At 43.7% G+C, this 576,716-nt stretch overlaps 3 protein-coding genes and 1 pseudogene across 7 annotated transcripts; 2 read left to right on the top strand and 2 right to left on the bottom strand.

The window, feature by feature from the left end:
* Positions 1 to 46,683: 46,683 nt before the first annotated feature.
* On the bottom strand, positions 46,684 to 47,893 carry LOC137757215 (vesicle-associated membrane protein-associated protein A-like). The gene is made up of 2 exons (XM_068533875.1): positions 47,733 to 47,893; positions 46,684 to 47,654 (listed from the first exon to the last, which is right to left on the bottom strand). The coding sequence occupies exons 1-2, from the start codon at positions 47,819 to 47,821 to the stop codon at positions 46,973 to 46,975; spliced, it is 771 nt and encodes a 256-aa protein (XP_068389976.1). The 5' UTR covers positions 47,822 to 47,893; the 3' UTR covers positions 46,684 to 46,972.
* Positions 47,894 to 249,687: 201,794 nt separating this feature from the next.
* STS (steroid sulfatase) lies at positions 249,688 to 432,631 on the bottom strand. 4 transcript variants are annotated; one of them, XM_068532747.1, is made up of 11 exons: positions 432,562 to 432,631; positions 382,615 to 382,742; positions 341,085 to 341,225; positions 337,725 to 337,846; positions 337,511 to 337,633; positions 335,647 to 336,070; positions 322,024 to 322,160; positions 285,587 to 285,724; positions 273,085 to 273,244; positions 264,671 to 264,792; positions 249,688 to 252,681 (listed from the first exon to the last, which is right to left on the bottom strand). In XM_068532747.1, the coding sequence occupies exons 3-11, from the start codon at positions 341,219 to 341,221 to the stop codon at positions 252,308 to 252,310; spliced, it is 1,737 nt and encodes a 578-aa protein (XP_068388848.1). In that variant the 5' UTR covers positions 341,222 to 341,225; positions 382,615 to 382,742; positions 432,562 to 432,631; the 3' UTR covers positions 249,688 to 252,307. The 4 variants fall into 4 exon arrangements, with proteins under 4 accessions (XP_068388848.1, XP_068388845.1, XP_068388846.1 ...); XM_068532744.1 differs by lacking the exon at positions 432,562 to 432,631 and adding an exon at positions 432,135 to 432,343; XM_068532745.1 differs by lacking the exon at positions 432,562 to 432,631 and adding an exon at positions 409,749 to 409,841.
* Positions 393,177 to 393,588, top strand: LOC137757438 (prefoldin subunit 4 pseudogene; annotated as a pseudogene).
* PUDP (pseudouridine 5'-phosphatase) lies at positions 432,072 to 564,030 on the top strand. Of its 2 annotated transcripts, none has more exons than XM_068532750.1 (4): positions 432,072 to 432,165; positions 465,994 to 466,212; positions 483,577 to 483,806; positions 563,179 to 564,030. In XM_068532750.1, exons 1-4 carry the CDS (start codon positions 432,096 to 432,098, stop codon positions 563,257 to 563,259), a joined length of 600 nt encoding a protein of 199 aa, XP_068388851.1. In that variant the 5' UTR covers positions 432,072 to 432,095; the 3' UTR covers positions 563,260 to 564,030. The 2 variants fall into 2 exon arrangements, with proteins under 2 accessions (XP_068388851.1, XP_068388850.1); XM_068532749.1 differs by lacking the exon at positions 563,179 to 564,030 and adding an exon at positions 503,549 to 504,951.
* Positions 564,031 to 576,716: the final 12,686 nt, after the last annotated feature.

Below are 576,716 nucleotides of genomic sequence, written 5' to 3'. Positions count from 1 at the left end.
TCCACTCCTGGAACACAGAACTCTTCTCCTCTTTTCAATTTACTTCATTCCCTTTTCAAGCCATGATGCCCTCAGCAACTGACAAACGAATGTCATTGTGTTCTGAACAAATACACTTCAATTTCAATCGCACTGCACAAACAGAGGATGATCCCAAAGATGGCAAAACATAGCTGGAGAGGTAAAAGCCAATAAACACTTGTATAACCTTTTAAAACACAACACAAAAGCAAAACACTCTTAGTTAGAAACGTGGAGAAATTTCCTTAACCTACCCTATCGTTTTTAAATTCCACCACGTGTTTCTTTCTCCTTCAACATAATGCAAACAGTACAATAATCAATGCTTTTTGAGCCTGATATTAAACAAACCATTATGGCTTTGATGATGATAGCAAAAATAAGTTACCCTTACTATCACATAATTTTTCTAAATGACCAAATAATTCGTGGCCAACAAGTTATGGACAAAACTGTGAAAACTGAAAATCATGATTTATGGGGACCTCCCTGGCGGTCCAGTGGTTAAGAATCCGCACTTCTACTGCAGGCGGCAGGGGTCCCATCCCTGGTCAGGGAACTGAGATCCCACGTGCCACCTGGTGTGCCACCCCGCACCCCCAAAAAATCATGATTTATGAGGAATTTTCAGTCACATGGGACAATATTTGTGACGAAATATTCAGAGGGAAAACAGTATACTATGAATGTATGCATTATGTTTATACCATTTTATTATAATTAGACAATGGATAGATACATGATTGAAAGACATGGATAGATACATACTCAGATGCATAAACATAATTTTAAAAAAAACAGAAAAAAGGAAAAGCTGTAGGAGAGATACCAAAATCATAGCTATTTAATGACATATAGAGGAATTTTCCTAAAGAATCATTTTACTAAAGAGTTCACGGAACCTGGAAGCATCAATTCATCTTGATCACTTGAGTTACAATTCATGACTTTACCCCCAGTAGGAAATTTAGGTGGCTGTATATGCATATCTGTGCATGTGTGCCTGCCCACCAGGCTTTTCTCCTCAAAGTGGTTCAGACTAATAATACGCAGGGAATATTAAGGTCAAATACTTGATACCTTTTTTCCCACTTCCAGGGTCACATGCTGTTTAAATATTCAAGGCTATTGTAGTCACAATGATGAGTAAATAAAATTCAGGCCCCATGGGAATGACAATAAATAGTACTTGTAAATAGATGTCATATACACACATGCACACACATATACACACAGAGACATATATACACATATATGTGCGTGCACATATCTACTTATGTGTATATGTCACACGCTGTATAACACTCAAGGCTCTTTTAATCACAATGATGCTCGATAAATAAAATTTAGCAATTAGGCCACGTGGGAATAACTATAGAATACTACTTGTAAATACAATATATATACACCCACATATATACACAGACACAAAGAGACATATAGGGACTTCCCTGGTGGCAAAGTGTTAAGAATTGCCTGCCAGTGCAGGGGACAAGGGTTCGACCCCTGGTCCTGGAAGTTCCCACATGCCGCAGAGCAACTAAGCCCGTGCGCCACAACTACTGAGCCTGTGCTCTAGAGCCCGCGAGCTACAACTACTCATGTCACAAGCCCTCATGTCACAACTACTGAAGCCCGCGCACCTAGAGCCCGTGCTCTGCAACAAGAGAAGTCACCACAACGAGAAGCCCATGCACCGCAACAAAGAGTAGCCCCCGCTCGCCGCAACTAGACAAAGCCCGCTCGCTGCGAATAGAGAAAGCCTGCGTGCAGCAACGAAGACCTAATGCAGCCAGAAATAAATAAATAAATTTGTTTCAAAAAGAGACATATACAGATATGTATGCGCATATACGTATAAGCATACATACGTGTATATATGCATATAGATATGATCATAATGATAAACATTACCAACTTGGCTAGAAAAACAATTCCAAAGGACAGGCTAGTGTGGAGGAGCTAACCCACAGCTTGTGGTCTCTCTGCCCATCGTGTTCGCTGGGCATCGAATGTCGTGGTTGAAATCCTACTCCCCCTGCCCCTCACGCTCTCCTATCTCTATACACAGACAGTCACCTCTCACCCGTGTGATTTGTGATTTCGAAAGAACTACTCAGTGTCCCTTTGCCTCAGCTTCTCAGTCTGTACAATGGGATCAATAATTGTAAGACCTGCTCTGTATTTCTGGGGGGAGAACTAAGTCTCAGGACCCAGTCTGCTGCTTATGAAGTAATTAGCAACCATTAGCTAGACTTGCTTGCCATTCCATCCCAGTACATGACCCCAAAGAGTTCAACTTCCCAGAGTCTTTCTAAGCCAGTCATTGCAGAAGTTCAGAGGCGGCCCCTGAAGGGACATTTAGCTTCTATCCTGGGGCTACAGCAGGGGTTGGATTGGCAAACTGCAGCCCGGGGGCCACACCCGGCCGGCACCTTTTCTGAGCTCCCCGGAATGCAGCCACACCTCATTCATCTCCGCACTGTCTGGGCTGCTTTCACCAACAGATACACAGCATGAGGCTCCTGGACTAGCAAACCCTAAAAAATGTACAATCTGGTCCTTTACAGAAGCAGTTTGGACTTGAATCTTGATGAGGCCTGGAGGCAACATTTTTATTCTAGGTTCAAGGTTTTCCTCATATGTATATAGTGACAGAGGACAGTGCTCTATGTATGACAACAAACACAATGTCTCTGTCCGCTGGAAGTGCTCTGGGATGAAGAACTGGTTAACTGTAAATGATGATTTATGAGTCACGGGCTGAAATAACCACAAAAAAATGTAATTACAAAAGACGTAAGTGAGGAAACAGCACTGGCTTCACAATACATTCCCCGGCTGAGTCAATAATGCCATTTTTAAAAGGAAAAAAAAGACCAAAACGGGAACATGTTCATCTTCCCTAGAATCACCTCCTGTTTCATTGGCTACGTAATTATAAGTCTCCATGATTTCATTTCATTTCACCATGGAACTTTCACTTTATAACCACTCTGGTAGAATTCGCAGGGATCGGGGTTTCTGCTAGGACAAGGTCTCTGTCATAAAATTGCTTCTTCCAGCATGGCTCGTCCCTGGCTTTAGGAAAAACTCAAATGCACGGAGTAAAAGGTACAGACAGGGATTGACAAAGCAGTTTAGGACGCAAGCCACAGGTGAAAGCATCTTTGATACTCCTGACCCTGGAAGACGGCAATGTGCGTTGTAAACTACTTTTGCAGGTGCTATAATTTTTCTTTCCCAAGTGGAGACCAGGGTCCACATTTTTCTCATTGTGTGCTTGACAACCCTGAGCCCACAGGCCTGGTTTTAAAGGAGAACGTTCCCCACGCTGCCTCAAAGCTGCAAATGTGCACCACTGTCACTCGGGGTCTGCAGCTCCCTTTATAACGGGGCAGTCATGTCTTGCTAATCATCCCAGGCTTGGCAAGTCTTCAAGACCAATACAGCCACTCAAAAGAGCGTGCTTAAAGATGAGGTGCAACTGATGGACTCCTCACTGAAATGGACTTGCAGGCTCCGAACAGTACGAAATAAAACTGAATTCTAAAAGCAGGTTGGGATTGGTCAGGGCATAATGACACTCCCGGGCCTGGAGTTTGAAGTTTGTGGCCTGAGTTTGAAAAGGTTCCCCTGTCTAATGCTGCTTCTCTGTCTTCTCCCTACCCTCCACCCACTGCCCCCGAACCCCCATGCCAAGTGGTTTATTTGCTCTTTTGTTTGGCCTTCAATGACTTACGTGTCTGGGAAGCACCTCTCTGCAAAATGTAATAACTCCTGCCATGGAAACAGACTGTTTTTTAATGACAATAACTTGATATTACAGGTGGTTCCATCAATTACTGAGAAACTGCCATCAGGTCATAAAAGGTCTGTACACCTAAAACCTGATACAATGGTGGCTAAGAGGGAGGAAAAGACACTCCTGAGAAACCATAATAATAAAAATGTCCAACCTAGCGGTAAATTGGGACAAGGAAAAGACCCCCTGGGGGACAAAGTTCCTACTTGAGGGGATAAAAGTCCACTCCAGGCTGCCAAACATCAGCAATCGTCTGATAGCTATGCCAACTGCCTCTCCCATCCTGGTGGAAAATAGGATTAGTCTTTCTTTTCTATTTTTTTCTACAGGAAAATAAAAGATTCCATCATCATTAAAATCAAACCTAGGGGGCTATAATGGGAACTCTCTGTACTTTCTGCTTAATTTTTCTAAAAAATAAGTCTACATAAAAACAAAATCAAACCTCAAAATCAAAAGCGGTCAGGGGCTTCCCTGGTGGCGCAGTGGTTGAGAATCTGCCTGCCAATGCAGGGGACACGGGTTCGAGCCCTGGTCTGGGAAGATCCCACATGCCGCGGAGCAACTAGGCCCGTGAGCCACAACTGCTGAGCCTGCGCGTCTGGAGCTTGTGCTCCGCAACGAGAGGCCGCGATAGTGAGAGGCCCGCGCACCGCGATGAAGAGTGGCCCCCGCTTGCCGCAACTAGAGAAAGCCCTTGCACAGAAACGAAGACCCAACACAGCCAAAAATAAATAAATAAATAAATAAATAATAAAAATAAAGGAATTCCTAAAACAAAAACAAAAACAAAACAAAAAAAAACCTGCCATGATCATAAATGGCCCTATAATCCTCTCCGAGGCTTCGAAGCTTTTTTAAAAAAAAAAAAAAAAAGAAAAGCAGTCAGAAAGTCAAGGAAACAGTGAAGGAAGCACTGTGGTTTTTTGCTGGTTCTAAGCATAAGCTCAAGGCTCCTTTCCCATGGCGTTTGCTGAAAATCTGGACAGATTCCAGGCAAAAAAACAAGTGAAGTCCACGTAACATGCTTTTGTCTTTCTTCTGTGTGTTTTAATGACAGAGAAATGTCACCTGCTGTGAGAGAGCCAAGTGCAAGGGAAGGTGAGCAGGATTGCCACCCAAGGAGGAGATGGGTAACGTGTAAGATTGGAAAGCCTCTCAGACCATCAGGACGCAGGGCTGAATCCAGTTTCATCTTATTCAAATGTGGACAAAAAACGCTGTCTGCCATTTCAGTAAACAAAGGATGTTGTGGCCATCAGGTCATCAGCTACTGTACCCTGAGGGGAATCCAGGCTGGAGAAAAACAGGATACTACTGACCCTAGATAGTTAAGATGCATATCAAAGGAATGATTTCAATGAGCCTAGACTCTTCCCATACATGGAAAAGGACTAAAATCATTAACTTGAGAGGTCTGGTTTCTTGCAATTAGCAGTAATCTTTTGATGTTCAACTACATGTGTTTGTTGTTGTTGTTGTTTTAATTTGTTTGTTTGTTTGATTTTTTCCAGCAAACACTCCTATATAGCCTGGCTCTTCCCTTACCTCTTTCGAACAGTTTCTCAGAGCTATCTGAGAAACACCGTCTCCCAGGCTATAGTCCTCATTAAGGTCCCCAAATAAAACATAACTCTCAACTTTTTAGGCTGTGCAGTTTTCTTTTTCAGTTGACACAAGTTATCACCCTCTCCCTTCTAGATGTTCTATTTGTTTCCTAAAAATAAATGGCAGCAACAGACTAGGATATTCCTTAGATCCTGCTGGTGTTGGAGAAATACAGGAGCAAAGAATGGAGGAACTGAATTCCACAGGGGGAATTTCTCAGGGTACAACTCGGGCTCTTTCTACAAAGACTAATACACTAAGCAGAATATGGCATCTGAGAACATCACCTACATTCTCACTATGAGCAAAGATCCCATACTTGCAGCAGACATTCAGGCGATCGACTCTGAAAGTCTACTTTGGGCTTTGGTGGTAGTGTAAGCAGATAAGGCAGGGGGTCCTTGGAGAAAGAGAACCAGGCGTGGCTTTCTTGACATAAGAGAAGCCATATTTGGCCTAAGCCATTTTGTGATCTAAGCCTGGCCACAATGCTTGTCCTTGAACAGGTCTCAGTAATCAATGATCTTAAGAGGACAAAAGGGGCTTCCCTGGTGGCGCAGTGGTTGAGAGTCTGCCTGCCAGTGCAGGGGACACGGGTTCGAGCCCTGGTCTGGGAGGATCCCACGTGCCACGGAGCAACTGGGCCCGTGAGCCACAATTGCTGAGCCTGTGCGTCTGGAGCCTGTGCTCCGCAACAGGAGAGGCCGCGATAGTGAGAGGCCCGTGCACCGCGATGAAGAGTGTCCCCCCCTTGCCACAACTAGAGAAAGCCCTCACACAGAAACGAAGACCCAACGCAGCCATAAATAAATAAATTAATCAATTTTTAAAAAAAAGAGGACAAAAGAATGCAGAAACAAAGGAAAAGCAGTCAAACAATACTTCAGGGATAAAACAGTCCTAGTTCCTCCTCAAGGGATACACATCACAATCCGATACCCACCTTTGAGTTCTGCAGGAACGAAGGTCCCCACCCAGGTGGAGGATGGTAAACTTCACACTGAGACCCCAGACTGCTCAGAGCCTAAGTGATGATGATGTTGACCTTTTCTGACCCAGGTGACTTCAATCAACTAAAGCTTGGACAGTCAACCTTTGTCCCAGCTCCATGCTGAATTCTCCTCTGCTCAAGCCCCTTCACAAATATGCATGTACCTTTAGCTTAATACTTCTCCAACTTTCCTGTCTGGGGAGACATGCTTTGGGAAAGGTCCCCGGTGTTCTCCTTACTTGCTGCAAGTGATAAATCCTTCCTTCTCCTGAACTTTGGCCTGGTTGTGTCTTTTGGCTCCACACTCACCAAGACGTGAACCCAGTTTTCGGGTAACAGTAGTGAAACCGAGAAGGACCCCGTGGGGCTCCCGGGCATGGTAGCCTTTCTGCCCCCCTGTTTCTTGACTCCAGACTCTACGACCTTCCCTGAGTTTCAAAGGGCAGGTTCAAACAGTTGTTAGTCCAGGAAGGGAGGGGATGCAGAGAGCACAGTCAACAAACAATAGTGCAGCCTTGGGGCAGGGTCCTGGTTCCCCCTCAAGGGATACACATAACAGTGTCTTTAAACTCTTTTAAGAGGTCAGCATTCTTCATACCAGAGAAAGACCACCTGAGGCTACATTAAAGGAACCAGAGAAGGTCATCAAGAAGATTACCTGCGACCAGATTAGAGGACTGAAGGCCCTGCACACACCCCACCCTTGAACCCTTGCCAAACTCCTCACCAAACTCCCCTGGGTTGGGACACATAGTTTTCCAGAGCAGGAACCCGCTGTGTCCCCCTTTGCCTGGCAAGGCAATAAAGCTATTCTTTTCTACTTCACCAAAACCCTGTCTCTGAGATTCGATTCAACACCGGCGCACAGAGGTCGAGCTTTCGGCATCAGTAGGGAGAAAGCGTGTCCTTTGGCAAGTTTGGACTCCAGGACACTCTTGGGTTTCCTCACCTGGGTTAAAGAAGTGGGTTACGGTCTGTTCTTTCTGAACCAAAATAGCTTCCCGTAGTTTTGTTTTGTTTTATTAGTTCAAATCTAAAAATGTCGTTGATTACAAAATATCTCTACAAATCTTTTCACGTATTCCCCACCCTTCCCCACCCACCGCTGCCCCAAAACACATGGGGAACAGAGCGTGGCTGGGAACAGGATCCTTGTGTCCATGTTCAAGGTGGTTGGAAAAATGCAGGGTCTTTTGTCCACACCCCTTAGTCCTCTGCCATGAACACCCCTCATCAAATCATTGAAGGATGATTCTCCTCCTTGAATTAAATGACTGTGGCAGTCATAATATAATATCTATTTTGTTTTAATATTCTAAAATAAAACATCAACCTCCCCTCCAACTTCCCCACGTACCTGCGTGAATTGCACCTTTTTCTTGGAAAATACACCAATGTAAGGATGGCTGCCTCAAGCACTGTATGAGTCATGCACTGGCTTCCTTACTGAGAGGAGGAGCTGAGTGCTTTTGTTTCCACTTTAGTGAGACACTTTTCTCTGCATTTGTGCCTATTATCTCACTAATGAGTGATCATGTTTGGTTTAAATTCAATGCAGCGTTTCCTTTCCTAAAATTCTCTGGTGGTTAGAGCCTCTGCTATCTACAATTTCACTGATGCTGTGTTCTCAACATTTATTTATTTAATGACAAACGCATTTATCTACTCCCTAGTGAGAGATTATGAAAATAAAATTAGTTTAGCAGTTAGGACCATGGAGAGTGGAATCAAAGGATCTTAAGTCTGTCTGTGGCTTTGCCACTTGATAACTGTGTGAGCTTGAGAAATGTACATGGTCCCTCTAGGTCACGAGTTTTCTGCATTTCATGGGGTCACAGTGAGGGTTTGACTACAACAGTGCTAGTCATATAGTAAGTGCTACATCATGTCTGCTATGAGGGTGTGAAGACGATGATGTCATCTATCCAACTTTAAAATTCAGGGAGAAGCAGAAACAAAGCTGGAGTTAACTCTCCCTGGTCCTACCAAGAACAGCTTTCTTTCTACTTGGGAGAACTTTCTGATGCCAGGAGTTACGTGATAAAAACAGTTTTAACAGAATTGCTGTCTTTTCAACAAAGGGAAACATATCCATGAGAGGTTTGGTTTTAGGGAGTGGGTCATGTCTCCATGTCACTTAAGAAAAACTGAATTTAATTCCAAGCTACATTTTCAATAGAACTACCATATATGATCCAGCAATTCCATTCCCGAGTATGTATCCAGAAAAAAAATAAAAACACTAGTTGGAAAATATACATGCATCCCAATGTTCATAGCAATGTTCACAGCAGCACTGTTTACGATAGCCAGTATATGGAAGCAACTCAAGTATCCATCAACAGACGAATGGATAAAGATGATGTGGTTTATGTATGTATATACACATACACACACACACACACATATATATATAATGGAATATTACTCAGCCATAAAAAAGAACAAAATTCTAAAATCAACTATACTCCAATAAAAATTTAAAAAAAAAGAAATTCTAAAATCTGCAAAAACATGGATGGACTTAGAGAATATTATGCTTAGTGAAATAAGTCAGAAAAAGACTATATGATATCACATATATGGAATCCAAAAAATAAAACAAATGTATATAACGAAACAGAAGCAGACTCACAGATATAGAAAACAAGCTAGTATTTACCAGCGGGGAGAGGGAAAGAGGAGAAGGGCAAAATAGGGTTGGGGGTTAAGAGATACAAACTACTATGTATAAAATAGATAAGCAACAAAGATACATTGTACAGCACAAGGAATTATAGCCATTATTTTGTAATAATTTTTAATGGAGTATAGTCTATAGAAATACTGAATCACTATGCTGCACACCTGAAACTAATATGGTTAATTACTATTAAACTAATAATTAATCAAATATACTTCAATTAAAAAAAAAAAAAGAACTGTGAACACCAAGAACCTAACTTCGAGGTACCTGCTGAGACCAGATAGAAGCATGGAAAGGATGGGATCGACCACACAGCTGGAGGGGCACCGCTGGGGAAGGGGAGGACCAGCTAAGGCTTCAACATCCAATGGGCTGGCGGGATGGATAGGAATGTGCCCCTACCTTACTCTGGAGGAGTTGGCCTGAGTCAGAAAGCAGAGTGGGGACCTCCACAGCCTTTCCACGCTTAGCACCCCAAATCTTGCCACAGGGGAAGGTTCATAAAACACTTATCAGGCCACACCTCTCAGGAAGAAAGTCAAAGGAGCAAAACCTGCCACCCATCCCCATCCCGGTTCAACAAATCAATGGGTAGAAGTGAGCATCGCATAGCTCCATCTGCCGTCTCTAGGGAAAAAGTGTTCAACCATAGTCATGAAGAACCATTCTGAAAATGTAAGTTCTGACCCTTTCAACGGAGTGCACAAAACGTAATTTCACCTACTTTTCATACCCCAGGTATCTTTAAGAACAGCCTTCCTCACATTTTATGTTGATAAGCCTGTGTGTTCCCTTCCCCATCTGTTCTACCTGACCTCAAGTTTGCTCTTAAACTAGAAATCCAGCTTTGTTTAAAAGAGTTGGCTAAATAAAATTAAGTAAAGCTCTGTCCTGGAGTGGGAGGGGGAAAGCAAAATATTTCATAAAGATACATTCTGTGGCTTAAACAAGTTTCTCCTTTCAAATTTTAGAATATATTATGATACACGGTAGTTTATTAAATAAATATTATTGGAGAAAAGGAAGGAAAGAAGGGAGGAAGGAAAAAGCTAGGGAGAGAGAGATGACAAAACTTCCAGTTCCCATACGGTAATATAAAAGATAGCATCCTTCCCTAGCACCAGACAAGGAATTCACAAGCAATACTTTAAAAATTATCAAATGTATTTAAATGATAATCAGAGAAAAGTAAAGGTCACGTGTTTGCAAGGATATGTTACTCAACAGTGCTTTAAAATTCACTGTATTTCATTGACTAATTCTCCCGAAATGAATTTGAAAATGGATTCTTTTGTCAACATTCTTTTATCAATGACTCTAAAAATGAAATTTCACTTGATTTTTTTTAAACTTGAGATCTAATTGACATATAACATTATATTAGTTTCAGGTGCACAACATAATGATTCGCTACTTGTATAAATTAGGAAAGGATCACCACAGTAAGTCAACATCCATCACTACAAATTTCACTTGATTTCTCAAAATTTAAAAATCTCCTTCCCTGCCAAGATTTTCAAAAGAATAACCCTGTCATATTCTCCACCATTAACACGAACAGGGCTTCTACCCAACGTGTTAACTTCTGTACATCTGAATCAACAGTAGTTTCACCTTTTAATTAAACTAGGCTCTTCAGAAGCCTGGACCTCTTTGGGAATGATCCTTTTAATTACATGCCCTGTCTCTTAACAGTGCTGCTCAAATTTTGCCAGCATGATCTCTTAGATCTTCTAATAACTCTAGGAGCCGGAATAAGTTTCCTTTTATAATCTATCAAGTGCTGAAAGTTTAACCGATGTCTGGCTTTGTCCAAGGGTTTCCTGCTTTCTTTGATTATGCAAATCTTTGCTGTAGATGAGAACTGGAGACTAGTTTTGTCCTAGGTTGCTGAAGAATAGCTATTTCAGCTGACTTCTGATTCACAGCTGCTCTACTCATCACTGGCAATTCACCTTAAGATTTTGTAGAAAAGGTGAGATTGGAAGATTTTATATAGATAGATATGTAGATATCTGGATAACATTAATTATAATATGTATTATCTACTGATATATATTAGCTATCATATACACCATTATATATAATATATGCAGCCTATATAATGTATAAAGATACAATTAGTTATAATACATATTATATACTGATATACATTGGTTATTATATATATTATATATAGACTATATATACATTATATATATATATATATATATATATATATATATACTGAAATTTTAATTACAAAGCAACCTTTAAGTGAAACAAGTATTCAAATTTACATTCAAGAATGAAATATTTTGTTAAGGATTGGGTAAACCATGTAGAGTCTAAGAGTTGTTTTTAAAACACGAACTTCATTAGCAGAAAATGCCAACGAGATGGTCAGAGTGTGCTGTCTCATGGAAAATGTTCATGCCATTATCTTTAAAGTTTATTAAAAATCTCTACCTTGGAAGGGTTTTAAAGCCAGATTACTATAAACGTTCATTTTTTCATAGCTGTATGTTTCCAAATGTACATGCCCGTAACTAATGTCTTTGTATATCTCTCTAAATGGATGAAGGGTGGCGGTGAGACCGGGTGGTTTACGCACACGGATATGCGTATCATTAAAAATGCCTTTAATTTAGGTGCAAAAAATTATTTGAAAGAGGATGATATTTTGACTATAAGTGGAGAATACCAGGGAGAGAATTTTAGAAAGGGGTTTATTCGGCCAGCATTCTCTGCCTAATATTTCCAATTTATGTACAAAATTAGGTATCTTGCATAATTTCATCAGAAACTCCCTGGGAACAGACTTTTGCCTATGACTGGTTATATTAGTAAATGCTCTATACTGACTTTTTTTTATCTAATGAGACCCAAAATAAAATTGAAACAATATTTTATTTTTGGTCCTTGGCCAGAACAAGAGGATGAAAGTGGCAGAGAATCTTAGTAAATGAAATAAAGAGGACCACAAGATGATTGTTGGGCAGCTTATTTCAACAGCTCTTTACCAAGACAGTGTCAAGTCTGGAGAACAGGTTGCGAAATAAATCCAGTGGTCGAGTCCAGACCAGCAAAGGTGAAATTAATTCAGGGATGCCTCTGTAGTAGGGCAACTCAGTGAATTACTTTGTAAAAATGTGCTTAGACTACAACAGAAAATATTCTTTATCGGGGGTGGTGGGGTTGGGGGAGACCCGTGGTTCTTAACTGCCGTTTTATTTTAAAGACATCAAAGAAGTTTTCATTTGATTCTGTAATCAAAGCAAAATAATTAATGTAAGTAGAGAGTAGAGAACAGAAGGTCAATGGAAAAGCAGTGACGGGTAATCCAAAGCAATCTCCTTTAGAATCTAAGTCCTCACTTAGAGATGGCTTTGAAGACCACTATTTCGGGAGAATCGGAGAAATAACCAGTTACGTCGGGTCTGGATACAGGGAGACAACTGAAGGAAAATTTATTTAGGTTACAAAGAAATTATAATACTGTTAGATTCTCAAATGAATTGTTTGAAAGGAAGCTAAAGTCTAAATGAAGATAAATAAAATCCAAGAAAGAAGTCTTTTCTCTTTTGGGTTCACTCCTGTATCCCTCACACCCAGAACTGTGTCTGACACACACACAACATGAATGAACAAATTCAAAATGATTCACACACATTTCCGTAGCCAGGTAATATTACAGTGAAGCCGCAGAAAACATAATGATCAAATCAAATCAACCAAGCAGTGGCAGAAGAACAGTCTACCTCGTAACTCGCAAGACTTACATGATGATAATTTATAAAGTAAAGGTCCATGGCATTTTCTGAGTGAATAGCCTGTAGTCTTCCTGTTTACATAATTGCTATTTTTCTTTTTTTAAAGCATTGATTTCATGGAGGACAGAAGTAGGCCAGTTTGAAACGGTCGAACACCTTTTACGTTAAGTCAAAAAAAAAAAAAAAAAAAGGCTCAAATCAGGTGGGAATGATCTCTTCCTTGACAAGTTATGAAGCTGACCGCCACTGTTATAAAGTCCTTGGTGCAGAGACACTGGACCCTGCTGCCCATGGTTTTGCTGTTTCCCAGGGTCCTGGAACACAACCTCACCCAGACAAGGGCGGCAATCATCTCCCCTTAGCTGAAATCTGCCTTTTGGCATATCTGACAAAATCCAACTCTAGCTGCTGAAACAGCAGCTTTACATTTCTGGGTCCCAGCAGGAAGGCAATAAAACCACTGGGATTGTCCACCTTTGCCCGTTCCCCACGAGAAGGAGGGAAGAGAGAACTGAGGTCTGAGAACACAGGCAACCCTGTTAGAGATTTCTCCCCCTGAGTCATCACACAGCCTCCCACAAGAATTGTAATCCCATCAGCCTGGCACACCGCATGGCCCACTGAGCGAGGCTACCCCCACCCTGGCCCATTACAGAAGCAGCTTCCATAAGGCAACACTTATGATAAGCCTCTGGTATATTTCCAATAGCACCGAGGACCCAATGTCACGAAAAGAAAATACGCAGTGCAGTGAAAGAGACTTACCACCACGGCAGTTGTTGGCTCAAGACTGGGAACACCCTGTAGGCGAGCTCTCATGGGGTGCAAACAATGTTCTCTCATTTCTCCCGCTGTGGGCTTCTCTGGATGATCTCATTCTTCCTTTTCAATCACACCCCGTCTCCCTGAGCAGCCAGCTGGGTTTTCTAGTCTTGTTGTGACTTTTACTCAATTTCCTTGAGCTTATCCTCCCACAAGCTCTGCCTCAGGCTCTGCTTTCTGGGGAATCTAAGCACAGATGAGAGGCGGTTTCCTGGGCCAGAGAAGATTCAGGATGGAGGCGGCCCACCTCTCTGTAGGAGTAGCGACCGCACGGCTGGCGGTAAGCCGGTGGATACGGCACTGCCCAAGCAGGGGCCTCCCAGTGCCAAATGCTCTCACCTGTGGGAAACTGCAATGGCTTGTGGGGTGGGGGGAAGGCACGGCTTTGGGAGATCGCAGGGCTGCTGCCCTCCCCTGGAACGCGGACCAATCATCGTTGTTAAGGATCGGTCGGTAGGGCGGCTGCTTTCAACAACGTCAGGAGCCTCGCAAAAAGAAAATAAGCTCAGGGTGGCTAATCGGCAATCTACAGCAGGCCCTGAAAGCCAGGAGCCGGAGTGCAAAGCTCGAAGGAAGATTTATCTTCTGCAGCTGTCGGGCAGTTTTTGCTGGAAATCAGGACCAGGGCGGGTAATGAGGAACAGAGCGGCAAAGACGACTGGATGCTGACGGGTCTGCCGTGATGGGGAAAGAGCAGCACCTGTGTCCGTGGACCAGCCTGGGGACCCCAACACACCCACAGCCCCTGGAACACCGCTAGGTGACACGGTGGCCCCAAATCCTTCCTTTGCAATGGCCTCACCTGGAGTAGGTACCTCTGAAAACAAAGCTTATACTCCTCAGGACGCCCCGCCTTCTTTCTCTGAGTTCCTCAGAACTGTGGTTTGCAAACTTCAGCACAGAGAGCATCACTTACAAGGCGAGTTTAAAGCACAGATGGCTGCACCCCACGCTCCCAGCTTCTGACTCAGCCAGGCTGGGGCGGGTCCTGAGAACGCGTGCTTCTCCAACTTCCCCAGGCGATGTCTCTCCTGCTGGCTGAGGGACCACACTTGGAGGAGCCACTACTCTGGGCCTATCCCCAGGCTCCACCCCAGATGAGCTGGGTTGTGCCAGCCCTTCTCTGCGGAAACGGGCAGCCTGTGTCCCAGAGGAGCTGCTCGCCCAGACCAGGTGTGGGCACGTGAGGGGAGATGGATCCTAAGACAGGACCGGGATGGGAGGAGCAGAGTAGAAGATCCCCCAGATACTAAGTCAGAGGATGCACTGGCACAGCGGCATTCACTCATGCCTTGGGATTCCAGTTGCTGAAGGATACTCAGAGCTGATCCTAAGATTTGATGTGACGGCACCTGGAATAGTGGACACAGAAACGGCCTTCAGTAAATCAAGTGGAGTTGCCAGACCTCGGTGTAGAACTGAGAGTGGGGTGAGAAGGATAAGAGAAGCTGGGGTGCTAGGATGAATTGCTCCTGGAAAACCAGATATCCTCCACTTCTCTCCCTGGGAGGATTCAGAGGACCCCCTTCACGACAGCACTAAGGGATACACAGGGGACGGGGTGTCAGCATAATTCAGAAGCCACTCAGCGGCTGTTACATGCAGGCCAGGGTGGGAAGTGGATGGTGTAGCCACACAACTAAACTCCCAAATAGTGATGTTATTGATTGGATTCTGGAACGGCAGAGGGAAGGGGCCAGCAGAAGCCTTCAGAAGCAAGGTGAACCTAATTACCGTAATTGGCATGACCCCAGAGTAGTAACAGGCATTGTGCCTGATGCCCGGGGAATCTGTAGCTCATAGATCACGGTGAGGCTTAAGCGTGTTTCTCAGTTTCTTTACTAAAAAGAAACTAGAACTTCTAGTCAAGCGGAAAGCTGCCATCAGCTGCTTCTTTAGAATAATCACAATCCCTTACGCAGTTTCCAAAGTTAGGGCAGCTCACAGACCAAACAGCCCACTGAATGGAGGAAAAACTCTGCAGTATGATGCAAAAAAGTACAGTCAAAATTTCTGTTACTTTTCCACAACAGCATGCACAGATAATTGCCAGAACTGTGGAGAGAATGCAATACGCAGAAATTTTTAGGACTCCTAAAATAAGGACTTTTGACCCAGTTCTTCTCATGGTGTGTCTGATGGTTCCATAGACCTTCCTAAGTTAGTCTCCCTAGTTCACAAGTATATAGCTGGGATGTATCTACTTACGGCTGGCACAGCCCTCATACGGGTTCTCTGATCTGCAGCGTAAAGGTCATCATAATAGGAAAAGCCACGTGGAATTCCCTAAATTGGCCAAGATCGTAGATCCGTAACGATAACACACTCAGGAGAAATTGCAAAGGTTGGTCCATGATTTAAAAACTTGAAGGATGCTGGAGCAGTGGGTGCCATTATAGCCTTGTTCATATCACATGTCTAGTCTATACAAAAACCACGTGTCATAGAAAATAACCGGGAATAACCATGAACTTAACCAGACAATAGCCCCAACGGGAGCCGCTACTCTAGAAATGGTATATACAATGGAGCAGGTCAAAGTGGTGTTGGCTGTATCACGTTTTGAGAATTATTCCAACATCAAGGATAATCAAAAACATTTCACCTTCCCATGTTGACTCTCCAGCTCTCTCTGTCATCTTGGTCATCTTGGCATTCTGTACAGCAACACACTTGTCCACTGTACCTATGACATCTCATCCACTGTATCTATGACATCACATCCACTGTATTTATGACATCTCATTATGAGCAGGAGGTGACAAGTTCCTTTTGTGCCCTAGTAAGACATAGGCATGCCTGAAGGTGGTAGATTAACTCAACAACGACTTCCTGGCTTGCCCTACTGGTAAGGTTTTAGGGATCCAGTGGTCTGGGGCATGCCAGAATGTTTCTTCTAAGGTAGGTGCAGGGCATGGATGGGAAGGGTCTGTCCCGGGAAGGCCCCACAGGGTCCTGGCTCCCTTACACCCTAATGGTTCTTTCCTGACCAAACTCCCCAGATGCAGCAGAAGCAAACATTTTAGGAGACAGTAAGATTGTTCAACAAGGAGCTTTTCACAGAACTGTCTAGGCAGGTTTCAATTCACCAAGGGAATGAGTGAGGATCTTCTTAAAACTTCCAACCATTGCATACTTATAGAAAAACTTAAACAGCCTAGCATCCACTTGAATATTAACACTCCCTTTTCACAAGCCCTGTCATCCTTTGAAGAGATTCTAACTATGACTTACTTAGGAGTTGATGACACCGAAGGAAATCTGAGAGTGCTTTGAGCTCCTCAATGTTGAGATGTATGCATTATATTATAGATGCTAAATTTTTCATACTTCGAAAATGATTCTTCATTGCAGGTGATACAGAAAATATGCAAATCCATAATGAAAATTGCAAAACTCTCTCCTAAACCTACCTCCCAGATTTAAACCTTGATAACTTCAAGCATGTTCAGTTCTAACCAAAACTTATGTTTCAATTTTCTCCAAAGAAAGAAGCCGTGATGCCTCCTTTAATAACATAACTGCTTCAAGCGAAGCTGCCACCTATAGCAACTGCACAGTATTAACGTTTGATCAAAGAGTTTGAAATGTAAAGTCTACAGCCATTTCACATGAATGAAATTTAAATGCATAAATAAATATATCTCCAGAAAGTCCTATAGTCATCAACGTGATTTAAGGACAACTCAGTTCAATGGGCATTGACTTGACATCTCTTAGTTTAGGCTATTTACCAGGAATCAAGGGTGCAAGGATGAATAACACATGGATCTTATATTCAAGGATCTTACAGTGGAATAGGAGAACCAACACGTAAGCCTTAACTGCATGCACAGATCTGAAATACAGAGGGAGGGGAGAATGACTTGCAGTGGGGATCTGGGAGGGAAGCCTTCACAGAGACGATACTAAGTAGGATTTTGAAGCGAGTCAACATCTGGTATTGATGCAAACAAGGGCGGGTAAATTACGAGAGGAGGAACAGTTTGCACGAAGACCCATCCACAAAGGAGAGTTCATGGTTGCCTCTAAGCCATTGCATAGTTTCCATTGTCCTTTTAACCATCAATTTCAGGTGATCAGGATCAAATGAGATAGACTCTTTGGGAGAATAAACACATCCAGATTGGGATTTCTTTCCATGTGCCTTGCTCACAGTGAAACTCAACTCCTTTTCCAAGGAAAACCCAGTGTGTGATTTTTTCCAAGTATGTGAGTTCTCTTTCTTGGTTTCTGGTCATTGCACACCAAGCAGAGCACAACTGGGGTTTCCTTTTGTATTAAAAAAATAAACAAAGCTAGCGATGAGACGTCACCTCTGCCAACTTCTTAATTATATTTTGACGGCTTTTTAGGAATAACACCTTTCTGCAATCATACATCATGAGCAAACAAAATTAAACCCACACCTGAGGGCCCACCAAATCACAGACATCTTTACCAGAACGACACAAAATTAATTGGTGAAATGTTGAGTTTTGAGAACCTTTTTCCTCCCCTCACTATTGATTAAACAGTTCAAGGACCCAGGTCGGTAACAGTACCAAGATTCAGCATCTATCCTTGCCAAGGGAAAGACACGCGACTCCACGTCTGAATTGCTTCTACTTCTCATTACTTAACAACTACTTCCAACAATTTCTGAACTTTGCTTCAAATACGTGCCCCCTAGTTAGACAACAGTCTGTTGGAAACATACATTGTCGGGTCACAGCATCAAAAATAAAAGGATCATATGCCTTTCAGTCATTCAACCCCTGGTTATAGGTGGGTAATATTATGAACTCTATATGAATTCATTTAACAAATATTTCCTGGGTACCACCATGCACGAGATCCCATGCTAGGTGCTGGGGGTCCACCATCCACACTTCTCTTCCTTTACTCAACAAGTGTTTATTAGGAACCAATTTTAAGCTCTGAATTTTAGGCAGTGAATACAACACATTTTATAAAAATCGCTCTAACAGATTTGATAAAAGTTCCTATGAAGAACAACTAGCAAGGGATTGTTCTCCTGCTGTTTGCATTAAATGGATAAAGACTGTGGTGGTAACAGTATTTTAAAAAGATAATTATAACTATAATAATCACGACAACAAAACTAATGCATGGTAAGCTCTTCATTTGAGCTGGATGCCACAACAAGACTTTTTTTTTTAATATTTATTTATTTGGCCGCGCTGGGTCTTGGTTGTGGCACGTGGAATCTTCGTTGCGGCATGCTCCAGGATCTTTTCGTTGCGGCATACAAACTCTTAGTTGCGGCATGTGGGATCTAGTTCCCTGATCAGGGATCGAACCTGGGTCCCCTGCATTGGGAGTGTGGAGTCTTAGCCACTGGACCTCCAGGGAAGTCCCCACACCATGACCCTTTGCGTGCGTTATTTTTTTATCATCATCAAAATGACCTGAGATTGGTCCTATCAATACCTCCTCCATATACATGACAAATAAGGTGTCTCAAATAACCCACCCAATATTACCACATGGATAAAAAAGACACAAAGTGGATTAACTTCCAAAACATCATGCTGATTTTAAAAAAGCCAGACAAGAACCACTAGCTAGTGTTCGATTCCAGTACACTGAGAGTCCAGAACAGGCAAGTCTAGAGACACAGAGAGTAGATAAGTGGTTGCTGGGCGATGGGGGTTGGGCGGGGATTGACTACACTCAGGCACAGGTGATCCTTTTTGGGACGATGGAAACATTCTCCAGCTGGACTGTGGTGGTGATGGTTGCCACAACTCTATAAATGATGAAAAATCATCAAACACATGAGTTCTGTGGTATATAAATTACACCTCACTGAAGGTAGCAGAAGTTAAAAATGGCCCCAGCCCAGGAACAACGAAATACCTCCTCATCTTGAAGGACCACGGATGCACGGCCCACAGAGTTTAACGTTTCTCATCTTCCCTGTTTAGAAGAAGTACACTTCTGTGTTTCTGCTTTACTCGCCCTCGGCCACCAGACTCACAGCACTTCTGATACCAGATGGCGGGGGGTTGCCAACACCACACGATTCTGGGACACCAGCTCGGTGTCCTATCGTTTAACTCAATTCTGACACCACCTCCCTGGAGATGGTATCAGATCCCACCGGTGAAGGGCTCTGTCCCATGAGACTGCCCCCCGTTCAGATGTGGGAAGGGACGTGGAGCTGCCGTGCGTCCTACGAGTGTTCAAGTTCACCAGCCTGCAAGCTCCCCAGCCCCACACTCTTGGGATTCTTAAGGAGGCTGCATCACGAAGGCGTGATTGCTCATGAACTGCTTTTCCAGCCCCTCAACCCTTCCCCGAGAATGGAGGGTGGGGCTTCTTCAGTGGAGAAGCTGAAAGTTCCAAGCTTCTCATCATGGCTGGGTCTTTCTGATGACCAGTCCCCATCCAGAAGCCCACCAAGCACTGCCTCATTTGAAGAAAAGACTCTCCTATCACTCAGGAAGTTCCAAGGGATTTAGGAGCTCTGTGTCAGGAACCAGGGGATCCCACACCGTTCTCTAACAATATATATTTTTTTAACACCTCATTCTCCGGTACTAGGAAACTGCGGATCCTTTGCACGGCTTCCAGACCCAACTTTTTCCGTTGAAATCAAGCTGCCCTTCAGAATCTAGGCACCAATCACCTGTGACCTCTTCCACAGCCACCTGAGCTCTAAATGCCCGTGGTTGCAGCCACGTACAGGGCACAAGTCCTGTTCTGTCCAGTCCCTGACCCAGAACAAGTCAGAGAGCCTGCACATTGGCATATACCCACCCCACCCCTCCAAAAAAGTAGCATCTATCAAGCCCCTAATATGTTCCAAACACAGCCACTTTGCTCAGGTCTTTTATTATTTCTCATAAAACCCGGGAGAAGACACCTCATTATCTCACTTCTCAGATGCAGAAACTGATGCTTGGAGAGGTGAAATAACCTGGTCCAAGGTCAAGCAGACAATTAATGGCAGGGTCAAATTATGAACCCAGCCTCTACAGTTCCAGGAACTCTCACGGTAATTAATGCTGACTACTCAGATGGTTTGGCCCCTGATCTGCTTTGCACCACTCAATCTAACTGAGTATTCCCTTTCCTCATTGAGCTTAAAGGTACCAGCTGCACTGTGAAACCACGGAGCCCTCAGTGGCTGGACCAAGCGAAACGAGTATGTTTGCAATGGCTGGGTCTCCAATCGGATTGTAACTAGGCCATGCAGCACTCCTGAAGAAATGTAAACGCTAAGTGGCCTTTAAATACAACGTATCTTCAATTTCATTTTTATCACACCAATAAATTAGTGCCAAACACATTTCAGTTGCCATATATTGGTTTTTATTTCAAACTTCCAGGTAAACCTTTTTCTAAAAATAACCTTTCCATTGCTCAAGGGCATATGAGACAAGCCAGCAGAATCAACAGCATGGTGGTCTTCACAGAGGACAGAAAGAACCCAGATGAGGAGACTGGGATGCGGAGGATGAAACCAAGTAACACATCTTGGTTAACACCTTTAAACAACGCTCGAGTGTGTTTTATAGAAATTTAGCAGAGGAGAGTGACAAGGGGGCCATATTTTTGAGAAGAACTCATAAGACTGTATTTAATTTCAAGGATATCAGTAGTGGCATAGCAAATATGTTTCAACAGAAAGTATCACAGAAAATGTGTTATTTTTATCAGTCATTCTCAAATGGGGCAAATTTGCACTCACACACACACACACACACACACACACACACCTCTTGTGGGGACAGCTGGCAATGCATGAAGACATTTTTTGTTTTCACTACTCGGGGAGAAGGGTGCTACTAGCAACCAGTGGGCAGAGGCAAGGGACTCTTCTAATCATCTCACAAAGCACAAGGCAGCCCCGCACAACCAAGAGATATCCAGCCCCAATGTCAATCACGCCCAGATTGGGAACACCTGGTTTATAGTGAGGCCACAACGAACTTCAGGTGCCGCTAAATAGTAACCTTAGGAGTTTCACTAAACCAGTAATGATCTGGATTATATATTTTCTTAGTATCACTTGATACTGAGAATTTCTGGAATTCTCCAGACAAACTCCCAAATCAGCAAACAGGAGCATCATTTCAACTCCTCTTGAAGGAAAAGACTAACTTTTGTACAGTAAGTGGGTTACCAAAGTACAACACTATCGCAGGATGGGGAGATTCACACTTGAACTTGAATTGCAGATACTGTGATCCTTTTAAAATATGACACAAATGGGGCTTCCCTGGTGGCGCAGTGGTATAGAATCCGCCTGCCAATGCAGGGGACACGGGTTCGAGCCCTGGTCCGGGAAGATCCCACATGCCGCGGAGCAATGAAGCCCGTGCGCCACAACTACTGGGCCTGCGCTCTAGAGCCCACGAGACACAATTACTGAGCCCGTGTGCCACAACTACTGAAGCCCATGTGCCTAGACCCCACGAGCCACAACTACTGAGCCCGCATGCCACAACTACTGAAGCCTGCACGCCTAGAGCCTGTGCTCTGCAACAAGAGAAGCCACCGCAATGAGAAGCCCACGCACCACAACGAAGAGTAGCCCCCGCTCGCCGCTACTAGAGAAAGCCTGCGCACAGCAACGAAGACCCAACGCAGCCAAAAATAAATAAATAAAATAAATAAATTTAAAATATGACACAAATGAACCTGTCTATGAAACAGAAACAGAATCACAGACACAGAGAATAGACTGGTGGTTGCCAAGTGGGAGAGGGATGGATTGGGAGTTTGGGGTTGGTAGATGCAAACTAGTATATATAGGATGGATAAACAACAAGATCCTACTGTAGAGCACAGGGAACTGTATTCAATATCCTGTGATAAACCATCATGGAAAAGAATATGAAAAAGACTGTGTATATATGCATAACTTTGCTGGTGTATGAGTCACTTTGCTGTACAGCAGTAATTAACACAACATTGTAAATCATCTATACTTCAATTAAAAAATACTCATCACTGTTTCTAGTGCAAAATAATATACTGGAAATGGAGCCATTCAAACTCACCTTCAGAAAAATGTCCCCAGGATGAAATAAATGTCAGATTTTTAAAATTGCTGCTACAAACATGAAAGCGACCAAGGAGCTTCATTCCCAAGTTTCCTTCTGCTACGACATAGTAATTAAACTCTTCTTAGGGACTCTTGTTTAGAGACTGCTCAGCTATGGATGTTCCGGTGTTCAGGCTAAATTTCATGGGCCTGATCTCTGACTGAATGAAGTGGCTCGATAGTGCTTCACACTGAAGGACTTAGAAATAAAGCTGCTCCAAGCTGTTCCATTCATTAATTTCCTGCAGTCATGGCAGCATCAATTAGATATTGATTTATTGGAGAAATTTCAGCTTCCTGGAGCTTCATTCCAGACTCCAACACTCATGAGAGCCATTTATGGTTTACCAGACAAAAAGTACTTTTCCATTTAATAAACTTCTTATTTATCTCTTAATCCTTACACACAGAGACGCTCATAAAACCATCAGTCAATGTTCTGAAGGCTCACTTCAGAGTTCTCAATGAAAGGTACCCACTGTGGAGAACCACATTTCTTGTACAACTCAGATTTTTTCTGATTCTATGCATTCCTGGATTCTGCCTTCGGCCAAGGAGGTAATTAGTCCTCAAAGGCAATGCTTTAGCTGCAACCATCAATAGAAAACACAAAACGGGTAAGGTTTGTCCCACCTGAAGGTCATTACAGCTCCTGATTTCACGGTTTGGAAATCTTGCACCCCAAGCCGTTCCCTGTCTGAAGAAGGGCCATGCGTGCTAGCTGAGATGTTTAAAAGAGAATGCCACAGGTGGGTTTTCAGTTCTGGCATTGGCTTTACAGGTTATGGTGGAGCACTGAAGAGTAAGGATTGACAAATCCTGCACATTAGAGTTACGTGGGGGGTGGTTACGAAGAAGACTTGCAACCCCTAACCAACAGGAATGAACCAAGGTGCGCAGGGTATTTGCGGGGGGAGACACCAACGCCGTTGGCTCTACCTCCCTTTCTGCCTGCGTTCTTGCTTCTCCATCCAGTCTCGCCTGCCCTTCTCCACTCCTACCTTCTCCTCCTCCTGATTCTTCCGGTACTTTCTTCCTCTTCCTTATCTTGCTGCTGCCTAATCTCCCCCCTCCTTGCCCCGACATGGTGCTGATGTTCGGGAACCAGGGGAAACCACTTCTTTACCAGTTCCCTTCTTTTCTGAGTGAACCTGTAGGCAAATGTGTGAGCGGTTTGCAACCAACAAGGAGGCTGACAATCCTCTCTGCTTTCCCACTTCCTGTGGATGTTTGTATAATATTTAAGCATTAATTATGTAATGTTTGTCAAGTGTTTGAAGCCCCTAGGGAAAAGGCACTATATTAACAGCATTATTATTGGTGTTTTCTCAGCGAAATTTCCATTACCAAACGCATCAGGAAATGAGTAGCGGCCATCTGTCACCCAGTTTTTAAACGCTTCCCTTCGACAGGATTTTCTTTATTGCTAAAAGGAGGTACTTTGTATACAAAAATCATTTTTAAAAATGAGTTGAACAGCTGTTGTGCCCTACACTCATTTTAACACCTGGCTAGCAGCTATTATTTTCAACAACTTGAAAAACAAATCAGTTTCCATTCCTCGGTTTTAATAATGATCATGTAAGCATGCATTGTGTTAGACCATAAGCAGCTTTGTTGATAATGAGCAAAAACAGACTGGTACTTCACTTCTTAATGGATTGCAAGGTTTCTAAGGAAGTCAGATCTTGCCTAAGGCCCTGCATGACCTGAAGCATGAGCAGAGGATGGTCTCCAGGGCAGGCTCAAAAAGCAGAGACGGGGACGTCCCTGGTGGTCCAGTGGTTAAGACTTCTCGCTCCACTGCAGAGAGCGCAGGTGCGAGCCCTGGTGGGGGAAATAAGATCCCACGTGCCACCTGGCCAGAAAGAAAAAGGCAGATGTCCTGGCCCAATCCAATCTTTACCTGCCCCTTCATCAACACTAAGCATTTCCAACTTTCTGTTTCATATTTTCATGTTTTTTAAATAGTTAAATGTTTAAATTATATAAAACATATTTTTGTGCAAATTGTAAGGAAGAATCCAGCTCTGCTATTTCACCATATGGCTTTTCAAGTTGCCCCACTACCACGTAAAAAAACAAAACAAAACAAACAAAAAAAAATTATCCACCTTTCTAAAATATCACATTATCATAGACTAAATTCCTATGTCTGACAGGGCATTTTTCTGACATTCTACTAATTTAACTGAATTCATCTCTCAATTATTAGGCCAATACCAAACCACTTAAATATGGTCTCTATAATGTATTTTTGTACTGAATTGCGCCTCCTCAGGAACTTGCATTTTCTTCCTGAATGACCTGGAATGGAGGCCATGCTAGTAATTGCACACATTCGCATGAGTCTTTACATAGAGAAAAAACAAAGTACCAATGCATCCCCCTGAAAACCCATTAATGCTTTTATAAAGTGAAGCAATTTATGTCTCTGAAAAAGTTTTCATCATCATAAATACAAAACTCTAAAAGGTGAATGGCCTAGGGTTTATCAGATGTGTTACAAAATATCTTTATGGATGGGTTCTTAAAAAGTACAATTGATACTTTTCAAATATCAGGATCTTTCAACTGTGTCTTTAAATGGGAAGAGCTGAATTCCGCCATAACTGCATTCCTCAATGTAACAGTAGATGAGAACTAGCATTCTATCCTGATCCAAACATGGATGGACTGCAAATTGTGTGTCGGGATTTCCTCTGGCTGTGAAGACTCTGCTAGGGCAGCTGACATAGGTAAGATCGGATTTATCTCTGGAAACACTGCAGGGATTGTAGGAACAACTCAAGAAATGCACCCATGTCCCAGGATCCTTCTACCTTTGGTATGATGTGGCCTTTCTGTGTCTGGTCAGCAAACGGCAGCTGAAACTACAGACATTGTGTCAAATCTCCAAGTAGAAAGGAAAGGGAAAGAAAAAAAAGTGCAGGCAATAGATGATACAAAGTTTCACTGGCCACCCTCATGTCACATGGACACTGTTAGCTGCAGAGAAGTTTGGCAAATCAAATTGCTTTCATAGCCTTTGATACAGAGGTAAAGAAGAAGGAAGCTGGATGTATCAATTAACTCAGCTAAACTACAGTGCCATATTGTTAAAAAAGTTCACCTTCATGTCAGAGGGTACTCAAAATTAATTAAAACGGACATTTGGGCTTCTAAGACTATAACAACAACAACAAAAAACACCACAAAACAACAACAACAACAAAACACAAATAGACAAAACAAAACAAAAAACACAAAAAAACAGGAAAAAATAACAAAAACACACACACACACACACACAACCAAAACAACAACAACAACAAAAAGACTATAACACACAAATTCTAAAACCAGCCAAGGAAAACTAGTCATGCAAGGACTTCAAAAGTATATCAAATGCATGCGCTTCTTTAAAAAAGGGAAAAAAAAACCCCAAAACTCCTCAAGAACACTAATAAGCTGATAAATGAATCAAATTAATACACGGACAAAGAAAAGCGCTATGTATAATCAAAATGTCAATAGGCAATGAAACACTGAAACTCCTGACTAATTTATAAACAGTTATCATGGTGATTAAGCTTAATTCAACAGTCAGAACTAAATCTTAAAAGAAAAATAATGCAACATATATACTACATGTTACAATATATAACATTAATGTATATAACATACTATATTGTAACTAATATAGTTGCAATAATCTTGATCTAAAAAAACAATTCATTTTAACCAAAATCTATGCAGAAGGAAGTTAACTGGTGTTAAAAATGGTGCTACATCATTACTAAGGGGCAGGGGGCAGGTGATGTTATTTTAGAACCAAATATCTAAATATTTTCTCTTTGGTAGAATTTTCAAATACCCAGGGGAAAAAAGAGAAAGAAAATTTGAGCAACTAAGTAAAAGGCAGGAAATAACTGAGAAAATAACAAGAATAAAAACTCAGAATTTTTTAAATGGCAGAGAACCAAATATCACATACTAATGGAATTTTACCTATGTTTACTTAGTGTAGACTTAAGTTACTTGTACAAATACTTTAGACCTGTGGTTCTTGAACATTTTCCCCAGACAAACCTGCCTGAGAGACTCAAAAAGCCTCAATGATAACACAGGCTAATGCAACTGTTAGTTTCAAATCAGGGGTTACGTGGTATATGCATACAGTGGAATATCACTCGCTCTTTTTTATTTTATTTTATAACAGTTATTTATTTATTTTTGGCTGTGTTGGGTCTTCGTTGCTGCGTGCCGGCTTTCTCTAGCTGCTGCAAGCGGGGGCTACTCTTCACTCTGGTGCGTGGGCTCCTCTTCGCAGTGGCTTCTCTTGTTGCGGAGCATGAGCTCTAGGCACGCAGGCTTCAGTAGTTGTGGCTCGCGGGCTCTAGAGCGCAGGCTCAGTAGTTGTGGCGCACGGGCTTAGTTGCTCCGTGACATGTGGGATCTTCCCGGACCAGGGCTCGAACCCATGTCCCCTGCATTGGCAGGCGGATTCCTAACCACTGTGCCACCAGGGAAGTCCCTCGCTCTTTTTTAAAAAAGGAAATCCTTCCATTTGGAACACCATGGATGAACCTGGAGGACATTATACTAAATGAAGTGAGCCAGACTCTGAAGGACTAATACTGCATGATTCCACTTACCTGTGATATCGAAAATACAGAATCAGAGAAGAGAGTGATTGTTACCAGGAACCGAGGCGGGGCGGAAATGGGGAGGTGTAGTTCAATGGGCATAAATTTCAGTTATGCAAGATGTACAAACTCTGGAGATCTGCTGTACAACATAGCGTCTGTGGTTAACCATACAGGCTGTGCACTTAAAAGTTGGTTAAGAGGATAGATCTCACGTTAAGTGTTCTCACAACAACCACCAAGGGCTTCCCTGGTGGCGCAGTGGTTAAGAATCCGCCTGCCAATGCAGGGGACACGGGTTCGTGCCCCGGTCCGGGAAAATCCCACATGCCACGGAGTGGCTAGGCCCGTGAGCCACAACTACTGAGCCTGCGCGTCTGGAGCCTGTGCTCCACAACGGGAGAGGCCGCGACAGTGAGAGGCCTGTACACCACGATGAAGAGTGGCCCCGGCTCTCCGCAACTGGAGAAAGCCCTTGCACAGAAACGAAGACCCAACACAGCCAAAATAAATAAATAAATTAATTAATTAAAAAAAAACAACCACCAAACAACAAAAACCCCAGTAATTAGTTCAGCATACTCAAACATTCAGCAATTCTAGCTATCAGAATGGTCCTGGCCCAATGGGAAGAATCCAGAAATATCTGCTACCTGGGAGAGCCATCCACATACACAAGCTTTCCTCTCTTCTGCTGGATGTATTTTATATCACTCCAGCTGACTCCAAAATCACACGGGTGGAATTTCAAATCCACTGCTTGCGAAGGCTATGTCTATGCTCGCGTAAAGCCTCAGATTTTTCCCCGCTGTCCCCCGCCACTCCCTGTTCCATATAAATTCATGTTAGGACACGAATTGTGTTTGAAGGAGTCATCCCTCCCACCTCTCGAGTATTCACACATATTGGAACTTAGTAAAACGCTGGTGAAATATTAAATATCCTGGGGAAGTTCCCCACAGACTTTATGGGAAACATAACTCAGTGTGTAGGTGGTGATGTCTGACAACGTTCTAGCCAGTCATTTATAAGCAGAAGTGATGTGCAACACTCTGAGCCTGGCTCATAAAAGTCTTCCATGAATTTCCTTCATCTTTTTCTCCCTTTCTGCTGCCTGGGATGGAGATGTTCCCACCCCTCTCCCAGGAAAACCTTGGACATCATCATTATATATATATATATATATATATATATATATATATATATATATATATATATATATATATTTATTGATTGATTGCTGTGTTGGGTCTTTGTTTCTGTGCGAGGGCTTTCTCTAGTTGCGGCAAGCGGTGGCCTCTCACTGTCGCTGCCTTTCTTGTCGCGGAGCACAAGCTCCAGACGCGCAGGCTCAGTAGTTGTGGCTCACGGGCCCAGTTGCTCCGCGGCATGTGGGATCTTCCCAGACCAGGGCTCGAACCCGTGTCCCCTGCATTGGCAGGCAGTTTCTCAACTACTGTGCCACCAGGGAAGCCCAATTTTTTTTTAAGTGTAAAAAAATAAAAATAAAAAAAAACCAGACTGTAGTAATAAGAATATTGTACCTGCTTAGATCTCAGCTTTTCAATAAAGTCCTAACAGAGCAGGAAAAGGTCCAGAGCAGGGAAGACAGAAAGATTAAAGGTCCAGAGTTGCTGCTCTATGCAGAGAACCTTTAAGGATTAGTGGGATTCCACCTGCAAAGACCAGAGCTGCCAGGGGACATGACTGAAGTCTATGAACTCATAAAAGGCAGAACTGGGATGAACACAGACTTGTCCACCCAAACCCAGTTTACCATATCGCCGCTCTTTCCCTCACATCTAGAAAGAAGGAAATTAGGATAAACAGTGAAAGGATAAGTTAACAAAACCGAGCAGGTAGCAAGGGGCTGATGTGCAGAAATTATAACCTGGAAGACCAGAGGCTGACTGCAAATATAAAAAACTTCAAATAAATGCTAGAAAAATTCACACATCACAGTTCTATTAAGGGAGCTAAAATGATGCCTAAAAAATTAAAGAGGCTTAAAACTGACCAAAAGTGAATGGCTTACAATTAGAAATATCTCTAGATTTTGAATCTTTTTAACAATGGCATTGCACACACATCCTCACCAGCTAGCTGTGCTGCTTTGCAAAGTGCCCCTGCCAATATTGCCTCTTCTGGTTAGTTGCAAAATACTTTTGCTGTTAGATTTATTTTGTATCAGCCAAAGTGCTGTTTTTATGGAATTGCCCATGGAGAGAAGCCCTTTATGGATTCTGAGCGACCTGAAGAAGCTCTGGTAAACTACTAAATTTAGATAAGACTGAGCCTTACAATGAAATTCTTAAATGACCTCACTTTTCAAATCTCCTCCAGGCATGAAACAGACCCACTAGTATAATATGTAGTGTGGGCAGTTTTGAGAGATAAGGAGACATTCTGCTACCAGAGCAGGAATATAAATCAGAAGAGTCATTGATTCAATCCCTGGATGCTTGCAGATTAAATATAGTCACTTTTAAAAATCAAGTTCCACAAAATTGTTGCTTTCTACATGATTGCCGTCTAAAGCAAGTAACATGGCTTCTGGTTATTATAAGACCAACGAACACTCTCAATTTTTTTTTTAAATTGAAGTATAGTTGATTTACAATGCTGTGATAGTTTCTGGGGTACAGCAAAGTAATTCAGTTATACAAACACACACATATATATCCTTTTTCAGATTCTTTTCCATTATAGGTTTTTACAAGATATTGAATATAGTTCCCTGTGCTATACAGTAGGTCCTTATTAGTTATTGATTTTAAATATGTATATATGTGAATCCCTATCTCCCAGTTTATCCCTCTCCCTCACCTTTCCCCTTTGGTAACTGTAAGTTTGTTTTCTGTGTCCATGAGTCTGGTTTTGTTTTGTAAATAAGTACATTTATATCATTTTTTAGATTCCACATAGAAGAGATAGCATATGATATTTGTCTTTCTCTGTCTGACTTACTTCACTCAGTATGATAATATCTAGGTCCACTCATGTTGCTGCAAATGGCATTATTTCATTCTTTTTCATGGCTGAGTAGTATTCCATTGTATATGTGTACCACATCTTCTTTATCCATTATCTGTCAATGGACATTTAGGGTGCTTCCATGTCTTGGCTATTGTAAATACTGCTGCTATGAACATTGGGGTGCATGTATCTTTTCAAATTAGAGTTTTCTCTGGATACATGTCCAGGAGTGGGATTGCTGGATCATATGGTAGCTCTGTGTTTAGTTTATTAAGGAACCTCCATACTGTTCTCCATAGTGGCTGTACCAATTTACATTCCCACCACCAGTGCAAGAGGGTTCCCTTTTCTCCACACCCTCTCCAGCATTTATTATTTGTAGACTTTTTGATGATGGCTGTTCTGACTGGATATCCCGTAGTTTTGATTTGCATTTATCTAATAATTAGCAATGTTGAGTATCTTTTCAGGTGCCTGTTGGCCATCTGTATGTCTTCTTTGAAGAAATGTCCATTTAAGTCTTCTGCCCATTTTTTGATTGGGTTCTTTATTTTTTTGATATTGAGCTGTATGAGCTGTTTGTATGTTCTGGAAATTAAGCCCTTGTTGGTCGCATCGTTTGCAAATATTTTCTCCCATTCCATTTTGTTTATGGTTTCCTTTTTTGTGCAAAAGCCCATAAGTTTGATTAGGTCTCATTTGTTTACCTTTCATTGCATAATTTTTTAAAAAGAAGGCCAATGCTGCCCAGCTGGGAATTTAGTTAGTTTCTGATGCATTTCTGTGTGGTATTCCAAATTCATGGCACAAATATCATGAGTGACTATGGTGCTATGGCAGAAAATTGCTACCTTCTTACACCAATGGGCATTTTTTTAATACAAGGATGTAATTAAGTACTGCTCATGATTTATTGTTAAAATTTTGCCAAATCCCTGCTGGCTTCACTTGTATCTTTTAATAATTATGATCAAGGGACATTAACTCTCATGGCCAAACATTTTTTTTTTTTTTTTAAACTCTAGAGGTATGAATACAGACCTTTCCAGTAAAATGTTTTGTAATCATTCGAACGGTAACATTTCAGAACCACTGTCATTTGTTTATCCCTAAATCTAACCCTAACTTCCCTCCTTGATCTCACCCCTCCCTCCATGGCCCCCTCTCTCCTTCTGTCACTTCCTGTCCCCTCCCCTACTTGTATTTCACTTCCTGTCCCCTCCCCCTACTCCTATATCACTTCCTATGCCCTCTCGCTACTCCTATGTCACTTCCTGTCCCCTCCCCCTACTCCTAGGTCACTTCCTGCCCCCTCCTCCTACTCCTATATCACTTCCTACTCCTATGTCACTTCCTGTCCCCTCCCCCTACTCCTATATCACTTCCTATGCCCTTGCTACTCCTATGTCACTTCCTGTCCCCTCCCTACTTCTATGTCACTTCCTGTCCCCTCCCCCACTCCTGTATCACCACCTATGCCCTCTCCCTACTCCTATGTCACTTCCTGTCCCCTCTCCCTACTCCTATGTCACTTCCTGTCCCCTCCCCTACTTGTATTTCACTTCCTGTCCCCTCCCCCTACTCCTATATCACTTCCTATGCCCTCTCCCTACTCCTATGTCACTTCCTGTCCCCTCTCCCTACTCCTATGTCACTTCCTGTCCCCTCCCCTACTTGTATTTCACTTCCTGTCCCCTCCCCCTACTCCTATATCACTTCCTATGCCCTCTCCCTACTCCTATATCACTTCCTATGCCCTCCCCCTACTTCTATGTCACTTCCTGTCCCCTCTCCCTACTTCTATGTCACATCCTGTCCCCCCCCATGTCAGTTTGTGGCACCACCCTCTCTTTCTATGATACTTCCTGACCCCTCTCCTTTATGTCACTTCCTGTCCCCTCCCATCAACTACCTGTGTCACCAAAATTCATACTCAAATCTCCCAGTTAAGGAGCATCCTTGAGATGAAGGATATAGGACCAGGCAGAGAAAGAAGTTGACGGAAAAGGTCTTCATCAATGGGCTCAGCTGATCTGATGGAGATCTCTAGGACTGGGATGGCCCCTCAGTGTGATCCACTCTTGAAGTGAGGGGGAGGATCAGCTTTTATACCCCTGCTAGGACCAGGTATTAAATGCAGGCTGCCTGTGAAGTGGGAGCTCTACCTTGGGTGAGGCAGCTCTCTTCAAATGAGGTCTATCCTGGAAGAGAGATTCAACCAAGATCTGTGAATACAACACACAGAAGATGGGAGATGAGATGCCTTGATCCTGATGGGGTCTCTGGGCAGGATGGCATAGCTTCACCACCCTAACCTTCTCTACTGAATTGTGCTGTCACTGAAAAGGGTACAAAGAACATGAAAATGTAATTTGTACCCTTAGGCAGCTTAAAATTCCACTAGAGAAACAAGACATAGATGCATCTCTGAGTAGTACTCATTGACTCTCCTCATCAGAGATAGTTCATAAAACTTGAATTTTAATTCTTTTAAAATGTTTCACTATCAATAGAAATAGAGCAATGCACTGATAATTTTAGACGAGGAATGCATGTGCTATGATCCAGAGGACAAATCCTGTCACCACCTGCTTTAGTAAATAAAGCATTATTGAAGCACAATCACACAAATTATCAATTACCTATTGGACTGAGTGTCTCACCAGGACCACAAGGGACAGAACAGACATAGATCCCAAAGAATTGACAGAAGAAAGAGGAAGTATCCTGAGCTAAAAACACATGAAGAGACTACTACATGAAGTTCATGGTCCTACTCAATAAAAGAATGGGGTAATTGACTTCTTATTCCATAAGAAAAATTAGAAAGGGCTGGGGAATTAGTTCGGAATAGACAGTCTAGAAATAATTTTATCCAGTAGCTAAAAACTAGATTTTTAATAAAGTTACATAGATTCCAGATAGAAAGAGCAATTCAAAATACAGTACCCCCATTCATAGGACATTCAGCGTTTAGTGTCGGGTCATCTTGAAAATCAGTCACTCACCATGCATGCTTCTGAACTGCATGGAGAAAGAAAAGTGCAAGCAACCAACAAGCATTAGATTCAAGAAGTACAGGATAGGTGTGAGAAGCTAAGGCAGTGCTGCCAAGTTCACAGGCTCTTGCCATGACAGCATATAATTCAGAGGCCTCCCGTGGAGGGAGATGTGATGGGGCAGCTGAGGAAATTTAAGTGGAGTCTAGGATCTTATCATACTGACAGCTCATTATTCCTGGTACCCAGAGAGGAGAATAAACACATCAGCCAGCATCCTTTTATAAGCAAGCCCAAAGGACCCAATGGGAACTTATGTACCAACAGACTTTTCCAGAGGTGACACCAGAGCCATTAGAGACAAAACCTAGGCTTAAGGCTGAGTGGCACAAACAGACATTTGTATTCCAACTGTGCATCCAAAGCCACTTCCCTAAATAACACTTGAGGGTTTTCATTTAGATCTTTTGAATTATAATTTCTGGCTTTATTGCGTATTTCATCTGGGCCACTTCCAAATGGATCTTCTGGCATGGTTATATACTATGATAGAGTGATATTCACTTTAAAAGTCATTACGTTAATCATCTCTGCTACTTTGATTTAGTGTGAGGGATGGCTGATTTCATTTTCTTGCTTATTGTAAGAACTTTACTCAGGGTAAAATGAGTTTTATTTTTAAACTGAAACTGTGGATCACAGAGCAAAAGTTTAAAGCACAGAGGCTTACGGTTTTGTTTTCTATACACATACACAGGTGTTAAACCAAATTTGACTGTGTAACTTTGCCTGAGCTGAACCAGCCACAAAAATGTAGTGTTTGCTTGAGATGAGAGAATAGGAGAACTGAATTTATTGGGTATCTTCTGAATCTAGTTTGAAAACATTGTACCATCAGTGGTTACAATGCCCACCCATTAGGAGGGAGGCTATAACGTGCCATGCACTCAAATCAGTGATTTGACTTCTTATTATTATTCAACTTAGACTAATGACTACATTTTGAAGTATTTTCTGATTTCCTAAAAACAGTTTCTCACAGGCAATACAATTAAACATAGATACATTGGATTACAACAAATTTAAAGATTTCTGAGCAACTCTGGGCATAATCAACAGGGTGAAAGGCAACCCACGAAATGGGAGAAGATAATGGCAAATCATATATCTGATAAGGGGTTAATATCCAACATACATAAAGAACTCCTACAACTCAACAATGAAAAAACCCAAATAATCCAATTAAAATATGAACAAAGGATTTGAATACACATTTCTCCAATGATATACAGCTGGCCAACAAGCATATTAAAAGATTCTCAGCAACACTAATCATTCAGAAAATGCAAATTAAAACCACAATGAGATACCACCTCATACCTATTAGGATGGCTACTGTCAAAAAACAGAAAATAAGTGTTGGCAAGGAGGTGGAGAAATTGGAACCCTTGTGCACTGTTGGTAGGATAATGTAAAACAGTGCAGGCACTATGAAAAACATTATGGGGATTCCACAAAAAAATTTAAAAGTAGCACTACCATGTGATCCAGCAATTCCACTTCTGGGTATATACCTAAGAGAAATGAAAGCAGGGTCTTGAAGAGGTATTTGTATATACATGTTCACAGCCACAGTTTTCACAGTAGCCAAGAGGTGGAAGCAACCCAAGTGTATATCAGCAGATGAATGGATACACAAAATGTGGTCCATCATACAATGGAATATTGTAAGCCTTAAAAAGGAAGAAAATTCTGACACATGCTACAACATGCATGAACCCTGAGGACATTATACTAAGTGAAATAAGCCAGTCATTAAAAAATACTGTATAATTCCACATATATGAGCTATTTAGAGTAGTCAAATTCATTGAGACAGAAAGTAGAATGGTGGTCGCCAGGGGCTGAGGGGAGAGGCATGTGGAGAGTTTTTATTTAGAATTTCAGTTGTGCAAAATGAAAAAAGTTCTGGAGATTGGTTGCACAACTGTGTGAATATTCTTAATGCTACTGAACTGTAGATTTTAAAGTGGTTAAGATGGCAAATTTAATGTTTTATCACAATTTTTAAAAATGTTAATTAAAGAATGGTTTCTTAACATCAAGAGCTTTGTACTTTTTTGTTTGCTTTCAATCAAAAACTCCTAAATCGCAGGTAGAAAGTCTTGTGTATGTACCTAAAAATGTAAATTGGACAATTTTCTTCAAACAAAATAATTGGATCGTTCAAGAAGCCACTCTACTTCTATAAAATGTTTCCGAACCAGACAGAAATGTTGGGAGTCGATGTGACATGTCTGAAGCCCCCTTTATTAGTCCTGCTTTTGAACACCAATGTACTGATTGTAAACTGTGGTGATCAGCCAACAAGCCTTCCATTAAAACCAGTGTTAAACTTGTATGTTTCCTAAGCTGTTTCAACTGATGATCGAAATGGATGGGGAGAGGTGTTGAAGGAGGGGTTTCTATCCATCTGAGGTTTGAATGCACATTCCAGTTTCTGAAAGCTAACATTTACAAAGAGACTTCCTAAGATAACAGATTATTTCATGTTCTCAGCAAATACTGATCCAGCACTTTCAGGGATGCTGGGTAGCTAAAACATGTCCTGTTCACTGTCTCCCAGCAGATACAAGATGACTCCCAGGAAATAATGACAAATTCTAGGTGGTTATGTCATGATGTATAAATGTCACAGCACGAAATACAAACACAGTCCTACCTAACCCAGTTCACCTTTTCTAGGATTTGGGCTCAGGAAGAGCCTGCAGGAGTGGTCATGGGGCCCCCATTATGGGGTAGAGCAAGGAGCTTGGGGCTGGAAAACTGGTCGCTCAATGTGTAGGTGAAAAACATGGAAACTGGAATGCACCAGGTCAAGAACCATTGCTGCGGTGATGGAGACAAAACCAGCAAGCCAACAGGAAAGAGTAAATCCTCTCTCCCCTCTTCCTGCCTTCCAAGACCTTCTGGTGCCCCCCATGGGGACCACTAAATAGGGAGCCAGCTGATAAAGAAGCAGCAGCTCCAGCACCCCAATGGAGAATAAAGATGATGGATTTGGAACTAAGACATACATGCTTAAACACCAGCCCAGAAACCTTCCTGAATTCCTTTAGATTCCTTCCTGAATGGGCATGACAGGCTCCACACCCCCGGAGGGACTTAATCATTGCTTGCTGACTGAAGACAGAAGAGCCTAGCTTGGGCTGATTACTGACACTGAGAGGATAAACATCCACATTGAGAAGCAGCAGAGCTGGGTCCTGCTCCACGGTTGGGCTACACTGGGTCCCGTGGGGTGTCGCTCCTGACAAGTGTATTCAGGTGACACGAGGTTAAAGTGGCCAACAATGAAAGCAGGCTCGTGAGAGCTGTCTGAGCTGAGAGCCAAATGGCGCAGATGGCGGATGAATCGAGGAACCGTGGACAGCTTGGACTGAAGGGACTTTTTTTCACCATTTGGCGGACGAATCTCCATCCCTTGCCATCATTACTCAGCCCAGTAAGACCTCCCAGACCTCAGCATCTAGAAGAAGAATCCTAAATGGCTCTCCTCTCCTGATGGGCCTTCTTGCATTTGTTCACGTGCTGTCATTCACTTAGTGACTCAACAGAGTGTTAGTAACTCTCGGGTACCCCGTTCTGTTCTAGATGCCTGTCCTCTAATTAATAGCAGATCCGACAGCTAACTCCCTCTTTTTACAGCCTTAACTCTTCTAATTTTTTTATTGGAGTATAGTTGACTTACAATGTTGCATTACTTTCTGCTGTGCAGCAAAGTGAATCAGTTATACATATACATATATCCACTCTATTTTAGATTCTATTCCCATATAGGTCATTACAGAGTATTGAATAGGGTTCCCTGGGCTGTACAGTAGTTCCTTATTAGTTATCTATTGTATATACAGTAGTGTGTATATGTCAATCCCAATCTCCCAATTTATCCCCCCTCCTTCCCCTTTGGCAACCATAAATTTGTTTCCTACATCTGTTACAACCTTTAAAGTAGCTTATTTAAAATATCAGGGGCAGAGTATCACTCCTATGAGACTCTCCACTATTTATCTAGAGGTGTTTGATCACCTGCATTTGACAAGTGTTGTCAGCTATGGACGCTAAAGATGGCTTGTGTTCAGAGTCAGGCAGGCAAGGCAGCTACAAAAGCAGACGTTCCAGCTGACCAGCCACTGGGTGTGCCATGCACTGTTCAAGGAGAAATGATTTGGCTTCTGTTCAATAACTGCCTTTTTGGAAATGCTTGTTTTTTGTTTGTTTTGTGTGTGTGTGTGTGGGGGGGTGCTTGTTTTTAAGATGGCATGGATTCTTGTGATGGTTAGACTTTGTGCCCGCTTGGCTAGACTATGGTGCCTAGTGGTTTGGTCCAACATTAGTCTAGATGTTGCTAAGAAGGTACTTTGTAGATGTGTGAACATCTACCATCTGCAGACTTTAAGCAAAAGAGATTATCATCTTTAATATGGGTGAAACTTATCCAATTAGTTGAGGGCTCTACCTGCTCAAACACTGAGGTTTCCTGGAGAAGAAGAATTTCTGCCTCAAGACTGTAACATAACTCCTGCCTCAGTTTCCAGCCTGCCAGCCTGCCCTACAGATTTCAGACTCAAGACCACAATGTCAATTCCCTGTCTGAGTTTCCAGCCTGAAAGCCTGACCTAAAAAGGCACAATTCAGACTCAAGAAGACTCAAGATTACAATGTCAACTCTTGCCAGAGTTTCCAGCCTGCATATCCTACCCTACGGAATTTGGACCTGTCAGGTCCTACAATTGCATGAACCAATTCCTCAAAGTAAATCTCATATATATATATATATATATATATATATATATATATGAATACATATATATATCTTTGTGTGTATATATGTATATTTTTAAATTAATTAATTAATTAAGTTTGGCCACGCTGGGTCTTCGTTGCTGCGTGCAGGCTTTCTGTAGTTGCAGCGAGCGGGGGCTACTCTTCGTTGCTGTGCGTGGGCTTCTCATTGCGGTGGCTTCTCTTGTTGCGGAGCACGGACTCTAGGCACGCGGGCTCAGTAGTCGTGGCTCGCGGGCTCTAGAGCGCAGGCTCAGTTGTGGCGCACGGGCTTAGCTGCTCCACAGCATGTGGGATCTTCCTGGACCAGGGCTCAAACCCATGTTCCCTGCATTGGCAGGCGGATTCTTAACCCCTGTGCCACCAGGCAAGTCCTATATATGTATATTTAAAGTAATATATGTGTGTGTATCTCTCTCTCTATATATCTATATCCTATTGTGTTGAAGAACCCTAATTGATAGTTCTTTACCTAAGCAAGAAAACAAGGTTCAGGAAGCAGAAACCTCAGCGGCAGAGAAAATAATAGCATTGCCTTGTGTCATCGTTCCCTCTCCAGGGGAGAGGTAACACTGCCTTCCTCCCCCATAAGTACTCCTACTTTGCAAGGAGTGTGCCAAGACTTGCTTCTCAAGGTTGCTTGAGTGCAGTGGATTCAGCAGAACTGGAAACTTCCCAGTGCCCCTCTTCCCATCACTGCCATTGAATATTAAATATTGAGGGAGCATTCTGCCGGGTTATCAACGGCACATCCTGCCCTAAATTCGTTCTGGAGGCTCGCTATACTCTGGCCACTCCTGGTTACATCCAACCCGGAAGAAGAGTCAATATACATCTGAGGACTCCCAGCCAGACTTCACAAATCTTTTTCCAAGCAAGACTCATAGATAAACATAAGCAGGCACCAAAATGTGGTCAAACAGCAGGGCAGTGCTCTAGAATAAGAGCTTTATTGTAGAGCATAACAGACCATACGCGCAGGACGCCTCTGGGAAGCCTAATAAAACATGAAGTAATTGGGGGGAAGGCAAGTTAATTTCCTTCATCTACCCTTCCTACCAAGAGAGATGAAACAGCTTTTCTTAAAACAATACTATTTCTTTTCTCATTTAGGAAAATTGGTTTTGGTTCCCCAAGTGGATAATAATTAAAAACATTGCCTACAAAAGAGATGCCACAGTATACTTGGATGCTTAAAAACAGAATCTTTAACTTGGGGCATAATCTTTGGGTTTTCATCTCCTCAAGTATGTTTCTATTAACAAAGGTAGCTACTTTCAAAGTTGTTCGCTGAGGCCATTTTTTACATCGTACCTGCCTGTATTTTCTCCCATTTCCATAGGAATCATGATGCCCAGACACTCCAAATTCCTCACTGGGCTTCAAGATCATTGCTGTGAGCCCCAATTCCTCACTGGAGTTTGAGATCATTGCTGTGAGCTTTGCAGTACTTTTTGGTACACAGATTATTAGACTGGACACCAGAAAGAATCAAGGTGAGGCAGGTATCTCTCTACCTATATTGCAGATAAACACACTTCAGATCATTGGAAGTTTTTCCTTGCCCAAGGAAGATGAAACAGTTTGTCCAAACACCCCACTTCCGAGAAGAACTGTGGCCAGTTCTGTGATGGAATGTTTCCTGGCTCACTTTAAACATTTTTGCGTGATGAGATTTGCACTGCTGTGTTACAGAGCTTCGGGAGCAAAGGAAAACCCCCTGGGAAACCATAGAATTTTTCTGTCAATACACAGGTAATGTTAGCTTTTATGGAAATATTCAACTAGGCTTGAAGACAGTCATTTCCATGGCTGTCTCTATGTTTATAGAGAAAATTATCCTTTAAAGGTAGGTTCAAATCATAGGGTATCTGTTAAGCATACCTACTGGCACGTTCTATAGGAAATAACCTTAATAAACATATGGCTTTATTCTGCAAAGTCTTTTTTTTTAATGTAGGAAGAGGCAGAAGACAAAGTACAAAGTAGTATACTGTAAGAGCATCTTTATAATTACCCGAGAAGTTCTTCCTGATTTCTTTACTGTCTCCTTTGTCCTCCTTCTCCTCCTATTTCTCCCTCCTCTCCCTTTATTTCTTAATGCTAAAGATACAGCTGGCACTGGCACCCACTTCGGTCTCTTTTCCTTCTTCTTTTTTTAAAATTATTTTTTATTTTTGGCTGTGCTGCGTAGCATGTGGGATCTTAATTCCCCAACTGGCCGATCGAACCCGTGCCCCCTGCAGTGGAAGCATGGAGTCTTAACCACTGGACTGCCAGGGAAGTCCCTCGTTTCCTTCTTCTATGAACCACCTCTAGTTTCTTCCTATGTAGTAGGGAAGAACAAATCTGACTCCATATTAGATCTGTTCCTTTTATTTTAACCTTTGTGCTCTGTTGCCTGTGCTTAGTCATGCTGGCCTTGCACCTTTTGTAAAAGAATGTTATCTATAGACTGAAATATGCAGGATTGCCCTCTCTCAAGGCTCTGCCCTTTAAGAGTCCATTCATATAGTGATAAAAAGTTGCAGAACAGAGAATAACATTTGTCTTTTGGAGGTTTACAGCAACATTGATCGACCACGTTGCCACCTGCAAGAGCAAAGGATTCCAGACACCAAGAAGTCTGCAACAACCAACCACATCCCCTCCCCTCATCTTGCCTTTAAAAGTGTTTCTGGGAGTTCAGAGTTTTTTGGGCATGAGCCACCCGTTCTCCTTGCAAGGCCCTGCAGTAAAACTTTCTCTGCTCCAAACTCCAATGTTTCAGTTTGTTTGGCCTCACTGTGCATTGGACACAAGAACTTATGTTTGGTAACGCTTGGAGGAGAACTTAAGAGAGCTCATTCTCTTCCACAAATCTATCTGCACCCTCTCACCACTTTTAGATTGGGTGCCTTGTCTTTTACATTGACTTGTAGCAATTCTTTATAGATTTTTGATACAAATCTTTAGTCACTTGTATCTGTTGCAGTTATATATATAAATATATTGTATGTGTATATATATGTGTATATATATATATATATATATATATATATATATATATATATATATATGTTGTTAATTGATGCATTTATCATGTCCTTTGAATGCAGCTGGCTACAATTTTGAGGCAGCCACATTTACTTTCTTTAGGGAAGAAATCTCTGCATTTCTGTCCCAAGCACTGAATTAGCATTCTATGCAGTGGAGCAGGAGAAGGGGAGGTGGTTCAGTAATTTAACATGCATATAATTTTTTCACCCCATGTCTCACTTATAACCATCATGTGCCTTGTTTCATCGATTTACAAGCCTCTCAGGGTTGAACCATTAACTCTTTGCCCTAAGAACCCTCAACAAGCATCTAAGAAAAGAGGTTCTCCTACTTTCCACACCAGCTACCATTCCTCCTTCATATGTTGGCTATGTTCAGAATTCTTGATTTTTATTCAAATATATACTCTATTATTCTCTTGGTCATTTCGATTCCCTTACTGTCATTGAGTGGAGGGAGAAGATATATGAGTGTGATCCACTCACCCCTTTATAATGCAAAGACCACACCCTTGATCCCAACTCTGGACGCCCTCTTTCCTTTGCTCAGGCAACTGGTGGGGAGCTGTCCAAGGTTCCCAGATCACTATTAGAGCTACTCTTGGACACTCTGGCTCAAGAGTAAAAATGTGCTTAAAATATAAAGTGACAATTAAACCATCACTTGTCTCTTCAAGTATGTTTGTATTAACACTTGGTGATATGGAAAGTAAACAAATCATGTTGTGTTTTCTATTTCTGCAAGCATATTAACAGTTGCTGTATCTTTAATAATTACATACATTTATGACTGTACAACAGTGCATTTAATAGATACCATTATTTACATAATCATGCCCCTATTGTTGGGCCAATTTCAAATTAGCCTATTTTTATTTCAGTGATTCTAGAAGTGTGTATTTTAACAACCTATATCATAATTACCTGAGGTTATTTTATAAAATCAGATTCCCTGACACTACCCAAGTCTTGCTAAGGCTTAGGAATGAATATTTTTGCTACCTTTTTAGTTGATATACACATACCTCAAAATTTTTAAATCATGGTTTATCGTGTACTTGTTATTTTCATGATGTTTGTCCAGCACTGCAATAGGGTAGTTTACAGAAGAAACTGATGATCAGACACTGAAAACTGAAGCAGAGAGGCCATCAAACTGTATGAATTTAAGTCTCTTCCTCCCTAACTACTCCTCTGAACTCCAGCTCCAAATTTCTCACTTAATGTGAATACTCATAATATGTTCCACTATCACTGAAGACTCAAAATGTCTGAACCCGAGAATGAATTTCCAATTATGGCAGGGATGGGAACCATAAATGAAGCTTTACGGGAAAGAACACTAGATGTGGTTTGTGAGTGCTGGGGGCAGACAGACAAAATTGTCTTCTCACGGAGGGTGAGGGGTGACATTGGAACCAGCTGCAGGAGACCTGGATGAGCAACTGTCCCGACGTGGCAAAATGTATTTCACGAGAGGCGATAACACAAGAAAGGGCGTGACAGTGGGGTGGGTGGGTGTGTTATAAGCCAGGAACAATAAGAGGACTTGCCATATAACACGGGAGAAGCCATGTTTGAAATTCCAGTATTTCTTTTGTCACGGGGGCTTCGATTTTTACCCTGATAGATCTACATTCTGAAAAACAACATGGAGACACTGAGGGTTTCTGAAGTGGCAAATAATTATCTGCTGTGTGATCCAGATTATTCTGGCTGAATGGAGCCCTGTCTTGACTATGCAAATATCCAGGTGTAAAAGGATGAACCCTTGGACTGTGGCTTCATGTCGAAAGATGGAAAAATGGGGGATAGACTCGGAAACACTTGAAACTACTGGGAGTTTGGCAACCCTATCTGAAAACGGTTACAATTTGTATGCTAAGGGACTATCTCAGTTAAGCTCTCTCAATCAAGTGACACAAGTGAAAAATAATTACCTAGAGTTTCCAAATTCCTTCAGCTTCTCATTCAAGCCTGACATACCTGTTCCTTAGGTCACAGCTTGCTCCTACTTGTATCTTAGCCACATTGAAAATCCATGTACCTTCCATTTTTGTCACCTGTTAGTATATAATCTAAGCTATCATCTTTACATCTGCCCCCTTCAGGGCCATTTCATTAACTGTGAATAATGCTACTGGCCAGAGAGAAATGGAAATTAAAGCAGCCAACATTGAACCTAGTGAATTTAGTTACTTGGTAAAAACGTTTATGCAAGTATTGAGATGGAAGGGTTTGACTATTGAATAAGATTACGTTTATGATTATCTGGAGATTTCATTTACCGTTATTCCTGTTGTTCACGATTAGCATAAATAACAGAGCGGCGTGTGCACTAAAAACAAGCTGTACTTCTTGTTATGTGTATCACCTTCATTTCACCATGAAACAGTGGCATTTGCCTAGGAATGTGAAACAATGAGAATTTATCTCACAGGATTAGTAGCTTTCTAATTGTTCACATTTCCCTTGGAATAAGTTTTTTTTTTTTTTTTTTCTTTAGCTGGAGTGTTTTAGATTGCCTGTTGGTCAGGAAAGATAGAAAATGACTCATAATCCAAATGAATTAGCAGAACAAGAGAGAAGTTCTCTTCAAGCTCATCGCATTCTGAGTGGAGACTATTTGTAGACATCTAAGCAAGATGAAGCAGCAAGAATCCTTGAAGGACCACATCTCTCCCCAGTCTGTACCTACTCATCTTGCCTTCATGGGTGAGAAAAAGCCTATTTTCTAGTTTCCCTGACTTATGGACTGCAAACCACTTACGGCATGGATCGGATGTTTTCCCGTCTCTCTAACAACAGAAAATGTATTTTGAATTATTGCTTGTTATTTTTGGTCATTTATTAAATAATAAACAGTTTAGTCTGCAAAAGCACACAGAAGTAGGACAGTCAAAAATGCTTCAGCATTTTGGCCTTATGAGATTAAAGTAGCTACATGTATTGTACCTGTCTCAAGAGTATGTCAGATAAAAGAACAAATCTCTATTCTAAAAAGTGTTCTTTATTATTTTTACATAACCATGTCGGACACATCAGACTTACAACAATTTCCTAACACCCACCTGTCTTAAGCCAGGTCTCCAGAAATGGCCCCTAAGGACCAGATACACATGAAAGTGATTGATGAACAAAGTAGCCAGGAAAGAGAACTTCTCAATCAGATAAAGAACATCTATGAAAATCTATGGCTAAAATTGTACTTAACTGTTAAATATTATAATTTATCTCGAAGGTTGGGAACAAAAGAAGACTGTCTACACTCTAACCACTACTAATCAACATTGTATCAGAAGTTCTAAGGCAAGAAAAAGAAATAAAACGCCTAAGAGTAGAAAGAAAGAAGTCAAACTATATTTAAAGATGATGTATTTTTCGATGAAATATACTAAATAATCTATCAAACAAACATGTCATTTACCAAGATCCTTGGACATAAAGTCAATATACAAAAATCATTTGTATTTCTACATGCTAATAGCAAGCAACTCGAAAAGGACAGTTAAAAAACTATCATCATGTACACTGTCATCTCAACAAAAAATACTTAGGTGTAAATTTAATACAAGTTGTCTAAGATCTTTACACTGAAAATTACAAAACGCTGCTGAGAGAAATTAACAAAGTCATAAATTCATGGGGATATTTACCACTTTTATGGATTGTTAAGACTCCTTACTTTAGAGATGTCAATTCCCCCCAAAATGACCCTTGGATTCAATGTTATCCAAATATAAACCACAAGGAGCTTCTTTGTAAGAATTATCAAGCAGATTCTAAAATTTATATGAAAATGCAAATGACTTAGACCCTCCAAACCACCTTGAAAATAAGAGCACATCTCCTAGGACTAGAAAATTGTGGGCAATGTGCTTCCAGTAGCCTGACTATGGTCCTAGGAAGACCATTCTTCAAAAGAAGATTGCCAGTGGGAGTGTTTGGACAGAAGCACACGGAATTGGAGGAGAGTCACTCAGAACCAGTGGTCTGAGTAACTGGCAGGAAAGAATCATAATTTCCTCTAATGAAGACCACTAGCAGGTTTCAAGAGAGGGGTCGAGAGTTTAACACGGAACATGAGCGACGCCTGTAAGACATTCCAGTGGAAATGTTGAGATGAAAGTTGGATTTGTGAGTCTGGATTTCAGGTCAGGGGGTATAAAGTGGGAGTCAACACCATGGAGTTAACAGTTACACTTGATATTAGGCTCGATCATCAAGGCAGTGAATGCAGACGGAAAAGAAACTGTCCAAGGCAGGAACATGGGGGCACATTCCAACTTTCAGAATTGGAAGAGAGGAGGAAACAGTTAAGGAGATTGATAGCAACTGACCACAGCAGACAGAGGAAAATCAGCAAAGTATGTTTTCTTGGAATCTGAGTAAAGAAGGATTTGATCAAGTAGGAGGGAGTGTTCAATTGTGTCAAATATTGTTAATAGATCAGATAAAATGAGGCATAAGGACTGTCCACTAGATTTAATAGAAAGATCATTGGCAGTCTTGACAAGGCAACTTTTGTTGATAGTGGCAAAAGTTCTAGCATTGTAGAATGCATTACAAGAGTAAACAGGCATCTGAAAATAAATTACATATATCACTTATATGTGGAATTTAAAGTATGACACAAATGAACTTATCTACGAAACAGAAAGAAACTCAAAGACATAGAGAACAGACTTGTGGTTGCCAAGGAGGGGAGTGGCAGGGGGAGGGATGGATTGGGAGTTGGGATTAGCAGTTGCAAACTATTATATATATAGGATAGATGAACAACAAGGTCCTGCTGTAGAGCACAGGGAACTATCTTCAATCTGCTGTGATAAACCATCATGGACAAGAATATAAAAAAGAATATATAACTGAATCACTTTGCTGTATAGCAGAAATTAACACAACATTGTAAATCAACTATACTTTAATAAAATAAATTTTAAAAATAAGTAAATGAATCATAGAAACGCAGATGCTTTACATTTTAATTACAGTTGACCCTTGAACAGCTAGGGTTTGAACTGGGCAGGTCCACCTGTACACAGATTTTCTTCAATAAAAACACTGGAAAAATTTTTTGGAGATTTGCAGCAATTTGAAAAAACTCTCAGATGAACCACACAGCCTAGGAATACTTTTTTTTTTTTTTTTTAATCTGTTAACAGTTTTATTATTTTTGTGTTAAATACCATGGGACAGGGTTGGAAGGATGAAAAACTCAGTCAACAACTGCCTCACAAGGGATAAGAAAAATTCTGCCATGATATTAGCAAAGGTAAAGGAGAAAATTTACACTGTAAGAGGCACCATTTCCCCACAGAATACCTCTTGGCATTTCCTGAATGAGTGGGATTAGCAATCTAAATAAATCATATTTCAAGAGGTAACAGCAACAGATAAAATTTAAAGGATTATTAAAATAACATTTACAAGACTCTGAACAATTCTTGAACTCTCATTAAAACCACAAAGAAAGAACAATTCTTTACTTATGAATTTCATAAAGGACTGAATGTGCAATGACACCTGCTAGGGATGGTCTGGTGACGTTCACGCTGTCCGGGAGCCCAACACTCTGCTCTTACTGTGTTTCTAACCGTGAGACTGTTACAGGCGAGGCCTATATGACGCTGTACACACAAAGAATGGTCACCGTGGGCCACACTACCAGTGAGATGGTAGGTAAACAAATCTTTTTCTGGTCAAGAGAAAAAAAAAGAAATAGCACTCTGCATGCTTCACTCTACAAGATGAATTTCCCTAGAAAGAATCCAATGAAAATGGCTGCAATTACAACAAGAAGTGAAGGAAGAGGACTGGTGACATTATCTCTGAAGGATGCAGCTGAGGTGGATCCAGGTTTATCCGAATGTGCTACCTTTCTGAGCCTTAAGCCTTCATCTCTCAGGTGTCGGTTTTCTTCCGATAGCTTCATCATCTCTCCCTGGAGCCTCTTGCACTCTTCCATGAGCTTCCTCGTCTCAGTATCATTGAGGGAAACACTGTGTGGCTTTGGCACGGGCCCGTCCTGCTTCGCAGCATTCAGGGGAACGGCTTTGCTGGGTTCCATGTCGTTCAATTTATCATTTTCATTGGGCATTTCAAATACACATCTCAATTTAGAATCCATCAATTCATCGGGTTTTGCCTCTTTCCACACAGCTTCCATATCTGAAATGTTTGGTGGAGCAAAGATGGTCTGTACCATAAACTTGTGTTTACTCTTCTCATTGGGGTCATAGTCAAAAGGCTGCAGCATTACTGAAACAGTCACAGTCAACCCTGGGTCAATAATTCCACTGTTGGGCCTCACACAGTACCGACGAGGTGCTGTAGTCTTCACTTTGAAACACACCTTTCTATCCGATGGATTTCGCAACTTAAGATTTGTAGTGACTACATCTGTGAAGGGGCCTTGGGTTTTTCTGGAGGGTGAGGGTGAGATGGGGCGATCTGGGGTGGGGGTGTATCGTGGATTCCTGGAGCCTGCAGGTTTAACAGACCTGATAGAATCTTTGAATTTGAGGTCTGTGGGCGGGTCGAGGACCAGGATCTGCTCGTGCTTCGCCATGGCCCCGGAGGCGGACGCCATCGGAGACAGCGCAGAGCGGGGGCGCGCCCGCGGCGGGTCGCTGGCTGCGGGCGGGGGGCGGCGGCGGCGGCGACTGCGGCGCGGCTCGGCCCGACTTGACGCGGGGCCAGCGCTCGGCTCCCGAACCCGACGCCCGCCGCTCTGTCGCCGGCTCGCTGGGCCGCCCGCCCGTCCGCAGCTCCGGGTCTCACCCTTTTTTTTTTTTAATTAAGAAAAATTTAGGTATATCATGAATGCAGAAAATATATGTAGATAGACATATAACATACAAAATAAGTGTTAATCAACTTTATGTTATCAGTAAGGCTTCTGGTCCACAGTTGGCTATTAGCAGTTACATTTTTAGGGAGTCAAAAAGTTATACAATGATTTTTGGGACTTCCCTGGTGGCACAGTGGTTAAGAATCCGCCCGCCAAAGCAGGGGACATGGGTTCGAGCCCTGCTCTGGGAGGATCCCACATGCGGCGGAGCAACTAAGCCCGTGCGCCACAACTACTGAGCCTGCGCTCTAGAGCCCACAAGCCAAAACTACTGAGCCTGTGTGCCACAACTACTGAAGCCTGCGTGCTCCAGGGCTCTCGTGCTGCAACTACTGAGCTCGCATGCTGCAACTACTGAAGCCCACGTGCCTACCCGTGCTCTGTTCAAGAGGAGCCACCACAATGAGAAGCCCGCGCACCGCAAGGAAGAGTGGCGCCTGCTCGCTGCAACTAGAGAAAGTCCACGCGCAGCAACAAAGACCCAACGCAGCCAAAAAAAGAAAAAAAAAGTTATACACTGATTTTTGACTCTGCCAGGGGTCAGCACCTCCACCCCCTGTGTTGTTCAAAGGTCAAGTATATGTGGATGCCATGTGTTCTAGTACCAATAAAGAAATATTAAGCTAACTGGAACATATTTTTAATCTTAGAGAAAAAAGTTGTAAGGCTAAAGGTATTTTCCTACAGGATATATTCCCCCTAAATCTCCAGGTAACAGAAAAGACATATTCAAAAGCAAAATATTTATCTGCCAGCACTGAGGAGCAAGTATTTTCCCACCAGGGCCAATATGAGGAGAGAACTGATAGATCGTCCTATTAGGATATTTCAGTGGGAGAGGCTTTGGCAGCCTAGCAGAAGACTTTAATGACAAAAAGTTTGATGTACCCAGAAGTGCCAATGCAGGCAAAAGAAGGCAAGAAATGCAGCAGGATGCCAAGCCAAAGGGCAGAGAGCTAGAGCAGTAAATCAATCAGGAGCAAAAGGAGGTCCGAGAGATGAATTAAAGGGTCAGCAGAAACCAAGCAGAGAGAGCACAAGATGCTGAGAGTTCAAGAGACAGTACAGTATGAACCTTGAGAACACGAAGTTGATGTCCCTGTGTTCCTCTCGGGCAGGATTGTCCTGCCCTACCTGAGGTTACTTTTTTTTTTTTTTTTAAAGGGTCCATTTCCCAGGAGCAAAGTGAATTGAGAAAAGGAAAACATGAAATGGATGCATCCTGCAATCATGAGACACATTATCATATTTCCAATGGCTTGGACCATGAACACCTACCATTTTGTTTCAGAGAATGGTTCAGAATATAAATAGCTATTGTATAAAGATGCCTGGGTACTTTCTCTCCTGTTGCTGGTCCTGAACACTCAGTGACAGAGATACTCAGGGCTAAATCTGTACCTGTTGGCTCTGATTTATAAGGTACAAGGCAGGTCTGAATTGTCCTTGTTAGTCACCAACCGAAGACATGGGACAGATCAAACATAGCTCTGTGAGTGGAATATGTGGATCCTTGCAAAGGATGCTCTCAGCTTAAAGCTACTTTTGCATGTAAATGAATTTTACCTTTAGAGACCAAACTTTGATGGCTGGCTAAGGGCTCTTTTCTGTTGACACTCCAGTCATTTCAGGGACCCGCAGCTTTGTGTCAGTTTGTAAAAGACTAAAATATCTAATCGGTTTTAAACAAAGAAATCAATAATTGTAAACCATCGTGTCAAGAATTAGAAAAAGATTAATTGCAGGGGGCCCTTGCTTAGGGTGACTTAACAACCCCAGCGAGCAAGGTTCTAGCAATTAATAAAACAATCAGTCATAAGATTTACATTAGTGTTCAAAGGTCAATCCGTGACAATGAAGGAGCTATTCATTAGGAAAAGGAAACTCCAAGGAAATCCTATAACTGCCCCCGATCCTGCATGATTATGTTAGCCTTCCACTGGCACAAACCTGTACAAGGAAGGACTTCACAGTCTCGCAGTAATGGATATGAAGTGCCCTGCACAAACCCTGAGAAGTAATTGCATTTCTCCTCAGCTCTTGAACTGGCTTGCAGGAAACATAACTGGGGCTTGGCCAACACACGGCCCTACTTTCAATCATACAGAAATAATGACTTCCTGTCAAGGCAAACCGAAGGGGGCAGTGGGATACCTGGGAGATTTTTTTTTTCTTTCTTATAAAATCTACATATTTTAATTCTAAGTCTTCCTCATGAGATATGGCTGAAATGCATAAAGTTGGGATGGTGAAATTCCCAATTTGGAAATTAAGAAGGAAAGAGTATATTTTTATGAAAACACTCAACTTTAAATAACGGATTCTAAAACACAGTGCATATTACTTATACTATAGCTTATATTAAAAGGCACATGAGCAGAGCTTGATAATTTTTTCTACACAAATATGTCCCTGCAAACAAGTCCAAGATTAATATATAAAACTTTTCCCTCATCACCTAAAGACTCCCTTTTCTCCCTTTTCAGTCAACATCTCCCCAGAGTTAACCACTGTTTTTGTTCCCATCATACATTCTGCATGTTTTGGAAATTCCTAGCCATGGAAACATACAAGAACTCTTCTGTGTGTTGTTTATTTTGCTCAATATTATATGTGTGATATTCACTCATACTGTTACATGAATCAGTCATTCCCTTACTAATATATAATATTCTATATTAAGAATAGAGAACAATTCCATCATCTTAATGATGGACATTTGGGGTCTATACAGTTTGGGGCTATGATGAACACAGTTCCTGCAAACAGTATTATCTGTATCTTTTGATGGGAATATGCACTCATTTCTCAGGGATACATATCTAGGAGTAGAATTCCTGTCTCATCGAGTAGGTGTATTTTCAACTTAAATTGACACCACCCAATGATTTTTTGTATTAATTTACTAAATATGTGTGAAAGTTGCTTCTATTTTCACCAATACTTGACATTTTCTTTCTTTTTAACTTTAATCTGGTAGGTTAAAATATCATAACGTTTGATGCCTATTTGTTTAAGGTACGTTACAATATTGACTTATTTCCATATTTTCAAATTGAAGAAATATTGTAAAATATGAGTTAACTCTCTGTGCTTGACATTACAGATAAGAGAGACTATCTCTTATATTAATATTTAAAAATGACAAAGAATAGAATGTTCAAGGTTTATGTTGCTTTCATTGGATTTAGTATGATTAGGACCTGGCTGCAATTTCTATCCAATGCTCCACACCATTACCACTCTTTAGCCTTACTAAGCCTGCCTCATTTTTACCTCATTTTATTCCCAGACCTTTGGGAACTTGACAAATATTTATTTATTTGCATGTTTAACATTTTAACGTATACATACACTTTCTGCACTTGGTTCCTTTCGTTTTTTGTTCTACATGCTCTCCCTGAATGACCTCACCCATTATGCTGGTGTTAAAAAAAAAAAAAAGAAAAGAAAAATCACCAGGAGACAAAGAACTCTCCAAGCAAACCTCAGGTTTCATGAAGTAGTACACAAAAGAACCCAGGTGTTTTAAATTCCTTTGGCATGGTTATAGACCCTGAACCAAACAGGAAACACTGAGCTGATATAAATTTGACTTATATATGCAAATGTTAGTGTATCTAAAAGGATCTTAGACTTTTTTCAGGTAATTCCTCTGAGTAGCACTTTAGAAATAAAAGAATAGGAACTCAAGGAGTTTCTATTTAAATCCTTAAAATAAATATTTACTGATTATCTTACACACATAAGGGAAAACTTAATGTCATATTCAAATATAACATTCATTCATTTTTTAATTCATTTCACAAATATTCATTGAGTACCTACTACTACATGCTGAGGTAACAAAGTCTCAGTCTTCAATTAATGTTGATCTAGTGGAGGAAACTGAAATTAAATCATCACCAAATAAATATTTAACAACCAACAGTTAATTATACCTTCAGGCCACTTGCTGATACACCAAAAATCTGAGATCACTAAAGCATAACTCAAACCACACATTGATTTTAAGATTTTACATTAAACATTTCAAAGGATCATTAGAAAAATTCATCCCAAATCAGGAATTTCAAAGATCAGCATTTAGTCTCCTATCAACCAAAATGTGGCACATCTGGATGAAAAACCGACACTAACAGTCAACTTAATATCCAGATTGGTTTGCTGCAACTCTTACGAGCTCCACTTTCTCTCTTTCTTTTTTTTTTTTTTTTCCCTTAATTTTTGGCCATGCCCTGCTGCATGCGGGATCATAGTTTCCCAACCAGGGATCAAACCCATGCCCCCTGCAGTGGAAGTACCGAGGGTTAACCACCGGACCCCCAGCGAAGTCCCAAGCTCCACTTTCTTGAAGAGGCAACTTGAGAAAAGATTTCCCAATACCATCTGCCTAAAAACACCTGCAGATATTCTCACTGAGCTCCTTCATATAGAATAAATGCATCCATGAAATTTTCTGCATCGCTAAGCTGGTGGAGGGTCGCCATCACCACGGCCCATTCACGCACAAGGTTTTCTTCTTCGTCGGTTTAATTTTTGTTAACTCAGCAGCTTCCAGGAGCCACTGTGCTGTGTGTGTGTGTGTGTGTGTGTGTGTGTTCCTTACAAGAGCATCTCACCCTTCACAGCGTATCTCCTTGGAAGCCACGGCCCATGGAAGTCACACACATACCACTCCATCCAGCAAACCATTTACACAACACCCACACCTGTGTTCACAGAGGCTCCAAGTCTTCCCACGGAGAGTGTCTTGTTTATATGGGAGAGGGTTCTCAGAATCCCTCACTAAAGGCGGACGGGCTCAGGCATGGCCCTTAGCACTTTCGAGGAATGCAAGCCCCTTCTGGGGAGACTTCAGATACGTTTCCTGGGATTTTCATGATTATAGACATTTTGCTTCATGTAGCCTGAAGTTATAGACCTCTAAGCTGTTTTCCCTAGAATAGTACATGTGAGAAATAATGAAATAAGAAACTAGAGTTCCACATGAGGAAGACTCTGGTTTGTTAGGATGGTAATTGAAATTTAAAAAAAAAAATTTTTTTTATTGGGGTAGAGTTGTTTTACAATGTTGTGTTAGGTTCTACTGTACAGTGAAGCAGAGCTCCCTGTGCTATACAGCACATTCTCATGATCTATTTTACACATATTAGTGTATATATGTCAATCCCAATCTCCCAGTTCATCCCACCCTCCTTCCCCCCTTGGTATCCATACATTTGTTCTCTACATCTGTGTCTCTATTTCTGCCTTGCAAACCGGTTCATCTGTAGCATTTTTCTAGATTCCACATATATGTGTTAATACACGATATTTGTTTTTCTCTTTCTGAAGGTCCATCCACGTCTCTACAAATGACCCAGTGGGAACTGAAATTTAACCCGTTGCTTACCTTGTAAACAAAAGGAGACAGAAAATGCTGCAAATGAAGTTTGTTGCTGACAGTATTTAAAATGCACAAGTCTCCATATCCAACAAATAAGAGATGAAGTAATTGTAGTGAATGCTTCTCTGTAAGTCACCTCCACACCAATCACTGCTCTTTTTTGAAAACATATCAGTTTCTTTGAGCTCCTGATACGTCTTATGGAAGAAATGAGTTAAGGAAAGACATAATTACCACATGCAACTAGCACTCCTTTTGCACCAGTTTTTCTATTTATAAAATGCAGATGAAAATGACTTCTTGGAAAGCTAAAGGGAGAAAGCTTTGCCAGGCCTCCTCTGGTGGTCCACTTCGGTGAAGCGACATTCATCTGATTTCCAGGTCCGTGACGGTATTTTAAGAACATCTTAACTAGAGGTCATGAAACTAGGACCCAAACCTGGGTTCCTGCCTACGTCTGTAAATAACGTTTTATATTGGAACCCAGCCTCTGCCTTTCGATTACATGCTGTCCGTATTGTGATAGCTTCTTTTGAGCGTTCTAACAGCAGACTTGTATAGTTCCAACAGATGTGGGATGGCCCCTGAAACATCTACTGTCTGGCCTTGTAGGAAGAAGTTTGCCTACACTTGAACCAGACCGATCTCCTCTTCTAGTGAAGAAAAGCCTGAGACCCACATCAATTCAGCGACCCACCCTAGAACAGGTGGACAACCCTCCTCAAAAAAAAAAATCCACGATCATCTTTATAATGTTTCTCATAATAGATCTGGCTAAAACTTCAGTGTTTTATAACTGGCTTTGATTGGTACCTTTCAGAGGGGAGTAAGAACGAAATACTGATACCATAAACAAATATATATACATATATATAGTATATACATATATAACATATACATATATATAATACATACATATATATAATGTATACATATATGTAATAAGGTTCCTTCCACCATTCTTTTTATTATTGTTATACCAAATTAATTAGATAAATATAGATGTGGATAAAATATTAGTAGGGGTGTTCATTCAATTCAGCGCTTTCTGTAATATTCGGTCCGGGGAGGGGAAAGGGACTATTCCTTTCTCTGGTGAATACTTGCACATCGAAAGCGCCAGTGAAGCTGATTCTACAGAACAGGGCTTGCAAACTGCACCCGATGGGCCAGATCCAGCTTGCTGCCCGATACTGTGCAGACTGTACACTAAGAATGGTTCTTATTTTTTTAAATAGTTTTCTCCCCAAATCAAAAGACAATGATATAGCATGTGAAAAGTATATGAAATTCAAATTTTAGGGTCCATAAATATAGATTTATCGAAGCACAGCCATGTTCATAGTGTATGAAACGGCCACGGTGACTTTTGCACTAAAGTGGTAGAGTTGAGTTCTTTGTGACCAACACTGGCCAGCAAAGCCTAAAATGTTTACTCTCTGTCCCTTTGCAGAAAAAGTTCTCTGACCCCTAACAAGAAGCTCTTGTGTCTCTCCTGGGGTCTGTCCAGCTGTGTCTCTCGTGGCACTGATGCGGCTCTGACTGCAAGGAGAAAAATGAGCAGAAAGGCTCTGTTTCTTCTCATTATGAAAGGGTGACTTCAGTTCTCAGCAGCTTCTCAAAAGATGATATGTGTCTGACCTTGACCCCTGTATATTTCCAGGTCAGACCCTCTCCCCAACTCCCGCAAAGAGTTCTTCACACAAGTCAGTGCAATTATGCAAGAACCTTATCTGATAATAATCTGTCTCTCATGCATGTTGGGTTTGAGCTTAGGTTTGTTGATCTAAACGAGGGTAAATGAGCACAAAATGAAAATAATCAATGAAATGATCTTTGTTCCTAAGCAGAAAGTCCGAATTCTGCCATTGCATTCCAAATGAGGTCCTGAAGAATCATTTATACTAATGGAATGCTGTTGTACTGACCTATGACCTGGGGGTTTTTGGAAAAGACTTTAACCCATTTTTATGATGTCTGTATAAGTCGAGAGGGTAGTTCCAGAGAAACGAAACAGGGTTCTCTAGAGAAACAGAACATATATAATATATACACTGTTATTGGGAATTGGCTGACATTATTATGGAGACAGGCAAATCCAAAATGTGCACAGCTGATTTCCTAGTTCAAATGCAAAGGCCAGGAGCTGCTGTAGAACCAGGAAGAGCCGATGGCCCAGTTTGAAATACACCAAACACAAAATTCTCTCTTACTCCAGGGAAGGTCGGTCCTTTGTGCTAGTCAGGCCTTCAACTGATTAGGTGAGGCCCACCACAATATGGAGGACAATCTGCTTTAGTCAATCTATTAATTTAAATGTTCATCTCATCTGGGACACCCTCAGGGAAACACCCAGAATAATGTTTGACCAAATATCTAGTCACCTCATGGTCCACTCGAGTTGACACATAATATTAACCATCACAGGAACACTGACTGACTAATGATTCATACTTTCAGTATCCAAGGGTACAAAAGTTGTGCAACAGATTATTTCTAAATTTAGACATTCAGCATTTCTAATCAGCAACTCCAATAGGCTTGACCAGAAGCCGTAGCGGTGTCCTAGCTTAATACATATAAAGTCGCTCATGGTCTCAAGCCTGCTAGAGTGTGTTAGAAATAAACACCAAGCCCAGAAATCATTATTTCTGTTATTGGTTAAACCCACAAAACAAATAAGCCTATCCCACTTTTTGAAAGTATTTCATCCTCTGCCTAAGGTTAAGAAAAATTTCAATTTACATTTTATTCAGGTCATAAATCTGCTAATAAAGGTGTGAAAGTGAAATTTTAGAAGATATTGATTGCAGGATGCCCAGAGATCTTAAGCAAAAAGTCTGTGGCATTGTTACTTCTAACATAATTTTGCCATTTTTATGTGTTTTCCTTGTTAACATTCCTATATTTACATTTTGATATTAATTCTTTGTTACTATTTTTTGACTATCCTAACTCTCCTCATTATTTCTGCTTCCTGAGACTTTCCACCTACACTGGACTCAGCAAATCAAAATCAAACTCATAAGTTCCATGTCTTTGAAGTATCTGGCTTTAACTTGCTTTTCTGATACTTTCGAACACCAAATGATACATGGGAAGTCAAAAGGAGCATAGGTTTACGAATTATGCAGTCAAGATTTGAATTCTGAAAGACTGCCCACAAAACAAACTAAGGAAATTTTTGTTCTCAGAGCAGCAAGAGAAGAGAAGCTTATTTTGGTTAGCAGGCATTGGGTAGTGTCCACTACATCCATAAGACATTTGGTCCAGGCCAAAAGATCCTTGATATCTGGTCCTGTCCAAAACATCCATAAGTCATTTGTTTCTTGCCAAATGATCCTTGATAGTTGGTCTTGTCCAAAACATCCAAGAGCATATTTGGTCCATGCCAAATGGTTCTGGACGGTACTAAATATCATGGACCTTTTGGTGTGGACCAATTGTCTCCATGGACGTTTTAGACAGGACCAAATATGACCACATATCAAGGACCTTTTGGCATGGACCAAATGACGCCATGGATGTTTTGGACAGGACCAAATATGACCTAATATCAAGGACCTTTTGGTGTGGTCCAAATGTCTTATGGACCAAACGTCTTATGGATGTTTTGGACAGCACCAAATGTCCTGCAAGGTATTTAAAACATAAAGGAAAGGAAGGAAATGGGAGGGAAAGGAGGTGATGAAACATGAAGGGAAGCTAAGACGTTCTTATGTATGTACTCCACAGAGCTGTTCCATGCATTGTCTTGGACAACTCTTGCACCAATCCTGCAAAGTGATTACCATTCTCCCACCTTCGGAGAGGAAAAAACCTGAAGCTGGAGGAAGGGAGTGACTTGCCCAAGGTCACAGAGCTGGTAAATGCCCAGATCTTCTGACCCTGAATCTCACATCCTCTCCATCATCATATCCACGATAGAGATTGTTATTATAAACTATCTATTAGAGTTATTTCAATCACAATTATATTTCAGACTGAGATGATCAAACAAGTTCAAAATACCATTCCTTTTCTCCAATAGATTACAGTTTGAACAACCAAGGAAAACGTTAGAGAACTGCTCCAAACATCACATAATTATGTGCTAAGTTATCGTCTTTCTGAAGGCTGCCAACAGTATCACACACCCAAAGATAATCAGTGCAAGTCAGAAGGTAGCGGGGCAGGAAGTGAGAAGGTGTCTTAAAACCAGAATTGATTTTCCTCACTAAATGGCTGACAACTAAAGAGAGATGGCCCTTAAAATTGTAGCACAATGTTAATGAAAGAAACTAGGAGAAGGCTGTGAGTATGTCTGTATTTTCCCAGCAATTTGCTTCAACCTTATCTTTGCAGAATCACCGGGAATGCTTATTAACACTGCTGCGAGTTGGATGTGCCATCGTAAATCCCTGCTTTTCTAATTCATCGGTGATTATTAGCTAAGGGGCTACGTGCACATAGTAATGCAAATTTGATGTATGACAGTACGTGAACAGTGTATCGCATTTTTTCTCCACATCGTAGGGTAGTCCTTTAGAATAGCACCTTCATTAACTGATTTTTTTAAAAACCATCACAAATACTTCTAGTAAAAGACAGGTGGCCCTTAAGACAAATATCCAGAAGCCTCTAATAATGACTTTAGAATTTCACTTTTAGGACAGAAAAGAATGAAAAGTACAAGATGGTAATTAAAATCTAATTCTAGTAACGACCCCAAGTTGTCACTATTTATTCTGTCCTGTGCCCAGCCCTCTCTTCCTTCTCTGCCTCTCCTCCAAAATAACCAAAGTTCAAACATCCTTGATGATTTGCAAGATGAGGAATCACCAAGCATGTGATAACTTTTGTTCTGTGTGCTCTATTTAATAAGACTGGAAGGGACTTCCCTGGCGGTCCAGTGGTTAAGACTTCACGCTTCCACTGCAGGGGGCAAGGGTTCGATCCCTGGTTGGGAAACTAAGATCCCACATGCTACGCCATATGGAGTGGCCAAAAAAGAAAAGAAATACTGGAAGGTGTTGCTGATACAATCTTGGATTATTTGCAAGAACAAGAGTAGAAAGAAAGTGTTTCCATAGCCTTAAACAGAACATTCAAACAATAGGGCCACTCCATTCCCTGAGCAGAGCAAGTGGCTAATTTTTAATGTGTAAATAAGGAAGAAGGTGGCTTAATTTTATGATGTGTAGGTAGGTAGATGAAGCCTCAGAGATATGGATGAATAGGTAAACGTAGGCATAGTTGCAGACAGAAATACGTCATGTGCGTGCACTAGCCTCAGGACCCTTTCCACGTGTGAGATCCAAACACACAGCCTTGCAGTGGGTGGCAAAATTATCACCAGCCTTGTTCAACTGCCTGTAAATAAACAGTTGCAGAAATCTCTGGCTTTACCCACATTCATTTATACATGCGTCTTCTTCTCCAGAAGAGCAAGAGGAAAACTGTCAAATCACATGTTGATGACCAGACAAGTTATACCCATGGATTCTCATAAAACTAGGAGAGCAGGGAATGGCTCTTAGCAAACAAACCAATGGAGCTTCTAGAAATCACTATTTCATTTATTATGGGCCCTCAAGACATCTGTGAGAGTATCTCTTCTAGAACGTTAAGGATTATCATCTCTCTAATTGACCTGTCTGTAATTTCCAGAATGTTATCCTTACCTTAAAAAAAAAAAAAAGCAAAAGAAAACAAAAAAGAAAAAACTGGGTCAACATTAGTCATCTCTTACGCCTCCATATTCTCTTGTGAACCATGATTACTCAATGGGCTGAACTAGCTAACAGCCTTTGTCCCTGAGTTTGAATTTATTTTATAAAGTCGTGTCCTCTCATTGTTTCCTCACTTATTGAAGGCTTAAATCCCTCCCAACTCTCTTTGCTTTAACCTTTAAAATGTGAATACCATTTTCTTGTGTAGAAAAGGCAAAGGAAAACCTGGCTTTGAAGTAGTCCTGGTCTCCCTTTATGTCTGCTAACTTACCATCTGCTCTCAGTAATGGGCTTGGATCTGCTTGGTCTTCTTAGCCAAAAGCTAATTCCAAAATACTGCTTAGAGTTCCTGAGCATTTTCCATAAGCCTGGGATTCAATGCTCCTGACGTTCTTTTATTATAATCTTATTGCTGCACATTTTAAGATGTTCTTTTAATTGTCAATGTCATCTGGCAACTTGTGTTGTCATCTTGTGTTGACAAATGCTCTCCTCAACCCCCAGGACCCTATTACTCCCGTCAGCGTAAAACACACCATCAAACTCCCATCTTAATAAGGAAACAAACAAACAAAAAAGCTACTGCTTCCCTTTAGAGAAAAACTGGTATTTCCTTTGCTTTTTAAAATTATTTTGAACTTTCACTATGGAAAATACCAACTATCTAAAAAGTAAAGAAAATGATGTAATGAAATCCCAAGAATCTCTCTCTCCACTTCAATAATTACCAATATTTTGCTAATCTGTCATCTGTATCTCTGTCCACTCCCACCTCCCATGTACTTATCATCTTTGCAGTCCTTCTTCTGAAATGAAATATGCATACACGAGTATTACACTTGAAATACACAAAAATTAACTGCACAGTTTTGACAAATGGATAATAGCTCCATAATCCAGAACTCTAGTGCCATACAGAATGTTTCCATCTCTTCAGAAAGCTCTCTTGGGCTTCCCCGTTGGCGCCCTGGTTAAGAATCTGCCTGCCAAAGCAGGGGACACGGGTTCGAGCCCTGGTCCGGGAAGATCCCACATGCCGCGGAGCAACTAAGCCTGTGCACCACAACTACTGAGCCTGTGCTCTAGAGCCCGCGAGCCACAACTACTGAGCCCGTGTGCCACAGCTACTGAAGCCCACGCTCCTAGAGCCCATGCTCCACAACAAGAGAAGCACCGCAATGAGAAGCTCGCGCACCGCAACGAAGAGTAGCCCCCGCTCACTGCAGCTAGAGAAAGCCCGCGCGCAGCAACGAAGACCCAACGCAGCCAAAAATAAAATTAATTAATTTAAAAAATAATAAATTAAAAAAAAAAGAAAGCTCTCTTGTCTCTTCCCAGTCACTCCTCCAACAAGGGCACCCACAGTTGTATTTCTTTTCCCCTTAGGTTAGTTCTGCCTGCTCTAGCACCTCATGTAAGTGCGGTATGAATTCTTCAGCATCAGTTTTCTTTTATTCATCGTTATGTCTGTGCTTTATCCACGTTGTCGGATGTATCAGCAGTTTGTTCCTTTGAACAATATACAATAAACATAGGCATCGTATGAATATGACAGACAGTTCACCCCTTCTCCTCTTGCACATTTGGGTTGTTTCCACTTTGGGACAGTTGTAACTAAAGCTGTTATTACCGTTCTTGCATAATCAGTTTTCATGGGTAAACACCTAGAAGTAGAATTTCTGGGTCAAAAGAGAGATGCATGTTTAATTTTGTAAGAATTTGTCCAACCTTATTCCAGTGTGGTTGGACATAAGAGAGCCAGTTTCTCCCATAAATGGTTGTTGTCATTTTCAAAAAATTTTAGCCATTCTGTCTGCAATATAAATACTGTCTCGCTGTGCTTTTAATTTGCATTTCTCACATAGCCAATGATGCTGAACGCCTTTTCACGTGCTTAACAGCTGTTTGTGTATCATCTTTAAAAAAAAATTTTTTTTTAATTTTGAACTATTTAGTTGAATGTTAAACTTACTGAAAAGTTGAAAAAATAATAGTTTCCTTTTTGCCCTCACCCCATAATCCCTCATGTTATCATTTTACATAAGCATAGCATAATGATCAACTATGGGAAATTAATGTCAATTAGAGAGCAACTGAATTAGATCTTGTTGAAATGTATTTTAGTAAGTAAAAACTTATATGCCTCAAAACAATAATTATATTGAAAGGCACGTATCACAGTCTTCTACCTACTTAGTCCTCTCCTCCATTTCTGGCCACTCCTTCTGTATCCTTCTAATGTTTCTGTATTCACGTATGAATTATTTTATCCCTCCCCTTTCTTAAACAAAAAGTAGCATATTATATAAACTCTCCTGTTCCTCCCTTTGTTTTACTTAACAGCTTTCTGGAGATTTTATATAGCGGTGCATAAAGCACTTTGCCATCCTTTTTGCAACCACACTGTATTCCTCTGTCAGGAGGTACTCTGCTTTATATAACTTCATGTATTTTTAAAGATTCTTCCATCCTCATCTTTGTCAGCGTGATCTTTTTTGATGGCGGTGTCAGAACTGCAACGCCATCAAGTTCCTTTTAGAATTTCCGAGCAGGGGATTATAACCAAGGAATTTCTGAAGTGAGAAGTAAGTACAGTCAGGTTGACCTTGCTGGGTGTTGGCAATCTTGAACTCTGAAACAGGAACCCTCCACACCATCACCTCCTTCACAGCGGACCGACCGAAGCCAGAGATGAAATCCACAGACGGCGAGAGGGTGGCTCTGCTGAACTCTACAGGAAACAGGGGTGCCTCACGGATGACCCCAGTCCATCTAGCAGAGGTACCTGCACAGACCGGCTCCAATAACAGCAGGTTCTAGACAGAAAAGGGCAAAACCTCCAACTTCCAGGACCTGTTACTGAAGTACGAGGCTTCAAGGATGAAGAACGTCCCCTCCACCTCCCCGTCGCCTGGGACAAATCTCTCACCAGGTAACTCAGACACACACAGAGGAACGGGACTCCTTCACTCTAACCCAGAACCAAGCCAGCAGTGCACTTGAAGACCTCCAGGTCACTGAGTCTCAGACATCTCTTCCCATCTGCTTTTCTTCTCAAGGCTGCCCTTCCCCTAAGACCCTGCAAGAGCTTTGGAGCTTGGTTCATGTCCTGTCCTCATTCTGTGAAAGCATGGCTTCAAGGAAATTCCTCAAGCTCTCGCTCTTTTTTTTTTTTTTTTTTAAATAAATTTATTTATTTATTTATTTTTGGCTGTGTTGGGTCTTCGCTGCTGCACGCGGGCTTTCTCTGGTTGCGATGAGTGGGGGCTACTCTTCGTTGCGGTGCGCTGGCTTCTCATTGCGGTGGCTTCTCTTGTTGTGGAGCACGGGCTCTAGGCACGCAGGCTCAGTAGTTGTGGCACGTGGGCTCAGTAGTTGTGGCTTGCAGGCTCTAGAGCACAGGCTCAGTAGTTGTGGCGCACGGGCTTAGTTGCTCCGTGGCATGTGGGATCTTCCCAGACCAGGGCTCGAACCCGTGTCCCCTGCATTGGCAGGCAGGTTCTTAACTACTGTGCCACCAGGGAAGCCCCCCCCCCCTCAAGCTCTCTTAATCTCCATCATCTTGTCTTTATATTAGGCTAAAATATTTCACAGCGTTCTTAGGAAACTCAGCCTCAAGTCCCTTTTCCAGCTGAAATCTCTACAGGGAGTCCCCATTGCCTTAAGGATAAAATTCCAAGCCCAAGTTGCAGAAAGATATATGGTATCACTCTATGTTTATAAACACTTAAACTATGTAAAACAAACACCATTTTGGAATGCACGACCCTGTTACAAAAGTATGAAGATGTGAATAAGGATGGCAAACAACAGTTCAAGACGGTGCACATATCTAGGGGAAGAGAGAAGGAAAATGCAATCAGGGAGGGGTACACAAGAAGCGTCATTTAATATACACCATTAAATGAAAGAGAGCCTCTCCCCTCGTGTTGGTCCACAGACATAAATCCCTCCACTGTCAGCCCTCTTCTTGGTTCCATGGCTCTTATGCCTGAACTAGGCTGGCTGAACCTGCCTGGTATGAAAGCCCGTATTCACACAATCCTAAGATGTCACAAACAGCATTTGCTGGACTAACAACCCTATGAAATAAAATTACGACAGAGGCACTAAAGTTTTTGTTAGTAAAAGGAAGAAGTCAAGTTTTAAGTTCATACTCCATCAAGAGCTGGAGAATTGGAACTATTTTTAATTTAAGCTTGATGTAGTGAGTTTAAGCATGGGACTAATACACAATTCACAAGTCGGTGGAAAACAAGACTTAAAATACACTACTTCACAGAGCAGTCGGGGAGAAGTTGCATTCCTACTGTTTTTCCATTTATTTAATCATTGGACTGCAGGCTTCCTTATTCTCCCCACTAAGTATTTGAGTTGAAACAAAGGAAAACATTTTTCAGTCTAGATGGATAAAACCTACTATATCTTATTTTTCTTCAATGTGCCAACAATGACTGCAACAATTTGATTATCATGTACACGGGGAGGCTGAAATAAAAATGGTTTACTAAGAGAACACTGTCTCTGATAAATCCTTTGCATGTGGATGTGCCACTTGTGTATTGAAGGAACTGAAATACTATACACTGTCACCTTTTGGCTACTTTATTCTAAAGACACAGAGCAAAGGAAGGAAGAAAGGAAGGAAGGAAGGAAAGACTAAAAGAGAGAGGAAGGACATATATGCAAGGAGAGGGGGAGACTGCACAGGGTATCCTGTTAGAGAATTTTCCACTCTGTGCATGGTATATTTTGTGTGCGTGTGTGCATGGTATTTATAAAGTCAAGATTGCATCCAGCAAAAGATGGCATCCTCGGATACAAGTCATTAAGATTTAGTGAAGAATTACTCACAATTGTGTGAGAAACTGGCTCAGGAGGCGTAAGGGACTGCACGGGGTGGGGTGTGGAAGTCCTGTGAGTTTAGGTACAGAGGGAGCCATTCCTATCCTGGGTCTGAGGGACCAGGCACCAGAATCCAGAAACGGGGAGCCCCCTACACCAGCTAGTGTGGTCTCATAGGGAAAGAGCAGGGAGGATCATAGCCTGACCTCCCTCCTGAAACTCCTTTGGATGCCCTGTGGATAATCCAGCAGTTCCCCAACAGTCCAACTGATGCGAAGCAAAGGACAAAGGGATCTGTTCATGCAGCCCACTATGGGTCAGCCATCTGGAGCCCAGAGGAGGGCAGGAGACGGTTGGGAGGGAATCTGAAGTGGATAATGTTCAACACAATGTTCAAGCATCGCTGGAGATTGGGGAGACTTAGTCATTTGCGCTAGATGCCGTGATACTCAAACTCCACTCCTCCATTTTTAACTGAGACCGTCTCCAAGGAGACCATGCCTGGAGCAGGCAGGGAGCCCACCACAATGTTTGATTTCTTTGCTTGCTCACTATTTATTCTTTCCTATTAGACTCCAATTTATTCTTTCACTATTTGTTTGTTTGTTTATCCAATTTATTCTTTCACTGTTTGTGTATGTATGTATGTATCTATTTACCTATCTATCTATTTCATTTATTCTTTCACTATTTATTCTTTCCTATTAGACTCTGACCGTGCTGGGCCTTCTCTTTCTTGTATCCCAAGTACGAGCACCATGCTTACACATCAAGGAAGTTCAAAAAAATAGGTACTTAGTAATCGGGAATGAATTCAAAAATATCCACGTGGCACCATTAGACACAAAGATAGATGCTGTTTAACAGCTGGCATTCTGTCCTTTTCTAAAAATTTTTATTTATTTAGTTTTGGCTGCATTGGGTCTTCGTTACTGTGCGTGGGCTTTTCTCTAGTTGCAGCAAGCAGAGGCTACTCTTCGTTGCGGTGCGCAGGTCTCTCATTGCAGTGGCTTCTGTTGCGGAGCACGGGCTCTAGGCGCACGGGCTTCAGTAGTTGTGGCATGCAGGCTCAGTAGTTGTGGTGCACGGGCTTTGGTGCTCCCCGGCCTGTGGGATCTTCCCAGACCAGGGTTCGAAACCGTATCCCCCTGCACTGGCAGGTGGATTCTTAACCACTGCGCCACCAGGGAAGTCCGGCATTCTGTTCTAATTGCATCTCCAGAACCCAGTCTGTAAACTGAAGTCACAGGATGTGCAACTACCATGGAAAATGATGTCCTTCTCTGGTTCAAAGCAGGAAGGGAAGCATTGATCTAGGGTTAAATTTGTCCATTCTAAAACAACCCAAGTGCCCAACAACAGACGACTGGCTTAAGAAGATGTGGTACCTATACATAATGGAATATTACTCGGCCGTAAAAAAGAATGAAATAATACCATTTGCAGCAACGAGGATGGACCCTGAGATGATCATACTAAGTGAAGTCAGACAGAGAAAGACAAATGTTATATGATATCATTTATATGTGGAATCTAAAAAATAATACAAATGAATCTATATACAAAACAAAAACAGACTCACAGACGTAGAAAACCAACTTCTAGTTACCACAGGGGAACGAGGTAAAGGATAAATTAGGGGTATGGGATTAACAGATACACACTACCATACATAAAATAGATAAGCAACAAGGATTTACTGTATAGCACAGGGAACTATATTCAATATGTTATAATAACTTATAATGGAAATAATCTGGATATATATATATGTGTGTGTGTGTGTATATATATATATAACTGAATCACTCTGCTTTACACCTGATACACAATATTGTAAATCAACTATACTTAATTTTTTTTTTTTAATGTGCATTCTAACAGTTTCTCCCAAAACCTTTTCTCAAGTCACAGGACTCTGCTACTGCAAGTCTGCTCATACAAGACAAATCACTCTAACAGAAGCAAATAAATAGCCTCAGGAAAAATTCAGACCCAGCCTATTATAGATAAGTGTGCCCATTGGCTGAAATCTGACACTGCATAGAGAACAAGGGCAGATTTTCAGATGGTAGAATTTCTCTTAACTACTTTCATGGGATTAAAATATCAACATCCCATAAGTCCTGCAAAGAACACTGTGAATTTCAACCTCTTCATCAGCTGAAAAAAGTTACAAACCACAATCAGGACCCATGTGGGGTGTCCCCAACATTAATACCTTTTTTTCCTCCCTTTGATCCTCATGGAAAGCTCTTACCAGGCATATCAATCAATAATAAGATACTTAGAAGCTCCTTCTTTATGAGAAATGCCCCATCTTCTATGAATTTCACTCAGGTTAGAGTTTGGCCAGCTTTACTTCTTGCTTTTAGTGATTTGCATTATGGAAAAATAAGCATCTTTCAGACTAAATATCTATCACTTTATTGAATATGCTTCTTAAAATTACATATATCCATAGGACCCCACCCTCATCCTACATATCCTGCATTCAATGGTTTCTCCATCTCTCCACCCCACTGTACACACACACACCCCTCTTCTCCCTCTTCATATATATATATATTTTTTTGACCATGCTGCGTGGCTTGTGGAATCTTGGTTCCCCAACCAGGGATCGAACCCGTGCCCCCTGCAGTGGAAGCACCATAGAGTCCCAGCCACTGGACCGCCAGGGAATTCCCTCCCTCTTCACACTGACTAGCTGTAGCCCAAGACCTAAGAGCACATAATGAGCTGCACCCTTAGAAATAAAAGGAGGGCAGAAGGGTAGAGGTTAAAAGGAGAGCAGCCAAGCAAATCAAAATGTATAAGCCAGACAGCAGCCAGGACACATCAGCGGGATTCCATTCCTTCATTCAGCAAATGTTCATTGAGTCCCTCTATGTACCAGAGACTCTCCTAGTCTTTGTACGGCAATGAACAAGAAAGCCAAAATCCTCACGCTAGTGCAGCTGGCTTCTGGTCAGGGGAGACTCTTAATAAACATCATAAATAAGTAGACTGCATAGTGTACTAGAACGTGATAAATGCTATGGAGGAAAACACAGCAGGGAGAAGAGGCAGGTTCTACACTTAAGACGGATGTAGTTAAGACTTAAGCAAACTTCTCTAATTTATTTATGTTTGTTATTTTTGTAATTACCCTTCCATTTTTTTGCCCTTTAGTCTCAAATAGGAAAACCTTTAAAACATAGCACTTTATGTAGAAAAAGTGTGTTTTTGAGGCAAATCCATTCTGCATTCTGCTGGGGGCCAGGCTATAGGGGGAGCCAAAGAGATAGAAGGAGATTTTGCAGCTTTAAAGGATTTTTCTGCATTTCGAACTATTTCACATTTTTTAAAAATATCAAATTAAAACATTTAAAGAGAGAGCAGAGAAGCAAATTGAATTTCTGGATCCTCGGCTTGGAAGCCATTTGGAGAAAAGAAGTACTCCTAGGATTTCAACTGTTGAAACACCATATGAACTCTGCCCCATAGAACATTCTGAGATGACGAAAATCTTCCAGACCCCAGTCCTTCCTAATCTGAAATGAAATGTCCCCACTGGACCCCATGCCATTAACCAACATGAGTGTCCTCTTGTCTCTTCTCCACAGACATCAATTCAGATCAATTTCAACAGTAAGTAGGACTTTAAGGCTAGTTCCCTGACTCTGTATTACCAGGTCCCCACCAAAAGGACCCTTAAAATATACAAGTGCTATCCTTTTTCCACTGACTTGAGCTATGTCATATCGGGGGGAGGTTGAACAAAAGACACAGTTCTAACAAGTATCCGGTTCAGAAAAATTCTCTACTTACGCAAAACGGATTGTTTTAAGAAAATGCCAACATGTTTAGTCTCTCCTCGGAGATAACCGGCAGTCAATTTCCAGTGAAAATCCTCCATTTCTTCTAACTAAATAGATAAAAGGTCAACTGGGATACTGTTGTAGACTGGGTTCCCCAGAAGAAGTCCTCGAGATGAAAAAGTGATTTTGTGTGTGTGTGGACTCACTCCCACAGAAGAACTTTGAAAACAGGAGGTGACATCACCAAGGTTAGGGGAGCTGAGATATTTCTACTTGCACACTGTCAGTCACTGGATAAAGGCTGCCCCTGAAGGTGCAGAGATTCCCAGGGGATTCCTGCCCCACCAAAGCAGCAGCCTGAGACTCGGCAGGCAAAGCAGCAGCCTGAGACTCGGTAAGTAAAGTGGAATCTAAGAGCGTGTGTGAAGTTCACCGACAGCGTTTGCAGACAAGCTGATTATATAATAAAGTCCTACCGAAGCCCTTTGGGGGAGAAAACATGAAATGCCACGGAAAGGACTATCTAAAGAAAATGATGGTATAACTAGTCTTCTCTGGTACAGCTCTGCTGCTAAATCAGAAGGCTGAGAACCTGACCAAAAGGGCGCCGCGGTCACGTGACCATTTGGTTTCTATTTCCAGGAATCTAAAAGGCAAAGTTTCCGCCTCGGAGATAACTGGCATTTGATGGCGCTCTAGACCCACGCCTTCCTCTGCTTACTGTGACTGTTAAACCAGACTCGGGAAGCCAAATGCAAAGCCAGGATCCTTGCACAGGAGACCAAGATCCAAGAGAGGGCTTAGCATGGCAGTCAGACAACGCTGAACAAGATAAACCCAGTCTTGGGAAATGCAAATCCATGCAAATACTCCAGACAGAGAGGGTTATTTGCGGGGCTGAGTGAAAGGAACCCAACTGGGTATGTTTATAAGACCATGCATAATTTAAGTTGACTTAGCATGACCACATTTTAATTTAATGGAAATGTTTGAACTTGGGATACCCACTTGAATGCAGGCAATTCAAATTCATGCCAATACACCAGGCCAATACTTAAGCATCACACCCTTTTTTTTGTAAAGATTTTTTGATGCGGACCATTTTTAAAGTCTTTATTGAATTCGTTACAATATTGCTTGTTTCACGCTTTGGTGTTTTGGCCGCGAGGCATGTGGGATCTTAGCTCCCCGACCGGGGATCCAACCCACACCCCCTGCAGTGGAAGGCGAGGTCTTAACCACTGGACCACCACCCTTTTTCTTTTAGTAGCTATGTCACAACAGTAAGTTTACACGTCAGAGTAACAGAAAAGATATTCTCTTCCCCCAACTGCTTCCATCTCAGAAGCTCCTTCCAGGCATATGACGGCAAGACCACCACGTGTGCACTCATGCGATCACAAACTGTTTATATTTACCAGTGTTTGGGTGTTCCTGAAGTATTTAAAGGGATACAGCAGGGAGCCAGTCGCAAAGATGTTCTCAGAAGATAACCCAACAAAGGAGAAAAACATGTAATGTTCTTGCCTGCTGTGGGCAGAGCCCAGAAATAGATGTTATATCAGGCACGACCAGGGCCTGGTTTTAGGGGGTGGAAATAGTTGTACAAGAATTCTTCTTTTTTTTTTCTATTTATTTGTTTAGTTAGTTAGTTATTTAGCTTTGGCTGCGTTGGGTCTTCGTTGCTGCGCGCCAGCTTTCTCTAGTTGCGGCGAGCGGGGGCTACTCTTCGTTGCGGTGCGCGGGCTTCTCATTGTGGTGGCTTCTCTTGTTGTGGAGCACGGGCTCTCGGCGCGTGGGCTTCAGTAGTTGTGGTGCACGTGGGCTCTAGAGCACAGGCTCAGTAGTTGTGGCGCACGGGCTCAGTTGCTCCGCGGCATGTGGGATCTTGCTGGACCAGGGCTCGAACCCGTGTCCCATGCACTGGCAGGCGGATTCTTAACCACTGCACCAACAGGGAAGCCCAAGAATTCTCTTTTAAGACATGATGCCACATCTTAAATTTATACCAAGTAATACTTTTAAGGAAATCAAAATAGTTTATTTTGATAAAATAAAGATCCTTTAAAGGCGATGGCTAAGACATAGATGTGAATGCAGTGTTTGATTTATAAATCCCTTCCTTCTTCCCTCCTTCCTCCGTCCCTCCCTCCCTCCCTCCTTTCCTTCCTTCATCTCTCCTTCTCTCACTCCTTCATTTCCTTTTCTCATTCTAATAACACTGCAATTATAGAATTCTTATAAGGTACCTATGCAATCCAGAACCTTTGAGAATATTAAAAGGCAACAGTGACAACAATATGGGAAGTAAAAGAAGGTACACCTCGAACTTAAACTATGGGAGAGAAGCTGGAGTCGGGGCTACCTGGAGACTTTGGCAAGAAAGGAAGACAGGCAAGACCCCCAGGGTGCTGGAAATCCTCCACTTCTTCATCTGGGTGGATGTTACACAGGGTTTTCATAAAACAAAATTCATTGAACAGTACAATTAAAATGTTTGCACTTTATTGAAGGTATTTCAAGTGTCAGTAGGGAGAGAAACATAAAAAGATAAATGTAGGGGGCTTCCCTGATGGTGCAGTGGTTAAGAATCCGCCTGCCAATGCAGGGGACATGGGTTCGAGCCCTGGTCAGGGAAGATCCCACATGCCACGGAGCAACTGAGCCCATGTGCCACAGCTACTGAGCCTGAGCTCTAGAGCCCGCGAGCCACAACTACTGAAGCCCGCACGCCTAGAGCCCGTGCTCCACAACAAGAGAAGCCACCGCAATGAGAAGCCCGCGCACCGCAATCAAGAGTAGCCCCCCACTCGCCGCAACTAGAGAAAGACCGTGCACAGGAACGAAGCCCCAGCACAGCCAAAAATAAAAAAATAAAACAAAATAAAATAAGGTAAATGTAGAAATGCCTATGAGTGAGATAAGCTCACATTTAGCTCCTCCTAGCTGTGTCTGTGGGTGCTGGTATGCACTTCTGTGTGTGTGAGCGTGTGTATACGTGTGAAATTGCACATAGTATTCTGAACCACTTTTCCCCTTGATAATAAATGTGAATGTTTTGTCATGTCGTTTATATTCTTCTGCCTGCTGCCTTTTAAAGATCATCATATCCCATCATATGATTTTCAACCATTCCTCTATAGTAAGGCGTTTAGGCTGTTTTCTAGTTTGGACCATTCAAATCACACTCTTAACAAACATCCTTGTCGTTTATTGTATATTCAGTATGTTGCTACTTTGTTGTACAGTTAAAATATGTTCTGTGCTTGTCATCTTAAGTTGCCTCCCTTAATGAATCTTCTGATGCCCTAACAGACTGGGCGAATCGTAAGATGAACGCTGGACACAGCTACTTCATATTTGAATGCTGAAAAGAACACCACATTTTCATTTCATCCTACAGTTCCTGAAGACCCACTTGGTGCCAGGCTCTTTAACGGGAGGAGGGAAAGGGGAGGGCGCGGGGAGGGGAAATCTTCCGAAGTGACCGCGATGTGGCTCGTGCTGTAAATAACGCAGGGTTTCCCAATCTCGCTCCCACTGACACTGTGCACGTGGTGATTCCTTGGAGTAGGGGTGCTGTCCTATGCATTGTAGGATGTTTAGCAGCACCCCTGGCCTCCACCTAACGGACACCAGAGCCTCCCAGTCGTGACAGCCAAGAATGCCCAGACACTGTCTCCTGTCCCTTGGGGACCAGACTCACCTCCAGTTGAGAACCACTGTCCTACATAAATAATGTCAATATAATGTAATAGGTGCTGTGAGGGAGATACTGCAAAACGTTTAGGAAAGTAGAGGACGATTCTTCTGGGGTCAGCAAGTGTGATGTTTGAGCTAGATTATAAAACAGGATGCCCCCAGGTAGACCAGGAGGCAAGAACTAAGCCAGGTAGAAGGAAACTGGCAGACATACGTGTCTTTGACAGGGTGGGCACAGACCATTATGGAAAACGGAGTTCAACTGGTGAGGCTCTCCAGGGAGACTGAGGTTCATCGTGAAGGCCCTTGTATCTTTGACAGGCATACAAACGCTATCCTTTAGAAAACGGGAAATACGGAAGGTTCTTAAACAAGAGAACCGTCATCAGAGGTCAGATGTGTGACTTAGAAAGTGCTTTCCACTGATTATGTAGAGATGTATTTGAAGTTAGGACAGACTACAAGAAGGATAAAGGAATTTGGACGTCACTGTGAGATTCCAGAAAAGCAGCCAGTCTCATATAACCAATATAAAGATGTATTAATATGGAGACTCCAGAAGGCAAGTGATCCTTCCACTTTTACTGGATTAGGGGGGGCATTTCAGTGAAAGAGAACTTGCAAGTGAAAATCTTTATCATTTTCTTCCCTCCCACACTAATTTCCATTATTTATATTTGCATCCTAGTTGTTAATTAGAAGATCTAAGGAAAAGATTTTGCAACCTGAATTCTCTCCCTATAAAAACTTTGGTTTTATCGTGAATGCCTAAGAGAGAGGGGCAAAAAGCAATGTGAGGATTCATGCTCTTGGAACAAAGTGGTTTAAAAACATACTGGATCTCACGTACCATCCCATTCAACCTAAAACATAAATAGGAGATGCACTCTTCATTTACAATTTCTGCAATGTTTCACTGGCTTTAAAATGTCTGGAAGGTGGAAGCAACCTAAGTGTCCATCACCAGATGAATGGATAAAGAAGATGTGGTATTATCTACTGGAATATTACTCAGCCATGAAAAGGATGAAATAATGCCATTTGCAGCAACATGGATGGACCTAGAGATTATCGATTATCATACTAAATGAAGTAAGTCAGACAGAGAAAGACAAATATCCTATGATATCACTTATATCTGGAATCTACAAAAATGATATAAATGAACTTATTTACAAAACAGAAATAGACTCAAGGACATAGAAAACAAACTTATGGTTGCCAAAGGGGAATGGGGGAGGGAGAGGTAAATTAGGAGGATGGGATTAACAAATACACACTACTATATATAAAATAGATAAACAGCAAGGACCTACTGTAGAGCACAGGCAACTATACTCAATATTTTATAATAACTTATAAGGGAAAATGTACGTATAACTGAATCATTGTGCTATACACCTGAAACTAACAGGGTAGTGTAAGTCAACTATACTTTAATTTTCAACAAAAGTCTGAAAGGGATGATTCCTTTCTGTCTTCCATGAATCCAGTATACCAGAAGGATGTCAGCTTCTACCTCTGTGTTGGGTTGATAAAGTTTAACATCTTAGAAAACAATCTTAATGCAATCTCTCAGGTGGACTATTCCATCCTTCCTCCATTGGATCGGACCAAAGTTGAAAAACATTGGTGAAAGGTACATGAAATTTGACACTAGCTTCCAAAAAGCCAAGCAGATTGTCTGTTGCAAAAGTGTTAAGCAGGAAAATGGGGGAATAAAGCATAGGAGCTATCTCAATAGTAAGGAATCACATACTCCAGTTTCTTGGTTGCTACTTCATTCCTGTTCTCATATTATTAACTAGCTTAAGTGCTCTTGAATCACCCCTACTACTAAACTGTCCATGCAGAATATGTAAAGATACTAGGCAAAAAAAAAAAAAAAAATAGTGTGACTCTCATGGACAGAATAAGCGGCTGTCGATGACTGCTTAAACAGATGCTGTATATACCCAGGTGTAAATTTCTAAGGTGCAAATCATTTCTGAATGTTAATGCTCCTCCATCCTTCCCTGTGTGGTCCAGGGCAAACGACTTCCTCTACACTGGGACACCTGCTCAGGAAAAGAAGTCCCACTGAAAGACAAAGAGAGGATACCTGGGCTTGTAGAGAGCACACCTGGGCTTGTCCTGTGAGCAGAGGAGGGGGAAAAAAAGTGCTGAAGCTCTAAGGAATTTACCAAATGGGAACATTGCTCCCAGAAGCCAATTTCATATCCTCATTAAGATAAAACAAAACCCAAACATCTTTCCAAATTGAGAGAAGCTGTCAGTGCTGGGAAGCAGTACAAAGCTGAATAGGCTTCAAACATACATGAGACTGATGCAAACCTGACTTGTAAAGCTCAGTACCTTGTTCCTCATTGGCCTTTTGGCTTATTCTTATTCCTCTAAAGGAAATAAGAATAAAGCTCCTAAGCCTTATACCCTCATTTTCCTCCTTAACACCTTTGCAACAGACAATCTGCTTGGCTTTTTGGAATCTTATTTCCTCTGCATCTTAAGAAACCTAATCCTGGCACTTGGTTGGTGCTTCCATAAAATGTCAACAAGTGGCATGTGGACCAGGGAAAAACATACGGACTAAACTCTTACTGTGTGGGTCAGCGAGGCAAATACAGAAAGGAGGGGATAATAAAACATATAGACAATGTCAAAAACAAGTGTTCCTTTAGATATGCAGATTTTGGAAAATATCTTCCTAGAAATCTGGACATTAATTTGTCAGTTTTTTTTTAATTTTATTGAATTCTAGTTGATTTACAATGTTGTGTTAATTTCTGCTGTACAGCAAAGTGATTAAGTTTTATATATATATATATATATATATATATATATATATATATATATATTCTTTTTCATATTCTTGTCCATTACGGTTTATCACAGGATACTGAATATAGTTGCCTGTACTATACAGTAGAACTTTGTTTTTTATCCATTTTATATATAATAGTTTGCATCCGCTAATCCCAAACTCCCAATCCTTCCCTCCCCTCACACCCCAATGTGCAATGTTTAAAAAGAAAACATGTCATACTCAACTGCTTCAGTAAACTGCTCCATTATGAATACATCTGGGGTAAGAGAAAAAAAAAATGTGTCTTTGCTACACATACACACACAACAAATAACTATCTTTAGACCATGCATTCTGCCAGTAGATAATGGAAAGACAGAATGATGCAGTAGGAAGTGTATTCATCTGCGCCACTTGCAAACTGTGAGGCTTTAAGCAACATGTTTGCCCTCTTTGGGATTTTCTTCCTCATCTGAAAATAAAAAGAGGTCCTGCACCAGAATATTTGAGAGTGGCAAATTCTTAAGCCTGCCTACAGTGTTCAGACAGGGGGTATAAGTGAGTGTTCTGAGGGCAAGAGGCAAGGCAACAGGAGGTGATGGAGCTTATGTTGCACTGGGAATTTCACACCATCAGTGTCAAACCTGCAAGACATCTCCCATCAAGACATTTTTGATTCATATAATGGACTTTATATATGCCCAAACAGCAAGTACATAAGAGGGAAGACTCGGGTATTCACTTCTCGATAAAGCATTCAACAGACCTTAGTTTTGCTATCATTGCTACTATTCATCTCATGGTAGCTTTAGCTGTTCTAGACAATTGGTTGCAGATAACACTATCTGTTGTAGAGAATTTAAGCAGAGAAGGATCTACGGGGGCATATAGATAGCTCATAGTCTTTGGAAGGGATGCAAAAGTAGGCCCAAAGGTATTTCCAAGAGAATCTCCTAGAACCACAGTGAAGAACTGGCTTGATAAAGGAGCAGCTATATGGTTCCATCAGTAAGCGACTGCCAAAAGCCATCCTCATGAACCATGCTGCCACTGTAGTCAACAGAAAACCACGTTTGCACCTGAACCACAGGAGAGGCTAGACATGGGTTTTCCTTGTATTGTTTGCTTGTTATAATCTGTGATGCAAACTCAGAATTTACGAGAGGGTATATAAAATGAAGAGATGATGCTTCAAAGATTTTAAGACACATAGGTATTAATATTGCTAACAGTTCAACACTCGTGGCCATTAACTTGAAGGTTGTAGACTGAAAGATGAACAATGGGTGTATTTTTCCTTTGGGAACTTACAAAGAGAAATGATTGGCATGATCATGAACAATGATTCTTATTTATATGTTTCTTGGATAAATTACATATCCTAGGGAAGTTTGTAGACTTGGCTTTTGGTATTTGCCCTTAAGAGAAAACCTCTAGATTGATAGCTAAAATCTTAATTGCTACTCAGGCAATTAACCTATCCCCTGAAACTTAAAGGCCTTTCCGAGACAGAATTTAAGAATTTAAGATGTTTGCATTATGAGCATAAACAAACTTAATAGGGGTGACCAAAGCTCTCCTATTACAAAGACAGACAAGAGATGAGAAGAAAAACAAGGAGGAAGTGGAGGAGGGGGAAGAAGTAGTTTTTGTTTTCAGGGAAAATATAGAGGTGAATGTTTAAAAGAAAACAGTTAACATTGATTTTTTTATTTCAATTTTTGAATTTTATTTAATTTATTTTTTTATACAGCAGGTTCTTATTAGTCATCAATTTTATACACATCAGTGTATACATGTCGATCCCAATAGCCCAATTCATCACACCACAACCCCCACCACCCCGCGGCTTTCCCCCCTTGGTGTCCATACGTTTGTTCTCTACATCTGTGTCTAAATTTCTGCCCTGCAAACCGGTTCATCTGTACCAATTTTCTAGGTTCCACATACATGCATTAATATACGATATCTGTTTTTCTCTTTCTGACTTGCTTCACTCTGTATGACAGTCTCTAGATCCATCCAGCTCTCTACAAATGACCCAATTTCGTTCCTTTTAATGGCTGAGTAATATTCCAGTGTATATATGTACCACGTCTTCTTTATCTGTTCGTCTGTCGATGGGCATTTAGGTTGTTTCCACAACCTGGCTATTGTAAATAGTGCTGCAATGAACATTGGGGTACATGTGTCTTTTTGAATTATGGTTTTCTCTGAGTATATGACCAGTAATGGGATTACTGGATCACATGGTAATACTATTTTTAGTTTTTTAAGGAACATCCATACTGTTCTCCATAGTGGCTGTATCAATTTACATTCCCACCAACAGTGAAAGAGGGTTCCCTTTTCTCCACACCCTCTCCAGCATTTGTTGTTTGTTTATTTTCTGGTGATACCCATTCTAATTCGTGTGAGGTGATACCTCATTGTAGTTTTGATGTGCATTTCTTTAATAATTCGTGATATTGAGCAGTTTTTCATGCGCTTCTTGGCCATCTGTATGTCTTCTTTGGAGAAATGTCTATTTAGGTCTTCTGCCCATTTTTGGACTGGGTTGTTTGTTTTTTTAATATTGAGCTGCATGAGCTGTTTATATATTTTGGAGATTAATCCTTTGTCCATTGATTCGCTTGCAAATATTTTCTCCCATCCTGAGGGTTGTCTTTCCGTCTTGTTTATGTTTTCCTTTGCTGTGCAAAAGCTTTGAAGTTTCATTAGGTCCCATTTGTTTATTTTTGTTTTTATTTCCGTTACTCTAGGAGGTGGATCAAAAAAGATCTTGCTGTGATTTATGTCAAAGAGTGTTCTTCCTATGTTTTCCTCTAAGAGTTTTTTAGTGTCCAGTCTTACATTTAGGTCTCTAATCCATTTTGAGTTTATTTTTGTGTATGGTGTTAGGGAGGGTTCTAATTTCATTCTTTTACATGTAGCTGTCCAGTTTTCCCAGCACCACTTATTGAAGAGACTGTCTTTTCTCCATTGTATATCTTTGCCTCCTTTGTCATAGATTAGTTGACCATAGGTGCGTGGGTTTATCTCTGGGCTTTCTATCTTGTTCCATTGATCTATGTTTCTGTTTTTGTGCCAGTACCATATTGTCTTGATTACTGTAGCTTTGTAGTATAGTCTGAAGTCAGGGAGTCTGATTCCTCCAGCTCCGTTTTTTTTCCCTCAAGACCGCTTTGGCTATTTGGGTCTTTTGTGTCTCCATACAAATTTTAAGATTTTTTGTTCTAGTTCTGTAAAAAATACCATTGGTAATTTGATAGGGATTGCATTGAATCTGTAGATTGCTTTGGGTAGTATAGTCATTTTCACAATATTGATTCTTTCAATCCAAGAACATGGTATATCTCTACATCTGTTGGTATCATCTTTAATTTCTTTCATCAGTGTCTTATAGTTTCCTTCATACAGGTCTTTTGTCTCCCTAGGTAGGTTTGTTCCTAGGTATTTTATTTTTTTCGTTGCAGTGGTAAATGGGAGTGTTTCCTTAATTTCTCTTTCAGATTTTTCATCATTAGTGTATAGGAATGCAAGAGATTTCTGTGCATTAATTTTGTATCCTGCAACTTTACCAATTCATTGATTAGCTCTAGTAGTTTTCTGGTGGCATCTTTAGGATTCTCTATGTATACTATCATGTCATCTGCAAACAGTGACAGTTTTACTTCTTCTTTTCCAATTTGTATTCCTTTTATTTCATTTTCTTCTCTGATTGCCATGGCTAGGACTTCCAAAACTATGATGAATAATAGTGGTGAGAGTGGACATCCTTGTCTTGTTCCTGATCTTAGAAGAAATGCTTTCAATTTTTCACCATTGAGAATGATGTTTGCTGTGGGTTTGTCGTATATGGCCTTTATTATGTTGAGGTAGGTTCCCACTTTGCCCACTTTCTGGAGAGTTTTTATCATAAATGGGTGTTGAATTTTGTCAAAAGCTTTTTCTGCATCTATTGAGATGATCATATGGTTTTTATTCTTCAATTTGTTAATATGGTGTATCACATTGATTGATTTGCGTATATTGAAGAATCCTTGCATTCCTGGGATAAATCCCACTTGATCGTGGTGTATGATCCTTTTAATGTGTTGCTGGATTCTGTTTGCTATTATTTTGTTGAGGATTTTTGCATCTATATTCATCAGTGATATTGGTCTGTAATTTTCTTTTTTTGTAGTATCTTTGTCTGGTTTTGGTATCAGGGTGATGGTGGCCTCATAGAATGAGTTTGGGGGTGTTCCTTCTTCTGCAATTTTTGGAAGAGTTTGAAAAGGATGGGTGTTAGCTCTTCTCTAAATGTTTGAGAATTCACCTGTGAAGCCATCTGGTCCTGGACTTTTGTTTGTTGAAAGATTTTTAATCACAGTTTCAATTTCATTACTTGTAGATTGTAGTTCTTCTTCAGTTAATATTGATTATATAATGTATTTTTTTCCCCAAAATCATGGAAGCAAATCCCTTACTTTCATATACATATAAAGGATACATTTAGTAGAAGTCAAAGAAGATCTTCTATGCGCTAATCAGGTTAAGAAACCCTGAAACCTTCCCCATCTGCCCTAAGGTACTGTGGCTATATGGTGGATGAAACTTTTGTTCTGATCAGGGTTTCTCAGCCTCGGCAATACTGATTAGTCTCCAGCCCTCTGTAGCCCTCTGCAGTCACGTATATCACATGCCTGAAAACTGGAGGCACCTGAGTTTGTGATCCTTAAATGTTCCAAGACTTCTATCTCTCTCTTTTTCAAAGCAGAGTATCTTTCGGGCTGTATTTCTTTGTGGTGCTTGGAGGGTGGGGAGTATCCTGTGCCCAGTACCATGGGTGGCAGCATCCCTGGCCTCCATCCACTAGATGTCAGTAGCGCCAGCTCCTCCCCCCACAAGGTGTAACAACCAAAAATTTCTCCATGTATGGCCAAATGTCCCCAGGGGGCAAAATTGCTCTCCTGCATTTAAGAATCTCTTCTCTAGATGTGAAGTCAAAGAAAAAAAATCCTTCATCTTAGGATTACTCTGTTATATATGAAAACAGAAAAGAATGAATAGGGTTTTTTTCCTTCTTGTGTTAAAATCATTACAAAATATAAAGTTATCCCTCCAAGACCTTTCCTTCCAACTGATGAACAAAGAATCAGATTAATCAATTGGCTTCTCTGGCTGAAGGAGACTGAGGACATTCCTGTTTTCACTGGTCTGTTCACAGGGCCATGGCTTCCCTCACAGCCACAGAGCAGGCAAGCAGCCATAGAACATGAGCATCTGCTTGCATCTAATTCACACAATTTCCTTCTGTGACAAATTTCTCCCACATTCAACAAATGCCTAATTTCATTTTTATGATTTTTTTAGAAAGGTTGAACTCTTAAAAAAGTCAGCAGACACAGCCACAATACAAGATTACATACTATTTTTTTTTCAAATGACCATCTAGATTTCTCGTCAGGGAACAAAATTACACATATCTTTAACAAGCACACAGTTAGCAAGAGCACAACTCCGTACTGTGTGTTATGAGCCATAAATCACTAATGCATTTACATTTTAAATAAAATCAACAGTCGTGCCAATGCTAGGTGCCTTTGATCTTGTGCAGGTATATTTTCCTTTCCTGGCTGGAATTGAAGATCGTAGGGAAAAAACCAGATTCAGGTGGGTATGAGCAAACCAGCTTTTGAAAATAATACAACGTTTTGTGTGTGCGTGGCATTTGGTGGGCAAGGGGGACTGTGCAGAATTTATCAGGGAAGCTTCTGTTTTCTTTTCTGAAGACGTCATTCATAGCTCTACTAAAAGAATTACTCCACACGATATAGGACACCCTGGGGATTCCATGGGCAAGTAATTAATTTCTTTCCTGTGTTAGGAGACCATTTGCAAGCTGTCTGGAAGCCAAGCGTCTGTCCTTTGAAATCATTTTTTAAAGAGTGGCTTACAGTTGTCAATCACCATGATGTAGACCATGGGAAATATCTATTTCATCTGAAGGACTGGCAGTGGGCGGCAGGGCAGATCAGTTTCATGCATTGCTAATAAGAAACAAACATGGCCCATTGGCAAGGGGGCAATAGTTTTCTTGATTATTCCTAAGCCCTGCTGGGGTCTGTTCAAAGCCCACACTCCTAGGAGTCTTGGCAATTGTTGGTTCTGATCCTCCGGATGTGTCTAATCAGACATCGTGTAAACAGACAGCTGGCTTCTCCTACTGGTCAAACTTCAGCCTGGTTTTGCCATATACTCCATAGTTTGCCTTTGCTCAAGGAATGGGCCAGGATTTCCATGGCAAAGGTGATCATCAAAGCCAGACGTAACTGTATTTTGAAATTCTTACTAAATTCCAGACCTGTCATACTTTGAAGGATTTCCTTCCGTTTCCTTTGTTGAATAATGTAGCAGCTACCAAAACAATAAATATGATTGGGAAGGACCAGAAAAATCCCTAAATTAAAAAATTGTAATAGCCTTTCATGGCAGGAATTACGGATTACACACCAAATCAAGTATGATTACGTTAAAACTAGATTTTTCTCAAGCTTGGACTGGAAGACCTTCCCGAATTTTCTTTCTTTCTTTTTTTTTTTTTTACTTAAACAACAGAAATTAATTTTCTCACAATTCTGGCGGCTGGAAGGTCCAATATCAAGTCTGTCAGGGTTTAGTTTCCAGTGGGAGCTTTCCTCCTTTGCAGATAACGACCTTCCAGATAACGACCTTATCATCCACCCTTTAGATACTTTCTCCCAAGGCCCACCGCCTCTATCCCATGGGAACGTAGCTATTCACATCCAAATCTAGGGCTTAGATGACACACTGAAGAAGAACATAAATCGCCCACGGTTCCCACATCTGGTCCCAAATTATTGTAAAAGGACTCATGGTTGGTTTATTTGTATTTCTTGTATTTATTCATTCCAAAACTAAGATTTAAGAAAAAACAAAAAACAAAAAAACACATATGTAGTGTTTTCCAAGAGTGAAGGTGAGTTTTCCCTTGGACCTACTATCCTTGGGAAGGTACTGGTAGCATAATTGTCTTTGCAGAGTTACAGGGATGGGAGAGCTGCTGGTACGTGGAGTTCCCAGCTTGGTCCTCCATATCTGGTAGGTTTTCATCTACATCAGTTCTGCGGGACTTGTCGACCTCACCATCATGCTTTCCGACCTTCCACACAGATGGGTGCATGGAAATGGCCGCCAGGTCCCTTCCTGTGCTGCCTGTTCCACACGACACCTCCCCCACCCCAGATACGGTGCGATCCTTGCACCATCCAACACTTAGCAGTGATTACTGACTATCAGGCATCATTCTGGCTCCTCACATGGGTAACTCAGGCAATGCTCACAACATCCCTATGAGGAAGGAACCTGAGTTCTTCCAAAGAAGGAAATTAAGAAACTGAGACACAGTGAGTTGCAAATACTTGCTGTACATAATAATGTCAGTGAGTGGTGGAACCAGCATTAGAAATACAGACACCTTATGAACAAGACTCACACACTCAATTTGTACCCATGGACACCACCCTATTATCCCTCTACACTCCACTCATCGTTCACTTAACTTCATGTCCATGGCTGGATTTGCCCGTTGATTCACAAGTGTCTAGTGAGTAAGGAATGGATGTTAGATTCTATGCAAGATCCAGAGCAAATTAGACAGACACAGACCTGGCTCCATAGAGCTAGAAGCCTACTGTGTCAATGCTATTTTTCTTCACCTTACATATTTTATTGGGAAGCTGAAAGACGTCCTATCTAAAGCCACAGGTGACATTGCATTGGAAGTGGTGAGCCTGGCTTTTAGGCTGTCAGATCTCTCCATGGTCTCCCCCGCTCTGAACGATTCTACTCTTGAACCTATTCTGAGCCACTGTTTCTTCTCACCTCTCTCCTTTCCCAGACACTCTTCCATCCTTATCACAGAGAAGCATAGATGGCCCAGGGCACATTCCTCCAGCTGCCAAAAAGTGCCTAGGTGGCTACAGAAATTGTTGCCAATTGTTGCCAAAAAAGAATTGGATAAAGACAGATAAATATGTGCTAGTAGCCAAGAGAACAGAGTGCCCTAGACTAATGGGTTCTTTTCCTACCTGGATTCTCTCACCCTTCAAGTACACCCTAGACCCTCTCGTCGGAGCATTCTTTTCTAATGTGAATCATTCACTCACATTTATCATCACCTACACTGAGGAAGGTACCAAGAAATTCACCAGGAATTCTAGGGCTGATGTCGTAACTACATGGAGTAAAAACCCGTTATCACAGAATGTAAACCATAGGCTATTTCTGTTGACTTACTTCAGTCTCAAGAAGGGGTTCTGTCATTTTCGCTCTTTCCGCACCTTTATATCAATAGGTGGCTTGTGTTTAACTACTGGCGTGTTTCTTTTCAGACGTCAGTGGTCATGGTTTATCAACCTGGTTTCTTAAGAGAATGCCTTGGTCTTGGATGAAAATTGCCATTAGTAGATGGAAATGCCCAAGGTAAGCCAGGGTCTTTGTAGACACTCTGCCTATCCTATGGGGTGAATGTTGCAATTGGAGGGGGTGGAAGAAGAGAAGGGAAGGGCAAGGGTAAATGAGGTAGCATTTATCGAGCTCCCCTATAAGCCAGATGCTGTGCTAGGAGTTTGGAATACCACTAGATAGAGTTCCTGCCTTGAAAAGCAGGGTCAGTTCTTCTCTTGAATCTAGTACCTTCAATTGATCCACTTTGCTGTAAAACAGAGATCCAAGGGTATCTCTTTGTCTCAGTATTTAAGAAGTTGATGAAAACTATCTTAAGGTCAGATCACTCAAAAATAGTATCTACAGGGACTTCCCTGGTGGTCCATTGGTTGAGACTCTGTGCTCCCAATGCAGGGGGCCCAGGTTCAATCCCTGGTCAGGGAACTAGAGCCCACATGCCGCAACTAAAGATCCTGTATGCGGCAACTAAGATCCCATGCTGTAACTAAGACACGGCCCAGCCAAATAAATAAATAAATATTTTTTAAAAAATAGTATCTCCAATCAATTTGAGGTTGTAACTTTGGGTAACCATATTAATGCTTTTTTAAAAGGCATCATATTGGAAGACTATGTTCATATGATAAGATAATTATTGCTATTCATGTCACGTCTATCGTTGCATAGAAGTCAATGATAATTTCTAACATTTAGGGCATATTTATGATGGGCTAGGTTCTTTACATTGGTCAGTTATCTCATCCTGAGAATAATTCTCTAGTGTAGGTATTATTATTCTCACCAGTTTACAGATGACAAAACTGAACTTACAAGGATGTGAAATAAATCACTCAGCTTGTGAGTGACAGAACAGGGCCGGACACAGGCCTGTGTGTCTACATTCCCTCCTTCCGTAAATTATTAAATCAGAACATGCACCGCAATTTATGGTTCTGCTAGTTAGGCACTGGCCTGCTGTTTTAGGTCCTGGAGTTAACCAGGTGTTCGGCCACAAACGAGCGACAATAATGAAAATTTAACACGTCAACCTACGCACCCCACATCATTTATGTCTGTCCATATATTGTCAGCCAACAGAGTGCAATAAGAAATAAAATATAAACGATATTTCAGAAAACCTTTAAGTCCTTAAACAAGCAAAAACCCAGAACCCCACACTAAAAATACAGGGCACATCCCATAACATACTTGTGAAAAGAATCAAATTCCACTTGCAAATCGGGGTCCTGATTTCTATCAGCCCCCCACCCCATCCACTCACCTTGCAATGTCCAAGAAAATGTCTCTCAGAGATGGAATGTAATGTTTTCCCTAATTAATGTAATTCTTAAAAAAAAAAAAAAAAGTTTGTGCTTTCAGACAACTATTCTTTGTGTGTAAATGTGTAGATTTCAGAGTTCTGAATACGTACACAAAAGTATTGGTTTTATTTACGCACATCAGTCTGTTATTGCCAGCACCATACAACTCAGCCCATAATTGTTGCTCCTATTTATTGGGCATGAGTATGCGTTCTGGTTCCAGAGAGAGTTACAGCAGCTGGTGGGCACTGCCTACGCTTCATATTTCTTTCTGTATCTCTCCAGTACTGAGCAAGTTGGATGTACTCTATTATCATGGGTGGGGGAGCACTTGGGCTAGTTTGGAGGCACAGAAAGAACCAGTTATCTTCAAAAAGGGGCATAAGAACAGTACAAGCGATCTGAATAGTGGTCCAGAAATAGACTCCTAAGAGCCTCAGTTCAATGCACAACCATTTCCATGGTTGCCCTTGCTTTTTGGTGGTTCAACCCCAACCAAAGTCAAGTTTCCCTGACCAGAAAAGACCTCACTAAGTGCATTAAAGGATTCTGGCTGGCATCCCAGAGGAGGTGAGTTCACAGCCATGGTCTACACCTCCTTGCTTTACAGACCAAGTTCTCTGTTCTTTGACCCATCTCCCCAAATCCACCCCTGTCTTGCCCACAATTAAAAACAAGATTCAGAGTTAGCGTCTCCCCACAACTGGGGCGTCTGGCAGCCGCTGGTGGGGGACTCTGACCCCCAAAGAGACGGGAGGAACCCTAAAGTGAAACAGTAGGACGTAGGGGACTGAGAGGGGAGGAGAAGTGGAGGCCAGAAAGGATCGGTGCCCCTGAGGCCGGGGAGATCAGGAGAGGCAGGCAGGAGGGACTCTCCAGGAAGAGCAGGAGAGGAGCGGAGGGTGATCGCCTGGCCCACTCGGGCCGGGGAGCCTGCTGAGCTCCCAGGCCGCTTCTCCCCATCCAAAGCCCCATCCAGGCCGCCTGGGTCCTGGGGGCATAGGAGGGAGGCTGGGGAGATCAGGAGAGGCAGGCGGGAGGGACCCTCCAGAAGGAGCACGAGAGGAGCAGAGGGCGTTTGCCACACCCACTCGGGCACTGGGAGCCTGCTGAGCTCCCAGGCCGGTCCCCTGTCCTCCAAGGCCGCCCCCCCCCCCCCCCCCGCTGCATTGGTCCTGGGGGCACACGAGGGAGGACAGGGAGATCAACACAAATTGGAAAAGAAAAAGTAAAACTGTCACTATTTGCCGATGACATATACTATACATAGAAAACCCTAAAGATGCCACCAGAAAACTACTAAAGCTAATCAATGAATTTGGTAAGGTTGCAGGATACAAAATTAATGCACAGAAATCTCTGGCATTCTTACACACCAACAGTGAAAAATCAGAAAGAGAAATTAAGGAAACACTCCCATTTACCACTGCAACAAAAAGAATAAAATACCTAGCAATAACCTGCCTAAGGAGGTGAAAGACTTGTACTCAGAAAACTATAAAACACTGATGAAAGAAATCAAAGATGACATAAACAGATGGAGAAATATGCCATGTTCTTGGATTGGAAGAATCCACGCTGTGAAAATGACTATACTACCCAAAACAATCTACAGATTCAGTGCAATCCCTATCAAACTACCAATGGCATTCTTCACAGAATTAGAACAAAAAAATCTTACAATTTGTACGGAAACACAAAAGACCCCGAATAGCCGAAGCAGTCTCGAGAAAGAAAAACGGAGCCGGAGGAATCAGAATCCCTGACTTCAGACTATACTACAAAGCTACAGTCATCAAAACAGTATGGTACTGGCGCAAAAACAGACACATAGATCAATAGAACAGGATAGAGAGTCCAGAGATAAACCCACACACCTATGGTCACCTTATCTTTGATAAAGGAGGCAAGAACATATAATGGAGAAAAGACAGCCTCTTCAATAAGTGGTGCTGGGGAAACTGGACAGCTACATGTAAAAGAATGAAATTAGAACACTCCCTAACACCATACACAAAAATAAACTCAAAATGGATTAAAGACCTAAATGGAAGGCCAGACACTATAAAACTCTTAGAGGAAAACACAGGCAGAACACTCTAGGACATAAATCACAGCAAGATCTTTTTTGTCCCATGTCCTAGAGTAATGGAAATAAAAACAAAAATAAACAAATGGGACTTAATTAAACGCAGAAGCTTTTGCACAGCAAAGGAAACCATAAACAAGACGGAAAGACAACCCTCAGAATGGGAAAAAATACTTGCAAATGAAGCAACTGACAAAGGATTAATCTCCAAAACTTACAAGCAGCTCATGCAGCTCAATGTCAAAAAAACAAACAACGCAACCCAAAAATGGGCAGAAGACCTAAATAGACATTTCACCAAAGAAGACATACAGATGGCCAAGAGACACATGAAAAGCTACTCAACATCACTAATTATTAGAGAAATGCAAATCAAAACTACAATGAGGTATCACCTCATTCCAGTCAGAATGGCCATTATCAAAAAAGCTAAGAAACAATAAATGCTGGAGGGGGTGTGGAGAAAAGGGAACCCTCTTGCACTGGTGGTGGGAATGTAAATTGATACAGCCACTATGGAGAACAGTATGGAGGTTCCTTTTTAAAAAACTAAAAATAGAACTACCATACAACCCAGCAATCCCACTACTGGGCATATACCCTGAGAAAACCATAATTCAAAAGGAGACATGCACCACAGTGTCCATTGCAGCACTATTTACAATAGCCAGGACATGGAAGCAACTTAAATGTCCATCAACAGATGAATGGATGATGAAGATGTGGCACATATATACAATGGAATATTACTCAGCCATAAAAAGAAATGAAACTGAGTTATTTGTAGTGAGGTGGATGGACCTAGAGTCTGTCATACAGAGGGTAGTAAGTCAGAAAGAGAAAAACAAAAACCATATGCTAACACATATATATGGAATCTAAAAAAAAAAGGTTCTGATGAACCTAGGGGCAGGACAGGAATAAAGACGCAGGTGTAGAGAATGGACTTGAGGACACGGGGAGGGGGAAGGGTAAGCTGGGACGAAGTGAGAGAGTAGCACTGACATATATCCACTACCAAATGTAAAACCGATAGCTAGTGGGAAGCAGCCGCATAGCACAGGGAGATCAGCTCGGTGCTTTGTGTCCACCGAGAGGGGTGGGATAGGGAGGATGGGAGGGAGACGCAAGAGGGAGGGGATATGGGGACATGTGTATGCATATGGCTGATTCGCTTTGTTGTGCAATGAAACTAACACGGTATTGTGAAGCAATTATACTCCAATAAAAACCTATTAAAAAAATTTTTTTTTGCATGAGACACAAATGCTCTGTAAATAAGCACTTACTTCCTTTACTTCACCCTAACCCAGCCCTGTTCCTAGCCCACCCAATAACTAGCCTGTCACAAGCTCTAGCAATCCCTCCAAAATTTTCCAGCACATTTAGAAATTCAACACACCAAGAAAATACTCTTTTTTTTTTTTTTAAAGGAAATACTGTAAACATGAAACATATATCACAGTGTACGTCAGTGATGTATTTTCCCCCAAAGAATTCTGGAGTTTAAATCAAAATTAACTAAATTAAAATCTGTGCAAGAGGGAGGGGATATGTGGATATATGTATACATATAGCTGATTCACTTTGTTATACAGCAGAACCTAACACACCATTGTAAAGCAATCATACTCCAATAAAGATGTTAAAAAAAAAAAGGTTATAATCCTACCAAAAAAGAAGTCTGAATAAGTATTTTTACAAGGATCTGCTTTGAATAACCAATTACAGTAGAACTCAGAAAAGCAGGCTTTATGCCTGAGGTCTGCTGAGGAAGTGGTTTACATACCCAGATGGGAGAAATTCTCATCTGAGAGTAATGCACATGAAGAAGCAGAATTCTGTCTTCTGGTTACCTATTTTAATGCCTGATAATCTTCAAACTTAGGGCAACCGAAGTTTACCAGGAATCTCAGGTTGCACCGGTTTTTGTTAACATTGATAATGTTGAGATTTTGCAAACTGTCTAAGCTAAAGCTGACCAAGACGAACACTGCTGAACAGCTTCTAATGTGTCCTTGATTTCATGTTTTCTTTGCTTCCATATACGTATAAATGGATCTCTCCTGCTGTCACTAAACAGCAGCTCTTCTTATTCACATGATCATGCCTACAGCTCTTATTAACTCCTTCTCTAAATCTTACAGTGTTTATCCTCTTTAGGGCATAATTACTGTTTCATATGTGTGTGCTCTGATGCTCCAGTTTTCAAGCACTTTGTGAATTAAAAGGTTTAGTGCTAAAAAAAAAAAAAAAAAAAAAAGGTTTAGTGCTTATACAGCCAACTTATCCCCGTTTTAAAATAAAGTGTTCAAGTGTTTACTGTAATATTAGTATATGATCTTTAAATGTTGCTGTTTATTTTTAAATTGAGAAACCAGAGTGCAGAATTAAAAACCATGAATTACAATATTTCTGTTCTCTCTCAGCCTGGTTAATGCACAAATCATTCTCTTAGGAATTGAACTGGATTTTAAAAATCCACTCTGTGTGAGAATTTCACAGATTTTTAACAGAAGGTAAAAGTGAATTTTTTTTCTTCTTGGCAGTTGAAAGGAATATAAAACAGCAGATTGACTTTCTGGCCATGATTCTCAGGATGAGAAAAAACAGAGTCACATATTGTAGATGAGAAGGAAAAAAAAAACAAATCTCATGAATCATGTGTAATATTCAAATGCTAAAGTATTGAGACTTCATCTCTGGAAAATATATAGTAAGCGATAGTTGTACATTTGATGTTCATCAACCTCTTTTCTGCTCCTAGCCCAGTAAACCCTTTACGTGGAATATCCCATAACTTCTATGTGTTTTAATAAGGTATCATCTCCCCATGTTTTATTTGGTTAAACTGGATGAATATTCTGAGCTGACTCAGAAGAGTAGCTCCAGGCTAGAGTTTACGTCTGGGCTGTAGAGCCCTGTTTGGATGCATCCTACACTTCCTTGCAATGATAGATATTCTGTGCATATTTAGAAATACACATTCATGCTTGCATTGTTCTTAGTACCAGAGAAGTTATCTGATTTGCTTCTCAGTGGGCGTTTGTTGGTCAGGCTTTCTCCATGCTAAGCCTCTGTTTTGCTTTATTCTAGTGTATAACTCTCTGTCCCATGGTCAGCTCTTTGTGCACTAGGACTTACCCTGCATGCATTTATTTACACATCTCTGTATCCAAGACAAACCACACTGCAAATAATGACCATTACAAGGTTTAAGTGCTTATATAGCCAACTTATCCTGGCTTTAAAATAAAGTGTTAAAGTGTTTACTGTAATCTTAGTATACGGTCTTTAAACGTTGCTATTTATTTTTAAATTGAGAAACACAGAATGCTAAATTAAAAACCATTTTAATGGTTTTGCGCCCATTTGAAAGTTTCTCTGGGCCAGGAGTATGGTGGTTGGTGATAACCAATCTTGTTCAATCCCGTCCCATGGCTTCTGACATTACTAAACGTCACCCCTTCTTATTCACATGGTCATGCCTACAGCTCATATTAACTCCTTCTCTAAATCTCACAATGTTTACGGTCTTTAGGGCTTAACACACATGCCATGTGAGGGTAACTGCTAACAGCCCACAGCACGGGGCAGGTTAATCAGCAGAGCACACTTCATGGGGGTACTCCAGGCAACAGCTTCCACGATGATGGCATTAGCTAAACGTATATACCTTTACGAGGACTCATTGAGTCTCGTAGGTCACTGAGAATGGCCCCTTGGTATCTGGGTGTCCTCAGCTATTTCCAAGCTAATGCTGTCCCTCCCAGCAAGTGCCCTGCTGCCTGAACTGAGCTTCTAGGGACCTATAGTCTCGGGTGGGAAATAAGGACAATTTGGAGAAAAACAGAAGCTTCCTACCTTTTCTGTTTTCCAATCTGTTTTGGACTCAGCCAGTGAGGGATGGATGATTCTCAGTGCACAGATGAAAGACACACACTTTGTCCTTAGGGTCTAGGGCCCCTGTCTTCTGTCCCCATAAGTTCCTACAAGGATAAACAATAGAAAACACATTCCCATAGAGAACACAGTAAAGATTCCAATCCCACTGTCCTTGTTTCTTTTTGTATTTCCTTATTTTTCCCCAATATCTCCTTGTAGTTTTTATTTTCTTGTTTTGAGCAATATTGTTAGTTGCATACAAGTTCAGAATTTTTAATCTTTTCCTGGTGGATAAACTGTCTTTTTTGTGTGTGTGTTATGCATTATCCTTCTTTGTCTCTGTTAATATTTGCCTTAAAATCTCTTTTCAATTTTTTTTTAACTGAAGTATAGTTGATTTACAATGTTGTGCTAATTTGTGCTGTACAGCAAAGTGATTCAGTTATACATATATATGCATTCTTTTTTATATTCTTTTACATTATGGTTTATCCCAGGAGACTAGACATAGCACCCTGTGCTCTACAGTAGGACCTTATTGTTTATCCATTCTATATATAATAGTTTGCACCTGCTAATCCCTAACTCGAATCCATCCCTCTCCCTCCCCCCAAAATCTCTTTTCTGAGAGTGATAATGATCATCTAAAATATCATTTTCCATCATTTCAGCTTTATATTCTAATTTTTCAGATATATATCTCATGTACACACACACAAAGCATGTACGTACATTTTAAATTCCATTAGAATAATCTATACTTTCGTATTAGATAGGGTGGCTTATTTATTAATATAGTCACAATAGTCAATAAAACTCCACTTTCATAGAGTTACTTTTTTTTTTTTTAATTAAATGAATTGGGTGTGGGATGAGAATGTCACTCAGGGCTTAAATATGTTTCAGGCAAGTGTGCGTAGCCTGTAATCCAGGCTTCAGAAAAGGGTCAATAACTATCCCACTGCTGACTGTGGTCTTCCCTCACCGGGTAGTGGTAATCACTCCAGATTAAATAACAGTGCTGGAAGTTCTGGGTCTAGTGATTGGCTGGGTCAGTCATTGATTCCAGGAATGACGGAATTGATTGGTGCCTATGTGATAAGTTCAGTTTGGGATGATTCGGGCCAGGAGAATATTAGAACCTATGCATAATTTCCTGTTGTCTTACCATCCCCAAACATTCTCCATAAAAACTTATGTCCTAAAAATGTGTTATGTATTTATGTTTTGATAAATTATCATTAATAAAAATGCAATGATAGCTCAATCAGAAGTGTTAACATGGGAGTCACTATCATTTTAGGAATTAGGAAAAGGTAATTTTCAGTTTAGATACATATGTGAAGATAGAAGGGGATTGATATAACTAATACATTTTCAAAAACATCTATCACGTTGAGGTTAAAATTCTTTGGCAAGGATGAAATATAAATATTAATTTAAGCAGGAAAGAATAATAATGTAAAATGTCCTACTGTTATAGGAGAGTTTGGTCATATACTTTTAAGTGGAAAATACAGTTGATTCTTGAACAATATGAGGGTTGGGGGGCCCACCCCCAAACGGTTGAAAATCTGTATAAAGATCCATATATATATATTTCATATATGACAGCCCATATCTGTGGTTTCACATCCATGGATTCAACCAACAATGGATTCTGTAAGACTGTAGCATGTATTTATTGAAAATAATCCATGTATAAGTGAACACTGGCAGTTCAAATCCATGTTGTTCAAGGGTCAACTGTAGTTTTCAAATCACCATGATACAAAGATAAAATTGGATACATTTATAAGAGCAATGTAAGAGTTTTAATGTGTCAGATTTATATACAACTGAAAAGTATATTATTTTCAAATATTTAAATTCATAATGAAGGACTTTAAATTCTAATTAAAAAGTGTCATGCTGAAGAATGAAATAATATTTCAGACTAATATCAGCTGTCAATATTGATGCTTAAATACTAAACAAAATATTATCAAAAAGAATCTAACACTACATTGAAAAGATGCCACGACCAAGTGGGATTCATTCAAAGAATGCAAGCAAGGACACAAAATATTTCCACGGCTATTCAAAATTATGCTGGAGATGTTTGCTAATGCAAAGAGACAAAATAAACAAACTAGAGGCATAAGGATTAGAAAAACAAGTAAATCCCAATTGTTTTGCAGATGATGCATGGAAATTTTAGAAAATCAATGATATAACTAATCCAAACAATAAAATAATTGAGTAAATTAGCTATAAAAATTAACATAAAAAAGTCATTCACACATGCCCAAAGTAGTTAATATTAGAGAAAACTCTATGTACAAAAACACCTAAGAAGTTAATATGTCTAGGAATCAACTTAAAAAGAAATGTACCAAAAGCAATCTATAATAGAAAATTGCAAAAACCTCCTGAAAGAAAAAAAAAGTGGTTTGAACACATGGGAAAAATCCTTGAATAGGACGACAGATGTCAATTGTAGTTAATTTATAAAATTAACGTTATCACAGTAAAAAAAATCATAAACCGTCTTAGGGAGTTAGATTAGCTGACAAGGAAATTTATGTGGAATAACCAGCATGTGAGGACATCCAGAAAAACCCTTGGTGAGGTGTGAAAAATGTGATAAAGGATCTATAGTGAAATGTGTCATAGACACATGAACAGACAACAGGACTAGAGAAACAGAACTAAACATCTAGAACTAGACACACAAACATAAGGAAGTTCAGTGCCTGATAAAAGGGTCATCACAAACCACTGGGAAAACATGAACTATTTTTAATAAAAGGTGATGGGACAACTGAGTAACCATTTGGAAAACGGGACATTTAGATCCATCTCCTTCCTACACACGGATGAACTTCAAATGAATCAGGTATCTAAGCATACGTGCATCTCCACACATGCCTAAGTGCATTCACACCTACATTCATACAAACACACAAGTTCTGGAGGAAAAGTGAACTAATTCTCCCATAAACTTGGTGTGGGGTAACATTTTCTAAACATCACTCAAAATCCAAATACAACCAAAGGTTGATACATTTGACTATATAATTTTAGAAATATATATTTGCAGGACAGACACACACAAAATGCCATTAAGTCACAAGAAATCAGGCAAACTGAGGATAAATATTTGCAACATAACAGATAAAGGGCAAATATTCTTAATACTTAAAGAACTATGAAAATCAATGGAAAGCAAAGTTAAAAACAATTCATAGAGAACAAGTCCAAACAAACTGATTGTACAAATGAGCAAAACATGAAATACACTTAGACACCATCCCTCACCTATCATACTGGGGGAAAAAACTTAAAGTTTGGGAACACACAGGCTTTGAGAGACCCCTGTAGAGTCTTGGTTGGGATGCAAACTGAGACAACTCTTCTGGGGGGAAAATCAGGTATATGTGTGTGTATATGTGTGCTTTCATAAATGTGAATATAAGAATATATATATATTTACTTAATTCCCAGGAACCCCTACTTTTAAGAGCTGGAACCAAGATGGCGAAGCGTCATCAGCCTCAGCCCAAGAAAAGCAGTTGATAACAGAGTCAATCCAGGGCACACAGTGGATGACCGAGTCAGTCCAGGGCAAACAGCTGACGATGGAGACTGACTGAAATATCCTGAGAGGAGGGAAAACAGCCTCTGAACAGATCACTGCAAGGTAAACAGTTGATAATGAGACAGCAGGAAATGAGGGCTCCCCTGAGTCTGTGGAAAACAAATGATGACCCAGTTACTCCAAGGAAAACAGTTAATGACACCATTCCAGGGAAAAGAGTCGATAACCGAATCCGTCCAGGGGTACATAGTTGATGAATGAGTCAGCCCAGGGGAAAATAGTTGATGACTGAGTCAGTCCAGGGAAAAGAGTCAATAACTGAGTCAGTCCAGGGGTAAGTAGTCAATGACCGAGTCAGCCCAGGGAAAAATAGTCAATGACCGACTCAGTCCAGGGAAAAGGGTCAATAACCGAGTCAGTCCAGGGGTAAGTAGTCAATGACCGAGTCAGTCCAGGGAAAAATAGTCAATGACCGAGTCAGTCCAGGGAAAAATAGTCAATGACCGAGTCAGTCCAGGGAAAAGGATCAATAACCGAGTCGGTCCAGGGGTTAGTAGTCAATGACAGAGTCAGTCCAGGGAAAAGAGTCAATAACTGAGTCAGTCCAGGGGTAAGTAGTCAATGACCGAGTCAGCCCAGTGAAAAAGAGTCTATGACCGAGTCAGCCCAGGGAGAAACAGTCGATGACTGAGTTAGTCCAGGGAAAAAAGCCAATGACCAAGTCAGTCCAGGAGTAAATAGTCAGTGACCAAGTTAACTCAGGGAGAAACAGCTGATGACTAAATCCAGGGAACACAGTCAATGACCAACTCAACCCAGGGATGACACTTTGACGACAAAATAAAAATTCCCCCTATACAGGGTAACAATAAATGATAGCATCATTCCAAAAAAACAAACTAAAAAAGGATAGAAAACAGTTGAAGAAATGACAGTATTTCTCTCAGTCCAGGGAAGACAACTGACAAAGGAATCACTGCAGGGAGCATAGTCCATGACCGAGTCAGGCAAGGAAAAAGAGTCGATAACTGAGTCAGCCCAGGGATAAATAATCAATGACTGAATCAGTTGAGGGACCATAGTCAAGATGGCGTTGGTCCAGGGGACACAATCATGACCACATGACAGTGTGATTCCTCACCCCAGGGAAAACAGTCGATGGCTGAGTCACTGCAGAGAAAATTGTTGTCTGGATGGCAGGTAGTGATTGCCTCAGTCCAGGGAAACCAGGTACCACCGAGATAGGTCAGTATTAAGGATGTCATTGATGAGGACAAAAGAGCACACAGGTGTATGGACCAAACCCCATCCGGATCTACAGCACAGGCCTCCCAGACTGTCCCCTCCTGTCAACTTTCAGTCCAGCTCTATGCGCACCACAACCAAGCCCATGCTGAGCTCACACTTTCTCCAACAAACATTTGTCTTGCCTGTTCCAGAACCTCACAAGGATGGAACCCTACAGTGGATAGTCATTTGGCCAAGCTCCTTTCATTCCACCCCACATTTCCCATAGAATTTTCTTTTCTTTCTTTCTTTCCTTTCTTTCTTTCCTTCCTTCCTTTTCTTTCTTTTCTTTCTTTCTCTCTTTCTCTCTTTCTTTCTTTCTTTTTCTTTCTTCTATGTTGGGTCTTCATTGCTGCACGCAGGCTTTCTTTAGTTGTGGCAAGCAGGGGCTACTCTTCCTTGTGGTGCGTGGGCTTCTCATTGCAGTGGCTTCTCTTGTTGCGGAGCATGGGCTCCAGGCACGCAGGCTTCAGTAGTTGTGGCTCGCGGGTTCTAGAGCGCAGGCTAAGTAGTTGTGGCGCACGGGCTTAGTTGCTCCACAGTGTGTGGGATCTTCCTGGACCAGGGCTCAAACCCGTGTCCCCTGCCTTGCCAGGTGGGTTCTCAACCACTGCACCACCAGGGAAGTCCCAAGTCTTTTGTCTTTTAAAACACTGTACTGTGTGTCTTTATCATCAAGGTGTAAGTCTTCTTCATAGACTGTGAATTTCAGTCCTTTGTCAGATACTTTGTTTTAGGAATGTTTTCTCCCAGTCTCTGTCTTGTCTGTTGGCTTTGTCCTTGACACTGTTGATGAGCCCTGTGTACTCTGAGGTGTCTCCTCTCTGGCTGGTGTAGATGTGAATGGCTCCCATCCTTGGGTGAGTTCTGCTGGGTCTCTACTCTCAGTGTAGACACAGAAGCAGAGTCTTGACCCAGAGACCTCACTGCAGCTCTCGGAGCTCCCTCTGTGTGCTGGTCCCTCCTCCCCATGACCGCGCCTTGTAAATCCTGGCAATCTCAGCCTCCTCACACTTTGAACCCAGGTCTCTGTGACCTCAATTCAGCACAAATACCTGTTTAGCTTCCTCCTCCCTTGAGCCAAGGTCTAGAAACTGGCTTGGACAGGAAGCTGGGGCCAACTGACTGCTTACTTCGTTAGGTCCCGTGTCTCAAGGATCAAAGTCCTGTTGCCAGGTGTCCAAAGTCTGAACACCATTGTTTGTATCTTTCCAGCTCTCTAATTGATTACAGTGAGAAGGCAATTTCCTTAGCACTTAATCCTTCATGAGCAGATGCAGAAGTTTCCATAATTCCTTCATTAAGTTTCTCTTTCTGATACAAATGTGAATCATCTGTGCTAAAACCTACTAGTTTTAAATAAAGACGACCACTAGGATATGATCGTCTTCAAGAATGGGACATCCATCTTCCCCAATACGCAATAAACACGCATCTATGTAACTGGTGACTGTTCACTTGTCTTCTGTGTCACCGCAGAGTTCAACTCACAGCCCGGCACTATCTGGATATTCAGGAAATACTGTTGAACTACTGAGAGCAATTTCAAGGCCATTAATTTACTTGTCACTAATCCAGCTTGGTTAAAAAACAAACAAACAAACAAACAAAAAGTCATTTTACCCACATGCCCTTCCCCTGCCAATAAATCTGTGGTCTGCTGCATTTTGTTTGGTTACTCAAAACTCTTTTCTGCACTATGTAAAGTTGTAAATTTTCATTTCCTGTTTTTTTTTTTTTTTCCCTCTTTGCACTGACTCACAAATCCTTTTATTAGCATCCTTCACCTATCACTTCTCTATTTTGTACTATTTCATGCTAACGGCACACATCACATGGCCAAGACCTCTTCAGAGGACAGGAAAATTTGTCTTTTTACTGAGGTTTTTGGGTATCAAATGACTTGAAGTACTGTCTCTCCTTTTTTTCCTTAAATGAATATGAATTCAATTGTCTGTGAATAACTTGTATTTATAGTTTCTTAAAATATAATTTATAGCTTGTTGACTACAGAACTTAGGCTCAGAAGATGCTTCTTCTCGTCCAATGTAGCAATAAAGATGCTTTCAATTAACATTGGAAGACCCAAAACAAAATGACTTAAAAATAGGAAAAATGTATTAGCTTCATAACAAAAAGGTAATAAGGTGACTCCAGAATCAATAAGTTAGTCTGTTCAATTTTCTTCTAATAGTATATATTTTTCATTATAAAACTCATCTGCAATTTGCTTATAAATGTGGTTGGATGTAGGAATGTAGTTTTTGTTTGTTTGTTTGTTTTTATTCCATTTAGATAGCAAATGATGACACAGCCATTTATCAAAGAAATTAGTTTGTTGCTACTGAATTAAACTGTTGCCTTGATTACATACGTACTTAATCTGCATTAATTGTTATGTACCGAATGTCTGTGTATGTGTATGTATGTGTATATTCATACAGAGTAATCACTTACATTGAATTAATGTATTTATCCATTTCTTCACTAATATTAGCTATTTTAATTAACAGGGACTTTATGGTAAATTTTAATTTCTGATAAATTACACCAGCACCCACACACAAACACACAGCCATCATTGCACAAACACTATTCTGTTTTCACAATATCCTTCGCTATTACTGGAACGTAAAGAATATTTAATGCTTTTCCTCCTCTCCTCCCCATGCACTGGAATTTTACTGGTATGCATTCAATTTACATATTTGTGTTTTTATAAAATTAGATATTCAAATCCAGGACAATGGACTATGCCTACATATATTCAGGATTTATTCTGTACTTAACAAAATACATATAAATTCTAAAGCCCTATTATTAAATTTACCTCTGTGAGCAAATCATTTTCAGCATTATTATGAGTTGGTAATTTTTTCATTGTTTTCCTAAGGGATTATTAACAACTGCAGAAAAAAAAATCTATTGATTTGTGTATTTAACTTGTATTAATGTTAATTTACCCTGATAGGATTGGCTTAATTATAGTTTGTTTTTACTAGTCTCCAAATAGTCTGCAAATATAAATAATTTTGTCTCTTGAGCTAATATTAAAATAAATTTTATTGTCGTCTTCTGTGTTTTATTATTGAAACTAAACAAAGAGAATTTGACAATAGTAATGAAAACTGATGTCACAGTTCTGTACCTAACTGGGATAGATATTTTCCAAAATCTCACTATTTGATTGATGATTATTATCTTAAGTAAATAAAATTTATCATATTTAAGCAGTTTGTTTTCCATATCTGTTTCACTAGTTTTTTTTATTTATTTATTTATTTTTGGCTGTGTTGGGTCTTCGTTGATGCACGGGGGCTTTCTCTAGTTTCGGCGAGAGGGGGCTACTCTTCGTTGTGGTGCGCAGGCTTCTCATTGTGGTAGCTTCTCTCCCTTTTTTTTTTAAATTTAATTTAATTATTCTATTTTATTTATTTATTTATTTTAACATCTTTATTGTAGTATAATTGCTTTACAATGGTGTGTTAGTTTCTGCTTTATAACAAAGTGAATCAGCTATATGGGAGATGCATGTGGTGGCTTCTCTTATTGCAGAACACAGGCTCTAGGCATGCGGGCTTCAGAAGTTGTGACACATGGGCTCAGTAGTTGTGGCTTGCAGGCTCTAGAGCTCAGGCTCAGCAGTTGTGGCGCACGGGCCTAGTTGCTCCGCGGCATGTGGGATCTTCCCAGACCAGGGATCGAACCCATATCCCCTGCATTGGCAGGCAGATTCTTAACCACTGCGCCACCAGGGAAGTCCACATTTTTTTTCTTTTTTTGGTAAGGACTATTTTATTTATCAAATATCTATGTAGTTGCTTGGATTTTCCTCTTTCAATTTTTATTATCATTAATTGTATTGATATAATTTCTGAAGTTGAAATTTTTTCATTCATGAAATAAATTTTACTTGATTATATTATTCTTTGGGGCTAGACCTATGTGATGTCTGCCACCATTTTACTTAGAATTTTTCATCTGTGTTCATAAAGGACATTATTCTATTTTGTAGTTTTAAATTATACCACCCAGTTTTTAAATTATTGCCATACATGAATAAAATGAATTTGAAAAACTTGCATATTTTCTACTGAAGGGGAGCACATTATGTCACCCCAAATCATGCCACTTTGGCATAAGGATTGATTTGAGCTGAAGGCAACTGAGAAGAAGCAGATACAAGAAAAACTCTCTGTCCTCCACTATTTGCTTGAAAGCAAGACATAGATTTCCAGCTTTATGAGGGAGGACAAAATTAATCCCAGAGGCAACTATAGACTCCATCAGCCCAGAGAAGGCACCAGAAGAATCTATATAACAAATTCTACTCACTAGCCTTACCTCCACCCTCGGAAGCCTAATACTGCTTTCCTTCTTCCTGCCATTTCTCTACAAATTCATTGTTCTTTGCTGAAGATGCTCTACAAGCTGGACTTCTAAGCCACTTGGAGGAGTTACACATTTCCCCTGGGCATCTTCCTTGCATACAAGAGGTAGACATGTTAAGAAACTCATGTTGTCGTTTTGTTAACCTGTCTTTTATTACAGGGTTCCCAGCCAAGAACTCAGAAGGGAAAATTATTTTTCCTCCCTTACACTATTGTCTAGAATATTTTAAAGCAGAGCTCTCAATATCCAAAACATGGAAGGAACCTAAATGCCCATCCACAGAGGAATGGATAAAGAAGATGTGGTACATACATAAAATGGAATACTATGCAGCCATGAAAAAGAATGAAATAATGCCACTTGCATGGATGGACCTCGAGATGATCATACTAAGTGAAGTAAATCAGACAGAGAAAGACAAATATCATATGATATCACTTATATGTAGAATCTAAAAAAAAAAGGTACAAATGAACTTATTTACAAAACAGAAATAGAGTCACAGCTGTAGAAAACAAACTTACTGTTACCAACAGGGTAAGGGGGGAGGGATAAATTGGGAGATTGGGATTGACATATATACACTACTTATGTAAGATAGATAACTAACAAGGACCTACTGTAGAGCACAGGGAACTCTACTCAACACTCTGTAATGACTTATATGGGAAAGGACCTAAAAAAAGAGTGGATATATGTATATGTATAACTGAATCACTTTGCTGTACACCTGAAACTAACATAATATTGTAAATCAACTATACTCCAATAAAAATTAATTTTAAAAAAACCACAAAATAAAAAGTCAATACTTAAATGGAAAAAAAAAAACTTAAAAAAAAAAATAATAAAGCAGACCTCTCAAATGTTAGCATGCGTAAGGATCACCTGGAAAGCCTGTTAGATTATAGAGTTATCCCTTCCTCACCCCTGCAGCACTGTCCTAAGTTTCCTTTCAGTGATACTGATGTGATTCACAAGGATTTTCCTTTCTAACAAGTTTCCAGGTGAATCTATGATGCTGGCACACCACCACTTTTAGAAACACTGGTATAAATTACATCAGAATTATTAACTGAATAAGGATAGATATCAGTCGGCCATAAAACCAGCTACCACAATTTTTAATAACAGACTTTTTTAGAGTTTATGAAAGTTTTCTATTATACATTGTGCAGGTCAATTCTGGAAGGTTATGCTTTCCTAGAAATTCATCTATTTCCCCTGCATTATCAAGTAAGTTGCACTTAATATTTTCTTTATTATTCTTCCATTAAACTTTAAACATTTTCTTAAATTAAGGCATTCTCTACATTAGCACGCATTTCTAAATGTTTTGGGAGGTCTGTGATACTCTAGACAGTTCAGAATTGAAGGGGTGCGTATTTTGTTTTGTTTTGCATTTTTCAATGACAAAGGCTCTATTTCCCAAATAATTAAATCATTTATTATTATAGAATTATTATTACTTGGATATATCCCAAATCTGAGAGTTGACAGTTCCTCACAGCGAATTAGTGAAAGGTGATCAATTACTATCACAAAGCATGTTTTCTGTCCCAAGCATGACAAGCTACATAAAAGTAGATTTGCAAAACACAGCATACCGTAAACTAGAAAACAATGCCTTAAGTTATCTGGTCCTAGGGTCCAGTGTGCAATCCCATGTCTAGATACAATGATAGGACACTATGAAATCCTCAACGTCATGAGCCATGAAATCATCTCCATTGGCAGAAACCACTTCCCTAAAAACTTTAAGAGCATTTTCTATGATGTTCCTCTAAAATTATGGTGCTCAGAAACTCTTGCTCTGATTCTGAAATGGACCAGTTAGCCTGGACCAACAATGGATGAATTTTCTGGACTCATCATAATTCACAGTATCCCATTAAATTCTTCCAGGTTAAAGGTGGGTGCAAAGTGTTTTTGTGAATCTTATCAACATTTCACACTCTATGGGTGTTCAGTGAAGTACTCCTCTGTAATACAAGGCCAAAAGGTCACTTGGAGGAACTTCAAGGGCTCACCATAAAGATACACACTTTGGGAGACTTCCCTGGCGGTCCAGTGGTTAAGACTCCACGCTTCCCCTGCAGCGGGTGCAGGTTCAATCCCTGGTCAGGGAACTAAGATCCAGCATGCCACGCCACTTGGCCAAAAAGTTAAAAAAAAAAAAAAAAAAGACTTTGGGAGTCATTCATGACTCTTCACCTCTGCCCGGTTATCACCTGGAATTGCATTTCCTGCTCAGTTTGTGAAATGCACCAGCCAGGAATTGATTTGTTTGCTTATAATTGGAGATGGAACCGAAATGCATGAAATACAAAGGTGGGTTCTGGAAATGTTTGAGAATTCCTGCCTCGCAGCTTTAAAGAACAGTAGTATTCTTTAAAAATCTACTCCAAGACCCAAGCATCTCTGCTTCTGTTTCTGTCTCCACAGTAATATCTCAAAGATGACTTTTTTGGTTCAAGGCTAATCATGGTCTCTCCTAAAAATTCAATGCCAACTCCACCCACTTTCCCTCTTCCTTTCAGAACTAAAATCCCTTAAATCTGCTGAGATGGTCTTACTCTTCCCTCTCAGTTTTCTTTTCTTATCAAATTTGCCCTATAGTGTTTTTACGACTCCCACATTTTTACCTCTTAATTTGTGGCTGTTAATAAGTGTTTCTTGTGTAGCACCCTTTATCCTTATTTCCACAGTACAATGCCACTTTATCGTCAACTTTTGGAAAAACTTCTTCTAGGATATTTCAAATTGTGTGTGACTCTCTGTGGCTTTCCAATCCTTGCTTTTTTTTTTTTTTTTTTCTTTTTCTTTTTGGCTGCATTGTGTGGCCTGTGGGATCCTAGTTCCCCAACCAGAGATCAAACCGGGACCTTCGGCAGCGAGAGCCGGGAGTCCCAACCACTGGACTGCCAGGGAAGTCCGCAATTCTTGCTTTAGACGTAACATTCTTAAAAAAAAGAAAGCAACCCTATTCTATGCATCTCTCTGTCATAGTCGTGGGGTAGAACACATTGTAGGTGTCAGCGTGTTTTGAATCATACTGAATCTTGGTGGATTTTTTTTTTTTCCAGGATGTATTTCTGTTTCTCCAATATCCTCATTATAAATCTTTTCCTCTGGAAATTCTCCCTGAATCACATTATCAAGCCCTCTCCCTGCCACCGTTCACTGTAATTTTACTCTTTTTCTAGATGATGAAAGAAATCGGGCATGTCCATTTCTCAGTTTCTACAGTTTCACATAAAAAATGAACAGCATAGGAATCGCAAAGAAACTATGTCTTTTAAACAGTACTTTGTGTTTTCTTTAATTGAAATGATAGTTTTTAACAAGCTGTTCTTGTTTACTCATAACTAGTTTGGTAAATAAGAACAGTTGAGTTTTATGCCTGACTGAATAAACTGAGCGGAGATTTTTAAAAAAGTATTTTATATTCGGAGCATTAGATCCAACCAACATGCTTCCAAGCCCACAGAACACATGGCCTTACCACAAGAGATCAATTTCCCCACTTGAAAAGATAACTTAGCAACCAAGACCCGTGAAAGAACAATGAAAGGTCACTCACAACTTTCCAAAATAACGACCATGCCCACTTACATTAATACATCTAAAAAACCAGGAGGTGTAGAAACCATATACTGGCATTTGCTTTGAGATTTTTAAAAAATGCATGGTACAGTCTGTAATCTCAATTTTATTTGCAAAGTCACGCCTCTCCTGACTCCACTGACTATAGCTGGGGTGGGGGCATTTGGCCCAAACCATGCCCCAGAATTAGAATTTTCAGAGCTAGCCAAAGATTCCATCCATGTAAAGCTCCCCAGCTGAGGTTCAGGATCATCTCTGTTACAGGAACACTATTTCATCACAAGTTCTCAAACTCTATCATCTCAGGATCCTGTGACATCCTTAGAGGCGGCTTGGGAGATTATATCTTGAGTGGTTTATCCCAGTGGAAATGAAAACTGAGACATTCCTATAATATTTACTTAGCAATGCTATTGTCAAGACATAAATAATGTATTTGTGGAAAATACACAGATTTTGCAGAACAAAATGAAGACACGAAAAGAGTTACTGTTTTGTGTTCTTGGCAGTCTCTTTGATACCTGGCTTCCTAGCAGACGTCTGGATCCTAACGTGCGTCCCTGCACTCAATCTGTTGTCATGGTTGGAGGGTTATGAATAAAATCCACTCCTGTACAGACATGTAGTCGGAAATGCTTTTTTTCAGAGTGCTGTGGACATTCTTCTTTGATACTTCATCCAAACTCTGCAAAAATGAGTCGTTTCTTGAAGATTACTTGAAAAGGACCTTTTCATATCCCGTTTTCTTAAAAAGCATAGGTCTGTCTTGCATTTTCAGTGGATCTTTGAGCCAGGCATGATTTTATAACAGGATGCGTGATTCATTTTCAAAATACTGCTTCCGAACATTATGCAGATCTTCTAAATATTCACACATGGTACCACGTAGCATTAAACATCTCATTTGTTAAAATCACCACGAATCTCCTCAGAATAGTCTGTGAGTATTGGGAAGCTGTTGAACATTATCATTGGGAATAACTGCTGTCAGTTGTTATCCTTGGGGTGACCAGCTCATTTTGGTCACTTCCAAAACCATGTCTTCCAAATCCTCAAGTCTGAAGTTTCTCTAGCAGTCAAGGGAAAATGATATTCCATGAGAAAAAGGTATCTAGTTCACCACACAACTCAAATAATGGCACGAGTGTACCCACTCACCAAAAACCACGATATTCTTATATCAGGACTTGATACACACCTCCCCTTCTGTCATATAGACTACTGAGAAGGCATATACCCCAGAACTGAGGATTAAGATTCTTTCGTACTCCATTGAGGACATACTGAAGTGAAACAGACTTGTTGCAAGCTACCTACATAAGCAGAAAGAGGGGTTCCCTGGAGGTCCAGTGGCAAACACGCCGCGCTCCCAATGCAGGGGCCCTGGTTTTGATCCCTGGTCAGGGAACTAGATCCCACATGCATGCCGCAACTAAAGATCCCCCATGCCGCAATGAAGATCCCACGTGCTGCAACTAAGACCCGGCACTGCCAAATAAATAAATAAATAAATATTAAAAAAAAAAAGCAGCAGAAAGAGTAAAACAATACACAGTTTTAGTATCACTGAATTAATTTGTGCTAAGGTACCTGCAGTTTTGCATTGCACGGCTTTTGCACTATCAGTACCAAACCAACCCAGTGAAAAAAGGCAAATATTACCTTAGCATTATTAGCAAAACAGTTTTGACTTAACCCCTAAGAAAGTTTGAAGACTCCCAGGGGTCCATGAGTGACAGTTAATAAGAACCCCCAACTTAGTATCTTGGGAGAGCCCAGTTCCCACAAATATTTTTCACTATATAAGGTGTATTTTTTTTTTCCCTTGGAAATTATTACCTCCTAATTGCTCTTGCATTGCACAGATTTTTAAAGGCCCGTGTCTGATGTTAAGAAAATTGTCTTGATGCATGCCTGGTCTCCTACAACACACGAAGCATTTGCATCTGCAAAATCGGCTACAATCTCTTCGGGTCAGGAAAGCATCTTGGGAAAGTAGCCCAGTGAATGCAAAATCGTTGTCATGCACCATCATCGTCCAATCTCCAGAATGAACAGAGTTGCACTCCCAGTAACTATACAGGAATATACATACTCAAGATGTATCGCACAATGATGGATTTGGAGGCGGTGCTAGGTAGAAGGATTGCTTGCCTGGAGAAACTGAATGAAACTGGCTCAGGAAAAAGCAGAATGAACAGGAAGTGTTCATCCCAATCCATCACTAGACGTCTTCAGAGAGGCCAGTGGTTCCAGGAGAACTCTTAGAACTGAGTTCTAAGGATGGATTCCAGGGGAAAGGCAGAAGTGGTTCAGAAAAGCTCTAGTAGCTTCTACGATCTCCCTTTTGTGTGTTGACCAGCACGGCCAACTGACAACTTGGATAACACGGAGATTTTTGCTAGTGGCAGTGAATGCTGAAAAGACCGTTTCCTATACCCTTCACTTTCCCCCTCTCTTGACCTTAGAGCATATAGACCCCAAGGAACCCTCCCAACCTTGAGCGTCGTAACACATGTTAAAGCTTAGTTGAACCATTGAAGAGAGAATCTGGATTTTCAACAACTCTGGAGATCAGATCTGCTCTAGGTGGTCCTTTGTCCTGACCAAACCGTGACATTCTCTTTACCTCTAAAATCAGACCGGAGAAGAGACAATCTGGATTTTCAACAACTCTGGAGATCAGATCTGCTCTAGGTGGTCCTTTGTCCTGACCAAACCGTGACATTCTCTTTACCTCTAAAATCAGACCGGAGAAGAGACAGCTCTCTTGGGAACCACCATGGGTGCTTTCTTCTGCATATGCTTAGAAGAAACACTTTTGAGAATTTGAGGAAGCATGTGGCTCCTTTAAATGCACACATGCACACACATAATTTTATCCACTATCAGGTGATTCTTAGACCCTCTAAAGTTTATGCATGATGCTGAGTTAAGAACCCCTAGATGAAGGGTATCAGGCTGATGTTTACCCCAAAGTTGGAACATTCTCCTAGCACCTTTAATTGAACGTGTTGGGAGATCCCAGTCCTACGTGAGTGTGTGAGGATGTTATTATTAACTCCTGACACAATACTTAACGAGTTATTTTCTGAAAATGTCAATGTGGGGACACTTAAGTTTAGTTCACAAGGATGGTACCTTAAGCACAAAAGGTAGCAGCCAAAGCAATCCTGAACTAGCTCTGTACCTCATTTCTCGTGTCAGTCTTCAGCTTATAATTATGCAAACGAAACCTCGCCATTTGCTAGACCTCATAATTCATGCCCTACATGATATCAGTCGACAACTGTTTATGGAAACACTGCCATGTAGGCAGAGCTCTGCCAGGCCCTCCCAATCCACGGCAAGGCACACCTTATCAAGAAACACACAATAAGAATGAAGATTCAAGACTCATAGTAGGAGGGATGAGTGAAAAGGAAAAGACTAGATGTAATCAACTGCTGAATTGCAGAATATCAGTCAGAGGTGCTATCAGGTTCGGCGACAGGGGACTTAAGTAAGGCGCATCACTCCCTTGCAGAAACTGGGTCTAAGCTAAATGGCTCAAGGCAGAGTGAGGTTACTCCCTAATTTCTAGGTCTGGTTCTTCTAGGGGAAGTTGGGTCCCATTCCTTGAAGTCTCCATGGACACACGATCTGGGGTCTACAGAGTATTAGCTTGATGGATCAAAGATGTTTGACATTTTTTTTTTTTCCAAAGCAAGAAGCATTCTGATGAGGGTTGCAGGAAACTCAACATGAAAAACACAAGAAGAGGGACTTCCCTGGTGGTGCTGTGGTTAAGCGTCTGCCTACCAATGCAGGGGACACAAGTTCAATCCCTGGTCCAGGAAGATCCCACATGCCACAGAGAAACTAAGCCTGTGCACCACAACTACCGAGCCTGCGCTCTAGAGCCCGCGAGCCACAACTACTGAGCCCGTGAGCCACAACTACTGAGCCCATGTGCCACAACTACTGAAGCCCACACGCCCTAGAGCCCTTGCGCTGCAACTACTGAGCCTAAGTGCTGCAACTACTGAAGTCCGTGCACTCTGGGGCCCACATGCTGCAACTACTGAGCCCACCTGCTGCAACTACTGAAGCCCACATGCCTAGAGCCCATGCTCCGCAACAAGAGAAGCCACCGCAATGAGGAGCCCGTGCACCGCAATGAAGAGCAGCCCCCACTCGCCGCAACTAGAGAAAGCCTGTGTGCAGCAACAAAGACCCAACGCAGCCAAAAATAAAATAAAATAAAATAAAGATATGTCTAAAAAAAAAAGAGAAAAGAAAAACACAAGAAGATATATCCTGTAAACAGAATGGCAATGAATGCATCTTCCAGCTAAGGAATTCTCTCACAGATAGTCCCTTTTCTCTGACATCTTTTCCGTAGCCTGGGCGCACTAACCAAGAGGAAGAGCATATCTATATACCTAACTGGACCCGCTATCGTCCATTATGCTTATATCAGAGTATAAACAGCCCGAGAAACGGGTATACTTTGTATTTGGTGCCATTATTCAATTCGCTGGACAAGTGTTTACTGAATATCTTCTGCCAGTCCAGAAATGCAGCATATGGTGTGCATGTGGACTTGTGTATGGGGGCTCAGGGAAAGATGGATGGGAGGAGAAAAATGCAAGAATAAATACCATATGGTTTATCCCCCCACAGAGTTCCCAGGCTAGGCGGCAGAGAACTGCAGACACGCGTTACCATAACACCGTGTCATTACACTGCAAGAGAGGAGTCTTGAAAACACTGAAGGAGCTCGGATAAGCTCTGTTGAAGCACCAAGCACCCTCTTGACACTCGGTAAATGAGAACTGGATGAGAAAGGAGTTCAGATGAAGAGCCAAGATGCCTTCCTGCACTGCAGAAAGCACCACATCAAGTGGAAGCCAATACACAAGACAGTATCGACAGTTGATTGGGATATAAGACTTCACTGACCCTCAGAGAAGTACGACTAATTAACGTGTGGCACGTTCCACGGAAACAGAGGTGGACTTTCTTACTGAATGCTTTGTTCAATTTCGGGAGCAGGATATGTCAGTAAACAATAAAAAGAAATTGGAGAAATATTAACAAAAGGAGTACAGAGAGCCACAAAGATAGAACCTAACATATTTACAAAATAAGTAACACGGTGATTTCATTTAAAAGGCAAATTAAGCTAAAGGAAACTGACAGCCGAATCTTTCAACGCACTACACTAATAGAGGATGTAAGCATTGTATTCCACGGCAATGACTGTCATCTCAAAAGCTGGTTTTCCTTCTGAGCTATTCAAATGATGTGGGTTTCAATGTGTTGCTCCTATTTTTGGTGGATGTGCCTTCAGGATTATATACCTTGGTCAGTGTCTAATCTCACTGGATAGGCAATAACAAATGATTTTGTACCTAGCGTACAGCTAACTTGTATGTCTCATCCTATACACTTGTTAATGGCAATTTTAATGGCACACGCACTCCAGTCAACAGAACATCAAAATGCTCGTGGTACAGAAAGAGCTGGACAAGTGTGCTGGCTAGTGGTTGTCTATACCGTCATTCTGCAAAAGACTGGGCTGACTTAGTAGAAGATGCTTTTGATCCAGGAAATGAGCAGACTTCATACATTTTTTTATTGGTGAATAACTAAAAACCCGCACTTTCTTTTCACAAAGTCACTTATGAAATCATCTAACTCAGCCAAAACAAATTCACTTCACCTGCGACCTTTAAGACTGATTAATTTCAAGTTTTCTCATTAAGGCTGTTCTGACTCTCCTTAATCGGATTCTGCCCTAATATGAACCACCACCAAACTAGAATCCACCTTTCTCCAGCCGCTGTCTGTCTCTCCCCTTTCTCCTGCTTGGAATAGCACCGGAGCAGCACAGGTGAAGCTATTTCCCAATTTTAACGTTTAGAATATAATGCTCATTCTCTCACAACACAGAATTCCCTGACTTTAAGCCTCCCTCACCTACAAAGTCCAGACTTCATGACTTTGAAATCCAGGCCCACGACAGGCTCACTTTTCCAACCTTAGGTCTCTGTTTTTACTTTCATGCACCCCAACTGACAAACCAGATAACAAATTCCCTTATGCATGTACTGTGCCCTAATGGCCTCCTTTAGGACTTTCTCAAACACAGGATATGTTCATCTCATCAACAGAATGTAACCAAATGACCCTTGTCACTCACGTGCACCCAACACCGAATTCCTGTCTTCCCCTCTGATTTTGGCACTGTGGTAGCGGACCGCTCCATGACCCACCTTGGGTAATCTCTAGCCAGCTCCAAGGTTCCCCCCCCCCGCTATTTTAAGACCACAGGAGGTCATGCCCACAACTCAACACCCTGGGGACCAGCCTCAAACTAAGAGGGTGTGGGAATCAGCGGATAAGTTGCCCCCATGTTCATATCCTTGCTTACCGAAAGATTTTACCAAAAATGTCTCAATGGCCTTTTGCAAGAGGTTCAGCCATGACCTCTCTCTCTGATCCACTTTTAATATTAACTGGTAGTATGGTTGGCTAGACGGATACAAAATTAATGTCCTACTGGCCTTTCTTTTTATAAAGAAATACAAGAGAAGTATGTTTTAGAAGTATCTTTTCTGTAAGCAATGTTTCAAGAGTCAATAGCCGAAGATTTGGGGTGACTATCCAGAAACCAGTTAAATAGAAAAGCCAGCTCCACTGTAATTTTATCTGAAGAAGCGGTTGAAACAGAAACGGAAATGGCCTTCAAACACAGGAGATTGCTTTCGTGCAATTTCTCTGTTTTATGTTCAAAAGCGTTTATTTTCAGAAACATTGTCTGTCTTTTCCTTTCTGAGGGATCAAATTCCCAACTTGTGCTTGAGTCTCTCTTTGCTTAAACGGCCTTAGAATTAAACTCTCCAATGCCTTGCTTCTTCAAAGTATCCACCTCCCACTCCAGTGAAATTCCTGGAGAGACCAAGGGGTGTCTTTTAGAACAGACGACACCAAAGGACCTTCACAGTTTGTCCGAGAAACGTGGATGACAAAGCAACATCACACATGTCTAACCAGACTGCTTCCTCTTCTATTCCTTTCCTTACAGATGCCCGTAGGTAAGAAAACCGTATTATAAGGGAGAGAGGCTTCAGAGGTCTGTGCCTAGGATCACCTGGGGCAGCAGGATTAAAAACCCAGACAGAATAACCCCACACAAAGAACCCCTGGAGTTAACTACGCTGATATTCAGCTGGCTCCGCTTAGATGGAGCAAATTACAGAGAAAAGCTGTTCAGCTCTACAGACTTGCCCTGAATCCTGTCCTTTCTCCAAAACCATCTGATAAACTGCCTTCCGATTGCTAAAATCTCCTCTGGGATGGTATTAGAGATCACCCTCAGAGCTTGTTTCTGTACAGAGTCAACTCTGAAATGGGCTGGCCACGGACCTCTGCTTTCCCAATCCCTGGAATCCTGCTCCCATGTCTCTGCCTTGCTGACTGACATTTCTGGTCAGCATATACCAGAGGGGGCCTAAAAAAAGAACGAAAACTAACAATGCTGGGCTTCCTGAGAAAGCGATTCTCAATTATTAATAAAAAAACCAACAAAAAGCATTACTTTTTTATTCTTTGAGAGGAAGTTCACGTGGCTTACGCCCCGTTTCCCTCAGATAGAAACAACTATAGTGCAAAATGGAAATTAACTCGTGTTAACTACAATCCTGGGAACGCGTGCAGTCTGCCCTACTTGCAACCCTCTGTATTAGGAACCATCCCAAGTTTGGGGAAATACACAAAGACGCTCCCCCTGCCCCATGAAAGCAAACAGAGGCTGGTTTTCAGAGCCTGCTATATAGAAAGAGAGTCAGCCATCATCACCTAAATCTGTAATATTCTCTAAAGCAGGCAGAGTAGAAAACAGTATAGAGAGAAAAGGGATGGATTCAGATGTGCACTGATTGGAGGCTATTAGCTTGAGGGCCTGGAGGCAGGTAACTAGAAGGGGGGTACCTCACGTGTCAGTGCGGGGAACATCCTTCCCCTTCTCTGGTGGGCCCTGGATTGGCAGAGAGGCCAAAACATTAGAGACGCATTCTGTTGGAGAAGCTGTGTAGAGCTGCTTGCTTGAGTCTGTGACAGGTCTGAGTTCTATTGCCATATATGGTCTGTCCATTGTCTGTTTGTGTATTCAAGTCTCTCAAGTTCATTTCCAAAGCCACACCACTTAAAAACGATGACGAGTTAAGGTTAGTAACTAACGCACAAGAACAAAATAGATTTTAAAGAAATGATAAACTGCAGATCATCTGTTAGCCAAACCAATAGCCTTTGAGAATGATCATAAATGTAAGTTACTACCGTAATTCCTAGAGGCCGTAAGCATTGGAAGAGATCTTGGTGGTATTTGGGGCTGCTTCTTTCATTTTCTATATAATGAGGAACAGAATGTCCTCATTTCTAAAATGAAGAACTGAATGGCAAATTGATTTGCCCAAGGACATACAACTGATACAAGGCATGGTCTGGGTGAGGTGTGCCATGCTTAGTGTGTACAAATCAAGATGCTCTCTCTAAAATATTTTCACGGGGAGTATTCTCCGGGGGTCCCCTCTTCAGTGAAGCTTTACTTTAAATCTGAAATCCACATGTTAAGTTAGGTAGAACTAGAGTTGTAGCCATACGCAATACTTGTACTTGGCATTCTGTTCACTTAATGTAAACTATTTGGGAATTCCCTGGCAGTCCAGTGGGTAGGACTCCGTGCTTTCACGTCCAAGGGCGCAGGTTCATTCCCTGGTTGGGGAACTAAGATCCCATGAGTTGCATGGCGCAGACAAAAAAAAAAAAAAAGTAAACTATTTGACTCCTACTGTAAAAGGGTAATGTCCAGTTCTGCGTGTTAGAACAAGCCATTCAACAAACGTACACAGACTCTGACTTACTGTATGATGGACAACACCACATCTTGACAAGCATATCGAATGTGTTTGCAAAGTTCCCAACTTCAGTATTTATAGAAGATGGCAAAAAGCAACTCTTAATTAGTTACGGTTAATAACCTGAAAACACAAGGTGAGCTTGTCATGTAATTAAAGACAAGCGCATCATTAGATAATTGTCTATGTGGGGGAGATTCTGTGTTTTTTGTTTTAAGCATTATTGTTGCGCTGCCGCTACTCATTTCCCTCCTTTGATTTCCTGTGCATATTGAAAGAAGGGAAGTCTGTTTCTAGAGAGGGAATCTTGCAAACAATGATCGAAGTGTAAATGCATGCAAATTCAGCGCTTCACCTTAATACCTCCCTGGCTAAAGCTTGTCTGCAGCCACTTCCAAGGTTTTGCTGATGAGCAAACGATCTCAAATAATTATTATTTCATCTACAATTACAATGATTCGGAGCCATGGCTTCCAGCCCAGAGACGGTACTGCCTCTCGTCCCGGGTCCTCTCCTCTGGGATTACGCCACTTCATACAGCCCAAATTACAGGTGACCCCACCTCACTTTAAATAAATCTCCATAAACTCTTCCCTTGATGAAATCGCAAGCCAGGATCTCTCGATGGCTACAAGACACTAAAGGGCAAAAAACTGACAAATAGGGTCTGTGATGTGGTGAGAAAAACCTCATGTACCCTCATTTGATTTCTAAGTCCCCCCAGTTATACCTTTTCCAAACCACCGTCGCATGTGTTAGCTTTCAAAATTCATACTTGCTGTCTGAAATCAGAATTCTCAGAACACTCAAGTCAGTGTTTCAAGGAAATAATTTCAGAATAATTACAAGATAAGATGGGAGTGGCAGCGTATTGCTTTCTGAGGTATAGAAAAGACGAAAAGGTATATTTCACACTTAAGAGGAACAAATTGACCCAATATAATAACCTAAACAACGTGGCATGTGATTTAAGAACTCAGACACCGGTATTAACTAAACGTGGTAAAGTAACACCACTGTAGCAGGGAATGGGTTGGGTTGTTTGCCTTTTTTTTTTTAAAAAAAACCTACCATTTTAAAGCAAATCCTTGTTTCAGCTGCAATGTAGGAAGTAGAAGGGTAGGACTCTTAATTCCTGGTGGACACTTAATTACGTTTCTTGAATGAATGAAAGAATGCATGCCTGCATGAATGGCTACAATGAAAACTGAAAGAAAGAAAAAAAGATGAGTAAAGGCAGTTGAATGAGTTCCTTTCCAGAATCCTTTGGGGTAAGAGGGAAGGAGTATGTGCATTAGTTACGCATGTTGGCACATTTTAGCAAAATTTTAAAATCCTTCCATAACCTTTCAGGGGCCTGTGTGGTACATGTTCCCAACTTCCATCCCCCTAATCATATTTTCCTGACAAAGGGTACTTAATACAAACCCCACGGATGACACTGACAGGAGAGTCTTGGATGAGAAGCCGCCACATACCAGACCTCCAGGCAAATAACTTTTATATCATGAACATCCATTTTCTCATTTCTAAAATGTGCACAGTAAGATCCACCTGCAGGGTGGCCATAAGGATGAAGGACAATTTCAATCAAGTCCCTTAAAACACAGTAGGTTTGCCGACTAAAAGTGGCTATCACCATTAAACCCACCTGGATAAATTCCCCCTCAACCGGCCCAGGTGATTTTATGAATCTTGACATGTCCTCTAAGAATATATCTCCTTTGCTTGAATAAGTGAAGGTTTATTTAAAGTGCACTCTTCTTTGAAGTCTCTGTGTTTTTTCCCTTATCCAAATGTAAAGCGAAAACATTTTGAATTACTCCTGAGAATGTGCATGAACCAGTTTTCTAATATAAGAAACATATATTTTCCTCATTTAATACACTGGACTATTGGTTGCATTGTTATATTGACAACTTGCATGTTTATTAACAGAAAAATCTGGGGGCTGTGTTTAATTTTTTTTTTCCCACGCAGCTGTGGTTTCTGAAAAGTTTAATGCCCTTTACTAGTCTCAACATTTGTTTCTATGTTCCACGGAACGATGTACTAAGACACAAAATATCAATTGAAGAATGAGTAAGAAATTCCCGGTCACCCAGCAACTTGATTTATAACAGTAGGCTTTCCGAAATCTCCTTTAAACACTAAGGTTTAAAAAAGTTATTCCATGTAGAATTTCAAAGGTTCGATAATACCGTTGCTCAAGAACTGGCCTGTACACTGGAACAATATGAAATTATTGATTCCAAAAAGGATAAAGCATGATTTTTAACAAATGATTTATGGCACTGCATAAAACAGGGACAGCAATTCCTTATATACGCCATCAGGTTCACTCTCAAGCAGGTCCTAAATGTGACAGGGGAGTCTACTGGGGCTAGCATCTCGCCATAGAAACATGTTTATATTAGTCAAATTTTCCTCACTTCAGAGTTTAAGGGGGGTAAAGACATCACTTGGAATCTAGAAGGCCAAGATAAGGAAACAGGATCAGGAAATTGTCTTGAATGAGGTTCTAATGAGGAAGGAAGAGCTTTAAAGGAGAATCCAAGCTATACGAGAATCTAGGTGCACTTATGACTTGTGTATCTTTTAATGAGCTCTTAGGAGGGAAGAGGGTGCCATCATTAATCCCACCAGATATGAGAATCAAGTTTGGAACCTTCTTCTACCCTGAGCTTGGATGGGTTTCTTTGCCCCCCACCCTATAGCATAAAACATTTCATTACTGTTCAGTGGGTTTGACCACCAAGTCTACTCTCCTCACAGCTAAATTTAGAATCAGGCAGGCTCCTAACCCATTAGTTTCTGATCCAAATTACACGCTCTTTTCAGTTCCAAATAGATTAGTTCTCTTCTCTGCTAGATGAGATATATTGAGGTAATTCAAGGAAGTCATAATCTGAGTGAATTGCTTTTCCTGCCAGCACTATTAGTTGGCAAAAGCTACTTTTAAATGTTGAAAAACCATTGGTGAGTAAATCTTCAAGGACTGAGATCCTAGGTCAAATTGATTTAGAATATTCACCAATGATGGAATAGTTAAGAGGGCTTCTCTTACTGAAATAGTCCCACTTGTAAGAAACTACCATCGTTTCAATGGAGTCTCAAGTTTGCTATTTTTGGTGAAACGCTGTTACTAAGGGGCCATATTATATAAAATGAAATGTGGTTTTAAAGCATTTTTATAAAGATTAATTTGCTTCAGGGATTACACAACTTCATAAGTGCAACAGGAAAATGACCTTATACTGAAATTTTTTGCCCTTTTGTCTATTTCAAAGTTTCCTAACAAAACTATGGAATCCAACAGTGAGAAATAGCTCAATATGACAAAGTCACGTTATTTGTTAAGTGTGAGGAAGGGTAAGAACTTGCAAATGAAGTGATGTTAACTGTATCCTCATTAGTGGAAACAGAATCTGCCTGCACATAACACTTAAGCTTCCTGATAAAGACAAGGTCAATCTTCTGCTGCTAAATAATAATTACTCATACCCTGTGCGCACACAGTTGGGCTGGTGAAATAGAAAAGCAAAAAAAGAAAAACCGAATAAGCCAATGAAAGAAAGATTAGTGAAATACTTGGATATATAATCTCAGGGTCAATAGGTCAGAGAATTGATTCTAAAATATAAGTCAAAATAAAACAGGATGTAGGTCAAACTTCCAAAGACCTAGAAGCAGCATTGAGAAAGAAGGCCATTTTCCAGTGTGGTCAATGTTGTTCTGGGACCAAGAAACACAAATATTTTTGACGAAATATTTTAAAATCACAAAACAATCACTGTCAATCTGGGATATAAAATAAGTTCTGATCATCTGGTTTATGAGGATAAATATTTTGTAAGGGGAATTTTAGGAAGCTATATGCCATCTATCTGTCCAGTCTGGAAGTCTCATTGTAACTTGTAGATGGAATTGCTGGTTCAATGTGGTGAGTGCAGCCACACATTTGCCTCCCTCCCTCCTGGTACCCTACTGAAGTAACAGTTACGTTACAGAAGATAAAATAAATGCCAACACCATGGTAGGGTCAAAAGATGAAAGGGTACTACCATCTTCCCAGAACATTTCTAAATGGAAATGAGACTCTATGGATAGATAAATGATAAATGAACCTTAGAAAGTGATGTGTGTGGGACCCAGAGATACTATGTAGCTAGAATCATGGGTGGGGGCGGGGGGGGGTACATGGACCAGATAGCCACTCACCCCATTATGGTTATGAAGCAGTTGCGGCACCTGTCCTGAGCCAAAGCCCCCAGACCTGCCTTCTAAATATTGTGAGATTTTCACAGAGGAGCTCTTAACGTAGCTGAGGATGCAAGAAGAGAGGAAGAGCAAAAACCAAGGTGATTTGAGATCACTCTATGGACACAGGAAACAAAGTAATTGAAGGAAAGGTTTGCCACGGGGTGAAACACACAGGGTCCTCACCTCTGTGAACTCATCCTTCCCTTTGCTTTTCTTGGGATCCTAAGAGAGCCTGTGTGACCTCCACGGGCCCCCTCAGAAAAATCTGCCTGTGGACAGGACCTGCCATCCCCACATTTTTGACGGAAGTCCCTAAGAAACAGAGCCACACAGTGGGAATGCAGTCACTACGGCCACCTACATGAACCCAGGCTTTTATTCAGTAATAGAAATAGTCAAACGAAGACCAGCTAGTAGGAAAACAAACAAAAAAAAGAAACAAAAATACGCCCAAGTCATTCTCAAGATGCCAAAGAAAAGGGACTTCCCTGGTTGTCCAGTGGGTAAGACTCCAAGCTCCCAATGGAGGGGGCCCAGGTTCGATCCCTGGTCAGGGAACTAGATCCCACAAGCATGCTGCAACTAAAGATCCTGCATGCCGCAACTAAGACCGGTACAGACAAAAATAAATAATAAAGTAAATAAATAAATAAATAAATAAATAAATATTTTTTAAAAGATGCCAAAGAACAACTAAAAACATGCAAGTCAGGTATAACAGAAGAAATAAGAAAATCCTCTAAAAACCTAATTAGTATCTTCAGAGAGACTCGCAAGGATGTTCCACAGAAAAGTGACATAATGCTATTTTTAAAAAATGGAACAGTGAATGATAGTCACTAGATAGTTCACCCAAAGTCTCATAACAGAATGAAGACAGCTAAAGAACAGATCTACGATCCCATAGGATAAAACGGAGTAAATATTCCAGGACATGAAAAAGAATGTATATATATGTATAATCGAATCCCTTTGCTGTAGAGTAGAAATTAACACAACATTGTAAATCAACTATACTTCAATAAAATAAATTAAAAAAAAATATTCCAGAACATAGAACAAAAATGACAAAGAAATAGAAAGTATATTGGAGGCATAGGAAAGATCAAGAAAGTAACATATCACAGGCTACTGAATATAGTTCCCTGTGCTATACAGTAGCAACTTGTTGTTTATCCATTCTAGGTATAATAGTTTGCCTCTGCTAAGCCCCACCTCCCAGCCCATCCCTTTCCTAACCCCCCTTGGCAGTCATTTTCCTTACTTCTATTTGAGGAGAGTTTTCCAGAGGAGGGAATCAAGAAACTAGAGGGAGGAAATACATCCAATCATAGAATAATTTGATCATTTGTAGAAGAAATGATTGTGACTTTGGAATGAATGAGAAGGCGGCACTAAATGAATAAACAGCCACAACACAACATATTCTGATGAATGAATACCCAGAACCACAAGGATGAAGATTAAAAGGCTAGAAGCTTTGACGGAGAGAAGGAGAAGATGATATTTCTTAAAAACACATGTCATCACTTCCCTGGGGACTAGAAAACAGAAAGCTATGGCTGCAAAGTTCAGAAGGAAAATGTGTCCACACCAGAGTTTTACAGTCTAATTATTAAATAGTATCAGAACTTTCCCCAACAACCAAGGGCTCATAATGTTTAGCACACATACACTTTCTCTCATAAAAACAAATCCTTTGGGATATGTTCTAGCAAAAAAACTGAAGTACAGGGAGAGATAAAACATTCAAAGAACAATACAATGGATATTCAGTGAAGTACTATTTTACAGCGGTATAAATGGACGATTGGTAGCTGGACACACCGTGGAGGACTCTTACAAACACCATGTTGAGTGAAAGCAGCAAAGCACGTACACACAGGGACGCACAAAGAGTTCCTACTCTATGAGGCCACGGATATCAAGTTACGCAACAGGCAGAACTAATGCGTTGTGACACCAGTCAGCATAGTGTTACCTCGGGGTGGGCGTGGGGGTGTGCCATGGTTGAGAGTGGCCATGAGTGGAGCTTTCTGGAAGAGAGTCATTTTCTACCTTCTTATCCTGGTGGTGGGGACCGAAATCTGTTCCTTTTGTGAAAACTCATCAAGCTGGACACTCATTGTGCACTGTTCTGTGTGTTCTGCTACAAGAAAAACTCTCCTCAAATAGAAGGAAAATGACTGCCAAGGGGGGGTTAGGGGAGGGACGGGCTGGGAGGTGGGGATTAGCAGAGGGAAACTATAATACCTAGAATGGATAAACAACAAGGTCCTACTGTAGAGCACAGGGAGCTATATTCAATAGCCTGTGATTAACCATCATGGAAAAGAATATGAAAAAGAATGTATATAAAAATATATGTATAACTGAATCACCTTGCTCTACAGCAGAAGTTAACACAACATTGTAAATCAACTCTACTTCAGTTAAAAAAAGAAGGAAATGACTGCCTCTTAGGTTCCATAAAATCTCCAGGCAGTTGTCAGAATTCACGGTGTATGCTTTGCAGTGAGAAAATGAACCATCCCGGCGTGAAGGAGATGGCAAACCCATGTCAGGGTTTTCTCATCACCCATCTATAGGTTTAAAGTCCACTTTGGGAGAGCGAAGGCTAGTAGGAAACATCCCAATGGATTAGCTAACAGCATAAGATGGTAAAGTCGTCTGGACATCACCCTGGCCTATTAGGGCCATGGAAAATCTCCTTGAAATCTGAAATATGCATGTTCAGGAAAAACAAAGGGATGAGCTTTTTGGATTGAAGGTACCAAATCTTTTTTTCAGACCACTCACCAGCATGGAAGGAGACACTGGACCACAACTGCTAAACAAGAGAGGGGACTTGGAGGTGAGCCCATTGGACCATAGGAGAGGTAACTGCCCTGACCTCCGTCTTCTCACGAGTCATTAGAAATCCGTCAGAACTTGGAGTGGGTATCTGGGGAGTAGACAGCTCAAAGGAGCGATCATAATAGCATCAAGAATGTCATATAATCAACGGTGCACTGATTGATGAGTTACTCTAACTGAACGGACCCTGTGCCAGTCGCTCTACAACTGTTGTCCCTCTTACCCCTCACGGAAGCACAGTGAGATAGGGCACATTGTAGGCACATCTTAATATGGGCAAACTGTGGCTGATCGGGTGGGATTACTTGGACAGACACGGGCATTCTGCCTCTGGAGCTGACGGCTATGAACTCTAATGAGGTACCGACTCTGAGTGAGAGGCACGTGGCATGTGTACAGGTCCCCGTCTTCCCGTTGAGGAATGGCCCTCCCTCTAACCTAAATGGCTGTGGTGGGACCACCAGGTGTAGGCGCCCACCTGTATTTCATCAACATCCATGAGCCCTGTTAGGACTCTCAAGCACAGGTGTCCACCCATCTCCCATTCAAAAGGACGCTCCTGAGAGCTGGACCTGGCTGATCACAATGACTCATTCCTCTGATAAGTTCACCTGCCCCAGAGGTGGGACATCATCGCAGCAGGTCTAATAAGTGTCCTTCAGAGAAGTTTTGTGTATAGTAGCAGAACAGACCACCCCAGATATGCTTCTTTGGCATATGGATTTTTTCGAGCTGATGATTTTGAGAAACAGCAGACAGGGGAGAAGCTCTGGAAACAGAGTAGAAGTGACTCTTTTGAAAGGGAAGTTTCCATTTATAAAGGAAATCTTCATGTGTTAAGGGTGTCACCCACTTTGTACCAGGAAGAGGGTGATGTCGCATCACAACAGAATCTTATCAGTGAAAAAGGCAACAAGTGAAATCTGCACAACAAACCTTACCCTTGTTTACGGTAATTTCCATGGTAACCCCGCCATGACTGCCCCGTGCCACACACACACACACACTCTCTCTCTCTCTCTCTCTTACTTCTCTGTCTTTATCTTTAGCTGAAGACGGTATGTAAGCTGGTGGCTTAGTCTCTATCACAGAGTTAATCTTTTTCGCTGGATATGTCCCACATCGACATGAGGTAGACATATTAATAAACTGTTTGTGGTTCTCTTGTGGATCTGCCTTCTATTGCAATGAGGCTTAGCCAAGAACTCAGAAGGGTACAGGGAAAATTATATTTCCTTTTCTGATTAACCTGGCTTATGCTAGGTATCTATCCCTTGCCACCAAAGGCTCCTTTAATATAAACAGAATAAATCATACTGCGATGCACCTTGATAGGTACATCTGAGGTAGTTTTGAGTAGATGCTTTTTAATCCCATTTTCACACAACGCAGTTGCATTTCTTTTTTACACACAATCTATTTTAAGGTATTTACTAATCCCAGGGAGATACAGAAATTTGGAACCAAGAAAACCTTAGAGGAAAAAGAAAGCTGAGTGGATAATGAAGATTCAAAATAGATTTTCAAGCAGCAGCAAGCTCCCAAGAAAATAAATGAGAACATGAAAGCCGCTTTGTTGTGCAAGCATCCTTACACACCTCAGGCCGGTGCACAGCTGCAAGTAGCTACACACACAAAAATTGCCAGTTGTGATTAAAATCTATACGTCTGTGAATAAGATCACCCCCCCCCCTTCCCTCACCAATACACACATAGTGACATCAGCTCTGGCAGGGCTGGAATTTGTGTCTCTCTCTGCAATGCTGTATGGTCCCTCCCACCTAGAGAGGTATATTCACATAGTAGGTGCTCAATAAGTATATGTTAATGAAATGAAGCAAATCTGATTCTCAACAGATTCTGCATTTCCCATCAGGCAATTCCTAAATTCTCCTACAAGCCCCAGTAGTTTGAGTTCAATGGTTCTAGAATTATGCCCCTTTGCCATACAAGTTCTTTTGAGCTAAAGGCAATTGAGAACCAGCAGACTCAGGAAAAGCTCTTTACCTTTCCCAAATTGCCTAAACAGGGAGTATATAAATTTCCCCTTTTGTAGAGGAAATGTGTATAAAGGAATGTCCCATTTGCAAAGATGTCCATATGCCAGGAAGAGAGCTACTTCCAGAGGCAGTTCTTACCACCCGAGAGACACTTATCTACACAAGGAGATAAATTTCCTCCCTCACCTCCATGAAGTCACCTTGATGAAACCTTACAAGACCAGTGCAAGGTGGCAGCACCCAGCATGCAAGGACAGACAGTCACCCTACCAAATGCATCGTATTTGACTAGTGTTTTCAGGGAGGATGGATTTAGATTGGGGAACAAGAGTGAAAAGTAAACCCTAGCAAGAAAAGGAGAAGGAGAAGAAAAAGGAGAGGAAGACGAAGAAGAAGGAGGAGGAGGGGGGAGGAGGAGGAGGAGGGGGAGGGGGAGGGGAGGGGAGGGGAGGGGAGGGGAGGGGGAAGAAGAAAGAGAAGGAGAAGAAGAAGAAGAAGGAGAAGAAGAGGAAGAGGAAGAAGAAGAAGAAGAAGGAGAAGAAGGAGGAGGAGGAGGAAGAGGGAAAGTGGTGGGGGAGGGGAGGGAGATGGGGAGGGGGCAGGGACAAGAAATCAGACTTCAGGGGTAGCAAGTTCTGACTTCCTTGGCTCAGAGGAGCCACAAAAGGAAACAAGAGATGACAGAGCTGTCAACTACAAACTGGTACTTGCCAGCTACCTCTACAAGGATTAAATCATAACCTGCTGCAGCTGCTGACTTTCAACACCCCCTGAAAGGAGTTCAGGGTGAAGCGCAGAAATGACACACTCTGTGCTCTGGGAAAAACTGGCAGAACGGGTCTTCAGATAGTTAGATATTTTCAGGAGCCTATTTTACGAGCGCAATTCTTGCATCTCCTCCTATCTAGAAAAGCACTAAAATCCTTCATGTCTGCTCCTCGTAACTAGCAGTAACCTTCACGAGACTAGCAGAAACCTCTGCAAAAAAAACATGTGCTTGATTGCATGTACTCCCCCTTCACCAGAATCACATCTATACTGACCCACCTCTTGGGAGCAGTTTCTCAGAGCTAGCTGACATCTGAGATGCTGTCTCCCAGCCTACAGTCCTCAATTTGCCCCAAATAAAACTTAACTCACAACTCTCACATTGCGCTTTTTTTTTTTTAGTTGGCAGAGTTTTCACGTCAGCTCAAAATGATGTAAAGAAAGAAAAAGAAATTGTTTTGCATATTAGGGGAAAACAAGGCATCATATCCCATGAAGCCTGAAGAGAATCCTTAGATGAAATAAAGAACGACTGTTTCTCTCTCTCTTTCCCTCGGATTCTCTCCCACACAAGCCCGCATTCAAATCTGGATTAGAAGGTGAATTTAGTATTTATAATCATATGCATAAAGTGTATATTTCTTGCATCAAGATTATCCTCTTCAGGATCACTGATATATTGAATTTCAACATAAATGAAATGAATAGCACTCTTTCAAGTCAGCGCATCTTACTAGGAGTTACCGTGTGCGCATACGTGGGAAAGCCAGAGTAGGCATTAACCTCTTTTGCAGTTAACTTGGGGGATAATTACTGCTGTGAATGAGGGATATTTTTAAAGGAACTAAGAGCAAATACTCACCTTATGTCCTTATATTACGAAAGTTAAAGTGGAGGAAACAGATGGACTGTCTATAGGATGACAGAGCCAGAGGTGTCCTCTTTCCTTGGCAATGACCTCGGGGGGCCAGTGCCTCCCTCTTTCTGCCCAAGAGGGCCTGGCGTACGTGTAACTTCCCACCCACAAGACAAGCAGCCTTGCAGTGACCAGCACTGACACTCAGCCTCCTCTGGAGGCTGGCACCTCCAGGGTTCTGCAGGGGGGTGTTCTCCACAAACAGAGTCACCACAGATAACACTGCGACTTCACACCCTCCCTGGGGCACCCCGTGCCCCGGCCCAGAGCACAGATCACGGTGCACCTGCTGCAGCCCACGCCCAGCTCTCCACGGGATGCTGAGAGCCAGGACCCCAGGCAACGCCCCAGGCTGCCCACTGCAACCCTAGGCTCTTTGCCTGGGAGCTGGGCCTGAAAATGACTCATCGGAAAACGATTGCAAGGATGCAGTTTGGAGAGAGAAAGAAGCTGGCCATTTTAAGGCTCTTTTCTAAGGTACGTGTGCATTCTGTGTGGAAAACGTAAAAAGATACTGCACGTAGACATACAAGGTCTAACACTTAGTTTATCTTCAGGGAAGATTCCAGTAACTCTTATCTTTGCTGTCAACTCAGAATTTAAAGGTAGAGCCCCAAAACAAAGAAAAATTAATTTCTTCAGTGGCCCATTTCTTGGAAAGCTACTCACAACATTTACATAAATGGCACAGAAATGGTTCTAAAGATGATCCATTTAGACCCTGGATTTACCTCAAATAGTTGACAAAAATTGGAAAAGACATCGCTGTTCATCATACTATACATACCTAAATCATATCTACATATATGCACATGTATGCATATAAAGCACTACATACCGTATATAACATCACGTTACATTCAAAAGCACTGTAATGTTATATATGCATTGTTATATAATAATAATATATATTATATCTAGCATTACAGTAATTTGTAACATTATAAATCATATTATATAAAACATTAATATATCATATACTGTAACATGTCAACATATTATAGCATAATATATTATTATATACTCTCTATTTCGACTTATTATATTTTAATATATATGTATATTTCTCAATACCTTCCCCAAGAGGTTCTTAAGTTTGACAATTTTCACATGTAGCTGAATTACCCTCCGTTTTTCTCTGAACACAGAACCAATATCTTTTTCTCAGCACTTTAGCTAATGGAAGTCACAGAAATGAAGAGAAAAATCTAATAAAAATGTCTTCTTTTTATTTTATTTTTAGAAGTTCTATCGTGTAGAGAACTTTAAATCCTCCCTGAAGCTTAAGAAAGGTTTGGCCTCACTGACCTCATTTCCCCACAGTGTCTTCCTTTTGGGTCCTGAACAAGCAGGGTTGATACTTTACACCAAAAAAAAAAAAAAAACCAGACAATTTATTCGCCCTCCTTGTTCTAAGGACATTCAATGAATCTCTAGATAAGTTTTAAAAATTCATATATCCTTGAGGCAGACCTTCCCATGACAAAATGAAGCAGATATTTTTTAAGAGAGGAGAGAAGGAACGCAAACCACCAAAATCATAAAATTATGTAAATTATGTAAATATCTGTTAAAGTTCAGGCAGAGTGAATGAACAGTCTGGATTAATGCACAAATTTCTAAGGTCTCTTTAGCAAGTAGGGGAGGAAAAATCTTTTTCCTTCTACCCTTCTAGGTTCACAGTCGATCTCTGAAACTCTTCATTGGTGGGATTTGTGGGTGGTCCTTTGTAAATTGAGAAATACCTAGAGAATACGTCTCCACGGAAAGCCCAGAGCCAAGATGTGCCTGCCAGATGGTTTTCTCACACTCACAATTCACTCCAGGTGGAGTCTGCATCCTAAATATGGTCCCTCAATAAGACGAGGAAGCAACTGTGTCTCCATCACCACCACCCCCGCCCCCAATCAGACCTGCTTTAGCTTTTGCCAAGGAGGAAATCAGAAGAGTAGCAGACGTTTTAAGTAGGGGATTCTCCCTGGATCACCCCTGTCGTAGTTTTTTCACTGACACTCAACTTTACCTGAAATCATCCTATTTGCTTGTTTGCTCACATATCATCTCAACTCAACTCCCCTGCAGGAGGAATTTGTTTTTGTTTCCATTACCTAGTCTGACCCTCTGTCCAACGAGTGACCTCAACGTTTGATTCCCATTCTTTTCTGATTAGCGATGCATCTCTAGATTCTGACCCTGGCTGCATTCTCTTTCAAATAACGAAATACTCAGTGGGCACTGACCACAGGTCAAGCATGATTCTAACTGCTCTACAACTATTAACTTGTTTCATCCTTCAAACGTCCCAGGGTGGAGATGCCACCATTTCCTCATTTCACATTTGAGGGCTCGAGAGAGCAGGAATGCAGACCTGCCCCAAATCATGCATCTAGGCAAGGGAAACACTAGGGTTGAAATCTGTGCTCCAGAGAACTGAAATTCCCAAGAAGTTCCCATGCCTTAATCCCTGAGCCTGTGAAAAAGGCAAGACAGTCTTTATAGATATAATTATGGGGACTTCCCTGGTGGTCCAGTGGCTAAGACTCCGTGCTCCCAATGCAGGGGGCCCGGGTTCAAACCCTGGTCAGGTAACTAGATCCCACATGCATGCCGCAACTAAGAGTCCACGTGCCACAACTGAAAAAGATCCCGCACATGGCAACGAAGACCTGGGGCAGCCAAATAAATAAATAAATACTTTTTGAAAAGATATGATTATGATTACTAATGAGTTGACCCTAACTAAAATAGGGAGATTATCAAGGTAGTATCCAGGTAGGTTCATGCAATCACCTAAGTCCTTCAAAGCAGAGACAGAAGAGGACATGAGAGAAATTCAAAGTTCCAGAAGGATCTGGTATGGCATTGCTGGCTTTGCAGATGAAGGGGGCATGACCCAAGGCATGCAGGTAGCCTCCAGAAGCTGACAATGAGCCCTGGGAGAAAGCCAGCAAGGAACCAGGGACCTCAGTCCTGCTCTCACATGGAAATGAATTCTGTCAATCACCTGCATGAGATGAGCAGCTGAATCTCCCCCAGAGCCTGCAGGTAAGAGCCCAGCCCAGCTAACACCTTGGCCTCAGGTACGTGAGACCCTGAGCAGAGAATCCAGCCACGCCCACCAGGACTTCTGACCTTTAGAAGATCATAAACTGATGTGGTTTGAAGCTGCTAAACGGGTGGTAACCTGTCACGGTACGGCAGCAACAGAAATGGAACACAGAATGTAAGCAAAGCAGAAGCAGAATGGTTGCTGTCAACAGGGATGCTTCTCTGACCCACACCTTGATACTGGGACAAACATTCAACTCACCAGACTCAGCTCTTATCTCTTAATCTTCCCTGAGAAATCCCAGGCCTCACCACCAAGCACCTCCGTTCTCCAACCTTCTGTCCTAAGCCCAAGCCCTCTGGTTACGTGTTTGCAGAGGGAAAGAGTCATGGAAATTTCTGACTTCAGTTGCTATCTCGCTTCCCTTCATCAAGGTCAAGGGGAACACCTCCCACTCCATCACCCTGACTCCTTTGCCTCTCTGCCCTTGGTATTACCAAAATTGATAGATTCCGCTATGAATTTTTATGCTGGTCTTCCAGGAGAATCACAGCCTAGTAATTTCCTTGCCTGGAGATCTCTCTCTTTATTCATTCTGTCCTCCTGTTTCTTCTACACATTTGTGAACACAGTAGAAATATTTTAGATGAATACAGAGGAGCAGTAGAGCTATGGATAAATGTACGTGTCTGATTTCTACAGTGGATTCTCACCCGTCTTAGAAAAAGTTCAAGCTCCTGACCACTACCCCCATGGACCCTCATAAACTGGTACCCGCTACATCACTGATGATCTACATCATTCCAGCCACGTTCCCTTCACCCACTGCATTCTGGAAAGAGGACTGCCTTTCCTGCTAACCAAACAACTACGGCAGCACCCAATAACTGTTCATTGGATTGATTTTCTTCCTTAGGAGGGGCTACACTGGAATTCCTCACCCCTCCCAGGAGCTCTCCTGGTCTTAAGAGATTCTTTTATTTTCATAACTTGGTCAAGAAGGGAATCACTACTATTTGGGCCACCAAGTCTATGAGCCCTTGTCAGCTGGCATATGATATTTGGGCACTAGGAGAGTGTTAGTAAAGCTATTGGCTTATCTCAGTTTACTTACAGAATCTTAAAGACACACACTACTATATATAAAATAGATAAACAACAAGGTCCTACTGTACAACACAGGGAAATGTACTCAATATCTTGTAATAAACCATAATGGGAAAGACTATGAAAAAGAATAAACATACATAACTGAATCACTCTGTTGTACACCGGAAACTAACATAACCTTGCAAATCAACTATACTTCAATAAAAAATAAAATTAAATTAATCGATTTAATTTCTAAAACAATCTTAATGAGGGGGCTTTTGAAAAAAAAAAAAGAAAGTAAAAAAGATACATGGAGAAGAGGTCAACCCATGAAATATAGAGTATGCACTAGTTTTGCATTGCAACTTTAATAGCAAATATACAGGCATACCTCAAGAAAACTATCAATCCCTCCTAACCAGGGTTTGGTCTTAACACAGGTATTCCTGGGACTTGGTCTCAGCCCTGCTCTTGATCCAGAGACCCTCATCACATGAGTTTCTTGTCTTGGGCTAAGGTGGGGTGGTACCTGGATGATGAGATGCAAATTACTGTCAATTAAACTGGCATCACAGTTTAGTATCTCATGAAACCTAAACAAGAATTGTTTCTGCCTCTGAAGTATGTTCCTTTCTTGCATTTTCATAATATTTAGTATTTAGGCACTATTTACCATAGTACCTATCATAGAGGTAACCTAAACAAATTAAATAAAGCCTCGGATGCTCATTTGTAATCTGTAAATCATTAGAACAAGGTAAGTTGTGGGCAAACTAGAAGCTCCTTAACTAGCCTCCACTAACCTAGTTCCCCAGGGGTTAATTTTACTCTTTTTGTCTGTTCAATATGTGAGCTCTGGGTGCAGCAACAAAATCTAGTTTCTGAGCTCCTGGTGAAAGAGCTGTGGGGAACAGGGTAACTCTTATCAATATACTTCCAATCTCAAGGCCCCCTCTGAGGACCCAGACTATTGAATTTGTTTGTTTCCTTCAAGGTGGACCTATAACGAGATATTCCACATCACCCATGCCTCTAGCTCAGTGAGGAATCAACTGAATATCTCAATTAAGTGTTGGTCACCAAATGCCATTGGGGGCTAGTCTAAAAATAACTGGTTAAGGAATTTCCAGGTTAAAGTCGACCTAAATGCAATGTGTAATACTGGATTAGATCTGGGGCTGGGAAATATATATATAATATTGGGGAAATTGACAAAATTTGAATACAGAATGTGGATTAGATAATAGAATATTGTACACGGTCAAATCTCTTGATTTTGACCATGTATACTAGTTATCTAGAAGGCCGTCCTTGTTCTTAAAAAACACACTGAACTATTTAGGGATAAAAGAGCATGAAATTACTCTCAAATGATCTGGAGACAAGAGAGAGAGAGAGAGAGAGAAATGTAAATGAAGCCAAATGTAAACAATTGGTGAATCTATATAAAATGTATACAGTTCTGTGTACTATTTTTGCAACTTTTCTGTGTTTAAAATAATGTTAGAATAAAAATTTTCCAAAATAATAAATGTTGGTACATATAAGCTTGTTCCAGCTTGTAAAAGGGTGACTCTTGAGTGACAGGATATAAAATCCGGTAATGAGCGTACACCCCTGAACATGTGAAGAGTTCAGTTGTCATCTTTGAAGGAAGATATTAGCCATGAATCAAATGATGAATACATAAATATTAAATAGACTATGCAAACCAATAAATATGAGGTTACAAGATTTGCAATAAACACGAATTTATTTCCACTGCATTTGTTTTAATCTCCAGTTGCCAGTTTTATGAGATTTAGTACCCAATGTATTTTCAATGAATTCAACATAGAAAATGCATTTGTAGTATGTTTACCGTTGTTTAAGACCCTGGCGCAATCTGCTTGATTGCTTCACCTTCCAAAAGAAAAGAACAAAACCCCAAATGTCTTCCTTGATTTGCTTGCTTCATTGTTTCCTTCTTTTAGACGGACATTGGCCTCTTAAAGATTTCCTTTCACTTTAAAAAATATGTATTTGACGTGGACATGTGCTTACATAAAAAAGGGAATGAAAGGACGGACTACAGCCCTGATTTTGTGAAACCAAAAAATCTGGATTATGGTTTCTCAGTTTTCACAAACTCTTCCAGTTTCCGTACGCGTATCGTCCAATGAAAAGAGATTTGGAGACCACATTATGTTTTACAACCACTGATAGCACTTGAAATAAAAACATTCTCTTGCCTTGTCTCGTTCTTCCTCCTGAGCCATCTTACCCATCACTTACCCCTACACCATGTGGCTGTGGATTAGAGAATTATCTAAATTCAAATCCACTGTCTCTTTCGCTTTTGCTAGTTTATCTTGTGAAACTTTAGTGAGGATGCTGCAGTTACCCGCGCGTTACATTTGCTGTGACCTGACTTTCCAATGAATAACTGAAATGCTGCTAGAAGATTTTCCTCGGTCAGGGCGCCTTTCAATCTTCCATGCCCTCAGGATCCAGATTTAATGTGAAGATGCTTCCGTAGGAACAGAGCAATCAAACCGTCTCCCAGGTTGGATGGAAGAGGTTCTTACACTGCTACCTCAGTTCAAGAATTGCAAAGGAATAAATAAACAATAAATGGTTTTGTAGTGCCGAGAGGATAAAACAGCCAGCAGAAATGGGAAATAATTCTTATCATACCAAACTCGAAGCAGAAGAACTCCTGCAGTTTAAAGAATGTGGCTCTGGAGATGTAGCAAGTCCCAAATATGTCTCTCCTAAAATTTACTTCGGTCTACTTTATGGTATCTTATTAGATACCATAGATTCAGAGGTTGGAAGCTTATTAGATTCACAGGTTGGAAGCTTCCTTGGGGTAAAAAATATGATATCTTAAATTAAAAGGATTCCTAATTTTTGTAAATTGAGTCTTATCTTGCCTTTATCGTGTGTTGGTATTATACAGGGGACCATCTACATCAAAGCAATAAATCAGACCCCCAAAAATCAGAATTTCCAGACGCACAGTGATTAATGGAGAGCTTACGAGGCCGAAGTGACTCCAGTGTAAGAACACAACTCCCAGCTCTAAGAGCAAACACTAACAGATGGTCACCTTTGTCTTAAAGCTTCCTCCCTCACAGGGGGCCAATTAGAGTCCTCCTTCTGGGGACAGGACTTTGGATCTAAAAGTACCTCATCGAATACGAAATGGTTTCCTGAAACCGGAGACAGTTACCTGGCAGCTAAGTGAAGACAAACCACAACAAAATAAGAATGTAGCAAGTGGCCAGGTGTTAAAATATAAAGCTTTCAGGAAAAGATAAAAATTGTGACTCTCATGCAGATATAAAATGAATAGGCATTAAAAGATTTCATTTCACTCCTATAGGAGAGAGGCAGGAAGATGTTACCACCTGTGGCAAGGAAAAATCAACAATGCATATGGAGTAAAGGAACCGAGTTTCAGATGAAGCAAGTATTTTTTTTTTTTCCACTGGGAGGAGGAAAGTCTAACTCCACAGTCAGCTAGCTACAAGTTCAAAAGAGATACAAAATATCTAAAAGACGATGAAACCAGCTCTAGAAATCAGACAGCCCAGAAGGGTGTGGTACAGGAAATGCAGAGATTTCTATGGAAGTACATCTGGTACCCTTCTACCCTCAACACACACCCCCCCTCCACCTCTGTAGCACAGCAAAATTTGCCCTCCCCCATCCCCCTCCGATGTGTTTCTTTGGAATGAGGATTAATTTAGGCTGATTAATTTTAAGAAACAGAAGACTCAGGAAGTCTTTCTTTTTACCTCCCCTTAGCTGCCTAAAGAATTTAGATAGAGGGCTTGTTCCTGGAATGGAACATCACCAGACATGTCTGCAAAGAATATGGGCCACATGTGGGGTGGGGAAACTCAGCAGGGCCTGGAGATCAGTCCATTCCGTGTCCCACTGTCTGCACTGGTCCTGCAAACACTAGTTTATACAATTTCCTTTTGCATCCCATGTGAATTGCGTTCCTCCTCTTTGAATCCCAAACCAATCCCCTAAAATCCTCTTTTGTCTTTAGCTGAAGATGGTATTTAAGGTGCGCGGGGTTCAGTCATTTTGGAAACTGACTCAGTTTTCCTGAGTCTCTCTCACGTATACATGGTATTAAAATTTTATGTGATTTTTCTCCTGTTCACCTGTCTCCTGTCCATTTAATTCTTACAGCAGCCAGAAGAACCTGGAAGAGTAGAGGGAAATGTCTTCCTCCCCGACACCCCTAATGCCACAAGTTTTAATCTGATCTCTGATTCAGGGTCCACACCAAATGCTATTTATACCATAAAGCCTTATTTCAGTCCCTCGACCAGGAGGCCCTTTTCACCTCTTCCACACTCCCAGACACACATCTGTAATTCTCTGCAGTACTTATCGCACTCTAATTTGAATTACAGTGACTCACGCGTCTGCATTTGCATTCCTTTGGTCTATACCAGAGTCTCTAGCAAAATAGACACAGTTTAATGAAGTTTTGTGAGATGAATGAATGAACATTGCTCATTCCTGTTGGAAGTCCTCTCTCCCTCCAGTGGATATCCCAGTTCTGTAAGGCATGTACGAGTTATTTTTACGGCCTTCACATCTGCAGCAGTCGACGCTTGTTTGCATATCTGCTCTGGGCAAGAACTATTCCCAGGACCGGGGGCAGACACATGTGCACACCACACACACAAACACACACACATTCTCTTGAGAAATTTTCCCCCAGTATCCCAACATACTAAGATGAGTCCATTAAACATGCTGGCACTGGGAGGTCTCACCCTCTGGGCAATCCTAATTGTACCCAGAGAGGAATGATGCCAGGGGACACATACACACATATTCCTCTCCATCAGGAAGCTGGAACTGAGATTTAGAGGCACTGTTCCTTTGAAGCCAGGTCCAGCAAAGTCAGCATACTAGAGGGATGAAACAGCCTCATTCCGTGAGCGTGCAGAACCGGTAAAAGCAGGGTAGGGAAAGATGATTTTCAGAAAAATGCAAAAGCATGACTCTCACCACAGATAAAAAATAAACACAGGTTAAGGGTTTTATTTCACTCTATCAACGAGACACCCAGACAGATGTTATAACTGGTTCAAAGTGGGGAGTGAGAGTGGCAAAAATGAATTGTATGGAGCAAGGGAATTGAACTGTAAATGGAGGCAACTCCTTTTGGTGGGGAGGTGGTCACTTAAAACTCTGCTGAGCAGGACAGTTTGTAAATCTATCAGTTCCCTCCAGTTTACAAAGAGGTGCACAATAGCTCAGAGACAATGAATAGGATGAGAGCCAGCATCCTGGAAGAGTACAGGAGAGCTGATGCATAGTTTTTCATTAAAGTGCATTCTTTCTTTCTCTCCAAGATCATGTGGGAAGAGGGAGGGAAAGCTAAGGCCTGTTTTCTAATATCTTTGCTGTGTGCATCGTTTCATTCCTCAAGAGGCCCTGCTCTACATCCCCCTACCAGTTTCTGAAGGGTGCTGTGCATCCTTGTAATAAATTCTGTTCATTTTGTTGAGCATGTGTAAGAGGATTTCTATTGTTTGCAAACAAAAGCGCCTTTGATAACATTCATGTCATCAGGGGAAAAAAGAGGTAAAGCTTGCTGTTGAGACTCTGAACCTTTGATTTCCTTCCTTTTCCGAAATTGTTTTGGTTAAAGACCTAGGGCACCCTGGATAGACAGTCACATAGGTCCACATAGCTCCCGAGTACCTTGATGCTGGTGTGTGGTCCAGAAGAAACATACAATAAAATAAATAATGGAAAGAAGGCAATGGTCTTAGATGACCGTACTTGGAACAAGTGGTCAGGGTCATAACATCATCATCATTACAAAGGAATCTTTTCTTGAACAGCAGAAGGTCTAGAACCACACGACCAGCATTTCTACTCAGCAACCGTAGACTGACGCTGAGTGCACACCTGTCTCACACCACCTGGAGTTCCCACCCAGACAATCCCATCCTTGAGGATTCTCTACCTGGCCCCCAAAGGCATCAGTGTTCAACCCTGCCTTGACCCCCAGCCCCAGAGTCTGGCCTGCAGGAAGACCCTCGCTCCCTTCATGCTTGCCTCCTAGGGCCTGGGCTGCCCTAGAATATCTGCTATTCCCCTTCAGGCTGCAGTTGACATTCTTTTGTCTTTATTTCACCTGGAGTGACTCTGAGTCTACATAGGAACTTTGTCACAGTTCCTCAGAGATCACCTTGCTTTGCGGATGTATGCGCCCCAGCAAACTCCCCTGAGGTTGTAGCTCAGAAACTGTCATTCAGCCTCAATCTTCCTATCAAACTCATCGGTGTTACATAAAAAAAAAAACAAAAACATTTTGACCACACCATGGAAACAGACGTCTACAAAAGTCCCAGGTAAAATGTCATTTCTCACCCTAGTGCCTAGAGAACACTACCTTTTTAACATTTTTTCAAATTTTAAACATCTGTTAATTTCATTTTGCTTTATAGTGCTCTTAATTTCTTATTTCTTACTAATAATTCATATGCTTTCAAAGAATGACTTAGCTACCTTTATTCTTTTCTCATACACAGGCTAGATGAAAATTAATGACTAAAATAGATGAAATGGTCTCTTGTTAAGAAAATTATAAATGCTTAAGTCACCCTAATTTTTCATATATTTCCATAGTAATAAGGAGCTCAACAGAGAATGTTGAACACAAAGGTCTCCACTTTTGAGCTACATTAAAAAATCTGTTCAGTTTTCTAGACTCAGAGCTGGAAGCTTCTTGACAAATAAAGAAGAGTATGGCCCTGGAAACTTTTACTTTTCCCTAGTTATGAGCCCTTTTTTTCAAATAAAATTTAACAAAATCTTAGTTTCAGTATGATCAAGACAAACTACAAGCTCACCAGGAATCATGAGAATACTAAGGAAAAGAAAAAAGTCCATTTATGACAAAGAGAAAAAGTCTCTAAAAATTTTTCTTGCAAGGAAAGAGCTGACTTTTTAAAAAGTGTTTCCTCATGAATACGGATCAAAACATGTCTCTGTGTCCACAACTAGACTGATAAAGATGAAAAAAATTGACGCTACCTAGTAGCAGTATATAATGTCAGTAGATGTATAGTAGAATGCTGGAAATAGGTATAAACAATCCTAAATGTGCATGCCCATCTATTCAACAAATCCACCTTAGAAATGTATCCCAGGAAGACAATCAGACAAAGGTTCAAACAGATGCTCAAGCATCCTCATCACATTTTTGTTTAAAACAGAAAAAAAAAAGTTTAGAAACACTCTAAATATTCATCAATAGGTTTGGCTAAATAAATTATAGTACAATTTATTCAATGAAATACTAGTGATCTACTTAAAATGGTAAGAGACAGGATGGATAGACGGATGGAAAGATAAAAAGAAAAAAGGAAGGGAGGGAGGAAGGAGGAATTGTCCGTGATCTAATCATCCTTGATCTCTTCTTGTAGGAGAGGAAGAGCAAATGCAAGTTTTATATTTATTAGAGCTGCCTGTGATCATGGCAAAAACCACAAGTTGCATTGTTAATACCAGGATCAGCTGATTTCTACACTAATAACTGTCATCAGGATTCAGAGCTACAAAGTATCTCTCATTCCTGAGAAACTCAGGCGAAGCAATATTCCTGTTGGTCCTTGGAATCATCTGCATCTGATTCATCATCTGGTGATGACAGGGTCTCCACTTAATTGACAGGTAGATCTGAGGTTGATGCATGAGAAGGTGCATCAAGGTGCATTATCCCCTTTTCTCTCTGTGCCTGGCTTGGATCCAGCTCAGTGAATTTGTATTCAATCTAACCCAAGCAACAAGCCTAAGGAGAACACCGTCAGGGAAATCACTGTCATCTCTTGTAACACGTATCTGTGAACGTAGCTCTGTATTTGTATTTTGTCAGGACTGGGAGTCATGGTATGCTACACAAGACGTAGAAGTTACAAACATGGATCATTTGCCTGCACGACATGTTGGAAATATCTTACTCAAAATTCTCTTTAGAGGGGTTTTTTTCCCCCTCTTTTCTTTCAGTGAACAGATGGATAGAAACATGAATTTTCTCCTATAATGTCAAATTGTGTTTGTTCAACATTTGTGAAACTTGCTGCCTGGGAAACCTGATCAGACAATTTTGGAGTCAAACCAGATATATGACAACAGAACAAAACTGGGCATCTCTCATTCTGCAATTCACACCTACAGCCAACTTATTATGAATTAAATAATAACTGCCCAGGATCAAATTTAAAAAATATATTTTTAAAGGTGGAGGATGTCTCATCCTTAAAATCCTCTGCTTTCTTCCAGGATATTCCTGATTTAGAGCAAGTACAAGCAACAAAAATACCCAAATCAGAAATTATTAGTTCTGTTATCACAATACAAATTCTCTAAAATGACCTCAATTTAATCAGCTTGTCAGACTAATCAACAGAGTCCATTCCTTCTGTAAAATATTCTGGCTAATTTGCTAACATGCTAAACTCCTGTGGTAGCAAACAGGCTAGCCTCTAGGCTATGTAAATATATATATATATATAATATATATATTGTATATATGATTATATATACACACATATACATATATTTATTATTTATATATTCATTTTATACTTATATATTGTTTTATATGTTATATATAAATATATAATTAGTTTACAATTAATTATAATATATATAGTTAGTTTGATGAACCCAAGCTCCCTTTTCCAGATTATAGACACCATTCCAGGATGGATTATTCTCCCCAATCTATCCAAGAACGATATTCCGAGTACCTCCTTGGCCTAGTGCCTTAAGGGTACAGAAAAGTGACAGAAAGTCATTCTTTTTTTCCATTGTCCACATTGACCTAACCTACTGATAAATCCCATTCCCCTCAGCACATTGGAAAGAGAAATTTAATCACTTCCCTATAGATGCAATACAACAAATTATGGATTCTCTGGAAATGTGTTTATATTAAGTACTACTTCTCTTCCTTTTTAGCATGAAATCAATATATTATCTCTATAAAGTTAAATATACTGTTTGAAGCATGCTTACATTTTTTTATATGATTCCGCATTTTAACTGACTATTGATTAACTGAATGATTCTAAGTCTTGATCTCTTTAAGAAATGAGCAAGCTCACCAGAATCCTTCAAAAAATGCTGTAAGAAAGATTTTAGCTTTGTTCACATACTCTTGCCGGTCCAGTAACTATAACAAAAATCCTCGCTTTCTAGTAAAGGTTAAATTAGACCAGTGGGGCTCCGACTAGACCCTCCTGAATTGAAGACGGCCAGGCCCTCCTACCAAACCATGGTGCATGAGAATATCCCGCCCGTGCGCTCACCACAAGGAGAGGATGCGAACCATCATGGCACTGGTTCCCAAACGCGAAAACCCAGCAACCCTACCCCAGAGGCAAGCAGCCCTCCCATGGGAGGCTGTTATTAAATAGGGCAGGTGGAGGACTTCCCTAGTAGTCCGGTGGTTAAGACTCTGCGCTCCCACTGCAGGGGACACGGGTTCAATCCCTGGTCGGGGAAGTTCCACATGCCGCGAGGTGCAGCCAAGAAATAAACAAATAAATAAATAAAGATAAAAATGGGAAAAAAATAGGGCAGGTGGAGGGGACGCAATGTGGAAGAACAACACAGACATGTCTACCCCTCGATGGAGACGGTCAGACATCACCATGACTACGGCCCTACTCGATGGTCCAACCCAGAGTGTATTAGGAGAGTAGAAAACACAATTAAGGCAGCAACATGGATGGACCTGGAGATGATCATACTAAGTGAAGTCAGTCAGAGAGAGACAAGTATCATATGATATCACTTACACATGGGATCCTAAAAAAAATGATACGAATGAACTTATATACAAAACAGAAATAGGGACTTCCCTGGTGGTCCAGTGGTTAAGAATCCGCCTTCCAATGCAGGGGACGCAGGTTCGATCCCTGGTCAGGGAACTAAGATCCCACATGCCTTGGGGCAACTAAGCCCTTGCACTGCAACAAGACTCAGAGCAGCCAAACAAACAAACAAAAAACAGAAATAGACCCACGGACATAGAAAACAAACTTAAGGTTACCAAAGGGGAAAGGGGCGGGAGGGATAAATTAAGGGTTTGGGATTAACATACACACACTACTATATATAAAAGAGATAACCAACAAGGACCTACTGTACAGCACAGGGAACTCTACTTAATATTCTGTAATAACCTATAAGGGAAAAGAATCTGAAAAAGAATAGATATATATGTATAACTGAAACACTTTGCTGTACACCTGAAACTAACACAACATTGTAAATCAACTATACTTCAATTAAAAAAAACATTATTAAGGAAATAAGATTATTTGTATGTAATGAACTATAAATGCCACCAAATTTTGGGAAAATACGTATAATGTTTAGCTTTGAACCAAGAAGTTTTAAACAACTTTCCTCTAAAATAATATTTAATTTTTTTTAATTCAAAGAATTTGCATTCATGAAAGAAAGTTCAATACACTGGATATCAGATGTCTCAAGAAATATTTCAGTCAGCTTCCATGTATCCTTGAACTTGGAAGTACTGATAAGTACATTGACAAGTGTCTTTGGTTGTCATATTATTTCTAATGAGTCATATTATTTCTAATGAGTCAATCTGACGACGATGTTATTCACCAAACTGTTCAGTGGATTAATTTGATGAACGCAAGCTCTCTTTTCCAGATTATAGGCACCATTCCGGATGGATTATTCTCCCCAACTTATCCAGAACAATATTCCTGGCACCTCCTTGGGCTAGTGCCTTGACGGTACAGAAAAGAGACAGAAACTCAGCCTTTTTCTCCCCCGTCTACCTTGACCTAAACTTAGACCTATCAATAAATCCCATTCCCCTTAGCACACTGGGTAGAGAAATTTAATCACTTTACTATCAGTGCAACACAACAGATGAAGGATTTTCTGAAACTGTTGTGTTTCTATTAAATACAGCTTCTCCTTTTTCTATTTAGCACAAAGTCAGTAATTAGCAAATTGCTGGGCTGTGTGTGGCGAGGTGTGAGGACACACCTCAGGAATTCCAGACAGAAGCCTGAAATCTTGAGATTTAGTTATGCTCTTTACCTGTAGATGGCATGGACTGTCTGACCTTGAAAAGCCATTTCAGCTTGTCTATTTCTCCATCTTTGCACTGGGGGTAATGAAAACGTGAGCACACCCCACTCACAGGTGGAAATAACTCACCCAAGCAATGTGAACATCTGCATGTTGTGTGACTGCCAAGAGGTCAGGAAACCTATCATTTTGTTTGTGGGATCCTTTGGAAGAAAGTGCATTTGCATTCTGAGTAGGGGGCACACTGGTCCAAGGTTACGGCTGCTGCCAGCAATTCAGTTGCTTCTGAAAGATTGCCTTGCTCCCCGTTGGAAATTACAATGCAGAGGACAGACTTCTAGGTGTTTGTGTGTGTACAGCTTTATTTCGCCTGGGAATGGGCTCATCTGTTCATTAACAGGAATGTAAAAAAGAAATCGGCAAGGAAAGAAGAAATGTTTTTTTCACTTGAATTGAAAACAAAATTATATTTTATATAATTATAAAACAAAACTATATAATATATAGTAAATATTTAATAGATATATATAAATAAATATAATCTATGTTGACCAAAAATTATGTTCTTATATATTTTTTAAATATTTTATAAATATATTTATAAAAATATAATTTATGTTGACCAAAATGAACTTAAAATGGGATGTAAAGACAAAGTGTCACCCATGTATCTTGAAGACACACCCTCCCGCGCATAGCTTTGGAGACCTTTGATAAAATGGCCCGATCTTGCACTTTCAGCCCCACCTGCCAGGTCCCTCGGGCCACTCCTGCTCAACCACACTGGCCCCACTAAATGTCGGGCAGGTAACGGAAATATGCAGTGGACCTTTATAACTCTGCGATTGGCCTTCTCTATTCTCTTTGAATAGAATACGCCTATCAACCTCCACTGTCCAATAAAGCCCAACTGGGTCACAATTCCCTCCCTCGATATAATCAGAAATCATCGCATCACTGTCTGCTAAAGCACAAGTGTCCAATCTGACAAAATGGCCATTATTATGTTGCCTGTCACTGTACACGTCCGTCCTTCAGTATGTATTGCGAACTTCAGAGGGTACAGAATGTGCTTCATTTTTATGCTCCCAAGTTGGAGCACAGTATGGTAAGTCCCCTACATACGAACCTTCAAGTTGCGAACTTTCAAAGATGCGAACGTGCATCTGGTTCCATCAAGGAACCAGAACCTGTGCCATCAACGTCAGGCGTGAGTGAAACTGCAGCTGGCCCTCCGTCTCCTATGCCTGACGATCCTTCAGCTCTACTGTCTCCCACCTCCTCTTCCTCCTCCAGTCGGTAACTCTTCTTCCCTGTTCATTCGATGCCAGCCCCTGTACTGGACTACTGTACTTTTCAAGATTATAAATGTTTTCTTTCTTTTTTGTGTTTGTTTTTTACGTATTATTTGTGTGAAAAGTATTATAAACCTATTTTAGTATAGTACTACATAGCCGATTGTGTTAGCTGGATACAGGCTAACTTTGTTGGACTTACAAACAAATTGGATTTACAAACACGTTCTCGGAACGGAACTCATTCGTATGTAGGGGACTTAACTGTACTCAGAACACAGTTGGTGCTCAATTAATGCACATGGATGAAGAAAGATGGGTGGGACAGGATGGATGTGGTATGCATATTCTTTCACTAACAATCCATGTATCAATACAATTATTATAATGACATTTGTTTTATCTGCGCATATCCTGCCAGATAAGAAGTTACTCCCACTTAGTAATTCAGACATTTCCTGAAGCTCTACAACTTTTCCAGCTTTTGTTTCTCTCCAGTTTATTCTTCTGTTTGTCCATACTGGATTTAATCAAAATCTAAACTGAATTACCTTGGTTTCATGTTCCTAAGAGTCAAGATGAGATTCCACTCAAACAGCAATGAAATAAACGACAAGGGCATACTGTATAGCACAGAGAACCATATTCAATATCCTATGATAAACCATAATGGAAAAGAAAAATGTATGTATAACTGAATCACTTTTCTGCACAGCAGAAATTAACACAACATTGTAAATCAACTATACTTCAACTAAAAGAAATTTTTTTTTTAAATAGCCATGACCTAGGTTTTACTGGTCTGCTCTCTCCATCTGAGTTATTCAGCCTGTTTTGCTAGGAGTTCCAGATGTTCATCTCACGGGAACTCAAAAACAAATCACTCCCACCAGGGGAGAAAGGGGGGGGATAAATTGGGAGATTGGGATTGACATATACACACTACTAAATAGATAACTAATAAGAACCTACTGAATAGCACAGGGAACTCTACTCAATACTCTGTAATGACCTATATGGGAACAGAATCTAAAAAAGAATGGATATATGTATAACTGATTCACTTTGCTGTGCAGCAGAAACTAACACACAACATTGTAAGTCAACTATACTCCAATAAAAACAAAAATTAAACAACAACAACAAATCACTCCCGCCAGCCCAGTACTGCAGGTCTGCCCTAAGTATGCCGGACACAGCAAGTGACACTTCTGCTTCATGGCCACCCCTGATGTCTCCTACTGACTGCCAGGAACCACCGAATGGGTCCAGAGCACACCTGAAACCTACCCTGTGCAGTGGACTGCAGTCCAAAGGAGCAGGAAGATGGCAGAAGGCACTTGCTATCTTTGTATAAAAACATGGTCATAGGATCTCAACCCTGCTTCGCTTGTGCCCCAGTGCATGTCCTATTTTAGTGAAGTGCTCCTTTTACATTTCACAGTCAGTAAGCACGAGGCAAAATGCCCAGTAAACTTAAACATCCCTTTATTTAAACTTCACAACCATTATTATCTTCCCTTGGGCCAGACAATGTCATCCAGATACTGCCTCCTTCTAAGTTTGACACTGCTGTCCTGGAACTGGGCTGGAAACAACTCCTGGATCTGAATCACTCTGTCCTACAATCAACATTAATAGGGTGAGTGCTTTTTCCAGGCACCTACTCTACTTAGGGTGTGTTGGTTAGCCTAGAGCCTTTTAGCCCAACCCAATAGATGACTGTTGGACCCATCTGCCCTGGTTGACCAGATGTCCCCAGAAATGCTTGCTTCCAGGCAGTGATCAGATGGTATTTCACAGGGATATCTTCAACTCTCATGCATACTTGCTTCACCAAATCACGGATTCATCACACAGACACTGATACTCCTCAACCTCCCGGGTTCACAGTCCCACCCCATTGGCTTAATTCCTCAGGCAGCACTTTTTAGAGCCCTAGAGTTCAGTGAAATGCCTCAAGGCCATGTCATAAGTAAGCTATGAGGGTAAGACAAAGCTATAGCTTCTTCAAATCCCTCCCTTCCCAATCCAGGATTTCGCAACCATGGCTCTTTCCAGCCCCTTGATATTTGGGGCTGGGTAATTCTTTGGTGTGGCGTGTTGTCCTGGGCACAGTAGGATGTTTAGCAGCACCCCTGCCCTCTACCCACTGAATGACAATACAACCACCTCCCTCCAATCTGTAACAACCAAACATGTCTTCAGAGTTTGCCAAATAGCGCCCCTAGAAAAACTGTGAATCAGCACCTCTCCTGAACATTCACAAAGAACAATAATCTGATAAAGGCTCCGAGAAGTCCTGTGATATGAAAATAAGTCAGATCGACTGCATTTTCCAATGTATCAAAGCTAACCTTGAACGGAAGAAAATTAGAGAACCGCTGTTCTAGAAAATCTTCTTATTAACCCTATTTTAAGTACATGAGGCAAGCACCTGACCCAATTCAGGCACTTGTGAAAATATACCCCATAATCAAATGTCTATTTAAAAACCTTCAATTATTTACTTATGAATATGAATGGCCACCTAATAGACACATTTGCAATGGAGATCATCACTCTAAAATTACTTCAATTACCCTATGACATAGTATTTGCCAGTATATTTATCTGGAAATATTTTTTTCCTGGTAATTTATAGTGCCCCAACAGGAGTGCACTGTTGAGTTCTTGTTGTGTTGGCGATGTATTATTTGTTCAATTATTTATAAACTTCATTTAGGACTTGATAATTTTTTTTTTTTTTTTTTATACTTAAAATCTTTTCCTGATTATTTATTTATTTCTTCTTTATTTTTAAAATATATTTATCAATGCATGATAAAAAACAAAGAATTTTAGTGTAAGTATTTATACACAGGTTAATATAAGGAGAGATGTCACTTATTTTCTGTCTGTATTTTTTTTTTTTTTTTAAAAACATCTTTATTGAAGTATAATTGCCTTACAATGGTGTGTTAGCTTCTGCTTTATAACAAAGTGAATCAGTTATACATATACAATATGTTCCCATTTCTCTTCCCTCTTGCATCTCCCTCCCTCCCACCCTAGGACTTGATAATTTTTATAGATGAAATATTGAAAAGATCATGAGCTTTAAAGCTAGTTTTGTATCCAACCCATAATATGTCCCTCGCAAACACAGCTGTGTTGGAAAAATTATACAAGCCTTCTGAAGTAAAAATGGTAATTTTTAACCCAGAAAATTATTGTAATATTCTGGTCACCAATTCCAATGGGTGTGGGGTTTTCCCACTCTACCAAGCAATTCTCAGACACAAGCTGGGTGCCCTACCCTACAACCCCATTCTGATAGCATCTAGCTGGAGATAGGGTCAGATCCACAGGTTAAGGGCTCAGTCTTACTAGACGGTCCCCCCCGCCAGCCCCCGAAACTTTAGAAGCCAATCACAAGCCCAGAGTGTCACCTGTGATTCTGACCGAGCAGCTATATATCAGAGGTTCCAACAACCCCTTCCCTGGGTTTGATTACTTTGCTAGAGCACCTCACAGAACTCAGAGGTACCTTTACTTACTAGAATCACCGGCTCCTTACGAAAGATAAAACTCAGGAACAGCCAGGTGGGAGAGATGCAGAGGGCAAGGTATGGGGAGAGGGCTCGGAGCTCCCACGCCCTTTCCAGGCTGCCGTTCTTCCCAAATCTCCGCGTGTTCGCCAACCCGGAAATTCACCGAACCCCTTCCTTTTTTGGGTTTTTCTGGAGGCTTCATTACGTACACATGATTGATGAAATCATTGACCACTGGGGACTAATTCAACCTCTGCTCCCTCGCCCCTCCCCGGAGGTCAGGGGGTGGGACTGAAAGTTCTGATCCTCTGTTATTCGTGGTTGGTTCCCCTGGCAACCAGCCCCATCCTTAGGTGCATTTCAAAAGTCACCCCATGAGCATGAAAACACCTTGATAGCTCTCATCACTTAGGAAATTCCAAGGGTTTTAGGAGCTCTGTGCCAGAAATCACAGCAAAGACCAGATCTATATTTCATATTATAAATCAGAATATCAAAACATGCTTGTGGGATAATACATAAATTTTTCTTTAACAATGAAGATGCTCATTAAGTTTTGATTTATGTCCAAGCCTCTCTCCCACCACCTACTGAATGGGGGAGGCTGAATTCTCCTCTGAGATTTTTACAAGTTTGTAGGTTTTAAAAACATATATTTTTTATTATAGAAGGTATTCTTGCAAGTTTATCATTAAAATGCAGAAAATGTATACATGTACCAAGAATAAAATAAAATTCATCTGTCACTTTACTACCCAGACGTAAACTGCTATTTAGAGTTGGATGTGTTTCTTTTCAGTCTTTTTTCACTATGAAATTTGGAGACTTCTAAAGAAAAGATTAGACAGTAGAACCTGCTGTCTTTCTCGAAATCAATTCTGACCTTTTATACTTTCCCAGGATATTGAAAAAAGCAGTTGAGGAAGGAAGGGGGTGCTGCAGGTCTGTGAACTCCCCCATACTGTAATGCAGGGGTCAGCAAACTTTATCTATAAAGGGCCAGAGTCAATAATTTAGTCTTACTTGGTCATAAGGTCTTTGTCACAACTACACACCTCTGCTCTGGTGCACAGAAGCAAGCCCAGACGATACATCAAGAAAACAGGCACTGCTGTGTTCCAATAAAACTTTATTTACAAAAGCAGGCAGTGGATAGGATTCGGCCCATGAGCTGTAATTTTCCACTTCCTGCCCTGCAGTGCCAAATGCTGATAAGGAATGAACAGGCAATAAAACTGCAGAAATGAAATAGCACTTCTATCTAATTGCTAGAACAGTTTTCTGTTCTGCAATAATAATAATAATGAATAATAAAAGAGCATCAAGCTAAAATTCCATCCAAGGGTGTGACAATAATCAACTGTTAAAACTTTTTATCAGGGAAAATATTGTGCTTCTGAATTCTTTTCAAATAGGAACGCTGTCATTGCTTTTGGACCATGCTTCACAGAATATTGTTTTCTTCTGGGGCAATCTGTTCACTGGAGTATTGATTACATTATAATCCCTCTGATTCAGCTTTTTGTGGCTGCTTTCCAAGTTATAATCATTTCTGCCACAACATAAATCTCTTCAATAATTCCCCCCAGATTAATTCCCCTCTGTGTTTTCTGATCACCCATTTCCCTCCTACAAACTCCAGATTCAATCAGCCACACAGAGCTGATGGAACCTATTTTTAAAAGGACATCCTGTGATTAGGCAATTTTTTTCAAGGATGATTGCTGAGAAAACCATCAACAAGGAATTATTTTCCTTGCAATAGATATTTGAGATGAAGATGGATTTCTGGTGCATTCCTTTGCTTCTTTTTTTTCTTTTGTTCTTTCTTTTTTCCTTCCTTCCTTCCTTCCCTGCTTCCTCTTTCCCTCCCTCCCTCTCTCTCTTTCTTTCTCTTATCTCTTTCTCTATTCCTTCCTTCCTTTTCTTTCTCTCTCTCTCCTTCCCTCCCTCCCTTCCTTCCATCTTTTTCTTTCTCTCTCTCTTTCCCTCCCTCCCTTCCTTCCTTCCACCTTTTTCTTTCTCTATCTCTTTCCCTCCCTTCCTCCCTTCCTTCCTTCATATTTGAAGTCTTCGATTAGCCACAGACTGCATCTTTGCAGAGCCTATAGGTAAATGCATTTTCAGTTCGACAAACACTGAGTGACCTTTCTAGCCAACGTTCTTGCTGCTCTGCCATGTTCCCAGCAGATCCCTTTGGCCAGTTCTGTGTGCCCACCTCTCAAACCTTTTGCCTGTTTTCCTCTTTCATCAGCGGACCTCTTGTCTTTGGGCTACTGGAACCCAGAGATGTGCTAGGAGTCCAAATGCCCTTCCCACTTGGCATCTCCACCCCATCATCCCCGCACAAGCCCCAAATTGTACCTGATGATTGAAGGGGGGTAAATATAAATGCCCAGCTCCCTGGCCTTCAGGCAAACAAAAAAGTCCTCTAAGATACTGTTTGTGTCCCAGCACTCTGCAGAGATCAGGCTGAGGCTGGGACTTTACAGAAAGCACCCTCTTTTGCCTCTCTCTCCCTCCCTGTCCTGCCTCATTCCCTTGCTGGCTTCCCCTACCTGGGATCCTATGACTCCCCATCTAGGATTTGCCTGTGGGGAATGTGAGCTAAGTCTCTGTGCTGTAATAGGCACCGGGCCAGTTCTCAGGAGCTTTTCTTCACCCCCAAACACCACGGGCCCAGGCTGACCTTGCTGGACCCCGTAACCTTACACAAACATCTCGACGCAATGCACCACACGTCTGCAGTAAGAGAACCAAAGGCTAGGTATGCAACAACGACAACTGTAATCATTGGCACTTTCTCGGATTTTCCAGACTGGCTACACGCCATCTCATGGGTAGGGTAATGTGGGTTTCTTACAAGGCGTTATAAGAATTATCTGGCACTGATCATTCTTTTTTTTTTTTTTTAACATCTTTATTGGAGTATAATTGCTTTACAATGGTGTGTTAGTTTCTGCTTTATAACAAAGTGAATCAGCTATACATATACATATATCCCCATATCTCGTCACTCTTGCCTCTGCCTCCCACCCTCCCCATCCCACCCCTCTAGGTGGTCACAAAGCACCGAGCTGATCTCCCTGTGCTATGCGGCTGCTTCCCACTAGCTATCTATTTTACATTTGGTAGTGTATGTATGTCCATGCCACTATCTCACTTCGTCCCAGCTTACCCTTCCCCCTCCCCGTGTCCTCAAGTCCATTCTCTACGTCTGCATCTTTATTCCTGTCCTGCCCCTAGGTTCTTCAGAACCATTTTCTTTTTAGATTCCATATATATGTGTTAGCATACGGTATTTGTTTTTCTCTTTCTGACTTACTTCACTCTGTATGACAGACTCTACGTCCATCCACCTCACTACAAATAACTCAATTTCCTTTCTTTTTATGGCTGAGTAATATTCCATTGTATATACGTGCCACATCTTCTTTATCCATTCATCTGCCCATGGACACTTAGGTTGCTTCCATGTCCTGGCTATTGTAAATAGAGCTGCAGTGAACATTTTGGTACATGACTCTTCTTGAATTATGGTTTTCTCAGGGTATATGCCCAGTAGTGGGATTGCTGGGTCATATAGTGGTTCTATTTTTAGTTTCTTAAGGAACCTCCATACTGTTCTCCATAGTGGCTGTATCAACTTACATTCCCACCAACAGTGCAAGAGGATTCCCTTTTCTCCACACCCTCTCCAGCATTTATTGTTTGTAGATTTTTTGATGATGGCCATTCTGACGGGTGTGAGATGATATCTCATTGTAGTTTTGATTTGCATTTCTCTAATGATTAGTGATGTTGAGCATTCTTTCATGTGTTGTTGGCAATCTGTATATCTTCTTTGGAGAAATGTCTATTTAGGTCTTCTGCCCATTTTTGGAATGGGTTGTTTGTTTTTCTGATATTGAGCTGCATGAGCTGCTTGTAAGTTTGGGAGATTAATCCTTTGCCAGTTGCTTCGTTTGCAAATATTTTCTCCCATTCTGAGGGTTGTCTTTTCGTCTTGTTTATGGTTTCCTTTGCTGTGCAAAAGCTTTGAAGTTTCATTAGGTCCCATGTGTTTATTTTTGTTTTTATTTCCATTTCTCTAGGAGGTGGGTCAAAAAGGATCTTGCTGTGATTTATGCCAGAGAGTGTTCTGCCTATGTTTTCCTCTAAGAGTTTTATAGTGTCTGGCCTTACATCTAGGTCTTAAATCCATTTTGAGTTTATTTTTGTGTATGGTGGCAGTGATCATTCTTAATCACGAAGATCCTTCCAGCTGCTTCTGACCAGTGATTGAGATGGCTGAAAGGGTAGCACCTCCATTGATTAGTATGATCACCTCTGCTCTTGGATCAATACTGTCTGAACTGGCTCAAAAATACAATTTTTATCTTATTTACCCAGCATCGATCAGACCCTGGTAAATTGATTTAGAATGATGATACAGAATAATATATGAAACAAAATGTCAGAGTACACAATAGCCAAGAGAAAGAAACCGAGTTTAGTTACGGGGGCCTGTGTTCAGCTCAGCCCACCTTGCAAGTTATGATGGGCCTGGGAAGTGAGATATATTATCAGATGGTGCTCTTCTGTTGGAATGAGAAGAAAGTGATTTAACAAAGGTTCCAGCTAGGCTTCAGCATAAATGTCCTAGACCCTTAAACAGGAGGGATTTGCATGTGGAATTAGCTGGAAACATCCCGCCCACCTAGCTCACTGCTGTGCAGTGCTAAGTGCTTGCAAAATGGCAGGTTGCTGATATCAAAATTCTTTCCTCGTAGTCGACTTTGCCCGACCTCTCTGTTTGCTCCTGTTCAGGTTGTTAATGATACTTTAGAGTGATTATCTTTACTTTTATGAGCGATGAAGCCTGAGCATGTTATGTACATTTTATTTTCCATTCCTGTACTCTGATAATGCTTCTTGCATCTTAATTATCTGACTGGAGGGCTCTTAAAGACTTCAGAAGCCAGATGGTTTTGAAGGAGTGTTCTTTTGAAAGAAAATGTAATCCATTGTACCCCAATGTGAAAAACAACACTTTAAACCTTCTAGAAGAACATATATTAAAATGTTACGGCTTTGTGCAGTGAAAGTTTTCTTCACCAGGACAAAAAATGCAAATCAAGAAGAAAATGATTACTATGTTGATAACCTCAAAACTACAACAAAACTCTTCAGTCATAACTTTAACAACCAACAATAATCAAAACATACAAATATAACCCACAGTCGACACTGGATTTTTGTGTATAAAACTGATCAAAGTTTTGTAACAGTAATATATAATTAGGACACATACTATACAAATATATATTATGGGGCACATACTCTATAAATATGTATTATATAAAATATTTTGTATCAATAATATGTATATACCTGTGTGTATGTGTGTGCAACTTTTGATAAAAACAAAAACCAAAGAAGAAAAATGGGCAAAGAATATGAACAGTAAATTCTCAAAAAAGGATAGTTAAATGGTTAATAAACATATGAAAAGATATTTGACTGCACCAGTAGTCAGAGGAATGTAAATTAAAACAACAATATAATAGGGCTGCCCTGGTGGCTCAGTGGTTAAGAATCCGCCTGCCAATGCAGGGGACACGGGTTCGAGCCCTGGTCCGGGAAGATCCCACATGCCACAGAGCAACTAAGCCCGGGTGCCACAATTACTGAGCCTGTGCTCTAGAGCCCGCAAGCCACAACTACTGAGCCCTCGTGCTGCAACTACTGAAGCCCGCACGCCTAGAGCCTGTGCTGTGCAACAAGAGAAGCCACCGCCAATGAGAAGCCCGCGCAGTGCAATGAGGAGTAGCCCCCGTTTGCTGGAACTAGAGAAAGCCCACGCTCAGAAATGAATACCCAATGCAACCATAAATAAATAAATTTAAACAACGACAACAACAATAAAGTATTATTTCATAACCATAAGATTGGCAAACATTAAAAAGTGTGCCAATCTCAACTGTCAGGAGTTTGTGCAAACTCTACATTGGAGAGCACTACAGGGATATATAACTGCCCTCTGAGCTGTTCTGGCAATTTCATTCCTAATTATATAGGTTAAAGAAGAACTCATATCTGTGTTCAAAATGACATGTTCAGGAATTTCCTTGAGACATTTCCTATAACAGCAGAAAACTGGAAACAACTCAATTTTCCATCAGTAGAAAAACAAAATCACATGTTGTTTATTCATGCAATGAAAGATTTGTGTAGGAGATCAAATGAGTCGACTACAGATAGATTAACGTACAAAAGTCTCTAACAAAATTGGGGCAGGGATGGTAAGTACCAGAGGTATATGCACAGTATAATAGCATTTATGTAAAGTTTTAAATCATGTAAAACAAGTCTACATATTTTTTCTGGATACCTAATTCACAGCACCATTTTAAAGACAAATAGGCAAAAAATAAATACCGAATTGAGGATCCATATTTTTCTGGGGGGGAGGCAGGATGGGAATGAATGGGGAAATAGTACAAAGAACATGGCAACTGTGTCTGTAATTTTCTGTTATTTAAGATGCTAGATACTCATAGATATACGGAGGGATGGATGGATGGATGATAGATGGATAGATGGATGGACAGATGGATAGACAGAAAGATAGATAGACAGAGAGAGATACATATATAGATAGATAGGTTAACGGATAAATAATTGATATTAGTTTGCTTATAATTCTCTGAGAAGAGCTATTCACAATTTGTCAGACAGTCACTATGTATAACTGTATGCCAGACAATATTTATTTAGTGAAAATAATTAAGCCACTTCATTTTCTCAAGGTAAATGATGTATATGGAAGACTACTCAGGCCCTGGATTAGTGCCAATGAGCTGCCCACCAGCCCCTTGATTTTGCTCCACTTCTGCCCAATTAAGTGTATTCTTGGTAAGGAAAAATTAATTTTATGTCACTTTAGGCTGGCTATAACTGGGAACTTCATTTTAATACCACAGTTAAAAATAAAATTCCAGTGAAACCAAGGCCACCATTTTCTTCTGAATCCTTGTTAGCATTTTATCTCTTCATTAGCAAAGATTTGAGAGAGCTGATTTACTTAGAATTCAGCTTCCGGAATTTATTTTCATACATATGATTTGGGGCATGTAGATTATCATTGCAAGCTATGTCAGTATTTTGTTTTCTCTTTTGTTTTACAAGATCCATTTCAAACAACTTAAGTTCTATAGTGTCTCTATTTTTTTTTTTTTTTTAAACTTTTCGGCCACGCTGTGAGGCATGGGGGATCTTAGTTCCCTCACCGGGGATGGAACCCATGTCCCCTGCAGTGGAAGCATGGGGTCTTAACCTCTGGACCACCAAGGAAGTCCCTATAGTGTCTCTATTAAAGGAAATACAAACTTGAAGGATATTTGTAGAGAGAAATATGTACAGGAGAGATTTTCAAAAGAGAGGAAGCAATTAACTTTCTGCCCTGTAAGAAAATATGTGCAAATTATTTTCAGGAATCTTAATACAAAGGTCAGTTAACTCTCAGGTATTAAGAGAAATCAAATCCTATAGTCCTTAACTTCTAGCAATCTCATCAACAGTCACAGAATTATTAATCTAGTAGTAAATAGTCCAGAGTTACAACATTTTGAAATTTTTGAACGCATACTTGCCTAATTTTAAACATTTTCAAAAAGTTACTTCAAACAAAACATCAAGGAGCTGCAGATTATAAAATTTATTGATAATCACAGTTGATTCTATTAAACAAAATTGTGTTTCCATCCTGAGCGATTGGCCTATGGCCCTCTATGTAAACATAATTTGAGTGTCATGTTTTACTTAGATAATTGACATTTTGACCAGCATACACAATGTTTCTTGTCACTCATGAAAGTTTATATAATTTACTTTTAACTCTGAAGTTTACTGAATCTTAAAGATGTGACTCATGCATAATAAATATAACAAAGTGAAAAGAAAGAAAACCACTGCAAGTTATGGTTTGGTTGATTATCTTACACTGAAGGAAAAAGAAACAAAGAACTGCCATTCTAAATAAGACACGAATGAGAGTTTCATGTCTGGCACCAGTATGGATAACTATTTGGGTGGACACACTTTATAATATGAGCATGAGAATAGTAAGAATGAAATACACATATACCCAGTCCTCTGTGTGTGAACACACACAAACATATAACTTTGTGGTGTAACAGACCCATGTATTGTTTTGTGGATGAAAAGTACACTTTGTTATACTTATAGAGTACCTGCTAGAAGATTCTTAAGAAAAATCACATGACACCAGACTCTGTCTTTGAGTGTCAAAGGGGACCAGTCAATAGCACTCCACTTCCCCACCCAAGTTCTGAAGTCATTAAGAAAATTAATGAGGTATATGGAGACCAAAATGTCACCTTTATTGACATTGCTACGGCAGATCACCTGGGTTTTGTTTGGGCGCAATTTAGCACTGACCCCTTAGGAAAGACTCAGGCACTTGGTTCCAGCCAACATTGGTCTGAGCTAGGTTTCCCTCCACGACTGCCCCCTTGAGACCCACGATAGTTAAAAACAGAGAAGAACGTCTCCTTCCTCTTGGCTGCTGGCTTCCAGGAGAAAGGGAAAAAGATGGAGCTGGACAAGGCATGTCCCTTAAGACTCAGGCAAGTCACTCAGTGGGGGTGGGAGGGGGGCAGGCAGTAAGTGAGAGGCACGAGAAGTTGCAGGTTGTCCACCAACCACTGGAAGGACACACCAGGCATGGAGAAGTGTCCCTTCTTCTCTCCACTTAGGAAGAAAAGCAGTATTTATGTGAAGACCTGAAATCCTGGGCTCTTCAACATCACATCTATCCCTCACGCAAATATTTGAGTACCTACTCTGTCCTGTGCACATTAACTGCAGAGAGTGTGCACTTCTGCGTTCTTACCCATCGGAGGATGTGGGTCCGATTGGCACAGGGCGTATGAAGGATGCATTTGTGCCCACTGTGTACTCGTACAGCAAGAGCAGTTTACGGCCAATGAAACAGAGAGCGTGGTAGGTAATCAAGATTTAGGTGGAAGCTTTAACCACGGAACAGAGGAGAATGCACCGGCTGGGGGCCTTAGGCTACTTAATATGGTACCCAAACCACAACATACTTAGAGGTACCCAATGTATGGGCCTCATGGTCTGATGATGGAGGGAGGGAGAGAGGGAGGAAGGAGGCAGGAGAAAGAAAGAAAGAAGGGAGGAAGGGGAGGAAGGAAACAGAATAACCTAAAGGCTTCTATGCCCACATTGCCAGTGACACCATCACAGGCAAAACCAACTTCTCCACCGTTTTTCAGGTTTTACAAACCGCAGTGAACGTTTCACAGAGAAGCCAAAAGAAATACAGGGGAAAAAAAACATATTTCTAAGCCAGAAATATTTGAAAAGTTAGTGAATGGGAAATAAAAATATGAAAATATGATTTATAACAGTGATATTACTCATTGAAGAGGTAATGTTCTGAGCTACCAGATTAATCAGCACTATTATTGGAACACAGAGAGAGAATCAGTGGGCTATAAAAATATCTTTGTCCAAAAAGAAAAAAAAAGGAAGTCCCTGGTGGTCCAGTAGTTACTCCACGCTGCTTTCGCTGCTGAGGGCCTGGGTTCAATCCTGGGTCGGGAGAACTAAGATTCCACAAGATGTGCGACGTGGCCAAAAAAAAACAAAAAAAACTTTGTCCATAAGGATAATGCTGCTAAATTTTTATAAAACATGAAATTGACAATAATGTGTGTGTATCTCTATGTATTTGCAATGTAATTTTAAAGTCAGAAGGCTCTATCCATTCTAATTTGGATGCACAGCCCTTTTTACAAAAATAACTTTGTAAAACCTTTTCTGATTACCATTACTCACACAGGTAAGAAAAAATATTTTATTTTTTTGTAATATACATGAGTAAATATAAATCCAAGCAAACGTCTTCCGAGAAGAAAATTCTGGCAATAATTTTTCTTCAGTTTTATAAATACCCTTTTTTAGCTTGGGGTACGGTCAGTTCGTTTCATTAAAGCTCCACTATTTAAGAAAGAAGAAGTTACAGGGAGAAATCCAGTAACTACATGGTGCAGTGTTACCTAATTTTTTGTGAAACTTAGGAACATTAATTAAAAAAACATTTTTAGGGGCTTCCCTGGTGGCTCAGTGGTTAAGAATCCGCCTGCCAGTGCAGGGGACATGGGTTCAAGCCCTGGTCCGGGAAGATCCCACGTGCCGCGGAGCAACGAAGCCCGTGCGCCACAACTACTGAGCCTGCGCTCTAGAGCCCGCGAGCCACAACTACTGAAGCCCGCGGGCCTAGAGCCCGTGCTCCACAACAAGAGAAGCCACTGCAATGAGAAGCCTGCGCACAAGGAAGAGTAGCCCCCGCTTGCCGCAACTAGAGAAAGCACGCACGCAGCAAGGAAGACCCAACGCAGCCAAAAATAAAAAAATAAAATAAATAAATAAATTTTTCAAAAAACCATTTTTACAGGTAGAGAGCCTCCGTTCCCATGGTCAACTGGATGCTGCAACAACCCCTCCCAGTATAGAAACGATAAAATGGCAGATGAAATGTAAACTTTTTTTTTTTTTAAAAGCAAATCTCAGCTGGTGACTAAGAATTAGATACTATGAAAGACCACAAGTCACTGAGGTGAGTTAGCATGGGGAGGGCCGCTTGCCCTGAAAAATGTCTTCCAACCCCTGGGCTGCCACAAGCCAGTCAAATATTTAAGGGGTCTCTGTGCTGAGGGCAGAAGTCCAAGGATTTGGTCTGAAAAATGAAAGTGCTGTTTGGAATCCTTGCATAAAGCCAAGATTCCCTAACAATCACAACCTCGGGGTTAAGTTTGTTATCAGAATTTACACTACCAGTGTGGCCAAGTCACAATTTCTTTATAATGGCCCCAGGAATATGTGCATTTGACTGAGACCCAAAGGCAGGCAGGGAAGTGGGAAAGCTTTACACTGAATGTGAGCTCTGATGGGAGATGGTTGGTATGAAGAATCTAAGGGCAGGCTGAGTAGAAGCAGGACATCTTAGGTGATAGCCTGGGGGGACATATGTGACTTTCTCTGGTTGGTTCTAAGCTGGAAGAAGGTTAACGTTTAGGGAAAGGGGCAGACATTGACCAGGTAATGACAAATGTGGGTCAGTTTCTGCAGAGGTTGTGATTTGGCTTTGGGGTTGGCTCAAGTTCTATTTTCGTATGTGAGCTGGCCATTGTCCATTTGATAGTCAACCTCTCAGTATAAAGTTCCAGGAATGAAGAGGGTATGGTCATAGCTCAAGAACAGACAAATAGAACAGGTTGATGAGTCCAGAAAGAGACCCACACTTGATTTAGGGCAAAGGTGTCACTGCAGTTCAGGTAGGGGAAAGGCAGTCTTTTCAATAAATGGAGCTGAACAGTTGGAGATTACCATGGCGGGCTGGGGGGATCTTTGATTCATATGAGACTTTAATAGCTAAATATGTAGGTTGAAAGACTAACAACAGAGTGTACAATTACCAACTGAATACAGAGAAAAAAAGTGAAGAGGATCAGAAAATGGTACCCACAAAATATGCCATTTTGGCCTGAGGATCATTTTGAGCTAGCTACAGGCAACTTGGAACCAACAGATGCAGAGAGTTATCTGCCCTCCCCTTATCTGCCTAGAAGCAGGCATACATTTCCCTCTGAGAAAATTCACCAGTTCCTCCCCCCAGGAAGAGAGAAGCATCTCTCCTCACTCAAGGGGGGTTGGATCACAAGGTGAGTTTGCATAAGCAGACCTTTTACTAAAGCAGCCTGTATCCTGCATTCCTTGCCCACCCATTTCCAAGTCCCCACAATTTATCATCCCTTCAAGCCCAAACCATCTTTCCTTTGTTAAAGGGTAGATAAGCCCCCAAGTTTAACTATTTCTTTGCATTTCACTACTTTTCTGTGCACACAAACATGAATAAAAACTGTGTGCCTTTTCTTCTGTTCCTCTTTCTTTTGTTAGTTTAATTCACACACTCCCAGGTAACGAAACTAAGAGCGGAGCAGAAAAGTTTTTCTTTCCCGGAAATGAACTCGGGAAAGAAAATTAAATCTAGGGCCCTGCTTGAGAGTAGTTTCAGGTTTGCATTTTCTTTTCTGGGCATCAGTAAATGCAAAATTCATGGTTAAAAAAAAAAAAAGGTCTAAGACATCCATGTTAATGAACTAAATCTAATTATTAGGAGTGCAAAATAACAAAAGCATTTGCTAATGGGATACAATGGTCTGGGTTTTTAAAGACAAGGCAATAAAAGAGGGTTACATCTGTGAATGGAGCTTGTAGGACTGTCAAACGTTCTTTCAAATAACAGCCTCAAACTGAGTTTACTCTTACCCAGATTTACATAAGCATTGGATGCTAGAGAGAGGATAAGGTCTTAATAGCTTAAAGTCAGTATTTAAAAGGTTCAAAGTATTTGAATAAAATGATGTGCATTAATTAGATGCCCATATACCCCCCTCCCTCCTGGCTTTTCCAAAGTTCACTTTACATCATCTTGCTTTTAACGAAAGGCCTCTGCCAGTACTTGTTTTCGACAACCGAAAGAAATCCGCACAAGATTTTCGATTTTATCAGGAAAGGCAGGAAGTGATTATCTTTTGCTTGTTTGGCAACAGCCATTCCAGAGGCAGTGCACAACCCCAGCAGACAGAGCAGCCCTGCCAAGCTGCCCTCCTGGGAACCACCCTCAGCGTCCCAGCATCTAGCCACCAGAGCTGTGAACTGTACCTGTGAGCCTCTCTGCTGTATCTCGACTTATTTTGTGCCTCTGTTAGCAAGACGCGCCCTAAGGTAATTGCTTCTTCACTTTACACCACTTCAGCTGACGAATGGTGTCATAGGAGTGTGCCACTTTTTTAGATCAGGGGCCTGCAATCACCGTGGCCGGCTCCCCACCAAGGTTGCCTCGAAGCCTCCTACGGGAAGGACACCTGTGGCTGATCACAAATGCATGTGCAGAGCCTCTCAGAAGAAACGGTCCACCGTCTGTTACACTGGATGCATGGGCCAAGATCACGGGCAGGACCCCAAATGCGTACACTTGTTACACTGGATGCATGGGCCAAGATCACGGGCAGGACCCCAAATGCGTACACTGTTACACTGGATGCATGGGCCAAGATCACGGGCAGGACCCCAAATGCGTACACTGTTCCAGGTGGTGATGCATTAAAAAAAAAAAGTCTCAGGATTGGCAGAGCTCTGAAGGTCAGAAAGAAAGAGAAGGTGGTTGATTGTTTATCCAGGGCCAGACACAGTCAATTTTCCAGGTATTGTTACCGAGGTTGTGGCCCCAAAAGCACACCCCTGCCCCTCCTTCTGGGTAAACTTGGAGAAAACAGAAATCAACCATATCCTCTAGCTGTGTTTACATCGCAGGAAAAAGAGAGTCCAAACACATGTAAATCGTGTGCAAGCTGGGTCAGCTCCAAGAGTGGGACGAAAGTTGCCCTGCAGCTCATTGGCATCTTGTTATAATAGTAAGATCTCTGCCCGACTGTGCCATGATGGTTCGACCTGCTTCTGACCCAGATGCCAAAAAGGACCCTACAAGGGCAGAAAAGAGGTGGCACCCCAGTTCCTGGAGGAACCCTGCCTTTTCCCAGAAAACCAATACGTAGCCCTCCTCCTCGGTAAGTTTGGTTTTAAAATCTTGCCTTATTCACCCTCTTGCGTGCAGGATCTTTGTTGCAGCGTATGGGATCTTGTTCCCTGACCAGGGATTGAACCTGGGCCTCCTGCAGTGGGAGCGTGGAGTCTTAACCACTGGACTGCCAGGCAAGTCCATATCATCCCTTATTTTTAAAAGGGAGAATTAAGTCTTTTATTTTTCATTGGTATTTGCCCTTATAGTGCCTGGCGGGTCCATGTGGGTGCTTGATACCTCCTCCCTTGGCGTCCTTCTGTGGTTGTTCAAAATGCCCTCACGTTTTCCAAAATCAAGTCAGTTGTGCTAAGTGCTGAGACTGCCTTTAAAAACCTAATTGGAGAAGAGAGAAAAATATTTTAATTCCATCCACCTAATGTGATGTCGTTTTAAAAGAAACCAGCCCACTCTCTGGCTCTGTAAGTGGTCACTCCTGGTGAGATGGAAGGGGCCTCAGTGTTTGTGTGTCTGCCTCTTCTCCAGGCTTTCAAAAGGATCCAAAAGAGACACACCAGGGACTTCCCTGGAGGTCCAGTGGTTAAGAGTCCGCTCCCAATGAAGGGGGTGCAGGTTCAATCCCTGGTCAGGGAAATAAGATCCCACATGCCAAGTGGCACAGCCGAAAAAAAAAAAAAAAAAGATATTCATGGAACCATGACAACATGAACTTTGATGAGGATGGGGTGAGTGGATTCTTCCTCGTGCTAAGCCTGGAAAACTACTAGGACACTTGGGAACAGAAAAATATCGTCCAGGCAAACCTGGAGAATACCGATGGCTTTAAAATCCATTACCACATCCAAAAATGATACCCTTTCCAGAAAAAAACATAATTCGAAAAGATACATACACCCCCCTATGTTCATAGTAGTACTGTTTACAATAGCCAAGATATAGAAACAACCTAAATGTCCATCAACAGATGAACGGATAAAGAAGATGTGGTCCATATATGCAATGGAATACTACTCAACCATAAAAAAGAATGAAATAATGGCATTTGCAGCAACATGGATGGACCTAGAGATTGTCATACTGAGTGAAGTAAGTTAGACAGTGAAAGACAAATATCATATGATATCACTTACATGTGGAATCTAAAAAAAGTGTACAAATGAACTTATTTACAAAATAGAGAGTCACAGATGTAGAAAACAAACTTATGGTTACCAAGGAGGGGGAAGGAGGGATAAATTGGAAGATTGGGATTGACACATACACACAACTATACATAAAATAGATAACTAATAAGGACCTACTGTATAGCACAGGGAACTCTACTCACTACAGTGTAATGACCTACATGGGGAAAGAATCTAAAAAAGAGTGGATATATGTATATGTGTAAGTGATTCACTTTACTGTATACCTGAAACTAACACAACATTGTAAATCAACTATACCCCAATAAAAATTTAAAAAAAGAAAAGAAAACAAAACAAAACAAATGCTATAGGAATCCAAACTACAAACAAGGTCAAGACCAGCTGCTGAAATCTATGACAGTGCTTTGCAAACTTGCCTGAACAAAAGAAAACCGCAAGCATCTTGCTGAAATTCCAGACTCCTAACCAAATTCATTGAGTCCTAAAAAAGGTTAGAATTCTGTACACGTCACAAGCACCCTCGGTTTATTCTTAGGATCAAGAGCATTGAAGAAGCAATGCTTTAAGATGAATTGAGAGGGAGGAGAAAAGAGAAAAGGGATCAGCCATGAAGCTGCCAGTGATAGAAGACGCTTTAAGAATCACGCTGTTCTCTAAATTGCAAACCTTCCTGCATTAATTATCTATATCTGTGCAGCAAATTACCATAAGCTTAGTGGCTTACCCCAGCACACGTTTATTATGTCACGGTTCCTGTGGATCAGGAATCCGGACACAGCTCGCCTGGGTCTTCTGTCCAATGTTGCAATCAAGGCTGTGTTCTCATCTGAGGGTCAAGTGGGGAAGGACCGACTTCTAAGCTCACGTGGTTGCTGGAACTCAAGGAATTCAGTTCCTTGTGAAGTGGAGGACTGAGTGCCTCGGTTTCTTGCTGGCTGTTGGCTGAAGACAGCTCTCAGTTCCCTGCCATGTGGGGCTCCTGAGACATGGCAGTTTACTCATTCAGAGCCAGCAAAGGAGAGAGGCTCTGAGCAATAGGGGATTTATGATCTTATCTAACATAATCACAGAAGAGGCAGCACACGGCCTCTGCTGTATTCTGTTGGTGTGAAGCAAGTCACGGGGCCTGTCTACACACGCGAGAAGGGTGTAGATTCTAGGAGTGGGGCTTCAGGAGTCAGCCTAGAGTCTAATAAACAGCAGACTAGTGCAGCCACTAAGAGTGGGCATAGAGATGTGGCACATATATACACTGGAATATTACTCAGCCATAAAAAAGAATGAAATAATGCCATTTGCAGCAACAAGGACGGACTTAGAGATGATCATACTAAGTGAAGTAAGTCAGACAAATATCATATGATATCATTTATATGTGGAATCTAAAAAAAGGGTACAAATGAACTTACCTACACAACAGAAATAGAGTCACAGATGCAGAAAACAAACTTATGGTTACCAGGGGGTCGGGGGGAGTGATAAATTGGGAGATTGGGATTGACATATACACACTACTTATATAAAATAGGTAACTGATAAGGACCTACTGTATAGCGCAGGGAACTCTACTCAATACTCTGTAATGACCTATATGGGAAAAGAATCTAAAAGAGACTGGATATATGTATACATATAACTGAATCACTTTGCTGTACACCTGAAGCTAACACAGCATTGTAAATCAACTACACTCCAATAAAAATTGAAAAACAAAAACAAAAAAAAGAGTGGGCATGGAGTCTAGAGTCAGAACGCCAGGGTTCTTATGTCTGGTAACCCAGCTTACCAACGTACTAACCTTGACCTTTCCTTACTGTCATGGATCCTCAGTTTACAGATCTGCACAATGGGATTTAAAATGGTATATACTTTCCACACATACAGAAAACAAACTTATGGTTTCCAAAGGGGAAACGGTTGGGGGAGGGATAAATAGGAGTTTGGGATTAACAGATACACACTACTATACATAAAATAGATAACCAACAAGGACCTACTGTATAACACAGGGAACTCTACTCAATATCTTGTAATAACCTACATGGGAAAATAATCTGATAAAAAATATAGATGTATGCATAACTGAATACCTTTGCTGTACATCTGAAACTAACACAACATTGTAAATCAACTATACTCCAATTAAAAAAAAATTAAAAATGGTATATACTTTATAATGTTGCTGTGACTATCATTTGAGTTACTACTTGCAATGAGCTTGGCCAAATGGCCAGGACACATTAATAGTTCTATAAATAAGAGGTTAGCATTGCCATTATTTCCATAACACACTTGGCTATGCCATATTCAAGGCCCATTCTCTCTTTTATCCAGTATTAGCGAACAAGAAAGCATGTGTTCCCGTACACGGGGCGTAAGAGCAAGGCACCTTCTTAAATGTGTCCGCAGAAATGCTTGGTGCAAAAAAATTTTTGTTAATTAACAAAAAATGCTCGGTGCGAAATGAACAGCATGTGCCCCTATCACATCGTTGCTATGTGGGCTCAAAACGGAACCGTTTGCACACTCAGTGAGCAAGGATCGTGGCAGGCATTGCCGCATGATGGGTAGATAAGCGCCATGCCCAAAACACTGAGATGTATTACCTTAACTGTAATCAACTGTTTAAGAGAGTGACGAATAAGACACTATGGCAGCTCATATGGAAGAGGATCACTTCAGGCTGAAAATTCCCCAGAGAGGGCATCTAAGGAAAGGTCAGTAAATAAAATAAATCACTATTGGAAACTCTATAAAAAGCAAGTTATTCAAAAATCGATGGGTGAGTGCATTATTTGGCTCAAAGGAGTAAAGTTCTGCTTGTTTTGCAAAATGATATTGGGCTCGTCCATGGTATTCCTCGGGGCTGGGATTGACCATCTGTTAGAGTCATTCCACAGGGGTGGTTGGACCCCCTTCTGCCCACAAGTTGGTTTAGTGGTCAAGACAGATGACACGGAGGACTTCCCTGGTGGTCCAGTGGTTAAGACTCCATGCTTTCAATGCAGGGGGCTCGGGTTCGATCCCTGGTCAGGGAACTGAGATCCTACATGCCGCATGGCCAAAAAAATAAATTGAAAAAAAAAAAAAAAAAAAAAGACAGATGACGCCACGTGCATGAAGAATGTATGAAAAGGTTTACTACTCACATCATGAGGCTTTCTAGGGAGGACAGGGCAGGCTCCTGAGAGGGTACAAAAAGGCTTGAGAGAGCAGCGAAAGCTTTTATAAGGTTAGGTTGTGATCCTGGGGTGAGGGTTCCTAAACACCGTACTACTGTTTGCATAGTTTAAACCTCCCACCCTGGGCAAGGACGGTACACCTGGGCATCCTCATCAGCCTGCCCAGGTGTGGACAGAAGGGGACAGGGGAGAGGTGGGCTTGAAAGCAGCCAGCAGCCCAATGTCAACAATGGAGTGAGCTCTTTAGCAGAGCACCTTCTTTATACAAGTCAAGTAACTGGGGTCACAAGAATTCACCTACTTGCCTGGGGTCCTAAGCCAAACCAAGATCTCCAGGAACAAGCCAGGATGAGACATTGTTACCTGGGCCCCAGCTTAAGCTGGGGCCGGCTTTCCGTTCAGAGCAGATCAGGAGAACAACAAAGGGTCTTCCCCTGCATGTGAGATCTTGAAATGCACATTCAAGGGGTGGGAGATCATTGAAGAGAAATCATACAACCCTGACCACAACAGAGAAGATGGAGAGATCGGAAATCTGAGAAAAAGGACTCAGCCTATTACAAGATATATATCATCATTTCCAGCTTTTGTGGTTATACCTCAGATTAAACACAAGGATTCTATGCGATGATTTCTTTCTTTTATTTCTATTTTTAAAATATTTTTTAAATGATATCCATTTATTCATTTATTTATCTATTTATTTATTTACTTTATTTTTTGGCCACACCTTGCAGCATGCGGGATCTTTTGTTCCCCGACCAGGGATCGAACCCGTGCTCCCTGCAGTGGGAGCACAGAGGCCTAACCACTGGACCACCAGGGAGGTCCCAGGTATTTTTTTTTTTTTAAGGCGTTTTTAGGGGCCTTCCCTGGCGGTCCAGTGGTTAAGACTCCGCACTTCCAATGCAGGGGGCATGGGTTTGATCCCTGGTCACGGAATTAAGATCCCTCATGCAGCATGGTGAGGCCAAAAAATTAGAAAAAAACATTTTTTTAAAAAAGGCATTTTTATGGCTCAAATTAAGCACAAGAATTCTCTGTACGGATTCCTTTATAAGTGGCTTTTGTGCATCAGGGCTGTGAATTCCATATCTCCAGAGGAGACAGCCCAAAGCTCTTCATTATTACACTATTATTATTTAATAAACAGTGATCATTATCACCTCCCCCTCTTAAAGAGGGCTGGCTTTCTTTCCAGACTATGAGACATTTTCAGAGATGAGGGTCCTCCACTGAAGAGTCTGCCTCTCAGAAGAAGTAAATAGAGGTCAAGGACAACAGCCAAGGACTCCAGTATCTAAGATGCCTCCTACCACCAGCTAACAAGGGACAAGAGACCTTCAGTTCTCATTCTCCAAAACCCATTTATCTTTGTCAGTCACCAAATCCAACTAGCCGACGTAAGTGTTAGAGACTTCACTGGCAGATGTTCTCTCTTGTAATGCAATCTACTTTTAAAGTGTTTAAAGGACCCTTTGAATAAAGCTCAAAGGGAAAAATAGCGGGCCATGCTTCCACCGTCTGAGAAGTTGTTCTACTTTTCTGCCAGTAGACACGCACTCAGGCAGTTCTACAGGCGTCCATTCTGTGCTGGGCACTGGGTTTGGCACGGGAAATATACTGATGATTAACCAGAAAGATAAACAAGCAAGCCTAGGGTGACACAAGGCGTGTTATACTAAAGGAACATGCATGGTGCTAACAGGAGCAGGAGTCAACTCAGACCACTCCAGGGATGAAATTCAACTCATCACGACCTAGATCCAGAAGACTCTTCCTTTGTCAAGACCTCCTGAATGTTTGCTTATTCCATTTACTATGGATGAGCATTTGGGTGGCTTCTTGTTTGAGGGGATCATAAACAGTGCTGCTGAAAAAAAAAAAAAAAAAACATTCTTTTCCGTGTGGATGAAATGTGTGGATTTCTAAGCATGCAATTGCTGAGTCTTTAGGTTATATATTCTACTTTAGTGGGTACCTCCAAGCAGTTTTCCCACCTGACCAGTTTATACCCCCTGAGAGAGTTCCCGTGGTTCCACATCTTCACCAACACTTGATGTTGTCTGGCTTTTTCATTTTAGCAGATTCTGGAGGTTGCATAGTGGTATCACACTGTGGTTTCAATTTGCCTTCCCCTGATGACTAATAAACTTGGGAAATTTTTAATAGGTTTACTATTTAGACCATCTATTATTATTATTATTAAATATTATTGGCCAAGTCGTGCAGCTTGTGGGATCTTAGTTCCCCGACCAGGGATTGAACCTGGGCCTGTGGCAGTGAAAGTGCTGGGTCCTAACCACTGGACCACCAGGGAATTCCCTAGACAGTCTCTTTTTTTTTTTTCTTTTAATAATTTTTTTTAAAATTTTTATTTATTTATATTTATTTTTGGCTGTGTTGGGTCTTTGTTTCTGTGCGAGGGCTTTCTCTAGTTGCGGCAAGCGGGGGCCACTCTTCATCGCGGTGCACGGGCCTCTCACTGTCGTGGCCTCTCTTGTTGCGGAGCACAGGCTCCAGACGCGCAGGCTCAGTAGTTGTGGCTCACGGGCCTAGTTGCTCCGCGGCATGTGGGATCTTCCCAGACCAGGGCTCGAACCCGTGTCCCCTGCATTGGCAGGCAGGTTCTCAACCACTGCGCCACCAGGGAAGCCCGACAGTCTCTTTTTAAAGTGCCTATTCAACCCCATCTTTCAACTGAGTTTTCTACATTTTTTTTTGATATTGACATATATTCTTTATATATTCAGTATCTATATACACACACACACACTTCTCACTCCTTTCATGTTGTCTTTTGATGAACAGAAGTTGTAAATATTTTTATTTTTGATTGCGGTATAATTTCAGCATCCCTGATGGCTCCACTTCCCATCCGTGAATACTCAAAAGCACTCATTTCAGCCACGGTCTTTAAGGAATGCATCCACTAGAGTTTCTAACAAGTTGAGCCTTGTGTATTTGCTTAAATCATCACACCTAGAACATGATCTCCACCCCAAAAGGACTGTCTTCATCAGAGTAGGAGCTTAATAACTCCTGGTTTCTGTTTTTAATAAAGGTGAACACTTAAGTAACACTAGTTATTTACTGTAAAAAATCAGCAGGCAGTTTACAATTTTTGAAATCAGAGGATAATTTCATATCAAATGAATATCCTCTCCATGCACTAGAGGTAGTTTTTGTACAATAGATGAATCCCAAATTTACCTGGATTACTCATCAGATTTACTTGTTGAGCTGCAGTCAATTTGCTTTTATTCACACATCTATACGGGTTTGCCCATAGGAAAGTGTAATTAGGAACACGGTCCCTCTTGAAATGCTAGATCAAGGCAGCCTTTTAGCTGAACCTTTCACAATCAGGACGCCTGAGAGCCTAGTTAACAGGGAAACTACCCGGCTGGTGCGGTAGTGAACAGAGAAGACAAAAAATGAAGGGTGGGGAAATCTAATCTGATGTGATCTCATGTAGGATAGAAATAGGGACTGAGCCTCCCTACTGCTGCCGGTAACATGGAGGATCTGGGTGGGAAAGCATCTCTGAGAGTCTTATAAACACGAGGTAACACGGAGGAGAGAAAAGAACTGCTGGTGATTATCAGGTCCATCAATTCACCAGGGCAGCTGTCCAAGAGGGGTGAGCACTCAGGGTTCAAGGCGCTGGCAAACAGGGAGAAAAGAAGGGCTGGCTGCAGTCCAAGGATAATACACTTCAGCAACTGACAGGAGGGAGAGAGAGAGAGACAGAGGCTTCAGGACGAGGAGAGGTTTACATGTTGAAACGCAGAAGATTACGGTGGTTTTATAAATGTCTAATACTCCGCAACTTCTGTTCTTGGCCTAACTCCTGGAGGACAGCTACTGGCCAGCTCTGCCTGGATTAGCCTTCGCTGAGAAAAAAGTTTGAAACTGAAAATGCCAAGATTCAGGCTGAAGTCAGTTTGGATCCCGGGAACATTCCTGTCACTATGGCATGAACAGAAGATCTGTCGTCAGTGAAAGGGACTACGAGAATGACACACGTTTAAAGCGGGCTTCAAATAGGTGAATATGGAGAAATATTACATAACCTACTCTTCCCTCCATGGTGTAGCTAAGAGATTTAGTTTATCCAGATACTGTTGGAAGCTTCTCATGATGTCATTAAACAGCTAAGAGCATACGATAAGAACTCGATTCCTCATGGTGCTCAGATCTCTGAATGGGTTTGGGTGTACATCAGATTTCCGGGGCATCTTGTCCAAATGCAGATTCTGATTCGGATGTGGCCCAAGGTTCTGCATTCCTAAGAAACTCCCAGGGGATGTTTATATACTGCTGGTTCACAGACTATATCTTGTGGAGGAAGATTAAAAATCTGGGGTCAGCAGGCAGAGACACATCTGTATTAATTTTACAGAGACACATCTGTATTAATTTTCTATCGCTGCCATAACAAATTACTGAAGATTTCGCGGCTGTATTAAAACAATACCCATTTTTAGCTCATGGTTCCATGGGTCAGAAGTCCAGGAGGCTCCATGAAGTTCTCTGTCCAGGGTCTCTGTCCCGGGCTGGGTTCCCATCCGAAGACTCTGGGAAGAATCCATATCCAAACTCATCCAGTTGGCTACAGAATCCAGTCCCTGCAGTTGTAGGTCCTGGCATGAAGTCGTCTGCATCTCAGGACCACCAAGGATGCACGACATCCTTCTCACGCTGCTGCATCTCTCCCACAGACTCTTCTGTTTTCCTCTCTGACTTGAAAAAGATCAAGTGAGTAAACAGAGCCCATTCAGCGCACACACACACACACACACACACACACACACACATCCGTGTATTAGTTTGCTCTGATGAAATACCAGGAACTGAAGGGCTTCAACAACAGACACTGATTTTCTCACAGACATTTTTTTATCACTTCTGTGCACATCTGCATCCAAATATCTGAGTGTCTTATAAGGACACCCATCAGATTGCATTAGGACCCCACTCTAATGACTTCATTTTAACTTGATTACCTCTTTAAAGACCCCTTCTCCAAATACAATCACATTTTTCTGAGGTCCTGGGGATTAGGACTCCAACACTGGAATTTGGGGGAGACATAATTCAGCCCGTAGCATAGAGGAAGGGCGTACTCATTGGTCCAGCTCCCATCACTCACTTTTGACAGCTTTTGACCAATTCTAGGCCGTGAAACTGTCTTGAAAGCTGAGCTCCCATTTCCATCAGGAAGAGAAGCCCTTTTCCATCCTCACTCACACCGCAGGTATCTCCCCTCTTTGTTCTTGCAAAAGGACCCTCTTTCTGTTGGGGACATGGGAAGCTCTCAAAGAGATGTGCCAGTCCAAGCAATAGATAAAAATAGACTAAATCCAAGTGCTTCGTAAGAGCTTGGCAAAAGACCTGAAACTGTTTCAATTATAATAGTAGTGCACGTTTCTTGAGAAGTGGGGCAATTTGTACTTGAGTTATTCTCTGATGTCAGATTATAGTACAAGCAAAGCAATTAGCTTGAAAAGCATTAGGAGAAAGCACAAGAACAAAGGTAGATACCAACAGACGGGAAGGCAGTCTCGAGTATGCAAGTGCAAAGTCCAAGGGCAACAATCAATAGCCGGTGTTTGTGTCAACAATAGATGGATCTGCATAATTGCAGATGGGAATCTTAGGTTCCTGTGCCAGACGGGTGGTTGAGTTCTGCCCTTCCTAGGAATGAGGCCGCTGACTCCCCACGGACAAGGCACGGGCTATGAGCCATTGCTCCCACAGTGGGATCAAATTGGCATAATTCCACGTAGACTCATACTTTGGGAACTTCAGCCACGTAAGTCACTTCAGACACCCATCACATTCATGCTCTTGGACACATTCAAAATCCACTTGCCTTTCAAGTCTATCATATCATATCATATTGATTTTAGTCCTTAATCTTTACTAAGGGTAAATGAAGACTGTTTAATACGATTTACGTAAATCTGGAAAAAAAAACCAAAAACTAACCAGGTCTTAAGATTTTTGTCACTGTGTGTTTTTGCGCAGAATAATGTTAGACCTTTATCAGATGCTCAGTGAAATCGATTCTGTAACACAGCAGCATTCTCCTTTGTAGAAACCAAGGAGGGGTGAAAAATGGGATGTTTAGCATGCTGTTAGGACTTTGAAAAGAGAGACTGTCCCAGTAAACAGACGAACAAAAAGGTTCCTGTGAAAGACAGTGTCATTTTGAGTAAAGTAAACAAGTTGGAGGAGGTAGGCGATTGGAATCCACTTGGTGTTGAAATGACTTAGTCTTATATGCTATGTCCATACCGGTTCCATCAAGCCCTTTGCCTCGAAGCCCAGGCAATCTTACATGGAAGAGACACAAGACAGCTTCCGGGCACTGAAGGTGCATATTTCCAGGTATTCTGCATACCTGTTTGCAAGGCATCCGCTCTTCCTTTTTGCCTGTACCCATGCAGCACCCACCCACATTCCCTGGGAATGCCAAAGCAACACTCCAATGAATACGCCTTTCGTTCTTAGTCATGGCCCCTGTCTACAAATTCTACGTCTCGTCCTCCTCTATTTCCTCATCAGCTTGCTCACCTCTCTGCCTTTGGGGTTACACAGAGCAGTGTCTAAGCCACCAGAGAAGTTCCTTTAAGTAAAATCAAGGAAAAGACCTCTTTTGATCATTTCACTACTTCCTCCGCCGCCAAGATGCACTTTCGGCAACGGGGAAATAGAGCATCGCTCTCCAGAGGTCAAGGTGGGACCAGGTCCCTTGTCACAAGCCAGTGCCCCTGTTAAAACCTCAGAGCTCTGAAGACTGGCAAATTCCATCAGGGGGAAGCCTTACTGTCCTGGAATCAGCAGAGCATTCATTAGAGTAGCAGTTTCTAATCTCACCCTGTCATCAGCCTAGTTGAAAGGGGACCCTGAGGGAACGTAGGAAAGGATAGAGACCAGAGAAAAAGATTCCAGGATGGGAAAACATGGCTTTTGGGGGTCTCTGAGCTGTTTATGGACAGTAGTCAAGGCACAGACCCTGGCTCAGGAAATGAAGGGGAATGACAGAAAAGACAAATTCTACCTGTGTCATAATCTTGACATTCTTTTTTTTTTAAAGACTTATTTATTTATTTATTTTTGGCTGCGTCTGGTCTCCGTTGCAGCACGTGGGATCTTCGTTGAGGCATGCGGGATCTTTCATTTCAGTGCACGCGCTTCTCTCTAGTTGTGGCGCACGGGTTCCAGGGCATATGGGCTCTAGTTGAGGCGCGCTGGCTCAGTAGTTGTGGCGCAAGGGCTTAGCTGCTCCGCAGCATGTGGGATCCTAGTTCCCCGACCAGGGATCGAACCTGCATCCCCTGCATTGGAAGGTGGATTCTTTACCACTGGACCACCAGGGAAGTCTCAATCTTGACATTCTTTAAGGCATCCTCAAATTGTCTCTCTCTCCAAGGTGATGTAATCATTTAATTTTCATGAATAAAAGTTTTGAATAAGCTAAACTTTTTTTCTAAACTTGACACAAATAATTCAAGTGTTTCCAAGCAGTAATTCTGTTCAAAGAAATAGTTCTCTTTATGCAAAATCAGATTTCTTGAAAAAGAAAGCCAGGTCCATTGTCCAGATTAAACAATTCTAACTCATTTTATGCTCTTTTTTTTCCCTTTATCCTTTTAAAATTACTATTATTTTAATTTAAAATGAGATTGGTAAAACATCATGCTGTAAAACAAATGCTGTCAATAGACGTTATTATCACAAAACAGGAATTTTTAAAAAAGGTGATTATGAGATCTACAGCTTGCTTAAAAATAGTAGCAAAAAATAGTTCAAAGCTTCTGTTGTTTGCTCCTGGATGTTTTGTGGAAAAGTGTTTTATCTGCCCCAAACTATGCAGCTTGGGCTTATTTCTATTGTGTTTGTTGTCAGATTTTTGTCTACTGGATTTCTTAAAATTGAAAAGAGGATTATACTATGTTTATAATTGCACCTAAAAATATAGTAGTTGAAAGTTTTTTATCTCCATTTGGGGATAAAAGACATCACTTGGAGGATATTCTCTGCATAAATTCATATTTTCTTCTATTTTCTACTGAGATCAACTCTTCCCTCTTTCCATGAAGCCTGTCGTAATTTTCCCCTTTTGGTCATGATGCTAGTTTTACCTGAGTCCTCAACCTTGTGTACTGAAATGACAGCTGTGTTTAATACTGGAATTTAACAAGTCAAAATAGCTTCACTTCAAAAAGATGACTTTTCTGTGTATTGACTTTGGAGAGTCAGTTCTGAGTACCATTTATTTTTAATTGCTAGTGATACTGGAAGTGTTTATAAATGCTCAAGACGCTTTTAACTGTAGTTCCTTATTGTTCAGACATAACCAGGAACTGTGTATCACTCCAAAGACCTCCATCCTACCCTCTAAGGGTTTCTGAGTTGATGAAACCCATTGTAGCCTTTTATTAAGCAAGAAAGGGTTCAACTACTTCAGAACTCATGATGTCAGGAGTTTTGATAACCTCCCAGGAAAAGATGTTTCCAGATAGGGTTTCTAGTGGATGCTAATCTCCGAGACGAGCCAGAGATTTTTGGAATGCCCACTTATGCCCTGCAAATTATGTACAGATAAATGCTGAGCCTAAAGCTGTCATCCACAGAAAGCATTATGGAGTACTGCCTTCCTAATAATGTCCCCCAAAGATCCTTTAGGCACAGTAAGCTAGGTCATATGACAGTATCTAACCACTCTGAAATCTCCTTGGTGTGAAACACGGGTTTACTTCTTCTTCACACTCTCCCCAGTGTGGTTGGCAGAGAGAGTCTGCTCACCGTTGTGACTCAGAGCCCTGACTGATGGAGGCTTTGCAATCTTGTGATGGCCTCGGTCATCTCAGCATGAGGCTTCGTAGTAGCACATGCCTAAAGAGGCCAGCAAAGGTGATGCCGTCAGCCCAGAAGCTATGTCCACCCATCACTTCTGCTTGTGTTTCATCATGAAAAGTCTGAAGTAGTCACGTGAGCAAGTCTACCTTCAAAGGCATGGCCTTTTCCCTCCATGTTCCCAGAAACAGAGGAGAAGCAGATACTGGAATATTTATAGTACTTACCACCCGGGGCAAGGAGCACGGAGTATGCCTGTACCATGATGGTAAGCAAAACACGAGTGTCCTGAAGCCCCCTAGTTCATTTTTTTTAAAGACCGTTCATGTATTTCTCTGAATTAATTCAACTCACTTGTAGAGAGAGATGCTGAACCGTACAAAATCGCCATGGCTGAATCTTGGCAATGCCGTACGGTTCGGCATAATAATATTTAGGGAATGGTGGAAATAGGTCTAAAGTCGACTTCATTATTTAAGTGATTCTGATCCTGCATTTTGGGAAAGCACTAGTGTGACAATGGCAACTTTACAAGGGAGACACTGGGAGAAAGTTGAGAATAATCATCCCCATTTTCCATCCCCTTCTCAAGAAACTGGACACTTATTTGTATTTGCTTTAAGGCAGTCACATTTTGTGACCAACCCCAGGAAAGTGAGAGGAGAGAGGAACAAAATCTAGATGCGTGTTGCGATCTAATTCTCTTACAATTTCCCATCTTTATTTTTGGTTTCATCTCCCTTCCCTCTACCTCACTTCACCACTTGGAGAGCGGATATAGACTGCTTTGTTTCACACGGAAGTTCCATTCCAACAGGATGTTTTTCCTGCCCAGTTATGTGGAGACTGGCTATTGTGGTGACTGAACCAATTATGCTTTCAGGATACAGACGCGGACAAGATCTCTCCAGGGGAAAATGGAGCTCAGTTGGACACAGATTACAGGGTCTGTTTCCAAAGGATAAATTGTGTGTTGACCATCTCGTTCAATGTCATATAATCCTCTTTCAAAAGTACCACAGCACGAAACATTTCCAAAGTTTTTCAAATTATAATAGCAATTGTGTTATTTTTTTTACACCGCTGTATCTCAACATTGTTACTGAAACCAAATGTGTATCTCAAAAGAAAAGAGTAGCAAAAGATGTTAGGTGAGGTTTGCTTTTACTATACTCTAAATGTTACTATTTTGAGATGAAAATGTTCACATTCAAAACACAGTCACTTTGCATGGATCATGACATTGTGACCAGGTGATGCAAATTAGATCGTCCAGTTAATCCTGCAGGTAATTATAACCCTTTGGTCCAAAAGGCCAGCATCTTCTGGTGTGGTTATTGATGCTGAGGGTCCAAGGTGGTGTACAGGGTTGATCTATTACAAGTTGACAGTTTGTAGCACAAATCCCCAAAGAAGCATCAATTCAAGGGCTTATGATGCAGGTTTTCCACATATGTAAAGGCATATGGCTAAGGCTACCAAGTGGATGCTTCTGGAGATATTAACAAGAAACAAAAATAAAATATGTGGAAGGAGAAAAAAGGCTACTACATTCATTTTAGTTGTCCATGTTCAGGAATGGCAGATACAAATGGGCCTTCCTCAGCTTGTAGACTGAAAGTTCATACTTGGCACATGGGTGGATTTAAATGTTTATTTCTAATTTATTAATATAGAGTTTCATTTTACTCAAGAAGTCATAAGAGGAGTCCAAACTCCTTGGATGTCATTCCTACCTGGAAACATGAAGGACATAGCTAACTTGAAAGGGTTAATGACATGCATTCATAAATTTGGCATGTTTTCCAATGCCTTTTAGGTGATGAATCTCTCAGTAATGACTGAGTCCATATCACATTTGCGCGACCAGACCAATGTCCCCTAATGACTCAGTCTAGTGGGCTTTTCTATAATCATGTGCATTCCTGTCTTAGGGTTTCTGGCATCTCTTGTTTCGCAAAAGCTGAAGCCATGCACGCACATGCTCAGACAAGGAGAGGAATACTTATAACAAATACTTGTCATGGCAGCCTTCCTGAAATATTATTGTTTCAAAGACAGCAACTTTTGAAATATTTCTCCAACTCCCAGTCTCTTTTCAGTCAATATGTTCATGTCTTTCAGTCATTTTTTTTCTTAACTGTATGCATTTCTGAGTGTCTATGTTCGCTGATTGACCTTCTTGCAAAAAATTCTCTTTATGTGTATTTCTGAGTATATACGGTCAGTGATTGACCTTACCATAAAATATTCTTTTATAAGATTAAAAATGATCTTCCTGATAGACTATGCAAATCTAAAGTGACTCAATTAGCTTTTCTTAGTTCTTATCAATTTTATTGCCCAATTTAAGAAGTTTTTAATTTCCTCTCACAGCTTTTCAAGGGCTATGGCCATAGGATAGGTTCCTGCCTCTATTTGCAATGTAGTAGCTTTCAAGAAGTAAACCCATTTATTGAAATGACTCAATATACTCAGTGGTGTGGATAAAAATCAGTTTTCTTAACTTCCCTCCTCTTTCTTGATGGAAAACAAATACAGAAAATATCTAGTATTCCTATAACATGTATACGCCCAATATTAAAGACGTATATTAACTGTCTAACAACTAATAATTATCAGCACTCAAGTGAGATGGGTTATTTGGGTTCAAAAAATAATCATGATATCCACACTACCAAATGTAAAATAGATAGCTAGTGGGAAGCAGCTGCATAGCACAGGGAGATCAGCTTGGTGCTTCGTGACCACCTAGAGGGGTGGGATAGGGAGGGTGGGAGGGAGACACAAGAGGGAGGAGATATGGGGATATATGTATATGTATAACTTTGTTATACAGCAGAAACTAACACACCACTGTAAAGCAATTATACTCCAATAAAGATGTTAAAAAAAAATAATGATGAAAAACAGGTTAGTAAGTATGGAACTCCTCACAAGATTGGTCCACAATATTGCATGATTTCCATGAATGGATGAACTCAATCTTGCCATCAGGGAAAAGGTGTAGAAAGTATTAGAAAGCAGGAGAGTATATACGTCTTGTGATGGAATCTTGGAGCAGGGAGGGTGAAAAGTTTATGTTATTTTCTTCCCGAATTCACAATACCACCAGGACTCCATCCTACAAACCAACATAGCTCAGCTAACGTACAATCAATATTTCTGAGTGCCTACTGTGTGCTAGGGACTGTTCTAGCTACTGGGAATATCAAAGAAAGTCCTGCCTGCATGTATTCATATATTTAATATTCTGGTCAGGAAAGAGACAATAACACAGATACTGATATGGATATAGATATGATGAGAAGGGGTGTGATGAGAGCTGAGCTGGGGCGTAGGATGGCCATTTTGTATAAATTTTCAACATATATTGCCGTTTTATAAACTGGATGAAAGTCTCTGCAAGAAGGGGAGTTTTGAGAGAAGCACTGAAGCACAGAAAGAAGAACATGTCTCTCCATCCGCACAAAGGAAACAGTGCCATTGGCATACTTGAAGGTGTATGGGCGAGGAAAAGGTACAGTGTGGTCCTTTGGGCAGAACACACACAGAAATCAGGATGCTGGCAGTCTAGAAGGGAAATCTTAAAAAGGAGGTCTGTGGCTTGATCTGGAGGCTCAGAACGCAAAGGAAACATGGTACGCGATTGCATAAGGACGGTTGTTCAAGACTAAAAGGATGGACTTGAAATCAGCCCTAAAAAGTGGGTGGATGGTTGAGTGAAACAGAACAACAGAATCAAGTTGATTCTGTACCCCCTCCCTTGCCTCTCCCCATCAGTTCCTGCAGCCTACATTCAGATGGGAGCTTCTCTATCGCTCAAAAAAGAAAAGAGAACATCTCTTTGCCGCGCTCCCTCAGATGTGTTCTTCCCCCTGTATCTGGCTCCTTATACCATCCCAACGGGAAGAAAAGCATATACACTCTCCGTGCCTGACTATGGTCACCACCCACTCCCTGCTTAACCCCTAGCCCTTGAGCCTTCTCTCTAGAGCTCTGACCAAATATATCTCAAAACTCACCCTTGACCTGCCCACTCGCACACCCAGCTGGCCTTCCCAACACTCTCCCTTTCTTCTGTTCACCTGTGCCTTCTGTATCCATTTTTCCTCCCGTGGATTCAGGCTCAGCACCTTTGGAGTCCTGGCTTGCTTCTTCCCTCTGAAGGATCTTTTTCTTTCTTTTCATCTTCTACTTGCTCCACTGAAATCATGTGTTTCCTTCTCCTTATTCAATATTTGATTTGCCTGTGTAGAGAACCCTCACTTCATCATGATCCCTGTACCTTCTGGGGCCTGCCGCATTCATTTTCTATTGCTGTTGTAACAGATAGGCCCGAAGTTAGGACCTGAGAGCATTTACTAGCTCATGGTTGTGTAGTTCAGAAGTCTGGGTAGGTTCAGATGGCCACGGTCAAGGCCGATAGAAAGGTATTGGCTGATCTGGGCTTTTACCCAGAGGCTCTAAGAAAGAATGGCTTCCAGGTTCATTGAGGTGGTTGGCAGAATCCAGCTCCTTGGGCTTCTAGGACTGAGGTCCCAGTTTCCTCGCTGGCTGTCCTCTGGGGTTGCTCTAAGTTTTTAGAGGCTGCCTGCATCTTCATCACATTGTCTGCTCCATCGTCACACCAGCAACAGCACCGTGTCCCCTTCTCACGCTTCAACTCCCTGAGGCTTCCCGTTCTGCCATATCTCTTTCTCTTCCAAATTCTCTGCTTCTAAGGGCTCCCGTGATTCCAGGGGACCCACCCTGCTAAACCAGGAGGATAATCACGCTACTTAAGGCCGGCTGATGAGTAACCTTAATTACATCCACAGAGCCCCTTTTTGCCACATAACATAATACAACCATGGGCATAATACCAAAGCTTGAAGGTTATGGGGGCCACCATTCTGCCTAGCACACACACAGACCACTTCCACCCGTGCATCTAAGTTGCTCCTCAAATTCAACATGTCCCCAAATGCCTTCTCTTTCAAAATTATCTGTCCTTCCTTTTTAAAAAATATTTGTGATGGCACCACTATTCATCACTTTTCCTCTCCCTCAACTTGTAAATTTCTCAGTATCAGAGCCATAACGTGGTGTGATCGTGTGCCTGTCCATCATTTTCTTGTCCGGCTCATTGAGAAAATGATCACACCTTTGTGCCGCATCGGTATCGATAAGCAGGGCTCCTCCTGGCCGGAAGTGGCCCAGGGCTACAGCCCTGCTCTACCATCCCCTTGGTAGAGTGGGTCCACATCTAAGTATCACCTCTCTCCATATGACAATGTTCTGATGATTCACAGACGACCAGCATCAGCACCACCTTGGAGCTTATTAGAAACACAGAGTCTCAGGCCCATCCCTGATCTTCTGAATCCAAATTTAACATAATCCCCTGCTGATATTAAGACAGAGCTGTAGAAAGAGGCCTTATGCCTGCGCTCTGGAAAGCTCCTTCCTCACCTTCAGTGTGCTGCAAGGAAGTTTTCATGCCGAAACTATAACTACCCATGCAGATACCTCATCTCTCTTTTCTGGATTCTGACACGCTATCTCTTTATCTCCTTTAGATATGAGTATGCGGTGTTGCCATTGCTGACCCTCGCAATCAATCCATTACCGAATTCTCACTCACTGACTGTGTGTCCATCACAAACACGATGTAAAGGTTGATTCTTCCTGAAGGTTCTTTGAACTCCATTGACAGTGAGCTTAATCTTGCTGGATAATCACAGATGTTTGGTGAATTTCTCATACATGCTCTTTCCCTAGACATGCTTTGTTAGGTCTGATTAGCTGTCTACCTTATAGGAACAGCAAGTACACACAAATCATGCCAAATGATATATTTCTATGTGGTCTTGTATTCTTTTGTTTCCATAATTCATATTGTTCTTTATCAGTGTTCATACTCATTTTCCCAGATGAATGACTGCCTGCTTAACATAAATATTTGTTATTGCTATTTGTTGTTAAATGTCCAAGGTGCAATTGAGTTTGATTTCTTCTTCATTTTGGGGAGGCAAGGGAAGGACTGAATTTTAATCAGTGAGTTACATCTGTATAGGAACATGAATCTTAGAATTAAGTAGTTTATGGTGATGAATAGTATAACACTGAACAGTCACCATCCTCTGTATTCCATTTTTCTTGTGTATTTAAAAAAATAGGATTTAATTGCAAAGGCCTGGAATTATGACACAGATTGTTTTCTACTGATGTCCTTTAGTGATTAATATTTAATTTTAATATTAATGTTTTTTCTAGTCTCAGCAATTAGCATTATTAGCATTATTTCAAATCTTAAACTCCATGAATGGTACACCTTCTTAAAACTGTTAATTAAATGTCATTTTTCAAGGTAAGAAATGTGTACTTTGGACTTCCCTGGTGGCGCAGTGGTTAAGAATCCGCCTGCCAATGCAGGGGACACGGGTTCGAGCCCTGGTCCGGGAAGATCCCACACGCCGTGGAGCAACTAAGCCTGTGCGCCACAACTACTGAGCCTGTGCTCTAGAGCCCGCGAGCCACAATTACTGAGCCCACGTGCCACAACTACTGAAGCCCACACACCTAGAGCCCGTGCTCCGCAACAAGAGAAGCCATTGCAATGAGAAGCCCGCGCACCACAACAAAGAGTAGCCCCCGCTCGCTGCAACTAGAGAAAGCCCGCACACAGCAACAAAGATGCCTCGCAGCCAAAAATAAATAAATAAATACATGTATATAAAAAAAAAGAAATGTGTACTGTAATTCCATTGCTAAAATGTATAATCACGCTATCGTTTGCAAATATAGAAGCAACTATAGAAGGACAAAAAAAGAATGAATAAATACATGTATTAATTTTTTTCTTAATAAATGTATTCATTTATTCAGATTTCATTTTTATTCTAAGCCTCCCAAGCAGGTATGCTTCCCTTGGTTGGATACTATTATAATTCAGTCAACATTAACATTTTATTGGGTACTAGGAGGATTAAAAAATTAATAATTAAGACATGGAGGGACTTCCCTGGTGGCACAGTGGTTAAGAATCCGCCTGCCAATGCAAGGGACACGGGTTCGAGCCCTGGTCCGGGAAGATCCCACATGCCACGGAGCAACTAAGCCCGTGTGCCACAACTACTGAGCCTGCGCTCTAGAGCCTGTGAGCCACAAATACTGAGCTGATGCGCCACAACTACTGAAGCCCACGTGCTTTAGGGCCCGCATGCTGCAACTACTGAGCCCGTGTGCCACAACTACTGAAGGCCACGTGCCTAGAGCCCGTGCTCCGCAACAAGAGAAGCCACCGCAATGAGAAACCCGCACACCACAACGAAGAGTAGCCCCTGCTCGCCACAACTAGAGAAAGCCCGCACACAGCAATGAAGACCCAACACACTCAAAAAAATAAAAATTAAAAAAAGAAAAATTAAAAAAAAGAAAAATTAAAAAAAAGAAAAAAAATTTTGCCATTAAACTATAAAATGCCTATAAATCAATGGCAAATAAACCCTGCATAATATATAATCTGCTGACATAAAACTGGAACATTATAAAGTTTAATGAAAAGATATTCATTAGTTCCCATGGAATTTTCCCCCTTTCCTGCATTATTTAGTTTCTTGGAATTCCGATAAAAAAAAAACATGGAAAATTCGTATTCTGAAGTTTTAGTAATAGCAGAAGTTGGGTCGCAAGCAAAGGATGTGAACTCTCTGTTTTTAAGTGTTGCCGTAAGAATGAAACATTCTCTTAGCTCCTGGGAAATCCACAATTAACACCAGCATGTAAATGTATCATGCTTTCTATCTCTTCCTTTTTATATCCCTGCAGAAACTGATGCCATGGGTCCATTTTCGAATCCTGCAGTGGCTAGGATGGCACGTGCTTTAGAGAGGAATGGGAAGGGATTTGATTGTGCGGACTTGAGGTATGCAACACTCTTACTTTCTTCCCATTGGGCTTAGAGGCGATTTATTTCATGGCCTCTTGAGACATTTTTATAGTCAGAGTTGCTGATGTTTCTTGCCTTTTAGCCTTTTTCTATGGCCTTTCTTGACATCTGCATAGCGATGGTTGGGTTGTCCATCTTTGTACATTTCTGCCATTTTTCAGCACAGGGTCACCTTGCTGATGTCTTTCCTAATTCTGCATCACTTGCTGCCTTATCACAGCCTCTTGCACAAATGTGTATTGCTTGGAAAGGAGGTGAGAGAGATGGTGACAGAAATGACAACTCTGACCACAGAAGAGGAGGTATCAAAGGTGTCTAGGTAGAAATAGATCAAAGGCAATGGAAGGAACACACACTGTAGAACAAATAAATATTTTCAACCTCATTCTATATGCATCATGTACATACTCTCATCATTCCAAGTAACGGAATGTTTTAGGAAGCACCGAACAGGGAACAAAAACAGCATTCTGTCCACAGCATTTAAAAACTGTGGTTTTCAAGACCACTTCTGTTTTTTTGGGGGGGCACAATGCATGGCTTGTGGGATCTTAGTTCCCTGACCAGGGATTGAACCTGTGCGCCCTCAGCAGTGAAAGAGTGGAGTCCTAACCACTGGATCACCAGGGAAGTCTCCTCAAGACGATTTCTGAGACCACGTTTATGTGAACATTTTCCAGTACCAGCAGTTTTATTCACCATATTTGAAGCCAAGGAGCCTTGCCCGATGGCTTAAAAAAAATGGGACATTAAGCTTTTGACAAGAGACTGAACTAGAAGAAATTTTTGCTCACAGTCTGGGACAGAAAGTATGAACACACAGACATGCACCTCGTAAGTATTAGAAGTGGGTTAAACAAAATAATTATTAGGTACAGGAGGGACCTTCTACCTAACTAAATATGTTACATTCTTTTCCTTTCCCTAGGAATAGTTATTTTCACTTGTGGTGCAACTGTTTCCTTGAGCCTGTAACTCAAGGGTCTGAAAAGTGCATAACTGCAAGCTTTTCCCTGCATCGTTGATATTAAATGGACATTTGCAGGGAAGAAAAGTCTTAATACTTTCAGTCAGAAAACTGGTACTTTCAGACATTTCATAAGAAGGTCCTGCAAATGTGCATGTAACTTCATTCCAAGCTGGTGCTGAAGAAAACTTTTACACTTGGGTAGAAACACAGGATTTAAGAGAAAGAGTTTCCAAAAACAGTAATTTCATCACACTGTGCTTGGCTGTTCTAGCTTTCTCTCCTGTTAGTCTAACACTTTATGTCTTGGCTTAAACCACATTATTTAACAAAAACATGCACATGCCTGAATCTTCCCATGGTTCTCCTTATAAAGTTTTTACTGGGAAGTGAGGATGGTTGGAAGAAAGGCTAATTATTTTCTCCATGTGCTGGATTCGTCAGAATGACAGCAACATTTTGGTTTTGAATAGTTCTTCTTTGCTTCTAGAACGTATCTCTTTGGTCTTCCATCTGTTCTTCATCCTTACTTTCACTGGAACAAAACTGGATCTCTCCCTATCTCTAAGGCCCCTCAGACTAGCCCTTTTCGAAGCAAATTTCTAGTCTAGACTACTACAAAATTCAATAAATAGTAACTTTTTATTAACAAATAGTATGCATTTGCTTTGTGAACGTACAAGTTACATGCTCTCCAAGGAAATGAGCACTCAAACAAGCTTTATACTCTATAACTAAGAAGAATCACGTCTGAAGTACAGCTACCTTTGAAACTCATATTTTACTCAACATCCACTTTTAGGGTTGAAGGGCAAAGGTACAGGGCAGTCAGTGCTTACAGAGCGAAGTATAGCAAGCATTCTCTCCCCAAAACAGGCTCGAAGAGACATAAGCTTAAAATACTGTTCTACTCAGCCAGAAAAAAGAATGAAATAATGCCATTTGCTGCAACATGGATGGACCTAGACATTGTCATACTAAGTGAAGTAAGTCAGAAAGAGAAAGACAAATACGGTATGATATCACTTACAGGTGGAATCTAAAATATGAGACAATGAACTTATCTCTGAAACAGAAACAGACTCACAGACATAGAGAACAGACTTGTGGTTACCAAGGGGGAAGAGGGGTGAGGAGGGAAGGATTGGGAGTTTGGGTTTAGCAGATGCAAACTACTGTATATAGAGAATGGATAAACAACAAGGTCCTACTGTATAGCACAGGGAACTATATTCAATATCCTGGGATAAACCATAACGGAAAAGAATATAAAAAATAATGTCTATATATGTATAACTGAGTCACTTTGCTGTACAGCAGAAATTAACACAAAATTGTAAATCAACTATACTTCAATAAAAAAAATAAATTTAAAAAAAGGTCATTCTATTATCACACAATGTTTACAACATTTTATTGGGGACCATGTTTTTTTTTTCATGGATTTTTCTGAAGCCATTGTGTCAAAGGTACTCTATCTCTGACCTCTGTAAACAGACATGACAAATTGCTTCTACTCTTTCTTTGTCATCCACAGCCCAACAAGCTTCCCTAAAAATGTAACGATAGCTTTCCAAATTCTCCATGACTTCCTGTGATCACCAAACTTTGAGGATGAGGCATGATGGTTGGGAAGGGAAGAAGGACGATGGCTGTGTTCTCCTGTGTAGGTTTGATGGGCAGAAAAGTACTGCACATTCCCACGTCCTAAGATACTTTCACTAGGGCATTGCTGCATAATTATCTCTACTCAGCTTCCAACGTTTTCTTTCTTTGTCTGGGTACTGGTCTCCCTCTCATTTATTCTTGGAAGTTGAGAATAATTAAAAAGCCATTAGAGTTCTCTCTTTGCGAAGACACTACATAAATTAAATCTCGGTGGTGCTGAAAAGCTACAACGTGACCTAGCCCTTCCAAAGTGTCACTTGATCTGCAATTCAAATTTCATTTGTGTGAACAGGTCTCTTTCCAGTGTTGTTAATTCGAAACTCAAGGATTTGTATGTAAATAATGAAAACATATTACTTATTATGAATGTAACAGCTTTAGAGTCTCTGCAGTCTGGAGAAGATATTATTATTAATATATTAATGGGTAAAGAATAGTATTTTGTAAGGACCTTTGAGAGTAAGGGGAATCTTGATTGGTATTTTGGAAGTTGAGTAGATGATTTTCTTGCACTATTTGGTGGGAGGTAGGTTCTTTTTTTTGGCTGCTTTGGGTCTTCGTTGCTGTGTGCGGGCTTTCTCTAGTTGCGGTGAGCGGGGGCTACTCTTCGTTGCGGTGCTTGGGCTTCTCATGGTGGTGGCTTCTCTTGTTGCGGAGCACGGGCTCTAGGTGTGCGGGCTTCCGTAGTTGTGGCACATGGGCTCAGTAGTTGTGGCTCACGGGCTCTAGAGCACAGGCTCAGTAGTTGTGGCACACGGGCTTAGTTGCTCCGCGGCATGTGGGATCTTCCCGGACCAGGGCTCGAACCCCTGTCCCCTGCACTGGCAGGCGGATTCTTAACCACTGTGTCACCAGAGAAGTCCGGGAGGTAGGTTCTTAATTGTTATACTTCCTGTAAGTGTTTATCTAGACAAAGAGGATTGCTTTTATTGGGTTTTCAAGTAGAAAGAGTTGGGGGTCTGAATGAAATGAATTCAGCGCGATTATAGCAGCAGGCTATAAAGAGAGTCCAAGAGAGCTTTCTCATAAGCATGTACCCACTCTCCATCCCTCTCAGTTACCGTGCTGAGCAGCAAAGACTCAAGAGTTCAACAAGAAATCATTTCTGCTGGACTGAATCACGTGGCCTCATAGATACAGCAGCCCCACGGACAGAGCTGCAATATAAGATCAAGTATATAGGGGAATGGTAAGCCCAGGACGGCATGGGGACATGTGAGGAGACAAGTAACCAGCCCAGGAGAGATTAAGAGTGAAGCCTCCCCAAAAGGCTAGGGCGAGGCTTTGAGGATGAGGAGGGATTAGCACAGGAAGAAACGGCAGGGGAAATGTCTAAGTGAACACGGTCAGAGGTGGATAATCGTATAGAAATTGTATAGCAATCCATTGACAGGAGGACGGTTCACCTGGGGCTTGAATCCCATGTTAAGGAGTTTGCAGCTTTATCTCAAAGGAAATTAGGAACGACTCCTGGATTTCAAGTAGAGGAATGACAAGGTTGATGGTTTCCAAAGATCCTTCTGGCTGCAGCACAGAGAGACAGACACACAGAAAGTGAAGAGAGAATCTTGCTATAACGAACATACTTCCACTAAGAAGGTAGCAACGATGATGGAGAAAAGGGGGAGATTCAAGAGATGTTGATCATGGATGCTATCAATTGTGGTGTCTGCCTGGGCTGAGAAATAAAGACAGGGATGAGCTGAGATGATTCTGGGGTCCTGACTTAGGCAACCTGGGGCTGTGATGGGGGGGGGGGAGTGATGTTCTTTATCAAAACAGGAAATGAGAACTGAAAGAAAGAGACAGTTAATTTTATATACAAAAGTATCTAAGCAGAGGGGACTTCCCTGGGGATCCAGTGGTTAAGACTCCTCACTCCCGCTGCAGGGGGCACGGGTTCGATCCCTGGGATCCCTAAGACCCCGCATGCTGCACGGGGCAGCTGAAAAAAAAAGTATCTAAGCATAAAATAAGTAATGAGTCCATGGAAGAAATTCTAAGGAAATAGAAGATTAGTCTATTAAAGCCACATTGTAATACCAGATAAAATATTCAGGACATTAAAGAAATATATAACAAAAGTCATTAACTATTCATAAGGACACCATACCTTAATCCATTTTAAAAAATACTCTTTCTTATTTATATTGTGAATTAGCTGTAGCTTATTTAACCATCTATAAATTGCACAGTTCAAATGATTAACAATAATCGGGGGAAGAATATTTAACGGTAGAGTAGGAAGGAAATTTAGAGAAAGGTTTCAAGACATATTAAGAGAGGGAAGGGACTTCCCTGGTGGTCCAGTGGGTGAGACTCCGTGCTCCCAATGCAGGGGGCCCGGGTTCGATCCCTGGTCAGGGCACTAGATCCCACATGCAGCGACTAAAGATCCTGCATGCAGCAACTAAGATCCCGCATGCCGCAACTGAGACCAGGCACAGCCAAATAAATAAATAAATTTTTTTTTTTTCAAAAAAAGAGAGGGAAGAGTGTAAAAGTCACACACAAGTATCCAACTCAATGTGCTTTACATAGTTTGGACTGTTGGTGAAAAGAGTGGGCAATCAGCAGACTGAATGAGGGGCCCCATGAAAAATGAAAATGTGGGACCCCTTGTCCAAAATTATTAAGAATTTTCAACACAGTGGCAGAAGAACATTAAACCAAGCACAGGGTCCTTGTACAGAGGGATCCTTCTGAGCTCAGGTCACACCCCCAGTGAATCCAGTCCTGGACCCTCAGAGAGAAATGAGCTTGAAGCATGTCACACGGGCTGCAGTCCATCACTGGACCCCCTTGATGGGACTACAACAGAACCACAGAGATATGGAAAGTAAGTAGTCCCGAGGGACAGTTCTCTTGTAGGCAGCAGCAGAGGTTGATGTGGAAAATGAAAGGCTATGAAGGCTGTGAAACATCTGTGAAGAATGTCTAAATTGGAAAATAAAGAGAAAACAATTATATTTTAAGATGAGAATAGTACCAAAAGGTAAGAGGGATTTAGAAATTCATGTGATGAGAAAGGAAGGTAGATAGTAAGAGTTTCTTATGAAATATGAAGAAGCGAGACTCAGGAATCAAAAGCAAATTCAAAGAATTAAGAAGAGCATAGCATTGGTGAACCTTTAATAGGAAATACATCTCCCACTTTCGGTTCTGAACATCACAGAGGATGTGCCTAGCCATGACAAGAGAGGGTGAAAGTGTAACCAAAACCTAGGACGAAATTTGTCTTGACACCTCCCACCTCCCACCTCATTATATTTTCAACACTGTTTTCCAGAGAAAGAGAGAAATATAGGATCTTCATTCAAAACTTCAAAAAAAAAAAAGGGGGTGTACAAAATTTTTCCCAAATAGAATGTAGCTAAAATATTGGAAATATGATGGAGTAACATAATGGAGTCATGGTCTAGTAAAGGTATCCAGATAACTACTAATAATTATGATGTTGGGACTGTCAGGGTTTTAGTGAGAGGCTCTTCAAAACCAAAAGACATTGCAATTCAAAGAAAACAAATGCAAACTAAGCCAGGAGGAAGCTGCTAGGGATTGAACTTCATTTCACTCCTTTTTTTTTTTTTTTTTGGTTGCAGCATGTGGGATCTTAGTTCCCCGACCAGGGATCGAACCCATGTCCCCTGCATTGGAAGCACGGAGTCTGAACCACTGGACGACTAGGGAAGTCCCCCCCATCTACTTTTTAAATTAAACTTTTTATTTAGAGATAATTATAGATTCACATGTAGTTGTAAGAAATAATACAGGGACTTCCTTTGTATCCTGCACCCCGTCTCTCCCAATGGGAACATCCAGGAAAATGATAGCACGCTATCACAACTAGGATATCAACATTGATACAATCAGAGCTTCCCTGGTGTCACAGTGGTTAAGAACCTGCCTGCCAATGCAGGGCACACGGGTTCGATCCCTGGTCCGGGAAGATCCCACGTGCTGCGGAGCAACTAAGCCCGTGCACCACAACTACTGAGCCTGTGCTCTAGAGCCCGAGAGCCACAACTACAGAGCCCACGTGCCACAACTACTGAAGCCCGCACACCTAGAGCCCGTGCTCCGCAACAAGAGAAGCCACCGCAATGAGAAGCCCGTGCACTGCAAGGAAGAGCAGCGCCCCCTCACCGCAACTAGAGAAAGCCCTCGCCCAGCAATGACGACCCAACGCGGCCCCCCCCCCCAAAAAAAATCAACAAAAAAACCACCTGTGTCCTCAGGAAGCTTCTTGGAGGAGGGGGGACATCCAAGACTTAAAAATACAAGCAGAATTTCAAATTGTGAGCACGGTGAAGAAAAGTCAAGATGTTCTATGAGAATGATGAAAGAGAGCTCGTGGAGATTTGGGCATGAAAAAAGGACTCTGGAAAATGATATGTTATTGAAATTAGAGCCCCTTCTGGGTTTTAAACAGAATTGTAACGTGACTTAGTCTATTTTTTCAAATCACAATCCTTCATTTCTTCAATTTTCTAGAACCCTTTTTTTTTTCTTTGGCTGCAACATGCGGCTTGTGGGATCTTAATTCCCGAACCAGGGATTGAACCCAAGGCCACGGCAGTGAAAGCACCGAGTCCTAACCACTGGACCGCCAGGGAATTCCCTAGAACATACATTCTTTTTTTAAAAAATATGTTTTATTTATTTTTAATTTTTAAAATTTATTTTTGGCTGCGTTGGGTCTTTGTTGCTGTGCACGGACTTCCTCTAGTTGCAGCGGGCGGGGGCTACTCTTTGTTGCGGTGCGTGGGCTTCTCATTGCGGTGGCTTCTCTTGCTGCGGAGCACGGGCTCTAGGCATGCGGGCTTAAGTAGTTGTGACACGCAGGCTCAGTAGTTGTGGCTCACGGGCTTAGTTGCTCCGCGGCATGTGGGATCTTCCCGGACCAGGGCTCGAACCCCTGTCTCCTGTACTGGCAGACGGATTCTTAACCACCGCGCCACCAGGGAAGTCCCAGAACACACATTCTTTACCCAGTGAAATGTTTTGCTAAATTTCCTGCTGCCCACACCGGCTTCTCCTTCTTTTATGCTGTTACATGTTGTCTTGGTGTATCATTTGGTTCTTAAGGACTAAATCCTATTCTCTCTCTTTCATACCTTAATCAATCTTCTCAGAATTGTAGGTGAGAGAGCTGTCGTTATAGACTTCCTGACCTCTCAAATATCTGCTGACTTCCCAACCAGTCAAATGGGCCAATGGAAGAGTTAGAAAAAGCAATTTCTAAAGCAGGGTTTCTCAACAACAGCACTATTGACCTATGGGAGCTACACGATTCTTTGTTGTGGGGCTGTCCTGGCATTATGGGATGCTGAGAAACACCCTAGTCTCTACCCACTAAACGTCAGTAACGACCCCCTCCCAGTAACAACCCCCTCCCAGTCATGACAATGAAACATGCCTCCAGAAATTGCCAGATGTTCCTCTGGTGGGGGACAGAGTTGACTGAGAACCATTGTTATAAATATGAATATGAATATAAGTACACACACACATATATATCACTCATAAAAGGGGAAAAAAACATTCAGGAATCAAGAAAATAATTTTCAGACATAAAGGAAAATTTGAATTGTGTAAGACCGTAATATATTAAAATGTAAAACTTCAGACCATATTACATTTTTCAGAAAATACTAAATGTTAGAAGATATATGAGTATTAGGAGAAAACATATAGAACAAGTGGTGAAATTATTGGTAATATACTGTCCTAAAATAACGTGAAAAAGAAGATGCAGATTAAACACAAAGCACTCTTGCTTCGTGTCCATTGCAGAAATAAAAACTCTTCACATTTCTTCCAGTTCTCAACGATCTAGCCATCGGTTAGGAGAGGATAACCTTCAAAGTTAATGGAGATCACTCCCCTAAAATTAAAGGCATGAGAAATCTAATCCTAGTCTACCATGAAATCAGTTTCACAAACATTGTCAGCCCTGGCCCTAGATCATAAATTCCTCCACCTCCTGTATCTTTCTTAAAGATTAATGTATTTTCTATCTAAACTGTTGCTGTGTTTTGCAAAAAAGGACATCTTTCTCTTTGAATCTGACATAATCACTGAAAACAAAACCAGGATTTTGTGATAATGGGATTTTCTATCCAGGTGTTTTTCCTGTACAGTCTAATTCCCGGACTTGCCTTAATTTATAGTCCGCTTCTCTGAAGTCTCCTTTGTTAACAGATATTTGTATTCTGCAATGGCGGATATATGATACTCTGCATTTTCCAAAACAAATCAAGTTGTTATGAACATTAATGTACAAGTCTGTGTGGATATATACTGTGATCAATGGAACAGGATAGAAAGCCCAGAGATAAACCCACACACCTATGGTCAACTAATCTATGACAAAGGAGGCAAGGATATACAATGGAGAAAAGACAACCTCTTCAATAAGTGGTGCTGGGAAAACTGGACAGCTACATGTAAAAGAATGAAATTAGAATACTCCCTAACACCATACACAAAAATAAACTCAAAATGGATTAAAGACTGAAATGTAAGGCCAGATACTATGAAACTCTTAGAGGAAAACATAGGCAGAACACTCTCTGACATAAATCACAGCAAGATCTTTTTTGATCCACCTCCTAGAGTCATGGAAATAAAAACAAAAATAAACAAATGGGACCTAATGAAACTTAAAAGCTTTTGCATAGCAAAGGAAACCATAAAGAAGACGAAAAGACAACCCTCAAAATGGGAGAAAATATTTGCAAACAAATCAATGGACAAAGGATTAATCTCCAAAATATATAAACAGCTCATGCAGCTCAATATTAAAAAAACAAACAACCCAGTCCAAAAATGGGCAGAAGACCTAAATAGACATTTCTCCAAAGAAGACATATAGATGGCCAAGAGGCACAGGAAAAGCTGCTCAACATCACTAATTATTAGAGAAATGCAAATCAAAACTACAATGAGGTATCACCTCACTCCTGTTAGAATGGGCATCACCAGAAAATCTACAAACAACAAATGCTGGAGAGGGTGTGGAGAAAAGGGAACCCTCCTGCACTGTTGGTGGGAATGTAAATTGATACAGCCACTATGGAGAACAGTATGGAGGTTCCTCAAAAAAATAAAAATAGAATTACCATATGACCCAGCGATCCGACTACTGGGCATATACCCAGAGAAAACCGTAATTCAAAAAGACACATGCACCCCAATGTTCATTGCAGCACTATTTACAATAGCCAGGTCATGGAAGCAACCTAAATGTCCATCGACAGATGAATGGATAAAGAAGATGTGGTACATATACACAATGGAATATTACTCAGCCATAAAAAGGAATGAAATTGGGCCATTTGTAGACACGTGGATGGATCTAGAGATTGTCATACAGAGTGAAGTAAGTCAGAAAGAGAAAAACAAATATCGTATATTAATGTATATATGTGGAACCTAGAAAAATGGTACAGATGAATCGGTTTGCAGGGCAGAAATAGAGACACAGATGTAGAGAACAAACGTATGGACACCAAGGGGTGAAAGCGGCGGGGGGGTGGTGGTGGTGGTGTGATGAATTGGGTGATTGGGATTGACATGGTTACACTGATGTGTATAAAATGGATGACTAATAAGAACCTGCTGTATAAAAATATAAATTAAATAAAGTTCAAAAAAAAAAAATAGAAACAGATATTTGTATTCTGCAATGGTGGATATAAATACTCTGCATTTTCCAAAACAAATCAAGTTGTTATGAACCTTAATGTACAAGTCTGTGTGGATCTATACTGTGCTTTTATTTCTCTTGGATAAATATTCAGGCTTAGGATAGCTAGTTGTACACTTGACTTTATAAGAAACGGCCAAAATGTTCTCCAGAAGGATTAGTTCATATTGATCTGTGTATTCTGGTTATACAAGAGAAATGTTTTTATTTCCAACACCACCAACCTATGCTACAGTAAGGAAAATAAAGAACCCAAGTCACTGAAAGATACGCATCCCATATGACTCGTTGCTAGATAAACAAAGTATATGGTGAGAAAAACATAGCAAAGGCTTAAAATACATAAAGTAAAAATTGAAAGAACTAAAAGGAGTTATAGATAGGTCTGTAATTATCATGGAGAAATTTAATATATATTTTCCAGTAATTGATAAGAGCCAGCAGATAAAAATTTTAGTAAGAATAGAGGAGATCAGAATGACTCAATGAGTGAATTTGACTTAACAGACATATATAGATTATCACACTAAAAATTAAAATTATACTCTCTGCAAGCATACAGAAAACTTTCATATAAATTGATGCACCAAACCCAAGTCAATATATTTCAAAAGACTGAAAACACACAGTACAGATCTCTGACCACTATGAAATTAACTTTGAAAACTCCATATATTTGGAAATGTTTTAAAAGTCTGCATTATCCATAACTAAATGGGGAAAGTCTAATGGAAATTTAAAAACTTTGTTTTTTAAGTTCATTTATTTATTTATTTATTTTGTCTGTGTTGGGTCTTTGCTGCTGCGCACGGGCTTTCTCTAGTTGCAGTGAGCGGGGACTACTCTTCATTATGGTGCACGTGCTTCTCACTGCAGTGGCTTCTCTTGTTGCAGAGCACAGGCTCTAGGTGCGAGGGCTCAGTAGTTGTGGTGTGCGGGCTCAGTAGTTGTGGCTCGTGGCCCCTAGAGTGCAGGCTCAGTAGTTGCGGCGCACGGGCTTAGTTGCTCCGTGGCATGTGGGCTCTTCCCGGACCAGGGCTCGAACCCACATCCCCTGCACTGGCAGGCGGACCCTCAACCACTGCGCCCCCAGGGAAGTCCCTAGAAGACATTTTTAAATGTATGACCTGAAGAATACATAGCAAATATTTTAGATGCAACTAGAGCAGTGCTGAGGGAAATAGTGTGTATTAGTAAAGGAGATGGACTGAAAACTCATAAACTCGTCACCATCTTAAAAAGTTAAAAATTAGTAAGTAATCAGGAAGGAGGCAAAAGGAAGGACATACAGAGATAAGACCATGATTTACTTAAGTAGAAAACAAATATATAACAGGTTCAACTGACAAAACCAGAAGTTGGTTCTTCAAAACATCTAATAAATAAGCAGATTAGCAAGTCTGATCAATAGTCAGGGAGAGAGGGAAGGTAGAAATAACCAATATTAGAAATGAAAAAGGGAATACCATAAGATCTTCCAGCATTAATGAGATAACAGGAAAAACGTTAAGATAATAAACCTCTAGAAAAAGGTAACTTAAAAACTGAGAGACTAAAAAGAATACTCAAGAGTTATACATGCATTAAGAAAACTGAATTCCCAGTCAAATATTTCCAGAAAGAAAATGCTAGTCCCACATGGGTTCCTCAATGAGTGTTATAAGGCATGCAAGGAACAAGTAATTAAAATTTTATTCAAACTCTTATGGAGAACAGAGAAGGGGACACTCAATAAATCATTTTATGATGCTAACATAATCTCATTCCAATACCTGACAAGGCAGCATGGGAAAGAAAACTTATGGGCCAATCTCCCTCAATGGATCGAAAACAAAACAAAACAAACAAAATAAAGACTTAAAGAAAATTTTAGAAAAATACATCTACCCGTGTATTAAAAAATGATATCTCATCATAACCAAGTGGTTTTATCCCAGGAATTCAAAGTGCTGGTTTAACTTACTAGTGTCATTCTGAAAACCCTTCCTTACTGACTCAGTTTGTATTCCATTTATTTGCATTTCAACATGAAATTAATATCTTTATTGGACTCCTTGAATCAAAAAGATGTGAAATAAAAGATACAGTTTGTTGGGAAGGATCTGACTGCTTGGAAAATAAGGCTGAAAGTAGGTCACGGGTGAATGAATTCTGGTTAATTGTTGCATCATACTCATACTATCCTTAAACAAGAATTCTAAAGGAAAAACATGTAGATGTATAGGTTCCATGTTACATTTTCCTATAAGCAACACTGTTAAGGTCCATGTGTTTCTCTGATAACATTCCTGACGGGGTGTTCTTATCTTATCAGTTGTGCATTGGGATTACCTGTATTGAGTTGACCAATAGCGCATCACACAGATTTGGGGGAAATGTGAAAGGTAGTTCAACCTCTCTCTGCACAGCACCAAAACAATGGGCACTCTTCTTAAGGTTGAAGGTGGGGGAGATTTATTCCCTTTATTCCCAATTCCTTCTCACCTTGAGTGATCTCAACGTTGTAAAGCCAGGTGTTCTATCAGACCCTAGGAACCTGGGGCTTTCACCTCTGCTCCTGCACTCCATCCTCATCAAAGTTCAAGTTGTCATGGTTCCATGAATGTCTTTTTTCTTTTTCTTGGTGGGATCTTAGTTCTCAGATCAGGGATCGAACCCAAGCCCCCTGCATTGGAAGCACAGAGTCTTAACCACTGGACTGCCAGGGAAGTCCCTCCATGAATGTCTCTATAGGAAGTGTCTTCAGCGTTCTGACTGCGTCTTGGTGTTTCCCAAAACACTGAGATTTGATCAGATAACCTCTTACTATTTTGTCACCTATTTAGTCCCATTGAGGAGACTTCTTTGTGATTATTTTACCTGTGCCCACTGAGATGGCTGTGCCAGATACAGCAGGCTGCCATATCACCTCTTCTTCCTTCTTAAGACTTCCATCGGTCAGTCTTGGCATGATTACGCCTTAAGAGGTGACCTCCAACTTCTCTGTCCACCCACGCTTCACCTTCTTTATGGATGTTCCATCTGTCAGTTGCCCCTTAAATATCTAGGTAGTTATCCCCGAGATTCTCTGTCCCTCAATGGCTCTTATCATATTCAGGATAAAATTCAATCTCCTTAGCTTAGCATACAGAACCTGGCACGACCTGGCCCTCTCCTACTCTTTTTTTTTTTTTTCTTAAATAAATATATTTATTTATTTTTGGCTGCATTGGGTCTTCGTTGCTGTGTGTGGGCTTTCTCTAGTTGCGGCGAGCGGGAGTTACTCTTCGTTGCGGTGCGCGGGTTTCTTATTGTGGTGGCTTCTCTTGTTGCGGAGCACGGGCTCTAGGCGTGCGGGCTTCAGTAGTTGCAGCATGCGGGCTCAGTAGTTGTAGCGCACAGGCTTCATAGCTCCGCGGCATGTGGGATCTTCCCAGACCAGGGCTCGAACCCGTGTCCCCTGCATTGGCAGGCGGATTCTTAGCCACTGCACCACCAGGGAAGTTCCCTCTCCTACTCTTTAATGAATCATGCATTGTTTTTGCTAATCATATAGAAGTAACATTAATTCTTGAAACATTTCATAGCAGTTCACAACACTTTGCTTTGCCATGAAGAAATTTTCACATTTCTTTGCCTAGTCAATCACAAGTTACCCCACATAGCAACAAGCTCATATTTCCTATGACTTCTCACTTTGTAGTTTGTCAGTTTCCTTATCAGACTAGCTAAAAGCTCTAAGCTCTTTGAGGGAAAAGGCAGGTCTAATTTGGCTTAGTGTCCCCAGACTTTGGCCCAGACACGGTACTTAGTATACATCAATCATACACACAATGATGTGTCTATTCACCAGAATGTGCTAAGGGGGACAGGGAAGAAGTGGAGAGTCAAGCTGGGAAGAAAAACAGCAAATACGGTTAACTGAGTTACAAAATTCCATACAGCCATCATTTTATACCTCGCTCTTCAAGACAAATATGATAGAAAGTGAAACTAGGGATAATTCCCAAACGAACCAAAGCTGTCCTTCTACTTGGCATTTTTCACCATTGTGTTCAGAGACTAAAGCATCCATGACCAGTTGACACAAAGCTTAACTGGCTAGTTTCCCACAAAACGGAGCTAAATCCTCCTGATTCTGAAATTCTTACCTAAGAAAATAGAAATTTTCAATCGACCCTCAGGCAGGACGGCGGACACGGCCACCTCAAAGTTTAGTCTCTGCGGCATCTGGGGCCTTGTCACTTTCGCGAAAACAATCATCTTCAAAGCAGGGGGATTACCTTACTCTAAAAGAAAACAAGCAAGGCATGTCCTCAGAACACAGGGCAGTGTAACTATTTGACTTGAAAGCAATCATAAAAGAGTTTTCTAGCGTTAGGAGGAAAAAAAGAAACAAGCTAAAAGCGCTGTAATTTCAGACTCCCCAGAAACCATGCAGCTGAACAGGTTTGCAGATCTGTGGTTCCAATTTCAAGGTTATCGCTCCAGGCAGTGACAGCCTGTTTGTAGAACTGACACAGAAGCACAGTTTGAAAAGAAATTCTCATCTCTTGGCTGCCACAGTGCTTTGAAGGTCATGAATGCAGGTGGGGTCTACCCACCCACAGCAAACGAGATGGAATCCTGGGACGGACGTATGGGCAACCTGCTTGATTTCTTCTACGTGTTGTCACCATTACGTTGGAAGCCAGAAGGAGGCGAGTCCAAGTCTGAATCTCTGCTCAGCAGTTAGCATCATTATGTTGGTGGTGGGACCCACGGAGACCCAAAGGCAGGAGAATGTAGGTACATCTTGGACACACCACTAAGGAGAAACGTTTCAGTCCATGCCGTCTTGCTAACCCACAGTGAAACTTGGCCCATTCACTCATGTCGCTGGTCTTCACTATCTTCACTTTGGGAATTCATGAGTGACAGCGGACATCTGCGGAAGGCAGACTTCGGAGAAGGCTCCCCAGTGACCCCTGCCTCCTGCTATTCAAGTCCCTGTGTGACCCCCTTTCCTGGGGTCTGGACTGGGACCTGGAGACTCACTTCCAACAAACAGAATACTGCGAAGGCAATGGGTGTAGCTTCCGTGATTAGGTTACAGAAGACTGTGACTTCCATCTTGCCAGAAGACTCTCTTTCTGGCTTTGCTGGCACAAAGTGCCATGTTGGAGACCCTCAACTCCATGCTGGCTGTTGCACAGCGAGGAGCTGTGGGTGGCCTCCAGGTAACAGTGAGCAAACCCTCTGCCCAACATCTCTTGAGAAACGGAATCTCACCAATACCCACTGCAGAGCTGGATAGCAGATCCTTCCCCAGTCAAACCCTGAGCTGAGAGCACAGCCCTAACCAACACCTTGCTTGCAGCCTTGCAAGAGATGCTGAGCTTCAGGGCCCAGCGAAGCCACGCCGGGACTCCTGACCCACAGACATGGTCAGATTACAAATGTGTGCTGTTTCGTACAGCAGAAATTAGCACAACACTGTAAATCACCTATACTTCAATTTTTTAAAAATGTGTGCCGTTTTAAGCCACTAAGGTTTTCAATCCTGAAAATCTAGACTGCCAAACCCAGTGTATTTATAGCAACCTACAAGGTCTGCTTCCCCTGCAATCCCAACAGATCTTTAAACTCCTGGAAATGAAGGTAGAAATAAGATCATGGCCTCAGAAAAGGATCTATATATCAAAGTCAAGATCACATTACCCTGTAAAAAAGATAGCTAGTGGGAAGCAGCTGCATAGCACAGGCAGATCAGCTCGGTGCTTTGTGACCACCTAGAGGGGTGGGATAGGGAGGGTGGGAGGGAGACACAAGAGGGAGGAGATATGGGGATATATGTATATGTATAGCTGATTCACTTTGTTATACAGCAGAGACTAACACACCATTGTAAAGCAATTATATTCCAATAAAGATGTTAAAAATAAATAAATAAAAAAAATAAATTTTAAAAAAAAAGATCACATTACCCATTGCACCAACATCCTGGATAACAGATGGATTTAGTTCAGGATTTAGTACGGGTAATACACAGATTGGAACTGCAACATAATTTTGATGAAGTCCTTCTACTTCAAAACTTACAGATATGCCTTAAGGATGGGGAAAAATTAATTTTCTTTTTCCTTTATAGCAAATAATGAAATTGTCTTCAGGCTGCAAGATTTGTAAATGTGTGAGCCCTTCATATATCATCCAACGGTGATAATTCACAAGGTTAATATCATAACACGCCAAGTCATTACCAAATATTCAGCGAAAACCTAACAAAGTAATTTGCAGTCATCTTTCCTTCCAGATGAGAAAATGGATTATAAAACTGAAATTTGCTTGATGGTTACTTTATAACTGTTCGCTGCTTATTTTTGTTCATTTGTGTTGTTTTTTCTACTCAAAGACGTGTTTTGGTTTTTGTTTTTTCATTTGATACTCTATCAACACTTTATGGTAGTTGGTGTGTACTATCACTAACGTGTAAACAATGATGAAAGTTATTATGAGAATTTCCCAAAGTCACGTGACTGGGGGGGAGTGGTCAGAAATGGAGGTCTCTATTCAAACATTCTCAACTCAAATCCAGAAATATTACTTGTAACTCCTCTGCATGGCATGTTTTCATGACAGAGTCCTATGCTTTATATTATTCTGCCATTTTTTTCAACTAAAATCTGTCTTCCCCAATGTTAGTGCCAACAGCTAAGCAGTATTTTCTGATCATCCAAGGAGACCTCACCACTAAGTCTAGCTGAATTCCTTTCCACAATATATAGACCAGGGGAAACTATTACTGTTTTTCCTTCGGTTTTGCTAAACCAACTGTTTATCAATTACGAGACAGAAAAGTTATGGCAATTCCTGTTTTCTAAATCTTGCCTTGATATATAACGTCTGCAACCATCAGAAAAAAAGTAACATTCAATTAAGGTAGTACTATTAGCTATTAAGTGGAAACTTTTAAACATTTTTTAAAATGTCAGAATGTTAAATACTATTTCCAACATCCTTGTGCAGTTTCTTCTGTAAAACTGATTCTTTTATTATACTAATGAGCAGAAAATTAGTGGCAGCCACTTCTCCACCTTTCAAAATGTTATGTCTTTTCAATTGAAACGTGTGGTTCTTAAAAATGTTTTAATTACTCAGTAGGTATGAGATGATTATGGGATGAGATATATAATATAATATGGTTGGGGAGTCCATGAATGCAGATACCCTGAAAGGCAAATCAGACCCCTCTAAATACAACATGAAATAATCCTTGATTAGATCTATTTCCTGAAATTACCTACTATATAGTGGTTGCCTCCAAATTGATAAGCAGAGACATTGCCATAGACTGAACTGTATCCCTCCAAAATTCAAACGGTAAAGCTGAAAGCCCCAATGTGCTGGTATTTAAAGATGGAGGACTTTGGGAGGTAATTAGGGTTACATGAGATCATGAGGGTGGCGCCCCATGATGAGATTAGTGTCCTTATAAGAAGAGACAACAGACAGCTTCTCTCTCTCTCCACCATGCAAAGATACGGCGAGAAGGCCATCACCAGTCAGGGAGAGGCTCCCCGCCCTCTTTTTAGTTATGGCAAAGCTGCCAGACATCAATTAACGATGACTCACTTACTCTGTGTTTCATTTCCTCTCAAGCGTTTGCAGGAAGTGCCAGAGCTCAGCTGAATGGGGAAGGGTGTCATTATTTCATCAGAGCTCTTTTCGTCAACTCTCTGAATACACTATTAATTTTTTCTTTACTCATTGATTTAATATGCTACACCCAAACGCTATAATTTTGCAAATATTGTTTTCTGCCCCCAGAAACTGGTGTGGTTTATAATATAAAGAGGAATGCACTCAAAGTCAGTAGGAAAGGGTTTAACTCCAGTTTTCCACCTAATACATGGTCTTTTTTTTAAAGCAGGGGACCCAAGGCTTCTTTTTCTTTTTCTTTTTTTTTTTTTGGCTGCGTTGGGTCTTCATTGCTGCGCGTGGGCTTTCTCTAGTTGCTGTGAGCGGGGGCTACTCTTCGTTGCGGTGTGCAGGCTTCTCATTGCGGTGGCTTGTCTTTGTTGTGGAGCACAGGCTCTAGGCGCACGGGCATCAGTAGTTGTGTCACGCGGGCTCAGTAGTTGTGGCTCGCAGGCTCTAGAGCACAGGCCCAGTAGTTGTGGCACACGGGCTTAGCTGCTCCACGGCATGTGGGATCCTCCCGGACCAGGGCTCGAACCCGTGTCCCCTGCACTGCCAGGCGGATTCTTAACCACTGTGGCGACACCAGGGAAGTCGGCATGGTCTTTTTATTTATTTTATTTACTTATTTTATTTATTTAGCTGTAGCGTGCAGCCTTCTTAGTTGCAGCATGCAAACTCTTAGCTGCGGCATGCATGTGGGATCTAGTTCCCCGACCAGGGATCGAACCCAGCCCCCCTGCATTGGGAGCGTGGAGTCTTACCCACTGGACCATCAGGAAAGTTCCTCCACCTAATACATGATCTTAAATCAGTTTTTCAACTGCTATGGGAAAAAAAAAGTGCATAACCTAGCTATGAAAGTCTGTGTGTGTGTGTGTGTGTGTGTGTGTGTGTGTGTGTATCCATGTGAAAATCCCTTGGCAATGGTAAAACGCTATACAAGTATAAAGTTTTGCTGGTATGGGTATTAATACTACTGCTGTTATTATTAGAATCCATCACTAGAATCCATTCTCATGATTTGCATCATCTCAATTAATAACAGTTTGCCCCTCCCAAGATAGTCCATTTATTATGCACATGGAATATAATTGCATTTTTGATGTTTGGATGATTTTGAAAATCATTAAAAGACCACTGTAGTCTTGAGCACTTTCTCTGCAGTGCACTTCATCAAGCACTTGATACGATGCCTATGAACCGATCATTTATGTCCCTTTTGCGTGGGGGGGTAACCCCTCGTCAAGCTGATAGTGCAGTCCACCGAATGCATTAGCAATGACTAGTTATTAATCTTATAACCTTTTCTAATTAACAGAATAAACTGTAAAATGAAGACAAATTGAATGCATCCAAGGGTGAAATACATTCAAGCACTAAACGCATGCTTATGCGGAAAAAATAACCTATGAACACTTCACTAAGGAGGAAAGCTGGCCTGTGCTTATTTACAGACAGAACAGAAAGATGCAAACAAACTCCTTTGTCAATTGCTTCCCTGTGTCTTCTTTCATGATGCTCCTGAAATTGCGAGAATAAGAACTGTAAACATCGTCATTATTGTTATTTTACATAGCACACTCCTCAGAAGGATCCCAGAGTTGTGGGATAAATAGCAAAACACAGAGAAATAACGAACACCAACAAAAATTTGTAGCAGCAAAACACTTACCCACAGGAAAAATCATAAACAAAGAGTTGAAAAGAACGAACAGGCAAGAATCTCAGAAATGGAGTAGATTGAATGCTATGGCTGGCAGTGGTGAATATTAATGTCCTGGGAACAACTGCAAAATAGCAGAGGGGCAGTTTTTTTCTAAAAGCAGTGTCTGAGAAACAGAGTTCATTAAGTCAAAATGTAGTGCAGGGTTTCTCTGACGTTTAAGGCCAGATAATTCTGGGCTGTAGGGGGCTGTCCTGTGCACTGGGGGGAATGTTTCACATAGTTTCTGGTCTCTACCCACTCCAGAACAGTAGTAGCCCTGCCCCTGAAGTGTGACAACCAAAAATGTCTCCAGACATTGCCACGTGTCACCTGGGATGAGCGGGGGAAGGGAGGTGGGAAAACCACCACTGGCTGAGAACCACTGATGGAGTATAAAATCAGAGGGAGGGACTTCCCTGGTGGCGTAGTGGTTAAGGACCCACCTGTCAATGCAGGGGACGTGGGTTCTGTCCTTGGTATGGGAAGATCCCACATGCCATGGAGCAACTAAGCCCTTGTGCCACAACTACTGAGCCTGCGCTCTAAAGACCACGAGCCACAACTACTGAGCCCACATGTCACAACTACTGATTCCCGCGCACCTAGAGCCCGTGCTCCGCAACAGGAAAAGCCACTGCAATGAGAAGCCCGTGCACCACAACGAAGCCATAAATAAATAAATAAATTTCTAACAAAAGGAAAAATTCAGAGGGAAGAACTTGTTATCACATGGAGTATTTTTCAGACTTAATGAAAAGGCTTCCAGGAGTCCCCAAACCCCAGTTTGATAGCTCTGGTTCATGAGAGGTCATGAATGTTTAGGTCAAGCCTCTCTGGGTTTAAAACACCTCATCAGCTGTCTTGATCAGCTGCATGACTTTGAGGCATCGGTCAAATGAGAATACGAATGGATGAATTCTGAGGATCACTGTGACGCTGAGACAACCTACTGCCCATGAAAGTTGCTCCATAAACATAAGAATCTCAGTGCTCAGTTGACGGCTGCAGGACACTTGCGCATACCTGCTGATTCAGGACCAGCCAGGCCCATATCTCAGAATACGGAGAGAGGAAAAGCAAGTACCCATGCAATAATTATAGATTATGGGCTGAAGCAGAGGAAGGGGCAATGACTTTGAGTACCTTCTGATAGAAAGTCACTAACTCATTGGTTGGGAACCAGACCTTTTTTTGTTTCCTTGCTTATTATTCCATCTGAAGTCTGCTGGTCACTATGTCATGAGCTAGAAAAGGGAAGTGGCTATAATCTGGGCATAGCATGGGCGGTGAATGTGGCAAAGGCTAACATACAGTTGAAAGACACCAGAATTGTCTAGAATGGAATCTCTTATTTTGTTGACCTTGGGAGGGAAGAAAGGTGGTGAGAAGCTCATTGCAAGAACCAGTATCTAGACAGGATTCTTCTTTAGTCAGGACACACTTAACACAACATTAACGGAAGATGCTACCACCATTTCCTCCATCTCCTTCCCAGACAGGAGAGCTTTTTGGAGAATTCCCCCTCTGTGCGTATCTGGAGAGAGGTCTTAGGACAGTATTCATGGGAAAAAACAAATATAAACCATGGACCTACACCTCACTAGGAAAACCCCAGAAATAGGCATGTGTATAGAATGTTGTACACCCCTCCAGAGCCTCCTGGATTTCATGAAGCCAGTCCATACACCTCGTTTAAAGACCTCGAGGCTCAGTACTATATGATCCAGCAATCCCACTCCTGGGCATATATCTGGAAAAACCATAATTCAAAAACATACTTGCACCCCAATGTCCATCCACAGCAGCACTATTTACAATAGCCAGGACATGGAAGCAACCTAAGTGTTCATCAACAGAGGAATGGATAAAGAAAATGTGGTACATATATACAATGGAGTATTACTCAGCCATAAAAAAGAACAAAATAATGCCATTTGCAGCAACACAGAAGGACGTAGAGATTATCATACTAAGTGAAGTAAGACAGAGAAAGACAAATATCATGGGCTATTGCTCACGTGTGGAATCTAAAAAGAAAGGGTACAAATGAACTTATCTACAAAACAGAAATAGAGTCAGAGATGCAGAAAACAAACTTATGGTTACCAGGGGTAAGGGGGAGGAGGGGTAGATTGGGAGACTGGGATTGACATATACACACTACTATATATAAAATATCAATAGATAACTAATAAGGGCCTACTGTATAGAACAGGGAACACTACTCACTACTCTATAATGACTTATATGGGAAAAGAATCTAAAACAGAGTGGATATATGTATATGTATAATTGAGTCACTTTGCTGTACACCTGAAACTAACACAACACTGTAAATCAACTACGCTCCAATAAAAAAAAAAAAAGACCATGAAGCTCTGGTTCAGTGATCCTTTGTTAGGGTGCCCCATGGTCAGCTCAAGGTGGAGAGGAGTGGCAGCTTGGGTATCTATCTTTGGTGGATACACCTTCGGATGTTGTCCAAGGTTTCCACACCCTCGTATAATTTTCTCTTCTGGAATATGAGCAGAGCCTTAGATCTTCTAACCGCGGCAAAGGGGATGCAGTATCACTCCCATGCTAGGTTTTGTGGCAAAAATAAAGTGAGTGTGTAGATATAATTGAACTCTCCCTCATCAGTTGACCTTGAGTTAATCAGAAGGGTCATTATCTTGGGTGGGCCTGACCTAATCCGGTGAGATCCTTAAAAGCGAGCCCAGGGCTTCCCTGGTGGCACAGTGGTTGAGAATCTGCCTGCCAATGCAGGGGACACGGGTTCGAGCCCTGGTCTGCCAAGATCCCACATGCCGTGGAGCAACTAGGCCCGTGAGCCACAACTACTGAGCCTGCGCGTCTGGAGCCTGTGCTCCGCAACAAGAGAGGCCAAGATAGCGAGAGGCCCGCGCACCGCGATGAAGAGTGGCTCCCACTTGCCGCAACTGGAGAAAGCCCTCGCACAGAAACAAAGACCCAACACAGCCATAAATAAATAAATAAATAAAATTAAAAAAAAAAAAGTGAGCCCAGGACTACCCAGAACATCCAAGCAGCAAAACCGTCCACCCCCTTTCTCAGTGGCTGGCTTCTCAAGACACGTTGCCAAGGGTACCATCACAATGAAATGATTTCTGCTAAGGGGACTTAGAACCCGATTCTCCCCGAGTGGAGCCTCTCGATGAAAACACAGCTTGCCAATACCTTGATTACAACCTTGAGAGACCCCAAGCGGAAGACTTAGTTAGTTGTTCCCAGATTCCCGACCCCCAGAAATTCTGAGATGACAGATGGGTGTTCACTTAAATGGCTAGGTTTGTGGTTATCTGTCATGCAGCAGTAGATAACGAATACACTACCCATTCCCACTCCTTCACAGACACTCTTTCCTTAGGAATCAGACTCCCCAAAGTCAACCCTAGCTGAATTAGACTTAGTAAGAGGCACTGACTTATAGCCAAGCCTAAAGGCTAAAATTTGCACCGGGATGAAAAATGGCTTCACAAAGCGTGAAAACTTCTATGCTATGTTAATGATGGTAGAAAGTGTGCGCATCCCACCCCTTCTAAATACTTCAGAGAGCATTTACTATGGCCCTCAACCAAGAACCAAGGAGAGTCTGCAGTTCTGAGGACCTTGATTATCGAGACTTTGCTCGGATTATCCGTTGGTGAAATAGGAAAAGAACCACCCGTAACATGAATATAGGTGGAATTTATTCACACACAACATGAAGAGGTAACCAAGCAGCTCATTATGCATACAGACTCCATGCCTCCGATGCCTTCTGCATTTAACATTTTCTGATAAAATCTCTTATAAAAGTTAAGGTGAATCTGTAATATGGAATCTATCCTTTATCTTAATATACGTGTTATGTGTAAATACAATGGAAGAATATCAGAACTGCTTTCTCGAAAGCATTTTTCATCCCCTGTGTAACCTCAAAAAATATTGACAACTCAAAAAATTACATATCCTGCTCTCAGATGCATCAAGCTTGGGGTGTAGGGGCAGTTTTATTGATTCCTGTTTCTACCTGTCAATTCATTTTCTGAAGTCAAATACATTTTCCCCAGTGCTCCCACTGGGTTTTGAATGCGCCTGATGTTAAGGAAACACATTTATAGCCAGAAATTGGTAAAGGGTTTAGGTAGGGGTAAATTCGGAATAAACTATTGTCCTCTACACGTGCCCTGGGAAACACACTGCCTCAGACATAGTCCCGTGTCAAAGAGCTAGAGCTAAATGTTTGAGTTCCCTTCAAAGTCTGGTTTTATCAGGTTCTTTCTGGGCCGAGAGAGCAATTCTGAGGCATTTCAGAGGAGATCCCTGGATTGCTTTTCAATTCAGATACAGAAAGCAGTCCCTCTACTATCCCTTCCCCCACCCTAAAATAACTGGCCAATCATTCCAGCACTCAACCAGAAATCCAGCATCATGGGCTATTAGGAAATGATAAGAAGAAAATTTTAGGATTTCTATCTTAACCAGAAGGGCTAGAAGCAATGAGAGTCCTATATGATGGACAGAAACACAGTGGTTGAAAGGGGCTTTGAAAACCAGGGTGGTGTGATGAATTGGGAGATTGGGACTGACATATACACACTAATATGCATAAAATGGATAACTAATAAGAACCTGCTGCATAAAAAAATAAAATAAAATTCAAAAATTCAAAACAAACAATAAAAGAAAACCAGGAAGAGAATGTACTAGGATTCCCTACAGCTGGGAGAGTTCCAAGAATCTCTTCCCCTATTTCATTCGTGTAACATTTTCAAAGTACAATTTCCAGACGTTTCTGAACCTAAACAACACATCTGAACAACAGAAGTAGTGTATTTGCTATATCTATGTGGCTGGGCTTACAAATGACCATCACAAGTTGCAATGAAGGGTAAAATTTCAGTGTGAGCAATCTAGGAAAATAAAAAAGCTATGTGTTCAAAATACTTACGTGTACCCATGTGGCATTATGCCTGTGATCAGGCGTCTGGTGCGGGTTCATTTAATGCAAGTGGCTTCTGGCAATGCTTGAATCCAAAAGCCCACACCCACAGACCGTGCTTCAGTGCATCACCTTGCAACACACAGCTCAGGGAAATGATTTTATGGCCAGACCTTAACGTTTACCAGTGGTGTTATATGCCACAGCCTTTTAGACAAGTACATTTGATCCTGCAAGGCTGGCATCCGCAAACCCACGTTCTGTGAGTAATCCATCACCTCCAAAGTGCGTCTGACTAGACAGCATAAGAGAGTGAGAATGCTCTGAAGACAAACCGAGAGCATCTTCAAATTGGGATTATCCGTGGAAGGACCGTGTTCCTCTTCTCGCTGTTTTAATGAATGGTCTAATTAGAAATGTGTGCAGCGAAACCGCAAACCGTGCAAGGAGCTCAGAACGAACAGCAGTGGAGCTATGTCCACACCCGGGCGAGGGCAGAGCTCCCAACCTCTGGGGAGACACAGATGCGTCTGCAGCAGCCACTTGAGAAGCCAGCCAGCTTCTGCTGAGGGCCACTCCAGCCCCAGATGTCCTCACAGAGAGAGAAAGCCAGAGTGAGAGGCACCCTTGCGCTCATTTTTCCTGCCTCCCTCCCTCCGATTCGGTCAGACCATCCTAGAGCCAGAAACACAGCATCCGCAGACACTGTCCACACCGGCCAGCCTCCCGGGGCCCAGAGCAAGAAGAAAATGGAGGAGATCTAGGGAGGCTAAACGGACGATCCAGCAGCGTGAGGAGCCTCTCCCCGCCCCCGTCCGCACTGGACAGCAGTCGCATGACAGTCTACACTACGAGATTATTCCTCTCCACCCACGGAGCGAGAGATGCAGAAGGGCCAGCTGTACCCGTAAGCATTAGCGTGATGCTGAGCGCCGGCTGAGAACCTACTGCTAACGGCAGGCTCTGCGCACCAGCTGTGAACCTCCCCCCTTCCATCCTCCCAACAATGCCATCAGAGAGGTACTGTTTCATCGGCCACGTTTTGTGGATGAGAGCCGCGAACCCTAGGAAAGAGCCCACAGACCTTTCCCGACTGCAGGGGTGATAAAGAGAAGAACTGGGATGGAAGTGTGGGCAGTCTGAGCCCAGAGCCCAGAGGCCACTCCCAAGGGTAGGCGGGCGTCAGCATCACAGGGAGTGGGAAGTTTTCTGGGATGCTCAGTGCCGTTCCCAACCATGGTTCTTGGCCTTCCTTAGTCAATAGAAATTGATCAGAGGCCAGACAAGAAAATCGGGCAAGGCTTTATGGGGCCCCTGCTGCAGCTGGGGAGGGGGGGAAGGGGGCGGGGAGGGGCGCAAGAACAAACACCAGGTTCCCTTGCTTGCTCGCTCCCCAAGGCGGGTGCAAGCTGGTTCCTTCTATGGGGTGAGGGTAGGGGTGTGTCCAGGGGTCGGGCAGGAGGGGCGGCTTAGGTGGTCTGCCCACCCCTTTGGTGGTGTTGCGTGCAGGGGGCATGCGCAGTGCCCTGCTTTTGCTCCAGGCTCTTCAAAAGTGGCAGTTGGGTGTTTTGGTCTCTTTGTATCTTTTGTCCAGAATTTGCCCTACCTGTGCACACACGCAGTTATTTTTAGCCCCACATAGTTTCTTTGTATTTTGTTGCCGGAGGAGAGGTGTGTCCAGGTGCAAGCATCACAGCACTGCAGCAAAGGGTCCCAGGTGCCAGCCGGTCTCAGTGCCAGACCAGCAGGAGAACCACAGATAGACCGCCACATGAAGAAGATGTACCTACGCTCGTTTCTAGCCCATGATCGCAGCCGTTGCTGGACTTTGAGGGTGGGCTGGTGAGGGGAAGAGGCCACACAGTACATGGCTCCCAGCTGGGCCTCCTTGTTTTACGAGGAGAGAAGTGGAGAAAGCACAGGGGGTTCACGTTTTCTCTCTGGCAGGAGACACACCTCTCCAGCGAAGGTGCAGCCTGGGGCATAGGTGGGGCACCCTCTCCAATGTCCCGGAGACCCTGCCCGAGGGGACACGCTGCTTCCTCCAGCCCCGCATATGAGGTGATTCTCCACTTTCACCCTGGCTTTCCCATCCAGGTCCCCTGGTTCTGTGTTGCCAACCCAGAACCCTCTGGACGTCAGCACATAGATACTGATGTGTCTTGTCTCCCATGGAGACACTCCCTTCTTAAATTCCCAAACTACAACATTTATAGAAAGACCGGGTATTGAAAACGAAAATCAGAACGAATCACATCATCTATTCAAAAACGGTTGGATACCGGATAAAAAACCATATCCCACTGTCTGCCTCTCTCTTCACAAAACATCACTGTGATTAGCAGAAAGATACTGAATCCTGCCCTCTGGGCTGCTTTACCCAAAATAGCTTTAGGTTCTCCTTACTTTTCTCTTATCGACAGCCAAGTTCAATCTTCACACTTTTATTGTGGAATATGTCACCCTCAGACTTAATTTTTCCTTGGGTCTTCCCAGAAATGAATATTTCATCATGTGGACTTTGTGGGCATTCTCTTGCCCAGAAGTTCCTGGCATCCACACTAAGATCTTATCCAGCACAAACAACCTTACCCATTCTGACTGTACCGTTGCAACGTGCACGACACCTATCAACCATCTAGGAAGGTATTGAACACACCGGGAAGGAGCGTACCTTCCTAACACCTTTCCTTTCAGGTTGGATGTCTGACATGCACTTGATACTCTTCTACTTTGTCCTTCTCTTGTCATTATTTGCTGTAGGTGGAATGTCCGTGTCCCTCCGAGATCCAAATGTTGAAGCCCTAACCCCCAAAGTAATGGTATCAGGAGGTGGGCCCTTTGGGAGGTGATGAGGTCATGAGGGTGGAGCCCCCATGAATGGGATTAGTGTCCTTATGAAAGAGATCCCAGAGAGCTCCCTCACCCCTTCCACCATGTGAGGACACATTGAGAAGGTGACCATCTATGAACCAGGAAGACAGGCGTCACCAGGAACCAAATCAGCCAGGACCTTGACCTCGGACTTCCAGCCTCCAAAATCACGAGAAAGAAATGTCTGTTATTTAAGTCCCCAGTCTATGATATTCTGTTATAGCAGCCTGAACAAACTAAGACATTATATAATCAAAGAATACAGGACACTTTTAGGACCAGTATTTTGGAAATTTCCTACAGTAGTTCAGGTTTTGGGTCTTTAAATCTTCAAATCTACATCTTAGAACATTTGAACAAATGAAACGCAGGTGAACCAGGTTCATCATGTGGATACCCTGTGATGTTTTCGAACTAGGCACTTGTTTCCCACCCTCAACTGTCTTTGTGGACAATTACAAAAAGTGGGATCCCAGACATGATCGCCTTTACTCATAGTCACACAAGCACGTGCACAAAATTTCTCTGTGGTCCTGGAAAACAGGAATTTCGTTAGATCAAAGCTCACTCATCTCTGCTGAGCTTTAAAGTGAGTTAAAGATAAGACTGTCTGGATTTGGGGGTTTGATTTATGCCTCAGGATCAAGAAAGTTGCATTGCAGTGATTGTGTGTCTACGATTTCTGTTCTATCACAAGTCCTAGTTCCAAATCAAGAACCAACTCCAATACGTCTTTGTGTCTGTGCTGCTTCACACAGGGTTGAAAAAAATCCTGACAACTTTTCATTAAATTTGGGACACAGTTGGATCTCTCTAGTTTCATAGAAGTCTAAAGAATCTGTGATGTTTTCCACAGTCAACCAAAGACCCTAACCATGTATATGTCATTTAAAAAAACAAAACTGCAGCACATAATGCATGTCTTCTGGTGAATCCTTGAAGGTTATGAGTTTGATGGTGGGTTTCTGTCCAATGCAGAAAATGTCATCATTATTGATGATGATCTAAAAGAGTCATTTTTCATCCTGGACATGGAAGAAAGATAAGAACATAGATGCTGTCCAATTTGCTAATGTCTTTTATATTTTTGTAGAAGCAATTGATGAGTTTCCACGGGAAAATAGGAAAGTAAAGGTCAGCAAGCCAAAGGTTAACAGAATCAATGTTAAGAGCTGCTCATTTTCGACTGCATCTCCTTCCAAATATTTTGAAGACTCATCGAAATGATTTTCTGACATACACACTTCTGTAAAAAAATATATATATATATAATAATAATAATGTGCACATCTGTATTCCTGGAATAAAGATGACAAGTGGCACATCTTTCTTGGAATATGTGAGCTGATGGTGTTTTGCCCTCAGGAAAAAAAAAGCATCTGAAGCATTTTATCTGGGCGCCATAGCACCAGCAGGCCAATGATCAAGAGAGGATTCAAGGGCTTCCCTGGTGGCGCAGTGGTTGAGAATCTGCCTGCCAATGCAGGGGACACGGGTTCGAGCCCTGGTCTGGGAGGATCCCACATGCCGCGGAGCAACTAAGCCCGTGCGCCACAACTACTGAGCCTGCACGTCTGGAGCCTGTGCTCCGCAACAAGAGAGGCCGCGATAGTGAGAGGCCCGCGCACCGCAATGAAGAGTGGCCCCCCGCTTGCCGCAACTAGAGAAAGCCCTCGCACAGAAACGAAGACCCAACACAGCCAAAAATAAATATAAAAATAAATAAATAAATAAATACATACATACATACATACATACATAAAATGCAATAAAATTTTTTAAAAAAAAGAGAGGATTCAATTCAGAGGGTTGGGCTGCCCTGCCATATCTTACAACAGCTCAAGCTTAAACACAGCTCTTCCTGGATGTCCATATGAATCAGGACACTGCATTTAACACTCTGGAGCTACCAAGGTTGCTTTATCGTGCTGAACGGGGGACATGGCGGGGAAAAAAGGACATGAGAAGAGAAAAAGCATGCCTGTCTAAGAGCTTAGCCCACTGTACTCCATCCCCATGGCTGCCGTAGCAAATGGCCACACGTTTTGTGGCTTAACTTAACACACATGCAATATCTTGCTCCCCTGGAGGCCATTGTCTGAAATCCATTTCATTGCTTTTTCCTGCTTCTAGAGGCCACCCATGTTCCTTGACTCCTGGTCACATCATTTTGATCTCTGCTTCTGTCCTCACATCTTCTCTTCCTCTGACCCTCCTGCCTCTGTCTTACAAGGACCCTTGTGGGTGTAATCCAGGATAACCTCTACAGCGCAAGTTCCTTAACGCAATCACACCTGCCAAGTCCTGTTCACCGTGCAAGGTAACACATTCACAAGTTCTGAGGATTAGGACATGGACAATTCTGGGGTGCAGGGAGAGGTCATTTTTCTGCCTATCATACTCATTCTAACGGGAATGCTCAAAGATTCCCTCAAATGGATTTTGAGGGGATGCTTCCTTACTTGGCTAATAGAATGAATTCTTACCATGGCCTGATCTTCACAAGGTCTTCCCTTGGTGAATTTCCAGCCATTTGTAACCCACATGGAAATGCATTCTCTTTCTCTTTTACAAATCTTGGCTTCCTGACCCCCATTCTGGTCATATGAAAATATGCTCTCTTCCACTAGTCCTTTCTGGTCACCCACCTGCAAGCTATATTTTTCTCAAAGAACTCCCCTTTTATATGCCATTTGTATCTTCTATTGCTGCCGTTTAGGTGCAAGGTAGATTCCCAATATCAGACTTGAGGACAACATCCCTATTTGGGTCAACTTTGTCCCCCCGAGCCCTGTGACTAAATCACTCATTCACACATTCATTCACTCAACAAATATTTATTGAGCACATACTGCCTACCAGGCACAATTCTAGGTACTCCAAAAAGTTGATGAGTCAACAAGTGAATGAATGCATTAATTGCTTTATACGCTAATATAAATTGATTTTTTTATACACTAATATAAATTGATTGCCAGCATAAAATGTTCTTGGCTTAATTTGGAATCCTCTCTCTAGAAGCATTTATTATTTGAAAGAAATTAGTTCTATGGATAGCATAATCTGAAAAATAAGGAAAGCAATATTTTCTACCATTAGGAAGAGATTACATAGTCTATTAAATTGCTTTGTACATAGCTCATAACAAATATTCCAGGGACGTTAGATGTCACTTATTATTACTTTCATAAGAGTTGTGTCAGAGGACGAGATTTGCAAGAGCAATTCCAGTTTTTCTCACCAGCAAGGTGTAAACTACCTGGTAGCACGTGATGTGGAGAGAATCCATTTCTTTCTGTAATACTTTGGAAAAATGGCAAAGCAATGCTAACATACTTCCTTAACAAAAATTGTGGATGAAATGTGTGTGTCTATGTCTGTATCTATATATCTTCTCCGTTATAAGAAACATTTTCTTTTCTTTTGTTAGCATTTGGATTTATTTCATTTGTCAAGCTTTTAGTCAATTGAAGTTCCATTGAGAACTGTACTAATCTGTGCATTGCCTGTCCAAAACCTTTGGGAAGATGTGAGCAAACAAATCCCCGGCTGGCTTGCAGCACGCTTATTATATTTGTAAAGGGTGTTGATTTGTTCCAGAGTCTTACAAGAGGGCCTGGAAAAAAACTGCCTCTCTATTTTAAACTGAGAAAATGAATTTTGCATCGATTACAGCACAGACCTTTAATAAGTATCTCTAATAGATTTCACTGACTCTGTGCATGCCCCAGATAATAGAAGCATTAAATGCAAATAAATCATACATGAGAAATACATAAAGTATACAATAATGAATTCCTTGATCTATTCTTCCAACTACCATTTCGTTCCTTTCCTTTCCCTCTTCTTTCTTTTCTTCTTACCTCCTGATTTCTTATTAATGAAAGACAGAACCCCTATTCATAACAAGTAATTTCTCTCTTCCTAGACGTAGTCAACAGTCTCTCACTGATGCTGAAGGAATCTTCTCAGTATAATGCTTCTTATTTCATTTCAGAAAGGCTGCTGGATGCCCAAAACAATGGGGCAAATGCTTGAAATTGACTAACACCCCCAAAATGCACTTTTTCGTTCCACTCCTCTAACAATTCAGTCTCTCAGAAGAAGCTAGAAAATGTAAATTCCTATTTGCATGACTTAAAAAGGGAGTGAAAAGAAGTCAAAATTTCTTCTTTTTAATGAATGTCTTTCTTTAAAAATCAATGGTCAGGTTCAGGATTACCCAAAATTGGACAGAATGTGAAGAAGAGTAGGAAAAGGGGGATGAAGGCCCCTGAAAGATGGAGTTCTTAGCTGCACGATAGAACTCTCCTCCTCCATCTCTGAATTACTATCCACAGAGAGGAGAAGATGCTCAAAGACCCCAAGTAGCTTCCTATGTCACACTGAGGAGTCGCATTCACGAAAAAATCTAGCTCAGCGTAAGACTGCTTTTTCCTTCGACCTTATTTTATGTTTAAAATCAACTATGGCTCTTAGGCCAGTGTCCGAATCCCTGCCAGGTTACACTGAACAATAAAAATAATGCTCCACAATCTTCAGCAAGAGAACAGGGATTAAAACTGCTAACAACAATGCAGAGCAGAGAGCAAAACCCTGCAGGTAAGTTAACGTGACCCTAAAATTGGCGAGATGTTTTTCATTTAGTTCCTTCCTTCCTTCCTTCCTTCCTTCCTTCCTTCCTTCCTTCCTTCCTTCCTTCCTTCCTCCCTTCCTTCCTTCCTCCCTTCCTCCCTCCCTCCCTTCCTCCCTTCCTTCCTCCCTCCCTCCCTTCCTCCTTCCTTCCTTCCTGGGAACCCGAGTCTAAGAGTTCAGTGGACCAGGAGCTGTACCAGGAGAGGGCTGGAGTCTGATGGCATGGCCTTAGAGAAAGAAGACAGAGGGTCATTGGAAGCTATCTGAACTCACCCTTGCTCGGAAAGAAGAGTGAAAGCTGAACTTTGACAAGGACGTACATGTTGGATAAATCCCAAGTAACTGGGCTTGACTATGGCTTGACTGCCCAGGAATGACAAGTCAGAAACATGTGATGGGAAGTGGTGCCGCACTTCCACCTCCTTCTCACTCTCATAGCAGCCCTGACTCATAATGTCTGAGGGATCAATGCTATTTTATTCTGAGTCTGACTTTAAAAATACTCACTGTAATTCCACTCCTGGGTATATAGCTGAAGAAAATAAAAGCACTTATTTGAAAAGATACATGCACCCCAATGTTCATAGCAGCACTATTTACAGTAGCCAAGACACGGAAACAACCCAAGTGCCCATCAACAGATGAATAGATAAAGAAGATGTGGTACATATATACAATGGAATATTATGCAGCCGTAAAAAAGAATGAAATTCTGCCATTTGCAACAACGTGGATGGACTTAGAGGGCATTATGTTAAGTGAAATAAGTCAGACAGAGAAAGACAAATACTCTATGTTATCACATATGTGGAATATAAAAAATACAACAAATGAATAAATATAACAAAACAGAAACAGACTCACAAATATAGAGAACAAACTAGTGGTTACCAGTGGGGTGAGGGAAGCAGGGAGGGGCAAGACAGGGGTAAGAGATTAAGAGACACAAATTACTATGTCTAAAATAAATAAGCCACAAGGATATATTGTACAGCACAGGAAATACAGCCAACATTTTAGAGTAACTAAATGGAAGATACCCTTCAAAAATTGTGATTCACTATGCTGCACACCTGAAACTAATATAATATTGTAAATCAACTATACTTCAATAAAAAACCAAACACTCTGTGAGCCAGATACAGGCACCCAGTTAGGTGAGGGGAGGTAAGATGAAAAGCTGAATGAGAACAAGGTCCTCCCTGACACAAAAAGTGAAAGAGAAAATATCTCTAGTCAAAGAGACAGAGATACGGACAAATGACATTGATACAACATGCTTGGGTCTGTAACAGAGATTTTACAAGGACAGGTGTGATTAATTTTTCTTAAGTAGAGGATCAGAGAAGACAGTGAAATGATCACCCAAGTTGGCGTTGTTTGAGAATAGAAAGAAACCAGGCACAAGTAAGAGGGGATGGCAGGAAAAAGACACAGGAACACTCAATTAACAGAGAACATGAAAACCATGTCCTTTATTGAAGTACACTGAGAAACAATTCGTAATACATCTCCTGCTGGGATCTTCACAATGCATTTTCAAAAATAAAAAGGTCTAGGAAGTCCCACGGTAAAGAAACCTATTTATAGGAACCAGAATGTCCCAGATGAACTGGACATGAGACCCTTTGTTGGAAGGGTCTGATATTACCTGAATATTACCCCTTGGTATGAAACAGTAAGCAGGGTATCGTGTTCCTTTAGAAGAAACTTAGTCTTGGGAGAGGGGGCTGGAGAGATCAGAGGGGCTTCTGTAGTTAGAGCAAAGCAATGAGAGCAGGCCAGCTTCTTGTGGGTACCCAGGCTGGAATCACTGTCCCCCAGCACACTGGGGACCCTCCCTCCAAGCCAGGGAGTAGCTCAGGGGGGGATCCTCGTGTAGAGGACCAGTGTGTACAACAGAACATCAACATGTGTTTCGGAAATGAGAACTACAACTCCCACGCAGCCCGGCACGATTGGACGGCTGGTCAACCTAGTCTCTCTCTTCCCAAGCATCCTCATGAGAAACTTGAATCTGAGAAAAAAGCGGCTCGGTGAATGTGACTTAGTCTCTTCTGCTGCTGTAACAAATACCACATACCGAGCAGCTTATTAACAGCAGAAATTGATTTCTCACTGTTCTACAGGCTGGAAGTCCCAGACCAAGTCACCGGCGGGTCTGCTGTGTCTGGTGAGGGCCCTCTTCTTGGTTCACACACGGCCCTGTGTCTTCACATGTTGGAAATATCCCGTAGGCGGAAGAATCAAACCTGATTAGAACCACTCTTAGAGATTCTGAAGCTGATACAGTCTATCAGTGCTACCGATGTGATTTCTTTGCAATGCAAATATGAACTTCCTACTACACATCTCTTTCACAATGAGAAACAACTCCTTGGAATGTCCCTGTCCTCGTGGTGGGTCTCCAACCTCATTTTGTCTACTGATGCCTGGAGACACCTCGTGCCTTTGTCCCTTGCTCAGGCCCCTGCCTGGACTACCCTCTCCACATCTTGATCTGGCTGACTCATAGGCCTCCTTCAAGACATACTCAGGTTGCAAGAAAGACTCTCCTGATGACTTCTGTGTTCCTTGCCTGGCAGAAGCCACCCACTTTCTATCAAGCAACTCTGACACGTCCACCTCCATCTGCATGCATCTATGGTCCCTACCTTTCCTGCTAGGCTACACTTCAGCACAGATGGTGCCTCAATAGCCACCTCTTGGCACATAGATATAATGCCTGAAAAGTGTTTGTTGAATGAATGAAGGTATGATCACATCTATGCCTCAGCAGAATTAACTCTGTAGGCTTGACCGAGGCTCAGTGTGCAAGTCTGGAAATGAGTGGAGAATACCCCTCCCCTTAGGGGACAAGCATTAATACAAGTTTAATGTCACACTTGGTGCATTCAAGGCAATATATCAGAGACCTGCGTGTCAGGAGAGGCAGCTAGGAAACATCGGGGTGATCACCAGAAGGGCTTACTGGCCAACGGCTCTGACCCAGGCAGGTGAGTGGCCATGAGTGTCCTACAGAAATGCGAAGAAAGGTAGGGAGTTTGCAGAGGAGACCTCTGGAGGACACTCACCTACCCTACGGGTGAAGAGACGTTCAGGTAACTCTCCTGAGGGTGCACAAGAGGACATGAAAACACAAAAGGCTTGACACAAAAGGCTCTTGACAAAAGCCAAGAAGGCTGTGCGGAAATCTCGGAAGGAGCTGTGGGTTTCCCTTCAGCATAAGCACGTGCGCATTAAGTGAGGACAGGACAGGTCTGCAGAGGGTCCAGAGGGCTAACTCAGGGGTACCTGTTCCATGCCCTCGTGCAGGTGAATGAGCCAGGCTGTGGGATACTCTGCAATCCACAAGAAGGCTGTGTAACCCTCCATCCATTCAAAAGTAAGCAGGTGCTGTGCATGCATCTGGGGTGCAGGCTTGCTGTCCCGTGTGGGGTTTGGCTGGAACTTGGAGGAGCCACATGACCTTAACTGGGGTGACTCAGCACCTTATTTCCGCTCCATCCTCTTCCTGGGACCCCTCAGAGCGTGGGCTCAGCCGCACCGTGGTGTTGGCAGGGAGAAAGAGGCAACGGAGGCACACAAATGCTTCCTTCAGCCTCTGCCTGAATCACGTCCCGCGGACACACGGACGGGTCCACTCTAAGGTGACATGGGAAAGGATGTGGGCACAGGGTGGGGGGAACACGGGGGCTTCGAACACTATAAATCTGTTCTCTGTCACGCAGGAGGGCTCGGAAGGAGCTTTCTCCAACCGTAGCTGCCAACGCGTGTGTCAGATCTGGCTAGGAGAGGACAAACTGCTTTAGTTAGTCCAACACAGAGAATTTAATGTTGCAAGTCAGTCTCAAAGGTGGTGGAGTACTTAAAAAGCAAAAAGGGATGACAGAGGAGGGGCAGAGGTGAAGGCTGCTGGAACAGCTTTCTTCCTTAGGCTTGGCACAGAGAGACGGTGTTAAGGAGACCCAGAAGCACGGCAAGAGGGGACCTCAGGAACCGGCCTCGGACCTCCAAGGGAAGACTCTGCCTGGTCGGTGCCAGAACCTCTGAGGGCACAAGGATGCTGGTCTGGGAGGTCCAAAAAGATGGGACGGTAGCCAACAGCCAAGTTCAACCAAGAGCTGTGGCTGGAGTAGTAGGCAGAAATCTCTGCTCCCTCTTCCTGCCTTGTCATCTCTCTCTAGCAACCCCCCTACCGGAAGCCAGGAGGTCAAGGAGATCGTGTACTATCTTGGACGATGTGAACTTGCCCACATTCCACTGTTTCTGACCCATAGGATCATCAGTTTCACTTGGGCTCAAACAAATATATTTCCCAAGGCCCAGCCCTAGCCTCACAAAGCGGAAGAATGCCCTGTGAATTAAAGAACCAGCCAGGCTCTTCCGAAAAAATGGTTTCAGAGTGTTAGTCAATGGTCTCTGAGTTGGTTCAGGCCCCTCTGCATTTTCATAGTGACCCGACTCAGCCTGGAGAATGAAGTACCACCTGAGGGAGGTCATACAGCCCAGGGCATCCATGGGATTCCGTGTGGATTCCCAAGACTGCAGCCCAGTCTTCTGCTGAAGCCACATCCTGGCTCCACTGGTGAGGACCTCAAAGGCTGGGGGTTTGTGAAGCATCCACAAAGATCCCAGGCACGTCTGGACTGGTAAGTGTCTAAGAGGAAGGAACGTGCAGCATCCTCAACTAGAGTATCCGTGCTCTGGTAGAAATCTCCCTGACTAAGAGGAGTGACGATTAAAGTGAAGAAAAACGGAGGGTATTAGCAAATGCCCTCACACGCCACGTCTGACCTGTACCACCGCGGCTGCTGTAGGAGGTGGATTGATGAAGTCTATCAAATGGAATGGTTTTCATGCACCGTGTGCAACATTTCAACAGAGCATGTTGAGAAACGAGACGTCTCCCCACATCTGTGAGAGGCTGGGACGATCAGAAAGATCTGAATGTCCTGAATGTAGCAAAGGAATGACTTTGCTACAGAGTGTCCGGCGGTGACTGTAGCCCTTCTATGGCTTCTGGCCGAAATTGGGAAACTTCCAGGTGTGCAAAATAATGAAGAATTAAAAATTAGAAAATGGTTTTCAAGGTAAACCAGTGGTTTTGTGTCAGTGTCTTGGGCTGAGGGGAAAGCTCAGGGCTGGGCATACATGACTTGACTCCATTTGTTTTCTGCCCATGTTTTTCTCTCTCTCCTACTCCTCCCGACCCCTCAGCATTCTCTCTGACTTGTTCTCTTTACCCACCCATTGGATTATACCCTTTGAACTCTGACTCCTGGGTTTGACTGGAACACACAGACACATACACATAGACACACACACACAGACACAGACACACATACACATATATTTTTTTTCCTGAGCTGAAAAACCAGTTCTACTAGCAGAAACTGCATTTTGTTCATAGTTACGAGCAGACCTGCCATAGCACTTAAAGACGGGTGGTGGATGGATTTTTCCACACAGGTAGAACTTTCCAATCACACGACTCTCATCACCATTCCTTTGGCCTGCTCGTACCAATTCCCCTTCGTGACTTCTCCCGCCCCTAAGCAGATACCAGTGATGAAGTGAAAAAACTTTCCTTCTAATCAACCACCCTCATATGAATCAACACGATTTTCCACTGACCTTGAAAGCCACGACTATGAAGGCTACTCCTCAGAGTGAAATGCTCAGTGTTCCCACATGGAAGGATTTTGCGTGCCCACCTCTGGCTCTAAGACCCTATATACTGCAAAAAGATACTGAGATCTTAGGCGTGGAGTTGATACTGAGGGTCATCTTGGAGAGGAGGGAACAGACAGCTGATGAGAGACTGTCGTGGGTCTCCAGAAGGACAAGATAATCCGCATGGACTGAGGATGCCCTGTGCCCCAGGCACTGTGTCACGCAGGTGGAAGTCCTGATGTTGGCAGGTAGAAATTACTCCGGCTTGGCCGGGGAGGAAGGGAAGATTTGAAGAGATGCAGCAACGTGCCCAGCGTCACACAGCTGGTAGGAGACCAACCAGGAATGTGAACCAAAGGCTGTGAATGAAGCTCAGTCTCATTCAGGCAACATTTGGGGGGTGGGTGTAAAGGACGCAATGCACGTGTGTCTTAGATCCCATGGCCGCGCTGGGGGCGGGGGCTGGGAGTGAGAGATGGAAGACCCCGTGGTGTGACACTGCCTACCTTCGCCCCTCCCCTCCTCGCCCCCGCTCCGAAAACTCCAGATCACCTGCTTCCTCGTTCCTATCCTCTCAGGAAGGCAGAGAGGTAACGTGGCGATATTCTAGCCAAGCAGAAAGGCAGGGATGAGGACGAAAAGTGGGGACCTCAGCAACACCAGGGTCAGAGCAGAAGGGAAGGCTAGGGTCCCCCGAGCCTGAGGGCCCAGGTTGCCCCTCCCTCTACGAGGAATCGGGACGGAGGTGGGCCTCATACCCCTTCAAGGCTGACAAACCTGGATGGCCAGATAACCTGACCCCAAGAGCAAAGAATTGGAAGCGCATGGAGGAAAGCTCTGAATCTGGGGCGAGGACTGAGCCCACGACAAGCTATCGAGACACTCCGCCAGTATACTACATATTTTAGTACAGTTATTTTAGAGGACAGAATCTCCTAATTGACCATAATGTCTTGAAATTCCCTCACTGTGTTATCTCATGAACACATTACTGCCCTGGTTATTTTATTTCCACAACTTCTGTGGATATGACTTTGCCATATCAGGAATTATATAAGTTGTATGGTGCAAAAAAAGTAAATAAATAAATAAAGACCCTCAGCCCACCGTCTCCAAGGAAGAGACCGACAACTTCAGGTCTTTATGTTTTACTCACCCTCCCAAATCATTCTCCCCGCTGGAAGATTAGACTTGAAAGTTGCCACTTATCCTAACTACAACTATGTAAAACTGGCTTATTTTAATAACTAGCTGTAGATGGGGATTCAGTGATTGGATAGGAGATACACATATATTTGTATATAAAGCTAATAGTCTATTGGAAATATTAAAGCAAACTATTTTCCTATTCCTTATAGTTCATGAGGGCCTGCCCACTGCCTCCAGTCACCCAGTGGATCTGATTACTTCAGAAGACACACGGCCCCAGGACAAAGAATTCAGAGCTCGATTTGGGTTGCAAAGTGGATGTGTTTCAATCTTCAGAGATACTCTAGTTTTGCATGCCAGGCATCGACAAGAAAGAAAAAGGCTTCCTAACCTCGAAACGTTTTCTTGATGAACCAAGAGCAAAACTTGGAAGTCTCAGCCCATCATTTTGCTATAAATAATCTCAAAGAGGAGACACAGAAGTTAAAATGCAAGGAAAGTCCGAACCAGACCACCAGACACGAATGTGAAATATAGGCTTGTTGGTGTCAGGAGGAGGAACCAAGGAAGAAAGGAGAGAGACAAAGAGCTGAGATGTGGGTGTGTTGAGCCCTCCAAGACCTTGAGGAGAAGGGGAGAGCCTCCTGAAGGCTGGGATAGATGTCCAAGGCAGAGGAAATCACAGTGCAGGGCGAGGGTGGCCTGGTTTGTCCACACAAAGAAACATCTCCTGAGAAAGAGGTCCAGAGGAACCTCCCAAACTCTCGGCGCTCATCCTTTGCTCCGGTGAGATTCAATCATTCCTACCTGGAAGAGAGCTGAATGGTGGCTGATCAGCTTGTCTTTTGGATGGGGAGAGAAAATTACTCCACACTGGAGGACCGCGGAATGGAACACCCAAAACAAGGAACAAATGGAAACAGGCAGAATCTAGGGAGCAAGAGAGTTGGTCAAGGTGGAGGTTCCATGAGCAGCTCCATGGAGGGTCTGGGGGGGGACCAAGAAGCATTGCTCTCATCCAGAGAACTCACCCCAGGCTACGCCAACTGCAAGTACATCGGCACGGCCGGAAGCGACACGAGAAGAGAGGAGAGATACCTCACTCCCCAGGTCTCTTTCCCACCCCCAAGAAGCTACAGAAGAAGCTGCCCCCAAACCCCGACACCATTTTGAGGATGGGAAACAGCCTTTCGGTCGGGGTGAAGGAGGATTCCAACGCGGTGGGGTGTTTCAGTCCCGAGTTGACGGGACATTTACCCAAAGTATAAAACCAGAAGCGTCTGTGATCCTGAAAGGCAAGCTGAAGTTTGAGATTCTTCCCCTTCCCCCAGCACCACTGGACATGGGAGATTTGACAATAAGACGAGGCCACACAGAAAATAACGAAAGGTACTTTTTTCCCCACACACACCTGAAAGGTAGTGTGAAATATTTTGACATACGTTTTGTTTTTGGCCCAGGAGTCTGCAGCGATTTCAAGAAGCTCTCCTTTAACTTTCGGGGGTTGTTCTGTGATTCATCCAACAGGCTGAATCCCAAGCCACACAGAGACAGACAACCGAGGTAACTGACAAGGCGGGCTAGATTCTCTCCTTTGCTTGGATTGTTTTTCTGAATTTCCCACAAGCCAATTTTGATGCAAATTCATCTGCCAACCTTACACAAATGCATAGCCCTAAATTCATCAAGTCTAGTCAGATATATGTTTGATGACTTCATAAGCTGCAAAAAGATGGGTATGCCGCTGACGTCCAGGCACAAAGAAACTTGAAGTATCCAGGTAGAGTCCAGCTTTCCCAAGAGATCAGGCTGTGCTTTCAGAGCTGGCAGTTAGTGACATCGTACGCGTGTGTGTCCACAGTCACCAGGAATGTCTGCAAAAGCTATGCCCTTCCTGTGTATCAACCATGCATCCCTCAATAGGATACAAGAAACAGGTTAGTAAGCACATAGATAACAATAATACATGGTATTCAGATATGATCATCCACACACAGATGATATATCTGGACTCAGTCAACATGAGTGCTTGATGTGCAAGACTGCTGCTTTCAGGACGGTTTTCTCGGTGCATAGCTTTTCCCTCAATATCCTTGGCCATCAACAGTTGGAACCTCGGGCAAAATAGAGTGGTTTGGTTTATATGAGGACACAATAGTACAGAACAGGAATCTGCTCCTGTCGCACGTAACGCACCCCAGATTCCGCAGGGACAATGTCTGGATGACCACGGAGGGTATCCCACACGATAAGAGTAACACGTAGTACTTAGAAAATGCAGGGCACTACACTAAGCACCTTGTATGTAGGAATCATGTGCTCTCTTTTCAAGGTCATTGCCTGTTCTGGGTTTTGTTCTGATACAATCATACATGCCTATGCATAAGCCTTTTATGAACAGTAAGTTCTCAGAACATCCAGAGCCTGCCTGTCAGTTTTCTATGGCTGTGTTCACAGGAGTGCAGAATGCCAAGGTTAAAAAAAGTCTCATCTACCACTTTTATTTATTTCAGACATATTTATTCAACGTCTATGGAATAATTACTGCATGTAGCAGCTGCCCGTTCGAGTGAAGGATTCGATTCCTCTTTGCCTCTGCTACTTTTGCGACATGATCAAATGGACACGCTCTTTTCCCATTTGCAGACAGATCCTGAATCTTACCCCTACATCTGAGAGAGATCTGAGAACCCGGGAATGTGAAAAAACACATTATCATTAAAAGGCACGGCCAAAGGGCCAACGTATAAGAAGGGAAAAACAGCAAGGTTTGTGCATATGAAATAGAGCGCCAGCATTCCATTAAAACTAGGTTACTGAATCGAACTATCTGATATATTTATCCCAATTAATTTCAATGAGGAAAAGCAAGTGGAAGTGGATGTGTAGAAGCATGGCTACCAGGCAGCTTGTGTGAGATCATTAGACACGATATTCATGTGCAACTATTAGTGTAACTAGTAGACAGTGAATCATTCCTTCCAACAGTCAGTGCTATTGGGTAGACGTTATGGTGCAACAACCCTTAAATTAAATCTCCATTAAGGATTCTAATCAATCTCGACGTGCACACGGGTTTTTTCTTCTTTTTTTGGTTAAGAAAATTAATAATGCATAAGAATTACAGAAACCAACTCAAGCAGTCTCCTTTACATCCCTTTCATCTCCTTTTGGAATGCCACGCAAAGGAAGGGCAGGGAGGGGCCTAGGCTTCTGCAGCAGACCTTAGTCATGAATATTCACAGCAGACTCCCAGCAGAATTGCCCGACTGTGGCACATTTATCTTGGAACTTGAGATCTCCCATGAGTGGTGCAAATGAAGGAATTACAACCCTTTTTTCTGAGGGTTCCAGACCTGCATGCCATGGAGAGTCACCCAAAAGGGAACCGGACCTGTAGGGTCTTCTCCCAGGAAGAGTTTATTAAGAAGAAATGGCCATCACGACCTTCCCAGGCCTGGATGGAAGCACAGGCCAGGGTGAGCAGATGAGGTCAGGGTCAAGTTGCGTGGCAGGAGACATGAGAAGTCACGGAGTGCCGCTAGTGATTGATGCAATTTCTTTGAGAATGTTATATTGCAGGAAGGAGGTAAGTTATGGGGCTAATTGAATTTTTAAGAAAAAATATTTCTCAGAGAGCAATGAAAGGGGAAAACGGTTATGTGAGACTATAGCATGGGCCTCATACACACAACAGGTACACTTACTGAGAACTCAGTACGTGCAAAATGTCATACATAAATTTTTTCTAACATTTACAACACTCCTGAACAGTAATTTTTTTTACATATATTCATTCTTTTTCAGATTCTTTTCCCATACAGGGAATACTGAGTAGAGTTCCCTGTGCTATACAAGCAGGTCCTTGTTGGCTATCTATTTTATGTATAGCAGTGTGTGTATGTTAATCCCAAACTCCTAATTTATCCCTCCCCACCAAGTTTCCCCTTTGGTAACCGTAAGTTTGTTTTTGAAATCTCTGAGTCTGTTTCTGTTTTGTAAATAAGTTCATTTACATCATTTTAAAAATCAGATTACACAACACCTCATGCAGCTATATGTCCAAAAAAACAAACAACCCAATCAATAAATGGGCAGAAGACCTAAATAGACATTTCTCCAAAGAAGACATACAGGTGGCCAAAAAGCACATGAAAAGATGCTCAACATCACTAATTATCAGCGAAATGCAAATCAAAACTACAATGAGGTATCTATCGCCTCACACGAGTCAGAATGGCCATCATCAAAAAATCTGCAAATGATAAATGCTGGAGAGGGTGTGGAGAAAAGGGAACCCTCCTATGCTGTTAGTGGGAATGTAAATTGGTGCAGCCACTATGGAGAACATAATGCAGGTTCCTTAAAAAACTAAAAATAGAACTACCATATCATCCAGCAGTAAATGTTTTTATTCCCATTTCGCAGAAGAGGGAACTCGGGCTCTGAGAGATGTCAGGGGTTATCACCCCCATTATCACCACCACACCCTGGTTACTAGAACTCCAGAGGTCTCCCATCTCTGCCAGGGTGTCAGGTCGGTGCTTCATCACAGAAAAGCACCCCAGGGACCACACGGCAAATTAGATCTTGGGCAGACGTGGAGTGATAACACCCAGGATAGAAAAGAGTCCATAATCAGGAATTTATACAAATCTCCAAACCCCATTATGCAAAACAAGCTTTAAAATGAGAATGGAGGGCTTCCCTGTTGGTGCAGTGGTTAAGAATCCACCTGCCATTGCAGGGGACATGGGTTCGAGCCCTGGTCCGGGAAGATTCCACATGCCGCGGAGCAACTGAGCCCGTGTGCCACAACTACTGAAGCCCACACGCCTAGAGCCCATGCTCCGCAACAAGAGAAGCCACCGCAATGAGAAGCCCGCGCCCCTCAACGAAGAGTAGCCCCCGCTCGCCACAACTAGAGAAAGCCTGCACACAGCAACAAAGACCCAAGGCAGCCAAAAATAAATAAATAAATAACCTTATTTTAAAAAAATAAAATAAAATAAAATGGGAATACAGCTGGGCCATGAACATTTAGAAACACAACTATGTTTTAAGAGCGCTCCCTGATGCAAACTGGATTGATAAAAGGGCAATTATAAAGCACCTGCTTTTAGATGTATGTTGTTATTCACTCAATTTTCATTTTAAGATCTATTTATCTCTCTCTAGTACTGCTTTTATTTATAATTGCTAGTGTTGCCTGTGGTATATGTATCTTTATGAGCTTTTCAAGGTGTGTTTTAGGAGAACAGAATTAAAAGATTGTTTCCATTTGTTTCTCTTTCCAATTCACTCTTTTGTTATTACAAACACAAGGACAGCTGCAACCTCCATGGGGTTTATGTGCTTAACTGTATCTTTGCTTTCTTTATAGTTTCATTAGATGGTACACATTTCCTGATCTTTATTTAACAAATACCGTATGCTAACACATATACATGGAATCTAAAAAAATAAATAAATTAAAAAAATTAAAAAGGTTCTGAAGAACCTAGGGGCAGGACAGGAATAAAGATGCAGATGTAGAGAATGGACTTGAGGACACGGTGGGGGGGGGGGGGGAAGGGTAAGCTGGGACGAAGTGAGAGAGTGTCATGGACATATATACACTACCAAATGTAAAATAGATAGCTAGTGGGAAGTAGCTGCATAGCACAGGGAGATCAGCTCGGTGCTTTGTGACCACCTAGAGGGGTAGGATAGGGAGGGTGGGAGGGAGATGCAAGAGGGAGGAGATATGGGGATATATGTATATGTATAGCTGATTCACTTTGTTATACAGCAGAAACTAACACACCATTGTAAAGCAATTATACTCCAATAAAGATTCTGAAAAAAACCCAAAAAACAAAGATCTTCACAGTGTTTGCTATTTCAACGTTTAGTGTAATATACTAGGAAAGGCACAAGACTCCTCAAAGAGGTATTGAATCTAGTTGAACAGACAGATATGTGCAAAACAAGTAAAAGCATACACTGCTGACACATAAATATTATTATAAGTAAATGAATAAAAGCTACAAGCAAATGAATAAACTACAAGTAAATTAAAAACAATGGCAATAACAACACCACCCAAAACTCAGAAGGCTCTGAAGACCTGGGTTTGGCTAATAAGGAAGTAGCCAGTAAGTTGAGAAGTTTTGCTTTGTTTTCGTGTCCAGGGAAGTGATTGGAGAGAAAGGCAATGATGAGTTGAGTTTTAGCTTCAGTGCTGATGGGAGAGAGCACAGGAGTTCTGAGTCAAGTACATGTTAACTTTTGTGATCTCGTCAAGCATCACTCAAGAATGCTCCTTGCTATATTCCAGTACAGTGGCTTTCAAAGTATGGACCTTGGACCCTGGTAGTCTGGGAGATGTTTCACAGGGTCCCTGAGAACATGTCCACCTTCATAATAATATGGAAATGTCATTTACCATTTTCACCTTGTTCACAGTTGTACTGATGGTGCAAAAGTAGGGAAAACTGTTGGCTCCTTAGCACTGACCAAGGCACTGATCCCAAACTGTACTAATATTCATCACTACCATGCTCTGGAATAAAAGAATGCCACTTTCATTTCAGAATGTTGTTGATGAAGCTGTACACATTGCTGACTTTCTTAAATATCTTGAGTACGTGTCTTCTTAACATTCTGCATGAAGAAATGGGATGTATACATAAAGCTCTTCTCCTGCACAATGAAGTTTGATGCTTGTCTCCAGGAAAAGAACAAAAAGTGTGCTGCTGTTTGCGAAGTGAGGTAAAATAGTAGCTCCCACTTTTACTTGATAGAATGACTGACAGACAATCTGTGGCCATTCAGACTTGGGTGTTTGGCAGACATTTTCTCAAAAATGAACAAAAGTGAGCATGTCACTTCATGGAAAACAACTGACAGTATTTGTTGCCAGTGACAAGTTCAACATCTCAGGAAAAAATTAGAATTTTAGAAATCTTGCATCTTCCACCACGAACTTGATGGGCTCCCAAAACTTAAATTTGTTCCCGATAAAATCAGTGGTGATGTTAATAAATGTGAGTTTTTGATCTTATATAATGAAATGTGTGAGTATTTGAAAGTCCTGCATAACTTAGTGAACGGATATGTTTTAAATGACTAATGCATAATGTTACAAGTCATGTGTGGGTAAAAGATGCATGCAAAGTACTAGATGAAGAAAATGGATTTCATTGGTACAGTCACTATGGAGAACAGTATGGAGGTTCCTTCTAAAACTAAAAATAGAGCTATCACATGATCCTGCAATCCCACTCCTGGGCATGCACCCTGAGAAAACCATAATTTGAAAAGATACATGCACCCCAGTGTTCACAGCCGCACAATTTACAACAGTCAAGACATGGAAACAACCTAAACATCCATCGACGGATGGATAAAGGAGATGCGGTATATATTTACAATGGAATATTACTCAGCCATAAAAAAGAGTGAAATAATGCCATTTGCAGCAACATGGACAGATCTAGAGATTATCATACTAAGTGAAGTAACCAGAAAAAGAAAGACAAATATCATATGATATCTCTTACATGTGGAATCTAAAAGAAATGATACAAATGAACTTATACATAAAACAGAAACAGACCCACAGACATAGAAAACAAACTTAGGGTTACCAAAGGGGAAGGAGGAGGGAGGGATAAATTAGGAGGTTGGGATTAACAGATACCTACTACTATCTATAAAATAGACAACCAATGAGGACCTACTGTATAGCACAGGGAAATATATATATAAATCACTTTGCTGTACACCTGGACCTAACACAACATTGTAAAGCAGCTATACTTCAATTTTTAAAAATGAATTTTGATGTCACAAAGGAAAAAAAGTTTCTTGATATAGGTTCAGATCACATTTTTAATTAACCTGTAAGAATCTATCCATGACGAGTTTTGGTATAGTACTAAAGAAAAAATATCCACAATTATTTAATTATTTAAATATATTTACTTATTTAATTATCCTATCTTTTCCAACAACATGACTGTGGGAGACCAGATTTTCTTCATAGCTACCAACCAAAACAATATATCGTTACAGATTGAATGCACCAGCAGCTATGAGTATCCAGCTATTATTAAAAACAGAGATTAAAAAAATTTGCAAAAATGTTTAACGAAAAGTAATCCTGCGTTTTAACAATTTTATTTTGGAAACTATAGCTATTTTTTATAAACCTGTTTTTATGTTCCTGTGAAATAGGTTTACTATTACGGTTACTTTTATACGAATGTATAAATATTTTTAAGTGTCTCCACTATGACTTCTAATGTGGTAAATATAAATATATGTAACTCACGTGTATAAAATCTCTATGGGGTCCTATGCCTAGCAGTGGGCAGGGAAGGTGGTTAACTGCTACGATATGTCTTGATCGTTTATGTGAGACTATTAACTTTATAAATAAAGGACTTATAAATATATTCATTTATAGTCATATAATTTACACTTTTTATAAGTTACAATTACATAATCTTATTAAAAGCCTTTATAAATAAAGAACTCCATCCATCTTCTCTTCATTGACCAAATCACTTTCCTCAAAATATCAGCCCCTCCATCTAACTAATTCAAAACTGTCCCACTGAACTCTACAATCACCTGAATGACTTCAAGTGGTTAAGGACCCCTGTCTCTGTAAGGATGGATGGGGTAGGCAGACCCTCAGACACCCTCAATGACCCCGCCTCCTGGTAATCCACTCCCTTGTATCATTGCCTTCCCTTGCATGTGTGTTGCCTTGGTAATGTGCTTCTAACCAAAAGAACATAACAAAGGTAATAGGATGGCACTTCCATCATGACGTATGAAAGATGATAACTTCATCTTGCTTTCATGTTTTTTTTTTAAATTTTTATTGGAGCATAGTTGCTTTATAATGTTGTGTTAGTTTCTGCTGTACAGCAAAGTGAATCAGCTACACATATACATATATCCACTCTTTTTTGGATTTCCTTCCCACTTAGGTCACTACAGAGCACTGAGTAGAGTTCCCTGTGCTATACAGTAGGTTCTCATTAGTTATCTATTTTATACATAGTATTGTTTATATGTCAATCCCAATCTCCCAGTTTATCCCACCCCCCCTTTCCCCCTTGGTAACCATACGTTTGTTCTCTACATCTGTGACTCTTTTTCTGCTTTGCAATTAAGTTCATCTGTACCATTTTTCTAGATTTCACATGTAAGTGATATTATATATGTTTTTCTCTTTCTGACTTCTTCACTCTGACAATTTCTAGGTCGATCCATTTCTCTGCAAATGGCATTATTTCATTCTTTTCTATGGATGAGTAGGCATTCCGTTGTATATATGTACCACATCTTCTTTAACCATTCATCTATTGATGGACAGTCAGGTTGCTTCCATGTCCTGGCTATTGTAAATAGTGCTGCACTGGGGTGCATGTGTCTTTTGAATTAGAGTTTTCTCCAGATATATGCCCAGTAGTGGGATTGCTGGGTCACACGGTAGTTCTGTTTTTAGTTTTTGAAGGAACCTCCCTACTGTTCTCCATAGTGGCTGCACCAATTTACATTCCCACCAACAGTGCAGGAGGGTTCCCTTTTCTCCACACCCTCCCCAGCATTTACTGTTTGTAGATTTTTTGATGGTGGCCATTCTGACTGGCTGCTTTCGAGTTTTTAAAATTGTTTTTGCCGTCTCAGGTCACACACTGGGAAGAAGAAAACTGCCAGGCTGGAGCTGCCTGCTTGGAAAGGAACAAACAAACAGCTGGGGAGGAACTTAATTTTCCAACAACTATGTCAGGTGACTCTTTCCCCAGTCAAACCTCCAGATAAGATCCCAGCCCTGACTGACACATGGATTGCAGCCTAGTGAGGAATCATGCAGCAAAGGACCCAATGCCTGGGTCCCTGATCCACACTGACTGTGAGGCAATAAATGTGTGTCATTTCAAGCCATTTAGTTTGTGGTTTCTTGTCATGCAGCAATACACAACTATTACAATGAGTGTGTGGGGTATTTCTCCTTCCATGTAAGTCAGAGTAGGTATTGATGTGAGTAACACTTAGGAAGAATTACCTATCATGGTTTGCATTAACTGATGTCTTTAATTGCTCACGACCTGGAGGTCAAAGTGCCTCAGATATAGCAAGTGTTTAAGAAAGCTTCATCAAATTACTGTAAAACATATTCAATTTATTTCACAAATGCATGTAAGGCTCTGTGCTAGATTCTGCATATGAATATCAAGGTGATCAGGGTGTTTTCTGAGCTGGTGTGATTTAGCATTAGTGGCAGGAGCAGACTTGTAAATAAGCGTCTGTAATTAAATATCGCACAAAGTGAGATACTGCATGAAGAGGACATTAATAAACACAACGTCACAATAATGACTTGAAGGAAGCAACAAAGCAAACATTGCTTTACAGAGGCAGAGTTTGCATTTTGAAAAATGTTTGGGTTTTTGTGGTAAGTCAAATGCCCCCCACAGGCGTCCACACCCTAATCTCTTGTACTCATGAACCTGTCAAGTTACAGGACAATTACATCTGCAGATGTAATTAAGGTTACGGACCTTAAGATGTGGAGATAATCCTGAATTACACAGGTTGACCCAATCCAATCACATGAACCCTAAAAAGCAGAGAACTTTTTCTAGCTGAAGTGGGAGAGACATGGCAGAAGCCAGAGAGATGGGAAGCATAGCAAGGACTCAGTGTCCTGTTGTCAGTTTGAAGACAGAGGTGGCAACATGGCAAGGAACGCAGGGGTCCATAAGGAGCCCAGAATGGCATAGCCACTGGCTGACAGCCAGCAAGGAAATCGGGAACTCAGTCCTACAGCCAGAAGGAGGTGAATTCTGCCAAGCACCGGAATGGCTTTGAAAGCAGATCCTCCCTCTGAGTCTCCAGATAAGATCTCGGGCCATCCGTCACCTTGGGTTTAGCCTTACGAAACCCACAGCACAGAAACAAAGCGACACCACCCTGTAAACTTCTGACCTGTATACCTGGGAGATGATAAATGTGTGATGGTTGAAGCTGCTAAGTTTGTGATAATTTTTTATGGCAGGATTAGAAAAACCGATACAGACTTCGGTGGTTGGGGGAAGGAGAAGAGACATTCCAAACAGTGGGGATCTGTTAGCATGAACCAAGATATATGGCCGCAGCCAAGGAGAGGAAATGGCAAGTTATCTGAACATAAGAAATATGGAGAGAAGAGGAAACAGAGCCAGGAAGATAAGGCTCGGGAATGAGTATCGAGAAAGAAAGTCCCGGCATTTGTCTGAAGAACAGATGAGAGTGGGCAAGAATCTGTAGGAAGGATGACGACACAATAACCCTAAGCTAAGAGAGCGGCTTTTGCCATCAATAAAAGTGTACCAGTTCCAGAGACATTTCTAAAGTGGAACTGACACAACTCGATAAAAATTCAATGAACTGTTGTGAGGGAGAAAAGACGACTCCCAAAGTTTGAGGCTAAAGGAATCAGAAGACGGTCACGGAATTAGCCACGAGGAAGAGGAGGGCTGCGTGTTTTTTGGGGTTGTTTTGGTTTTCTTTCCTTCAGGGAAAGGGGAGGTTAATTCATTCTGTTCGGAATGGGTTGGGTTTAAAGCGTGTAGGGAGCAATTTGTAACACTGACTGCAACTTTGGGTAAAAGGAAGAGCTAGTGTGGGGGGGGGGGTGGGTGGGAGGGTTGGGAGTCATTTCTAAGAGGAAGTAGTTATAGCCAGGAAGTGAATATAAAATAAGACATGAGAAACCTCAAGGGGAAAATTCCTGCACTTAACAGAAAGGCAGCGGTGGAGAAATGGGAGGAAACCAGAGGGCTCCTCAGAGGAAAATGAGGGATGTGATGAACTTAGAGGAGAACTCAGAAGGATGGTTTCCCAGACCCACAAGGAGGGTTTTAAAAAGGAAGAGCTGCCTGGCAGTGTCACGTGGCCTAGAGAACTCCACGAGGAAGAACATGCGAGAAGGCTACTCCTGTTGGCAACCTAGAGTGTACCAGGGCCCTTTGAAAGGGGCGCTCTGAGCGCAGAGCACGGAGGCGCTGTGTTTCAACGCTGGGGGATGGTCCACGGAGGGTGAAACCAGCGCAGGCACACTTCTGCACGATGACATGGCGAGGTTTCACGAGGCAACCAGGAATGGGATGGCACGTTCGTGGACCAGGGAAGCTTGAGGACAGGGAAATCTGTGCGAAGGAAGAGGCTGGACTTCCAAAGGAAACATCCGGGTGGGTCAAGATCCTAGAGAGAGGGCAGTGAGTGCATTCCAACGTGGAAGAGCCCAGCAGAAGAGGGGAGCGTCTCGAAGGAGTCTGCCAAGACAGGAGGAAGATGCAAGGGCACAGAGAAGATGCGAGGTGAAGCGTGCAAAAGCTGAAGGAGAGTCATCCAACGGAGCTCCGTGTTCTCAGTTCGGTAAGAGTCAGAGAGGGGAAAGGGACCAAGGCCTGGAGACGTGAAAACTGTGGCCGCGGTGTAAACAGCTGCCGTGGCGGATGGGATAGACCCTGCAGTAGGGATGCAGGGTCTCCCAGAGGGCGGGCCAAGGATGCGGGGTATTTGTGGATGCCAAAGAGTGTGGGGCTTACGGTCCAGATGCTGCAATCGCTTTGCTACACCCGTGTGTGTGTGTCTTCATCACAGCACTGTGCAACCCTCCAAGGGGGCAGCCGTATGTACGTCCACCTGGCAGGAGGGCAACTGGGGACAGGGGCACACAACTAGTAGCCATGGACTTTTAAAAGCAGGTGTGGTATCCAGCAAGCCCTTGTTCTCTGCAACAGTGTGAGGCAACGAGGGAGAGAGGGGAAGAGAGAGAGAGAGATTGCCCAGGGAAGGATGACGACTGCAGAAGTATGGGGTAAGAAAATGAGTGAGGATTTTGTCCAGAGGGGACTGCTGGCTTCACCCAACTCAGGCAAAACCACGCCTTGGCCAAGGGACAGTCCAGAGAACAACTTTCCTCGGTTGGACACGTATTCCTGCTCCTGATTTTGCTGTAGCTGTTCCCCGACAGGTACAGTTTCCTTTCTTTTTCCTGTAGAGCTGCCCCCTCTCTCCAGCAATATCCAAAGGTGGTCAGCAACTGAATCGATGCAAACCCCTGGCTTGGTATCAATGCACGTCTTAATGTAAGTCCAACAGCTATTCTGGGGCTGTTGAGAATCTTACATCATAAATGGACCAATTAACACAAAAAGGACACCATGTATCAAACTCTTATTTCCTTCACCTTGACATACACCCTAATGGGTCTCTCTGATCGGCAGCTAATACAGAGGCTAAGGGTGTGACATCTGTGTGACACTGCCACGTGCAGACTGCAGCTCTAACCCTTATGTACGTGGACGCTTGGGGCAAGGGAGTGTCCTTTCCAACCCTCAATTTCCACATCTGGGAAATGGGATGAAATGCCTGGTAATGCTTTTTGAGAAATAACGGAGTCAATATACCTAACACTTTTAGAATGTTGCTGGTACCAAGTAAACAGGCAATGAGCATTAGCTAATTCTGATTGAAAGTGGGGCTCGTGTTTTTTGGTAACTATCAGATATCCTCTTGAGAAAACTCCAGTTGGGTAGTCAGGTCACATTATTGTGAGAGTTCATGGAAATTTCATGCAATGCAAAGAAAGGAAACCAAGGAAAGCCAACCACCGGGGGTTCTAGAAATGGAACCGTATATTTGCAGAAGAGACATCTTTTCCTCTCTCTCATTCTCTCCGCCTCCTGTTCAGCTTTTCTGCTTCTCCACTGCTCTCTCATCTGTTCCCCTCCATCCTCTCTCCCCACTGTCTCCCTCTATCTAGCCGGCTTCTCTCTCTCTGCTAACTTCAGCATCGGGTGGCTGCCAGTGTCACCCCGAGACAAGACTCTCCACGATGTCCCAGCTGGCACTCTTCCAGCCACATGCCTCAGAATCTCGGGTCCTGTGAGGTTCAGATTTCTGGCGAGAAACTGGACTGGCTCAGCTGCTGCCTTCATACCCAGCCCGACAGATGGTCCATTTCTCATCAGCCTGTAGATACATCCTTCACCTATTCCTATTCCTAGCTGCTTGTATGTGCAGTTAGGGGGCGTCGAGCGGAAGTAAGAAGGTGGTTACCAATGCAGCCATGGGTGTGGCCTCTGGATAGGGGCTCTGGGCAGGGGTCGCTCTAGGAAAGAGTTCTAGGTAGAGCGGTTCCCCTGAAATCCATCCAGTACACGCTGTCACACGTGGGATTTATAATCACTTCCACTCCCCATCGTGCCATCCTTTATTTGACCGTGGAGCGTTACATATGGTGCCTCAGCGTCAATAAGGAGAAGGAAGGAACAGCCGTCTTTCCTCCAAGATATATGGCTGGCACAGATGTCATATCTCAAGACAGAAAGCCTTTTGTTGCACGTGCTATGGCTTGAATTCATTTACAATCCTCATGTGATTGAAATTTGCCTTGTGACGTGATACTCCAGCCTCTTGCAAAGATGTTGAGCGCAGAGGGGAGTGGGAGAGGGGCAGGGAAGACATGGGAGCTGGCCACCTGGGGAGAAGGGTCATTTCCTCCTGCTTCCCAGGAGAAAAATGAGCCTTTTGTAAAAAACGATGCTTTCAATCCTGGAAGGGAGATTCCGAGTACATGCTTTTCTTTTCTTCTCTGAAGCACAAAATAGTATAACTCTCTGAAACATGAGAAGCATTTCTGCATCTTACAGAACAGTGTATAGAAGGGGGTATTTTATCCCTTCCAAGAAAATAGGTTTGAGCATCATTAGTGTATACAGTGACATATTGACTGACTTACTTTAAGGACAAAACCTTGTACTTTTCTGCCCGTCCTCCTTTCACTCAACTGAACCACGTAGGCTCTGAAGGCACCAAGGGGGTGCAACGCAGAGTTTGTTGTTGCTACAGTTTAATTTCTGAGAAGCATTTTAGCCCCTTTCTTAAAACCTTTCAAGGCTTGCCTCCTCACACTCCAATTTTCAACCTTCATAAGCAACACACAAAAAAGCATCCTTAAACACATACAGACACACACACACACACACATGCATGAATTCAGACACACACACGGGGTACACACATACATCAGCATGTAGGCATGAGAACATTAAAGGGCTTGCAATTGCTAGGCTCCTCTCCAACCTTCTGCCTACAGTTCCATCACTGCTTTATCCACCTGCTGAAAACTACCTCCCTCAAGTGAAGTACTTTTTTTCTCACCTGTAAATAGAGACAATAATTACTCCCTCATGTATGAAACTAAAATGACAATGGAAACGAGGCTGATGACAGGCTGGAATGTAGGTCATTAGGGAGGGTAGCAGAGGCTGCCAGTGGCACCAATATCTATTCTGCACCCCCTTCATAATTATAGAATTATTATCTGAGCACAGAGCTGCCCTGATAAAGACTACATTTCCCAGACTACTTTGTGGCTTAGTTTGGTCATGTGACTGCGTTCTAGCCAGTGAGCAATGAAAGTGAAGGGACCTCCCTGGCGGTCCAGTGGTTAAGACTTTGCCTCCCCATGTAGGGGATGCAGGTTTGAACTAAGATCCCATATGCCTCACGACCAAAAAACCAAAACATAAAACAGAAGCAGTATTGTAACAAATTCAATAAAGACTTTAAAAATGGTCCACATCAAAAAAATCTTTAACAAAAAAAGAAATGAAAAGTGAAACACGGTCCAAATTCCAAAACATGCTCGTGAATCGTCTCGGAAAACGGCATCTGAAGAATGACAAAAAACAGGATGGGAGGAGTTTGAACCCCTGAGAAAGTCTTAACAGAAAGCCAGTCCTAAACCAGCCACATTCAATATTGTGTTAAGTCACATTTCATTTGGGTCTCCGTTACTATTGCCAAAACCTGTATCTCAACCGACACCTGCAGCAGTCAACGCTCAGACAAACGGGAAGGCCGCCAGGTCATTCTGAGTCTTTGTCTCCCTTCTCCATCCTCCTGGTTCCTCTCTCTTCCCGGTCCCTAACCCCATGCCCCAGCATCTCAGGCTGCCTTCCGTCTGTCCTGGAGTCAACGGCTGCCAATCTGTCATCCCCAGCTCCTCTGGAGCGGGCACAGAAAGTCATGGGAGGCCTTGAGCCCTTCAAAAGATCAGCCAACCTAAGAGAGAGCTTGTCCTTTTCTTGTGTTTCTTGACGTCTCTTCCTCATCTCCCTCTCCGCCCAGGAGGCCCTCAACCATCACCTTCCCTGGAGTTCTGTCTGCACCCCTGCAATCACTCTCCTCATTGTCAGCCGCCTCCTCTGGGCTAATCTCTGAGAAGAGAAGAGAGACCCCATCAGGGACAGTTCTGATCCCTGGGTGGGATGGAGAAGCAGAGTTGGTGTCCGTGTCTGTGACCTCAGTTCTAGTCTGAGGCAGTCCCCCCTCACCCCTCTCCCACAGAGTCTGTCCTTTAGACCCTGGAGAGGGTCATGGGGGTCCCAGCCACACACCCTGCACATTCCTACTCCAGGTCTCATTCTTCTGTTTTATTCATTCATGGATTGATTTTATGTTAACTAGTAACATATTTCTTCCACAGCCTCATTGACTGCCTTCTAGGTGCCAGTCTCTGCACTTGGCACTGGGGATACAGCTGTGGCCACAACACATGATGCCTTGACTTGCATGGAACTTACATTCCAGCTGGGTGCAGGAGGGACCATGAAGCACCACCACCAACTGGGTGGTGCTAAGTGCTATGAAGAAGAGTAACTCAGGGTGAGGAGGAAAACCAGTGGAGTCAGGGCAGGTGACACTGGAATAGAAACCTGAAGAGACCGCGCCATGACCTGCTTCCACCAACAACACACACTTGGAGGGGGCTCTGGAAGCGCTTATGCACCTCAACTTACAAGGAGTGTGTGTATGCTGGGAAGGGCAGATGGATTTCGTTCCAGGGCTCAGTCCCTGGTCTTGTAGATATCAAGAAGTGGAGATCAGTCAGTGGGGAGCAACATTTTCTCTAGAAGAACTCGGTGTATCTGCTACACGGATCCTTCCCGGCTGCACTGACCCTTGCTATGTAGCCTCTAAGCCATATTCTGTGGCCTTCTGAGACGTTTCGGGAAATAATGTCTTTTAATATAGACACTGTACGTATTATTGCAACCTAAGACTCCTCCTTGCTCCTGACATCGATTTCTGAAATACAGATGTTCTGAATTTGCAATCACTGCGGAGCTGGTGGTGACTCCTTTCTCTCAAAACTTTTTCTATTGAATTATGTACTATCAAACCTTTCTTCCAACAGCTCACTGGGACGCGACATGGTCCCCAGAGGACACTAATATAATTGTTCATGCAAATTCAAATGGAGTCTCTGAAATAAGATGACAGAACTCAGTCATGGGGTCATTGGCCAGATCACCCAGAATGTTCAGGTCATTTCTAAAAAAATATTTCCCCTGTACTATCAATAAAATGAGACTGTGGGAATTCCTTGCCGGTCCAGTAGTTAGGACTCCATGCTTTCACTGCTGGCGGTGCAGGTTCCGTCCCTGGTCAGGGAACTAAGATCCTGCAAGCTGGGTGGCGCAGCCAAAAAAAATTTTTTTTAATAAATAAATGAAAGCATAGAGTTGATAGCAACCTTATTAAAAAAAATGAGAATACAATATAAAAAATTATATAGAGAACTCACAGACACCCTGACAATCTGTAGATTACAACTGAGAAGCAGTGCCCCAGGGTATATGCAAAATCTTTACAACTGTCCTGGGTCCCACAATATGAAGCATCCTTGCTTTTCCCTCATCTTCTACATCTGGTCAACCACCAAGTCCTATCCACTTCATCTCCTAAAGAAGTTTTGAATCTGTCTACTTTTCACATTCTCCGGTGCTACACCAAAGACTCTGTTTTCCTCTGCACTGCACTAAGAATGGTCTTTCAAATGGGATCAGACTTCCGCCCTTATTATAATCCTCTGATGGTTTCCCAATGACTTTAGACGCCAGGACAAGCCCTTCAGTAAGACTCCCCACACCGTGGTCCTTGCCTCTCCTCCGTCTCCAGCCCCACTTCCCCCTACTTGTTTCAACTATGCTCATGAACTTGACATGCTCTGTGATGGTTAATTTTATGTATCAACTTGGCTGGGCTAATTAGCTACACGTTATTTTCAGGGTGCGTCTGTGAGGTGTTTCTGGATGAGATTCACGTTTGAATCAGTACTCTGAGTAAAGCAGATTGCTCTCCCACTGTGGATGGGCTTCATCCAATCAGTTGAGGGACTGAATCGTACAAAAAGCAGAGAAGGACTTGACCTGCAATTGCTGGTTTAAAAATGGAGGAACTGGGACTTCCCTGGTGGCGCAGTGGTTAAGAATCCGCCTGCCAATGCAGTGGACACGGGTTCAATCCCTGGTCTGGGAAGATCCCACATGCCACGGAGCAACTAAGCCTGCGAGCCACAACTACTGAGCCTGTGTGCCACAACCACCGAAGCCTGCGTGCCTAGAGCCCATGCTTCGTAACGAGAAGCCACTGCAATGAGAAGCCCATGCACCGCAATGAAGAGTAGCCCCTGCTCGCCAAAACTAGAGAAAAGCCTGTGCGCAGCAACGAAGGCCCAACACAGCCAAAACTGAATAAATTAATAATTTATTTTTAAAAAACGGAGGAACCCACGTGTAAAGTATGAGAAGGAAATTAATTCTGCAAATAACCACCGAGCTTGGAAGACAATCTCAAGCCGCAGGTGAGAACTATAGTCAGTCCCAGATGATACACTGATTCCACGCTGTGAGATGTACGGCAGAAAACCCAGCTGAACTGTGCTGGACTTTAGGTTACAGAACTGTGAATCAGTGCATGGGTATTGGTTTTGGCTGCTAAGTTGGTGGTGATTCATTGCACAGCCATGGAAAATTACCTATGGGAGATGTGGACTTTCTTACCACCTGCTTCAGCCAAAGAAATGTGAACAGAAATGACTGTTACAGGGACAGATCTGAAGAGCAGCATGTGTTTCTTCTTGCCCCTCTGGGTGCTTCTGTCCTCTGCCCCTTGAGCCTGGATCCTGGGTGCAACACATGGAGCAGAGCCACACTGGATGACCCACAAACCAATGAGCAGGAGAACAAATGTGTATTTTTATGCCACTGAGTAGAGCTGGTTGTTATGCAGCATTATTATGGAAATAACTGACTAATACATCGCCATTGCCAAGCCAAAGTCTGCAGGTCTTGGACCAGAGTTGATGTATTTATCTGAAGGTCTAATCCTGTGGTTTCCTGACACACGGAATGAAACAGAACAAGCCACTCGCATCAAAGAGCAGAAGACCAAAGACTGCCAACAAAGGGCCTCAAAACCAAGAAACTGACAAGAGTATGAAAATAAAGCCATTCAAGTAAAGGTCTGTCCTGAACCAGAACCACTGAATTCCACACGCTCAAGGTATGTCGGTATTTACACAAAGTAACCACATCATAAATGCCTAAGAAATGTTACTTTTCTAAGTCACCAAATTTCTGAAGCTCATTCATTAGCAATCTATATAAAATTGAGTCCTTCTGTGATATTTCTAGCAGTTCAATAAGTGATTAAAAGCCAGGCATTCAATTCTGGATGCCAGAGTGAGGACATTAGCTCAGACCGGTTCTACTTAGAAAACCTACACCTTCTTCAAAACAACAAGCCTTAGCAAAATTGTTTCATGTCTTTTATCCCCTAAATGCAAAAGCAGCTCAGACAATACAGGAAGAATTAAACAATCAATTTGATTGAAGGGGTAAAACAAACGCATACAGATTTGTTTTTTGCCAGTTTTTAAGGCTTTAATTCTACGGCTAAAGTTTAATTATCATTCACAAACACCCAATTCTGTGATCTTTGAGATAACTGAAAGTTGAATATATGTTATGTAGCTTTTGGAATGATTTTAATTAGGCCAAGGCCTTGTTCCTATTATTATCTTCTAACCCAACATGAGTTTAGCTATTTTAAGCCTGTGTTATCTGCAAAAAAAGCACTTTTTGCTTTGTTGCTCCACTATTTTTATTCCCAGAGCCAGTTAAGTTTGCATTTCGATTTTTTATTGCTAAAAATCTAACTTTCCAAATACACCAATATATCATTTGGGATCTAGAACCCAGGGAAAGTTCAGAATCTGCTATTATTGGATATTCCATGAGATATTTATTTCAAATTAGCAGAAAGAAAAATTAGATACTGTCCACTAAAGGAAGAAGTGGATACAAATGTACACGACACAGTTATTTCATTGATATTTTTAGGTTAATGAGAAATTAAATACATACTTTGCATACATAACTTTAGATCAGAATGATTCTTACGGAACAATTCTTTCTAAGAGAGCCATTTTTACATGGGTAGTTTGGACCACTCTGAATGGTAGCTGAGCTGCTAGAGGTCTCTCAAGAGGAGAGTGTCCAAAAATGTGTCCTCCTTTGAAAGATCATATTTTCACCTTGACTTATTAAGAATTTTCTCAGATTGCAGAAATCACTGGATCGTATAAAGGAGGCATAAAGAGGCTCTGACAAAGACTCATGGAGGGATGGGGTTGGTGGCAAAGAGAGAATCATAGCAGCTAGTGGACATGACTTGGGGAGGGGCCACAAATTTTCATTCAAAGGGAACAAACATAATTACGTGCAGTGGGGAAAATCCCACAGCAGAGGTGAGACCACTGAGCCAAACTGGAGGACTGAAGGAAAGCTGAGGATGAAAGTTGGGAGCCGGGTTAAATATTTAGAGCCAGATCAAGAAGAGTGGCCAGAATCTGTGCACCTGAAGCTGTCAGGTGGAGCCCCCGAGAAGCTGGACAGTAGGACAGAGATGCCCAGAGATCTGGAGAAGAGGAATGGATTGGAGCTGGGTATGGCCATAGTGCACACCTCCTGGGGGCATTGCTCACACTGGACTCTCTGCTGGGCTCCAAAGGGGAATCTTGTTCACAGAGGCAAAGTGAGATACACTCCCTGGAGTAGGAATGGCTCTTCCTTGGGGTTGAATATCCTATAATAGCAGATTCTGAACCTTCCCTGGGTCCTAGACTCAAGTCAGGAACAGAAAACACGCTCTGGACAGGAGACTTCACTCCGTCCCTCAGGATCCAGGAGAAGCTGAAAGGGTCAGGTTTCAGCCCGATGATCACCACTCTGTGTGCATGTGTACGCTGAAGACTTTATTTTTTAGAGAAGTTTTAAGTTCAAAGCAAAATTGAGCAGAAGGTATAGAGATTTCCTACACACCCCCTGCTTCACGCCTGCACAGCCTCCTCTATTACCTACATCCCCCTCCAGACGGTACATTTGTTACAACTGATGAACCTATGTGGACACATCACCATCACCCCAAGTCCGTAGTTTACATTAGGGTTCACTCCTGGTCTTGTACCTTCTATGGGTTTGGATAAATGTATAACGACACAAGTATCCACCATTATAGTATCTATTCTGTATGATTACGGTTTCCATTATAGTATCTATGCTGTATGATTACGGTTTCCATTATAGTATCTATGCTGTATGAGTACGGTTTCCATTATAGTATCTGTGCTGTATGAGTACGGTTTCCATTATAGTATCTGTGCTGTATGAGTACGGTTTCCATTATAGTATCTGTGCTGTATGAGTACGGTTTCCATTATAGTATCTGTGCTGTATGAGTACGGTTTCCATTATAGTATCTGTGCTGTATGAGTACGGTTTCCATTATAGTATCTGTTCTGTATGAGTACGGTTTCCATTATAGTATCTGTTCTGTATGAGTACGGTTTCCATTATAGTATCTGTTCTGTATGAGTACGGTTTCCATTATAGTATCTGTTCTGTATGAGTACGGTTTCCATTATAGTATCTGTTCTGTATGAGTACGGTTTCCATTATAGTATCTGTTCTGTATGAGTACGGTTTCCATTATAGTATCTGTTCTGTATGAGTACGGTTTCCATTATAGTATCTGTTCTGTATGAGTACGGTTTCCATTATAGTATCTGTTCTGTATGAGTACGGTTTCCATTATAGTATCTGTTCTGTATGAGTACGGTTTCCATTATAGTATCTGTTCTGTATGAGTACGGTTTCCATTATAGTATCTATTCTGTATGAGTACAGTTCCACCACCCTAAAAAATCCTCTGTGCTCTACTTATTCACCCCTCCCTTCCATCCCCTGGCACCCACTGATCTTTTTACTCTCTCCATGGTTTTATGTTTTCCAGAATGTCACAGCGTTGCAATCATACCGTATGTAGTGTTCTCAGATTGGCTCCTTCCACTTAATAATAAGCATTTAAGGTCCCTCCATGTCTTTCCATGACTTGATAGCTCATTTCTTTTCAGCACTGAATCATATCCCATCGTCTGGATGGACCACAGTTTATTTCTCCATTCACCCACTGAAGGACACCTTGCTTGCGTCCATGTTTTGGCAATTATGAATACAGCTGCTGCGAGCACCCCTGTTCAGGCTTTTGTGTGGATGTAAGTTTCCCACTCCTTTGGGACCACTCTGTTTTTTTTTAAGCTGGTTGGGCAATGTGTGCAGAGAGGTGGGAGAATGGACAGGGTAGACTGGCCTTGGGTTTGATGCTCCAGAGATGGTGGCAGGTACAACCTTCCCAGTGTCCAGAGAAGATGAAAAATTCCTGTGAGGGTTTCAGGCATCATTCTGTTCACGTGAGATGTAAAGATGAATAAAAATCGGTTCCTCCCTCAAGGGGCTGGAAGTCTAAAACCCACCTCGTTGAATCCACATCTTACAGAAGACACAATAGCAGTGGTTACGCGTTAACATGGGGACACAGTATGTTTCCTAGAGAGGAGATAACTGAACTGAGAATTCTAAGATAAATCGTGGCTCCTCAATTTGGGGAGACGAGTCAGTGGGTAGAGAAGGGGGCATTCAAGGCACGAAGAGTAGCTAGAACATAGCTGGGGTTTGTTCATCAAGGCAAACGAAAAACAAACAAACAGAAAGTGCCATCAAAAGCCCAGGACTCCATCCTAAAGATGGTGTAAAAGTTAAACAATTTTGCCATAAAGTACATGTAGAGAGTCAACTTTGAATCACTGAAGGCTAAAAGAGAGCTACTTTACTTTCTTGTTTCTTAAGTTATTGAAATAATGGACTTCGTTTTTTTTTATTACCATACAATTCGCATCTCATAATAGTTAGCATTTTATTTAATTTTTTTTTTATAACTTTTTTTTTGCCACACCATGCGGCCTGTGGGATCTTAGTTCCCCGACCAGGGATCAAACCTGTGCCCCCTGTACTGGAAGCACGAAGTCTTAACCAATGGACTGCCAGGGAAGTCCCAGTTAGCATGTTAACATTGACAATTTGGTGGCTTTTAGGATAGTCACAAAGTTGTGTGACCATCACCGCTACCTAATTTCAGAACATTTTCATCAGGACACAGAGAAACCCTGCACCCATTAGAGGCCACTTCCCAGCCACTCTCAGCCTCTGTCTTAATCCTTTCGAGCTGTTATAAGATAAATACTGTAGACTGAGTAGCTTCAATAAAAATTTATTTTTCACCATTTTGGAGACTGGTAAGTCCAAGATCACGGTGCCGGCAGAATCCGGTGTCTGGTGAGGGCCCTCTTCCTGGTTCACAGACAGTGTCTTCTTGCTGTGTCCTCACATAGTAGCAGGAGGGAGAGAGAAGTCTTCGGGGTCTCTTTTAGAAGGGCACTACTTCCGTTCATAAGGGCTCCACCTTTAGGACCTAATCACCTCCCAAAAGCCCCATCTCCCAATGCCATCCGACAGGGGGTTAGAATTTCAACAGAAGAAGTTTGGGGAGTCATAAATATTCAGTCTGTTGAACCCTGGCAACCTCTAATCTACTTTCTGTCACTATGGATTTGCATATTCTTGAAATGTCTTAACAGGATCATAGAATATATGGTTTCTTGTCTGTGATATTTTTCTCTTACCACAATGTTTTCAATGTTCATCCTCAATGTTGCACTTTATTCTCTCCAGGTAAAGGCTCTTTGCACTAGGCAAGCTCCAAGTTACAGCAAAAACAGACAAATAAACCATCCCTTAGGAATGAGGGTTTGCTAGAGTCCAGGCTGTTCCTTCCCTCTGCTGCCTGCTAGGCAAGCCGGGGGATGTTGTTTTTCAAGGCTGGAGAATGATGGATCACACTTGGCAAGTTAAAATACCACCAAGCTTACTGTTTTTTACTGAGATTCAACTATTTTCCTCGAATAATTGCTGCCCGGATTGCTGCAAGCCTTTGGTTAATTTCCAGATTCCTGTAAAAGTTATCTCTGACAACTTTTTCTAGCTGTCACACTGATTTTATGGAGAAGGGAAATTTTGGAGGTCCTTACTCTGACATTTTCACTGCTGACCATGTCATTTCCTTTTGCTTTCATTGATGAAACTTTATGAAGTAGATTGTAATGCTAGCCACAGATTTCCCCTTCCTTGTGTGCACGTCCTGTTGCAATATGAATTTGCAATTACGCCCTGTAAGTGCGGAGGTCTACTTATCAACGTTTTGCATCTGGGTTTGGCCATGGAACCTGTTTGCAATGGAAAGCGGCAAACACACACCAGGAGACGCTTGCAAACTCTCTGCACCTGGGCTTGCCCTTGCCTGCTGATGTTGAAACCACCGGAATGGCAGCCTTGAGGACAAGCCTGGACCAGCCTGCTGGAGAATGAGGGAGCCACATGGAGAGGGGCCCTGGATGTTGCCCACCTTCACGGATGAAGCCATAATAAACCAGTCACCCCAGCTGTTCATCCACCAATTACAGATGCTGGAGCCAAGATCCACGGAGATAATCCTAGACAGGAAAGAGCCATCACACTGAGCCCCACCTAAATGTCAACCTACAAAATCAGGAGCTAAGTAAGTGGGTATTGTATGAAGCCACTAAGTTTTGAGATGGTGTGACACACAGAGAACCCTGATACCATCTATGTCTATTCATCATCTTTACTCTTTACTCCTATGAAAATACAGACACTCTGGAGAAAAATGTAGCCATTTACGTAGTCTATCTTGCAACATTAAAATGGTTATGTTCTGATCAGGGATGACTAGGCAAACTTTTTTGTTTATTTATTTATTTATTGTTAAAATATTTATTTATTTGGCTGCACGCGGGTCTTAGTTGCGGCACGTGGGATCTTTAGTTGCAGCATGCGAAGTCCTAGTTGCAGCATGTGGGATCTAGTTCCCTGACCAGGGATCGAACCCGGGCCCCCTGCATTGGGAGTGCAGAGTCTCAGCCACTGGACCACCAGGGAATATTGTGACTGCAACTGTGTTTGAAGATGAGCACGATGGTGATGGTGTTTGAAGTTTGGGGATGAGGTCACGGAGGGTTCAATACTGCAGTCTTTCTACTTTTGTGTTTGTTTGCCGTTTTCCACAATATAGTGCTTTAAACAAATTATGGTTAGCAATTGTCATGCAGTCTTTCTATCCTGTCTTTCCATTTGGAATAACACTGATGAGAATGAATTTTACAATGTAAATTTTCATCTGTGCCTCTCTCAGGAAACATACTACATTATTTCATTCCAAGCTTTCATTTCAAAGTGCTGAGGCTTCCGAGGGCAGAGTGGAAGCATCTTCCTGTCAGCACAACCACAATGCAACCCCATGCGAATTATACATAAATGATCTTTACTAATATCACATTTAATGTAAAAAATCAAAAGGCATAGTCTGCTCTATGTCCACGTCCGTGATGAAAATGTCTTGCTTTTCTAACACCTAAGTAATTGGCAACTACAATGGACCACGCAGTAATCAGAGAGCTGAGTTCCATGCTGGAAAGAACTCTGTACTTATCTGTCAAGAGAGAAGAAACTCTAGGGCAATGTGATTAACTCCCTACATTGGCAAATCCATATTTTATGGTTCAGGAATATTCATCGACCAACTAGGAAATGGTTTAGGGTACTATCGCAGTTTGCATTTGTCCTTACACACTACAATTAAAACAGTGGGAAAGATACATCAGAATGGGTCTTAATATGGTACTGCCGAAAACACTTTCTAATTGGGTAATCCTCTCTTGCTAGGAGAATTAAATGTGTTCTATTAAATAATCGTGTTTAATCATAACGGTGCCTTACAATTCAGCCGCCTTTGTCACCATCCTCCCTTCTCAGGCACTGGCGTGACTTACATTACAGAGATTGAATTCTTTTATGTTGAAATTCAATCCTCAAAATTAGTGATTCAGAGTCCCATTCATTCACTCGGTCAAATTCTTTTCCTTCCAGAGCGTGCAAATTTCTGTGGTTATGTTCCAAAGAGGAGAAATGAGAAGCCCGGCCAAGGTGGTTAGTCTAGATGAACTCCAGAAGGAGAGAGGACAGGGCTTGCTCCGTGCTACTGCTGAATGTTTCAAATCGGATGGGCGGTGCTCAGTACGTAGGCCATTCACTGAGTACGCGTTAACATAGTCTCCGGGGCTGCTGCAGAATCAGTTTTGTCACGGCCATTAATTTCTAGAAAGGGCAGCATGCCATCTAACTGTTAGGGACCCTGCTCGTGGCCAGATCTCATCGAAAGATAATCCAAGAGCATTGTCATTGCCTAGAATAAATCTCCACATCTTCAGAAGGGATTTCTTGTACTTCTAGAAAACTTCCTTGGAGCAGAGAAGCACAGAGGCCATCTTTTGCAGGGAAATATGTATTTTTAAAGCATGGTAAGTGATGAGTTGACACTGGATTCCTGCACGTTTTAGACATACAAGACAGTGAGAGGTGAAGGTCTGAAATTCTGGCTCTTCTGTCTGCGCCGGAGCTAAACCGTTGTTTGGACAGAAGCATTCATCAAGTGCTTTTTCATGCATTATCCAGAATCACTGAAGATGGACTATTATGGGATAATTGCCACACTGCGACCCACGGCAACTTCAGTCCTCTGACCTCTACTTTTTCATCTTTTAAGAGAAATGCACCATAAACAGAAGTGGGGATGATTAAGGCTTGCTTCTGTATTGAACACCAATCTTCCTCTCGCCTGCAACCCCTGCTCCCACTATAATGCCTAAGTCACCGTCTCATTTCTGCTTGGTCGTTCTCTTCTAATTGTCATCACTGTTGAATTTAAACAACTATACATGAGCAGAACCATTTATAGCCCTGGAAAATCTTTAACACTGCCTTGCTGTGATGGAAATTACGCAATATGGCTTTAAATATTTCCCTAACACAAGTCGCCCTTTAAAACATTGTCATGGGAAAACAAGAGCACTATATAATTTTTTTTTTTTTTTGGCACCAGAATTCACTAAACATTATTGGGGTGAAAATAAAAAGGGCAAACAAGTCAAAGGATGAAAGGTCAGAAGATGGTTTACTGGCATTTAAAATATATCACTGTTCCTACTATATATTCTTTTTACTTTCAATATAGTGTCAAAAATTTTAAACATACAATTAAACAAGATGAAACATTTTCAACATATTTAACATGGCATTAAATGTAGGCTTTGTTGTTATTGTTAAAGCAGAGACATTTAACTTGTACAGTCGCTGATAAATTTCCATTTCCTGTAAGATGTCACCCAGTGAAGTGATTACTTACCTCCCTGAAGCCCACTCAGCAAAGGTTAGGAGATGTGTACATTTCTGAAGCTTCAGTCAACCTAAATGTTAATTTTTGTGTTTTGTTTGTTTTTCATCCTGGCCCAAAGCCATCCTCAGTTTTCCTCTCCTCCAACTACCTAAAATATCTTTCTAAGCCTGCCTAAGCCTCAACCATTCCAGTGTTCAAAATGCCCCAGGATTCCTTAGCAGATGTTCGAATGTAAGGCAAAAAAATGAGTGATGAAGTATCTGGCAAAATTTAATCATTATTCCTTTGCAGAAACAGAGTGGTGACATGAGTTAGTCAAGAAGAAGGTACTTAAGGGTGCAGTGACAACATCTAAGCCCTTGGTCACTTAAGGAACAAAGGATTATTCCTTGCTCACCCTATACAGTCATCATGGGTCATCTGGGGCTCTGTTTGGTGTCATCCTCACCCTGAGACCAGTCTGGGGGACCAGCCTCTATCTGAGATGTGCAAAGAGTGCTGGGAAATTTTGATACTGGCAACTGATGCTGCAGCCCTGAAGTGACAGGTGACATTTCCTCCAAAACACAATCTTAAAATGTGCCTGGACCGTGGAACAAGCCACAGACCTTCAGCAAACACCACAGTGAGGGTTGTAAACAGTAAATGAACAAACACACAAAGCCACATGCCTGTTTCTTTAAATGCAGTAAACCAACTCCACTAATCTGAACTCCATTTTAATGGCCAGTATCCTCAGATCGCTTCTTTCCTCTGGAAATGTCTCAAGTCTGCAGGCCAGCTCAAAGATTCAATGTGTGGGTCGAATTCACGCAGCACCCCCCTGTGTTCCTTGGCAGGCCAATCAAAATAATAAGTTCTATCAATGACTTACATATCCGGCTCTTTGTACAATGTCACCATCTAACCAAGCCTGCTACGTATGGTGGCCCAGGTTGCACACTGGTCAAATTTAGAAAACACTCTTCCTATGGTGGTGTGTTCATGTCACCCCTGGAGTTGTGCAGTAGACAGCACACACAGTCATACGTGGAGACCATGAAAATCTATCCATTTACTTTTTTTAACCAAAACATCACGGCATAAATCTGAGCATAAAGCAGTCATTTACATCCTGTTTTCTATATCTGTTTCCTCATCTGTAACGAGACAATCATAACATCTATCTGATAGAGATGGAGTGAAGATTAAGTCAATGAACACACAGACGCACTTGGAATCAAGCCTGGGATGCATGAGTCTAACCAAACATCATCCCATAAGCCAGCCTATCACAGCAACGCATGGGCCCTGGGACCGTTTCCCACCTCCCCTTCAGGATGATGAAACGTGTTGCAGAAACTCACTTTAGCTCTGCTTCTGATGCTACAGCTGGGAATACGTCTCCCTGATACAAGCTCTAATGGATGGGCTGTCTCATACCTCTCTCTCGTAGCAGTTACTGACCCGATACATTTGCCTCGCCTGATAAAATGCCACGAGTGCCCTTTTCTGAATTATCTGAAACTCTTAACTTCTCCCAACCTTTTCATGTGGCACTTGTCACCTTCGCTGAGAGGCACTAGACAACGCTGCTTTCAAACCTTGCTGCAGAAATGCCCCTCAGATTTTAACACGAAACTGATGCTCTGCATTAACTGAATGTTTTCAATGCTGACTTTTAAAGAAAAGCACAGGAAATAAGCATCTCATGGATTAGTTGGAAATATTAAACATTAGTTACACGGCATTATTTCAAAGGTTGCTGAAAGAAGTTGGCATAAAAACACTACACCATCTTTTGATCTTTTTCTAAGACTAAAATCTGATCAACAAAACTAAAATATCGCATTCACAGGAGTCTTTTACATATTCACAGGAAATATTTTTGAAAGTATTTCAAAAGTGATAAAGTTTGCAGGGAATTAAAGAAACATTCCTTGCAGGATATTTGGTCCTGTCCAAAACTTTTGTAAGACATTTGGTGCATCAGACATTTGGTCCATGCCAAAAGGTCCTTGAAATTTGGTCCTATCTAAAATGTCCATGAGATATTTGGTCCATGCCACACAATTTTGAACAGGACCAAATATCAAGGACCTTTTGGTGTGGACCAAGATGTCTCCTTGGGCGTTTTGGACAGGACCAAATATCTGCTAGCCAGAATATTTTATAAAAAGGTATTCATGAGAAGATTGTACTATTAGAAATACCATCATTCCTAGGCATATATATTTTGAAATCTGCTATTTTCCTATAATCCATGATGCAAAATGTAGTATTCCACTTTGAGAAAGGATCTCAATATTTAAGTAATGAAAAAATTGCTGGTTGTATAAAGCAAGCAACTCTGTTTCTCCTCACTCACACTGTAGTTGCAGAATCACTTCTCCACAATTCTGGGCTGTGGGCAGGTGGTGGTAGTGTCCAGTATACTTCTATCTTTAAGTTTCTCTGTTTCCCACCTTCATATGGTTGATGGTCTTTAAAGAATTAAGGCATATACCACATTTCCTTGTCCATTCATCGGTTACTGACATTTAGGATTCTGTCCACATACCGGCTATTATGAATAATGTTGCAATGATCATGGTTGTGCAGATATCTCTTTGAGATCCAGAGTTCAATTTTTTGGATAAATACCCAGAAGTGAGGTGGCTGGATCCTATGGTAGCTCTATCTTTAATTTCTTGAGGAATGTCCATACTGTTTTTCACAGCTGCTACACCATTTTGCATTCCCGCCAATGACGTAGAGGGTTCCAATTTCTCCACATCCTCACCAAGACTTGTTGCCTTTTGTTTTGTTTTGTTTTTTAATAATAGACACCTTTGAACTTTAAAAATGAGGGCAATCTTTCAGTAAACAACATGGATGAATCTTAGGTACGAGACGCTAAGTGAAATAAGCCAGTCACAGAAGGACAAATACTGCATGATTCCACTTATATGAGGAAACTCATAGAGGCAGAGAGCAGAACGGTGGTTGCCAGGGGTTGGGCGGGGAGGGGGCGGGGCGAGGAAAATGGGGAGTTCCTATCAACGAGTATAAAGTTTCAGTTATGCAAGATGAATACATTCTAGAGATCTGTTGTACAATTCTGTGCCTGTAGTTAAAAATATTGTATTGTACACTGAAGAATCTGTTAAGAGGGCAGATCGCACGTTAAGGGTTCTTCCCAACATAAAATCAAAATTAAAAATTAGTGCATAGGCTTCTATTCAAAGCAACACCAGTAGATCGGAAAAAATCTTTTTGCAATCCAAAAAATGATCACAGAATGTCAAGCTCACATAATGCGGCCAAGCTTAGGGTTATTAGTCAAGCTAAGTAACCCTAGCTGCTGTTGCACTAACAGCCTCCAAATCTCGGTGGCTTAAAAAAAAAGATTAGATCCTGTTCAGGTCACAGCCACCTGTTGATGAGGGGAGGGGGGTTTCTCTGCAGCTGCCCCAGGTGGTGACTCAGGGATCCAGGCTATTTCATTACCATCATGGCATCACCATTCCTTAGGACCATTCTCAGAGTCCTTACCTGGATATTCTGCATTCTGCAGCTACAAACAGAGGATGGTGCGGGGAACTTCCGGCCAGGCCTGAGTGTCTCTATGGTCCCAAAGATAAAAGAAGTGGGATATGTCTTCTTGCCCAATACCCATTGCAATGAAACCATACGTAAGAGCTTCACATGTTTCTGCTTCACATGCAGTTACTGAGGGGCCCTGCCCTCTAGCGAATATGTCATATCTTCGTGTGTGACTTAGTTTTGCACCCTGTGTTAAATTTAGACAACATAAATTTTGACAGGCAATTCACAGTTCATATTTATAATAATATATTCATCGGAAATTGGGCCTTCAGAAAAACACCACCATCCCTCAGCACAGGTAATACAGTTTGAAACCTGAGATCCTCATATAACCAGGGAGGCCAATTTTATATCCCAGACCACCATATGAAAGTCATTATGTTTGCTCATTGGGTAAACCATACAATCTGCCTTTTTTAAAAAAATTGCAGTGTAGCTGATCTACAATATTGTGTATTTCAGCTGTACAACAAAGTAACTCATATATATATATATATATATATATATATATATATATATATTCAGATTATTTTCCATTATAGGTTATTACAATATATTGAATATCATTTCCTGTGGTGTATAGTAAATGCTTGTTTTTTATCTGTTTTGTATATAGTGGTGTGTATCTGTTAATCCCAAACTCCTAATTGAATCCTACCCCTCCCTTTCCCCTTTGGTAACCATATTTCTATGTCTGTGAGTCTATTTCTGTTTTGAATATATTATACATTCATTTGACAATCAGCTTCTTTGAAGATGGGTAAGATAAACAGCAGTACCGTGAGAGGTCATTTAGAGGATCTGAACTTCATGAGGAGAACCGCCTTTAGGGCAAACATTTGAGGCTCTCCTAGATGTAAGGTCCACTGGGTTCTCAGAAAACTGAGAAATTGCTTCATGACAATACTTCCTTCGCATGAACACACGGGTCGTTTTCAAGTTGCTTGTGTTCGAATTAGGTAAGTGGACGTTTCCTTAATTGAAAAGGCTCCTCTAACATAATATTTGACACTCTTAAATACTGGTAAGTTACGATCACTTAGCTCGGAGCCCATCACACAAAGAGATGGTAGGAAGTGATGTCAGCTAGAGGCAAGTGTAGCAACACAGACCCAGTGCGTGGCATCGGAACACCAAGGATGGCCAGGGCACCCACACTGTCCTGACTGAGGCCAGGACAGCCCAGATGGATGGGAGGTGGGGGGAGACAGGCAGCTATAGTTTACGGGGCACTTGGTCATTGACATCACATCTGACATCCTCTGAGGGCCAAAGAGGAGGTGACGAAGCTTGGCGTGTATTGCACAGGAGCCTGTGCAAAGCAACATCTTTCATCCACGCACACCTCTCCCTACTATGACCCACGGGTCAGCCCGCCTCCCGACGGGCGTGGTTTAGCTTTTATGCAGGATGGCTGGGTCAGTGGGAGCTCATCTGAGCCCCGGCATCACTGCATTCCTTCCTTGTTCTCATGGCTTCAGCGGTTTAGTCTGACTCCGCTTCTGCCTTCCCAGGGAACCCAGTCGAAAGGTACAGAAGAGAGGGCAAGGTTTGTCGTATCAAAATTTAGACTCTTCTCTGCCCCAAACATCTGTTGAGCAAAGAAGCTGCTTCATCTGGGTCCAGGACCGGTTAAGACCTCCAAGGCCCAGGAAGGAAACATATGCATAAGATTCAAGATAAAGACAGGTTACATAAAAACATAAACCATATGAAAACACACAAGAATTCTATTTTACGACTGCGTTGGTACATGTGTGTCTATGATCTTCAACCCCAAATGTTCAGGTTTTTTTTCTGACGTTAAAAGACATTAGACATTTTTTTGTGAGCCCCTGAAAAGAGGCTGTGTGCGTGATGGATAATTTGGCCCTTGCCCTGCCCTCTAATCATGAAAGTCAGGGGCTATTTATTTCTTACCCATCTCTATACTTCCTACCCCTCCCCGGAGCCTCAGACATTCCGTAAGTATTTGCTGAACTAAAACCCATATTCCCCATCAATTAACATCATGCCCCAAACACAGGAAACACTCCGCACGCTTGCTGAATTGAGTCCTGTGGGAAAGCACGGCACGAGAGCACAGAATGTTGAATTGCCAAGGAAAATTTTATTTTAATTTTGCATTAACATCAGGACAAGGTTCTGGGAAACCCGCACAGAGGCAATCACTTCACAGGTCGCATTGTTCAGACAGATGCCAAATACTTTTCCCGCTTCTTTACCCTTCACTGGATGTCCTTCAGGGCTACCTGAAATCTGTTTCCTTTCTTTAATCCTTAATTACCTCGATGTGTAGGTTGTGATTTTGCTTTTCATGCAGTGACACTGACATCATCAAATAATGCCCTGTCTATAGGTTAGTGTTTGCTTAGCCTTTAACATCTACGAAATGCTAGAAATACAAAGTTTTTTTAAAAAGAATTTGTTTAAACCTTCAAAACCCACTAAGGTTTGCACATACAACTCAGGAGGTCACACCGATGGGAATTCCAATTTCCTGCTGTACATTCCAAGCAAAACTTTCAGATGGTAAGCGGTCTGAAGTCTATGGTAATGATGATTATGACAAATAAACCTGATTTTCAAATACCGTGACACATAAGGGTGATCCAAGTTATTTTGAGGCAAATACTTTAAAGCTCATTGTAGCTCCAGAGGTATATGTATTCTTCATTGGCTGTTACCATTGTACAGATTAAGCAATTAATTCTATACAAAGCTATGTATTCACATCATCTATAAAACTCCTTCAAGTTATTTCACCCTCAAACACATGTTCTTACATCATAAAATGTTTTGTAAAAGTCCATCTGCATTGAGTATGTTCAACTCTGAGTAAACGTGATCATCTTCAAACGTAAGTTCCTAACAGTGGCTTTATATAGTTTTTGTATGATAATAGCAATAATCCTAACACGTTAGTAACATGCTGGTGCATTCTTTCATGAGACTATTTCCTAAAACAATATGACAGATTTTTGGCCATTTCTGGAATGAGAAATCCCCATTAAAAGAAAGAATCCTGTTTGTTTTCCAACTTTAAACCATTCCCAGGGAGTGGGCAGGGGGTGGGGGTGGGGGCGGGAATCATTTCTCTTTTTTAAGAAAAAGAAAGATTAAAATCTGAAATAGTAGACCTTAAAGAGGAGCTGGGGACATGCTGCTGGATCTTAGAAGTTCTTCAGTGGAGACAAACAGAGGAAATCAGAGTCCCCTGTCAGAAAGCCTGAGCCACCCTGTACACATTCTCTCCAAAGTGCCCGGAGGGGTCAGGGTACCTGGTGGGGTGGGGTATTCCATTGACCTGCACTCTTGTGGGATCGAGAAAACCCTGAGCCAAGAGCAGATGTTCAGACGTGTTCCCGAAAGAGGTGAATGGGAGGCAGATGGACCACAGCTGAGGACGGATCAGTAAAGGCATCCGCATGATATTGTTGGAGGATGTTCAGTGCCTGAAGGTGACCTAAGTGCTCCCTGCACAGGTGAATTCTTTCCTCAGGAGGGGCTGGTGGCTCAGACGTTGGAACTCTCTCCAGCTGTGCCCCTAACCCCCAGTCTCCGACGTGACCTGGTTACGCCTCGTCCTGCGTTACTGAGGTTGCAGGAAATGGAATTCAAACAAAACTGCGCATCTCATGGTGGAGGCATAGATATTTCTTAGCCACAGGATCAGACCACCCAAAACACAAGTACGGACACGAACCACCTTCTCTCTTCATTAAATTCTGCAAGAACGCAAGATGTCACGGTCATGGGTATGGGTCGTGGATGGACTGCTTGTGTCTCTCTCCCCCCATGAAATATCGCAATTTTACATGCCAAAAATTCTGAATTCTGTTAGAAAGGATTCCAGGGACTGCAGCATCACTGAAGTGGCCTTTGAGTTCAGAACCTCCGTTCACCAAAGAAACAGCAGAACCCAAGTAGAAATGCTGCAAATTATGGGATGCAAATCCGTACAGGAGAGATTTGTCTTGGCATTACTGTTGCTGAGGGATTTCACCGAAAGGCTGTAGCACAAACAGAGCTGTGACCCTCTATTGTTTTTACTTAAATAGTGATAAGCTTCTAAATACTGTAAACTTCTCGAAGAAACTGTATATATATAAACATATATATCATGAATAGTATTTCATATTATTGCAAATAATACTGACAGTAATTGCCTTCCAATAACCAAATTGGAACTTACCATCATCCATGATGGGTCAAGATGGTCTTTTACTCATTATAACGTTGCATGTGTTAGGTTTAGTAAACACTCTTTAAATTTTATTCTCTTTTTCGTGATGCGCTATAAGGGGAATCCCAGTGGCCACAGCGTCACATCAGCTTGTGGAGTAAGTGATGCCTTACGTTGTGGATCACACGCATTGGCTGAGAGATGAACAGGTTACCTGTGCAACTTCCTGCTCTCCGTCTGCACTGGTGTTGGCCAGACTCATTGAAATCCCGCCTACCGCATTCATATAACGTTGGCCTTGGAAGACGTGACTAACGTCTATGCCTCTGTTTATGGCAAACCCTGATTTTTTCCCCAGGGCGTAAATGTGGGGTTTTGATGGAGCCTCCAGGTGAGAAGACAGAGAGAAGGGATCTGAGTCCCGGGGTGGGAGCTGCCAGCGCTGGCTTCACCCAGTGCCACCCCCCACACTCGTCTGTGATGCAGCAGGTGGGGTGGCCCCAGGCGCCCCCAGACGCAGGTGGCTAACGGCTCCCTCTCCCATCCTGCTTCTCCCGGTCGCACTGGCAAGACAGGCCTGACGATGAGCAACACATCTGAAGCCACGGCTTCCAGATAAGGTTGCCCAGCGACAGCTGATTGGGGACGTCCCGCAGGGTCTCAGCGTGCCGGGCTGCCGCTTCCTGCATGGTCCCCAGGATCTCCCGGAACCGGGGCTCTGACGTTGGAGTTAACGGGTTTCTCTCCCTGGGGTCTTGGGAGATGTCAAAGAGCAGAGGCGGGTCGTGGTAGGTGACGTATTGCCCGTGACAGAAACACACGTGGGTGGCAAAGCATCCGTTGGCGCCCTCGGGGAAGAACTTGGGTGTGAAGAAAAAGGCTTTCCAGATGGACGTGCCTGTGGTTGACAAGGACAGAAGTGGGTTTCGTGGGGACAGGGTCATCAGAGTCACCTCCAAAGAGAACATGCACAGAAAGCACCCTGCCGTGCGCTGCAAGAAGGCAGAGACCTACCACTCGATTATGCACGGAATGGATTTCTCATGCTTAAGGCTCAAAAGGGTAAGAGACATAGCTTAAAAAAAAAAAAAACACCATGCATTGCTGTTTAACTGCGACAGAACAAGAGACGAAGCTGATTATGCAATAGCTGTTAGGATGCAAATTTAACCATATTACAACTTTGGCATTTCCTCCTTAATCCATCTCTCTCTCTCTCCCTCTCTCTTTCTCTCTCTCTCCCCCACCCCGCCCCTCTTCCTCTCTCTCCCTCTTCCATCTTTTTCCCAACCCCTAATTTCTTGGGAGAAGCTGGTGAGAAAGGAAAAAAGCTTACTAATTGTTTGAGCAGAGAACTCTAAGCGGACTGTCACAGTTCAGTCTCATAAACTTTACAGCTTGCAGCTGCAGTGGGGCAGGCACTCAGCAAATACACACTGACTAACAGATTCTAAGCTCCGAGCTCTGACCCTTTTTGTTCTCCAACTTCAAGATGCTAAGCTTCGCAGCCTGTGTTTCTGTTTAAAACAAAGTAGAGGGAAGAGGGAGGCTCGATGCTAATATGTACGTGAGATGGTAAAACGTGACACACACACACATACACATATACACACGTGTACACATACATACAGCCATCAGGAACCATCTGAAACACGCTAGGACCTCAGCTAACATTTTATTTCCTCCCTTTTAAGAAAGCCCAGACGCATCCCATCCAGCATTTAGTGAGGCTGGGCGTGAGGATGGGGAGAAATTGCAGCTGGGTTACAGAAATGATCTTTTGGGGATGAAGAAAATGTTCTGATATTAGATTTGACTATAGTTGTAGAACTCTAAACATTTACTAAAAATGGTTGAATTGGAATTCTATGCTCTATATGTGATACCTTAATAAAGGTGCTAAAAATTCCAAATTGACCCCAGAGTAGGATGGTTACACAGTTTTTAAAATGTAACTTCTGTGTTCCATTAAACACCCAATATTGACATTTTTAGAAAAAAATTAATTTACAAACAAATAATTGTGAAATGTTTGATTTCCTGTTTATCCTACAATGTTATGACTTTCTGAAAGCTGACTACTAATCACACATGCTCTGACAGAGGTCTAAAAACTGTTTCCTGGGTAGAAAAAGGTGGCAGATCAAAACAGAGTTAACACGTATGAACCAAGCAGAATTAGGTGCAGACCGAAAAAGTCCTTCTTTGCTTTATCCTTTCAGCTTTTTTATATAAAACCATAGGGACTGTCCCACTAGAAAGCATCACACACCTATTTAATTCACTTTGATCATTTGTTTGCCATGGAGATGGTGATTTTGTAGTTATAGGTATCGAGTGGCCCATGGATCCAAATGCAAAAGAAATTAATGGAATTAACAGAAAACAATTGTCATGGGTCCCACCTTCTCCCCAAACAGCCCCTGACCTCAGACAAGCATATTCAAAGGTGAGTAAGCCTCTCTGGTTTGGGGAAGACCCAGTCAGCACAGACAAGCAATGTGCACATGGCCTAGATGAATATACTAAAGAGATCCACAACGGGGAACCTGCCGTCCGTCGCGTAGTTGATGCTGGGAGAGATGGCACTTACTGGCTGTGTTGCTTTACACAACTTACAGGTCAAAACCTGCCTTCTAAAGATGAATTCAGGCTGCGAGGCTGCAGGAAGAATTCCAGGGCCTGCTTTCCCTCTCCAGCAGAAGATAAAGAGGAAGCGGGTTACCTTCAGATTCTTTCCGTCCCCCCACCTCACTCCCCTTGACCCCTAGATCTCCTTCAGAAGCCTTTTCGGCAGCGAGAAGCTGCAGCCACTTAGAATCTGTCCTTCATCAGGGTCAGCAGGGCCGAGGCTGTTACAGACAGAGGCATGGGGAAGCAAGCCTCTTCCGCTCTGGCCCAAAAGCTGCAAATCTGGTGGCTGTTTTGAACTTGACATTCGAGTCCAGTCTTGGTGTGCTTAAAACCCCAAGAGAGTACAGGCTCCTGGAACAAATTCATTTAAGGGCCTGCCCTACCCGCTTGCTTTTGAAAGCCATGCAAGCAGATTCCGTCACTAGCCACCTGTGCTCTGTCCTGCCCAGGTGTGAACAGACGGGCGGGCAGGTTTAAGGACCAGTCAGTAAATAAACCTCAAGCATCCTCACAGGGAGCAGCCGTGGTATGGCAATGTAGCTCGGACAAGTGCAGAATGAAGAATTAATTTTTCTGAAGATTTGCTGGGTAAGCTATAGGGGTCTTTGACTTTTTATAGCGCAATTTGGACTTTTTAAACTTTTTATAAAAAGATACATTGAGTATTCTCTGTATTATTTCTTTAGACCACTTTGGAGTTGCTCAAATGAGAGAAACTGGGCTGCATTTTATTGCATGTAGGTGTATAAGATACGAAGCCTTACTTCAGGGTCTGTTCTGTTGCTCACCAAGAACCCAGGAATCGACATTGTCAAAGGTGTCATTTCAACAGAAAAAAAGTAAATCAGTAGATCATGTGATAAAACAGGTGGCACCTGGTGTTACCTTATATTTCTAATAGGTATATTTATTCCTGTTTACCAAAATTATTTTAATAATGTATTTCATCCTGGATTTCTCCATATACTACTAAAAAAATGTTGAGTTAAAAAAGTGTTTTTCTCTATTGTTAAAATTCCAGTTCACTCTGAACAAAGGTTGCTTCTGTCTCACCTCTGTCACAGATAAATATTTTGACCACCACGGGACCTTAATCTTTCTTACAATTGAGGCCCACTGACCAGAGGAAGCAATTATTACATTTTCTAGGGAGAATGCAGGAAAATTAAATGGAACATTTTTTCAAAAAAATAGTCTAAGTAGTGATGGGAACAATAATTCGACTTAGGTTTAAAATACGCTCCAAAAATTTAAGAGAAATAATTGTGACTATTAGAGGACAAAGATGTCAGTGACATACAGTTAGAGGGCTGCTTTGTCAAGGTCATAGAAAATGCTGTGGAGATCACTACCTACCTATGAAACCCATTTTTATGCAAAATCACCACTGGAAAAAAACTGAGTGGATTCATGAGAAAAGAAAGTTTACAGTCCTTTGACAAAAAGGCAAATAGAGTTTAAGTGAGAAAAACTTGACTCCTAAGCTAGACCCTGAACTCAGCACCTTCCAAGTGTAATCCTAAAACAGCGATTTCATCCAAATTAAAATAAGCAGTGGGTTCCTGGGATTTCTTGGGGATGTGAGCGGCGTGAGAGCCCCGGACAGGAACAGCTGTTGTGATTTTGATCACTTCCAGGGACTCAGCCACCAGAAAAGGTTCAGCAGTCCGTGGACAGAGAAACCCCAAGCCTGAGCACACAGGGTCCCCAGGAACAGAAACAGAGAGAATGCAAAGCCCGTTTTTTCTGTCCATGCGGCTCTGGAACCACCTTCTGCAGATATGAGATGCTTAGTCCTGCCTAACAGATACGAGTCCGCTTTGCAAAGTGCTTTTCCCTTCATGCGAGGATTCTTGTCGGTCTGGAGCCATGACCAGCATCAAAGGGAGACATCCTTTGTCTCTGAGCTCAGAAGTGTTTCCTGTCTTGGTGGCTAGTTGACTGCGATCTGCTTGAACTCTCCTCCCCTTTCTGATGGCTCTGACAGTGTGGGTTCCAATCCCAGCTCTGCGATTTCCTAGCTGTGGGATGCTGGGCGTGGCTGTTAACCCCTCAGGGCCACAGCTCCTTTTCTGATAAGTGAGGATAATAATAGTACCGGCCTCGGGGTTTTGCTTTGGGGGTTAACAATCCATCCCCTCGTGTAAAGCTCTCAGAACAATGCCAGGTGCATAGTAATAACCACCTTTGCGTTAGCTTTGAATATAAAGCTGCCGTCAATCTAAGACAAAAACACTAGTTTCTTTATGCTCTTAAACCTGTTGCCACTGTAATACGAGTCTTAAGACACCTTCCCCCCCTCCTAAGGATTCTTAAAGAATACGGACAACAAAATTTAAATGGCTTCAACACCCTGGCTCCTAATTTATCACTCAGATTCAGACATCCTTTGATGAATGCTGTTGGAACAGCTAGTCTTGGCAAGGTTTATTTTGGATGCTTGCAGGATTCCACGTACATACAGAAGCCACCCAGAGTCATTGGGGTTTTCGGTCTTAGCAATGTTTCCCACCACATAGCGCCATCTTGGAGTCCTTCAAGAAGTATTTCAAAGACTGTTGTGTTTTCCCACTGTGAGCGGCCCATACCACCCCCCTGGGACCCTCAGCTTGCCCCCTTAGTAATGCTGATCTCATCTCCTGGACGGACGTCTGAAAATCCACCCCAAGGTCCCCACGCTCACGGCGACCTCCTTGCTTCCATGATGCCCCCCAACCGCGTTCCCCTGTCCTGAGCCAGCCACCCGACATCAATGCCACATTCTTGTCTTAGACCCAAAGATCCTAGGATGTGGGCCCACATGGAGCCACCTAGGGCACCAGTGTGTTCACACACGCTCCCAGAGAAGTGCGGACCCAAGGGCTCTTGTTCTTGACCCCTGAGACTCGTGTCTACCCATTCTCTGTAGCCCAGACCCTCAATGACCCAGCACTGGGCTCATGGATGATAGACCCAGTTCTGCCAGCTTCCTGCGCTGGTTGCACTGAGACTCAAGATACAAAAACACTGAGAAGGAAGAGGAAGCAGCTAAGGGCTGTGACCCAGAGCACCTGCTTTTAAATTCAGATTTAGAGGAACCCTAGCTCCACGAGTGATGCCTGAGTGCCCGAAAGCAAAACACTCCCTTTGACTAGGCGTTTGTTTTTGCATTTTGGGGGACGGAAATATGAATCCTGTACTAAGTGGGTACACAAGGCGTGCTGAAGTCTCCCACTCCCCTTCACCGTCTCTGTGTGTTGAAATCCTATCCATTGTTCAAGGTCCGACAACTCCTCCTCCGTGAGCCTGTCCAGGTCTCCAGCTGGAAGCTACCCCTGTTTCCTGGCGCCTCTCAGCAGTTTCTACTGCGCATTCAGCCCTGAAGGGCTACCACCGTCTGTGGACTCCATTTCTTTCTAGGTTACTCGCTCTCTGAACACAAGAACTGTATCTCCCACGTGTGTTAAATGCCCAGTACCTAGAGCCTTACATAGAAGAGTGAATGTATCTGTGAATTGCCAGCGTCCAGGGCCTTACGTAGAACAGATGCTCAATAAAAACGTGCTGGGTAAATTAATGATGAATGAGCTGACAGGATGAGCAGGAAGACACCGAAAAAGAAGGAAGAAGCCAGCTGCCACCACGAAAGCCGGCATGGGGGCAGACAGGAAGCCCAGTACGTTCTGTGTGGCTCTCCTCCAGAGCCACTGGGGGCGTCCTGCCTAAAATCACTCAGTGCCAACACAGCCTCCAGCCAGCCAGAGATCCAGGCTGCTTGGTGACATTTGGTCACGGCAGATAAATGAGCCAGGAAGTCAGAGATTTCTTGGGGTGTCTCCACGTCACCTTTGCCTTCAAGAAAGTGTGTGCACAGAGGCATGTGCAGGGTGGACGTGGTGGCAGTGGGAGGGTGTAGATCAGGGTCAGAGTTCGTCCAGGGAAGACCAGAGCTGAGGTCCCCAAGGATGGGTGGACTTAGGGAATGAGAGAACACGAATGAATTCCAGAAACAGTCCACGGGCCTGTGGAGATGGCCAGAGAGACAACAGGGAGGAATAAGAATCATCTTTGTGAGTGTGAATAGAAGAATTTACTGTCTTGGGGGAAGAAGTTCCGATTCACCACAGGGCAGACTCTCAAAGTAGCCAGTGTTGGTTTAGCATCCAACTTTGACGTCAACTCTTGTTACTGCACGCCTGTTCTGTGACCTCTGACACCTCTTCGTCCTCATATCTGTAAATAACTTTGGTAGAGACTGACAACTATCCTCAGGCTCCCACAGTTGTGGGGTGTTACCAGGGCACACAGACACCCATAATGAAGGCTGCACTGTCCAGCCTCCCCTGATACCAGGTGTGCACAGGTGACAACTTCTCGCCTGGGGAACATCTTCCTTGGGAGATATCGGACATGCACCCTTTTCCTCTCATCCTTTCCATCCATTGCTCCCTCCTGCTGCCCGTAGGTGGACACTGTCACCCGTCTCCACGCAGAAGAAGCTGCTGCATCCTCCAGGTGGTGGGACGGAGCTTGGAGTCTGCATCCCTGAAACTCTGTGGACCACCTACCGCTAGACGTCACTCACGAGATGAAGACAGAAACCTCCCTCTGATATAAGCTACTGTGACTTTTTGTTTCTGTTACAGCCAAATCTAATACGAATATAATCAAAATCACTTTTAATCAGGAGGATTTAAAGAAGAGACATCATATGCAAAGAGCGTAGCAGAGCGTCTGCTAGACAGGAGATATAGAATAAACGTAAGGGTGCAGTGTATTGTTATCAAGTGTGTCTTCAAAAGACATGCAGTGGTCACATAAAAAAGATGACGTGTTTCAAGAAAAAGAGGTTAACAGAGGGAAAAGCCTAAAACCACCTACAAAACATTTGCGGATAGAAGATCCGAAGGTGAGGAAGACACAAATATTTAATATAAATATGAATACCTAATATAAATACTTAATACAAATATTCACTACAACATGCCTTGGTTAGAACTAAAATGTACCCATAGAAAACGCCCAGGTCTGCTAGCAGATGGAAGCAAATCAGGACAGAGTTAGAAACAAACAGGAATACTGTGAGAACTGACAGATGCCCCACGCTGACATCGAAGAAGAGAGATGTGCAAAACATTGTAGAAAATCAGTAGGCGCGAGTACGTCAGGGGGAAAAGGGCAGAAGAAGTGGCCTATGGTAGTTGCGAATAAGCTGGGTGCTGAGCTAACACTGGAGGACTCCTTCAGAAACACTGTGCTTTTGGCATTCGAGAAAGAACCTCCCATTTTGATGTATTTTGTCTCTGTAAGGAAGCAAGGTTGCATTGTGACAAATGAACAGAAGTCATGGCTGGCACGTTTTTCATCCAAGAACTAATGTAATCTTAGGTCAGACATGCAAAAACTTTAGCCGAAAAGTATTAGATGTCTGTAGAGAACAGACTTGTGGTTGCCAAGGGGGAGGGATTTGGGGGAGGGATGGATTGGGAGTTTGGGATTAGCAGATACAAACTATTATATACAGAATGGATAAACAACAAGGTCCTACTGTAGAGCACAGGGAACTATATTCAATATCCTGTGATAAACCATAATGGAAAAGAATATGAAAAAGAATGTATATATGAATAACTGAGTCACTTTGCGGTACAGCCGAAATTAACACAACATTGTAAATCAACTATACTCCAATAAAAAAAAAAAGTAGATGTATGTCTCAAAAATGGTCTAATATTATTTATAAGGTAATAGGAAGTGCCACATAAAAATACATGTTTGATAGACCAAGTGGGAGAAAACAAAAAAAATCCATTTATGACGGTTTTCTTCCATGAAAGGAAATGAATGGTTGGGACGATAAGCCCGTTACTGAAGAGTCTGAGTGATAAAGAGATAAAACAAATTGAATAAACATTGAACACAATTTCCGGGAAACCTTCTCCATCCTCCTATATCACCATCACACCTTCTCTTAGGTTGTGGGCAAAGCAGATTCCATCCATCCTGGGACACATCACCCTGCGTTCCTACAATTACACGCACACACGTCCCGCGATACCGGGCTGAGAAGGCAAGTGAAGGAATTAGTGGGTGAATATCGCGAACGTCAAGAGCTGTTGGGAATGCAGCCTTTGGTCGAGATTTTCAACCAAAAGGAAAAGGAAATCCTAAGGCCTGAAATATATCCTTGAAGCGATTTACGTATATGCGCTTTTTCTTAATTGCAACAAAAGTTCTGGTTGGGCGAGGGCTTCTCCTTCTTAAGGTAAGCTGGAGTATAGGAAAGTTCTCTGCAGCTTTCATTTGAAAATGCCACAGCCCCCGTGAGTTCAGCTTCAGCCCTCTATTTGTTGTTTCTGACCCTTCAGGTTTAACTTCCGATAATCAGACAAAGGAGAATCAGACCACCAACACAAACTGAAGTCATTAATAAAGACAAAAACTAAGCATAGCCTTTCTTACACCAATCAACTCCTGAGACACAGGCAGCTGTGATTAGAATCTTCTCTCTTTTCTTAGGTGCATTTTAGAGGCAAAATTAATTTTTTAACTGGGTGAAAATCTTAGTGAACAAAGCAACCATTTTTCCTCAATTACTATTGTAATACTGTTGCAATTTTAAACCTCACTTATCTCCTATTTTCAAAAAAGGCACCTTTAAAAGAGCTAGATATAATCAAATTTCTTTAGAATGAATTCTATTTTCCTACTGCTTTTTGTTGTGATTTAAGATTAAAAAAAATTTTTTTGAAGTCTTAAAAGTCAAAACTGTTTATCGTTTTTCTATAAACAATGTATGGGCTTCCCTGGTGGCGCAGTGGTTGAGAATCTGCCTGCCAATGCAGGGGACACGGGTTTGAGCCCTGGTCTGGGAAGATCCCACATGCCGCAGAGCAACTAGGCCCGTGAGCCACAATTGCTGAGTCTGCACGCCTGGAGCCTGTGCTCCGCAACAAGAGAGGCCACGATAGTGAGAGGCCCATGCACTGCGATGAAGAGTGGCCCCCACTTGCCACAACGAGAGAAGGCCCTCACACAGAAACAAAGACCCAACACAGCCATAAAGAAATAAATAAATAAAATTTAAAAAAAAAACCAATGTATGTTTCAGGTGTACTATTGAGGTTTTTCAAATGATGCTTTAAGAAAAAGTCACAGGAGAGAAGTTTCCAACAAACTTGAATTGAAAAGCTAGCAGGATTTATGGGGCTCCATGGATTCCACATCAGCATAACCACATCCCATGGATTTCTGTACGACCAGCTGGTCTGGAAACTCTCACACTAATGCGAGCATTTAGTTTATAGACTTATATTCATCTGCTCAAAAATCTGCAGCAGAATCTCAGAGCCAACTATCTACCAGTCTTTTAAGGTAAATTTTACCATAAAATCAAGTTGTCATTACATTGAATTTACTAACACTGCTTCATAGGTCAAAACTGAAAGCCAAACTTTTTGAATACACGCGGAACAGTAAATTTAAACTCACAATTCCCATTGTAATACAAGAAAAGTTACCGGCGTCCTAATAATGCTTTCGTGAGTTCTTCTAAAATGCAATGGGTGTAAGGATATGAGATGATTAAGTTAGGCCATTCAATTTGCTGAGACAACAAAATTACAGAAACATTATCATTAGAGAATTATTCAATTATAGAGAAGACACTGTATATAAAAGCTGAAAGGGGTTCATGTTTTAAAAGGGTGGAAACAGCATTCCAGCTCTAAGTTTTTGGGAAAATGAGCAACAAGTTGGGAACTGTAATATGTAGGCGTCCAACTAATCAAGACAAACGGGAACTGGATCTTAACCACACCACCACTCAATTCTAGTTTACGGGTACCAGTGTACTTACTGCTGGCAAGCTTGTGCTTTCTGAGCGAGGAACAGGGAGTGCATTCGCTGTGTCTGCCAGTTGCCGGGGTGTCAATGCTCGCCGCCTGGCTGACTTCCAGGTAGCAATGCTTTCCCAACAAGCTGGCAAGATTCCTGAGCCATCCGGAGGTGGCTCCAGCTCACTGCTGCCCTGACGCTACATTTCTAAACCCTGACCCTAAATGGCTCTCTTCTTTTCTAGCAAAGTATTTGGAGGTCAGGAGGCAGCCCTCTTACCACTGACAATTATGGGAAGTGTCTCCCGTGTAGCGATTACCATAAGCTCCTACCAGCACAGATCCGAGATGATGTCGGTCATCTCCTCTAACTAGTACTAGTTGGCTTTCTGTATTCTCTAGTTGACAGGTAACTCCACACACACGAGTGACACTTCCTTACACACCTGTGCACTCCCAGCTGTTTGCACAGCCTGCAGCCCGTCATGAGCTAAGAGGTAAGCAACTCCCTGGCAGAGAATTTGGTCTATTTTGCTGACAGGTGTGCAGCCTAGCCTAGAAGGTGCCACATAGTAGATGCTCAATTAAATACGGGTAGAACAAATGAACAGATGAAATACTGAGCAAACAGCCATGGAGCCATGTGTGACAGCCAAGGCAGCAACCACTGTTACTGAGTTTCAGGCACAATCTGAAAAGCAGATGGGACGATTCATAAAACCCATGGTTTCCTGAGACCCTTTAGCTAGATGGATGATTCCGGTGTGGAAACACCGTCATTTTTCCTCGTTTGCTGCTGCTTCAAGACAGAAGATAGTAAGGAACTGCATAAGAGAAAATGTCACTTGTGTGTGTCTTAGAAGCAAGTTTTATCCCCAGGCCAGCTGCCTATCAGAATCTGGGCCTTGTTTTTCTCACTTACTCCTATTTTCTGCCTCTTCCTGTCCCTTTTCTGCTTACTCCTCCACATAACGCGCTTCTCCAGCCCCTGATCCAATATGTTTCTTCCGGCTCCTCTAACTCGAAGGGGTTGGCTTTATTTAAATGCAATTCTGCAAGGCTCAGGACGTGATATCATCCTTCTTTAAACAGCCAAGAGTCCCCGAGACTCTGTTCTTTACACTTCTCGCAGGCTCCGTATAAAAGGAAGTGGCGAGGACCACATCTCTCATTTACGATGAGATGGCTCAGATCTAAATGCTGCCAATAACCCTAAAAAGAGACAGCATTCCTATGGGTGTTAGGAATGATGGACACATTGATGAGATAGGTAAATACGATCCCTCCGGGCCTAGAATCGTGCGCCCATGGTTTTGCCATATTGGTCTTCCAGAAGCTATCTCAAGGAAGCTGTCCAGATTTAACGTATAAACGTTGAAGGGTAGACCCGGCGTGATTTCTTTGGGTAACGGAAGGGCTATAATTTTCCACTCTAAGAACAATGGAGCAGCTGCTCTTTAAATGATGTCTTTGGTAAACTGACTCGGTGAGCAGGCTGGGGTGAGGGGTACCTTGAAATCCAGCATCAGAGTCACCTGAGTGTTTACAAAGTCATCAGCTGCAGGGGATAAACAAGCTGCTCTGAGAATCTCGCCTCTGGGAGCAGAATCCCAAAACACACTAGAGAAGTGGGGAGTTTCATTTTCCTACCGAAGAGGAACCTCAAAGTCCAATAGCAGCATTTACCTCTGGGATATACAGCAGGGGTATAATAGTTGCTGGATTCCCACAGACTCCTAGGCATCTTAGCGATGTGAGCCTTACTGTAATTCTAAGTTTAAATACATGAAAACCAGATGTGAACCTGTCACTACACCGACGATTCTCACTTGGTTCCACTTGGTCCTTTATGCTTGTTAGAAATGCACCCCTGTATCCGCTGTTGGAAAACCCAAAGAAGGTCCCATCACTGATACAGTGCACGATTTAAAACACACCTGGGTTTGGGAACCATGATAACATCAAAGCGTTTGAACTCTGTCTTAAGTATCTACATCTAGCAAATACACACGATCCATGACCAAACACAGATCGATGAGTCACGACCCCTACCTTCGAGGCTCGGGAGAGAAGGTCGGGTAAACATCTCAAAGGCACTCGGTGCCAGTGCAAAAGCTACAGGACAGCAAGCAGAAAAGACGGCTTTCAGGGGGGTTGGGGCGGATGGATAAGCATTAACCAGGAAGGGAAAAGAAAGGAAGTCCTCCCAGGTTGAGGGAGCTGCAAGCACATGTCACGGCAACGCGTGACGCCCTACCTGGACAACCAGGGGACCGGGAGGCGTAAGAGAAGAAGGGACGAGGAGGAGGCCGGAGAAAGCAAAACTAAGCTTCTTTCAGGCATCTCATGAGAGCAACGCCCTCTTGCAATTTCTTCTGTTCCCATGGCCGTGACTGCATGTAGCCGTACAAGCATGGAAAGAAAGATGCGTCTACTCACTGTTCTGTGGGTGCCAGCGCACGGCGTTCAGGTAGAAGTTGCAGTAGTGGAAGAGAAACTCGTGATCCGAACGATGGCTTCTCCCTTGAAGCAGGGGCATCAGGTCACGTCCATCGATGATCCTGGGGGATAAAGCAGGTGGGCATCAGGGGGCCACATCAGCCTTGGGCTAAAACATCCCGACGTCTCCACTGTCCTTCCAGCAAATGGGGGCATGATAGAGCTACAACGTGGTAATGAAGTAACGAACCCAGGACACTAACTGACCCACGTTGGGCGCCATATGCAATGTAGGGAGGCCAGCTCTGCTCGTGCATGAACTCATTTCATCCTCCAAGCAGTGCCGTGAGTTGTGACCAGTATCATTCCAGGATGATGGGATGAAGAAATGGAGTGATTCACCCAACGCCACGTGTGTCGTAAGAGCCAATGGGATTGAAACCCAGCTGACTGGGCGTCCGTGCTTTCCACTGCTTTCCCCTGCTACGGCTCCTATACCGAGTTTTCTGCCTATTGCCTTGGCAAACAGTGTATTCATAAACTACGGATCTATTGAAAATAAGAATTTCTGACAATCTGAGTCTTAAAAAAAGATAATATACAGCACAGGGCAACTTAGATTGGATGGACTTCAATGCAAATGAAGTTCTAAGTCCCAGTGACGTGATTTGTAAATAATAATGATGATATTAAATACCCCGAAGATATAAATGTACTCACATGTATTTACATATCACATATACACATTACATATATGTTTACGTTCTCAAAGGTAAATATATCTCTTCTATAACTATGCCGAGAAGGGGAACTTTCCAGATGGTAGGCAATAACTGTATACGACTGCTGATGAGCAAAATTAAGACTATTTGGATGCTACATAAAGGAAAAAAGCCTATAATTCTGTTTTGAGTGAAACATACATTAACAGCCACTAGAGAAACTGAAGTCGTCGATTACCATTAGGCCACTGCCACCTAAACCTGGGGCAGAAAGCTACTTGGAAAGAGATAGATTGTTGAACTTGAGGGTTTTCTTTCTCTGATTAAAAACATTCCAAGTGGGCTTCCCTGGTGGTGCAGTGGTTGAGAATCTGCCTGCTAATGCAGGGGACACGGGTTCGAGCCCTGGTCTGGGAGGATCCCGTGTGCCGCGGAGCAACTAGGCCCGTGAGCCACAACTACTGAGCCTGTGTGTCTGGAGCATGTGCTCCACAACAAGAGAGGCCACGATAGTGAGAGGCCTGCGCACCACGATGAAGAGTGGCCCCCGCTTGCCGCAACTAGGGAGAGCCCTAGCACAGAAATGAAGACCCAACATAGCAATCAATCAATCAATCAATCAATTAAAAAAAACAAAAACAAAAAAACATTCCAGGACAAATATCATATGATATCGCTTATATGTGGAATCTAAAAAAAGGGTACAAATGAACTTATCTACAAAATAGAAATAGAGTCACAGATGCAGAAAACAAACTTATGGTTACCAGGGGTAAAGGTGGGCAGAGGGATAAATTGGGAGATTGGGATTGACATACACACTACTATATATAAAATAGATAACTAATAAGGACTTACTGTAGAGTACAGGGAACTCTACTCAATACTCTGTAATGGCCTATGTGGGGAAAGCATCTTAAAAAGAGTGGATATGTGTATATGTATAACTGAATCACTTTGCTGTACACCTGGAACTAACACAACATTGTAAATCAACTATACTCCAATAAAAAAATTAAAAGAAAAAAAACAAAACACTCCATCCCTGGCCCTTCCTACTATGAGGAATTGAGAAACCGGAACTTTAACTTGGTTATATAATGTGGGTTAGCACTCGAGAGGTCCTACATCCCTTGAGTTTTTTGGTTTTTTTTTTCTTTTTTCTTTCTTTGTGGTTTATTTTGGTGTCACTAGAATCCCCATCATGTAATTATTGCGGACTGCTTCTCTGGTCCCCACCTTAGTTATTAATCACGTGCTCCGCACAAGTCCCTGGGACTGAAAATATTCTATTATTTTAAGTTAAAAAAAAGAACAAAAGACAGAACTGGCTCACTTTCCAAGCCTGATTCTCATTTGCCATGAGAGGAACAAGGTAGAGAGATGATTCTATCCAGAAGCAGTGTGTTCTCTGAATACCAGTTCTATCCTGAAATGGCCGATATTGTGAATTTCAAGAAAAACTCAGTCCTTAAGATTAGGAGAGCCTAAGTAGGTGGAAAGGAAGCAAGGGATGAGGGGAGAGGAGCAGAGCGGAGGACCTGAGCATAAAAAGCCCCCAGTGGTGAAAATCCTGAAGGTGAGAGATGGACAGATGGGCCCAACCCCTCTCCACTGCCTTTAGCTCTAGCTCCACGTGGAGAGAAGGCCTTTCCACGATGGCTCAAGGGTGAGAATGAATCTCCGTTTCTCTGACTCAATGTCTAGCTCATTTCTCGAAGCTGTTTTTCATCATAAACCCACAAAACTCAGCACTTAAGAACCCAGGAGACAGAACTGTTTTCTTAAGATTGGTATTTCATAACTGAACTGGGCCTGATCCTACAAAGGGGGATTTAATGACAAAAAGAAGACTGCAAGTCTCATAGACTTTTTTTCTGACTTCCAAGCAAAAGATTTGTCTCTTTTTTTAAGGAGGGAAGCAAAGTCTGTTCTGCAAACTTCGTTTTTCTTGCAATGCAGAGACAGATCTCATTTATTTTTTACATCCTATACCTAACGCACTCTTTCCTGGAAGCCGGCAATAAATCACGCTGCGATGGAAACCACTGTTGAACAGTGCTGGAGAAATATGGCTTGTCAAAAAGAGGCTCATTTCTGCCATGAAAAATGGAAAGTGACTCTATTAAGATAAACTTTTAAACGGTGTCTGAGCTATCAAAATACTTGGGGTGGCTGGGATGGAAATGTCTGCACAACATCACGATTCGTGGCAGAAGGGCCCATACGCTTTCAAAGTGATGCGAAGCACCGCCGCTTCCCTATGGGAATTGTCTGATTGGCCTTTTCTGTAAACAAATTCAACTTTTCATAGCAAGTTTGCAGGACAGCCACGGCTACAAAATAGGATGCTTTTTTTTCCCTGGTGTCTGCGTGATTCTGTGAAAAATGTGCTCATTTGAGGATTGTCTTTAACTTGGAAAGTGAGATGATTCTCTTTGGGTTCCTGACTCATGACAACCATGGGGATAGTAACAATTCAGTGTCAAGGAGAGTCATGTCTGAATTTCAGGTCAAATTCAATAGCATGGGAATGACTTTCACGTAACTGAAAAGAACATGTTCGGGGAACTTTTGGGGGGGACAGTGACCTCATCCCCCCACGAATGTGCTGTCTCTCTCTCAGCTGAGTCAGTGACCCATGTACTTGGGGACGTCCCTCCGACCCACCTGTGCCTGGTCCACTCTGGGGAGGATTTGGGGACCACCGCAGAAGGGAAAGGCTTGTGGGACTGAAAAAGAGGTTAACTTGGGGCACAAGGTGAGTTACCTGTTGCCATATTCAAAATAAGGTGGATTCATGGAAGCAACCTAAGTGTCCATCAACAGAAGAATGGATAAAGAACATGTGGCACATATATACAATGGAGTATTACTCAGCCATAAAAAGAAACGAAATTGAGTTATTAGCAGTGAGGTGGATGGACCTAGAGTCTGTCGTGCAGAGTGAACTGGGTCAGAAAGATAAAAACAAATACCGTATGCTAGCACATATATATGGAATCTAAAAAAAAATGGTTCTGATGAACCTAGGGGCAGGACAGGAGTAAAGATGCAGACGTAGAGAATGGACTTGAGGACACAGGGTCAGGGTGAAGGGTAAGCTGGGACGAAGTGAGAGAGTAGCACTGACATATATACACTACCCAATGTCAAATAGAGAGCTAGTGGGAAGCAGCCGCATAGCACAGGGAGATCAGCTCGGTGCTTTGTGACCACCTAGAGGGGTGGGATAGGGAGGGTGGGAGGGAGACGCAAGAGGGAGGGGATATGGGAATATATGTATATGTATAGCTGATTCACTTTGTTATACAGCAGAAACTAACACAACATTGTAAAGCAATTATACTCCAAAAAAGATGTAAAACAAACAAACAAAAAAATGTGATTTTTTTCACTGTAGAGTAGGAAAGGAAACATTTTTAGAAGAAAGCACATAGATCTTTGATAAACTAAAGGGAATCCCAAGTACCCAGAAAGTCTCTTTCATAATTAAAAGTGTTTCCACCCGTAAACATCAAACACTCTGCCATATGTGAATAGAAAGCAAGATCAATTATACGTAATCACACGTACGTGAAGAGTTTCGACTTTTATTCTGCAAAGTGGAGCTGAACTGGGTACAGCTTGCTGTTTTATCTGTAGGGCTCTACGGAAGAAGTCTTTTGTGGTCACCCAGCTAGATGTCAGCAAAATTTAGTGGGAGAACCAAGTCCCTCCCCTTACCTTCATCAGACATAAGTGATACCAAGCATTTGGATTTCTTTTCCAAACTTGGGAAAAAAAAATGAAATCGAATTTTCATTATGGAATAGGAGAATTGGGCATGCCAATCTTTATCAAGAGGGAGCATGGTCATAGACTCACTATGGTAATACTCTATCTGCTTGCAAAGATGAGGCTGACAGGTTTTCACTTTAATGAATTAATGTATTTAGGTATTATACTTTTGTTGCCTCTGTTTTATATCACAGAGAAAGACTGCCCTCCATTTATGTCCAGAATCAGCTTATTTGGAGACGCAGGGGGAATGATTTTTCCGCATATCCTGGGGTGATGGCCACGGTAGGTATGAAGGAAAGATTCACTGCCAAGAGGAATCTCATATAGGCACACCACGGGGTTGAAGTAGAGAATTCTCAGGGCAGCACTGAGACTCTGCAAAGTGAAAATCTCTACGTGTAACCCTGGGACTGCCGCTCTTTTTACCTAAGCAGAAACCCTGCGTCGAAGGGCTTTTCATTTCTCACCAAGCCAGGATTGATCAGGAACGGCACTTGCTTCTTGAGAATTACAAGGCTGTACTTGAAGGAGAGGGGTCTTCTGAACAAAACTCCTCTCGTTCAATGAAAAATGTGGAAAAATGTGAGGGAACCTCATTAAGTGATTGTCACATAGGCTGGGTCCAACTCTCTGAATGTGTTTATTCACCTGAGAAACGTAAATTTAATATTGCTCAAGCAAGAAATCAGGGACGCTGATTTCCACCAATCTTAGTGGGAGAGAGTTAGGCTGTTTTCTAGAGAGTAGATACCTATGTATCAGATTTATAGATGGATATGGATAAATATGAGGATATTATCCAGATGCTCTTATTGAAAAGTTTTGATGAGGTTTTCATTATATAGATAACGACATTTTCCGTAAAAGAGCAATTATAAGCTTTTGAGCAGAATTCTTACCCTCAGCACTTCCAACATATTGGGCTGCATCTCTCCTTGCTGGAGGGTGGCATCCTGTGCATTGTAGGATGTTTAGCAGCAGCCCTGACCTCTATCCACTAGATGCCAGCAACATCCCGAGTCAAAACAATCAAAAATGTCTCTAGACATTGATAAACGGCCCCTGGGAGGGACAGTCACCCCAGCTGAGAACCATCCCTTTAGATGGTCAACGTCTCCAGGGCAGACACACAAGGATGTCTTCTAGACCTGGCTGGTAACATGATCTAAATAGTATATTGTGAGATCATTTTATTCCCATGAGCAACCTGGAAGCAGATTGCTGTTTTCTTATCTGTGCTGTCTCTTGGAGGACAATGACATATTATAGAGCCTTGGACCAAAACCCAGACATAATATCATTGGGTTGAGCTGGACCATCAACAGGTGAGATCCACTGAAAGAACCTTCAGTACTCAGAATGGGTTCCACTGATGACACCGGCTCATGCACAAAATGTTTGGGTCAGCTTAGGAGGGAGGCTGCTTCCTTCCTCAATGGGCACGTGCGAGGAAAACAGGATGACGCCCATTAGCCTCAGATTGGGGTGGGTACGAGGTGCCGGCAGCAAGATCTCCCTTTAGGGATCTTCCTCTTTGCCTCTGAACTTTTCCCTTCCCTCGGCTCTTCCCAGTGAGGTGGAAAACCAATTAAAGACAGTGTGAAAGCAGGGACTTCCCTGGTGGTCCAGTGGTTAACACTCTGCGCTCCCAATGCCGGGGGCCCGGGTGCGATCCCTGGTCAGGGAACTAGATCCCACATGCACGCCACAACTAAGAGTTCACGTGTCGCAACTAAGAAGTCTGCATACCGTGACTAAAGACCTGGCACAGCCCAATAAATAAATAAATAAATATTTTAAAAATAATAAAAAAATAAAGATACTGTGAAAGCAGAGAGTACCGACGAATTTAATATCATGAACCATGAGAGGAAAATGTACTTAATGAAACTATCTGAACACTCAGTGTGCACTGGTCACGGAACTATTCAGATTTATTCCAAGGGAAAGAACCAGGGCCAAAGAGTAAATAACATAAGGGGTGAGAGTTTTAGTTTTCTGTAAGAAAAGACTTTTGATGAGTTACTCCTGCCAAGTTTTCTGTCATTAGAGGGGAAGAAGAATAGTTTGACTGGAACAGAAGCTCTCAGAAGCCTCTTCAGCCCTCATCGTGATGATTCTCTGAGCCCAGATAGACATGAAACGTGTAAGTGGAAACAACTCTACTTCCCTACCTGTTACCTCTCAATATGGCGGGTGAAACAAAAATGGCAAGTATTCATGCATCTCTACTCTGCACTTGACATGCTCTAGTGCTTTCCATCCTGTGCAAGTGTGAACCCACTTGCAGGAGAAGAAATCAAGGCCCAGGAAGTTCAATGCTTCGGCAGCAGTGAAGCCGCAGCGGTATAGCTCCGGGAATCTCTGCTCTTCTCTGGAGCGCCAGCTACCCTGACGGTGTGGTCCAGAGACCCACGGGGATGCCTGAGACCCTTCAGGAGGTCTGTGAGCTCAAACTGTCTCTGCAGTAATTCAAAATGTCATTTGCCTTTTGTACCACCACTCTTTCATGAGCTTACGGTAGGTTTCCCCAGTGGCTCCATTATCACTCTGTCAGCCGATGCAATGTGTGCTTGGGCCCTCTTGCGTTTAAAAACTTTTATTTCCAGGTTTAATTGCTCATATGACAAACACTGATAGATATCACCCACAGAAACACAACATCTTTGGGCTCCTGGATCTGGGAAGAGTGTACATGGATCTCGAGACCACAAAGTTTGAGAAGGGCTGAACTCTACAATTCTGCCTTTCCCATCTCTGTCTCTGTCTCTGTGTGTGTGTGTGTGTGTGTGTGTGTGTGTGTGTGTGTGTGTGTGTGTGTGTGTGTGTGTGTGTGTGTGTGTGCGCGCGCATGCACTTTGAGAGGAAGGTATACCTAAAAAAAAATGAAGAGTGAACCAAGGTTGCACACAATGGGAGGTGAGCAAACCTCTCCACGGACTCAGCTCTGGCTGAGCTGTAGTTTTCGTCTCTGGTTTCCAGTTTCCTCTTAGTTCTTTCGGCAGCTGAATTTGAACAAGATTTGCAGCCCGTGTGCCTGCCGTCACCCTGGATTGCCACCCAACTAATGAAAACAATGAATCAGTGTGCCTCACTTAGAACTCTTCAGATTGGTAATAACACTTAAGGAGAAACCACTGGCAATGCCATCGGAAGTTGTATTTAAATTTAAGAGAAAGACATTTCATTTAGAACTCGCTAAATGAAGACATGCTGGGAAAAAAGGGGCCTGACTGGGGACCCAACTGCCTTTCTCGCTGCTGCAGCAAACAGCGGGTGAGCAGGGCTGGGAGGAGAGGTGTGGGACGAAACAAGGGAGGTTAGAGGGCATCCGTCCAGCTGCCCTTCTGCAAGACGATGATGGGCACAGACGACAGAGAGAGAGAGAGAGAGAGAGAGAGGAGAGAGGGAGGGGGAGAGGTTCCACAGAATGCCAAAAGAGGGAGGCTCAGTTAAAGACCGTCCATCCCATAGGATTTCCCTGGTGGCACAGTGGATAAGACTCCACACTCTCAGTGCAGGGGGCCCGGGTTCAATCCCTGGTCAGGGAACTAGATCCCACATGCATGCTGCAACTAAGAGTTCACATGCCACAACTAAGGAGCCCGTCTGCCACAACTAAGGAGCCCGCCTGCCGCAACTAAGACCTGGTGCGACCGAATAAATAAACAAATATTAAAAAAAAAAAAAGACTGTCCATCCCCTTCAGGCTTTGGACTTTATTTCCCACTGGGCTAACAGGATGGACAGAGCTGTGTTTACATTGCTGGACCCACCAGTAAGTCCCATAACTGGGCGTGGATAACGGGTCCAGCCGGAAGTAGCATACACCACCGTGCAGGTGAATCGGAACACCCTTGCCCACAAAATCTGAAGGAGACTGTCCCGAGCACCTGGGAGTCACAGTACCTGTCTTCCGGCAGAGGGGACCCCGCAAGTCTGGCCACCGTGGGGAAGATGTCCATGTTGCTTGTTGGCTCATCGATCTCCAGCCCAGCCTGGATCACTCCCGGCCATCGGAGGATGCCTGGAACCCGGATGCCTCCTTCCCAGTTGTTGGCTTTTCCCCCTAAAATGCCGAAGGAGAGGCATCAAGGAGATTTACACGTCTTTCCAACACGTACCTCAATGCACTCTTCAACGCTCAACGTGGGGTGGCCGATTTGGAAGAACCTAGTGATTTAATGACATGGATTCAATGAGAATTTCACAAGCAATACAGTATCTCTTGTGGTGAAAAAAATATATTGGGTTGGCCAAGAAGTTCGTTTGGGTTTTTCCATAAAATGTTATGGAAAAACCCAAACGAACTTCTTGGCGAACCCAATATATATATATGTCATGGTCACTACATGCATGACACACGGCCAGCATTGTCTGGTGGACACAAGTGCTGACTCTGTAATCAGGGAGACTCAAATCTCGCAGCAACAAAGACTTATAACAATGTTTCTGGAGTCATGGGGTTCAAATTCCATTTCTACTTTTTACCACTGGTAGGAGGCAAAATAACGGCACCCCCAAATGTCCACTTGCAACCCCTGGAATCTGGGGATATGGTACCTTATCCGACAAAAGGAGAGATTATTCTGGATTATGTGAGTAGGTCGAATAGAATCATGAGCGTCTTTATAAGGGAAAGAGGGAAGCAGGAAAATTGGCATCAGAGCAGCTGAGGCTGTAGTCAGAGAGATTGGAAGGTGTTACGTCACTGGCTTTGAACAGAGAGAAAGGTGCCCCAAGCCAAGGGACGCAGGCGGCCTCTCGCCACTGGTAAAGGCAAGGAAACAGCTGTTCCCCGAAAGCCTTCATAAAGGAACACGGTTCTGCCGACACCTTGATTTTAGCCCACGTGGGCCCACTTTGGACATTGGACCTGCAGAACTGTAAGATCATCCATTTGTGTTGCGTTGAGCCACCCAATCGGTGGTGATTTCTTGCAGCAGCCCTAGGCAATGAAAACACCAGTTCTGTGCCCTTGGGGCCATGGATCAACCAGCTGTGCCACACATTCCAGACACGTAAGATGTGAGTATTCCACAGGATTACGATCCCCAGCCTGAAGGACGGGGCCACTGACCATAGCCATTTTCATCATTGCTATTATTTTATCACTGGCATAGCTCTTACTGTTTAGTTGGGAAAACGGGCTTTGCACGTATGAGGCAATTCGAAAATAACTAAATAGAGCATGAAAGGGGTCTCAGGAGGGGCTGGAGGGGTGAGCTGGGAGTGGGTCACAATGTCAACAGAAGATGCTCCCCAAGGTCTCTCACTAAGGGTCCTCGGGGAAGGGAGACAGCAGCATGGCGGCCTTGGGCTCAAAGAGGCCAGAGATGCTGGATCCCTCCAGCAGGGAACACGCGGATGGATGGAAAAACACACACGCTGCTTCCCCAGGAGTAGTTCCCCATGACTTTATAACAAGCTGTGCATAACTCTGATTGCAGCCCAACAAAAAGCACAGAGGATGCCTCTTCCCTGGGAACACGGGCCCTGAAGCAACAGACTTTGAGTTGCTTTGCGAAGGAGAAATAGGGTTAGCAGAGAAGGACAGGGGATTGCAAGGGAGATACAAGAAAAACAGGTGAAGCAGTGTGGATTCTTTCTGAAAATGTCTGCACAGAGAAACGAGCATGGTCTAAATTTAAAATTTGGTCGAGTAATTGTCAAATTCACGCATTTAACGTCCCGGTGGCACTCGGCCGTGACAGGAAGTCACAGACAGATGATGGCTGAGTTAATCTCTCCAGGAAGGTGCAGAGAAAATTCTTCTACCATTCACTCTGAGACTCTTGTCAGGAACAGCTGTCTCTAAACCACGCTTCTATTTTTGTCTTTACGCATGCTGCCACCCGGCAGGTCAAGTGCCTTTGAATGGCAAGAGCATATGCTTGTCATTCTTTTGCTTGATGTGGGCACAGAGTTTTATGAAATACTCTATTTGTCACGTTTTGTCCTCTTGGGCATCTCCCCGCCCGATAACACTGGTTCCGTGGATTAATGGGAACCACAAGGAAGCACGTGACGAATCTCATTCACCCTAAAGTCTTTCTCACCCAAGATGCCATAGTTTACACTCTCCTCGATGTATTCAGTCCAGGGACTAAATCCCCACCAATTATAGATGGGAGATGTGACAAAACTGCCCAGGTTCTATCAAACTATCATCCACCTGTTATCAGGGCAAAAATAAACAGCAGCTATCTGCTCATGTCACTGCTTGAAGGAGACGTAAAGAACTGAAGAACACCCTTAAAATAACTGACCCGGTTTCAAAAGCTAAAGGTGACTATTTAAGCAAGACATCAAACGGCTAAATCATCTGAGCCAGGAGGTGGCACATGTTTTCTTTGAAAAGCCAGGGAATAACTATTTTAGGTGGTTTGGGTGGCTTGCCCAACTCCTCAGAAGCTCAGAAGCAGGAGGGCCAGACACCAACAAATCAACATGGCTGTGTTTCAGGAAAACTTGATCTACAGAATCAGGCATCAGGCTGGATCTGGCCCAAATGCCATAGTTTATTGAGCCCTGCTCTTTCTCTTTCTTTTTTTTTTTTTTTATTGGAGTATAGTTGATTTACAATGTTGTGTTAGTTTCTGCTGTACAGCAAAGTGAATCTGTTATACATATACATATATCCACTCTTTTCTTAGATTCTTTTCCCCCATAGGTCATTACAGAGTATTGAGTAGAGTTCCCTGTGCTATACAGTAGGTCCTTATTAGTTATCTATTTTATATACAGTAGTGTGTACGTGTCAATCCCGATCTCCCAATTTATCCCCCGCCCTTACCCCCTGGTAACCATAAGTTTCTTTCCTACATCTGTGACTCTATTTCTGTTATGTAGGTAAGTTCATTCGTACCTCTTTTTTTTTTTTTTTGATTGATAGATTCCACATATAGAGCCCTGCTCTTAAAGTTACTGAATTTAGATTTGGGGAGAAGGGTGAGTGCATCAGCCCTGACCATACTCCGTAATATTAACTCCTTCAGTGTTAGGGGGGAAATGTCACCGCAATTTCCACTGATGATTTTTCACTTAATTGGACTCCTTCATATGTTCTGCAAGAATGAAAAACGAAAGAATCTCTCCTTCAGCCTGGAATGTAAAGCAACCACATCCTGGCTCTGGGCCAGCCTTCCAATACCATTCCTTAGTTGAGCGGAGTCTCACCTAAGTGCCCCAGCAATCAACTCATCCCATCCCGCCTTCTGCAAAGTTCTGCTGCTGCTTTCTCTGCCAGGATTTTCCCCCCACCCCCAATCATTTCTACAAACCTTCGAAAGCCTGCATAACACGCACTTCCTAACTAATCAAGGCTTCTACAACCACTACCACACGTAATGTCTTCCTACTCTCCATTTCCTGAGCACTTTTCAAGGTTCTCGTTTACGGGAGGTGTGACAATCAATGCGATGCCCGTCTCATCATCCCAGCGGGACCAAGAGTACTTGAGAAGAAACTCTAATCTACTGTTGAATCAACTGCGGTCCACAGCGTAATACCTTCCAAATAGAGAAGGTCCAATATATGCAGTGAATGAACGAAATAATAGATGAATTGATGCAGAGTATTCCTGGGGGGGAAAAAAAAAGAGAACCTTACAGATGGGAGTGGTTATAAACTCCTGTTTCCAACCTCTTTTGGTCCCTTAACTTTGCTAGGCTTTTTCATTTCCCTAACCTGTTGCATTCCAAAAGTTCTCTCCTCCAGAGTCTTACCCAACAAGCTTACCTTCTTAGTCTCACTGTGCATTCCATCCAGGAAAATGAGCTCAATTAGCACGAAATACATCAACTCCCTGCCCTCCCAGACCTCAGTTTATCCACCGATGTCACATCCCCAACCATGTCCCCCTCCAGGCAACCTTGGCCTCCGTCACCCACAGACCACATCACTCCCACCTGCTCCGTCTCAAAAGTGGGTGATCCCAACACTCTATTATCTAACCACAAACCTCTGCCTTCCAACACAGCTTTCTCAACCTTGGGCCCAAACTCTGCAATATTGAACCCTGTCGTACCATGGTCACACGTTTTGTCAAATAAAACCCAATGCAGTCAACTCGTCGAAGACTGCGATCATTCAGTAGTTCAGTTTTCTACTTAAGTGGACAGTCCCAATTGTTCCAAATGACACTTCAATTTTTGGGATGTTTGCTAACTTTATCCTATGTGGTCCCGATGACCAGCTCAGATCATGCCATATACCATTTCCATCACATTCTTGCTAAAAGACTGGATCCCAGAGAACCTCTGACACATATTCATGCCTTCCCAGTACGATACCAGCCCTCAAGGAAAATATCTAACTGTTCTCTGTAAATCGAGATCTTCTCAACTTTGCGCATCTGGTTAAAGTGACCAAATGGGGTCCCTTCCTGTTCCTGGAATCCAGTATTCCCCACGTGCAGCTGGCACATCAACCCTCCGCCAGAATACTACTTGTCATCCCCATGCCCCGCCCTACCCCGCCTTCAGTAGGTAACTCTGTTTCTTTCTGCAGAGAGGAAACAGAAGGCTTCATTTGGGAACACCTTCAAATTCCAGCCACTATCCCTTCTCAATGCACCAGCACCTGCTCTCCGCATTCCCTCCCAGACTAGACAAGGTCCCTCCTCCTTGCAAAGATCAATCCTCCTACAGGTTGGGTCTCATTTCCCACAGTCTTCTCAGAAATCTGACATTCTCAGCTGTCCCCTGTACCTTCACGATCCGTCTGCTGAAGTTGACTTGAGAGAACGAAATACACTCCAACCTTCCCCATGACAAAGCCCCCCTTTCACGGCCCGTCTCCCTGCACAGACACATTTCTGAAAAGAATCTGAGACACTGCTCACCTTCTGCCCCGCCTCTCTCCAGCCAGCCTCTGCCCCTCACTCTCCACTGAAAATACTCTTAGGAGCGTCACGTGTATAATATACACAATGGACCCCTGGGGTCTACATCCTACTTGACTGTTTATCAGCATCCATTTCTACGAACCATGTTCTTCCCTGGATCTTCCCTTCCCTCCCAGTTTTCTTCTTATTTCCCTGTCACTCTCTCCGTATCTCCTTTGTTGGATCATCATCTCCCGTATCACCTTTTACGTTCGGCTTGGTCCCTGACCCTCTTCTCTTCTTACACTAAATGATCCCATACACCAACCCCATATAGGTCTCTGCCCAGGAGTCCTAATTCCTAAAGGGAACCTCTATCTAGCGAATCACACCAGCCAAACACATAACAGACAGCTTTGACGTCTTCCTTTCCCTCAAACCCAGTATCTAATCAATCACCAATACCAATGGGCTTACCAATACAACCAGGTTGATTCACTGCCCTCTTCATTGAGTTAAACCACTGATCCTTCAAACCTAAGCTCAAGTGGTTTTCCATTTACATATTCACTCAAAAATAACTTCTTACAATATGTCAGGCACTATTCTAGGTTCTGAGGATACAGATGTGAGTAGAATACATCTAGATCGTAGTTCTTGCACTCTGGCAGATATCAGTATTCCTTGCCCTCACTAACGGCACTTAGGACACACTGTGCATGTACTGACTTCTTAATCATCTCGACAGTCTTCTACGATGTTCCTATACTAACAATCCTATTATTCAAATTCTAAAGACAAGGGAACCAAGTCTCTGCCTGGGAGTCCTAATTCCTCAAAGAACTTCTATCTACCCAATCACACCAGCCAAAAACATGAGACATCTTAGGTTACCCCTCAATTCATCCCTATGTTCACTCCTTTACCCTCTCCTTAGAGTGGATTTGGGTGATATTCTTGACCTCCAATTTTAACTACTACCCAAATGGCAATAACTATATACACACACACACACACACACACATACATATATATATACACACAATATATATACACACATTTCTTTCTATGTATCTATCTATCTACCTGTGTCTGTTCATCTATCTCTATCTATCTATCTACCTACCTACCTATGTCTGTCTGTCTATCTATCTATCCATCCATCCCTATCTATCTATCCATCCATCATATCTATCTATCCCTATCTATCTATCCATCCATCATATCTATCTATCCCTATCTATCTATCTATCTATCTATCCCTATCTGTCTGTCTATCTATCTACTTCATTCTATCGGACATACTAACGTGGACGTAGGGTCCCTTTCATCGGCTACGTCACCCAGTATCCCTCGTTTACACCTTCATCTCTAGCAACCGTGAGCTGCTGTTTTGCTCCCTGTAAGCATCTCACTCCTGCCTGGAATGAACTCTCCACCTCTCCTCTCCCAGCCGACACTTCCAAACATCAGCCTGCAAAAGGTCCGTGTCTCCTGGGAAGTTCTCTGAATTCCCAGGTTGGGGGAACAACGTCTAATCGTCCCTTCTCAGAGCTTCCTTTCTAGTTTGTTATTCCGAAACCATCTCCTTAGATGTCCATCTCAACCAAAGAATGTGAGCTACTAGAGGCTGGGGACCCTGTATTCGCTGTCATTATGTCCTAGAAGCTAGCCCCGAGCCTGGCATACTATGAAGGCTCAATATATGCGTGCTTGTCAGTGGAATTTAACTGAAGGAATGCACTGCTAGGTGAGGATAACATGTGAGCTTCTTTCAAAGAGGAAAAGCCTGGGGAAGCCTGGGGTATGCCTCCTGGCACGCAAGTCCTGATACTAGCAAGACCAGCCAGCTTTGCCCTCTCTTGGGGAGTGGATGAAAATGTTTGCTAAAATCTGAAGAATGAACCTGAATGTAACCACCTCCTAATAAACTACCAGAGCCTCTTGCTGGTTTTTTTTTTTTCCAACGAAAGAATCCGTTGCTCTGAAAGCTGTGTGACTGCATGAGGCAAAGAGCCACCAAACTCAGTCACTGTAAGAAGCAACTCCTAAGCCATATGGGCTCCAGCCAATCAGTGGCTTTTGGAATTTGCACTTCAAGGAGAACTGCCAGAAGCTGCAGTGCCTTTCTTGCAGGCATCAGGGAATTCGGAAAGCATTTCCCTGCACGTGGAGAAAGTCTACATTCATGAACACTCAGGAAGATACGATTTTCAGCCCTCACACCCACCAACCAATGCTTCTGCAGAAGCCATCTATAGAGTTAATTTATCCACTCCATTGACATTTATTACTTGCCTTTAGGCAGAGTAAAAGGGAGGCGGGGGTTGAGGGCGGAGCCTCTTGCTGGGTGACCTTGATTTGGGAGAGGAATGAAAAGGAAGCCAGAGCTAGGAGTATGATGTTCTCATCTGAGACTTCGGGGAATTTTCAGCTGTGAGGAAGAGGAAGGAAACTCTAAACTCTAAGAAAATCTTACAGAAGTTATTCTGGTCCCAGCTAAGGGAGGATATTTTAGGGAAAAGGTGAAAATAAGTTTACAAATATTACATGCTAGGGAGGGTGTGGAGAAAAGGGAACCCTCCTACACTGTTGGTGAGAATGTACACTGGTGCAGCCACTACAGTGAACAGTCTGGAGGTTCCTTAAAAAATTAAAAATAGAGCTACCATATGATCCAGCAATCCCACTCCTGGGCATATATCCGGACAAAACTCTAATTCGAAAAGATACATGCACCCCAATGTTCATAGCATTACTATTCACAATAGCCAAGACATGGAAAACAACCTGATGTCCATCGACAGGTGAATGATAAAAGAAAATGTGATGTATACGTACAATGAAATAGTACTCAGCCATAAAAAAGAATAAAATAATGCCATTTGCAGCAACATGCGTGGACCTAAAGATTATCATACTAAGTGAAGCCAGACAGAGAAAGACAAATACCATATGATATCGCTCATATATGGAATTTAAAACATGACACAAATGAACTTATCTGTGAAACAGAAACAGACTCACAGATATAGAAAACAAACTTACGGTTACCAAAGGGGAAAGTGGGGGAGGGATAAATTAGGAGTTTGGGATTAACAGATACACACTACTTTATATAAAATAGATAAACAGGGCTTCCCTGGTGGCACAGTGGTTAAGAATCTGCCTGCCAATGCAGGGGACATGGATTCGAGCCCTGATCTGGGAAGATCCCACATGCCGCGGAGCAACTGGGCCTATCCACCACGGCTACTGAGCCTGTGCTCTAGAGCCCGCAAGCCACAGCTACTGAGCCCACATGCCACAACTACTGGAGCCCATGCTCTGCAACAAGAGAGGCCACCGCAATGAGAAGCCCATGCACCGCAATGAAGAGTAGCCCTCGCTTGCCACAACTAGAGAAAACCTGCGCGCAGCAACGAAGACCCAACGCAGCCAAAAATAAATAAATAAAATAAATCAATTTTTTTTAAAAGTTAAAAAAAAATAGATAATCAACAAGGTCCTACTGCATAGCACAGGGAACTATACTCAATATTGTGTAATAACCTGTAAGGGAAAAGAATCTGAAAAAAATAGATATATATGTGCGTATAAATGAATCACTTTGCTGTACATCTGAAACTAACACAACATTGTAAATCAACTATATTTCAATTAAAAAAAAAAGGAGAGAGAAAAAACTAGTAGTGTCACTATCCCCTCAACCCCACACAATTAAATTAATTTTTTGAAATGCAGACTACAGCAGAATCTAATGTTTCTCTGATTAAAAGCGATTAGCTGTTGAACTCTGTGTAGTGATTTAATCACAGCCATTCTACCAAGGTGGTCCATAGGTTTCATTAGTGAAACAGGCTTGAGGAATACAGAGGGATCACTGAGCTCAAATAGTACAGATTTTTTTTGAGCGGCAGACTGAATAATGGCCCCTAAAGATGTCCATTTTGGAATCCTTGGAACCTTTGAATTTTACCTTGTTTTCTGAAAAAGAGACTTTGTAGATATGATTACATTATGGATCGTGCGATGGGGAGATTATCCTGGATTATCTCGGGGGGCCCTAAGTGACAGTAGGAGTGCCCTTATTAGAGTGAGGCAGGATGGGATGTGACTAGAGAAGAGAAGGCAACGTGAGGAAGTATAGATCTTTTGGAGCAGTGCTAATGAAGACTGCAAGTCAGGATTGTTCCGAAAGGATGCTCTTTTGATCAATGAGTTCAAATGGTGTGATTCCTCTGTGTTTGCATAAATCATAGGAGTGCAACTTCACAGCTTTAGAAAACAAGGCGTCTTGACACTGAGAAGTCTTTGGTCATTCCCCATAGCTAGAAGGAAGCCGCATCTTTTTTTTTTTTTTTTTTTTTTTTTGAGCATCATACCGTAACAATGTTTCACTATGAACTTGATTTCAACTAAACTTGACAAAGGGATAATGCTTCGCAATAGAGTAGTGGCTGAGATATTAATACAGTGTCAGACACCGATGGTAGTTCTAGCGTTCAAACAGAGCATTTCTAACACATCCAATATGTTTCTTAAAAAAACAAAAAAAACCAGGGAGCAGCTGTGAGCATGCTTTTCAGATTGTATGAGAACCCCAGTTCCAAGGCGTCACTCAGACCTTTGACACTCTCTCTCTGACCCATCCTCACCATCCACTTATGTCTCCGAAGAGTCAGCCATCGACGCAAAATGCCAATACATCTCCTTCTTTGGCTCATGAGGCTCCCTCAGATTCATCAGCTGGTGGTCATCTGGTCATCTGTCCCCGAACCAAGGCTCCATCGCACCATATACGTGACTTTCTTAAATAACGTATTACTTGCTAACCACTTCTATTACTGTGATTTATGTACGTGTCTCGGCAGCAGCCACTAAGCAACTTTGGAACCTAACAGACCTTCACCGGGGGAATGAATGGACGGGGGAGCCAGTCACGAAATGCAGTCTGTGACTCCATCTCGAGAGACACTATCACGTATAAAATAACATAAAAACAACTCTCCACACACAGTCCATAACCTCAAGGAAATACGACAAAAGCACCTCATCTTACTATACAGGAATACATATTTTCACTTCCTGCTCCTCGAAAATAAGACTGAATAGAGGAGGGCTGGCTGAAAGAGTGGGTTAATCCTGTTCCGAGTAGAGACACCTGTTCAGTCATTTCACCCGTGCTGAGTATCAGTCATGTGTCCTGCACTGGGGAGGGAACGATGACAAGCAAAGGAAGTGGTATGAACATCCAGCGAGGTTTTCCAGACCCACACTGAACAGGACTCCTTCCCTCCTGGGTTCCAGGTAACCGAGGGTGTAAACAAAGGTCCCCGCCCCCCAGTGCTCAGAATTTGAAAGGACTCAGATGTGCATGTCGAGGATGTAAAAAATAGTATAAGGTTTCACAGGCTACGTGCTGCCATTGGGATGGGTGACAGACTACCTTTTCGCTGTCTGTCTGGCTCAGGACTGGTGGATCCGGCGTTACCCTGTTACTGCCAGTTTGCAGAGTAAGCCATGTGCTTCTCTCCTCATCCCAGCTCTACTGAGGAGGGTGTGTGGTTGGGAGAGTGGAAAGAGCTCGAGGCAGAAGGACAAGAGCTCAAGCACACCCTGGCTACCTCCTTCCCAGCCTGGTCTCCTCTGGGAGCATTTCTTGGGCCCTGTTGGCCAAGTGAGGCTCTCCTTGCTGTATGCACCACTGGCATCTTGTGCCAAGAATGTCGACACCCTTGTTAAATCGCATGGGCCTCCTTAGGCTTCCTCCCACCACCCCCAACCCAACCACACACCCAAACAACCAACCACCCAACCAACCAGCCACTTATCCAACCAATCATCCAACCATCTACCCAACCAACCACCCAACCACCCAAACAACCATCCACCCACCTACCCACCCATCCGACCACCCACCCAATCAACCACTCAACCATCCACCCACTCAACCACCCAGCCAACCACCCAACCATCCATCCACTCAACCAACCACCCACCCAACCAACCAGCCATTTACCCAAACAACCATCCAACCATCCACCCAACCAACCAGCCACCCACCTACCCAACCCGTTGACCATGGGCTCCTTTAGGGCAGGGACCGTATTGTTGCCTCTAACCCAGTGCCAGATACACAGCTCAATCAGGGTTTTGTAAACTAATGGATGAAAGCACTCCATAGATTAGCATTTCATATCTTTGTAGGTATACTCTGATTTCCTGAGTCCCTGGGAATCTGTGAAACATCCATGTGAGAGAATAATGAAAGGGTAATAAAGCACCTCATGGCTTTAGGGAGCAAAATTCAATGGTCCTGCGCTTTCCTACGTGTCACGCATCTTGCTTTATTCAGCAGCCCCTACTGTCTGGGACACCTTGCTTTGCCTCTTTGCATGGTCACTTCTAATCATCCTCCCCCATGTTACATCCAACCCACATCCACTGCAGATTCAGGTGGTGTCCTAACCCTCAGCACAGATATGGCCTTTGAGGTACCTCACCTAAGTCTTTGTGAAATGGGCCACATGTTATTATAACCAGGTATCTATGTCTCATATTTGCAGAGTGTATGTTGTACAAGCAACTTGGGGTCAGCAGATGGGTCTTATCTAATATCCCCAATGACAGGTAGCTTGATCCGTCTTGGTGGTGGCTTAGCTAATGCTGTGTCAGGAAGGAAGCATCAGCTCACAATGCTGTAGCATATGGAGACAGGCAGAATAATGACCTCCCAAAGATGTCAACATCCTCATCCCCAGACACTGTGACTAGGTTACCTTCCATGACAAAAGGGACATCTGCAGATGTGATTAAGGGTCTAGAAATAGGAAAAATTACTCTGGATTATGTGGGTGAGCCTGACATAATCACAAGGGTCCTTAAAATTGCAGGCAAGAAAGAGTAAGTAAAGGAGATGGAATTATGGAAGCAGAGGTCAGAGAGAGAGAGAGAGAGAGAGAGAGAGAGAGAGAGAGAGAGGAAGGTTTGAAGACACTGCATTGGTGGCTTTAAAGGGAAGGAAAGGGTCCATGAGCCAAGGAGAGTGGGCACCTCCAGAAGCTGGAGAAGGCAAGGAAATGGATTCTCCCCTGGAGCCTCCAGAAAGATGCAGTCCTGCTACCATCTTGATTTTAGACCAGAGAGACCCATTTCAAACTTCTGATGCCTACAACTACAAGTTAATAGTTTTTTATTGTTGCTGTAACAAATTAACACAAACTTCCAGGCTTAAAGCAATTGTAGTTGTAGAGGTCACGGGGGGAGGGTGTAAGGGGTCTTGTTTGAACCAACTACACATATGGGGCTGAATTTACATTTAGGGGGAAAACACCCTCATTTTAATGTCTGGACACAGAATGCGTGCTTTTAAGTTCTGGGGGGACCATACCGGAAATGGTCACTTTGGCCATCTGAGTTTTCAATGCCTGTGACCCAGTAAAGCCCTGTATGTTTCAAGTGGCAGAAGAACAGCACCACAGCTCCCAGGTCCAGGAGAAGGTGATGAGGGGGTAAGCTGAGGGGGCCGGGCAGAGCACAGAGCTGACACCGTGGCATCTCCCACCTGGATAGATTTCTCACCTTTATAGATTCCGTTACTGCCTCCGTGACCTTCCCCTTTGACAGTCACCTCTTCTACATGTGCTCCTTGGTCCGAGGAGAAGTAGACCAGGGTGTTATTAGCCAGTTTCAACTCATCTAGAACATCCAAGATCTGCCCTGAAGGGGAGAAAACACTCCGTGTTAAGACAGTGCAACCTTTAGAAAAGAAAGGGAGGTGATTTGCCCTCATCGACTTGTCTGTTAATTTCTGACGGTGAGGAGGAGATGGTCTTATACACTGAGCTCTCCTGTGCTGATCCCAACAGGGGATGCAGCATAATCAGAAGGAACCACAGTGGCCGGGCTCTTGGCAGAGACCATGAGAAGATTCAGTCGCTGAATTAAGTATCATCTACAAGCATCATCTGAACCTCTAGGCATCATGGGGTGACCCTGTAGCGAGACCTGATAAACGATTCTAGATGAATCAGGCTCACAGATCATGAGCCCCTTGGAGGAAGATGCCAGAAGAAAGAAGCCAAATTGCTGCAATCACCAGCCGGCCTGAGGCTATAAAGAAGTCTACTAGTTTTCCTTATTGACTGGAGAAAACTAAATCATCACTGTTCCTCTTATACAAACAAACATCTCTGAAACTATTTTATGATGAATGACCTTTTTCATACTTACCATAGATACCCAGGTCTAAAACAGTCCATCATGAAAATAAATATTCCTCACACTCTCCTTTTTCTTCTCCTCACCTTCTTTACCCAAACTCCACATGGTATACTAACCCCCATATAGCAACCCTTCAAAATAATAATGATACCACGGTCAACAATGAGAGTAACGGGTACCACTTGTTGAACACTCTGCCTGCAAAGGACTTTATTCCATGTTCTCTTGATTACATCATACTGAACCCTACGAGTAAAGAGCATTGGCTCCATTGCGCAGGTGAGGGCAACAGTGTTCCAAAAAGATACACGACCTGTTCAAAGTCACACGGTTAGGAAGTGAGGGACCCAGACAGGAAGAGTTAAGTCTGACCGCAAAACCCAAACTCTCAAACCCTGCAGAGTTAAGTGGATGAACTCAATGAAAATCACAGAGGAGTAAAAAAAAAAAAAAAAAAAGACATGAAGGAAAAAAAGTTAGAGTTATACATCCTGAAACACCCATGGATGACATGATATGATGGCTGCTGTCTTCTTCATATAATCCAGGAAGAAAGGAAGTGAGTACGGAGCATGGATTAATAAAATCAGGCATGACTTCATTAATCGTTAAATGTGGATCCAGGGCATATGGCAGTTCACCGCACTTTTCTCTCTGCTTCTATGGATGCCTCAAATTTTCCATAAGAATAAACAAAACAAAACACAACAGAAGCCAGCTGAAGATTGAAGAATAGGCTGAAACACAGACTCTCTGATTAGAAAGCTACTACCTGCTCTCAGATCAGAAGAAAATGATGGTCAGACTAGAGGTATATAATTTACAATTTTCACAGAGATTGCTACACTCACATGCTGCTACTTTAATTTAGTCCCTGCACGCAGTTATTGTTTGAGGTATTAAAGGGTCTGACTCGGTTTTTTGATGTTTGACAGCTAAGAGCTTTTAAGTCTCACCTCTGCCTCTTGTGCCCAACAAGCTAATAAGAAAGCCTGGGGGCTCCCTCCCCCAGTGCCCGTGGAAGGTTCAAACTATGCCAGCTCCTACCTCCATGTGGGAACCCACATCCAAGCCCCAGCTCCTACCCACCATGAAAGCTGAATCTGTCTCCTTTCCCATCTCCCTCAAGCCATCTTCAGACCAGCTTAGGCGCTGTCCTGCTTTCCCCAGAAAGCCTCATTATATGTGAGTTACAACCTTTTCCACACCCTCTTGGTGTGACTATAGCATCACTCATCTCGACAGGGGACCATCTCTTCACTGTAGGACAATCACAACAACTGGAATTCTAAAAGGACACCAGGCATCCTTTGCAGCAGAAATAATAACTGAATATGGGTAATCCTATCCAGCAGGTAGGTTATGCCCCCCGTGGAGACAGGCCCTGCACTCCAGGGTTGCACCTTCACCAACCTGGTCCAGAAAAGGGGTAGAAGGCCGCAGAGACAACCCTCCACGGAGGTGGCAGAGATGATTTCTGATGTGAAAGCAAGACCCCAGTCATCTGCTACCAGACATATTCTTGCTATTTGTTTTTTTTTTTTTGAAGATGAAACCCTTTTATAGGAACATGTTTGCAAAAGCATCAGAGTACACCCAGAACTGTCTGTAAATGACAAAAGACTTAAAAATGACCAGTGTTAAAGATTTGATGAAAGTTCATAATAATGCAGTTGACAAGAAAATTAGTTATTTCTGAGATATACATTTTAAAGTAATAACTAGGATTATTACTTATAACATTATACCAGAACATATAAGATTTTTAGAAATTTCATGTAATGTCTGAGACATTTATATTAACATATTCCCATACATATTTCCATACAAATACAAATATAAGATTTTTAGAAATTTCATATAATGTCTGAAACATTTATATTAACATATTTCCATACATATTTCCATACAAACACAAATATAAGATTTTTAGAAATTTCATGTAATGTCTGAAACATTTATATTAACATATTTCCATACAAATAACCCAATGAAAGTTTAGTATTAGTTGTTTTGTTGGTTTGTTGTTTTATACTGCAGGTTCTTATTAGGCATAAATTTTATACACATCAGTGTATACATGTCAATCCCAATCGCCCAATTCAGCACACCACCATCCCCACCCCACCGCAGTTTTCCCCCCTTGGTGTCCATATGTCCATTCTCTACGTCTGTGTCTCAACTTCTGCCCTGCAAACCGGCTCATCTGTACCATTTTTCTAGGTTCCACATACATGCATTAATATACGATATTTGTTTTTCTCTTTCTGACTTACTTCACTCTGTATGACAGTCTCTAGATCCATCCACTTCTCAACAAATGACTCAATTTCGTTCCTTTTTATGGCTGAGTAATATTCCATTGTATATATGTACCACAGCTTCTTTATCCATTCGTTTGTTGATGGGCATTTAGGTTGCTTCCATGACCTGGCTATTGTAAATAGTGCTGCAATGAACATTTGGGTGCATGTGTCTTTTTGAATTACGGTTTTCTCTGGGTATATGCCCAGTAGTGGGATTGCAGGGTCATATGGTAATTCTATTTTTAGTTTTTTAAGGAACCTCCATATTGTTCTCCATAGTGGCTGTATCAGTTTACATTCCCACCAACAGTGCAAGAGGGTTCCCTTTTCTCCACACCCTCTCCAGCATTTGTTGTTTGTAGATTTTCTGATGATGCCCATTCTGACAGGAGTGAGGTGATACCTCATTGTAGTTTTGATTTGCATTTCTCTAATAATTAGTGATGTTGAGCATCTTTTCATGTGCTTCGTGGCCATCTGTATGTCTTCTTTGGAGAAATGTCTATTTAGGTCTTCTGCCCATTTTTGGATTGGGGTGTTTGTTTCTTTAATATTGAGCTGAATGAGCTGTTTATATATTTTGGAGATTAATCCTTTGTCCGTTGATTCGTTTGCAAATATTTTCTCCCATTCTGAGGGTTGTCTTTTCGTCTTGTTTATGGTTTCCTTTGCTGTGCAAAAGCTTTGGAGTTTCATTAGGTCCCATTTGTTTATTTTTGTTTTTATTTCCATTACTCTAGGAGGTGGATCAAAAAAGATCTTGCTGTGATTTATGTCAAAGAGGGTTCTTCCTATGCTTTCCTCTAAGAGTTTTATAGTGTCCAGCCTTACGTTTAGGTCTCTAATCCATTTTGAGTTTATTTTTGTGTATGGTGTTAGGGAGTATTCTAATTTCATTCTTTTACATGTAGCTGTCCAGTTTTCCCAGCACCACTTATTGAAGAGACTGTCTTTTCTCCATTGTATATCTTTGCCTCCTTTGTCATAGATTAGTTGACCATAGGTGCGTGGGTTTATCTCTGGGCTTTCTATCTTGTTCCATTGATCTATGTTTCTGTTTTTGTGCCAGTACCATATTGTCTTGATTACTGTAGCTTTGTAGTATAGTCTGAAGTCAGGGAGTCTGATTCCTCCAGCTCCATTTTTTTCCCTCAAGACTGCTTTGGCTATTCGGGATCTTTTGTGTCTCCATACAAATTTTAAGATGATTTGTTCTAGCTCCGTAAAAAATGCCATTGGTAATTTGATAGGGATTGCATTGAATCTGTAGATTGCTTTGGGTAGTATACTCATTTTCACAATGTTGATATTTCCAATCCAAGAACATGGTATATCTCTCCATCTGTTGGTATCATCTTTAATTTCTTTCATCAGTGTCTTATAGTTTTCTGCATACAGGTCTTTTGTCTCCCTAGGTAGGTTTATCCCTAGGTATTTTATTCTTTTTGTTGCAATGGTAAATGGGAGTGTTTCCATAATTTCTCTTTCAGATTTTTCATCATTAGTGTATAGGAATGCAAGAGATTTCTGTGCATTAATTTTGTATCCTGCAACTTTACCATATTCATTAATTAGCTCTAGCAGTTTTCTGGTGGCAGTTTTAGGATTCTCTATGTATAGTATCATGTCATCCGCAAACAGTGACAGTTTTACTTCTTCTTTTCCAATTTGTATTCCTTTATTTCTTTTTCTTCTCTGATTGCCGTGGCTAGGACTTCCAGAACTATGTTGAATAATAGTGGTGAGAGTGGACATCCTTGTCTCGTTCCTGATCTTAGAGGAAATGCTTTCAGTTTTTCACCATTGAGAATGATGTTTGCTGTGGGTTTGACATATATGGCCTTTATTATGTTGAGGTAGGTTCCCTCTATGCCCACTTTCTGGAGAGTTTTTATCAGAAATGGGTGTTGAATTTTGTCAAAAGCTTTTTCTGCATCTATTGAGATGATCATATGGTTTTTATTCTTCAATTTGTTAATATGGTGTATCACATTGATTGATTTGCGTATATTGAAGAATCCTTGCATCCCTGGGATAAATCCCACTTGATCGTGGTGTATGATCCTTTTAATGTGTTGTTGGATTCTGTTTGCTAGTATTTTGTTGAGGATTTTTGCATCTATATTCATCAGTGATATTGATCTGTAATTTTCTTTTTTTGTAGTGTCTTTGTCTGGTTTTGGCATCAGGGTGATGGTGGCTTCATAGAATGAGTTTGGGAGTGTTCCTTCCTCTGCAATTTTTTGGAAGAGTTTGAGAAGGACGGGTGTTAGCTCTTCTCTAAATGTTTGATAGAATTCACCTGTGAAGCCATCTGGTCCTGGACTTTTGTTTGTTGGAAGATTTTTAATCACAGTTTCAATTTCATTCCTTGTGATTGGTCTGTTCATATTTTCTGTTTCTTCCTGGTTCAGTCTTGGAAGGTTATACCTTTCTAAGAATTTGTCCATTTCTTCCAGGTTGTCCATTTTATTGGCATAAAGTTGCTTGTAGTAGTCTCTTAGGATGCTTTGTATTTCTGCGGTGTCTGTTGTAACTTCTCCTTTTTCATTTCTGATTTTATTGATTTGAGTCCTCTCCCTCTTTTTCTTGATGAGTCTGGCTAATGGCTTATCAATTTTGTTTATCTTCTCAAAGAACCAACTTTTAGTTTTATTGATCTTTGCTATTGTTTTCTTTGTTTCTATTTCATTTATTTCTGCTCTGATCTTTATGATTTCTTTCCTTCTGCTAACTTTGGGTTTTGTTTGTTCCTCTTTCTCTAGTTTCTTTAGGTGTAAGGTTAGATTGTTTACTTGAGATTTTACTTGTTTCTTTAGCTAGGCTTGTATAGCTATAAACTTCCCTCTTAGAACTGCTTTCGCTGCATCCCATAGGTTTTGGGTCGTCGTGTTTTCATTGTCATTTGTCTCTAGGTATTTTTTGATTTCCTCTTTAATTTCTTCAGTGATCTCTTGGTTATTTAGTAACGTATTGTTTAGCCTCCATGTGTTTGTGTTTTTTACGTTTTTTCCCCTGTAATTCATTTCTAATCTCATAGCGTTGTGGTCAGAAAAGATGCTTGATATGATTTCAATTTTCTTAAATTTACTGAGGCTTGATTTGTGACCCAAGATGTGATCTATCCTGGAGAATGTTCCGTGCGCACTTGAGAAGAACGTGTAACCTGCTGTTTTTGGGTGGAATGTCCTATATATATCAATTAAATCTATCTGGTCTATTGTGTCATTTAAAGCTTCTGTTTCCTTATTTATTTTCATTTTGGATGATCTGTCCCTTGGTGTAAGTGAGGTGTTAACGTCCCCCACTATGATTGTGTTACTGTCAATTTCCTCTTTTATAGCTGTTAGCAGTTGCCTTATGTATTGACGTGCTCCTATGTTTGGTGCATATATATTTATAATTGTTATATCTTCTTCTTGGATTGATCCCTTGATCATTATGTAGTGTCCTTCCTTGTCTCTTGTAACAGTCTTTATTTTAAAGTCTATTTTATCTGATATGAGTATAGCTACTCCAGCTTTCTTTTGATTTCCATTTGCATGGAATATCTTTTTCCATCCCCTCACTTTCAGTCTGTATGTGTCCCTAGGTCTAAAGTGGGTCTCTTGTAGACAGCATATATATGGGTCTTGTTTTTGTATCCATTCAGCCAGGCTATGTCTTTTGGTTGGGGCATTTAATCCATTCACGTTTAAGGTAATTATCGATATGTATGTTCCTATGACCATTTTCTTAATTGTTTTGGGTTTGTTTTTGTAGGTCCTTTTCTTCTCTTGTGTTTCCCACTTAGAGAAGTTCCTTTAGCATTTGTTGTAGAGCTGGTTTGGTGGTGCTGAATTCTCTGAGCTTTTGCTTGTCTGTAAAGCTTTTGATTTCTCCATCAAATCTAAATGAGATCCTTGCCGGGTAGAGTAATCTTGGTTGTAGGTTCTTCCCTTTCATCACTTCAAGTATATCATGCCACTCCCTTCTGGCTTGCAGAGTTTCTGCTGAGAAATCAGCTGTTAACCTTATGGGAGTTCCCTTGTATGTTATTTGTCGTTTTTCCCTTGCTGCTTTCAATAATTTTTCTTTGTCTTTAATTTTTGCCACTTTGACTACCATGTGTCTCGGCGTGTTTCTCCTTGGGTTTATCCTGTATGGGACTCTCTGTGCTTCCTGGACTTGGGTGGCTATTTCCTTTCCCATGTTAGGGAAGTTTTCGACTATAATCTCTTCAAATATTTTCTCTGGTCCTTTCTCTCTCTCTTCACCTTCTGGGACCCCTATAATGCGAATGTTGTTGTGTTTAATGTTGTCCCAGAGGTCTCTTAGGCTGTCTTCATTTCTTTTCATTCTTTTTTCTTTAGTCTGTTCCGCAGCAGTGAATTCCACCATTTTGTCTTCCAGGTCACTTATCCGTTCTTCTGCCTCAGTTATTCTGCTATTGATTCCTTCTAGTGTAGTTTTCATTTCAGTTATTGTATTGTTCATCTCTGTTTGTTTGTTCTTTAATTCTTCTAGGTCTTTGTTAAACATTTCTTGCATCTTCTCAATCTTTGCCTCCATTCTTATTCCGAGGTCCTGGATCATCTTCACTATCATTATTCTGAATTCTTTTTCTGGAAGGTTGCCTATCTCCACTTCATTTAGTTGTTTTTCTGGGGTTTTTTCTTGTTCCTTCATCTGGTACATAGCCCTCTGCCTTTTCATCTTGTCTATCTTTCTGTAACTGTGGTTTTTGGTCCACAGGCTGCAGGATTGTAGTTTTTCTTGCTTCTGCTGTCTGCCCTCTGGTGGTTGAGGCTATCTAAGAGGCTTGATGGGAGGCTCTGGTGGTGGGTAGAGCTGACTGTTGCCTATTCTTGCTATTTGATTGCAGTGCCACAGGCTAGAGTACGTTCAATCTTTTTCAGTGTTTTAACTCATATAATAAACATTCCTAGAAGCCACACCATATACATAAATGTCATCCTCAGGACCAAAAATAATATGCACGGGGCCATTCTAGTGATTTGTCACCCATGATAAATCATCGTCAGCCAGACATTTATCGTGCTGTGATTTGGTTCAGCTAAGCAAACCACGTGTGCATTCGGGCTTGGGGGAGTTTGACTCTGACACTAATTTAAGGCTTATCACTTTGAAAATGGTAATTAGTTTAATGAGTTCACAGAGGAAGAAGCAACAAGGCGATGTAACCCCCACTTAACACTTCGAAGGAAAAGTGCCCCTTTTGGTGCATATAATAATTTCTAAATAAAATAACACAGATTAGGCAGAGAGCAGAGGATTCAGGCTTTTACTTCCTTGTGTTTTAATTGGTATTTTGCAAAAGGGCATACAACCACGTACCTCCATTTCCAATGAAATTCACCTTTCATATATTATATAGAAGTATCTTAGCATGAAGAAAACGCTGTGAAGAAATGCCTTTTTAAAAAATGTGGCTTCCGTGATCACTTCTATGGACACAATGTAAATATTTGGAGCACGTTTATTTACAATTGCCAAAACCTTGGAAGCAAGCAAGGTGTCCTTCAGCAGGTGAATGAATAAACTAACTGTGGTCCATCCAGACAGTGTGATATTATTCAGTGATACAAAGAAATGAGCTATCAAGCCATGAAGAGACATGGAAGAACCTTAAATGCATATGACTTCAGTGAAAGAAGCCCAGCTGAAGAGGCTACATACTGCACGATTCAACTCTATGACATGCTGGAAAAGGCAAAACTAGGCAGACAGTAAAAAGATCAGTGCTTGTCAGAGGCTGGAGGGGAGGGAGGGAAGAACAGGCAGAGCACAGAGGAGTTTTAGGGCAGGGAAAGTATTATGTATGATGCTGTAATCATTACGCATTTGTCCCAACCCACAGAAGGCGCAACTCCAATGGTGAACTCTAATGTAAACCATGTATTTTAATTGATAATAATGTATCCATATTGGCTCATCAAAAGCAACACGTGTACCCCGCTAATACAAGAGATAACATGGCAAATTGTGTGCAGAAGAAATGAATATAGGACAACTCTCTGTACTTTCTACTCTGTTTTTCTATAAACCTAAAACTGCTAAAAAAAAAAAAAAAAAAAAAAAAAGTCTACTGGGAATTCCCTGGCAGTCCACAGTGGTTAGGAGACTGCACTTTCACTGCTGAGGGCCCGGGTTCGGTCCCTGGTCAGGGAACTAAGATACTGCAAGTCACATGGCACAGCCAAAAATATTAAAAAAATTTTTTTTTAGTTTTAAAAAATTTTTAAAAGAAGCTTAATAAATACATATTAAAAAATAGTCCACTAATTTTTAAAAGATGCCTTTCAAATGCACTGTTGGCTCCTAGACTTCCTCATCCATGCATTCAACACGTGTTCACAAAAGCCTAGTAAACACGGGCTAAAGACCAGGGCACGCAGAGGGTCATGGATGGCGTTTGTTCCCAAAGCCTCCTGGTGACCCTTGCCTTTGCTCAAGCCAGCTACATCTCCTAGGTACAGATTCCCCTCTAGGCTATTTTCATATCCAGACGAACCTGCAGCTGCATTTACGATATATTTTAGTAGCTCCTTCTACTAAAATATATCTTGCATCCTTCCCCATTTTCACACTCCTCCCTAGATATTTCCTCCAAATTCCAATATTTCAAATGACCATGATACTTGCTACATGATACATGATATTTTCTTTGTCCCCATCAATTTTTCTGATTCATTGCCTAGAGTGATAACTTCATCCCTTTCATCAAAATCACTGCACACCACTGGGCTGGGATTAATACAAGACAATCTAGCTGAGGCCACCATGCATTTATACACGGAAAACCGTCAGATTTCTGATTTCCTTTTAGTTCTTTTTCTCCTGCAAGAGGCACCCTTGTATCTCATAACTATTTGGGTCTTACGCCAGAATCTCATTCAGAAAGCCCGGAGCCCGTTAACCATTAAATTTTTCATGAGATTGATCCTATAAAGGTCTAACATATTTCTCTTCTAAAAATTGTGCCCGGAAATCTCCTGTGGGAACAAATACTGCTGTATTATTCTTGCTTTCAGACCCATATATTGGAAGTCAGAGGTCCACAAATATTATCTTTCAGAAGGTTCTCCAGGTACAATGATACCAATCTATGTAGGATGATAGTTTTGAATTACCGATGGTGGGCTGCAGGATAGCTTATAAATGAAATGCTTTATTTCCAAAGCTTTCTCACATTCTTCCTGGAACGAAACAAATACAGGAAACAAGCCATTTCGAGAGCACTTTGTTATTTAACCAGAGACAACAAGAGCTAGCACACTGGAAAAGATGAGAACTCGTCATTCTAAAGGAGAAAACTTGGTGCTGTGAAAATCAGGGTCCTTCCTCCTTCAGGTGTGAAGCCTGGGTCCTGGAGAGTTTGTTCATTCCATTGATTCACGCCACGAGCAGGTGCCAAGCCACTCTTTGGAGTCAGGACTGTGGCGTGTCACGTAGGAGAGAAGGGTTTCTGGCGCTTGGGCAGAATCCTAGCTCTGACGTGAAAGGGAAGTGCTATAATGTAGAATTAACTGCTCAGGCTCTGGCTTCTGGGTCCTGACAGAAGCCGACCTGGTTTGAGTCCTGGGTCCCTGGTTTGCTCACTGGGGTTCTTTGCCTCTAAGTCAGAGGCAATAACATATAATAGTAGAGGGTTGCCATAAGGGATGAAAGATAATTGCATCCCAAACTCTTAGCCCAGGGCTAGGAGTGCTCAATGCAGCTCAGCTCTTACAATGGAGTTAAAAATCTGAGTTAAACAATCAGTTTGCCTAAAATCCAAACTACAGTGAGGTATCATCTCATACTCGTCAGAACAGCCATCATCAAAAAGTCTACAAATAAATGCTGGAGAGGGCGTGGAGAAAAGGGAACCCTCCTACACTGTTGGTGGGAATGTAAATTGGTGCAGCATCTATGGAGAACAGTATGGAGGTTCCTTCAAAAACTAAAAATAGAGCTACCATAGGATCCAGCAATCCCACTACTGGGCATATAGCTGGAGAAAACTCTAATTTGAAAAGATACATGCACCCCAAGATTCAGAGCAGCACTATTTACAACAGGCAAGACATGGAAACAACCAAATGTCCATCAACAGGTGGATGGATAAAGAAGATGTGATATATATATCTATACACACACACAATGGAATATTACTCAGCCATAAAAAAGAATGAAAAAATGCCATTTGCAGCGACATGGATGGACCTAGAGATGATCGTACTACGTGAAGTCAGAAAGAGGAAGACAAATATCATACGATATTGCTTACATGTGGAATCTAAAAAAATAATACAAATGAATTTATTTACAAAACAGAAACAGACTCACAGACATAGAAAACAAACTAATGGTTACCAAAGCGGAAGAGGTGGGGAGGGATAAATTAGGAATTTGAGATGAAAAGATACACACTACTATATATAAAATAGATAAAGAACAAGGACCTATTGTATAGCACAGGGGACTGTATTCAATATCTCGGAATAACCTGTAATGGAAAAGAATCTGAAAACGTGTATATATATGTGTATATATATATATATATACACACACACGCACATTGTAAATCAACTATACTTCAATAAAAAATTTTTAAATTTCAAAAAAATTTTAAAAAATCAGCTTGCCTAATGGAAGCCTTGCTAGCAGAGACAGCAGATCTGTCTTTTTTCTTCTACAAGGTAGGTCGACTCAGGCAAAACATGGAAGCAAAATGCTGTGATGTCCCTATTCACCCTTTTGGAAACATCGAGCTCATTAAGGAAAGAAAATATCTCCTGAAGCAGCCACCCACCATGAATAATTAAGGAAAAATGTCCACCTACTCAATGTAATTCCAGGGAACGCAGGAAACCCTAAAAAGTTCCCTTAAAACTACTTTAGCTAAGTCCTTCCTGTGATCAACAGGTGAATGGTGGAAGTCAAATATTCCCATGGAGGATAGGATTTTAAGATAAATGAGAGTTTCTAATTGCAGCAGTTGGTGGTGGCTGACTCTCCCTGGGGCATGGGAAATGCTACGCGTTGCTCCAGAAAGCGAGCTTTACCCTATGTTCCGAGGCGCTCCTGAATCAGTTACTGAGTGGGATAGAGAAATTCTGCCATCATTGGCCCTGGAAAGGCAATTCTTTGTTTAGCTTAGGTGGGATTAGAAGCATAACCAACGTGCCAAACATCAGGACATATCTGTCAACAAGCACATAGATTTATTGTCTCCAGCTGGAAGCAATGTCCGTGGAATGTAGGTAAACTCGATCTTGTACTTCTTCCCAAAATAAATGGTCAAGATTTCCAAAACTCCAGTCCTGATCCTCTCCATCACGTGGAGCTCAAGGGATCCCACAGATGGGACATTTGAAAGCATATGGGTTACCTATAGTATAAAATCAAGTTCAAAAGCTTACACATCAAAGGGAAAAATAATGTGACCAAAAAAGATTGGATTATTTATTTGCAATGCATAAGATACAAAAATGATGTGCTGGCTTTTGGGGGATACGTGGGGGAGAGCTGGTGGTGTTTGTTCAGAAGCTTTGCATTTGTTATTTGATTCGAGGGTATTTTCAGACAGTAGCAAGTGAAATATTGTAATAAATAAACAGAAGATGAGGTTTTGCCCTACCATACTCGGATCTAATGCAAAGGCTGCACAAAATATAGTCTGAGACTCACTCAGATGCCGCCCAGACAGGAGGTCCAAGGAAGCACTGAAAATGAAGCTCTTGCAGGATGGTTTTAGGAACTAGGAATTGGGAGCAAGAGGGGCTGCTACATGCACTGCATTTCTACATCCTGAGTGATGAGACCAGGGTGGCCTCCACCGCCACTAAAAACCGAGCAAGAGGGACTTCCCTGGTGGCGCAGTGGTTAAGACTCTGTGCTCCCAATGCAGGGGGCCCGGGTTCAATCTCTGGTCAGGGAACTAGATCCCACATGCATGCTGCAACATGCACGTTGCAAGAGTTCACATGCCATAACTAAGGAGCCCGCGTGCCGCAACTAAGGAACCCACCCGCCACAACTAAGGAGTCGGCGAGGCAGAACTAAGGAGCCTGCCTGCTGCAACTAAGACCCAGTGCAACCAAATAAATAAATAAATAAATATTAAAAAAAAAAAAAAAAAAAAACAACATGCAGGAGAGAAGAGGCTCTGACCGTGTCAGGAGCCCTTTCTGCTGCACGCAGGCACACCTGCCACAAGCTTGTGATGCAGGAGTCCTGGAACCTTCCTGTCCGAAGGCCCTCGATAAAAGGCTAAATCCTTCCCTGGCAGCCACGGTGAAATAGACATCAACACACCCATCGCCACATCCTGTGTGTTTCCTCTTCAATCAGATTCACCCACGTCCATTGATTTTGGGATCATCCTCTTACCACGTCACTCGCTTTCCCACCTCCTAAGTGCATACAGAAGAACTTCATTAGAAACACATTTAGAAGCTATCCCTAATCATTTTCCAAATAGTGACAGAAAAGTAAGCAAATGTGATAGTAAGGAACTGATTAGGCTACTTTATGCATTTTTTCATTCTTCTGGGTGACCAAAGTAATAATCAAGACCTTGTATGTAGAATATAGGTTCTGTAGCATGTTCTTATTATGTATCAGTGTCCTTCAAATTTTGACAAGCTTATTTGTCACCTTGGGAACCATGCTAAAATAAAGATTCTTTTTTTTTTTTTAAATGATTTGATCAACATTTGTTTAGTGCTTTATTTTTTTAAATTAAAGTATACTTAATTTACAACATTGTGTTAGTTTCAAGTGTACAGCAAGTGACTGAGTTATATATATATATATATATATACTTTAAGATTATTTTCCATTCTAGGTTATTACAAGATATTGAGTAGAGTTCCCTTGTCTCTACAGTAGGTCCTTGTTTATCTATTTTATATATAGTAGTGTGTATATGTTAATCCCAAACTCCTAATTTATCTCCCCTGCCCCACCTAAAATGAAGATGCTGATTCAGTAAATTTGGGGTGAGGTCTGAGAACCTGAGTTTCTTAAAAGCTCCTAAATGATGCCTATCTGAGGGGCATACTTTTAGAGGAGAGTTTCCCTGTGACGACATGTTTAATACCTGCTGACATATAATAAAAGGAGATGGTTGGCATTTTACAGATTTCAAGAATTACACCAGGAATGAGATTTGAGTTGCAGACCACTGAACACACAACTTTTATACATGGTAACTAAACACAATAAATAGAGAATTAGGATTATTAGGGTAACTAAGAAACAGGAAACTGCAAGATGCAAGTGTTGCCTTTGTATGGATGACCCTTCCTTGACTTGGCTTCACTTCCTTCTTGGGTTAGTTCCTGTGTGAGTTCATACTGTTTCCAGGAAACGCATCCTTATTTGGTGCTGTACCTGGTTGTTGATAATGTTGTGATTTCCTGCATAAAGCCCATCTTTGACCTCGTCGCATCACAGCTGTAATGTGTGACGGATTCCCCTGCTCCGGCATCTGTTCTCAACCATCTGGGATGCTTTCACGGCTCTGCTCAGCTATCTTCTCCAATTAACACTAAACTGTATGTGTTTTTTTTCCAGGGTGTTGCATTTGCTGGAGAGAATCTGAATAACTCTAACTAGTCCTCATTCTTACCAAGCACACCAGTGCTTTCCTGCACATACACAAGTGCCACCGTGTCCGTGCAGTGGCATTGCACACATGCGTCTGGGGGAACACCAAAGCCGGTGTGCCTGTGAGTCAGAGGAAGGCTCCGTGGTCAGCGTGTGTGGTCAGTGCTTCCCCGGGGTCATAAGCATCACAACGGGCTGGCTGACCCCAGCAGCGGATAATCAGACCAGCAGGAAATCGTCTGACAGGACAGTGCTAGGAGTGAACACAGGTCTCCCCACTCTTGATGCAGCTGTGCCACTCTACTTGCTGGACTTCACTGTCTTGCAGAAAAGACAGCTTGCAGCTCATTTGCTCTCTGGAATGACCACCGGTTGAACTTGCCGTGGGAGGTTATCCGGGCTTTGTGATGGAGAACGACATTGCCTGCACGCCCATGGGGCCATTTCTGTGATCGCCCATGGGGCCATTTCTGTGATCGAAGCCAGAGAAAAGCTCTAGAAAGAGATCGGCCAGAACTTCTCCAGCAATGAGAGGGATCACCTTACACTTGCCGCCTGAGCTGCGTTGTGAGCACAGAATGTCCAGAGACAACGGACGCTGAATGATCCAGGAAACCAAGCCCTTCAGAGCGCTCTTATTTTATGACGCTCTCCTACACCATCCATACCCATTTTCAGCTTTAGGACTAGATTTTTTTTTTTTTTTTTTTGCATTGGATTTGATCATCTATAAAGCTGAAGATACAAAATGGAAAATTATGCTTTCCTTTGCAGAAACCTTGTGCATTAATCCCAGATTCAAGGCCTCCTCGCCACTCAAATTCAAACCCGGACACACTGACTAACCCCCTACCAAGCTCCTCTCTTACGTTTGGTTCCGAATCCAAGGGACCTGCAGTCCGCCAGCCTGCAGCTCCCCTGAAACGTCCGAATAGCTCTGGGGTGATGCGTTGACTTTATGGGGAAAGCTCAAGCTCTTAGAAGCAGTTTAGGCCTGCCCGCAAGATCCTAAATACCAAAGCTACAGACAGAAGGGCTCTTTCCGAAGTGTGAAGTCCAAAGGGAACATTTCAAATAGAAGGTGAAATACTACCAATGATATAAAAACCCACAAGATGGTCCAAATAGATGTCTCCTTTTCCATCATAGACTTTTTTTCTCATCTATGATTTTTCTATTCAGTGTAATGGCCTCATATGCACATCTTAAGCAAAGACGCTTTAACCATCTGTGAAAGGGAGAGTAATAGTAACAGTAACAGTAATAATAATAACAATAGCAGCTAGCATTTATTGAGCACTTCTTGCATGCCAGACACCATGCTGATTACTGTAAATACATGGCTTCATTTCATCTGATTGGTTAATTCCACTAATTCCAGCAGGTGCAATCCATCTATTCAGGGGGATTGTTGCATCTGACATTCTGACGAGCCCTCCCTGGGTCATGACTCAAAAGCAACAGGTATTCAAACTACTTCTGACCCACATTTTGACCTCACCTTTCAAATATATATACTGGTCCTCAGTGGAATATTATTTGAACGTTGCTTTAACCCGATCTCCCAAATCCTAATTTACCTTTTCTCGCTCTGCCTAGAAATATTTAACTAGCAAATTAAATGTGCTAATTGGAAGAGGTTGAAGGTGGCAGAAGTAGTATCCAAAACACCCCTGTGATACCCAAGTCTACCTCCTCCTGTTCCCTGCACCCGCTGTTTAATTTCGAAGGCAGACGTGTCTAAAGTGTACAAGGCAAACTCAAGAACACAGGAACGCAGGGACTCCTAGGATACAGGAGCTGCATGAAAACCGTTGAAGGCCATTGGTCCAAACAGGCTTGTCTTTTTTTTCTTTTCTTTTTTTAAATTATTATTTATTTACTTATTTATTTTGGGCTGCGTTGGGACTTCGTTGCTGCACGTGGGCTTTCTCTAGTGGCGGTGAGCGGGGGCTACTCTTCGTTGCGGTGCGCGGGCTTCCCATCGCGGTGGCTTCTCTTGTTGCGGAGCACGGGCTCTAGGCGCGTGGGCTTCAGTAGTTGTGGCACATGGGGTCAGTAGTTGTGGCTCGTGGGCTCTAGATCGCAGGCTCAGTAGTTGTGGCGCATGGGCTTAGTTGCTCCGCGGCATGTGGGATCTTCCTGGACCAGGGCTCGAACCCGTGTCCCCTGCATTGGCAGGCGGATTCTTAACCACTGTGCCCCCAAGGGAAGCCCCAAACAGGCTTGTCTTATAGACAACTTGCAGCTGGAGAAGAGACAAACCTACTGTCTCAATTAATCCAACAAACCAGAAATCCTTCCAGGCTCCTGAGAAGCAGTGTAGCCTAGTGGTGGCTGGGCAAATCTTACACAAGTCACTTACCTTTCTCAGACTTCACTTTCTCACCTGCAATGGTGAAGAAAATCTCCCATAGCACAGCTGTGGGGAGTCAACTAAACAACCCGTGGCAGATGTTAAATAAGTGACTAGGATATACCAAAGGCTTTTAGAGTTTAGCTATTGTGAGTCAATAAATGTTTACTGTTGTTGTTGTTTTGTAACCAGAAATTTTATTAATCTTGTTTGAATTAATTGCACAACTTCATTCCTCAATAATTTAGAGTACTATCTTCTTTAGGGAAATGATTTACGAAAGACTGTTAAAAACTACTCGCTTTAATTTGAGAGGTAAATTCAAGGTAAAATAATATACATCCCAGGCCCGAGAACATGAAACTAAGCTTCAGGGTCTGCAAAAATGGTAAAATGGTTATAGAGTTTATGAAACCCGGAGGTTAATGATTTATAAGATAAATTAATTCAGAGAATGAAAATCAATAGTCTATACAATGAATTTCCAACTAAATCTTAACAGCCAAATTCTGGATCACCAGACCTGCATTGGTTCTGTTCCAGCGCCCTCTCCCCATCCTAACTGCCCTCCTCTTCATGCTTGCATCTCTAAGCTGAGGTCGCAAAAACTTCTTTGTGCAGAAAATTTACTATTTTGTCACAAATACAGATTTACTGGAAACTCACACAGGAAGGGACGAGAACTTCCCTTATATAGAAACTTCCCTTTCTATATATAGAAAACATATATTATATACATTTCCTTTATTCTTGCTGCCCTATCATTGGATTTTCTGATACCCTGAGTTACGTTAAGCTCTCCAGATGTGCGTACCTGATGCACACATATAAAATAAAGAATAGGTTAATGGAGAAAAAAATTGTACTTTGGAAGATAAAGATTCATCTGCAAGAGCAAAGCATTGAAAATTAATGCAGTTGACACAGATGGCGAACAGGCAGATGAAAAGATGCTCAACATTGTTAATTATTAGAGAAATGCAAATCAAAACTACAATGAGGTATCACCTCACACTGGCCAGGATGGCCATCTTTAAAAAGTCTACAAATAACAAATGCTGGAGAGGGTGAGGAGAGAAGGGAACCCTCTTGCACTGTTGGAGGGAAGGTAAATTGATACAGCCACTATGGAGAACAATATGGAGGTTCCTTATAAACAGAGTTGCCATATGATCCTGAAATCCCACTCCTGGGCATATATCCAGACAAAACTATAATTCAAAAAGATACATGCACCCCCGTGTTCATTGCAGCACTATTTACAATAGCCAAGACATGGAAGCAACCTACGTGTCCACTGACAGAGGAATGGATAAAGGAGATGTGGCACGTATGTTCAATGGAATATTAGCCATAGAAAAGAATGAAGTAATGCCATTCGCAGCGACATGGGTGGACCTAGAGACTGTCATACCAAGTGAAGTAAGTCAGAAAGAGAAAGACAAATGTATATCACTTATTTGTGGAATCTACAAAAATGACACAAATGAACATATCCACGAAAACGGAAACAGACTCACATAGAGAACAGACTTGTGGTTGCCAAAGGGGAGGGTGGGTGTGGGAGGGAAGGATTGGGAGTTTGGGATTAGCAAATGCAAACTAGTATATATAGGATGGATAGACAACAAGGTCCTACTGTAGAGCACAGGGAACTATATCCAATCTCCTGGGATAAACCATCATGGAAAAGAATACAAAAAAGAATATATATATATATATATGAATCACTTTGCAGTACAGCAGAAATTAGCACAACATTGTAAATCAACTATACTTCAATAAAAATTAAATAAATAAGTAAATACGTTAAATGGATGCAGTAGAGAGCAGAGCCCAGGACTCACTACAGCAAGTGAGGGATGTGTCACCTTGGTGGACAATGGATGGGGCAGGGGTCACGGAGGAATAGAGCAGAAAAGAACTTCAACACCATCACCTATACAAGCGCAGTGAAGGGGGCCGATTAAATGGCTCTACTCTCTATGTCCCCTGTGGCCATATCGTGCCTTTGTCTTAACCACACTTTCTGACATTGCCTCTAGGTTAGGATTCCATTTCTCTCCTCTTTAAAAAGATCGATATAAAGAAGCCCAATAAACATGTTGGAGGGGTTCATGGTCAGTGGGCACGGGGTTCAAGCATCAGACTTCAGGAAGCAGCCCAAGTGTGTAGACGTCTGATTCTGCAGTGTAGACACCATCGGAGACTTAATGGGGTTTGCAGAGTTGATCTCCAGTGGTTAAGCAGCCGTCAACCCGGAGATCATTCTTCTCCCTCCTAAAACAAGGGCAAGCCCTCCAGCCTCTCCCTAGGCTGCTTTAAGAGCAGAATGAGAAACTGATGCCAAACAGCAGATGGGTGACCCTTTAGACAGCGTGCACGGGAAGATCAGACCCTGACCAGTGACCTCACCTCCAGCACCACCCAGACCTGCCAAGCAGCAAATGAAGAAGAGCCGTCCTTTGGATTAGGAAATGCTCCACATGGGACTCTAGGGAGACTCTGAACAGAGGGGTTAAAACCTTTCTCCCGTGAGAATAAAGACCCTACCCCAGGCGATGGCCGTTCTGAGGATGGGCATCCCGGCACGTGGCATGACATGCCAAACAAGGTCACGCACAACAGAGCTGCGGATGACGGCAAGTGGAGGCCCCCTGCGTGGCCACAAAGAGCTAAGGGACTTCCTGGCTTGTGCGGGGCGAGGAGGGGAAGGACACGTGTAGCACACGATTTGTGCTCACGCACACACACATGCAGGTGGGTGTGTATTCTACCCTGGGTGCCGTCAGCACTCACAACACCTGTGCTTGTCCGAAGTCTGTTTATACTGTCCTGGTCACAGGTTCCCTTTCTTTTTAAAACAATTTTTTAAATTTATTTAATTTTTAAGTGAACTTTTCCTTTTGAGATAATTATAAATTCACAGGCGATTGTAAGAAATGATACAAAGAGATCCACGGTAAAGTATTTAGTTTCCCCCAATGGTAACATCTTGCAAAACTCTAGCAGAATATCACAATTAGGATACTGACATTGATACAGTCAATGTCAATGGAAAAGGTTTCCATCAGCAAGGATCTATGGTTGCACTTTCATAGCTACATTCACTTCCCTCTGGCCCCTACCCTTTCCTTAATCTTTGTCATCCACTAATCTGTCATCCATTTTAATAATTTTGTCATTTCAAGAATGTTACCTAAATGTAATCACACAGTAGGTAACCTTTTTAGACTTTTTTTTTTTTTTTCATTCAGCATAATCCCCTTGAGATTCATCCAGGTTGTGGGTATCACAAGTTCATTCCTTTTTTCATGCTGGTATGGATGTACCATTGTTTGTTTATAGGTTGTTTCCAGATCAGGGCTGTTATAGGCAAAAATGCTATAAGCATTTATGTAAAGATTTTTGTCTAAACATACATTTTCGTTTCTCTGGGATAACGGCTCAGGAGTACAATTGCTGGGTTAATGGCTGATATAAGTTTAGAATTTTTTAGAAAAGATACCACACTGTTTTTCAGAGTGGACAGGTTCCCTTTCTTTCACCCCAATTGAACGGACTGCTTCCTCCTCAGCCAATGATGTCTGAGCCAGCCTCGCTCCTGTGTAGAACAGCTGTTGTGTACAGAAGCATCCCCGAATGGGGATGAGGTGTCAAAGAATGGAAGCATCTACGCTACTGGCATCTATGGTCATTCCTTCTATTTCAAAATAAACAGCAATGCCCTTTCCTTTCTCTTCTTCCCCTTGGCTTAACTGCAAAGCAGCACCAAGCAAAACCCAAATGCCAAGTTGTAGAGACTAAGCAAAATGACTTTTCTCAAAGTCAGTGCTCAAAGCTTCCAAGATTGTCAAAGACGCTTATTTCTTGTAGGTTTCCCTCTTCCTAATGCATGGCTTGTTTACTTGCTAAAAATCAGACGCACAAATGCATTTATAAGATGGCTGTTACCGATGAAATCTGGCAGGTAGGCAACGGGGATGTCGACAGAGTTATCTGACGGGCAATTCTACCTTCAAATGATCAAAATTAAAAGGCTTAAAATGTTGTAATTTTGTCACTTTTGCTCTCTCCTGGCTATTGTCTTACTTCAGAATGAAAAAATACTGTGACAACACTGCTCCTTCTCTAACAATTTTCTATGAACTGGGAATGAGAACGCGTTGCCGAAGTCACATTTTGCCAGCAGACCATGGAGCTGAATGTCACTGAGTGTTGGTTTTAAAAGCTAAGTAATTGATAAACATGCACATTTTTCTGTAAATTAGAGTCGATGGGTGCATCTGCTGTCAGTGACCTTAACAAATGAAATTTTCTGTTAAGTGCAGCAAGCACCCAGCAAACTCCAGAAATGACAGAGCTTTGTTCTGTTTTAGTTTTTTGCATCAGTGTTATCTGGGGTACCCAATGAACAAGGATCCATTTTGGTTGGAGAAAGAGTTTGTTTAGGGATATATGCTACTTGATGACCTGGCTTCACTTTTTCTCTACTGGTTGGGAGCAAATCAAATGACTTATAGAGTCCTCTGTAAAGAGACTTTCCGTCCCAAATGCTTCCATCCTAAGGTAACTGAAGAGCATAAAGTCATAACTGCCCCCAACCCAAGGCTACGGCCGCCATATTGAGAGATGCAGCCAAGTGGGTCAGCCCAGAAACCACCTGCAAACACACACAGTTATCTCCCCGCAGACTCAGTCAGCGACCCTGAATTCCCGATCCACAGGCTTTCTTGGAGATGCAGCTCCTACAGCCTGTACACAGAGAGTCATGTTCCAGTGATCTCAGATGGCAAAGACTATGGAAAGATGCTATTGATGTAATAGGGAAGAACCTCTCTATTCTATTACAAGTTCATCACTAAAGGGATGGTGCCTATATACCTAATGGCCCATCTCTGGGGACCCTGCCTTCCAGGTCATGAGCATGAAGCTAAAATACCTTTGCTTAGCTCACAGGAAACATCCTGACCAGGTCCCCCTGTGAACGACTGCAAGAAGGAAGCAATGAACACATCCCCTCCAGAGGCTGACCAGCACCAGAAAATGTTTGACTTTACTCCCTCCCCTTTTGGTGTCAAAGAAGCCTGAACTTTAACTTGGGGAAGATGGGTCTTTGGGACACTAGCCCACCACCTTCTCGGTCTGCTGGCTTTCCGAATAAAGTCGCTACCCCTTGCCCCACTAACTCGTCTCTCTATGTATCGGCGTGCTGTGCGGGGAGCGGTACGAGCTTGAACTCGGTCACATTTACTCCATTTTCTCACGGCTACACGTCAAACCAACAGGATGTCACAAGACTCTAACACGTGAAACTGGCACCCACGACATCAGAGGCCATTTGCTCCCCTTTCCCACCAAAAAAGACTAAGAAAGTATAGTTCGAGGAGAGATGGTGAAGTGAAGACACACAATGGAAGTTGTGTGTGTAGCTGTCATAATCCTGACGGACATCTATAGAGTTCTTAACACATCCTGGACAGTTTCCAAGATGGCCCAGCAAGAGAGGCAGTGTTGTTGTTTTTTTTGTTGCTTTTTTTTTGCAAAGTTTTTCTTTTTTAATTTATTTTTCATTGAAGTATAGTTGAATTACAATGTTGTGTTGATTACTGGTGTACAGCAAAGTGTCTCAGTTATACATATTCATATTCTTTTCCATTATGGTTTATGTTAAGTTTTCCACATGTACATATATATACCAGTTTGCAACTGGACAGGCAATGTTAGAATCCCATTTTACAGATGAGGAAATAGAGGTCCAACCAGAGAGGTAACCTGCCCCGGTTTACCCAGGTGTGGAGGAGGTGGGGTGGAACCTCGGGCCTCTGGTCCCAAAGTCTACGCCCTTCCCTGACAGGCCCACTGCCATCAAGATGCAGAAGCCACATCTCACGACGACATCTGTCACAAGTAACACTATGTGGGGTGTCACAGCATGGACCTGCATCAAAATTCTGCCTCTGCCACTTGCCAGCTGTGAGAGCTTGCTGAGACAAGCCGGTTCCACCTGTGTGCCTTGGTTTGCACATCTGTAAAATGGGGTAATGCAGCACCCACCTCACAGGACTACACGGGGATTGCTACAGAGGCACGGCACCTGGAGAGAGTAAGTGGCAGGTGAGAGAAGATGCACACGCTTACTATTGGGAGCATCAGTATTGCTAGGGAGCCAGGTGGTGGCGGTGTGACAACAGGACAAAGTCTGAAGACGCAGTGAAAACCACAAGGGCCAGGACTAGAGGCAAGAACACGACACCAAACCTCTCACTGAACACAGCCAAGAGCAACTCCATCCCTAACAGCCTTTTTTAAAAAAATTTAACTTAATTTTTTTTTAATTGGGGTATAGTGGTTTTACAATGTTGTATTAGTTTTTACTGTACAGTGGAGTTCCCTGTGCTACACAGCAGGTTCTCATTAGTTATCTATTTTATACATAGTAGTGTATATATGTCAATCCCAATCTCCCAATTCATCCCACCCCCGCTTTCCCCCGCTTTGGTGTCTACATGTTTGTTCTCTACATCTGTGTCTCTATTTCTGCCTTGCAAACCCGTTCATCTGTACCATTTTTCCAGATGCCACAAATATGCGTTAATGTACGATATTTGTTTTTCTCTTTCTGACTTACTTCACTCTGTAGGACAGTCTCTAGGTCCATCCACGTCTCTACAAATGACCCAGTTTCGTTCCTTTTTATGGCTGAGTAATATTCCATTGTATATATGTGCCACATCTTCTTTATCCATTCATCTGTCGATGGACCTTTAGGTTGTTTCCATGTTCTGGCTATTGTAAATAGTGCTGTAATGAACATTGGGGAGCAAGTGTCTTTTTGAATTATGGTTTTCTCTGGGTATATCCTAACAGCCTTTTGAGAACTTTCTTACCTGGAAGAAAGGGCTCAGCTCATGAATTGCCTGCCTTTGTTGAAACCGCACACTCAGAAACGTGGTTATAAATGTCTTCCAACAATCCCGTATTTTTTTCCATCTTCTAAAAGTAAAAATCGATATAGCTTTCACTCTGTTTTTTGAGGATTCTAGAAACAGGGTGAATGTGCGTCCTAACTCTCTTTGCAAAGGTGACTCATCTAGAAGGAACAAGACCAATTCCGGACCATCAGGGGAAGGCAGAGCAGGATCCCAGGCGTGCACCTTGAGCTTTGGATGCAGGTGGGATTCGCACAGGTGAGGGCAGCTGGGAACACGGCACCTGCCAAACTGCTCCCTCCTCACTTCCCACAAAGACATTTAGGAGCAGAGCAGGGACCTCCCTTTGCGGGTATTTGGGGATAGCCTCTCCCCTGCATGATCTGAAGGCTTTGTGTCCCTGGCCAGGTGGGACAATAACACCAAAGAGAAACAGGTAGTGGAAGGGGTGTGGCTGCCATCTCTGTCTGCCCTAAGATGCTTGACACCAACCTCCGGGGGTGTCAGGACAGGTGTGAGCCGATCCCCATGTCCACTCACAGGGTAGACCTTCCTTGTCAATCGTCCCGTGCTGGTTCCCATGGGAAGAGACCCCCGGACTACAGACACCTGATATACAGTGGCTGTAAGGACTCCACTGTTGTGAAATCCACAGAAACCTGAAGAAAGGGCCTGACCTGATGCCTGCTGCCCAGAGGCAAGGTACAGCATCAGGCCACAAACACCCATCTTACTCAAGTTCTGCGAGGTCCCACACCAGCCAGGTGGGCTACCCAACCAAGACCAATACCTATAATAAAGGACAAATGACAATTCATGGGGACACACACACACACACACACACTCACACACACACATTCCTCTCCATAGATTAAACACCTAACTGTAATGCATGAGACCATAAACATAATGGGAGGAAATATAAGACAAATGCTATATAATTTGGTGGGTAGAGAAAGCCCTTTTTAGCCAGTTGTCAATCCCCAAAGTCATGAAAGAAAGGCAGTCAAATCTGACCATGGGAATTCATCACAAAAGACTCTATAAATAAAATGAAACTGCAAACAAAAAAGCAGGAAAAATATTTGCAACATACAAGTAAAATATTCATGTCCTTAATATGTAAAAAGCCCATACAAATCAACAAGAAAAAGACCCACAATCCAATAGAAAAATGGCCAAATAATATGAACGGGGATTCTTAGGAGAAAAAAATACAACCCTGGACTAAAATGTAGTCTCAACTTCACATGCAGCAGAAAGGGAAATTTAAGTAGTGAAAGAGTATTTTCCACCTGACAAATTTACAAGTAAAAATATTGGGTTGGCCAGAAAGTTCATTCGGGTTTCCATAAGATGTTATGGAAAAACCTGAACGAACTTTCTGGCCAACCCAATACTTCCAGAATCACACTGTTAGAATCATAATTCTAGAGTTGGTAAGATCATGAGGAAATTAGCATTCTCACAGATCCTCAGTGTGTGTCCCACTGTTGCGGGAAAAACAAGGGTAAGACATTTTACTCGGTCTCTACTAAAACTCAATTTTTAAAGACTCCTTGATCCAGCATTTTAATTTTGGGAATTTTTTCTTTAAAAAAATGCTCCAACAAGTTCATATAGACATACAGAGAAGAATACTCACGATAGCATTGCTTGAAATAGAAAAACAAAAAGTTGGTGGGAACTCAGATGTCCCTCCCAGGGGACTGATTAAGTAAACCATAGTCTAAGAGCGAGGACATGAAGATTGAAATGCTGATATTGAAAAATGCCTAAGCATATAGGTAGGTGGAAAATGAAAATTGCAAAACAGTGTATAGAGTTTGTATAAAACACTCTCAATAATAAGGATTGCATCTTAGTCTTCTTACATAGTATTGGCAACATATAAGACAGGAAAGCTATGGAGTGATCCCTGAACGAGGTTACCTAATAGGGGTGGGGTCACATGGGGCGATCCCTTTCTCTTGCTTGTGTCTGCATTCCTTGGTTTTGCATAATATGGATGACTTTGGACATCAGAAAAAGAACTACACCTAGTGAGGAAAACATTCAACTTAAAATAAAAAATACACATGACACTGACAACAATTAAAAAACTTTTTTTTCTCTTACAAAAGGGTATACGAGATGCAGGTAGACAGGGCCCTCAGAACTCTGCTCTTGAATTCTGTGGAGCCCAGAACTCAAGGGTGACCTCGTCCTGATACACGACAGCCCCTGCAGGAACAGAAAACTGCCCCAAAGTAGCGGCACAGAAGAAAGCATGATTCTGGGCTGGTCAGCGATCTTTCACGTCCACTGTGTCCGCCAACCCATGCCCTGTCATTCACAAAGAACTCCTGAAACATACACTTCAGAAATTGTCAATAATGGGAAATCTTGGCATAGGTGATTTGATTTTCATGTATCATAAATTCATTTCCTTCAAGGCTGCAAGGAGTATGAACCTCAATAAATGTATTCCATATTACTCAGCCATCAAAAAGAATGAAATAATGCCATTTGCAGCAACATGGCTAGACCTAGAGATGATCATACTAACTGAAGTAAGTCAGACAGAGAAAGACAAATACCATATGGTATCACTTACATGTGGAACTAAAATGTGACACAAATGAACTTATCTACAAAACCGAAACAGACTCACAGGCATACAGACTTGTGGTTGCCAGGGGGGAGTGGGGTGGGGGAGGGATGGATTGGGAGGTGGGGATTAGCAGGTGCAAACTATTATATATAGGATGGATAGACAACAAGGACCTAGTATAGAGCACAGAACAGGGAACTATATTCAATATCCTATGATAAACCATCATGGAAAAGAATATGAAAAAGAATATATCTATCTATCTATCTATCTATCTATCTATATATATATATATGCATAACTGAGTCACTTTGCTGTACAGCAGAAATTAACACAGCATTGTAAATCAACTATACTTCAATAAAATTTAAAAAATAAACCTATATTCCAGTAACAATACCCCATATATTATTTGCAGAAGCCCTGCATTTTGAAAGTTCACAGTAAGCTCTCCCAAACAGCCTAACAGCACATTTTCTTAATTTTTTGGTACATGTCCTGAAACTTCGTGTCTATCTTTGTTAATTGAGAATAGTAGGTGTTTTTTTTTTTTATCCTGTGTTTTTATTAAATAGATTTGACAATCGTGGAAAGAGAATGATATGTAGGTGGGTCTGTATTAGTCATTCCTTTACAACGTACAGGTTGTCGTCATTTCCTGTTCAATGTTTCCTTCAAATTTCAAAACCTCATTATGGGGCTTCCCTGGTGGCGCAGTGGTTGAGAATCTGCCTGCCAATGCAGGGGACACGGGTTCGAGCCCTGGTCTGGGAAGATCCCACATGCCGCGGAGTGGCTGGGCCCGTGAGCCACAATTGCTGAGCCTGCGCTTCTGGAGCCTGTGCCCCGCAACAAGAGAGGCCGCGATAGCGAGAGGCCCGCGCACCGCGAAGAAGAGTGGCCCCCGCTTGCCACAACTGGAGAAAGCCCTCGCACAGAAACGAAGACCCAACACAGCCATAAATAAAATAAATAAATAAATTTTAAAAAAAAACCTCATTATGTATCTTGCACTCAGGCAAACAGTGGTCTGTAATGGAAAGGATTTCATTTCTCTCCTGTCTAGATCTGCTTGAATGAAAAATCTGTTCATTAGGCAGAGGTTTTTGTAATACCAGACCCTGTCAAAAGTCCCAGGGATGATGCCGTCTGCAGGCTCTGTTTCCTGATTATCTCGGTAACCAGGGATCATGGTGATAGCACTGGAGGTCACAGTTTATCTGATTCAGAGCTAAGCTGCCGTCCCAAGCATATAGCTAAGATTTGATTGTCCGGAATAAATTGGTGCATTTCCTTTTTAAAAAATTCAATTTCCACTTTGGGGAATTAGCATCCCACGGAAGTTATTGAATTAAGCAAATTTTACAAACTCATGCATTTTTTAAGGTGTGTTATTAAGGATGCAGCTGAAGAGAAAATGCAAAAGGACAAGTGTAAACACACACATACACACACACACTCGCTCTCTCTCCCAGACGACTTAAAATTTTTTCAAAATTCCCAAAGGGAATTTTCAATGAAGGAAAGCCCCAGTGAGAAAATAAGAGCCAATCTGTTGCTTGAGTTGAGTTTTAATAATTGTGCCATTGATGGCTTGGGATTCAGAAGAAGTGTTGGCTGAATATTTAAAATACACTTTGTAAGCTAAACTCAGAAGTATGGTTAGCAGAGGCGACCTCGTGAAAAATTCAGCTGCTGGAGCTCCTTACCATATCAGTATTTTTGTTGTTTAATTAAAAAAAGAAAGGAAACTGACCTCTTTAGGAATCAATATGGTACGGCATATGTAACTTTCAAAAAAAGTTGCCCTCTTTTGGTATAAACTATTAGGTATAAAATAAGCTACAAGAATGTACAACACAGGGAATATAGCCAATATTTTATAATAACTATAAGTGGAGTATAACATTTAAAATGGTGAATCACTATACTGTACACCTGTAATATAATATTTTACTTCAACTGTACTTCAATAAAAAAATTTAAAAAATAAAAAATAGGGGCTTCCCTGGTGGCGCAGTGGTTGAGAGTCTGCCTGCCAATGCAGGGGACACGGGTTCGAGCCCTGGTCTGGGAGGATCCCACATGCCACGGAGCGACTAGGCCCGTGAGCCACAATTGCTGAGCCTGCGCGTCTGGAGCCCGTGCTCCACAACAGGAGAGGCCGCGATAGTGAGAGGCCCGCGCACCGTGATGAAGAGTGGCCCCCACTTGCCACAACTAGAGAAAGCCCTCGCACAGAAACGAAGACCCAACACAGCCATAAATAAATAAATAAATAAAAATTAAACTTAAAAAAAAAAAAACAAGGAGGTTTGGCTCAATAAATCTTAACCCTGGCCATGGTTATCGTTATCATCATCATCAAAAAATAAAAATAAAAAAAATTAAAAAAATAAAAAAAATAAAAAATATAAGATGCCCTCTTTGACTCATTAACAAAGTTTTTTTGGGGGGGTGTTGTTTTTTAGAAATCATAATGCTAGCAATTTGTGGTGAGCTGATACTGCAAATGGGTACAACTCATTTTCTCTGATACTTATCTTTTTATCAATTTCTTTGTATGAGCTCTTTCTGTATCACACAGATTTTCTTTTCATTTTACATAGATGTCGCAAAAGCCTTTTAACTGATTTTGGTCTGGTTAGCTTCTTCTTTTGACATCAGGAAATAATAGATTTTGTCATTAAATCTAGCAATCTTTTCTTTTACGTTTGTTCTAGTTTATCCTTCCCCCAACCCTTTCCCCTTTGATAACCATAGTTTGTCTCCTACGTCTCTGAGTCTGTTTCTCTTTTGTACATAGATTCATTTGTATTAGTTTTTAGATTCCACATATAAGTGGTACCGTATAATACTTGTCTTTCTCTGTCTGACTTACTTCACTTAGTGTGGTAATCTCTAGGTCCATCCATGTTCCTGCAAATGGCATTACTTCATTCTTTTTTATGGCTGAGTAATATTCCATTGTATATATGTCCCACATGTTCTTTATCCATTCATCTGTCGATGGACATTTAGGTTGTTTCCACGTCCTGGCTATTGTAAGTAGTGCTGCAATGAACGTAGGGGTACATGTGTCTTTTCGAATTACGGTTTTCTCTGGATATATAACCAGGAGTGGGATTGCTGGATCATATGGCAACTATTTTTAGTTTTTTAAGGAACCTCCATACTGCTCTCCACAGTGGCTGCACTCATTTACATTCCCACCGACAGTATAGGAGGGTTCCCTTTTCTGCATACCCTCTCCAGCATTTATAGACTTTTTGACGATGGCTAGATGGCCATTCTGACTCACTGCGGTTTTTATTTGAATTTCTCTAATAATCAGCTACGCTGAGCATCCCTTCATGCAGAGCATACTTTTCAACAAAAATGCAAATTAAAAAAAAAAACACACACACACATTTAAGAATTCCCACCACCTCCAACCTCCGCTGCAGAAGACTTGGGCAAATACACGCGCTTTCCTTCAGAAGCTGAAGAGTTTTATGATGGAACTCTTCACGTTCTGGTTCCTGTGACCTCAAAGTGCACCCCCAGCTCTGCTCACGACCTCGGGCCCAATGGCTACAAAGTGACAACGCTCCACGTGTTACGAGCACCCAGCTCTTAACACCGCCTCTGCGTCCCTGCGTTGACAGATGGGGCTTTGCTGCGCAGGGCTGGGAGCTTTTAGAGCACACGGACCACCCCTGTTCCTCCCTGAAACCTCTGAAAAACTGGGGCCTTCCACTGGTGACCCACCCCTGCAATAATTTCCAAGCCTCGGCTGTGACTGTCTAACTGACGAAACTGGAAGTTCAGCTCCTGAGCCCGTGGTCCCTAATGACTCCGCATTTCTCCCTGTAAAAGTCCACCGTTAGCCCTCCAGCCCCCCGCCCAGCCGTAAACCGCCACTCTGAAAGGGAATGAAGCTCCTCAGCCCTAACAATCACAGGACGGCCAAGGTCCCCATCTCTGGTGCACCCCTGTCACCCCAAAGGTGCCCGCTGAACACCCTGGCTTCCCAGTTACTTCATCTCTTGACGTGAGAAGAGTGTATCCTAGTCTTTCACTCATCATCCTAAATACACGCCGCAGGGACCTCCCTGGTGGTCCAGTGGTCAAGACTCCGCGTTCCCACTGCAGGGGGCACGGGTTCCATGCCTGGTCGGGGAACTAAGATCCCGAATGCCATGCTGCGCGGCCCAAAAAAAAAAAAAAAATACCCAAAAAGTAAATACATGCCATGGATGTGGGAACAGCTGGAACTGTTCTACTCCTGAAATGTAAACACTTTCACCTTGTCCTAGCCTGCCGACACCTTTCCTACCATCCGATTTGGACCTCCGGCCTGTCACCTCCCAAGCCACCAGTCCCCTTCCTTCTTCCTTCCCCTCCCCTACTCTGCCAGTCCAGTTGGCTCTCCTGATGACCACCCAACTCTCACGTCCAGTCGCGTTTTCTGGTACACCCCAGCAAAATCTCAATCGTCCGTCAACTCCATGATCCTTCTCTCTGCCCCTGCACTGGACTGAAAATCACTCAGTCCCCCCATACGGATGCCGACACTCAAATCACAGTCTCCAAACAGAGCTGAGCTCGACACAGTCTGATAAGTCCTCCCTGTGTTCGAGTTCCTCTGTGCTTCTTAAAAAGGAATATCCGTGAAACTAACACAACATTGTAAATCAACTATACTTCAATGAAAAAAAAAGGGACATCCAACCTCATTGACCACCAGCTCCTCAGATTTCCCTTGCTTTGCAATCTGATGCAACCCTAAAGTTCACGGTCGCTGAATGCACTGTGCTTCCTTTTCACCTCTTCCTTACACGATGTCTCAGAAGTCCTGGTTGGTGCTAATCCTCCTTCCCTGAGATGCTCTTCACCCCTGAGGGCCATGACCCTACTTCCCCTCGTCTTTATTCTCATCCTCTGGCTGTTCTTTCATTTTTCTTTTGGGGATTCCTCCTGTTTTGCCCTTCCTTTGAATGCCTACCTGCCCTTCCATTTTCAGGATGCCTCAGAAGCAAGCACATGATTTTCACTTTTTTTTAAGTTGGAGTATAGTTGTTCTACAATGTTGTGTTAGTTTCTACTGTACAGCAAAGTGAATCAGCTATACGTATACATATAATCCCCTCTTTTTTGGATTTCCTTCCCATTTAGGTCACCTCAGAGCACTGAGAAAGTTCCCTGAGCTATACAGTAGGTTCTCATTAGTTATCTATTTTATACACAGTAGTGTATATATGTCAATCCCAATCTCCCAAGTCATCCCACCCCACCCTTCCCCCCTTGGTGTCCGTACATTTGTTCTCTACGTCTGCGTCTTTATTCTTGCCCTGCAAATAGGTTCATCTGTACCACTTTTCTAGATTCCACATATATGCATTAATATATGATATTTATTTTTCTCTTTCTGACTTACTTCACTCTGTATGACCGTCTCTAGGTCCATCCACGTCTCTACAAATGGCCTGATTCTGTTCCTTTTTACGGCTGAGTACAGATTTTCTCGTTGTAAAGAAGGTCTCGCTTATCAAGAATAAGAGCATTTTAAAAATTCAAGATGGAAAATTGATGTACTGAATCCCAAGCGAAACACACAACCTTACAGCTCAGATGGCACTCTCCACGGAACAGAAGAAGGACAAAGAATATCGACGTTGCAATGTTAGTTCTCGAGAACTAGAAACAGGGAGGTGGATTTCGAAACTTTTATCCTGGATTAAGATGGAGATAAATCTTGAGTCACAAGGTGCTCGACTGCTTTTAATATTCTTGCAAAGCCATCGAATCCACTCCCACATGTTTTGGACCAGTATCCACATGTGTAAGAAAAAGCCATGCTTTCCTAGCAATTCCAGCACCACAGTCAGGGCCTTACAACTAACAGGCACCTGCTCCCCATGACTTGACCTTGAAAAATTAGTTACTGGGTACCTACTATGGGCCTGGTCTATAGCATTCTAAAGAGGATGTCTTCTACAGAAACTCAACCAGAGCACTTTTGCCTGAGTAAATGCACCTGTCACTGAGGGGTTATTCACCGTACGCTGCATTTCAGACTCCAACAACTATTTTAATCCAAGAGTTTTAGAAACAGTCTGTTTTTAAACAGATCATTCCTTAGACCTATGGCCAATAAGCCAAACCTCAGTTAGAATTATGCTGTATGTTTGAGGGACTTGGACCAATCCCTAAGCCTTCTTATTTTCAGAGTTTCCTTGGGTTTCTTGAGGTTCTTGGGACCATCCTGACCTCCTGCTAAATGAGGCTTTCCAATGTATTCTCCATTTGTCAAGACAGATTTGACGTGTGGCCAAAAGCTCTGTGGCACATGGCTGACTACACGGCAGGTACGGAAAAGGATTCATTCTGTACCATCCCCCCAGCTCGCCTTTCATGAATTCATCCATTATTTTTCCTTCCGCCGGGTTCGCTGTTCCATTCCTGTAACCACAGACGGTGGCACTGCCCAGAGCCCCAACGGGAAAATCACTAGGAGAAGAAACTGAGGTTGCCTTATCAGACACGGCCCAAAGGGGTGCCAGATCTCAGACCCCAAGCAATTGACAACCAAACTCCTCAAGACTTCCGGGGTCCCACTAAGAAGGTCGGTGTTGCTTCCACGTAAGAAAAAGACTTAGTGTTTCTGTTTGAAAGAAAGAATCTCACGTAAGCCACTGGGTCCCAACCCGTAGAAGTGGCAGGGATTTTTTTTTTTAATTGAAAGGTTTGATTTGAAGCCAGAGATTTATTTTTACGTTCATCTCACTGTTCTCGACCTGCATTCTCTCTGTAGGTTACAGAACTTGCTAGTTTCATCCTGAGCGAAACAAAAGCCCATTGCAGGCAAATTCCACCCGACCCCCTGCAGCTGTGAGTACTGTAACGGGGACACGTCACAGATAACAAGCCACTGGCGGGAACCACTTCCATCCCTCCACCGGCTCCCTCTGCCCCCCACCCATTCACAGGTCTCTGGTAGATGTCATTAAAACAGCTAGAATGACACGCATGCCCCGCCCCCCCAAAGAAAAAATACTTGGAGTGCACTGGAAAACACTGTGATTTTACCCATTTGTTCCTCCCCCAAAGCTCTGCTGCTTGAGAAGCAGAAAATCAGACTTGGCAATAGGGCCACGACTGCCCAAAGGCTTCACCCGTAAGTGTGCCCTGCTGAAATGGTGAGGCCGGCCACTGGTCACATACGGAGACCCTTCCCCTTTGAAACCACTCGAGCGTTACCTGCACCTCCCTCGGGACATTCATTCATTCCTTTCTGCTCTGGGTTATCACAAGATCACCTGGAAGAATCTTAAATCCCTTAGGAGCCCCTAAATTCTCTTAAGCCAAGGTCTCATCATCATTGCATTCTCCCTCAAAAAAAATGTTAGGCACACAAATGGCATCTACTAGAAGTGATGAATGAAGGAACCAGCTCTTTCCCTGTGACTTACTGTCGACTGTATACCACTCTGACGCAGCAGGAATGCTGCCCTGATTGTTGGCAGCACGAAGGGAGGGGACGCCTGTGAAGCCCCGGACCGGGTGCAGGGCACGCACTTCGTAGGCGGTGGGTGTCCTAGTTAGAACATTGCCCACCCCTCGAACTGCATGGCAGTATTCGAGTTCCAGGATTTCAGCTACCCCTGCCAGCTTTTACCGCGAGCTCCACGGCGTAGACCTTACACCACATCTGTGCGGTCAGTCCTTCCTGCGTCACGATAACAATACAAGCTACAGCGATCACACAGGTAAGAATAAGGCCATCCAGCACCATGATAGGGGGTGAGATTGGCCATGGCGGACGATTAAATAAGAAAGGTTCTTTTTATGAATTTGCCTTCACAGGTACAGAGAAACCCACAGTGGGGAAAGTTATGCTGCATATAACGATGTTGCCTCCCAACATTTAGAAAGAAAATGCTCTAAAGGACAGAGACGTGCCCTCTCTGGGTAACATCTTGTAGCTCAGCTGCCCAAGGTACTAGCAGCGTTTCTTTTTAAGCCAATACTCTCATGTTATTTTATTACATAATTATCCAGAGTGCTACCGTCCCCTTCTGTGTGACAATAAAAGGCTCTTTTTGGAAAGAAGGAGTATTCCTCCAAATGCTCAGAGGTATTTGTAAAACAACAGAAACATCCTGTGAAATGAATGTAATGGCTTAAGGGAAGGATTTTTATTTTTTGGCAAAAAAAGAACACAATCATCTATTAATATGATATGAGGGTCTAACGCAGATCTCGAAGATTACAAAACATTCTCTGTTTTATTCAAGAGGGACCAGTAGCAGGAAAACACTGGAAGTTAGACTTTTTTAATGAGTCAGGGTAGGCATATGTACTGCTCTAATTAAATAAAAATTAATCAGCAAGTGTGATGACACCAGCATGAGTTTGCTTGCTAGCCAACAAACGTCAGAGAGCTGTACACGAAACCTGTTACACTAACATTTAACGCTCATTAAAGAGATAAAATATTCTACTGACTCACACTACGAAGTACTCTACTGATTTACACTACTACGGTGTGGAAAATGTAAACTAATTTACATGCAACGTTTTAAGAATGAAAAGTGAAAGAAGGCAGGCTTGTATGGGTGTATGTCAAAGCCCTAAGTATAATGAATTCTTCTTACGAATCTCATTAGGCAGGTTGTTCTGGTTTTGTTTTTCCTAGTACGTATTCATCATCTGTACTCACTTCTGTTATCTGACAGCATCACAGAGAAGGTTAGAAAGGAAAGAAACTTGGAAGTTACCTCGTCTGAATTCATCAGGCCCACAGGTTTAAGACACCTCTCAAGTTCACGGAGATAGTAACAGAAAGAGCTAGAAGCTAGAATAAGGGTACAGTCATCTTGTCCAAAAGACGGTGCTCCTTAGAAGATTTAAATGAAACAAAACTTGTTCTTGTCATTCCCAACGTTGGTGACCAAATCACGCTCAGTTTGCTTTTAATACAAACCAACCAAGAAACTCTGCGGCCATGTTCAAACATCTCCAAAACATCTCGATGAAAAAACTATCAATCCAGGGCATAAAAAGAAAAGGAAGGAAGAACGAGAGGAGATGGGGGGGGGGAAGGAAAAGAAAGGAAATATGCAAGAATCTTAAGCAACCTGTTCACAGGTGCCATTTGCTCAATTTTGTCCAATTTTGTCCAGATGGAGCGAGCAACGTCACCATAAGAGACATCTCTGGGATAGACAGGAATTGAACGCCAAGTTCAGAACCCACTGATTTTCCATCCCTTTGCTTAACCCACATACTCTGGCTTCCCCTACACTCTGTGGAATAGACCTGAGACTGCGTAGCTGTGCAGAAGAAAGCACGGTCACCATGATCTCGTGTCAATGTGCAACACACCATTTAAAAAGGAAACCTCAGAAGGAAGTCTTCCCAGTACCTCTAAAAAACATGCTACGTTTCTCAGAAATAGGGTAGTCTGCTTAGGGAGAAGGGACACAGAGAGCACGGCAATCCCTGCCGTCTTCACAGACGCAGCAAGAAGAACACAAGCTGGAGAAGAAGGAAACACAGTGGGGCTCACAGCATCCAGGAAAGACCCCAGGGCTACTGCATCGAGACTCACCAAGGTCGTAGCCCATGGCGAGTCCTCTGTCTCCCGAATCTACCCTGTGCCTAACTTTGCTACAGACAAGGGGTTGCTCACATTGAATTGCTAAAAGAATTATAAGGATTAATGCTGTGATTCCTTTTCTTTGTTCATCTCTTTGATCACCAGCCCACAGACCCAGACTCCTCTTGGTGCTGTATCCATTGGTAACCACAAGCATGGACTCGGGGCTGAGATGCTTTTTATATTCTGCTTACCTTTCACACTTAGTGTTTGTTTGGCTTCCTTTCTTTTGAAACACAAAAACAAAAAGCACGTGCTGTCTCTAAAGGCATCGGGGACGTAGGTGGAAACTCAGAGGAAATAAGATAGAAGCAGGAAAAGCCTCAGTCACATCTGAAGGACAGACTGAAGATAAAGGTACACATACCAACACTCCAATCCATTTCTTCGGCAGCGTCTCCATAAGCGCCGTGTTTACTTTTGCCGGCAAAGTCCTTCGAAGAGAAGAGAGCCGTGTGCATGTGTAGGAAAGCCAGGACAAGCAAGAAAGGGGTCTTAGCATTCCTGAAAAAAAAACCAAAATCCAAGAGCAAAATAAGCATGTTGGCCACCATTGTTGCTGTTTTTTTTTTTTTATTCTGAAAGTGAAAATGTTTATTCCCTTGGTAAAAAAAAAGATGGCATTTATAATTTTTCAGTCTCAAACGATAATAGCAGATTCAGCATACTAACTAAGGAAAATTAAATCAGCTCCGACTTAATGGCAATGAATTTTTAAAAAATTTTTATTTTATATCGGAATATAGTTGATTAACAATGTTGTGTTAGTTTTGGGCATGCAGCAAAGCGATTCAGTTATCCATATACCTGTATCTGTTGTTTTTCAAATTCTTTTCCCATTTAGGTTATTACAGGATATTGAGCAGAGTTCTCTGTGCTATACAGAAGGTCCTTGTTGGTTATGTATTTTAAATATGGCAGTGTGTACGTGTCAGTCCCAAACTCCCAATCTGTCTCTCCCTGCTACCCTTCCCCACTGGTAACCATAAGTTTGTTCTCTAAGTCTGTGAGTCTGCTTCTGTTTTGTAAAGATTCCATGTATAAGCAATATCATATAATATTTGTCTTTTACCGACTTACTTCACTTAGTATGATAATCTCCAGGTCTATCCATGTTGCTGCAAATGGCATTATTTCATTCTTTTTAGTGGCTGAGTAATATTCCATTGTATAGATGCACCACACCTTCCTCATCCACTCCCCTATGTTCACAGCAGCACTATTCACAAGAGCCAGCACGTGGAAGCAACCTAAGTGTCCATCAACGAATGAATGGATATAGAAGATATGGCCACCATTCTGATTAGGATCAACCTATGATTACACGATGCAGTTTGAACATTCAGAAAACACCACGGAATGATGCCGAATACTGAATCTCCTATTTGGGGGATGGCAAGTCTCTCTCCATAGGTAACTCATTGTACCCTCTACAGACCAGCAGACTGATGTGCTATGTCCTTGAGATATTCTCCAAAGAGACAACTCAGAAAAACAAAATGTATTGGAGAATGACCTACTTTCTTCTTGAATTCTATTCTTCCCTCTCTCTCTGAAATTTATATGAATTGAAGCACCTACAAAATTGTATTCTTTCTGGAAAACACACACACACACACACACACGCGCGCGTGCGCTCCTACCTAGTAAAGACAGTATCTTGAGTTGTCAACTACTTAGATCCACAGTTGAAAGCCAGTTCAACTCTGCGTGCTGCCATGTTGCCCACCTTCTACTATAGAACAAGTCTCCTGGCAGGAACACTGCATTGTCAATACTGAATTTTGGAAGTTAAATGGAACATCCTCTGAACGGGCCTCAATCTGTACTTTAGTCGAGAGAGATGGATGGCATTGCAAGAGCTTTTTGTAGTTTAGAGTACACCTAAAACCACTCTGGTGGAATTGTTGAGAAAGCACAGATGCTGGAGCGTTATAAGTCCCTGGAGAGTTAAAAGTCACTGTGCACATGTGGTCCTTGGGACAACTGCCAGGCAGCACGGTTACTGTGGGGAGGTCTGGGGGTTCACACCCGAGTCTGCTCAAAGGGATCAATAAGTCACATCGCTTCCTCTTGACATCTAGTGGACCTCTGAGAAATGCACTCAATTGCTGTGTTTCAGTTTCATGTAATAGCCTCCTCCTTTACCTTGCTCCAGGCGACCATCAGCAATTCCTTTCTGGCTAAAAGGGAATACTGAGTGAGTGCCCTTTTGAAGGCTATCAGGGCACAAATGAAGAAGGGAATGAATGCATTAATGGGTGAATGAATGTAATTTCTAATAAAGCATTTGCTGGTCTACCCAAGGATCATTTATATGCCCTCCTTCTCCCACTAGACCACAGGCTGGGGCATGTCATCTACATCTGTGGATTCCTGGCACCAGCACGATGACGGGCAGGTAGCATCGGTTCCGTAAACCTCTGTTATTCAATGAACTATTTGCATTAGCTCTTTCAGCTTCAAAAGTACCACACAGAACTTTAGTGAACTACTTGGGACTCATGAATGCAACATGGTTCATGTAAAAGTTGCTCTACAGCAGATATTATTATATATATAAAATATATATGAGCGTATATATATTTTATATATACAAAATAATATATATACACATATATGTATAAATATTTTATATATATATCTCCAAACTTCTAACCTAAGTCAAAAGTCTCTGGCTGTATTGGAGGAATCACACCCTGTGTTCGACATCTTTGCCACTGAGCAAAAGTTCTAAAGGAAGAATCTATTTAATTCAAGCAACGTTGCTTGTATATGTTTACTTACTAACCTAACCCCTCATGATAACCAAAACCACTTCAAATTTACAACTGGGTCTCACAAATGTCATAACTTTACCTCTAATAAATAAATGGATGACACTCCTCTAAATTCATTTTCAATTTCCTAATGTGAATACAACTTGGGTTCCTTCAGCTCCTACTGCACTTGTGGGTCAACTGCTCACATCTACTGATTATCACACTTTCAAGGTCGCCCGCTTTTGGGAACAGAAAATAAACACAAAAGACCACACTATGAGTGAGTCAGGCACTTCCTGTTCTCTGAAAACAGCAAATTCAGCAACTTGTTGTTGATTACTTGAATAGTGTTTTATATTTCCAGCGCTGGGAGATGAATTCTGTCACATTTTTTTTCTTTTACAAGAGTATAAAATGAAGAAATACTGTTATTATTTCACAACTAAGAAAGCAAAAAAAAAAAAAAAGGTTATAAGTGGCTTGCCCCACTTCTGTCAGTAACTAGAGTTTGAAGGCAGGAGAATTAGAACCCACAACCTCTGTTGTATAAATCTCACTGTTACTTCTCAGAAAGAAAAGAAGAGATATTCACGTGCACACAGACACACAGGAGCCGTCATCCGAGCTGATGACCTTCGCATGAGCATGTGTACCAAAGGCATCCCTTGGCTACCTCAAAGGGTACATACCCTTGAAGACGCTGAAAGAAGTGAGACTAAGCCATGGTACACCATGGACTTTGGCCACACAGGTGGCCTGTTCAATTTCCACCCTAGTCATTCTGGGCGCACGTTTCCTCACACCTGGATACACTGCACCTCCTTCTCAAGAAGCAGATTAGGGCCCTAAAAACTGGCTTGGATTTCCCAAAATGAACATAAAATCTCACTCTTCATACTCATCCCAAAATAGACAGTTATCTTACAAATGGGTACAATTTCACTGCCACCTGAGGCTCATCTGCTCTCCCATTTATCTTTAGACTTAGCGTTAAGGAAAATAGACAAAGAAAGCTTAAAAACTCCACTTCCCAAGCACGTACGTGGTCATAACTTAAAATGCAGGATGTGACTGGCAGAGAAGGATGAGCTACGGCATGCCCAACAGCTTGGAAAAAAAAGAAAGAAAACTGAGCAAAGAGGCAGCCATCAACATTATCGGCATTTTATAATCACTGGGATCACAAGATGAAGGCATTTGAAAACGTGGGGTGAGAATGAAAAAGCAAAGGATAAAGTGGGTGCAACAAGCAAACAAGGGAGCCCAAGACAAACGTCCTTCATAAAGAGGGCAGGAAGAACAGCTGAGTTGAGTCCAAGAGGTACCACTTTGGGGCTCAATCAATGACCACGGGATGTGATTTTTGTCTTGTAACGTAGGGGGACCCTGGGTGGAAGGGGAGAGGGCCATTCATGCGTTGATTACAAATATGCACCTATGTACAGAATTATTTTCCTATAATCTCTTTGGCACCCAGTAGACTGCCCATGACAGATACCAGCCAAGGTGCTAGGTGTCCAAGAAGACTGATGAGATTTTACACACAAAGACCAACCCTGGAACATTTAGGGAAGCGTCCCCAGCTGCAAAAACTCCGAACCACGAAGATTTACCCTCCAGGAACAGAGGTGTGATCAGTGGAGCATGGGCATGTGGGCTGGACAGACATCCATCATCACTGCCCTGCACACACCCTGGGGTGTGAGTGCACACACCCTGAGGCGTGACTGATGGCTTGCTCTTTGGTCGGGGGGAGGAACCCTTGCTCAGCCTTATCCTTCAAGAGAGCAGGAAAGGCTATCCTCCCTCGTTCAGAAGGCCCAGGTCTTTCTTCCTCTCTACGACCTTGAAAACTAAATGACACTGGAGCAAGTTGGCAGGAGTGAGATCTCTCCATAACTGCTTAGCTCCTTTTTTATTAGCTGGAGCACTTCAGTAAACAACTCTCTTGAAAATTTATTGCCACTGCCTCGCACGCTGTGTGAAAAGATGGAACTTTCAGCTGCTACATGCCTTCCCTCTATTTGTTACAAATACAGGAGGCAGCTCTGCACCTTCCCGGCAACCTTCAATCACTCCAATCTCAGAATCAAAAAGATTTACATCCCGTCCACGCGTGAGTGAAACCTAGGCAAGAAGATGGCTATGGCGTTATTTTTTTTTTTTTTTTTCTGTCTGCCACGGTCTTGCATATCATGTTCCTCTTCTCAAAGTTTGACCTTGATGATTCACCGAGTGTCCCCATTTGAGTCAGCGTAGGGAATGACAGGAATGCAAATAGGGACGTCTGTGGATCCCTTCTGAGACCCCTCAGATGCGGGTGATTAGACTAAGGCATAAACCAGGTAGCGGTGTCAGCAGTCACCCAGCCGGAGTCCGTGTGACCACCACTCTGTACGCACAGAGATGGACATGCCTTGCTGTTCACTTCATCCATCCAGGCCTTTCACATCTATTCTGCCCACGTGACTCCAGGCACTAAAATATAAAGCTAATAAGCTGGACCGGCTCCTGCCATCAGCAACCCACAGTTCAGACAAGACCATTAATAATTGGTCTCAGCTGCTTTAAGTTCCACGATGGCGCACATCAGAGGATGGATACAGAGAAGGAGAGTGAATCTCAACCTGGTAGGGGTCAGAACTCACTCCTGGAGAGAGAGAGAGATTCCACAAGTTCCTGCCGTGCGCCAGTGTATGTGAACGCTTTCCATAAATGCATCGGTGTCTGAGCCGTTGTCCCCTGGATGCTATTCAGATACTGGAGTGGACAACGGCAGAGACGTAACCTGTGTACTTACCTGGTGAGCTTTTACAAGCACACTTTCTATGGCACGTGGTCCCAAACGATTCACTGAACACTTCAGAATACACTTTTAAAAACAAAAACCCCACTATATGGATTTTTACCACTAACTGAAAGATACCACTAATAGGATGACAATTAGTTGCGGGGTGGGGGGGGGGAAACTGGGAACAATTTCAACTTTCTACTTCTTTATATTTTTATACTGCTTTGATTTTTTAAAGTAGCACATGCTATTTTCAAAACCACAGAAAAATGAAGATATATCTTAAATATAAAAACGAAGACAGGAAGGACACCTCTTCCCCACAAAAAGAGAGGGAAAAGAAATAGATACCCAGGTCTGAAAGTCGGTTTGTGTAATGAGATTTAAGATGCTGCCCTGACTTTAGTCATGCTGGCGCCCCTCCAGCTATGACCAGCACCCCTGCTTCCCCACAACAGCCTCATCTGGGAAGCTTCACGACGGGCTCTCTTTGTGAGACGACCCTTCACAGACAGCCTTGCCTGTGACTCTGTGTGACTCCTATAGATTATACGGCTTTGTAGCCACAATGGGGTACGGTGAGGATGCCCGACTAGAGACACCATCCATAATCGGGCTCAACCCTCCACGCACAGCTGAACTTCAATCAAAGAGTTTGAGGCCAGCCACACGCCCCACTCCGGAACAGGTGGTGGCAAGATTCTTTGATGCTTCCGGTTTTAAATTACCTGGCGTTCATTCGTCAAGTATCCTAACCCAGAGGTACTGAACATCCGTAGGAAAAAATGTCAAATTTCTTTATGCTTCAGGTAGGAGGAAAGAAGTAACAATTGAAATCGTTGTAATAGGAGACTGGACACTAGGGAAGAAGATGGATTTCCAAACTACTTCTGTTTCTGCTTCTGCTGCTTCTTCAGTTTCTGCTGCTTCTTCTGTTTTTGCTTCCACTTCTGTTTCTGCTGCTTCTTCTCTTTCTGCTTCTTCTTCTCTTTCTGCTTCTGTTTCTGTTTCTTGTCTTCTTCCTCCTCATCGTCCCCCTCCTTCAAGTCTATGCATGCCCCCTTTGGTCCCTGGCAAAGATGACAGGCTCACGCCAAACTGACGAGAGGCACTGTCTACTCTCAGCTTTCTAGACGGAGCCCCTTCCTCTCTGGAGAAGGCCCCCCACCCAGTTAAGTGGACACAAGGATCCTCATAGACTGTCTCTGGGGACGAGGCAGGTGGGCGATGAGTGGGGACTGCCCCGCCGAAGGGTTCATCGTGACTTGTCCTGGAAGCAGGTCAAGGAAGTATGGCTGAGTAATCATGCCAAGTGCTCAGGAGTGCCCTAAAAGGGTGGGGGTACAACAGCATGGGGGTGTGCCCCCCTGAATGGACCCTCCAAGGGAAACAAACAAGACTGCCTGTGTTACCCCATCTCAGGAAATCTGCCCTGTCTGGGATACCTCTGTTAGTAGGTGGACGCCCGATATAAAGATAGGTCATCTATTCTACAGGTTCCCTCCCAGCCTGGACCCACGAAAGAAGCACATGCAGGATGTGAGCAGACCACCCTCACGCTTCACCAGAGGGAACCAAGAAGTGAGTATAATGGGGATCCCTTCTAAGACGCGGAGCACACAGCAATTCACTCAACATCAGGACCCAATGCTAAAAAAACAGGCCAATATTTTTAAAAATCGAGAAATTTCCAACTTAAAAAATCCCCCGAAATAGTCCCCCGCACACACGCAAATCGGTATTCCTGATTTCTCTGGAACGTTGGGATGTTGGGAGTACCACCCACACTCCTTCGGGACAGCAGTTAGCGGGAGACCTCAGGAGTCAGCCATCCGAATGGGCTGCACCAAATCCAGCTCCCTCGGGCCCCAAGCCTCATCCCGCCCACCACGCATTTCCTTGCCAGCCTGCGCCTCCGCGTATCTGCGCCTTAATGCCTGATGTACCAAAGCTCACACCCCCTGATTCCCGTGTGGGTCATAATCCTGGGGCACCAAAGAGATCTGGGGGTTTGATGAAAAAGGGAAGGTCCGAGCGCCCTTTATCTGGACCCCATTCAGGTGGGAATGCCGTGGGCCTGGACCCAGGATGGCTAAAGACAAGCATCCTCCAGAACTGCATTCCGCTTGCAGCTTGCTCAGCCTGGAAGGAGGGGCGCATCCAAAGAACCACTCCCGGTTCCTAAATTCATGTCCTGTTGCCCGATGAAAGTTAGAAAACGAGCCAAGGGACTTCCCTGGTGGTCCAGGGGTTAAAACTCCGTGCTCCCAATGCAGGGGGCCCAGGTTTGATCCCTGGTCACAGCACTAGATCCCACATACATGCTGCAACTAAGAGCCCACATGCTGTAACTAAGACCTGGTGCAGCCTAATAAATAAATAAATATTAAAAACAAAAGGGAAACCAATCAAGTAGCATCTACCCTTACTGAACAAGACAATTCTTTGATTATTTAACCTTTCCACTTTTGAACGTGTCTGTACGCGTGTGCCTCCCTGTGTGTTGCCCTTAATCTTTCATCTGATTTACTTTTCTCACCATGAACTAAAGTCAAGGTCGCCCCTATTCTTTTCTGGCTTAAACTCTTATTTAAACTAATAAAGTGATCCCTTTGCTCCAAAGAAGCTTTGTGTCCAATCACGGCTATTCATCACGGCCACTGAGACCACAGCCCAGCTGGCAAGGTGAAAGGCTAGGCTGGAGGTGCCCTGTAAATGCATCTCGGGACCCTGAGTGTGCGAAACGCTGACGGCACCAGGACAGGATAAAAGGTCAGATCTTCCGATGACACATTTATCAACTGTCACAGGTCTGAGGGCGTTACCATGACACAAGTGATGCTTGTACAAAGGCGTATTTATTTACCGTAAAACTGCAGACTACAGAAAAGGTTTGGGGGGGCTCTTCCCCATGACTCCCCACCAAGGGCAGGACATTTCCCTGTGGATGTTATTGCCCGCAGTCACTCATACTCCCCATAATTCTGAGGTCACGTGGCTTCCCTGTGGGGAGAGGTCAGGGATCAATGTTTGGTAACGTTAGAAAAAGGGGATCTTACAACTCTGGGGAATCCGATGAAAAGTAGAACTCTATGTGATTTCCAGCTTTTGGACTTGTTTTCTGGTAGACCCTAAAGGACACTTTCATGAAGCACAAGAAATATCTGAAAATGAGCTTACCTGAAAATGGTTGGCATTGATTTCACTTTTGATTATAGGCTTTAAAGCTACAAACACACACGTGTGTGTGTGTGTGTGTGTGTGTGTGTGTGTCTGTGTGTAATGTGAATGCAATTTCCATAAACCAGGACCTGGAGAACAGAACATTCCTGGTAGATTTCATATGCATTTATGAATCCAGTAACTGGATACCCTAAACTATACAAATTATGTGGGTTTGTATAAAGTCATCATTTTGGAATAATTCTTCAGAGTGAGGGTGTCTTTACTGGCAGAGAAACACACAGTGGTTCCTTTCAACTGAAATGCTTTTTCTAGCAACGAAACGCCGGTTTCAGTGACTTTAAGGAGGAAAGGGGCCAACAAACCTGGCTCTTGCCGTGGCAGAAATGACCCGGCTTCGCCTCTATGAAGGACGTTTGGAAGTGTGAATCTCTTTCCACCCGCTGGCATCGCACCTTTTTCAATGCAGTTCAACTTGAACTAAAAAACTACCTTGGGAACAAAATTAACTTGCTAAATTCACCCATCACCACGTAGCCTATATCTTTTTGGAATACTCAGCCACTTCTCCCTCGCCACGGTAAGGATTGTACTACGAACGTGGGTTTATCTAAGAATTCCCAGGTGTGGTCTCCTTTGGGGGCATGGGACCTGGACGCTTCCATTTGGAGAAGGGGTATTGAATTTCCTAGTCTTCTTCCAAATAATCCACACTCGAACCTTGCTGGTAAGTCTGCAGAGTAGATGTGGAAGCAAAGAAGGCAGCAAGCTCGTTATGGTCCACTCAGGAGAGCCCTCACAGAGAGTTAGATACGGGCTCTAACCCGCTATCTACTATTCCCTGCGGGGCTTTTCCTCTCACTCCAAAGTTCTGAGCCTCAAATTCCTCCACAAGAAGACATCTCTTGACCCATCTTCCAGGGTCCTTTTGTAGCACATAAGAGGTGAGGGGTATGAAACGTGACCCAGAATACGTGTATATCCACAGTGCCTGGCGTATATCTAACCGGTATCTGTTAAAACTCGAACACACCCCTAGCTGGGCACCCAAGCTGGATCTGTTTTACAAAGCATGGATGAGAGTCATGACCAGAGAGAAAGCTGGAATGACTGAAGGGCCCTTCATTCAGGGCATATAAGGAGGATTGAGTATCTCTAAAAAATCTACAGGTCATTCCTTCCTGTCAGAGCAACAAGGATTTCTTGCTACTTAAAGTGTGTTTAGGATGACCTGTCTCGAATTACTGTACAGCTTATAACATATGTTGAGCTAATTATCTAGGTCTCTAATGGTAGAAGCATCTTCCCAAGATAAGTTCTATCCCTAAAAGAGTAAATTAGGGTGAGGGATCGTGGAGTGCATAGTTACATATTCCACACCGTCACTCTCCTCAACTTGGAAACACCTGCTTGTAATCCCGGGGCACGTACCTAAATTTGGTTAAGCAGACTTCATTTGAGACAATCACAAACCAATAAAGCATCATCCCCTTATGCCCTTGTCATCTGTATCTTCACATCACAAGTTAGTATCTCGAGAACAAACGTCTGAGTATAAATCATTTCATCCACAAGGCTCAGAGAGAGAATATAAATTTTAGAAAAGAGAGTTTAAATCATTTTCCTCATCACCTTTGACAAATGAACCCAGGGAGAGCCGTGTACCCAAAAACTGGTTTTTATATCAATACATTGAAATAAGGCACTGGTTTCAATCGGAAAATTTTGATTCAAGAGCATTTGAATAAATTTCACAAACACCGTTATTGCTTGGATGAGGTTTTCCTTCTTCTGCTTCTGAGTAGCCCTGAATCCATGTCTCACAGAGGTGGTAAGGCCTGCCTAAATTACTCAGGATCTTCTCGTCAAAGAGATACATATTTAAATGTCTTCAGATCCTTGAAAAAAATTTTTATATATATGATAGTGTAACAATCTGTTATGATTCTTTGGTACCATATTAAGGCAATTCTCTCTAGATTCTTGAAAATAACAATTCAGCAAATCAGATATCTCCTGTAACACAGGAAGACGATGGTACCCAAGGATGATTTTACCTAGATGTTTAAAATCTTTGAATCTTCAGATAATGTATATGAGAAGTTTTTTTTGTGAATGACATCATGGTACATACATGGTAGTACTGCCACTAATACTGACCAATTTATGCATTGCTCCAATGTGGGCAATAGTCGTTTACATTAGAACCGCCTATTTAAAGACTAAACCCTTTTCAAATAATTCAATAAGCATAACCTCCCACTATGGTGTTGCTAAAGCATCCTAAATCTCTAGTTCTGGAAGAAAACTGCAGAAACCTCAATATAATCCAGATAAACTGGTTGGACTGCTAAGTATTGGAGAAATGCAAATCAAAACTACAATGATACCACCTCACACCAGTCAGAATGGTCATCATCAAAAAGTCTACAAACAATAAATGCTGGAGAGGATGCGGAGAAAAGGGAACCCTCCTACACTGTTGGTAGTAGTGTGAGTTGATGCAGCCACTATGGAAAACAGTGTGGAGGTTCCTTAAAAAGCTAAAAATAGAGTTACCATATGACCCAGCAATCACACTCCTGGGCATATATCCAGAAAAAACGAAACCTCTAATTTGAAAAGAAACATGCACCCCAATGTTCACTGCAGCACTATTTACAACAGCCAAGACATGGAAGCAACCTAAGTGTCCATGAATAGATGAATGGATAAAGAAGAGGTGGTACAAATATACAATGGAATATTACTCAGCCATAAAAAAGAATGAAATAATGCTATTTGCAGCACCATGGATGGACCTAGAGATGATCATACTAAGTGAAGTCAGTCAGACAGAGTAAGACAAATACCATATGATATCACTTCTATGTGGACTCTAAAAAAGTGATACAAATGCACTTATTTGCAAAACAGAAATAGACTCACAGACATAGAAGACTTACGGTTACCAAAGGGGAAAGGGGGGTAGGAGGGATAAATTAGGAGTTTGCAATTAACAGATACACACTACTATACATAACACAAATAAACAACAAGGACCTACTGTAGAGCACAGGGAACTCTACTCAATATTTTGTGATAACTTATAATGGAAAAGAATCTGAAAAAGAATTTATATATCTACATAGTATATCTATAGTATATATAACAGAATCACTTTGCTGTACACCTGAAAGTAACACAACATTGTAAATAAACTATACTTCAATAAAAAATCAATGAAATTAAAGTTAAACAAAGATAAACTGGTTGAGGTTCAATACCCTTAGGCTAATCAAATTTGTTTCGATCCTGTCCCAAAGTCATACGCCAAGGAACCCATTAAAATGCCTCCTAATCATATGAATATTCATATATCCTATAGATTCAATTATCTGTGTCCAAATACCACATGCTGTCAAAATGTGACTCACCCTGGAAGTTGAGGACCACTCCTGAAGCCTGTCATTTTATAAGGAGCATTGTATTATTCACCTCCTCCCCGTAGGTTTCTGAGGGATTGCTAGTCAATGGACAGGAACAGGAGAGGGTTCCGCTGCTTCAGCAAGTTTGCCAAACAGCAGACGGTTGTATTCTGGCTTAAATGGGTAGGTCTGCCATCCACAGAGCACCACTGCACCTCGGAATGGCCGTTCTCTTACTTGCAAAACTGTAAGGCTAACCCATGAGGTAAAAGCTTTGTCTACCATGCAGACTGGGACCCACTGTTGAGTCACGACATTAATTTTGTGTCACAACCAGATAATTTTTAAAAAAATAAAACAGAAGGGAATCAGGTAGGAAGTATCCGAAGTGATCACTCTATGAAGAAATAAATCCTTTCTGGAAACTTTTGCTTCAGTTAAACATCTGTGTATGACATCTTATTGGATGATGGTGTAAAATGTATGTCTTACGAAGTTCAAAAGCTTCTGCATTAGATCATGTTAGCACTACCTTCTAGAAAAATCTAGGCAGCTTACTGATGGTGCCGTTGTCTAACAGCAAAAACCCACAGATGCTCTAGGATTTCTCAGAGTGTTCTACAGGAGTTTAGAACCCTAGGGGAGCTTGTTAACAGGGAGATGCAAAGCCTTACCTTAGAACTACTCAGTAGGAATTTCTCAAGGTAAGACTGGCAATCTTCAGTTTCAGCCAGCACCCCAGCACCTCCCTACACAAAGTCTGAGGACTCACAATTCTCCACCTACGGTCAAGAGCTTTTCCCCTCTTCCCTTCTTGGTCTACCTGTGGGAAGTTCCAACAATCCAATTTTCTATGCCACCACGTACTGAGCTATCAAAGGCAATCCCACAAGGGACAGATCTGCACCAAGCGCCACGCCCACGATGCGGGTGTCCGTTCCAGTGAGGCCCGCCCCTGGCTGTGCGGGCCAATGGGTAGGCTGGTCGTGAGCACTGATGTCTCAACAGTATCTCCATGTTCAAAATCACGGACACAGACGTTCACCAGCGTGATGGCCAGCTGAACATCTTCCCCTTTCTCTTAAGAATCGAATTATCAATATGTCCTTCATCACGCCATGTTGCCAGCTTCCTCCACTCTCTGGTGCCTGAAAAGACCTGCTCTCATGGGCAGGGCAAGTAACCACCAAGGCCAAACATCTGATTTTCACACCGAGTTCCCACCTTTCTCTATAGGACTATCCTCTAAACTTTCAGAGGCAACAAAACAATTTTGTTCATTTTTAATAGCAAGTGTTCCTGAGACAGACTGTTGTCAAGCCCTCCGTGGATGGCTACCCCCTTTGCTGACTGCAAACACCAAAACTACAAACTCAAGAGGCCCCAACAGACTCACAAGAGATCATCTGCTTCACCCAGTTGACTCACAGAGTTGCTCTGCTCTGAAATGTGTCCAGAATATTTTGGATCTCCTCACGTTGTTTATATCGTATAACATCTACAGTAAACAATACACATGACCTTTCCTCTCTTAATCACACACCTGAAGAGTAAAGACCGTTGTGATGCCTTAAGGTCCCTGTTGTCACCCAGACATTTTTGGGACATGGCCTCATAAGCAGAGGACGTGCGGGAAACTGGCAAAGCATCTCTGGGGGGAGTCCAGGTCATCGTAATTCCCGACCCACTCCCCCGCCACGATACATGCCCAGCTGGAGAAATCCCCCAACCAAAGAAGGGGAAACATGGCTCAAAGGACCACCCCGGTTCCTCCACCTCCATGGAAACACCTGAAATAGCATATTACATGTGGCCCAGGCAGCATCAGGCTGGGAGGCGATACCAACCGTTGTATGAACTGGGCCGCGTCCGCCGTGAGCCTCTGCGTGAGGTTGTCATAGGACATGGGCTGCTGGGTGATGTCACGGTTCCTCATGAGGAAGCAGTTCAGGGGCCGGAAGTAATGCAGGAAGCACAGCAGGGCGCCGAGGACCAGGGCGGCCAGGAAGAAGAGGCAGAAGAAGACGCAGGGGGGCACCTGGACGAACCCCAGACACATGAGCACGGCCAGGGTCAGCAGTGTGATGGCGATGACCTGCAGGGGGACGAAGACCAGCAGCCTTAAGGCCCTGGTGAACACGCTGCCTTCGCCCGGCTTGCAGTCCCGCAGGTTGGTCATGGGCAGCCCGTGGAAATAGTCAAAGCCATGGCTCAAGGGGTGGTGACAGAGGTCCGTCCTGTTGTGACAGCTGGTGCCGAGGTGCCACTTCCCTGAGCAGACAAACAAACAGGCGGCACGTTTAGTCCCAATGAACACCCTGACACGAAGGTCAGCTTCTGAGTCGCGCATGCTGGAAAGTGGCCTCTTTCTGCATATTCATCAGCCAAAACGATTCTACCGTTTCCACAAACGGTAGGGTAGGAACCACTCTCTCCACCAGAAAACAAGAGGGGATTTAATGATTGGAAAAAATACAAATAAAATAAAAGACACACACCTCACATACTTCATAGGCAGGAGACAAAACTACATAGATGAACACCAATGTTTTTTGGGGACGTGTTTTTTTTAAAGACATTTCCTTAAAAGGAAAGTCTTAAAACCAACTTGATTTTGTCCCTGAAATGTCAGAAGTGGAAATGAATCCTTATGTAAAAACTACCCCTGAGGCATGAGGAAATCATACTCATAACTCAGCAATTATTTTAAACACCTACAAACATTTCTTATAAAATGTGAACTGTACGGGACTTTCCTGGAGGTCCGGTGGTTAAGACTCCGTGCTCCCACTTGCAGGGGACACGGGTTCGAGCCCTGGTCGGGGAACTAAGATCTCACATGCCACGCAGTGTGGCCAAATAATAAAATAGAATAAAAATGAAATGTGACTGTATCACTAAATTAGGGAGTGCCTCACACAAGAGAAAAAGTGATAGTGGTTTGACAAAATGTGGGAGGAAAGAGACCGGTCATTTTGCTCCCATGAGATTTTCTAGGGTTCCTCTGATGACCTGCATAAACCCAAGTTTATCAAGTGAAAGGGGAGAAGGATTCGTTCCTATCAAGGGGATAAAATCAGTGGGAACGTCAACCGAGAAAAATTCAGACGCAATTTTAGTACTGAAACGTAAAATGAAAACCTTTATCAATAGTATGGTGTGTGTGTTTGTGTGTGTGTGTGTGTGTGTGTGTGTAGTTTTGTATGCTGTGTGTGCATAATTAGTTATCCATTTCTCTGTTTTCTATCATCTGTCTCATCTTTCTATCTCATCCATCCACCATCCACTCATTCACCAGCCATTCACCATCCGTCATCCACCCACCATCCAACATCCAACCACCACCCATCATCCATCCACCATCCATCCACCCAACCAAGCATCCACCCATCCAAGCATCCACCCATCCATCCATCTGTCCATCCACCATCCATGCATCCATCCACCATGCATCCATCCATCACCCATCCACCCACCCATCCATCCATCCATCCATTCATACACATACATACATAAATAAGGACACACATCTACACATTCAAATAGTACATATAGACACATGATGTTTGAATTGAGAATTGAAATAATTTCTTCCCTATTTACAGTTGTGCAAACTTTATCAGTCAGTTCATCTTCAAGAAGGCTGCTCTCATGCCCTCCCCACTTTCCCACTCACCCAGGTCCTCGCCTCCCCCCACCAGCTGCCCATACCTATCAGAGCTGTGGCATAGCCTTGATTCTTCAGGAGCTTGGCGAACGTAATCTCACTGTGGGGAAGTCCTCCGGAAGAGGCCGAGAAGACGAAAACTCCCACTTGGGACCGAGACGCCATTCCTAAGCCAGGAGAAACCCACCATTAAGACGGGAAGCATTAGGACTGGGAGGTGGACCAGGGCCGCGGCGACGGAACCAGGAGGTCGGTTACCTGAGCGGATGGGATACCGGCCCGTCATGAAGGCCGCCCTGCTGGGTGTGCACAGGGGCGACGCTGCCAGGTGCTGCGTGAGCTTCACTCCCCCTCTGGCCAAGCGGTCGATGTTGGGAGTCCTGGAACAAAGACTCAGGTCATTCATCGCGACCCTGAACAGAAAGCTTTCTCTCTGGCTTTGTACAGTGAGTCACTTGTCACTTATCCAGGGAAACTGCGACGGGACAGGGGGAACGAAGGGGACACAGCACCGAGACTCAGAGTGACAACAGAACCACACTGAGGATGAAATCATCCAGGTCTGCCCTCTCCAGGGGCCCACCCATGCCCCCCTGGGGGCTCTGAGCTGCTGATTTAGGAGAGAAGCCAAGTCCTGACAATGGGCTGCTGTGAGGAGCGGGAGGGGCGTGGGTCAAGGTCTCAGTCCTCCGTCACCTGTGCCCCCCACCAGTTACCTCCGTGCCCCAAACGAGAAAGCTCTGGGAGCAGCCTGACTCTTCTCTTCCCAGCCACAGCCAAAGAGAAGCTCCTAACCACTTCTCACCAGGCTCTGCCGAATTTCCACATGGCCCCTGGGAGAACGGCGTGACGGCACCGTCCGGGGAAAGGGACGACGGGCTCCCGGTGCATTTACCAAGGATCAGTAACAAAGGGGTCACAGACTCCAGGGAAAAGGGACACAGCAACGTGGAAACACGACACGCCGTGAGACACTCACACCCTCTGAGTGTCTTTTTTTTTTACGCCAAAGAAACACTCATTTATGGGCTGACATCTAGGATGATGCCTTATGCAGGACAAGCCATCCTGCCACCTTTTATCCAGGACTGGTGTGGTCCATCACCTTAGGAGATCATGCCAGACTTCCTAGGCATTCAGAGGGGAAGGTCCTTCAGGTCTGGGTCCACGCTGAGTGACAATCCCTTATCCTCCAGTGGGAACCCCAGCGCCTGCCTCTCTGCCAGGCTGCTCATCTTCTATACTTCAGTTCTGAGCATAGATGGGACTCCCCGACCCTGCCATGGCCTCCTTGCCCTGTGGGAGGGGCCTGTTCCATCTGTAGGATGTCAGTCCCTAGCCCCCACCACGGCAGCTTCCTCCCTGTAAAGGGACGGAGTGGCTAACGGCACTCCCCTCCAAGACTTCTGCCTGTGGCGTGGGGCACGTATCTTGTTCCGTTGTGACGCCACTGCTTCCCTGGTCCAGCGCCCACAGGCTAGTCCTGTAACGATGCATAGCTCGAAGCGGAAGATCACGGCATTGCACTGTAGTGTCAAGCTGCTCTCTCATCTATTAGTTTAACTTATGCCTTTAATTGTCAACATTTCCACTTTGCTTTGGCCTTACATTACAAAATGCAGGCAACACGGAGATTGTCTGTATGTTTGACTTAATCCCCTGAGATTGTCTGTATATTTGACTTAATCCCCCTACTGCCTAGATTGGCCACTGACAAATGTGACTATTTTGGGGTGTGATATTATAAAATGTAAAATGAAAAATGTCCTTCAGAAAGAACTGGGGAGGAAGGGATAAGTTAGGACTTTGGGATTAGCAGAGACAGACTAGTACGTATAAAACAGATAAACAACAAGGATTTAGTGTAGAGCACAGGGAACTATATTCATTACCTTGTAATAAACTATAATGGAAAATGGAAAAGAATCGGAAAAAAGAATATCTACATATACAAATGTATGTATAAATATATACGTATAAGTATATATATATAAATATATACATATATATTGATATAAAACTGAATCACTGTGCTGTACACCTGAAACTAACACAACATTGTAAATCAACTATACTTCAATTAAAAAAAAAAAAAGAACTGGATGGTAATATGGAGGACAAGGCAGATTTAGGGTATTATTGATATGAATTCTTACTTAGGATTTTATAGCCCTTTTTTTCCTTTGGATAATTGGCAGACACTGAACCTTAAAGGCTTGACAGTGATTTTTTAATTAAGACGCCTTAGTAGGAACAGTTATCTATTATCTCACTAAAGTTTAGGAATATCATATCTAATATTATATCTAATACTAATATCATATGGTATTTTAAAATGATACTTAAAATGAAAAAAAAAAAACTGTGACCTCGATAAGAAAAATTAAATTACTAACAAGGTTCGTGTCTGAAATGTCTAACAGTGAGATCTAAACTTTTCACAAAATGAAGCAAAAGGTGGGGAAGGAAACATACGTGGTCAATTAAAATTTTAAGAGAACACTGAGTGCAGATCTTATCCTTGCACGTGCTTTAAACAAAATCTAACAAACATCATAGGTCAGCGTACATTTTAAAAGTAACACGCGACATCTGACGCACAGAATCAGGTTGGAAGTGACGTAACATTCGGCTGCATCTTGCAGGCCGGCTCATCCTCAAAAGTGTAATTTACTTCACTTTTGTTTGCTGTGCCACATAACGATGAAACAGACGTCCTGAGACGCACGGTCATGTTGTACAGAAGAGGAGGACCTACAGCGAGTGGTGTGAACACAAATCAGACCCCGTGGTACTCAGCGGCAGGTCCCTCTGAGCTTCAGATAATTATCTGTAGCTCTTACGAGAAAATTCTGGCGAATCCCCCCCTCTCCTTTCATTTTGTTTGCGCTGACCATGTGTGAGATGAAGCTCTCCACAGAACCACAGTTATGTCAACATTCCCCCGTGATCATATAGAGAAAGTGCCTCCCTAAGGCCAGTATTCCACTGCGTCCTGACCGACTAATTCTAAGCCCAAGAGCCCTACACCGGGGGCTGGGGAACAAAACACTTCCTCTGTCCGAGTCTGGTTCCCACTGTGCTTGCCGACCACCGTAGTCACCCCTAGCCCTTGAAAAGTTCTGACATCATCAAACGTGACACGTGTCCCCAGGAAATCTGTCCCCGGCCGGTGGGTCTGCCGGAGAATCCAGCACAGCCTGGCCCAGAGGCGGAAGGAAGGTGCAGAGGTGACAGCGAGTGGTTGACAAAGGGGGATGGACTGGGTCCCAGTGGGAACGGAGCCAGAGGCCGAAAACAGAAGACAAAACAGAAGAGGCGAAGCAAAGGGAGGGAAACATGATGATGGGAAAAAAGCCACAGAGTAGGGGCGAGGAAGAAAGAATTGTGATGAATACCTTCCCAGGGAGCCGCCTGAGTTCATCCAACAGTGATTCGAACAGATAAGTCATCACGCCTGCCTACGAACGCCTGTGTGTGCCTACGTAAAGTCGCACAGGAAAGCGTGCCGTTGGGGGGCTTTGAACGCTTCCCCGTGGCCTGTGCTCTGTGAACGTGCGCTGCCCGTCACGGGACGGCAGCCTGTGAAGGGAGACCTGTGTTTACACGTCACCCAACCTGAGGGTCTTGTTTCCATAGCAGCCAGGATCCCCAATGCCAAGGTCGTCGGCCATCAGCAGGACGAAGTTGGGCGTTGACACCGCGTGGCTCTGGGCCTCGTAGATGAACAGCAGCAGAAGCCAAAGCGTCCTCATCTTCCTGCAAAGGGCAAGGGGAAGAGAGACATGAAGGGTGCTGGCCCGAGGCGGACCGTCCTCCTTCTCTGCAACCCTCCCCCTCCCCCCAGCAGAGGACGTTCTGTCGACCCGGCCACCCCAGACGACATGGGCTGCAAAGCACCTAAGACATCACGCGGCGAAGAACTGTATCCTCTCTGTCCTGTGTGTCTGCTTCCAAAACAAACACTTCTTTCTCCCTGGATAGCAGTGACCTCTCCTTTCTACCCCAAACCAAAACATAGGCTCTGTCTAGAAAAATGAAAACACAATCATCTCTTTATGGAAGGCGGGCTCTGTGTCATCAGCTGAAAGTTCTCTGCACTGAAAAAAAAAAACCAGGCATTTCAGGACAATCCAATTGTCAATGTCAAATCCTTTCTAAAACTAGCCATGAGAGTCGGCGTAGCGGCTTTTCAAAGGGAAACACGCAGACTTGGGCGTGATGCAAACCTTCCCAAGCTCAAGGAAGACAAGGCTCACAGCCTGGGGCGGCTCTGGGTGCTAGGAGGTGGCAGCAAACGCAGTGGAGCGGGGGGAAATCCATCCACCTTCTATGGCTGTCATCCCAACGCACACTCACCCCCCTGCCCCGGCATGTCACCCCTTTCAAGAACAACGGGCTGGAGGACTCTGGGGGTGGATGCACAGCTGAAACTCCCGCTCCGATGCCCATAGGAACTGCCAAGTGGACGCTCAGGAGGGGGACAGAACCTGCCCGCAACTGAGCAGCTGCGGGCAGAAGCATCCTCAGGCCTATCCCCGTGGGTGGGGTTAAACGTCCGCGGGGCCAGAACAAGGGGTCAGACCGAGGGACGCACACACCTGAGCTTTCGCTCACCTCGAGAGAACTCAGCACTTAGGGAAACGAGAGGAAACCTTAGCAGAACCTATGGCATCAGGAATGCATCGGGGGAGCTTCCCTGGTGGCGCAGTGGTTGAGAATCTGCCTGCCAATGCAGGGGACACGGGTTCGAGCCCTGGTCTGGGAAGATCCCACATGCCATGGAGCAACTGGGCCCGTGAGCCACAACTACTGAGCCTGCGCGTCTGGAGCCTGTGCTCCGCAACAAGAGAGGCCGCGACAGTGAGAGGCCCGCGCGCCGCGGTGAAGAGTGGCACCCGCTTGCCGCAACTAGAGAAAGCCCTCGCACAGAAACGAAGACCCAACACAGCCAAAAGTAAATAATAAATAAATAAATAAATAAACTCCAATCTCTTTTAAAAAAAAAGGAACGCATCGGGGGCGGGAAGGGGCCTGGGACATGCAAACCCCACAGGAGCTGTGGGGTTGCACAGGAGGCATGATGGCCACATGGAGCAGGAATCCCATGAGAGTTTCGTCGGATCAAACAACACGGGTGCTGCTTCCAGAGGACACCTGGACGCCAACCCAGCCACCCTCACATGGTCCTCTTCTTTCACTGTACCTCCTTGTTCTCTGTAACACTGATCCTCGCCTAGAGTGGGATGTGGAAGGACAGCCCAGCCCCCAAAGATGTCCAGGCCCTCATCCCTGGAACCCACTTGGAACGGGACGGTTCTCTGTCGTGGGAGCCGTGCTGTGCCAGGACCCCTGGACCCACCCACTCGATGCCTGCAGCGCACCCTCCCACCCTGACCTGTGACACCAAAAAGTCTCCCGACGCTGCCTCACGTCCCCTGGGGCATAAAGTCACCCCCAGTGCAGAACCACCGAGTCACCGCCGGCCCATCACCCTCTTCATCATCTGCAAAATCATCGGCGAAACCTTCGCTCCTGTATGTACACAGGGATGACTCACTCCCTTTGCTGTCGTAGGCGGGCAGCTCGGCTTCTGTGGAGGGATTCGGAAGCTCCAGCCCATCTGAGCAACTGACTTTCTCCTTTGCACCCACGAGTACATCTTCAATGCTAACAGATCACATTCCTCGGCCATCACGTGCCCCCGCGGGTCACAGAAGCCCTTGCATTCCTGGGCATGTGGGCAACAAGCTCAAAGAGGCTCTTCAAAGAGGACCTTAGGCTCCGAGCATTCCTTCTCGTCTTGCCTCACCTGTGACTTATCTGTCTCTGGTCCATGTGGAACATCTCTCCCCACCGCACCTTTTCGTCAGATGTTCTGCTCTCTGAACAGTCGTCTTGCCAGTTGCCTTTCTGAGTCCAGATCAAAGGATCCTCACCCCCAATGCGTGGATAACTTGGAGCCATACCTTTCTCTCCTGACCTACTTTCGGTCTCCCCTCTCACCTCTCTGCCTCAAGGATCTTTTCACAAAGGCAAACTCGGCGCCCTTTGTCTAAAGATAACGAACCAGGGAAATGTGACCATTCAATGTGCTCTTCTAGTACTCACTCTCTCATTCCTAACTGTCTCCCCCGTGCTCTCTTTGGCGGCCTGTCTTTGTCGGGGAGTAGAGGCATGAGGGCAGAATGAAGAGTCAAGGGTCTCGTATCAGCTCAGGCCAGCCGCTACGAGGCCTGGGTCGTGAGCATCACCTCCTTGCGTGGATGACTCATCCACATTTCACCAAGATGCCATCTCTGCGGTCGGGCAGTCAACTAAATGCCTGCTTTTTTTTTCAGTGCAGACAACTTTCAGCTGGTGACACAGAGCCCGCCTCCCATAAAGAGATGGAAAGAAAGGGTCTCCATGAAATCAAGATCTCCGCACTCTCGTGTTCGTTGCAGCATTATTCACAATAGACAACATACAGAGACAACCTTAGTGTCCACACACGGATGAAGGGATAAAGACAATGTGATATAATGGAAAGTTACTCAGCCTTGAAAAGAAAGAAATCCTGCCACTTGTGACAATATGGATGAACCTGGAGGACGTTATCCTAAGGGAAATAAGCCAATAACAGAAGCACACATACCGCGTCATCTCACTCATATGTAGAACCTAAAAATAGAAAGCTGAACTCATAGAAACAGAGAGTATAACTGTGGTTGCCCCGGGCAGACGGGGGGCAGTGGCACAGAAGAAATGGGGAGGTATTGCTCAAAGGGTATAAGCTTCCAGTTATAAGATGAATAAGTTCTGGGAAGTAATGTGCAGCGAGGTAACTATAATTAATAACACTGTACTGTATACTTGAAATCTGCTTAAACAGTAGATCTTAAGCACTCTATCCATAAACAAAAGTCTTAAATGTGTGAGGTGACGAATGTGTTAACTAACTTGACAGTGGTAATCACTTCATAACGTATATGTATATCAATTCACCATATTTAAATATACGCAATTTTATTTGTCAACTATACTTCAACTGAGCTGGGAAAAAAATATCCCCTTCCCCTCCTTCCAAGAAAAAGAAAAAGAAATAAAGGGTTTCCAAAATGATAAAGTATTAGACAAATGTAACTTGCTAGGAGTATTTTTATCTTTCGATACCATTGCAGCTAAAAGCCATCCACTGACAATTCAACCAAATCTGTTTCAACAAACGCTTATGAGGTAGAAATTGGCTGAAAGACCATGATGGTCTTGTGATGGTTTCATGGTTGAATGAGACACAGAATCATCCTGCAAGGCTCCAAGTGGCCAAATGAGGTATTCCATGAGTACAGAACCCATGAAAATAAGTGACAGATGTGGTTTCTGCAGATGAGTTTCAGTCCTGGTTCCCCTGCTTCATAGTGGTGAAACCACAGGACATTTACTTAGCCTCTTTGCCATCATTTTCTTCTGTAAAATGGGGATTATTGTGAGGATAACACGATATACTTAGCACTATGATTCAGTAAGGGACTCATAGGTGCCAGTACTTGTTAGCTGCAGTTATCAGCAGCGTTACTATAATTTTGTGTAGACTCTAATAAGTACAGTCACACAGCTTTAAATGAAGATGTGGGAGGCCAACTAAAAGATGGCCTGGTGATACCCCTCCTGGTACTCACATCTTGCATAATCCCCTCCCCATGAGTGCGGCTGGACTTTGCAACTTGGTTCTGACTAACAGAAGATGAAGACAGTGATGTGACATCACTTCTGTGATGAGGCTGCAAACAACTATGACCTCTGTCTTTCCAGCAGACTCTACTTCTTGCTGGATTTTGATCAGCTGAGTTGACACATTGGAGAGAACCCCATGATGAGGAACTGAGGAAGGCCTCCAGCCAAGAGCCAGCAAGGACATGAGACTCTCAGGCCACCAGCCTACGAGGAACTGAACCCTGCTCACAAGGATCCGAGTGAGCCTGGAAACAGAGCTTGCCTCTGTTGAACCAGTGGATGAGACCACCATCCAGGCTGGTACCCTGATCCAAGGAGAGGAGCCAGCTAAGCTGTGCCTGGGTTCCTGACCCATTGAGACGGTGAGATAACAAATGTGTGTCACTTTAAGCTGCCAAGCTTGGGGATTGTTTGTTACACAGCAGTAGACAACTAATACAAAGTGCAGTAGCTTAAGATGGGAAGTTCAGCTGTGCTGATGAGGACCTGAAAAAGCTTTCCATGCTGGTGGCTCAGAATGTCATGCTGAAAGTATTTTAAGAAGATGTTTTGGGCTTCCCTGGTGGCGCAGTGGTTGAGAATCTGCCTGCCAATGCAGGGGACACAGGTTTGAGCCCTGGTCTGGGAAGATCCCACATGCCACGGAGCAAATAGGCCCGTGAGCCACAATTACTGAGCCTGCGCGTCTGGAGCCTGTGCTCCGCAACAAGAGAGGCTGCGATAATGAGAGGCCCGCGCACCGCGATGACCGCAACAAGAGAGGTCGCGATAGTGAGAGGCCCGCGCACCGCGATGAAGAGTGGCCCCCACTTGCCGCAACTAGAGAAACCCCTCGCACAGAAACAAAGACCCAACACAGCCATAAATAAATAAATAAATTAATTAATTAATTAATTAATTTAAAAAAAGAAGATGTTTCATTATTAATGAGTAGGAGGAATTTATACAAGTAATTTAAAGATACATTGCTCAACTTTTATTTAACATAGTTTTGGAAGTCCTAGCCATGTCAATCAGAGAAGGAAAAGGAATAAAGGGAATCCAAATTGGAACAGAAGACGTACAACTGTCACTGTGTGCAGATGACATGATGCTCGACATAGAAGATCCTAAAGATGCCACCAGAAAACTACTAGAGCTCATCAAAGAATCTGGTAAAGTTGCAGGACACAAAATTAATACACAGAAATCTCTTGCATTCCTATACACTTACAATGAAAGATCAGAAAGAGAGATTAACAATCCCATTCACCACCTCATCAAAAAGAATAAAATACCTAGGAATAAACCTACCTAAGGAGGCAAAAGACCTGCACTCAGAAAACTATAAGATACTGATGAAAGAAATGAAAGATGACACAAACAGATGGAGAGATATACCATGCTCCTGGATTGGAAGAATCAATATTGTGAAAATGACTATACTACCCAAAGCAATCTACAGATTCAATGCAATCCCTATCAAACTACCAATGGCATCTTTCACAGAACTAGAACAAAAAATTTTACAATTTGTATGGAAACACAAAAGACCCTGAATAGCCAAAGCAATCTTGAGAAAGAAGAATGGAGCTGGAAGAATCAGGCTCCCTGACTTCAGACTATACTACAAAGCTACACAGTCATCAAGACAGTATGGTACCGGCACAAAATCAGAAATATAGATCAATGGAACAGGTTAGAAAGTCCAGAGATAAACACACGCACATATGGTCACCTTATCTTTGATAAAGGAGGCAAGAATATAGAGTGGAGAAAAGACAGCCTCTTCAATAAGTGGTGCTGGGAAAACTGGACAGCTACATGTAAGAGAATGAAATTAGAACACTCCCTAACACCATACACAAAAATAAACTCAAAATGGATTAAAGACTTAAATGTAAGGCCAGATACTATGAAACTCTTAGAGGAAAACATAGGCAGAATACTCTTTGACATAAATCACAGCAAGATCTTTTTTGATCCATCTCCTAGAGTAATGAAAATAAAAACAAAAATAAACAGATGGGACCTAATGAAACTTTAAAGCTTTTGCACAGCAAAGGAGACCATAAATAAAACAAAACGACAACCCTCAGAATGGGAGAAAATATTTGCAAACAAAGCAACTGACAAGGGATCAATCTCCAAAATATACAAACAGCTCATGCAGCTCAATATCAAAAAAACAAACAAACAAACAACCCAATCGAACAATGGGCGGAAGACCTAAATAGATATTTCTCCAAAGAAGACATATGGATGGTCAAGAGGCACATGAAAAGCTGCTCAACATCACTAATTATTAGAGAAATGCAAATCAAAACTACAATGAGGTATCACCTCACACGGGTCAGATTGGCCATCATCAAAAAATCTACAAACAATAAGTGCTGGAGAGGGTGTGGAGAAAAGGGAACCCTCCTACACTGTTGGTGGGAATGTAAACTGGTACAGCCACTATGGAGAACAGTATGGAGGTTCCTTAAAAAACTACAAATAGAACTACCATACGACCCAGCAATCCCACTACTGGGCATATACCCTGAGAAAACCATAGGTCAAAAAGAGTCATGTACCAAAATGTTCATTGCAGCTCTATTTACAATAGCCAGGACATGGAAGCAACCTAAATGTCCATCGACAGATGAATGGATAAAGAATATGTGGCACATATATACAATGGAATATTACTCAGCCATAAAAAGAAATGAAATGGAGGTATTTGTAATGAGGTGGATGGAGTTAGAGTCTGTCATACAGAGTGAAGTAAGTCAGAAAGAGAAAAACAAATACAGTATGCTAACACATATATACGGAATCTAAGGGAAAAAAAAAAAAAAAAGGCCATGAAGAACCTAGTGGCAAGACGGGAATAAAGACACAGACCTACTAGAGAATGGACTTGAGGATATGGGGAGGGGGTGGGGTGAGATGTGACAGGGTAAGAGAGTGTCATGGACATATATACACTACCAAATGTAAAATAGATAACTAGTAGGAAGCAGCCGCATAGCACAGGGAGATCAGCTCGGTGCTTTGTGACCACCTAGAGGGGTGGGATGGGGAGGGTGGGAGGGAGGGAGATGCAAGAGGGAAGAGAAATGGGAACATATTGTATATGTATAACTGATTCACTTTGTTATAAAGCAGAAGCTAACACACCATTGTAAGGCAATTATACTTCAATAAAGATGTTTAAAAAATATATATATAAAAAAAAAGAAGATGTGGTACACATATAGAATGGAATATTACTCAGCCATAAAAAGGAATGAAATAATGCCATTTGCAGTGACATGGATGGACCTAGAGACTGTCATACAGAGTGAAGAAAGTCAAAAAGATAAAGACAAATACTGTATAATATCACTTATAGGTGGAGTCTAGAAAAATGGTACCGATGAACTCATTTGCAAAGCAGAAATAGATCACAGATGTAGAAAACAAATGCATGGATACCAAGGGGGAAAGGGGGTGGGGTGGGATGAATTGGGAGATAGGGATTGACATATATACACTACTATATATAAAACAGATAACTAATAAGGACCTACTGTATAGCACAGGGAACTCCACTCGATACTCTGTCATGGGCTCTATGGGAAAAGAATCTAAAAAAAGAGGGGCTATAGGTGTATGTATGACTGATTCACTTTGCTGTATAGCAGAAAGTAACACAACTCTGTAAAGCAACTATACTCCAATGAAAGTTAATGAAAAAAAGACCAAGCTCACTCCCGAAGCAAAAATAAATGAAATAAAAAGTAAAGACATATGGCTCAGCTCACCCACCATGTGAAAAATGAATTTTTGTTTTACAATTGAAAGTTGAAGATACCAGAAGAGGAATAAATGTTCTTATGGCAGACACGTGTGAAAGAGATTAAATGGTGTGAAACTCAGACTCTGTGTGAATCTTAAGTAAGTTTCAGCCCAAAATCCAGCTACTCAGAGACCTACTTTGGGCTACTATGCTTTTACTGTACACAAAAATCAAATATGATTTATTTTCAAATAAATTTTGCTTCATTCTGTATTTACTTATATTCTAAGTGTACACAAGAAAAAACATACAAACCAACTATTCAGAGAACCACTCAGGTCCTGTGTTTCTCTCCAGGTTTTTCTTTTTTCTATGCTTGTGTCAACAGCTGAATGCACAGCACTCCTATGACTGTGTGCCCTGGAATCTGTTTTTGTTTTTCCACGCAGATCTCTCACTATAGGGTGGAGAAAAGTGTAAGAAAGAGCAGGGGTCAGACATGGAAGACACTGTCAGCACACGAAAGACGTTCATTTTTATCCAGAAGTGATGGAGAGACAGTAAAGGTTTTAATTAGGGGGTGACAGGCAGGTTTGATTTCCACTGAGATGGTCATTCTGCTATTCCGTGGTGGATGGATTGGCACAGGCTGGAGTGGACGTGAAGATAAAGGCCACGACCCTACAAAGATGCCAGTACCCAGAGTAGGTCAGGCACAGGCAGCAGAGGAGAACAGAACTGCTCTGAGATGCAATCAGTAGACCTCGGTAACCAACGGAACAGGAAGTGTCAGAAAGAGAGGGCAGTGAATGGTACTTCAGCTTTGCTCTCTGGACACAGACAGGGGCCGTTAGCTGTCAAAGAGCACAATAAAAGAGAAAACACTTGGGGTTTAAGAGTTTGAATTCTCTCCAGGCCAGGATGTTGCTGTAGTAAGGACCCACTGTACATATGTGTGCTCTTTGGGAAAAAAAAAAAAGCATTCCAATTTTCTGTGTTGTTCAGTGAGAGGGTTAGTTTACGTGTAAAACTTTTTAATTGAAATCCAATAGGGCAAAAGTCCACTAATAATTATTAATATCTATATTAATTTCTGAATTGCCAAATGGTTTTGGTTCGCTCACTGGGACCGTGTATCATTAGTTATAGCACCAAAATGTGTCTGGGGTAGACATTACTAAGGCTAATGTGAGAAATACCACCTAGACCAATAAAGCATGTTTCAAATTTTATGTTTCTCAATAGCCACTTACAATCCCACTGCATTTGAATTATTATTGTCTGAAGTAACCAGAATTTATTTTTTCCCCACAAACATGGATTAGTACAAAGTGTTTCCAAAGATGTTTCAAACTGTTAAAAGAGTTAGTTGATAAAAGTATTTAAAAATTAAATAAAAGTGCTCCAAGATATTAAGAGTATAGCACATTAACTTCTGAAAAACAGCGTAATGTCCCCCATGAAAAAACTAAATTATTTTTCTGAACAACCTCAATTCGGCAAAAAAGCAAGAAAAAAAACTTTTTTGAGAATGCAGCTATTCCTAAAACAGAATTATTAGGAAGTGGAGCGACAAAAGAACATTTTCATAACTAGCGATGTAATTACATTAAATTTGTTCATTAAAAGAAAATTAACACTGCACGTACATGACGGAAACTTTACCACGGCAACCAGAATGTCCCCGATCTATTTGCTTGATGCGGAAAAGGCTTATTGGAAACAGAGAAAAACCTACATTGCAAACCACACTTTGTTTAGAAGAGGTGCCATTTTTGTTCAACCCAAGCTACGTATCATCAATGAAATTTGGTTAACAAAGTGCTACCTAATAAATGTCCTATTTTAACGAAGAAAATAGTCTGACATTAGGGCAGCAAAAACCCCAACTGAATATGTGTTTAAACAGCTGTTTCTATAGATTTAAATACCTATTCAGATTGCTTTTGTTTTTTCTAATATAAATGTTCAAATATAAATATTCATTTTTTCTAATATAAATATTCATAAATAAATATTCTAATATAAATATTCACTATAAATAGTCTGACATTAGGGCAGCAAAAACCCCAACTGAATATGTGTTTAAACAGCTGTTTCTATAGATTTAAATACCTATTCAGATTGCTTTTGTTTTTTCTAATATAAATATTCATGTCTTATTTATTTAGCGAACCCCGGTTTTTATTGACTGCGCAACCCTGGCTGGTACTCTGGTCTGTGACTTTTTCAGGATGCTCAGGTACACCCAGTACAGTTAAAGGAATTGTACTGAGTATAAATAAAGAAAGGTATCTTTAAAAAAGTAAGTCTCGCCCAGCCTCTCTGTTGACATTTGAAATCTTCAGAACGGTCGGGGAGATAGTCAGTTCTGGATGTTTGAAGACTCTCGTGGCTCTCACTCACTTCTTCCCTTGCTCCTTAGTCCAGCTGATGCAGCAAGACACAGGAGGGAGGGCAGCAAGCAAGGAACCCAGATGGGACCCCGCCCCCGCCATGCCCATGCTGTCGCCCTGTCTGTGTAGGTCTCCGTTCCCATACCATAAGAGGGCTCCCGGCATGTCTAAAACCCCACCCTGTTTCTGTGCCCACACCTGATGGTTCTTCTCTACGTCTGCCTGGAAATGACTCTGCATTGTTTTCCAATTAGATACAAGAGGGACAGACTCTGAGAGCATCAGCACGAAGCAAAATGGTCCATGGAAACTGTAAAAACCAGAGTCTGAAAAGCATGTGACAGCCCATCCTGTTTGAGTTCCTGAAAGGCATTTCCCCCGCTGCTGACTGTCAGGGTCAATCTCTGGCTGCCTCAACCTGCACTGGGTACCTTGGCAAAGGCGGAGTGTTCACCTTGAGATACAGAAACAGAAAAGGCAGGTGCCCTGGCTGGGCTCCGGCTGATTTAACGGCACAGATGTGACTGTGTTTGTCATGAAATGAGACCCCTGCCGGCCCAGTCCAGAAGCTGGGGAATTTCTCAAGCAAAGGTACCAACGGTCCTGCCATGGCTTAAAGACCCAACCAGGCAAGGCAGCTGAAAGGGAGCCCGCTGCTGGAGTTCAGAGCAGCAGAAAAATACAAATTCAACCCCAGTTGGAACAGCAAGAGCGGAAGACTTCAGAATGAGGCAGCAACGGCAAAAAGCAGCAAAATCAACTCACACCCCTCACACGGCATCAAACTGTTAGCCTGGAGGTGCCCGTTTTATACAGCTTGCTACCTACTTCTAACAACCAACGGCGCAGGCTGTTACTGTGCCCATTTTACAGATGAGCAAAGCGAGGCTGAGAGGTGACATTATCTGCTGGAGGACATGCAGCCAGTGAATGATGGGGCGGGGGTCACAGCCCAGCTCTGCGGGGCGCCAAATCCATTCCGAGACAAAGGTGAGGAGAACTGTCCAGCTAAGAGCGGGCTGTAGAGACCACCTAGGAAGAGGGCCGGGGCCAGGTGTGCGGGCAGGGAGGATTCTATTTCATTTTATACACAGCAGTGTTATTTGAATATTCATGACTCATTGGGTAAGTTGAAAATTATTTTTGACTGTGATAAAATCCACATAACGAAATTCACCGTCTTCACCATTTTTAAGGGTACCTCTCAGGGGCATTAAGTACATTCATCTTGTTGAGAACGATCGCCCCCTCCCCATCTCCAGAACTCTTCATCTTGCAAAACGGAAATTCTGTCCCTGTTAAACAACCCCTCATTTTCTTCTCCCCCAGCCCCTGGCACCCAGCATTCTCCTTTCTGTCTCTAGGAATCTGACGACTGTGGGTGCCTCTCACAAGTGCAATCACGCAGTATCTGTCCTTCTGCATCTGACTTATGTCACTGACCACAATGTCAAGGTTCATCTGTGTCGTAGTGTGTGTCACGCTGTCCTTGCTTTTTAAGGCTGAATCATACTCTGTTGCATGGATAGAGCACACTTTGTTTATCCATTTGTCTGTTGATGGTAATTAGTTTTAAAAGACCAAATATAGAAAACGAAACACCAAACCATTAACCACTATTAACTCTCGTCCTGGTCTTCTGACCACTGTTAGAAAGTTCTCTTTTTTGGCTGTTTGCAGGGTTAAAATTTGTGAACACCTAGAGATTTTGAAATTATATAATACACCTGGTCATAACATGTTTGATCACTCTGAGCTGTATACTGTTATCTTTGCCCTGATTATAAGATTCTTCATTTATGAACAAATCAAAGGAACACTTTTCTTCATCATATAGTAACTTCTCACTGAATTCTGAAATAACTGAAAAACAAAAATGCACTTTTGGTACACTAAATACATATATGCACACACTATATATACTATATACCATATACATACCTATATAGGATGACAAATACATTCTATATACATATATATAGTGACCAGTAGTATGCCAAAATACGTATCTCAGTTCATAAATAGGTTACACACATACACATACACATCACCTTGTATTCATATGTTGAAATGTCTATGACTATCAACGTTTTATAAAAGTTAACACTTTAGTGTTTTCGCAAATTTACAAAAGAAATTTTTGTTGCTGCTGATGTATTAGTTTCAGTCTAAGTAGCTGAATATCTCATAGCCAGATGTCTACAACTAAAGGTTCGTTTCTGAGACAAAGGAAGATTAGCAATTCACATACTCTGCACGTAATAATTCGTAATTATCGTGAGCAAATATTGAATCATGTTCTCATGCTACCCGGAAGATATATGACATCATGGAGCTTTGATAAAATGTCATTTTTTAAAAGACATTTTATTGGAGTATAGTTGATTTACAATGTTGTGTTAGTTTCAGGTATACAGCACAGTAAAATGTCATTTTGTAATGAGTGGATTGCCTTTTAAGATAAGAGGTTGTCTTAACCCTCAACTGCTTTTTTTTCCAAAGCAAAGAAAAAATGCATTTTGAGATGGAGCTGTGCTAAATCTAGCACATTCACAAATGTGAACAACCAACACAGAGAATCCCTGCTAGAGCTTAATTCCCTTTCACTTTCTTACACTTTGGAAGACTAAGCGTTTTTAGAGCAGTGTTCTTCATGCAGTTTCAAAGTTCTGTAACTAAGAGATGCCTCCTGGGGCTTCCCTGGTGGTCCAGTGGTTAGGACTCCGTGCTTCCACTGCCATGGGCCCGGGTTCAATCCCTGGTTGGGGAACTAAGATCCCACATGCAAGCCCACCCCACCCCACCCCACCCCAAAAAAAATCAAATAGGTACGCTGAAAAAAAAAAGAGAGAGGGAGAGAGGGGCTGCCCATAGATAAAGCCAGCTGGAATTAATTGTAACAGCGTTTGTTATGACCACGCACGCCCCTCCTGTAGACTTCCACTTGGAATGCATCTGAGTGAGTTCGTAAACGGGATTCTCCCCTTGCTGCTCCAGTTCTAACTACTCCAGCGAGATCCCGAAGGCCCAGGATCTGTGGCACGTCTGTGCACAGGGCGCTTATCGTAAGACAACTGTGTGGGACGAAGCCATTTCTCTCTTGCTCTGCCTAATAATCTGCTCAACCTCCAATCCTAAGGGCTGTGCCGTTATCCACCACGCATCAGGGCTCACCTCAGGTTTTCATTCATTTACAACTGGCTGAATTCTACAAAGAAGACTGTGTAACCGGAGTGGTCCTCAAAATTCTGGGGAATGTCAAGATCCTACAACCTTCCTCCCTGGTATGTTGAGAGTCACCCTAGCTGGAGAGTTCTCGGTCCCAGAGAATACTGAGCAGATAGATCATTACACTGGGATATGGAAGGAAGGGTGAGAAAGCCAGGTTTGGATGACCTCTCTAACGTTAAGAGTGATTTAGAGAAGGATCCTGTAAGGAAAACATATATAGAAACGGCTAAGATCAGGAGGTCTGCATGCTCCCCAAATTCATATGTGGAAGTGCTAACTCCCAATGTGATGCTATTTGGAGGTGGAGCCTTTGGGAGGTGATGAGGTCATGATGAGGGTGGAGCCCTCACGAATGGGATTAGTGTCCTTATACAAGAGGCCCCAGAGAGCTCCCTCGCCCCTTCCGCCAGGTGAGGAAGTGACGGCGGGCCGTCTGGCTTATGCAGAGTCCATTCCCTCCTGCTAGAGTTCTTTGGGGTTCAGGGCTGGAGCCGACAGTGTTGCTGTGTCCACAGAGGTCCCGTCTGCACACAGAGTTTTCTCAGGGCCCTCGCGGGGAGGGACAGAGCCTGCGTCAAGACAGATTTGGGATATCTGCATATTCCTGCATCGCCTGGCCAAAACACAGTACCTCAATCTCACCTGAATTTCTTTTTTTTCATATTTTAATTTTAGTAGAAGTATAGTTGATTTACAAAGTTGTGTGAGTTTCAGGTGTACGGCAAAGTGATTCGGTGATACATATACGTATATTCATTCTTTTTTAGATTCTTTTCTCATATAGGTTATCGCAGAGTACTGAGTAGAGTTCCCTGTGCTAGACACACCACAGGGATACACTGCTGGTTATATATCTTATCTAGAGTAGTGTGTGTGTGTGTTCATCCCAACCTCCTGATCTATCCCTCCCCCCATCAGCAGCAACACGGATGGACCTAGAGATGATCATACTAAGTGAAGTCAGACAGTGAAAGACAAATACCATACGATATCACTTATATGTGGAATCTAATTTTTAAAAAAAGATATAAATGAACTTATTCACCCAAATTTCTAACATTCAGTATGAAGGAATGGGCCTACATTATAGGCAATCGGACAGAATGAAAATGCATGAGGAGAAAGAACAGAATACGAAGTAGAAAGTGTGGCGCAGAAGAGAAAGTGAGGGCTTTGGAAAAGACATGAACTGCGTCTTTACATCCTGATATTGTCACCTGTGCTGTAAATATCAGAACGCCTCTGGGGTTGTTCCCCCTGTGATACTAAAGCTTTCGTGAGGGGGGTGAGAACCGCTCAGGAGGGCCACGACTTGAGACGAGAAAGAAGAACATTATTTTAGCTACTAGGATCTGGGCCAAGCTTGACCAATTTAACAACCAGATTAGGGCACAAGACAAACATGGCTCTAAACAAGTAGGACACCCCCACTAACGGGGTGGTCAGCTGTTACTCCGAAGCTCACACTTCAGCAAGCTAGTTAACCCTCTGCATTGAAGGAATTTCATAGAAATGATGATCAGCCTGGCCATCTTTCCAGGGAGGATGGGGAGGTGCTCTCTCCCCAGCACTCACAGAATCACTGATGTCCTTTTAGAGATTATAAATAAGTGCATAGGGCACTTACTATAAGCAGAATGCAAAGGCATTTTTCTAAAAAATTGCTTCGGTAGTTAAGACGGTGCACAGCTGAAATGCATGGCCTCCTCACCACCAGAACATTCTCCCAGCTATGAAATCCAGCCAGAGGAAGATGCAGGGTTAAATTTGTCCAAAGTGAGGGACTGACCATGTCCTTGGTTGTGAGTCTGCAGGGAACTCGCCCCAAGGCCTCAGGGAACTGTGAGCTGGCCTGACATGTACAATGAGGGGACAATGGGACCCTCCAGCAAACAGCCCTGTGTGCTTGGGGTGTCGGCAGGGCTTACAGCCTGGTCCCCTGACCGGCGCCAGACCCTGCCCTCCATCCTTCCCCACAAGGAGTCAGCCTTCCCAGGGCCGGGGTCTGGGGAAGCAGGCACAGCCCCCTCATTCCCCATTAGAGTGGCACCCCGCTCCCCTGTTCTATCTACCTCATTGGTCCAGGCAAAAGTGAAAGCAAATTGGAACGGGAATCTTCCCAGCCTCTTCCTCTTGGAAGAAAGAGTTCAGAAACAAACCAAGGCAGAGGAAGGTGCAAACTCCAACAGAGCTAAGCATGTGTCGCTTTGCTTTCTCTGAAACCATCCTCCGTGTCTCAAGATGGTTAAAAGAAACAAATGGAAAGAAGTCCAGTAAATGTCTTTGGTTAAGCAGAATGCATGTATAAAACTTAGGGAATTCCCTAGCAGTCCAGTGGTTAAGACTCCACGCTTCCACTGCAGGGGGCGCAGGTTCAATCCCTGGTCGGGGAAGTAAGATCCTGCACGACGTGTGGCACAGCCAATAAATAAATAAATAAAAACAAAAATATGAGATTTAGCAGTACAGGACCAGAGCACCATCCCTCCCACGGTGCTCATGTAGCCTGCAGATGGTACCTGGTGTTCAGGGACCACCCCACGCACCCCTCTGTTCATTTCCCCATGACCTTCCCATTCACGCCAGTTCCCCCAGCTCCAGACCTCTGGGCTCTGGGTCTGAATTTGGTTCCCCAGATCTGCACTGCCTGGCTGTTTGCCATCGGATCCCAAATACCCTTCGACGACACCCCAGAATGCAAGTGCTGACAGCAAGCCTCTGTCCACTGAGGAGACAGGTACATAGCCGAAAATGTTTAAAGAAACATAAGTTATAGGATGTGGAAAAAGCACTACTTTCACTGCCAGTTAAGAGGTAAAAAGCCAAAGGGACCCCCAATGCTCACGCTGACAAGATAAAGCACAAAGCCTCAAAGTCATAATGACTTTCTTAATCGTGGAGAAATTCACATACCATCAAATTCACCACACAGACCAGTGAAAAGTGTACGGCTCAGGCATTCGGTACCTTCACAATGTAATGCAACCATCACCCGTGTCTAGTTCCAGAATGCTTTCATCACCTAAAAGAAAACCCTGCACCCATCTACTACTCACGCACCATTTTCTCATCCCACCTGCCCTTGGCAACCACCAACTTGCTTTCTCTATGGATTTGCATTTTCTGGATATTTTCTCTAGACAGAATCATATGGTATGTGGCCTTTTGTGTCGGGCTTTTTTCACTGAGCATCGGTTTTCAAGGCTCATCCATGTTGTAGCCTGTGTCAGTGGTTCATCCCTTTTCACGGCTGAGTACTATTCTACTGCACAGGGCCATGCTGCGTTTCTTTATCCGTCCATCTGTCAACGGACATTTGTGTTGCTTCCGCTTTAGGGATATTTTAACTAAGTGCTGCAGTGAACACTGATACAGAGGTTTTTGTTTGCACACCTGTTTTCAGTTCTTCTGGGCAGACACCTAGGAGTGGAGTGGATATGGAAATTCTATGTTTAACTAAATGAGGAAGTGTCAGACTATTTTCCACAGCAGCTGCAGCGTTTTACCTTCTCACCAGCAACAGGACACTCTCCATTAAAATCATCATTTTTAAAGCCCATCAGAAAGCTGAGGATGCAAGGAAACTGACTCGAACCCGAGTCCAGGCTGTGGTGACGCTTCCTCCCAAGATGAGACCCTTGGTTGCTTTCATCCCTGACGGAGAGAATGGGAAAAAGTGGGGGGAACCAGCTGAAATGGAAAGCTGCGTTTAATGGCTTCATGGGGGCCGGTGGGCACAGAAGATCAGGAACCCGAGACGGTACAGGCAGACAGCAGTCTGCACCCAACCCTTTGACGCATCCCTACAAGTCTTCACTGACCCAGTGAGTGGTCATACGCCATGGCTAGGGTGGGTCAGGAAAAGGACAGGCACCCCCTCAACCAGGCACTCTGAGCTTTGGCCACGGGCAGTCACACCTGTCCCTGCCCCCAGCCAGGATGGGAACATGGGTCCAGCAAATCCAGGGCAGGAGAGAGAACAAGGAGCTTTCCTCAAAGACCCAACAAGCCAGCAGCCAGGCTGTAAAGCAGAGCGAAATCCTGTGACCCTCACCAGGGCTCAGATCCCAAGCTCTGCTAAAGAGGAAGTGTGGACCCCACTGCAAAGCCCGTGAAGCCAGAGGGAACTGAACCTAATTAAAGCTACGACAAGTAACATCTATACTGACAGAGTGGCTCACGCCAGAGGCTGGGTAAACAAGGGGGTGTGATGTTTTCCAGGGGTAAATATTATGAAATTCAGTGTTCGCTATTCTTTTACACTCAATGTCCATCATTAAAGGTATATACATATAAACACACATATATATGTATATATAAACTATGTACACACATAGCTATACATACATTAGATGGAAAGTAGCATATGATGTGCAGTTGTTAAAATGATCAGACGTACAGAAAGACAAATACCATATGATATCACTTATATGTGAAATCTAAAATATGACACAAATAAGCCTATCAGAAACAGAAACAGGGTCACAGACATAGAGAACAGACTTGGGGTTGCCAAGGGGGAGGGGGGGATGGGGGGGATGGAGTGGGAGTTTGGGGTTAGTAGATGAAAACTAGTATGTATAGAACAGATAAACAACAAGGTCCTACTGTAGAGCACAGGGAAGTATATTCCATATCCTGTAATAAACCATAATGGAACTGAAAAAAATAATCAGGCATAGCCCCTAAAACATCCATAATAATAATAAATATGTCAAAGGATCCATAAAAGAATTTAAGCACATTCATTGTCTTCCACTGGTAGTACCTTTTGGATAAATGATATCTATAGGCTTTGTCAATCAATTAATAGGATTACTAGGCAGTAATTCAAACTGCCTTCAGCTGAAAAGCAGTTTTGACATAAATATATAAGTAGATCCAGTCTTCGGGATACAAAGTTCACAAAGAACCCCCCGGGCTGAACGGAAGATGTGCGTGCAGGAAAAGGTTATCTTCAGGTCCGCTATTTAGGGGAGCATTCTTTGTCCTGAGAGGAAACAGTGAAAATCTAGATAATACAGGACCCTTCGTGATAACAGCAGTCTCTGGGTTAAAGGTTAGTTTGAAAATAACTCTGGGTATCACAGCTGAAGGCATCTTTCCCCACATACAGCTTTGTGCTTTGTGCTCCATTCCACTGGGGTGTCCTCACTGAAAAGCGTCTTGTACAAAGCAGACACGCTATCGGCCACGATCCTCAGACGTGGAATCTGCACGAGTTTCAAGCTCGTTATCACTTGCTGACAGACAGCTGTAGCAGTAATAAACCCAGAAGATCCATGGTCAAGCAGCAACATGATGATACTTAACAGAATACAATTCTACATAATTAAATAGCTAATAACAGCAGCTCCTTATTTATTAAAACGGTGCTCAGTACCATCATAGAGTAGCTGTAGGCATTAGGTAAATATCCAGAGACGTGCACATACTAACTAGAGGGGCATGCAGGGTGATGATCTCATTCATAAACAACCAGAGAATTTTTAAGTAAAAAAATGAAGATATGATGATTTAGCAATACCACTCCTGGGCATACACCCAGAGAAGAACTGTAATTTGAAAAGATACATGCAGCCCACTGTTCACCGCAGCACTATTTACAAGAGCCAATACATGGAAACAACCTAAATGTCCATCGACAGCAGACTAGATAAAGAAGATGTGATACATATATATACAATGGAATACTGCTCAGCCATAAAAAAGAATAAAATAATGCCATTTGCAGCATCATGGATGGACCTAGAGCTTATCATACTAAGTGAAGTTAAGTCAGAGAAAGACAAACATCATATGACATCACGTATATGTGGAATCTAAAAAATGATGCACATGAACTTATTTTCAAAACCGAAACAGACTCACAGACATAGAAAACAAACTTATGGTTACCAAAGGGGAAAGGGGGGAGGGATAAATTAGGAGTTTGGGATGAACATATACACACTAGTATATGTAAAACAGTTAAACAACAAGGACCTACTGTATAGCACAGGGAGCTATACTCAATATTTTGTAATAACCTAGAAGGGAAAAGATTCTGAAAAGGAACAGATACATATATGTATAAATGAGTCACTTTGCTATACACCTGAAAATAACACAACGTTGTAAATCAACGATCCTCCAATTTAAAAAAGGAAGATATGATAAACTTGAGACTGGTTACCTCAAGATGTATCTGCCGCGAGATTCTTGCAAGAGTATTTCTATAGACGGTTTGTGTGCACTGTGGAAGGCACATGGTCATCAATGGCACCACCATGAGCTCACTAGGAACAAAGCACACCGCCCATCCTTTACGATCAAGCCACCAGACCTCCAACTCCTGATAATATCAGCCACAGAACGAACCGTAATTCTAGCCCAGGATCTGAAAATCTCACGTGACAGTATCTATGAGTTGTAGCTGGATAAACAGATGGTCCAAAGGAGTGCTGATGTGCCAAAGAGTTGTAGAAAATGTGAAAGGTTTTTGAGAATGTGCTCTACAACTCTGCTCTATTCAATAATTTATACCAGTGATGTGTATGGATGAACTGCAAGAATATTTATCCAACACGTGGGGGACAGTTTGTGCTTTGGAAGAGAATAAAGTCTCAAAAGGACCTTGGTAAATGGAACACAAGATGAAGATCAGCAAAATTAAACTCAATGGCAAGACCCATAATCCACTTATTTAAGAAGCATAATCATTGGCAGCAGGACGCTGACATTAAGATGTGGCGTGACTGCAACTCCTGCGAAGGAGATTTTAACGGATGAGAAATTAAGCATTAGGCAGGTGAGCCATGGTGTGACTTAAAGTCACGAAGGCTAAAGTTAATGCTGCTTGGTACCCGTTAATATGGAGATGTTTTGGTGATCAGGAAGAGAATTTACACTTGACTCTTCACACATTAGACCACAGTGGGAATAATATTTTTCAGTTCAGGTGGCTGCTATTTAAGAAGTATGGGGACAAAGTGGCTATGAGGTGAGAGCAAACAGGATGCCCAGGGGTGCAAAGACCATTTTGCGTATGTGATTTCTCAGGAATCGGGAACATTTCACCCAGGGCGCGAAAGGCACTTGCCTTTCAATTTGTTTGAGTGGCTTGTCTGCAAAAGAGAGAAAGAATTTAGTGGCTGTCTCAGAGGCCAGAGCTAGGACTTTGTCCAAAATAAGGACCACGACCTTATCACAGCTGCCAGACCACAAAATGATCAGCCTGTCAGATTGCATCTATCGGAGATGGACAAAACCCCATCTGTTGGGGATATTGCAGAGGGATTACTTCACCGAGAAGCAGGGAATTTGAACAAAGTGACTAGTATAATCCTTCCCAGCCAGGAGACACCATCAGTCCATAAGCAAACTCAACATCTAAAGATATACTGAAGCAGACAGAAAAAAATAAAAGCATACCCCATAGGAAAGAAACCCAACCAGACCAGTGTTCTCCAAGGCACCTATTCACAGGACGCCTCTTTCTTTGCCTACTAGATGGTGGATGGGGTCTCCTGATGAAACAAACTTGATAGGAAGATGATAATTAACAAATAATTTGGCAACATAATTTAATTACGGGTCATCTGAATGTTCTGAAACAGCCGTAAAAGCAGTTTGCATCTTACTAATTAGTCCCATTTATAACCCTTTCTAAACCTTCTCTTGCAAAGCCTCACAGAAAATCATTATAATCAATGGAAATCACCCAGCAACAACAGATTTTAAAAACAAGTACATGGAAATGCGTGTTGAGAGAATAGCCAACAGAAGCAGGTAGCTCCCATGAACTTCCCAACTCGGTGTGTTTCAAGGTTAAAGCAACAGGCATTCTCACGATCTTCAAGGCACCATCTCCGGGTCAGGGATGTGAGCAGAGGATCCAGGAGATGGAAACTCCATTCATTTACCCTCTGTCTGTAGCAGGGAAGAACAAATCTAACTCCATATTGGATCTGTTTCTTTTACTTTAATCTCTGTAATTCTACTGTTTTTGCTACAAGTTCATCACTAAAAGGATGTTGCCTATACCTTAAATTATACCTAATGGCCCATCTCTGGGGACCCTGCCTTCCAGGTAATGAGCATGAAGCTAAAATACCTTTGCTTAGCTCACAGGAAACATCCCGACCAGGCCCACCTGTCAATGGCTGCAGGAAGGAAGAAATGAACACATCCCCTTTGGCGTCGGCCAGAACCAGGAGATATATGCAACAACTTACACCCTTTTTTACTCTGCCTCCTCACTGCCCCCTCTTTGTTCTATAAAAGAAACCAGCACCCAATCCCGAGTGAGATGGTTCTTTGGGACACGAGTCCACCACCCTCTCGGTCTGCTGGCTTTATGAATAAAGTGGCTATTCCTTGTCCCAACAACTTGTCTCTCGATTCACTGGTCTGCTGTGTGGAGAGGAGCAGGAGCCTGAACTCGGTAACACGTTCGTGGTTTCTGCACCAGCGGGAATTTAGTTCCCATATTCGCAGAAGGAGCTTCTCCCTGGAAACAGGAACTCCCAACCAAGTCTTGGCGTCCCTTCTCAAGTATCTCTTAACCGTCCACCTTCGCTCTGCTGCCAAGGCTTGGCCAACAGCACTGCCTGTGCAGGTCACGTGATGAAGATATGCCTGCATGTACATCCTCTTGGGGTGACCACTGAATAGTTTCTCCCTTGCATCTCAACAACAAGAAAGGAAGAAGAACTTGGTAGGCGGACGTCACACTGCTGACAACGTTGAACCTCACCCGAGCCCTGTGATCTTGGGAAACAAGAGACAGCTAAGAAATACCCACACCATCTATGTTTTGGAAAAGGGCTGACTACCATGACCTCCTTTCCCTGTAAGGCTTCATGGACGCCTCCCATGCCTGCCTACAGCCAGGCCAGACACAGAACCTCAGAATTCCCGTCCTTTGTCTCATGGCTGATTCACTGAACGGTTCGTCCCCACTGATCAACTGGAACACGATGTTTGTGAACCAAACTTGGGTTCAGCTTCTCTCCTTCCTCCAAGTCCCACCCTCAGCCCGAGCCAGAAGGCAGCCCCTCCTGAGAACAGGCTGGCGTCCAGGTAAACCATTCTCTGATCTACTGTCCAATCAGGCCACACTTTCATCCACTTCACCACACCTACTTCTTTCCAGCCTGGCTCACTTCTCTCTGTTAAAAAAAAAATATATATATATATATATATTTTTTTTTTTGCTTAACCTTTGAAACTCTTGCAGACCGTATGGTCAGTGTGTTTTCCGTCTTGCAATAATCTGTCTCGCCCTTTGCAATAACCCTGTTGAGTAAAAGTCGCTCATTACTGAGACTGGATCTGTTTTTCCATTGGATACCATGCCGACCAGGCTGGCTGGGGCAGACACTTGGACCAGCAGAGTTGGAGCCCTTGTCAAGTCTGAATTTTACACAAAATCAACCTCCCTTTCCCGTGACGTATCATGCAGGCTACAGAATCACAGCCCTCAGTGTACCATCCTGACTGTTTAGCATCTACAGAGAGCCAGATGCCACTTATCAACATTCTGATGAAAATCAGTGCAGGTGTGTGCCTGCCCCGCCTCGTGAGACATTAGTTCCATACCTGTCAGGTTGTAGGTCAGGTCAGCTATGACTCAGTTACTCTGGCAGGCAGCTCTCATGGGCTTGAAGGAACAACACAGTCCAGTATTTGTGCTACACGTGTCAGCTCCACACTAGCAACTCCTGCTCCTCTTCAGGGCTACTGTGCATGGCCTTGCGGGTCTACGGAGGCCCTGTGTCGGGGAGCAAAACTTGCCACCCCCAAATATCTCTTTGGCATGCAGATTATGTCCAGCTGAAAACAATCCCAGCCCAGAAGACTCAGGAAGAAACTTTGATCTTCTCCCTAACTGCCTAAAAAACCTTACATAGAGGGCCTGTTCCAGGAACAGAGCATCACGTGTCGGCAAAGACTGTGGACCAGGTAGGCTGGGAGAAACTTGCCAGGGCCTGGAGATCAGAGTCCTCTCTGTGTCCCATTATCTCTGCCTGGCCCGGCAAACACTTATTTACCAAACTTGTGTGTTTCTGTCTCTATATGAATTGTCTTCCTCCCCTGTGAAGTCCGAAAGCACTACCCCCAACAAAAATTCTTTTGTCTTTAAGTAAAGGTGGTATTTAAGGTGAGGGTTTGGGCCATTTTAGTGAGTGACTCAGTTTTCCTGGGTCTCTCCCATGGATACATGTTATTCAACTTTTGTGTGATTTTCTCCTGTTCATCTGTCTCATGTCCATTGAGTTCTTAGACCAGCCAGAAGAACCGACACAGGTAGAGAAATATTTCTTTACCCCCAACAGCTGCCCACCCCCTTCCTCTCCAGAGAATAAGATCAGACAATGTACTGCTGTGATGGCAAAATGAAGACATGATATGAGCCAGCCTGGGTCCAACCCGGCGAGGACTTCTCATAGTCTGTGAGCTTGTCTTCAAAAGGATCTAGCAGCGATAGAACACATCTGCAGAGGGCACTGCATTTGGGTGAAGTTACAGCACGAGGCCCCTCACCGGTTAACTGCAAAGGAGAACTTACAGCAAAATCACACAGAGACAATGCAGGAAACGACCACTCAAACTCCAACGTGAAGCTGCCTATGATATTTATTTATGGGCTCTTCAGGGAGGCTGAATGCTGAAAGGATTTTTTTAATAAAATAAAATTACTGTCTTTTTAGGAAACTCCCATGATGAAAAGAAAATACCGACCCACAGGAAACACACAAAAACAACTGTCTGCTACAAGACATGGAATTTTCCAGGATTCATTTTCCATCTCCCAATGACCTTGTGGAATCACAGGTGGGTCCAGAATGCTGGCTCAAGTCACCTGTATCTGCCAGGTGGTCTCTACAGGTATCTCCTTGGATTTACCCTAAGTACGGAGGTCTGTGTCATAGGAGGTTCCTTGGGCCCTAAAAGACCAATATGGAAGATACCTAATGGGCATCTATAAAGAGCTGATATTTCCATAAAGATTTTTTTAATGAGGTACAAAAAATTGAAATAAAATGACCTTTGATTGAAGTTCTCCCAAGATTCTGAAAAAAATAAAAATATTTTCTATAGAAATCAAACTAAAAATCTAGCCTCAAAGTATCCAAATCGATATATTTTCAAGAAAAACGAGAAACTCAATAGTTTGGAAAATTCACGAAACACACAAGCAAACAAGGTACCGTGAATAAAAACCAACCAAAACAAAGAGCAAGTGAAACAGACCCTCATAAATTACAGAGAGTATAATTATCGACGATCCTAAAATAAGTATCATTTATATGTAAAGAAACAAAAGGTAAGCTTGGAAATGCAATCAGTAAAGAGATTTAAAAAGAAAAATATTTTGTATGTTTTTAAAATATGGTCATATACATTGCATTTGTACAACATGACAGACAAAGATACGAATAAAATTTTTTAATATTTTTTAAAAAACTGGAATAAACAATTACTAGAAAAGTTGGAATTACTGGAGTTACTGGAAATAACATCAAAATGTTAATAAAAGATTATTTCTGGATGGTTATTTTGGAAGATGAGGAGAAGACTTCCACCTACTTCCATATTACAAATTCAAACCAGTGATATAATGGATGACTTTAACTTCTGTTTTGTGTACCCGTTTATTTCTTAAATACAAACTATGCTTTGAAGAATTAAGATCTAGTCAAAATTATCAAATTGTATAAAGTCCATGAGAAAACATCTCTGGAATTGGTAATTAGGAAGTCGCTGAGTCCCAAGACTGATGTTTCAGTGAACAAATGGAAGAAATCAGATTGCAGAGTCTGAGAAAGAACATGCTGTCAGAAAGCGGAAGTACCATCTATAGGTCAGTCACATAGAACCCCAATGCTAACACACCATCCCCGCGCCTGACTGCCGGCCTCTAAGGCCAACACCTGAACAGCCTCCTGGGCTCACTTCTGAGTTTCCGCGATTGGGATCCGGTCTCCACACCTGACACAAAGGAACTGGACCCCAAGCCCTGAGCTGCCTACACCCATTCTGTGTGTGGCCCTCTTGGTCCTCATCCACAGTCTACAAGCATCCTATCTTTGGTGATGCAGGATTATAGACAGGTCCTCTACACCATAAGGTCCAAAAGAGCTGAAGTCAACCAACAATCTACATGACAATCCTTAGAGCTAACATGATGGGGGTTGGGGGGGGGGCAGGAAGAAAAAAGCCAAGTGAGGCATGCAAAACAGTAAGGAGTTGGCCTGGGAGAGCAGTGGTGTCTAGTTCCCTCCTGAGGTCAGAGATGGATATCATTCTTACACATAGAAAAGAAACAGTAACAAGGTTGTGCACTGATTAGAAACCACTTTAAATGGTACCACTTCCAATAACAATGAGATACAGACACTGAAATAGCAAGCCTTGCATTTAATGCTGATTACAATTATATCGTGCAAACTCATTGCAACACAGTAATTGTCAGCAAGAAAATCGTTAGGTTCATTACAATGCCTCATCACATAATCGAAAGGGAAGAAGCATGGCTCCTGTGTATGTAAATACATAAATATTTGGGTGATCTCAGAGGGATTATCTCTGGGTGCATGAGTTATCTACTTAAAACAACTAACTCCAGGGACTTCCCTGGCGGTCCAGTGGTTAAGGCTTTGCCTTCCAATGCAGGGGGTGCGGGTTCCATCCCTGGTCGGGGAGCTAAGATCCCACACGCCTTGCGGCCAAAAAACCAAAACGTAAAACAGAAGCAATATTGTAACAAATTCAGTAAAGACTTTAAAAATGGTCCACGTCAAAAAAAATCTTAAAAAAAAAAACAAAACTAACTCCAATGGCAAGAAGACCCCCGAAATCAAACGTCAGCATTATATAAAACCCCCTCTATACAGGGAAAACTCTCAGTGGATAAAGTCAAAGAGATGCTAGTCTATCTTGAGACATAGTTCTTTCCTAAGTATTTATAACCACGTCCCCGTCTCAATTCAAATCTTCCTCTAAAGCCACAGTTTTATGTGCATACCCCTAATATTATCACAGCCTACCCTGCATTTCTTAACTTGTGCCGTGTAAGTAATTCATTATACACTGATGGCTGCTGACTGTCCAAGGATGGGGAGCGAGAGTCAAGAACCCACAGACAGCTATGTGCGTGATGGATCTGCATGGGGGAGGCCCCAGAAGACGGGGCAGGAAAAGGACATCCAGATGTTTGGATTCAGTCCCAGCCTGGATTTCAGACTTGGGAGAGGCGCCTTCCCCCCACTTGGAGCAGGGCAGGGCTGCTCCAGCCCTGAGATTGAGAAAAAAAAAAAAAAAAAGAAAGGGAGTGCCATGTGGGTCCAGGAGCCGTCCAGCCTTCTCCCTGAACCCCACCAGGAGAGATCTTGATTGATGCCCACTGGGAATCTCAGCAAATGATGATGGGGACCCCAAGAGCATGCCACAGACATACACCGTGGGATTCAAGAAACAGTGGTTGCAAAGAGAAAGAAAGTCGTTCGCACGGAGGACAACTTTCTCCAAGGAGACAAGGTCCAACCAACCCAAGCCAGAGAAATGTGGGTATGATAGGCAGAATTTTAAGAACACCAGCAATATTCTTGCCCCCCTGGTATACAAACCCTGTATAATCCCCTCTCCTTGAGGGGGGCGGGGGCGGGACCTGTGAATAGGACCTGTGTCATTCCTGTAATCAGGGCACTGATCGGTTGACTCAGAGTTCATTCAACAGAGAGATTACCTTGGGTGGGCCTGACCTAATTGGGTGAGCCCTTAAAAGGTACGGAGCCCAGAAGTCTCTCCGAAGTCACGAGAGGTGTGCCCAGCTGGTATCAAAGGAGAAGCAAAGAGCTATGATGAGAACTGCCTGCAGGGGCCATGTACCCAGGAATGGTGGGTGACCTCTAGGAGCAGAAGGTGGCCTGGGATGGACAGCCAGCAAGGAGACAGGGAACTCAGACCCCAACTGCAAGAAACTGAATTCTTCCAGCACCCGCTGAAGTTGGGAAGGGATCCTGAGCCTCAGATGAGATGTCAGCCTGGTGACAGGCTAAGCAGAGAGAACATCTATCCCTGGCCTGGACTCCTGACCCACAGAGGCTGGGAGATAACTTACAGAGGTTCCTTAAAGCCACTGTTTGTTGTGAAACAACAGAAAATGAGTACAGTGGGTATAAATCTTAAACCAAATGCTTTCCTATCCAAAGCTAGAGAGATCTCAGGCTAGGAGATTTGGTTTACAAAGGTATTTCCATATCCCACATATGGAAAAAAATCTGTGGTATTCGTCACTATATCAAATTCTTTTCTTTTTTTCATACCACCTACAAACAGGTATTGAGCTGCATCTGTACGCTACATGGTATGAGGCTCAGCACAGCCCATGGCATTTCATAAAGGCCCAGGATACACTGTCTGGACGGAGCGACCTCAGAGCAGATAGAACAACGGGCATCGTGGTGGGCTGAGTCCCGACCCCCCAAAGATGTCCACATCCTAATCCTCAGAACTTGTGACTATCTTACCTTAAGTGGCAAAACTTAAGTGGCAAAAGGGACTTTGCAGGTGTGATTAAGTTAAGGCCCCTGACATGGGAAGATGGTCCTGGATTAGCCAGGTGGGCCCAATGCGAGCCCAACGTGAAGATGGGGAGAAATTGGAAGATGCTAGTTCTGCTGGCTTTGAAGATAGAGGAAAGCAGCCAGGAGGTTAAGGAATGCAGGCACCTGTAGAAGGTGGAAACGGCAAGGAAACCATTCTGCTCTACAGTCTCCAGAAGGAACTGGCCCTGCCACCATCTTGGTTTTAGCCCAGTGAAACCCACTTTGGACTTCTCACTTCCAGAACCCTAAGATAATAAATTTATGTTGTGGTGATTTATTACAAAGTTTTTGGCAATTATTACAGCAGTCACAGAAAGTGAATATAGAAAGGAAGGGAAGAACCTAGGGAAGGGGGACTTCGGGGAGGAAATGAGAAAAGAAAGAAAAAAAGTTAGCATCCAGTTTAATGGCTGGTTTTCCTGCTGTTCTAGAACTGCAGGAGGCCAGGAGACCATTCGTCTCATGCCCTCCACAACCAACTCAACTCCTAGGACAGAGGGGAACTGAGAAAATATTTGCACACATTGATTTGTGGACAGGTCATGACCCTTAACAGATAGGTGTAACCTTGGACGAGCCGTAAGTTATCACGTAAATGATTCTTTCTGTTAAGTTAGAGAGTAATTCTTCAGTTCTGTGCTAGATTCCTGACCAGTTTATAAATAGGAATGAGTTGACAAAACTACCAGAAAGCGTACATGCAAGTTTCTTTGTACATAATGACGCTTTTTCTATCCAAGCTCCAATTTGGAATATAACATTAAAATACTTTGAACTCTAAATTTTCCTCTATCTACCAATATTCCTGCATGCTGTGGTAAACCTTTAATATTGGGGTTTGGTTATTTCATCATTACCTACAAGACCTTTTTTTCTGACATCATTTAGAAACATTACAGTGTTTAAAATGAACATTTATGAATTCAACCAATAGGGAAAACTGTAAATTCAGTCCTTCCCCTGCCTGAAAGTGCTCATAAGACAGATCCTCTTGACCGAATTGTCAGAACATAAGCAATATTCTCTGAACCTCCACTTCCCCGTTCTGCCTGAATCCTTAGAGTTTGCTCATGTCATGGAAATACTTGAGGACCCTGCCAACAGAAGTCATACATGCATGCAGAAGTGATTTGAGAGCAGCGTGCTTATTTTTCTGAATAAAAATGCAACTCCCGAGGAATGCAGAAAAATCAATCAGCAGCTCTTAAAAATGTGTTTCCTTTACATGAAAATGGATTACAGGAGAAGAAGATCAATTTGCCTGCCCAACGCACACAAATGAATTATCTCCTCTGATAACCACTGCATCTGCACGATAGATCAAGTAACAAGTAAATTCACAGCAATGTGCTTCAGCCTAACTGTGGTTAGCTCTTCAACTTAGAATTTATATTTTGTTCAACGGAGGGACACCCCTGCCTTTCATTTAATGCTTTTTGGATCCTAGAGTTCAATGTTTGTTTGCAATGGAAAAGAAAAGCTTTAATGATTGAGAAATGGGACAAGATCTTGTTATCACAGAGTTAGGATGAAACATTTGAAATAGCCGTTCTTATAGGTCAAAAATGATGGACCACCAGCAATGCCCCATATCTCTAATGGGTGTCACAGCCTAAACTAGCAACCATGAAGTTAGGGGCAGGAGTACACTGGGTCTAGCCTCAGCTGTAACACATGACCTGTGCGATTTTGGAGAAACTTCCGAAATCCTCAGTGTCAATTTTCTCATCAAACAGGAGGGCTAAGAATATTGTGTTCTACAGAGAGGTTGAGAGCCAACGAGGGCTGCAAGGGCAAAATGGCGGATGCATCTCATACGATACATCAATGATCTCTGAACACCACTTACATTTCCAATGAGGAAATCTTTACAATCTATTAACCCACTTGGACAAAGACAGACAGAGAGCAGACAAGAGCAGAATGAGGAAATTCCACAGGTTTTTGGACAATGGCAACTCCATGTTGGAGGAAGCGTCCAAAAGAGGCAGGAACCTGAGCGTGTGTCAAGGAAGACGGGATGTGAGATGGGGTGAGCCACTCTGCCCCCCCACAGAGCCATAGGCCTCCTCACGTGTGGGTCCCAATTCTCTGCAAGACAGGATTCCTCTCTGCGGGACGTGGATGGCCTCAGACCACAGGTATTGACACCTGGAGGGCACGGATTCGACAGCCAGCCAGCCAACAAGCTGTACCTACAAGTAAGCAGCGGAACTGGCTCAGTGTGGCACAGCCTCCCTGTCGACTATGAACAGAAGCTAAGAACCAGGATACGTTTGAAAGGAATCTCTTAACAGAAAGGACTAGGACGAAAGGACCAAAAAAAAAAAAAAAAAGCCAACCATCGACCAACTAACCAATCAAAAAAGGATGCTTTGCAAAAAGTGCATCTAGAGAACAAATGAGAACTTTTGGAAATGCATCGTATGTTAGACGATTCAGCAGAATACTGGGAAGATGGTGTTGAGGACAGGTCAAAGGAAGATGGAGCAAAGAGGCCAAGTGATTGACAACAGGGGACAAAAGATATGAAAATGGGGATATCAACAAGCAGGGGTCCAGTATTCAGCCAGTGGGTATTCCAGAGAAGGGGAGAAAGACAAAGCATGTAGGGGATAAATTACCCAGGATGCATACGAGACATCGATTCAGAAGCAAAGGACATGGATCTCCACGTTGAACAGATGTCCAAATGGTAAGTGAAAACAGACCGTTTCATGGAATCTTCGGACACTGAGGACAAACAAAACATCCCAAAGCACATGGTGGGTGGCTGGGGGAGGATAAATGGGTTTCATCTAAAAAAAAAAAAATAAGACCCAGAATGGCTTTGGTCTTTGAATAGCCACAGCAAAGCAATGGCTGCAAACTCCAGAGGGAAAATCATTTCCGAACTAGAGTTTTAAACCAGCCAAACCACGGGGGCCAGAGCTTGCACTGGCCCAGGAATAGAGCCCATCGCGGGCCAAGTATTTGCAGTTCAGGCGGACGGTCTCTGCTTCCACGGAACCTACGACCCAGGGTGGGGAGATGGGGAGAGAGCCTTCATGCCCAGATGAGCACATTTCTGGTTGTTGCTCTCTCATGAACAAGATCCCCAGAGAAGAACAACGAACGGGAGGCAGACATCATGTTGAGCTTGGGGGAATAGCGAAGCACGGTTACCAATACCTGCAACAATTCAATCCCTGGTCCTCCTCTTTCTCACCGTCAAAAGAGGATAGTGGTCGCTGAGCAGTCAAAATCACGCTCGACTTGCAACATAATGCACCTGGATGAAAGCTACAAAGCTACCTCTGAAATCCTGACACCCACCCCTCGTTACTGTGCTCACCTGGAGGACCACAGAGTTCCCAAGACTCTATGGTATGGGAAAAATGGTCCAAAATCTGGTATTTCTTCTCCGTTTATCTGTGCAGTCTGGCCACCAGACATGTTCAAGCCCAGCAGTGTTACCTGCAGCAACATGCAACAAAGACTCTGCGCCGGAGAAGAATCCAGAGTGGAAAACAAGGCGGGGGCCACAAAGTAATTCAAAGGAAATATGTGATTATGAACCATGATCTGAGAACGGAGAAGGGTATCATAAGCAACTGGCTAAGAAGGAGAGGGATGGCAAGGAGGAAGGCGCCGTCGACATCCTAATTAAAAAACGTCAAGCGATGAACGAGGAAACCATGATAAATTCATATCCACGTGAAAACTGTCCAGCCTCCTTAGGGATCAAGAACTAAAAGGAAAACAGAGGGAAAATGCTGTTTGTAATCTATCAATGTGGCAAATACAATGACAGGATGAGGCTGAATCTTGGAAAACGGGGACTCCTGCTCGTGGGTTATGTTATTGCACATATGCTCCCTGGACGCTTGGGAGCATATGTGAGGATGAATATAGTCTCAACAGTTTTACACTCTCTGAATTGGTGTTTGCGTTTCTAGGAATTCCGTTTTCTGTGAAAATATCAAGAGACCCACACAACACACGTGTCCTTTGTCAATATATTCCTACCAACCTTAGAAATTTGTGAAGCCAGGAGAGTTGGGGAAAGTTTCAATAAATGACATAATAGCATATTATGCAGCCCTTAAAATTCTTGATTTTCTCAGACTATTATTTTGTCATGAAGAAAAACTTCAGGGTATAATTTTAGGGTGGAAAACGCAAAATCTGACAGGAACTAAAAAGGCAGCAAGATCGCAAATAAAACAAGTTCATATTTATGTATGGATATGTATGTTTTCTGTGTCTGTGTGTACAGACATGCATACACAAAACAGAAAAGAAAGATGACAGAACTTTGTCATTAGTTCTGGGGGAGCAGTATTTACACGATGCTTTATACCTTCTTGTATATATGTATCGAATGGTCTACTTATCTTTGTAATCAGGAAAGAAAAAGAGCCTGCAAAGTACAATTTAATCATACTGTCTTTCTGACGCTGGAGACATTGTCGTAGTAAATGCCCCAAACTCCTCAAATATGATAATCTGTACAAATGGGCATAAAAAAGAAAATGACCCTGGGCTCCCAGCTGGCCTGAAAGACCCTAATTGAGAAAACTTCAATTTGTTAAAGAATGATGTTCTGTCAAATACTGTGCGTCTGGCTGGCCCTTGTCATAGAATCAAAAAAAAAAAAAAAAAAAAAAAGATTCCCTTTTTAAGTCCTTATTCCTTTAGCACAAGCACATAATAAATGGGTAGTAAATACTTGTTACAGAGAATTGAATTAACACAGATTTCTAATCTCTACAGTTTTCCCCTCATGATAGAAAGCTCTGATTATTATAGTGCAGAATTTGAAGACACAACAGCAAACATACCCTAGGTCTAAAGCCTTGGGTTTGCCGCACCCTCAGAACCCTCATCCGTGGTAAAGCTCGATTTCTTTATCCCAGCCTCTTTTTCGGTAGGTTTAGCTGGAAAAAGGAAAATGACCCCCACGGTATCTGATGAAAAGAGAGACATAAAAGGTAGAGTGATTATTTCAAATTGAGAGCCCTGTGGATTTGCAAGGAGCAAATATACACCATGATGGCGGTGGGCATGACTTCAGGGGTCTGTCCTGGCCAGGGACACGGCCAGCCCACAGCCTGAGGAGGGCTCGGATTCCCCATCTCAAAGGTCTTGTCTGTTCTTACATTATAGCATCGGCGGATCAATGTCCATGAAACCCACAATGGGACGGAAAGCATCTAAATCAGTGTTCCAAGACAAATGCACCAAACCTCCAGGGCAGTGCCCCAAAGCAGTGCGGGACCGCCCCCCAAAATACACACAAACAATAAAATACTAGTCATGGGATCCCCCCAATACACACAAGCCACAAAGAGCCAGCCACTCAGGGGGATCCCCCAGATACACACAAAGAACCAGCCACTCATGGGTAGATCATTATTGAGAAGCATGCAGTGGGAAGAGGAGTATGGATATGATAAGAGGACATCCATCCTTCCCAGAGCACAGCCAGAAAGGAGACAGGATGTCAAGTGAAATTGTTCCTACAGGGAAAGAACCTGATGGCTTTTCTTTGTAGTGATCACAGTGACACATTTAACTCTAACTCTGCAAAAAAAAAAAAAAAGAAAGAAAAAAGCCTGGGTGTGCGTGAGAGAGAGAGAAAGAGAGAGGCTAAGAAAAAACACAAAGCGGGTTTGGGTTTTCATGTTGAGAACATTCTTAAAGGAGTATCTTCGCTGTTGACGCATCATTTCACCGCAAACATGCCCCTTGGAGAACATTCTCAACACGGAATCCACAAGGTTGCTGAAGCAGAAACGACTGCAAACTACATGTCGAATGACAGCTTCCACGGTGGGGCGGCTTAGGGGGGGATGAGGGGAAAAGGGGCAAAATGGTTGGAAAATGAGAGTCCAAGAGGGGCTGTGCTGTGGGTGAGTGTGTGTGATGGGCAGCACGATTACTGGGACTTGAGTTCGTGGCGGGTGTGAACCCAGGGAAGCTCCCACTCCCAGACTCAGAGCTGGGGAAAGGTGTGAACCACGGCACTAGGCATCCACTTTGTTGTAGGAGGCTCATTCTCATCACTAGATAAACACCCCAAATGCATCATGTCTCCTCCCTCTGTCCCTCACCCATCCTTTCCCACTTGACCCAACAAATGCCCAAAGACCACAGAGGAAGCTGGAAACTCACTTCACTGCTTTTAGGATGCAGCCTGGTCCCATCCCACTCCTTCTGCCTCTCGAAATAAAACTGTCACGAGAGTAATTACACTAATAAGGTTTGGAGAGCTGCAGCCTTCTTTTTTTATGTCATAGACACTGTAAGGTGATTCGAGATTTCAGAGTCTAAGGTTACTGTGTAGAATTTCAAAGTTTCCTACAAGCCCGATACAAAATTTTCTGAAGGGAATTACATCTTAGCTACTGAATGCTTTCCAATATTATGAAAGAGTTACAGCAAAAAAATAGTACTTAAATGATATTTTCAAATTATTGAGAAGGAAACTAGAGAATGGGGACTAAACCAATTCTTCACATTGCTAATGAAGATGACTTACAATAATATCTGAAATAAACTAAAGACCAGTAGTTTTTTTAAAATCACGGAACGTTACAAAGTTCTCTAACACTTCAAATGTGTGCTTTCTGAATAGGAAACCAAAATTACTTTTAGTTACCAGTATGATGTTCAGTATTATTAAATGTGCTTAACAAACTTATCTTCTGGATTTGTATGATAATGTCTCCAAAAGTGAGGACGTTATTAGGCAATTTCCTATTTCTAACAAATAGAATTGTCCTTGAAAGATAAATTTATTCTGGAGTCGATGTTTTTTGGCTGATGCTTATTTTAAAAAGCAAAACCCGCAAGTAATTAAGTAAGGAAATGACATCTACTCATTACTGTAAATGTACATTAGCTATGCATTTGATCAACCCCACCCTGAATATTAGACTGTAGCAATAAATAAACTTGAAACATAACTAGAAACAACTAGCTCTGCGTTCATCTGGTATGAAATGTTACACAATTCAAAGCAACTCAGCAAACCCCCTCAGGCTATGGAAACAAACTGCAAAAAACCAAACAACTAGAGACTAATGTACAGTTAACAAAACTTTCAAATTCAAGGAAAGAACCTAGATTTCAAGTCATGAAAGCAGGGGATTAGGAAAACATAAATTGGTAAATCTCCATTAGGTCTTCAAACCCAGAGTTGATTTTAATACAAAGAGAGAAATAAAGTAGTATAGTTTAAAGCAACATAGAGATATACTTAAGGCAGTACAGAGATACAAAGAAGTACAATGGTGTAGGTTAAAGCAGTAGTATACCAACCACTCATCAGCAATTGATTATAATTTTAAAATTCAAAGATTGTACTCCTAAAATTATAAAAATCTAACTACAGACATTTTATGACTGCCTTCCAACACTGTATACAGAAACACAAAGAATTATAAGCTGTTGTGTAGATTATTTCCTGATTGACTTCAAATAAGATCGTATTTTATACTTGAAACAATACAGTAGACTATCTTTCCATACAACTCACCCCTAAAATGGAAAGTTTAACATGAGCTTCATATAGGAAAAAAAATCAAAATAAACAGGGCACCTGACATGCAGTATAAATATTGGAACTGCTACACTTCAATGATTGTCAGTAAGATGGGTAAAATACATGCAGTGGAATATGGCAGGAAATTCCTGTACCTTGGTTTAAAATTTTGTTTCAGTCTATACAGAAAAAAGTACTTGCTTATGCCAGGAATCAGATACTTTTGCTCCTCTCCGGAATCCCAGGTCGGGGAGTGGGAGACAATCTTTAACAGGTATGAGATTTCATCACTTTTGGCCAAGAGGAAGACTGAGAAATCCCACAGAAGAGATAAAGATCATTTTTTACATTGTGTAAGTTAGAAGCCAAATCACATCAGAAAGGCTTTTTTTTTGCATGTAACTTTCTTGGGTGACTGAAATCCAAAGAATATCATTTAATATCAGTATTAATATAGCAGAGGAACCATTTTTTTCATTCATGTATTCAACAATTATTTACTAAACATCTACAAGGCACCCTGCATTGCTGGGCTACCGTAGGGAGAGTCGTATGTTTCCTGTACTCATAGAGCTTACAAACCATCTGCAAAAACAGACAGGATTCAGATCAATACTGGACAGAGAATACATCCACAATGGTATGAAACTGTCAACGGGACCAGAGCGTGTGGAGCACGGTGTGGGCCTTACTAGCTGGAGGCCCAGTGCAAGGAGAGGCTGGCTTGCGTGGAGGCCCAGAGGAGGAAGAAAACAAAGCAAGGGTGAGGCAGGTGCAAGAAGGGTCTGAGGGACACGGAGGGTGCTAGGAGCCCTATAATAGAGGCCTTTCCAGCCGTGGTTCTGGAATTCCACCTTCCTTCCGATGGAAAGCCGTTGGAGAGCTCTAGTAGGGCCAGAGGCAGGATCAGACCTGGGTGTTGAGAAGGTGCCTCTGGCCCCCGGTGGTGGGAAAGGCCTTGATAGATGCAGACCGATCACCGGAGGCCAGTGTGTTGCACACATGGGAGATGAAGCCGGCTTAGCCCAAGGTGTGCCACATCCAGCTGGAGAAACAAGAGACAGCAAAGAAGCCGATGCAAGGGGCCTTTGGGGTTTTTACATTCGACAGCTTCGCGTTATCAATGCAATCTCTTCCCAGACAATCCATGAGGCTTTTTGTTGTTGTGAATCCTTGTGGCTCGACAGCAGTGCCGCTAAAGAAAGCGTGGGTATGACACAAGGGAGGCCACGGACAGACCTCGCTCGTCTTTATGTAAATAACTGAACAGGCTCCAGCCTCACTGCTGTCGAAGACAGGACAGGTGGGGAAATCAGGGGCCACTGTTTTTACTTACAGATCCTCTGTCCATAAGAAGGTCCACTAGAGATGACTATCAGCATGGGTCTGCTACAAGTGGGTGGAACAAACTGAGACCACTCCCCACACCCCGGGGCCCAAGGAGGTTCCCAGGAGCAGCCAGCAGAGCCCTCGGGGTTCCAACAGGAACGGTTTGCCAAGCACTGAATATCGGGTTGAACATTCTCAATGTCTTCCCTGGAATGGACGTCCAGGTGGCAAACTAAGCATTTGGCTGCATTGTGTCTGTAATGTCTTCTTATAAATGGAACGCCTTGTTCCTTGAGTCTTTTCACACGTTATCTTTCTTTTTTTTTTTTTATATTGAGGTATAGTTGATTTACAATGCTGTGTGAGTTTCAAGTGTACAGCAAAGTGATTCAGTGATACATTATATATATTCTTCTTCAGATTCTTTTCCATTACAGGTTAGTGCAAGATATTGAATATAGTTCCTTGTGTTCTACAGCAGGTCCTTGTTGTTTACCTATTTTATATGTAGTAGTGTGTATCTGTTCATCCCAACCTCCTAATTTATCCCTCCCCCAACCCCTTCCCCTCTGGTAACCATACGTTTGTTTTCTATGCCTGCGAGTCCATTTCTGTTTTGTAAATAAGTCTGTCTGTATCATTTCTTTAGATGCCACAAAGAAGTGATATTTGTCTCTTTTTTCACATGCCCTCTTTCAAAACGCTGAACAAAAGCATTGCTCTCAATTCTGAAGGCAGGTGGCACTTGCCAGGGAGGACGCCAATGGGCTTTGTGAGTCTGGCACTCCCGCGAAGATCCACAGACCCACAGCGCCGGAGTTAACCGTGCTGCGGGAAATCACGCGAAGACAAACACAGAAGGCAAGGTACCAGAACCCTCTCCCCATAAATCCCGACACGACTCCCTCACCTGTATTCAGGGCGGAGCCCGCTGTCATGTGAAGCCTGTCCTCAGGTCAGAGACAGCAGGAGCTGGGAAGGTTTGGAAGGGGGCATGGGGAACTGTCACGGACACACTCTGAATGCACCGCTTGGCAAGAACCTACCGTGTGCTCAGCGGTATGTAAAGAAGCTACATGGAAAGGCAAGACGACAGCCTCCACAGTTACTGTGTAACTAGCGCGTACAAAGAGATGGATTCGTCATCTTTAGAGCCACGGGGATGACACTGTGCCGCGCACAACCTACAGCCACACCGTAGGGCGATCCACCAAAAGGGCACCAGAACGTGGAGGGCCCCGTGGTCAGCAGAGGCTCCCTGGAGGCAGGGACACACAACATATACCTCTAGTGACTGGCCCTGTACAAAATTTTAAAGACAAAAATCAATGGAACTAAGCCACCTCTTCAAACAGGAGAAGCAAAATAACACTTCATACGTATTTCTCCCAAAAAACGTTTTTTGGAAACTACTCAACCTTACAAAATAGTCGAAAGAATAAAAACAAACCCAGGTATACTCCTTCACTTGGGTTGGCTAACTGTTGACATGTTGCCACACTTGCTTGCTTACTTTCTGTCTCTATGTGTACACATGTGTGTATACACACAGAGGTACCTAGGCATACTATCATACATTTTTTCTACATCAGAAGATTTTAAAAGAACAAGGCATGTACTCGTATTTGTGTATCACGACGTTTCAGAGGGAGCTGCATACAGGATGGCGCTTCACCCCCTAAGTAGTTTGGCCTGGGTCTCCTAGAGTAAGGATAGTTTTCCCCCTACCTCGCTACCATGGAAACGATGAAGAGTAACACTGATTCCATCAACAAACCTCCTACACAGTCCCCAAATAATTGTACCACCTGGGTCTTTTTTCCAATCCAGGATCCAATCGAGATCCAGATACCCTTATGTTTCTTGGTCTTATGAAATCTGGAACCATTCCTTCACTCCCAACCTTTCTTGGTTTTGCATGACGCTGACTTTTGGGGGAAGAATCCAGGTTCAAGTGTCTTAGACAATGCAGTACGTTCTGGATTTGTCTATTTCCTCGTGTACAGATTCAGGTTGAACCTTTCTGGCAGGGATATTATACCGGTTTTTTGGTGCCCTTCTCGTTACCTCCTAGGAAGAGGTACGTGACAGCATTGGGGGTCTCTTGGTTAAGAGTACAGCCCGCAGATTGCTCTGTTTTATGTCCCAATTTACTTCTTAACGAAACTTCTCTCCGTCATTTTCTCTGAGACACACAAAATAGTCACTATAACTTTTTTGGTTGGGATTACCTTGACCCCCAGATGTGCTTATTATCATGGGTAAATTTGCTGCCATAAAATATTCTTAATTAAGGATTTGCAGTCCACTTGAGGAACATTTTTATCATCATCAAAGGATTAAAAAAAATGACTGACTATCCTAGTAGATATTTGAGTAGAGTGAGGAACAGACTGCTGGCAGGTCCCATCAAAGAAAATGGCATCTCATAAAAAGCAGGTTTCCTCCTGTTTTCTTTTTTTAGTTCATAAGAAACCTTTAACATCCCTAAACCTTTTTTTTTTTTTTTTTTGGATGGGAACGAATTAGAAATACCAGAGACAAGATCAAAGTATTTCCTTGATTATCATTAAAGTCTTCATCCACTTAAGGAAAGGGAAAGTTTTATATATAAGAACCCCAAACTCCAGATGGTGAAGTACATTAAAATACCCTGTGAGGGCGCCTGTATGCTGGTAAGATACAATGGATATTGTTATCAGGCATTTAGGAATAGATATTTTAGTCCCCACTGAAAGACTCTCCCTTTGCATCGACTGTTAAAAAAGGATAATGCATGCTGTATTAATTTATCATGAATGAATCATGACTCTTTTTCAGCCGCCCTCCTTTTAATTAGCTATTGACTCTGTCCATTTTTTCCTGAGCTCTTCTAGCTGGGTCCAAAGAATGTCAATCTCCCTCTAGACTAAAACAACCCCAAAAATATATTACTCGAAGCATTTCCCTGCAATACACAGTTGTCTTGCAGAGGAATAAAAATAAGACTCTACTTAGCAGGTGCTTAAGGCTTTGAAAGCTGGGTCACAAATCAAAGCCAGCTCCTGCATTAACAAGAACTTTAGAAAATATTCTTTAAAACCCCCATAAGTTTGTTTCTGAACACACGATCCTTTTGAAGAACAAATTATAGAAATCACAATAGAAAATGAATCTCTTAAGCTGCTCAGCGTTAACAGTGGACACAAGCCACGGCTCTAAGCCGCTGTGGATGTTTGCTCCAGGATGAGAACCCTGTGCTGCTGGGTTTAAATTTAACAGAAAAAAAAAAAAATCCTAAAAGGTGATTGTCTTTTTCCTCTCCTTAATATGTATTCTAACTCTATTCCCTCAAAGTAAAAGACCATTGAATACTCTAAGAAGAAAGAGAAGATTAAGTTAAATCTCTTGTTGTACGGGTCAGGGTTTCTCCACGTGGCACTCGTGACACTTGAGGCTAGGGTAACACTCGGTTTTGTGCTGTCTGTGTATTGCGGGATGGTTGAACAGCATCCCTGGCTTCCACCCCCTGGATGCCAGGAGCCAAGCTCCTCCAAAGTTACGAGACCCAAAATGCCTCCAGAATTTGCCAACCTCCCCCTGGAGGGCAAAACCGCCCTGCGGCGGGAGAAGGGCTGCCGTCGGTAACCCCCGAGTCCCAAGCTGCATTGTGAAGATGGTTACATCTGTCTGCACCCCATCACCTTGGCTGGCAGGACCATCCAGGTACTTATCCTACTTCTCCCAAACAAAGGGCATCCTTTACTTTTCATAACCGCCCTGGGAACCTGTCCTGTGCATCTCCATTGTACAGAGGAAACCCGGGCGCAGGAAGGTTAATCCGCTTCCTGAGAACGAGACCAGCAGGTGGGGAGCTGGGATCCAAAGCCTGGGTCTCCCTGACTACGCACGGTTCCACCTCTGGGAGCCTTTGCGTACCAACGCGAACCATATCTTGTCTGACAGCATTTCCGTGCCCATTCCTCCGAGCATGCTGCTGGTGGTGGTGGGGGGGGGGACACTGAATGCCCCGCAGTGCCCCCTTGACATCATAATGACAGAGTATCATCAAGATGCAGCCTCTGTCTGAGAGGAGGGTGTATAGCAGGGACTGTCACCTGCCAGGTCTGTGAAAGCTGCTTCCTTCACCCTGTCCCCATCAATATCCCCCCCCCCCCCCACACACACACTCACCTGAACCAGGGGCAGGTGCTCTTCCTGCAGGAAGAAAGCTTGTGCTGTGCCTTGGGTGACGAGGCCAACACACATTTAGAAAACTCCACCCCTAAATTCTCTGAGACACGCTGATTATCGCTGCTGACTAGTGTACACGCCCTCATGGGCCCAGGGCAGCTCTTCTCCAGGAAAAAATGTTTGTCCCCATTCCTCCTCCCCTTTAACAAAGTGACCTTTTGTTGAGAAGTCATGTCTGAAGGAAAAGGAGAGCTGGGGCAGCTCCAAATTGATGTCACCCCTGCAATATGGTAATGTCCTGAAACACCGTTATAAAGGGCACCAAATACCCACAGGACGCAGAAGATGCACGCGGTCAGGGCAAGGAGAGCGTCTTGTGAATAGGCCGTGATATTTCCAGAGCCAAAGTACCCGTCCACACGTTTCTTGTACTAACAGTGACAACAATTTCAGACGGTCTTGGGCGACTGTCTTCCAGATCTTATGTTACCGAGACCACCGTGAGCAGGAATGGGGATGGTGAGTGCCTCTCAGCAGACAGAAACAGGGTGCACCAGGCTCATCCTGTGAATTCATCCAAAAGAAGAAGAATCGGACACCGAATAACCACATTCTGAAACACTTCAATGAAACGAGCTCTTTCTGGGCTAGGGGATTCCTCCTCCCGCGTGTTTCTTCTTTCCATGCTCCGCCCAACTCCTACTCATCCACAGGTGTCAGCTGAGTGGCCACCACCTCAGAGAAGCCCCCTGTGATTTATACAATCTAAAGCATTTGCCCCACGGTTGATGAATCCTAGCACTGTTTTTTCTTCCCCCCTCGATAGCAGTTGTCACTATTTGCAATAGTCTATTTATTTGGTTTCTTTTTATTTGGTATCTGTCCTTCCCACAGGCTCTAAGAGTCAACAGGGCAGGGCTATTTCTTTGTCATAGCAAGCTCTCGCTAAATATTTTCCCAACAGAGCTGGGGTCACAGACTACGGGGCAGGGGACTGTGCCCCCATCTGTTTTTGAAGCCAAGTAAGAATGTTTTCACATTTTTTTTTTTTTTCACATTTTTAAACTGTTGAAAAAAGAACATTTTTGTGACACATGAAAAGTCCATGAAATTCATATTTCAGGGTCCACAAGCAAAGTCCAAAAATACTGGAACACCCATTCATTTACTTATTACCTGTTTGCCCCTATATTACAAAGTCCGAGTGGAGTAGTTGCGACAAAGATTGTTTGGCTTGAAAAGCTGAAAATGTTTTACTATCTGGCCCTTTACAGAAAAAGTTTTTCGATCTCTGGTATGGAGCCCCACCCACGAATTGAAAATGAGCTCAAAAAAAGCCAACTCAATGCCCTTCAACCCGAAGAATATATATACATATTTTTTCAAGTTGCTGACATTTAGACAAAAACTAGCATGTCCCTTGGAGCAATTTATTAGTGTGTAACTCTATTGTTTATCCTTTTAAAATAGAAAGCATAATCTCACTTGGTAAATAATATTCACAAGAGAATGCCACGTTAGAGAAAAATTACTATTCCATAGATTTTTGTCAATGTAAGTCTTGCTTTATTGAAGTTCAGCTCCCAGCAACAATTTCTTGGGTTCAATCAGTACCCCAGGAATATTTTCCCCCCAGAGATGGCATTTGAAACTGTCATCAATCTTCGGGCATGGCTTTCCATCTTAGGTTCTACTGAAAACAAATGGTGTAAAAAAAGTTCATTTGTGTCATTTTTAAAATTAGATTCCACATATAAGTGAATGAACGTTTTTACAAAACAGAAACAGATTTGCAGATCTCGAAATCAAATCTATGGTTACCAAAGGGGAAACACGGGGGGAACTGATAAATTAGGAGTTTGGGACTGACATATACACACTACTATGTATAAAATAGATAACTAAGAAGGACCTACTGTACAGCACAGGGAACTCTACTCAATACTCTGTAATGACCTGTATGGGAAAAGAATCTGAAAAAGAATGGATATAATATGTATAACTGATTCACTTTGCTATCCGCCTGAAACTAACACAACATTGTAAATCAACTCTACTCCAATAAAAATTAATAAAAGTTAAAAAAAATTTTAAAAAAGGAATGGTTTGCCATCAGTGTTGACCCTTCGCCTCTGTCTTCAGGAATGAAGGAATCTCTGGGCATGGTCACCTCTTCTGCCCTCTCACCAGGATATTAACTGGCAAGATTAAGATGGTTAAGGACGTGGATTTGAACACCTGGGTGACTCCCCTTGCGAGGCAGGGAAGATCCAAATCAGCAGTTTTCCTTTCTTGTGCGCACACCTTTTATTGACAGGAAATAGGTTTTAGGAGATCAGCATGGAAGCCCTTTGACCCGCATTTGATACTTTATGAAGAGGAACAAACACGTCTAATGGGATTAAGTCCCAATGTCTCTCACAGTGGTATTGCCACCAGGGACTATACCTGCAGGAAGAAAACACACAAAGGAAAGTCTAATGGCCCACGCGCAGACGACACTTTTCAAAATAAAACTGGCGTGTTCTCACCCGGGGCGATTTTGCCCCACAGGGGTCACTGGACAATGTCTAGAGACATTTCTCGTTCTCGCAAATGTGTGGATACTATTGGCATCCAGTGGGGAGAGGCCAGGGTTGCTGCTAATGACCTTATGATGCACAGAGCAGCCTCTCCCACTGCCAACCACAAACACGCATCCAACCCAGTCCCGCACAGCAAAGAACGAGCTGGTCTCAAACATCGCTAGCACCAAGGTTGAGAAACTGCATTAGATAATCGGTCTGGTCATCATTAAACCGGGTGTGATGCCAGAGATTGGCAAAAACGTGGATGGGGCTGGAGGGGTGGGGGGGGGTTGTCACACCCAGTGTGTTCCAACAATCATGCACGGCCAATTATGAGTGGTAGTTCCACTATGACTGTGATAAGTTGTGTGAAAATAAAAGTCTCTGGAGATGAAATTTATAACCCAAGCTATAGCCACAGAACAAGAAAATTGAAGATCAAGGGGTTAGGTCTGCTTTATTATTAGGAACCTATATTTTGATTTAGTTTGTGAGTTAACAATAAGCATGTTCCATGACCCTTCCCACTGTTTATCTAATCGTCGCAACCGTCATTTACTTGGTCATTTTTTCATCATTCTCACCCCCTCTCCAAATGAGGTTTTAGTTGTACAACACTGAGAATCACAACAGTGGTGTAAGGGCGGAGTTAGAACCCACCATTCCTTGTCCTTGATTGTGAGACACCAAAAGCCCTGGAAACTGAAAGATTTTTGTAAATTTTGTTTTTTATTTGGCAGCGAAACCCAACCTGAACCGACTTGAGGCATCCGTCCTGTCTCAGCCCTCGTGCCTCAGCTGTATCGTGTCTTTGCTAGTATCATGTTGCACTGTCATCAAACACTAGGCTCAACTGCACTGGGAAAACATCAAAATGAGGTCGAGACACCTCGTGAGTAACAGTGCGAGGAAGGAAGGAAGGTATTTGTCATTAGCAATAGCCCAGAAGCATGGTTATTAGACATAATAAGGGTCCTTGGAGGACCCTTACTTGAAGAAGATGGTCTAGAAAGACGGTAAACAGATGAAAAGGATGAAAAGGTCAGTGGATGAAATTCGACCGATAGGTTTGCCATAGGTTTGCAGATCTCGTCCCAGGATCTATTTCCTGGGGCTCAATGAAAGACAAAAGCTGATACGAACCTTAGTCCTGAAAATACATATAACACAGATGAAAACAGCCCCATCTTGCCACTAAGCTATGATCCCAGAGAAACCCTTACAAGCTGTGGGAGAGAGGTCTTCAAGCTTAGGTTGACGGTCGTGAAAAAACAGCCAAGACGATGGAAATGTGAACTCAAATCACCTATTCATCAGCCACACAGGAAGGGTTTTCTGAGAAATATTCCCCAAGTAGTCCAAGAACCAGCATACCAAGAGTAGACAAGCCAGGCTAGAACAAAACTGTAAAATAATAGTTTCTAGTGTGCTCTCTCACACACTTCTTGTGAAATGTAACACTTCAGGTACTTATTTCTTCTTTGATATGAAATCTATAATAAGGCCTTCTGACCACGGGGTTTTGTATTCCATGAAGAGCAGATAAATATTTTCTTCCACTCTACGTTGGTTGTATACTGGTAAGTGCAAAGTTAACAGTGGTGGTCATGATCACAGAATTGTGAACTACAGTGAAAAAAAAAAATCACGTAGAACAGGGGTTGGCAAACTATGACCCCCTGGTCAAACCAGCCCACTACCTGTTTTTGTAAATAAACAGTCGTGCACGTTCATTTATGTACCGTCTATGGCTGCTTTTGCCGTCACTGCGCAGCTGACCATATGATCTGCAAAGCCAACAACATTTACCATGTATGTGGGCTTATCCAGAACCTGTTGGCCGACCCCTGACCCAGATATGGCTAAGATATGTGATCTGTTAATTCTTGCCCTCAGGAACCAGAGATTATGGCAAATTCGCTCCACAAGAGAGACCACTCAGAAAGGACACTGGATTGACAAGACAGACCGTAATAAAAGAAGTCTTTGAGAGGGTCGATTTTCACATGGCCATTTGGCCCCTGTAGACCCTTGTTCCCTAACCATCACCGCTTGGCCAAATAGTACATGATAAGAGAAGTATGCTGACTCTAAAGCACCCCATCGCAAAGGTACTCGAGCATCCAGAGATCACGGACATATGTTACTGGTACGTGTACAGCTACTTCCTATTTTGACTTGGCTACATCTCATGCTTTCCTTAGAGACAGGAAGTACCCAGGGTGTTGATGGTCTATCCTCATACAATTTAATTTACCCGTATATGAATACAATGTAACTATCAGAGCAGTTGTCTTCATGTATCCCACTGGGAGCAACAGTCATACATTTTTCTGCAGGAATATTAATACGTTTGATTACAGAGTGCTGCCACCACCTGCTGAGGGGGTCCTATGAGCTATGGAAAAGGCACTTGTTAACTTTCTAAAGCATGCATAACTCAATTCCAAGCTCCAGTCCTTGGGAGTCCTGGCTCCAAGGACTTCAGATAAGAAATTGTGTATCGATATTCAACTGTGGAAATCCTGGGAATTTAATCAGAGTGAGTGCCAAGATGTCACTATATATCAACGACATCTGGAATCAGACCAAATTAGACAGCTGCACTCCTAATTCACAGAAACCCCTTCCAAAGCAACAAAAGCCACGTGGTATTTCCCTGTTTCCCATGGTGGAGACTCAATTATGTTGCTGGGAGGCTGGGTTGATTTCAAATCCACAGTCGAAAATGTTAGGATTTTTTCGTACTTGAGTCCAACTGCCAAGTGGCATTTATGCCTGAAATGGGGCCGAGTATGAACTTATGACACAAAACAAATTCCATAAATCAGCTAAACAGAATAACGCTGACCCAATGAGGGGAAAGAATTACAACCACAGAATTGTCTTTTTTTTGCCATGGGTGGGGACAGTTTCCAATTTGCCAACAAATTTAATTTGTGTTGTCTTCATTTTACTCCGGCCATTTTCTGGTTTGCTCTGGAGGTTGTTACTGTCTTCATTATATTCTAAGAATATTGTAATTTTCAAAGGGTCAGTTGGTCATCTGATACTTCAAAAAATGGAAGGCTATCAGGATCACGTAATTATTTTCACTCATGTGCTACAGAAAGAAAACATCTCCATTTGCAAAACCGCGTACTGGTGATGCAATTAATATCTCCTATAACCTATTCTGTGTGCTATCCTAGTAAAAACTTTAACTATGGAATCAAACACAGGGAGGCTCCTGCTGAATAACTTGGACGATCTTGGGTGAACGATTTTGCCCCTGAGTCTCCATTTTTGAGGACATTTACATGTTCTCTCCCTAAATCAACTGAGCCATTCTCCCCATGGAGGCCACATCTTCTTTGTATTTCCCATTGTCCAAAAGGCTGTGTGTAGCAGCAGACAGAGGGGGGATCTCACTAAATGTTATGTTTGCTGCATTTATGTCCTAAATTAGTTGTACGACAAGTTCTGAAGGTTTCTCCTGGGGAACTAGGAAGAGTCTTGGGGAAGTCAGAAGTTTAACACAGAACTGGAAATGAAGAGGGAGTCCTTGGTGGTCCAGTGGTTAGGACTCTGAGCTTCCACCACCGAGGGCGCAGGTTCGATCCCTGGCGGGGGCACTAAGATCCCACAAGCTTCGAGGCGTGGCCAAAAAAAAAAACAAAACTGGAAATACAGAGCTGTGGGAAACTATTATAATTATCAACCTCTATAAAAACTGTAAATGTGAAAACAAATTGAGTAAGATATACAGCTTGTCTACAGTTGCCAGCAATCCTTGGTGCTCCTGGGCTTGTAGACCCGCCACTGTAAGTTCTGCCTGCATCAGCACGTGGAGTTCTCACCATGTATCTTCCCATCATTCTCCCTCTGCAAGGCTCTATGAGTCTCTTTATAAGGACACAGCCGCACTGGATCAGGGGCCCACCTGACTCCTGTGGGATCTCATCTTTACTATGTACATCCTCAGTGACCCTATTTCCAAATTAGGTCACATTCCAAGGTTCTGCCAATAACTGATTGGCAGCAGCGGGGTGGGGAGAGGGTATCACTCTTCAACCCAGAACAAGCAGCCTTCTCCAACAATGGATGGGTACCCCCAGTGTACCCACCTCCTAGAATACAGGGAGGGAGAAATGGAGGAAAGCTAGAGCTGATCCAGAACTCACCCACCTTTCTCCTATCTGCAGGTTGTCCCAAATTTCCTCATTTCTATCCTGTCTTAAACCAGCATCCGTAAAGCAACCCCAGGACACTTACACATTCCATAGGCATTCACTGTTGTTCAAAGCACTTTCCTACCCATCCCACCTGTAACAGGCTGTGTTTGTGAAAAGACTATTTCCCCTGGTTACAGGTAAAAGGACCTGGGGGGAGGGTCAAAGTTCTGAGCTAATGCTAGATTCCATTTCCAAGTCTAGTCAGATACATTGGTTCAAAAGCTATAACGGACGCCTGGTGGTAGCAGCAAGTTACAGTCACTCCACGATAAGGAACATCCATCCTCTGGGGTTCAGGGGGAGCCCAGCTCCGGGCACTTTAGGGCACATTATTAACACTGAGCCAACACCTAAAGCACACACCTGTACACGAGCTTCACGTTGCTTCTCTTCCTCTAGATTCTGAAGGACTCTGCCACCCACTGTGGGAGGAACTGCTGAGTACCTGCTTCATCAAAGACACTATAAGACGGCCATCGATTTTGGATGGATAAAGTCTATATGGCAAAATGCTGACAACTATTGAATCTATCATCATCATCTGTAAACCCATCAACTATTGAATCTATGATCATTATCCGTAAACCCTTCAACTGCGCAATCTGTGATCATCTGTAAACCCTTCCACCATGGAATCTATGATCATCTGTAAACCTTTCAACTATGGAATCTATGATCATCTGTAAACTCTTTAATTATCGACTATCATCAACTGTATACACTTCAATTATTGAATCTATGATCATCTGTAAGCCCTTCAATTACTGAATCTATGATCAATTATGAAGGATATAAAGATGATCATTCGTTCACGTGAGATTTAGGTGGGGGGAAAATCTGTAACAAAAAGTTGGGTAGAGCCTTAGGAAACAGAAACAAAGTATAAACTATAACCTTTTTTTAAAAGGCCATCCACATAGCACCAACTCATAGGACAAACAAACTTCATCTCGGCCATGACAACGAGGTTCCCAAAACGGCCTTGGACTTGCAAGGCCAGCGGTAAGTCAGTAAACAGGCTGAATGTGCCATGATGTCCGGGTGTGCTCGCGTTTTGCCAGGTGTCTGACGGTGACGGTCAGGTGGTGGGCTGGGCACTCCACTAATGGCCGATGGCCACAGGTCAGACACCTGTATCCTTACACTCCAGTGGGCTTGGCAGAGTCCCGTTCTTGCTCAGGACACGTCCTTGGGGTGTTTATGTCAACACCTCAGGGAAGGTCACGGTTCCCTCAAACAGCATCCCTCATATTCCTCACCCTTAACCGTTCTTGGCATGACCTCACCATATTAATTGGCATTTTCACGATGACCGCTTCATGGTGAAATGGGGCTTCACTTTACCTTGGGACCCGGCAGCTGGCAGACCAGTCTTCAAAATCTTAACATTTTATGCTAACCGTGATAACTTATTGAACTGATGTGTGTAGAATTTTCAAAGCATCGATGGCCAACACCACTTCTGTTTTGTTGTCTGCCCACGGAATAGAGTCCCACACCCTTGGGTTGGCAGATATACTGGCCCTGCCAACTAAACCATGAAGGGTTCCTTAGTGGACGCTACAGCTGCCTTTCTCTACAGAGATGGGCTTGAGTTAGGGCACTGAGAAGCAGGCCATGAGTGAGAAGCGCCAGCTTTGGGCTTTCCTTGCCGGTCACGGGCTGTGGGGCTGCACCCCGCAAGCTTTGTCGCTACCCAGCTGCGAGACGGAAGAAAGAGCGACAGCGGCACCGATGGTTTACTGGATGGGGAAACTTATACGTCAGAAGCAAAGGGTCCTGGAGCAACACCCCCGCTGTGTACAGCAGAGAACACGCAGGACATGGCAACAATCTCCGCAACCGGCGGGGGAGAAGGAGGCTACCATTTATAGGGGGGATAAACATCAGGTGGGCTCATCCGTTACCAGGGAAACTAGCAGCCCACAGCCCCTCAGGTTAACAATCATCACGAGGGCAGATGTCTCCCTTTAATAAACTAACAGGTGGGGCAGCTCTGGCCTAAGGGGCAGGGGCCAAGCACGGTCCTGTGAGCAGAGTGTAGGCAAAGCAGGGGTTGGTCAAGCAGGGGACATACAGAGAACAAGAGAACAGCCATACTGAGTGGCCTGACCGTATACAGGCTGATAAGTGGCGTCTGACTCAGGAGGACAGTCTGTCAACTTTTGAGCGTGGATTTAAAGACGAGATTTAGAGGCAGATTCATGATTACTTGCTTTCAGTGTAAAATTATTAATCTAGGGTAGCTGGGGGGATTTATGGAATGTGCCAGCTCCCTTAGGGGAAGACTTTGATAAATGACCTAATACTCGATTACCACCCCCTACCTCAAAGTGCAGTCACATTCATTAAATTAACCCCTGGTTTTGGTTTTACAGCTCAGGATATTTGATCTCAAATTGTAGCCTGGGAACTCTGCAGAATATGGGTGTTTTGGCTCAAACCAAAGGGCCGGACTCTATAGAGTCCAGGAATTAAAATCCAAAGACCCTCAATCTACAGGTGAGAGGATGGAGCCCCGGGAAAGGTGAGTGCCTGACCCAAGGGTCACACAGGAAGGCAGCTGACACTGCAGCAGACTCCCAGGTCTCCTTCCAGACCCCGTTTTGGCTACCCACGTGGCATCACTTGCTTCCCCACAGGGTGAATATTCCTACCCGTTGACATGTGGCCAACCGTGGCAGCAGAGGGCAACTCATATCAGGTGCCGGCGCTTGCTAGGAAATGACTTTAACAAGTGTGAACAATGCCGTTTCCTGGTGTTTCACCCCCAGTTGGTTTTAGAAACCAAAGAGGTCACAACACCATTCAGACAGATCTAGTGAACAGAGAGAACGCCAGAGGTCAAGGACTTGAGAAAGCTAACTATGACCTTCTTGAGAAGTCGGTCAAGAAAGCAGAAAGTTTTCTCTCAAGAGAATAAGACCAGAGGCAACAGCCGGAGGAAGACTGATGAACTGGGGTCCCGTAACCATGTGATGTCTCTGTGGCACTCGGCACTCGTAGGGAGCACGCAGGGTAGGAGAGGCTGGTGGGAGCTGCGATTCCCTTCTTTGTGCCGACAGCAAAACAGTTCTCCCCCCCAGTTCAGTTCAGTTTAAAAGCGCTACATCACTGAACAGAATTACTGCCTCTCAGCGTTGAAGCTCTTGTGGGTATTAAAAAACTGAAAGGGCAAAACTTTACTTTTTTGCTAATGCCCCACGATAATGAACATTCTGATTTTGTATCAGTGTTTTATGTCGACAGAAGGAATGTGTTTACTGCACCATAACCCTCCATCTCTCTCTGATCTATCAGATGTCCCTGAACTGTCCCAAGTACAGTGACCTGAGGAAAAAAGTTTCTGCTGTGTAAAATCAATGCGGGATGAGGCGGAAAGAAAAGTTAATGTTCACACTATTTGTTAGGGGACACATAAATATTATTATTTCTATAATAATTTCATTTTAGCAAGCAACGCAACTGGCTATTAATGAGCTGAACACAGAAATAGCTAAGTGATATGCCCACAGAAAACTAGCCGGCCTCCCTGCAATGGAATGTTTTACGGAGGCGATGTGAAAGGTGAGGCTCAACTGAGTCAAATGGAAACAGATTTTGGAAGCATCCGAAGGCCAAAAGCAAGAGTTTCTTCCAAACTCAAACTAGGTAGGTTTTCAAAACACATTGTGAGCAAATTACTCTCACAGAGGCAAAATGGGTAGATTTTGATCGAATGAAGTTTTGCAGAAAATGAGACCAGGGAGGAGGTGAATCCAATAATCCAGGTCACGAGTCTTCCAACTGGGGCTCACCGACTCCTAGGAAGACACAGACTTGCGGGGGGCATGGGTATGTGGGGAAGGGATGCACTCTAAGGGAATCTGTTGACAGATTTTCAACTTCCATTTATGCTCTGCTCCAAAAACGTGCTGCCTGGGTTTCCACCCTCACCTTCTTCCACTTGGTACAAAAGGCATCCCTGGCATCCTGGCTCTTACCATGGAGATCACCCCAGGATATAAAATCCTTTCAAGTGCTTCAGGGACAATGTGAAATCTTGGTATCAATGGAATATTGGCCAAAGGGCCAAGGGTGAGTGCCTTTGGGACTAGATTGGTCAGGGAGTTGCCAGGAAACATGGAAATGGTTCTAAAGTGCCAATACAACATCCACTTTCAAGGAACATTCTGGATGGAATGGAGATGAAGTTAAAGAACAAAGAACCACCCAAGATGGCGGCCACCATAAAAAGGGCAGGTGCAGAAGACATCAAGGTGACTTTGAGGAGCAACAGGAGATTGAAAAAAAAAAAATTTGCCCAGAATATAAGTAGAATCACAGAGCTGAAGGAAGAAATAGAAGTGAAGAAAGAAACAACTCCAAAACTTCGAAGATGCTTGTGAGAACATCATGCTTGCAGATGATGACCGCTTAGTGATACCGTATCAGATTGGTCTCCCTGTGTTTTCATCAGTCACTCTCAAGAAGAAACGGGAGAAATGTTAGAAGAAGCAAAGAAAAATCTGCAAGAAATTGACGCCTTAGAATCCAGAGTGGAGTCATTTCAGTGGGAGTTGGCAGATTTGCAAGTTCAGTTATGCAGAACTGGGAAGAAAAGTAAACCTTGAAGCTCACGAAAGTTAAACATTTAATAATACTTTAAAAATGTGTTTAATAAACATGAATACTGTTTCTAAGAAAAAGAACAAAGGACCAGGTAAGTACAGAATTTGAGGGTGAGTGGAGAAGCAAGATAGGAAGATGGAAAGAAAATTGTGAACTTTCGCCACAGAAAGGGCTATAGTGCCCAAACGCCCCCCTTATTGGATGCATCCAAATAGTGCATTGCAGTGAAACTCCTAAGATCACCATCGGCAGATGGTGGCCATGGGGTCAGAGAGGTACTTCAGAAACTAAGCCAGCCAGATGGATGACTAACTGGATAAGGGAATGGGAGGATGGACATGAATGCTTCTAGAACATGGAGGAGATGTACTGAAGGTACAGAGATTTGGAAAAGAGAAGCTAAAGGTTGAATTTTGCATATGCCTAGTTTGGAAAATATTTGTAGCTCATGTCACAGGAAAAAGACAATAAAATATCATCGCCATCATCAATTACTAAGGGCTACCAATGTGCTAGGCATTATACTAATACTGTGACTATATATTACCTATGATCCTGATACTGTAAAATATGTATTATCTATATTAACCTAAATTATCTATCATCTACTATTCCTTCCCATTTTACAGAAGGGGAAACTGACATTTACAGAAGTTTTTACCAGCTCAGCTTGTATGTAGAAAAGGTGGGACTGGGATAGAGGTTTTGTATCTGGAACGGTACCTACCATCACTCATGATACCAGTATTGTCTCCCTGGATACTAGAATGAGGGGAGAAAGCAGAGCACAGGATAGCGGATTAGGAAACGGGACTAAGGATGACATTTGATGCCATGGCTGTGGGTGAGATTGCCCACCGAGGGGAAACAGAAGAAAAAAAGGGCATAAGACATAAGCGTGAGTAAACTGAAACTTCCAGGGGCAGAGGTGGGAAAAAGAACCAGTGAAAGCAGCTCAGAAAGAGCATGCTGAAAGGTATGCAAAGAACCAGAAGCGGAAATCATCGCAAAGGAAAAGATACTGGAACTGGCAGTAAGACGGTCAAAGGTGACCTTGGGAAAGAAGATCCAGGAGACGCCAAGCCAGTTAGATAGAGGTAGAGATGAAAGTCTGTGACGGGGACCTGATGGGATAAAGAGTATTGATTAAGAAGGTGGCTTTGGGAAGCCAGAAGGGATCACTGAGGCAGCCTAAAATCTAGGGCAAGTCTAAGGATTAAAGGGAGAGAGTTGAGTCCAATTTGTCAACACCCATTGGCTGGCCAGTCAATTAGTTAGTTTGCTTGTTTGTGTAGACTTTTCAGAGTTTCAGAGGTAGCAAAGTTTCCTGCTACCCATGAGAGTCTGTGAGGCTGCGACTTTGGGGGATCCCAGGAGGGATTTGGATCTAAAACGCCGGGTAATGCAAAAGGGGTCTTAGCTCGTGTGAGTAGATCAAACAACAAGCAATCCCGAAGGCACAGCCCAGGATGTGAGTCAACATTGTGCAGTGGACCAGGTGAGCCTTTCCACGCGATGGTCTCCAAGAAACGTATCAGCACCATCTGGAGTCAGATACATAAAGCGAATAGGGCCGATTCCAGGTGCGGCTCCGCGACGTCCGCCGGTACGGCTTCAGAACTTTGAAAATACAGGTGCTGTTTAAATGGATTTTTACCTTCCTAAGGATTAGGTCTGATGCAGTGGGCATGCTATCCCGTCCAAGGGCACGGAAATTGCCCAGGTAGGCTTGGGAACTAGAGCACCAGGTGAGTATTTTGTTTGGGGTTTTTGGTCTTCCTGACATGATGGAGAACTGAAGTCATTCATTTCGTGATTCTCTGCCCTTCCCCAACCTCCCGAATACTCCCTTTCAAAGTCTGGGCTCATTAGAGGGAAACCCTATTTTGCTATGCCGATTTCTTGCTTTCTCCCTCCTCTGCTGGACCCTTTACGGATTTGTGATTGCAATGGCAGACGTTCATGTCTGAGTCCATTTTAATGCTTGAGTCATTCCTTTTTCAGAGTCCCTGGCGAGGAGATATTATCTATTTTTATCTGAACGACTCTAAACCCCAGGGCACGCGTTGGCCATTTACTATTACAGATTTTAAAAGAGGTCACTTCCTTCTGAGGATTTCTATCACTTCGCTCCACCAACCAATTCTTCCTGGTTTATCACAGTCAATTTCAGAGCAATATTTTATCTGTGGGATAAAGTTTCCAGAAAGAAGAGACTTTATCAGATATTAAGCTTTTAGCTGGGCAAGACTTCCAGCCGATGTCCAGGAGCTGAAGTCCCAGATCACCAGTAGATCAGGCTTCTATGCCAATTTCATTATCTATCGGTAAGAACTCATTATTCACTGCCTGGACCAGGCCTGGGAGTCTACTGTATAATTGCAAATTATATCACTTGGTATTTTCTCTCTTTTGAAAATCCTTACCAAATAATACCCTAGCATGCTTCCATGTCCAGATTTAAAGTTTTGATTTTATTTACAACTGTGTAAGTTGCCCATATTCAGTGCATTTCCCTTACTCCTACAATTAGCTGTGCCTTTTGAAATAACTGTGCATTTGTTCAAATGATAGCAGTCTGAGATATACAAGCAATGATCATCTCATTAACAGACACTGACTTGTTTATAAGGGAAATCAGTCTTAAGGACCTAAGTATTGGTCCATATACCTTTCCTTTGGAAATGACCATAATTTCAAGCAGTTAGGAGAAAACGGCGAAAATGGCAGAAGAAGGTCAGATGATTTAGTGTGAAGGCAGACAAAAGACAAGCATTCCAAGCTGTGAGGGGCATGGAGATGTGCAGAACATCTAAGTTTTATCTCCTCATGCTTGAGCGATTAGCTCTGGGACCTTGTAAGACAAGGATTATAGGGTCATGTAGCAGAATGATATAATCTGATGATTGTCAACATCCCCGAGGGCAATAATCACAGGGTTCCAAGAAATATGATGAAACTGAGAAAAATATGACTTCTTAAAAACATCTTCAGGCACGGGGTGGGAGTGGGGATGAAAAGAAATGGGCATAAAGGATCTCACTGGGGTGATGAAAGCGTTCTAAAACTGATTTATGGTGATGATCGCACAACTTGTAATTTAACGCAAACCACTGAATGGTGCAAGTGGGTGAATTTCAAAATACGTAAAATACGCCTCAAAATATCTGTAAACAGGCGTTACATCATTTAAAGAAAAATAACACAGACTGAATTTAAAAAGTACATAGGTAAATTTAGAACAGAATGGCCCTTGTGTGCCACTGTAAATTGAATAAGGTGGTTGGACTTTTACACGTTTTATTCTTTTTCTCTCTTTCTGCTAAATGTGAACGTGTGTGTGTGACTGACCTGTCTCCTGATGTTCCTGGCAGGGACACGTCCGCTTGGGAGGACCTTCCCCAGCGTCTGTCTGAGGCAGCCCACCAGGATGTGGAACCAGCACGGCTGAGAGAAGCTAAGGTCTCAGGAAAGGTCAACAACGTGTGGGCAGAAACAAGACAGAAAAGCAAACAGGGTTTGACCCACAGAGTAACCTGTGTAACGGGACGGAGTGTGGGGAATGGCTCAGGGCAGTGGCTCAGGGCCAGAGTTAGCAACGACTGGCTTCATGAGGCTTCTAGACTCTGCACACGGTGCAGGCATGGTGGCTCAAAGGTACACGGGGTTCTGGGGGGCAAGCATGATGCTTTTCATTGCCCCTGTTTTAAATGAGTACCTGATACTCTTAGGCTTCATGAGTCGTCCAAAGTCATGATTTTTAGTAAGATCTCCAAAGACAGCAGTATCTTCAAGATTATTTCCATGGCATTGTCCAAGTTTTTAATTCAAGGCATATTTTTATCACTGAAAGGCTGCCAAGGCTGGATGCTAATTCTTTCCAATCAAATTTACTTAAATTCAATGATTACCGTATAATACATGGAAAACAGACAGTGAGCCCTATTGGTTAAACATGTTTTTATGAACGTAGCAATGGCTTATCCGTTTTGGTTTTCAACTACGTGGAGACAAATTCATTTCATGAATTTTTGTTCTTCCAACAGCCGAGGAAGAAGCAGCACCGAGCATCTTTGCAGGAAAAGCAGAAGTGTTTCCTGCAAGAGATGATGATGAAGCTGAGAATGCAGTTAATTATGTGCTGCAGGGAAAATTCTCCTGGGACAGCACTGATGCAATAGGGGACTACAGGTTTGGTGAAGAAGGAAATCCTTAAAGTCTTACTGAAAAACAAACAAGTCTATGAATACAAGTGACTAACTGTGGGCAGCATTCCAAGCAAATTGGTAAATAACCAACTGTTACATTGGTAGGAAAATATAAAAGGACCACAGAAAGGATTCCCAATATCCCTGCTATGTACTTATCACAGGTCAAAATGACACTAGCCTCTCTAATTAGCTCACTATTGGAACCAAGAAAAAATAATCCTACTCAAAGTATAACTTTATGCACAAGGTTCATTCAGCTTAAAAGATGCAGAAGTGAAAAAAATCACAGGAACAGACATTCCATTTGAAAACTTCAGTGGCAGCTATGTTCAAAGGTAGCTGGGAATGTATGGCATTTATGCAATTCTTTAAAGAAGGCCATCTGGAGTCACCATATTGATTCTTCCAATGGCTCTTATGGAATATATAATTAGGCACCACGTATATTCCACACACACCATTGTACCCTAGGAGGCTTCATGTCCTAATGAATGCTTGGGCAGTGGCCAGGAGCACTCTCTTTTGCTGAAAATAATTTGTAAGTAGTCACTTAGCCGCTTTCACACTACCGTGTTTGATAAAATCCCTAATCTCGTAATGTGTCCACTGGACACAACTGTATGTGTTGAGGGTAAGGAAATGGGGTTGGAAGAGAGATGGAAATTAGTGCAGTCAACCCAGAGAGAAAGGCTCCTGATCTAACTGGAATTTGAATCTTCATAAGGTGATGGGCCATTGGTTCCATCCCCTGGACCTCAGGACACCCAGTTCTGTCCCCAGACCAAGGCAGGCTGGGATGGGGGTAACACTTTGTGGGTGGAGAGGAGAGGGAGGCCAGGACGCAGGAGAGAGGTAGGTGACGTGTGATGGAGAACAGGCAGGTGGAGGGAGGGTCCCAGAGGACCCCATTTACTCCCGGCTCCGTGGCCCATTTCAAGCTGGGGAGCAGATTCAACTCAACAACTCCGAGACTCCTGGGATCCCTGCCACCATCTGGAACACCAGCAGCCCCACCCAACGGCAACTCCCAACCGGACCAGGAATCGCCCCTACGGATTTTCAAGCCCATCTCCAGCCACCAGGACAGGTTTGATGGCCTCTCTGGACCCCAGGGGCCTCCTTCCGTGACCTTGGGACCATGTGACCCTGTGTTTCAGGTGACTTGTTTCTGGGCCCCCCCGCCTCCTTGTATTCCAGCTGAGCCTCTGCTGTCCCACCTTTCCCAACAGGCTGCCGGCCAGATAGAAACAAGTCTTACAAACGCTCAGGATACAAACTGAGGCTGTGCCAAGCGCTCTCTCACGGATAAACTGCATCTTCCTCAACACAAATTCTGACAGGAGACGCTGTAATTTTACCTCTCGGGGCTGCTCAGCCGCAGCAGAGACAACCATCTAAAACGAGGACCCCAGCAGACGAATGGATAAAGAAGTTGTGGTACATATATACAATGGAATATTACTCAGCCATAAAAAGGAACGAAATTGAGTCATTTGTTGAGACGTGGATGGATCTAGAGACTGTCATACAGAGTGAAGTAAGTCAGAAAGAGAAAAACAAATATCGTATATTAATGCATGTATGTGGAACCTAGAAAAATGGTACAGATGAGCCAGTTTGCAGGGCAGAAGTTGAGACACAGATGTAGAGAATGGACATATGGACACCAAGGGGGGAAAACTGCGGTGAGGTGGGGATGGTGGTGTGCTGAATTGGGCGATTGGGATTGACATGTATACACTGATGTGTATAAAATGGATGCCTAATAAGAACCTGCAGTATAAAAAAACAAACAAAACAACTAATACTAAACTTTCATTGGGTTATTTGTATGGAAATATGTTAATATAAATGTTTCAGACATTACATGAAATTTCTAAAAATCTTATATTTGTATTTGTATGGAAATATGTATGGAAATATGTTAATATAAATGTTTCAGACATTACATGAAATTTCTAAAAATCTTATATGTTCTGGTATGATGTTATAAGTAACAATCCTAGTTATTACTTTCAAATGTATATCTCAGAAATAACTAATTTTCTTGTCAACTGCATTATTATGAACTTTCGTCAAATCTTTAACCGTGGTCATTTTTAAGTCTTTTGTCATTTACAGACAGTTCTGGGTGTACTCTGATGATTTTGCAAATATGTTCCTATAAAAGGGTTTCATCTTCAAGAAATTCATGGAAAAGACTCTGACAAGTACAGGTTTCTGGTAACTGACTGTACTGCTGAACTGAATGAATAAGCATTTTCAGAACTCTAATGAAAAACTGATGAACTCATAAAAGTGCTAACAAAAGATCAAGATGAAAAAAAAAAATTAATTACATGGGACTGAGTGAACTGATGAGGATGAGTATAATTTTTGTGACTTTCTGTCTGAATTTAAAAAAAAAAATCCCACAAGGACTCAGAGGCAAAGAATATACAAATCAATTTTCACTGCAAAGTAAAGGAGCTGTTACAGTGGAGGATTACTGGACTGAATGTCAATATTATGACATAGTATGAGTGTGCTTCATGTTTGGTAATTGCAATCATTGTTGCTTTTGTTGTGGTCATCCATGTACAATACTTGGTGTCTGTCTATTTATCCCTTGTAAAAATAAAATACAGTGTGTGTGTGTGAAAAAAAATAAAAAATAAAAAAATAAATAAAACGAGGACCCCGACGATGAAGAGAGGTTAAACCTGGAGGTGGAAAACAGCACGGCAGTTGATCAGAAAGCGAAACATAGACTGGCCACGTGACTTGGCCAGACCACTTCTGTGTGTACACCCGAAAGAAGTGGAACCACACTCTCAAAGACATCTGTACACCCGGGGCTCATGGCAGCATGGCTCACAGGAGCCAAAACGTGAAAACCTACATGCTCAGCAACAGGTAAACGGATAAACAAAATGCAGTCCAGCCATGAAATGCTGCAGGATTCAGCCATGAAAAGGAACAGAGTTCTACAACGTGGACAAGCCTTGAAAACACGACGCTCAGTGAGCGAAGCCAGACCCAAAAGGCCACATATCGTGTGATCCCATTTACAGGAAATGTCCAGAATAGGTGAATCCATAGACACAGAAAGGAGATTAGTGGTAGAGGCTAAAGGGAAAGGAAGTTGGGTTTGGGGGGCACTGATAAAGGGTATGGGGTTTTGGTGGCGGGAATAATGAACAAGTTCTAGAACCAGAGAGAGGCACCAGTTGAACAAAGTGGCTGGATATACTAAATGCCTCTGAATTACATACTTTAAAACGGTTAATATGCAATTTGTTGAATTTTACCCCAAGTTTTTGAATAAAAGCATTAAAAAAGAAACATCAAGCTGAAGTTTACTTTTTAAAAAAAACACCACCAAATCTTCTGATTTCACTAGCGTCATGTTCCAGCCTCAAACTGAGATTTGGACAAATGCCAACCCCCCACTGTGAACGCAAACAGGACTGTAGGTCACCGCTGGTGACGATCTGGACCCACCAGCCCGGCCCAGGGACCATAGACTCGGGTCCAATGAACCTTCTGCGTAAGGACAGAAGGAAGGACTACACGGACAGCAGTGGAGTGATAACTTCCAACCAATAAGAGAACACTTTCCGCTGTAAGGCCTGGCTGGACTGAATGGGGCTGGGGGGAGGGGAGAGCTGACCTGGTAGCTAGGATCACGGAAGAAGGATGTCACTAGGGTCTACTGGGTGTAGGGAGGCAAGGGCTGTCCAGAGAGACCTATTTTCCAAATCCTATTTAGGCTCCCAGGTCCTGCCACAAAAAGGCATCTGTTATAGGCAGGATTCCAAGACAGCCTCCATGGCTCCCACCTCCTGGTACCCACATCTTTGTGTGAGCCTCTCCTCTTGAGGATGTGTGTGTGTGTGAGGGGACCTGAGATGTAGGACTTGGCAAAAGTGAAGGAATATGATTGAGGTCCCTAATCAACTGACTTTGTGGGACTCAACGAGGAGACTGAACTGGGTGGGCCTGGCCTAATCAGGTGATCCCTCGGAAACAGACTCCAAGCAGAGGATTTGCAATCCTCCTGGCCTGGATGGAAGAAACAGTCATGGTGTGAAATGCCTATAGGGAGGGGTGGCCCCTAGGAGCTGAGGGTCCCAGTCCTACAACCACAGGGAACTAGATTCCGCCAACATGTTGAATGAGCTTACAAGGGGATCCCAAGCTTTCAGGTGATAATACGACTGTGGCCAATATTTTGCAGGCTTGTAAAGACCGTCGTGAGCAGACGAGCCAGGTAAGCCATGCGGAGACACCTGACCCACAGACACGGAGATAATCAATGGATGTTGTTCTAAGCCCCTAAATGTGCGGTAATTTGTATCCAGTGACGGATAACTATCACAACATCCACTCCCAAATGTACATAAAACGGTAATAACACCACTGCATTTAACCAGGATGCAAAACCAGCAACTCTCAAGTACAGCGGTCCCCTCCACCAGCAGCCACAGACAGTAGCGACAAGTCATGTCAATCGGACTTGCAAAGAATTTTCAGCTCCTTAAGGCCAATGGTCCTGGTTCCTGGGGCTCTTCCTCTGACTCTGTGAGCCTCCCTCCCATCTGCGCAACTGAAAAATCCCTTTCTGGGTTTGAGTGAGGGAGCATTGAGTTTCTGTCACTTCCAACCAAAAAAACCTGAGTGTACACCCTCTAGCTCTAGACAGTTATGACTATCGCCTCCTTGATTAATGAACTCCTCACCTGGACTCATTTGCAATTAGAAGTTCCTGGACTCCATTGCGTGCTGCCGACCTTGGTGAGTCTGCCTCAGCAGATGTCAATGATGTGACATGACCCAGAATGCCCAGGAAGGCAAATGGCTTTCGACACCCCTTTGGATGAGTCACCCATGGGATGGGTGACAAGATGGTGGGGCAGGAAAACTTTTGGCCCCAACACTACCTATAGAAAACAGATTTATTATTCCCACCTAAGGTAATATAAGATCCGCCTAGACCAACGACTGTCAAGCCCCAGTGACTTTGTCTTCCGCGGGACAGGTGGCCCAGTCTGGACACATTTTTGGTTGTCACAGCTTGCGGGCGTTGCTCCACAAGCAACACAGCTGTGCTCACAAGCTGTGACCTTCTACCCACTGGCAGCCAGTGGGTAGCAGCCAGGGATGCATATGAATATCCCACAATGCACTGCCAACAAAAGAGCGATCCGGCCCCAGGTATCATTCGTGCCAAGGCGGAGCATTGTGCTTTCAGTCCAAGCTCTGTCTTACTAATTCCTAAATGCTTTTTCTAGCCGGGTGGTTGTCAACGAGGGGTGACTCTGCAGCTCCTCCCCAACGCCCGCCCCCACCCCCCCAGAGGTGTTAGTGGTGTCTGGAGTCATGCTGGTTCTCACAACAGAGCAGGTGCTATTGGCATCTCCTGGATGGTGTCCAAGGATGCGCCTGAACATCCCACGATGCACAAGACCCATCCCACGACAAAGAATTCCCCAGGCCCACAGATCAACTGTGCCCAGGCTGGGAAATCCTGACCCCGAGGCATACACGCTTGCTCGCCGAACGACAATTTTCCCTTCTTCTTAATTAACCAGAAATGGACTTGGTACTTTTTTTTTTTTTAACGGAATCACATAGCTGGCCTTTTCAAAGTCAATACGTGCCTTTCAGTTTAGTACTTCCAGGGCCACAGAACACCAGGCTGGGCCCTCATAACCCACACGGTCCATTTGAGTTAGGGGTTCTTTGCCTTTCAGGTGCACAGGCGGGGGAGAAGCTGCCCCCTGAGCACATGGGGCACAGAAGCTCTGAGCACAGGGTCCAAAAGGCACAGTCGTTCTGCCCAACTCTTCTGGCTGCATTTAGGTTTCTGAGTGTTTTCACATTATTGCAAAGCTTGGACGGTGCAGAAAGGTCATGAGGTTTTAAGCAGCGGAAGCTGCTTCTGAGGGTATAAGAGAGCATACGATGATACAGTAAATGGAAAAAAAAAACCCACAGAGTGCAAACACCATCTGATGTTCAAGGTCACCACGTGCTAAAAATGAACCCTGCCCTGCTGGCAATTACAACCCCAAGGCCTCGGTCTCAAAAAAACACAAACAAGTGTGGCTAGGTGTGTTTCAGAGCGCAGAATTTTTTGGATTTTAGAAAGTAATGGCTTTAAAATAGAAATCAAAACTAATTTGTTAAAAGGATTCAAAGACCCCCTCCAACACTGAGCTGCCTTCAGGACGGCTTTTGGCACTCATAACAGACACAGTAGTTTTCTACACTGAAAGCATTCATTCTGTCAAACACACCATTTAGCAACTGAAACAACCAAAATTTGTAACCATGGGAGGTGATGGATATTCACTAAAATTATGGTGGTGATCATTTGACAATACACATGGCATAGCAAATCATTGTGTTGTACATCTGAAAGGTATACAATGTTAAGGTCAACGATATCTGAGTTAAACTGGAATATCTATAAATTTGTCATGCAATAAAACTGGAATACATATGTATATGTTCACCATTACCTTCATATATATAGATGTAATACATCTATATGTGTATATGTTCACCATTACCTTCATATATATAGATGTAATACATCTATACGTGTGTATGTTCACCATTACCTTCATATATATAGATGTAATACATCTATACGTGTGTATGTTCACCATTACCTTCATATATATAAATATCTATATATGTATATGTTCACCATTACTTCATATTTCATATATATATACACACACACACACACATACTATATCTTCAAATATATCATGTAATCCATATACCTTGAGCAAAGTTTTAGAAAGCAACCTGCAATCACACATATTAATGGTTCCGCAGCGATAAACACGATGAATACTTGCATTCTGTCGGCTAAAGAAAGACTATTCAACGTTACATCAGTTTTACATTCCTTGGTTCAGAACAAGCATGGCTGGCGAACACTGGGCTTCCAATCTTTTTCTTTTCCTTCTGGTTACAGACAAAGGGCTGTGGATCGGAAGGCAGGGCTTTGTAGAGAAGCAGTTGAAGAAGTCGGGCCCTGGCAAAGCCCGCCTACCCTGAAGAATATCTTGGCCAATCCCGTGAACTCACATAACCCCCCAGTCTCCTCATCTGTGACAGAGGTGGCGGGTAGGGACCCAGGAAACCCTGGCCCAGTGACTCAGTTCAGACAAGCTGGGGCATCCTCCAGCAGAAGTGAGGAGCTGCCAGGAAACCTGGGGGAAGAGCTGCGAACAGGACACAGGGGCCCTCTTCCCGCTTCCGTCAGGCCTCCAGGGGCCCCTTCCTGTCTCCAGTTCAGAGGTTCTAAGCAGAGGATGCTCTGCCTCCCCAAGGAAGCCTTCGGCAATGTTTGGACCAGGGCGGAGGTGTTCTCAACCCCGCTACGGTGCACAGGACGCTCCCACGTCAGAGCGTGATGCGGCCCCAAAAGTCAGCACTGCAGTGCCCAGGCCGAGGAAACTTGCTCCACCGCAAAGCTCTGCCCGATGCATTTTATTCTATTATTTTAGGAAGTATAGTGGACTTACAACGTTGTGTTAATTTCAGGTGCAGAGCATAGTGATTCAGGGTTTTTGCAGATTATATTCCATTACAGGTTATTACAAGAGAATGGCTGTAATTCCCTGTGCTATACAGTAAATCCTGTTGCTTATCTATTTTATATAGTCTGTATCTGTTAATCCCATACCCCCAATTTGCCCCTCCCCCGTCCCTCTCCCCTTTAGTAACCTTAAGTTTGTTTCCTCTGTCTGCTTCTGTTTTGCATGTGCATTCATTTGTATTAGTTTTGAGATTCCACATACATGTGGTATCATAGAGTATTTGTCTTTCTCTGTCTGACTTACTTCACTAAGCATAAGACACTCTAGGTCCAACCATGTGGCTGCAAATGGCAATATTTTATTCTTTTTTTTATGGCTGGGTAATATTCCATTGTATATATGTACCACATCTTCTTTAACCAACCATCTGTTGATGGGCACTTGGGTTGCTTGCATGTCTTGGCTATTGTAAATAGTGCCTTGTGCATTTTAAATGCTTATCGTAGGTCAGTGGTTGTCATCTGGAGCTGAAGGGACATGGGGCAACAGCTGGAGACATGTTTGGTTGTCACATTTGGGAGGGGGGTTGATACTGCCATCTAGCAGGTGGACCCTAAATATCCCCCACGCACAGGTCAGTCCCTACAGCAAAGCGTCTTCCAGTGTTGCAGCTGAGAAACCCTGGGGTAGACAAATCAACTGTAAAGGAGACCCCACCCCCACCCCAACTCTCCATCTACCTGTAGACAAGACAGCCCCCCCCATCCTGGAACCACTAAAGAGGAACACTGGACCTGGGACCCATTCGGTCTCACCTGCAGGCTTTCTACCAGAGTTGACAGTCAAGCCGGCTGCCCTAGCTGAGCCCAGCAGTGTGTCTTTCCCTGCACTTCCTGCTCATGATAGGCATTTAATGATCCCTGACACTGGCACTTGCGACATTTCCCAAGTTTTGTTTTCCATCTTGGACAGCCTTGGAGGTGAGACTACCCTTGTGTTTCATCACTGCTACCCCTTTGTTTACCTGGATCCCAGGGGTGCTAGGTAAGAGTTCACTGACTGACTGATCGAGTGTTACAAGGTTAATATCCAAACGAGGGGGGGATTTTAATCAGAAGACAAGAAGCAAAGAAAACAACAGAGGTGGCGACTGGTCTGGAGAACACGGCTTAGGATTTTTACCCACAAACTTTTAATGCCTGTTTCATCCAGCCTTTTAAGGGATGATGCCTGACATTTACTGTTTAGCTTTTAAATACAAATAGAGGAAGACTTTATGTCTTTTTTTTTTTTTTTTTCTCATGCAGTGAAAGCTTTTACAGGTCTGAATCCTGATGGCATCAGTTGTTATATTAAAATCTCATTATAAATGAAAATGGGGCAATATCTCAGTTGGGAAATATGAATGACCCTGGAGACACCAATTCACAGGAATAATCTGTCAGGTATTGCCATGGGTTTAGTGAACACACAGAGTGCCCTATGGCAAATAACCACGTCGCGGAGTAATCTTTCAATAAAATAGTTTCACCATTTTTAGTAACATCATCTTGGATGGCAATTGTTTCCATCAGCCCTCATTCAATCTGCAAGGGTAAGCACAAAGGACAAAACTGATGTAGACAGGAAATCTGTTGATATCTGGATAAGAAGTAAAGTAAGCAAGAACTAGACATCTTAATTCATTCCGATCATTCATTCACAAGGGAAACGCGGAGGGTGAGGCTGAACGGGGGTTACATGCATTTCTGAGCATCTATCTCTGGGGGAAAAAAATAATATATTTGGCTGGTTCATAACAGGTAGATTATGTATGGCATGCATTGCAAAGGACACACTGTCCCAGATGCTGATTTTTTCTGTAATTGACGTACATTTGCAGCATGGACAGGTTGATTTCTGGACCACAGACTCATTCCCTGTTTAACCCAGCTCCTTTATACAGAAGCCAAACCCTGTCTATGTAGCCAAACACTGGAATAATAAACAGCACATCCGAAAACACAGCCACTGCAGCCACAAGGAGTGGGGGAAGCCATGGTCCTGAGGACACACTCAGTGATAGACGTACACGCCTCTGAAGTAGGTAGGAAATCTGGTTGTCATTTTTCAGGACACAGATTCAAGTGGCTCATGCCAGACTTTGAACCTGTATATTTAGAACAGAAAATAAACATGTGTGGGACTTCCCTGGTGGCGCAGCAGTTAAGAATCCGCCTGCCAATGCAGGGAACACGGGCTCAAGCCCTGGTCCAGGAAGATCCCACATGCCGCGGAGCAACTAAGCCCGTGCTCCACAACTACTGAGCCTGCGCTCTAGAGCCCACACCACAACTACTGAGCCCACGTGCCACAACTACTTAAGCCCGCGTGCCTAGAGCCGGTGCTCAGCAACAAGAGAAGCCACCGCAATGAGAAGCCCACGTACTGCAAGGAAAAGTAGCCCCCGCTCGCCGCAACTCGAGAAAGACTGCAGGCAGCAACGAAGACCCAACGCAACCAAAATAAATAAATACCAAATTCCTAAGTATGAAAAAAAAGAAAAGAAAGATGTGACATGGAAAAAAGGTTAAAAAAAAAAAGTGGAACTGCTATTAACTCCTTCTCAAAATTATGTTTTGGAAAAGCAGCAAGTACTTAGCTGAGAATGACACTCGTCTTTCATGGAATACGTTTGATGGCAAATACTTCTCATTCATATTCCTTGCATCCAACTCAGAAGCAGTGGTTCTAATATTTTGATAGGTAGGGTTAATGGACCCAATTTCTCTTTTGAGTCAAGCTACAGCAGGAAGTGCACCTCTTTACTCACTTCCTCTTAGGTTTCTTGTTTTTACCCACCGGTGTTTTCAAAGTATGAATTTCATCCAGAAAGAAACAAATAAAGACTATTAGGCAATTGCTTTCCTCTCCCACAAGACCTCCTCCTTCCGGAGCAAACAAACAAGTGAATACATATCAGATAAATTGTTGCAGGTGGTTTTACAGATTTTTTTTTTTTAAAGGTAACACTCCAGATAAAACACATACTTTCATTAGTCCCACACCAGATAACTCAAAACTCTATCTGCCCATAGCTAACACTTGGCCCTTGGACTTATGTAATTAACTCTTACCCCATGTATTATTTAACTATTCCAGAAAAGGAACAAAACAGGGACCTATAGACAAAGTAACCATTCCCAGAAACAACAACAAAAAAAAATCCAACTCACCAACTCATGAGGCTTTCAGACAGAGCTATTCTCTGGCACACAGAGAAGGTGCCTTGACCGCAGGGACCTCACACAGCTTTCCCACTGACTGCACTGGACAGCACCCCAGCCAAGAGCTCCCGGGCTTTGAATAGTCATTGGACAGCCCGGGAAAGTTTTATGGACTTATATCACTGGCTGTAAAGTCATCATTCCGGATAACCGGAAGCTCTCATAAAAAAGTTACTTAACCGCCTGTTTCTCCATGTGGTCCTCCCTCAGGCCCCTAGTGCCTCATCTATAAATCAGAGGGGAGCTGGGCTTCCTGAAATGATCAGTCACACCTTGGCAGTAATCAGACGGACACGTCTATCATTTCTGAATACTGCACCGTGATCTTTCTTTTCCTGCTGGCACCTTGAAGTGGGAGGGGGGAAAAAAAGCGGACATTTACTCAGAGCATCTCGCGTGTGCACGGGAGTGTCCACGCCGCTGTGCACAGCAGGCAGGTGTGGCAGGTGCACACGTGTGGGCGGAGAAGCTGGGGGTGCTGGAAAGCAGTGGGGAGGTGGGCGTCGCACGTGGGGACCACTGCTCCCCCACTAGGAGGCACCGGGGTGCGGGTGAGGCCGGATGTGTTCCGGACGCCCTGTGCAGGGCCCGCAGCACAGCAGACCTGAGTTCCTGACTATCACGTGTCTCGCTCCCCCGGCACGCGGCACACAGAGCCCAGAGGAAGGCATTCCCGGCCAACACCCAGGGTGAGGAAGTCGGCCGGGCAGCCCTGAGCCTGGTGGGCGGAAAGCAGCACAGAGGAAGTGAGCCCGGATGCCTCAGCCCACACGTCTAGGGGACATGTGTACCCCGGTAAAGATAACTGTCAGCATTTCTCTTTTGGCCTGTCCCCTCTCATCCATCATTATTTCGTTTTGTTTAGGTTAAAAAAAAAAAAAAAAAAGGTAAAGACTAAATCTCCACCTTTGTTTTCCATGTCTATAAATAAAACCTTCCTCAGTTTTAATTATTTTGTGTGCCTCTGGCTCTTGGCAGGCACTCACATAATTAATACATAATGTAGCAGCTGCTGACATAGTTCCCGTTCTTCATGGAAACCCAGGATGATAGTGTGGTGAAACCTGAAAATCTATTTTAACCTGAATAAGCATGACTCTGACATCATCAAAAGGTGACATTTGGTCTTAGGGGGGGCGGGATGTCTCTATAAAACTTACTCGTTGGAGAGATGGTTCACAGACAGTATCAGGGGCCAAAATTCCAGCACGTCCATCCGGGGATGCTTCTGGTCACTGAATGCTTTAAAGCCCAAAACTCAATGCCTAGTGCAACTCCAAAGCTGCAGGTTTAATTCCAGGGTAAGTCACCGTGAGCGAAGGCGTGGTTTTGGTGGTCTGGGAAGGGAGAGAATGAGGAAAGAGCTTCTGGTGTCTTCATGGATCACTCACTGCGCCTCTGGCTGCTCTCTGGTCCCTCCCAGCAAGGAATGTAGAGAGAAAGATAAGGTCAAAGGGGCAGATCATTCCCCTGCGGCTGGTACTGTCCAGAGATGGCTTCAGGCCACTGGAAGGGCTGACCCTCCCTCTGAAGTGCATTCCTACGAGTTCATGCGACCTGTCCCAGCTGGATTCCTCCCCATCGACAAGTCCTGAGACTGGGGGAGGGGCGTGGCTGCGGCTCCTTCTCAGCTGGAGTCCCCCCCACCCCCCAGGAGCAGAAGTCCAAATGGCGGCAAGACTCCCTCCCTGCTGGTCCCCATGGGCCACCGAGGTCAGCTGGCCGTGCATCTCTGAGAGCCTTGAGAAGCCCAGCCTCTATAGACCAGCACAGCCCCCTCCCTGGAAACTCAGGCAGGAGTCAGGCCCTTGGGGCACCAGAGATGCAGAATGAGGTCTCACCCTCTCTAAGGGGTCTCGCTGAAGCCTCACAGGGCTGGGGTGAAGCAAGAAGCCCACCCCTCCACAGGGAGGGGCACAGGGCTAATGCCAAAGAAACCTCTTCACAAGCCCCCTCCTCTTCTTCTTTTATACCCTTGCTGCTGGATCACAGAGCCCACGGGGTTCCACACTGCCTACTTTGAAGGTTCCTCCAGGACCTTATGTATTCGCCCCTCAGCTGACACATTACCATGCTCCCGTAAATATTCCCCTGGGAAACGTCTCAAATAAACAACCTAACCTTACACCTAAAGCAATTAGAGAAAGAAGAACAACAACAACAAAAAAAACCTCAAGGCTAGCAGAAGGAAAGAAATCATAAAAATCAGAAATAAATGAAAAAGAAATGAAGGAAACAATAGCAAAGATCAATGAAACTAAAAGCTGGTTCTATGAGAAAATAAACAAAATTGATAAACCATTAGCCAGACTCATCAAGATAAAAAGGGATAAGACTCAAATCAATAGAATTAGAAATGAAAAAGGAGAAGTAACAACTGACACTGCAGAAATACAAAGGATCATGAGAGACTACTACAAGCAATTATGTGCCAATAAAATGGACAACCTGGAAGAAATGGACAAATTCTTAGAAAAGCACAACCTTCCGAGACTGAACCAGGAAGAAACAGAAAACATAAACAGACCAATCACAAGCACTGAAATTGAAACTGTGATTAAAAATCTTCCAACAAACAAAAGCCCAGGACCAGATGGCTTCACAGGCGAATTCTATCAAACATTTAGAGAAGAGGAAACACCTATCCTAGTCAAACTCTTCCAAAATATAGCAGAGGGAGGAACACTCCCAAACCCATTCTGCGAGGCCACCATCACCCTGAAACCAAAACCAGACAAAGATGTCACAGAAACAGAAAACTGCAGGCCAATATCACTGCTGAACATAGATGCAAAAATCCTCAACCAAATACTAGCAAACAGAACCCAACAGCACATTAGAAGAATCATACACCACGATCAAGTGGGGTTTATCCCAGGGATGCAAGGATTCTTCAATATACGCAAATCAATCAATGTGATATACCATATTAACATACTGAAGGATAAAAACCGTATGATCATCTCAACAGATGCAGAAAAAGCTTTTGACAAAATTCAACACCCATTTATGATAAAAAACTTTCCAGAAAGTAGGCATAGGAAAGCCCTGCAGATATGGGGATATATGTATATGCATAGCTGATTCACTTTGTTATAAAGCAGAAACTAACACACCATTGTAAAGCAATTATACTCCAATAAAGATGTTTAAAAAAAAAAATCCCCCAGAAGGATTTATCTTAGTAAGTGGAAGGAGGACTTGGGGAGTCAGGTCCCAAGCTAGCCGTGCAACCTTGGAAAAACTACATAACCAGCCTGGAGCACTGGCTCTCTCTTCTGCTGCATTATTCCAGGCCAGGTTATTCAGAAGATAATGGACCAGGACACAGTGGCTAGAACATAAATAAAGGCTCCTTTTGGGCTAACTTTAGAGAATGGAAGTGAAAAGATTGCACTTGATAGAACTATGTAAACCACTGTGCTCTGAGGTCAGGAGAAGCAGGGGCTTTGTTTTATTAAGCCTCGTAGAGGCGTAGTAATGAAACTGTTCAAGGTGGAACCTAGGTGATGTTTGACATCCTTCTCACCATGGTGACCACCAAAGGAACCCTCAAGATAAAACTGGGCACACCTCCTCACTTTGGACTCTGCAGAGGAGAGCCCAGTGGAGAGAGGGTTGGTGGAAAATCCTACCCTAGGACTAGGGCATGATGCAGTCAGTCAAAGACTAGCAAGCAGAGACTCATTCTCCAAGATGGACTGTAAAGACCAAGGCTTGGTCCTTAGGGCATTAACTAGAGGAACTCGCATCTCAATGCAAATCAGGCAACTGGGACCAGAGCAATATGGCGTTGGTGGGAGGGTCATCTCTTTACCTGGACCGGGCCTGGAACCTCAGGATCTACTGTGCAGCTGGCCCAGTACCATGTATCATCATCTGCTATTGTCTCTGCACGGGATCAAGTGCGTGCATTCTGGAGGTACAGGTTCAGCTCTGCAGCTCTGCAGCTCAGGACGGGCTCAGCTATTCTCCAGCAAGCCAGTGCCACCTTCCAAAGCTCAGAAATGCTGACTCTTATGTATAGGATGGACAGACAACAAGGTCCTACTGTATAGCACGAGGAACTATAGTCAATATCCCGGATAAACCATAATGGAAAAAGAATATGAAAAAGAATAGATATGTATGTATAACTGAATCCCTTTGCTGTACAGCAGAAATTAACACGACACGGTACATCAACTACCCTTCAATAAAAAATGACAACAAAGCCCAGCAATGCTAGAACATCACCAGCATTCTCCTATCTCTAGTCCTAAGACCCTCCGTGGAGACTAAAAGGAAGGTTCTCGGGCAGAAAAGGGGCAAAACGCGCGTGGACCCCACTCACACACGCTTCCTCTGGTGCTACAAATAAGGTGGACGGGGGCTGATCAACAGAGGAAGATGTAAAATTCTGAGTCATTTCAGGGTGCGTGTTTTTGGTCCTTTGTGGTTTTTAATTATCATGCATTGCCCGTTCTTCATGAGCCGGGCTAATCACAGCCTTGTCCTTGATATACTGCTTTTCGGGGCTTGAAGTTATCGCTTTATCATTAAGCCCAAAATTGAGCTGTCGTAAATCACCTTCCTTTAAATGACATTCTGATTACTCCAGGAGGGGGGAGTCATGGGAACTGATTGCCCCTGAGGCCCTTTCAGGGTAAATGGCCCCAGGAAATGGGGCTGAAACATGCTTTTTAAATGTTATTTCTGTATATGTGCATATGACGGCCGCCAACAAACATACCCGATTGCAAAGTGCCCACAAAAGAACAAAATACATTGACTATAACTGTTTGATCCATCTACTCCGCTTAACTTATTACACAGCTCTGAAGCCTGTGCAATTTTATTTACACATACACACATACACCATACATTATACAGAAAGAACTTTCACCCAAGTTTTTTTTTTAATAAATTTATTTATTTTATTTATTTCTTTTTGGCTGCGTTGGGTCTTTGTTGCTGCGCACGGGCTTTCTCAAGTTGCGGCGAGCGGGGGCTACTCTTCATTGTGGTGCGCAGGCTTCTCACTGTGGTGGCCTCTCTCGTTGCAGAGCACAGGCTCTAGGCGTGTGGGCTTCAGTAGTTGTGGCTCACGGGCTCTAGAGTGCAGGCTCAGTAGTTGTGGTGCACGGGCTTAGTTGCTCTGTGGCATGCGGGATCTTCCTGCACCAGGGCTCGAACCCGTGTCCCCTGCATTGGCAGGCAGATTCTTAACCCCTGCACCACCAGGGAAGTCCCTCACCCAAGTTTATTGAAGCAACACACATGTCTAGTTACTTATAATACATGATGTATGCAAATCAAGTATGTTTAAATGATATGTAATGACCTTTCCTCTTAAGTTTCTTAAACACACAATTATTTGTATCTAATACATAACATATAAGAATGTGTAACATATAAGAATGTGTGTCTTTATAAGTTAAATACCTTTAAATTTTATGTAAAGACAGTTCTTCAAGTTTAAAATCATACACACAACTCGATTATTTACATATATAACATAAATGTGTGTGCATGTCTACACACACACACATACACACACATATCCCATTCCTCTTATGATTCTTTTTTTTTTTAAATTGTGTTTTACCGAATTTGAATCATATATATTTTTTAATAGATTTATTTTATTTATTTATTTAATTTATTTATTGGCTGTGTTGGGTCTTCTGTTGCTGTGCCCCGTCTTTCTCTAGTTGCCACGAGCTGGGGGCGGTGGGGGCTACTATTCGTTGCGGTGCGCGGGCTTCTCATTGCCGTGGCCTCTCTTGCTGCGGAGCACAGGCTCTAGGCGCACAGGCTTCAGTAGTTGTGGCACACGGGCTTCAGTAGTTGTGGCTCGCAGGCCCTAGAGTGCAGGCTCAGCAGTTGTGGCACAAGGGCCCAGTTGCTCCGCGGCATGTGGGACCTTCCCAGACCAGGGCTCGAACCCGCGTCCCCTGCATTGGCAGGCGGATTCTTAACCACTGCGCCACCAGGGAAGCCTCTTATGATTCTTAAATCTTCACTCTTGCAGGTACTTTGGATTCTCTTTCCATACAATTTAATACGTAAATTTACTCGTATTTCAATGCTCTGGGTATCACAATGAATTGCCTAGATCCAAAGTTCATACTAAATGACTGCTTCAGGACAGCTGGTAGTTAGAGAGAGCTGGAGGGTCCCAGTGGACCCCAAGCACACCAGTAGTCTGGCACTTCTAAAAGCATGAGGGTGGAGGGGCGGAGATCCAACCTAATGGGAAGTTAACAGATATTACTTCCTTGTTAGAGAGTATGTGTGATGTGCTTGGGAAATGCTAGGTTTAAAAAAAAAAAATGAGAAAAGTATCCGTGACCTCAGGTACGAAGCATTTTGAGTGACATGTGGCTTGTGGATTTCAGAGGGATGATGCAAGGTGCATTGTTTCTTCCAGGCTTGTGTCATCTTGGGGAGGGAGAGGAGGTGGCCAGAAGCCCACTTGCCACTCCCCCCTGCTCTTTGTTTAACTGTGGTTCGCTTGGTCAGGCTGAACAGGACCAAACCTGCCTCTCTGGGCTTGGCTGGGCTAAGAGGCGCTCAAATAAATAAGGTCACAGTCGGACACGACTGCTGCTGCCATTATGGGTTTACATTCAAATGGTAGAAATAAAAAACAAAAATGTTTCTTCTGGCTTATTTTTTTTGGACCTTTCTTTTTCCTTTTTTCTTACAGTTTTTTGCTGGTGGTCTCCAGGACAGATGGATGGATGGATGGAAGGATAGATAGCATCATGAATGTATTTAATTTTCACATTAGTCGTCTATTAGGGATGTGGTTTTGATTACCCACAGTATAAGAAACTTTAAAAACACAGAGAAGAATATAGAAATAGGTAATTCTGCCTGTGGGTTCCTTGAGAGGCAGCAAGATGCACCCTCCCTGTGCCTTCTCAGCTGTGTGACCCGGCGGGGGTGGGGGGTGGACTTCACTTCTCTGGAGCTCCGTTTTCTCATTGATATAATAAGGTGAATTACATCACCTGCCTCTCTCATAGAGACAATGAAATAACAGATGTTTCTAAAGTAGTGGGCATGTGCCAGTCCTTTGAAGGCTGGTGGCAATTACTGCAGTTGTTAGGAAACAAGAAAGCCACTTTGAACCCGGAACTGTCATCGCTCTTTCCTGGAGGCTCTCCTTGTCTGCCTTGAGTACGTGTTTCTGAGAACAGACAGGCTTGCTAAGACGTCACGTGGAACCAAGGCCCTTCTGATAAGCCAGCGGTGTCATCTGAAGTAGCCCCTGTGCTGGGGAGGCCAAGCAGTGACTCTGCCCCGGGGACAGGAGACTCGGCATGCAGGGCCCTGGGCACCCCTCCTGTGAATCTGGGAAGGAGACGGAAGGGACCCAGATGCCCGGGCACGTCTGCTGTGGACACCAGCACCCCTAACAGGTCCTGGAGGCAAGGGGTAGGCCAGAGGATTCAGCCAGACCCAAAAATCAGGAGGGGGGAGAAGAGCGGGAGACAGAGGAAGAGGGAGCAAGGGGAGAAGGGAGAGTCAGGGGAACCACCGACCGAAACCGCCCGCCCTGGCCGGGCCCGACAGTAACCACTGGGGTGAGTTCTCTTAGAACAGGAGGTCCTGGTAAGGAACACGGAATTGACAAGCTACCACCAACCGGAAGAATTTGGGAAAGGTCACAAGGAGAGAGGAGATGCCCATCCACAGGTCCTACCAACCTCCTGGAATCCTTCTCGGGGAATCCACCTTGGCCAAGTGATGCACGTGCCATCAGGAAGGACCCTGAGTCAGAACGATTGGCCAGAGACAACCCGGAAACTCACCCCATCACCATAAAACCCGAGACCGCGAGCCACGGGGCAGAGCAGTTCTCCTGGGTCCCCTTACCCTCCTGCTCTCCACCCGGGCGCCCCTTCCCAATAAAGTCTCTTGCTTTGTCAGCACGTGTGTCTCCTAGGACGATTCATTTCCGAGTGTTAGACAAGAGCCCGCTCTCAGGCCCTGGAAGGGTCCCCTTCCTGCAACAGGAGGAAGGAAAGAGGGGGGGCAAGAGAACTCAGTAGGCATCATGAGTCCTAGCAGTGAGCAGCGCTCCCGAGGGGGAGGTAGGGGGGAGCCTCAGGCCCCTCCCTCAGGTGTCCATGGTCATAGGTGGTCATCATAGGGTCTGAGGGCCAGAGGGAATTCTGAAACAGCGTACGGTTCAAACATGCGCCTCACTGCCCCCATTGCTGACCATTCAGCCTCGGTCCATACATATGACTTTGCACAGGGCTATCGACTTAGGTGCGAACGCTGTGCGTGTTAGCAAACGTGTTCTCCCTCATCAGTGAATGCTACAAAGCTCATGCCAGAAGTTCCCTTTTCTTCTTAAGAACCTGAACCTGCATTGTACTCCTTTTGTAGGACTTTAAGACCTCTGTCCATTTCCTGAAGGTTGGTTTAAATGTTAAATAATAAAAGCTGTACTTATATAATATTGTAAGTCAACTATGCTTCAATAAAAATGTTTAAAAAGCTGTAAATATGCTTCACGCTAATATGCACATTGCATTATGCTGAAATCAAATAAATCGATCTGGGGCATGGATGTCTTTCCACACTCTCCTCGCTAGACAGCTGGAGGACCCACGGGGACACGCGACCATCCCCCATGGAGATCACTGGCCAGGATCCACACACACAATAAATGCTAGTAAGGCCTAACTGATTTCCTGTTTTCTACATAAAATCATCACACGTCGAGGTTCTCACATGCCTGCACACCACCACGAAGCGTCCTTCATGCCCCAGGAGGGGAGGGTCAGTGGCCTAGCCCTCTTGGGGACCTGGGTGAAATGCAGATGCTGATTTAGGAGGGCCGGGTGGCACCTGGGGGTCCGCATCTTTGGCAAGGTCCCAGATGGCGCTGATGCCGTGGGTCTGTGGACCACTTTTGCCGTCTACCACTGCGAGCACTAAACGGGGCTCCTCTCTTGAAGGCAGGTCCTCCAGGTGGTACTCTGACCGCAAAGGAGGTCAAGACTAATGACCTTCCCGCAAAATACTAACAGCATCCTGGAGGAAAACGCCTTGAGAGGCAAATGCAGCCATCCACGTCAGGCCTCCCTTCCGGAGTTCCCGGAGCTTGGGGGAAACAGGTGGGAGGAGGGGACCACATCCCACGGTCCCCACTCCCTTGCCAGCTACATACGGAAGCCAGAGCTTTTGGTTTCCCAGCATCGTCAGGAAAGGTGCCCCCTTGGGTCCATCCTGACCCTGAATGTGATGCAGAAGCCTATCTCCTCGGGCTGGAGGGTGCGGGCAAGGCTTGTGCGGGCAAGGCAGGTACCTGTCCACAGACGGCCGCAGAGAGCACCAGGCCCGAGCCCAACCTACCACCAATCCCCGCTGGATGGGACTCGCACCTCACAGACGTGAAAACAAGGATGGGGCAGAGGCAGATTACGGATGGCGGCTACAGCAGACTGGCCACCAGACAGACAGACGCTAGCTCCGCGAGGAGCTGAGAGACCTTGGCAAGTGACGGTCAGCTTACTTATCTGGTGTCTATAAGGAAAGTGTTAATTAGCAGGACACTTAACTGTGTTTTAAAAGCGAGAAAGGACACATTTTCTAAGCAGCAATGAGCATGCTGTCGTCAGGAAGATGTTGTCAAAATGAATCGGTAAAATGTTTTAGCTGTACAGGGAGTATGTGTGTGTTTTTTTTAAATCCTTCTTGAAACCAGGACAGAGAGCTCTTGAATTGGGTCATGAATTCTTGGAGCCAAGGGACATGGGGAAGGTGACTGCATATACAGGGCAGAACCTCTGAGCTATTACCCTGCTTTCCTGACTCATTAGGCTACTGGGATTCCATACACATATGAGTCCCTATATATGTGTGCATGTGTGTATGTACAGACAGATAGAAATAAAGATAGAGGGATGGATGGATGGATGGATGGATGGATAGATGGATGCACAGACAGCAGAATGGATAGACAGATAAGACAGACAGGAGGTGCTTGCTACTGGCATCTTGTGGGTAGAGGCAAGGGAGGCTCCTAAATATCCTACAATGTACAGAAACACCCCTCCCCCCACCCCCAATGAAAATTATTGCATTATTTTGCTAGGGCTTCCATAACAAAGTACCACAGGCTGGATGGCTTAAGCAACAGACAGTTATTCCCTCCCTGTCCTGGAGGCTGGAAGTCCAAGATCTAGGTGTCTGCAGAACTGGTTCCTCCTGAGGCCTCTCTCCTGGGCATGTAGACTGCCATCTCCTCCCTGTGTCCTCACGTGGTCATCCCTCTGTGTGTGTCTGTGTCCTGATCTCCTCTTCTTATAAGAACACCAACCCTATCAGGGCCCACCCTAATGACCTCATTTTACCTTCATCCCCTCTTTAAAGATCTCCAAATACAGTCCCATTCTGAGGTCCTGGTGTCTGGCTCGGGCTTCAGCACTGAATTTTGGAGGACACAATTCAGCCCATAACGACCTTCCTGCCCCAAATATATATAATGCCAAGGGGGAAAACCCTGAACTAAAGGTACATGGGCGAGTGGCTTCTGTAGGTTCTAAAACCTCAGTTCAACACTTATCTCTTTACGTCCCTTCCTATGTGCTAAGGCTGTGTGGTCACCTGCAAACTCTCCTTGGCGAGCCTGCTGTTTCGCCCTAAAGGCCGCCTGCGGTGCCACGTCTGGGAGAGAACGTCGGCCCACGTGGACCCTGAGGCCACAGGTCTGCAGGATGACCTGCATTTCCGGTCATCACAGGCACGTCCACATGGTTGTTAACAGGAATGTCTGCTTCAGTCACCAGCCCAACCACAAACCCGCCTTGCTTTAAATGCCAGGAGAGATGGGCTCACACCTGTCGCCCTTTCTCTACCTTATTGAGGCCGTGGGCTCGATCATATTCTAACTGCACCTTACCACGGGTGACAGCTGAGGAAGGCTGGCAAAGGGTCCCCACGAGCCTGTGGCTGAAAGGTTCCTGTGATGCAGGGCTTTCAGCGCGAAAGTGGTAAAGTTGTAGGCACGCCAGGACAGCCTGGTCACTCGATGTAGGACAGAAGTAAGTAAAAGACCTGGGTTATCACTTTTTTAAAAAACAAAATAAAAGATAATATTCTACGATGGACTGAATGTTTGTGTCCCCTTAAAATTCATAGCTTGAAGTCCTAACCCCCCAATGAGATGATATTTGGAGGTGGGATCTTTCGGAGTTTACTTCTTTTTTTTTTTTTTCAAATTTATTTTTAATTGAAGTATAGTTGATTTACAGTGCTGTGTTAATTTCTGTTGTACAGCAAAGTGACTCAGTTATACATCTATACATTCTTTTTCATATTCTTTTCCATTATGGTTTACCAGAGAATATTGAATATAGTTCCCTGTGCTATACATTAGGGCCATGGGAGTTTACTTCTGATATCAATTCCAATTCCAGAGTTTTCCAACCCCAGGAAGCAATTCTCCAACACCAGTGGGGTGTCCTACAGTTCAGCTCAACTCTGACCTATCGACCCGGAGATAGCTTCAGATTCCACAGGGTAAGGCCTCCGTCCCACAAAGTCGCCCCCCTCCACCGAACACCTCCCCCTGCCACCCGCCTTAAGACATCAATCTAAAGTCCAGGCTGTCACCTGTGCGTGTGACCAACCAGTTTTAGATCAGAGGTTCCTACAACCCGCTCCTCGGGTTTGATTAATTTGCTGCAGTGGCTCACAGAACTCAGGGAAACAGCTTACCTTACTGTTTACTGGTTTATTATAAAAGGACATGACTCCGGAACAGCCAGATGGAAGAGATGCACAGGGCAGGTATGGGGATGGGGCACGGAGCTTCCATGCCCTCTCTAGGGCATAACTCTCCCAGCACCTCCACGGGGTTCACCGACCCAGAAGCTCCAAACCCGGGGTTTTTACGGAGGCTTCATTACACGGGCATATTGATTATATCATTGGCCACGTATGATTGATTCAACCTCCAGCCCCTCTCCCCTCCTCGGAGTTGGGGGTGAAAATGAACCTTCCAACCCTCTAATCAGAAACTGAACCTTCCAACCCTCTAATCAGACAACTGGTTCCCCTGGCAACAGGTCCTCACAATTAGGGGCTTTGCAAAAGTCACCTCATTAACATAACAAAAGACACCTTGATCTCTTTCCTCACTTAGGAAATTCCAAAGGTTTTAGGAGCTGCCTGAAATGGAACAAAGGCTGTGACAAAGTGAGAGAGTGGCATGGACATATATACACTACCAAACGTAAAACAGATAGCTAGTGGGAAGCAACTGCATAGCACAGGGAGATCAGCTCATGCTTTGTGACCACCTAGAGGGGTGGGATAGGGAGGGTGGGAGGGAGGGAGATGCAAGAGGGAAGAGATATGGGAACATATGTATATGTATAACTAATTCACTTTGTTATAAAGCAGAAACTAACACACCATTGTAAAGCAATTATACTCCAATAAAGATGTTAAAAAAAAAAAAAAGACCAGATATGTATTTCTTATAACTCACAGGGAAGTAATTAGGTTTAGATGAGGTCATGACGGTGGAGCCCCCATGGTAAGAATAATGTGCTAATAAGAATAGACACCAGACGTCCACCCCCATCTTCCTACCCCATCTGAGGACACAGAGAGAAGGCAGTCATCCAAGAACCAAGAAGCAGTCTTTCCTCAGGAACTGAAGTCTGCCGGTACCCTGATCTCGGACTTCCAGCTTCCACAACAGCGAGAACTAAACGTCTGTTGTTTAAGCAGCCCGGTCCATACCTTGTTAGAGCAGCCCAAGCTGACTAACACAATTTCTTAGTAAGCCTCTCTCACCAACAACAAGGAATTTACAGGTCTCTGAAACTGACAGACAACTACCCTTAGCACTTACCTAAGAGGTCATGAGTGCTTAAGTTTTTATTATTGTGTGCTGCTTAGAGTTTGATCTTATTAAATAGAAAGAATATATATGTTTATGTATATTTACACTTTATATATGCATATACCTTATATATGGATGGATATACTTTATGTATATTTATATGCACCCATACATAAGGAATACAAGTAAATATATATATCTAAAATATGTATTATATATATATAACAGATATGCCATTATATGGATATATAAAGAGGGTCAAAGTTTCACTCAAGACACCAGTACTTTGATGTCTGTCCTCCATCTGTTGCACCTTAAAATTTCAAGCTGCTCCCATGTGACTGCTCCAGCTCAAGGAAAGTTGAGCATGGAACCCTTGCAACTGGAGAAGGCGTCCTGGCATCTCCAAGCTCACCGCAAAGCCCGACTGGTCCTGCCACCAGCAGCCCCAAATGTTCCTCGGGTCTTGAATCAACACAGCCCTTTGAGACTCAGCTCAGGCGCTGTGGGGCTTTGCAAGTGTAACCTGCAGGACAGGTATCAATCGTGAATTTCACACATCTTAGGACCAGGGTAGACGGAGCTAGGGAAGGAAATCAGGGCTGCTGAGCACAAACTGCAGGCCTGGGACTGCTTCCAAAGATAACTTGGGCTCTAAGCAGCTTTCCAAATACAGCACACAAAGCAAACACATAGACGGAAGAACCAAGACAGCAAAATAAGGAAGCTGAAATAAGTTAGGACAGTACAGAGAGTGGCATATATACATATATGTATATATGTGTTTTCTTTTACAATAAATGGCATGTGTAAGTTCATACATTGCGTGAGAAAGGATCGTCTTTTTATTTGTGCCATCAGACATGAGCTTTCGACACCATCGTATTACAGTTTACTGGATTATCTGTGTAGCATTTTAAAGTTGTCAGGAAAAGTAAGCTATCGTGCCACAGGGAAAAGACAATTTTGCAAAAATAAAATGTAATTCATGGAAAGAAAGCCATCCTCCCTCTTCGTAGAAGTTCTGTGTGTATCCATCTCTGACTGTTAGGAGAATTATGAAAAGCTAAACAGGACCTAGTGACCTCTGTAGGAACTACTTTAATAGAACACATTTTCATTTTTTTTCAATCTACCTTGTGACAAAGAAGCATTACTCAGTTTTCTTGTTGTTGTTTTGAAGCGAAAGGCATCTTCCATCGTGTACAAGAGATGTTTCTGAAGAGTGTGGAAAATTATACTTAAAAAAAAGTGATCTGAGCCACGTTTTCACACCTTGTGGGAGAAGTTCCCCAATGCATCTCTTCCACACTGCCATGAGATTTTGTCAGCTTAGCCGCTGTGAAGGGGGAACCCCCTGCCAGCACCTTGGTTCCTGGAAGTGAACAAAGTGGATTGTCCGCCCAGACATGCCCAGTGTGGCAGCCACGGCACCAGGGCAAGGCAGACGCTCTCCAAGGATCTCTGTACCAGGATGTCTGATGCATTCATCACCTGTACCTATGTGTTTGCTTATTTTTGCAGCAAATCTTTAGGAAGCTTCAAAACCCAGGCAACTCCCTAAGCTCCTTCTAAGGAGCCAACTTTTCCTAACATAGAGATCTCCTGCATTATCCCTGCTGTTTCCAATTCTTCACCCTGGCGTTGGAGGGTTTTTTTTTTCCCTTTTAAAAATATTCCTTTTGGGGGGCGGAGTCACGATGGCGGACTGGACTCGGAGGATGCAGAATTCGCATCTCCGTGCAACTAGGGCACCTACCAGGCACCGGTGGGGGACCACGGACACCTAAGGGGACGGCAGGAACCCCCAGCGGGGCCGGGTAGGGAGTGAGGGAGTGATGGGGGGAGGAGAAGAGGTGGGACGGGACTGGGGCCCCCGAGGGGCGGCTGGGGAAGGGGAAGGGATCCCTTGCCCGAAGGGGGAAATTGGGGAACCACTGGGAGGGCAGAGGATCAGAAGGGAGCGAGGTCAGGTTTCCCCTGCCCAGGAGCCTATGGAGATCCCAGGCCTGATCCTCTGCCCACCTAGGCCCCCTCCAGCCACGAGGGTCCTGAGGGAGAGGGAGGGAGGGAAGGGGGAGCACAAGTAAAGGCCGGACCTCCGGGACCGGCGCCCCCTGAGGGGCAGCTGGGGGAGGGGAGGAGTTCCTACACCCAGCAGGACCCACCTGTGGTTCGGGGTCCAGCGGGGATGGGGGGCACGGAGGAGCGGAAGGGAATGCAGCCGGCACTGTCTCTGTCCACTTAGCACTGGGGAGCCTGTTGGGCTGCTGGGCCTAATCCTCTGCCCTCGGAGCCTCCCTCCTGCCACTCAGAGCCCAAGCCCCGCCCCCACAGCCCCACCCAGGGCCTGACCTCTACACTCGGAGACCCCCTCTGAGACCCCCTCCAACGTGCTGGACCTAAACCCCACCCACACACCTCACCCAGGGCCCTACCCCGAAACTCCACTCCAGAGGCCCTCCTTTCCACGTGCTGCCTCTCCCCTTCTGCGCAGGTCCTGAGCAGAGGCCCCGCCCCACGCTAAACCCCACCCCTGCCTAAGTTCCACCCCCACCTCAACTCCACCCCCATAGCCAAGGATTTTGGGTTTTTTTTTTCTTTTTTCCTCTTTTAGATTGGGGTTCTGTTTTACTTTGTTGATTCATTGTTGTTGATTCATTTATATCTTTATTTTTTCTAATAAATCATTTCTTTTTGTTTCAAAAAAAATTTTTTTAAATTAATTAATTAATTTTGTTTTGGCTGCGTTGAGTCTTCGTTGCTGTGCGCGGGCTTTCTCTAGTTGTGGCGAGCGGGGGCTACTCTTCGTTGCAGTGAACGGGCTTCTCATTGCTGTGCCTTCTCTTGTTGCAGAGCACGGGCTCTAGGTGCGCGGGCTTCAGTAGTTGTGGCACGTGGGCTCAGCAGTTGTGGCCCACGGGCTCCAGAGTGCAGGCTCAGCACTTGTCGCACACGGCCTTAGTTGCTCCACGGCATGTGGGATCTTCCCGGACCAGGGCTTGAACCCGTGTCCCCTGCCTTGGCAGGCAGATTCTTAACCACTGCGCCACCAAGGAAGTCCAAAATATTTTATTTTTCTAATTTTATTTTATTCTTTATACTTTGTTATTGTTCTGCTCCTTTTGGCTTGTTCCCCCCCCTTTTTTTTTTCTTTTTTCGGATGAGGTTTTGTTTTACACTGTTGCAATTGTTTCAATTATATTTTTATTTTTCCTAATATATTTTTTATCTTTCTAATTTTATTTTGTTTTTTATTCTTTCTTATTGTACTGCTCCTTTTTTTCTTTTTTCTTTTTCTTTTTTTTTGGTGACACTGTGCAGCTTGCAGGATCTTGGTTCCCAGGATGGAGGTTGGGCCCGAGCCCCTGTGGTTGGAGCTCCAAGTCCAAACCACTGGACTAATAAAGAACCCCAGACCCCAGGGAATATCAATCAGAGTGAGGCCTCCTGGGTGTCCTCATCTCGGCACCAACACCCGGCTCTATCCAACTGCCTGCAAACTCAAGTGCTGGACGCCTCAGACCAAACAACCAGTAAGACAGGAATACAGCCCCACCCATCAAAACAAAAAAACCGAAACTACAAAAAAATATGTTACAGGCGAGGGAGTAACATAAAAACCTACAAGACCAAATAAATGAAGGCGAAATAAGTAACCTACCTGAAAAAGAACTCGGAATAATGATAGTAAAGATGATCCCAAATCTTGGAAACAGAATGGAGAAAACACAAGAAACTTTTAACAAGGATCTAGAAGAACTAAAGAGCAAACAAACAGTGATGAACAACACAAAAACTGAAATTAAAAATACTCTAGAAGGAATCAATAGCAGAATAACTGAGGCAGAAGAACAGATAAGTGAGCTGGAAGAGAAAATGCGAGGGAGCTGAATAAAGAAAAAAGAATGAAAAGAACTGAGGACAGTCTCAGAGACCTCTGGGACAACATTAAACGCACCAACATTCGAATTACAGGGGTCCCAGAAGAAGAAGAGAAAAAGAAAGTGTCTGAAAAAAATATTTGAAGAGATCTTCCCTAACATGGGAAAGGAACTAGTCAATCAAGTCCAGGAAGTGCAGAGAGTCCGATACAGGATAAACCCAAAGAGAAACATGCCGAGACACATATTAATCAAACTTTCAAAAATTAAATACAAAGAAAAATTATTAAAAGCAGCAAGGGAAAAGCAACAAATAACATAAAAGGGAATCCCCATAAGGTAAACAGCTGATCTTTCAGCAGAAACTCTGCAAGCCAGAAGGGAGTGGCAGGACATATTTAAAGTGATGAAAGGGAGATACCTACAACCAAGATTACTCTACCCAGCAAGGATCTCATTCAGATTTGATGGAGAAATCAAAAGCTTTACAGACGAGCAAAAGCTAAGAGAATTCAGCACCACCAAACCAGCTCTACAGCAAATACTAAAGGAACTTCTCTAAGTGGGAAACACAACGGAAGATAAAGACGCACAAAAACAAACCCAAATCAATTAAGAAAACGGTAATAGGAACATACATATTGATAATCACCTTGAATGTAAATGGATTAAATGCTCCAATCAAAAAACACAGACTGGCTAAATGGATACAAAAACAAGACCCTTATATATGCTGTCTACAAGACACCCACTTCAGACATAGGGACATATACAGACTGAAAGTGAGGGGATGGAAAAAGATATTCCATGCAAATGGAAATCACAAGAAAGCTGGAGTAGCAATACTCATAACAGATAAAATGGACTTTAAAATAAAGACTGTTACAAGAGGTAAGCAAGGACACTGCATAATGATCACCGGATCAATCCAACAAGAAAACATAACAATTGTAAATATTTATGCACCCAACATAGGAGCACCTCAATACATAAGGCAAATGCTAACAGCCATAAAAGGAGAAATCGAGAGTAACACAATAATATTGGGGGACTTTAACACCCCATTTACACCAATAGACAGACCATCCAGACAGAAAATAAATAAGGAAACACAAGCTTTAAATGACACAATAGACCAGATAGATTTAATTGATATTTTTAGGACATTCCACCCGAAAGTGGAAGAATACAATTTTTTCTCAAGTGCACACGGAATGTTCTCCAGAATAGATCACATCTTGGGTCACAAATCAAGCCTTGGAAAATTTTAGAAAATTGAAATCGTATCAAGCAACTTTTCTGATCACAAAGCTATGAGATTAGAAATCAATTACTGGAAAAAAAAAACAGTGAAAAACACAAATACGTGGAGGCTAAACAGTGCACTGCTAAATAACGAAGAGATCACTGAAGAAATCAAAGAATAAATTAGAAAATACCTAGAAAAAACTGACAACAGAAACATGACGATCCAAAACCTACGGGATGCAGCAAAAGCATTTCTAAGAGGGAAATTCATAAAATTCAAGCTCACCTCAAGAAACAAGAAAAATCTCAAATAAACAATCTAACTTTACACCTGAAGCAATTAGAAAAAGAAGAACAAAGAAAACCCGAAGTTAACAGAAGGAAAGAAATCATAAAGATCAGATCAGAAATAAATGAAAAAGAAATGAAGGAAACAACAGCAAAGATCAATCAAAACTAAAAGATGGTTCTCTGAGAAGATAAACAAAATTGATAAACCTTTAGCCAGACTTATCAAGAAAAAAAGGAAGAGGACTCAATTAGTAAAATTAGAAATTAAAAAGGAAAGATTACAACTGACACCACAGAAATACAAAGGATCATAAGAGACTACTACAAGCAACTATATGCCAATAAAATGGAAAACCTGGAAGAAACGGACAAATTCTTGGAAGAATACAACCTTCAAAGATTGAACCAGGAAGAATTAGAAAATATAGGCAGAGCAATTACAGGTAATGAAATTGAAACCGCAATTTAAAATCTTCCAACAAACAAAGGTCCAGCACCAGATGGCTTCACAGGCAAATTCTATCAAACATTTACAGAAGAGTTAACACCCATCCTTCTCAAACTCTTCCAAAAAACTGCGGAGGAAGGGACACTCCCAAACTCATTCTATGAGGCCACCATCACCCTGATACCAAAACCAGACAAAGATACCGCAAAAAAAGAAAATTACAGACCAGTATCACTGATGAATATAGATGCACAAATCTTCAACAAAATACTAGCAAACAGAATCCAACAACACACTAGAAGGATCAGACACCATGATCAAGTGGGATTTGTCCCAGGGATGCAAGGATTCTTCAGTATATGCATAACAAGCAATGTGATACACCATATTAACAAATTAAAGAATAAAAACCATATGATCATCTCAACAGATGCTGAAAAAGCTTTTGACAAAATCCAACACCCATTTATGATAAAACTCTCCAGAAAGTGGGCATAAGGGAACCTACCTCAACATAATAAAAGCCATATATGACAAACCCACAGCAAACATCATTCTCAGTGGTGAAACAAGGCATTTCCTCTAAGATCAGGAACAAGACAACGATGTCCACTCTCGCCACTCTTATTCAACATAGTATTGGAAGTCCTAGCCACGGCAATCAGAGAAGAAAAAGAAATAAAAGGAATACAGATTGGAAAAGAAGAAGTAAAACTGTCACTGCTTGCAGATGACATGACACTATACATAGAAAATCCTAAAGATGCCACCAGAAAACCACTAGAGCTAATCAATGAATTTGGTAAGGTTTCAGGATACAAAATTAATGCACAGAAATCTATTGCATTCCTATACACTAACAATGAAAGATCAGAAAGAGAAATTAAGGAAACAATCCCATTTACCATCACAACAAAAAGAATAAAATACCTAGGAGTAAACGTACCTAAAGAGGCAAAAGACCTGTACTCAGAAAACTATAAGATACTGATGAAACAAATCAAAGATGATACAAACAGATGGAGAGATATACCATGTTCTTGGATTGGAAGAATCAATATTGTGAAAATGACTATACAAACCAAAGCAATCTACAGATTCAGTGCAAACCCTATCAAATTACCAATGGCATTTTTCACAGAACTAGAACAAGAAAATTTACAATTTGTATGGAAACACAAAAGACCCCGAATAACTAAAGCAATCTTGAGAAAGAAAAACGGAGCTGGAGGAATCAGGCTCCCTGATTTCAGACTATACTACAAAGCTACAGTAATCAACACAGTATGGTACTGGCACAAACACAGAAATATAGATCAACGGAACAGGATAGAAAGCCCAGAGATAAGCCCACGCACCTATGGTCACCTTATATTTGATAAAGGAGGCAAGAATATACAATGGAGAAAAGGCAGCCTCTTCAATAAGTGGTGCTGGGAAAACAGGACAGCTACATGTAAAAGAATGAAATTAGAACACACCCTAACTCCATACACAAAAATAAACTCAAAATGGATTAAAGACCTAAATGTAAGGCCAGACACTATAAAACTCTTAGAGGAAAACATAGGCAGAACACTCTATGACATAAATGACAGCAAGATCCTTTGTGACCCACCTCCTAGAGTAAGGGAAATAAAAACAAAGATAAACAAATGGTATCTAATGAAACTTAAAAGCTTTCGCACAGCAAAGGAAACCATAAGATGAAAAGACAACCCTCAGAATGGGAGAAAATATTTGCAAATGAAGCAACTGACAAAGGATTAATCTCCAAAATATACAAGCAGCTCATGCAGCTCAATATCACAAAAACAAACAACCCAATCCAAAAATGGGTGGAAAACATAAATAGACATTTCTCCAAAGAAGACATACAGATGGCCAACAAATACATGAAAAGATGCTCAACATCACTAATTAGAGAAATGCAAATCAAAACCACAATGAGGTATCACCTCACACTGGTCAGAATGGCCATCATCAAAAAATCTACAAACAATAAATGCTGAAGAGGGTGTGGAGAAAAGGGAACCCTCTTGCACTGTTGGTAGGAATGTAAACTGATACAGCCACTATGGAGAACAGTATGGAGGTTCTTTAAAAAACTAAAAATAGAACTACCGTATGACCCAGCAATCCCACTACTGGGCATATACCCTGAGAAAACCACAATTCAAAAAGAGTCACATACCACAATGTTCATCGCAGCACTATTTACAATAGCCAGGACATGGAAGCAACCTAAGTGTCCACCGACAGACGAATGGATAAAGAAGATGTGGTACATATATACAATGGAATATTACTCAGCCATAAAAAGAAACGACATTGAGTTATTTGTAGAGACGTGGATGGACCTAGAGTCTGTCATACAGAGTGACGTAAGTCAGAAAGAGGAACAAATACCGTATCCTACTGCATATATATGCGATTTAAAAAAGCAGTACTGATGAATCTAGTGGCAGGGCAGGAATAAAGACGCAGACGTAGAAAGCAGACTTGAGAGCATAGGGCAGGGGAAGGGGAAGCTGGGATGAAGTGAGAGGGTAGCACTGACGTATTATGGGGAAGGATGCACACCTCTGTGACTGTATCAAAAGTCATTAAAATGTACAATTTTACATGGCTGATTTGTATGGTATGTGAATTATATCTTAATCAAGTTGTCAGAAAAAAAAGACTGCACAAAATAAATAAATAAATAAATAAAAATGCTCCTTTTATCTAAGGAATGAACAGATGCCACATTGTTACCATGGGAGAGAAAAAGAACTCTCTCCTTTGTGTGTCCATTTGTCTCCAAGAACGGAAAGAAACTGAGAGCAAGAATTCTAAAGGCTCCAGCAGGTGAGCATGGACACACAGTATGCGCCCAGTATTTGTGGAATAAATCTTTTGCAGGTTGAATGGTGTCCCCCTCAAAAAAAAAAAAAAATAGTGTAGGAGTCCTAACCCACCCACAGTACCTCAGAGTGTGACCTTACTTGAAGACAGGGTCTTGACATTTGTAATGAACTTAGAATGTAGTCATGAGTCTGGGTGGCAATCCTATATGTCTGATGTCCTTATAAAAAGGGGAGATTTAGACACAGAAATAGATGCATAGAGAAAACACAATATGATGAGATAGAGGAATAAGGCCGCTGTGTACAAGCCAAGCAGAGGCCTGGAACCAATCGTTTCCTCAGAAGGCTTTAACCCTGCTGACCCCCTGATCTTGGACTTCTGGCTTGAGGCAATACCTTCCTGTTGTTGAGACTACCCGGTCTGTGGTGCTTTGATACAAGAGCCTACCTAGCACATTTGGGTCACCGTCCCTCCACTAACTGGTTGATGAACTGCCTTCTCTGAGGTCCAGGGTCCTCAATGGGAAATCATGATTGGAGTAAAAACAGGGAATGTGTCTCACAGCGACAGCTCTAAAAACACATAAATGAATTGAGCATATACTATTTGCCATTCCAACAGCTTGACCTGCCTTGCGTCATTTAACACCCCTGTTTTACACACGAGGAAACGAAGGCACAGAGGTTTACTGCTTATGGTTGATACATTTGCTGAACTCAGGTGCCTCCGAGTGCAGTTCACGCACTTCACCAGGAGGAACACAACGCTCAGATTTTAAAGTCTCTGAAACTTTACTTCTGCTTCTTGAAAAATCCTATCTTTATGCTTAAACATGCATATGCAATGCCAACTAACACTAACTAGAAACGGGGTGGGGGAAAGTATTCCTGAGAGTGGTCGAAAAAATGAATGCTTTTCAGGTTGCCTTCAGAAAGTTTGGGGGGAAAAAAGAAAACTCAGAGCAATCAAAGACAGATGAGACATAAAGGCAAAAACGGCAAAGCATTTTAAAACGTCTTATTATTTCGGCCCTCTCCTATCAAACTTCGGCGTGGGGTTGCTCTGGGAGAATGGACCAGCCAGGGATGCTCGGGGGATACAGGCGCAAAGGATGCGGACCCGCGCGCCACTGCGTATGCCCCCTACGAGGCACGCAAGGAGCCGGGCGGGCAACACTAAAACAGAAACCTGCCAGGCGTCTAGGGACGGGCGCTCCGGGTCGGGACGAAGCCACCGGGGAACCCCGTAACTTAGGCCACCTGGCTACCCATTTACTTGGTGGCTCTCAAGGATGCCAACCTGAGCACCTATGCACTCCTTCCATCAACCCCATGCGCCGTCGTCCCTCCACGCCCGCCCTCCTTCCTCATGCCCTTTCCAAATTCGAGCCAGGCATTGGCACCCAGATTAGGAACTCGGCTCTGCTCGGCCCCTTGACTCAGCATCCCAGCCCGTTTACGGGTGTGAAGTGAGCGGGGGGGAGGGGGGGAAGGGTGGAAGCGGAGAAACTTGTCGCGCCCGCGCGTGCCACTACTTAGCCCCGCGGCGACGGCACGGGTGACCGTCCTCGGCGCGCGTGCGCAGGACATGCCGGTGAGGCCCAGAGCACGCGTGCGCGGGAGCGGCTCCGGGCGCGCATTCCAGGAGCCTCGCAATGAGGCCAGACGAAGGCAAGCGCCGGACGGCGGAAGCTCAGGGCGCGCGATTTTTGAGGGGCCGCGCGAGGACGCTTGAGGCGCGCGTGCGCAAAGCGGCTCGGGGCGCACAGGGCTTCCCGGAGCGCGCGGGCGCGAGAGCGTCCCCGGGCGCGGGCGCGAGGAGGCCCGGGGCGGCGCGTGCGCAGCACGGCTCGGGGAAGCGCGCGGAGGCCCGGAGCGCGCGTGCGCGCGCCTGTTCCCCGCCCCCACTCGGCCGAGACGGCGGCACAATGGCGGCGCCCTTGCACTCGCTGCGTCCCGTCACCCACCTGCTTTTTGACCTGGACGGCCTCCTTCTGGGTGGGTAGCCTGCGGCCGCCTCCCGCGAGGGCTTTCCGGGGAGGGCGCGGGCGGGGGGCACAGGCTCTCAGGGGCGGGGGCCGCGGCGGGGCGGTGTGCGGGGGCCCCCGGGCTGGCGGGCGGCGGGGGTGCAGGGCCCACGTCAGGCCGGCCGCGCTCCTGGCTGAGGCGTCGACGGCGCCCGTGGCACTTACTTCCGGCGGCCGCGCCGCGCGTGGGGACGGAGTGCGTGGGGGGCGGCGCGTGAGGGCGCGGTGCTCGGGGACCACCGCGCGGGCGGGAGGTTGGCGTCGGGCCTCGGGGGCCGCGGCCGCTGCGCGCGCAGCCGGGCTTCCATTTCCCCGTTTGCACCCCGGCCTCCAGGATCCCTGCCGGCCTGCCCCGAGGTGCACGCACCTTGCTCGTAGCATCCTACAGGGCAGGGTCCTCCACCCGCCGAATTGGGGGCCTCTGCCGACGTCTGGAGGCGTTTGGGGCGGCCTAGGTGGAGGGTGGGAGTTTACTGGCGTCCAGAGGGCAGCGGCCGGGATGCCGCCGAACCTCTCGCAGTGCACAGGACCGCTCCACGCCACCGCGACTGCTCCAGACCCAAGTATCTGTAGCGCGGAGGCGGCGGAGGAGCCTTGCTCAGCGAGCGGTCTGGCTGGTCCAAGTGACTCCTAGCAGGGACATCACCGGGGAGCAGCAGTTTTGCAGTGCAGAGCCCGGGTCCCCACCCCACAGCTGCCCAATCAGAATCTGCATTTTCACCCAAGTGCCAGAGAGTTTGAGGTGCACACCCGTGCTGTGGGTTTGAGCGGTTAACAATCCTGTATGCGCCGAACAGCCCCGTAGTCGATGGTGGTAGGCATGAACTTCACCACTGAGGCGAATTCAGATAGAATTCGTTGAAAACGCTGCACTTCAAACTCAAGAGAGAACTGCTCTGAGCTCTACCCTACAGCTTGGGCGTATGTTTCATGACACTACGCGGTGCTACAGGGTTAGGAAACGCGTTCTGACCTCGTTGTCTCCGGAGGGCTTCATAGGACTTTAAAAATGTCTGCATGCTTTACGTAGGCTACTAACCTGGTGGAGGTGTTCATACATCAGTGCTGAGTCTCATAAAACCCTGCAAGGTGAGAGGAGACGTTTGCACTGACTAATTAAAAACAAAATCGGCACCACTCAGAGAGGTAAAGTTACTTGCCCAAGGTCACACAGCTAATAAGGAACAGAGCTGAGAAGTGATTCCAGATCGATCTGATTCTAAATATAAGCGATGTTGTGCTTATTTTACAGGGGGAGTGTGACCTTTCCCCCTGATCATTTGGCTCACTGGTTCTGTAGTAATGGCACTGATTTTTTTTTTTTAAAGGTACACAAAAAACAGTCTCTTATTTTTATGGACCCAGAGATGTAAACGAATGAGTTCCTAAGGGGGAAAATAAATTCGCATAGAGGTAACTAATTGGATAGAACAGTGTATGCAGCTACTAAATCTGAAATGACTCAATTTCAAAAAGCTTCTGGGATTCCTAAGTAGAGTTTGTAGACGTGCGTTTTCCTGCTCAGGTGGTCAAGTTAAATTGTCAAATAAGTTCCTTATCCTCTAATGAAAAGTCCAGAGAACATGTTTTGCGAGTCTTATGAATTTTAATACAAACTGAGGTGTCCCATTAAAATTAAATTTATTAGACTTCTAAGTGAGCTTGATGCTTGATGCTTCATCCCCACTCAAGATACACATATACCTGTTCCCCGGAGCCATGAATGTGACTTATGTGGTGGTGCCTGCAGGGGTAGTTATCAACCAGGGTCTCCTCTTTGCTAGTTAAGGCAAGTTTAAAGTTTATCAAGCATTGGTCTGGCACTGTTACCCAATCCTCTGAACTGGTCAGAGAAACAAGAATTAGTGGCCTTTGGGAAGATAAGACCTAGCTCTTCTTTCCCCCTTCGTTTTCTGCCCTTTACCTCATTCTGCCCTGACTCTTTGAGGCAGTAAGGCCTTGCAGAACTTTATCAGAAATGCATCTTTGCTTATTCTTTTTTTTTTTTTTTTTTTTTTACAAAATGTCTGGTATAAAACACCACTTTCCAGAATGTGCTACTTTACCTCATATATACTTGATTATACCTGTTCTAATTCGTAAGCGCCTGTTGTTTGCATAACAATGTATCATCAGTTTATAATGAGGTGTTTCTTGGTGGGCCTGCTTTTCAGAATTGTGAATCCATTTCCCCCGGAAGTTCTGTTTGTTAATGTAGCCCCAATCCTTGTATTCTCAGGGAAGTGAAACTGAAAACAAAGAGTTGCATGGGGAAGCTTGTTTTACCAGAGGAGAATGAGGAGGTCAGTGGAGATATTTGTAGAAATGTTGACCAGAAACCCAGGGTTACTTTCTGGTGCTTTTGTAATGTTTGATGCTGTTTTCCTTTCGATCTTTGGAATCTGTTTTTGTTGACAGAGGTAACAATTAGCTGTGAGCTAGGTAGTAATTTTGGCCCTCAAATGCCATTTAGAGACAGAGACCAAGGGGACTGAGATTATTTATGAACAAGGATAAGATTTTGAAGGAAGAAGATACAAGTTTGAAATACTATGTCAGCTCCTGAATAGGGAAGATTATCTAGTTCATTAAATAGCTGAAGTTAGGAGCACAAGAGGTAGGACCATTCTCTTTAAGAGACAAGAGAAGTTGGTGGTCCAGAGTCGTGGTATCTGATAGGAGTAGCACCATGTAAGATTTTGTTATAGCAACATTAAAGAAGCAAAAAGACACAGAGGAAATGAACTTGAATGGTACTTTTTTCCCCGACACATCCAAAATATTGTTACTCAACACATGATCAATAAAAAACAACAGTTGAGACGGTTTATGTTCCTTTTTGTTACCTAGCCTCTGAAATTTGTGTGTATCTTACACTCACAGGGCATCTCAGCTCAAACTAGCCAGGTTTCGTGGGTTCACTTGCCACGTTGGGCCAGTGCCTACCGTATGGGACAACCCAGGTACAGAGCCTTAGGAAGCAACTCACTGATGTCTGCTGTTGGTAACAGGGCCAGGTGGAGGGTGGATGTTAAGAATATTCAGAATTAGGAATGCTGATATATGTAAAATGTGGTATACATAAAATACGCTTTGTAGGAGTCTGTTACAGTAATTAAATCCTTAAAGAATCAGGAAAAATAAAAAGCTTATTTTCAAATGTTTAAAAAATAAGCAGAAAAATAATACGATAGATCTGTGAGGGGAAACACGACTCTTTGCAGTGTCGATTATAATTGACCACGTCTCCATAAACACACAGAGATGGCAGGATTTTAATGGGTGACACTTGGCTTCTACTTCACCTTCATGTAGAGGAAGAGATCCCCTGTCTTGTACCTGTTTGTACTCCTACAGCTTCCTGCTTGCCAAATATTAATCATAGCACTTGAGACCGTGTGGAAGTGCCCGTTTCTCCGTTCGGGGCCCAGGGTACAGCGTGAACTCTGAGTGGAGGCGGGACCTTTGTGGTGCTCCTGGGGCTCAGGGATCCATTGTTGACCGAAGCAGCTCGCAGCCCTGCCCAGTCTGCTCGGAATGCGCTGTCACCCGTCGTCCTCTGGCTCACCTCACCTACGCTGGTTTCTGTAGACGCTGGGACCTCCACAAAGCTGATGACAAACACAGGATCTCCCTGTTCAGCTGTAGCACACGCCCTAGATGAATTTTTGGAAGAGCTTTCGTACATTGTATTTGACCCTGTGTAACACGTACGAGGTTTAAAAGTGGAGATGATGAGCTTTTCGGCATCCATTGGTTCCTATCCTGTAATGTTGACTCAGTCCAGACATTCCCAGAGAGTCTCAGGAAGCTGGAGCAGAATAAACGCTCGTTCGGGATGGCCGGTGTGAGGTTACTGTCTGCCCTTGGGGCTCCCAGAGACACCCTCACCCCGTCCCTGGCTTGTTGTGTGCCTTGGGGTCTCGTCACGGATGTCAGGGCACCTGTGCTACGGCACGTTCCCCTTCTCTCTGCCCTGCCCCCAAGCCCCGGAACTAACAGCACACGCTCGCGTTTGATGTCACCTTACCAGGTGACATTTAGGTCCCTTCTACATTTGCACAGGAGGTGGCGGAAATTCGGAGGCCAGTCTGAGGCCTTGCGGCCGAGCAGAGCCCACGCAGAAGGGGGCCCTGACTTGTACTTTCTCAGTTTGGAGTAAGACGCTGGTAGGGGCAGGTGAAGGTACCAGGGACTATGTTGAATGTCAGGAAATGCATCAGGAATAAGAAAGCACTCGAGGGGGGACCGAGGTGGGTAAACTCAGGTCCCGCTGGCCGTGCCTCCTAATAGACCTGAGGCGCGTCAGCCTTTCCTGTGTTCCTGCGGTTAGCGGTTCTTATCACCACAGCTGCTCCCGTTTCTAGATTAACAGGAAGGTGAGATCAAGATTGCAGAATTCTGCAGATCAGCGGGAGTTTGGTCCAGCTGGTAACACGGCTGAAAGATTCAGCAGGTTTCTGGCAGTGCAGGTGTAAAGTGCCCGTTCCTTGCTTCCTCGTCCTCCTCATTGTGTGCTCTTGTTTAGAATCTTAGCTGTGCAAACTTTTTTTTTTCCTCTCTCGAACCTATTTTTCCTTTCTTCTCCTTGGAAAGCTGTGTGTGGGGGGATTCTTTGGTCACTTTTGTCTTTCTTATTATTCTCTGCTTTCTCTGATTCTGTTCCTTTATTTTTTCTTTCGTTTTTTAAGTTACTATAATTTATCCATTACACTGTGTCATTTTTCAGGGGTAGACGGAGATTTAATGCAATGTAAAAGAGCAAGGGAGATGACGCCCCCAAGAAACGTCCACCAAAAGCACTCATTACACAGGTGCCCAGGTGACTTCTCACAGCTTTGTTTGAGGTGTTTGAAAAGTGATGGATACATAGCCTGTAGCTGGAAGGTGCAGTAGTGTTATAGCAGAATGGCTTACGTTAGAAGATAAAGCTCTCACTGTCAGGTATATGTGAATACCGGTGACTCATAATTCCGGCATTTCATATATTAAAAGCTTCATTTAATTGTGTTAAAATGGGGGAGGGCAATGCTGGTCTGTGGTTTAAAATTGCCTTTGGGGTGTCTAAGGAGAATTTTCTTGAAAACGTAATAATTGTGACACACATGCATTTCTGCTCAAGAAATGTCTTCCCCCTTTGGCTTTGCCGAGGTGGACTGCCATCCTGACACCTCTCAACGTACGTTTTGAGTGTTTGGCAGGTACATGCCCACCTTCCTTCAAGGTGCGGCTCCCACACATCCTTCGCTCTCATGCCTGCGGTCAGTAGCTTAGTGTCTGTGCAGAGAGGGGCACACACCTGGGGTGAGGATGCAGAGAGGGGCGCACACCTGGGGTGAGGATGCAGAGAGGGGCGCACACCTGGGGTGAGGATGGTCTGCTCCACGCCCTTGCCTGGAGGGCAGTTCCATCGGCATTGCTCCTGGCGCTGGGCTAGCCAGCTGATGTCCCTTGCCTCGCCTCTCTAGGCCTAGAGACCAGGAACGGATCCAGAGGCAAACCGCAGTCTGCTCGACTCCCAGTGTGCTCACTCCCCAGTCTGTACGCGAAGTTAGAGCAGATGGTCATAGTTTGCACACCTGAGCTTACTTGGGGCCTTGGAGACACATTCCAAAGTAAGCAGCAGGCTTCCGTCTCTCCGCTGCCATCGTCGTGTCCTTGACAAGGACGGGGCACCGATGTGCTCTCTGGACCAGCACGTCCACCCGGCAGAACTGCCTGCCGTGGAGGGAATGATTTGGATCTGAGCTGCCCTGGACGGGAGCCACAGGGGGTACCCAGGCACATGAAATGCTGCCAGGGCAGCGGACGAATTGAACTCTTCATTTTTTAGTTTTACTTAATTGAAGTAGCCACTTGTGGGTACCGTGGTGGATGACGCAGCTCTAGAGGGGTGAGTTCACTCATTCCTTCCCTGTTGGGAATATACTATGCCGGGTGCTGCAGGGGATTCACAGCAAGTCTCTTCTTTGTAGTGGTCTTGGAGTCCAGTTGGGACACAGAACACGTGTGAATCTCTGAGTAACTTCCGGCGGTCAACATGGCAAGGACAGGAGAAGGGGCAGGGCAGTCATTTGCACTGAAATCACCGGGAGGATGTGCTCTCGAGGGCAGCTAGAAGGACAGTGGATATTGCAGACCAGGAGAACAGATGGCTGAGCGGTGAACGTGTTTTCTGAAGCAGAGAAGAGCTTGCTTTTATCAAGCAGAGAGTAGTATTTAAAAAAAAAGAGGACTTCTTATTAACGGCGGTGTTGAAATGTGGGTGGAGGTGAGGATGATCTCTGCCTGGCGGATATTTCTCTGGTGTTTTCCACACTGGGGTCCAGAGGGTAGTCGTGGCCCTTTAGCCTGTTTTGGACTAGAAAGCCTCGCCCCATCCCCTAGCCGCGTGGCCTGTGCTTTCGCCGTGAGAGGGACTCTTGGCAGAGCGCAGGCTGGTTCTCTCTGAGGTTGCTCTGCCTTCCGGATTGGCCTGCTTCTTCCCTCCTGCTGCCACCTCACTTGTTCTCCATCCCTCGCGTTCCCTCTGATCCAGACATCATGCCCGTGCCTCACTTGGACTCCCTCAGCCGTTTCTGCCAAGAACATACTGCACCAACTCACGGGCTTTTCGGGTAGATGTTCCATGTGGTCAGTGCCCTCCTTCTGGTAAAGTCTTGTCGTATCAAGACAGCTCTTGTCTTCCGTGGTAGTGCGTGGGGTGTTTCAGTGAGAAGTCGGGAGCCTGAGGGACCCGGTATCGGCCGTGACCGTAATGCCTGTGTGTCCCGAAGGCCTGAACCATGAGGCAGAAAGACGGGCAGGGGTGCTTGCGGGGAAGCAGAGGGCTGCCTGTCTGCTGCTCACCCTCAGGAAGCCAGGGTGGGTCTGTGAGATGGGCCCCCTTGCATCCCTGCAGCTCTGCCTGGCTTGGACCACGTGCCCTGATCTCTCCCAGCGGTGGCAGGGGATGGGGTCTAAGGGCATCCCCACCTTTGCCGTCAGACTCATGAGAAAGCATACATTCATCAAAGCAAATACGGTTGCCTGCACTGCGTCCACTTTTGCCATGCAAACCTTTCCAACAGAGCCGTATATTTGTCAGTGTGGTTCTGTGTTCTCCGCCATTTATATATTTTCCCCACGCCACTGGAGCAGCAGTCATGGCTGCTTAAAAGCGCTTAAGTTCTGGATTTCTAAATATCACACCCAAGGAAAGGAACCAAGACTCTGGGGAGCAGAGACCAGTTCCAGACTGGGGCCTGTGAAGCCCAGGATGAGCGTGAGCACCCTTCCGGAGCCAGGGCCGGCGGTCGCACGGGCGAAAGGCAGGGAGAGCGGAAGTCAGAGGAATAACGACTGTGGTGGATCTTAAGACTCTAAGTTTTTAAAAAAGAGATCTGTGAGTTGTGATCCTTAAGAGAAAAGAGAGGGGGGAGGCATGGGGAGCAGGAGAATGCCAGTTAATAAATATGGAAAGAATGGTAGAATTCGTCAGGTCACCATCTTGCAGTCCTCACTGTAAATGCTTCAGACAAGCGGCACCGGTGGAAACCAAGACCATTGGGTTCATTGGGGGCGAGGGTGTTCAGACAGTGCCAGAGTGCCGCCCCTACAGGGTGCCGACACACAGCACAGGCGGACACGCACCTTCGTGATGGACAGTTCTGGGGGCCACCGCGTAAACGACGCACCCCACTCAGCTGTGTCAGCGGGGCAGCCGCTGGCTGCCATGTGCTGCCACAGCAGTTTACCTGAGTCCAGTCGAACTTCTGGGTGTCCTTTCTAGTTTGGAGGGACGGAGGAACAAGCAAGGTGACACCATGTGGAAACGACCGGACAGATCCAGAATGCAGGGCATTCTGCAAGGTTGCTGGGTGGACTGTTGAAAATGTCAAATGTCACGGGAAATGACTGGGGTGGGCTGCTCTAGTTTACAGGAGGCTAAAGGGACCTAAGTACCAAATGCAGCGGATCTTAGATGGGGGCGGGGGAATCTTATAAAAGACATTTTGGGGGCAGTTGGAGAATGCGGTGTGCAGTGGTTCATTAGATGATGTCATTCATTCGTTGCTGATTGGCCGGTTCTGGTGCTAGTCATGGCTGTGTAGAAGAGTGTCTTTTTTTGATGAAGCATGCAGAGGTATGAAGGAATAAATGGCAGAGTACCTGCACATTTTAAGGTTTATTGCTTACAGATGTAGGTTATACGGGTCTTTTCTGTGCTTCTTTCAACTTTTCTATATATTTGAAAAAAGAGAAAAAAAAAAAGGAATGGGAGGATTAAGCCTGAAGCATGAACCACTGAAAAACAAAACCAAACTATTAAGTAGTCATCAGTCGATTCTATTTGAAGAGACAAGAATATAAAACGTACATCTTTACAAGGTTCGCGTGAACAGTGTAAAATAAACAGTTCCAGAGCCTTCGGGGCCCCGGAGAATTTAGGTGGCAGTGCATTCCCTGGTGTCGTGTGACAGCAGAAAACACTTGGAAAAGAAGAGGCCCCTTCACTGTTCTCATCCTCTCTATCCACTCCCTTGTCTTTTTCTCACAGTGCGCTTGCACCTGGGCCCCAGCATTTGTAAAGACATTCGTGTACCAAATTTTCTTCTGGTGGAATCTTAAAATGGCAGCTGATATTTAGTCAGGAGATCACACTCAAAAAAAAAAAAAAAAAGAAAGAAAAGCTTCCTAAATGACTTACCAAAGTAGCCACCTGCACCAATCCCTGCATCTCACGCGGTGTGCTGATGAGACCTGGTGACAGCCACGTCCCTCTGGAGCCTGTCAGCTGAGCCCCGGGCCCCAGTGACTGGTTCTCCTGCAGCTCTCAGCAGATGTCTGCAGCTGCGGGCCTGGGCTGCTCTCATCCCTTACTCCTCGTCAGCTGCCGAGGTCCAGGGAAACCTGAGGTTGGAGCTTGAGCTGGAGTGAAGTAATGAGACGGTTGTTACAGGGATGCCCGCACGTTGTCCACGTTCCCTGGGCTGGTGCAGTCCCTGGCGTGAGGGCCCTGGGAGCTGCCTGTTCGTACCTAGACGGGGTTCTCTTTCCCTTGTTCATCTCAGTTTCAGTGGCTTGGAAACCTTTCTGCTCTTGCTGTAAAAAAAGGAAAGTCACTTGGTTACTGAAGAAATGTTTTGTGCCAGCAAGGTGTTATTCGTATTTCTCTTCTGGCCACAAGTAGTCATCAATTTCAGTCGGTCCCCTAGTACGTTCCTGTTTTCTCTCCGCATCTCTTATTTCCCTTATTTATCTTACCACAAAGCATTTCCTTTGGGTTACATTGACAACGTTTATTTTTTTGCATGAAGACTATATATAATCAAGGCAACCTTCAAGTCCAGCTGAATTACTGCCTTGTGCCACTGTATATTTTGACCTTGGTACCGACATCTTGATGACCACACATCAGCTTTTAAAGTGGTAGGTTCAAGCGACTGGCTTCGCAGAGTGGAATTCTAGTCGAATTTGAGATGTGTTTCGACAACCCGGTGAGCTAGCTGGAGAGCCCAGTGAAAATCGGGCCTGGTCCCTCCTACTTGGTCGTTTCATTGTGTATCTCTGTGGGCAGCACTGGTGTCGTGTCAGAACTCCCGGACGCCTCTATTGCCGGGCAGCCCTCACTGGTACAGGTGCCAGTGGGAGTCCTTCCTTAAAGGCCGGGTAGCTGATGCCTAGTGCTTTAGTTTTATCTCAGATGGGCGATGAGGAGACTGCCCACAACCCCCTTGGCTGACTGAAAACGTTAGGTGCTGCTTGGATGAAGCCTGGTTCACCTCGCCCCGGGGTACTTGCTCTACCTGCTGACTTGGTGAAATTCCCCATCCCCCGGTGTTCTCCCCAGGGTCCTGCCCGCTCCCACCTTCAGTACATCACACATGGTGCGGGACATCTTCTGGGACTTCAGCGCCTTATTAAGATATAAAAACAATCAGATCCAAGATCACATGCTAGCTGACCCAAGGCCCTTACCGCACTGTTTAACGTGACTTTGCAAAAGAGATTTAATCATCCAGAATATGATGCAGCCCTTCTTAATACCATTAATATTTATTATTAGATCAAGTAAAGGAACATCGTCACTTAGTGAACAGATGGCCCTTCTGTGAACTTAGTATCTTTATGTAATCGCACCTGTAATACTGAATAATAAGTGCAGTGTATATGTCTTGACATTTACAATATTGTTTCTACTCGTTGGGCTGGGAGTAGAGTCAGGGTCCTGAATTTGAGGGTGTGCTAACACACTGGCCTCTTCATCGGTGCCCTAGTTTGGGGTGAGTTTGCAGGACTCTGCAGGAATCCTTTTGTCCTTCCCATCGCTGGTGCCTCCACCCGGGCTCGGCCCTGGCCCTTCCTTCCTCCAGGGAGGAAAGGCTTGCCTTTTCTTCTGGATGTAAGCAGCTCCTTCTTCTCCTTCCTCTTATTCTTCTTCTAATGCTTCTGCATCTCAGCATAAAGTGTGCTAGATCTGTCATTTAAACAAAACCTCTCGGACTTCCTTGGTGGCGCAGTGGTTAAGAATCTGCCTGCCAGTGCAGGGGACGTGGGTTCAAGCCCTGGTCCAGCAAGATCCCACATGCTGTGGAGCAGCTAAGCCCGTGCGCCACAACTACTGAGCCTGTGCTCTAGAGCCTGTGCGCCACAACTACTGAAACCCGCGTGCTTAGAACCTGTGCTCCGCAACGAGAGAAGCCACCGCAATGAGAAGCCCACGCACCGCAGCGAAGAGTAGCCCCCCGCTCACCGCAACTAGAGAAAGCCCGTGCGCAGCAACGAAGACGCAACGCAGCCATAAATATAAAAAAATAAACAAAACCTCTGCTCCCTCATTGCCGCATCCTGCGCACAAACTGCCTTCCACCTGCAGCCCATGGATGTCATTTGCACGAAGGGAGCAGTGACTTCCGTGTTGCCAGACCGCTTGGCATCTTTTCTTATGTTTCCAGAACTTTCTGCTTCATGGGCCACTGCCCCACTCCGTCCTGGGGGATCTGTCTCCATGGCTTCACTTCTCCTCATCTGTCTGTCCTCCTCTCCACCCCTGTGCGGGGCCCTGGACTGGGCTGTGGACCCCGTCTCTCGGAGATCTCTTGTGGACGCACGGCCTCAGTGACCGCTCTTGCTCTCGGGCCTCCGTCCACACTTCCCAGTGACCGCGGGCTATTCCACCCAGAGGTCGCACCCAAGCCCCGGGTTTCAAGCTGAGCCCAGAGCTCTCCCCCACGTCTGCCGTCTTGCGCGCCCCATGAGCGGCCCGCATTAGAGACTGGCAGTGACCTTCCCGTCTTCCGGTCCTCCCTCCCCCCCCACCCCGCCCCCAACATGCCAGTACTGATTCCTACATATTCAGAGCCGCGTTTGTGTCCTTCAGCTGCCGCCGCCTTTCTTCAGGCCCTCCGTCTCCATCCTCTGTGGTAACGGTGAATATTTACCACGAGCCTTCACCACGTGCCCCGCGCTGCTGTGCGCACCTTGCCCGCCTCGCCTGTTTCCCTGGCAGCAGGCCGACGGCACTCCGTTCTGGCCGTCTCGGCTTTGCCCATTTTGCAGGTAGGGAACCGAGGCTTCCTGAGGTCAAGCGACTTAACCTCAGAGGCAGTGCCTGACAGGTGTTGCCCCCCGCCTCTTCTCGCAGCTCGAGAAAAAGAGGCAGTGATTCACCAGACTCAGGCGTGCTCACAGGCAGTTCTGTCACTTCCAGAAACGTCAGTGGCGGCGGTTGAGTTTTGGTGCTCATGTTGGCGAGATGGCAAGCCGTGTTCCATGCCCATTGTATGTGTGTGAAGAAGGCTTTGCCGAGAGGATACAGCTCACCAGGAGTTTATCCCCAGAATGGTCCTACGTCCCCTTGTCAGAGCAATCTGGGTGTAAGCTGGTCCCTAAATACTTGCCGAGAGAAAAGGCATTCGTGCCCATAAACGTAACCCTTGACTCTACCTGTCCCACATCTGACGCTCTGTCCCGTGTGCTGAGTTATGTGTGTGTGTGCGCGCTCGTCTGTGTGGTCATAACACAAACAATGTAAATCATCTCTGTCTGCCAGGTACAGCCCGACCAACGCGTTCCTTTCTGGAAGTTCGAGCCATATCTCGGCACTCATCTTGTTCAACAGTCTGAGAGCAGCCTCTTTTTAAAAGCATTTTGAGTTGGCTCCTGGGTGATTTGGGCCAGCCACCCAAGGAATTGATGTGGCTTAACGTTGCCAGCCTGTAGCCAGGTCCGTCCGCCTGGCTGTTGAGTGTTTTTCTGGGGATAGAGCTTTACGTTCAAAGGGGATTTCAGAAAAGTGTTACAGGAGGGGTCCACCGGGCTGTCAAGGAGAGAGAGGTGTTCAGGGCCCTGTTTCGCTTCCTGAGTCCCACAGGCTTTCGTAGCAGGCCCATCGACGCCGGGTACCGAGACCGGTGCAGGGCAAGGATACAAGGCCACGCAGGGGTGCCGTGGAGGCGGGCTGCAGGGGGCAGACGTTTTCTGTCCTGCTGCCTCGTCACGAATCTGCTGAGCTGACCCAGTTCCCTGGGAGCCGGGCAGAGGAAGCGGGCTGAGGTCCAGGGTGCCTCCCGGGAGACTGGGTCCGTCCCCAGCCTTGGGGCAGGGCTGTAGGAGTCGGCTGGGTGGGGCAGCAGGAAGGGCTGAGAGGATCCCAGGCCAGCAGGGCACTGTGTGTAAGTCTGAGAGAGCAGGGGCTGGAGAAGAGGCTCCTTGCCCGCTGAAAGGTGGGAGCGGAGGTCTCAGGAAGGGGACGGGGCGTGGTGAGCCTTGTGCCAGACGCAGGAACGTAGGCCTTACCTCCCAGCCGTTGCACAGCCTCGCAGGCAGGGGATGCCATACAAAGGCACTGTGGATGGCGTGGATGGCTGCGGCTTACAGGCTGGGAGCTGGCTAGCGGGGTGTGGCAGTTGTCCCGGAAAATGATCCGACACGTACATACTCTTGCTACTCCAGCAGCGATCGCCATGGGCCCTTCTCTTTCACCTGACGGCTGCCTGAACTTTGTCCACGTCATTATTGATTGGCACGGACACTAGCGTGTAAAAGAAGGGCCTAAAAATAACGTAGGCGTCCGGTGCTCGGATAATCAGAACGTGTTTCCCCAGATACAGATCTCACAGGTGGAAGCTAGATACCCAGACCCACGTCCAGAAAAGCCATCCCGCACCTATAGAGGTGTCTTGTTTCCCAGCGCGCCCACCCACCCTCCTCCTGATGATGGGAATCTCCATTCTGGGAGCGCCAGGAGCATCATTCTGCCCCGGGCCCCGCCTCTCCGCCTCTCCGCCTGCGATGCCCTGGGATTCCAGCCCTTTCTCACCCTCCGCTCTTCTCACGTCACAGACACACACACACGGGGGCCGCGTATCACGGGGGCTTAATATTACTGATGCGGCTGCTTGTGTGCGGAGTTGGCTCCTGTACACTGGGTCTTTAGAAAAGCCTACCTGTCCCTTAAACACTTAATTTCTGCTTATTCTGTTGACAAATCTGGTAGACGTTAATCATCACTGTGAAGAGGCCATGACAGCGTTTGACTCTGTTTACACATTTTTTAATCAACTGAAACACCTTTGTGCTTGTTAAGCTCCATTTATAAAGCTAGTATGTTTTATTTCCTTGTTCCATACTTCCCTCTTCTGAATTAACGTTAGCAGAACCTTTCTGAATAGCCAGAGATCATTTTAAGCCTAGTAAATGAAGTTTATGATGAACGCAAAGTTCACTTGACTGTTCCAAGGGAGTTGCAATAATGTAGTCTTAAATTGTTAGTGAAAATTAGTAATTCCAGTGTGTATTTCAAAGTTTATTTACAGCGTTGTTGCCCCAGTAGGCCAAATTCCATTAAAGGGTACAAGTAATAAAGTAATAGATAACACACGAACACTGATTCAGTACCTTGCCTTCCCTTAAACATCTCTGTGAAAGTTTTGGGGGTCAAGAGGTGCCTGTCCATTAGAGAAGGCCTTTTCCCACCCAGCTGATTAGATTTTGCATTTCTTGGCATATGTAAATGTCTTTCCACCTAAATCCAATAATCTTTGAACCTGACAAGAATTTTTCATTCTTTCAGTATACTTCCCAGGTCCATGCAAGTCCCAGAGAGGGCCATGAAAATAATACGTGATTGCCTGATGGATTTCTTTCGTGTACTTTGTCTGACTTGGAGTAACACCGTGTAAGGCCATAAAGCCACCGTGTAAGGCTGTAAAGCCACTGGGTTACATTCTTAGTAACCTAGAAAAAACAAGACATAGAAGGGTACTTTTAATTGGTTGCCCTTGCCTTTGATAGAAAGACACGGTAAGTAGATGAAGATCTATAACTCAGTGTTGTGGGCTAAATTGCGTCCCACCAAAACGCATATTTTGAAGCCCTGGACCCCAGGACCTCAGAATGGGGCTGCATTTGGGGTCAAGGTCTTTAAAGAGGTAATTAGGTAAAATAAGGTCGTTAGGGTGGGTCCTAATCCAGTATGGGTGGTGTCCTTAGAAGAAGAGGAGATTAGGACACACACACACACACACACACACACACACACACAGCACCACCACCACCCTTAGAAGAAGAGGAGATTAGGACACACACACACACACACACACACACACAGCACCACCACCACCACCACCAACCAACCACATGAGGACACAGGGAGGAGACAGCCGTCTGCCCAGGAGAGAGAGGCCTCGGGAGGAACCAGCCCTGCTGACACCTGGATCTCAGACTTCCAGCCTCCAGGCCAGTGAGAAAGTAAATTTCTGTTGTTTAAGCCCCCCACTGTGTGGTGCTGTGTTTTTGCAGCCAGAGCAAACTAATCCACCCAGAAATGTAGGATTTTTGATACTGTGAAGAGATTAAGCAATGGGGACCAACATTTTACAGATTTCACAGGCAAAGTGGCCAGGGAGGTAGAGCGTGGGTGCCCAGGGCTGCACCAGCAGGATTATAGCATAAGTTTCTCCAGTCTTAACTCCTGTCACCTCTTTACAGTTGAGTTGTTTGACATTCCTCCACCCCACCCACACCAAAAAATAAGTGAACGGAAACACACATAACAGCTAAAGAATTATGCTGGTGACACAATGGCTTGTGTGTCTTTGAAGGAGGAGGGCTGTGTGCTGCTTTATCTCTTCTCATTTCAGGGCATTTCCTAGATTCCTTAATGATTTGCACTGTGCTAAATGAAAACTGTTTTTGGCACTGCCTTCATACTAATGCACGCACCACTGGTGACGCATTCAGTATTGGATTCCATCGTACCCACAGGAAGGGTAGAAATACAGGAGTAGCGGGAGCAGCCACTGAAGGAAGGTCTTGAAAAAAGGAATGGAAGCTGTTGCTTTGCGTGGGGAAGGAAATCTTTAAAACTGCACGTCTCTGGGTTTAAGGTGAAGTGTTAGAAGTGATGCCTGAACTAGTAGGGGTTTGATGGATATACCCACTCGACACATGGGATTCTAAGGCGACACCTGAAAGATCTCATGTCCACTGTCAGTCTTTCCTGCATTTTTCCTTTTCCACATCCACTTTCGTGGCAACCTCCATGTTCTTTATCACCAACCTTAGATCTGTAGGATGAAGTCAGATGGAAACTTTTTTTGCATTCTTGGAGGACACGTTCTGGTTTGCACTTATTCAAAAGGCATGAGAACGTAGGGATTTAGCATTAATCCATAAAGCCTGAGGCATGGGGAAACTAACTCTCAAGAGGGTTTAGCTCTCTAGAAGATGGGAAAGGCACATCCATCTAGAACCCTATGATTGTGTGTTTGTTTATCTTTTAAAATTTGAAAAGAATTTAAGTTACTCACTAAGTGGAAGTCATCATATGTCAGTACGACATGGATTAAAAAAGCCCAGTGGTTAATAAGATTTATACGTGTGTGATGATGATGTAGCAGTCACAAAGGCCGAGGCCATGGTGTTCTTACTAACTGGTGGGTGACCTCCACACACAGTGGAAGCTGTCACACAGTAGTTCTACAAACTCTCTGCAGCTGTCCTCGACCTTCCGTGGTTAAGGCACCTGTGAATGAAACGTTAAGAAAGGTCTGTGCTTGTGCTTGGTCTGTTTGAGAGTCATTGTACACAAACCCAATGAGAAAAAAAGAAAAATAGATGGCGGGGAAAGTTTCTTATTGTGTTAGTTTTCTATTGCTGCCTTACGTTACCACAAACCGAGTGGCTGAAGACAACACAAATGTATTATGAGGTCAGAAACCCCACCTCAGTCTCAGGAGCTAATCACATCAAGGACTGGTTCCTTCAGGAGGCTTCAGGGGAGAATCTGTTACTTTGCCTTTTCCAGCTGCTAGAGGCGGCCTGCATTCCTTGGCTCATGGTCCACTTCCTCGTGTTCAGACCCACCAATGCTTCACCTCTCTGACTGTTCGTTTTTAACACAGGCATTTACAGCCATCAGCTTCCCTCCAAGCACTGCTTTTGTTGTATCCCATACCGTTTGGTGTGTTGTGTTTGCATTTTCCTTCATCCCAGCCTATCTCGTAATTCCCTTGTAATTTTTCCTTTTCGCCACTGACTGTTTAGGTGTGTGTGGTTTAACTTCCACATATTTGGGAATTCCCCAAATTTCCTTCTGTTACTGATTTCTCATTTTGCTCCATCGATGATCAGGGGAATACTTGGTATGATTGTGATCCTTTGTGAATTTATTGAGACTTGTTTTATGGCGTAGCTTATCATCTTTCCTGGAGAATTCTCCTTGTGAACTTGAGAAGAATGCATATTTTGTCATGGTTGGGTGGAGTACTCTCATAAGCTCCAGTCAGTTTATGGTATTTACATAGTTAAGTGTTTTAAATCAGGTCTTATATTCCTTGTTAATTTTCAGTCTAATTGTTCTGTCCATTATTAGAAGTGTGGCATCAAAGTCTCCAACTACTGTTGTTGAATCATCCCTTTCTCCCCTCAGTTTTGTCAGTTTTTGTTTTATGTGTTTGGGGCTTTGTTGTTAGGTTCATATATGTTTATAGTTGTTGCATCTTCTTGATGGAATGACCCCTTTATCCTTATAAAATGTTTCTATTAATTTTTTTGTTTGTTTCTAGTAGAAATGTTTGTCTTGAGTCTACTTTGTCTCATGTGGTCAGTCTGGATCTCTTTTGGTTACCGTGTGCATTGGATATCTTTTCCATCCTCCTACTTTCAACCTTTTTGCACCTTTCAATGTAAAGTGTGTCTTGTAGACAGCATACAGTTGGATCATGTGGTTTTTCTTTTTCTAATACATTCTGCCAATCTTTACCTTTTAATTTACTTTTAACCTTTTTCACATAGTACCATTATTGATGAGAGGATTTATGTATGGCATTGTGTTGTTTTCTCTATGCCTTTTTTTTTTTTTTTTTTGGTCAAACACGATCAATCTGTATATATTAGTTGGCATTCTACTGTACAGAAGACTTTCGTCTGTCCACATTTATTTTTTTATTGAAGTGTCAATACTAGTTTACTTACAGTATTATGTTTCAGGCGTACAACATCGTGATTTGATAATTTTATAGATTACACTCTGTGTAAAGTTATAAAATATTAGCAATATTCCCTGTGCTGTACTTTACATCCTCGTAACTTATTTATTTTATAGCTAGTAGTTGGTACCTCTCAATCCCCTTCACCTATCTTGCCCCTCCCCCACCTCTCTCCGCTGTGGTACTATTAGTTCTCTGTAACTGTGAGTCTGTTTCTGTTTTGTTTTGTTTCAGTTTATTTATTTATTTACATATTTTATTTATTTGGCTGCATTGGGTCTTCGTTGCTGTGAGCCGGGGCTACTCTTCGTTGCGGTGCGTGGGCTTCTCATTGCAGTGGCTTCTCTTGTTGCGGAGCACGGGCTCTAGGCGTGCGGGCTTCAGTAGTTGTGGCTTGCAGGCTCTAGAGCAAGGCTCAGTAGTTGTGGCGCAGGGGCTTCGTTGCTCCGTGGCATGTGGGATCATCCTGGACCAGGGCTTGAACCCGTGTCCCCTGCGTTGGCAGGTGGATTGTTAACCACTGCGCCACCAGGGAAGTCCCAAGTTTCTGTGCTATGTTAGTTTGAAATTTTGCCATTTGCAACAACATGGATAGACCTAGAGGGTATATCAGAGAAAGACAAATAATGTAGGTTTTCACTTATATGTGGAATCAAAAAAATAAAACGAACAAATCCATGTCTTTTTCTTTTGTTCCTCTATTCCTCTGTCACTGCCTTCCTTCTTTTATGTTAACCAGATAGATTTTCTAGTGTACATTTTTAATTCTCTTGTCTTCTCACTTTTTTTTTTTTATTTTCTTAGTGGTTGCTCTGAGTATTATAGTTAACAACTTAAACCCATCTGGTTTGCGTTAATACCAGCTTAATTTAAATAGTATACAAAAACTTTGGTCCTGTGTATCTCCTTTCCCATCCTCCTTTGTACTGTTATTGCTGTAAAGATTGCATCTTCATACGTTATGTGCCCATCAACAGAGATTTATAATTATTGCTTTATGCAGTTGTCTTTTAAATCAGATAGGAAAAAACGATTCACAAGCAAAAAACACATTTATCTTGTCTTTTATGGCCCCCAAGGGCAGAATCACCTCTGATTGTAAACCATCACTTCAAGGAATTAAAAAGAAAAAGGGTTATAGCATCAGTATCCTTCATCTCATTTTAAAGTAACTTAGCGTAATTTTAGCATAATTTAATAAGATTGCCAGGGAAATTCTTGAATTGGTCATTGAGTAGTGAATCAAGAAACACTCGTGTGTAAAACGTACTGCATTTTTAAGTGTTTCCAAATCTTGCTTGATGATACTTCCCAAAACAAAAAGTAAAAATTTATCATAGTTCTTGGGTTGCATGCCACCTTCAAGTTAGAACTTTTCTTGGTTTGGTAAGTTCTATTCAAATACGGAAAATAACATTGATTGAGAAGGGAAGTAGATACAAAATCATAACCTGACTCTAGTGATAGTTTCAGTTTGACCTTAGGAGAAGTCTTTTTGGAGAAAGTCATTGAGCTTTGCCTGTACCCGGATTCACTATTGCAATTTTACGTGGGCTGCACAGTAAGGGGGGTTACATACTCTGAATACGCTGTCTTACATTGTCCCTTCTGAATATACTTTAGTGTGTAAGTTGGTGATCAGAATCCAAACCTGAGCCCACCATGCGGGTCCAGTCTTTCCCAGGCATCCCAAGTGTAAGGGAGGCACAGCCCTGGAGCCCTACACCCTCACGCTCAGCCATGCTCAGGCCGGTGTGGCCCTGCACGGAATCTGCAGCAGGATGACGCATGCTGATGGAGCCGTGATTCGGAAACAGGGCCTGATAAATGTGCTGTCCCATGCAGTGCTTGCTGACTCCTTACAGGAAACGGGAAGGCAGTCTTTAGTCAGCCTCTGCACGTTCGGAGATTCTGCTTGGAAACGTCCACGTAGGAAACGTGAGAGAGGAAGGAAGGATACAGGAGAGGAGAGGGAGAGGTCATCACCATCTGTGCCGAGAAAAAACTGATTGGAAAAGCCGTTTCTGCACATGTGGTCACATATATAGCATAGAGTGATTCACTCAGTGTCTATATGGGTTCTTTCCTCTCAGCTTCCTGTGCCAGGGAAGGTAAAAACAGTATCTTGTTTGCTTGTTTTAATTTTTATTGGGGTATAGTTGATTTACAGTGTTCTTAGTTTCTGCTGTACAGCAAAGTGAATCAGTTATACATACACATATATCCACCCTTTTTTAGATTCTTCTCCCATATAGGTCATTACAGAGTACTGAGTAGAGTTCCCTCTGCTGTACAGTAGGTCCTTGTTATCTATTTTTAAGTAGTGTGTATACGTTAATCCCAAGCTCCTAATTTATCCCTCCCCCTCCTCTCCCCCCTGGTAACCATAAGTTTGTAAAAACAGTATCTTAATCCCAGTATCTGCAGGATTTAAGACTCACTCTCCTTTGGACAGCTCAGCTGGAAGACTTTGTGGCTCTCCCGAATTTGCGAATCCACACCAGGGCCTCTTTATCCTCCCTGCCATGGCGCAGCTGCAGGAGGGGCTCCCGCACCGCGTGGCACATAGAGCGCCATCAGAGGGAGCAGGCCCATCGTTCTGTCAGCCACGTGGACCTCCCCCAGCCCCAGCTCCAGCCCCTTCCACGTGCCTCCGCCCCGCCCCCGGCCACCTCCCTGCGGGGCCTTTCCCTCTGAGGAGCCTCGCTGTTCTGTCCAGGGACCGGGTGGCCATCCCCCTGGGGGCCATGGCCCCTGCTCTACTCTGAAATCGCCCCTTCGAGCCCACTGCCCCATAATTAGAAGTAGCAGAGGAGCAGGGCCTGCAGGCCTGACTCCTGAATCTCCTTGGAGTAAGCTGTGCCGTCCCACGCTGCTCCCCGTGCCCTGCGTCCGGGGACATGAAAGGCACGGCATGTCCTCCTGAAGACAAGGCCCAGCGGGGGTCCCTTCTCCTGTTGCTTGTGCTTCCATCATGGACCGTTTTCCTCTCCCCGGACGGTCCTCACATGCACCCTCTGCAGACAGACCCTCCCAGAAAAGCCCCGCCTTACCTGCCCTTCTCCATCTCCTGCTGCATCTCCCGGGAACATCCTTGACGGAGCACATAACTCCGCTCTGGACAGTTTACGTCTGATGGCACCTTTCATCCCCCCCGCACAACCTTGGGTGACAGGGAGTAACTGAGTTTCCAGTGCGCTTGTCCCTTTGACAAGGGGACACCTTCAGGAAGCAGCAAGGCCAGCATGCGAATCCTGGTTGTCCCCACTCACGGCACCTCCTCCATGGGCAGAGAGCTTCCCGAGGCTTCCAGGGTCCCCAGGACGCTGTGCTTGACAAGACAGCGTCTCACTCTGGGGAGGACACAGTTCCCTCCACTCTACCCTCAGCCCAGCCTCCACTCCTGTAATTGAGGCAAGCTCTCCCTCGCCTCCAGATTCCAGGGCGAATTTTCAATAGCCTGATGGGGACCCCCACTGTCACGAGCATGAGGGTACCCCGTTTTCCCCTGGTCAGGCGATGGGCACATGGAAGTCACACGCCCACCTCCTGAATTTCCCAGCACAGAAAGACGTGTTATGTGTGGTGTTCCAACTCAGCCTTGGTCTTCCATTTCTCAAGCGGCTCTACCTTATTCGAGTGAAAACACCATCTTCCTTTTTTTTTTTTAATTTTTGAATTTAATTTTATTTACTTTTTTATACAGTAGGTTCTTACTAGTCATCAATTTTATACACATTAGTGTATACATGTCAATCCCAATTGCTCATTTCATCACACCACCATCCCCGCCCCCCCGCAGCTTTCCCCCTTGGTGTCCATACATTTCTTCTCTACATCTGTGTCTCAACTTCTGCCCTGCAAACCGGTTCATCTGTACCATTTTTCTAAGTTCCACATACATGCGTTAGTATACGATATTTGTTTTTCTCTTTCTGACTTACTTCACGCTGTATGACAGTCTCTAGATCCATCCACGTCTCAACAAATGACCCAATTTCGTTCCTTTTTATGGCTCGGTAATACTCCATTGTATATATGTACCACATCTTCTTTATCCATTCGTCTGTCAATGGGCATTTAGTTTGCTTCCATGACCTGGCTATTGTAAATAGTGCTGCAGTGAACATTGGGGTGCATGTGTCTCTTTGAATTATGGTTTTCTCTGGGTATATGCCCAGTAGTGGGATTGCTGGGTCATATGGTAATGCTATTTTTAGTTTTTTAAGGAACCTCCATACTGTTCTCCATAGTGGCTGTATCAATTTACATTCGCACCAACAGTGCAAGAGGGTTCCCTTTTCTCCACACCCTCTCCAGCATTTGTTGTTTGTAGATTTTCTGATGATGCCCATTCTAACTGGTGTGAGGCAATACCTCATTGTAGTTTTGATTTGCATTTCTCTAATAATTAGTGATGTTGAGCAGCTTTTCATGTGCTTCTTGGCCATCTGTATGTCTTCTTTGGAGAAATGTCTATTTAGGTCTTCTGCCCATTTTTGGATTGGGTTGTTTGTTTCTTTAATATCGAGCTGCATGAGCTGTTTATATATTTTGGATATTAATCCTTTGTCCATTGATTCGTTTGCAAATAATTTGTCCCATTCTGAGGGTTGTCTTTTCGTCTTGTTTATGGTTTCCTTTGCTGTGCAAAAGCTTTGGAGTTTCATTAGGTCCCATTTGTTTATTTTTGTTTTTATTTCCATTACTCTAGGAGGTGGATCAAAAAAGATCTTGCTGTGATTTATGTCAAAGAGTGTTCTTCCTGTGTTTTCCTCTAAGAGTTTTATAGCGTCCGGTCTTACATTTAGGTCTCTAATCCATTTTGAGTTTATTTTTGTGTTTGGTGTTAGGGAGTGTTCTAATTTCATTCTTTTACATGTAGCTGTCCAGTTTCCCAGCACCACTTATTGAAGAGACTGTCTTTTCTCCATTGTATATCCTTGCCTCCTTTGTCATAGATTAGTTGACCATAGCTGCGTGGGTTTACCTCTGAGCTTTCTATCTTGTTCCGTTGATCTATGTTTCTGTTTTTGTGCCAGTACCATATTGTCTTGATTACTGTAGCTTTGTAGTATAGTCTTAAGTCAGGGAGTCTGATTCCTCCAGCTCCGTTTTTTTCCCTCAAGACTGCTTTGGCTATTCGGGGTCTTTTGTGTCTCCATACAAATTTTAAAATTTTTTGTTCTAGTTCCGTAAAAAATGCCATTGGTAATTTCATAGGGATTGCATTGAATCTGTAGATTGCTTTGCGTAGTATAGTCATTTTCACAATATTCTTCCAATCCAAGAACATGGTATATCTCTCCATCTGTTGGTATCGTCTTTAATTTCTTTCATCAGTGTCTTATGGTTTTCTGCATATAGGTCTTTTGTCTCCCTAGGTAGGTTTATTCCTAGGTATTTTATTCTTTTTGTTGCAGTGGTAAATGGGAGTGTTTCCTTAATTTCTCTTTCAGATTTTTCATCATTAGTATATAGGAACAGCATCTTCCTTTTGCTTCTTCAGTTACAGATGCCGTTCGATTTTGCTAGACGCTGTTGCCTGTGTTTACTCTACCAGGTGGAAGAGCCCAGGGTTGCGCTCATAGAAAATTTTGGTGTAAGGTGAGAGGTTCTCTGTAGGAAAGGAACAGGCTGGTGTCCTGAGCCACAGGTCCCTGTAGGAATCAGTGACCTCGTGGAACCCTCTGTGCCCACGTTTGGTCGATTCTGCTCCAAGTCTTAAGAGAAACCTTGGAGAGATCTTACCTTTGACAAGCCCTCAGCTGACAGGTTGCTCAGGGCAGGACTGGTAACCATTTCATTGAATCCCCTCAGCTGAATAAGTGCCCCACAGAAGTGGTGCTGCCATAAGCTTCTAGATTTGTCTTTTGCAACAGGAAGGCGTGAAACAGGGACACATCCAAAACCCGGAGCTTAGGTTTGCAAAGTGAGGGTGTAGGGTTATGGGGATGAAAATTTCCAAGCCAGGTGTTGGCAGACACGAGCTCCTCCTAGGAGACATGGGTTTGCATAGCGACTGAGAGCACGAGTCAGCACATCCGAAGAGGGTAGGCTGACTCCTTCTCTGCCTCCGGTTTGGTCCTGGACCATGTACCCCAAGCATCAGTCTGCCCAAAAAATTGCGGATGGCGTAATCCTGTACATATCAGGAGGGCTGTCATGGATCTCAGTGGCACACAGATCCCATGGGAGGCGCCCAGTGATTGATTGTTGGCTATTACTAATGACTTTAGCAGCCGTAGTGATGATAGGAGACACTGTGTGTCATCTGATTGCCAGGAATGCTAACGAAACTTCGGTCCCATGCTTCTCTCCCTCGAGCAGGCATCAGGCTGTTGTGGAGAGCTTGTGCAAACACACATTGCTGGCGCCCCAGGCTCTGTGGTTCAGTGGGTCTGGAGCAGGTCCAAGAATGCATTTCCCACCAGCTCCCAGGTGAGGCCCGTGCCGCTGGTCGGGGTCCCACACCTGGCAGAACCGCGGCTGAAGTCAGAGTGCCCTGCATCTGTGAGCTGTAGGAGTGTGTGCGAGGCAAGTTAAAGTTTGGAGCTCCTGGGATTTTCATACCCAGACCTTGGTTTCAGCCCTGGATGGGCCACAGGTGAGCTCGCTGACCTGGAAGAAGTCATGGAAACTCAGTATGCCTTGTTTAAAAGCTTAAAAATAGAAGTAAAAAAAAAAGTTTAAAAAGAATTTCTTATTTTTAAGCTGTCCTGATAGCATTTCTGTATCAGTAACATACTGTTAAATATCACAAAATAATCGGTAGACTGTAAAGTGACTCCCATAGATGAGTTTGGGAGATTTTTAACTTGAAAAGCCCTTAATTATCACTACCAAATTCTACACTTATTTCCCTGAACTTCTCTCCATTTTAGAAGGTATGTCTCCCTAATCTTGCAGTTTGTCAGAGCTCAGTAAACGTCCTCTCTGCTTCTTGCCCCCCTGCCTCCGACTTTGCCTGCTCTGCTCTTCTGTTTCTTGAGGCCCGTTCTGTATCCCCACCACTGCCTCTGGCTCCAGGGCCGGCCGTTGCCAATGCTTCGCCTTTCCCGTCACTTTCAGTGTATCTGAGGGCGGGAGGAAGAACAGGGCCACAGGGTAGGTGATCGAAAAGCAGAAGACAGTGAACAAAGGAAAGCCTAGATACAGGGAATAAATCATCACCAGTTCGGTGGTGGAATGGAAAAAAAAAACAATTTTGGAGAACGAAGCGTCGCTGGGCCTTTTTGTTACCTCGCCGCAGTCTAAGTAAAATACTGCAGAAAAGCTTGAGTTGTTGCTCTTTACCATCTTTGTCTATGTTGTGCCCTTGCCTAAATACAGACAAGAACAAAAAGCGAGGAGAGGAATTGTTTTTCCTGTGTTTTCCACGTGAAGTGCTTCAGTGTGATTAAGGGGGTGGGTAGGTGGAAGGCCGTTTGTCCACACCCCTTGGCTAACTGGGGCCACCCGGAGTTGACCTGGCAGGTGTGCAGGGGCATCTGGGGTTTGCCTGGAAGACTCATCACTGTTCGCACTTGGCGTCCGGGGCGCTGGAACTGGTAGCTGCTGCAGAGATCACGTCTTTCTTGACCGCTCGTTGCGTGGGGCAGTGCCCAGCTGTCCTGCTCCAGTCCTTCCGTGTGCGAGGGAGTCCTGCTATCACTCTGCCTCAGTCTGCTCCAGCTGCCCTAACAGCAGTACACAGGCTGGGTGGCTCACACAGCACACGTGTTTTTCTCACGGTTCTGGAGCCGGGGAAGTTCAAGACCAAGGTCAGGTGGATTCCGTGTCTGCGGAGAGTCCGATCTCTGTTCACAGTAACGTCTGTGTCCTCACGTAACAGAAGGGGTTGGGGGGTTCTCTCTGTGGGTCTCTTTTAGGAGGGTCCTAATCCGATTCAGGAGGGCTCCTCCCTCATGACCTCACCACCTCCCAAAGGCCCCACCTCCTAGCAGCGTCCATCACATGGGGAATTAGCATTTAACACAGGAATTCAGGGGGCACGCACGCTGTGTCTACAGCAGCTACCTCCCTTGCCTGTCGGTGCCTCTCGGCAGGGAGCATGACGAACCTCTCGTCAGCCCTCTCAGGATGGTCTTCCCGGCCTGCATCCCTTGGGTAGAGTCAGCCCCTAACCTCCAACTGTGGTGTCTGACCTTTTCATGTACTTCAGTAGTAAGGACTGAGGTAGGAGTCTTTCCAGTTTTATTTTTAAGAGGCCATTGTTCGCATCCATCAAGATTGTGTCTCCTCAGGGAAAGCTCATTTGATACCTTAAATCCTGAGAAAGTCTTGGTCTCTTCCTAGGCCAAAGGTAGGGGACAACGCTGCTAAGTCTCCTGTCCTTGGGCACAAACGTCACGGTTTCTAAAAGACAGCCTTCCTTTTGGGCGACTGAGAACCATCTCACGCACCCTGTCCTTTGTCCCCCACGTCCTCATACTGATAGGCTGACTCCAGGAGTGTCTCTGTGTTCAGGAACAGTCCGGCCGCATTCCTTCTGGGCTAAAATCTAGGTGTTGACAGGGCTGCATTCCTTCTGGAGGCTCTAGAGGAGAGTTTTCTTGTCTTTCCGGCTTCTAGAGGTCACCCACCATCCTCATCTTGTGACCCTGCGTTGCCTGACCTCTTCCTCTGTCCTCACATCTCCTCTGACTCTGACCCTCCTGCCTGCCTCTCAGAAGGATCCTTGTGATCCTGGAGAATCATGTCGCCACCTCAGGACTCTTAACTTAATCACACCTGCAAGGTCCATTTTGCCATGAAACCTATTCAGAGGTTCTGGAGATGAGGGCACGCGCATCTTTGCGGGGCTGTTATTCTTTCTACTGCAGGTTGTTTGTGTCACCACTGAGTTGTAAAGTGCGGTTCCTTATAGATTCTGCATATAAGTCGTGTCTGTGTGTGTGTATTTTCTCTCACTTTGTGGCCTGCCTTTTCTTCCTGGGGTCCTTTAATTTTGATGAAAGCCCCTTTATCCATGTGTTCTTCTAGGGTTCTTACTGTGTGTTCTGTGTATGAAACCTTCGTAGAACCCACGGTTCCAAAGATGGTCTCCTGTATTTTCTTCCAGAAGTTTTATAGCTTTGGCTTTTCATTTAGGTTTATGAGTCTAAGAGTCAGTGTTCATTTTTTTCCCTCCAGTACAGATATATTTCCATAGAGATACATACGATCCAGCAACATTTTTTGAACCGGTTCATTTTTAAAATGATTTTCTTAAACTTTATTATGGATTACCAGAAAAAAAAAATTCTTGACTAATACCCATAACTATTAAAGGGAATAATTGACAATGCCAGTGAATCATGCTGAATGCTAATCAAGATTTTTACTTTACAAGTGATCACTCAGTTAAATTATTATTACCGATCTTCATTTTAAGGAGTTGAGTTTATTATTACTTCTTTACAGTTGAAAATTCTAGCCACAGGAAACAGTACATCAAACCCTTAAATACTTTCCTCTAAGCCTGCTAGAGCAAGCAAGCTGCTAATTTGAAGCACATATTACTGGGACTCATAATTTCATGCTTGTTAATTACTCATTTCGGTCTTTTACATCCCTAAACACGAGGATGTGTTCCCTCTTACATGCAAGCTCATTTGTAAAGGTTAAACCGCACAGACTAGGAAGGTCTCTCCCGTGTGTATAAACAACACGCAGTGTTGGTGGCCCCTGGAGAGAGCACCCGAGTGCCCTCAGCGTGTGGAGACTTGCAGTGTTTGCTGGAGACGGCATCTGTGTTCTCCTCGTCTTGTTTTCTTTCTCCTCCCCAGAATGCCAGGCCTCTGTGTTCGGCGTCTAACGTAGCCTCTGCCTGGCGTCCCTTTTCAGGTCTGAGAGGATGTTCCTGGACTTCCAGGTCCTTGCGGTTAGCAGAGGGCCACATATCAGTAGGTCTGAGCTGGGAAAAATACCCTGATTTACATACTGCCTTTTCTCTATCACTCTTTCTGCAAAGCTTCCCTTTACCTTTGCAGGTATTTGACTGTTCCTTTTTTTTTTTTTTTTTCCCCAAACAAACTTTAATAAGCTTTTCAGTCCCAATCACTGAGTTGTGTATTTAACTTGGCAAGGATGTTTCTGTCTCACTTAACCACGTTTTTTCAGTGCCTCTCACAGAGAATGTGCCCAGTGCACCTATGTGAAGAGGAATGCTTCACCCAGGGGAGAGGTGAACGGAGCTAGGTAGGGAGTAGGGTCCTACCTCCGGCTGGGAACGTGCTGAGGGTGGGTTTGTGGAGGGTCAGGTGGCCAGGAGGAGACGTAGGGCCGTCCATGCAGGGCCTGTGGGTCCAGCGTGTGGCCCAGGGTCTTTGACCGGCTAAGTGCCTGTCTCCTTTAATGGGACTGGAATGTCTGGGGCATCCTGCACAGTCTCCACAGGTGCTCTGCTCACCCGGTGGCTTTGCACAGTGGTGTCCTGTCCTGGAGACACAGCCGTCTGCCCCCTGCGGGTGGGACCCTTGTCCTTCTCGGGCCGGCGCAGCCTGCCGGGTGGCTGTCTCGACTCGGAGGACAGTGGCCTCTGGACCTTGGACTCCAAGAGTGAGAAAGCAAGCAACTGGCAGACGCCTTACGCTCGAGAGACAGGACGTGCCAGCGGTGCACCGACCCACAGCCTCCCGAGCATCCGACCCAGCGTCTGGACCACAGACCCTGCAGCCATCAGTGCTCCGCGCCTGCAGCTTCCCACGCGGGACGGGCCAGGGAAAGCCAGACAGATACGCCCCCAAACCAGCCATGCGCGTGCCGCGCTTATGGTAGCCACCTCCTGGGCCCCCCGCCCTGCAGCCTCCAGCCAGGCGGTCCCTGCAGCCGGCCCCGTTCCCGGGAGGGCTGTCCACTCCGCTGCCGGCCTTTCTGCCACGGCTCAGCCAAGCGCTGGCCGAGTCTGCCCGCGGAGAGCTAGGCGTAGGCGCCTCCGCTTGCGCTCACCACCGGCGGGTCCTCCTTGGCTCCCGGAAGGGCCTTTTGTCCTGTAGGGCCTCCTGCCTCAGGCTGTGCCCCTGCCAGCCCCTCTCAGAACCTGATACGTCCACACCTTCTTCTGCCTTCCTCCAGATCCACCAGTGCCCTTCCGCCGCACCTGGGGTGACTGGCGCCTTTAGCAGGTACCTTCTTCCGCTTTGGCCTTGCTCGTCACAGCAGCTGGTCAGGCTGGTGGTCGCCCTGGCCGGCTGACCCGGCAGGGGTACGGCAGAGGCAACTCGGAGCCAAGCGTGGCGCCGATAGAGGCTCTGGGCTTCGCGCCGTGTGCCGGGAGCATGGAGAACAGCAGCTAACAGCTGTTGCACAAACACTTTTCGCCATGAGGGTGCTAGAAATTATTAAGCAAGCTGGGCCGCCCTAAGAAGTCAAGAAAAGCCCTGGGCAGCCCCTGACAGCAGAGCCCGCTGGGTCGGATGGCTCATCTCCTGTCTTCCTGAGAAGCGCCAGCCGTGTCTGCAGGCTCTCGTCATCTAGAGCTTAGGCTGTAGGATGGCTGTGCCGCTTGACCTAAGGGTCCATTTTTGGGAACGGACGCTTATTTTCCAGTGAGGTCCTTCATCACTGGAGGAAATCAAGGATCCCCTGCTAGAAAGCGCAGAGAGCAAGTGTGTCGGTCTCAGTAGCCGTTCTCAAACCGAGGCCCCCGGCAACAGCTGTTGCTTCCTGTTCTGTGGTCCCAGGGCTAGAAATCCTCCTTCTCGATTTCCACTTGGGAGAGAGATGAACCAGTTCACTAATCCTTTCAGTATAGTATGTTCCACCAAGTTGTCTGTAGTTTACTCCAAGATACATGTTGCTTCAAAAGAAAAAAAAAAAGTTTTAAGTATGCATGGGATGCAATACAGAGGAAAGTGTAAATAGATTATTTTTTCTTTAACTTCTGCTAATAGATCTGTGCGTGTAGTCGTTAAAATCAAGCTTTTCTTGGTTAAACTTGATCTGTTTTTAAAATCGCTGACTGCAGAGCACAGGGCTTTGGTAAAAACAGGTCAGGTCAGTGGTTCTCCCCCGTGTTTAGCACGCACACCCTAGTTTCCTGCTGGTGGTGGGGGGGAGGTTGATGAAACACAGCGCTGGGCCTCACCCAGTTTCTACTCAGTAGATCTGGGGTGAGGCCCAAGTATTTGCATTCCTGATGCTCCTGGTCCAGGGACCACACTTTGAGAACTAGTGGCTTAGGGAAACCAGTGGTAGGTGAACAAAATAAGTGAAGTTTTTCAAGGAGTGTATTCAGTGATTGATTGCCTACTATATACTACCACGGTGGCTTAGAAAAATGGCACCACCACTTTGATCAAAATGTACCGTGCGCCGCGTTTTTATCGTTAAAGCCGTTTCACATGTAAACTACGTAGCTTTCACCACGTGGAAGAAGACTGCTCCATTTCTGGGTGAGAGGAAGCGTGGAGCCGGCTACATCAGTCTGCTTCCTCTTCTACAACTTCCTGTTTGCCAGACTGTGACAATTTGATTTTAGCCCAAGATGGGCTCTTCCGCCTTTCCACGTGGAAAGAAAGGTATGTTGTATCATTAAGGAACTGACTATCTGTAGCACAAAACAGTGTCTTTAGGTCACCTTCCTCCTCCTTTTTTTTTTTAGTAACTGGAAATAATCAAAGTAAGACTGTTCTCAAGATATATTAAGTTCTGAGAAGCATTATCTCGCTTTGTTCAAGGTGTACAGGATATGGAAGGTGTAAGTTGACCGGAGGGCGGTGATCAATGTGGGTCCACAGTCCGTTTCCAAAACCGGAGGAGCCAGTTGTATTTCGATTTTTAAATTACTATTTTAAAGAGGAATGCACGGATTCCGTGATATGTACGCTCTGGGTGGGGGATGGGGGCGGCGGTGGCCTGGGGCAGCGTCTGTAATCCAAAGCTCGTTGGTGTTTGTACAGGGAAGCGCGAGAAGGTTCAGGCTAAGTGTCCCAAATATTAAACATTAAAACTGACTCTGTTTTTGCTGCTGAATGAGAACTTTTCCGTTTCCGGAAGTTTATGGATTATGGGGCTGGGGACGCGGCGTCAGTGTGCCTGTCCGAAGCCGGGCGGTCAGTTAACAAGTATTTGTGAAGCTAGGGAACGTGTAACACTGTGGGAAGGAATCCCAGATGGTTACCACTTCCTTTTAAAGTAAAGCACCCGGAACGAGGCAGATGCAGCAGCCCTTGCCGTTTTGGGAGCTGTGGTGTGCAGGCAGGGAAAGCAGAGCTCGTCCGTCGTCTCCGCTGAGCTCACAGATGCTCCCTGACCGCCTTCCGCGGAGCCGCTGCAGGGCACGTGCGCCCCAGACGGCCCTGGAGGCGGGGAGGCCGGGCCGGGCGCCGTGCTCACGGCTGCGCCGGTTACCCGCTCAGCTGACGCAGGCGCCTAGCAGGTGTGTGCCCGTGGAAGACCCCCCCAGGGTGCAGACGGGTAAGCTGAGGCCCAGCGGGGCGCCGAGCACGTGTCCTGAGTTCCCAGCGGCTAGCCAGCTGTGGGGCAGCGCCTCCAAGCCAGGCCAGCCGGGCTTCCGAGCGCGGGGCCGGGTCCCAGGCCAGAGTCCTCCCACACGCCTGGGCCTGCGGGCGGCCGCTGCTCCCCACGGTGCCCCCGGCAGAAACCGCAGGTCGCCGAGGCGAAGCACCGCCTCCTGGGACGTCCAGCCAGAACGCGGCCAGGCTGGGCATTCGCTGCTCGTCTCGGATCAGGACGCCCTTGCTTTGTGTCGGTGTGGTTCGGAAACGGAGGTGGGGTGGGCAGAGAAACCAAGCCAGGTCCTACCCTACATGCTTCTTACTCTCGGGTTGATTGAGGGGTTTTGCTATTAAATAATGCAGATCATGCCTTTAGAACTGGATTAGGTGCAGCTTCGTGCAAGAGAGAAGTGGGGAAATACGCTCACCCCTTCCGTCTTCATAAGCTGAAACACAAACGGATACTGTCCTCAGAGCCTGGGACGGACTCAGCCAGCACTTAAATAGGTTCTCGATGATAAAAGCTGTTACTAAGCATAGTACAACGACAGAAGCTCAGCCTCATACGAAACAGAGAGGCCTTCCAGGTGTGGTGATGCCTTTTATAGTAACAGTTCAGTGACCCTAAACGTCAGTGCCTTACGTTTTCCCCACCTGGGGACCCAGCCCGCAGCTCGGATGAAAGTACCAATCTCTGGGCTGAGTCTGTCCGCTCACCCCCCTCACCCCACCCCGCCCCCCCGCCATCCGATCCCCTCGTGTCACTGCCTGCCTAGTTCCTTCATCTGCACCTGCTGGGACTGCTGCCTGGATCCTATCCCCCCCGCCACCCAGGGCTGAGGTTCTCGTGTACCTGCAGTATTTTCCTAACACACCTGAGGAAAGGAGCAGCTTGTGAGCGCGTAGCCTGTGGAAAACCACGTGAGTTTCCTGTGAAAAATAACCCAGAAGCACGGCGCAGAGCACAGCTACTTTATGCGGCTTCATTTTAGTTTAGCTTCTGGAGAACCTCTTCCTTTCAAAACGCTGTCCCTTTCATTGATCGTATGCTGTTGTCAGCTGGCGTACTCACTGCTGGGTCTGAGGAGTTTGGCGATGCGTTCAGATCCCCGCTTATTCCACCGAGGGTTTGGGGTGATTTTATCTAAATTGTGAAGAAAAGTGGCTGTCGGCACAGTCTCCTACAGATTTATAATCCCACCGTTCTGTGCCTTTTAAATTGAAAGCTTCAGCTTTAAATAAACGCTGCTTGAAGCATTTTTAAAGAATACACCTGTTTTCTGTCTTCAGAATTAGTCTTTTTTCATGCTCCTTTCTCCTTCCCCGTCCACTTGCTTCAGCACGAGTCCTTCATGTTAACTCCCCACCCGGCCTCTGCTGCTTTTCCTGGCGCTCCCTAGCCTTCGCAAACCCATCAGTGGTTTCTCACTCGCTTGGTGCCGACGGTGTATTTTTGTCAGTCTTTCTCTCTCTCTCAGCCGCTAGAAGAAAAGTGCTCACGTGTAAAAAGTAAAGAGTACAGCCTCCCTGCCAGTCCATCCATCTCCCCACCCCGAGAGCCCTCCCTCTGTGTCCCCTCACAGGCGAGAAGGATGTAAAAGAGCATGTGTTACAGACAGCCCTCCTCGTCGTCCAGCAGAGGGGTGGACCAGCCCTTCCCTCTTTGCTGGGACTTCTTTAGGGAGATTAAGTGCAGCGTGGGTTCTAGAAAAACTGAAACCACTCAGGTTATTATGCAAACACTGGCTGCTTCTACCAAGGAGCCCAGGAAGACTTTTCTTCAAGTCCCACCTTCTTTTGTACCAAAAAAAGAAAAGGAAACAAAAGCCGGAATTTATTACCCAGCCCAGGGGTCATGTCCAAGCACAGTCTGGCGAGTATGTCTGAGGGTGGAAGTCTGAGATCTGCTTGTTGTGTGTCTTATTCCGTCCCCCCCAGAATCCAGCCCGTGGTAGAACAGTGAGGACCCAAAGAGTTAAAGCGCTGAAGATGAATTCTGCGTACTTGATACGCAGCTGTAGATGATTTCGCCTTGAAAAGCAGAGGAGAAAGAAAAGCTCTTTCTGTTGCTGGTCATCGTCAAGGCTGAAGCATGCCACCGTGGGGCTGAGGGTCCAGGGCCTGTCCGGGGAAGCAGCCTACAGGGAGGCCCTAGCAGGACACATTTAGCCGGTGGGGAGGGGAAGGGCAGGTCAGCCACGGGGTGGGTGGCGGCCTCCTGGGACTGATTCCTTCACCACAGAGCGTCGGCATCCAGGTACGTTGCAGGAAACGCCGCCGCTGTTGCAGGAAGGCTTGGTGTGGGAACCCCCCCCCCCCCCGCCCCCCGCGCCTGATGACGCAAGTGCCGTGAGGGCGGTGGTCCCGTGAGAGGAAACGAGAAGCACGGGAGTTGTGTTTTCCTACCCAGAGCCGCGCACAAGTGTCTGTCCTCGCGTAGGCGCTTCACTGCTGCGCCCGCGGCCAGGCGCTCGTGCCGGCTGGGAGTAGTTCCTCGGGGCACTGAACGCAGAGGGCTCGCACACAGACCCTTGCGTGCTGCCGTCACGGTGCACGCTTGGGAGGACCAGCTCAGGGCGTCAAGCGCGTGCTCAGGCCCAGATGCGTACGTGCGCGTAGACAAGGCCGTTTCACCGTAGTAGACACTTCCTTTCTGGGCCAGCCTGTAACGTTCCCGAGCAGCAGAGAGCAGGCCGCCCAGGGCATCGTCTGGTCCCCGTGGCCTGAGAACGTCACCCCCCACGTCCATAGGTCTCCCCGAGAGAGCTTTCCGCCCTGAACTTGACCTGCACTGTGAACACACGTGCTTCTCTGATGTAGACTTGGCCTTACCACCGCGCCCACCCTAAAAGCCTCTGTGTCTTCATCTCACTGTGTCTGCAGATACTGAACGGCTGTACTCAGTGGTGTTTGAGGCAGTCTGCGGTCGCTATGGGAAGAAATACAGCTGGGATGTGAAGTCCCTCGTTATGGGCAAGACGGCGTTGGAGGCGGCCCAGATCATCGTAGACACCCTGCAGCTCCCGACGTCCAAGGAGGAGCTGGTGGAAGCCAGCCAGGCGAAGCTGAAGGAGGTGTTCCCCAGCGCCGCGCTCATGCCAGGTGCCACCCTCCGCCATCCTCGCCATCGTGTCTCTCGCCTTAGTAGTGACTCTCACAGACTCAGGCGGGGCATGCTGGGGTTGTCCTTTGGTCTTGATAACTTCTCGGAAAATTCTCTTCCTTGTGAGGCTCAGAGGGACTCCAGAGAGAGTTTGGTGGATGCTGTCAGTATGCTGCGATTCAATCTTGTCTTTTTAGAGGCTTCTTAAAAGAATATACATTCCTTTCACTGACTCCTGAGGTCCAAAGACATTTGCATTTTGTTTGCATCAGTATTATGTAAAGATTACATTCCTGACAGAATTGCCTCAATGTTTAAACTAGGTGGCTTTTTCTTTTCATAATCAGATAACACGACTAAGGTTTCAGCAGCGATGCAAACTTTAACATTTTGATGATAAGCAAGCACCTAAATCTCCCCGAAGAAGTTTAATTTTTTTTTTTTTTAAGTTAAAGGCATAATTCTGTTCTGACGTGTCTGTTTGTATGGCCTTTATCGCTCTCTTTACTTGTTTTCCTTTGAAAGGGAAGATGATTTTTCTCCCTTGGAGCATGTTAACTGAAGATTGATCACAATGGAATTGCCTTCTGGTTCTTGCTGCAAGTGAGAAGGTCAAGAATGCTCTAGATTACAGGGACAAAAAATGCCTTAAAATGAAGTATTATTTTAAGATTCTTCTCGGAGAAAAGGTGAATACTCAGTCTTTAGAATTCCTGGTGCTAAGGGAGAAAAAGTTTGCAGTTACAGCAGTGATTTTGGATTCAAAATTGTATTCATATGAGTCGTCATCATTTTTGAAACGTGTGTTGTTATCTATATTTGTACACGTATCCAGAGGGGCAGATTGAGTATTCCCTGGAACTAGAGAATTTTCTGTCAAAGGGCCCTGCTAGTACCGCTGCCTGTGTCACACAGAAACCATGTGGACTGTTCTTGGGTTGCACACACACACACCCCTCAGGCACGGGTACAAGCACCACGATTCACACCCCCTTCATCAGCTGCCTCTGGGCTGTTTGCACACCCAGTAATCCTGACAAACTTTAGTGATGGGAACGCATCCATATGTCACAGGAAACAGCTTAAAATTTACCATCTTATCCACGTTTAAGTGTACAGTTCGGTAGTGTTAAGAATGTTGAAGTTGTTGTGTAAACATCACCACTCCGTCTCTCAGACTTTTTTTTTTTTTTTTTTAAATTCAGTCCCTTTTTTTTTTTTTTTTTTAATTTATTTGTTATTTATTTATTATTTTTATTTTTGGCTGTGTTGGGTCTTCGTTTCTGTGCGAGGGCTTTCTCTAGTTGTGGCAAGTGGGGGCCACTCTTCATCGCGATGTGCGGGCCTCTCACTGTCGCGGCCTCTCTTGTTGCGGAGCACAGGCTCCAGACGCGCAGGCTCAGTAGTTGTGGCTCACAGGCCTAGTTGCTCCGTGGCATGTGGGATCTTCCCAGACCAGGGCTCGAACCCGTGTCCCCTGCATTGGCAGGCAGATTCTCAACCACTGCGCCACCAGGGAAGCCCTCTCAGACTTTTTATACTGCAAAGCTGAAACTCTGTCCCTATTAAACCCTAACTCCCATTCCTCCCCGTCTCCAGCCCCTGGCGCCCACCCTTCTTCTTTCTATCTCTGTGAATTTGAACTGTTCTAGGTGCCTCATACAGTATTTGTCCTTTTGTGACTAGCTTTTTAAATTTAGCATAATGTCCTCAAGGTTCATCCATGTTGTAGCATGTGATTTTCTCCCTTTGAAGACTGAATCATATTCCACTGAATCATATTCCACTGTACGGACCACATTTTGTTTATCTCTTCATCTGCCTATAGATAACTGGGTTGTTTCCACCTCTTGGCTGTTGTGAAAACCACTGCTGTGAGCATGTATATTACAAATAGCTCTTCAAGACCTTGCTTTCATTTCTTTTGGGTATGGTCCCAGAAGTGCGATTATTGGATTATAAGGTAATTCTGTTTTTAGTCTTTTGAGGCTCCACCGTAACTGTCTTCTATACTGGCTGTACCATTTTATTCTTCCTCCAACGGCCCACAAGGGTTCCAGTTTCTCCACATTTTCACCAACACTTGTCATTTTTTGTCTTTTTGATAGTAGCTGTCCTAATGTGTGTGAAGTGATAATCTCTTGGTTTTGCCTTTCTTTAATGATTAATGACGTGGAGCATTGTTCCATATGTTGTTAGCCGTTTGTATGTCTTCTTTGGAGAAATTGTCTATTCAAGTCCTTTGCCCATTTTTTAATAGGGTTATTTGTTTTTTTCTTGTTGAGTTCTAGGAATTCTATATAAATTCTGGATATAAACCACTTATCAGATACATGATTTGCAAATATTTTCTCCCATTTCATAGGTTGCCTTTTCACTCTGTTGACTGTGTCCTTTGATACACAGAACTTTTTAAGGTTGATGTACTCCCATTTGGCTGTTTCTGCTCTTGCCTGTGCATTTAGTGTCATATCGAAGATATTTAAAAAATCCTGTGTCATAATGCTTTTTCCCTATGTATTCTTTCAGGAACTTTATAGTTTTAGCTCTTACCTTTAGGTTTTTAACCCATTTTTGAGTTAATTTTTGTGTATGGCATAAAGTATGAGTTCAGCTTTGTTCCTCACACGTGGATATCCACTTTCCCCAACACAGGTTTGTTGAAGAGACTGTCCTTTCCCCATTGAGTGGTCTTGGTAACCTTGTTGAAGATCATTTGGCCATATGTGTGAGGAGTTTTTTCTGGGCTCTCTATTCTATTCCATTGGTCTATATGTCTGTGTTTATGCTGGCACCACACTGTTGTGATCACTGTACCTTTGTAATGTGTTTTGAAATCAGGTAGTGTGAGATTGTCCAACTTTGTTCTTGTTTTCCAAGATTGTTAATGGCGCTTCAGGTTCCATTGAGAGTCCATATAAATGTTAGGATGGATTTCTGTATTTCTACAAAAATTGCTGTTGGAGTTTTGATATGGATGGCTCTGAATCTGTAGATCGCTTTGGGAAGTATGGACATTATAACAGTATCAAATCTTCCAGTCCGTGAACATGGGATGTCTTTCCATTTATGTGTGTCTTCTTTATTTGTGTCTTATTTATTTGTTTCTTCCAGCAGTGTTTTGTTGTTTCAGTGTACACGTCTTTCACTTTCTTGGTTAACTTTATTTCTCTTTGATGCTATTGTAACTGGAAGCGTCTAAATTTTCTTTTCACGTTGTTCATTGTTAGTGTATAGAAATGCAACTGATTTTTGCATGTTGATTTTTGTATCCTGCAATGTTGCTGAATTTGTTTATTCTAACAGTTTTGTGTATGTGTGTGGAATCTTCTACATATAGGAGCATGTCATGTGCGAACAGATAACTTCAGTTCTTCCTTTCCAACGTGGATGCCTTTTATTTATTTTTCTTGCCTGATTGCTCTGGCTAGGACTTGCAGTGCTGTGTTGAATAAAAGTGACAAGAGAAAGCATGTTTGCATGTTCCTGATCTCAGAGGAAGAGCTTTCAGCCTTTTCACATCGAGTATGATGTTGCTGTGTGCTTTTCATATATGGCCTTTATTATGTTGAGGTAGTTTTCTTTTATTCTTAGTTTAAGTGTTTATATCATGAAAGGGTGCTGAGTTTTGTCAAATGCTCTTTCTGCATCAGTTGAGATGACCATGTGGTTTTTGTCCTTCATTTTGTTAGTATGGTGTGTCACACTGATTTTTGTATGTTGAACCATCCTTGTGTTCCCCCTTGGTCATCGTGTATAATCCTTTTAATGTGCTCTTTAAATAAGTTTGCTGGTATTTTGCTGAGTATATTTGTGTCAGTTTCTTGTAGTTTCTTTGTTTGGCTTTGGTACTAAGGTAATGCTGGCCTCACAGAATGAGTTTGGGAGTATATCGTCTTCTTTAATTGTGGGGAAGAGTTTGAGGAGTACTGGTATTAATTCTTTAAAATTTGGTAGAATTCTCCAGTGAATCCATGTGGTCCTGTTTTCTTTGTTGGGGGGTTTCTGATTACTGAATTAATCTCCTTAATAGTTACAGGTTTGAACAGACTTTCTCTTTTTGCTTTGATCTTGATAGGTTGTATGTCTCTAGCAATTTATCTATTTCTTCTAGGTTATCCAATTTGTTTGCATACAATTTTTCATATTATTTTCCTTTAATCCTTTTTATTTTTGTGGCATTGGTTTTAATGTCCCATCTTTCATTTCTGATTGTAGTTATGAGTCCTTTTTTTTTTTCTTAGTTAATGCAGCTAAGGATTTGTCTATACAGTTCATATTTGACCTGGAGTCTCTTTCATGGTTTAACATACGAAGCACCTGTGATGTTTTAGGAATGTAAATATCCTTTTTCTTCCTTATCCACCCAAGCCTTTCAAGTGGTTTTCCTTCTAGAATTTTTGTCCTATATTTTAAGATTTACTTGAGATATGTTATACTACAATTCCAAGAAAATATAATGTCTCATCCAGCTAGTCTGGTTGTTTGGCTGGATTGCCAACAAGTCTATATTGTGAAATCTGCTTGGTGATCCAATCATTGTAGTATCCTCATTTGTCTCTCCCAGTGACTAGGTATGAGTTAGGTAAGGTGCTAATCGTAGGTAGCAACAGAAGAGAACTGAATCCAGACACCTCCACTATAGAAGTGAGGCAGGAACTAGTTCTTCAAAGACAGTTTAGTCCTACAGAACTCACCTGGATGACTCTTCTTTCTGTGCTACTCTTTCACCTCTTTCTAGACAAGAGGGGTAGAGGACCTCTTTATTTACTGATTGATCAAGGTTATGAATCTGGCTTTTTAGCCTGAGAATTTTTGTGTATACTTAAACTTTTACAAGCCTCACAGATGAGAGTAAGGACTTATCAGTGGTTCTAAAGTGTCTTTTTGAAAACATGAGGTCGTTTCCACACACATAACTGGGAGGTGAGCTAAGCATGAGAAGATGACAAGAGTATAAAGAAAAGCCCAAGAACGCACCAAACAGGAGACATGTAAAATCGTGCTGGGATGTTGGGTGAGACCAGGGACCGAGGTCAGAAGGTGCCACTGGACGTTCTGAGTGGGTTAGGATGACAAGCAGTATTTGGTGATTATACGTACCCCAGAAGGGAAGAAGAACAGGAGGAAAACGCAGGACGGACTGTGGAGCCGAAGGAAAGGCTGTGTGGAAACCTAGACCTGGAAGCACATTTCCTTAGAGTTTCTGTTCTATAACATGTTAGTCACAAAAACAGTAAGGACAGAGATCAAGTTGTCTACCCAAAAAGACGTACTTCGCTCCCTAGTTTCCACCCTTGCTGCGTTCCTCGCGTCGCCTCTTTTATCTGAGCCAAACCTGAATTCCACCGGAAAGGTGACCTCCTGGGGAGTCTCGGGTGTGGTGACTATAACTAGAAAAAGTCACCACTGCCCTCTTTCTAGGTCTAGGTTTTCACCTTGTTCACTCACCGTTTTGTTACCACCACGCAGCTGTGGATGGTAGCATAGCCCTTGACTCTCATTTCTTTTCTTTCTGAAGGTGTTTTCTGGTGGGGCATTTTAGGGTGTGGAAGGCATCTTGAGCCCATTAGAACAGGAGGCTGTCTGTAGGGACGGTCTATTATTAATTCAATATCCTTCATTTTGAGAATGAAGCTCTTACTTCAGGGTGAGAGCGGTGGCCCCAGCAGGTACTTAGCAAGGAAGGGATGGCAGTTTGCCAGGGGTAGCAGACCCTGATTGTGATGCAGGCATGTCTGCCTGGGCCAGTCACCAGGGGAAGCAGGCCCTGATTATGATGTAGGTGTGCCCCGCTTGGGCCAGGCACCAGCAAATTAGCCCCTGATAGTGACGCGGGTGTGTCCTTGCCTGGGTCCAGCCACTTGGGAGGGTAGGGCTGGCCCATGGGGCTTGAAGGCCAGGCATAAGTGACTTGATTACCTTCCTATCAGCAGCCTAATGACTGAATGCTTTGGATGCCTCTCCTTGAAGTGGGTCATGAATGATCTAGGAGGGAAATACTTTTGACCAGTATGTTCTGTAGGCATTTACCACATGCCTTAGTGATGAAATACAGGGTGTAGGTCAGAGAAAGGTCTAATTATCTTCTGGGAAGAGACATCTTCTGAATCGTGGCACAACTTTTTGACAAGAAGTATTGAAATGTATGTGGCCTAACCTAAGAACAATTTTTGCCACGGGACGTAAGGAAACCTTTTTAACAGGGTCCCCATGAAGGGTGCTGATTGTATTTTGATGCTGATTGTATATATGCTCCGTTGTATTTTGAAGCACATTTCTTCAGTCATGGATTCTTTGAGGTGGATGAAATGATGTATTTTGGCATAATTCAGCGAGAGTAACTGGTGTAGAAGGCCAGTCATAAAGTCGGTGCCTCTTCTGATGTGAAACCCCCCGGAGGGTTCTCCTGTTGACCTGGCTCTCTACTTTCCCTGCTCTTTTTCACGGGCTGGGATGGGGGGATTTCCCACGGAAGAGCCCAGGGCGTGGCATCTGGGCCAGTGGACAGGAGGGGTACAAGGCCGAGGCCAGGAGCGATCGCCCACGCCCACGCGCTGCCCATCACTCGGGCCCCTCGGAGGTGCCGGCCCCCACCCCCGGCCCCGCCCACCCCCGCCGCACCGCGCTCCCTCGGGTTATAGCTCTCTCCCCTCCTCCTGCTCAGATCACCCAGCAGACGAGCGGAAGTGCGCACTGATCCCCGGTCCCCCGGGCAGCCGAGGCTGTGGTGCCCAGGCCTCTGCGGCGGGGGGCGGCCAGTCCCCGCTCTCCCGTCCGCGGAGTCTCCCCGTGTCCCCGTGCTCCGCAGGCCCCGGTCCCCTCGGGAAACCAGGAACGCGGCCGTGCCCACCGTGGAGTGCGGCCCCCCGACGTAAGCTGGAGAGCAGCGCACGTGGGGACTCCCTGGGCAGGAGGATGGTCCTCGCCGGGCTCAGCGGGTGCTTGCGCTCCTTGTCCCTGAGCGCCCCTGAAGACTACAGCCCGGGCGCGAAGTGCACACCGCTCTCCGTGGTGTGGGCCCCAGTCCCGGTTCTGCCCAAGCCCGATTCTTCTTTGCCAGCCTGCTTTAGCCTGGGTGATGATGTCCGTCTCCACCCCCGCACCCCCCGCCTTCTGCTTCTCTCTTCTACTTTATTCTTCATGTGTCTTATGCCCTTAGTCCCCCATGGCTCTTAGCAGACATTATCGGCTCCTGCCGCCCCACTTTCTGAACATACGGTCCACCGTCCTGGCAAGAAGGCACTCATTCCCTTAGGGTCATCCTGTAATTCTCCTCTTCCTTCACTCAGTCCGTAAGGGCATCTGGTGCTGGGTGGCTGCTCATGGGCACATTAAAGAAAGGTGTGTATAATCAGCTTAGGACATGTGCATAGCCATTAATCAGCTTAGGACAGGTGCATAGCCATTTATCAGCTTAGGACAGGTGCATAGCCATTTAAGTGGAAATCTACAGTAACATGTAGTTTTACGTCAGAAAGAGAAATTCAGAAAAGAGTGGTGGAAGGGGAGTGGAGGAAAATAAAGCAGAATATTCTCGGAGCAGTGGCAGCTTTGTGGTCGGGACGGGGGCTTGAACTTTGGGGAAACTGCGGAGAGCATGTGAGATAGAGGCGGCTCGAAGCTAAGCCTCTTACTGCTGATGTGCTTGAGAAATGGGCAAGGACTTCGGCTCGACTAGGTCTTTAGTCTTGAGCTAAGCTGTCAGCTGCTTCTAGAACCAGTGGGAGTTTTGAAGAGATGATGTGCCAGAGGGAAACCCATGCCGGGGGTGGGGGCGGGGGGATTCCTCTGGGTTTATGGCACATGATGACGACGGCAGGGGAGAGTTAGCCGGGAGGAGGACCAGGATATGAGGGCTTGACCTAAGGTGGAGTCAGAAAGTCTGAGTGGACCACAGTCCCATGTGAGGTGACAGTGTGACGTGGTACTGGCAAAAATTAACATTCACCTGAGAAACCAGGACTGGAACTGAAGTGTCAAGAGTCATTATTACTTAAGCACCGAAGCTGTAGAATTGCAAACATAAAAAGAATCCAGCAGACAGCACATACGGAGAGAAGGTGTGAGTCTCAGGTTACTCATAGCTTTTCTCATCATGAAGTCAATCACAACAGCAGTGAAAGGACAGTATTGAGTATGGACGTGGTAACAAACCACATTCGTGATGCCACGCTCCTTCAAAATTATTTGCTGGTCAGTAATGCCAGTAACAGACCTTTACAATTCTGATTCCGCTTGTCCTGTAGAGTACTGACTTAATTTGATGATGTACATGGACGTTACTCCTTTTTCCTGGTTTAAATATTCTGGCATTCAAAGACTGCCAGGTGCCTGAATTGTTACTGACTAAATTATAACAGAGACATCCTAGACTAAGCCACGAGATATATATGTCTTGTCTTCCCGCGATTCTAGCTATTACTTAACTGTGGGCGTAAAGGTTTTTCTCAAAAGAATGAGCTGCAGTTTGTTTTTAAATGTGTGGCGGTTCCCCTGTGGATTTTTAAATACTTGGGAGGAAAAGACCATGGATAAAAGAAGTCCTTACTGAAAGATCCCTCAATTCAGTGGAGAGAAAATGGGTAGATAGATGGCCGTGATGGTTTAGTCACGGGCGTCGGCAGCTGAGGAGAGTGGCTTCCAGCCGCTTGGACAGGCTCTGGGTGTCTGAGGAGCAGGTGCTGACTGCACAGGTGCGGACTCGGGGGGTGGGTGGCACCTGTGTGGGGTGAGGAGTGACCTGTCGTCCCAGTGAACACGGCCAGGTTCCAGGGGGCCGCCTGGCTTGCCCCGCATCCCACAGCTTCCCTGTAGCCGACCCGCCCAGCAGTGGGGACGCAGTGTGTGCACAGACAGTAAGGGTACAGTTGAACCTTGAACAACACCTGTAATTTATAGTCGGCCCTCCGTGTCTGCACTTCCTCCTCACCTGCCGAGTCAACCCACCACAGACCGTGTAGCACTGTAGTGTTTACTGTTGAAACACATCCACCTGAACGTGGACCCACACAGTTCAAACACCTCTTGTTCAGTGGTCAGCTGTATATTAGTCTATTTATTTTCAATCTTGGAAGATCTACTCCTAGCATTATTTCGGGGATGCGGTGCACAACAGACAAAATATTTCAGCTGCGGCTTGCTTTTCAAGAAATAAAAAAAATTGTATTTTTTAAAGAATGGAAAGCAACTACTCATAATAGCCAAAAACTTGAAGCTACCCAGGTGTCCACTGATGGATGACTGGATAAATAATATGTTTTATATTCCTACAGTGGAACATTGATTCAGCCTTAAGAAGGAAGGAAATTCTGACACAGGCTACAACACGGGTGAACCTTAAGGACGTTGTGCTCAGGGGAAGAAGCCAAACAGAAGAGACAAATACTGTGTGATTTCACTGACAGGAGTCAGCTGCAGTGGTCAGAGTCACAGAGACAGAAGGTGGTGCGGAGGTTACTGGGGCGGAAGCAGTGTTCAGTGGGGACAGAGCTTCTGTCTGGGGAGGTGAGAGAGTTCTCCAGATGGCTGGTGGTGACCACTGCACAACAAGGTGAAGCTCCTGAATGCCACTGGCTGTGCACTTAAAAATGCACAAGATGGTAAACTTTATGATATTTTACCACAATAAAAAAAATTTCGTTTCTGTTTTTAAATACCAGAAGCCGTTCACGGATTATGAAGTTGTATTTTGTTAAAGTTCCTGGACAGGCGAGGTAGAAAATGGTGGTAATTGCATGCCGTACAAAGGATTTTCCTGTAAATGTCACAGCTGTGCCTGTCTCCTCTCCCCCAAACCGAGTCACACAGCCACTAGGGGAAGGGCCTTGCTTCCGTGTCCCCCTGAGCACACACTCAGTGGGACCTGAGTCGCAGTGTCATGGCATGTTGAGTGGGGCTCCAGCACCTCACCACAGAGCCCTCCTCTGAGAGATACCCGTGGAAAAGAGAGGACCCTCGGTAGGGGCTTGCTGCAGCCTCCCATTCGCTGGCGCCTGCGGCATCTCTGCGGCAGCCTAGACAGGAACACAGGGGAAGACTTTCTGTTTCCTTACCGGACCCTTCCCCAGAGCATAGACGATAACACCGAGAATTTTATATTTGAGGACTTCCCTGGTGACACAGTGGTTAAGAAGCCGCCTGCTGATGCAGGAGACACGGGTTCGAGCCCTGGTCCGGGAAGATCCCACATGTCGCGAAGCAACTAAGCCCGTGCGCCACAACTGCTGAGCCTGTGCTCTAGAGCCTGCGAGCCACAACTGCTGAGCCCACATGCTACAACTACTGAAGCCCGCACGCCTAGAGCCCATGCTCCATCTGCAACAAGAGAAGCCACTGCAATGAGAGGCCCACGCGCTGCAACAAAGAGTAGCCCCCCACTCGACACAAGTAGAGAAAGCCCACACGCAGCAACAAAGACCCAACGCAGCCAAAATAAATAAATTTAAAAAAAAAAAGAGTTTTATATTTAAGATAATTCCCAGAAAACAACATGCACAAAAACTCTGGCCACAGTGTTGAAACTTCTGCAGAATGGCAGCAAGGAAAAAATAGTTGACAGTGGAAAATTATCTCATTTGACTGTTCTGGTCCCCACAAATTGGGCTGATCACTTTCATATTAGTTTGATAGCCACAGTAATGACACTGCTGCTTTCGTCTCTATTGGATGCATCAGGTGAAGGAAATCAATCCATTTTTGATGTGAATTGTTGAGAAGGCACCCACCTTTTCTTTTTTTCCATCATCTCCTATTTGTGTAGGAATTGAAAACTGAACATGCTTCCTATATCTTTATATCATCTGCAGTTTTTATACTCGTCCCGTGAAGTAGGCAGGATTGGTCTTACTCACATTTTATAGGTGAGGATGCAGGTTTGGAGAAGTAAACTGAAGAGTGAGGAATCTGACCCCTGGACTTCTAGGCCATTCCTACGCTGCCCTGACTGAGAACATTGCGTACGGCACTGCCTATGGTGACCGGCATCCCTGGTCTCCACCCACCAGAGCCAGGAGCCCCCCCCTCCCCCAGTTGTGACAACCAAACAATGTCTCTGGATGTGGCCAGATGCCCCGGGGGGCGGGGGTCTAAACTGTCTCTGCTGGGGAACCACTGCCCTAAATACAGTGGTAGACTGGGAAGGCATCGTGTCAGGTCCCTCTGAGTGTGTTATGGGGCGGATGGAAATTTGAGGCTCCTGGGCCTTGCTCGTCTTGGAAGGCGACCCTTCACTTCAGTTGTCATTGCCTTTGATGGGCCTGTTCTCCAAATCCTGCCCTGGGAAGGAGGGTGGAATGTCTGGTTGTCCCCACCATCCTCCCATACGTAGGTAAGAATCCTAATTAGAAGCCACCCTGGAAAGGGCAACCCTCAGGGTGAGTCAGCAGGACCTTATCTCCCCTGTCTGCCCTGGAATGTGAACTCATGGCCTGCGATCATGCCTTTCCAAAGTACTCCTTAGGAATCCGCAGTGACATTAAAATCCAGGCATTGCTAAAGGTCTTCTGTCAGCAGGGAGAGGTGTCAAGATCCCCCCTCTGAGAACCTGCTCCTGTAGCTCCCAGCACCCTCGCACCTCCTGGCTGTTGATCCCAGCAGAGTGGCCTGGTCTCTGGGTCTGAGGTGGCAGCTGGAGGCTCCTCGGGCTTCTTCCTACTGATGCCGAGAGCAGCTGCTAGGCTTCTCTTCCCTTGTGTGTGTGTGTGTGTGTGTGTGTGTGTGTTTCCTTTTTCTTTCCTGAGCTCTGCCCTTGATTGCTAACAACTGCTGAAACGTTGCCAGCACACGTTCATGTTTATAGTCATGAATTATGTCGTCTTCTCAGAATCAAGGCTCCAGCTTCTAGTTTCCACCACCCAGTGCTGCTACCTTGGGTCCTTGGGGCCACAGTTTCTGTGGCTGCTGTAACAAATGACTGCAGACTTGGTGGCCTGGAACAACAGAGGTTTATGCTCTTACAGTTCTGGAGGCCACAAATCTGAGATCAGGGTGTGGGCAGGCTGCACTCCTTCCGGAGACTCCAGGGGGAAGAAGATCCTTCCTACCTCTTCCAGCTTCCGGGGGCTCCAGGCGTCCATGGGCTCGTGGCCGCCTCCCTCCCGTCTCTGCCTCCGTCTTCACGGGGCTTCTCCTCTGTGTCTGTGTGTCTCCCCTTGTAAGGACACCAGCTGCTATGACCTGAATGTTTGTCATCCCCCCTCACCCCCAAGTTCATAATATATGAAGCCCTAACCCACCCACCCCCGCCGCCCCAGTGTGATTGTGTCAGGAGGTGACCCCTTTGAGAGGCTATTAGGTCATGAGGGTGGAGCGCCACGAATGGGATTAGTGCCCTTATGAAAGAGACCCCAGAGAGCTCCATCACCCCTTGCACCATGTGGGGACACAGGGAGTAGACAGTCGTCTGTGAACCAGGAAGAGGGGCCCCTCAGCAGACACTGAATCTGCCAGAACCTTGATCTAAATTCCAGCCCACAGAACTGTGAGAAATCAATTTCTGTTGTTTATGAAGTATCCAGCCTGTGGTGTTTTATTGTAACAGCAGGAACAGAGTTAAGACACCAGTCATTGGATTTAGGGCTCACCATAAATCCACGATGATCTCATTCTGGAGGTCCTTCATCACACCTGCAGAGACCCTTGTCCCAAATAAGTTCACATTCAGAAGCACCAGAGCTTAGGACTCGGACATATCTTTAGGGGGCCACCGTTTGACCCACTGCCCTTGGTGGCTTCAGCAGCCGCTCTGTGCTTCCTGAAACACGCGGTGTGTGCATTGCTGTGTGGTATCATCTTCCCCTGGGTCCTGTTCACTCCCCCCTGGGAGTGAACCCTCTCTGGGTTCAGGGTGAAGTGTTACAAATGATGCCTGAGCTAGTTAGAGGTTTGATGGATATACCCACTCAACGCATGAATTCCAAGGCACCACCTGAAAGAACTCATGTCCGCTGTCTTTTCTGCATTTTTCCTTTTTTCAGATCCACTTTCGTGGCAGCCTCTGTGTCCTTTCTCACCAATCTTAGGTCTCTAGGATGAAGTCAGATGGAAACATTCTTCTATCAGGATCCCTGATGCTCCACATTTCTTATTTCTTCCCCTGTAGGTCAGTCCTGTGAGTGTGGCTTCTTTGTAGCAAGAGCTGTCTTTCTGCCCTGCCCTGAAACCTACTTAAGCACACCAAGGCTACAAGCTGTTGGGTGGATTTCATTTATGTACCTAATGAACCAGCTTCTCCACAGGACGGAACTCCTTTCACATTTTCAGTCTTTTACTTCTCAGAGTGACTGAATAAGAAAAAGTTGGTGTACAGTATTTAAAGGATACAAAAGTGTTTCAGGTTTGTGTGTGTGTTTTTCAAACCCAAACAGAATAGGCCTAATTTTTTAAAAGATTATTTCCCTGATTTAAAAACAAAATTTTTTGTTCACTTAAAAAATGAATAGGGCTTCCCTGGTGGCGCAGTGGTTAAGAGTCCGCCTGCCAATGCAGGGGACACGGGTTCGTGCCCCGGTCCGGGAAGATCCCACATGCCGTGGAGCGGCTAGGCCCGTGAGCCACAACTACTGAGCCTGCGCGTCTGGAGCCTGTGCTCCGCAACAAGAGAGGCCGCGATAGTGAGAGGCCCGCGCACCGTGATGAAGAGTGGCCCCCGCTTGCCACAACTAGAGAAAGCCCTTGCACAGAAACGAAGACCCAACACAGCCAAAAATAAATAAATAAATAAATAAAATACAACAAATTAAAAAAGAACAACAGTTGTCCGAAAATCATTTTTTTTTTTTAATTTTATTTATTTATTTATTTATTTATTTATTTATGGCTGTGTTGGGTCTTCGTTTCTGTGTGAAGGCTTTCTCTAGTTGCGGCAAGCTGGGGCCACTCTTCATCGCGGTGCGCGGGCCTCTCACTATTGTGGCCTCTCCCGTTGCGGAGCACAGGCTCCAGACGCGCAGGCTCAGCAATTGTGGCTCACGGGCCTAGTCGCTCCGTGGCATGTGGGATCTTCCCGGACCGGGGCTCGAACCCGTGTCCCCTGCATTGGCAGGCAGATTCTCAACCACTGCGCCACCAGGGAAGCCCCGAAAACCATTTTTGATTCATTCCCCTATGGATAAAAATGTTGAGTACTCACTCCAATATAGGCGTATTTGTATGTACTTATTTATGTACAGTACTGTGCTGTTACATTAGGTACATTACAAAATATTCACAGAACTAGAAATGTTAGAAGGATAAGCTGAAATGAGATAAACTATATTTAAATTTTTAAAATCAGTAGCACCAAAGAACTTTCCCAGCAAAGTTTTCTTTTTCCAGTAGGTTTTAGAGAAAACATCTGTTTAAATATGCTCCATTATTTTTTAATATGTTGGTTTACTATTGTGTAATACAATTTGAATATTTTGTTTTAAATTCAAATCATGTTGATACTCAACTTTAATCACCGTATCCAGACAGAGGTGATTATTGGATGTCTGTTTGTTTATAAGCATTCTTTCATCCATCTTAATTCATCCGTTAAGTAAAGGTTTTTTTTACTGAAATTTAACTGATAAATGTAATTCTCCATGCTATTAATCAGTGCTTGTTGCAAACAATCTTGAACGCTGTGGTTTTTTCATGTTTTCACATAATAGATTCACACCCCATAGAAACCCTTCACGTAGAATGCTTTCACACTGGTTGGAAATTCCTTTCAGTGTGAAATTAAGCATATGTGTTCAGAAGTCATACAGGTCTGTAGTTTTCTTGTGTGACTTTTGTCCAGCTTTGGTATCAGGAAAGTGCTGGCCTCATAAAATGAGTTGGGGAAGCAAGCGTTGCCTCCAATTTCTTGCAGTTTCTTTATTTCTTCTTTCTTTCTGAGATGCTTGGTAAATTCACCAGTGAGGCCATCCAGTCCTAGATCTGGGAAGGTTCTTGACTATAGATTCAATTTCTTTAATAGAGCTAGGGCTAGTTAGGTTATTAGTGTCTTCTTGAGTGAGCTTTCTATCTTTCAAAGAACTTGTCCATTTTATCTAAGTTAGCAGATTTATTGACATGAAGTTGCTTGTCATATTTTGTGTATCCTTTTTAATTATTTTAAGGGCCTGTAGTGCTGTCCCTCTTTCACTGCGATAAACTTGGATTTTTTTTTTTTTTTCCTTAATCAGTCTAGCTAAGAGCCCACCAATTAAATTGATCTTTTTAAAGGACTAGGTTTTGGTTTAATCAGTTTTCTATGTTCTGTTTTCTGTTTTCTGTTTTGAGTTTATTTTTCTTTTCCCTTTACTTTCTTAAGATAACATCTTAGATTGTAGATCTTCTTTTCTTTCTTCCAGTTTTTGATTTTTCAAATACCATTCCTATTTTAATTCTCCTATGGTCAGGGAAATTACTTTGTATGATTTCAGTTACTTAAAAATTTTTGAGACTTGTTCTTTGGCTCATAGTGTATTCTGTCTTGTTGAATGTTTTATATGCACTTGAAAATAATATGTATTCTGCTATTGTTGGGTAAAGTGTTATATAAATGTTCATTTGGTTAAGTTGCTTGATAGTGTTTTTGAAGTCTGCAGTACCATACTTATTTTCTCTCTACTTGTTCCGTCAATTACTGAGAGAGGAATTTGAAACATCTGTCTGTTTTTCTCCTTTCTGTGCTGTGAGTTTTTGCTTTACCTATTTTGAAGGTCTGTTATTTGGTGCATACACATTTAGAATTGCTATATCTTCTTGATGAATTGACCTATTTGTCATTACAAAACATCCCTACTTATCCCTGATAATCGTCATTCGTTGTTCTAAAGCCCACTTGTCTTTTGTTAGTACAGCTACACTGACTCTTGATCGGTAGTGAACATAATACATAGTTTTCAATCCTTTTTTTGTTGTTGTTGTTAAAATTTTTTTAATGTGGACCATTTTTAAAGTCTTTATTGAATTTGTACAATATTGCTTCTGTTTTATGTTTTGGTTTGTTGACCACGAGGCATGTGGGATCTTAGCTCCCCAACCAGGGATCCAGCCCGAAACCCCTGCACTGGAAGGTGAAATCTTAACCACTGGACCGCCAGGGAAGTCCCTCAGTCCTTTTAGTTTTAACCTATCTGAGTATTTATCTTTAAAGTAAGTTTCTTGCAGGCAGCGTGTATTTGGGTCTCACTTTTATTTTTGTTTGTTTTTCCATTCTGACAGCCCCTAACTTGGGCATAATTATATTTATCAAGCTGTTATGGGAGGTCATTATCTGCTAATATCCGTCATCTCTTCCATATCTGTGTTCATTTCTATTGATTGCCTTTTTCTCCTGGTTATGGGTTGTATTTCCTCCTTTGCAAGCATGGTAACTTTGATTGGATGTCGGACACTGACTTTTACATCCATCCGAGTGCTAGGTTTTGCTGATATAATTGTCTTGGCGTGGAGTTGAGGTCCACGTTTTCCTCTGAGCACCTCATAGGACTGTTTCTCTGGAGGATCACAGTATCTGTTGCCTTTCTGAATGGGTTCAGGTATTGAAAAACGTGTCAATCTTTTGTGTAGCAATTGAGAAAGTAGGGACATCGCCTTACGTACTTACAGAAACAGCCATGATTATCTGATTATTTAAAATACTATCTTAGATAAACCTTCGTGTGGATTTAGACATTACTGTTGTTGTAATCGGCGTGTGTGGAAGGTGGAAAGTACTGTCATTTTTGTCGCATTTCTGATAACTGGCGGTCTTTTAATCGGCTCCAAGGATGATAACGTTAACCTACGTGTTTCCCGGACTTAACCGCCACAGTTGATAGGAACGTGAAGCGTGTCTTTCACATGGTGTGTTGTTGTTATTGTCGTTCAGCTGCGTTAAGCAGAGCCTGTTTCACTGTCTGACCCCTTGGTGGGTGGTCCCGCAGCTTCGCTTCAGCTGCGACCTTTCCCTTCAGCCTCTGATGGGGGCCGGTTCCGGATCCAGCAGTGGGAGGAGTGCTGAATTGCTTTCTGTACGATACAGAGTTTCCTCAGGAAACACCAGAAGCGTAGCCCTTGTGTATTGGTTGCTTTAAAAGAAAACAGAGCAAAGCCCTGTGTACTCAGTGCAGAGGCCCTTCCTGGGTTTGCTCTGATAGGACTGGCGAACAGAGCAGCGTCATCGCGATACCACCACCTCTGTTACTTCGGGCGGTGCTATCGCTGAGCCCTGAATTGCTCTCTGGTGTTTGTGCTGAGCGGGGATGTCCCAGGGCTGACGACCCCTGTCAGGACAGTGTGTGAGATCAGACGGTGCCTGAGAAGAGGCAGCAGAGTCAGGGCGACAGAGCTGGCACAGCGTCCCTGGAGGCCTGCGGCCGGGACCTGCGCCCCATCGTCACTGACGCCTCCCCCCCTCCCCGCAGGTGTGGAGAAGCTGATCCGCCACCTGCGGAAGCACGGTGTGCCCTGTGCCGTGGCCACCAGCTCAGGGACCGCATCCTTCCAGATGAAGACCAGCAGGCACGAGGACTTCTTCAGCTTGTTCCATCACGTCGTCCTCGGCGATGACCCCGAAGTGAGGAGCGGGAAGCCAGAGCCAGACATCTTCCTGGCTTGCGCCCGGAGGTTCTCTCCCGCTCCTCCCGCGGAGAAGGTAAGCGGCAGCGGGCGTGGAGGTGACGCCGTGCGCAGGCGCAGGGTCTCCGTGTCCACGTGGACAGCGGCTGCGCGGCACTCCTGAGGCCTCGAGGAGAGGGCGGTGGGGTCGCCGGCTGGGAGGTGCGTGGGGAGATCCCTTCATTTTGTGGGGGAGTGCAGCCACGCCAAGTCACCTGGCCAGGGAGTCCCGGCCGGCATCGTCTGGGGTGCCCGAATGTAAGAAAGCCTAGGCTTCGCAGAGCACTGCCTGACGGGCACTTTGCAGGGAAGGGGGGCCTTCAGTGATGCAGGCGACGGCACCCTTATTGGTAACGAGCAGCCTTGGACACACACGTTCCCTGCAATTCAGCAATTCAGACGAAAGTCAGCAACGCTCAGCACCCCTCTCCCCACATGCTTCTCGGTGTCTCCCCTGCCAGGGGGCCGCAGGCGGAGCTCCGTCCTGCCTCTGCGGCTGCTTCATTGCGCCGGGTCCGCGGCGGAGCTGGGGAGGTGGCGTCTGAGCCTCGGAGGAGTGCTGAGGGTGCGCGAGCGGGCTTGTTCGGTTCTGCTGAGTCTCCGCGCCGCGCGTGGGGGCTGCCGAGACGGAGGAGGGTGAAGAAGCCTCCGCCAGCGGCAGAGGCAGATTCCGGAACACCTGGGGCTTCTCGAGAGCGGTTGCTGCTGGAGACCCACGTGTGTCCACAGCAGGCGGGGCGTCCCTCGGGGTGACGGTGCTCCCGCCTGGTCCCTGCATCTGAGGGCGCGGTGCTTCGTGGGGCATGGGTGCAGGGAAGAGCCTTTCCGTGAGAGAGCTTCTCACCGTTTGCCTCTCGCTAAGCAGTGAGCCGGCGATGGGGCGGCAGCCTTTGCCGCACTAACCACAAGCGCAGGGAAGGTTACTCAAAGACCTGCCTCCCGATGCAGCTGACGGTGGCGAACATTGTTGACTGATGTGTTTTTTGGGCCCGGGGCCTAACTTACTACACGGAACCTGTAAGGGCCGTCCAAATATGTAACCCCTCGGGCTTTCTCTGATTCTCAGACGCCTGCTGGGCGTCCCGCGATTCAGTGCACTTCTGACGCTAAGGACCTGGGATGGAGTCAGCGCCGACCCCCGGGTTGAGCGCTCAGCCCCAGAGACTGCCCCCGCTGCAGACGCCAGCTTCCGATGAGGTACCCAGGCCCCTCACGCTTCTCCCCAGCCGGCCGCAGATGTGGGTTCCCCCACAGCCCCCTTCCCGGTTGTTATGATCCACTAGAATGACTCAGCGAACTTCGGAAGACACGACTTGCGTTTACTGGTCTAGTTTAGGAGTACAGCTCAGGAGCAGCCAGGTGGAAGAGCTGCTTAGCACAAGGTCTGGGTGCCGGGGTACTGGCGCTTCCATGCCCTCCCTGGGCACGCCACCCTCCCAGCATCCCCGTGTGTTCAGAAGCTCCAAGGACCTCAGGGCTTTTTGCGGAGGCTCCATGACCTGGCACCGCTGGTTAAACCATGGGCCTTTGTTGATTGCATCGCCGGGCCTGCAGGTTGGGGTGGGGTGCAAGCTGCAGCGCTCTAATCCTGCCTTGGTCTTTCTGTCCACCAGCCCCCATCCCGAAGGCGTCTGGGGCCCAGGACTGTCACTCACTAGCATAAACTGACACGTGCTTGAAAGGGGATTATTACGAATAACGAAAAATGTTCTGATTGCCCAGGAAATGCCAAGGGTTTTAGGAGCTCTCTGCTGGAAACCAGGGGCAAAGGCCAAATATATGTATTTTTTATTACGCAACAGCCAGAAGAATCATTGCATGCCATTGAGGGACGGCGGCAGTGCGTTCCTCGCAATACACGTACACGGGCAGTTTCAACTAAGCAGTTGCATGACCAGGGTGGAGCCTGAGATGGCCCAGCCACTAAGCCACGGAGTCAAAGATGAGGCCTCAGGGCTGGTGGGACGGGTCCCGGCTGCAGTGTCGTTCCGCTTCTTACATCAGAACACGTCTATGTCCACGTGTTTGCCATCCTACGACAGATGCCATACAAATGCGTTCTCCTTCCCTAAGACCTTCTTAAAGAATTTCCCATCCCTTCAGGTGATGAAGCCCTCCTCCTAGAAGGGCCGTCTTTGTGTGGTACAGGTTGCCACTGATCTGTTCCCAGGTAGAGTGAGGTGCCACTGAGCAGACTGGTTGCAGAGCAGCTCAGAGTAGGAGCACCTGCTTCTAGCCCGTCTTCTCTGCTGACAAGACGAGATGCCGACCCGTCAAGTCCTCCTCCGTTTGGCTGAGGCAGTTCACGGGGGACGGTGCTGCCTTTCTTTCCACTGCAGGCAGTCCTTGCTTTGCCGGGCACCCTATTCATGGAAACATGGCGTTTCCAGGTTTTCACGTGTGTGTGCGAACCAAGTTTATGGGGAGACCACACGCCGGCTTTGCATGAGGCCAGTTGAAGTGCCGCTGCGGGAGGGGAGGGCACGGCTGTGCAGCTCTGGCCTGTACGGGCGGGCGTTGCCCTTGGTGAGGCGCCGAGGCACCGAGGCAGAGCTCGGACATCCCTGTTGCCCCCGGTGACAGTGTTGTAGGCACATCAAAGGAAAATGAGCAAGTGAGTATCTGAGGAGTAATCTCGCTCCTAAAAGTGCTCTCCACCAGTTACCCCTGTTAGTCACCCACATTTATTTATGCAGGTGTTTGTCTTGCAGAAATGAAGCCTTTCTTGTCCCGTTTCCTAGGCAGATACAGTTAAGGTGTTTGGGTTTTCCTCAGATGTGCGTATTGTAGTAGGAAAGGACAGTGTTGATCGGCTCCTGGTTGTGGAGGCCCACCGCCCGTTTTGTACCTGCCTTTGCCTTCCAAATTCAGGAAGCAGTTGCAGAGAGGCTCATGGAAGCATGACACAGCTCTTAGGTCGCGTCCTGCTGCTTCCTCTTTGACGCAGTGCAGGTGCCAGCACATAGTGGTGGCGAGCCTCGGAGTTGAAGGGCATTTCATGCAGTTGTCAAGTCCGTAGAGAGAGTCACGGTTGCCGTTGGGAATTTATGATGCCGTGCGTGTCACCAAATTAATCTGGTACGGTAGTACTAATAGGACGGTAGTAAAGCACAAGTATCATAAAAGGGGGAATTTATGTTGTCACGTTAGTCACCGTTTTACTAAGAGAAAATGCCTGACAGAGCTGGCATTCAGCAAGTGTTCATTGCAAATGTCCTAAGTTATTTATGTATCATTCTTTTGTGCTTAAGATATGCAAAAATGCTGTGCCATCTTCAAAAGTCACTTTAACCCATCTTCATGCTCAGGCGCACTCACTGAGTGCTTGCTGTATGCCAAGGGGGAAGCTGGCATGCGGGAGTCCCCACTGAATCCCAGGGGCCCCGCAGGGCAGAGGTTATCATTGCCCCAGCTTTCACAGCACCTGAGCTTCTGGAGGCTCGCGGACAGGAGCGAGGGTGCCCAGAGTCCCGGGCAGGTTGAGGGACCAAGCCGCAAGCCGGAAGTCACCCCAGCGCCCCTGGGTGTGTGAGCTCTGCCACTTGAGTGCCTCGCCACAGAAATGCACGTCTTTGTTGCAAAATAAAAATGCCATCATTTACACAGGATTTCTTGTGTTGATATTTACTACATTACAAGTAAAACCTGAAATCAGTTTTTAAAAGCATGGCAATCACTACCTTGCGTACATATTTTTCTTGTTAATGTTCAGAGGTGAATTTCAGGGTTTTTTTTAATGAACAATTATTTCTTTTTTTAAAGAATCATAGTTATTTTATTTATTTGTTTATTTGTTTATTTATTTTGGCTGCCCCGGGTTTTAGTTGCGGCACGTGGCTCTTTAAGGTGCGGCATGCGGGCTCTTAGTTGTGGCACGCGGACTTCTTAGTTGCAGCATGTGGACTCTTAGTTGCGGCACGCATGCAGGATCTAGTTCCCCCGACCAGGGATCGAACCCGGGCCCCCCTGCATAGGGAACGTGGAGTCTTAACTCACTGGACCACCAGGGAAGTCCCCAGAGTTTTCTTTTGAATTACTTTTTTGTTTTGTTTTGAAGAAGGTCTCGCACATTAAGCCTTTATATACCTAGAGAGTTAAAAAATGGCAAATGTATTTTAACTTGAGTTCTGATTATCTGTACAGTGTCTTCATCACATAGCACTCGGACCATTTCTTCAGTTACAGAAGTCGTCACCTGAGTTGACTTTTCAATATGTGAAATGGCAGTTAATATATTTTATGTAATCTCTTGACAAAGAAATGCGTTAATTTAAAAATCATTCTCTATACCTCTTTTTATTGTGTATTGTCTGTGTGGCCAAAGTCTGCAGACAGGTGTAGGCTGTCAGGTGTTGCTGCTGGAAGAGCTGCTTCACCTCCCAGAATAATGGGAATCAAGTGGGTGCGTTGCTTCTGGCAGGTTGAAAGTTAACAGGACTTCCCTGGTGGCGCAGTGGCTAAGAATCCACCTGCCAGTGCAGGGGACGTGGGTTCGAGCCCTGGTCCGGGAAGATCCCACATGCCGCGGAGCAATGAAGCCCGTGCACCACAACTACTGAGCCTGCGCTCTAGAGCCCGCGAGCCACAGCTACTGAGCCCGCGCACCTCTAGAACCCGTGCTCCACAACAAGCCACTGCAGTGAAAAGCCCACACACAACAACTAAGAGTAGCCCCTGCTCGCCGCAACTAGAGAAAGCCGGCACGCAGCAACGAAGACCCAAAGCAGCCAAATAAATAAATAAATAAATTTAAAAAAAAAAAAAAAAAAAAGAAAGTTAAGACTTGGCGGCCAGGTGAGATGAGCTGGGCTTCTGTCTTTGGGGGATTGCATGCTCTTTAGTCAGTGTCTCACTTCTGAACACCCCGTTAGGGGCATAGTGGTGCTGGAGCTTCTCCTGGTGGTGTGGAGAGTCACTGGGCCATAGTCAGCCACCTTCGGGGCCTCAGGGAGCCTGCATCCCTGGCCACTGCTGCCCAGGCCTCATGACCGTCTTCTCCTGTCACCCAGAACCACTGAGGAAAATACGGGGGCCTCTGGTCACTGGTCTTGGTATTATTTCATGTCTCTTGCAACCTGATGTACCAGGCCCTCCCTTATTTCATTAAAAAAAAAAAAAAAGATCTCAACTATTCCTTTCATAACTCTTCCCATTACACATCTTTTCTTTCATCCAACCTGCCTTTGCTTGGTATCCCTAGTGACTTTCTGTGGACTAGGTTGCTTGCTTTCCCAAATTCCATTGTCGAGGGGGGAAAAACCGTTTTCTGTACCCTCTTAGGTTCAGTGTTTGGGGGCCTGTAAATTAAACAGACAGAAGATATTAGCAAGAGAAAATACAGATTTCTATTTGTGTAATAATGAGGCAGTTCCCAGAAAAATATGATTCAAGGAGGCAGTGAGAACCTGGGGCTTATATACCATCTTAATAGGGGTTGGGGAGAGACAGAGGGGTGCTTCTGGTAGAAGAGACGACTTTTAGGAAACATGAATGGGCTCTTAGGAGAACAGATGCGAGACATGGTAGTTGTATGAGGATGTCTGTTTACATAGTTTCTTATCCAGGCTCTGACCTGTGCACACTTCTCTTCAGCCATAAAAGTCAACCTTCCCCGGTTGTAAAACTCCTGGGGAGGGGATTTATGGCAGTTGAATTCTTTAGGGAGCCTTTGCTTTTAGGAAGATAAGGAGAATTTAGAAAAAGCCTCTCCCTGCAGCTGTTGATTCTCATATGTCTTCAGCTCAGAATAATCCTTGGGCTCCCATGGCATGTTCTGGGTCCCCTTCAGCACCGAGCGGTCCCTGTTTTTTTCCCCCAACTCCCCATCATCACTTTCTTGCTTCTTCCTGTGAATATTCAGCTTCTGGCTGGCCAGCGGCAAGGCCTCTGCTTGCTGAGCCGACCGGCCTCTGCATTTCTGAATGACCTCAAGTCCTGCCTTCATCCCAAGCAGTTTCATCTCCCACGGGACCTCAGGGAGTCCTGCTTTCCAGGAGCCCTTGGTCTGGCTCCCACTTGAGCCAGCTGGTCCCATGCCAGCCCCAGGGACCCCCCCCACCCACCCACCCCGGACCGCACCAGGCGCTGCGATCCCCGTGTTGGATCACGTGTTTTCTCGGTTCTTTGTGTGTTTGCACGTGTGGTTGTGCAGTCTTCACGTATCGGCAGTTTCAAAGAATGATGGTTCTCATTAGGCCCTCGTAACAGCGTGTACATATAACCCATCTATTTTAAGCCACCATCACAGAATGAAAATTTGACAGGGCTCCAGACACTGAGAAGGATGAGTTGTATCTTGGATTTGTGAAAAATTAGATAGTCGTGCCCGCAAACAACCTTAGTAGACACACAGAGTTCTGCTGGGCTAGGGGAGCAATGACACTTAACTGCCAGGGGTAAGAACCTCTTTCTACATTCCCAGCTTTGCCTTTGGAATGTTTGTAAACCACGTGTGCGTTCGTGTAGTTGGCTCTGATTCTGTGTCACTCTGCCTGGCTCCTCATAGCACCCGGCCGCTTTCTCCCTCGCTGGTTACTCCAGGGCTCCGTCCTAGCTTCCTCTTCTGTGTTACTAGCCTGTCCTCAGCGGGGAAGGGGGGTTGCTGTATTGGGGTAAAAAAAGTCTGTCTGCAAAGGCTTCTTAGGCGGCGACAATGAACAAGATACCTCAGAAACACTGGATTACTCGTATGCTAGCTTAAACAAATACTGAGTTAATAGTCCCCAGTAATTTCCACGGACGGCATCTGACAAATTCAAGGGTGATCTTCTGTTTTTTTAGAGGGCGTCCACAGTGGCTACATCCCCGTGACTGTGTTTGTTTAAACTAGGGTGACTAAGTCCTCGCCATCGGCCAGACCCTGTGCAGTGCTAGTTCTGAATCTCCGTGTTCCAGGAACCCACCTAATCCCAGGCCAGTGGGGATGACTGGTCCCCCCTTGTTTAAGTCCAGACTTGGCAACAGCTTGTCCTAAATGCTGGCAAGAGGGTCCAGATCTCTTTGAGGGATGCTGGGGGTCTTGGACCAGTTCTTCAACGTTCTCCTAACTCTAAGAGTCTTGGGCGTAAACTGGATGAAAATGGAATCCCTCACTGTTTTCTAAAGCACAGGTGAATGCACGAGGAACTGGGGTGTGAGTTCTGCACAAATAAAGAAGACTGGCCATTGGGTTGGGAGCTTCTTGCCAGCGTCCTTTCTCTGGACCATCAGCAAATTAGAGCATGGTTTGTTTTATCAGCTGAAGGCCTCTTAGCACAGCCAGAGGGTGTGCTGGTTGTATATTGTATCATTCTCTCCACAGTTAGCTAGGTGAATTTTGTGAATTTTAAATGTGAATTTTGGTGCTTAACCTTGGACTAGTTGCCCGTGTTCCTTTCCACCTCTGCCGTAACAAATGACCACAAGCTTAGGGACTTAGAACAACGCAGATTTTTATCTCACTGTTCCACAGGTTGGAATTCCGGGCCTGGCATAGCTGGGTCCTCCGCTCCAAGTCTCACAGGCGTGAAACCAAGATGTTGGCTGGCTGGGCTCCTCCCAGGAGGCGCTAGGGAAGGACCACGCCCAGGCTCATCAGGTGGCTGGTGGAATCCAAACCAAGATGTTGGCTGGCTGGGCTCCTCCCAGGAGGCGCTAGGGAAGGACCACGCCCAGGCTCATCAGGTGGCTGGTGGAATCCAGCTCCTTGTAGGATAGGACTGGAGTCCCCGTCTCCTAGCTGGGTGTCCTGGGCTTCGCCCTCAGCCCCTCGAGGTCTCGCTCTGGTCCTGACAGTGGGTCTGCCATCACAGAGCCAGCACTGGTGCATCCGACTCTGCTCACACTTGACATCACTCCTTCTGCAGCGTCTCTCCCCCTCCAGCCAGAGAAGGTGCTCTGCTTTTAGGGGCACACCTGGCTAGAGGAGCCCCCCACCTTTCGGCCAGGACACCCTCCCTGTCTCCAGCTCCATAACCTGAAGCCCATCTGCAGAGTCCCCTTTACCATGTAAGGGACCCCATTCATAGGTTCTGGGGCTTCAGGGGTGGGCATCTTTGGGGACCAGTCTGCCCACCGCAGTACCTAATCTCAGTTCCAGTTTTCCCACTTATAAGATGGGGATAAGAATATTAGAAATGTTAGAAATGACGCTTGCTGCAGGAATAAAGCTTCTCCCAGGCCCTCTGCCACTGACTTTCTCCCTCTACGTTGTTCTCTGCTGCTTCTGCATCATTCTGTAGGGGTTCACATTCCTGATTCTTCCAGAGTCTCTGCACAGCGCCTGGCTGCTGACCCACTGCCCCTTGTGTCCAGGTCCCGACGTGCTCTTGGTCACCTGGAGGCTGACCCAGTGCCCTTGTGTCCAGGTCCCGAGGTGCTCTTGGTCCCCAGGAGGCTGACCCAGTGCCCCTTGTGTCCAGGTCCCGAGGTGCTCTTGGTCCCCAGGAGGCTGACCCAGTGCCCCTTGTGTCCAGGTCCCGAGGTGCTCTTGGTCACCTGGAGGCTGACCCAGTGCCCCTGTGTCCAGGTCCCGAGGTGCTCTTGGTCCCTAGGAGGCTGACGGCCACACTCACAGGCAGGCCTGGGTCCAGGCCGGAGCACGACTCACCCAGTTGTGATGACGTATCAGTCCCTGTGAGTCGTAGCTCTTCACTGCCCCTGTTCTATTAGACAGTAAAATTGAGTCAGGGGCTGAAATGATTGAAATCTATAAGAAGGTAAATGCATGGGATCTGAAGCATTCTCACCCCACTAATATATTCTCAGGGTAGAGGAAGAAAGCTAATACAATGCTATATTTATAGATCCTTTACTTGACTGTTCTGCCCGCAAACACTACTATTGTTGCTATCGTCTGTTTTGAAGGTAGTACTTGCGCTGCTTCTTTTACCAGCAGCTAAAAGCGCCTACGGCACATGGTCCCTGGGGCACGTGTTGGGGGCCCTGGAGGACCACAAGGAACCCCCGGTCCTGGGTAGTTTTTGTGGCTCTCACCCCACCGTGCTGGGTGTCCACTGGCCAGTCTCCGACAAGCAGAAACCCAGGATGTGGTTCTGTGGCCACACAGGGATCCACACGATGCAGAGGGCTCGGGTCAGCTTGCCAAGAAGAGCCTTGCAAACTCAGGGCTTGCTGTTTATACTCCTTGAGAATGTTTCTTGGCCCACGTGGACCCAGGATGCCTTCCTGACTGCTCTGCGCCCACCTTCAGGGGCCTCATGTGTCTCCACAGGGTCCCCTGCCTCTGCCCAGCAGTGCCCGCAACCCCTCCGGGGTGACCTGACCGCGCGACCCCTTGGGCACCCTTTGCCCAGAGCTCCTTACGTCTTCACGCATTTCCGTTCCTAGTGAAATAAAAGCTTAACCCGAGTGCCAGAGCCGGTCGACGTTTAAAGTGAGCATTTGCATCATCTGATTTTATTCATTATAAGCGTTTTAAGTTAAAAGTCATTATGTACAGGGAGGATTCAGACCGTCCCAAGAAAACAAGGCCAAGGGCTTTATTTGCACTAATGTGAATTTTGCCATGGTCAGGTGTATCTTCTTGAAACTTTTCCCAAATGTATTCCTCAGAGCACTAGTTTTGGGGGACGTTCATTGGTTTACTCTGAAAACAGACTTCTACGTTTGCGAAACTTCTCCATCAAACTTGAAACAATGGGTTTATCCAGGGCAGTCCTTCTGGAAACTTTTTTTATGCTGATTTTTGTATGTCACGAATCTCCAGTCCCTCATTCAATGTGAAGAATCTCCTTTTTGCAGTAGATCTCTCTGGACTGTTGGCATCAAAGAACATTCTGGAAACCTCATACCTAATGACGTCCTAGTAGACAGTTTATCTTTATTTATTTTATTTATTCTTTTATTAATTTTCATTGCAGTGTAGTTGCTTTACAATGTTGTGTTAGTTTCTGCTGTACAGCAAAGTGACTCAGCTATATGTATACGTATATCCCCTCTTTTTTGGATTTCCTTCCCATTTAGGTCACCACAGAACATTGAGTAGAGTTCCCTGTGCTATATAGCAGGTTCTCATTAGTTATCTATTTTATACATAGTATCAGTGTTGTATATATGTCAATCCCAATCTCCCAATTCCTCCCCACCCCTTTCCCCCTTGGTATCCATACATTTGTTCTCTACAGTCTGTGTCTCTATTGCTGCTTTGCAAATAAGATCATGTGTACCATTTTTCCAGATTCCACATACATGCATTAATATACGATATTTGTTTTTCTCTTTCTGACTTACTTCACTGTGTATGACAGTCTCTAGGTCCATCCACAACTCTGCAAATGACCCAATTTCGTTCTTTTTTATGGCTGAGTAATATTCATTATATATATGTACCACATCTTTTTTATGCATTCCTCTGTTGATGGATGTTTAGAAATGAACATTAGTATGACTGTTGAGAGATGAAGAAAAAGATCATAAGCCTCCCCTGGAATTAAGCACATCTTCACTTCCAGAAGTGCTGACTTAGCTACGGTTGTGTGTAAAAGGAAGCTTTCATCTGGTTGGTGGGCACTCAGTGGGTTCGCAGAATTCAGGCGTCTTTGTGAGTACCAGAGTACTCACTCACTTTGTGAGTACCCAGGTGGCTGGCCCATAAGTAACAGCTGTTCGCATCCAGAGGACTGAAGAGAGGCCTCCTGCATCGGCGGCAGTGACGTGTCAACCCCCAGAACCGCGGCCTTTCCGTCAGCTCGCTTGGGAACGAAGAGTTTAACCCCCTCCAGGTCCAGTAATTACGTAGGCTTTCCCTGCGTGTGTATCGCTTCCCAAAATAACTGTCAGCCTCTCCGGTACACGACGTTTGCAGGCAGAGTGGAAAAATCACTTCCACAGGCCTTCAAAGGCGCCCTCTGTCCTGTGATAATTCTGTTTGTGGCTTAAGCCTCTTCAGTAGCTATGCCCAAAGGCAGACAAAATGTGCTGTGCCTCTGCTCTTCTAGGCATTTGTGGAGTTAGGTCATCCAGGAAACATTTCTTTCCTTTCCCCACACTGCAAGCAGTTGTGATCTAAGAAACCTCAGAGCGGTTCTTCCTCTGAGAGAGTGCTAACTGGAGGTTACACACAGCTCGCTGTTAGACGTATTGTAATAGTGTGCTTGGGTGGCCACAACGCGCCGTCACAGGCTGGGGGGCTGAAACAGCAGGCACACGTATCCTCGCGGCTCTTCCTCTGAGAGAGCGCTAACTGGAGATTACACACAGCTCACTGTTAGACGTATTGTAATAGTGTGCTTGGGTGGCCAGAACGCGCCGTCACAGGCTGGGGGCTGAAACAGCAGGCACGCGTATCCTCGCGGCTCTTCCTCTGAGAGAGTGCTAACTGGAGGTTACACACAGCTCGCTGTTAGACGTATTGTAATAGTGTGCTTGGGTGGCCACAACGCACCGTCACAGGCTGGGGGCTGAAACAGCAGGCACGTGTATCCTCGCGGCTGTGCCTCTGAGAGAGTGCTAACTGGAGGTTACACCCAGCTCGCTGTTAGGCGTATCGTAATAGTGTGCTTGGGTGGCCAGAACGCACCGTCACAGGCTGGGGGGCTGGAACAGCAGGCACGTGTATCCTCGCGGCTCTTCCTCTGAGAGAGTAATAACTGGGGATTACACACAGCTCGCTGTTAGACCTATTGTAATAGTGTGCTTGGGTGGCCACAACGCACCGTCACAGGCTGGGGGGCTGAAAAGCAGGCACGTGTATCCTCGCGGTTCTGGGGGCCAGACGTCCAACGTGAGCGTTCTGGCAGGTTCCGCCTCAGGTGAGGGCTTTCTTCCTGCTACTTTGTCCTCTCATGGCCTTTCCTCTGAGTGCAAGGGGAGGGCCAGACAGAGCAGCTTCCCCTTCCTCTTGGAAGGACCCTAACCCTCTCTGATTAGGGCCTCCTTGGGACTCATTTCACCTGAAAACCATTCGAGGGACCCTGTATCCAAATACATTGGGTGTTAGGGTTTACTATTTGAATCTTGTGGAAAACAGTTCGCCCCATAGTATGTATTTTGACATGGTAGCCACGCAGGGGGATAATCTTCAAGGCTGGTGTCATAGTTTAGCTCTCAGCGCGTGAAACTAATAGGGGCCTTGAGTCAAACCTGTGTTTCACGAGTATCGTGCAGAAGGCCGAGGAAAACACTGATTTTGCCCATTTACTTGAATCTGTAGAGGAGGTAGGAAGGTGAAAGAAAGGATTCTGATGACCATTTAGAAACAAATCACACTTGTTTTATGAATCTTTAAAATACTCAGAGCCTCTGAGAGCCTTGCTGGGCTTTTCAGTGGTTCCTGACAAATTGGTGAACACAGGATCTGTATCATTAAAAGAGAAAAGGAGAAAAAGGTTTCTGAGCTATCTTGAAGTCCTTTGCTCAGCACTTAATTTACACGCACATACTTTAAGGTGGACACTGAGAGGGCCCTCACGGTGTAGTTGTCATGAATAAAATGACAGAGAATTCCTTAGGAAGCTTCCCGCCCATGCCTGCCAAGTTGTTAAATACTACATTTTTCAAAGGCTTTCCTCAAAAGGAAAAGGAATCCAGTTAGTGGTGTGATTCATTCATGTATTTAGCCTGTAACTCTATAGAGGATTTTGTTATGAATATGTTTATCTCAGTACTGGCTTTATTCTTTTAGTTTCAGACTAAAATTAATTCAGTAAGACAGTAGCTCTGCAGTGTGCAAGGGATACTGACCTCAGCATCAGACACTTATGTAGAAGACCACAGCACAGGTAGAATCTACTTTACCTATAGATAGGTGGATGAGTGGGTGGGTGTGTAGGTACGTAGATAGATAGGGATGGATGGGTGGGTGGATGCTTGGATGGATGGATGGTGGGTGGGTGGATGGATGGTGGGTGGATGGATGGATGGATGGTGGGTGGGTGGATGGATGGTGGGTGGATGGATGGATGGTGAATGGATTGAATGGTGGGTGGATGGATGGATAGATGGTGCATGAGTGGATGGATGGATAAAAAGATGAAGAATATGAACAAAAGCAGTAATTAACAGCAAAACACATGCAAACTTCAGTCATTTTTACAACGGTACTTAAAGGTTTATTATTTAAGTAAACATGGAATGAAGTGTATACATATTTGATATCACAATATTGTGGTACTTGTTTATGGGTAATTCACCGACAAAGAACAAGGAGACCAATGAAACTTAAACATGAGCACTGTTAATAAAAAGTTAATCAAAAAAATTGAAGACCTCCTCAAAGTTTTCATGTCTCATAGTGTGAAAATTGAACTTGATATTATAAAATTAATGTATAGAATCAAATCTACTGCAAAAAATGATATAATGGAAGTTTCAACTTAAAAGTAGTGGTTTAGTTGAAAACTGTTTTAGTGATTAGATTTGGATTATCCATGGCTTTATATATAATGAAAAATCATGGCTGCTGCTTTAAGAGGTACTTAAATTTGCATACACATAATGCCAGGCCCCTGAGAGTCTTCAAAGTGAACCAGAGTGACTTCATGTCAAAGTTTGTGTGTTACTGAGCAAAAGGAAAAGCTTTATTCCCTAGAGACGATGTAATCACATGGAAAAAGTTCACTAGTTCCAGAAAAGTGTACAACTTAAAATGTCCACTTGTACTCGTTTGAAATGTAAAATGAGTTATCAAGTGTCATCTCAGGTGGGTCTGGCCCTGAAGGGAATAGGTGCATGGGATTGAAGGTGAGTCCCTGTTGGCCTGAGCTGATGAGGAAAAGCACGGTGCGGGCCATAACTCCGAATGTGTGGGAACCCAGTGTATAAACCATCCCTTGGAAGTAAGGGGAGGGGCCCAGGCCGTCTGATGACATACCTAGCAGAGGGATCCGACATTGCTTCTGGGGCTGCACCTCACCTGGCCCCGCTGCTGCCTCACCTGGTTCCCCTTCTGCCCCCCACTGTCGCTGAAGCTCCATCCCTCCTGGGCCGTCTGCACATCTCAGAGAAATGCGAGGCTGCCTCGGGCCCCTCCTGGTCTCCCCTTTTCCCTCCTCCTGGTTGCAGCTCCACACCCAGCCCGCCTCCGCTCACACCCAGCCCGCCTCCGCTCACACCCAGCCCCCCTCCGCTCACACCCAGCCCCCCTCCTCTCACACCGAGCCTCCCTCCTCTCACACCCCGTCCGCTCACGCCCAGCCCCCCTCCGCTCACACCCAGCCCATCTCCTCTCACACCCAGCCCCCCTCCTCTCACACCCAGTCCGCTCACACCCAGCCCCCCTCCTCTCACACCCCAGCCCCCCTCCTCTCACACCCAGCCCCCCTCCGCTCACACCCATCCCCCTCCTCACACCCAGCCCCCCTCCGCTCACACCCAGCCCCTCTCCGCTCACACCCAGCCCCCCTCCGCTCATACCCAGCCCCCCTCTGCTCACACCCAGCCCCGCTCCGCTCACACCCAGCCCCCCTCCACTCACCCACGACATAGGCAGGCCCCTCATGTCTCTGCCAGACCCTCGCACAGTGGACTCAAACCCAGGCTGTCACAAAGCAAGCTCTCCTTCCCTCCACCAGAACGGCAGTCCCAGTGCCCTCCGCATCAGAAAGGTCGGACTCTCCTTTGCGTCAACGTCCAGGGCACTGTCCAGCAAACTCCCTGTTGCCTCTGAAGGATTCCCCTAATCCCATCCACCTCCCTCCGTTGTCTCCACCACCGTCAGACAAAGATTCTGTTCTGTGCAATTCCATAGTTATCACATAAGCCATCTTAGTTATGTGATTCTCACGTTGAAAGGACCTCCTAGCCCCACCCCGCCCCCAGCCTGTGGCTCAGACGAGCAGCGTGGGCGAAGATCGTGGACGTGGGCCGCCTTACAGGGCGCTCCTGAGTCTGAGCACCTTCAGAGAAGTGGGTTCGGCGCCTCCGTGAGCGAAGCCCCTGAAATACTTCACTTCACCTACCCGGTGGTTGGAAATGTCATTCTTTCTAAATTAAACCCCTCAAGCTACAGTTTAATTAAGCTCATCTGCTCTCCTGGAGATGGAATTCAGATATATTTTAGCCTTCAGCTTGGTAAAGTGAAAAAGAACATTGGATTCTGGAGACCCAGGCACAGTTCCCAAATTCTGTCACCTGCCTGCCGGTGTGACCTTCAGCTCACCTCTGAGCTTCCCAGGCTCAGATCCCTCACCCGTGACAGTGACAGGAGAGGGCTGGGCTGGCCGCTGCCCTGGAGGGTGACACTCTGCGGCCCCTGTGTTGCTTTGAGTCCCGCCCAGGGCGCTTCCGCCACCTGCGCGGATTCGGCAGGCGCTCCTCACGTACCCACTCCCTGCCTGGCACCGTGAGAGGGTGCCTTTCCCGCAGCCCTGCCTGGTCACAGCCAAGCACAAGCTGTGAGGAGAGTACTCCTGACCGGCAGCCTCCTTGAAGTACTGGAAGTGTGTCCTGGGGTACGTGCCATGTGTGCTGTGCTCCAAAACTCGCTCCACTGGTGAAACGATCGCATCCACACCCGCCCACAGGATCTTGGGCCGAGGGACGAGGTGCAGGTGTGGGAGGGAGGGAGGGCGGGCGTTCTGCCCCCCCCCCCGCCCCCGCCCCGGCCTCTGCACCTGCTGCAGCCCCTGCAGAGCCTTTCCTTACGGGGACGCTTCTTTCCGCAGATACCAAAGAAGCACACATCCCCAGTCACACTTTCCAAGTAGGTGTGAGTGAATTAAGGTTAAGTGCAACCACTCAGTACGGGGTGGGAAGGGCTGGGCTGGTCACTGAGGGAACAATGAAGTGTTGAAAAGGAGGGAGAGAGACAAAGGTCAGTGCCTGTTAGCCACACGTGGCCTTTAGAAACTGCCCGGACATATTTTGGTACTTGCCGGGAAAACGTACTTCCTCCTTTTTGTTTGTGTAAGGTGTGAGCTGTATTGCTTTAGCTTACGTCTTTCAGTGGGTTTATGATTTGGTGGTTTTATGACCGGTAAGTCCTGTTATGAACAGGCATAGTCTTTCCAGGTAACTTTCAAAGGTTTATTCTTTGGTTTCAGTAGAGAGACAAGCCGTGCGGTGTCTATTCATACAGTGTCCACGATTCTAGGTTCTGGGTACCTTTCCCTATGAGTGGTCCTTGGAAGACCATTAGGTCTTAGGAATCAGGGTACAGCATAATGAGCACATGAAAACCTTTTGAGGCATTTTCACAGGTGCTCCAAAATCTAGTTGTCCTGCTTTGTAATTTTGCTCCTTGTGAGAAGGAGGGGAAGCCCTACGATTCCCGGTGCTGTCCCATGACTGAGACCCCAGTGCTGTCCGTGTGCTGCCAGGGCTGGGGTCGGCCACCTGGACCCATCGCTGGTGCTGACCTCGGCGGGATCCGCGTCGTGTGTGTGGTTCCTGTCCTGCATTTGGCTGCTCTGTTCAGCTTGTGTGAGGAGGGCAAGGCCGGGGCAGAGGGACCGAGGGGTCCAGTTTCCTGTAAACTGCGCTGCCCCCCTTGTTTGCTGCTGCATTTTCCTGCCCCGTCCTCGTCATACAGCCTCCAGTGGACTGGCCGATTCCAGTACCAAACGCAAGTGTGTGTGCCCGATGACGCACACTGAGGCCAAACAGCACACAAACTTGGGGGTTTGGAGCAGAGAAAGGTTTACTGCAGCGCCTTGCAAGCAGACGGTGGCTCATGCCCCGCAAAACCCCAGACTGCCGCAAGGGTTTCAGCAAAGCATTTTGAGAGGCAAGTTGAAGAAGCAGCGTGGATGGTAGCTGCAGACTTCTTGGTGCCAGAATCCTTTGTCCTTGCAGCTGTCCACCTAGGTCAGGTCGCGATGTTCATGTACACCTCCAATAAGACAAACAGTATTCTCTGTTCTGCAAATTTTTATCTCTACCTGAATGGGAAGGTGTTACACTTTTAAAGGTCAGAGCCTTGAGAATGGGCTCTCCTGTGTATTTCAGGCTACACGCAACATTCTTAACTGGAAGCTAAAGCAATAGCGTACAAAGGCTAAAGTTAAAGAAACAGATCCAATGTGGAGTCATATTTGTTCTTCCCTATTACAATCTGCTTTTAAAAACTTGAGCTTCTCTTTTAACTTCTCCGCACTTCTCGAATTCTTGCTGGCCGATGGGAAGAGTCCAGCTGGTGCTCGTGGAAGGCGTTTGTTGAGATCTACCAGGCAAGGAGGAGGCCGCGGGAGAGGAGGCAAAAGAAAGGAATTTTAGGAGCTCCTGACACAATGTGTACAATCAGGGTTTCTGCCGTTCTTCCGACCATATTTACAACACAGACTACAATCGCTTTTGACCTTTGGGAACAGTCAGCCTCAGGTGGCTCTGTGCAAACTCCCCGTCCTGTCTGCCCGGCTTTGCCCTGAGTCCTTTCGAGGGCCCAGCCTTACTTATCTGCCTGGACACACTTCCAGCGGCCCTCCTGCTGCACAAGCCTCACACATCCCCTCCTCCCTGTCGTCCTTCAGGCTGGCCTCCCTGACGCCTGCCACCCTTTACGCTGCCGCACGCGTCCTAAACATCGCGTTTCACATCTCCGTGCTGCGTTGGGGTGATTCATTCCGGAATTAGGTGGGGACAAAGGGTAAATTGGAAACAGAAACCAATAAACGGTGCCCGCCTGCAGAAAGAGTGAAACCTTCAGAAACAGGGTGTGTCAGTTACGCCGCCTGTATTAGCCGTAAGTACCTGCGGAGCTTTTCCCCATTACGCCACCATTCCTCCTTTTATTTCCTGGAGCTTAAACGGCATGTGGACAGAGCATGTGGACATTCATTGCTCTGTATTTCCTGGAGCTTAAACGGCATGTGGACAGGGCATGTGGACATTGCTCTGTACTTCCTGGAGGTTAAAGGGCACGTGGGCGAGCTGTCAGGTGCGAATGGACGGACCCCTGTTCTCAGATGAGGGCAGGCGTCTCGGGCCCCTGTTCCGCTCCGTGCCGCGGTTTCTGAGCCGCCACTTTTCCCTCACACCTGCCCACGTGCTCCCTGGAAGGGGCCTCCCACAAATACGAAATCAAAGCTGTTTTCTCGACTGGAGCCGGGCACCGTTACCCCAAGGAACCAACAAAGTCTCTTCCTCCGCCCCACTGAAAGCTCACAGGGGGCCAGCACAAAGCCTACAAATCTCACGTATTTAAAGAGCGACGTGTCAGCAGGTGACATTTAAGTGCCTGTCCATGGTCCCAGGTAAAACAACAGGGACGTTTAGAAGACGGTCAGGTCGTAACTTTAAAAAGTCAGGGACAGGAACGTCACGAGCAGGAACTCTCTGAATGAGATAACTAAGAAACGGCACCTCAGCGGCCTAAGCGGAGTCATTCCCCCTCTGAGAGGGAAACCGTCTTCTCAGGGTAGAGGCAGAGAGCTTGAAACAAGCCAGGGGGCTGCAGGAGGCCTGACGGGAAGGCAGTGGGACTGCGTGTTCCGTGTGCCCAGGACCGTCCAGTTCAGCGCTGTGTCCCGGGCATCAGCCCACTCCGTGCAGTGCCTAGTGCCGACCTGTTGTCATGACGAGTACTAACTCACTCGGTCCTCACCTCGGCCCTGGGGGGAGTCAGCTTATGAATGGCTCAGCCTCCCGGAGAAAGGGAAGGAAGGAGGGAAAGAAAAAAAGTCAGTGAACCTGTTCCAGAGCAGACCAGCAGTAAGAGTGTGAGAGCGTGTGTTTGTGTTTGTGTGTATTGTGTGTTGTGCGTTTTCCACTGACTTAAAGACATCAGAGGATGCAGACCTTCTAGTGTCAGGCCGCACCTGGCAGCTGGTGCCCAGGAGCCATTTCCAGGTCACCAGCACGTGGGGCTGGGACCGCAGCGACCTATGAAGTGGGGTTGGGGGGAGTCATTGTGATCAGTGGCAGGGGGGCTGGGGGCTGGGAGGACGTGAGGGGGAGACTGTCAGGGTCCAACCTGGGCCACCGCCGGGTGTCCTCGGGCACTTGTGGAGAAGAAGGGGCACAGGAGAGCATCTCAGAGGTGCCGGGAGGAGCCCTCTTCATACATGTCTGGCCCCTACAGAATCTTAATGGAAAAAACTAAAGCTGCTTTCACGTTCAGTGTGGAATTCCAGGAGCCAAGGGAAACTTTCTCAGTGGGTGCTCTCCTCGGAGGGAAGGTGACAAAAAGGTGACACGCCCGTTCACCACTGGGTAGACTTCTGCCTCGCATTTGGAGCGAGTCCTGACGTGGAACTCGCGGTAGCGATGGTCACAGGATGGCACGTTGAGGAGCTTCCTGACATGAACAGGGGCACAGACACTCCCGTTTAGAGGTGGTGTCTGAATAAGCTGAAACAGGTACCGCACGTGGTACTCAATCTTTGTGTTTGGGAGATTTTTGGTGCGTGACGGGTACCCCCCGGGGGCTGAGTTTTTCACTAAAACATCCTAGCGGTTTAATTTCCAAACTGCAGTACTTGAAACATTGCCAGCTCTGAAGTCACTTTACACCTAAAAAGCATATTTTTTCTTACTTTTCACAACTTCCTCGCGTGCTCAGCATGGTCAGTTATGGATTGAACAGATTCTTGTGATTCAAATAAAATAAATTTGTAAACCGAGAATCCGGTCTTTCCACTCAGCTGTGCCACATTTCGGTAGCACTTTGGGGCCAAGATGGACCTCTCCCCTGTAAAGTGACGTGGTGGGACGCACTCGGACCGCAGAAGGGCCAGCGCCCTCTCCTGCCCACAGACCATAAAGTGGACAGCCTCCACTCCGCTTCTGTGTCGCACAGAACACCGAGCTGACTCAGCTGGCGGTGGTGCGGGCGATGGAAGCCCAGTCTAGACGTGTGGTTACAGAGAAGGCCCTCTCATCCTCTCTTTCTTCCTCGCCCCGCAGTGCCTGGTCTTTGAAGATGCTCCCAATGGGGTGGAGGCCGCCCTCGCAGCTGGGATGCAGGTGGTCATGGTTCCCGACGGAAACTTAAACCGAGCCCTGACCACAAAGGCCACCCTCGTGCTGGATTCCCTGCAGGACTTCCAGCCCGAGCTGTTTGGTCTGCCGCCCTACGAGTGAGAGGCTCCTGCGCCCACGCGTGTGGCCCACGCTGCCCAGGAGAAGGGCAGAGGAAAGCCCAGCTCCCAGACCTCCATGTGAACAGTCCTTCAGCCTGTGAAGCCTTCCCATCCCACGAGGGCCTGGCCCACGCTCTCTAAACGGTCAATGAACTAACTGTAACTTGACAGACAGGAAGCAGAAGAAGAGAGCCCAGAACACAGATGGAAATTGTCGCTTGAATAGTCATGTTTAGTATTTGAATAATTTGGGTTCATTTCTTTTTCTTCTTCGTTGTTCTCAACCCTGGCTGGAAAATGTAAAATATATATACATGTATGTATATGCTTTTATGTATATATGTGTATGTACATATTTGTTATATTTATATACATTGTGTACTGTATCGCTCTCCTCAGTGTTTCATCTTAACATGCGCTAGCAACTGATAAAAGTGAGGTGGTAATGGTAATTCTGTTTGGTTTGTAATCTGAGTGGGAAATCCACATGATGGATGAGGTTTTCATAAATCATTCTCTTTATCAGCAAATGTTGACATTCCTTACGTGCCCTTAAATCTCTGTGGACCTCTACTGAGAGACTGACTGTGGACTGTATCTTCCATTGTTTCCTTTCTGTGTGAACATGATGGTAGCCTACATCTTATATCGAGGGGCATATCCACGTTTGAGAATGTTTTCTGCCTCAGGGAAATCATTTCCTTTAAGAACATTTATTTTTTTAATACATTCTTTGATGCAGATAGAATTGGATTTCAGGGTGCATCCTTGGTACCACCGAGAGCCGTAGCCCATTTTTGGAACAATTTATTGGACATTACACTTTGATGATTAACTGCTTATAGTAGATTTACTCAGCCTTTTGTGATGGGAATATAGTGAGAGGCATTGAAAATGGGAAAAATACAATCACAGGGTGTTTCCACTGGTGGGCACCCCACCTCCGGCCTGCCCCGGTGTTCTCTGCTATTGATTGTCCTTGAGCTAATTTTCAACTCTGTGAGTCTTAGAAAGGTGATAGTGATGTGTGTGATTGTCAGGTGGAATGATTGTCTGTGCATGGTTGTCTCTGGCTGTTGACCAATTTTACATTATTTCAGCAAATTCATTTCAACATTCTTGATTGCTGTATACGTGTCTGTTCTTTGAATTCTCCTTAGAATCGGTTGTAACATCTTACTGGTTCCCTCACCAGTGAGTTTAATTGAATAAAAGCTTTGACACTTACTTGTTCATGTTTTATTTGTGTGGGAGTATTATTTTACCTTTTTTTTAAAAAAAAATTATCGTCTAACAGATGTAAAACGTAAATGCAAAACATACATGATTGACTTTTTTTTTTTAACCCAACTGTAAAGTGGCATTTACATATTTAAAAAATTTTTTATTGAAATGTAGTTGATTTACAATGTTGTATTGGTTTCAGGTGTACAGCAAAGTGATTGGATTTTATATATATATTCTTTTTCAGATTCTTTTCCATTATAGGTCATTACAGATTATTGAGTATAGTTCCCTGTGCTGTACAGCAGGTCCTTGTTGGTTATCTATTGTATATACAGTAGGCATTTACATATTTTAGGTGAACCATGCTGTCTTTGCGTACAGCAAAGAAAGGCTCTCAGTGAAATGGTCACGTATGTGATTCGGTATCTCATTCTTCCAAAATATTTGTGTTGATGTTTTCTAATCATTAAGCCATTTTGCATGAATAAGACAAACAGGTTTAATGCCTCTAAATGATGTAAATCAGGGTCAGTTTTTCTCTAGGGTGAATTTGGTCTTAAATGTGGTGGTGGTGTTTTTGTGGTTTTAGCCAACTCTGCAGACAAACACTTTGTACTTTTTTGTACAAAAGAGGAATATGGATGTGTGGTCAAAGCTCACATATTCTTTCTTATTTTTCTACGTGAGTCTGATTGCTTCAATACAACATTTCAGTGGTGTTTTTCCACTGAATAGTCCATCAGTTTCATAGAGGTATAATAATGAAAATTTAGACCAGAATGACTGCTGCCAAGAAAGTTTAAAGAGTAGTTGTCTTACTTTCTTAGCTCATTTAAAGTGTGTTCCATTAGGACCTTCAGGGATTAATAGAAGTTATGCCGTTTTGTGCCCTAAGTTGCGCCCGTTTGCTCGTATGTTGCCTGTCCTTCAGGATTTTCGGTACTGATGACAGCCACCGAGAGATGACACAGTCATTCTCTTCTTCATCCCACTTAAATGAAACGTGAACACTTTTAAGAACGTACTAATTACTACTTATTAGAGTTTTTCCACCTAATAAGTCTTCAGTTAGAGTTCAGTGATTTATAGAAAAGAGAAAAGGTCTGGAAGACACCCACGTAACGCTTAAGACAATTGACTTACTAAGAAATAGGAATTACTTCTGCTCTGCCACGGTAGTCAGTGTTTAGAAACCTCAGTGCACATACCTTTGAATATCATCGACGGTTTGATGCTGAATTTGGCATGCTTTGAATGCTGTTTCCACATTTTAAAAACAAATTTGCACACGATAACAAGTTTTATAACAAAGAATAATGAGTTTTTGCCTGTTGGTGTTAATTCCTCTGCTTAACATCGTGTACTGCCTACACTCTACTATTCCACAGGATAAAGTTCAAACCTCCCTGGCCTTATAGGAAGGCTTTCTGACCTAAGTCTAGCACCAACAGCCTTTAGAATTATTTCTGTTATTATTATTACCATCACCATCGTCATCTCCTGTAAAGGGAAAATGAGAATTGAAGAGCAAGGGGTTTCAAATTAGGCCGACTTCAATTCAGATCGAAGCTCTGCTACTGACTGGTGGTGTCACTTTATTTTGCCCCTTTCCACCTCAGATGCCTTAGCTGTGAAATGGGGTTACTGAGTACTTTGCAGTGTTGGTGTAAAGAATTGATTGAGGTCACACATGGAATGAGAATCCTTAGCACATCATGAAAGATTTATAAAATGGCAGCTACAGTTATTACTATGTCAGAGTCCATGTGGCATTCTCCACTAGTTTTTGTTGGTTGGAGGTATTTGGTTTACCAAGGATATTTGTTGTCTGAGCAGCTCACACTGTCTGAAAGCAGATTTTCAGGATGCCTCAAAATGTTCTGGTTTCTCGTGATTCTCTTTAACAGATCGTATCTTGTACAGTGGAGTACTTGCTTTCTCTCACCTTCATTAGTCAATGGATATTTCACTTGCTTGTAACTATTTTCATCAGAAAAACTGTGATCCAGATTGAACTAATTCAGCATTGCTATTTCCTTACTATATGCCAGGCTCCATAGTCACATAAAACTGAATAAGAACACATCTCAGGGTATTTATCTTGTTGCACTTCAGTCATAAAAATATTTGCGTTGCTTCCAGATCTTTTTTCACTACCAGGTTAGCATCAAGCCTGCGTGACAAGGGGCAGGACGGGCCCCCGCACCGTGGTGGGTGCCTGTCACAGAGCTGTTTAGAGACTCTGAAGCCGCCCGCTTGGTGTTAAAGCATGGTATTACAGTGTTGCTTTTGTTGACTGCAAATGCCCATGCTTCCCAAGTTCCACATGGCTTTCTACAACACTGTATATGAAAATGAGTATTTTTACATTAAAATGTTTTCAGGTTTTACCAATATGTTAACAGTGTATTTCTCTAGGGGATGAAAATTACTGTATAAAGAAGTATTTAAGAATCGTAATATTCTCTCATCTCTCTTTTTTTTAAATTGAGGTATAGTTGATTTACAGTGTTGTGTTAGTTTCAGGTGTACAGCAAAGTGATTCAGTTATATGTATATATGTTTTTTTTGCAGATTCTTTTCCCTTATAGGTTGTTACAAAATACTGAGTATAGCTCCCTGTGCTATACAGTAGGTCCTTGTTGGTTATCTATTTTATATATGGTAGTGTGTATATGTTAATTCCAAACTCCTAATTTTATCCCTCCCACTGCCTTTCCCCTTTGGTAACCGTAAGTTTGTTTTCTGTGTCTGTGAGTATACTTGTTTTGTAAATAAGTTCATTTGTACAATATCATTTTTTTAGATTCCACACATAAGTGATATCATACTGTATTTGTCTTTCTCTGTCTGACTTACTTTACTTAGTATGGTAATTTCTAGGTCCATCCGTGTTGCTGCAAATGACGTCATTTTACATCTCTTTTAATAAACATAAGACCTTGGGAAACATGCTGTAGTATACATTGGCTTATTGAAAACCTCGTCAGAGGGATGGTGCATTCATATAATTGTGCAAAGTCACTTAAAATGCTATGTTTTCAAAATCCACTTTGGGAAAGAATTGGCATGCATTCCATATTCAAGGTCTTAATCAGATAAGGATAGATATTTATTATAAAGAATACCTATTTCTCTGTAAGCCAAGTCAGTGCTCTAATTGGTGGTAAAATCGGCATTCCGTTTAAAAGTCAGAAACCAAAAGGATTCCTACTATCAATAAGCTTTCATATCATCCTTCTAGAAATTCTAGTCAATGAGTAACGCCATTTAATGTTTACATATGAGTCTCATGATGTCAAATTCTCTCAACTGTTTCTCTGAACACGTCTGTTTCACCACTCTTTTTAAGGATGTCTTCGCTGGATCCTGAATTCTGGTTTGAGATTAGTTTTGTTTCACCCTTTAAAGATAGGATTTCCTTGTTACCTGCATTTCATAGCTTTGACTAAACAACCAGCTATTGCTCCTACCATTGAAGGTGATCTGTCTCTTTTCTCTAGCTGCTGTTAAGGGTTTGTCCTTGGTGTTTGGTCTTCTGAGGAATGGCTTCCTTTGTTTTGATCTTGTTTGGACTTTGTACCTCTCCCTGAGTCTGTGCTTTGCTTTACGTTTCCCTGAACTCCTCAGCCATTATCTCTTCCCATATTCCCAGGCTCACCTCTTGGGGTCCTCTCCATCTAACCCAACAAAAAGGAGAAGCCTTAGCAGTCCGTGTAATCAGTGAGTCATGCCCAGGCGGGATCTGCACCACCAGAAGCGAGAGCTCAGGACCTGGGGAACTTGTGTGGTCGTCAGGACAGGCGAGAAGCCAGTGCCGGCTGGGCCACAGAAATGACTTGGAGGCAGGGTACAGGCACCTAAAAAGGATTAAGGTTTCTCCATTAGACTGGAAGCTAGGCACACTGATAGCATCCAGGGGGAGATCGACGCCGTGGAATCAAGTACAGCAGAAGTCACAAATCCCCAGAACCACGGGACCTAAGAACCAGGGGCTCAGCAGAGGGCCCGGATGGAACGCCAGCAGAACCAGGTCCCTGGAGTGAGCCCCTCCTCACCTCTGCTCAGGGTGCATGCTCTGTGCCCTCTGTGCAGGCAGAGCCCAGGACCGCTCAGCTCAGCTTGCCTGCCTGTGGGAAAGCGGTTACCTACAGGAGGAAGGCGGAGAGACAGACAGTCATCTGCACGTGTTTTCAAGGATAGTTATCCTATCCCGAGGCTCACGGTCGCTTCAGAAGAGCATCTGGTTATTATTAGGGGGGGTTTTTAAAGTCCTCTCAAGGATTAGGATCTGAGGCTTTTCATCTCTCAGTCCTTTCCCTGAGACTACTTCTTTCATTTCTGGACCTTGATTTTTTCCCTCCAAACTGCAATTGACCGTGTAATTGTCCATACACCCCATTCCCACGCCCGCCACCCTGACAGCATCCAGTGAGAACTTGCCTCCTGAGTTCCAGGATGGTGAAAGTCAGCCTTGAGCCTGTTGGCGGCATTGTTCCCCGAGTCCTGGTGATGGTCTCAGATAGACAGCTCTGGTCTTGGCGACAGTCCCTGTAGATCCACGTGCTGTCCACTCCCTCCTGTTAGCTGTGAACACTCACCTGCCTTTCTCTGGCCAGAGCTCTTCGGAAGGAGTAGCTCAAAGCATATCCCAAGAGTTCTGGGGGGGAGGGGGAGTGGATAACTAGCGGCACCCAGTGCCCCTAGTGGGGGTGGATAACTAGGGGCACCCAAAACAAAACAGTGACTTTTTTGTTTCCTAGTGATGGTAAACCAGATGGGCATGCTCTGATCCCCAGGCAATGTGTAGTTTAGTGTGGGAGAGAGACATGGTAAGGAACCACACACAGGAAGATTCAATTGCAAATTGCTCTAAACGGCTGTGAGGTAGAAGAACAGTGTCTGAGGGAGAACAGCAGTGGGCACCTAATTTAAGTTGGGGCTCATAGGGTCAAGGAGGGGGCCTTGCGACAGAAGCGGCATTTAAGCTTGAGTCAGGAGGCAGTGAAAGTTAGCTTGGCCAGTTTCTTAAAAAGCAAAACGTAGGTTGACCATACAGTACCCAGTATTTCCACTCTTAGGTGAGTATTCAAGAGAAATGAAAAAGTATGCCCACCCAGAAACTTGTACACAGATGTTCATTGCAGCACTAGTCATAATAGTCAAAAGGAGGAAACTACAGAAGCCATCAAAAGAGAAGGGCTTGGTGGAAGTTGGCTGTATGATAAAATCCCAGATTCCAGTGTTATCCATACCTTTTACCAACAGCCAAACGCATTCCTCTAATTAGCTCACATAAAAGGAGCTTCCTGTATTTGTAGCAAGTTAGGTAATTTGGACAAGAGATGGATAAAGATCTCAACTGGGGATTTAGAGTATGCCAAATGAATCGATGAACTCAGTCCATTTTCTAATGTAAAATATGTGCATTTAAAAATATTGATAGGGACTTCCCTGGCGGTCCAGCGGTTAAGACTTCGCCTTCTAACTCAGGGGGTGTGGGTTCGATCCCTGATCAGGGAGCTAAGGTCCCACATGCCTTGGGGCCAAAAAACCAAATCATAAAACAGAAGCAATAGTGTAACAATTTCAATAAAGACTTTAAAAATGGTACACATCCAAAAAATCTTTAAAAATAAAAGAAAATAAAATATTGATAGCATTCGCCTACATAGCAATAAGTGATGTTGGTGAGAAGAACCAACAGAAGAGACAAAGTAAAAGAGAAGGAGTTCAAATCACTTCATGGTTTATAGTCTATTTCTGGTGATAGTTTGTCAAGATAAGCCAGAGCTTGGCTCAGAGGAAGATGCGTAGCTTTAGGAGAATCTGGGTCCTAACACGAGAAGGTGTCCAATGAAAACAGGTCAAAGGGAAGTGATTGGAACTTCATAAAAGTTGAAAGTCCACCTTCAAACGCTGCCAAGAGACCCAAGGACGATCAGGGCAGAGAAGTGGACATAAGGTCTAGTTACCTGAGGTTGGACAGGATCAGTTCTGGGGACCCAGGACAGACTGGAGAAGATTAAGGTGAAGGGCTTGGCACCATGAGAGGAGAAGATTCCCGAGAAGTTTTACTGATCAGGAGAGCAAAGACAGGGGTGGTCTCTCCAGGGCAAAATGGATCCAGGAGGGAGTCTCTTGTCTTTGTTGGAGTTTGGAGGGAGTCTCTTGTCTTTGTTGGAGTTTGCTGTGGACTGAACAATTCAAAGTGGTTAGAAAGAGAAGGACATGCGTCAGAACTCCAGATGGTAGAGTTCTGTGAAGTAACTTTATCTTGATCCTACAGGGAATGAGGAACCCTGCTTGGTGGACAGAGTTGAAATTTCTCTTTCAAAACACGAGACCCCAGAGAGAAGGGCAAGGACAGAACAGGCTGAGAGTCCGGCCAGGTGGAGGGCCAGCACAGAGGAAGGGACTCTTGGAGTGTTTTGGCATTTACCCCGAAAGTGCATTTAATCCTGCAAATCCAGCGCAGCCCAGTAGCTGAAGGTCTCTCAGACCTCCGTCCTCCCTAACTCTTCGCATCTTGCTCATCAAAACGGATGTCTTTTTACAGCCGAGGAAGCAGCCACGTGCATGTGTGGTTCAAGCCCCCGACGGAGACTGCTGAGCCCAAATCTCACTCCCTGCCCTGAACCAGGCTCATTCGTGCCCTTGTCTCTCTGCACAGAGCTCCGTGGTGATGCTCCCACGAATCCCCTCGTGAAAACGCAAATGCCCTGGAGAACGCGACTTCCCCTCTTAACCTCTGTAACCAGAGCGCTTCCTCCTCGTTTTTAGCCGAGAGCCGCTCATCAGCGGGAACCGCATGTCGACGCAAGGAAAGGAGAGGGGGCTTAGTGACAGTGAAGGCTTTTGAGTAGGAGGCACGGCAGCAGAGGAAGGAGGTCTGAGTGGGGACCTCATGGGACCTTGGAGAGGTTGGCGGCTGACCGCGGGCATTCATGGCCTCCCCGAGTGCCAGCTCCTTTTATTTAATTATCGGGTGCCGGAAGCGAGCCTGCCGCCACCGTGGGCAGCACAAAGGCAGCGAGATCAGGTTGTAAAAATGAGGTGCCCTGGGCTCTCCAGGAGAGTGCAGGGAAGCACATCACCCTCATCTTTTTTTTTTAACCCTTCTGTGGGGCTCCTTCTCCATGGCAGTGTGTCCTTCTGTGTCCACCCCTACAGTAGCAGCATTCAGCTGGCTCTCCTCAGCGGCGGGCCAAGATTGGGCTGGGGCATCCTGCCCTAAGCCACCTCCTAGGGCACGCTCCAAGCTCCAGGATGGCACAGATGCTCATGTCTGGGGTCTGAAGATGAGGGTGACGCCATGCTGGACCACTTCTCCTGGGGCAGGAGAGATGGGGCTGGTTCTGCAGCCCTACTTCATAAAAGACTCTGTCTGCAGACTGACGTCCTCGGTGGTGGTGCAACCCAGAGGGCGGACGGTTCAGTGTCCTGAGATTTCCTCCGTGCTGACTGCTCAGCCTTTTTTGGATAAAATCTTAAAATGGTAGATGTCTGTGTGATGTCCTTTGCTGTGCCTCACCCGCTCTCCTTACCTTGAGGTTCGGAGGGGGTGAGCTCGCAGAAAGAAATTGACATACACCTTTTAGGGTTGGAATGGCTAGTCTCCCGAACCATAATCCAAATTGGATGGTGGCTTGCAGAAACTTTAGAAAAGAAACATCATTCTGCGCCATTTTCTCCGCTCACCAGACTCAGAGTTTTCCCGGAAGAATGCCAATATTACGATACCCCCAATGTATACACTTGCCCACAACAGCACTCATAAACTGTTTGAACTCACCACTGGATCGTCGTTTCCAAACTAACGTTGTTACACGCTGTTTTAAGCAAGTTCCAAAACAAACATAATTCTCAAGTAAGCCATGGCGATGGCTGACTCAAGTATGCCATCCTTAAAAAAAATGTTCTGTTGTGAAATATTCAAAAGGAACCTTTCTGCATTAAGAAAGAAAGGGCAGTCAGAGGAAAAAACGATATCCATCCTTGTGGGAGATATGGAGCTCAGAGTTAAAGATAGGGTTTATTTCTCCCTTAAGTGTATGACTTTTTCCCCTAAAGTTGCCCTGTTCTAGTTCCCTACAAATCCATGATAATATAAAGTTACTAAGTGATATCTATTGATTTCCACCCAACCATAGTGGTATGAATTTTGAGATTTATATTGGTTTATTTTTCAATGTTGAATGTTTTCCCTACCCACTGAGCGGGAGTAACCCCCTCTCCTTCTAATTCTAAACCTTTTATTTTGTTGAAATATGTCAGCTACCAGAAGCAAGAGGTATCAAAACCAACATCTCTCTTTACCCTCTTTTCAGAAATCTACACACTTTGCCTCATTCTAACTGTCTAAAAGGTGATCTTAAACACTGAAAATGAAAAGAAGTCCCTACGTGTGGCACTCTTGGGGGCTCTGAGGATGATTTATACAACAAATTGGAATCCTTCTCCTGTTGCCAACTTAAGTCACACGCCCCAGATGATCCTTCCCTGCTGTTTCATGTAAATATCTGCTGTGCTAATCTGGGCCTACAGACTTTTGCGCAAGAGCATGTTGAGCTCAGACAGAGAAAATGCCTTCTACGGAGAAAATTGGAAGGAAAAGGAGAAAATAGAAATGATCGTAGGAACAGGAATAAATATTATATATGCATCTACATACCGAGATCGATCGATCGATCTATCATCTGTGTTTCCATCATCTATCTATCTGCCTGTCTGTCTACCTATCTGTCTATCTTTCCTTTGGTACATTTCAATCAAAATAGCTTAGAGAAAATTGAATGTGGGTATCAACATATGCAACCTAATTGTTTTGAATTCAAGAGAAGAATTACTATGGCTACATACCATTCCTCTGATAGAATTAAAATTCTCCATAAGGAATTAATTCTCCATTCATCCTCATTACTAGTATTTTTATGCAGACTGTCCACACAGAGCATTAAAAAGTGCCATCATATCCTCATAGAATATTCTGTGTGTATGAGAGAGAGACAGAGACAGAGACAGAGACAGGCAGACCTATGCAGAAGAGATGTGACATTCTGAATATAAGTATGTTAGACATTCTCTTCAAGTCCCCCCCTCCCTTATGGTATCAGATTCACCGGGGAGGAAAATAAGAGGTGGCTCTAAAGGAAGGAATTGCTCTTTCAGTTTCAAATGGTTGCATAAACGTACTTCCACCCCATTTCTTCTATGGAACCAACCCAACACAACCAAGAGAATAAGAAACAAAAAAAATGTTATCTTTGATGAAACTAGGCATCTTCTGGATCACAGTACATGCAGAAAGATGGCCAAATGCATGAGAATTGGATGAAGGTGATGGGGACACCAAGACAAGCCGTCTTTTTCTGCATGACTCGGGCAGAAACGGCAGAACTCAAAAGAGTTACCCAAAGTGGGCAACGCACATTAAAAGGAAAAGCAATGGCCCCTTGCTTAGAAGAAGAGTAGGGTCAAGGTGCGCGGGCTGGTTTTGGAAGCCTCCCTACGTCATGCTTCCGTCCTGGCATAGGATGGGGGTGGGGGAAGAATTAGTAAGAAAAAAGCCAACAGGCCGCCTTTGCTCAAAGCAGACCGTGGGTTTGGCAAAGTAGAGAAGTCAAGAGGTCACCTAGCCAAGCAACTACTCATCCTTACCTGGTGAAGATAGTAAGGTCAAGGTGAGATAAGCGCTGTGACACATTCTGCGAAATGCACAGCCTCAGGCTGAGCCCAGACAGCTTTCTGTCAGCACTCACCCACTGGCCCGGTGCAGTTATGAAAAGCTCCGGAGCCACAGCCGGAAACTCAAGCGGCCCATCACCCTTCTGCCCATTCCCCCAGATTTTGCTCAGTCTAGTACCTGGTCCTCATAGATGTCTCCTCCTTCAAACATGAGAAATAATATGATTTCAAAAGCTGGTAGCTGGCCAGAGGCCTTTGAAGAGATGCTGCAAGGAAAAAAAAAAAAAAAAAAACAGGACATGATGGATGAAGGCACATACCACAGGCATCAAAGACCACGAACAAAGAGATGTCCGAGACATCAAAGCAATTAAGGAAAATAGTGTTTCTCTGAAATGAGAAGTTAAAGAAGAGATATAAGGGTTTAAGGAGGAGCTGATAGTACATTAGATGGGAATGAAAAGTAGCTGGGCAGCCTCGGAAATAAATGAGAATGAAAAGTGAGTAGGAGAGGCAGAGAGAAGGGATGGACCATCTTTAAACCGGTGCCCTGCCAAAATCAAAAATGAATGAACAGGAAAAAATAGTCAAAGGTGTAGTTCCCGGTTAAAGTTCTGAAATACAGGGAAATTTGAACCTGGAGACAGAAATAGCACGGTGAAACCGAAGGCACTTTTTACATAGATTAATTCACAAAGAAATTACTGCGATTTTAAGTTACGGAAAAAATTCTACCAGATAGTCAGAAAAAAAAAAATCGAGGAAGCTTAAGATTTCTCCACGTCAGACAGGAAATGCTTGAAGAACGTGGAACAATATATAAAAAGACCTGAAGGAAAGACTGTATGTCCCAGAATGCAACCAAAACTGTCCATACATTTTAAAAGATACGAGTAGATATGTCCAAACAGACACCACTGCAGGGAATGTAGGTTCATGAAGAAAACAAACAGAAAGAGGTTGAATTCTTACCAACCAAGAGAAGCCATGTCTAAGAGATTCATGGTAAACTTAAAAGATGTGCTTAAGTGTAAAACTAAGGTGAAACCTGTGGAAATCAGGGTCCCAGAGAAGAAAATAAATGCTGTCAACCATGACCACGTAGAGATGATAATGTAACTAATTAAGACATCATCCGAGGAAATGCAGTTGAACGTGGAAGTGCGAGGAAGAGCATGCTGATTTTTCTCATGTTTAACTCCAGGCGTTCAATAGACACTGTTTTTAAATTCATCACAAGTAAAAGAACGACAAATATATTTAAGTGGGTGCAGGCAACCACCAGAAGAACTGAAAGTAGACTAACATTCTTTCATTTTAAGGAAAACCCAGTAATTCAAAGTGATATTCCATGCTTGTTCATCTCATAAAATAATTGCATAAGTGGCTGATGACGCCAGTCAACCTAATTTTTGCAGACTATGTGTATTACCTCAAAATAAGAATACTTTTTATCCATGCTTGACCAAATATATATCCTGTAGAACGTTTCGGTAGACTGTATTTCAGTACACTGAAAATCACCAATATTACTTAGGCAACTCCTGTACGAAGGGTGGACATTCAGGAATTCTTAGTAGCAGCCTCAGAAAAGGTCCCTGAGCCAGGAACTTACCTTCTTCTTGGTCCAGGGCACGAACAGGGAGAATTAAGCAGCTCTGTAGGATATAAGCCAAAGTCCCATGAGGAAGAGGCAGGGTGTGTGCAAACCCCAAAGGAAGTTCAGGGCCTCCTGCAGAACAGGGTGGGGTCAGAGGGATGACCTTGGGTGGACGTGGAAGGCTCCTTGAAGAAGCAGGATCTGAGCGGGGTCTCCGGAGACATGGGGCATGGAGAGGCAGTGAGGACCGGTCCCATGCTGCCGGAGCCGGGGTGAATGGCAGCATGCAGGTGGGAAGGGACAGGACCGTGCCAGAGCCCGTGAGGGCGGTCGTCTGTGAGAACAGGGCACTGAGGAAGCGTGAGAATGGACGAGCTGGCTGCTGCCGGTTGTCATGGCAGAGAGCTCAGCTCTTACGTGTCAGGTGAGGAAGAACCTGGGAAGGTGTTTTCAGCGGCTGGTGGATAAGTTCCAATTATTAGGAAGATTCACCTGCTTGTAGGATTCTGGTCACCCAATAACTTTGGCACCATTCTCCATCTGACCACTTGAACCTCATTTTAAAGTTCTGGTCAAGTGACATAATTGCTCTTGGACAAACCCCGGGGTGTCTGGGGCAGGATGACCAGTGTCATTTGTGAGAGTGGGAATAGAGCACTTCCAAGCATTAGCTCCTGCTGAGGATGCAGGGTCACAGGCTGCTGAGCAAGAAAGCCAAAAATGGGAGAGGATTTTAAAAAAATTAATAGACTTTTTTGGAGAGTTTTAGGTTTATAGAAAACTTGAGTGAAAGTCCAAAAAGTTCCCATAGATGTCCCCCTCCCAGTTTTCCCTGTCGTTAACATCTGGCTTTAGGGTGGTGTGTTTGTTACAGTTGGTGAGCCAATATCGTTACCTTATTATTCACTAAAGCCCACAGTTTACATTAGGGCTCGCTCTTGGTGTGGTGTGTTCTGTGGGTTTTGGCAAACGAACAGTGGCATGTATCCATCATTACGGCATCAATAGAATAGCTTCGCTGCCATAAAAGTCCTCGGTGCTCTGCCTACTCACTCCCTATCCGCCTTAACCCCTGGCAATCACTGATTTTTTTTTTTTTACTCTCTCCATAGTTTTGGCTTTTCTGGAAGGTCATCTAGTTGAATCATACCATGTGGTGCCTTTCCACACTGGCTTCTTTCACTTAGCCATATGCATTTTAAGGTTCTAAGGATTTTTAAAACAAAATAAATATTAGGTTTAAACCGAGAACAATTCAGGAATCATACGTGTCTTCCCTAACGTTAAAATGGACTCACTTGATTTTTCTAACACTTAGCATTAAAGCACTAGTTCTTTAACCGGTATGCACGAATGTGGTTATATTTGATATTTCATGCCAGCCTCGTTTCACACATGCATTATTTGCATTTTTATGCATTCATTCCACACTTAACGTATTCATAGAGCCCTTGCTTGAAAGGAGCTTACAATTATTTTTATTACAAATGTCATTACAAACAGGAGCTTACAACTGTTTTTATTACAAATGTCATTACAGACAGTTGCTCATATGTGTGTAAGTTTTTATCTAAAGAAGTGAAAAAATTTGCATGCCGGTGAACTCTGAAGAGAATCCAGAAACTAGGATGTCTTGGGAGGCTTTGTGCGTCTTATGCGCATTCATGTTTAAAGAGTTTTTTGTTCTCTGTATATTTAATCATAACATTTATCGGAGTGGTTTTCAACTGTGACTTTACCTTGTCCTAAGGAAGTTCACCTCCCTTATTTCAGACTTTCAAAGTAACGTGCCAAGAACAAAATTGCTGTTGTCTTTCAGTTGGACATACTTGCCCCCATAAACATAACCTACTTGAATCCATCAAGAGAGCATCATATTCTGACATCTAGTAACTTCCTAATCAGAAAAAGGATTTACTCCCTAACAAAACTAAAACACTCTCTCTGGTCATAGAGAATTAGCCCTGCTGATGTAAAAAATGAAAATCCCAGTTGGACGTTACAAGTTTTCATGAGCAGCAGAGTGGCAACCCATCGGACAGGAGCTGTTTCATTTTGTGTTTCACAGCCTGGGTCCAGAAATGTGATTTTGAAGATTAAAAAAAGGGGGGTGAGGACATGGCCAGTACTGTAATTTTTACAATTTCGCACATATGTATGTCTGTGTATATTTGCATAAACTGAAACTATCTATGAGAAGTACCCCCATGACCCTACAACAGTAATTAGACTCAGCATCTCTCAGAGATGTATGTCTTCACATTATGGACTAGAAATGACTCTCTCTCTCTCTTTTCTGTACATTACATCCCCATGACTTATTTATTGTATAACTAAGAGTTAGTACAAAAGGTGCCCAAGGTGGCGATGACGTCCCCTCTCTCTCTCTTTTTCCTGTGCATTACATGCCCGTGACTTACTTATTTTAAAGCTAGAAGTTTGTACAGAAGGTACCAAAGGTAGAAGTGACATTCTCTTCTCTTTTGGGTACCCTTCCTATACACAGTTGCATGACTCTGACCTCTTTGGGTTACCATGGGGAAAAAACCTCCAAATAGAACTTAGAATGTTTTGTGCAGAAGATGAATGGGAAGTTGAAACCGACCGCACTAGTAAGTGAGTGCCCACCACCTGCATCACCCTGTGCTCAGTGAGAGGCATTGACAGATACAGCTCCCCACCCTCCTAGGGTGTACCTGGGAGGCGCCCTCTAGCCTGGGAGGGTCCCACTACTTATATCGCGTCTTTTCTGTTCGTCATTGTTCAGGTGTCCCCTTGCCTCAAAACAGACTATGGAACCACCACTAGAAGTATGTTGATACAGACTGAATTTTGTACCCTCCCTGCACAGTCTGTACATTGAAGCCTTAACCCCCAGAACCTCAGAATATGACTGTGTTTGGAGATGGGGTCTTTAAGGAAGGGATGAAGCTAAAATGAGGTCATCAGAGTGGGCCCTAATCCCATAGGACTGGTGTCCTTGTAAGAAGAGGAGATTAGGGCACAGACACACACAGAGGGACGACCCTGTGAGGAGACACAGGGAGGAGAGGGCCATCTACATGCCAAGGTTAGAGGCCTCAGGAGAAACCAGCTCTGCTGATACCTTGATCCCAGACTTCCAGCCTCCAGGACTGGAGACAGTAAATACCTATTATTTAACCCCCCAAGTCTGTGCTACTTTGTTACAGCAGCCAGAGCAAACTAATAACAATGCTTATGAATCTTCCCAGCCTGGCAGGTGTGCGAATTTCAAGTGTCCCTTCTTTCTCATTTCGTTTTGGACCGACAGCAGCTGCGTGACTGTGACTGTAGAACTAAGACCAGTAACCACCCTGTTGCTCTCTTCCTCTGGTGAAGCTTATTTCTCTAGTTCCACTCTTCCTGTCTGCCTGGCCTGACCCAGCTCTCTCCCCTTCCTTCTTTGCAGAGATCAGCTGCTCCAGCATCCTCTGTCCTGACGTGGCTGTCTTACCCCTTAGATAAGTTGAAACCTCATTCCAGCCTGTAGGAGTCACATGTCTGTAGGATCCTGTGATTAGTCAGAATAATTTGACGAAAGGGCAGAAAAGCCAGATTTTTCTTTTACAGTTACGTAGGGTACCTTGCCAGTCATTTGCATCTTCTTGTCTCTGTTGAGGTGTCTTTGCTCAGTAATACATGTTTATGGATTTCACCTTGGATAAAAAGGGAGCTATATGTTTTCCTCCTTCAGAAGATATACGTAATTCTCTCACTTTGCAAATGAAGTGTGAAAAAAAGTTCTCTTAGCATAGGCTCAAAGAAATCAGTGAAAATATTAGATGACACCTACGTGCATGGGTTCTTCAGCAAAGGTTTACTTATTCACTTGATGGCAGGCAGCCTTTGAAAGGACATCTGAAACTGGCTTTGTAAGATGTTGGCCCCTGGCCACTGCTGCATCCCAGGGAAGCAAGCTCAGGTGGGGGACCTGCTGGGAACTGGGGAGAGGGCAGCAGGGCTGGCGTGGGAGGATGAGCTGAAGCCAGTCTGCTGGGAATGGTTCTGGCATGAGAAGCTGGGCATCCTAACACAGCATGTCATGCTCACGCATAGTTTGGGAAACATGGAGATCTGAGGGAATGCACGAAGGGGTTTCCGGAAAACCAGGAAAAACATGAAGTCAGTCTCCAGCTGGTGAGCATTGGCAGGATAATCAGGTTTCTTGCGGAAAGGCTGGAAAGATGTAGGTATCTGCATCCCAGTTGTGTAGATAGAGTTACGGGTCAGAGCTTAGTCCTGGAGGAGAATCTCTGGTTTCCGAGTCAGACAGACCAGAGTTTCCCAGCCTCGGCATGACTGACACCTGGACCAGATTATCGTTTGTTGTGGGAGACCACCTGGGCACCGTAGGATGCTGAGCCGCACCCCTGACCTCCACCCACTAGGTGCCAGCTGCACCCACCCCAACTGTGGCGACCAGAAATGTCTCCAGACATTGCCAAATGTCCCCTGGGCTGGGAGGTGCGGTGCACATCATTTGTGTTAGAAAAACACTGGCGGAGACTGAAGGAATGGGTGCCGTGCAGAATCTTAGTACAATGACAAGTCCCAGGAAGGTGAACTGAGTTTGTGCTGTGTCCAATTTCCAAAATGTAGCTATGGTGCTGGATATCTGACACACTGTGTAAGAAGGGTTTGGAACCAAGATTCGGGGGAAGAAATGAATGATCAGGACCTCAGGAGAGCAGGCAAGGGCGTTGTGAGTCTGTAGGCCTCAGATTATGAGTCTGTTTTCCAACAGGACTTACCACGTTTTCTGTAAACAGGGGACACTAAACCTGCTGGGCTTTCCCCCCTTCATATGCTGCCGTGATGCATATAGGGACTTGGATGGCCTGGGCAGGCTGGTGGTGCTGTTGGAAGGTCTAGGTGGACAGAACAAATACACATTTATAGTTCTGAGAGCTTACATGATATAGACCTCCCAATCCAATATAAGAATAGACGGTCTCTGTTGTCTACGACCCCGAGAATTTATGTGGGAGGCTGACACGCTAATTTAGATCCTCAACAGAAATCACCATTCAGAGAGGGGTGTCTGGTCTCCCTTCCCTTTCACATTTAAGTACATGACACGGCCCCCATCATGAGGGCGGATACCCGATGATGTAAAACAATTAAGCGAAAGCATCTATTTGCTTACCTGAGAAATCTGAAGCTTTTATAGCGAAAAGTGCTAAATCAATTTTCAAAGTTGACATAGTATATTTATCACTTTACACCTAATGGTCTTCCTATGATGCATTGACTTAAGTGCTGTGCACTGGAGAATTAGCACAGATTACCTTTTTTAAATAAAGGGAAGGCTGAAATGACAGGCTTGTCTCCCCTGGGGTTCAAAAATGCAGGTTTCTCTTGAAATAGGGCATTTGAAACTTGGGAGACCTCTGAAAGCTCAAGGTTCATCCCAACTGCAAGATACCCCATTCGCCAAGGAGTTAAGGATCAGAAAAGTCAGGACCAGACGGATGAAGTGATGTGTCCAAGGCTTCCCAGCGGGGAGTTCTCATTACGTCCGCACGATGGTAACCCTTTGCCACCTTACACGGTCACTTGTTGTGCATCTGAATTTTATGCCGTCAGGCTCAGCGTTTTGGAGTATCTTTACAGTCACGGAAGATTGTGTGAAAAACGTAGAGAGAAGCCTTTCTTAGAGACAACTTCATGTGGAAGTGGAATTTTGCAAAATGAAAGTTCCAGTGAGTGGCATCAATGTATAGAGCAGACTGAGAGAAGGCTAACACCTAGCAGGGTGCATACACCAGAGAGTAAGTGAACCCTGAATACACCCCAGAGAAGAGGAGGCGCTCTCACGGGCTGACCATGGCTGCCAAGAAAAAAAAAACAACACAGTAAGAAAAACAACTATAACGGTCAGCTGAGTATTGGGGAAGATTGCCTTCCTCCCCCAAGGAGGCAGTGAAGAAATCATGCCAGTGGTTAACACCCTAGGATACAAACCAGAATCACACAGCCATGAAAGGGAGCCCTTCATAAGTGAGCAGATTTACTCCTATTCCATTCCGTCACCTCTGAAGGCAGTGCTCAGATGCAGGTGTGACCCTGGTAGTAAAGAACTATAATGCAGTCATGCGAGTCACAGTAGAACAGAATATTGTCATTATTTAACAATGCACACACAGCCAGAGCAGGCTAGGTTACGTCGCAGTACTAAGCCACAATATAAGATTGTTTGGAAACAGTTGAAAACCAGTCAACATAATTTACGATATTGTCAAACTACATACACACAAAATGACCATCTCAATAAATGTAGAAAAGGATTTAAAAAAAATCCGACATCCAGTGTGGATGAAAACCCTGCAGCAAACTAGGAGTAGAAAGGAACCACCTCAATCTGATAAAGGACGCGTACTAAAAACCTAAAGCTGACATCATTGTTAATGGAGAAACTGAACAAGTTCAGGAACAAAATGAAGATGTCTACTCTCACCGCTTCCGTTCAACATTGTACTAGAGATCTGAACCAGTGCCATAAGAAAAGAAAACAAAAGGCACCCAGATTAGGAAGGAAGAAGTGAAACCATCTTTAAGCAAAGACACATGATCAAAACTCCAATGCAATACACAAAATAGCTACTAGAACTATTTGTTGAGTTTAGCAGAGTTCATTATCCAAAAAGTTAACTGCTATCTCTGTGTATTAGCAATAAACAATCAAAAATGTGTATAAAAAATCAATACCATTTACAGTAGCATCAAAAATATGACATATTCAAAATAAACAAATGGGACCTAATCAAACTTAGAAGCTCTTTCACAGCAAAGGAAATCATAAACAAACAAACAAACAAAAAACACGAAAAGACAGCCTATGGAATGGGAGAAAATATTTGCAAATGATGTGACAGACAAGAGCTTAATGTCCAAAATACACAAACAGCTCATGCAACTCAACAACAACAACAACAAAAAACAAGAACCCACTCGAAAAATGGGCAGAAGACCTTAATAGACATGTCTCCAAACTAGACATACACATGGCCAGTAGGCACATGAAAAGATGCTCAATGTCGCTAATCATTAGAGAAATGCAAATCAGAACTACAGTGAGGTACCACTGGTCAGAATAGCCATCATCAAAAAATCTACAAACAATAAGTGCTGGAGAGGGTGTGGAGAAAAGGGAACCCTCCTACACTGTTGGTGGGAATATAAGTAGGTACAGCCACTGTGGAAAACAGTATGGAGGTTCCTCAGAAAACTAAAAATAGAGCTACCATATGATCCAGCAATCCCATTCCTGGGAATATACCCAGACAAAACTCTAATTAGAAAAGATACATGCACCCCTATGTTCACAGCAGCACTGTTCACAATAGCCAAGACATGGAAACAGCCTAAATGTCCATTGACAGAGGAATGGATAAAGAAGATGTGGTACATATACACAACGGAATACTACTCAGCCATAAAAAAGAACAAAATAGGCAACAACGTGGATGCAACTAGAGATGATCATACTAAGTGAAGTAAGTCAGAAAGAGAAAGACAAACACCATATGATATTACTTATATGTGGAATCTAAAATATGGCACAGATGAGCCTATCTACAAAACAGAAACAGACTCATAGACGTAGAGAACAAACTTGTGGTTGCCAAGGGGCGGGGGGAGGGAGAGGGACGGAGTGGGAGTTTGGGGTTGGTAGATGCAAACTGTTACATTTAGAATGGATAAAAGACAAGGTCCTAATGTATAGCACAGGGAACTATATTCAATATCCACTGATAAACCATAATGGAAAAGAATATTAAAAAAAGAATGTATATATATATATATATATATGTATAACTGAGTCACTTTGCTGTGCAGCAGAGATTGGCACACCTTGTAAATCAATTAGACTTCAACAAAAGATCTATCACATATTCAGGGATAAATTTGAGAAAAAATGTGCAAAACCAGTAAACCAAAAACTAAAACAAAACACAAAACAACAAACAAACAAAAAACCATTCTTGAGAGAAATAAAAGAATGAAATCAATGGAGAGCTATGCATTGTTCATAGGTTGGAAGACTCAATATTGTTAAGATGTCAGCTCTCCTGGAGTTGATCTATAGATTCAACACAATCCCATTCAAAATCCTAAAAGGCTTCTTCTTTAAAATTATCCAGCTGATTCTGAACTCACGGTGAAATTCAAAACACCCAGAATAGCCAAACTGCTTTGAAAAAAGGAACAAAGTTGGAGGACTAACACTACCTGATTTCAAGATGTATTATAAAGCTGCGGTAATTAAGAGAGTGTGATACCGACATTAAGATAGTTAACCAATGGATTGGAATAGACCCACATATATATATGGATAACTGATTTTGGCAAAGATACAAAGACAGTTCAGTAACGAAAGGGTAGTCTTTTCAACCAATGATACTGTAACAATTGGATATTCATATTAAAAAAATGAACTTTGATCCATGCCTACGAACAATACATACAAATAAGCATACATGCTAATATTAACTCAAATTGGATCATAGACTTACATATAAAAAACCACAACACTTTGAGAAGGAAATATAGAGTTAAATCTTTGAGATTTAAAAGCACATCTAATCTCTGCGTCAGTTCTGGGTCAGCTTCAATTGATTTTTTTTTTTTCAGTCATGCGTTATTTTTTCTTGCTTCTTTGCGTGCCAGGAAATTTTCGATCGGATGCTAGACATTCTGTTTTTAACTGTTTAGGTACTAGATATCTTTGCATTCCTGTAAATATTCTTGAGGTATACTGTTTTCCGTTAGGTTACTTGGAAACAATTCGCAACTTTGGGGTCTTACTTTTATGATTTGATAGGAAGGTTCAGAGCAATGCTCAGTTTGGGGTTAATTATTCCCCATTACTAAGGCAAGACATTTCGGAATACTCAGTGCCCCCTGCATCACAGTGTGGCTGGTGGAAACAGGCACTCTTGCCAGCCCTGGGTGAGCACCGACCACTGTTCCCTCTCATTATTTCAGGTGATTCTTTCCTTGGCCTCATGGAGTTTCCTCACCCTCACGTGCTGGTCCTCAGGACGGCCCTGGGAAGGTCTCTGGGGTGCTCCCTCTCTGCACAGATTTCCCCTGTCTGGTCCTCTCTTCCACTGACTCCAGTCACATTGGTCTCCCCGGAGTATCAGTCCATCTCCTGCGCTCCGAGAGGCTCTGCCTCAGTTCCCCATCTCTGCACTGCCTCCTGGAAACTCTCCAAAGCCTTCGGCAGTCACAGCATTCATCTTGTTTCCTGTCTCTCAGGGTTCTTCATTGTCACATGTCCAGGTTCACCCTGAAAATCACCATTTCCAATATTTTGTTTGTTTTAACGGTTTTTTCAGGTGGGAGAGTTAATCCAGTCTCTGTTATTCCTTCTTGGCCAGAAGTGGAAGTCTTTCCATTACTCCTATCTGATCCCCATGGTATACAATAGTATACCATGAATATCTTCATTGCAAAGAGGAAGAAACAAAATAACAAGACATCTCAGTCTCCTCAGAAATATTAAGGAAAGCTCTGAAACAACCATGTCTTGTGTCACCTTTGCCCTCAGAACTCCTCTGGTTATGGATCAAACATTTGTAGATTTTGGACCATGCCCTTGCAAATATGATTAACCATAGATGGATGAAGGAACAGGGGAGATGATTTCTCCTTTATCACACCAGAAGGAAGGGAGAAGAATGCACTAACGTTGATGAGCTGATGCCTACAGTACAGTTAGTTAATTATGTGGTTGAAGTGTTTGGAATGATGAGGATAAACTGATGATGCTGACATCATCTTCTGAGAACGCTGACAATGACAGGAGAGAAATGATTTTGCAGGTGAATGATAAAACCACCTGCAAAGAATACTTCAGTCTTTAATTCTGTAATTAATTTTGCATAAAATCAGCCCTATTATATTGTCTTGAAAATTCAGCAGTAGCCCATCCTTCACTTGCTTCTGTGAGTTTTCAGCAAGTAGCAAAAAATGAGGCATTGCAGGCATTTTGTGCATGCGATGTTCCAGCAAAGGTCTCCAAAATTGTACCCAGCCATTGCTGGTTCCACCCTCAAAGCCAATCTACACATCTGTATCTATAGCTATGATTTTGACAAGATGAGTATAAAATTGCTATCCACAATAATAAATCATGGAGACATGATTAAACAGATATCTGTGTGGTTGTGTATAATTTTAAGCAAATTTGCAACCCAAAACTGTTTACCTTAGACATTCCAAACATCAAGGGTTAAGCAGTGGTTCATGACAGTTATGCAGAACACATCTTCCCTGGCCCTGTTAAGTAATTGGGATGGCAGTTTGATACAACATAAGGAGGTAGAGGGCGTTTAAAGGCATTTGTGTGGGGACTCTATTTGTTTCTGGTCTCCGAGGGTCTTTGATCTATACAGCACAAGCCCTTCCATCTAGTTATTTCTGGGTTGCTAAGGAATTAGATCCCAGTCCTGGTGGCCCATTGGGTTAACTTTTCTTCCTTATGAGTTTACACCAATAATAGCAAAATTAACATTCCCATACAGCTGCCATTGAAATGAAAGGCAGTGCACCACTTTTGTAACAGAAGGATGCTTATTTGAGCACAATACCACTTGCAGCTAGAAAAGATGAAAATATTGGCCTTTCTGATGGACTTCGGGGAAAAAAAGTATCACATTATTTCTCAGACTTCTCCGGATGTCGGAGTTGGTTTCTGTTTGAATGTGACGCTGAGCTGAGATAGGAAATAAAGGCTGCCCATCTTTACTTAAATTAGCTTAAGAGTTCATCAGCGTTCTCCATAGATGTGCCAGTCAGCTGACACACACTGAATCTGCGTTCAACGAAAGCCTTGGGGTCTTTCTCTGCAGAACTGCAGTGATTTGTCATCGTAAGCCCTTCGCTGTGCTCAGCGCCCCACCTTCCTCCCTGGGTCTCCCATGTGAGACGGTTTGATTGACCACGTCCCCCGTTACCACTGAGACCGAAAGATGAAGAACATCTCCTGTGGTTTCAGCACCACGGTGGCGATCGGCAAGGCGCATTTAAATGTGACGGCGTGACCATAACACACACACACACACACACACACACACACACACACACGTGGTACTACCTTTATGAGGGCTTAAGACAACACGTTCATCTCCCCACCAGTTTTCGTATTAAACTGCTCTTTGTCATCAGGACACAGTTCCTCACCCAAAGCGATAGTAAGAAGATGCTGCAACAAAGGTGAACTGCAGTTAGGGGCGTGTGCTGGTCCTCTGGGCCCTTCTGCCGTTGGAAAGCTGGCCAGCGCCTTCTCGGTTGGTGATGGCCATCCCCAGGGGGCAGCCAGTGGACCAAAGTGAGTGGGCCACCCGGCGCCTAACATCCAGTCAAGAGCTGGAACGCGCGCAGCCCTCTGCGTGTGTTAGCAAGTGGACGCGGAGCCGTACCCCAAGCTTGGCCTGGCCAGGGGACAGTGGCCTGCAGCCGTTTTGAGCCGCGGCCTGATGGTTTCTGGGAAGCCACGCGGCCATCCCATGTGCTGTGTCTGGTGAGGGGGCCAGGGCAGGGGCTTCCTGACTCCGCTCCTGACCACCAGCCTCCCTGGAGAGGCCACGAGAAGCTGAGGGTGCTTGATGAGGCTCTGAGGCTCTATTGCTTCCACCACGGCCAGGATTTTAGTCTTTTCTGCCTGCAAGTGGTATTCTGCTCAGATAAGCATCCTTTTTTTATATATATACAAATAAGGCACTGCCTTTTATTTCAATTGCAGCTTTATGCTAGTTTTGCTGTTATTGGCGCAAACTCATATAACGAAAGGATGTGGTCTCTCGCAACTTAGCATTAATCATCATTTTTGTCTTTTTAAAATAAAGACAGCCTCAGGGTCGAAGAAAACCACGTGCCTGCTGTGTTCCGTGGTTAATTGGCCACATCACCAGGGCAGAAATGAGTATGTGTGGTCTGGTCTGTAAAAGGTACATTTTTGTGTTCTTCAGTGACTCGGCAGCACTTGGGTTTTTCTCCAGAGTGCTGAGATTTCAAAAAAGCATCTGTTCAGTTTCTCAAGTTACCTTTGATGTGTAATACCTGAAAGATGTTTAGCCTAGTACACCAAAAGTGCACTCATCACGAGATTGGAGACACATTGGAGATTATGAGTAAAAGCACAATTACATATTATTTTCCTTATTGATAATTATGTACGTTTAAACTGAAGACCACAAAGTAAAACGAATATTCCACATTTACTCCTGTTTCTTTTCTTTCGGGGGAAAGGAAGTGGGTGGGTTTGTACCCTGAGCGTACATCAGGCCTTGGTGTGTGTACAGGTGGGCGTGTATAAAATCGGTCCTATATAGATAGCATCCAGTTTTGGGAAGAACTCTTAAGAAATCTCAGGCGCCCAGGCAAAATAAAGACTTGCTTTTTCTGCAGTTGCACAGCACGTAAAATGAAATCTGTTCTCATTTCCTGCAGCCCTGGTGGCAAAAGCTGTTTTAGCGGAGGGCAAACTCAACGTATGATAGCAACTGAGACGTAGAACTGAGGGCTTGCAATCTTCTCGGGCCCGTGGTCCCCTCTGTGAGGGGATGCAAGGGCCTGAGAAGGGAGGTTTGACAGTAAATCTCAGGGAGCCTGTGCCGTGGTTTGCGATGTACGCTAACTGCATGCTCTTAACAGCCTTCAGACCAGGAACCTTTTGGTTACTAATTATTCCCGGCCCTTCCTGAAATAGCGTGAGCAGAGCTCTTCAAACAGACTTGAAGTCCTTGGTGTGTTCTCTTCATTTAAACGGCAGGGAAAATGCTCTTCTGGATCCTCAAAAATAATAATGCCTCCAAAATAATATGAAATGAAAACGTCTGGTGTCACAGTCTTTGACTGGGTGAAGTGGGGCTGATGTAGAGGATTTGGGGCAGGAGACCAAAGCCATGTGACTTATATCCAGAGGACATGTGAGGTCAGCGCTGAAGCTAGGTTGTCAGCTGGGGGTGTGGGCAGCGCTCACAGCCAGAGGTTATGGTGGATGGTGGATGGGACCAGAGCACTACTGCTACAGGGGGTGGACATTATTGGATTCTGTTGGAGGTATCTTGAGCATAGATACAATATCCTGGACTGCCCTGCGGTCAGAGTCCCGAGGGCCAGGGTTTGGCCAGCCAAATACCTAGTCCTTGATGCATGATAATTGTTTCCAACGTTTTCTCCAGTGTCCCTCTGCCCACACAGCCAATAGACAGGATACTCAGCCCGTGGCCCCAGTGCCGACGTCGCCACCATCCAGCACCCGACAGGGTGCTCCTGGGACAGAGGACAGATGTTCCGTCACGTCCTCATCCGCAGTCATGGAAACCTTGTACCAGGAGCCTTTGGGTTACCAAGCCAAGTGTGGGAGTAGCACATGGGCGAGGCCGCAGGACCGCCCTCTGTAGTGTTGTATTGACTGTGAACTCAGGAAAGGTCTCACGGCGGAATCCAGTTCCTGTTGCTCTGATTATTGAAACGGGGGGACGGAAGACGAGGAGGACTCATAAGCTGTGCTTCCCAGTGTATGTTTTCCAGCTGTATTGAAATACAATTGACATGTAACATTGTGTAAGTTGAAGGCATACGATGTTATGATCTGATGCCAGTATGTTGATGTATGTATGTTGTGAGACGCCTGGTGTATGTATGTTGTGAGACGCCTGGTGTATGTATGTTGTGAGACGCCTGGTGTATGTATGTTGTGAGACGCCTGGTGTATGTATGTTGTGAGACGCCCGTGTATGTATGTTGTGAGATGCCTACCGCAGTATGGCTAGCCAACAGCTCCGTCGCCTCACATACTTGTCATCTCTTCCTGTGCTGAGAACACTGAAGACTGGCTTCCTCAGGCACTTTGCAGTCCATGAGACAGCGTTGTGAACGACCATCCCCGTGCTGTACAGTACCTCCCTGGAACGTCTTTGTCTCATAACTGGAAGTTTCTACCCGTTGACCAACATCACCCCATGTCCCATAACCCCCAGCCCCTGGCACCCACCGCTCTATTCTGTCTCTATCACTTAGGATTTTCTTTTTCGATTCCACATAGGAGTGAGATCATACTGTATTTGTCTTTCTCTGTCTCACTTATTTCACTTAGCATAATGCCCTCAAGATCCATCCATGGTGTTGCAAATGGCAGGATTTCATTTTTTTTTCTTTTATAGCTGAATAATATTTGTGTGTGTGTGTGTGTATCGTACCTTTATCCCTTTATCCATAGATGGACCCTTAGGTTGTTTCTACATCTTGGCTATTGTGAATAAGGCTGTATTGAACACGAATGCAGATATTTCTTTGAGATCTTGTTTTCATTTCCTTTGAATGTATACCCAGAAGTGGAACTGCTGGACCGTATGGTAGTTCTAGTTTTAATAGTTTGAGGAACCCCCATGCTGTTCTCCACACTGGCTGCACCAATTTACATCTCTACCAACAGCATGCAAGGGCTCCTTTTTCTCCACACCCTCACCAACACTTGTTATTTCTTGCTTTTTGATGAGAGCCATCCAAACAGGTGTGAGGTCGTGTCTCACTGTGGTTTTGATTTCCATTGCCTTGATGATTTTCATGTACCTGTTGGCCGTTTGTATGTTTTCTCTGTAACTCAATCTCTTTTCCTGTCCCAACCCACCAAAGGTATACGACTTACGGCTTGTGGGCGGGAGCGCCCACTAGTGGTGGTTTGGGAACTACGTGAGCATCTTCATGACGGGGAAGTTTTAAAAGTTTCCCACGTGTAACTTCCCTTGAGATTGGTCACCGCAGAGCAGTGAGCTTAAGGTCGATTCCAGTCAAGAATTTGGAATGCCTTCTCTAATCTTTGCCTTCTGAGTACTAAGAAAAGGGAGGTGATGATTTAATCATATTCTTTGTCACCCCTGAGGATAGACATGGGACCAAGGGGGTAAAAGTTATACAGAGGCAGATTTTGATTTATTATTAGAAAAAACAGGTTTTTAAAACTGCTGTTAATTACCATTGGAATGTTGCAATTTGTTAAATCTTGACTTCCCGTCCCTGGACACGTGATAACCTTCCGGATACACCAAGATGGGTTAAATGCCTCAGCGTTGCTTTAAATGCCTCTCCTTTGTACTCCATCCTGTTTCTAGAATGTTCTAGATATTTGTATTTTGGCTGTCTTCCACACTAGGTTGTCAGTCTTTTAAGGACAGAGATTAATCACGTCTTACTCACCTTTGTATTCCTAGCATCCAACACAACTTTGGGGTACATCAGAGTTACTGAAAGAAAAAAAAAAAATCCTTGAATGGAAATAGGACCTGTGAGGTTGCAGGAGGGCAGTCATGCTAGTTGAGACGTAGTGTTTGATTAGCTTAAAGATCCTTTGCAATTTTAAGATTCTCGGAGTCTGTTCCCCACCAAAGATTATGATGTAACCCATCATTACCAAGTTAGATGCTTTGAACGGACACTGCAATAGACTTGAATAGAGTCACTCCTGCTTTCCAATTTTACAAATTCCTGATTCATGTTGTGACCAGACACTCATGAAATGACTCGTTGTGGGCATGGATTAGAGCTTAAATATCCTGGAAGAGACCACAGCCAGCACTCTGTTCTAATCAGCTTAGCTTGCTGGCGATACACCACAAAGCTGAGGAAACAGAAATTACTCCCATGAAAAAAATTCCAAAATCCAGTATTACCAAATTACCGTCTTTGCTCTAAAGATAGCAAAGGAAACCAGCACCTACCTGCTATCCTAACTTTTTTCCTCTAATTTCATTTCTGGCTGTTGGCCTATACCCTTGACATTTATATCAGATTGACTGCATTCCATATTCTAGGAATATAATTTTTCTTTTAAAAAATCACTCCATTCTGTCATTTGGAAAATCAGTCCAGGTGTCAGTCATTATTTTGCAGGACTGCTGCATGACCTATGGGATTCTCTAAGCCAATTCTGTTGATGCAGAGGGAGCCCCTGTTATCACGGGGTCAAGAATTTACTGGCGTCTTTTTACTTCCCGGTTCCCAGCCACATCCTGAAAACTAGCCAAGAACAAGTCTTGTGAATTGTACTTTTATTTTAATCTTTGAGCACTTAACAGCGTCCACTATTTAATTCTATGCCCCCTTGATAATTCAGTCCTCATTTACAGAACGGAGGAGGAAAAGTAAGAGTGAACGCTACTCACAGAGCAAGGAAATCTGTCCCTCCCTCTATCCTTTCTCTCTCTCTCACACACACACGCGTCTGTCTTCACAAATGACATTTCTCCATGTTGTTGAATGCATAACCTTTCTAGCAGAAGAAGATGCCTTTGAGATCAACAGAGGTCATTACATTTTTTAATTGAAATATAGTTGATTTACAAATTGTCTTAGTTTCAGGTGTACAACATAGTGATTCAGGGTTTTGTTTTTTTGCAGATTGTATTCCATTATAGGTTATTACAAGATACTAGTATAATTCCCTGTGCTATACAGTAAATCCTGGTTGCTTATCTATTTTTTTTTAACATCTTTATTGGAGTATAATTGCTTTACAATGGTGTGTTACTTTCTGCTTTATAACAAAGTGAATCAGTTATACATATACATATGTTCCCATATCTCTTCCCTCTTGCGTCTCCCTCCCTCCCACCCTCCCTATCCCACCCCTCTAGGTGGTCACAAAGCACCGAGCTGATCTCCCTGTGCTATGCGTCTGCTTCCCACTAGCTATCTATTTCACATTTGGTAGTGTATATATATCCATGCCACTCTCTCACCCTGTCACATCTTACCCCTCCCCCTCCCCGTATCCTCAAGTCCATTCTCTAGTAGGTCTGTGTCTTTATTCCCGTCTTGCCACTAGGTTCTTCATGACCTGTTTTTTTTTTTCCCTTAGATTCCATATATATGTGTTAGCATACTGTATTTGTTTTTCTCTTTCTGACTTACTTCACTCTGTATGACAGACTCTTAACTCCATCCACCTCACTACAAATACCTCCATTTCGTTTCTTTTTATGGCTGAGTAATATTCCATTGTATATATGTGCCACATCTTCTTTATCCATTCATCCGATGATGGACACTTAGGTTGCTTCCATGTCCTGGCTATTGTAAATAGAGCTGCAATGAACATTTTGGTACATGACTCTTTTTGAATTATGGTTTTCTAAGCGTATATGCCCAGTAGTGGGATTGCTGGGTCATATGGTAGTTCTATTTTTAGTTTTTTAAGGAACCTCCATACTGTTCTCCATAGTGGCTGTATCCATTTACATTCCCACCAACAGTGCAAGAGTGTTCCCTTTTCTCCACACCCTCTCCAGCATTTATTGTTTCTAGATTTTTTGATGATGGCCATTCTGACCGGTATGAGATGATATCTCATTGTAGTTTTGAGTTGCATTTCTCTAATGATTAATGATGTTGAGCATTCTCTCATGTGTCTGTTGGCAATCTGTGTATCTTCTTTGGAGAAATGTCTATTTAGGTCTTCTGCCCATTTTTGGATTGGGTTGTTTGTTTTTTTGTTATTGAGCTGCATGAGCTGCTTGTAAATCTTGGAGATTAATCCTTTGTCAGTTGCTTCATTTGCAAATATTTTCTCCCATTCTGAGGGTTGTCTTTTGGTCTTGTTTATGGTTTCCCTTGCTGTGCAAAAGCTTTTAAGTTTCATTAGGTCCCATTTGTTTATTTTTGTTTTTATTTCCATTTCTCTAGGAGTTGGGTCAAAAAGGATCTTGCTGTGATTTATGTCATAGAGTGTTCTGCCTATGTTTTCCTCTAAGAGTTTGATAGTGTCTGGCCTTACATTTAGGTCTTTAATCCATTTTGAGTTTATTTTTGTGTATGGTGTAGGGAGTGTTCTAATTTCATTCTTTTACATGTACCTGTCCAGTTTTCCCAGCACCACTTATTGAAGAGGCTTTCTTTTCTCCACTGTATATGCTTGCCTCCTTTATCAAAGATAAGGTGACCATATGTGCATGGGTTTATCTCTGGGCTTTCTATCCTGTTCCATTGATTTATGTTTCTGTTTTTGTGCCAGTACCAAACTGTCTTGATTACTGTAGCTTTGTAATATAGTCTGAAGTCAGGGAGCCTGATTCCCCCAGCTCCATTTTTCGTTCTCAAGATTGCTTTGGCTATTCGGGGTCTTTTGTGTTTCCATACAAATTGTGAAATTTTTTGTTCTAGTTCTGTGAAAAATGCCAGTGGTAGTTTGATAGGGATTGCATTGAATCTGTAGATTGCTTTGGGTAGTAGAGTCATTTTCACAATGTTGATTCTTCTGCTTATCTATTTTATACATAGTAGTTTATGTCTGTTAATCCCATATCCGTAATTCCCCCCCCCCCAAATTTGGTAACCACTAGTTTGTTTTCTATGTCTGTGAGTCTGTTTCTGTTATGCATGTACATTCATTTGTATTATTTTTTAGATTCCACACATAAGTGATATCATACAGCATTTGTCTTTCTCTGTCTGACTTATTTCACTAACCTTAATGTTCTCTAAGTGTATCCATGTTGCTGCAAATGGCATTGTTTCATTCTTTTTTTATGGCTGAGTAATATTCCATTACACACACACACACACACACACACACACACACACACCCCACATCTTCTTAATTCAATTCTCTGTCGATGGGCACTTGGGTTGCTTCCATGTCTTGGCTATTGTAAATAGTGCTGCAGTGAACGTAGGGGTGCATGTATATTTTCAAATTAGAGCTTTCTCCTGATACATGCCCAGGAGTGGAATTGCAGGATGATATGGTAGTTCTGTGTTTAGTTTGTTAAGGAACCTCCATCCTGTTCTCCACAGTGGCTGCACCAATTTACATTCCCGTCAACAGTGTCGGAGGGCTCCTTTTCTCCACACCCTCGCCAACGTTTGCTATTTGTAGAAAAGGTCGTTACATGTGAAAAAGGTTAGGAGCTTGGCTACTTCTGTGGAATAATCTCCACATACAGGGCCATGGCATCAACAAGAGCTCCCCTGAATGTGCAGGTCTGAACGGCTGTCCCCTGCCCCCTTCCATACATCACCTGTGCGCCACCGACTTTGCACACGTTCTCTACTCTCCGCACTTTGTGTCCCTCCAGGTGGACAGCCACCTCCGCAGGACCATCTCCTTACTTCCTAATCCCTCCCAGCACCCCCGACTGGGAGGTCTTCCTTCGGGACCAGCAGCTTGTCTGCCCCTGACTCCAAGAAACAAAACGCCTCTCCTCAGACTCAGCAGCAGCTCTCTGAGCAGGGAGAACCTTTGCTGCTCTTGCGGAGCGAAGTGGATCTCTGGAAAGAGAGCTATCGGGAACATGTGTCCACGGGCTAAAGACAGGAAGTTTTAGAAGAGAAATACATGTCAGTTTCAAAAGATAAAATCTCCGGAGCTTGCTAATAGTATTTATGGAGCACCTAACTGCCAGAAGCCCAAAGCTTTCTTGTCATATAATCAAATAATGGCCGGCATCAAAACATTACTCTGAGATGGCCAAGGGGTGTCTATTATCCCCATTTTCCCACAAAGGAAACCGAGATAAAAGGTTTAAGTGGTTTTGCCCAGAGGGACAGAGAAGAATTAGAAGTAGCATCAGAAATAGAAGAGAATTGCTCAATTTAGACTGTGTTATATTAGACAACTTTGTGAAATAAATAAATGCTTTGATATGTATATTTGTACGCATAAGTCAATCTCTCTGTCCCCCCCCCCCCACACACACACACTTCTATTCCCCAGCTGGTAGAATATGCTTGATGTTGCAGTATTCACTCTCAAGACACAAATTACCTGAATGAAAATTCCTATATCTTAGACTGAGTGCTCACATTCCTAAAAGTCACAGATTCTTAGGAATCAGATCGCAGCAATCTAGTCCTTTCTTATTAATTAATTAATTTTTATTTTTGGTTGTGTTGGGTCTTCGCTTCTGTGCGAGGGCTCTCTCTAGTTGTGGCAAGCGGGGGCCACTCTTTATCGCGGCACGCGGGCCCCTCACTATCGCGGCCTCTCGCGTCGCAGAGCACAGGCTCCAGACGCGCAGGCTCAGCAATCGTGGCTCACGAGCCCAGTTGCTCCGTGGCATGTGGGATCCTCCCAGACCAGGGCCCGAACCCGTGTCCCCTGCATTGGCAGGCAGATTCTCAACCACTGCGCCACCAGGGCAGCCCCTAGTCCTTTCTATGGTAGCTCCTACTTGGGTTCTTTTGAAATCATGTGTTTAGTTTTGGAGCTCTTAAAGAATCCAAAGAATCGCTCTAGACAGGGTCAGCGGGAACATGCTCTAGAGAAACGAAGCCGCAGACCGATTCCCTCCTGGGAGGAAGTGCAGGGAGCGAGCGCTGCAGGACAGGTGAGGGGCTGCCGCCCACCCGCTCCTCCTTCCCACGTGCCCCTCCCCACTCACTTCATGCCCTAGAACGTCTCCTGCTGATGCAGTGAGGAGAGTGGTGCTGAGTCCTGAAAGCAGTCATTACGGGAGAAAAGGATGGCTAAGAAGAGGTGTTTTCACTTGTGATAGAAAGAAAGAGGGAAGGAGAGAGGGAGGGAGGGCAGGAGAGAGAGAGAGGGAGAGAGGGAGAGAAAGGGAAGGGGAGAGCGGGAGGAAGGGAGGGAAGGAGGGAGACAGGCAACAAAATGGCAACAATATTGTCAGCGTCCATAAGCTGTTGGGTGTTTCCACTGCCAGACACAGTAGGTGAAAAGCTCTTTCTCACTGACCATCCTCAGTCAATGTTTGAATTTGTAAAACAGAATCTCGGGACTTCCCTGGCGGTCCAGTGGTTAAGAGTTCGCCTTCCAATGCAGGGAGTGCGGGTTCGATCCCTGGTTGGGGAGCTAACATCCCACATGCCTCGCGGCCAAAAAACCAAGAAACATAAAACAGAAGCAATATTGTAACAAATTCAATAAAGACTTTAAAAAGGGTTCACATCAAAAAAATCTTAAAAAAATAAAAACAAAAACAAAATCTCAAAACCAAACTCATGATTTCATTAAGAGAACGTTCTGTTGTTTCACAGGCAACACAACTGTAGGAAGGTAAAGATCTTGGAAGAAAACTAGACATTTCCGCCCCCCTTTCGTGAGTACTTCCTCAGCATCTGTGTGCATTTCGCATGGTCTCCGGGGGCCTTCCAAACACGAGGGAGAAGTGTCCTCAGCTGCCTGGACCCTTAGGTTAAATAATGACCGTGTTAACAACGGGATCCAAAGGGCTCTTTTCTCTGGACCATTATCCACCTAGTGAGCAGTTTCTAGTGAAGAGTCTTCATAACCAGGGGCGGAAGCACCGATCACGGTTGCATTGCTAATTCGGCACTGGCATTGTTTAAAACATTTAATCAGATCCCGACTCCAGGTTCTCTGTGGCAACAGCACCCACCCTCTCGGGTTGCCCTTGAGCTCTACCGAGCGTTGAGCGTTGCGTTAGCATCCCGACCTCCTGCATCCCTGAGAGGGGGCGGGGAGCAGAGGCTGGTCACATGCTGGCGGAGCGGTGCGCTTCAGGCTTGGGTGAATGTCAGACGGGCCTGGGGAGGTTTTAAACAATCCTGATGTCCAGGCCCCACTGCACAGCACCAACTCAGAATCTCTGTAGGTGGGATCCAGCATTGGTCTCGTTTAAAGCTCTCCAGCAGGTCTGAGAAACTCCCGCAAGACTGCTGTGCTGTTTGTTTCCATCAGCAGCATCTTTGGTTGAAGACTTAGGGCCATCCCCATGGAATCCCTTGAGACAACAGCTGTTCCTTGTGTGACGGTGTGAGGCTCTACGCCTTGTTGACAGAGCAGTGGGTCAAATGCAAGGCTTGTAATGTGGTTGGACGGAGCGAGTTGCACTTGGGTTCCGGCTTCAGGGTGCAGCGTCCACATGGTGGGTTGGTGGCAGCATGCACAGCATGGCGTGTGATCAAGATGGTGCAGAGCCTTGGCCCTCAGGGCCTATGAAGAGTGAATGAAGGAGTGGAGAACATGGGGCTTGGGGGACAGCAGATTTGGGTGGGAAGACATCCTGAGACCTAGAAGGGGTACCCCATGAAATGGGAGGTGATTTGTCTTCTTTCACGCTAGACCGTGAGCATCTTGAGTTGTTTTCCAATTGCTCTAAAAATGCCAATGGGTCCTCGACAAATATGTCTTCAGGGACTGTCCCAGAGGAGAGGCTGCTGGGAAGCATGGCGGCCGTGAGGATGTGAGCGTCAGCACATGACTGGGGTGAACTTTAAATTCCTTGTCAATCATCGTTCAGTGCGCAGATGTGAGGAGGGGCACGGTCCCTGCTCATGAGTTTGCCCGGGTCCCTCAGAACGCGTCTACCCACATTGCATCCTCCCTTGCTGTTTGCTCTCTACCTCACTGCCTTTGTGGACCCGGGGGAGGGGAGGGGAAGGGAAGGGCGAAATTCAATATGATGGTTTTTTCATTATCCCAAACGTTTGCGCCTCCCTACAGAGACACGTTAAAATTCGAACTTGGGACATCCAGGGGGCAAAACTCTTCCAGCTTGAATTCTACACATCTGGAATGTCTTCTTCTTTTTTAAAAATTTGGATATTGTTCTCACCCAGTCCAAATAAATGTCAAAGAAGATGGAGCCTTCTCCTAAGTCCCCTCCAAAGTGGGTAATGTCGCCACGCCAGTGATATTCCTAACAACAAGGTTAGTTATACGCTCACTTTGGTTCTCCATCTACAGCCACTTGCTGGAGTAATTCATATTTTTTAGAGTCTGTTGCCTGCAGTTTTTCCATTCTGTCTGTATGGCCACAGAATTAACGGTCTACCCCTTACAGTTAAACAAGTACCGTCTTTAGTGTACTTCCTTTTCAGTGGTAGATGATGCACGTGTTTTCTTCAAACTGTCTTTGCTTTACTTTTTTACAGAGAGAATAAAAAAAATTCTTCACCATCCTAAGTATCTACCCCGCCCCCGAAGGTACTCCCTCACAGCTTTCCTCAAACTACCAAAATTTCCTCGTTTCCTTCATAACTTAGGATCATGACCCTGTATTCTTTTGAATCACAGGAACACTATTCCAAACCCCTTCCACTAAGGAAAGTTCTCCAAATCCCAACTTCAGAGACACACAATACCCAACATTTACATGGTGTAAATGTTTTTTATTTCTGCCTGTATCAGATTTTGTGTGAATATTCTAAGGCTTTTTCACCTTGCTTTCCATCTTTCTGAAGTTATTTCACATGTGATGGAGGGGGATTCTATTTTTCTTAGTAAGATCATATGTGATTTTATTTTAAAATCTGTTTCATTATTTTCAAGGATGCCTGTTTCTGCTTCTACCTCTCAACAACTTCATGGAACCACGTATTAAAAAATGTTAATAGTTAAACAATGATTTTTTTCTTAACCTGACTGGTATTAGGCTACATTGCAAACTCCTCAGTGAAAGACGAATTGTTTTCTTCCTCCTAAATTACTTATACCCACTGCCCCCAAGTGTTAATTTCAGTGTTTCAGGACCACAGTGTCAGGTTATTTGGGTAATAACCTTGGAATGCAGGACTTGTCTTTAGGCGTGATTCATTTTTTGATTGTCATTTTAAGGCATGGTTTTATTTTATGTCATTTTAAATCTTGGGTCATGGTGAAGAAAGAACACCATTTTAATGTTTATCTCCCTTTTTGTTACTTTGGGCCCAGAATTTGCAAGAAACAGCAGTACAAATAAAGCGGTTATGTAAGCGTTTTCTTTTACCTCCAGTGGAAAAAAACAGAGATCAAAAATCGCTTTTAATGGGGTGTAGAGAGAGAGTGTGCTGTTAGCTTAGCCGCCTGGTGTTGACACAGAGGACAGCCTACTTCTGAGGGTTTCCGAGTCTTGCCAGGATCGTCTAAATGTTCCTTGAACTAAATTTAAGCTGTGCCAACATTAAGGCAACATCAGATAAGATAGGAAGTACTCGATTTAGAAGTGATTCATTGCCTTGGGATTCTATTTGAAAGAGATTGCTTATTTTTCCCATTGAGTTATCATAATTAAAAATTTCATTGTACATCTGTAGCCCTTGTGTACCTATCAGACTTTGGCTTTTAGATGTCTTTCTGGGGTTTCAAAGATAATCATTCATTAATGATAAAAATCCCCTCAGTCCTTTTACATCCGGCGGCTCCGTGACGACCCTCGCTTAATCCAGAATAGAGATTAAAGAGCTAACCCTGAAGTCTGTCTGCAGAGTCAGTCCCAAAGCTGGCATCAGGTCTTGGACCTCTGCGCCTGCTTCTCTGCCAGATGATTTGCCTGCAGGGGGAAATGGGGAGCGGTTGAAGCTAAGTCCCCCGCTTGCTGTGATCCTATGGCTGAATCTCGCGAAATGAGCAGGGTGGGGTGGGTAGCACGGGTGTCTCCTGCGATGCCTCATCGTTGGGAAGATCATTCAGTGACGAGAGGGAGTTTGCCAAGCAGACGTTTACCTTCACAGCCTCAGGCGTTGACCCCAGTCTGTGGCTGGTGTCGTAATAGCTGAGGTGGTGTGTGTCTGCAGTGCTGTGTACTCTGTGTATGACGTCGCTGACCCTCACGGTGATCCTGTGGGGAGACTGAGGCATGCCCTTACGCGATGGAGCTGGGATTTGACCCTCGGGCTTTGGAGCCCTCTGTCTTGGCCGGTATGCCCTTCTGTGCCTTCTGCCAGCCAGCTCTTAGAGGGCGACCACGGCATGTTCGAAATACCTTTCCCCAGTTTAAGGCACTGTCGTCTATTTCAGCTCCCTCCTTCCAGCCCCCTCACTGTCATTAGACTAAAACTCCCGAGTCAGAGAACAGTCTGGACACGCCCTTGCCCTCGGACTCTCTGTGGCTTCCGATGAAATCGAAAGTCCATCTTGGGCCAGACATTCAAACCCATCCCATCCATGGTCTGACTCAGACTCACATTTCCAGATTTAATGTTTGACGCAGCTTCTCGTGGACTCAGGGACCCAGCCTTACTGAACCATCACTAGTATTGAAAGATACACCCCCCAACTCAACAACCAGAAAACAAACAACCTGATTAAAAAGTGGGCAAAGGGCTTGAATAGACATTTCTCCGAAGAAAATATGCAGATGGCCAGAAAGCACATGAAAAGGTGCTCTACATCACTAATCATCAGGGAAATGGAAATCAAAGCCACAGTGAGATACCATCCCATACTCACTGGGATATTAGCTATTATTAAAAAAAAAAATACTAGTAAGTGTTGCCAGGGATGTGGAGGAATTGGGACCCTTGTGCGCTGTCGGTGGGAATGGGTAATGGTGCAGGTGCTGTGGAAAACAATTTGGCAGTTCCTCAAAAAATTCAGAGAATAACCACACGATCCAGCAATTCCACTTCTGAGTATTTTCCAAAAGAAATGAAAGCAAGGTCTCCATGAGATATTTCCGCACACGTGTTCATAGCAGCCTTTTTCCGGATAACCAAAAGGTGGAAGCAACCCAAGTGTCCATCAGTGGATGAACAAGTAAGCAAACTGTGGTATATACATACAATAGAATATTATTTAGCCTTAGAAAGGAAGGAAATTCTGACACATGCTACAACATGGGCAGACCTTGAGGACATGATGCCACGTGAAATAAGCCAAGGAATGCTGCGTGATTCCGCTTATACAGTTTGAGGCACCTGGAGTCGTTCAAATTCACAGACACGGGAAGTAGAAGGGTGGGTGCCAGGGGCTGGGGAGGGGAGATGGGGGTGGTGTTGTGTAACGGGCGCGGAGTTTCCGTTTCACACGAGATGAAAGATATTCTGGGGATGGTTTCACAACAGTGTGAGTGTTCTTGATACTTCTGAAGTGTACACTTGAAAATGGTGAGGAGAGTAAATCTTATGGTTTGTATACTTCAGCAAAATTAAAAAATTTTTAAAGAGTTCCCCCTCTCCTCACTTCAGTGCCTCTGCTCATTATGACCTTTCTTCTTTCCATGTCCTTCCTTGTAGAATCTTTCCAACTCCTAAAGGTCTATTTCAAACGTGACGCTCAAACGTGATCCTCTCCACGAAATTGTCCTTTTTTTTAAAAAATACATGCAGTTTATTGTGTGTCAGTTTGTTTGTTTGTTTGTTTTGGCCGCGCTGCATGGCACGTGGGATCTTAGCTCCCCGACCAGGGATCGAACCCGCACCCCCGTGCTTTTGAAGGGCAGAGTCTTAACCAATGGACCACCAGGGAAGAGCCCGGAATAGTCCTTTCTGCAAACAGCTGAATTGAACAATACATTCTCTGAATGGCCGTCAGCTCATGTAGGTTTCAGTCATAGCCCTGGACACAGAAGTCAGTGTCTTATTAGTGAGTGCTGGTCCCGGCAGGTCACGCCGACCACCCCCTGCTGGCCCCAGCAAGACTGTCACCTCCATGGGGATAAGAGCCACGATTTCTTCCACTTTGTATCTAGCACTGGGACACACGTCATAAGCACTCAGACTCAATAATTTGACGGCTCCCTTCCTTTTTTCCTTTTGGCCAGAACTTCGGGGAAGATATTGGAATTATCTCCCGTGCTTATGAGATTTTGCCTTCTTTCCGTGTCGGGCCACATAGGGTCTCTCATTTAGCAATTTAAATTTGGTGGAAGGACCTCAAACTGGCATGAAGCTGTTTGAATGAATCGAGATAAGCTCCTTTCTGAAGAAAGAACTTTCTGACCTCTTAATACTTCTTTCATACCCTAATCCTTAAATAATGTTTCTAGCAATAATTCCGTTTTCCACACATGTAGCAGAAGATCTGGGTATCATCAAAATATAAAATCACTGTTTTTCAAATATTATTAGGTTTCTGTTTAATGTGGAGTAATAGCTCTGTCAGGAGACCAGATATAGATATCTGGTTTATTAAAGGAAACAAAAGACAAGCCTTTATTTATGATCCTCACGTTGTGGTAGGTTGTGTACGTTGTATAGGCAATTGTGAAAAATGGGCTAAAGGTTAGGGCTGGATGAACAGTTTCATCTCAGTCTTTGTTTGTAAGTCTGTGTTTATTAATCATTCGGAAGGCACAAGCAGCCTTCTCAGTAATGCTGCCTGGCTCCAACTTGATAGATCTGACTCACAATAAACATTCATCATGTCATTTTTTGGGTGTTTAAATAAGTGATTTTTAGAATCATTGAAAAATGTCTTTTTGTCTTACTTTTTTTTCCCACTGTCGTCATTTTTTAAGAAAATTGGTCCAGTTCTTGCAATAGATTATTCCAGATCTCCTACACCACCCCCCTCCCACTGTTTCCAGATATTTTAAGCTGCATTTATTCATTTTCACATGAACCCAAGGAACATCTTTCTGCACGGACCCGCCATACTCGATCTCATATTTGAACGTGTTCTCTCCAATTCCTTTCCTTTATTCTCTAGCGTTGCCCTGTCTGGTCCCGGATTCAGCGCGAGATCTGCATTGCTAAATTGGGTCGTTGGCAGATGTGTTCTCTTCCTAAGTTCTGAGACTGGCTTTCCTCCCCTCCCGTCTCTCCCTTCAAGGATGCAGTTGGTTTTCCTTTCACCTTGGTCTTCCTGCACCCGTGTTGCCCGTCCATTTGGACCCTGTCCAAAGCTAACATTTTCTGTACTTCCCGGGAAGTAAGAGAATTCTGCAGCCACGTGTCAATGAAATTGAGTTCCCTTCTTGGCAGTCTTTAGCCAACAAGAGTGTAGGAAAGAATCTCAGTCCTTCAACACAAAATGTGCAAGTGGAAATACTGACATTTGAGGCTGGCTTGAACACCTGTCACTTCTTAGAAGAAAATTGGTAATAATTTTCTTCTTGTCCTTAACTTTTTCAGGAATCATGGGGATTGATTGTTCAAAGCTTTAAAGGAAGTAACAAGTGTGTAGTTAGGGTTGTTACAGATACTTCGTTGACTTACTCCCCCTTTTCTTTTTATCCCCAAGCAAATTGATGTATTTGATGTTAAAAATATTAATATTTGTAGACCGACTGTAATTTATCATCAAAATTGGGAGAGAAAGGAGGCATCAGTAATAGTTAGCAGGACAGCAAGGATAAACCAGTGGACTCTCTGGCAAACCCGTCCAGACAGTTTCCTTAGCTATGACCTAGCTCAGCTGCCCGGAGACCAATTTCTAGATATTCTAACTGAAGTAGCTAAAAAAGTCGTAAAGCTTTACGGAGAAAAGAATATAAATCTTGGTTGTAGTGACTTTATCTCTGTGGGGATGCATGCCAAAAACTGCCTGAAAAGAAAATTTTGGTGAGCTCTTCACATCCTACAAAGTTAGTTGAACCCAGTTTCAACCGGTGGAAAAAATGCGAGTCAACACCAAAATAAGCACAGTAATTCATTCATTCATTCCTCTACAAATATGCCAACCTACCCCTCTCTGCTAGGAGTTGCCACTCAAGAGAGGGAGAAAGATAAGCCAGCAGTTATAATATCCTGCGATGAGGGCTGTGTTGGGTTTTTTTTAATAATAGATTTATTTATTTATTTTTATTTTTGGCTGCATTGGATCTTCGTTGCTGCGCGCGGGCTTTCTCTAGTTGCAGCGAGCGGGGGCTACTCTTCGTTGTGGTGTGTGGGCTTTTCATTGTGGTGGGTTCTCTTGTTGCAGAGCATGGGCTCTAGGTGGGCAGGCTTCAGTAGTTGTGGCTCACGGGCTCAGTAGTCGTGGCTCACAGGCTCTAGAGCGCAGGCTCAGTAGTTGTGGCGCATGGGCTTAGTTGCTCTGTGGCATGTGGAATCTTCCTGGACCAGGGCCCAAACCCGTGTCCCCTGCATTGGCAGGCAGATTCTTAACCACTGCGCCACCAGGGAAGCCCAAGGGCTGTGTGTTTTTTAAGCCAGCATTTGTGGGGATTTGTTAGAGCAGCAGGAGGAAACTAATACAGGTTGATGAAAGCTCCCCAGAGGATCTGCACTTTGGTGAACAACATAGAGATGGGCCAGACAGGAATAGTCAGGAATTCCAGGGGGACCCAGCACAGACCTCTGCCCAAGGCAGAGTGGAGAGGGCTGAGATTAAGGCTGCAAAGTGAGTTAGGAGGCCACGGCACCCACTGAAGTCAGAAATGTAAAGGCTTTAACTAAGCTCGGTGAGGAGGATGGACAGACAAAGATTAAGAAACAATTTACATCAACACAACGGCCTCCCTACAGCATAGTTCCTCCAGGGTGGATACATAATAGTGACTTGGGCCTTAAAGGAGACTTCAGAAATATATATATTTCTGAGAGAGAGAGAGAGAGGGAGAGAGTTTAAACAGTTGAAAATTTGGTGGTATACTTTATCACGTATATCATCATGGGCAAATTACTTAATCTATTTACATTACATCTGTAAAGGGGGACAGTCCCACTTATAATGCCTATATCTTAGGCTTCCTTGAGGATTATACAGTGTGCTACAGAAGCACTCACTAAACAAAGAAAAGCTACTTACTACTTACACTTAATAAATAGCATATCCAAGTCTGGAGGAGAAGTGTGAGAAAGGATTTTTTTTAGTCGTCTTTGCTCTCAGAATTGTTGCTGACTGAGAATGCATAAAAGCAGAGCTATAGAGAGGGACTGTGCATCATTATTATAATTTTACACTTTTAGATGGATGGAAGAGTAGGATTGAAATTTGACTTACCCTGTTGGATCAACAGCTATTTTAGGGCATCTCCAAATGCTCCGCACACCAGGCTGAGACACAAAATGGGAGGCTGAGTTCCTGCTCTCTGCACAATCTCCATCCACTTGAGAAGAGAAGCATGCAAAGAAAATAACTTCTATTCATTTATTGCTTGTAACACAAGTCATCCATTCTCATCGTAAAAAGCTTGGAACCAATAGGACATCATGTAAAACTATAAATCACCAATAACTCTACCATCTGGAGATCATCCCTGTTAACATTGTTGCTATATTGAAGTCTTGCTGAAGTTTTCAACCTCTCCACAAATCTCTTCCCTATCTACCCCAATCCCCCTTTCAAAAAACCCAGCAGGTATGTGCTCATTGCCTAGGCAGAGAGGTATAAAAGAATGGCGTGTACTGAAAAAATTCCTTCCTTTGCTTTTTAGAAGCCTAAAAAAACATCAGGGACCTGGACCACCAATGGCATCATACGAGGGGACTTGAGAATAGAAAAAAAAAAAAAAAAAAAAAAAATCTTGGTTAGGACTTCCCTGGTGGCGCAGTGGTTAAGAATCCGCCTGTCAATTCCGGGGAATGGGTTCGAGCCCTGATCCGGGAACATCCCACATGCCGCGGAGCAGCTAAGCCCGTGCGCTACAACTACTGAGCCTGCGCTCTAGAGCCCGTGAGCCACCACTACTGAGCTTGTGGCCACAACTACTGAAGCCCGCGTGCCCTAGAGCCTGTGCTCCGCAGTAAGAGAAGCCACTGCAGTGAAAAGGCTGAGCACTGCAAAAGAGTAGCCCCCGCTCACCACAACCAGAGAAAGCCCGCGTGCAGCAACGAAGACCCAACGCAGACAAAAAAAAAAAAAAAAAAAAGAACTTCTGGATTGTATAAATAGGCTCATATGTTGTCTTCTAGTTTTTTATGGTTTCCCATTAAGTATGGTTTTACATTAAATATTGAATCTTTGCAAAGTGAGTGGTTAATGAATTGGGAATAACAACACTTCAGCCACCATCTCAAAGCGCAAGGTTGCAGCACCTCCTGAATTCCACCCTGTTCCGTCTACCTCTCGCCATTAAGTCTCCCCGATTTTTGTTATTGTGGGGAAAATTGCATAACCACATGACTCAGCAATTCCACTCCTAAGTATATGCCCAAGAGAAATGAAGACATCTACACACACAAAAAAAACTCGGATACAAATGTTCATTGCGGCATTATTCACGAGAGCCAAAAGGTGGAAACAACCCAAATGTCTATCAATGGATGACTGGATAAATAAAATGTGATCTGTCCATACAGTGGAATATTATTCAGCCATAAAAAGAATGAAGCTCTGACATGCTTCGGTGTGGATGAACCAAGAAAACATTATGTTCAGTGAAAGAAGCCAGGCACAAAAAGAACACATATTGTGTGAGTCTGTTTGTTTGCAATGTGCAGAACAGCAAATCCACAGAGAGAGAAATTAGATGAATGGTTATCTAGGACTGGAGGCACAGATGGGTAGGGGTGATGGCTACAGGGAACAGGGTTTCTTTGTGGGGTGATGAAAATGATGTAAAACTGGCTGTGGTGATGGTTGCAAAACTCTGTGAGTCTACCAGAAGCCATTGACTTGTATACTTGAAATGGGTGAATTTTATGTGAATTACATCTCAATAAAGCTGTTAAGTTTTTTTTTTTTTTTTAAAGAAGAGTAAAATATATAGTGCTCTAAGTGCTCTGCAGAAAAATTAAACGGGAAATGTGTTAAGGAGTTTTACTTGGGTTAAATTTTAGTTCAGGGTTTTCCTACCGTTCTCTAAATTCCTATAAATAAGTAAAAGAGTCCCTGAATCAGAGTCAGCTAGTAACATGCGGAGAGATACCCACCCCTCTCCTGCTACATTAATTGAATTGTTTCACCGCAGGCTAGAAAACCACCCAAGTTCTTTTGTCCTCCAGGAAACCCAGGGTTTGACCAGGAGAACACTGCCTGTAGATCCATGGAAAACCCTGCCTCAAGGACCAGAATTCTATCTAAGGACTTGCTGAGTTCCACAGTTTGCTTACCCAAGGGCTCTGCTTCGCCAGCATAATCCCAGAAACACTTGAACAAAAATTGGGTGGTTTAATAGCAACGGGCCCAGTGAATCCACAGAATGGAGAAATCAGTGCCTTTCCAGCCGTTACATCCTTGTTACATGTCATCGCTTTCTGGCTATTAAAGGGCTAGTGTTTTTTAAAATGAATGGGCCTGGTACATCTCCAAGTTCTATTTTAAGAGTGCTTTTGGTGTGTCAAAAGCCTTCAGGAAGTTGTCCCCAGGCTGGCCACTCTGGAGGCGGCCTCGTCCCTGTAGAGATGCTGGGAGCCCCCCCCCCTCCCCCCCACCCCAGCCACCGGCGGCAGCAACCCAGCTGCCCCACCAGCTGGCCGGGGCTTGTGTGTCCCTTGTCACTCAGCTCTCGCATCCAGAGCACACCTGCCGGCTCCAACCCCAAACGGCCCAGGGGACCCACACACTCTCCCAGTCAGACTTTCATCACAGCGAAACCTCCGGCGGATTACGACCGCCCCCTTGGGCCCAAGAAGACAGAAAGAAGTGGACTTGTACTTTCATAAAGATACAATAAATTGTCCCCTGAAGAAGGGACGCCCTTGACAGCATGTGAAAGGCATAACTGCACCAGGAAGTAGAAAACTTGGGAAGTTGCCAAGGGCTGTGGTCTGAACTTCACCTTTACTTTTTTGATATTTGTGTGGTGACGTCTGGCTCTGAATTTAGAGTTCTCTCTTGGGCTTTCCAACAACACGCACATCCCGGGCGGCTGCCGGCCCTCTAGGGTGGTCAAGACTAGCAAATATGCACTACAGATTTAGGGGTGTCAGAAGAAAGTAAGTTGGGTTCACATTGTGTTTTCTTCTGCCTTCGAATGTCCCAAAAGCAGAATTTTATTTGCAGCCTCAGACCCGAGGCAGAGATGGGCCGTTGAGCCCCTACGGATCAGAGACTTTGCATACCACCTTCTCCCCCAGCTGCCAAGACCCCACCGTACATCTCCTCTCCAGGCAAAGTTAAATTAAGGGCTGAGAAGTCTGCTCTGGGGCAGTCACCACTTAATGTGGAAACTTAAAAAACTGGGAGTCACCAGCAAAGAGAATAAAACTTGTGAGTGCCATGCAGGTAGGGCATGATGGATTCACACAGAACAGAGGAGAGAAAGCCCAGAAGGCGTGCACTGAAAGGGCCTGCAAAGAAAAATGCAAAATCCAGCCTGCCTAGAGGTGGCCTGAAGAAAGAGGCTGGATTAGAAATATCAGAGCCACAGGAAGGATGGACATCTATCTTCCTCAAAGAACATCAGCGTCGTCAAGAAGCATTAAGCACCAAGTTAGGAAGGAAACACCATAAGGGAACCGGCTCCCGGGCACGGAGATTAAGCACAAGGGGGTTTCATTTTCCAGCCGGCTTGGTCATGTCAGTTTCAGTCCATTTCTTAACATCAGGAGGCTTTTGTTGCAAAAGGAAAGGCAGTTAATACCTTCCCCACAGGGTTGCTGGATTGATGTTACATATGTGATAGCAACTAAGACGAACTGCCTAATAACATAAACCGGATATCATGACCCAAAGGAAATGTTCTATCGATCGAACAGGAGTGAGCAAACTGCGGCCCACTGTCTGTGTTTGTAAATAAAGTTTCGTGGGAACACAATCCTGCCCATTCCTTAGTTATTATTGTCCATGGTCGTGTTCCTGCCACAGCTGCAGAAATAGCTGAAATGGAGCCCAAAGGTCCTTATATTTGCTCTCTGGCCCTTTATGGGAAAGTCTCACTGACCCCGGGTCTAGCGCTTCCGTTTATCACCATTCACTTGGGAGCAGCAATAAGCTTCTTCTCGCTGGTCACCTGTTATGTCTGGTCATAGATGACTTCATTTCATCCCAGGAGATGTATTGTAATCGCCGCTTTATTTTTGGGAAGACTTGAGGCCCCCAGGTGTTGAGTCATTTCCTCAAAGTCACACAATGGAAAGTCGGGAGCCAAAATCCTGACTTCAACGTCAGTTCTACATCGTTCCTCACTGCTGTTTTCATTAAATACATAAATAAATGAGGATATAATGCAGGAGGAGGAAAAACCAAGTCCTAGATGAAAATGGAGATTGTTCAGCCGGTTGGTGGAAGGTAGAGCACGGACCCAGGGAAGCAGCCGGCCTTGCGTGGTGGTTGTCCTCAGAGCGGCTGAAACCGGGGCAGAGCTCCCGTTTCCTCTGGGACGTGAGGCAGCAGGCGAAGGAGGACTTCAGCTGTCTTAGTCCTGCTTCCAAACCCACCCACTTCCAAACCCACCCACACTTGCACTGCAGAATCTACTGACTCCCAGTGAAAGTCTACTGACTCCTATCAACTCACACCCTATGTTCACTGACTTAGTAGACATTTGGTCCTCTTCAGAATGTCCTTAAGATACTGGATCCATAGGGACTTCCCTGGTGGTCCAGTGGTAGAGAATCCGCCTTCCAGTGCAGGGGACATGGGTTCAATCCCTGGTCGGATAACGAAGATCCCACGTGCCGCGGGGCAGCTAAGCCCACACGCCACAACTGCTGAGCTCGCACACCTCAACGAGAGAGCCTGCATGCTGCAAACTACGGAGCCCACGTGCTCTGGAACCCGCGCACCACAACTGCAGAGCCCACGTGCCCTGGAGCCCAGGCACCACAACTAGACAGAGAAAACCCACATGCCACAACTAGAGAGAAGCCTGTGTGCCACAACTAGAGAGAAGCCCATGTGCCACAATGAAGAGCCCACGCTGCAACGAAAGATCCTGCGTGCAGCAACTAAGACCCGATGCAGCCAAAAAAAATAAATTAAATAAATAAATATTTTTTAAAAAAGACATTGGATCCATAAAACATTTGCTCCATAAGACATTTGCTCCACACCAAAATGTCCTTGATATCTGGTCATATTTGGTCCTGTCCAAAACATCCATAGACGTTTGCACCACACCAAAAGGTCCTTGATATTTGCTCATGTTTGGTTCTTTCCAAAACATCCACGGAGATACTTGGTCCATGCCAAAAGGTCCTTGATGTTTCGTCATATTTGGTTCTGTCTAAAACCTCCATGGAGACATTTGATTCAAGCCCAAAGGTCCTTGATATTTGGTCCTGTCCAGAGCCATTTGGCATGGACCAAATATGCTGAAGGATGTTTTGGACAGACCAAATATCAAGGACCTTTTGGCATGGACCAAATGTCTTATGGATGTTCTGGACAGGACCAAATATCCTGCCAGGGTTCACATATATACACACATGCACATGGTGTTATTTCCCAACTTTGTTCTTTCTCCTTCCTGAGAAATGCTTAGACAGAGGTCTAAGTCCTGAGCCGCTTCAAGGGGTCGCTCGTTCAAGCGCCCCTCCCTAACCCCGGGTTGAACTGGCTGTTCCCCTCTGGGCTCTGATGGCATTCCACCATTTGTTACTTAACAGCCCTGAGCACTGTCTATTGTCCATCTATCCCAATGGCCTGGGGGCACTTCAAGAACAAGCACCATGTCTTTTCTTAGCATGAAGTGCCCAGCTCAGTCTCTAGTGAAGAGAAAAACCACTCCTTAGAACCAACCTTGGCAGTCTCTAGTCAAATAATAGAAAATTCTAAAAAGAGGCATCGTTAGAAAACTAAGTTCCAGTTTCCTAATCTCTCTCTCCTATCCAAAAGCACTCTGTGAGGTTTGACTCTTCCCCCCCCACCCCCTGCTAACTGTTTCCAACATGTCCATCAGAACAAGGGAAGGGTTTTCCAAGCTCCAGAGAGGGAGAGGGTAACAACTGGGTCTCCTCTTAGCAGCCGAGGGGAGCTGGGGAGGAAGCAGAGGGAGACCTCGCCTCGCTAGACATGGTAGTGCCACAGGGGCGGGCAATTGCAGGGACAGCCTGTCCTACTGAAGACGTCAAGTTAGAACATCAGGACTGGTGTGCCCCCAAAATGGGCAGAGACCATCAGATAGGAGACATGGGATGTGCGTCTGTCCCAGCATGCTTAGCACCAGGCGTAAAGAACGTAAGCCTGGAAACCTCCTTTGATTGTTACTACATCTTGGCTTGGGGAGACTCTGCGTGGAAAGCCCCGCTGACAGGTTTATTGCCTCTTTGTGCTTATAAGGGTGGCGTGGTTGGTGCTTCTGTTGCTTGTTTTGTTCACATTTGCCTCTGCTTGGCTTTTCTCTCTTCTGCTTTGCTGCCAAAGCCATCGGGCTTAGGTTTGTGGGAGTGCCTACAATATCATGAGTCCCTTACCCTTTCAACATCATGCTTCTGCAGTACACGGCTTGCTGGTACTCTTGTGCTCAAGGAAAGTATTTTTCTCTACGATTCCCACAGATGGAGTTGCATTTTGGCTCTTATTATCCAGCTGGCCACCCAAACCCAAATCACTTGCACTTGAATTTTGGTCTGTCTTAAAGAATTTTTTCTTGCCTACCCTGAAGTTAAGTGTCTTTTTTGTGACCGCCAAAATCAGCTGCTTAAATAACCTTCCTCAGACCATTATTTTCACCATGTATTTGATATATTTTTAAGAAATCATTTAAAATAGAAAAAAAAAAAGTGAGTGACAAAGTAAAAATATTCTGCTATAGTATATCATCTTCTGCAAAGAGAGGAATTTGAAACTGTGGTAAACATAAAGAAAGGACATCTATGTGAAAGAAAAAAAGATGTTCATCACCAGGAACATGAAGTCTTCAGCGTGCCCTGAATTTACCTAAATGTCATATTTGTGCTAATGACATACATTATATTTTATTTTTACTTGGAGGTAAGACAGAAGTTTGGGTCCCTGCCAACAAGTTGTTGAGTGCGAGGGTGATGCTGTATATCTCCACGGACACAACTGCAGTTACATCAGATGTACTTTTCTACTCAGCTGATGCTCAAGTTCAAAACAGAGGCAGGAGGGGTGTAGTAGAAAGAACATGAGACTGGATCTCAGGAAAATGAGCTGTACTGCTCACCAGCTGTGAGAACTTACATGTGTCTCGCAGCATCTTGGCCTCTGTTCCTCAACCTGTAAAGTAAAGGAGCGGGAGTTGACAGATTCTAAGATTACTTCCTGTTCCCGAGTTCTCTGATATTATTTATCTACAGGACGATGGAAGAGAATGCCAAAAATATGAAGCAAGGTATAACCAAGCTGAGTCTATTCGTGGCCCAGCAGGTATCTCTGGGTTTGTAAAAATAAACAGGAGGACATGAAGGAAAGGCCTCCATGGAAAGTGAAACAAAGAAGATTAAAAGTCCTTCCTAGAACCTGACCAAACTACACTCATTATGTCAAATGCACTTGTTCATATTCAGATGGAGTCGATTTGAAGTAGACCTGATAGCAGCTCATTTTGAAAATGGAGGGGAATAACAGCCATATAGAATGATGTCAGTCATCCTAATAGTGTCAGTTTTGTATACAAAAGTAAATGTGACCAAATTTATATTGCTCCTTCCACCCCAAGGACTTGTATGAAATGAGCAGATCACAAGACCTTTTCTCTAATTGGGCTGATTCAACCAACATACGCAAAATGGACCAATACTGATGGAGTTGGCAGTCTAGTAGGGGAAATGGACCACACAGTAAAATATTAAAAACATAGAACTTCCCTGGTGGTGCAGTGGTTAAGAATCCGCCTGCCAATGCAGGGGACACGGGTTCGATCCCTGATCTGGGAAGATCCCACATGCCGCGGAGCAACTAAGCCCGTGCGTCACAACTACTGAGCCTACACTCTAGAGCCCACACGCCACAACTACTGAAGCCCAGGTGCCTAGAGCCCGTGCTCTGCAACAAGAGAAGCCACTGCAATGAGAAGCCCGTGCACCGCAACGAAGAGTAGCCCCTGCTCGCCACAACTAGAGAAAAGCCCGTGCGCAGTATCGAAGACCCAACGCAGCCAAAATAAAATGAAATATTAAAAACATATAAGAAATCCATATGAAATTGTACAGCAGTTACAATAGGGAGAACAAGCATGTTATATTCATTTTATCCTTCACAATTTTAGAAACAAACAAAAATAAGTTTTCCATTGATAAGCCTAGTTATTGATATTTCTCCTTTCCTGACTAAAGGAATGGAAAACAATGAAGAGAAAGAAAAGATTAAAATTAAATCCCATCTTTGATGAGGTGAATAACCACACAGATGCTGAACCACAGTATATGAAGAAACGCTGCCAATTAAAGTAAAACTTGGGCAGTGTGAAGGGAACATACTGAGGGAGAGGGAACACCTCCAATATATTCTTCAGCATAGGTGGTAAAGCCCCAAAGGCAGAACCTTGCTTGAAAAGGCAAAGTGGGGACCAAAGGGCAGGATGCAGAAAAGAAGCAGGATCAGTCAGGGAAACATTCAGATGCAGCACCTTTGTGAGGTGCAGGCTACACACAGGTCATGATGGAGGAGAATTTACCGATGGTAACGACCCTGCAATGCTGATCTTGGTGAGCAGAAAGGGTGATTGTTTTCACCCTTCCCAAAAAAAGTGCTGGATTTTTGAGGCAGGGAGACCCCTGCTAACTGTGAGCAGGGACGTATTATAATGCAAAGTGCTGACAGGAGAAAATGCTAGGAGACAACAGACACTGACAGAGAGTGTGCAAGGTAGGCATAATTGGTACTCTCACGAACAGAAGGGGAAATACAGCAGGAAAAAATGAAGATAATGCAAAAGAAGATTTGACAGGAATAACATGAGGGTCACATAACCAGGGAGGAATCCACAGTCTTTTCATGGACTTACAGGGATGTTATGGGGAAGTCTCAGTTTCAGAGACAGATGTGGCTTTCTTTAAAAAAATAAAAGTTTAAGATGACAATCAAAAAGAACTCATTTATTTATGTGTGGAGGAAGAACAGAGAATGGACAGGCATTTCTCAAAAATGAGAACATGACAGTACAATGGCAAATAATCGTAGCGAATACAAGTAGGCTGGCATTTCAAAAGAACTCAGGAAGAAGCCCTCTAACTGAACTTAGACATCAGGAGAACATGGACTTAATATGACAGGAGGGGCATATAGGCAACTAAGGAATATAAAAGTTTTGCAGAAATTTTCAAGAGAAGTATTAGGAAGTCTTAAGCGAAGAATGAGGTAAGGCATCTCAAAATATGAAAAGTAACAAAAGGGCCTTTGAGTTAATATTATAGTCAGAACTCAAGAGAGAAGACCTTACCTGTGTCCTTTCGGATTTGCTAGCCAAATATGGGAGGCCTTCACAGGTTCTTCTCAGGGCTAGCTGAGTGTTACTCTCTAGCCATTCCCCCCACACCCCCCATCCCAGGGCTCAGGAAATTAGAGTTCTTATTTATTCTTTATAGCTGCCAGTGTCCTTCCTATCTCTTGATGTTTCTCTTGCTTTTTTTGTCCCCAAAACTAAGCCATGGTTTGACAGTCATTCCTGAGTGCCAATTCCATGATACTCCTGGAAAAAAGGAATATACACTCATTAGTTATCTAAGGGCTTAAGTGGTAATCTGTAAGGGGGAAATATATAGGCGATAACAAACTTGAGAAATCAAAAATCTCTCCATCCCATGGCATCTAACTACTTCTCTGTTGCTTTGGAGCACTTCACATCTGTCTGCCTTCCGCAAACATTTGTCTTTCTTTAGGTGAATCTGACATTGTCTTTAATCCTTTTATGAAATAGAGATCAAGGGGTATGAGAAATAAATAATGGATTTTACTGACTTTTTCCTTCAGAAAAGCCACTAATTCCCAAAGTAGAACAATAGGTGAGAACTAGCTCCACTCAGGTAACTGCTTGTCTCAAGTAGGTAATGGAAGCTTTGGGGACCCACCTAGCTTAGTAGGTGTCCTGTGCACACCAGGTTTGCCTTGGATCCTTGCTTCTAAAACTATGTGATGGCCGTAGTCGTTTCACAACTCACCAGAATTAACTTGAATAACAAAATAGTCTCAATTTAAAATATTTCCTCTCATAATTCTTCTTCCTAATTGTTTGGCATCCTCTGCCTTCTCTCTCTCTCTTTTTTAAAAAATATTTATTTATTTATTTATTTATTTGGCTGTGTCGGGCCTTAGTTGTGGCACGCGGCCTTCTCTCTAGTTGTGGTGCATGGGCTCCAGGGTGCATGGGCTCAGTAGTAGCAGCACATGGGCTTAGTTGCCCCATGGCATGTGGGATCTTAGTGCCCTGACCAGGGCTCAAACCTGCATTCCCTGCCTTGGAAGGTGGATTCTTAACCACTGGACCACCAGGGAAATCCCTGCCTTCTCTTATTTTTAAGTACTAACCTCCTCTGTTCAATAAATAAATAGGAAGCAAGCAATTACAGGCAGACCTCATATTATTGCACTTCACAGATATTGCGCTTTTTACAAATTTTGAAGATTTGTGACAGTGCTGCATTGAGCAAGTCTATTGGCACCATTTTTCCATCAGCATTTGCTCACTTCGACTCTCTGTGTTCCATTTTGGTAATTCTTGCAACATGTTAAACTCTCCACCAGCAAAAAGAATACAACTCAGTGAAGGCTCAAATGAGGGTTAGCATTTTCTAGTAATAAAGTATTTTTATTTTTATTTCATTTTATTTTTCAAAATGTATTTATTTATTTATTTGGATGCATCGGGTCTTAGTTATGGCACACAGGATCTTCACTGCGGCATGTGGGATCTTTCATTGCGGTGCATGGGCTTCTCTCTAGTTGTGGTGTGTGGGTTTTCTCTTCTCAAGTTGTGCACGGGCTCCAGAGTGCGTGGGCTCTGTAGTTCATGGCACTCGGGCTCTCTAGTTGAGGCATGCGGGCTCAGTAGTTGTGGCACCTGGGCTTAGTTGCCCCGCGGCATGTGAGATCTTAGTTCCCCGACCAGAGATCAAACCACATCCCCTGCATTGGAAGGTGGATTCTTTAACACTGGACCACCAGGGAAGTCCCAATAAAGTATTTTTAAATTGGCATATGTACATTGTTTTTTAGACATAATGCTATTGCACAGTTAATAGACTACAGTGTAGTGTAAACATAACTTTTACATGCACTGGGAAACAAAAAATCTGTCTTAGTTTCTTAATGCGATATTTACTTTATTATGGTGGTCTGGAATTGAGCCTGCAACATCTCTGAGGTATGTCTGTGTTAGCAGAAAACCCCAGAATGGGATGACTTGGATATCTTGTGCTGGGAAGGTATATGTATTTGTTCATAGCTGTAGTTTTTATATGTTCTTTAGGGCAATGGTCCCCAACCTTTTTGGCACCAGGGACCGGTTTCATGGAAGATAACTTTTCCACGGACCAGGGGTGGGGCGGGATGGTTCAGGCGGTAATGCAAGCGATGGTTCAGGTGGTAATGGGGGTGATGGGGAGCAACGGGGAGCGGCAGATGAAGCTTCACTCGCTCGCCCACTGCTCACCTCCTGCCGTGCGGCCCGGTTCCTAACAGGCCATGGACCACTACCGGTCTGCGGCCCGGGGTTGTGGACCCCTGCTTCAGAGTACTTGTCATATATAATACCTTCGGCTGGCCAAATTGATTGTAAGATGAAAATAGCTACCAATAATCATGGTCTACCATAATCATTATATCAAGGCGTTTCACAGACAGTATTTTTTATTTTTTATTTTTTATTTCTTTAACATCTTTATTGTTGTATAATTCCTTCACAATGCTGTGTTAGCTTCTGCTATATAAACAGACAGTATTTTAAATTCCAGGTGTACCATCACCTAAATAGTGTTAAGAACCATTGACTAGTTTTTTCACAAGGGGGAGTATCTCTTGGACTTTCATTTTTGCTTCCTCTTCTCTGACTTTGAGAAGTCAGGTAATTAACAGGTAATTGTGAAATTAACATTTAGAAGAACCTTAAAATCCTAAGACCACAAGGAGGTTATAAGGGAAACCTAGTTATGGAGGAGAGATTTTCTAGCCTGGATAAGCTGCTTCTCAAAAGAGCTTACACATTGTCCGGACTAATCATCACTGGCAATGTTGAGAAATCATTATAAGACAGCAGAGGTTTCCATCCCCAAGACTGAAAGTGAACACATGTTCTGATTTTTCAAAGACCAAGGAGAAGATGAATTGCACAAATGTGTGACCAAGAAAGATGGGGTGGCTGACAATATAAAATACCAGGAAGAAGTCAAGCGGGGACAGTTGAGAAGAGGAGGCTGGAGCTGGTGATTAGAACTCGCTTGAGATCGCTGAGGAAGCCAAAGCTCTGAGGGAACATGAGCTTAATGTCCTCCCTGAGGGTCATTTGGAGATGGAGTATTTAAAAAGGCGGTTGGTGAGCACTTAACTAAGAAAGTGGAGGTCACTGTGAGTCAGGGTGGGCTCATCATTAACAGGTCCTGCCAGACAAGACTCATTTCACTGGACTAATAAATACAAGAAATGCAGTTGACTTGAAGGACACGATCTCCATCTGAGCAGGATTTTGACAGTGTTTTCAGTCCTAGCCTTGAGGACTGGGATCAACCAAGATCAACTTAACATGATTGAAGTTGATGATTAAGGGATGGATGTCCAGCTGGAGTATGTTTCTCATAGTATGTTTCTCTCTGGCTCTCCTGTTGGCCCTCTCCTGTTGACCATTTCAACTGGGGAGACTTGGACAAAGGAAAGGGATAGCCTGCTGATCAGGGGTGCAAAGTAGTGATGAGCCAATACGTTGAATGACAACACAGCTGAGACCAAAAGAAACCAGGAATGAAAAAGGGAAAAGAAGAAACAAGGTCCAGAGGAGACTTGCTGGCCTGGATCAATGGAATGAATCTAGCAAGATGGAGACCGATAGCAGCAAAGTGCCACGTTTTGCTCAAATACACCAGCCACTCAAGTACCAGCTTGCGGGGCCAGGGCTGATCGATGGTAAAAACAAAAATAACCAGACATTGTAATTGACGGCCGTGGCAATATGAGCCTTCAGCATAATCAGTCTAACCAAAACCAACCAAGCAAACAAAAACACACACAAAACCTCACATAATCTCACACCTCACACAACTACAATGTAAATGAATGTTGATGTTGAACATGACAGAAATGGAAATAACCTTACTTTGGACCTCATTTTGTGATTGCATTCATTATAATAACAGAGAGGACGGTAACTACTTAAAATAGTCTTTCATATTTATATATGCACATGCTCAGTTAAGAGCAAAATTTGGTAAACCATGTAACTTTGGGTTTGGAAAAAACCAATTGCTGGAGTGTGAGTGACATCAGAAACTCTGCTGAACAGAACACACCTTCAGAGTTGTGGAGGTTTGTCCCGAGCATCCAGTATGTAACATGTTTTCAGAGAAAGACCACTATGGTAGTTAGGAACCAAAAAATGAACGTGTAAGTGGGAGAAAAGGAAAAGAGGACAAATCACTAGGAACTGGTGGAGATAAGGAGGGGGGTGAGGAGGAGAGACACAGCAGGCTAGAGGGATACACCTGTACTTGATGAGTCATATTCCTGGGTGACTGTTCGGTGTTTCTGTGCTGAGACTTCTGAGTACAGCTAGCGATGACTCGCATGCTATAGGCACTGTGCTTGATCTCAGAAAGAACCTGCATCATCGCACACTGTACTTTCCCTCTGTGACATTTAACACAACAGTAACTAAATAACTATGTGAGCACTTAATCTCTCTGCCCATCTAGATGCTAAGTTAAGTCCATGGGAACAAGCACTGTGTTAGTCTCTGTCATCCCTGTATTCTTAATGCCTAGTGTACAGCCATAATGAGCATGTACTAAGCACTCTATCAACATACTTGAATGAATTTTTTTTAACATTGCTCAGCAATTCAATAACTGCCCAATATTGTGGAAATTTTTAAAACAGAAAATACAATGAAAAGAAATCATGCGTTTCATGTTAGTGAAAGGACATTGCAGCCTGCAAATGAAAGATACGTATCTCAATACAATATAAAGAATAATTTTGACAATTGAACACAGTTCATAAAGCAGATTATCAGATAAATCTCATCACGCTCATAGGACATGTCACATTCTCTCCCCATAATGCATTAAGTTAGAAATCAGGAACAAAGAGATAAATAGAAAATCTCCATATAGAAATTTTAAAGCACACACTTAAAAAAAAAAACAACAACTGTGTGGGTCAAAAAAGAAGTCATAAAGGAAACTGAAAATATAGATAAACAATAATAACACTATATACTTTTTAAAGGGGAATGCAATAAAGCAGTATTGAGAGGGAAATTTAAAGCCTTAAATGTTTATATGAGGACAGAAATAGGATGGAAATCAATGAGTTGAGCATCTAGCGCAGGGAGTTAGGAAAAGAACAACAGATAAAACTTCCGCAAGTCAGAAAGAATAAATTAGTAAGACTGGAAAACTTCTGGCAAGACTGAATAGGAGAGAGACAGGGGAGAGGGAAGGAAAGGGAAGAGAAGGGAAGAGTGGGAGAGGGGAGGGGAGGGGAGGAGAGGAAAAGAGAAGGTGGTGGGGGGAGAGAACAAATATAAACTATTTTTTTAAAGTATAGATGCTTCTGAGGTCAAGAAGATAATAAAATGATAGCATTTTCAGCTTTATAGCAATAAAGTTGAAAACTTAAACGTTCAAAATTCTAGAAAAATGTAACTGACTCAAGAAGAAATAAACTATAAAAACTGAGTTAGTCGTAAAAACAACAACAACAACAAAAACAAACAAACGATAACTTTCCCCAGAGAAAATCCTGTGCCCTATGGTTTTATGTGTTAAATCTCACAGTCAACAAGTAATTCCAAACTATTACAACTCTTCCAGAGAACAAAGAAAACAAACTTAACTCATTTTTTTGAGACTGCCTAACTTTAATAACTAAATTATCCAAGGAGAATAAATCCTATTAAATATAGTGACAGACACCTTAAACAGAATATTAACAATCTAGCAAGCTATAAAGAATAATAATCATGAAAAAAATGGATTTATCCTAGTAATACAAACCTGTATCAACATTAGAAAGATCAATCTATTAATTACCAGGGAAAAACCTGTATGATCGTCTTAACTGATGAAGAAAAATCATTTGATCGAGTCAATATCTCTTCCTGACTTATTAAAAAAAAAAGATCCTTAGCAATTAGGGATAGAAAATAACTTTCCTACACTGACAAATAATATCTATCAAAAACAAAACAAAACAAAACTGAGTTGAAACTCAGTATTATATTTGATAGTGAAAAGGTAAAAGTATTCCTGTTTAAGATCAGGAGTAAGAATGCTATTACAGCCCCCATTCAGCTTTGTGTTGGCAGTACTAAAGGACAGCTCAATGATATAAGAAAAAATAAAATGAAATGTACAAATATTATAAAGGAAGAGGCTGTTATCCTTCAGAGCTTATTCATTGTCTACCTTGAAAACCTCAGATCTCAGAGGATATTTAGATAAATTGTTAGAATCGATGAGGGTTTATCAAGGTTGCTGGATACAACATAAATATTCACTATCACTTGTATATCTATATGCTGGCAATTATTAGAGCACACGCTTTTAGGAAATATCTTTTGCAGAAGTCCCCAAAATATAAAGGGTTAGTAATGAATAGAAAAAAAAATTGGTGAAAAGACTGTATGGGGAAATTTTAAAAGTATATTGAAAAACAATAAACAAGATAAAAATAAATGAAGAGTTATAACAGTGATACCAATGTTACAAGATGTGCCTTTCACCCTGAAACCATTAGTGAGGACCAGCCTGAACTGTTGGGGTCCAGCCTTTAGTTAGTCCTGGACTTGCAGTCACTCCTGGTTCTCAGCAGGGATGGAGCATCAATTTCCATCACTAACCTCAGAATTCATGGATATTACTCATCTGGAGACGCTTGAATCTGTCTACGAGAAGGGTGACAGAGCAGGAGACCAGATGCTGTGTTCCATCTTTCAATACAGTGGTTCTAGGAGCATGTACATTTAAAAACACATTTAAAACATTTCTATACAGGCACTGCTGCAGGATCACAGCTGCGCAACCAATTGTTTTACACCAAGGAATATCTCACCCACGATGAATTCAGCGACCTTATTTTTCGTTTGTGCATATCTCCCCCCTTCGTATTTCATTCCTTAAATATGCCATTTGTGCCTATAAAGCGATGCCCATGACAGTGAGATGCCACTGTCTTTATCTCCAAAGTGGTGACAGCTAATTGATCACTTTCATTTTTACCTGCAAGGAGTTTGTGGAACAAACTTACAGTCTAGAACCCTGTCATTAACAATTCCCTCTCATCTCTTCATCAGTATGTCTAGAACAGGCTGAGTCATGGAGAACATATTTTTGTTAGTGTTATCTAGATCAGGGATGGGGAGGGCAGTGACCATGACTGAAGAACTAAACAAAATAAAAAATGGCACTTTCCAGAAATCCTGCATTGTATGTATTTTGAAATATTTTAATCACAGTGTATTGATTGGTACGGTCAAATTGTACCAATTGCCTGCTGATTTAGCTGCAAGAAGACATACTTTGGAAGATAACAGTATTATATAAAAAACATTAAATTATTGCATTATATTTTATATATTATAACATTGTTACAACATTTTATAACGGTAAATGTTAAATAACTTAGTATTAAGCTAGAAGCAACTCTCAGCCATGAGTCTTGAGTCTTTGTTTCATGTCTAATGATACTTATCCTCTGCCTGTTCCTTGATATGTGATCCTGGCAGTGTCTGCAATGAGCTGGTCCAGAGCTTTAGCAAGCAATCATATTTAGCGTTACTCTGAGGTGCAATCCTGGACATCTAAAGTTCAGAGGTCATGAGGCTGGCGGATGGACTTGGGAAAGGATTGAATGCAGGCTGCTTTATCAAGAGACAGGAAACCAAAGTTGTGGAATACAGTTCACATTTTCAGCTGTATCAAAAGCCTTACCTTTTTGCTTCAGGTAGCTTCATAGTACTGTCATGACTTACCATCCCAATCTGTAAAAATATTCCTTGGCTCAGATGGCCCAGAATTGATTCTTGAAAGTTTTTTTTTTTCCCTTTGGTTTTGTTATGTCTTCTTTGTTGTTGTTTTTAATCTGGGAGGATCACTGTCATTTTGTTCCTTTGTTAGATAATCTGCCTTTGATCAAACATCATTACCAACATTTGACCTAAATGGAGTCAATTATTGCTATTTTCTCATTCTTTAGTGGTAAATTCGATCTGGACAAGTTTATTAAAAGCAAACTAAAACTAAAATTAAACTTAAGGTTACTTTCTTTATTCCAGTAATTTAAATAACACAGAGTAAAACAGATACGTTTCCATTGTTGATTCTGGTTCTTTTCCCTTTTCTTTCAGAAAGAACTTTATACGATATTGCCCACTGAAGATGGAATTCAGCATGAAGACCATCTTGGGCTCCATCAAAGAGATCACTGAAAAGCCAAAGGGCCTCTAGGATGTCACACCTCATGATGTACAGAGGACCGCAGTGCACTCTACAGAATTGGGCTTGAGAAATAAAGAAGGCGGACAGAGTTTCCTCTCTTACTGGAATCTTCTGGAAACCATAGCCATGGGATATTCCTGAATGCCTCACATCCTTTAAGCAATGTTTAATGGCCACCTGTTGCATGAGGGCTCATCAGGGGAAAGGGCCATTTCACGACAACCTAGTACCCTGGCCCTAAACTTTGGTGTCCAGGCTAGTGGGGCTGGGCCATGTGGAAAATTTGTCTTGCCAGGACAGGAGGTCTCGAGGGCCTGGAATCCAAGAATTTCCAGGAGGTCCTTCTCCATATTCCTGCCAAGTCCGTGGCCACCACACTGCAAAATGGCAGAGCCCAGGTTCATATTCTCCATACAGATCCCATGCCTTTTTCACTGTGCTGACTCTCTTTGCCGTGGTGGGGCTTTTTATGGCCTGGCAGGGTAAGGGCCTCAGCATTCTAGCCCCAGGTGATGGAGAGTCTACCTGCCTTTGGTTCCTCGAATCACTGACCTGGGAGCCCCATCACGTGGGGCCCCAAGCAGAGGCCCCAGGTAGCCACCTCTGGGATGTCATAGCTTAGGTGCTGCTGAGAGTTTGTCAATACTTGTATCTCCCCTTGCCTTAATGATCAATGTGTCCAAAGTCACAAACTCAAACCACAGCGCATGGAAATAATGACTTATCCTATGACTGCCATAAACGCACTCCAGTGTCTCAAATGTGTTCCATCGATCATTCTTTAAGGTACAAAAGATGTGTGCCAACATAGAAACAGTCTCTATTCTGGGGAAGAAACTCCATGAATGTGTGTACTGTTGACTCTCAGTCAAAGATGCCATTTTCCTATTTGCGGGGCATCGATGTTTTGCACCAAGCCCTCTCTGCTTAGATAATTGCACTTGACACTTTGGTGTCTACATTCTGAAGGCTTGATGCTGAAGTTTCTACTGCCCTTCCACAAGGAGGACAGCCTGTGGTCCCCACAATGAGATCTGGTTCTTTCTGCTCATTCGTGGAGTGACTTGGAGAGCAGGGAGCTGATTTGCAGAAGGACCACTTGGTAGACAGGTAAGAAACTCCTCGTTTATTTAAATGTAAGCTTAACCGTGGTAAAGATGGAAAAGCCTCTGGAAAGATTTCTTTTACAGAGCACATTTCTGTTGCCTAGGATATGAATCCTTAAAGTCTGTCTGAGTAGTCGGAATTTACAAACAGGAATCTTCCCTGTTTCGCATGGTTCCGTGCTGGTGCGTGTTTGAAATGCCCTTTGAGTTGCTAATTATTTTGTTTGTATTCTGTGCTCAAACAATCACATGGGAGGGTTTTCACCTTGGTATTTTGGCTCCTAGAATGGTAGGTACACGAAAAGCTTTGATTCTCATCCAAGAGGTATCATGTGGGAGTGAAATCTCCAAAGAAGCAGTGGTAGGATGCCCCTTTGATGCTGTATTGTTTTTTTAATGGAACCCACATTCAGAATTCCCCAAGGAAGTAGCTGAGACAGTGATGCTGAACTTTACTTCAAAAGGGCTGTTCTCAAGTCTCCTTGAGCATGTTAATGTCCAGAATTATATAGGAGCTGCTTTGTAAAGCTCCAGGAGCACCACCTATGTTAATGGATCCACCAAGTGGCCCCATGAACTTGGACCACCATCTTGTTGGTGGTGCAGCCTTGACCCTAGGGGTGCAAGACTGGGGCTGCATCTAGAAGTTTCTGTGACGTCCATTGACCCCACCCATCATAAAAATCATTCTCTCTTTTCCTCTAGTCTTACTTTATGGATAAAAGCTTGGCTTGTTAAGTGAGTACGTCTAAATTAGACCCTGAAATTCTGAGTTTGGAGCCACCAAGAGAGCAATGGTTATTCTCTTCTTTGAAAACAAGAATAATTATTGTCTGGGGAAGTTTCATTTTAGAAGGTGAATGCAAAGAGGCCCAGCACATACGGCCCAATAGGAGAAGCCCAGTCTATTCTGCATGCTGGATATATTCTTTCCACTCTCAAATGCAGTGTCAGCCCATCTACTGTGCACTGCCCACTCCCCTACCCATGGGGACCCTACAATGATATTTTCTGCCAAAAAGGAAATATTTATTTTAAGAGGCCCTTTGCAGGCCCCTTCTTGCATTCTGCAGTGTTCCACAGCACTAAGCAAGTACTGTATCAACTTCTAGCTTTAAGTAGCAGCGTACCTTCCAAAACCTGGTTTTACAGTATGGCTAAAGCTTGGGTGAATGGCACCTCATCGCTGAGCTAAGTCAGAATCTGTTGTCTAGAGCTACGGGTGTTTAGTAGAAAACTTATAAAATGATATATTTTTTTTCCGTTCAGATTTGCTTAAACAGGTGAAAGTACTCTGTGCTTAGAAACTATGATTGTACCTTTCATGTTATCAGATGCAGTAGATTGTGTGCCTTAGTTGTGATTAGGGTTTAGAGGCTAATTAGCTTTTGCCAAGATATCTGTTCCAAAGAGCTGGGAGATCTGCCTTTGTTCCTAGGATGCGCCTCCCGTGGGGACATTCTTTCATACCCCCTTGGTTGCTCACTATGGTAGAGTCACCCTTGATACAGCTGCCAAGAGACAGTGACCCCTGTGGGCTTGGGGGAGGTGGAACGCCAGGCCATCTGTGGACCATGAGGTGCAACGCCCACGTCCACTTCAAGAGCAGATGCCTTCAGGGGAGTTTCTGTGGGTGGCTGGCTGGTTGGTAATCGGGTAACTCAGCCTCGTGTGACTTTGGAGGCGTCCACACCCTCCGTGTCCACATGGACTCCCCTGCCTCCGTTTCACAGACGCTTTGGGGACCAGGCTGTCTATTGGAGCCCTGCCGGGGGTTGAAGAAACGTAGTCAGTGTACAGGGCAATGTCCCCGGGGGGCTGCTGGTCTCAGTAGATCCTGGGAGTGAGTCAACAGCGTCAGCCAGCACGGGGATGCATGAGCACAATTTTGGTGATGATGAAAGATAGTCTTTGGCACATAAGTCATGACGGAGGGAGACAGGCGAGTGACAACAGCATTTTGGGGGTGGGACCCTGGCAGCAATATCTGTAAAGCTCCCCGGGTGGTTCCAACGTGCATCTGAGGCTGAGACCAGTGGACCAGGACTTCCTGAGAAGCCCCGGACAGCTGGGCCCATCTGGTCATCGCACCCGCCTGCGTCTCCTGAGCTCTGGCCCCACCGCCCTGGCTCCTGACCCAGCCTCTCGCTGCTCTCCCACCTCCAGGCCATTTACCTTTACACCGAGGACCTGTGCTCTCTCAGCCTGTTCACCCGCCGTCTCTTCCACCATCCGGCCCTTCCCTGAGGCCGCCGCTACCCTGCACTGCTCCCCACTGCGTGGCCGCTTATCTTTGCCCTGAGCACCTCTGGGGAATGGCACTCACTGAGCTCTGGCTCTTCTCACCCACAGGACCTTCTCCATCATTCCCCTCCAGCCACCTCCATGGCCATGCCTTGCATCTAAGTTTCATGCAGTGCCAAGACCCTCCTGAAATCCCAGATGCAAACCTCCCAGTCTCTAACTCACACTCCCTGTGGTATTCCCATAGGATGAATCCTGCCCTTCGGAGAGCTCTCCCCCTGGGCTTTCATGCCCTCTCACATCACACTGTTTTATCTTCTTAATCCTCTAGTTGTCCCTCACCTGTGTCCTTGGGGGTTTCGACCCTTGTGTCCACCCCCTAAACGTTGGTCTCATTTTCAACCGTCTTCTCAGGCAGCTTATTCAATCCGGGCTTCAAAAAGAGCAGTCTTGTTCTGTACATTCCCATAGCACCTTGTGCTGTGCTGAGACCCACCACAGAGCATTCACATTGTCTATTTACTTGTCGGTCTCCCAGCCTGAATTAGTCAAGTTCTCTAGAGAAACAGAACCAAGGGGATCTCTATAGATACAGATATATAGATCAGGGAATTTGTGTCTTATCTATCTATAGCTATCTATAGCTAAATCTGTCTCTTGCTATATAGAGAGATGGAGGCAGATTTTGATAGATAGATAGATAGATGGAGAGATTCAATAGAATTACAATTAGCTATTGTATAGATAAAGATCTATAGTAGTTACATATAGTTACATATAGTAGTTACATCTATAACTATAGATAGATGTATTTGTATGTATGTATCCATCTGGAGATTTAGTTTAAGGAATTGGCTCATGTGATTGTGGCAGCTGGCAGGTCTGATGTCTGCAGGGTGGGCCAGAAAGCTGGAAATTCAGGCGGAGATTCTATGTGGCAGCCTTGAGAGAGAATTGCTTCTTCTTTGGGAAACTTGCATCTTTGCTTTTAAGGCCCTCGCCTGATTAGATACGACCCACTCACCATCCCACCATCCCCTGCCCAACCACATTATGGAGGGTAATCTGCTTTACTCAGAGTCTACTAATTTCAATGTAATCACATCTAAAACAAACCACATGTGGACTAGCGTTTAAATGACGGGGCCCCATAGCCTCGTCAACTGATACATAAAACTAATGATCACATCACAACACCCGTCTCAAGTACTGAGAGCAAGCACCTTACCCAGCACCTTATGTGTAAATACTTTGTGTCTAACTCCTATATAACGGTAACAGTAACAGTGATCTGTACAGTTTACTGAGTTTATACTACGTACCAGGCTTTGTTCCTTGGCCTTTGCATGCGATATTATATTGAATCCTCACAACTATCTTTGAGGCAGGTAATTTTGCTTTATGTGAAGTGACTAAGTTCAAAAAATTCCAATTTATAAACCAAACGGATATAATCAGTGAGTGGCAGGGCTGGGCTTTGATCCTGGTCTCTTGGATTGTAGCTATAACCCCGATATTCTAGCACTTTCTACTCCTTCCCTCACCTACATTGTTACATAGGGTATAATCCTATGCTCAGATGGAAGAGAAATGTGTCTTTTCTGCATCTCTCGAATTGTTTCTGTAAATGAGTGTTTATGAACAACCTTTCTCCTCTCAAGTGTGTAAAAAAAAAAAAAAAAAAATTCCTGGGGTTGCATTAAGCCTCTTATAACCCAGAGTCTCTCTCTTGACCCCCAGCTGCCTCTTGTTTAAAAACAGTACTTGGAAGGAGATAAATCGATAGCTCTCTTGGCAGAGCCCTTACACGGGCATTAGGGTATTATTACCATAACATTATGCGTCAGGAAGCAGTTTTCCAAATGACACTTCAGTGACCCCAAAGAGCCTTAAATCAAAGAAGAGAGTCTTGGGTTGTGACCATTTAGTGCAAAAAACATGCATCGACTTCTGGTTTTTTAAATAATCAAGAAAACATCACACAGAGGACAAAGTCATTTAGCTTATGATTCTTTGGACTACTGTCTGGGTCCAAGTAGATGTCACTGTTTTCTTTTCATTGTTTCTTGTCAGTGCTTTCAGATCCAGGCCCTAAAATTGCATGGTATTACGAGGAAAAACAAAAACAAAAACAAAAATTTGCATGGCAGTTGGGAATTCTTGACTGGAATATTTGTAAAAGCGGGTTAAAAATGTCTTGGGGGAGGGGACCATGTCTTACTCAACATTGTAACCCTGGCTACTTGAACAGTGCCTCATTCTAAACACAGAGGAGCCCCAGACCCATCTCTTCAATTGAGTCATTGAATCCCCCAAAGTGGGGAATCAGGTCTTTGCATAACAAGTTGGTTTTCCTCTTTATCCAATAGCTTAGTTCTCCAGAAAACATATAGAATGTGCCTTTCTCATGCAGTTTCCAATACACTTTCCAGAAAATAAGATGTATGCTAATGCCATTTCAATTGAAAGAGGTTTTCACTAAGAGTATTACGGTCATTTGAGAAGAGTAACTTGCTCCTTATGTTGTGCAAAAGACTTTGTCTGAAGCACCTGCCTAGTCAGTAAAGCTGTCCGTTGCCTGTAATATAGATGTAGGTCCCCCGTCCACGTCCTAGAGCATGGTTCTCGGGAAAGTACCAGAGCAGGCACGCTAATGCCAGTCACGTATCCCTGCATGGTGGGAACAATTGTGTTTTCTTTGGAGGAAAATAGGACAGATGAAGAACCTGGCCAACCATCACCAAATACTCAATTCCTCCCTCATGCATGGAATCAGTTTCCAGGAGACTGAAGTGATGGCTGTAGAACCTGTTTCTTTCTTCAGAACAGCCCACAAAATGTCCAGCATGAAGGGATCAAAACCAGCCACCCAAATGACTTCCCTGAGGGAACATTTCCACGCACCATACGGGGGCTCCTGGCCCCTCCTCGCCCCGGTGTGGTGGAAGATCACTCCTCACCTCCAGCTCTGAGCAGGGAGGGAGTGTGCCCTGCCGAAGGAATTTGTCCTCACCTCCCAGACCACCCCGTCTCCCCTTCCAGCGGTCCGTGTGACGAAACAGATTCCCGCCACATCTCTCAGCGATGGCCAGGGTGCCACTGGCTACAAATGCACTGATAAACACTCACTGTTTCAAGAAAGTGCCAAATAAAAAGTAACTCAGCCAAAAAGGAGGAGTTCTGGGCACAGATCAGCTGGTGAAGGAGAAGAAAGGCCCAAGAGAAGAATCCAACTCACAGGGGACATGGTTCCCTACACGCCCTGCTCAGGGGGGATGCGAGAGCCCAGGGTGTGTCCTCTGTGATCCATTGTGGTTACAGGTGGCCACAGTGCTCATTACACACTGTCAGCCCTGTCACTACCAGAAAGCACCCTTGCCTTCTTCCAAAAGCTCCACGTTAAACAACTTGTGCAAGCATTACTATGTTTTGAGAATCTGTTTACTGGGGGGGGTCATTCAGCTCGTTAAAAGAAAACAGAAAGGTTGAGGGGATGCCAACAGATGAAGCAAGGAGACATATTGACAAGTTGATTCCATCAGGGTTGAGAAAAAGCACGCCAGGGTAGGAACTTGCATCGACGTTGGGAGGAACCCTTTGTGAATTTAACCCTGAAAGTCCCACACAGGTTTGTGCTTGTCAGAACAAAAAAAGAAAAACACATCCGGACTTAGTAAGGAGAGACTTTTATTCAAAAAGGATTCTTGGAAGGAGGGAAAGAGACTGTTGCATTAGGGGCAGGGTGGCTATTGCATTTGGGACAACATTCTATCTATAAGGTCAGCAAGCAACAGTTAGCAAAAGGGGATCCTCTTTTTTTATAGGAGGAGCAAAGTTGATTCCCTTGACCTGTATTCTAGAAAGAACTAGGCAAAGGGAAGTGGGGTGAAAGGGTGGCATGATCCAATGTAGACCAGAGAATATTTTCCTAAGAGCACCCTGTGCTGGGGTGAGAGGCTGCTGGCTCAGACTGAGGGGGGGGCCAAAGTTCAAGGTCCTGGGGGGCAAAGGGAGACGCTGAACCCAAGTTTGGTTCACAAGCATTTCGTTCCAGTTCATCAGTGTGGGGACAAACCACTCAGGACATCATTTATGAGACAGAGGATGGGAATCTGGAGGGTCTGTGTCTGGCCTTGTCCTAGGTTCCCAAAGGGAACATCTGTGAGTTTTATCTAACTCAGGTGGGGAAGGAAGGTTCTTTGCAGTCTGCAGTTTTCCAGGACACAGAGGATGGGGCAATTCCTTAACCTTCCCTGTTTCCCAGGAGCACAGGGTTTGGGTAAAGTTCACCATTGTCTTGGGTACATGGAAACAACCTGAGTGTCCATCGACAGAGGACTGGATGAAAAAGATGTGATACACACACACACACAATGGAATACCACTCAGCCATAAAAAAGAGAATGAAATAATGCCATTTACAGCAACACGGATGGACCTAGAGTAAGATTGTCATACTAAGTGAAGTGAGTCAGAAAGAGAAAGACAAATACCATATGATGTCACTTATATGTGGAATCTAAAATATGACACAAATGAACTTATTTACAAAACAGAAACAGACTCCCAGATGTAGAGAACGGACTTGTGGTTGACAAGGGGGAGGGGGAAGGGGACGGATGGATTGGGAGTTTGGGGTTAACAGATGCAAACTCTTGTATAGAGAATGGATAAACAACAAGGTCCTACTATATAGCACCGGGAACTATATTCAGTATTTTGAGATAAACCATAATGGAAAAGAATATGAAAAAGAATATCTATATCTATACAGATATAGATGTGTATAACTGAATCACTGTGCTGTACACCTGAAACTAACACAAGGTTGTAAATCAACTATACTTCAACAACAACAAAAAAAGGTACTAAACCTCAGCAGAAACAAAAATAAACAAAAGGTTTTGTTCTCTAAAACAAACAAACAGTCTTGGGTGAAGCCTGTGTAGGGACCTTGGTGGGAACATCGATAGAAATTCTCAGCCCCCTGGGTGTGCCGGATCTGTGCACTTGGCATGTGAAGGAAGCAGCTGAGGATGTACAGGGGAACGTTTGTGTAATCCTGTCTCAGGGAATGCCATTGCGTCACAGTTAGGAGACGGCCGCTTTGCTGGTGGAGGCTGCTGTGGGAATCCCAGGGCATCCCGGAGTCTCCAGGAAGAAGTGCCCCACTGGGGCAAGCTCGCTGCACGCCCCCATCAGGCACTTCATTGCTTGTCTTTTTTTTTTTTTTTTTTTTTAATTTATTTATGGCTGTGTTGGGTCTTCGTTTCTGTGCGAGCGCTTTCTCCAGTTGCGGCGAGCGGGGGCCACTCTTCATCGCGGTGCGCGGGCCTCTCACCATCGCGGCCTCTCCCGTTGCGGAGCACAGGCTCCAGACGCGCAGGCTCAGTAGTTGTGGCGCACGGGCTTAGTTGGTCCGCGGCACGTGGGATCTTCCCAGACCAGGGCTCGAACCCGTGTCCCCTGCATTGGCAGGCAGACTCTCAACCACTGCACCACCAGGGAAGCCCCCATTGCTTGTCTTTATAACAGCTTCATTGGCATGTAATCCCCCGAGCATGCAGTTCACACACGTAAACTCTACAACTCGGTAGTTTTGAGTAGATTCACAGAGCTGTGCATCCGTCACCACGGTCAATTCTAGGACGTTTTCATTCTCCCCCAGAGCAACCCGGTCCCCATCAGCACTCACTCCCCATCCCCCCTCTCCCACCCCTGACGCATAACCAGTCTCCTCTCTGTCTCTCTGGGTTTGCCAGTTCTGGGCATTTCCTATAAGTGGGATCCACAGTCTGACCTCTAGTGCCTGACTTCTTTCACTCGGCACCCTGTTTTTGAGGCTCATCCCCGTTGCAGCTGGTGTCACAACTTCATTCCTTTTTGTGATCAAACAGTGCCCCCGTTGTAGGGATGGAGCACGTTTGGCTCATTCATTCATCAGTTGATGGACCTTGGTTTGTTTCTGTGTTTGGGCTGTTGTGAATTATGCTGCTGCGAACATTCGTGTGGGAGTCTGTGTGTGGACAGATGGTTCTCTCTCTTCTAAAGGTCTCTCATGACCTAAAGGGGCTGCCACTCTTACTGGGTGGGTCCCAGTAGGTACCTACTTACAAGTAACTACAAGACGTGGGTCCCTAGGCTGGTGCAGTGCCGCCAGGATTCTGGGGCTGGGAGCCCAGTGCAAAACCAAGTGAACATCCTGTCCCCCAACTCTGTACACCCTTGACGTGGCTCATGCTGTTCACGTGCCCTAACCCTTAGCCTCTCACTGAACGGTTCACCCCTTCGGGGTCACCCCTGCTCTCAAGAGACGAAGAGCCTGACTGTGCTGGAGGAAGGCAAACCCTGGCAGGTAGACTACTGGCCTGAACACGGCGATGGCCCTGTCCTCTCTCAGGAAATGCTTGCAGGAATTCCCTGGCGGCCCAGTGGTTAGGACTCAGTGCTTTCACTGCCAGGGCCCGGGTTCCATCCCTGGTCGGGGAGCTAGCTAAGATCCTGCATGCTGTGTGGCCAAAAAAAAAAAAAAAAGAAAGGAAAAAAGAAATGTTTGCAATGAGGAAATGGTCCGTTTGATCCATTTAGTTATCCATTTCAGTTAAATCTATCCAAAGGGCCTTCAGGCAGCGGCGGACAATCAGCATCGATGGTCAGTCCTCCGTGATGCCTCGGTTCGGTCCTGTACAGGTTTGCACACCCGTTTCCAGCCTCCCTGGCCGGGAGTGTGCCCGTGTGACCCAGTCCTCCCAGGCAGAAGCCGAGCTGAGCAGAAGTGAAGGGTGCCAGACCCAGCACGAGATTCCCTCCTGTACGTCCCAGCCGGTGGCAGCGCTGACACCCTTGGGGACCCTGCGGGCTGTGCCTTGAAGCCGCAGGGAGTGTGACTTCTTGGATCCCCGAGTGACCGTGTGGAACAGAGGCTCTGCTGCCCTGCGGCACATGCTCTCCACTGCAGGTGACAGTGACCACGTCTGAGCTGGCCACGTCCGCTCTGCCTGTACCTGCAGCTCAACCTCCTCGGAAGCACCAGCTCTGCTCTGTCAATTGGGGATGATCACAGCCCCCACGTCTTCTGTTCTGTCCTGCGGGGGTAACTTAATGCCCGTAAAATGCTTCCTAACTCAATCGGTGTGCAAACATCTATTCTTAGAATTAAGAATTAAGACAGAGGTGAGACATCATCGCCTATCAGTCAGAGATGAAACTATTTACATAGAGTTGGACTAGGGTTGGAGTTTTCAGAAAACATAGAATGAGACCAACAATAACCATATAAAGCAAACTTTAAACACTCTAAATATCAACCTTGTATGGAACTAGAAAAAGGAAAAAATAAAACCAAGACAACCCTTTGCAACGGCCATGGCAAAATTGAAGGAAACTTTCCCACTAGCGGAAATTCATGGCGTAGAAGTTTGCATTTTTGAGCGACTGTCCTCACTTAGATGTACACTCTGGGACACATTTAACTAAAGAAGAACTTTCCAAAGTGACTGCATTGTGTAGCAGAAAGGTTCATGTCGCAGAAATAATAGAATCTAATCCAAACACTGGACTTTATCAAATTGTCTGCAGTCCAAAGGGAAGGATTGATTGAACATGAGACAGAACTATGGGACATTAATACCTACAATCGTGAGCGCCTGGAGTTTATTGTGTGTGAAGTCTCGTCTAGACTCCAACACGGGGCTATAGGATTTCAATCAAACACATTTCATGGAATTAGGCAACTTAATGAGAATGTATGTGCTATTTTATTTGACTTTTTTTTCAATCTCTCAGTGGCAGACCCTGCCAAATTAAAACAGTGGTCCAACAATGGCAGCCAACATCTCTACTGGTGGTTAAAATTACAGCTCCCTAGCCTGGGGAATGGGTTTTGTGAGCCTGACAGCATCAAGACTGTTACAGGTTCTCAATACATGCAAAATTATAATAATTGCCTCCACTTGTTCTCTCTTTCAGAATCATTCATCGATTTTCCTTTTTGTACTCAAATTACAGAGTACATTTTTAAATGTTTTATTAATTCCTAGCATATTTCAGACTCCTTGAAAGTAGGTTTCCACTGTGCAAAAGCAGTTGCTTGTTGTTGTATTATTTACAAGGGCATGTTTATTCTTTTTAGCGTGAAGAATGCTTCTACCAAACACTGTATTGCTCTCAGGCATCCGGACGGGCACGGAGGTAGGGGCGGTGCCCCTTGTGACTTGTTTTTATCCTTAACCTTTGTTTCTTAGCTGGTTTGTTCATTTAGTCATGAAACGGTTATTTAGCCCCTACCCTGTAAGAGAGGCAGGGCTGTCTTCTTGCAAATGCAGAGATGACTCGAAGGACGCTTTGGTGGACGTCACGCTGCAGGGGAGCTAACCACCACGCGGACAATCTCGATTCCATGTTGCGGTGGTTATGCCTGAACCAAGTTCAGGAAGTGGGAGGGCCAAGTCAGGAGTCCAGACTGAAGACCAGTGCATCCGGGAAGACTTCACGGAGGAGTTGCTTCCAGGTCTCAGACGTTTTCTTTTCTGATGGTACCCTTTCCCTCCCGTGAACTTTTAACACCACGGTTACACTGTGTATCTGTTCACGTGCCGCATGCCTGTCTGTGCTTTATACATAAAAACAGTAAGAGTTGTGGCCCTAAGAACAAATCTCTGCCCCTTAGGGGTGCTCCTGTCCCCACTGAGAACGCATCCTGGACCAAGAAATGACATCATGGAGTGGGCATAAGGGAACTTTAGACAAGACAGGAAGGAGAGTACTCCCATTACCACGCTGGCTGAGGAGTCTTACATGTTTACACGTGACAACCCACAGAATGCTTCTAAGTCTACAGCCATGTCTAATTTTTTTTTTAATTAATTAATTAATTTATTTATTTTTGGCTGTGTTGGGTCTTCGTTTCTGTGCGAGGGCTTTCTCTAGTTGCGGCAAGCGGGGGCCACTCTTCATCGCGGCGCGCGGGCCTCTCACCGTCGTGGCCTCTCTTGTTGTGGAGCACAGGCTCCAGACGCGCAGGCTCAGTAGTTGTGGCTCACGGGCCTAGTTGCTCCGCGGCATGTGGGATATTCCCAGACCAGGGCTCGAACCCGTGTCCCCTGCGTTGGCAGGCAGATTCTCAACCGCTGCGCCACCAGGGAAGCCGCTATGTCTAATTATTTTTACATATATATGTATATTTGTGCACCTTGTAAATGCTTATGTGGTTTACCTGTGTACATTTACGTTATTGTCCTTTATTATTTTTTTATTGAGGTAGAGTTGATGTACAATATTATATGTTTCAGGTGTACAACATAGTGATTCACAATTTTTAAAGATTATATTCCATTTATACTTAAAAAATTTTGGCTATATTCCCTCTGTTGAACAATATATATATATTTTTACTCATAGAGCATTTATTTGTTTACTACACTTATTTAACAAACATTTATTGAGCTATTCTTGTGCCGCACACACCATGTAATAATGATGACATAGGTATCTTAAAGTATACTTGTTGAAAATCAAATTAAAATGTAGAAGTAGGAATTTTTGATGCTACCTCAGCATCACCAGGTACTAAAATTGAGTAAGAGATTAAGTAGCATTTATTGACTTGTTTCTTTATAATAGCTACAATATATGTTGAAATCAATTCTCAAAGCCCACCTGGTATGTTTGAACCATTGTTCATTCCATGTCTCTCTCTCTTTTTTTTTTTTTTTTTTAACAACTTTATTGGAGTATAATTGCTTTACAATGTTGTGTTAGTTTCTGCTGTATAGCAAAGTGAATCAGCTATATACGTATACATGTATTCCCATATCCCCTCCCTCTTGCGTCTCCCTCCCACCCTCCCTATCCCACCCCTCTAGGTGGTCACAAAGCACCGAGCTGATCTCCCTGTGCTATGCGGCTGCTTCCCACTATCTATTTTATATTTGGTAGTGTATATATGTCAATGCCACTCTCTCACTTCGTCCCAGCTTACCCTTACCCCTCCCCGTGTCCTCAAGTCCATTCTCTACGTCTGCGTCTTTATTCCTGTCCTGCCCCTAGGTTCTTCAGAACCATTTTTCTTTTCTTTTTTTTAGATTCAATATGTATGT

This window comes from Eschrichtius robustus, chromosome X, assembly GCF_028021215.1.
Source record: "Eschrichtius robustus isolate mEscRob2 chromosome X, mEscRob2.pri, whole genome shotgun sequence".
Taxonomy (NCBI): Eukaryota; Metazoa; Chordata; class Mammalia; order Artiodactyla; family Eschrichtiidae; genus Eschrichtius; species Eschrichtius robustus.
This window is presented reverse-complemented; position numbering and strand designations above follow the sequence as displayed.

Excerpts from the sequence above, each read along its gene's own strand:
- LOC137757215 (XM_068533875.1), bottom strand. The coding sequence starts at position 47,821 with ATGGCGTCCGCCTCCGGGGCCATGGCGAAGCACGAGCAGATCCTGGTC. Across the intron at positions 47,655-47,732 it reads AAATTCAAAGATTCTATCAG|AAAAACCCAAGGCCCCTTCA; the intron begins GTCTGTTAAACC and ends CTCACCCTCCAG.
- STS (XM_068532747.1), bottom strand. The coding sequence starts at position 341,221 with ATGAGGACGCTTTGGCTTCTGCTGCTGTTCATCTACGAGGCCCAGAGC. Across the intron at positions 336,071-337,510 it reads CTATGCCACAGCTCTGATAG|GGAAGTGGCACCTCGGCACC; the intron begins GTATGGGCAGCT and ends TTGTCTGCTCAG. Across the intron at positions 322,161-335,646 it reads GCGGCCCAGTTCATACAACG|GAATGCTAAGACCCCTTTCT; the intron begins GTTGGTATCGCC and ends TTTTTTTTTCAG.
- PUDP (XM_068532749.1), top strand. The coding sequence starts at position 432,096 with ATGGCGGCGCCCTTGCACTCGCTGCGTCCCGTCACCCACCTGCTTTTT. Across the intron at positions 432,166-465,993 it reads CCTGGACGGCCTCCTTCTGG|ATACTGAACGGCTGTACTCA; the intron begins GTGGGTAGCCTG and ends CTGTGTCTGCAG. Across the intron at positions 483,807-503,548 it reads CCGCTCCTCCCGCGGAGAAG|TGCCTGGTCTTTGAAGATGC; the intron begins GTAAGCGGCAGC and ends CTCGCCCCGCAG.